This window comes from Ovis canadensis, chromosome 3 (assembly GCF_042477335.2).
Source record: "Ovis canadensis isolate MfBH-ARS-UI-01 breed Bighorn chromosome 3, ARS-UI_OviCan_v2, whole genome shotgun sequence".
Classification (NCBI taxonomy): Eukaryota; Metazoa; Chordata; class Mammalia; order Artiodactyla; family Bovidae; genus Ovis; species Ovis canadensis.
Genome location: NC_091247.1, coordinates 100428826 through 101005541, shown reverse-complemented (window position 1 = coordinate 101005541; position 576716 = coordinate 100428826). Strand labels below are relative to the sequence as shown.

At 46.3% G+C, this 576716-nt stretch overlaps 5 protein-coding genes, 4 long non-coding RNA genes, 2 other non-coding genes and 1 pseudogene across 15 annotated transcripts; 6 read left to right on the top strand and 6 right to left on the bottom strand.

Moving 5' to 3' along the window:
* The first annotated feature begins 127459 nt into the window (after positions 1-127459).
* NPAS2 (neuronal PAS domain protein 2) lies at positions 127460-329542 on the top strand. 4 transcript variants are annotated; one of them, XM_069583821.1, is made up of 23 exons: positions 127460-127805; positions 203955-204008; positions 236902-237050; positions 248278-248369; positions 255174-255263; positions 266619-266739; positions 267830-267943; positions 283562-283600; positions 284945-285063; positions 285938-286020; positions 286764-286870; positions 290974-291121; positions 292352-292480; positions 293739-293823; positions 299079-299220; positions 300018-300118; positions 303157-303246; positions 306294-306440; positions 312341-312532; positions 313840-314015; positions 314885-314977; positions 325136-325301; positions 328117-329542. In XM_069583821.1, the coding sequence occupies exons 2-23, from the start codon at positions 203977-203979 to the stop codon at positions 328282-328284; spliced, it is 2583 nt and encodes an 860-aa protein (XP_069439922.1). In that variant the 5' UTR covers positions 127460-127805; positions 203955-203976; the 3' UTR covers positions 328285-329542. The 4 variants fall into 4 exon arrangements, with proteins under 4 accessions (XP_069439922.1, XP_069439923.1, XP_069439924.1 ...); XM_069583822.1 differs by lacking the exon at positions 283562-283600; XM_069583823.1 differs by lacking the exon at positions 292352-292480.
* On the bottom strand, positions 288119-288449 carry LOC138438152 (dynein light chain 1, cytoplasmic-like; annotated as a pseudogene).
* LOC138437121 (uncharacterized) lies at positions 314336-333237 on the bottom strand. Its single transcript, XR_011255780.1, has 3 exons — positions 332868-333237; positions 329920-330205; positions 314336-315155 (listed from the first exon to the last, which is right to left on the bottom strand). It is a non-coding gene; the product is annotated as an uncharacterized lncRNA (long non-coding RNA).
* RPL31 (ribosomal protein L31) lies at positions 332431-338439 on the top strand. The gene is made up of 6 exons (XM_069583828.1): positions 332431-332610; positions 332914-333382; positions 333793-333899; positions 336745-336870; positions 337987-338099; positions 338375-338439. The coding sequence occupies exons 3-6, from the start codon at positions 333793-333795 to the stop codon at positions 338404-338406; spliced, it is 378 nt and encodes a 125-aa protein (XP_069439929.1). The 5' UTR covers positions 332431-332610; positions 332914-333382; the 3' UTR covers positions 338407-338439.
* Positions 338440-338785: 346 nt separating this feature from the next.
* LOC138437122 (uncharacterized) lies at positions 338786-344495 on the top strand. The gene is made up of 2 exons (XR_011255781.1): positions 338786-343567; positions 343960-344495. It is a non-coding gene; the product is annotated as an uncharacterized lncRNA (long non-coding RNA).
* On the bottom strand, positions 339058-477054 carry TBC1D8 (TBC1 domain family member 8). 2 transcript variants are annotated; one of them, XM_069583818.1, is made up of 20 exons: positions 476707-477054; positions 426448-426603; positions 398817-398935; positions 393434-393662; positions 387235-387475; positions 379267-379474; positions 375702-375896; positions 374614-374781; positions 373200-373350; positions 371645-371859; positions 370882-370999; positions 367590-367875; positions 366539-366668; positions 366304-366402; positions 364988-365056; positions 357511-357751; positions 356632-356697; positions 343265-343354; positions 341128-341225; positions 339058-340020 (listed from the first exon to the last, which is right to left on the bottom strand). In XM_069583818.1, the coding sequence occupies exons 1-20, from the start codon at positions 476831-476833 to the stop codon at positions 339553-339555; spliced, it is 3474 nt and encodes a 1157-aa protein (XP_069439919.1). In that variant the 5' UTR covers positions 476834-477054; the 3' UTR covers positions 339058-339552. The 2 variants fall into 2 exon arrangements, with proteins under 2 accessions (XP_069439919.1, XP_069439921.1); XM_069583820.1 differs by having other exon boundaries at positions 426493-426603.
* TRNAW-CCA (transfer RNA tryptophan (anticodon CCA)) lies at positions 385504-385575 on the top strand. Its single transcript has one exon. It is a non-coding gene; the product is annotated as a tRNA-Trp (tRNA).
* Positions 477055-477127: 73 nt separating the features above from the next.
* Positions 477128-481680, top strand: LOC138437120 (uncharacterized). Its single transcript, XR_011255779.1, has 2 exons — positions 477128-477370; positions 481255-481680. It is a non-coding gene; the product is annotated as an uncharacterized lncRNA (long non-coding RNA).
* Positions 481681-517549: 35869 nt separating this feature from the next.
* CNOT11 (CCR4-NOT transcription complex subunit 11) lies at positions 517550-531495 on the top strand. Its single transcript, XM_069583826.1, has 7 exons — positions 517550-518283; positions 522460-522624; positions 523109-523261; positions 526379-526581; positions 527781-527983; positions 530395-530491; positions 530565-531495. The coding sequence occupies exons 1-7, from the start codon at positions 517767-517769 to the stop codon at positions 530760-530762; spliced, it is 1536 nt and encodes a 511-aa protein (XP_069439927.1). The 5' UTR covers positions 517550-517766; the 3' UTR covers positions 530763-531495.
* On the bottom strand, positions 530409-534140 carry LOC138437119 (uncharacterized). The gene is made up of 3 exons (XR_011255778.1): positions 533159-534140; positions 532563-532711; positions 530409-531238 (listed from the first exon to the last, which is right to left on the bottom strand). It is a non-coding gene; the product is annotated as an uncharacterized lncRNA (long non-coding RNA).
* Positions 534029-534142, bottom strand: LOC138438496 (small nucleolar RNA SNORD89). Its single transcript, XR_011256421.1, has one exon. It is a non-coding gene; the product is annotated as a small nucleolar RNA SNORD89 (small nucleolar RNA).
* A 1195-nt stretch (positions 534143-535337) lies between these two features.
* RNF149 (ring finger protein 149) lies at positions 535338-561780 on the bottom strand. Its single transcript, XM_069583827.1, has 7 exons — positions 560834-561780; positions 549346-549596; positions 548455-548523; positions 544631-544713; positions 542262-542358; positions 538822-539020; positions 535338-536528 (listed from the first exon to the last, which is right to left on the bottom strand). The coding sequence occupies exons 1-7, from the start codon at positions 561270-561272 to the stop codon at positions 536485-536487; spliced, it is 1182 nt and encodes a 393-aa protein (XP_069439928.1). The 5' UTR covers positions 561273-561780; the 3' UTR covers positions 535338-536484.
* Between the last annotated feature and the right edge of the window lie 14936 nt (positions 561781-576716).

Here is a 576716-nt window from a genome sequence, read left to right as displayed (position 1 = left end):
CTACCTCCCTACTATCTCTACCTCTTTGGGACACTCCCTTCCAAAAAGGAGGCGCCATCCCACCACGGGAATCTGCCCATTTAAGAAAATGACCGTCATACCCAGTGGCTTAGACCATTTCTTTACAGCCTTTTATCTCAAGCATCAGAGCAGCACTCTCCTGGGAAGATGCTCGACTTTGAAATTGCTTTCAGACCCGTTTGATCTTTGCATCTAGGGGAGGGGGAAGGAAACAAATATTGATTGAGTTTGCTCCATGTTTCAGGCTCATTGTCAGTGTTTTTACATCTGTGGTTTCTTTAATTGTCGCCTCAACCTATGGCATGGTTGTGCATCAGGAAAAAAGATGTCATGATGATGTGTAAACCCACCAACCCTGATCTCACCCCACTGAAGTGCTGCACACAGAGAGTAGGGTGGAGACCAGACAGGCCTGAAAATCAGGTGACAATAATCTACAGAGCAAAGGGCACAGAGATCTCAGGAAGCAGAGATTATTCTTAAAGGTGGCAGAAGAGAGGTAGGGTGGAGAGGTGGCAGGAGAGCCCTGGTCCCCTGAGGGGCACGGCCCTCAGGAGAGTTAGCAAGTCATGCTGGCTATTTGCAATAGCCAGGACATGGAAGCAGCCTAGACATCCATCAGCAGACGAATGGGTAAGAAAGCCATGGTACGTATACACTATGGAATATTACTCAGCCATTAAAAAGAATACATTTGAATCAGTCCTAACGAGGTGGATGAAACTGGAGCCTATGATACAGGGTGAAGTAAGCCAGAAAGAAAAACACCAATACAGTATATTAACGCATATATATATATGGCATTTAGAAAGATGGTAACAATAACCCTGTATGCGAGACAGCAAAAGAGACACAGATGCATAGAACAGTCTCTGGGACTCTGTGGGAGAGGACAAGGGTGGGATGATTTGGGATAATGGCACTGAAACATGTATATTATCATATGTGAAACAGATCACCAGTCCAGGTTCGATGCATGATATAGGATTCTCGGGGCTGGTGCACTGGGATGACCCAGAGGGATGGGATGGGGAGGGAAGTGGAAGGGGGTTCAGGATGGGGAACATGTGTACACCCATGGCTGATTCATGTCAATGTATGGCAAAACCAATACAATATTGTAAAGTAAGTAGACTCCAATTAAAATTTTTTAATGTATGTTTCTTGACCGTAAAAAAAAAAAAGAAAGTCGTGCTGGGCATCGCTGGTGGACTTCCCTCCTTCCTGTGCTGTACACGGCTCTTGCGATGTCTCAGGAGGTGTCAGAGAGTTGGGGTTGGGCTCGTCACCCTCGGGTGCAGCTGCTCTGAGCACCATTTTATAAATGAGGAAATTGGGGCTCAGAGTGATTGAGTCACAGCTCACCAGTGACAGACCCCCACTTAAATGCGGGTTTGTTGTTTTAGTCACTAAGTCGTGTCTGACTCTGCAACGCCGTGGACTGTAGCCCACCAGGCTCCTCTGTCCATGGGCTTTCCCAGGCAAGAATATTAGAGTGGATTGCCATTTCCTCCTCCAGATCTTCCTGACCCAAGGACTGAACCTGTGTCTCTTGCACTGGCATGTGGATACTTTACCATCTGAACCACCTGGGAAGCCCTCATTTTTAAAGTATGAACCATGAGCAAATAGTCATGCAGGAAAGTTTATCCCCTGCCCACCCACCCATGGAAAAGGCCAGCTGTCCAACTGTAACCTGATACCTAGTTGATCCTCCACTGATGCTTGCGTGAGTCTGTTACTTTTTTCCCCATTTTGGCCAAATAGGAAACAGACACAGCTTAACTTTGACTTTCCCTTGGCCAGCCAGCTTTCTAAAATCATCAGAGGCGAGCAGGACCATCTTCCTGCAATGCCTTCCCCTTTGGGCTCACTCTGCATGCTTGGCACACAGAAGTCATTGCTTCCATGTATCTGCACAGCCTTCTCGTCTCACTTCCATCTGCAAAGAGAATCGTCATGAGTCTCAAGAAGGATGTAGCCCATTGACTTCATGCTGTAAAATCCCCAGCCTCTTATTTTGTATCTGTTCACATTTCCAAGTATTTCCCACTTGCCCTTTATCAACAACATTGTAATAAAACTCACTTTACGGGGTTCTGTCTCCAGGGAGAAGAATGGAAGCTTTGATTTCCGCTCACAGCTTGGCCAGAAAAAAACAAGTCCTAAACCCCAGCATTCTTTAACTTGGATTGTTATAATTTCCATTCCTTATTAGGTTTTTAAACCAAATGTTCAGGTTAAAAAGCAAAGCAAAATTGCTTTTTTATCCCTGAGTCCAAAGAGAGAATTTCATATTCAGAGCCCTGTGGGAACAAAAACCTTCCGGAGAGATGATGAGGCCTCCCACACAAACCGATCAGGCTGAAATTGGTGCTGTTAAGTGCTGCCTCCTGATGCCGAGCCCCACCTTCCTCTCTCAGGCATCATGGGGGGAAAGAGAAGGGCCAGCAGAAGGGCCAGACTTAGGAAACAGTGAATTATGAGCTATCATTTCAGAGAGGCTTGGACGATGCCTCCCCAAGCTAAAGTTGTCCCAGAATCCCCACCATCCAGGTTTATCTCTTGGGTGGATGGGTTGTCTCCCATCAAAGTGCAAGTGTGCTTTGGAATTGTATTGCTTGTGCACAAGGAGCTCACAGGCAGGCAGGCAGGTTTTAGAATGAGACTTGGCCTCATCCTGGCTCTTCCATCTCCTGGTTGTGTGACCTGGCATGGAATACCTAACCTCTCTGAGTGTGGATGTGCTCCTGTGTACATTGAGATAAGTATTAATAGAAGCCACATCTTAGACATAATGGACATAAAGCCATTAGGACATAAAACATGCTGGATAAATACTAATTGCAACCCATACATTTTTATATGTTGTGTTATTTTCATTTAGTGTGTGTATCTTTATGGTTCCTTTGTGATCACTGCGCTTCAGAGCATAGACTCTGAAGCCAGACTGTCAGGATTTGAATCCCAGCTCTGCCACTTGTTAGCTGTGACCTTGGGCAAGTGAATTAACCACTCTGTGCCTCAGTCTTCTGATCTGTAAAGGGGGATCAAAATAGTACCTTGCTCACAGGATTGTTGTGGGGATGAATGACTTGATGTAGATAAAGTACTTGAAACAGTATCTGGATATGTGGATTCCCTCCCGAGCACATTTTCCCCTTTGATAGTTAAGTTTGAAAGTAAACATTTCTTTGTAAATGTTAAATGGATATATATTCCCTTATCGCTCTATTTGTAAAATGTGTTTGGTATCTATTTGGTCTATATTCTCCCTTTTCCCTCACCCCAAATATCCAATGTCGTTTACCTGTTAAGTCAAAGAACTCAGTAAACTTTCTCAGGACAAAATCACAGCATTTCTGAGACTGGACAGTCTTCCAGCTGCACACTGGAGTTACACGGCACATCCTATAAACCTTTAAACCCAGAGGGAGGGTGCAGCAAATATTGCTCTTACCTACTGCCAGACCCGGAGAAGGCAATGGCACCCCACTCCAGTACTCAGTGCCTGGAAAATCCCATGGACGGAGGAGCCTGGTGGGCTGCAGTCCATGGGGTCGCTAAGAGTCGGACACGACTGAGCAACTTCCCTTTGACTTTTCACTTTGATGCATTGGAGAAGGAAATGGCAACCCACTCCAGTGTTCTTGCCTGGAGAATCCCAGGGACGGGGAGCCTGGTGGGCTGCCGTCGATGGGGTCGCACAGAGTCGGCCACGACTGAAGCGACTCAGCAGCACTGCCAGACCATGCAGCAATGTCTGCGCAACATGAGAGCCACTTCCATCTGCTGTTACTCGTTCCTGGCCTGTCTCAAAGATGTGTGAGTGACTTGTGAAAATATGGCCAAAGCTGTCTGGATATGAGTTTGTGGGGGACAGATTTGGTCTATCGCTATTTTTTTTTTAACTGTGCGCTTCAGTTCTCTGAGGTTCATGAGATAAACTTTAGGGATTCTTGAAAATGAAGCCTAAACGTGACAGACAGGGCTCAGGTATCTTGTTTTACCACCAAACTCTCCCCCAGAGTCCAGGCTATCAAGAAAGTCTGTCCTTGGCACATTCATACTCTCTGACCCCCTTTTTTCATCCCCCTGACTTGGGCAGGACAGCCTTTGGGGTGTCCGCCCCACCTACAGTCCTCTTCTATTTTTCGCTCCCACAGTTGGCCAGCCATTTTGGAACCGTGATCACATGACTTGGAGGCAGCAACTGATTGGACAAGGGCATAGCTATAGCTGATAGCTGATTGGTGGGTATCAGCAATAGCTAATAACTGATAGGGCGGCGAAACAGCAGCTGGGAGCTGAGTGAACTGATGGTAAAGGGCTTCTCAGGTCTCCTTCTCGGACACTGCCCCTGCTAAAAGGCCCTCCAGTTTCTGCAATCCTTTCCTGTCTCTGTGAGGCCTGGCTGTAAAAATATTTCTGGTATCCCATTGAGCTTGCCTATTCAATCTGTGTTCTGGCTTCCTTTATTCCAGAGCTGTGCTTATAATGAACACAGTTTATCTGAGAGGTCTAAGGGCAGTTCAGTTTCCTGACATCTAAGATGAGCGTACCTGTTGTATAACCCTGTGGGCACTTCTGCTCCCCTGCTCTTGGCCTCTGGTCTTGACCCAAAGGCCACACACAGTCCAGCTGGCAACCATGCCTAGTCCATGGTCACTTGAGATTCAACCGGAACCCCATCTTTCAAGCCCAGTAACCCTCTGTCACTGAATTATAAAGTCTCTCTTCTGCCCCCTTAAAGCCCAGCCCTGGCTCAGTCCCCCCACAGCACTGCAGTGCGTCTTGGAAAGTAGCCCAAAAGGAGTCTGTCCCAGGGTGGCAGAAGGATGAAAGAAAAAATCTGAGCAAATGGGTAGAAGGGTGACCAAGCAGCCCTGGGCTTGCCTTTAGCCTTCTCTTTCACTGAAGTTCAAGGTGGTGTTGTTCCATAAATCAGTTCCCCCGTTTTGTGCTCAGCTTTCCCCATGGGAAATGGGGGCAGTGATGGCCAGTGGGCACTGAGCTAAAGCCCTGGCTGGGTACCACCCATATCCAGGCACTGTCCTGAGCATTGACTACACCCTGGCCCTCACAAGAACCCTATGTGATTGGCCTATAGCAGCTCCATGTAGAGAAGACCTTGAGGCACAGAAAGGTTAAGTAACTTTCCCCTGGGTGCACAGCTGGAAAGCCACGAAGCTGAGACTTGAACCTGAAGAGCCTTTTATCTGCAGCATAACTGTGGGGGCAAAGCCCTCCTCATCTAGCCACATGTTTCCCAGGCATGTTGGGGAACCAGCCCCAGGTCTCCTTAGAGGGAGAGAGAGGGTGAGCCCTTTTCTCAAAGCTGAAAAAAAAAAAAAAATCTGCTCCTGAACATATTATCTAGTGGCTGATATTCCATCACTTTAAGACCATTTCCCTAACATGACCCCTTTAGGTTGTTCCCGCATTTTCCATAATTCCCAATGAGATCACCTTTGTGCTTGCTTTGTGGGCTGCTGATCCCTCTTACTCCTCTGAGGTGGGTGACCCCGGACCAGTCCCACGATGCAGGTGACTTTCCCTCCAGACTCCTTGCAGCCTTGCTGGGTTGCCCCCCACCTCCCGTTCTTTTTCCATGTGGCTACTAGCTGCAAACTGAACACTCTGCAGAGATGTACCAGCAGCCTTGACCTCTCAGAAATGGTCACCAGTTCAGAGTACAGGCCGCTTGGCTAGATGTGATTTTTGCGATAAATGAGCAGTGGTTTTTAGTCTAAGTATGTCTCCAGTATTACACAGGATGTACTTATACTTACGTTTTCCCTCATTTATCTGAAGCTCACTTTTAACTGGGCACCTTGTGTTTCTGTTTGCTCATTCTGGCAACCCTCGCCTAAGGGGCTTTCTTCTCCCTGAAGTTTTAACCAGCTGAGCACTATATTTCATTTCTGTGACAAGCAGGGTGTGACTGGCTTTCCTTCTGCTGGGAGTGAAGCAGTGGAGGGCTGGGGCACTTCAAGAATTAAGAGGATTCCTGGCTGGTGTCTCTTCCACCCTGATCTTCCTTGGCCTCAGAACAGCGGCTGGTCCTTCCCTTGCTCACCCCTTGAGCTCTGTCCTGGCTCTGAGCTCAGATGGGTGACTTTCTATCCCTTGCGTTTGGGCACTTATGTTTGCTTCCATCAGGGGCTGCTCATTGAATTCTCCCAGGTACATCTGCCCCTCAGGTTAGAGTGAAGTGGACAAGGAGAAATGCATTAACCCACTGCCCCTGATACTCAGTCTGGTGGCTCCTCAACTCAGGAGTCACATGTTCTGCTGGCAAGGTCAGCTGGGCCAGGTGATCCTTTTGAAATCAAGGGAACAGCAGGCCTTGAAGAATGGAGGTGTTAGCATAAATGAGGGAGGGAGGAGGAGAGCGAGGCCCACTTGGCAGCCTGTTAAGTCCACCAGAAACCCAGACGTGCCTGGAGACCCCTGAACCACCTGACTTCATGTGTGAGCCGTGTCTGTGTACTCACACAGTACCTGCATAGCCGTCACACCCATTCAGCTCAGCTCGTCTTTACTGAGCACCTACTTTGTGCCGAGTGCACTGATGGACTCATAAAGATGAGAAAGGTGCAGTCCCTGCCTTCAGAGGACGCACATCTTCTTGTAGGAGAGACATACGTAGAGAGGACATCCGGCCCCATGAGGTGAGTGCTATGAGATTGACTTGCCCAGGGCACCTGGGAGCCCTAGACAGCAGGGATGGGACACACACCTGGGCTGTCCTGCCTGCCTCAGGGGGTAGCTCTCCCCCACCTCACAGACCCTTGGAAGCACTCAATACTAGGCATTTTAAACCACAGGATTGAGTGGAACTACTTTTTTTCAAAGCTCCCAGTTTCAGGAAATAATTTAGCCCAGTTGCCCAGGGGCCTGCTGCTCGTGGAAATTCAACAGAGGCAGCTGTTCCAATGCTCATTACACACAGGCACCCACCACCTCCCCGGGCTTCCTTCCCGCGCCTGGGCCTCCCTCCTCTTCATCAGCAAATTCGTCTGCCTGGGCTAGTTTGGGGGTAATTACCTAGCAATTAAATGGTCTGATTTCTACATATTGGCTCCACTCGGAGCTGCCAAAAACATTCAAAGAGGGGCCAGGTGGGAGAGAGAAACATGCTTTTTCATTATTTTACCTACAGGATTCACTTGAAGGAGGGGGTGTGTGAGCTGGTTGCCCTAACTAGCTAGTTGGATGAGGACAAATTCCTCATTAATTTTAACTGTGTCAACTGGAGAAGCTGATGAAAGTGAGAGTGACTAATGAGTGGTGTTCCTGGGGACAAACCAAAGAGCACACAGGAAATGGGACGGGGTCCCAGTAAAAAGAGAGCTGCCCTCAGCAGCTGTGCATGGGGAGCTGGCTCTGGAGGGCCGCGGAGCAGGGTCACCACGTCTTCTCCCTGCATCGGTGGGGTCCGGGCCTGCTGGTCAGCATGTGGTTACCATCAAGTGATTAGGGCTGTGCCCTGATGACGCCAGAGCAGGAGAGGAAATACCACAGGCTCCTAAGTGGCCTTGGGCGCCTGAGCCACTTAGCGATTGCATATGGCCGCCCACAGGCAAGTTGCAAAGTCTTTGGCCTATTTTAACTCACTTGTCTCCTGGCTGCTCCGTGAAGCAGGCAGGCCTGTGGTGTGTTAAGGAGGAATGCTGCTCAGCTTCTTAGAGCAACTTAGAAGAGCAGCCCCAGGGTTGTCCTCAGATTGCTGCATGGCTTCCAGGGAACCCTCAGATCTTCAAAAGGGGCAAGAAGCGTGTGAGGAGGATGTGTCAGCAGGATGGGGGCCAGTGTCAACAGAAAGCTCCTGCCTCTCATCCAGCCCTTTTGTGGGAAGACCTCCGATCCACCCCAGAATTTTTATGGGATCTCTAGCATGTTTTCTGTTTGCTCGGCCTCTTTTCTGTGGGCCTGGTTCCTCCCTGCTTTCAGTCCAGATGATTCATTCAGGAGTGGGCATGTGACCCCAGACCAGACCATTCAGAAGGGTCTGTACTCCTGGGCATGTGACTCAGCTGGACCAATCAGAATCAATCTAAGACTTTTCTGGACGTACTGGAAAAGAGAGATGCTTTTTTTTTAAATTTTAAATAGGGGCTACTAACCTGCCTGAGGTTATTGATATTTCTCCCAGCAATCTTGATTCCAGCTTGTGCTCCATCCAGCCCAGCATTTCTCATGATATATTCTGCATATAAGTTAAATAAGCAGGGTGACAATATACAGCCTTGACGTACTCCTTTTCCTATTTGGAACTAGTCTGTTCCAAATGTTCATGTTATGTTCCAAATGTTCCATGTCCAGTTCTAACTGTTACTTCCTGACCTGCATACAGATTTCTCAGGAGGCAGGTTAGGTGGTCTGGTATTCCCATCTCTTTCAGAATTTTCCACAGTTTATTGTGATCCACACAGCCAACAGCTTTGGCATAGTCTATAAAGCAGAAGTAGATGTTTTTCAAGAACTCTGTTGGTTTTTTGATGACCCAGCAGATGTTGGCAATTTGATCTCTGGTTCCTCTACCTTTTCTAAAACCAGCTTGAACATCTGGAAGTTCACATGCTATTGGAGCCTGGCTTGGAAAATTGTGAGCATTACTTTACTAGCATGTGAGATGAGTGCAATTGTGCGGTAGTTTCAGCATTCTTTGGCACTGCCTTTCTTTGGGATTGGAATGAAAACTGACTTTTCCAGTCCTGTGGCCACTGCTGAGTTTTCCAAATTTGCTGGCATATTGAGTGCAGCACTTTCACAGCATCATCTTTTAGGATTTGAAATAGCTCAACTGGAATTCCATCACCTCCACTAGCTTTGTTCATAATAATGCTTCCTAGGGCCCACTTGACTTCACATTCCAGGATGTCTGGCTCTAGGTGAGTGATCACACCATTGTGATTATCTGGGTCATGAAGATCTTTCTTGTACAGTTCTTCTGTGTATTCTTGCCTCTTCTTCTTAATATCTTCTGCTTCTGTTAGGTCCATACCATTTCTGTCCTTTATTGAGCCCATCTTTGCATGAAATGTTCCTTTGGTATCTCTAATTTTCTTGAAGAGATCTCTAGTCTTTCCCATTCTGTTGTTTTTCTCTATTTCTTTGCACTGATCACTGAGGAAGGCTTTCTTATCTCGTCTTACTATTCTTTGGAACTCTGCATTCAAATGAGTATATCTTTCCTTTTCTCCTTTGCTTTTTGCTTCTCTTCTTTTCACAGCTATTTGTAAGTCCTCCTCAGACAGCCATTTTGCTTTTTTGCATTTCTTTTTTTGGGGGATGATCCTGATCCCTGTCTCCTGTACAATGTCACGAACCTCTGTCCATAGTTCATCAGGCACTCTATCTACCAGATCTAGATAGACAAGTGTTAAAGCTAGACATTCAGAACACTAAGATCATGGCATCTGGTCCCATCACTTCATGGCAAAGAGATGGGGAAACAGTGGAAACAGTGGCTGACTTTATTTTCTTGGGCTCCAAAATCACTGCAGATGGTGATTACAGCCATGAAATTAAAAGATGCTTACTCCTTGGAAGGAAAGTTATGACCAACCCAGACAGCATATTACAAAGCAGAGACATTACTTTACCAACAAAGGTCCATCTAGTCAAGGCCTTGGTTTTTCCAGCAGTCATATATGGATGTGAGAGTTGGACTATAAAGAAAGCTGAGCACAGAAGAACTGATGCTTTTGAACTGTGGTGTTGGAGAAGACTCTTGAGTGTCCCTTGGACTGCAAGGACTGGTGTTGAAGCTGAAACTCCAATACTTTGGCCACCTGATGGGACGAGCTGACTCATTTGAAAAGACCCTGATGCTGGGAAAGATTGAGGGCAGGAGGAGAAGGGGACGACAGAGGATGAGATGGTTGGATGGCATCGCTGACTCAATGGACGTGAATTTGAGTAAACTCCGGGAGTTGGTGATGGACAGGGAGGCCTGGCGTGCTGCAGTCCATGGGGTTGCAGAGTCAGACACGACTGAGCAACTGAACTAAGCTGAACCTGCTTGAAGTTACTTTCCTGTGATCGGGGGAGATTCTCTCTGGGAATGCAGTGAATGCAAAAGAAGGCAGAGCTAAAGTTAAGAAGTGGAATTCTGACAGCATGGTTTGGGGTCCTGGACCAAGCTATGCCTGAATCTCTTGGATTGTTAGTTACTTGAGCTCATGTCACCTTTTTCCTTAATAAGATTGGGTCTGATTTCTGTAATTTACAACCAAGAGTTATGCTTAATAATCTAAACATATACCTTGGACAAGTTATATTTCTGAGGCTCAATATCCTCATGGGTAAAAAAGGACAATAATGCCCATCTACAGTTATTGAAGAGAGCCAGCCATTCAACCAAAGGTGTAATATTTCCTTGGCCATCTTAACCATGTTTCCTGTAGTTTCCTCTTGCAGAATAGGGCTAAGGAGACCATTCAACCTCCTAGAAGTGGTAGTGGTTTGGATAATAGATATGCTGTAGAATCTTTATTCTTATAGAGCAATATTTTTCCCCAAGGGTAACTGAACTGTCAAAAAAAAAAAAAAAAAACCTTTAAATTTTGAGATGATTGTAGATTCCATGCATTGACTGGAAGCAATAAAGAGAGATTCCATATCCCTCCCCTTCACCCAGTTACATAACTCGAGTACACCAGCCCAGTGAGAAAATTGGCCTTGGTGCATCGCACTGAACTCACACAAATTTCACCACTTACACGCGCAGATGTGTGTGTGTGTGTACCTACCTGTGTGGGTGCTCAGCTGCTCAGTCTTTTGTGACCCCATGGACTGCAGCCCGTCAGGCTCCTCTGGCCATGGGATTCTTCAGGCAGGGATACTGGAGTGGGTTGCCATTTCCTCCTCCAGGGGATCTTCCTGACCCAGGGATCAAACTGGAGTCTTCTGCATTGCAGGCAGATTCTTTCCCACTGAGCCATCAGGGAAGCCCCTGAACATTATATAAATGGAATCATACGATATGTAACCTTTTGAGACCAGCTCTTTTCAATCAGCGTGTCTGCTGAGATCCATCCAACTTCCTGTGCACATCAGTCGTCTCTTCCTTTTTCTTGACGAGTGGCATCCCATGGTAGGGACAGGCAACAGTTTCCCCAAACATTCACATACTGGAGGACATCTGGGTTTTTCCCAGTTTTCTTACCCTTAATAAATAAAGCTGATATGAACATTTGTGTGCAAGTTTTTGTGAACTTGAGTTTTCATTTCTCTGGGATAAATACTCAAGAGTGTAATTACTGGATAGTATGTTAAGTCTATTTTCAGTTTTAAGAGAAATTGCCAAATTACTTTCCAGCATGGCTAAATTGTTTTACATTCCGACCAGCAAGGGATAAGGGATCCAATTTCTCTTCGTTCTCACCAGCATTTGGTGTTATTACTATATTTTATTTTAATCATTCCGGCAGGTGTGTGATGATATCTAATTGTAGTTTTAATTAGAACTTTGTAACGCTCAAGATCCTTCAAGCTAGGCTTCAACAGTACAAACTGAGAACTTCCAGATGTACAAGCTGGATTTTGAAAAGGCAGTGGAACCAGAGATCGAGTTGCCAACATCCACTGGATCATAGAAAAAGCAAGGGAATTCCAAAAAAAAACCTACTTCTGTTTTACTGACTATGCCAAAGCCTTTGACTGTGTGGATCACAGTCAAACTGTGGAAAATTCTTCAAGAGATAGGAATACCAGACCATCTGACCTGCCTCCTGAGAAATCTGTACACAAGTCAAGAATCAACAGAACTGGACATGGAACAATGGACTGGTTCAAAATTGGGAAAGGAGTATGACAAGGCTGTATATTGTCACCCTGCTTATTTGACTTATCTGCAGAGCACATCATGCGAAATGCTGGGCTGGATGACTCACAAGCTGGAAGAAATATCAATAACCTCAGATATGCAGATGACACCTTATGGCAGAAAGTAAAGAGGAACTAAAGAGCCTCTTGAAGGTGAAAGAGGAGACTGATAGAGCTGGCTTAAAATTCAATATTCAAAAAACTAAGGTCATGGCATCTGATCCCATCACTTCGTGGCAAATATGGAAAAAGTGGAAACAGTGACAGTTTATTTTCTTAGGCTCCAAAGTCACCGTGGATGGTGAGTGCAGCCATGGAATTAAAAGATGCTTGCTCCTTGGAAGAAAAGCTGTGACAACCTAGACAGCATATTAAAAAGCAGAGACAGCACTTTGCTGACAAAGTCCACGTAGTCAAAGCTATGGTTTTTCCAGTAGTCACGTACGGATGTGAGAGTTGGACCATATAGAAGGCTGGGTGCCAGTGACCTGCTGCTTTCAAATTGTGGTGCTGGAGAAGAGTCCCCTTGAAAAGCAAGGAGATATATATATATACCCCCCTTTCTCTCAACTCTCTCTCCCACTCCCTCATCCCACCCCTCTAAGCTGTCATAGATCAGCAGGCTGGACTCTGTGTTGTACAGCAGTTTCCCTCTAGCTTTGAATACCTGTTTCACACATGACAGTGTATGTATGTCAACACTACTTTCTCAGTTCATCCCACCCTCTCCGTTCCCTGCTATGTCCACACATCTGTTCTCCATGTCTGCATCTCCTTTCCTTCTCCGCAGATAGGTTTATCAGTGCCATTTTTCTCAATCCCATATATATATGTTAGTCTACAGTATTTGTTTTCCTGAACTACTTCACTCTGGATAACAGGCTCTAGGTTTATCCACCTCACTCCAACTGAATTCTTCATCACAGTTCCTCTTACGACTGAGCAGTATTCCATCGTGTATATGTTCCACGACTTCTTTATCCATTCCTGTGTCGTTGGACATCTAGGTTGCTTCCATGTCCTGCTAGTGTAAAGGGCGCTGCAGTGAGCACTGGGGTACACGCGTTGAGAATTTGCTTTTCTAATGATTCCTGGGTGATGCCGATACCACTGGTCCCAAGGCCACACTGATAATAGTTGATAATATCTAGACACTCAGAATTTAAGAGAAGCAAAACTCAAGGAACACTGATGTCTTCCCCTACCTCCCTGTCTGCTCCGTCTTCATACGGCCCACAGTAGCCATCCTAGGAGACCCCTTGAGCTTGGATTGGAGTGATGAGGGCCTCCCAGAAGCTAGCTGCTGCTGCTGCTAAGTCACTTCAGTCGTGTCTGACTCTGTGCCCCCCCTACAGACAGCAGCCCACCAGGCTCCTCCATCCCTGGGATTCTCCAGGCAAGAACACTGAAGTGGGTCGCCATTTCCTTCTCCAATGCATGAAAGTGAAAAGTGAAAGTGAAGTTGCTCAGTCGTGCCTGAGCCTTAGTGACCCCATGGACTGCAGCCTACCAGGCTCCTCCGTCCGTGGGATTTTCCAGGCAAGAGTACTGGAGTGGTTTGCCATTGCAGTCACCGCCAGACACCCCCCAGCAGGGTGCACTCACCCCTGGTCCCAGAAACCTCATTGCTGTAGCCATTTGGTCACTGATGCCATAGATTCATCGAGTGTCCTCTGCCCCAAGCACTGCCTCTGGAGCATGTAGTATACCCGAGAGGCAAGACTTTGCCTCTGAAGGAGAAAGAAGGAAACAAATAACAAAATCATTTCAGGTGTTGATTCTGAGGGCTTTATGAAGCAGATTTTAAATGGCCATGTTACGTGATTAAGTTCAGAGTACGATTTAAACTGGGAAGTCAGGAAAGGGCTTTCCAAAGAGGTGACAACTGAGCAACAGAAGGAATCAGTTGTTTGAAGGACTTGGGGGAGAGGGCAGGGAGCCGGCCTGGGGCCAAAGCAGAGGCCCCGGGAACGGTGGGTAATGAGGGTGCTCGCAGGCCCGGGCGGGACTCAGGCCCCACTGCAGGCGCACCTGTCTTTCTGCACTGCTGCCAGCCCCCTCTCCGCTCTCTGCTCATGCGGCATCTTTGCAGTCCCTGGGGAAATGCCACTTCCTTTTGTGCAGTTCTGAAATGAGCTTGTTTGCCACTTAGCAGCTCTCTGATTTATGAACTTCCCGGCTCTGCATCTTGGCAGGCTGCACAATTGTACAGGATGCTCTTAATGAGGTGAAGAGGGGAGGGGACTCAGGGATGCCATCTGGTGTCAGGGGCTCAGTCCCTGACGCACGCCAGGTCCCTCACATGAAAACGCCAATCCTGTCATTGACAGTGGGCCCACACCCCCATGGCCCTCCAGCCACAGCTCTGCCCCACAGCAGAGTCCTGAGTGTGCAGAGGCAAGTATGGTCCTGCCTCCACTCTTTCAGGCTGGTGAATCTAGGAAAATTACTTAAACTCTAAATCTCAGCTTCCTCTCCTTGGATAGGGTAATTGAGAGTTAACTCATGTGGGGCATGGCATGGAAGCAGCCCTGGGTAGAATTCATATTAATCTTTTTGTCAGTAACTCTAGTTATTGTGGTCTGATACAAGTTAAAAATCAACTGCAGGATTATGTCTTTTGTTTTTCAGATTTTGTGGGGTGCGGGATTTTTTGGCCAGGCCAAACAATCTGCGGGATCTTGATGCCCGATCAGGGATTAAACCCATGCCCCTGCATTGAAAGCACAGAGTCTTAACCATTGAACCACCAGGGAAGTCCCAATCGGAGGATTATATCTCATAGTACTCCTATAATGCCTCCTTCCCCAACTGCCCCTCACAGAAGCATGGAATAAAGGGAGTAATTATTAGTAGTATAAGGTCAGCCATCAATGACCGTGCCTTTTATGTTATAAGCACTTTATACACTGCATTTCTTTTCATTGTTACACTGTATCATTGAATCTTTGCAAAGGCATATTAATTAGATTTATCTTGGACTCCAAAATCACTGAGGATGGTGACTGCAGCCATGAAATTAAAAGACACTTGCTCTTTGAAAGGAAAGCTATGACAAATCTAGAAAGCATATTAAAAAGCAGACATCACTTTGCTAACAAAGGTCTGTCCAGTCAAAGCTATGGTCTTCCAGTAGTCATGTACGATGGGAGAGTTGGACCATAAAGAAGGCTGAGTGCCGAAGAATTGATGCTTTTGAACGGTGGTGCTGGAGAAGACTCTTGAGAATCCCTTGGACTGCAAAGAGATCAAACCAGTCCATCCTAAAGGAAATCAACCCTGAATATTCATTGGAAAGACTGATGCTGAAGCTGAAGCTGCAATACTCTGGTCCCCTGATGCAAAGAGCCAATTCATTGGAAAAGACCCTGGGTTGGAAAGACTGGTGGCAAAAGGAGAAGGGAGAAGTAGAGAATGAGAAGGTTAGATAGCATCACCAACTCAATGGACATGAGTTTGAGCAAACTCCAGGAGACAATGGAGGCCAGGGAAGCCTGGTGTACTGCAGTTCATGAGGTCACAGAGAGTCACATACAACTTAGCAACTGAACAACAATATTAATTTCATTCTGTAAGTGAGGGAACAGAGGCCTGGAGACAAGAACTTGTCCAAGGTCACCTAGCTAATACGTGACTTGAGTCTGAGGCCATCAGTTCTGTGACTCTGAGCAGGACCTGTAAGTTCTTGGGGCCCCAGGCTCCTCATTTGAACTGTACAATGTTGTCGTTTGCACTGCTTGGTGCAGCGCCTGCTCGTCGAAGCAGAAAGTGTGGCTATTCCCGCCTCGCTCCCAGGAGCAGCTTCACTTCTGTGCATCAGATGCCCCTTCACCTTGATCGGCTCAGCAGCCATGCACTGCTGGGGCCTGTGCTCAATGCAGATGGAAGTCAGGGTGCTTACACGTCATGAACACAACAGTTCATGCCAGTGCTAGGGCCTGGGCCAGTCCTGGGTGAAGAGAACTTGCTATAAAGGCTCCTCCTATGGATAGGCCCAGCAGGTTCAGGGCACAGCCTCCCTGGCTGTTGTTCTAATTTGTCTAAAACCCGCAGGCCTGACTTTTTCACCCTTTAAAGCAATGGCTTCTCACCTTTGGGCTGCCCTGGTGGCTCAGACCGAAAAGAACCAGCTACAATGCAGGAGACCCAAGTTCAGTCCCAGGATCAGGAAGATCCTCTGGAGAAAGGAATGGCAACCCACTCCAATATTCTTGCCTGGGGAATCCCATGGACAGGGGAGCCTGGTGGGCTACACAGTCCATGGGGTTGCAAAGAGTTGGACACGACTGAGCGACTAACATTTTCACTTCTTTCTTCACCTTTAGGGAGATTGGGGATGGTGTGTCCTTAAGGTCCTCAGAACGATGCATGAACACACACAGTTTCAGGGCTTGCAGTCACCCCAAAGCTTCCCCATAGCCCAGGCTTTACAGGGAAGCAAGGGAACTGTGACCCCATGATTGGGCTCAGGGGAGGGTTGCCCTAGCCCCCTACATTGAGGACCTGCCCTCACAGAATGGTATTCACATAGGCATGCATGTCTCAGAGGGCTCCTTCCTCTAATTTCACTATTTTAGATTGTGGGAGGTGAGAGGGAGGTGTGATCTTTGCAAGAGAATATCTCTCATTCACCACAACTGTGGGGCAGCCTCTAGCGGGACCGGTGCTCAGCAGTCAGCTCCTCTCTCCAGCTCTCGCAGGCCCTGCCCATCCTGGGCCACTTGGCCTCCTGTGCGCCCAGACTCCCCAGGGTTCGCCAGGAGCCTGTGCGTGGGCCTGGCCACAGCGCTTTCCAGCACCCCCTTCCAGGGCCCTCGCCCACATCACACGCAGCCCTGCCAGGCAGGGCTGAGACAGGCCTCTGTGACTGCACCGCCACCTCCTCCTCCTGACCCTGAGGCAGTTCTCCACAGTGTTCCACGAAATAGTACTTCCTGAAATTTCCAAAGAGCCCATAAGAACAGCGAACCTGCAGGGGATAGGGATATACGCCAAAGCAGCCAGAACTCAGAGTTCTTGGAAGGCTTCTGTTTTCTATTTGGAAATGACTCAAGGGTTGTGTCTCATCCCATGATATTTCCAAGTTCACGTGAACATAAAGAAGTAAGATGGATGTTCCCGGTTACGTGCCATGAATCACCTGTGGCTTGCTCACACTTCCACCAGCAGCCTGATTCTCCCCAAGAATCAGCAGCCAGTTAGTAGGAGCTTCTGGCTCGTGGGTGATTATTTTTCTTTAGTCTATCCACCGCATACTAGGGGAGAGCTGCCACGTGGAGGATGGCATACAAGTTAAGCCCTGGGGTTCTGAGTCATCTGGACTTGAGTTCAAAAATCTGCTTGCTAATATAACAAATAAACAAAAATAATAATAAAGTAATGGAATAATTTCCTGCTTAACAGTATAAGAATATTTTTGTAAATTTAAACATCATGTAAAAATAAAAATGCCAAAGATGATGATAATAATAATAGTAGAGGAAAAATCAGATAAAATATCTGTTCACTTACTAGCTATGTAACTTTGGGCAAGTGACTTAACCTCTCCGAGTTTCAGTTGCTTTGTCTATAGTAACATCTATCATATTGGACTTCTTTGAGAATTAACTAAAATAACATCTATAAAGCTTTCAGCTCCTTTCAATACAGTATCCAATACAATGCTGTATATGTATGAGACGCCTTATATTTCCAACACATGTAAATATTAGGCGCTATTGTGTCCTACTCTTTGTGACCCCATAGACTGTAACATGCCAGGCTCCTGTGTCCATGGAATTCTCCAGGCAAAAATGCTAGAATGGGTTGCCATTTCCTTCTCCAGGGGATCTTCCCAACCCAGGGATCTAGCCCGGGTCTTCTGCATTGCAGGCAGATTCTTTACCATCAGAGGCACAGGGAGGCCCAACACATGTAAAGTGCCACATAATATAAGGTGCCTTATAATTGTTTGCATGCAATTGTTAACAAGTGTTAATCGAAAGTTATATTAGGAATTATAAACAAAGATAAAAATGTTAAACTTGTGTCTTGTTAACAGCAAAGCTTTTAATTTTCACATTCATGTTTCATTAATTTGTAAGTATTGAAAGAAATTATGTAAACATGAGAGGAAAAGCATCCAGCTGGAATGGGTTTGGGAAGAATCCCGGTGACTCTGGGTCAACTTACTGGGAGCAGAGGGGAGTGGCCTAGAGACCCCCACCCCAACATTGCGTGGGTAACGTTGAACCCCGGGGCGTGAGCACAAATGAAGGCCACGTGCTGTTCTACTACACATTTAAAAGTTCTAAGTCAAGCTACGTCTAACATCAGCGGTAGTTGATCTTTCTCTCCTGACAAACCCAAAAGCCAAGGTTTAGTATCAAGTTTCTTGGACTCAGGATTTCGACCCGGAGCACGGTGGCCGAGAGGCCTGCTTGAGGCGCCCAGGCCAGGCCTCCCGCCGCATCTGGCCCCCCGCACTCCCCCGCTGAGGGAGCCTGGCCCTGAGGGCACCGTGCCCGCTCCATCTGCACCCCCTGCAAGCAGGCCTCCTGGGCCCCGGCAGGACGGCGCCCAGAGGAAAGGCTCTGCGGACAGAAGGGCTGTGGAGCCGTGAGGCCAGAGAACACTGGGTCCCGGGCCTGCTTAGCAGGGTCTAGCGCTGGGGTTGGCAGGTGTTTCTGTAAACGGCCACAGGGTCCCTCTCGTAACCGCTCAAGTCTGCCGTCTTCCGTGAGAGTGGCCACAGTCACTGTGTAAATGGCTCAGGACAGAACTCGGCTGTGCTGCAGGTACACTTTACCTGCGGACACCGAAATTGGAATCTTATGTAATGTTCACGTCATTCTTCTTTTGATTTTTTTTAACCATTTAAAAATAGAAAAACCATTCTTAGCTCATGAGTTGTACGCAGACAAGGGACAGGTGCCCTTGGCCCTAGCCTAGAAGGTGAGCCAGAGCTCTGGGTGTACATGTCCCATGGAGCTCCAGATCTCTTACCATGCAGGGTGTGGGGCAGGACCCCCAGGGCATAGGGCTGAGGGCAGGAGCCCCCTCCTTGCCCAGCATTAGGCTGGCACTGAAGCAGCTCCCAGGCAGGAGGGGTGATTTTTATTGGATCCATAAGTTGGTGGAGGGGAGCAAGAGCAGTTTGATCCTGATACCAGACCGGCCTCTGTAGCAGCATCCCCGGGACCTGTCACCCACCCCCTCACTTTTCCCTCTCTGACCCGTTGTTTCCAGTATCCTAGGCCTCCTCAGGGGTGTAACATGTGTGCGTGTGTGTGTGTGTGCGTGTGTGTGTGTATGTGCGTGTGCGCATGCACTTGTGCGTGTTTTGTGGGGGAGGCAGCTTATTCTCCCTGAAAAGGAGAGCCACACATAATAAACCCCCCAATCACTAGAGAACTCTGCGGCTCACAGTGGAATCGGCTGTCATCTCACCCCCCGTCCCCTCCGGGGACATGTCCAGGCAGGAATCATCGCACAGCAGGCTCAGTCCCAAGGGTACCTGTGTCCCCTTTCTCCTGCTCGGGCGATGCCTGTTGGAAGATGAGCATTCCTTTTCATTTCGGTCCAGCAGCTGAATTTAGGCTGTCTTCACAAACGCTGTTGATGCGGTTGCTGGATAATTTGTTTTCCATTGGTTCACTTGCCAGCAATTTCTAAGGCTCTTGCGGAAATCATTGTTAGTCATCCCTGTATTCAGCTTTGAGCTGAACCAATCTGATGGCTTTAAAGCAGGGATGGGGAGTGAGGAGTGAAGGAGAGAGGGAGGAAAAGAGAGACGAGACGAGAGGGTTATTTGGATGAAGATGCACTTTCCCACAATTTTCCCTTTTTAAAAGTAGCAACATACACTCCAGAGGTGGGTGTAACTTTTGATAACAGATGCAGTCACAAAAATGATTTAAAATCGCATTTTGTGTCTAACTGATCACGTGGTGATGAGCCACTTCCCCGTCGTTTGACTCAAATTACCATGGGAACAGACTGCATCTTCAGAGAGGTGCTTCAGAGAAAGGGCTCTGGCAGCCTGTAGCTTCTGCCCCAGCCCTGCCCTCCTCCAGGACCAAGCCCTTTGTTGAGCTATTCATCCAGGTCTCAAGACCGGCCACCCATGTTTAATGGTCAGGGCACTTTGGGACCCTTGGGTAGTTTATCATTTGTTGCAGGATCCTCAGGTCAGCAACCCCAGCTCTGGCCAAGCTCAGAGTGAGAGGATACCATCTGATTCTCGTCTTTCTCTTCCTTTTGCATCTAAGAATTCAAGCTTGAAATGGACCATCCTTCCTCCTACCCCCACCCCCGCCCAGCTCCCAACTATCCCCTCCTGCTCCCCACAACACTGTGCTCCAGACCCATATGCCTCAGGAAGCCATCCAGCCCATGCCCTGGCACTCCTTGTAACGAGAATCTACCCTGATTAGAAGGCTTCCCAGGTGGCACTAGTGGTAAAGAACCCGCCTGCCAGTGCAGGAGATGCAAGAGATGTGGGTTCTATCCCTGGGTTGGGAAGATCCCCTGGAGGAGGGCATGGCAAGCCACTCTAGTGTTCTTGCCTGGAGAGTCCCATGGACAGAGGACCCTCACAGGCCGCAGTCCATGGGGTCACGACTGAGTGACTTAGCAGGCAGGCACACTGATTGGAGCTGTTGTTGTGAACTTGCTGCGTATGAGATGCGCCTGGAGGGGAATTTTCCGTGCTCGTGCCCAGGCCTTACCTGCAGGCCAGATAAATCAGGATGTTCTGGGTTGGGGGACTGGGCCTCAGTCGTTTGTAAACACCACTGGGGTCTCACATTGTATAGCCCCCGAGCATGAGAGCTGCTATGTTAGATGCAAAGATGAATGACTCCATACTTAGAATTCCTTGCTTCAGACCTAAGGTCGCTCAGCGCTCCCTGTCTCAAGTGAATTGCAGAGACACCCCATGAATAGGGCACCTCTGGGCCTTCCTGTTTCCACCTCCACATCCCTCTCTAGGTGCTAAAGCCCACAGGGTCAGGGGCCGCGTTTATTTTGTTTACGTAGCACACCTGACAGCGAAGCCTCAGCATTTTCTACCAGTACAAATCACTGAGTGAAGGACGTTGATAAGAAACCATATCTAGTAAACGTGAAGCCTTGGATCTTGGCCAGAGTCAGACCTAGAATCTCTAGATTCCCAGGTTAAATGGGTCAGCTGGTTGGGACGGAGCCTCCTTCCTCCTCCGGGAGGCTGATGTTTGCACCAGCCGGCTGGTCCTTGGTTGGAGTCAGCGGTCACCATGGTTGCTCTTGGCTTGACAGCCGTTGGAGGTCCTGGATGGACCACATCTGGGACTCTCAGGGTTGCCTGCGGTCTGTCACCCCCGGTCCCAGAATCCAGCACGTGCTTTCTCACCTACTCTGTCCACTGTGACTCCTGTGAGGTCCCTCAAAGGCAGTGGTTCAGTTATCGAGAACCAGGACACTCAGATCCCAGGTAGAAAATCAGCAACTGTCCTGAACTATCTTAAAGACACTCCCACAACCGAAATTCATAGGTAGGATCATTTACCCTATAAAAGTGTGGGAAATAAAGCCCACCAGCCCAAACCAAAAGAATGGACTTGGAGCCACAAGGTACAGCGGGAAGCAAGGCTTTAACGACAGACTTGCAAGACCAGGTGTCCGGTGGACAGGCACGCCCAGTGTCATTACAACAAGCAATTTAGCACCCAAGTCCCTCCCCCAGTTCCTCGCTGGCTGAGTCCTGTGGGATGAACAATCTTCTTGAACGTTGCCTAAGTTCATTCCCTTCCTATTTATGGGCTGGCCCCTCCCTCATGTCTTCTTTCCCCCTTTCCTACACAGTTACTCCCATTCTTGTGTTTTGAATTCACCAATAGAATGAGCCTGTGTGAAAATTCTAAGCATCCCACCCTCTCTTTGTTTGCCTAGACTTTCCAGTTTTGTAGCCCCGACAGTTGCTACATCACCAAGTGTTAGGTATGTTTTACTCAAAGCTAGCTATCCTTGAAAATGGATCGCTTCACGTTTTTATTTCTTACAAAAAGATCTCAGTCTTTTAAACAGAGACCCCAGTGAACTCTGTCCACAGGGTGAGGAGTTGGGGGAAGAGATGACTTCATTTCCCACCAGGTGTTTGGTTACTCCTGTTGATGCTGCTTTGTTGCTCTTGTCATTGTCCCTATTTTAGCAGTTTTTCCTTTATCCAAGAGTGTTTCCTTTTCAGTCTCCAGAGATGTATGCAGGCCGCAAGAACAACACTGGTCATCTCGAGTGAATAAAATTAATACATTAATATTGAATGCAATGTTTTGAATTCACGAAAACTGTGAACTGGACTTAACTGGAGAATTATGTTTCAGTCCTTAATGAAGCAGAGATTCAAAATGTCGTTTGCCTTCAAGTCACAGAGCTCGTGTGTGGAGAAGCACAGCTTAAATCCAGTCTTGTAGAGCCTGGATCACTCTGGCTGGGTGTGGGAAGAAGTCCCCAAGGAGGCTCTTGTCCTGGATGGAGGCCTGAGAAGTTAAGTAGCTGGCCTGAGGACCAAATTCAGGTCCAGTGGAAGTGAGTGTGTATTTCTTTATTAAAAGGAGAAGGGATAGGCTACCCACTCCTGTATTCTTGGGCTTCCCTGGTGGCTCAGTTGGTAAAGAATTTGCCTACAGTGCGGGAGACCTGGGTTCAATCCCTGGCTTAGGAAGATCCCCTGGAGAAGGGAAAGGCTACCCACTCCAGTATTCTGGCCTGGAGAATTCCACGGGCTGTATAGTTCTTGGGGTTGCAAAGAGTTGACACAACTGAGCAAATTAAAAGGACATTTTCCTGCAAATAGATTCACCAATAACCTCTTTCTAGATTCCATACCAGTTCAGTTCAGTTCAGTTGCTCAGTCGTATCCAACTCTTTGCGACCCCATGATTTGCAGCACGCCAGGCCTCCCTGTCTGTCACCAACTCCCGGAGTTCATTCAAACTCATGTCCATTGAGTCGGTGATGTCATCCAGCCATCTCATCCTCTGTCGTCCCCTTCTCCTCCTGCCCCCAATCCCTCCCAGCATCAGAGTCTTTTCCAATGAGTCAACTTTTCACATGAGGTGCCCAAAGTACTGGAGTTTCAGCTTTAGCATCATTCCTTTCAAAGAACACCCAGGGCTGATCTCCTTCAGAATGGACTGGTTGGATCTCCTTGCAGTCCAAGGGACTCTCAAGAGTCTTCTCCAACACCACAGTTCAAAAGTATCAATTCTTCAGTGCTCAGCTTTCTTCACAGTCCAACTCTCACATCCATACATGACTACTGGAAAAACCATAGCCTTGACTAGACAGACTTTTGTTGGCAAAGTAATGTCTCTGCTTTTGAATATGCTATCTAGGTTGATCACAACTTTCCTTCCAAGGAGTAAGAGTCTTTTAATTTCATGGCTGCAATCACCATCTGCAGTGATTTTGGAGCCCCCCAAAATAAAGTCTGACACTGTTTCCACTGTTTCTCCATCTATTTCCCATGAAGTGATGGGACCAGATGCCATGATCTTCATTTTCTGAATGTTGAGCTTTAAGCCAACTTTTTCACTCTTCTCTTTCACTTTCATCAAGGGGCTTTTGAGTTCCTCTTCACTTTCTGCCATAAGGGTGGTGTCATCTGCATATCTGAGGTTATTGATATTTCTCCTGGCAATCTTGATTCCAGCTTGTGCTTCATCCAGTCTGGCATTTCGCATGATGTCCTCTGCATATAAGTTAAATAAGCAGGGTGACAGTATACAGCCTTGATGTACTCCTTTTCCTATTTGGAACCAGTCTGTTGTTGCATGTCCATGAACAGTAGGAAAAGGCGAAACAACAGGACACTGAAACATGAACTCCCCAGGCCGGTAGGTGCCCAATATGCTACTGGAGAACAGTGAAGACATAAATCCAGAAAGAATGAAGAGACAGAGCCACAGCAAAAACAACACCCAAGAGACTGGGGTACAAAAGAGGGAGCCCCTGAGGACCAAGAGGGACCCAGGAATGAAGGGGCGGTGGTTTCGGATGCCTCTCTGGGCCTCAGTTTCCTCATCTGTAAACAAAGACTAACAGGGCCCATTGCAAAGACTTGCTTTTTTTACGGAATTAAGTTGTGTGGATCCTGCTGGCCAGGGCTCTCTGCCTCTTCTGGGGAGGGTTCTTTATCCATTTGGGTTACTGTTGTCCAGCTGCTCAGTTGTGTCCAAGTCTTGGCAACTTCAGGGACTGCAGCATACCAGGCTTCCCTGTCCTTCACTGTCTCCTGGAGTTTGCTGAAACTCATGTGCTTTGGTCAGTGATGCCACCCAGCCATCTCATGCTCTGCTGCCCCCTTCTCCTCCCACCTTCAATCTTTTCCAGCATCAGGGTCTTTTCCAATGAGTCAGTTCTTTGCATTAGGTGGCCAAAGTACTGGAGCTTCAGCTTCAGCATTAGTCCATCCAATGAATATTCAGGGTTGATTTCCTTTAGGATTGACTGGTTTGACTAGGAGAATATTGAAACCAAAGCTAAGATCCACACACCACAAGCTGTGTTCCGTGGCCAAAGACTGGAGGAGCAGGAACTAAGTTCACAACCAACTTCTCACCCAAATGGTGAGAGGAATTTCACTTTAAAGACAAAGGGAGGAGAGGTGGGGTTGTGGGGGGAGGCAAATGCATTAGTCTACGGGGGGGGGGGGGTGGGGAGCTCCCCACTCTTCATGCCTCCCACCCCCAGAAAGTGGGGTGGTGTTTTTTGGATCCTTAAAATCTAGTCCATTCAGGTATGACCTAAATCAAATCCCTTATGATTATACAGTGGAAGTGAGAAATAGATTTAAGGGACTAGATCTGATAGATAGAATGCCTGATGAACTATGGACTGAGGTTCATGACATTGTACAGGAGACAGGGATCAAGACCATCCCCATGGAAAAGAAATGCAAAAAAGTAAAGTGGGTATCTGAGGAGGCCTTACAAATAGCTGTGAAAAGAAGAGAAGTGAAAAGCAAAGGAGAAAAGGAAAGATATAAGCATCTGAATGCAGAGTTCCAAAGAATAGCAAGGAGAAATAAGAAAGCCTTCCTCAGAGATCAATGCAAAGAAATAGAGGAAAACAACGGAATGGGAAAGACTAGAGATCTCTTCAAGAAAATTAGAGATACCAAGGGAACTTTTCATCCAAAGATGGGCTCAATAAAGGACAGAAATGGTATGGACCTAACAGGAGCAGAAGATATTAAGAAAAGGTGGCAAGAATACATAGGAGAACTGTACAAAAAAGAGCTTCATGACCCAGATAATCACGATGGTGTGATCACTCACCTAGAGCCAGACATCTTGGAATGTGAAGTCAAGTGGGCCTTAGAAAGGATCACAACGAACAAAGCTAGTGGAGGGGATGGAATTCCAGTGGAGCTATTTCAAATCCTGAAAGATGATGCTGTGAAACTGCTGCACTCAATATGCCAGCAAATTTGGAAAACTCAGCAGTGGCCGCAGGACTGGAAAAGTCAGTTTTCATTCCAATCCCAAAGAAAGGCAATGCCAAACAATGCTCAAACTACCGCACAATTGCACTCATCTCACACGCTAATAGAGTAATGCTCAAAATTCTTCAAGCCAGGCTTCAACAATACGTGAACCATGAACTTCCAGGTGTTCAAGCTGGTTTTAGAAAAGGCAGAGGGACCAGAGATCAAATTGCCAACATCCACCGGATCATGGAGAAAGCACGAGAGTTCCAGAAAAACATCTATTTTTGCTTTACTGACTATGCCAAAGCTGTTGACTGTGTGGATCACAATAAACTGTGGAAAATTCTGAAAGAGATGGGAATACCAGACCACCTAACCTGCCTCTTGAGAAACCTATATGCAGGTCAGGAAGCAATAGTTAGAACTGGACATGGAACAACAGACTGGTTCCAAATAGGAAAAGGAGTACATTAAGGCTGTATACTGTCACCCTGCTTATGTAACTTATATACAGAGTACATCATGAGAAATGCTGGACTGGAAGAAGCACAAGCTGGAATCAAGATCGCCGGGAGAAATATCAATAACCTCAGATATGTACATGACACCATCCTTATGGCAGAGAGTGAAGTAGAACTAAAGATCCTCTTGATGAAAGTGAAAGAGAAGAGTGAAAAAGTTGGCTTAAAGCTCAACATTCAGAAAATGAAGATCATGGCATCTGGTCCCATCACTTCATGGGAAATAGATGGAGAAACAGTGGAAACAGTGTCAGACTTTATTTTGGGGGGCTCCAAAATCACTGCAGATGGTGATTGCAGCCATGAAATTAAAAGACTCTTACTCCTTGGAAGGAAAGTTGTGATCAACCTAGATAGCATATTCAAAAGCAGAGACATCACTTTGTCAACAAAGGTCCATCTAGTCAAGGTTTTTCCCGTGGTCATGTATGGATGTGAGAGTTGGACTGTGAAGAAAGCTGAGTGCTGAAGAATTGATACTTTTGAACTGTGGTGTTGGAGAAGACTCTTGAGAGTCCCTTGGACTGCAAGGAGATCCAACCAGTCCATTCTAAAACAGATCAGACCTGGTTGTTCATTGGAAGGAATGATACTAAAGCTGAAGCTCCAGTACTTGGGCCACCTCATGCAAAGAGTTGACTCATTGGGAAAGACCCTAATGCTGGGAGGGAGTGGGGGCAGGAGGAGAAGGGATGACAGAGGATGAGATGGCTGGATGGCATCACCGACTCGATGGACATGAGTCTGAGTGAACTCCGGGAGTTGGCGATGGACAGGGAGGCCTGGCGTGCTGCGATTCATGCGGTCGCAATAAGTCGATCACGACAGAGACTGAACTGAACTGAACTGAACTGAACTGAACATCTAGTCACAGGCTTGTGGATGTGGCATTTGACTTGCTAATGTGATACAGTTAGCATCGAATGAGACTCGGGTCTGCTGGAGGTCAGATTCTAGGCTATCTTGGCCCCAGCTGGTTCCATCAGGGATTTGTTTTTTTATGTTTTGTTTGTAGCTTCCTTTCTTATCCCTGGACCATCTAACTTAAAGATTCACGCTTACTCTTGATAACGATGGGGGCTGGTGTGTTTTGAGCAAACAGCAGCTCCAGCATCACTTTGAAGATGAAATGAGCTAATATGTATAAAGTGCTCGGAAAAGGGCAAGCCCACAGTTGGTGCTTGATGAGTGCTATTGTTATTGTTGTTGCTGTTGTTATTGTTGTTTTGCTGTAGTTGTAGCCAACTTGGCTTTTTCCTCTCCTTGCCGTTAACTCTCAGGCCTGCGGACAGTGGTCTGCGGGCTTCATCTGAGCAAGCCCAGCCCTGGAAGGCCAGGATGGGTGGGGAGGATGCGACGCAGCCCTCTCTGAACCTCCCCTGACAACACCGTGTAGCCTCCAACTCCCTCCAAGCCCAGAACAGAAGCCAGGGCACATGCACCCTTGAAGCATATCCAAGAGCTCGGCGCCCAGAGGCCCTGCTGGATGCTGGCGGGGGTGTCTGAAGCACCAATGACTGTCCACAGAGCAGTAGAGCCCCCTGAAATGAGTCCCTCGACATCAGTGTTGGAGGGGACAGGAGAGAAGCTGATGGCAAATTCTGTTTTGATTTATGCACCGGTGCTCTTCATATCCGACTCAGCTCTTCTGCCTGACCCAGAACATTTGTGATTTACCAATCGGAAAATGGATGGGTTTGCATCCTGAGACAGTCTTACAGCCTCTCCAATAAATTCTTCATCAGTGGCTCCGACTTCTCAGCCACTGCCCTTGCATTTGGCTCTCCCTGAATTGGAGGTGAGTAAATCGTATTTTACAGAGTGCCATTCCGGCAGTTCCACCCAGCTCATTTGTCTCTGGAAATCAGGGGCTTGCATTTAGTTTAAATTAGCAGAGGAGTGTGTCATCTCCTGGCAGGCCTTGCTGGATCCTTACTCCCCCAGAATTCTGAGTGTCCTCCCCCAGCTCTCCCAGCCCTCTGTGTCTTGTCCCCTCTTAGCCCTATGTAGCTGACCTTCCTCCTCCTGCAGCTGGTTGCCCTCCAATAGAAGCCCACTTTGCAGCATGTCCTGGGGAGCAGATCCCACCAGCTTGATGGGGCTTTGCCTTCGCCTTTGAAGAGCCTAAGCTACTCCATCTTGTAAAAGAACTCCATTTTGTAAAGGTTCCTGGCAAACAGACTTAGACTTTGGATATTACCCAACCTTGCCCTACTGCCCACAAGCCAATCGACCCTCAGGTTAAACCTCCTGACTTTACATTCAGGAACTTGTGATTTACCTTGACAGTAAAAACCAATCAAGAATCCACACACAAACCCTATAGAAGAAAGTAACCAATCAGTTGTCCTTCAGCCTGATCACCCCCTTTTTACCCTTTTACCTGAATATTCCCTATAAAAGCAGTGTAACCCAAAACTCGGGGCTCCTCTCCTTAGCCGCTGCGTCGGTAACAGTGGGGGCCCCAGCTTGAGATTGGTAATAAAAACTCTCTTGCTTTTGCATCGGATACCGGCTCCCTGGTGGTCATTGGGAGATTTCGCAACTTGGGCATAACACCTTCAGGGTCTGCTGGCTCAGTGAGTGGGTGGCCACCTGGGTGCAGAGAGAACTCCTTCCCCTAAACAACTCCCAAGACCTGAACTTTCCAGCACATACTCAGGGTAACTCACGCAGGAAGTATCTGCTTCCAAGAAGAGGGTTAGGGCCATGCAATCTAAGCATCCATTTGTTTACTCTCTCTACAAAACTCCAATAAATCAAGTGCTCCCCTCCCCCTCAAGATTAGAAGCCTCCTGTGATTCATTTCCTCAGTCTTGCCAAAAAAAAAAAAAACTGCAATGGGGGGTAGGAGGCAATGTGGGGAGCAAGGGTCTCCAATCTGGTAGGGTGAGATGGGGGCTGTCCAGAGGTGCCAGGCGGCCACCCTGCCTGTGATCATTTGGATGATCTTAGCTGTGCTCCCCTTCACCAGAAGTAGTTGTTTAAAGAATCTCAAGAAGGTGTAGTCACTCTTAATGCTTCATTGCTGTGAAAGGTTCTGGAATCCTCTAAAAGCCTTAACCTTTTTGTAGACACCAAAATTGCTGGACAGGGAAACACATTTATACTGCACTTAATAACTATAGTCTAATGAGATGCATTCTCATGTGAGGTAGGCAAGAAAGGAATGCCTTTTTTCCCCTCTTATCTCTTCAGTTAATTTGTATTGTTGTTGCTGTTCAGTCTCTTAAGTCATGTCCGACTCTGCGACCCCATGGACTGCAGCACACGAGGCTTCCCTGTCCTTCACCATCTCCCAGTGTTTGCTCAGACTCATGTCCGTTGAGTTGATGATGCCATCTACTCATCTCATCCTCTGTTGCCCCCTTCTCTTCCTGCCCTCAATCTTTCCCAGCATCAGGGTCTTCTCAACCGCACGGTTAGATGACTTTGGACAAACACATATTAATGCAATAGTGTAACCCACACTGCTCTCAAGTTCGGGGACACCCATCTCGCCCCAGAAAGTCACCTGGGGTTTCTCTTTTCCAGGCAGGTGCTCGTCTCCTCCCCCATAAGAAGCAACCGGTATCACTGTAGATGGGTTTTACCTGTTCCAGAACTTTATATAAATAGAATCAGAGCAGGATGTATGCTTTTTTATGCCTGATATCTCTTGTTCAGGATCATGGTTTTGAAACTCATGTTGTTGTTAGATGTATTAATAATTTCTTTCATTGCTGAGTTGTAGTCTTTCCTATGGGTATTCTATAATTTGTTTACCCCTTGGATGGATATTTCAATTGTTCCTAGTTTTTGGCTATCATGAATAACGTGTTATATCTATTTTGTGCAGGTCTCTTTTTGGTGGACGTTTGTTTTTTATTTCTCTTGGTATAATACTGAGGAATGGAATGCTGGATTGCAAGAGAGATATAGGTTTAGTTTTTATAAGAAATTGCCAGAGAGCTTTCCAAAGTGGCTTCATCATTTTATGCTTCCACTATTTATGAATGAAATTTCTGGTTGCTCCACGATCTCACCATATTCTCTCAATATTTGGCATTGTCAGAATTTTAAAATTAGAGCCATTGGTAGTGGTTAATTAGTGCTATCTCATGGTGGTTTTAAATTTGTATTTCTCTGATTATTAATGATGCTGATTTTTTCATGTGATTATTGACCATTTGTATGTCTTTGTAAAGTGTCTGTTCAAGTCTTTTGCTTTTAATATTGAGTCATGAGAATTTTTAGTGGATACTATGTGTAACTCATTGTCAGATATATGTGTTGAGGACATTATGTCCAACATATGGTGCTTTTTAAGAAGTTTTTGATTTTTGATGTAATGCAGTTTTAAAATATCTTTGCTTATTCCCATGGTCATGATGGTAATCTTTCATGCTTCCTTCTAGAAGTTTCATAGCTTTAGCATTTATATTTAGATCTCTATCAACTTTGAGTTAATTTTTATATGTGTTGTGGGGTAGGGATCAAGGTTCATTTGTTTTTTCCTGTATGAATATCAATTTTAGCTCCATTTACAGAAAAAATGGTCTTTCCACCTTGAGTTGCTTTGGTTCTTTTGTTAGAAATAAATTGACCGTATGTGTTTCTGTCTACATCTGGACTATATTCTATTTTATTGATCTACTTATCAATTTATATGTAGATATCATACCATTACGATTCTGTAGCTTTATAGTACGTCTTGAAATCTGGCAATATGTATCCTTTCAAAAAACTGTTCTGGCTATTTTAGGTCCTTGTCATTTCCATATAAATTATAGAACGGCCTTCCTGGAGGCTCAGTGGTAAAGAATCTGCCTGCCAACCAGGAGACTCAGGAGACTTGAGTTCGATCCCTGAGTCAGGAAGATTCCCTGGAGAAGGAAATGGCAACCTGCTCCAGTATTCTTGCCTGGAGAATCCCATGGGCAGAGAAGCCTGGTGGGCTACAGTTCATGGGATCGCAGAAGAGGCAGACACAACTTAATGACTGAACAACAGCAACAAAAATTATAGAATAGTTTTCTCTTATATTTTCTAGAATAGTATTTTACTGATTTCTACTATAAGAGATCTGCTGGATTAGGCAGAATTGACATCTCAGTAATTGTGAGTCTTCCCATCCACGAGCCTGTTATTTCACTCTATGTGTTAAAGTCTACTTTGTCTCAGTAATGTTTGAAGATTTTAGGGTATAGGTCTTGTGCCTCTTTTGTTAAATTTATGTTGAAGTATTTTTATTTCAACAGCTGTGGTTAATGAAATTGTTTATCTTAAAGTTTGAATTGTTTAATGTTAATATATAAAATAAAATATATTTTTATATATTGACTTTTATCCTGGCATCTAACTAAATTTACATATTCTGGTAGCTTTTCTGAAGATTCCTTTGCATTTTCTATGTACATAATCCAGATGAACCTCCTTTAATATTTCTAATAATGTGGTGAATTGATGAATTCTTTCATTCTCTATTTAGTTTGAAAATGTTACAGTTTCACTTTTAAAAGCATATATTTATAGGAAATAGAGGGCTTCCCAGGTGGCTCAGTGGGTAAAGAATCTACCTGCAGCGCAGGAGACCCAGCAGATGCATGTTCGATCCCAGGGTTGGGAAGATCCCCTGGAGGAGGGGGTGGCAACCTACTCTAGTATTCTTGCCTGGAGAATCCCATGGACAAAGGAGACTGGCGGGCAACAGTCCATGGGGTCACAAAGCGTCAGACAGGACTGAAGCAACTTAGCACGCATACTCAGGAAACAGAATTCTAAATTGATAGGTTTTTTCAGCAACATTTAAAAGATTATTCTACTTACTGTTATCCTTATTGTTCTCTATCAGTGTGTCTTTTATATCCGCCTGGTTAAATTTTTCTCTATCACTGATGTTTAGAAATTTTACTTAGCACAAGATGTAGTCTCCTTTTGTTTATAATACTTAGAATTTATAGAGTTCTTTGGGTTTGAACTTGTCAGACTGATATGTTTCATCAAATTAGGAAAAAGTTCCAGCATTATATTTTCAGTATTTTTAAAATTTTCTCTAATATCTCTTGTCTCTTTTTCTGAGACTATAGTCACACACGTTAGAAATGTGTGTCAATTTCTCTTCTGAACATCCACTTATATTTGCTTATTATATTCACATTTTCTTATAAATCCTTGAACAAAAATGTTACAGTTGTTTTAAATTGCTTGTTTGCTAATCACATGACCTGTACCACCTCTGTGTCTGTTTCTATTGACTGTTTTTTCTCCTAGGTCATGTTTCCTGCTTAAGTCATTTTTCTGGCTTTATTTGTCTGATGATTTTTGAGTGTATGTTGTACATTGTGAATACGTTATTGTTGAGGGCTTGAATTTATTTTCTTCCTTTAAAAAGGGTTGCATATTTTTTGGCAGGCAGTTGATTTATTGACAGCACAGCTTGATTTTAGGCTTTGGTATGATGGGCTAAGAGTAGGTAGAATAAGAAAGACCAGCCCTTAATTTAGGACCTAGCTTTTCAGAGGTGTTAACTGAATCCTTGAGGTGTTCAGTGAAGTCTCTCCCCTTTGGATACTTGGACCTCTTAACATTTCTCAGCACTGTGCCATCTTGGGAGCCTCCATTTAATTCCCAGCCCAGTCGTTGTTCTTTGCCAGGTCTTTTGGAGTCTTAGCTATGCATGTGTAGCTGAGCATCCATAGGCTCAAGAGATCCTTTATGCAGATTTCTGGGACTTTTTTCCTGCGTAGCTTCTTCTTCTTTGGTATCCTGCCTCTCAAATTGCATCTGCCTCATTAGCAACAAACTCTAATCTTTTTCCTCCACCAATGAGAATACTGCTCTCTATTTCAGTTCCACTTCTAGGCCACGATTTAGAAAGTGTTCTCAGGCAGAGAGCTGGCAGAAATGTGAAGTTATTCTATGTGTCCTTCTTCTCAGAGGGCCATAGCCCTGTCTTTTGTGGCTGAAAACATTTATTTCAAAAATCTTCCAGTTTTGTAGTTGCCTATGGTGGAAGATAAATCTGATACTCAATATTGCATCATGGCCTGGACTGGAAGCCTTCACAAGTGCCCATTTTACAGATGGGAGTGTGGAGGCTTATATACTCTGTGTGCTTTCACTCCATTAAGGTCTCTCAGGCTGTAACTATCAGCATCCTGACCAGAGCCCTGATTTCTGCATCTACTTTCAAATCTCTCGGTACCACATCTCACCTTGTGTCAGAACACGGCAGTTCAGGCCATGGGAGCCTCCTGTCCTCATCCTGGTGTGTTCTGTCCCAGCACTTCAGTCTTTTGGAGACTTTGGATGGTGAAGTGTGCAGGCGGGCTTGGGTCCGGCAGGCTTGGGTCAGAATCAGAGTCTTCACTTACCAAGAGGATTGACTTTGAACAAGGCTCTTCATGTTGTTGTGGTTGTTTGGTCACAAATTCGTGTCCCACTCTTTGTGACTCCATGAACTGTAGCCCACCAGGCTTCTCTGTCTGTGGGATTTCCTAGGCAAGAATAGTGGAGTGGGTTGCCATTTCCTTCTCCAGGGGATCTTCCAGACCCAGGGATCAAACCCTTGTCTCCTGCATTGGCAGGCAGATTCTTTACCACGGGCTTCCCTGGTGGCTCAGATGGTAAGAATCTGCCTGAAGTGCAGGAGACCCAGGCTCGATCCCTGGATTGGGAATATCCACTGGAGGAGGGCATGGCTACCCGCTTTAGTATTCTTGCCTGGAGAACTCCATGGACCAGAGCAGCCTAGCAGGCTACAGTCCGTGGGTTTGCAACAAGTTGGACACAACCGAGCGACTAACACTTTCACGCTTTCTTTACCACTGAGCCACCCAGGAAGCCCTTCATATATATACCTTAATTTCTTTACCGGTAAACTGAGGATAAAAACACTCACCTTGTAAGGGATTTATGACAGCCAAATGCTTAGATCTCAGCATCATGCCTGGTGGAGAGACATGCTCCATGAGGGGGAGCCAGGCCCGATCAGACTCTGTGAACTGGGGGTCGATCCCTAACAAATGCTCTTCTGTCTCTTACCACGCACGTGGCAAGCTCGAGTTGTTTTGTTTATTCAAGCATTTTGAGGCAAGGGCACTTGGCGAGTCCCAGGTGTTATTAATATCTCTGAATCACCATGTAGTTCTATAAATACCTCTCCTAGCTGTTATTTTTTCCCCTTATCTCACTAAACTGTAAGTCAGCAATGAGGTTATGAATTACCAGCTCCCTTGTTCTCTGCTCTGTCATTAAGGGAGTGTTAGGTGAGAGTCCTCGCTGAGGATGGGGGTGGGTTAGTGCAGCAGGCAGCATGAATGCAAGAGGCTGTCTATTGCCTGGGCGCTGCTTGTGGGGAGAGTGCCGTGGGAACATCTCAACCCAGAGGAGCAGAGCTGGGTACCCAAGAGCTGAAGGGCATACGAAGTATCAGTCCACGAGAATTCTCCCTGTTGGGCTTCAGTTTTGGAAAACCCAGTTTCCCAGCTTTGCCAGCACTTTATTTTAGGGCTTAAAATGTTTCATCGGCATCTCTTTTTTTGCTTCCCCGTGCCTACTAGGGGCTTCCCCCGTAGCTCAGCTGGTAAAGAGTCTGCCAGCAATGCAGGAGACACTGGTTTGATTCCTGGGTCAGGACGATCCCCTAGAACAGAGATAGGCCACCCACCCCAGTATTCTTGGGCCTGTCTGGTGGCTCAGATGGTAAAGAATCCGCCTGCAATGTGGGAGACCTGGGTTCAATCCCTGGGTTGGGAAGATCCGCTGGAGGAGGGCATGGCAACCCATTCCAGTTTTCTTGCCTGGAGAATCCCCGTGGACAGAGGAGCCTGGCAGGCTACAATCCATGGGGTCGCAAAGACTTGGACACGACTGAGTGACTTAAGCACAGCACACATGCCTACCAGAATCAACCAGCGAGCCATTCCAGTTGTATCCATGTTCTTTAGTTTAAGTTGGAGAGGAATTTCTTTAGCAGAGTTTGATCCACTATAGAAATTCAACTTCTCATTACCCTGGTCAGGAAGTCTTGTAAAACTACTCTGCCTCTAATGAAAGAAATTACGACAGGAAAAATGCTCTTAGGAAGGGGAAAAAAAATATAGTTTTTGGGTTGCGGGGGTAAACCACTGCATTTGAGCTTGGCAGACAGGTGGGAGGTAGGCTCAGAGGCCAGCAACATGGCATCTCATGGGCCATGATTTCTGAGAATGGACAGATGGGCTCCTGTAGTCAGCATCTTTGGGGAAGGGGCCTAGGTTCCTCTGTTAGCAACACTCACCACAGGTTTCAAAGCCGTTTTCAGGTCAAGTGAGGTACATATTAGGGGAGAGGCCCTTTCCCTTGTCTCATGCCTGAACCTTAGGCTTCCTGGCAGCTGGGCACAGGGGGCTCTGGGAGCATGACGGAACGTGGTTGTCATCCCCAATATTGGTGTTCTTGAGCCTCCACCGGCAGGCCTGGCAGCCGCAGGGCTCATCCAAGTGGCTGGAGAGATGTAAACTCGCCCAAAGGACAGTGGGATCCGAGGGGATTCCCATGGCTACCGTCGGGGGATGCACTTCATCACTTGTGTCCTCCAGCTTCACTTTACTCCACCCATGTTGAACCCTTCCATCCACCTGCCCACACAGCCACACACACACGCGCACACACCTCACGCGCACACACCTCACCCACACGACCCTGTCCCAGTTGTCACCCTCCTCTGGCACCGCCAGACTTTCCCACCCCTCGGTTTGGTTGCCTTCCCATGCGGTATATTCCAGACTGTCTCATCCAGGGACAACCACCTATTTTTCAGTGTTTTCTTTCCAAAGGACCACGGGCCATCCCTCTCCTTCCCTCATCAACACATATCCTGTAAGAGCCGTCTTCACCTCCTCTCGCTTCATCTTTGGCAGCCTGAATTCTTTTTTTTTTAAATTTATTTATTTTAATTGGAGGCTAATTACTTTACAATATTGTATTGGTTTTGCCATACATTGACATGAATCAGCCATGGGTGTACGTGTGTTCCCCATCCCGAACCCCCCTCCCGCCTCCCTCCACATCCCATCCCTCAGGGTCATCCCAGTGCACTGGCCCTGAGCGCCCTGTCTCATGCATCGCACCTGGACTGGCGACTATTTCACATATGACATTATACATGTTTCAATGCTGTTCTCTCAAATCATCCCACCCTCACCTTCTCCCACAGAGTCCAAAAGTCTGTTCTTCACATCTGTGTCTCTTTTGCTGTCTCGCATATAGGGTCATCGTTACCATCTTTCTAAATTCCATATATATGCATTAGTATGCTGTATTGGTGTTTTTCTTTCTGACTTACTTCGCTCTGTATAGGAGGCAGCCTGAATTCTGACCCGCAGCAACATCATGCCCAACCCCGAGCTCCTGGATACAGGGCTTGCTCCTGGGTTTTCGTCGTTTTCACATCCCTGGCAGCATTTGACTGACCACTTCCTCCTGCAGCTCCAGGCACCTCCCTTCTGCTTTCCTTTTTCCTAACAGCTTTCCCCTTATCGTCAGACTAGTCTGCTCAGGGCACTCCCCTCCCTATGTCCCATAAGCCTCTCACCTGTCTCTGCAGCCTTGACCAGAGAGCTTCCTCCCTCTTGCAGCTTGAATTCCAATCAGAATCTCCCTTCTCAAAAGCACTTGAGTTCCAGACACCAGGTTTCTAACTGCCTTCTGCACACTTCTTTCTGGAGGCTGGGGACCATTCAGATACCTGCAGCTCAACTTGTTCAAGTGGAACTTTTCTATATGACCCTCCAGTGAAATGAAAGCTAGAGAAGAAAGAACCTCACACCCTCGTCTCTCCCATCTCCAAAACCAGTGCGCTGCATGGGGCTATAGATACATTTAGTGACAATGTCACCCATACTCCTTTCTAAGCACAGATAAATCACAGTACAGATCAGCCAAAATGAGACCAAAATTATGACCCTACCTTTTATGGAAAAAAAAAAGACCATGGTGAAGGGTTTTCAAACTACTCTGTTCTCTAAGTAATTATTTTTTAAACATTATTTATTTATTTGGTTGCATTGGGTCTTTGTTGCTGCATGCAGGCTTTCTCTAGTTTGGGGGGAGCAGGGGCTACTCTCTAGGTGTGCACACTTCCTCTTGCGGGGCTTTTCTTGTGGAGCAGAGGCTGTAGGCGCACAAGCTTCGGTAGTTCCAGCTCACCGGCTCTAGAGTGCAGGCTCAGTAGTTGTGAGGCACGGGATTTTGGTGCTCCTTGGTGTGGGAGATCTCCCCGGATCAGGAATCAAAACCCTGTCCCCTGTATTGGCAGGCGGATTCCCATCCACTGTACTACCAGGGAATTTCTAGAAGTCATTATTGGTACTTGTCACGTTACTCTGAATATTGTCCCAGTCACAAAAGCGATGCGGAGGTTGGGTGAAATGCTGTCTCTGCTGTGTGCCAGCTCTGTTGTACAGACCTCTTCTCTTCCTCCACACGCATCAACAACTCGACCATCCGAACCCTTTCCGGCACCCTTGCCTCTCTGTCCGATTGTTTCTGGTCCATTTGGACTTTGCCAGTCCAGGTCACAGACAGGTGACCGGCATGCCTTCAGCATGGGTGACACGGACAAAAGACATGATTTGAATTTTGCTCTGGTTTTCTTGTTGATGTCAGGCGGGAAGGAGGTTGAAAATATAACTGTGGTACAAGTCGCAGGGCCTCCAGCAAGAACCACTGCCCCAGCAAAGGAAATTCATTTTCTCACCCTACTTGTTGGTGCACAATCTGTTTATTTGTAGAGAGACAAGTATTAGTACACAGCAGAATGTAAGGGCTGAACGCCCGCGAGCCTGCAAAAACATTTTAGAATGGTGTTTATATTCCCGTCAAAGTTCAGTCTTAATGCCACAGCAGGAAGACAGAATCATAGAAGTACATGACATAGTTTAGAAATAATAACAGCTGCAGTGGGATCAAAGAAGGATGGACCAGGAAGAGGGAGGAGGGCTTGGGGAGGCTAGAGAAAGATCCAGGGGGCGGGGGAAGGGGTTAGCAGAGAGAAGAGACCTCTGGGGCTCGCCCAAGCAAGCCTAGCTCTTCTGTGTGGTGTGAAGGCCTGGTCTTTTCTTTGGGGAGACTTTTAAACCTTATGACCATGAAGAAAGAATTGAGAATTGGGGCAGAGAGGAATTCTCTAAATCTGCAGCTCCCTTGAGGTTCTCACTGATTTCCTAGGGACTGTCTTTCCTGTTCTGTGAAATATGGTTGCTAACCCTCCAGAAGAACTTCCGTAGGTGTTTCGTCTGTGAGTGGATGCCTTAGGACCTTCAAGTCTGTGCTGGATGCGTAGCTGGCCGACCAGCTGTAGCTTGCATAAGGGAGAATTGAAGACGTTTACTGTCAATTCATAAACTGCTGGAAGATGTGGGCACCACAATCAGTGTTCCTCTGGATGCTTCAGAATGAGGGACGCGTCATCACTTAAGTCAGAAGAATAAGAAGGAGGTGGTGGCCAGCCACACTCCCACGGGTGGCAGGGAAGGAGGGAAGCCCTGTGGTCGGCAGGTCCTGGAGGCTGGGCTGTTCTGCCACCTTGATTCTGGCATCAGATGGTCCCGAGTTCAGTTCCCAGCTCCATGTGTTCACCAACCCAGAAACTTTGCACGCCTGGACACGACTGAGCAACCAGCACACACATATTCCAACTCTCCAAGCACATGGTTGGTTCCAGTAACAACCAGCTTCTCTCCCGGGTACTTCCAGAAGTCACCCTATTAACAAAAGACACATTTGTCAGTCTCAGAAGTTCCGTGACAGGAAGGGGGCAGGGACCAAATCTATATATCTTATTTTCTTGCCCCTGCCCCTCCAAGCTTTATCCAATCTTATGGTCGGTGACTTCTCGCTCCCAAAACTGCAGACTCCACATTTGCAGAACATAATTTCTAGGCACTGTCTTCATGGGGAGGTTTCTTGAAAAGGGGTCCAGGAACTGTCCATACCCAGTCCCTGGAGATGATTGGTTTAGAAAAAAAAAAGGCAAAACCCTGATCTGGATTCCCAGACCTCTCCCACAGCAGTGGAGTTAGACCCTCTGTGGAGCTGGGGCCAGGAATCTGCATTCCACACAGCCCCCCAAGGCATTCCAAGGTGCAAAGTGTGAGCATCACCCTGGGGTGGGAGTGGAGCGGGGTTGGGGGGACAGCTGCAGCACCTCCTCTCTCCCCTCCTGTGTTAAATACCGGAAATCAGACAGCTGGACCCTAAGCCAGGCACACAGAGGAAGACAAGACCTGGTCTCCCTGGCAAGTGTCATGTGTTAGGAGGCCAGAGCTGAAAGGCAGGAAGGGAAAATGGTTCTTCCACTAGGCTTGGCATTTTAGAAAACCCGGTTTCAAGCGCCCTGAATTCTGAAGCCTGAAAATAGTTATTATTTTTGCCCTCATTACCTTCTTTCCCTATTTAAAGTGGAAACATTGTCAGAATAAAACTGCAGCTCTGCACAGCCCTGCCACAGCCTCACACAATAGACGCTAAAAATAGGGCTTTGCCTCTGAGCTCGGTGAAGCTCCATAAAATGAAACATATACACGCATGCACGTGTTACTGGAGGTCTGTCCTGGCTTGTCTACTCATATCCGTTTTGCCTTTCTTTCCCCAAAATAGCTTCCCCTTCTTTTCCGAGTGACCCCCTTTTCCTGATGTGCACTGGTCAGTGGGTGGCACCGGCCCGGTCTGGCCCCCTCGGCCACTCTTCTTGGGTTTTCTATTTTGACTCCTGAGCCAGTTAACTAGGGACAGAGCTCATCCATCTGGAACCTTCTTGGCAAACGTCAGCCTTGCCCACAGCTGTGACGACACCCTCCTGTCCTTGCCCACCCTCACATGAAAGCACTTGGAGATAGACTTGAACTTGGGCCTGGCTGGTGGCTGCCCGGGGTCAGAGCAGGAGCCTGGCGCTAAAAGGGGACCTGGAAGGGGGGCTGCCACACAATGACCCCCCCAGAGGAGCCCAGGAAGGCGGTTACTAGCCGAGAGACCCAGATCAGCTCCATGTCTGGAGAGCAGAAATTTCACTCAGGCAGACATATTGCTGCCTTGGCATTCTGGCAAGTTCTAACACCCAAAATAGCCAGCTTCTTTTAAATTCCTCCTGGCATCTGCCCGCAGCACCCACGCCCAGGAAATGGTGGGCGGGGTCTGTTTGGCCCCACTGCAGTGAGCTAGAGTCATTTCACGCACGAAGAGAATGTAGTCAGGGCAGGAGTGCCGTGCCCCTCAAGCAGGGCTTCGGGGGCGCCTGTGCTCTTTGGCTTTTCCTTCTGTGGGTGGGCCCTGCTGTGGGTGTCGCGCGTGCTGCTGCACAGCCCCTGGCCGGGCTCTTGGGCCCATCCCATCAGCTCCTCAGCCCCCTGACCTGACGTCCGGAGGCCGACTCATCCCCGACTCCCTCCGCAGCGTCCTCTGCGTCTGGCCCTGGGTTTCCTGCCTCTGTAGCACGAGCCGCTCTCATCGCTCTGTGAAGTGGGCTGAGCAGGCCAGGGCCGACCACCCCGTACTGTCTTATTCTCCTGAGAAACCGAGGCCAATCGTGTTAACTGGTTAGGTTAGTGCCCATTATCCTCAGACCTTTCCAGCATCACCTCCTCCATGCACCTCTGGGAGTGCCATCTCTTGGGCAACCATAACTGTGTTCCAGAAGAGTTATGTGTGAGAAAGGGAAAGTGTTAGTTGCTTGGTCATGTCCGACTCTTTGCAACCCCAAGGACTGTAGCCCGCCGGGCTCCTCTGTCCATTGGATTCCCCAGGCAAGAATAGTGGAGTGGGCTGACATTTCCTCCTCCAGGGGATCCTCCCAACCCAGGGATCAAACCCACATCTCTCACATCTCCCGTCTTGGCAGGTGGGCTCCTTAGCACCACCTATGTGTGAGAGTACATCACGAGAAACACTGGACGGGAAGAAACACAAGCTGGAGTCAAGGTTGCCGGGAGAAATATCAATAACCTCAGATATGCAGATGACACCACCCTTATGGCAGAAAGTGAAGAGGAACTCAAAAGCCTCTTGATGAAAGTGAAAGAGGAGAGTGAAAAAGTTGGCTTAAAGCTCAACATTCAGAAAACGAAGATCATGGCATCTGGTCCCATCACTTCATGGGAAATAGATGGGGAAACAGTGGAAACAGTGGCTGACTTTATTTTTTTGGGCTCCAAAATCACTGCAGATGGTGACTGCAGCCATGAAATTAAAACACTTACTCCTTAGAAGAAAAGTTATGACCAACCTAGATAGCATATTGAAAAGCAGAGACATTACTTTGCCAACTAAGGTCCGTCTAGTCAAGGCTGTGGTTTTTCCTGTGGTCATGTATGGATGTGAGAGTTGGACTGTGAAGAAGTCTGAGCGTCGAAAAATTGATGCTTTTGAACTGTGGTGTTGGAGAAGACTCTTGAGAGTCCCTTGGACTGCAAGGAGATCAGCCCTGGGATTTCTTTGGAAGGAATGATGCTAAAGCTGAAACTCCAGTACTCTGGCCACCTCACGTGAAGAGTTGACTCATTGGAAAAGACTCTGATGTTGGGAGGGATTGGGGGCAGGAGGAGAAGGGGAAGACCGAGGATGAGATGGCTGGATCGCATCCCTGACTCGATGGACATGAGTCTGAGTGAACTCTGGGAGTTGGTGATGGACAGGGAGGCCTGGCGTGCTGCGATTCATGGGGTCGCAAAGAGTTAGACACGACGGCGACTGAACTGAACTGATGTGTGAGAGGGCTGTTGTAAATCTGACCCTGTGCTAAGAGCAAATCATTGTCTCAATAGTTGTAGAAGTTTTGTTCTCAGGACTAATCCTCTTAAGCTGCGGCTCACCTGTGAATTTTTAGTGACCTCCCACCCCCACCCAGAGACCCGCACAGTCACATATATGTGGGTTCTCTCCGTGACCTCCTGCTGTATGAGAGAAACCACTCAGATTTATTGGCTGAAAATAACCATTTATGATTTCTCCTGATTCAGAGGGTTGACTGGGCCTGCAGAAGTGTCTTCTGTTTGTCTTGCTTGGGGGTCTCTCATAGGCCTGCAGTCAGATGGCTGGAACATCCAGTCTGGCTCTGCTTGGGGGCTGGAAGGCTGGTTCTCTGGTTTAATTCTCATGGTCTTTCCATGTAGCTGCTTGAGCATCCTCACAGCATAGCAGCTGGCTCCCAGAGCAAGACTTCCAAGAAGATCAGCCCCACTCTGCAAGCCTCTGCTTTCATATCTCTAGATGATGACCCTTTGCCCAAAGCGAGTCACTTGGCTAAGCCCGGAGATGCCGTGGACAGTCCTGGGGGACAGTGGGGACAGGGACCCCTTGGAGCCACAGGTGTAACTGTCTGCTCCATTGGTTATTCCATTGAGACAGCCCCTCAGGAATAACTGACTCTGACACACCTGCCAGACCTTAAGCCAAGAGTGATGTCTGCTTTTCGCAGAGAAGAAACAAAGAAGTAGAGAGCCACTTGGAGTAAAAGGAGGCGCTAGGGAGCTCGCCCTCTCATTAAAGCCAAACAGAATTGGAGCACTTCTTCATCTGATTCTTTTGATCGTTTTGATTTTTCTAACTTTTAAAAAAAGTATTTCTTTGTTTATTTGGCTGCGCCAGGCCTTAGGTGCAACACTTGGGATCTTCGACCTTTGTTGAGGCATGCAGGATCTTTTAGTTGGCATACAAACTTTTAGTGGTATATGAACTCTCATTTGGAGCACGTGGGGTCTAATTCCCTGCCCAAGGACGGAATCCAGGCCCCTACATTGCAAGTGCGAAGTCATTGACACTGGACCATCAGGGACATCTAACTTTTAAAAATACCATTTTAATTGAAAAAAAAAAATGTGTGGACATCATGGCTCATTGTTTACATTCTTCCAGTCACTGGATTTGACTGACAGTAACTGTGTACATCGCCTGTGACCCGTGATCTTCCTTCACGCTTCCCTCCCCTGAAAAACAAGAGCACCACATCATCTGGCTGATCCCCGAATTCTCCTGCAAAGATGCCTCCCCGCACAAGGATGTCTTGGCCGTCAGATGCTGATCTTGCCCGCTGTGTCCACAGGACATCTAGTTGCGCCACACATCCCCTCCCTAGACATGTGCATCCGTGATGCCCAGAAACCAGCACTTTAAAAGACTCAAGAGGAGGATTTGTTTCGTTTCATTTTGTTTTGAAGAGACGTGATTCACTGGTTTGGAAAGCTGAGGATATCAAGTTTGAACTTCAAAATCTCAAAAAGGGAAACTATTTTGAATGACAGTAACAGACAAGAATTGAAGACATACAGTGTGACATTAAATGGCACAAGAAGAGCAAGACAGAGCAGAAGAAGTAGAATTTTAAGACCTTTTTCTTAAGGAAAGTTTGAAACATTCATATAAGGAGCCAATAACGATCTCTTTGCAGCAGATCTTAGTTCACCTCCGCCTGCTGTGTCCAGCCAGGTGAGTTTGAGGCACATTCCAGAGACATTGTATCGTTAGTTTGTAACCAGTTACTGAATCTCAGAGTAGTTAGGCTGAGTGAAAGGAGCTAGAAAAAAAAGAGTATATACTTTATAATTCTATTTATTTAAGATTCTAGAATGTGCAAACAAATCTATATTGACAGAAATTAAGTCTGTGTCTGGGGGGCCAGGAGTGGAGACAGAAAAGGGGGGTGGTTACCAAAGAGCATCAGAAACTTTCAGGGGTGGTGGACATGCTCATTATCTTGGTTGTGGTGATGGCTTCACAGGCGGTGACATGCGCCCCTTACTCGCCAGATTTCACATTTAAAAAACCTTTTATTTGTTTATTTGGCTAAATCAGGTCTTAGTTGCGGCACACAGAATCTTTGGTTGCGGCATGCAAGTTTTTAGATGCGGCATGTAGGACCTAGCTCCCTGACCAAGGATTGAACCCAGGCCCCTTGCATGGGGAGCACAGTCTTAGCCTCTGGACCTCCAGGGAAGCCCCTTACCTTTTAAATATGTGCCATTTATTGTACATTGATTATACTTTCATCAGTCTATTTTTAACACAACACATGAAGATTGAAGATTGGGTTTAAACATAATCAGGTTTTTAAAAATTGAGTTAAATGTTTAAAGTAATTAGTTTCATTCTTTTTATTTTCATTGACATAAATATTTAACATACATTTTCCTTTGAGCCCCACTTCAGCTGTAACACACAGATTCTGTTGTATAATTTTTTCAATTGTGTGTTTCCTAAAATTTCTGTGATCTTGGTGTGCATTTGTTTTTTGATGTGATAGGTGTTGAGAGAGTTGTCTTTTTAAAAATTTCAGATAAAAAAAATTTCAGGTAGAAGAATCTTTTCTGGTGCTCTATTTTGTAATCCATGTCTAGGCTGATCATACGACCAGAGGATTTTGCTAAGTATGGTTTCTACTTTTGGGAATTTGTTGAGATTTTTCACTGTGGTCTATTACATGATCAGTTTTCATGAATTTTGATTAACTCTTGGAAAGAAGAGTCCTTTTTTTGGAGATAGATTTTGACATATATCAGTCAGATCAACTTTCTCAATTTTTACTTATTTTTGCCACCTAAATTCTGGCGTGAGCTCAGAGTTGAATTTCCTGCCACAGTGTGTCTCTCTCTCTCCTCTTCTTTTCTCTAACTGTGTGCCTTAGTCACCCAGTCATGTCTGACTCTGTGACCCCGTGGACTGTAGCCCTCCAGGCTCCTCTGTCCATGGGATTCTCCAGGCAAGAACACTGGAGTGGGTTGCCACGCCCTCCTCCAGGGGATCTTCCTGACCCAGTGATCGATCCCAGGCTCCCTTTCTCTAACTTCTGCCTCACAAATATGGTCGCTCTTTGATTTTACGCAGAGATCTTCGTCGACTCCTGTCTTCATTGTGTGAGGTACACTCCAGCGTTAGAATGTCCCCTCCTCTGTCCTGTGTAGCGGTTTCTGCCCTGAGTTTTCACCTCTTTGATGGCAAACTGACAACACTTGCTCTCTTTTGGTTTGCCCTCGCCCGGTACACCGTGCCCATCCTCTTCATCTGACCCTTTCTGGTTCACTGTTTTAGATACTTTTAGTTGCTTTTGAACAGCATAAAATTGGATTGTGCTTCATGATGTAATTCCATTTATATGAGTTAATCCCATTTGTTTGTTCATGTGATAGAAGAGTTTTATCTTATATCTGTCATATTATTTTGTTCCCTGAATATATGGCTTGAAAACGTTTCCATGTAAAGTCTACTTGTCTTCCTGGGGGAGGGGTCAGGGGGAGGAAAAAAGAGGCGAGGAGGAGGGGAGGGAAAGAGAAGAGGCCTCAAGAGAAGCTCTGGTCTTTAGGAAGGCTTGTAAACGCGAAGATTGCCCTATGGACTATCTTTTTAAAAATTGTTTACTGACGTTTGGTTTCCCCGGGTCTCCGTTGCTGCACGTGGGCTCTCTCTAGCTGTGGTGGTCGGGGTTACTTTCCGCTGAGCTGCACACGCTTCTCACTGCGGCGGCTTCTCTCGTTGCTGAGCACGGGCTCAAGGCACACGGGCTTTGGTAGTTGCAGCACACGGGCTCAGTAGTCCTGGCGCATGAGCTTAGTTGCTCCAAGGCGTGCAGGATCTTCCTGGACCAGGCATCGAACCAGTGTCTCCTGCACCAGCAGACGGATGCTTATATATTGTGCCAGCAGGGAAGTCCTCTACTGATGTGCTTTATATCATCATATAACCCCCTGGGTTGTCTGCTTTTTAAATGGTATTGAGCAATAATAAAATTAGTATGTCTTTTCTTTCCTTCCGTCTACATCTCCTCTACTCCTGACTCAATAACAGTATCTATTAGTTTTTACTTTGGACTCTTAAAAGTATTTGTGTGTCTGCTCTTTGATTCTTTTGCTTTAATCCTTTCCTTTGTAGATGCAGCAGTTATGAAGTTCCTGCCGTCTTTACCTCTTTCCCATCCAAAGTCTTGTTAGCTGTGCTTTTTCCACGTTGCACATGACGTTTAGATTCTGTGTTGTTGCTCTAATCCCCACATTATTAACATATTCACTCTTAGATCTAAACTCAATATAATCAATGCTTACAGTGAGACTTCAGGCCAAAGTTACCATAGTTGACTCTCAGTTGGTCCAAATTCATTTTCTGTGTTTTTCCCCCAAGAAGGGCTCATGGGAACAATAATTTCTGGGTTCTTGCATGTTCAAACAGTTTGCTATAAAGTTTATAATTGTCGAACTTCTTGGATAATAGAAACTTTTTGGTTTACACTTCCCTTAAATACCTTCTAAACGTTGTTCTATTCTCTCCTAACGTGAAATGCTGCTTTGGTGAAATCTGAGCTCAACCTGTTTTTTTCTTTTTCTCTTTGTAAGTGACTTGACTTTTTAATGCTTTACTGCCCAAAGGATACTTTCTTTAAGTACAACAACTTGAGTAAATGTGTCTCATGGGGTGACTGTCCTGAATCAGGTTGCTCTAGTAAGTAGTGTGAACATTCAATAAGTACATTCAAGTCTTTTTTAAAAAATATTTATTTATTTGATTGTGCCAGACCTTAGTTGTGCCACGCAGGATCTTTGATCTTCACTGTCGCATTCGGGAACCTTAGTTGCTTGTGGGATCTAGTTCCTTGACCAGGGATTGAACCTGGGCCCCCTGCACTGGGAGCCCGGAGTCTTTGCCACTGGACCACCAGGGAAGTCCCAAGTCTTGTTTTATTTTAGGAAATGGTTTGAGTTATATTTTAAAATACTTGCTGCATCGCACTGTTTTGATTGCTCCAGGGAACTCCGGTTGGGCATATGGTGGCTTTCCTCTGACTTCCTGCCGTTCCCGTCATTTTCTCTCAAGCCTTTCCTTGAGTCTGCATCTCACGTTTGTGTCCTTTGCTTCCCTCACAGTGTTTCTTGCCCTGACCCTGATCCCCTTTTCTCCTTCAGTTTTGTCTTCGTCCGTGTGATGGCTTCATTTTCCTCCTGCTTCTTTCCCGAGGCGTCCACTCCTGCCTTACCCCCTCCCATGGTCTTGCCACCTTTTATTTGAGTTCCTGCTTTTGTGCTTTGTGGTTTTCCTTCAGAGAGAAAACTGTTTCGCTAGGGTTTTCTGGTTCTGTTTTGCTTCTAATTCATGGTGAAATGTTTGATCATGATTTGATGGCTTCCGGGCTGCGTTTTTGTGGTGCATGTTTTTCTGTTGACATGATTTGCTGCTCTCTATGGCTCAAGTTTTATCTAAGCTATTCTGTTTCCTTTTTTATTATACGTAGAGCATATGGGCTGAACTTTCCTAGATACAGCTCTTTTGTGAGAGGGTCTAACCAAGGGTGGGCCAAGAACAGCCTTCTAGATTTCTTAATCCCAAAGCATCCCCCCTTTTCTATTCACAGAGATGAATTGCTTCCTGAAAACACTGTGTGACTCTCTAGAGGGTTCTGCCTTCTCAGCTTCTCTGAATTGAGCCTGGTCCATGAAGGCTCCTGCTACCCATCCTGGGACCCCCAGTCCTTCAGCAGCCGTGCAGACGGGCAGGTGAGCACCTCCCCTCCAGGGAGTGTGCCTTCGCTTGCGCTTGCTAAGCCGCACCGCCACGGGCCCCTCGGTACCCCTGCCCCTCTTCCTGTGAGGCTTCTGCTCTTGGCAGTCCTTACGTGCGCTTTAGAGTCTACAGATTGTTTATCTACCTCTAAGCTTCAGGGCAAATGAAGCTCCTCGAAGTTGTGTTTGACTTCCATGAGGAGAAGGAAGCACCACCACTATGCTTGTATAATTTGGGGGCGTCGATGCTAAGTTTCCATACTCTCCTCCCCGAGGCATATAGCCAGGTAAGCCTGAGGTGTGATGAGGGTCGGGTCTTAGTCCGTCACTTCATTTTCCCATCTCTGGCTCCTGCGCCCCTGTTCTGGCAGGTAATGAGGTGATGTACATTAGTGGGAAGGAGGGTCAGTGGGGACAGCCAGGAGTGCCAGGAGCTGTAGCAAAGTAGAGAACACATGTGTAATCTAAAAGCCTTCAATATCAACTAAGGATACACACACACGCACACGCACACACACACACAGAACATACAGGCAGGCTTTGGTGTACCACATTGTCTGGCCCATCTCTAGGGTCCTGCTGTGCTCTCCTGCATTAAGAATCCCCACCAGGACTGAACACTGCCTCAGTGGCTTCTCTAACCCCTACCAAACTCAGGGTCATCCTTCCTGCTGACTTTATACGGTCACAATGAGTTTGTGGAGAGAACCTGTTTTTCGCACCCACCTAACACTGCATGTTTGGCTCCGCCCCAGTCCCGTCTTTTTGCCTTCAGCTGACCTTCCTATCATGTAAGGCCTTATCCCAGGACTCCCTATGCAGGCTGGTGTTCTCCTGGGTGCACACACCACCCTAGTGGCTCTGGTTGATTCCAGCATCAGAGTGTGACCACCCGACCTCCCAGTCCCCAGGGCCACACGCAGAGGATGGGCCAGCCTCATGCTGGGAGAGAAGGCTGGACAAGCTGCCGGAAGGGAACAGGGATGCTGACATGACAGCTGGCTGGGTGGGCCCAAAGGGGAGCTGAGGACAGGCCCGGGAGCGGAGGCCATGCCCCCGCATGTCACCTGGGGCCCTGCACGGGGATTTCCGGGCTGTGTGCAGCTCCAGCAGCCCTGGAACAAAGTTGGAATGTTTGGAAAACTGCCTTGGCAGGACTAGGGGCCAAGTTTTTGCTCTGGACACTGACCAGCCATAAACAGGCTGCCATGAAACAGATCAAGAATCTTTTCCAATTAGGACAGTTGTGTGGGTTTAAAAAAAATTTTTTTTCCTCCTGAAGTAAGAAAGAGAACAAAATGCAAAAATCTGTTCTTTTCTTCCCAAAGTCTTTAAGTAGCAAATAAGCAAGGTGTCAGGACTGGGAAAGCCTTCTGTCTAGGCTCCGAGTAAATGAACTTGCCTTTTGGTAAAAGAGCTTCGGTTAAAATTAAACAGATACATATGCACTGCTTGCAATAGAATGATCCTGTGTGCAACGCCTTAAAAAGAAAGCTGAGCCCTTTTGCGAGCAGGGCAAGCACAGAGAAGCAGACAACAGCCCCTCCTCCAGAAATCTGTAAACAGCCCTCTCCTTCCACAATGGAGAAAGTTTCTCAAAGCGCCCACCAAATGTCCTTCTGGTCTGACAGCAGATGGCACAGGCCTATCTCTGGGTGCTTCTGGACAAAGCCACTTAGGGTGCTCCTAGTGACAAAGTCAGTTTGTTGTTCAGTCGCTAAGTCGTGTCCGACTCTTTGAGACCATATGGACTGCAGCACGCCAGGTTTCCCTGCCCTTCACCATCTCCTGGAGTTCACTCAAACTCACGTTCTTGGAGTCGGTGAGGCCATCCAGCCACCTCACCCTCTGTCGCTCCCTTCTCCTCCTGCCCCCGATCTTCCCCAGCATCAGAGTCTTTTCCAGTGAGTCGACTTTGGGACACAGTCAGGTATCTGGGACTGCTGCATCTACCCCAGGTCCACCCCCATCCCCAGTGGAGCCTTCAAAATCTGCAGAGATATACGAATCTGTGTTGGCCCACTTTAATGTAGATTTGAATCCAGTTTCAAATTCCAAGACCTAGAATGGTACCTGGCTCATGGTTCACACTTGACTGGCATCTGGTGCACAGATGAATCTCATGCCTTGCTACTGTGTCTAATCTTTTAGCTTCTTTTCCTTTCCTCTTTCCAGCTGTAATTGACTCTGAAAACCTGATCCTAGGAAGGTCATCTTTTTCCATATGGTCACAGCAGAAAGCCATCTAACAACCTCAGGGAGGGCTCATGGGGGCTCTTGGCACACACTCCAGCTCTTCTCACTATAGAAGGCGCCATGTCAGGCCAACTCTAGGGACACTGGCAGATACTAGAAGCCATCTGAGCCATGCAGACTCAGGAAGATAAGTCACTCTGGGGGTGAACTCCTCACTGAGGGCAAGCTGTCTAGAGGTTCTGTCCCTCACCCCTGGATGAGGCACAGAGAGCAGACCCCTTGTGGGGTGCACTTTTTCTTTCACACACTCACCTCTGTGTGACCCCTACATCCTTACCCATTGCTTCTCTGAGTAGACAGTCCACTTGAACTTCACTGTAGAGTTTGGACTGACTGGGCCCAGGGACGGGAGGGGGGCCCTGCCCCGTCATGCCAGCGCCACTGGCACAGACCACAGCCTCCTTGTTCCCAAGCTATGCCACGGAACTGGATTTCCCCTGAACCAGCAACACAGGCCCCAGAGAAGCCGCCCACGCCAAGACCATCTTCTTGACACACAGACCCCAGTTCCGGGTGCATTCTGCTTGTCCCTCCTCCCCGAGCCTGGAAGCGTCACCCTCCAGGTGTCTGGCATTTTCACCGGGGGAAACGCCTATCAGGGGTCGGCACTGGCTACCTGCCCTCCCTGCTCCTGCCTCCGGGAAGCAGCGTGTGCGTGTGTGTGTGCGCGCACGTGTGTGTGTGTGCGTGTGTGTGTGTGTGTGTGTGTGTGTGTGCTCAGTTGTGTCCGACTCTTAGCCCACCAGGCTCCTCTGTCCATGGGATTTCCCAGGCAAGAATACTGGAGTGGGTTGCCATGCCCTCCTCCTCAAGGGGACTTTCTAGACCCCAGGATTGAACCCGCCTCTCCTGCGTTGCAGGCAGATTCTTTACCACTGGGCCACTGGGGAAGCCCTCGTTGGAAGCCCCGTTTGGCTCATTTATGCTTTTCCTTCTGTTTGCTCAGCAGTTATTCCTCCCTCCCCAGACACCACCCCCACCACTCCTTGCTACTCCTACAGATGTGACCCACAGGCTGGATTTCAGCTGACACCTTGGGTCAACAGTATGAAGCCCGCAAGCCTGGGGCAGTGCTTCCCAGCTAGTGGTGGGAAAGCCAGAGACCCCTTGCCACTGCCTGAGCCTCTCTAGTGTGCGGCTCCCCAGGAAGCAGTGTTAACTCTTGTTCCTGGAGTGCTGCGTGGGAGCTGGGTGAGATGCTGGGAGGTGATAGAAAATATATATTTGTCTCTGCCCCCGGCTCCTGGCACAGAGCACCTAAAATTCTTGTAATTTCCTAAGTGGTAAGAACACTAAGAGCATCTTTTGTTCTAACGAGGCAACTCTGAGTGGGCTCCTGGAAGGGGGCTGGAAAGACCAAGCCATGATTAGAAACTTGGAATTTTCAGCCCCACCTCATCCTCCAGAGAGAGAAGGGGGTGGAAATGGAGTTAATGATCCATCATGTCCACGTGAGGAAGCTTCCATAAAGTCCCAACAGAAGAGGGTTCAGAGAGCTTCCAGGTGGGTGAAAACATCCACACTAGGAGGGTGACCTTCCCCAACTCTCCCCCAAACCTCACCCCATGTATCTCTTCATCTGGCTCTTCACCTGTGTCCTTTATCATATTCTAGCTGGCAAAGAATCTGTCTGCAATGCAGGAGACCCCGGTTAGATTCCTGGGTCAGGAAGATCCACTGGAGAAGGGATAGGCTACCCACTCCAGTATTCTTGGCCTTCCCTGGTGGCTCAGCTGGTAAAGAATCCGCCTGCAGTGCAGGAAACCTGAGTTTGATCCCTGGGACAGGAAATTCCATGGACTGTATAGTCCACGGGATCGCAAAGAGTCAGACACGACAGAACGACTTTCCCTTTCACCTCTATCTATCAGGCAAGAATACTGAAGTGGATTGCCATTTCTGCTCCCAATCTTCCCGACCCAGAGATTGAACTGCGTCTCCTGCATTGCAGGTGGATTCTTTACCACTGAGCTACTGGAGAAGCCCTCCTTTAATAGATGGGTAAACATAAATAGGGGCTTCCACGGTGGCTTATCCACCTGCCAATGCAGAAGACCCAGGTTCCATCCTTGGGGCGGGAAGATCCCCTGGGGAAGGAAATGGCAACCCAGTGCAGTCTTCTTGCCTGGGGAATCCCATGCACAGAGGAGCCTGGCAGGGCTACAGTCCCTGGGATCGCAAAGACTCCGATACAACTAAGTGACTGAACAATTACAACAAAGCATAAATAGGCATTTCCCTGAATTCAGTGAGTGGCTCCAGCAAATTAATTGAACCTGAGTACGGGATTGTGCGGAGAAGGCAATGGCACCCCACTCCAGTACTCTTGCCTGGAAAATCCCATGGACGGAGGAGCCTGGTGGGCTGCAGTCCATGGGGTCGATAAGAGTCGGACACAACTGAGCGACTTCACTTTCACTTTTCACTTTCATGCATTGAAGAAGGAAATGGCAACCCATTCCAGTGTTCTTGCCTGGAGAATCCCAGGGACGGGGGAGCCTGGTGAGCTGCCGTCTATGGGGTTGCAGAGTCGGACACGACTGAAGTGACTTAGCAGCTGCAGCAGCAGCAGGGGATCGTGGGGATTTCTGATTTGTAGCCAAACTGGGCAGAAATTGTGGGGAACCTGGAGACCTTCTGCTTGTAACTGGCATCTGAAACGGGTGGGAGCAGTCTCTGGGGTGCTGAGCCCATACCTGTGGGATCTGACACTGTCTCTAGGTAGATAGTGTCCGGATTAAGTTAAATAGTACGACCCCCAGCTGCTGTCACAGAGAACTAACTTCCCCAGTGAGGGGAAGCCGCAACTCAGAAGTCTCTTGGATGTCTTGTGTGAGCAGCAAAGATTTGCAGAAAGAGAAACAAAGGAGGACGTGGAAAACTGGGGTTTTCCCTACAAAGGAGATTGAGTTTTTTCCTATCCAGACGCATGTGTGATTTGCCTCATACATCCATTTCAGAGATCTGCCAGGAATGTCCAGGGGACCTGATTAATTTTGACCAGGTTTACTATTTCAGTTCCATTAAATATATCACCTTGAAATATAGTTTTCTTAGTGAGGAATCCACAGAAGTGATTTCTAATGAATTTTAGTGCAATTCAAGGATGTTATTAAGGCAGGAGCTGTGAGTCACAGAAACTGCGGGCTATTTCTGATGCAGTTGTTATTTCTACTGTTAAAACCTCCCTCTGTCCCCATAGGGAGACCATTCACACATTGCTATGATGGGGACAGAGGTATCCAGGATGGAGCTTTTAGACTTTTATAACCCAGGCCCCTTCTTGTGAATGTATGAATCTCAGCCTGTTTCCATCCCACCCTCAAATCCTGAAAGGTTCCCAGCTAAATATCACTATACATTGGCCTATTCCCTTTGCCCCCAAAAAACCACTGTTGAACTCTACTTCGGGTAGTTTACACTCCAAGGACTAATCTCTTTTAGAAGCTACTTTATAATACTGTTTCTATAATGTTGAATATGCTTTTCTCCCCTCACCACACATGGCTCCTTCTGTGTCCCTGACCAGGGGTGAAATCTGTGGGTAGACCCCATACACACACCGCCACCTCTCCTGAGGTCCCCAGCCTTCTTGGCACCAGTGATTGACTTTGTGGAAGACAGATTCTCCATGGACCAAGCTGGAGCGATGGTTTGGGGACAATTCAAGCACATTACATTTATCATGCACTTTATTTCTTATCTAATGCTTCGGCTGATCTGACAGGAGGTACCAGTCCACAACCCAGAGGCTGGGGAACCCCTGGCAAAGCATCATTGATTAACTGTTGCTCACAGCTATACTATGCATGCCTTTTATTGACTGATGCTGTGATGTCTAGGGCCTCTTTGCTGACCGTGGAAGGACTGCCCCTCCCAGGATGGCTAATTCCTGGAGACAGTAAAATGACTTACCTGCATGCCCACGTTCGTGATGCAAATCAAGCAATGCAGAGCCCACATCCTCACCACTGTCTTTATGGGGCTCCCACATTTTGGCCACTGTCCTCTGCCCTCAGCACCCCAGGGCCAGGTACCAGATGCGTGGGGACACCCCTAATTCTCTGGGGCATTATTCAAATGAGCAAATCCTAATTTGCTTCTTCAATTGTTCCTTCCATGGAAACTGCTATAAAGGCTCTTGCCCACATGCCCCCACTCCTGACTGATCCTGGTGTTTCCCTGTGTGGTCCCACCATGGTGTGGTGTGCCCCCTTCTCTTGGGATCTGTGAGTATAAAATATTGTCTTTTCAATGGCAGTCATCTCCCCATCTGTTGGCTTCACCATACCTGAATCACAGTAAATATTTTAAATCAACAGTTTTCAGATCAGTAAGGCAGTTCTTTCGACTCAGTAGGTATTTGCAGGGGCTTCCCAGGTAGCGCTAGTGGAGAAGAATCTGCCTGCAATGCAGGAAACACGGGAGATGTGGGTTTGATCCCTGGGTCAGAAGGATTCCCCGGAGGAGGGCATAGCAACCCACTCCAGCGTTCTTGCCTGGAGAATCCCATGGACAGAGGAGCCTGGCGGGCCACAGTCCGTGGGGTCACAAAGGGTCAGACAGGACTGAGCACACACACGGCACAGTGCAGGAATCTGCAGGCAGTCGTAGGTCCATAGGCAGCTCTGCTGATCTTGATGACACTGCCCTGTTTGTTGGGGGATTAGCTGCCTTCTGGCTGTAAGCTTCTAGAACATCCATGGCTGAGTCAGCTGGGCTCTCCTTCCTGTGGTCTGTTTCCTCCAGTGGGCCAGCTTGGGTCAGGTCACAGGGCTGGGGTAGGGAGCCCAGGGAATAGATGTGGGCAGGACCTCTTCAAGCCTTAGCTGGGAAGGGGGGGGGCGGGGGGTGGTGGTGGTGGGAAACGGCATTTTCCCTGCATCCTCTTGGCCAAAGCAAGTCACAAAGTAGCCTAGATTCCAGGGGGTCAGAAATAAACTCAACCTTCTGATGAAGGGGCCACAATGTCACCTTGAAAATGGTGTGGACACAGGGAACTCTGGAGATGTTTCCCAATCAATCCTCATTCTTCTACTCAAAAGAGCAAATTGTGTAAAATAGTTTTCCCCACTGACTCAAATGAAAGTATTTACATTTTGAATTTCAAAAGAAAAAAAGAAGAGATGGCCTGCATATGAACAATGCTTCACTGGTCAAGTAGAATCAGAATTAGATGGTATTTCATCATCTCGGGGGAATCACATAAACATGAATGATCGGGACAAAATATGGAAATCACTTGGAACACTTGTTAAAATATAGAACATCTAAATCAAGCTCAAGATGAGGCTGAGAAGTCTGTATGCTAACGAGTCTCCATATGCTAATGAGGGGACTCCAGGCAGGTGATCCTAAATATGTTGATAAAATGCTGGTGTCAAAAAAATGTATGTGTGGGTGTGTGTGGGGGGGTGGGGGGTGGGGGGGTGGTAGCATCTCCAACTTACCAAAAGGGAACTAAGGTTTTAAGGCCTAGACCTGTTTACTGCCCAAGTTCACTTAGAAGATTAGGTGTCGAGGTGGGATTAGCACCCAAGTCTCTTGGCCCTTGACCTACAAGGCGTGTTTAGAGGGGTACAGGGTGCCCCCATTTCCCTTAAAAACACTTCTCCTTGGGTCTTGCCACAGCCGTCCGTGGTTTACTTTTTCAATGTGAACAGGATTATTCCCACCCACTTCCAAACCTTGTGGGGAGTCTAGAGTGACTTGGGCACTGACAAGGTAGGGGAACAGGGAAGGAGAACACATTAAACCGCTGCCCTAGAAGTCCTACCCCTTAGCGTGAACTGATGCATTATATTAGCTGCTAGCTGCCAGCTTAGTCCTGGGGGAGTCTGTTCCCCCCTTGAAAGCACACAGTGAAACGAGAACAGTGGGACTCCCTGGCAGTCCAGTGGCTAAGGCGAGGGGTGTGGGTCTGATCCCTGGTTGGGGACCTAAGATCCCACATGTCCCGTGGCCAAAAAATACCAAAAAACATAAAGAAGCAGTGTTGTAACCGATTCAGTAAAGGCTTTAAAAGTGGCTCGCATCAAAAAACATCTTGGAGAGAGAGAGCGAGCAGGTGGGAGGAAGGAGGACACTCTGTGAGCACTTGTGTATCTTCGCAGCTGGTCCTCGTGATCCCCTGATGATGGGGCCAGCATGTGCCTGTTTAACGGGTGGAGAAGTGAGCGTGCACAGAAGCCCACCCACACTTCTGATGCAGACTGGATCCTGCCTCTCCTGGAAAATGACGATTCGGCAAAGAGAGCTCCACAAAGGGCTTCGACTTGGTGGGATTCCACAGGACACTAGAACAGGTACTGATGGTTTCCCCGGAAGGAAAGTGAGCAATCAGCTGACTTTTCAGACAAATGATGGCTTTAAGCCTGGTGTGGAAAATGACATGCAAGACATACCCCCGGCTGGGAATCTGCAACAACACAGTCCTGACCTCACTACCCTTAGAAACCACACAACGTTGTCAGGAAGACAAAACGCAGCCCTGGGCCCCACCTGCTCAGAACCTTAAGTGATAATGTCTAATCACTCTTCAAACTGATGAAGAAAACAATCGCCCTCAGTTTGGCATCGGCCTCATCTTTGGGTGGTTCCCCTGGGGCTCTGTGGATGCTTCAGATGGTGGATCAGTCAGGTTCTCAAAGAGGATGTGTGTGCATGTTAAATCATTACCTCCTGATAGATGATGGATAGATGATCAATAGAAATAATTGATGGTAGATGGATAGACAGACATAATAGATGACAGACCAATAGGTGATAGGTAAGTAGAAAGAAAGAAAGATAGATGGTTATAGAGATTAATCTTAAGATATTGGCTCATGCCGTTGTGGGACTGACGAATCCAAAGTCTGCCGGGCAGCCTGGCTGGAGACCAAGGAGGAGCTGATGCTGCAGCTCGAGTCTGAAGACCATCCATCTGCTGGCAGAGCTGCCTATTCCCCTGGGTGCTTCAATACTTTTTCTATTAAGACCTTGAACTGATTGGATGATGTCCACCCCCTTTATAGAGGGTAACCTGCTGTACTCACACTCTCCTAATGAAAGTCATTCAGTTGTATCCAACTCTTTGTGACCCCATGGACTATGCAGTCCATGGAATTCTCCAGGCCAGAATACTGGAGGGGGTTGCTTTTCCCTTCTCCAGGGGATCTTCCCGACCCAGGAACTGAACCCAGGTCTCCTGCACTGCAGGTGGATTCTTTACCAGCTGAGCCACCAGGGAAGCCCATAGTCTCCTAATGAGAATATTAATCTCCTCTAGAAATACCTGCACAGCAACATCTAAACAGGTGTTTGCCCCAAATCTGGGTCCCCTAGTGTAGGCAGGTCGACACATGAGATGAACTCTCACAGCTGGACAGGGAGTATCCAGAGATGAGGGCCAGGCTCTGTGTTCAGAAACCGGCTGAGCGCTGAGCTGGATGTGGTGGGAGGAAAACAGGACCAAGGTGCAGCCTCCCACAGACACAGGTGGGAGTGAACACACACCAACTCCCAGAGAGACCCAGGGAGGGCCGCAGGGTGACAGGGGCCCTGGATTGCTCTGGAAGGCCGTTCCCCGATGGCTGTCCGTCCGGCCAGCCTGACCCCTTGGAGCCACAGTCTAGGAGAGCGATAGAAGGGCCAGGCAAGTCCCGCGGGGATGATGTCCAGCAGTGCGAAACCAGGGAGACGTTAGAGCATCAGATACAGCAGGAAAGCCCCTCTGTGTACTTACTAATGAACTTTTGCTTCAGTGACCAGAAGGGGAGGGAAAACCCTGGAGGAGGGTAGGGGAAAGGTGGTGCTGCCAGCAAGTCAGGGGAGATGGAGGGAGGGAATGAGGCAGAGCTGTAGAGGAGGCTGGGAGAGAGGGTGGTGACTCTCGGCAACAGACAGTTCTGGTTCTGGTCTCTAGACAAACGAGGGAGAATGAGTTGGGGGCACGACCAGACCCTGGGGATCAGGGCTTACCTGGGGCCAACATAGCAACTCTGGACATCATTTTTCTGATCTTCCTGGTGAAAGTTGGGTGTTTTTAGCCTTGATTATCTGAATAACTTACTTGAATAGCTCTGACTGGAGGCAGAATTTGATTGGAAAAGGAGAGAAATGTGAAGACCCAGAGAAGGAATTCTGGAAACAGGGCTGGCCTGAGGCAAAACCAGAACTTGGCACCTTGTCCGTGCCCTTCCCTAGACCCCTGTCTGCAGGCGACCTTCCCATGCTGTGTCCCACCCCTCCTCCTCAAGGACCCCTGTGGGCCGGGCTTGCTCACCTGTTACTCTGCTTGACCTGCACCAGGATCTCCTGTAAGGTAATAATGATGCCTCAGGCACTGTGTTCCAGCCATGTGTTCCTAACATACAGCACATCATTGAGGCATCAGAAGTCCCATCTAAGTCCCACCTCCAGGCCCCAAGCAGGGCCGATAGAAACCCAGCCTGCAGGTGGCCTTCCTAGTCCCAAGAATCTGTTTTGATGGGTTGGCTTATTTGGAGAGGAAGGGGAGTGGGGGAGGGGAGCAGGAGAAAAACAGAGCTGGAAGATACAGAGGCACCCTTGGCTGTTTGAGGATCTTGCCTTTAGCCTGACCCTATACCAATGTCTCCCCACACCTCCCACATCTTCAAGAGATCGTCACTGGGTCTCCTGGCTCGAAGCCAGCATCACTATTGAGAAACAGAGTACCCATCAGATTGCAGTCACTCCCTCTGGTGAGCCCAAGGGAACTCAGGATGTGAAAAAACATGATACTGGCCCCAGATAGCTGAGATACATATAAAAGGAATGATTTCAGAGCCCAGACTCTTGCATCTTCCCACACAAAGAAAAGCCCTAAATTCCTTAACTTGATATATCTGTTTTCCTTTAATTGACAACAATCTCTCAATGTTCAGACCACCTGCTCTTTGTTGTAAAACTTCTATATAACTTGGCTCCTCAGAGCAGTTATTTTAGGGTCACTTAAGATGCTGTTCACTCTTATGGCATAAAGTGAAGAGGAAATAAAAAGCCTCTTGATGAAAGTGAAAGAGGAGAGTGAAAAAATTGGCTTAAAGCTCAACATTCAGAAAACGAAGATCATGGCATCCGGTCCCATCACTTCATGGGAAATAGATGGGGAAACAGTGGAAACAGTGGCTGACTTTATTTTTCTGGGCTCCAAAATCACTGCAGATGGTGACTGCAGCCATGAAATTAAAAGACGCTTACTCCTTGGAAGGAAAGTTATGACGAACCTAGATATCATATTGAAAAGCAGAGACATTACTTTGCCGACTAAGGTCCGTCTAGTCAAGGCTATGGTTTTTCCTGTGGTCATGTATGGATGCGAGAGTTGGACTGTGAAGAAGGCTGAGCACCGAAGAATTGATGCTTTTGAACTGTGGTGTTGGAGAAGACTCTTGAGAGTCCCTTGGACTGCAAGGAGATCCAACCAGTCCATTCTGAAGGAGATCAGCCCTGGGATTTCTTTGGAAGGAATGATGCTAAAGCTGAAACTCTGGTGCTTTGGCCACCTCATGCGAAGAGTTGCCTCATTGGAAAAGACTCTGATGCTGGGAGGGATTGGGGGCAGGAGGAAAAGGGGATGACAGAGGATGAGATGGCTGGATGGCATCATGGACTCGATGGACGTGAGTCTGAGTGAACTCCAGGAGTTGGTGCTGGACGGGGAGGCCTGGTGGGCTGTGATTCATGGGGTCGCAAAGAGTCGAACACGACTGAGCGACTGAACTGAACTGAAGATGCTGTTCCCTAGGCTTGAAGTCCTAAAAATTCCCACCAAATGAAACTTAACTCTTAACTTTTAGGTTGTAATTATTTTTTAATAATCGACACTATCATCCCACGAGGATAAATTCCCCCTAACGTTTTGCTCTTTCCAGTAGTCATGTACAGTTGTGAGAGTCGGACCATAAAGAAGGCTGAGGGCTGAAGAATTGATACTTTCAAACTGTGGTGCTGGAGACGACTCTTGAGAGTCCCTTGGACTGCAAGGAGATCAAACCAGTCCATCCTAAAGGAAATCAGTCCTGAATATTCACTGGAAGGACTGATGCTGAAGCTGCAGCTCCATGCTTTGGCCACCTGATGATGCGAAGAATCAATTCAGTTCAGTGGAAAAGATCCTGACGCTGGGAAAGATTGCGGACAGGAGAAGGGGCGACAGAGGATGAGATAGTTGGATGGCATCACGGATTCAGTGGACACAAGTTTGAGCAAACTCTGGGAGATAGTGAAGGACAGGGAAGCCTGGCATGCTGCAGTCCGTGGGGTCGCAACGTGTCAGACACGACTGAGCAACTAAACAACTAAAAATGTTTTGGTAGAATAAACCTGCTGGGCAGCCACAGATCAGTGTTATAGGAGGACACTTCACCCCACACGGGAGTTAGATTCTTAAAAACCGATATTTGTAATGTGTTCTTGTACTCTTGTTGAATTAATACTGTAATTTATTGGAAGATCACAGGAAAAAAAATGAGAGTGGGAAGCCCAAATGCATGCTTGCAAAGGTGTCTCCCAAGGCACCTATTAAACTCAAAGCATTTAACAAATAAACCAGCCAATCAGGATGGATTCCTGGCCATAAGTTCTTGGGACTGGAAAGGCCACCCTGTAGGCTGGGTTTCTATCAGCCCTGCTTAGGGCCCTGCGGTGTGATTTACATGCTAGTTTTTTTTTTTTTTTTTCCTTTTTTAAAAAAGTATATGTATGTTTACTTGGCTGCATCAGGTCTTAGTTATGGGGCACAGACTCTCTAGTCGTGCCTCGTGGGCTTGGTTGCTCTCTGGAATGTGGGGTCTTAGTTCCCTGACCAGGGGTCGAACACATGTCCCCTGTATTGCAAGGTGGATTCTTAACTGCTGGACCACCAAGGAAGTCCCTACATGCTTGGTTTTTGACCACTTTCAAAAACAGTGGTCTGTCTTCTTCTGCCCAAGTCTGTTGATTAAAAGTAGAAAAACCAGGATTCTCAGAACCCATGAAAGTAAAATGAACAAGAATTTTAAGTGGCAGAAGACATGTGTGGTTGCAGGGGAGACAAAGACCCATCTCCAGGACCGTATCCTGTCCCCTGCAGTCCAGGGAGTGGTCTGTTCCCTTGGTAACTGGATGGATCATTGAGATATTAACTCAGTCTTGTCACTAGCCATACCAGTGGAGTTTCTTTCTTCCCTTTGCCAGGGCTCTGAGTTTTAGAGATCAGTGACACCCTTGGCAAAGGAGAGAAGGATCAGCCTTTGATTTCTGAGTCCTACAGGGTGCTTTATCTGAAAAGGGAAAGTTTCTGATAAAGGTACAGCTCAATCTTGAGGGGTTGGGATTAGGTAAGCAGTTTGTTGAAGGGAGTGGTCCACATGGGCTGGAGACCTGAGCCCGAAATAGTCAGAGTGGGATGAATGGGAAGGATGGCTTCTTGGAGGGCCGGGGAGGGTGGACTGTAGAGTCTTTTACCAAAGTGTGGTCCATAATCAGCAATGAGCACCACCTAGAAACTCATTAGACATGCAGTATCGGGGGCCTCACCAGACCTACTGAATCACAACTTATAAATCACGATGGGCACATGTCTTGGTACACATTAAAGTGTAAGAACTTCTCTAGTTACACTGCCTGGGGCTTCAGCAGTGATGCCAAGACAGACTCAGTGCCAAGGAAGAGAGTGGGACTGCGTGAGCCGAATGCTCCCCTCTGTCCTTGGACTGGATACATGACAGCAGCGGTCAGAAGCCTTCCTCCAGTCTTCTGGGCTCTGCAGGCACCACAGTCTCCTCACCACCCAGGGGTGGACATCCTCCACTCTGAAATGAGTTAGTGAATTTACAAAGTAACATCTGATGCATCTTCCACCTGAGTGCTGTGGAGTTAGTGTATACCCTTCGTGTGGTTAAATCAATTTCCTGACAAGGCATATGGGAAACACCTACTCTGTACTATCAACACATTCAATAGATTTTAATTATTTTTGTTGAAAATTCACTAGGGTGAAAAAGTGTTAGGTGCTCAGTTATGTCCAACTCTTTGAGATCCCATGAACTATAGCCCACAGGCTCCTCTGTCCATGAAATTCTCCAGGCAAGAATACTGAAGTGGGTAGCCATTCCCTCTTCTCCAGAGGATCTTCCTGATGCAGGGATCAAACCCAGGTCTCCTGCACTGCAGGCGGATTCTTTACCATTTTAGCCACCAGGGATCTTTGAAAATTCACCAACATACACATAATTCATTTTGGTGCATAACCATCTCAAGATCCTGGTGGCTCTAACAGACCTCCCTTTCCTTACTCAGGGGCCTCTGGCTCGCTGGCTCTGCTGGGATCCGCTGGGCTTGACTCTGAGGCACATGCGGAGTTTAGGTCCACTCTGAGTGCCACCATGTAGCAGAACCAACAGCCACACAAGACTCATTCTTCTCATTGCCGATGGCATAAGTCAAACATTCAGGCAAAACCATAGTACATCTCACGGTATCTCCAAAAACCTAATCCAGCTTACATGTTTTTGGATAAATCAGGTCAGATGGCCATGCCCACATGGGTGAGAAAGCCTGCTCCACACATTCTACTGAGAAGCAGGGCAATCCTGTAGCAAAAGAAGAGAGGAGGGAAATGGGAACAGAAATCCCATCTCGCAAAATACATAAGCCCATTTCCAGCCTTGGCCAACCTGATGCACCCAAGCAAGGCTGTCTGGAATGCTGAAGGCTCTGTTGGTCAAGGACCAAGAATGTGGGCAGGAAAAGAGAGAAGGCTGATTTCTTTGTAGAATGCTGAAGCTGTCATTTTAAATATGCCCTGCTCATTTCTTATTAACCTGATCTGAAGGCAAAAAAAAAAAAAAAAAGCCAGTTAAATTCAAGATTAATTGATGCAGTTTTGGTTAGTCAAAGTATCTGTATTTTTAATATTCAATAATCATAATTTTAAAGAAAATTTAGTATTAATATATGTTGAGAACATGCTTTCTTCTAGAAAAGTATCAAATCAACAATGTAGGGTATAAAAATAGCAGCAAGAATGATGCCAGAATTTAATGAATGTTTACTATGTGCTAGACTTAGCAGCAGCAGCAGCAGCAGACCTATTTAATCCTCAACCAGCCCTATAACTTATATTATTATCCTCATTTTACAAGTGAGGAAACCGAGACTTAATTACCAATTAAGTCATTTTCTCAGGGTCAGACAACCAGCCAAAAGCATAAAAAAAACCTTGAAATGAAAATCTCTTGGCCTCACTGTTCTTTTCTGTGAACCTCCGCCTTGATATTATGAGCTATAAAGATAAAGCCTATAACAGCCAGGTGTACTGTAGGCTTTCTAGAAATGATGTTACTTTGAAAGAACACAGCTTCTTGACCTGAAACAGGCTGCACCATCCCTCGCTGTAGGAAACAGGCTTAACTATTCTGATGATCAAGTCCCTAGAAGGAATGACAACAGATAATCAAATTATTAATTTCTTCCAGGCTTCTCTCCAAAATGCTAAATGAGGACTTGAAAGCAGTATGAAGGCAGGGTGGAAGGGTTTCCAAGAGAGAAGAACTGAGCTTTTAGCTCTTTATTCTGGTAGGAGGAGGAGGTTCAAGGTGAGGGAGGAAGCAGCAAAAGAAGTGGTTAAACTTACATCAGTCTTTTCCCAAAAGCCAGCCAGGGGGAGCTCTCCCAGGCTGGGGACTGGGGACCTGGCAGCAGCAAAAAGCCCACATGCCAGAGAAATCAGCCGTCACCCTATATTTGGTATCTAGCTAAAGATACCATTCCTGCTGCAAATCCATTTATAGTCCCTAAAGACATTTGAATCGAAAGACCATAAGAGAATGTTATTAGCAAGTTGAGAAGTCATAAGAAGGAACTTAACATGCCTCTTTGTGAAGTGTGTTTAAAGAAGAATCAAACATAGACTCCACAAACACTGAAGGGATGATAAAGAAATATTTTCAACAGGCCCACATACACAAGTTCAACAACTTGGATGAAATGCACCAACTCCTTGAAAACCAGAAATTATCTAAACTCAACCAAGATGAAATAGACAACCCAAATGCTTCTATAACTATCAAATCAATTAGATGTATAGTTAAAAGCCTCCCACAACAAAATCTCCAGGCCAAATCACTGGCAAATTCTACCAAACATATAAGAAATAGCATTAAATACGCACAATCTATTCCAGGGCATAGAAGAGAACGGAAATGTTTTAACTGGTTTCATGAAGCTGGTTTTATCAAAACCAAAGACAGTATAAAAATTAAAAGTATAGAGCGATATGTCTCATGCATTTAGGTACAGAAATATTCAACAGAAGATTAGAAAATTGAATTCAGGACTATATTAAAGGGGCCAAGTTAGGAAGAGAGCATGGCTTGGGCAAGGCAGAACAAGAGGGTCTTTTGGGTGATGAAATTATTCAATATCCAGATTGTGGTGAAGGTCATACAGACCCAAAGGTTTGTTTAAATTTGTGGACCTGAAAGACAGAAAAAAGTCAATTTTGATGTATCTTAATTTTTAAACACATTTTAAAAGTCATATTTCTTGGGGGGGATAGATTAAAAAAAATACCCATTGTGATAGACACGGTTATCATCCCCTGATGTCCGTTCTCCCTGTCTTCTTTCTAATAACGGGTTGTCTCTGTGAGTGTTGGAAGGGCAGATGGCTGCCCAGCCAGAGCCTGGTTTCCGCCTCCCTTGCAGCTGGCTGCAGCCCTAGGTTTTGGCTAGTGAGATGAGTACTTCCTTGAGAAAGGAAGGTGAGGGCAGCCTCCTTATCCTTCCCGGTCTTCTCCTGGAGGTGGTGCTGGTGAGCTCCTCTCAACCGCAGGATGAGGCCAAGAGGAACCCGCGCCTTAGGTCAAAGGACAGCCACCTGTTGACGAGGCAGCCGTCCGGGGCCAGCTGGAAGCCCGAATGACCTCACAGAGTGGAGTCCAACCTTCTGTGCTGAACTGGTCACGTGCGATAAAACGAAACTTTGAACTTGTGTAGACTAATGCGTTTTATAGTGTCAGAGCAGCTTCATCCTTCCCATGATTAATACACATGTTCACTGTTGGAAAATTTCAAGGGTAAAGCAGAAATCATGCAGAGTCCTGGGCATGGGAGGCAGGATATGTGGAGAGAATTCCTGGTCAGCCCTTAGACTGAAGTAACCCGCCCAGGAAACCTCTCTGTCTAGAGACGCCACCCCTGAGACACTGCTCTTCAATGCCAGAGTGAAACAAAATTGGCAGCCAAACCCTGCTGAGGATTGTTCCTGCGGCGCCTCTAGTAAGAGAAATCTGTGTAACAGAATAGTTTAGAGCTTGGTCTTTGGAGCTGGGAAGCAGTGGGTTCAGTCCTAGCCCCACTTCTTATGCCTGTGTGAGGCTTGGGCAGGCGTCTCAACTTCTCAGAGTTTCAGTTTCCTCTGCCCTGAAACAGGACTAAACAACAGCACCTTCATCGGGCGTTGTTATGAGAATTAAATGTGATTAGAGATAGGAAGGGCCTGGTGCATCATCAGTGCTCCATAAATGGGAGCACGGCATCATGCATTCATACACTACATGTCAATTAAGTGCCTACTGTGTGCAAGACAGATTTCTACGTGCTGGGGTGCACAATGACACAGAAAAGATCCTTGCAACCCTGGAGCTTATTTTTAACCAAAACTTTAAAATAACTATAGATCTGATGAAATTAAGATGGATGAAGAGAGACACTGTTAGTAGTAAGCAGCTCTGACATGTGTGGGGATGTTTGGATTCAGTCTCCTCCCTCGGTTCTGCAGGTCATGCAGAAAGCTGGGCAGGCTGGGCAGGTAGTGAGGATACTCAGGGGCTCGTGCAGGAGAGCCTGTGCAGTGCACCACCCTGTGAGCTGTGCCAGGCACCCTGCTCCAGATGGTGTGCACACCATCGCTGAGTGTGGACAGGTACATAAACCTGGGATTCTGAGGACAGGGCAGGAGACAGAAGTCTCTGGTACGCCAACCAGATTTCAGATCTCTGGCCCCTCTCTCGGGAGCACAAGTGGTCCCCTTTGGGGAGCTCTGCAAACAGTTACCTTTTCCAACCTATTGAAGGGCAGGCTGTTTTCACTGAGATGGATTTCTCTATCCACAGATCAAGAACCGAACAGCAGTTTTCAACCCTATGGTTCATCAGAATCACATCTAGATCTTTAAAAAACAACAACACTCAAGCCCTCACATTTTCAGAAAGTCTGCTCTGGTGCAGCTCCAGGATGGAGATGGGGTGCTCTTGCAACGTTCCCAAGTGATTAGATGTGACCTCAAGTTTGGGGGCCACCCGCTCTAGATCCAGTGTTCACCCTTAGACCAACCACAGACCACTCTTGCCCGCAGAGAGGGGCGGTCCGGATGCTGTGCCGTCTAGTCTCTCTCCTGCTGCCGTTTAGACAAGCGTGGTCACGGTAGAGGAAGAACTAGGAGCGTTTCCAAGAGAGAAGCAAGCTGCTTCCCAGCAGAGGGGACACTTCAGCCCTTCTCCCCCTGTGGCCTGGATGTTCTCTCCTCCATCTGTCCCCGGTCTCTCCAAGGTCCAGCCAAACAGCAGGCTGTCTGCTTCCAAACTTCCCCTCTGGTGACACCAGCCCACAGGGCCTCTGCTTCATTGAAATCTGGCCCCTTTCTCTAGTAACTGGGTTTTACAGTTTATAAAGAATCATCGTATATGTTGCATTATTTAATTCTCTCAACAACCTATGAGACAAGCGTAACCACTCTACAAAGGGAGAAGCCACTAATTTAGAATATTAAATGATTTGCAAAGACCCCTTAACCTGTAACTGGCGGGTCTGGAGCCTGGGTCTCCTTGCCCCAGAGTGCTCTCAGTTTCTACCCTACCTGGAAAATCCCTTTAAGCAGCATCCTACCATGTAACCCCTTAATTTCTATGGCTGTCAAGGCTGTTAGCTTAACCTTCCCAAGTACTTGATCATAAAATTTGCATTTTGTTTCCTCCTATGTTGTCCATTGTGATAGACTGGTTCATTCATGATAGTACCAATTCAAATGAACTCATTAAACATATATTGTTCACCTACTACCTAACTGGAAACGATTGTTACTTACCAAAAGAAAGAGAAAGAAAGAGAAAGAAAAATTCATTTTCTTGGAAAGATTGATGCACAAAGTAAGGCACACGTCTCTAACCTTAGGTCTAAGTTCTAGATTTTGAGGGGGCTTCCTTGGTGGCTCAGCAGTAAAGAACCCACCTGCAATGCAGAAGACACACGCAGAAGACGGCAGGTTCAGTCCCTGGGTGGGAAGATCCCCTGGAGAAGGAAATGGCACCCCACTCCAGAATTCTTGCCTGGGAAATCCCATGGACAGAGGAGCTTGGCAGGTTCAGTCCATGGGGTTGCAAAAGAGTGGGGCATGACTTAATGAGTCAACAACAACAATAGCAACTAGATTTGAGAACTGACAGAGATGTGGGCCACTCTGAGCTGGTCTTCCCAACTCGTTTACTATGAGCATAGAAGGCTCAGGGTTATGAGGATTTGGGTACTATTGTATCTTTAACAAAGCCCTTCATGGAGTCATACATTTCCCTACATAAGCTTTATTTAGTATAGGTGCCAAAAGGTCTCAAGATAGCAGTAATTCACTTTTTCTGGAAGGTCATTGGCCTCATCACTTTCACATTACTTTTTTTTTTTTTGCAGGAAAATTATGAATGGTTAGTTGAAGGTAGAGTCATCAGGAACCAACATTCAAGTGATTTGCGTATTGAGTAAAAAACATTACCTTCGCCTCATCCTCAAGATGAATTTTTTTTTAATTCGTCAAAGTACATTGATAGAAATGATCAGAATACAAGTCCTGAAGCATTTGCTAATTTCGGTCAAATCCAGAGGACACCAGCACAAACGGCTTGGTGAAGGGCATTTCCTGTTGTCCTCTCACGTAGGTCGGACTTCTTCTTCCACAGCAGTCAGGTTGAGCAGCTCTGTGGTGTGGTGGGAGCTGGTTGGCTGCCAGCTGTAGCACTGTATGGACCTGGAGATGTTTCTAGTAAGATGAGAGTGGGGGGCTGCCTCTGGGAGAGATGGGAAGATGTGCTACAAAAAGGAGGAAGATCTGGCCCTCCAGGGAGAAAGTTCACGACTGAGAAGTAGCTACATTCCCAGTTAAATTTCCCGCAGGGGATCCATGCAGCCAAGCAGAATACAGACCTTCCCTCTCCATGGACTGAGCTGAAACTGAGTGTGGTGAGACCACACCGGACCCTGTGGTTCCCAGAGTCCTCCAGGTTCTTCCCATCTCTGTACATTCACGCGGTACCTCCTCCTAGCCCAGATGGGAACAGCAGTGGATTAGACACTGGAGAAGAAAAGGTGCATGAACCTGAAGATGGATGCCTAGCGAAATCAGCTATCCAAAATGTCTAAAAGTGAGCAAAAAGTCAGTGACTTCTGGGACAAATCATGAAGTCTAGCATACATGCAATTATAATCCCCAAAAAGAAGGAAAGAGGAAAAAGGAAAAACTTTATGAATAAATAATATTTTCAAATTTTATTAAAACTATAAATCCAGACATCCATGAATAGCTACAAACCTGAAGGAGGATAAATGCTAAGAAAACCATACCAAATCACAGCACAATCAAATTCCTGAGTCCTAGTCATAAAGAGGTCATTTTAAAAGAATTCAGACAAAGAAGATGTTTTAAATACACACGAAAAGTAAGAGTGACTAGATTTTTAGGAAGAAATTGAAAAAAACAGAAGAGAATGGAGCAAAACATTTAACATAATAAAATGAAATGATCACCCTAGAATTATATGCCCAGTAAACATTTTTTAAATGAGGAAAAGTGGAAGACTTTTCAAATGAAAGTTTTTCTTTATCAGCAGAATTGTATCATGAGAAATGGTAAATACAGTTCCTCAAGGGAAGGAAAATGATACTTAATGGAAACTTGTATCTATGCAAGGATATAAGCAACAGAAATTTTAAATATTTAAAATATGGGTAAAAAACATTTTTTCTGGGTAAGTAAAATATATTTTTTCAGTTAAAAAAAAAAAAAAACTCCTTAAAAGATACTGCTACTGCTGCTGCTGCTAAGTTGCTTCAGTCGTGTCCGACTCTCTGTGATCCCATAGACCTCAGCCCACCAGGCTCCTCCGTCCCTGGGATTCTCCAGGCAAGAGTGCTGGAGTGGGGTGCCATTGCCTTCTCCACCTTAAAAGATAACTGGCTGTTTAAAACAAAAATAATAAGAATATATTGTAGGGTTTATAATATAGAAGTAAAATACATGACAATAGCAGAAGAGATGGGAGGGGGAAATGGAAGTATATTTGTAAGGTTCTTGTATGTAAGAAACATCCTTTAAAGTAGGCCTTTATTGTTAAAGATGAATATGATAAACTCGAAAATACATACACACACACCCAGAACAAAAGATATTGCTAAGTGAATGGTAGAGATAAAAAATATAATAATAAAGAATATTTGATATAAAATAAGGAGGAAAAGAGAAAAAAAAGAAAGAGGTGGAAACTATTATTTAAAATAGGAAACAGAGGCTTCCCTGGTGGTCCAGTGGTTAAGAATCCACCTTGCAACGTAAGGGACACCGATCAGTCCCTGGTCTGGGAAGACCCCACGTGCCACGGGACAGCTGAGTCCATGTGCCCAGCTACTGGGCCCGCGCACCTAGAGACCGTGCTCTGCAGCAGGAGAAGCGCTGCAGTGAGAGGCCCGTGTGCCACAGCTAGAGCAGCCCCCACACGGCAAGGAAATGAGTGATTATAAAAAGAGCCCAAAATAGAAAGCAATATGGTAAACTGAAACCCAACCGTATCAATGATTACACTAGATATAAGCGGCCTAAACCTATGCTGTCTGATATATTAAACACTAGGCTCATGGGGCTCTTTAATTAAAATTTTGATAAAATCAACAACTTATTTCTTCAGTCGCACTATCAATATTTTGAGTGCTTAATAGCCACCAAGCTAGCATAGCATATTGGACATACCATTTATAACATTTCCATGATCACAAAACTCTATTAGAAAAAGCTGGTCTAAATACTCCAATTAAAAGCAAAGATATGAAACTGAATTAAAACAAACAAACAAAAAATCCAGCCATCTTCTAGAAGAAAACACACAACACACACACACACACACACACTCACATGTATATATGAGGAAGAGGTGGGTCAGAAGTTAAAGGATAGAAAAATTTTTACCATGTAGCCACTGGCCATAAGAAAGCTGGAGTGGTTCTGTTAACGTCAGACAAAGCAGATTCGTGAACCAGACACATGAACCACGGATAAAGAGGAATGTTTCAAAACGATAAACGGGTCATTTTACTTAACTTTTATAATACTAGAGAGGACTTCATCATACTAAAGACGTTTGTACTCCATAATAGAGATTCAAAACCCAGGAAACACTGTACTGGACGTGCCCTCCTACATGAGAAAACATGAAAAATGAAACAAAATATGCAAAACAACGGTTTTCAAGCATTAGACATCAGGCAACAGAGGATGGGGGTCCCTGGAAGGCAGGAAATGGATGAAGTGTTCCCTGAGTGGAGGAGACCAAGCCGACAGTCCAGGGAGATGAGCGTGGCCGGAGACCGCGGGACAGATGCTGCAGGGAAGAGTGGCGGACGGAGAGGGGCTCCGATTCCCATCAGTTAGGGAGCAGCGCACTGACCCATGAAAGTGTTTAAGCTTGGAGAAGAAGCCGCCTGAGAGGAGGAGGGGGAGCATTACCTAGAGCTGATACAAGACCAGGAATACCATCTGTTCACCAGACAGGAAAACCTCATAACAGAGAGGGCTTTGGATAGAATACTCCAAGGGTCTTGCCTGCACAGTGGGCAAAAACTAACCCTACATTGATTTCACAGGGCTATAGGTGTGTTGAAACATCAGATTTTACAGTTTACATATGCACAATTTACTTCATGTAATTATAGTTCAAAGAAGCTGTTTTGAAAAAAGAATTTATATGAGTGATCTTATGCCAGTCAACCCAACAATATGAATAAAATGAGCAAATTCCTTGAAAAACATTAAATACTAAAACTGTATCAAAAAGAAACAACTGAAGAATTAAATATGTATTTATGAAATTGAATTCACAATTAAAACATTCTCACAAAGAAAATTACAGTAATAGATGCCTTGCCTGGCAAATTTTCTGTAACATTTAAGGAAGAAATACACCAATCCTACTCAGATTCTTTCAAAAATTAGAGAAGGGAACACTTTCCAGCTTATTTCATGGAGGCAGCATTATCTTACAGGAAAAGAAAATTACAGATAAACATCATTCATGAACATCAATTAAAAAAATCCTTAAACAATTTTAGAGAATTAATTCCAACTATATAAAAATAACACATCATGATCCATTGGGTTTTATCCCAGGAATGCAAGTTTCACTTAACATTGGAAAATTCATCAGTGTAACTCACCATAAGAGCAAACTTAAAAATAATGAAAAACCAATAGGTTCAGGAAAATCATTTGACAAAATTTAAAACCCAGTTATGAAAGAACTCTCAGAAAGCTAGGGATAGGAGAGAATGTCTTAAACCTAATAAAAGGCCTCTATGAGAAGCTTATAACTAACATTATCGTAAGAGCAGTGATGAATAAACCTATGCTGCCCTCCAAAGTTCAGGAACAAGGCAGTGCGTCCAAGTTCAATGCTTTTTTTCAACATCATACTGGAGCTCAAAGCCAGTGTAGTAAGGCAAAGGAAAAAGGATATAAATGGCCCACAGATTGGAAAGGAAGTTTAACTGTCATTATTTGGAGACTATATTTGTATACGAAGAATATCTTTAGAATCTTCAAAAAGGACATTAAAACTGAATGAGCTTAGCAAAATCACTGGATAAAATTCACAATTAGTGAACAAAATGAATTGTATTTTCATATACTAGCAACAATTGGAAATTGAAGTTTGAAAATAATGCTATTTATAGTACCACCAAAAATCAGAAGTAGTTAGGGATATATTTACATGAAATATTTTAAAGAAATATCCACTGTACACACCATAAAGCACTGCTAAAACAAATTAAAGGACACCTAAATAAATGGATTGGAGAAGGAAATGGCAACTCACTCTTAATATTCTTGGCTGGAAAAACCCCATGAAGCCTGGCATGCTGCAGTCCCTGGGGTCGCAGAGAGTTTGACATGACTTAGCGACTGAACAACAACAAATAAATGGATAGTTATAGCACTTTCATGGGAAGGGAGACTCATTAAGACGGCGATTCTCTTCAAACTGATCTATAGACGTAATACAATCCCTAATTCTCAAGAGACTTCTTTTTGTAAAATTATGCAATTCTGAAATTTATACAGAAATGCAAAGAATCTAAATTATCCTGAGAATTTTGAAAAGGCAATAACAAGGTTAGAGTACTTATATTAGCTGATTTAAAGACTTATTATAAAATTTACAGTTATCGAGATACTGTGGCATCGATGTAAGAAGAGATACATGGACCGATAGAGCCAGAAGAGCATCTAAATATATACCCACATATCAATTAGTTGTTAATAAAGGGGCCAAGGTTATTTAATAGGAAAAAGTCTTTTAATGTGTGGTCTAGAACAACCGGATTTTCATAATAAGGGAAAAAATGAAGTCCAACCTCTTCCTCCCAGCACAAACAAATAAGCTCATAATAAAACTCAAAATGGATCACAGACCTAAATGTAAAAGCTGTAATTATAAATCTTTTGGAAGAAAATACTGGAGACTATCTTACTGACTTGGGAGTAGAGAATAATTTCTTAGAAAAGACACTGAAACCAATAACCATAAAAAGGAAAATTGAGACCCTACATCAAAAATTGAGACATTTACATCAACATGTTAAACTTCGCGTCAAAAATTAACTCTAAGAAAATGAATAGGTAAACTGAAAATTGTGATAAAAATGTGAACAGAAACTCTGTCAAAGGACTTATCTCCTGAGTAGATAAATAAACTCCCATAACGCAGAAAAAGAATTCAGTTTTAAAGAGGGGGGAGAGTGGGAGCCAAAGATTAGGAACATACATTTTTTAAAAAGATGTACAAGTGGCAGATAAGCTCACAAAAAAATGGTCAGCATATTACCACAAATCAGGGAAATACAAATTAAAAACACAATGATATAGCAGTTCATACCCATTCAAAAAGCTAAAATTAAAAAGATTGATTTTGGCCAGTATTGGCAAGGATTTAAAGGATTTAAATCTGTCTGAGTATGGCAGACAGACTTAACAGAAGTCCTGTTATCATAACAGGGTCCTGGTGCGCACAAGAGGAAGTCAGTCCTGAATATTTACTGGAAGGACTGATGCTGAAGCTGAAACTCCAACAATTTGGCCACCTGATGCGAAGAGCTGACTCACTGGAAAAGACCCTGATGCTGGGAAAGATTGAAGGTGGGAGGAGAAGGGGACGGCAGAGGATGAGATGGTTGGATGGCATCACCAACTTGATGGACATGAGTTTGAGTAGGCTTTGAGGGTTGGTGATGGACAGGGAAGCCTGGTGTGCTGCAGTCCATGGGGTCACAAGGAGTCAGACACGACTGAGCAACAGAACTGAACTGGACTTACTCAAACTCATCTCCACTGAGTTGGTGATGCCATCCAACCATCTCATCCTCTGTCGTCTCCTTCTCCTGCCCTCAATTTTTCCCAGCATCAGTGTCTTTTCAAATGAGTCAGCTCTTCGCATCAGGTGACCAAAATATTGGAGCTTTGGCTTCAGCATCAGTCCTTCCAATGAATATTCAGGACTGATCCCCTTTAGGATGGACTGGTTGGATCTCCTTGCAGTCCGAGGGACTCTCAAGAGTCTTCTCCAACACACAGTTCAAAAGCATCAATTCTTCGGCACTCAGATTTCTTTATAGTCCAACTCTCACATCCATACATGACTACTGGAAAAACCATAGCTTTGACTAGATGGACCTTTGTTGGCAAAGTAATGCCTCTGCTTTTTAATATGCTGTCTAGGTTGGTAATAGCTTTCTTCCAAGGAGCAAGCATCTTTTAATTTCCTGGCTACAGTCACCATCTGCAGGGATTTTGGAGCCCAGAAAAATAAAGTCAGCCACTATTTCCACTGTTTCCCCATCTATTTGCCATGAAGTGATGGGACCAGATGCCATGATCTTCGTTTTCTGAATGTTGAACTTTAAGCCAATTTTTTCACTCTCCTCTTTCACCTTCATCAAGAGGCTCTTTAGTTCTTCACTTTCTGCCATACGGGTGGTGTCATCTGCATATCTGAGGTTATTGATATTTCTCCCGGCAATCTTGATTCCAGCTTCTGCTTCATCCAGCCCAGCATTTCTCATGATGTACTCTGCATATAAGTTAAATAAGCAGGGTGACAATATACAGCCTTGACGTACTCCTATTCCAATTTGGAACCAGTCTGTTGTTCCATGTCCAGTTCTAACTGTTGCTTCCTGACCTGCATACAGATTTCTCGGGAGGTAGGTCAGGTGGTCTGGTATTCCCATCTCTTGAAGAATTTTCCACAGTTTATTGTGATCCATGCAGTCAAAGGCTTTGGCATAGTCAATAAAGCAGAAGTAGATGTTTTTCTGAAACTCTCTTGGTTTTTCAATGATCCAGAGGATGCTGGCAATTTGGTCTCTGGTTCTTCTGCCTCCTCTAAATGAAGCTTGAACATCTGAAAATTCATGGTTCACATACTGATGAAGCCTGGCTTCATCAATTTTGAGCATTACTTTGCTAGTGTGTGAGATGAGTGCAATTGTGTGGTGGTTTGAACATTCTTTGGCATTGCTTTTCTTTGGGATTGGAATGAAAACTGACCTTTTCCAGTCCTGTGGCCACTGCTGAATTTTCCAAATTTGCTGGCATATTGAGTACAGCACTTTCACAGCATCATCTTTTAGGATCAACTGGAATTCCATCACCTCCGCTAGCTTTGTTCACAGTGATACTCCCTAAGGCCCACTTGACTTCACATTCCAGGATGTCTGGCTCTAGGTGAGTGATCACACATCGTGGTTATCTGGGTCATGAAGATCTTTTTTGTTTAGTTCTTCTGTATATTCTTGCCACCTCTTCTTAATATCTTCTGCTTCTGTTAGGTCCCTACCATTTCTGTCCTTTATTGAGCCCATTTTTGTGTGAAATGTTCCCTTAGTATCTCTAATTTTCTTGAAGAGATATCTAGTCTTTCCCATTCTATTGTTTTCCTCTATTTCTTTGCACTGATCACTGAGGAAGTCTTTCTTATCTCTCCTTGCAATTCTTTGGAACTCTGCATTCATATGGGTGCATCTTTCCTTTTCTCCTTTGCCTTTCCCATCTTTTCTTTTCTCTTTTGTAAAGCCTCCTTGGACAACCATTTTGCCTTTTTTCATTTCTTTTCCTTGGGGATAGTCTTGATCACTGCCTCCTATACAGTGTCACAAACCTTGTCCATAGTTCTTCAGGTGCTCTGTCTATCAGATCTAATCCCTTGAATCTATTGATCACTTCCACTGTATAATCATAAGGGATTTGATTTAGGTCATACCTGAATGGTCTAGTGGTTTTCCCTACTTTCTTCAATTTAAGTCTCAATTTGGCAGTAAGGAGTTCATGAGCCATAGTCAGCTCCCGGTCTTGTTTTTGCTGACTCTATAGAGCTTCTCCATCTTTGGCTGCAAAGAATAAAATCAGTCTGATTTTTATATTGACCATCTGGTGATGTCCATGTGCAGAGTCTTCTCTTGTGTTGTTGGAAGTGGGTGTTTGCTATGACCACTGTGTTCTCTTGGCAAAACTCTGTTAGCCTTTGACCTGCTTCTTTGTACTCCAAGGCCAAATTTGCCTGTTACTCCAGGTATCTCTTGACTTCCTGCTTTGGCATTCCTGTCCCCTATATGAAAAGGACTTCTTGTTTGGGTGTTAGTTTTAGAAGGTCTTGTAGGTCTTCATAGAACCATTCAACTTCAGCTTATTCAGCATTACTGGTCAGGGCATAGACTTGGATTACTGTGCTATTGAACGTTTACCTTGGAAATGAACAGAGATCATTCTGTCATTTTTGAGACTGCGTCTAAATACTGCATTTTGGACTTTTGTTGACTAGGATGGCTACTCCATTTCTTCTAAGGGATTCTTGCCCACAGTAGTAGGTATAATGGTCATCTGAGTTAAATTCACCCATTCCAGTCCATTTCAGTTTGCTGATTCCTAAAATGTTGATGTTCACTCTTGCCATCTCCTGTTTGACCACTGGTGCAGTCTGTGGGGTCACAAAGAGTTGGATACGATCGAGTGACTGAACTGAACTGGGACAGACTTAAAGATGGTCCCCAATAACCCTTGCTTCCTGGTGTTTATGCCCTTAGGTATTCCCCTCCCTTTAAGTATAGGTGAGATCTATTGAAATGGAGCAGGACCCTGTGGGCCTTGCCAGCCTCCTTGTCCTCAGCCTGCATTTTGTCTGTGGAAAAACTTTAGCCCAAGAATAAGTTTAATCAGAGAAGTGAGAAAATACAGAAACACAGTTAAAGGAGACCAAATAATAATAATGCGGTCATTAAGTACAGTCAAGGATCTTTAGTTCCTTCTCCAGGGCTATAGATAATATCCTCAGCCATATCCTGAGAGCTGTCTTATAAATACTGAAACCCCCTCCAGGTGGAAGACGTTAACTACAGGATGACCAGACTAATCACGGCACAAGCTGCCACAGCTCTGACAACTGGCCTCAAGGAAATGGAAACAAACCAACCTGGCACTGAAGATTAACTGTACCTAAAACAGTCAAGATGCTGGTGAGACCACCGGAGACCAACTTCAAGATGACTGTCAGAGCTGACTGTGCTGTTTCTGCATGTAACCACCTCCCTCTGTCTTTAAAAGCTCTTGCCCACTGTCAGTAGGGGCAGTTGGCCTTTGGACAGGCATCTGCCTTCCCCTCATCTCCCAGTTGCCAGCATCCAAAATAAAGCAAAAATTTCCTTTTCCACCAACCTGGCTTCTTTAATGGCTTTTGTGCATTGAGCTGCCAGACCCCAGTTCGGTAACACCACGACCTGCTTACCTCCAACAGAAACAGCATAGGTGATGGGGGGTCATTCTTGTGTTTATGTTACATAAAATTGTACTTCCATCTTGATGACCATCACTTTTGCTAGATTTGATAAAGGAAGCCTACATGGGAAGATACCCGTGGGGCAAAGGTCTTGAGTGTAGCCACTAGCCACCATCCAACAGAGAGCTAAAGTCTCACCTCCACCCCACACCATGTCCGCCCCCCCGACAAGGGAAACGAATCCTGCCAACAACCACGTGAGCTCGAAAGTAGATCCTCCCCGAGTCAAGCCTCAGATGAGCCCCAGCCTCTGGTTCACCTTAACCATGAGAGACCCTGAAACAAAGCACAGCTCAACAGTGCTGAAATTCTCAACCTGCACAAACTGTATGATAATAAATGCATTGTTTTAAGCCTTTGGGGTTTAGTAGCTTCTGAGGCAGCGATGGATGGAGCAAATGGATCCGCTCTACATTCTGGTGAGAATGTAGAATGGCATCACCAAGGGTGCAAAAACAGTTTGGCAATTTCTTTTAAACATGCACTTACTTGAAGACTAGCAATTGCACTCTAGGTATCAAGAAAAATTTTTGATGAACGGCCCACACAGGCAGGCTTATTAAGAGGGTACAGAAAATAAACCCGTTCACGTTTTCCTATCTGCCCATGCTTTCCTGGGAAATCCACATGAGGCAAAAAAAAGCAAATCTAACTGCTTTTCCACCCCCAGAGCTGCTATTGCTCCCCTCGGCTGAGTCAGTGAGCGGAGCTTTTCTAGGCATTCCGGCAGGTATGGGAGCTTCGCGCAAAGACCCTAACGTTGTAGAAGCGAGGCGAGAACTGACAGTCTAATGCTTTGTTTCCAATACGACGCGAACATTCAAAACTAGCTTAGATAGCAATCCCTCCTGTGTTTACTAATAAAACAGTTCAATAAGGTTCGCATCTCGCTTCTTCTCTTCTGATCCCTGAGCAGTGACTCCACATGGCTGGTCTGACCCCTGTCCCATTCCAGGGTGGTAGATTACTCATCTTTCTTTCAGAGACACTGCTATGTTTTATTCTTTGATGTTTCTAGAGCACAGCAAGGAACAGAAAGCTGCTTTGGGGTGCTGCGGGTCTGTGCGGCCCAGCCTGGGAGAAGGACAGCTCAGTGAGGCTGTGCAGGCTGGGGTGGGGGTGGGATGGGAAACACTCGGGGCCCAGGAGATGGTGCCTTGAGGTGCACCTCAGCCGCTGGGAACTGAAAAGCCCCTGTGGGACTCCCGGAGACCCAACAGGCAGACGGCAAAGCAGTTGTCAAGATCACAGTCGTTTGCCAGGCACCCTTCTGGCCCAGGCAGAGTGCCCGCACTGCGGAGATGGTGCAGGACACACAGCAGCCCAGCCCTCCAGAAGCCTAGCGCTGGGGCTTCAGTTCAGGCCTGGCCTGCCCCATCCGGTCCAATCTGACCGCACCGACACCAGCCACTTGCTTCTTAGTCACAACCACCCCGACCCAGACCCATGGGCCTCTGAAGCTGGCTGTTCTGTTTCCTGAGCCCCAAAGTGGCTGTCCCACAGATAGCCCTGAACTAAGAGGTTTCCCAGGACACAGGATGTTCAGAGCTAAGAGCAGAGCATCCCCCTCAAGCCAGGCTGGAGACGGTCACCCTACTTCAGGACAAAAGCTGGCCTCACAGGGAAGGAAAGGAGAAGTGGAGAGGCTCAGAGCAGCCCTTCGCCTACACCGCACGGTAGCCCCACGCGCCACACCCAGCCACACCTTATATTGCCTGTATTCACACACAGACGTGTGGTATGGAATTTCCCAGGTGAAGCAGGCCTCGGTGATGGAGCCTGAGCACACAGTGAACGGTGATCAGTGGACCCAGCACACAATGGGGCCTGTGGCCTGACCCCACCTCCTCATCTGTTCTACCCTCAGCACCACCCCCACCCCACCTCCACCTACAGTTCCGCTCCAGAGCCCGCCAGGTCATTCCAGACCTCTAGATTTTATTTAGATGGCTCCCTCCAGCTGCCCTGCCAGCTCCTCCCAGACACCCACTCCTTCCTTACTGTCCCCACCTTGACCTTCAGCCCTGCATCCGTCATGGTGCCCCCTGCCCCAGGAGGCACTGGGGCAGTGGTTAGGAGCACAGAGTGTGGGACTCAGACCCATTTGGGAAACTCTGAGTTTCCCATAGTGCTTCTTTCCAGAGGGCAAGTGGGAAAAGGAGGCTCTTCAAGCCTCAGTTTACTCATTTGGAAAATGGGAACAACAGTGTCTATCTAACAAAGTAAGACAATATGTCTTTTTAGGGAGTGGCACAGGAAAGCCTCAACTGACATCGGCACGCTAGTCTGATACACGCGTTTGCTTACAGGCCTTTATCCGCTGGTCCTTATATCCTGAGGGCCTAGCAGTGAGCTGCTTATTGAATGAACGGGCTGAAAAGATGAGTGTGTGACTTCTGGGCTTTCCCTGTGGCTCAGCGGTAAAGAATCCACCTGCAATGCAGGAGTCACAGGAGACGCAGGTTTGATCCCTGGGCTGGGAAGATCCCCTGGAGGAGGGCATGGCAACTCACTCCAGTATTCTTGCCTGGGAAATCCCATGGACAGAGGAACCTGGGGTGCTACAGTCCATGGGGTCACCAAGAGTCAGACACGACTGAGCAATTGAGCGCACACACATGAGACTTAGCGCACATACACACATGACTGCTTCTAGAACTGGCTCCTGAGAGTGCACGCTCAGTGATTTCAGGAAGCTGCAGGAGTGACGAGTTTTGCCTTCTCAGTTCAGAGGGTGAGTGACCAGGACACGCTCAGGCTGTCTGCACTGAGGAGTGGGAGGCAATTCGGCACATGCAGAACAAAAAGCTTTCCAAAGAGTCAGTTCAGCAGTTGCACTTCTAGGAATTTTTGCTCAGGTAATCATCAGAGTTAGACAAACGTGTCTACACAGGTTGTTTAAATCGCTGTTAATGAGAGTGAGGATTACCAATAGCCTAACTAGTCACAGCCACTAGTGGTTAAATCAATTAAACATGGTGCGTGGCCCTGCAGTTGAGGGACTGGAAACTCGGGTCCTGAAGCCAGAGTGACTGGGCTCTATCCTGCCCCTGCCACCGACCAGCTGTGCAACCCTGTGTAAGTACTTAACATCTCTGTGCCTCTAAGCCTCGGGGGAAAGTGGAATGCATTACGCTTTCGCTGTGGGTTAGCTACTTTCATTGTTTTCCTACCATTGAAAGTCATATTATAGGAGGTTAAGGACATGAGACATTTTTCACAAGCATACTACCAATTTTTCTGCAACAGGATACAACTGTGAATATTTAGCAAAAGCCTCATTTAAATTCTAAAATGTTGCTTTTAGCTCTAGAGGAATAGGTGTGATCACCTACAGTGGTTATCTTTGCACAGTAGAGTTACAGGGAACTTTTCCTTTGGTGTTTTTCTGTGTGTTTCATTTTCTGTGATAAACAGCATCCGGCCACACTCCTGCTGAAATGACAAGGTGGGCAGCACCGTGACCGCGGGGGATTTTGAACTGGGTCCAGGTGAGCCCTACTCCTCACTTGTGGAGTGAAACAAGGGGCAGAGGCAGGCCCCCAAAGCCCCTCTGGCCCCCAGCTTCTCTGAAGGACATGGTTCCTACAGAGACATGCCAGCTGCTTGAAGAGAGGCATCGTGGAGAGAAAACTCGGGGGAAAAGGAAGTTATCTTTAATTAAATGACGTGAAAGTCAGTGTCCACATAAAGGCCCTTTCTGACTGCTGTTAGTCCAACGTGGATGCCTGGGACCAGCCTCCCGCCCTCACCTGGAGAAGTTTATGGTCGACGGTTGAAATGATTCAGGAAGCATTCTCGTCAGCTGACACTGACCCCTGGTTTATCTCCAGGTTGCATGCATGTGTGCGCAGTTGCTAAGTTGTGTCTAACTCTTTGTGACCCCACGAGCGATAGCCCACCAGGCTCCTCTGTCCATGGGATTCCCCAGGCAGGAATGCTGGAGCAGGTTGCCTTCCCCTTCTCCAGGGATTCCCAATCCTGACCCGGGATTGAACCCGCATGTCCAGAATTGGCAGGCAGATTCTTTTACCTCCACTGCCACCCGGCAAGTCCCATCTCAAGGTGAGTTCATGGTCTTTTTTTCTTACTCAAGAGGCAGTTCTTCTGCTTCTGGGTTGATTCACAGTCAGTGATGTTCGATTGTGCTCTGGGCATGTTGTGTGCTTTGTTTGGAGACTGGTTCATAGTTACGTCTTGTATTTCAGTAGGCAGAACCGTTTGCATTTAGCAAGGGCTCCTGGCCTACTTGTAAGGGCTGTGCTTCCAATGATGGATTTTTCTGAGGTGTTATTTTGATGTTTGATTTAGCAGGTGCGTGCTGGGGCTGCCCAGGGGTTGAAGTGCCTCTGGGTGAAGGATGGAGTCCTAGGCCTGTGGGGACAAAGAGGCTTCCTGGGCCAGGCTGCTTGTTGTGGTGGGATCCCCCTTGCCTGGGTTCCCCAGAGGTCCCTCCATCTCTCCATGGGCAAGGGGAATGCCAGGACTGGTGGGGGCAAATACCAAGGAGAGGAACTGGAGATGAAGGAGTGATTCCCAGGAGGGTGCTGCAGGCATGTGGGCAGCCTGCAGGCGTGAGGTTTGCTGCTGCTTCCTGCTGAGGACCACTTGCCTAGAAGTGTAGGCAGTGGACCTAGGAGGTGGCAGCTTCTGAAGATGCTGTCGGTGGAGAGAGTTGGCAGGAGCTCCCTGGGGTTACTTGGGACTCTGGAAGCCAAGTCTCAGATGGGTCCTGAGCCAAGGGGGCTTAAGTATATGTAAGCTGATCGCTCCCCAGTGGGAAGAGCAGTCCTGAGGCTGAGAGTGGAGGGAGGCACCCCTAGCTACTGGGAAGCAGGAGAAAGGGAGCCCGGGATACTAGGCATGTCACACGGCCCATTCCTGAGAAAGTCCAAGGGCACCTTGTCTGTGCTGTGCCAGTGTCCCAGGCAAGTCGGCAAGGCGGTGGTGGTGGTGGGGCAGTTATCATCATTTTGTAGCCAAGGAAAGCTCACCTCAACCAGTTAAGTGGCCTGCCCTCGTCCAAACCAGTGAGTTCGTCCCTCCCCCGACAGATAACCTTTCAGACTTGGACCAGGGACCTGACATTTCCATGATGGTTCAGAGGAAGATGGGAGTGTCCTACGCTGGGCTCTCAGCTCGCCTGGGTCCTTCAGGCATTATCCATAACACTTAGCTAAAGAATCAGAAATGGATATCGCTTTCCCCGGTGAGAGGGCTACAAGACCCACAGCATCCCAGGTTTCAAGTCCTTGGGACCAACTAGCGAGGTGCAATGCCCTGTTCTGCATTCATGGCCCAGACTCCAGGTCTCATTAAGGGCCAAAGAGGGAACTTTGATTTTGAGGGAAAACTACGTACACCTAGCTTGTAAGCAGATTTGACGGTCCTTTGCAATGTCAAGTCAGCCTTGCAGATACTTGTGGGATGATTACAACATGATTCCAACGTGGGTAGATTTGCTTAATGATTTCATCATATTTGCTTTTATTTTTTGTTTATCCAGAAACTGCCCAGGAGGAGAAATTTTTTCTACTGACCCTAGGGGTTTCTCTAGAATTCGAGAGCCTCTTTTATTCAAAGGTTGTCCATTGATTAACAAAAAATTAAAAAATAAAAAAATAAAAACCAAAACTGAGCTGGTTAACATTCAATAAGCCCCAATCACCAATCTAAGAGTAAATAGTAACCTCCCTTTATCTTTCTTCTGGTTTTATGATTTTTCCCATTTTTGCTATGTCCTGTGAAACATGCTGGAGATTTAACAAGACACAATTCCCAGTGGATAATACTGGTGTGAAGTTAAGCTTGATGTTTATTTGTATTTTCTCTTGCTTTTCAAATATTTCTCATAGCACCATATGGGCTACATTTATCACCTATCTATCCTTTGTCTCTGACTGATTTTCTGATTCACAATCAACTAGCTTTGCAAAAAAAAAAAAAAGCACTGTCAAGTTATAAAGGTTGATCTTTTCAAGTCTATTTTAATTTAGTTAAGTATCATCCTTTCCACTTTTCTCAGATATTCTCACCTAGGAATTATAAGAAAGGACAAAATGGAGCACAGTTTTGTATTTTTAAGAGTATAAACATGTGCTTCATAATCGAACAATAACGATGATTTTGACTGCAATAATAAACTGTAAATGACGTAAGCAATAAAGAAGATTTATGCTCTCAAATCATAGGAGTCCCAAGGTAGGGTAGCTCCACATTGGGCTAATTCAGCCACTCAACGTCAGAGCCATCCCCACCCTTTGCCATCCCCATGCTCCCCATTGCCGTCATAACAAAACTGACTTGTTCTAAAGATGACTACATCCAGTGGAAGAAAATATTAACTCTTCATCTCTTCCTATGAATGAGGAACCCCACCCCCGCCAAATATCCCAAGCATATGTTCTTTGATATCAGCCAAAATTCATCTCCAAGCCTAAATCCACCCGTGGCAAGAGGAGTGGGATAAGTCAATGAGCTTGAGGATGACCCTGGTCTCCTAAAGCTGAAAAATTATCTGGGCTAAACCAGAAGGAAAAAGAATGGATGTGGGTGAACACTCAGAAGGGACTGCCACTGTTTCATTTCGTCCCCACAACAGTCTTATGGGGTAACTATTGTTATCCTTAATTTTAGAGATGGGAAACAGAAGCCTAGGAATTTTGAATCATTTACCTGATTAGCCATACATAGAATATAATGGAGCAGGAATTAACACAGCATGTCCCCAGTGAATTCAAACTCAGCTGAAACCATTTCACAACTTAGAGGTTATAATGATTCTCTTCTTGACCATTAAGGAAAAGGCACTCAACAGATAAAAAGCTGATGGCATAAAACCAAGAGAATTTTAGACCTGAGAAGGGTCTTTCATATTCCACTTCCTACAGCATTCATCTGGGTGGTTTTGAGCTGCCACTCTGTATGAAACATTGCACTGGGAGCAGCTAGACACACTGAGATGAGCAGTAAGACATGGCCTCTGCGCCCAGGGCTCACGGACTGCTAGCAAGACTGCGAGAGGCACACAAATAACGGTACCATATGGCAGAATAGGGAAAGTGCCAAGACAAAGGCACCCAAAGGCAATAGGGGACTATTTGGGAAAAAAAAAAAAGATATTGACCATAAAATGTGTCATGGAAAAGAGAGGATCTGGCGAGGTTCCTTGGAGACAACATTTCAACAAGCAGAAATAAATGGAAGGGAAGTGGCTGGATCCCAGGATGGGAGCCCCACGCAGCAGCGGTAAACTGCAGGTCATGAGGACAAACCATCAGGAAGTGAAATTTCACTGGAGGACAGGAAACAAATGATCTCGGAAAGTAAAGCTTGATCTTGAAGAGTTTATTTTTAGTGTATGGACTTGGGGTGGGGCATGAAGGTTTTTGATCAGATGTGGGAAGATCAAAATTGCCTTCTATAAAGATTAACCTGGAAATAGACAGAAAGATTAACCTGATATATGGAATATATGGAAATATAGTAAGATGTCCTGTGTGTCTGTTGGGATACTTGGTCTGCAAGCAACAGGAAACCCAACTCAACAGAGCTTGATCAACAAGGAAATTTATTATCTTGTTTAAAAGATGCCTCAGCATCAGCTTTCTGTCCCACTGCTCCCCTACTCTCAGGATGTGAGGGTTGTACTCAGCATAGCTCACTTGAGAAAGAGGTTGCTGCAGTTTCCAAGTCACTCAGTCATAACCAAGAGCATCCAGAGGGAGAAGAGACAATCCCTTCCTGCCATCCTTCTCAGGCAGGAGGGAATCACGCCCAGAAATCTTCCCCTTTCATCTCACTGGCCAGAGTTGAGTCACATGTCCTGGCCTAAACCAATCACTGATAAGGAGAATGACCATGTCAGGATTCAGCCAATCACTGAACACCCTGAAGAACTGGGGAGATTAGGCTCTCCAGTCAAATAAGAAATCTGCAAATATGGAAGAGAGGAATGGATGCTGGGTAGACAATAACTAGGGCCTACCATGTGTTCCATAAGGAAGGAATCTGAAGCAAAAAGACCATTCCAGCTAAGAAATAATCACCACTTCAACAGGTTGCATGGGGAACTGCTCTTTTTCTTGTGCAACACAGGATCCCTCATTTCATCATAGTTTCTACTTGATTATCTTTAGTGATGGAGAACTCTCAGCCCCCTGGAACTACCACATTCCATTAGTTAAAAGTCACTGGTGTAGGGCAGAAACCCTCATTCTTTATTCACAGAAATCCTTTCCAAACCAAGAATTCCCCATATTGTATTTATGCAATTGAGGTGTTTTTTTTAAAAAAATCTTTAATATTCTTTAATTTTGTTACCATAAAATGTTGTTGGTTCCAGTGCAATAATCCAGCCTGACCTTCTAACAATTGTTGGTTAACTCTCTGTGGTATGCAAGTATTGTTCTAAGCATTAAGAGTAGACAGGTAATAAGGAGCTCATAGCCTTCTGGGAAGTGGACACACAGGCAAGGAATCATAAACCTAGTGTGATAATGCTGTAACACGAAGTGGGCTGTGATGTGATGATGGGGGTGGGTTGCAAAGTGTGATTGTGATGATGACCCATAATTCATGGAGAATGCTGTGGAAGACTTAAGAGTGATGAAAGAGCACCATGGCCTCCTGACCCCACCTCCCAGTCCTTAAATTCCCTTTGGAATTGTATTGCATCAGTGACTGTGACCAGTGTCCCAAGTTAAAGCAGACATAACTGTCAGTGGCTGATTTGATCAGGGTTGAGACACAGGCTGGGCTAGAGTCAGGCCCAGACTGATGAAATGACATTGAGCAACTTAATTGTCACTCTACTTGGTGTGGAGCAGACACCACTCAGCACAAGTGGCTATTTCAACCTGGAGAAGAAAGCAGTGGGTTGGGGGAGCGGGGAGGTGGTGCTAAGACGTGGGGAAGATCAGGGGTTTCTGAAGGGCCAAGTGAACCTGGAAGGATGAGTGGATTTCAAAATCTTGTTTTTCAAAGAAATAATATTTCAAGTGGTCAGCCTCAAAATCCATCCCAAGTCTCTGGTTTCTGGCTGAGTGTTTGTGTTTTATTGAGTGTGTATATGGGTGCAAACTTGTGCATTTTCCGAGCAACAAGGAGACTCATTGCTGTGCGGTGTCTCATTCAGTGTATTATTGTTGACATGGGTTTAATCATCTGACCTCTCCATTCATTCACAGGAGGAATGAGCGGCTGGGTGAGCATCTTGTCAAACAAGTGTCATAAAAATGAAAACACAGACCCAGCAAGCCGGGTTTTGTTGTCGTTGGTGTTTGTTTGTTTATTTGCATGGCTGAAATAATTGGCTGCTTTCTGGGTAAATGACTCATTGTCTTGGCAATAGACTCAACCTCAGAAGACTCCAAGGGGCTGTGGGAGCTTGGTTCCTCTCTCATTTTTAGGACAGAATGATGGCAATGTGCAGCCAACAGGTTAAAAGAAAGTTAAGGAATCAGGAGGGGTGGAAACACATGATGCTCAGAGTAAGTGGTCAAAGGAGCCCTCCTGATAGAGATCAAAGATTAATTATTTTTGTCAAAATGTCTATAGTTTTGCATCAGTTTTAGGAGTGCCACAAAGTTATTTGGCTATCCATATATGTGTGTGTATCCTTTTTAAATTCTTTTCCATTATGGTTATTACAGTCATATTGTGATCAGTATTCATCATATTGAATATGATTCTCTGTAGTGGCAATGGTTAGTCACTAATTCATGTCTAACTTTTGTGACCCCATGGACTACAGCCAGCCAGGCTCCTTTCTCCATGGGATTTCCCAGGCAAGAATACTGGAGTGGGTTGCCATTTCCTTCTCCAGGGGTTCTTCTCAACCCAGGGATCAAAGCCGGGTCTCCCAGTCCTCCCCTGCAGGTGGATTCGCTCACTGACTGAGCCACGAGGGAAGCATGAGTTCCTGTGCCAGACAAGAAATCCTTGTTGTTTATTTTGTATATGGTAGTGTGCGTCTCTTAATCACATATTCCCAATTTATCCCTCTCCCTCTGCCGGTCCCCTTTGGTAACCATAAGTTTGTTTTCCATATCTGTGAGTCTGTTCTTGTTTTGTAAATAAGTTCATTTGAGCTGGTTTTTAGACTCCACATATAAGTGATCAGAAAGATTTTTTTAAACAGTGACTTTCAGTTCCTTTCCCCCAAAAACTTATATGAAACACATTTTATATAATAATCCAGTGCCACATACAGAAAAATAGGAAAGTTCCATAAAACAATACCGACTTTACTGTGAGCCCTAGTGACTTCCATTCTATTTCACTCAGAGACATGAGGTAATGGCTCACTCATAGATTGGTGCTCATGACTTGAAGAATACGGATTTTAAATCTCAAAATTAGAGTTCCCTGATACCAAGGCATGTCCCACGGGTTGTAGAAAAGGTGGCCCCCACGTTGCTGTCCTAGGTCGGCACCCTAGAACAGCAGGCTTTTACCTGTATCTGTGTTCATCAGAAGACCCAAGGTAGAAATGGCCACCTAGTGACTGCCTCACTTGTGGGGAGAAGTGAACAGATGTTATATTTCTCTGAAGGAGACCAGTGTTAGATTTGCAATGCTCAAGATTTAAGTATTTCTGAAATAAGAAACAAAGTTCAAAATCCATATATAGCTTGAGTAAAATTATTTTCTCAAATCTTTTAAAAAACTCTTTTCTTCCTTATATATTTCAAGAAAAGTGGCCGATTGCATATGAAAGGTCAGGTGGAATTATATAGTAATGCAAACTAGATTCTAGTCATTGAAAAAAATACATGCTGTGTCTTTGTTTTCTGCTATACAACCAAGGGGCTCCCCAGGTGGCACTGGGGGTAAAGAACTACCCATGCAGGAGACCCAAGAGACGCAGGTTCGATCCCTGGGTGGGGAAGATCCCCTGGAGGAGGGCATGGCAACTCAACTCCAGTGTTCTTGCCTGGAGAATTCCGTGGACAGAGAAGCCTGGCAGGTTACCGTGCATAGGCTCGCCAAGAATCAGACACGACTGAAGTGACTCAGCACACATACAACCAAGAGATTTATTTTACAACTAGCCAAGGGGGCTTCATGGAACAAGGCAGAGTCTCAAAATGTTGGCTTTGAATTGACAAAGCCTATTTTATTGATGTTGTACAAGGATAGTTCCTATGCTCTAAAGAGCATGGAGCTTGAGGCCTAAAGATTGGTTGACGGTTGGGGTTCATATCCTAATTCTACCATTTATTAACCTTGTTAGAAGTTAGCTTGCCTGGAAAATCCCAAGGGCGGAAGAGCCTAGTAGGCTGCAGTCCACCGGGTTGCGAAGAGTCAGACACGACTGAGTGACTTCACTTTCCCTTTTCACTTTCATACATTGGAAAAGGAAATGGCACCCCACTCCAGTGTTCTTGCCTGGAGAATCCCAGGGATGGCGGAGCCTGGTGGGCTGCCGTCTATGGGGTCGCACAGAGTCAGACATGACTGAAGCGACTTAACAGCAGCAGCAGAGGTTAGCTTTCCCATCAAGCAGACACTGAGACCGGCTTTAAGCACAACAATTTCTGTGAAAAGTGAGATAGGTCATGGAAGGAAACCAATGTAAGGTGGGGTTTTTTTCTTATTCTTTTTAATAATTAAATTTATTTGTTTTTAGTTGAAGGATAATTGCTTTACAATGTTTCTGCCATACACCAACATGAATCAGCCACAGGTATACATGCCCCTGTGCCCTCCCTCCTGACCTCCCACCTCCCTCCCCATCCCACCCCTAGGTTGTCTCAGAGCCCCCTTTGCAAGCTCCCACTGGTGTCTCTTTTACATACGGTAATGTGCATGCTTCCGTGCTACTTTCGCCGTACATCTCACCCTCTCCTTCCTCCCCCGCCACCGTGTCCCTAAGTCTGTTCTCCAGTCTAATTTTTTTATTGTAGTAAAATATGTATAACATAAAACTGACCCTTTCTGAGTGTACAGTTGGTGGTCGTAAGTATATTCACACTGTTACACAAACATTTCCTCTACTCATTTCCACGTTTTTCCTTATTCCAAACTGAAGCTCTCTACCCATAAACAATCATCTCCCATCCCTTCCTCCCTCATCTCCATAGTGACCGCTGTTCTGCTTTCAGTCTCTATGCTTCTTAAAGTCCGTTTGTCTGTCTGGCTGCGCTGAGTCCGAGTTGCCGTGCTCAGGCTCTCTGCTGTATCATACGGGACCTTTCGGTGCAGCCCGTGGGCTCTGCAGTTGCAGCGCGCAAGCTCGGTAGCTATGACGCACGGACTTAGAGTTGCTCCCAAGCACTTTAGTTCCTGAATGGTCAGAGACTTTAGTTCCCTGACCAGGGACTGAACTCAAGTCCTCTGCATTGCAAGGCAGATTCTTTACCACTGGACCACCAGGAAAGTCTCTATAATTTTAACTAAACTAGGTTCCTCATGTAAGTGGAATCAAGACATTCATCATTTTTTGTGTGGTTTATTTCACCTTTTAGCATGATGTCTGCAAGGTTCTTCCTAGTTGCAGCGCAGGTCAGAATTTCCTTCCTTTTAAAGTCTGAATAATATTCCATTGTATGAATAGGCCACTTTGTCCTCCATTCATCCATCAGAGGATGTTTGTGTTGCTTCCATGTTTTAGAGGGAACAATTCTGTTGTGAACAGAGGTATGCGGTGTCTGTGCAAGTCTCTGCTTTCACCCCTTTTGGGAACCTTCCCATACCTGGCATTGCTGGACCATACGATTAATTCTGTGTTTAACTGTTTGAGGCACTGCCATAGTGTTGTCAATGGCCTCTGCACCATCTTATCCCCACCAACAGAACACAAGTGATCATTTCTCTACATCCTTGCCAGTACTTATTATTTTATGGGTTTTTGGATCAATACGAAGTATTTTAATGAACAGTTACCACCACGGGCACCAGGGCACAGTCCTTCTGGGGTCTCTGGGAGGTACCTGGAACTGTCCCCATCAGGGGACAAAGAAGCTGGCATATTTCTCTACCAAATCCCGTCTTTTGGTTGAGGCTGTAGTGATGCTGGGAATATGAGAGGACACAGACAGATAATGTTTCTTGTAGCCCCATTTCAGGTCACCCGACTTCCTTAGAGCCTCAGTTCAGTTCAGACGCTCAGTTGTGTCCAACTCTTTGCGACCCCATGAATTGCAGCATGCCAGGCCTCCCTGTCCATCACCATCTCCCAGAGTTCACTCAAACTCCTCACGCCTATCGAGTCGGTGATGCCATCCAGGCATCTTATCCTCTGTCGTCCCCGTTTCCTCCTGCCCCCAATCCCTCCCAGCATTTGTAGCCCAGGAGTGAAATCACCACTTTAGTATCATGTATCATGAGATAGTCATAAGAACATGTGTGGGAGCTTTGTAAACTGTAGAGTCTCTCCACGTGGGAAGCGATCTACTTCCTAGGAGACCTGCTGTGGGGGTTGATAAATTTCTGAGATTGCCAGTAACTACAGGGAAACTGCAGATGGGCCTCTTGAATTTGCAAGGGAAGTGCAAGCACCGTAGCTTTCCCTGGGCCAAATATTCAGTGCAGTGTCCCTGTGCTGGCTTGTGGCCTGAGTAGTTAAAGCTAGTTTTTCTGTTAAGTAAGGGTGGCAAATACAACATATTGTAATTTAAGTCCCATCCTGGGACTTGGTATAATTATAAAGAGATCTTCCTTTTTGTCTTGAGTATCTAGGTTGGAACAGGAGAGTCTGTGGTCCTCCTACTCACATCATCAGCAGGTCATCTTATTAACAAACTCTAAGAGTTGCTATGTGTCTCTAAAACACACACATCAGTCCTTATATAGCAATTCATTCATGCATTCATTCATTCAAATTACATTGTGAGCGTCTGCTAATAGGCAGGCATTTGGCACAAGGGAAGGCCATTGCAGGAGGTAAAAGCTGGGCTGAGCCTTGAGTGAGAAGGAGGAGGAGGAAGCCATGCAAAGAGCCGGGGGGAGGGACATCCTGGGCAAAGGGAGCTGTGAGGGCAAAGGCCCTGAAATTAAAGTGCAGAGAGGTCACCGTGGCCAGAGCACAGTGACTGAGGGGACAGTGGCCAGAAATGAGGTCAGAGAGTGACCAGGGGCCAGATGAACCCTGAAGGCCATATCAAAAGGTTTCGCTTTGTTTTCTTTTTTTTTTTTAATATAGTAGATTTACTATGCTGTGTCAATTTCTGTGCCGCAGAGTGATTCAGTTATACATATACATACATTCTTTTTCTAAGTACTCTTTTCCATTCTGGTTTATTACAGGCTATTGAGGATGGTTTCCCGTGCTATACAGTAGGGCCTTATTGTTTATCCATCCTGTTTAGAATAGTTTGCATCTGCTAATCCCAACAGTTTGAGTCCACCCCTTCTCCACCCCACCCCCTCGGCAGCCACCAGCCTTTTCTCTGTATCTGTGATTCTGTTTCACACATATGTTCATCTGCATCATATTTTAGGTTCCGTATATAAGTGACATCATATGGCATTAGTCTTTCTCTGTCTGACTCACTTCACCTAGTACAATCATCTCTAGCTGTAGGATTGGCTTGCGAAGGAGAATTATTGGAGAGCTGCTCACAGGCTCTCGTCTGCTGAATGGAGCATTGACCCATAGGGTTGAGAGTGGCCCCTGAGAGGCTGATGTGGTTGCCCCAGTGCCAGGGGGCACGTGCACCAGGACAGCGGTGCTGTGCCTTCTCTTTAGTTCAGATGCTCAAGATTTTATGAGCTGAAAAAAAAAAAAGATTTTATGAGCTCAGGTACTTGCTTTTCATCTTTCCAGCCCCACCTCCAATGTAAAGGCCACAGATGTTAGATTCTGATGTTAGTCTGAGTCTCTATGCAACTAAGAAGTGTCAGGGAGGGTCAGGGGAAAATCTAATAGAAGTTGCTCTTACAGGGCATCAAAAAGCAGAGTGTCTGCGTCTCCAAGAGCTGTGGAATATCCTGGGTGTCATCAATCTTGGCTTCAGACATCTGACACTGATTCCCATGGGCCCTTTTTGTAATAAAATGATGAAACGTCATCTGAATAACAGTGCAGTGAGGTGGGACTCCTTGTTAGCTGGACTTCTGGACTGGGGAGTGTTGATTTATGCCTCTGGGAGGTCTTGGGTGGGCAGGGGATTGCTGCTGGTTCGTCCTGGTCAACGTTGTCTGCGAGGATTTGAAAAGTTTGGGTGGTGTGGATGTTTGTTTAACCTTTCTGTAGGCATCTTGGGCCAGGAAAGCTGAGTCATGGTTGGAAGACAGACTCGCCATTCAGAGAGTCCCCCATTCAGGAAGTTCACAGCCTTTGTGCCACCCTGCTCCTCTATCATGTAGTACATATCCAATAAAACGTGCATACAAATCAACCAGTGCGTGTGTGCTGAGTCACTCAGCCATGTCCAGCTCTTTGGGACCCCGTGGACTGCAGCCCATCAGCTTCCTCTGTCCTTGGAATTTTCCAGGCAAGAATATTGGAGTGGGTTCAGAGTGTAGTTTTAAATGCAGAAGTCTAGATTCCACTCGTATTATGTCTAGGGAGGACAGAGATGAGTGATTTTCACAAGTGATGATAGGATTCTAAGGTAGGTGGTCTGGGGTCCACAGTCTCCTCACTACCTTTGAGTTGCTTGGGAACAGAGATGATCTTTTCCTTCGGCGCATGGTATGCACAGTAGGTGAGCATTCTGCTTAGCAATGAATATCCTAACATTCCCTTCATCCTGAGAAGACTGAGGCCCTCTGCCTAGCTTCTCCCAGCTTCCTTTCCTTCTGCCTCCAAAGGCATCATAACCTCACAGAAGACACCCATGTCATTCCCTCTTATTTCAGAAGAGGAGTGTGGACTTTAGAAGCATACAGGCCTGGGATCAAATCCAAACTCTATTATTGATTGTCCAGGTCAACATTTCTCAAACCACAGCACACACCAGTCAGTGGGAGAGCTTGTTGGAACAGATACGATATAGTAGGATAGAGTGAAGCCCTGAGCTCTGTGTATCTAAACCAGCTCCTGGGTGATACTGGCGCTTCTGGTCCAGGGCCACATTCCCAAAGTCTCAGGGCTGTGATTGACCTTGCTCAAGAACCTTCAGCTCTCAGAGCCCACTCCTTCCATTGGAGAAAAACAGAAAGTCGTATTGGTCAAGATTGCATTGACTTCGGGTAACAGGAAGCAAACAGAGGAAACAACACCTGGATTTATTTTTCTCACTTGAAAAGCAGTCCAGGGATAGAGGCTGGGCCGGGGCCACTGGTAGGATAACCAGGCTCCTTCCCACTTCCTGCTTCAACAGTGCATGAAATTTGAGCCTCCAGGCTCTGAGACGGTGGGTAAAGGGCAAAGGCCATGTGCCAGCTGTGACTCTGTTTTTAAAAAATCCGAATAATAACTTACCCTGAGCCCTTCCCAGATGACACACTGCTGAGATGTGGGTCAGGGGCACTCCTAGCAGCACAGGTGTGTGACAAGGTGAGTATCCTGCTGGGTACACTGCAGCTCTGAGACAATTGGAGGTTAGTAGTAGTGAAGCAGGGAGCAGTGATGTTGGGCGGCCTTTAGCTGAGTCCGAAGCAAGTATCTATTTTGTGCCATTATAATGGTGTTTGTTGTTGTTCAGTCACTAAGTCATGTCCAACTCTTTGCGACCCCATGGACTGCAGCACGCCAGGCCTCCCCGTCCTTAACCATCTCCTGGAGTTTACTCAAACTCATGTCCACTGAGCCAGTGATGCCATCCAACCGTCTCATCCTCTGTCATCCCCTTCTCTTCCCGCCCTCAATCTTTCCTAGCATCAGCGTCTTTTCAAATGAGTCAGCTCTTTGCATCAGGTGGCCAAAGTATTGGAGCTTTAGCTTCAGTCCTTCCAATGAATATTCAGGGTTGATTTCCTTTAGGGTTGACTGGTTTGATCTCCTTATGGTGGGGATTAATAGGGCCCAGCCTAGCACGTACTACAGAGTAAAACCCAACAAGCCTGGCTTCCCTTCCTTTCTCTCCTGTGGTCTCCAGTGCATCTCCTCCAGGACTTGCTGAACCAGGATTGCTTCTCTTTGATGTCCTGAAAAAGCTAACATGTTGGCTTTTTCCCTTCGGCTTTCCAATTTAGCTATCTCTCCTAGACTGAAAAACCCTCTCTCCCTGGCTTCCCCCTCTCTCCCTACTATCTTACACACTTTCCGATCCATTACCTTGACAACCATCTGCATTTAATGGGCTTAATTGCCCATCCCTCCCCTAAAAGTGCATTCTCAAAAATCAGAACTGTCATCCTACCAACAGATTCCAACAGTCTCTGCTCACTGTTCATCCCAGTGAACTTCCTGGCAGTATTGTGACATCACAGCACACACCTCCTCCCTGATACACCAGCCTCTTGTCTCCAAGGCACTCTGCTCTCTGGTTCCCCACCTTCCTCTGGAGATGCTTCTCTTTCCTTCTGCTCTTTCTCTGCCTTTTCCTTGGAAATAGGCATTTCCCAGCATCTCTTCTAGATGCTGTTTGCCCTACATGCTCACTCATTTCATTTCATTCATTCCCCAGAGTCCAGAGCAGAGGTCAGCAAGCTGCAGCCCACTGGACAGATTTCACCCTCCTCTCCTTTCCCCTCAACTCCCACTCAACTGAAACTTGTAAAAATAAATTTTATTGGGACATGGGCACACCCACATTATTTGCATGATCTACAGCTGCCTTTGCACAACAATGGCAGAGCTGCTACAGCTATCGTATGGTCCATAAGCCTGAAATATTTACGATTGCCCTTTACAGAACCTTGCCAACCTGTGCTCTAGACTCTTAAGAATGTCCAGACACACTTTGCTCCCTAGTGTTCACTCATACACTCATGCTGGGCATCAACAGGCTCTCCTCCAGCATCATTAATCCAAGTCCAAACTGTCTTCCTCCTCAAACCTGTTTCTGTTCTGGTTTTCATCAATTTCCATCAATTTCCTCACCCATGATCCACCTGTCATGAAACTGAAACTTTGTGGCCAGTTTGTGGCATCAGGACCACAGGGCTGTGAAGGGCCTCCAAGTTCAGACTTTTCAGTAGTATCCATCCATCATGGACGCTGAACATTAAATGGTTTTGCATTTAAAAATCAGTATGACATTAGCAAAACAAAACAAAACAAAATGGCACGAATTCAGCTCCTTCTTCCCTTAAAATCTTTCTAAATCACAGTGCTGGCATACTCATTTTAAAGAGGTCTCCTATCTCCATAACAATAGAGGAGGCAAAATTCCATAAACACGATACTTATTTCTCTCCATTGACCTAGAGAGCAATCATTCCTAACTTCTAATTATTTGATTAGCTGTAAGACTGAATTATCTATTACTGAAGAAAATATAAGGACCAACATGTCAACAATACCGCAGCCAAGTTCGTTCTATAATTTACTTTTCTACTTCCCCCAAACAATACCCTTCTTGATGTATTACTTCTCAAGGTATTGGAACAGAATATAAATTGTTTGGCCTATTAAGTTCTGCTAAAGTATCCAGTGAACACACCAAGATCACTGGCAATGGTGAGCGTCCCTTGTAAAAGCTCTTTGAACTTCGCTGGCTTTTTAGCCAAAAGGATTAGGAAGACTTTAAAAGCATCAGTGAAGACAAAGAGTGACAGTTGCTGGCCCTTTGATTTGTCCTTTCATCTGTCCGGTCCAGGATCTGTTATTTGTCAGGCACAGGCATGCACGTGCCGGGTGCTGGAGATGCCCTCCCGAGCAGACTTACACGGGCTTGACGAGGGCTGCTCACTTTGTAAAACCAAATCCATGGGGCCACAGAGCAAGCGATTCATCATATTTATAGAATAAACGAGTGTAGGAATGACAGTCCCTGGATATGACTTGCCATCAATCACACAAAGGAAGAAGTGACCATGTGGTGCCTGTTGCGTGAAAAGTGCGCTGTTATTCCCTCAGTCTGCAGCACAGGCTGCATAAACTCCTGAGCCTTGTCAGAGACTGATGGCGAGTTGAGAAATGGGTTGCAATGATTGGATCTCCACATACAGGGACTGTATCAGCCTCTGTTATATGCTGGAAACAGTCTTCAGCTCCCATGAGCTCTTGTGTGTATTTGAATGATTGTCCGTAGTTTCAAAGCATTTTAAAATACACCATATCTGTATATGTTACTTGCTGCTGTTGTGCGTGCCTGCTCAATCATGTCCAACTCTTTGCAACCCCGTAGACTGTAGCCCACCAGGCTCCTCTCCCCGTGGAATTTTCCAAGCAAGAAATACTGGAGTGGGTTTTCATTTCCTCTTCCAGATCTTCCCGACCCAGGGATCCAACTCATGTCTCCTGCACTGGCAGATAGATTCTTTACCACTTGGGCCACCAGGGAAGCTAGTAGGTATAAAATAAATGATTCATGAAAACATTAATTATATTATTATATTTTGTTCCAATAACTCTATTAGAACAGACAACTCTACTCAATGCTCTGTGGTGACCTAAATGAGAAGGAAATTCAAGGGAAAAGGGATGCATATATGTATGGCTAATTCACTTTGCTGTACAGCAGAAACTAACATAAGATTGTAAAGCAACTATACTCAAATAAAAACAATTTAGAAGTAAATAAAAAACCATTTAAATAGTATATACCATATCTGTATTCCACCCCATAAAGCTGTGGGGTATGTGTTTTCAGGGGCTTTCTAGGAGGCACTAGTGGTAAAGAACCTACCTGCCAAAGCAGGAGTCATAAGCGATGCAAATTCGATCCGTGGGTCGGGAAGATCCCATTGAAGAGGGACTGGCCACCACTCCAGTATTCTTGCCTGGAGAATCCCATGGAGAGAGGAACCTGGTGGGCTACAGTCCATGGGGATTGCAAAGAGTCGATTACGACTGGAGCCACTTGGCATGTATTTTCATCCCTGTTTGGCAGCTAAAGAAAGTAAGCATCTGACAGTTTCAATGGGTGGCCCAGGCACAACCAGTGAGTATTGGGTCAGGTACTGGAGCCTAAGCTGCCTGCCTCTGTCTATAAACCTTGCCACCTGAATTTTCCAGAGTCACAGAGCTCCTGAGTGAGCAGGGAGCCACTGCCTCATCTTGGGCCCAAGCTACTTGCCAGACTGACACTGGCACTTTCTCTCTCACTTTATTTTTTTTTTAAGTGTGCCTTTTTGTTGTTGCTGTTGCTGTTTGGTTGGTTTTTAATATTTATTTTTACTTGTATGGCTGCATCAGGCCATACACGCACGTGGGATCTTTAATTGCAGCTTGTAAACTTTTAGTTTCCTCATGTGGGATCTTAGTTCCCTGACCAGGGATTGAACCTGGGCCCCCTGTATTAGGAGCATGGAGTCTTAGCCACTTGACCACCAGGGAAGTCCCTCTTTCTTACTTTTAAAGTTGGAAAGTAAAGTTTGAAAAGGAGACCTGTGATGCCATAGCAAATCTCTTCCTCATGGCTAGTCAGTAAGAGTGAAACGGAAATAATATAACAGTTAAGTAGTGATCAAAGCTCTCACACTTGGTCCCTTTGGGAGGAAGAGCATCCGAAGGGGCTGGAGTTTGGACCCCAGCATGTCCCTAGCTGCAAAGTAGTGGGCAGGGGTCTTTCAGCTCCAGTGTCAGGCCACAGACCCTTGGGACAACGCAGGCAGCTCCTGCAGCAAGCCAGCCCCAGGCAAGGCGGGAGGCCAGCAATCTCACACCTGGCTTCCGCTCCGTCGCCTCTGAGGCAGTCCATTCTTGGCCAAATTCACTCTATACTGTCCCAGAGTCCAGTCTCTGGCTTCCCCGCACAGGAAAATCAGAGGAACCTTCCCCACAAAGCTCAGCGAGGACCCTGGGGCCCTGCTCAACTGACTCAGCCATAACCACCCAAGATTGGAGATTCTTGAGTCAGCTGCCTTGCCAGCCTTTTTAACTAAAGGTGACTGACCCTCACATATGCTGAGATTTCCTAAAAGTGGAAAACAACTTCATCAAAGAGAAATACCCAGACAGGACTTCTCTGGTGGTCCAGCAGTTAAAACTCTACCCTTCCAATATAGGGGGTGTGGGTTCAACCCCTGATGGGGGAACTAAGATCCCACAGGCCACAAGGCATGGTAAAAAATAAAAAATAAATAAATAAATAAATAGACATGTCTAAGATGATAGATTCTACATTGTGAAAAAAGTTTTATTTATTTATTTTTTAATATAAATTTATTTATTTTAATTGGAGGCTAATTACTTTACAATACTGTAGTGGTTTTGCCATACATTGACATGTATCCACCATGGGTGTACCCGTGTTCCCCATCCTGAACCCCCCTCCCACCTCCCTCCCCATCCCATCCCTCAGGGTCATCCCAGTGCACCAGCCCTGAGCACCCTGTCTCATGCACCGAACCTGGACTGGCGATTTGTTTCACATATGATATTATACATGTTTCAGTGCCATTCTCCCAAACCATCCCACCCTCGCCCTCTCCCACAGAGTCCCAAAGACAGTTCTATACATCTGTGTCTCTTTTGCTGTCTTGCATACAGGGTTATCATTACCATCTTTCGAAACTCCATATATATGCATTAGTGTACTGTATTGGTGTTTTTCTTTCTGGCTTACTTCACTCTGTATAATAGGCTCCAGTTCCATCCACCTCATTAGAACTGATTCAAATGTATTCTTTTTTTTTAATGGGTGAGTAATACTCCATTGTGTATATGTATCACAGCTTTCTTATCCATTCATCTGCCGATGGACATCTAGGTTGCTTCCATGTCCTGGCTATTGTAAACAGTGCTGCGATGAACATTGGGGTACATGTGTCTCTTTCAGTTCTGGTTTCCTCGGTGTGTATGCCCAGCAATGGGATTGCTGGGTCAGAAGGCAGTTCTATTTCCAGTTTTTTAAGGAATCTCCACACTGTGGCATTCCCACCAACAGTGTAAGAGGGTTCCCTTTTGTCCACACCCTCTCCAGCATTTATTGCTTGTAGACTTTTGGAAAGCACCCATTCTGACTATGTGAGATGGTACCTCATTGTGGTTTTGATTTGCAATTCTCTGATAATGAGTGATGGTGAGCATCTTTTCACGTGTTTGTTAGCCATCTGTATGTCTTCTTTGGAGAAATGTCTGTTTAGTTCTTTGGCCCATTTTTTGATTGGGTCGTTTATTTTTCTGGAATTGAGCTGGAGGAGTTGCTTGTATATTTTTGAGATTAATTCTTTGTCAGTTGCTTCATTACATTGTAAAAAAAATTTTTTTTAAGATAAATAACAAGGAACTGGGTCTTCATGTCTCAGCCTCCCCAGGAAGAGCCTGAGCAAGCAGTGAGGATCTCCTTCTTGTGGCCAGGCTCTCAGCAGCCACGTGGACCTGGCTCTTGGGTCTTCCACACATACAAATAAGAAGTCTGCTCGATGAACTGGTCACTTAGATGAGCCTTTTCATCTGTGTGGTTTCAATTTAAAACACAGACCAAGCCATCTTTGCAAAATGTCCTCTGGTGTCTACCTCTTCCCGTTCACTTAATTAATCTGCAATTGTCCTCAAAGTTGATGATGGGGAGAGTTTCTAAGAACTGAGATTCTTCTAAGAACTTGAGCTCACTGGCTTATTTGATTTGCCAAAAGCAGCAAGGGAGCATTTTTCTCTATGCTTTCTCAAGATTTATTTGGGGCTGCTAATTTATTCTCTGTTAAATTGGGCATCTCCAACCTGAGAAAGTTGTTAGAAATGAATAGAAGAGAGGGACGTGTGACCATCCTGTGTGAACAGAGCTCACTTGATTTGATGGAAACTTTTCACAAAGTTTCCCCAGGATTTTAGGATTAACCATGAAGGAGGAATGGAGATGGAGCGTGAGATGAAACTTCTCCCAGCACGGTGGTTTTCTCATCTTCTTGGACAGGCAATCAGCAAGCTCATTCCACCTTAGTGCACCCCGCCAGGTAGGCACATAGTCAAGTCCACTAACTCACACTTAAGCAGAAAAGGAGGAGGAGGAAGGTTCTGGCTGAATCAATGCCACCCATCCTGTCAGTAGTTCATGAGAAGAACAACAGTGTTGGCTCAGGTCCCCTCCTTGGTGGGAAGGGGTTAAGAATAGGAGCTTGGGAGCCAGACTTACAGGGTTCAAATCCCAGCTCCAGTTTCTCAAAAAACTAAAAATATAACTACCGTATGACCCAGCAATTCCTCTCCTGGGTATATATCAGAAAAGAAAAGAAAAAAAAAACCTGAAACACTAATTTGAAAAGATCCATGTGCCCCAATGTTCCTGCTGCTGCTGCTGCTGCTGCTGCTGCTGCTGCTGCTAAGTCGCTTCAGTCGTCTCCGACTCTGTGCGACCCCATAGACAAGGGCCCACTGTCTCTGGGATTCTCCAGGCAAGAACCGTGGAGTGGGTTGCCATTTCCTTCTCCAATGCATGAAAGTGAAAAGTGAAAGTGAAGTCGCTCAGTCGTGTCCAACTCTTCGCGACCCCATGGACTGCAGCCTACCAGGCTCCTCCGTCCATGGGATTTTCCAGGCAAGAGTACTGGAGTGGGGTGCCATTGCCTTCTCCAATGTTCATAGCTGCATTATTTATAATTGCCAAGATATGGAAGCAACCTAAGTATCCATCAACAGATGAATGGATAAAGAAGATGTGGTGCATACACACACACACACACACAGACACACACACACAGACACACACACACACAGACACACACACACAGACACACACACACAGACACACACACACACACGAATGCTACTTAGCCATGGATGGATTTGCAGGATATGCTAAATGAGATATGTCAGACAGACAAAGAAAAATGCTGTATGAAATCCCCTATATGTGGAATCCAAACAAAGGCAACGAATGAGTGAAAAGCACAGGGAACGTAGCCAATATTTTGTAATAACCATAAATGGAAATTAACCTTTAGAAGGGGCTTCCCAGGTGGTGCAGTGGTAAATAATCCACCTGCCAGTGCAAGAGATGCTGGTTTGATCCCTGGGTCGGGAAGATCCCCTAGAGAAGGAAATGGCAACCTACCCCAGTAGTCTTGCCTGGGAAGTCCCATGGACAGAGGAGCCTGGCGGGCTACAGTCCATGGGGTCGCAAAAGAGTTGGACACAACTTAGCAACTAAAACAACAGCAACAACAAATTACCTAAAAAGAAAGACCAGCAAACTCTGTGATAGGAAAGGAAAGGTTAGAAGTAGTTAGAGAGGCTCTTGGCTTTCTTTACAGTGTTGCTGTGGCCGCCCTGCCCAGAATTCTAGGTCAACTGTCTGTCTGCCCCATGTCTACAGCCCAGCCTGAGGAGCGCTTCAGAGAGAGGAGGGAATGACGCCCCCCAGAGGCCGGGGAAGGAAGAGTGGTGCTGGAGCTGGGGTGTGAGGCACGGCTGGACCTCAGAGGTGCAGAACAGCGGGGAGGGTGCTCCTGGTCCAGAAAGGGGCCATACTGAGGATGGGAGGAGGCCGGGAGGGAAAGTGTCTCCAGTGGGCAGGAGATGGACTCGTGGCCGAGAGCTAAAGAAGGAAGGTCTCCGGAGACCCCCAAGGTGTGCTAAGGAGGTCAGATTTTATCCTGGTGTGGAAGAAGCCAACAGTTCTTATAAGAGCATTGGCTCTGCTTTTTGAAAGCTCATCTTGCTTCTGAGTAGATGATACATTGGAAGGGCAGAGGAGTGGAGAGACAGAATGAGTGAGGCTTGCTAGAAGGCAGATGCTTAGCCCGGGAGAGAGAGCGTGGCTCCTCCATCCTGATCAGGAGACAACATCAGAAACTTTCATTCTGCTTATTCAGGCCTCCATCTGTCATCTGAAAGATGATAGTTTGGGCTGTCAAAGGGTACTCAAAGGGAATATCGCTCCTCTGATAAAACGGTTTGAGGGCGGAAGCTGTAATGAGAGTATAACAAGCTGAAAGAGATGCCCTTTGACAAATCTCTGCATCCTATTTCACCGAATACATTTTAAAATTCTGCTGTTAAAATAAGTTTCAATTCTGTGATGGAAAGAAATGTTTTCATCACCACTTTGATGGAAAGACTCATCTTAGAGGCAGGGAGATATTAGAAAAATGGATGAAGGGGTCTTGGTGTCTCTAATGAGGGGAGGCAGGCATGGATTTTTGTAGGTCCAGTGATTCTGGAAGACTATGGCCTGGGCTGTTCCTAGTGAACTGCTTCGTTTCTTTTCTTTTCAATTATTATTTATTTCTGGCTGTGCTGGGTCTTTGTTGCTGCCCAGACTTTTTCTGGTTGCAGTGCATGGGCTTCTCGTTGTGGTGACTTCTATTATCGTGGAGCACAGCTCTAGAGCGCGCGTAATAGTTGTGGCACACCGGCTTAGTTGCTGTGCAGCACGAAGGATCTTCCCGGACCAGGGATCAAACCTTGAATTGGCAGGCGGATTCTCTCTTTTTTTTTAATGTTGAATTATTTGTAATTGGGCGATAATTGCTTTACAATGTTGTGTTGGTTTCTGCCATACATCAACATGAATCAGCCATAGGTACACACATGTCCCCTCCCTCTTAAGTCTCCCTCCCACTTTCTACCCCTCTAGGCTGTCACAGAGCACCTGATTTGAGCTCCCTGACTCATATAGCAAATTCCCACTGTCCCGGCTGTCTGCTTTACATATGGTAGTGTGTATCTTTCCACACTGCTCTCTCAGCTAGTCCTTCCCTTTTCTTCCCTGCTGTGCCCATGGGTCTGTTCTCTGTCTGTGTCTCTGTTGCCCACGGGTAGATTCTTAACCACTGGGCCACCAGAGAAGTCCTGCTTCATTTCTTAAGGCCTCTGATTTTCTAAATGCTACCTAGATCATGGACTCTATCACAGATATTAAGCATTGTAAGAGTTAATAAAACTCCGCTGGTCAAAAACAGAGTGTTGGGGCCAATAAATAAAAGACCTTGGCAGACATGACCATCTTTTAGGAAAGTCTGGCTCCCACAGACACTGTCAATTCACTGAAGGGCCCATATGGAAATTAATGGAAGCACTCTAACTGCAGTTAAACACAAAAATAGAATTCCAAGTGCTTTGAGAGAGAGGAAGTCAACTGTCAGAAAAATACTGCTAAATAACTAGACTCAAGCTTTTCCAGGAGAAGTGGTGGCCATTGGGAACTGAGCATGAGGAACTATGATTTTCCTCTAAGAATCCTTCAAAGGGAAAGGATCATCCATCATACCCAGGTTTTGCTTTGTTCTGGTCAGAAACCAAGAGCCATCCGAATGGTCTCAAGATATGGTGAAGGTATAAAAAATATTCTAATACTGTCTAACATTTTAAAGCCCTTACCCTGTTCCGGAAACTGTGATAAGCCCCTCCTATATCATTTCGTTTCAGTTCAGTCGCTCAGTCGTGTCCGACTCTTTGCATCCCCATGAATCGCAGCACTCCCTGTCCATCACCAACTCCCGGAGTTCACTCAGACTCATGTCCATTGAGTCAGTGATGCCATCCAGCCATCTCATCCTCGGTCGTCCCCTTCTCCTCCTGCCCCCAATCCCTCCCAGCATCAGAGTCTTCTCCAATGAGTCAACTCTTCTCATGAGGTGGCCAAAGTACTGGAGTTTCAGCTTCAGCATCATTCCTTCCAAAGAAATACCAGGGCTGATCTCGTTCAGAATGGACTGGTTGGATCTCCTTGCAGTCCAAGGGACTCTCAAGAGTCTTCTCCAACACCACAGTTCAAAAGCATCAATTCTTCGGCGCTCAGCCTTCTTCACAGTCCAACTCTCACATCCATACATGACCACTGGAAAAACCATAGCCTTGACTAGACGGACCTTTGTTGGCAAAGTAATGTCTCTGCTTTTGAATATGCTATCTAGGTTGGTCATAACTTTTCTTCCAAGGAGTAAGCGTCTTTTAATTTCATGACTGCAGTCACCATCTGCAGTGATTTTGGAGCCCCCAAAAATAAAGTCTGACACTGTTTCCAGTGTTTCCCCATCTATTTCCCATGAAGTGATGGGACCAGATGCCATGATCTTTGTTTTCTGAATGCTGAGCTTTAAGCCAACTTTTTCACTCTTCTCTTTCACTTTCATCAAGAGGCTTTTTAGTTCCTCTTCACTTTCTGCCATAAGGGTGGTGTCATCTGCATATCTGAGGTTATTGATATTTCTCCTGGCAATCTTGATTCCAGCTTGTGTTTCGTTTAGGCCTCACAATAACCCTGTGAAGTTGACAACAGTATTCTTCCCACAAGGCAGAGGTTGAAGTCCAGAGAAGTTAAGGGGCTTGCCTGAGGCTACACAGCTCCCATGAGCTCAGTTGCAGCACGTAGGATCTTTGTTCCCTGACTGGGGTTCGAACCCACATCCCCTGCATTGGAAGTTGAATTCTTAACCACTGGACCACCAGGGAAGTCCCTTGCCCAAGTGTTTACTCCAGAATTTCCTCCTGTCTCTGGCCCGGGTTCTGGTCTCGTGATGAAGTGAAAGTGAGTAAAAGTGTTAGTTGTTCAGTTGTGTTTGACTCTTTGTGACACCCAGGACTGTAGCCCACCAGGCTCCTCTGCCCATGGAATTTCCCAGGCAAGAATACTGGAGTGGGTTGCCATTTTCTTCTCCAGGGGATCTTCCTGACCCAGGGATTTAACCCAGGTTTCCTGCATTGCAGTAGATTCTTTGGAGCTGTCTGTTAAATCACAAATTCAGCCCATTCTGGCCCTTGAGATAAAATAACCACAGTAACAAGCTATGGTGGCTGATCTCTAGCTTTTCGGGTGTGATGTGGCGAGCAGCCCAAGCCGGGTGTCGGGGGCACGAGCATCAGTGAAGAAGGTGCTCGCTGGCTGCCTGCTCTGGGTGGGGCTCTCGCCCTGCAAACCTAACACCCCCTGCCCTGTGGCTGGTGGTGCTCAACGCTGTCACTCATGCGGTCCCAGGCTGTACTGGCCCAGGGTGGCTCTTCCCTCAGCTGGGGTATGCCGTGAAGTTCGTCTAAGCCTCAGGGTCTTCCCCCACCCCCGCCGTCATATGGGGCCACTGAAAGATGACATGAGGCCTCAGGGGTGGCAGCCTGGAGAATGGAAAGCAGGCAACAAGCCTGAAATGCTCTTGTGATTCATGGCTGCAAGACTTTGGGCTTCCCTGGTGGTCCGGCGGTTAAGAATCCACCTCCCAGTGCAGGAGACGGGTTCAGTCCCTGGTACGGGAAGATATCACGTGCTGTGGGGCAACCAAGCCCATGCACCACAACTATCGAGCCTGCGCTCTAGAGCCCGGGAACCGCAACCACTGGGCCCACGTGCTGCAGCTCCTGAAGCCCGAGCGCCCTAGAATCCGGGCCCCAAGCAGGAGAAGCCACTGCCGTGAGAAGCCCACGCCCTGCAGCTAGAGAGTGACCCTGGCCTACCGCAGCTAGACAAAGCCCACACACAGCAAGGAAGGCCCAGCCCCGCCACAAACTGCATATGCTTTTTAAAAAGACTTTGCGTTCTGCTTAATGGCCAGTCTTGCTCGGTTCTGGTTTGAACTGAGCATTATGGTGACTACAGAACAGACTCCTGTGTGTTGAACCCCTCCTGTGTACCACGCAGCTTGATGATCTCATCTCACCAGTACAGCAGCTCTACAGCCTGGGGATTCCTATGCTGGTCTCCATTTATCTAAGGAGGAGACTCAGATGCAGAGAGTTTGCGTCATTTGCTGCTGGTCCCCGAGCTGTAAGAGCGCTGTGGGGCAGTGACTTCAGAGCCCACGCTGAGCCACTGGGATCCGGGCTCTGAGAAGCAGCAGCTGTGTTAGGACTGGGAGCTGAGGGGCATGTTTAACCCACTGGACACATCAGTGCTCAGACAAGCCCGAGGCATCCTGCCCTGAGGGTGTGCTTGAGAGGAAACCTCCCTGGCAGGAGTGGTTCTCCAAAAACCACACAGACAAGCGAGGACCCCTGGATTTGGAAAAGCAGATTTCTCTTTGTTTATATTAATAAGTGAAGTGTTAGTCACTCAGTCATGTCCAACTCTTTGCGACAACATGGACTGTAGCCTGCCAGGCTCCTCTGTCCATGGGATTCTCCAGGCAACAATATTGGAGTGGGTTGCTATTTCCACCTCCAGGGGATCTTCCCGATCCAGGGATTGAACCTGGGTCTCCCTCATTGCAGGCAGCTTCTTTACCATCTGAGCCACCACGGAACCCCAGGGTTGGGTGTGAACAGTGACCCCCCCACTTAGAAGCACATATACCAGGCCTGCTTGGCTGGCACAATCTTGTCCGGTTACTAAAAAAACAATTCTGTTTGTGATACCTTAGATGTTTGGCTTTGCTTTCAAGCTGGGTAGTGTTGATGGCATGAGTTATTTTATAGCTCTCGCTATAAAATGCCATGTTCTCAGTAATGAAAGGTAATCTGTTGTCACAGCCATCCTGCAAGGCTTCTCCCTGGGTGCTGGGTCCCTTGTTCCTACCTGAATCTGTTCAGTTCTAGAATGTTCCTCCTTGGCTTCAAAGAAAGAAAGGAAGAAAAAAACAAGTTGATATTTTGCCGAATTTGAATAGCAACCAGTAAAGAAGGTCAAGTTTTAAAAGAAGCAACATGGGAGGGGATTGTAATTAAATTCGCTCTGGGCTGGGTACGGATGATTCATCCCACACAACATACTGGAAAGCACGTGACCGAAGGTATTTTTCTAAATAACCTCAAGTGCTAGTCGAGTTATTCTTTAAATTGCACGCCAGCGACATCTCCAAACTGGTATTTCGCTTGGCAGGCGCTGAGCCTCTGCCATAGCCCAGATTTTCCGGCAGCCAGAACCCAGCCTTGTTTTGACAGTTGTTTCTGCTGGCTTCCACTTCTGCCTGGAAGGATGGCACAGCTCACAGGTCTGGGGAGGGAGGTGTGTGGTGGACTCCACATGGGCAGAGCACCTCTGCTTGGGTCCAAGGAGCTGCCCAGAGCCCTCAGATGGGCAGGATGAAGGCTTAGGTCTTTTCCAAATGATGGCGCTGCTAAAATTCCTCTCTGGGGAAGATTCTATGGGGCACAGGTAGCACTCTTGGTAACGACTCTGCCTGCCACTGCAGGAGACCCAAGAGACCTGGGTTCCATCCCTGGGTTGGAAAGAGCCCTGGAGTGTGTTCTTGCCTAGGAAAGCGCATGGAGAGAGGGGCCTGGAGGGCCACAGTCCATGTGTTGCAGAGAGTCAGACACCACTGAGCGCACACAGGCAGGCAGGAAGGCTCCGTTGACCCGGGAGCCCCCAGGCAGGTGTGTGCCCAAAACCTCCTCCACTGGGAGGTGTCCCCACCCACCACACCACTCCTATCATTCCCAGTTTACTCTGGTTCGTACCCATGAGACAGCTCCAGGCGGGTCCTGGCCCTAGAGCCTGACCCGAGCTGAGCCCACCAGAGTCCTTTCTTTTTCCAGAAATTGAAGTGCTATTGATTTACAACGTTGTGTCAGTTTCTGGTATACAATAAAGTGATTCAGTCATACATCTATATAACTATTCCTTTTCATGTTCTTTTCCATTATGGTTTATTAATAGGACATTGAATGTAGTGCCCCGTGCTGTACAGTAGGACCTTGTTGTTTACCTGTCTTATGTAGTGTGTGCGGTCTCAGCACATGCAGACACCCCCCTTCTTCGTCCTGACTGCACAGTATTCCATTGTATGGGGTAATGGGGTGAATTGCATCTCCCCTTAAAAGACACACTGGCATCCCACCTCCTAGTAACTTAGAATGTGAAACAGGGTCTTCACATTGACCATCAAGTTAAAGTGAGGTCATGAGAGTGGGCCCTAATCCAAAATGACTGGTGTCCTTAAGGAAAGGGAACAGAGACAGTCACAAAGACCACCATTAACAAGAGGCCTGGATGAGCTCCTTCCCTCTTGGCTCTCGGAAAGAACCAGCTCTGCCAATACCTTCACCTTGGATTTCTAGCCTCCAGAATTGTGAGACAATAAATTTCTACCATTTAAGAAAACCTAGACCCACTCCAGTACCCTTGCCTGGAAAATCCCATGGGTAGAGGAGCCTGATAGGCTGCAGTCCATGGGGTCGCTAAGAGTTGGACACCACTGAGCGACTTCACTTTCACTCTTCACTTTCATGCATTGGAGAAGGACATAGCAACCCACTCCAGTGTTCTTTCCTGGAGAATCCCAGGGATGGAGGAGCCTGGTGGGCTGCCATCTATGGGGTTGCACAGAGTTGGACACGACTGAAGTGACTTAGCAGCAGCAGCAGCAGTCTATAATGAAGTGAAAGTCACTCAGTTTGTCCGACTCTTTGTGACCCTATGGACCGTAGCCCACCAGGCTTCTGTGTTCATGGGATTTCCCAGGCAAGAATACTGGAGGAGCTTGCCATTCCCTTCTCCAGGGGATCTAAATATTATGTAGTCAGGACAAAGAAGGGGGTGTGTCTGCATGGTTCACACATACTATGTGAAAAAGCCAATCTTTATGTATTTATTTTATTGAAGTATAGCTGATTTTTCTGCTATATAGCACAGTAATTCAGTTATATATATATACATACACATACATACACTATATATATATATATTCTTTTTCATATTCTTTTCCATTATGGTTTATTACATGATACTGAATATAGTTCCCTGTGCTATAGAGTAGGACCTTTATTTTTGGAGGTGGGGTATCTGAGAGGTAATTGGGCTTAGATGAAGAAGTAGGACCTTCTTGTTTATCCATTGTATATATAATAGTTTGTATCTGCTAATTCTAAACTCCCATTTCATCCCTTCCCCACTCCCCTCCCCCCAGGCAACCACAAATCTGTTCTTTATGCCTTAGACTCTGTTTCTGTCTCACAGATAAGTTTGCCTGTGCCACGTTTTAGATTCCACATATAAGCAATATCATATGATACTTGTCTTTCTTTGACTGACTGACTTCACTCAGTATGACAATATCTAGTTCCATCCAGGTTGCTGCAAATGGCATTATTTCCTTCTATTTATGGCTGAGTAATATAAAGTTATGACCAACCTAGATAGCATATTCAAAAGCAGAGACATTATTTGGCCAACTAAGGTCTGTCTAGTCAAGGCTATGGTTTTTCCAGTGGTCACGTATGGATGTGAAAGTTGGACTGTGAAGAAGGCTGAGTGCCGAAGAATTGATGCTTTTGAACTGTGGTGTTGGAGAAGACTCTTGAGAGTCCCTTGGACTGCAAGGAGATCCAACCAGTCCATTCTGAACGAGATCAGCCCTGGTATTTCTTTGGAAGGAATGATGCTGAAGCTGAAACTCCAGTACTTTGGCCACCTCATGAGAAGAGTTGACTCATTGGAGAAGACTCTGATGCTGGGAGGGATTGGGGGCAGGAGGAGAAGGGGACGACCCAGGATGAGATGGCTGGATGGGATCACGGACTCGTTGGACGTGAGTCTGAGTGAACTCTGGGAGATGGTGATGGACAGGGAGGCCTGGCGTGCTGCGATTCATGGGGTCACAAAGAGTCGGACACGACTGAGCGACTGAACTGAACTGAACTGAATGTTCCATTGTCTGTATGTGCCGCCTCTTCTTTACCCATTTTCTTCTATTGATGGACATTTGGATTGTTTCCATGTCCTGGGTGTCGTAAATAGTGCTGCAATGAAAGATACAGGGGTGCATGTATCTTTCTGAATTAAAGTTTGTCTGGGTATATGCCCAGGAGTTGGATTGCTGGGTCCTATGGTAACCCTCTTTTTAGTATTTTGAGGAACCTCTGTACTGTTTTCCATAGTGGGTGTGCCAACTTCCATTCCCACCAACAGAGTAGGAGGGTTCCCTTTCCTCCACACCTTTTCCAGCATTTGTTATTTGTAGTATGCCTGCATATTTTGACCGCTCTGTAAAATATGTGCATGTGAGTGTGTGAGCATTGACACTGACGCATATAAGTGTAGTTCTTTAATTTCTGGAAGGAATCAAGACAAGTTCACAATAGTTATTTTGTTGGAGAGAGACCTGACTCTCCAACAAAGGAAAAGGAAGGGAAGGGAAAGGGAAGACTGACTTTTGTATTTTATTGACTTTCTATCTCTATGCTGAGTCTCATGTGTAGATACACATACATATGTGTTTGTGCGTGTATAAACATTATATATGGGCTTCTCTGGTGGTTCAGACTGTAAAGAATCTGCCTGAAATGCAGGAGACCCAGGTTCAATCCTTGGGGTGGGACGATCCCCTGGAGAAGGGAATGGCTACCCACTCTAGTATTCTTGCCTGGAGAATTCGATGGACAGAGGAGCCTGATAAGCTACAGTTCATGGGGCTGCAAAGAGTCAGACACGACTGAGCGACTAAGACTGACATACATACATATATATAAAGAGACTTCTTTTCTTTCTTACGCTTTTCCATATTATATTAACAATGTAAGCTATATATTGTCATTAAAAAAATTAATTTAATTGGACGCTAATTACAACATTGTAGTGGTTTTTGCTGTACATTGACATGAATCAGCCATGGGTGTACATGTGTTCCCCATCCTGAACCCCCCTCCCACCTCCCTCCCCTTAAATATGTGAGTTGATTTTTTCTCAGAAATAGGTTTCATATGCCAAGCATAACCTATACTCTGTGTATGTGTCTGTAGTGGTAAGCTCTTAAAAAGCTTATGCTTGTTCTTGTCCTCATCTGTGGTACTTAGCAAGAGCGGCCAGGAAATTAGGTCCTTTCTAGTGTTCTGGAGACAGTGATAGGGAGGATGATGGCAAAAGAAATCAAGGTTGGTCCCAGATTGGAGGCTGGATACAACTGTTTCCTTGGACGATGAAATAAAGGCTTTTTTGTTAAATACCAGAGATTCATCAGGCAAAGCCTTGGAGTTGCCACAGGCTCTTATTCCATTCTGATGCCTGTGGTGTTTTCGAAGCTCCAAGAGAAATTCCCTTGGAAGGAATGAGAAGGCTGGGATGCAGTTATCTTTATTTATTTATTTATTTTAAAGACCTCTTTTTAGGCCAGTTCTTTCTCAATCCTAGTTCCAGGAGAAAAGTTGACTGGGTATTAAAAAGCAGAGACATCACTTTGCTGACAAAGGTCCATATAATCAAAGCTATGGTTTTTCCACTAGTCATGTATGGATGTGAGAGTTGGACCAGAAAAAAGGCTGAGTGCCAAAGAATTGATGCTTTTGAACTCTAGTGCTAGAGAAGACTCTTGAGAGTCCCATGGAGAGCAAGGGGATCAAACCAGTCAATCCTAAAGAAAATCAACCCTGATTATTCCTTGGAAGGACTGATGCTGAAGGTGAAGCTCCAGTATTTGGCTACTGGATGCAAAGAGCCAACTCATTAGAAAAGACTCTGACGCTGGGAAAGATGGAGGGCCAGAGGAGAAGGGGGCATCAGAGGATGAGATGGTTGGGTGGCATCATCAACTCAATGGGCATGAGTCTGAGCAAACTTCGGGAGATAGTGAAGGACAGGAAAGTCTGGTGTGCTGCAGTCCGTGGAGCTGCAAAGATCAAGGTACCACTGAGCACCTGAACAGCAGCAGCAGCAAAGTACACAGAAGCACAATCACTTGTAGAGAGAGGATGCACATACATGAGACACGGAACTGACTTACATGATGAGACGAGTGAAGGCACTTGCTTCTTTGAAAGTTCACAATTTGAAGATTCACGTGTAGGAGACTTAACAGTAAATAAACCCAAGCTTCAAAAAGCATCGTTTGCTTCAGCCTGCAAGTTGAAAATAGTTTAACTCACAGAAGCAAGTGGGAAAGAAAGAGGTCACAGAATTGAAGGGTTGCACAAAATAGCATCTGAAAAGGCTGATTTTCATTTACCTTTTATATGAGGTGGTCATTCAGGCGGCAATGTGCCTTTTATAAATGAAAGCTCACAGTTCTAATGGGTGAGAGTTGTAAATCACATAGGCGCTCGTCAGACCTCCAAATTCGTGTTATTTCCATAGCTAATGCCATTTTTACAATCGTCTGCCTCATTTCTGTTAAGTAGGTGCATGTAGTTTCTTCTGCTGTTGATACCAGCCACAGGAGGAAAGGCTAGAAATACTAAATAAGTTTTGAAAGCGTCTTCTTTGATATTTTTAGGGGACAGGCAGTTTTAATTTTTTAAGTTATGTGAGACAGCCTGCGGGGCAGGGAGCTTGGCTTGCGTGGAGATCGCTCTCTGCATGGAAAAACGAGTTCTGTCCTCAGCCTGGCACAGTCTGCCCTGACAACGCTGACAAACAGTGTGTTATTGCAAAAGGTAACCTGAGTGAACCTCCTGCCCGTGTCTCTGGACGTGAGAACGACATGCCTGTCAGGGAGGGAGCCTTAGGTCTGTAACCTTCCGTCTGTCCTGACCCCGAAGCCACATATGAAAAGATGAGATGACTCTGGGTTTGGGAACAAAGATGTCTATTCACTCTGAGTAAGGAAGAAATAACGACTTCCTCTAGGAAAACTTAATGGGTCTTCCCAGTTGAAAACTGGACAAAATTCTGCTGACTGTTAGGAATTTAGTATTAAAAATGGCCTTGCCACTAACCATGAGAACAGAAAATTACCATATGGAAAAGTTATCAACGTGTCCTTTTTGGAAGCAGTATGTTCAAGCATCAAAAAGAAAAAAAATCCATTAAACATGTTTCTGGGCATTTTTCCTCCATTGGCGGTGGGAATAGCATTCCCATTAATGGCAGAGTGAATATTCATGTTCTCAGAAGGGGCAGCACGCTGCCTGCTTGCAAAAGGAAGGGTATAAATTCAGATCAAGATCCGGGGCCCGGCTCTCACACCCATGCAGGCACCGTCCTATGGGTTCAGGCGCTCAGATGGAAGCTTTCCTTCTTTATTCCAGAAGCCCTAGTGGGTAGCCCAGGCCCCACGCATGAAGGGGCTGGATAACTATAATTTCCCAGCAGTGTCTGTAACCTTCTCCCAGATCTGACTGTCAGGGAGTGGGAGGAGCAGGCAGCAAGCGGTGGGGGTGCAAGTCAGGATTTAAATCAAGCTTCATTTTTTGAAATTGGCCTTATTTTATTTCTATGGTTCCAGGGCTTGGCAGGTCTTTTCCATTTATCTTGTTAACAATGGTAGCGATCCCTAGGAAAGGAAGTCACCCACGACTCCTCTGACCCTGAGATGCTGCAACAGGTCACTGAACCTAAACAAACTCTAAGATCCTCAGTTCGGTGTCTAGGATATAAAATATGAGCTCTGATCCACTTGGAAACCCCTGAGAGTGTGTTGGGATTTTTTTTCCCCCTCTACTTCCAACAGGGTATTAATTTTTACATGAAACATCCTTTCTGTCAGTTCGGGAAAGCTACAACAGTCCCTACTTTAAAAAATATATATAGAAGAAGTTGAAATAAAATGTTTCGCTCTCAGTCACAGTCACAGCTTACATCCCGAAGCACATGAGGTTTAATTTAAGATGAGACATTTAAGTACGAGGTGCAGCAGGAAAGGCTGTGAATTCTGTGTCTTTGGGATGTCATCCTTTCCCTGCCAAAGCTAAGGCCCAGGATATTTCCTTTGCCAAAGGCAAAGAGGGGTGTGTAAGGCTAGAGTCACCCACCTGGGAACCATCGGCATACAGTAGGTGAGTAGACAGGACAGACAGCCATGAGGCTGTGTGGTTGGCTACAGGGTAGCCACCAGCTACCTGGCTGGGGAAGCAGAGCTGTTTTGCTTACTACAACCAAAGTAACCTTATAATAACTGGAAGATACTTGGTTATAAAAATTGAATATAGGCATTACCTGGTTAAGACTCTGTGCTGCCAATGCAGGAGATGTGGTTTCAATTCCTGGTCAGGGGACCAAGATCCCATATGTTGTACAGTGCAGCCAAATAAATAAAAATTTAAAAAATAAAATATGCTGTATGCAGTTTTTAAAAAATTGATTGTAATAGTACATTCAATTAGGGGCTTCCCTGGTGACTCAGGGGTAAAGATCCACCTGCCAATTCGGGAGATGCAAGAGACACAGATTTGACCCCTGGTCCGGGAAGATCCCATGTGCTGTGGAGTAACTAAGCCGGTGAGCCGCAGCTATTTGGCCTCTGAGCTGCAACTACTGAGCCCATGAGTCACAACTGCTAAAGCCCGCACGTCTAGAGCAGCCAAAGCAATGAGAGGCCCGCACACTGCAGCTAGAGCAGCCCCAGCTTGCCTCAGCTAGTGAAAAGCCTGCGCAGCAACAAGACCCAGCACAGCCAGTAAATAAATAAAATTATAAATTAAACATCAAAAATAATATATCCAGTTCTATATAGTAATATATACATAATAATACACAATACATAATACAATACATAATATACATAATACAATACAATACATAATATACACATTATATATATAATACATACATAAAATATATATGAAAATATATACATATATAAAATGCATATATAGCATATGTAAGAAATATATGTCAGTTCAGTTCAGTTGCTCAGTTGTGTCCGACTTTTTGTGACCCCATGAACCGCAGCACACCAGGCCTCCATATCCATCACCAACTCCCGGAGTCCACCCAAACCTGTGTCTATCGATTCGGTGATGCCATCCAACCATCTCATCCTCTGTCATCCCCTTCTCCTCCTGCCCTCAATCTTTCCCAGCATCAGGGTCTTTTTAAATGAGTCAGCTCTCCGCATCAGGTGGCCAAAGTATTGGAGTTTCAGCTTCAACATCAGTCCTTCCAGTGAATACCCAGGACTTATCTCCTTTAGGATGGACTGGTTGGATCTCCTTGCAGTCCAAGGGACTCTCAAGAGTCTTCTCCAACACCACAGTTCAAAAGCATCAATTCTTCAGTGCTCATCTTTCTTCATAGTCCAACTCTCACATCCATACATGACCACTGGAAAAACCATAGCATTGACTAGATGGACCTCTGTTGACAAAGTAACGTCTCTGCTTTTTAATATACTTTCTAGGTTGGTCATAACTTTCCTTCCAAGGAGTAAGCCTCTTTTAATTTCATGGCTGCAATCACCATCTGCAGTGATTTTGGAGCCCAGAAAAATAAAGTCAGCCACTGTTTCCACCGTTTCCCCATCTCTTTGCCATGAAGTGATGGGACCAGATGCCATGATCTTCATTTTCTGAATGTTGAGCTTTAAGCCAACTTTTTCACTCTCCTCTTTCACTTTCATCAAGAGGCTCTTTAGTTCCTCTTCACTTTCTGCCATAAGGGTGGTGTCATCTGCATATCTGAGGTTATTGATATTTCTCCCGGCAATCTTGATTCCAGCTTGTGTTTCTTCCAGCCCAGCGTTTCTCATGATGTACTCTGCATATAAGTTAAATAAGCAGGGTGACAAAATACAGCCTTGATGTACTCCGTTACTATTTGGAACCAGTCTATTGTTCCATGTCCAGTTCTAACTGTTTCTTCCTGACTGCTTGTCAATGTCAGTATAATTTTTCTATGTACCTGACGATATCAGTGAGGAAGAAGGCCTCTGGGATGACTTTTTGGTAGCATATGAGCAAGACCTTGGTTGGAGAGAAAGAATTTCAGCAGAGCAGGGAGAGAAAAGCAAAAGCAAAATTTGATGCAGGAATAGCACAAGTCATAAACGGGGGCAGTGCAGTGTAGGGAGTGACGGAAAATAGACCAGGGAGCTAGGCTGTGATCAGGTTAACGTGGGTGGGTTCTGAGCATGCCAAGGAGTGTGGATTGGGTTTGGTGGCCATGGGAAAGCACTGAAATTGAAGCCAGGTGGCTGTAGAGTCAGAGCCACCCGACTCCACATGATAGCATGACCACCCGCAGGGCTTCTCAGTATCTCTGTGTGGTGGGAAGTCTCCGGCCATCCTGGGGGCCACAGGGCCCTTGAGGGGGCAGTCAGGGGGCTCAGCGCAGTGGCTGAGTACCAAAATGTACAGACATATATTAGTATGTCCACCCCTGGTCTGGGCTTCCCTGGAGGCTCAGTGATAAAGAACCTGCCTGCCAAGGAGAAGATGTGGATTCCATCCCTGGGTCGGAAAGACCCCCTGAAGAAGGAAATGGCAACCCACTCCAGTGTTCTTGCCTGGGAAGTCTTATGGACAGAGGAATCTGTCGGGCCACAGTCCATGGGATCGCAAGGAGTCAGACACGACTTAGTGGCCGCATACATACGCACCCCTGGTCTAAATGTCCCCGTGTCCACTGGCCTAAGACTAGAAGGCTCTCTAAACCCTCACCCTGGGCCATAGGTGTCAATGTCCCCAAGATGAACTGCTTTATTAATTAATGGTTTTCTCTCCAAGCCCTTGGGTTTCGGGTTCTTTCGTCCAACTCGCTTGCAAAATCTCCTGCATGAAGTTCAGGGCAGAGTTTTGAAGCCCTTCCTTAGGTCATGACTAGGTTCCTTTTCTTCCACAACTCACATTCTGTCCTTACCTGTGGCCAGTTAGAATAGTTAGAATGCGAGTGAGCCCTCCTACATCGGGCTGAACCACAGAAGAGAGAGACAGCAGGCAAGGGAAGAAAAGAGGGAACGAAGTACTAGGAGATGAGCATCCATCAGGCTCAGCCCCTGAAAGACAAGAGCAGACGAGAGAGGAAGCATTTCAAGACAGACGTCAATTTTCAAGTGCAGGTAAGCGGAAGAAAAGTCCTATCATCCATAGGACTAGGGCAGCAGGGAGAAGGATCTGGGGTGGGGAGAAAGGGAAAAAGGAAGAATCAAGTTGGTTTGAGGCAAGTTAAGTGGGAGACATCCACACGGAAATATCGGCGGGCAGTTGGCAACGTGGGCGGAGAGCTGTCAGAACCTGAGATAAAGATTTGAAAGGCTTTGAAATAAGAAGCACAGAACTGGATTCTCCAGAGAAAGAAGGAAAAGAGCAAGAGAGAACCTTGGGGGCCTTGCTCACTTCTGGGGCCACAGGAAGATGAGTAGGAAGAGGGAAGGGGGCAGGGTGTGGTGGGGAGAAGGCAAGATGCTGACTGGATGGATGAGGCTTGAAGAAGGAAGAATTAGGCATATATCCTTAATGGATTTTTTCATTTTTTTTTTTTTAGTAATTTTACTCAGACATAACTCACATACAGTACAATTAACCTACTTATTGTGTATAATTCAGTGGGTTTTAGTATAGTCACAGAATTATATAGTCTTCACCACAATCAATTTTAGAACATTTCATCACCCTGAAAAACCTGTACTCTTTCTCCATGATATTTTAAATTCAAATGCACCCTACAGAAGGCAAATATATTTGCTTTCCATTTCTAGAGATTTGCCAGTTTGGGAGTTTCATATACATGGAATTCTGTTATTAGTCATTAGCGACCGCCTTCTTTCACTACGCATAATGTTTTCAAAGTTCAGCCAAGTCGTGGCATGCATCAGGACTTCATTCGTTCTTATTCCTTGCCAAATAATATTTTGTTGCATAGACAGAACACGTTTTGTATAGCCATTCATCAGTTCATGGACATTTGGGTTGCTTCCTGTTTTGAGCTGTGGTGTCTAATCCTCATGTGGACATTCATGTACAAGATTTTGTGTACACATCTCTTTTCATTTTCCTGTGTATATACTTAGGAGTGGGATTGCTGGATCAAACGGTAACTCTATGTTTAACTTTATAAGGAAATGCAAATCTGTTTTCCTAAGAGGCTGCACCATTTTACATTCCTATTAGCAGTCCAAATTCTCCACATTCTCACCAACACCTGTTTATCTTCATTTTTTGTTTTATTGTAAAAATCACAGACTTATAAAATGAATTTATGGTTGCCAGGGGGATGGGAAAGTTAGGGAGTTTGGAATGGTCACATACACACTGCTATATTTAAAATGGATAACCAACAAGGACCTGCTGTATAGCACATGGACCTGTGCTCAATGTTATCTGGCAGCCTGGATGGGAGGGGAGTTTGGGGGAGAATGGATGCATTTATATGTATGGCTGAGTCCCTTCCCTGTTCACCTGAAACTATCACATCATAACATCGTTAATTGGCTATACCGCAATATAAAATTAAAAATTCAAAAGCAAAAATAATAATAATAGCCAATCTAGTGAGTATGAAATAGTATTTCCTGTGGCTTTAACTGACATTTCTCAAATGACTCAGGATGTGGATCATCTTTGAAGAAAAATCTATTCAGATTCTTTGACTATTTTTAAAAATTGAATTATTTTCCCCCTTAGAGTTTTTAAATAATATATTCCAGATATAGGTCCCTTATCAGATATATGACTTGCAAATATTTTCTCCCATTCTGTGGGCTGTCCTTTTACTTTCTTGATAGCATCATCACATATTTTTACTTTTGATGAAGTCCAACTTGTCTATTTCCCCTGCCCTTAGTTGCTGTTACTTTTGGTGTCATAGCTAAGAATCCCTGGCTAAATCCAAGGTCATGAAGATTTACCCCTATGTTTTTTTCCGAGAGTTTTATAGTTTTGACTCTTATCTTTATGCATTTGATTCATTTCAAGCTAATGTTTTATATATAGTGTGAGGTAGGGGTCCAATTTCATTCTTTTGTGTATTGATTCCGCTGTCCCAGAATGATTTGTTACAAAAGACTATTCTTTCCCCATTGAATTGTCTTGGCGTCCTTGTTGAAATCAACCAAACTTAATTGTGAGGGTTTATTTCTAAGCTCTCAGTTGTTTTTCCTTAATGGTTTATACTTGCCATTCATGCACTGTCTTCATATTTTATGTTAATTTAGAGTACAAATGTTGATTTCTTGACTGGTTGGCTCAGATTAGTATCTTAGACCTTAGCCCTCCAGCTCCCTATGAGTTCAGACAATGCCTACAGACCCCACCTTGTACAGCACAAGCACAGCTTACTGCATTTAATAGCCGTCTCCCTCTTGGGTAAAAGGCATATTAACTTAATGGTCCTCCCTGCCAGTTTTGCTTTCTCTAAAAACCACAGTCAAGCCAACTGGCTCTCAACGCAACCTAAGGTCACCAGGTATTGGCTCAGCTCTGTGCTTCAGATTTGGCCAGGCTGGACTCTGATGAAGCACCAAACGAGAACAAAGTTAAAGATGAGATGGAATATTTTAAAGCAGTTCATTTCCATGGAGCAGGGGGAGGTAGAGAGTGAGAGCAAGAAAGAAGAGACGCCCAGAAGATACTGAGTGAAAGAGAAGGAATGAAGAAATAGGAAAATGGGGAGAAATCTTGAGGAGGGGACTTATTCCCATCAGTCACCTGGGTGAATGTGTCTAAGGCCAGCAGAAGTGCAGGGTGGTCAAAGCATCAGCGTGGGCAGCAGAGGCCCCCATTACTATCCTGCCCTGCTCCCTGCTAGCGGCAGTACCTGTGCAATAATGTAACCCCTCCTGGCCCCATTCCATCATCTGTCAAAAGGGATAATAAGAAAACCACCCTCAAAGGGTGTCTTTGCTCGGTCACTCAGTTGTGTCTGACTCTTTGCAACCCCATGGACTGTAGCACGCCAGGCTCCTCTGTGCATGGGACTTCCCAGGCAAGAATACTAGAGTGGGTTGCCATTTTCTCCCCCAGGGGATCTTCCTGACCCAGGGATCATACATGCGTCTCCTGCATTGCAGGCAGATGCTTTACCTGCTGAGTCATCAGGGAAGCCTCAAAGGGTGGCTGTGAAGATTAAACAAATGAATGCCTGCCTGCTCTTAACCCAGGGACTGGCACAGGAAGAACAATAAAATGAGCTCATGTCATATCACAATGGAGCAGTCCCCTACCTGTGGCATCACTACCTGTCTAAATCAGTACTTCTCAGATGTTATATACATTAAAATCTCCTGAAAGGCTTTTTTAACCCACTTTGCTGGAGCCCATGACCTGGGTTTCTGATTCAGCAAATCTGAGTGGAGAATTTGTATTTCTAACAAGTTCCCAGATGAAGCTGATGTGGTTGGCCCAAGGAACACATTTTGAGACCCACTGGTCTGAATTTCAGGGCCCAGAAAACAAGGTGCTACCCACTGGCCTCTTAAATTCGCAAGTGAAAAGTCTCTCAAGAAAAGCCCTAGTACTCAGTCAATCCCAGACATAAGGCACTTTGCCCCATCAGAACCTCCATAATCATCATAAAAAGGAAAAGTATCTTTAATGGTTTGTGTGTGTTTACATGTGTGTGTGTGTGTGTGTGTGTGTGTGTGCTCGGTCGTGTTCAACTCTTTGTGACCCCATAAACTGTCGCCCGCCAGGCTTCTTTATCCATCGGATTTCCCAGGCAAGAATACAGGAGTGGGTTGCCATTTCCTATTCCAGGGAATCTTCCTGACCCAGGGATCAAACCCGTGTCTCTTTCATTTCCTGCATTGGCAGGTGGATTCTTTACCACTAGTGCCACCTGGGAAGATCTTGATGCTGGAAAAGATTGAGGGCAGGAGAAGAAGGGGGCGACAGAGGATGAGATGGTTAGATGGCATCACCAACTCAACTGACATGAATTTGAGCAAACTCCTGGAGATAGCGGAGGACAGGGGAGCCTGGCATGTTGCAGTCTACGGGGTCACAAAGAGTCGGACACGACTTAGTGACTAAACAACAGCAACAACAATAGCTTTAGTTAGAAATTTCTGGAATGCAAAAATACAGTCAAGCCCCATTGCCACGATAAAAGCATCTATAATTTCAGGGCAAACACCCCTTTGCCTTGAAAGGAAGAAAGCCAGAGAGACAAGCAATAGCACATTTCAAAAACATCGAATGAGGTTGTCTTATTCAAGAATCAGGTTCACTGTCAATGCCATTGAGAAAAGCTTCTTTCTCACCAAAACCTTCTAACAAAGCATATTGAGAAAATAATGCTTGTCCATATAGGAAATGCATCTCTTCTGCCTACTTGGGAGGGATTTTATAAATAGATCCTTGGAGAACATTTTTCTATCATTAGCTTTTCACTTCAAGTGAACTCTGTATAATGAATTTCGGTTCACTAAAAGTTCTTCCCAGCCAAAGTACATGGCAGAGTATGATTACGCATCTGTTAGTGTAGAAACTTAACTATTCGAACAGCATTGCACCCAAGTCAAAGAATCTTAAAAAGAGACAGAAATGGAAATCAGTCTGAGAAATGAGCTGAAAATGCCCATTTTAAACAGACACATGTAAATACAGTAAAGGGGCTTCCCTCGTGGCTCAGCAGTAAAGAGTTTGCCTGCCAGTGCAGGAGATGCAGGTTTGATCACTGGATTGGGAAGATTCCTTGGAGAAAGAAATGGCAACCCACTCCAGTTTTCTTGCCTGGGAGATCCCATCAACAGAGGAGCCTGGCGGTTTACAGTCCATGGAGTCGCAAAAGTGTTGAATACGACTTAGCAACTAAACAACAAATACATTAAATGACCTCTCCTTGTTTGTTGTTGTTCAGTAGCTAAGTCCTGTCCAACTCTTTGTGACCCCATAGACAGCAGCGCACCAGGCTCCCCTGTCCTTCACTATCTCCCGGAGCTTGCTTAAACTCATATCCATTGAGTCAGTGATGCCATCCGACCATCTTGTCCTCTGTCTCCCCCTTCTCCTCCTGCCCTCAATCTTTCCCAGCATCAAGGTCTTTTCCAATGAGTCGGCTCTTTGCGTCAGGTGGCCAAAGAAAGGATTGTTGCTTCAGCTCCAGCACCAGTCCTTCCAACAAATATTCAGGGTTGATTTCCTTTAGGACTGACTGCTTGGATCTCTTAGTGGAGTTCAATGGGACATGAGCTGAGAACAGTGAAAGACAGTGCCCGCTTGTGTGGCAACACAGCTGTCTTTCTGCCCTGTTTAAAGGGTGTTTCCTGCACAGGGTGGAGGAGCATGTGTCTCAACAGTGGGCCCATCCCTTTGGAAGTGATTCCTTCCACCCTGTATGTGCTTTACAGATACACCCTGTATCTGACTCTACAGTTGCTTCTGAAATCCACTCGGCTAGTTGCAGGAGCTGAGAAACACCCCCATTCCTTCTGGCTCATTTCCAGCCCACCCACATTTGCACCCCCAGGCCTTCCTCCCTCTAGCTCCTGACACCCTGTACACAAAAGACTTTCCCTCCATTCCCTCCTCTGCGTGCTTTGAAGCCACTGTTCCTTTCCCCGTCTTGCACAGGCTACCACCTTGTACAGATTGAGAAAGATGGGTACTGCGTAGCCCTGTGTGTGGTGCTCAGTCGTGCCCAACTCTCTGCAACCCCATGGACTGTAGCCCACCAGGCTCCTCTTGTCCCTGAAGTGTTTCAGGCAAGAAGATTGGAATGGGTTGTCATTTTTCTCCTCGAGGGGATCTTCCCAACCCAGGTCTCCTGCATTGGCAGGTGGAGTCTTTACCACTTGCACCACCTGGGTTGTTTAAAAACTTCCTGGGAGCAAATCTGAGCTGAGCATCTCCCCCCAACAACAACAACAACAACAAAATCTAGTTCCAATGAGAAAGGCTACGTCCCCAGCCGCTGACGTAACCAGAAGGATGACCATATGTAACGGTTGAGCGAGGCCTCCACCTTGGGCTGGCCCACCCTGGTCCCCCTATCATGGGCCAAGTGAGGGAAGCTTGCTGTCACTCAAACTCACTTTCACAGGACGAATCTGCTTTCATTCCCAACCTGTATAACCTAGAGCTGGTTTGAAGACCACATATGCTGACCAAAGGCCACTCCCATCCAGGCTGTCACCAAAGTCCAAACAGTACCTGCCCTTGGTGAGATGCCAATATGCCAATAACACTACATATCAGCCCAGTGAGTTTCTTTCTTTCTGTGGCTTATCAGGACCAAGTGTCACTCTTTTGTCAACCCCAAGCCTTCATCCTAGATTTCTATTTCAAGTGCTTGGAAGAGAGCTGATTCAAGACTGGAGTAAAGATACATTAATAGCTGATGTATTGAGAGAAGAACAAGGGAAAACCGAGATAAGAAGTGCGCATCCACTGAGCAGTGCATGCCTGCTTTGGTACCAGTTCGTTATCCAGCAAGATCTCAAGGGGAGTGAATGATGCCACAAATATCCTTGTGTTCGCATCTCACACAGCCGAGAGCTAGGTCTGGTGGGAGGAAGGACCATGGGAGCAAGGATCAAACCCTGCTCTGCCACGTATCTGCCAACACCCTGAAGGTACCTTGAGCGGAAGTCAGGTTTCTTCTCTGTCACTAGGAAATCCTAAGTCACTTTTTTATAGGGCCTTCTGAAATGAGGTCACGTAAATACCTGGCATATGTTAGACAAATGTTACCCATTAATACGGAAAGCACTGTTTACTAAAATGTCAGCTTATTTTTTCAAGTCTCTTATTGAATTTATTACAATATGGCAATATGGCTTCTGTTTCTTGGTTTTTTGGTGTTTTGTTGGCCCTGACCAGGGATCAAGCCCATACCTCCTGCATTGGAAGGCAAAGTCTTAACCACTGGACTGCCAGGAAAGTCCCTAAACTACCAGTTTAAAAAACTTCTTATCCAGACAACATAATATTATTCTGTGTTGATGGAGAAAACTTAAGTTCATTTTAAGAAGAAGCCAATATGAAAAGCTAGGTACTGTGTGATTCCAATTATATGACATTCTTTAAAAGGCAAAGTTATGGAGGCAGTAAAAAGATCAGTGATTGCCAGGGTTTAGTGAAGATGGAGGGAAGAGCAGGTGGAAAACAGGATTTTCAGGGCAGTGAAAATACTCTGTTTGACGCTATAATGGCAAAGGCCGGTCATTATACATTTATCTAAAGCCACCAAAGTATAACACCAATAGTCCACCCTGATGTAAACTCTAAGTGCCGCCTGCCAATGCAGGAGACAGAAGAAACTTGGGTTTCACCCTGGATGGGAAGATCCCCAGGAGGAGGGCATGGCAACCCACCCCAGTATTCTTGCCTGGAGACTCCCATGGACAGAGGAGTCTAGCAGGCTACCGTCCATAGGGCCACAAAGAGTCAGACACGACTGAAGCAACTTGGCACACATGCAAAACCAAACTTTGAGACTATGTGTGTGAAGGGACTTCTTGTGGTGCTTAACTATAAGGAAAGATTATTTCCAAGTGCCCGTATTATCAGCAGTCTTCCCACCTCTTTTTCCGGAGGATGTGTGTGTGTGTGGTGTTTGCATGCACTCACACATACCATTTCCTCCTGCACTGCAGTCAACTAGCAGGGATTAGCTGAGGCTTTGAGGCTTTGTCACCTCCAGACTCCGCCAGCCCAGATTTCTCCCTGGGCCCTCCATGCCAGCTTTGTAAGGAAATCTTACTTAGTTCTTTGGTTTGCCAACCACATGATCTAACAGGCAGCAATGCCAAGTCCAGTCCTCACTCTCCCAGGCAAGTTGCACAAGGCCTGGATTCTTTCCTGGGAGCATCCTCAGGTCGAGCCTGCTGCAGTGACTGAATCCCACCCAGCACTTTGCTCTTGCTATGAAGCTTCTGCAGAAACAAGGCATTCACATTCTATCCTTGGCATTTCAAATGCAGGTGGACATTCTTGAATCCTTCTTCTTGGGGTGCTCATCAGCCCTGGCCTTTGAGTATTTGATTTCCAGTTATGCGCTTTGAGGTCTCTTCTTCATCCTCATTCTGACTCAACTTCCCCTTCCGCCTCAGTTGCAATAGTCTTCTTCCCTAGCATATTATTCTACTCAGTGATGCACAGAATTGTGTTTTCTGTTTTTAAAGTTTAAGTGAAAACTACTACTCAGAGATGAAAATCCATAAAATGGCTTCTGGGCATTCATTAAAAAAATTTTTTTTATGGCCCCTCTATCTTACAATTAGTCCCCCCAAATGTGATGATATCATCTAGCATGGAACACTGTACTTGGTGTTTCTGCTGAAGTGTGAGTTTAATTTACTGACTTTACATGTCTAGGAGGTGGTGCTTCTGGTAAAGAACCCCCCTGCCAATGTAGGAGACACAGGAGACATGGGTTCAAGCCCTGGGTTGGGAAGATCCCCTGCAGGCTGGCAGGCTCCATGGGCTCGCAAAGAGTCAGACATGACTGAGCACACACGCACACTGCATACACGCTTAACATCGGTCCCAGATTTGAGCGAGTACTATGACCCTGGTAGTCATCCACACGTTCTCATCTGTGTGTGGCACCATATACAGATACTTCTACTGTATATATTTTGAAATTTTAATCAGTTAAATATTTTTAATCAGGATATGCCACAACTTCTATGAGAGAAAAGAATATCTGATTAGACTGCAAAAACTTCAGATAGTTTCTCTGCTACCTTTAAAGATTGATATAACCAACTAGAATGAATCATTTCCTCTCCCTCCCACCCACAAATAATCATTTTTTTAAAAAAAATAGCTGGGGTTCCTAGATATATCACTGCAACATTCATTCATTTAATAAATCCACACCCTTTTAAAGGACGAACCATCTGAGACTTGAGAATTTCCCCAAATTGACAACGGGGTTTTGCAATAGTTTCTTTTGCTCCAGGTTGTACATTTTGAATAATGCACAGATTATGAGCCAATGTGACTTTGTTATCTGGTTGATGAAAAATCCTAACAGCAATGTCACTTCCTCCAGGAAGCCCATCCTTATTCCCTCTCTTGAACGCATGTCACTAGGTCTTGTGGCACTCACCCTATTGGCCTCCTCTTTGTCCCTGCCTCCACATTGTAAACCCTTCTTGTACAGACAGAAACAGCTGTCAAGTTTCCCTCCATTGCTCACAGGACAGGCCCAGCCTGATTCATGACAAGCCTTCAACAAATGCCAGCTAAAGGAACTGAACTGCCAAGTGCAGAGAATGAACAGGAGGTAAACGTCCCTCTTCGACTCTGCTCGGGTCCTGACTGGGTTCTCTGCTGCAGATCCACTCCCCTTTATGCTCTGACAGGTGGAATTAACACTAGGAGACAGGATGGCATCCGGGGTAAGAACAACGATATATACAACATCTCCATGATCAGAAGGCAGGAGCCACGCATTTAATGGGAGATCCTAGCAGGCAACAGGTGAAAACAGACCGTAGCAAAAATACCTGCTGCACTGTGGGGCAGTTGCACCTGCTGTATTATTTCTGTAGACCATTTGTTTTCTAAAAGATCAATTAAAGACGGTTCAGCTGGTTCCCAAAAGGGAGAAGGAGGAGGGAGCTGAAATCTCTTTCAAAGCAAGAAAGGAAGGGAGGTGACTTTAAATACTGCATTAAATCCGGTTAAGAGCATAGAACTTTATCCTTTAGTAGTTATTAGTCATAGCCTCACTCTAAGGGCAGGGTGAAACCTACTTGCCCGAAGGAAAGGGAGGGGGTAGAAAAACAAAGCAACATAAAGTTTTCAACTGTTCTCCTTTTGGAAAGGGAGGGACTTCAAAACCACAACGTGCCAAATGCCTCCTCCTCCTTCTTGAAAAGCCCTACAAGCCTAAGAATAACAGCTTCTCAGGATGCGCAAAGCTCCTGAGGGCTGATTATTTTTCAGGAGGAGAATTAGACAAAAATAATGCAAGTGGGAAATAAAGAGAATGACCTACTTTACAGGGGGGAAAAGGGAGGTCTGTGTGAACGTTTTGATCTAATTGACAGTGCCGAGTTGCATGCCCAAATAAGGCGCTGTGGGTCGGGTCTGCGCTGGAGAGGGTTTGTCTTGAGCTCGGAGAAAATAAAGCCAGGGCCCTGGAACCGAGTGGGGAGCCCGTCTGATGTTCTGCGAGGCCTGAGAAGATAGTGTGATGGGACAGGACTGGTGGGGGCACTTCCCTCTGATTGTACAAAGGACTCGGGGACATCCGAAAAAGGCAGCTGGGCGCCGAGCGCTGCGCCGGGCAACATGCCTCTGTGATGTCCCGCGGGGTGACCTCGCGGGGAAGGGAAACCTATCGCCTCTATGGGGTTTCTTCCCTGGCGCCTAGGATGGTTTGTGAGTCCAGGGGAGCCAGGACACCGTTCCGGGCCCCGGCGGGGCGCGTGGTCTCTCTTTCCCACCCGACTCTGCCTCGGAGCCCCGCAGAGGCTGCACCAGCAGCTCCGGGCTCCCCGGACTGTTTATGCGCACGTGTCTGTGCTCGCTGTTTGCGGGAGACTTGCTGAATGCCTCCTTGTTTTCTCGCGCGCACCGCTCCAGCTTCTTCTTCTTTTTTTTTTTTTTTGGATTCTCGCCTGTCTCCTCCCACAGAGGGGAAAAAAAAAAAAAAGGTCACGTATGTTTGGAAAAATATGTAGGTCAGTGGAACATTTCCTGCACTGGTGCAAAAGGAGAGGAGGGCAGCGAGGGAGGGGAGGGAGCTGCAGCTTGGAGCTCCGGGTGTGCGCTCCTGGCCGCGGCCCCCAAGCCCTATAGGAGGGGCTCCTTTCCATCCTTGACCCATTTTCCGGACCGGCTACGTTCGCCTCGGAAGAAACAGTGATCGTTCCTCCCCAGCAGGCGCCGCGGTCCTCTGCGCTCGCCGGCGTCTCCCTGATCCCCGCCCGCAGCTCTCCGGGAAAGCGCAGTGGTCTGCGCGCAGGGCTGCCCCACGAGGACCGCGTGCTGGGGGCCACGGTGGCGCGCTGGACAGCCGGGTGGCAGCGCGCAGGGGAGGGCGATTCCCCACCGCCCCCACTGACAACTTGAACGGGACCTCCACTGGCCTCTCCTTCGGACAGTTCCCCTCTAAGCACACCCCGTCCCCGCCCCGCACCCTCGGCCGGACCATGCCGCGCGTCCGCGGCAGCAGCCCTGCGGTGGAGGCCTTGGGCGCGGGTGTCTCCGCCGCTCAGGGAAGCTGGGGAGTGGGAGGTGGGTCCAGGGGTCCATCTGCTCGTAGGGAGCGCAGGGTGCGGGTCCCAGGCTGGGTCGCAGCCAGGGCCCGGCGTGCGGCCAAGACAGACCCGGCCGGCGGCGGCCGCGGGAGCGCAGGGAAGGAGGAGGACCGGGAGGAGGCGGGAGGAGGGCGGGGGAGGAGGAAGAGGCGGCGGCGGCGGCGGCGGCAGCGGTGGCGGCGGCAGCGGTGGCGGCGGCGGCGGCGGCGGCGGCTCCTCTCCTCTCCTCTCCCCGCTGGCTCTGCGTGCGGAAGAGTTTGCCGCGCGAGCAGCCGGCCTCCCGCAGGAGCCTAGGGACGCACCGCGGCGGCGTAGCTCTGAGACCCGCAGCCGCGGCGGCGGCGGCAGCAGCGAGAGCAGCGCCTCCCGCCGCCGCCCGGGAGGAGCTCGCCGCGCCCGCTCGCCGCCTCGGCTCCCAGCGGCGGCGGGAGGCGCGTCTCCCGGGCCCAGCCCGCGCCCGGCCCCGCGGGGCCGCCCCGGCCGGCTCCGAGGTAAGGGCCGAGCCCCGGGACGCGGGGCCCCGGGGTGGGAGGGCGCGCGCGCAGGTTCGCGGGACTTGGTCACCTGCCTGCCGGCGCGGCGGACGCACGGAGCGGGGAGGGACGCCCCGGCCCGGGACTGCGCGTCGCCGGGGGCCTGGGGCGCAGGCGGTTGGGTCCCCACCCCCAGCCCCTGGTCCTGCGGCGGGAACATCGCGTCCTGCGGGATCGCGGCGGCGGCCGGGCGGGTAGTCTCCGTGTGCGTCTTGATATAGGAGGCAGAGGATGAGACACCCCGATCCGGGGTGCTCAGAGAGTACCGTCGAGGTGGGTGGAGGCCGTGCCCGGGTAGCAGCCTCGAAGGTCGCCCAGAGGTTTCCCTGAGCCCCATCGCGCGCTCTCCAGAACGTGGGGCGCCGGGGACCCCCGGAAAGGGTGACATGCGCGCCCCGGGCCCAAGATCTCAACGGGTCCCTAGATCGGAATTGGTTCCGGGCCGTAATTCCGGGCCGTAATGGGTGCCGAGCCTGCACCCTGGGCACGCGTAGCCGGGCCCTGCTCGCCGCCTTGCTCCCCAGGTTGGATGCCAGCGCGTTGTTTTGTTGGGAGGTGTGCTCCCTCCCCCGAGCCGAGGAAGGAGGCTTACCTTTGACCTTTCCAGAGATCCGGACGGGGCGGGTAACCTGGGGGTAGGGCCGTGTACCAAAAGGCCAAATTAAAAACCAACCCCTCTTCTCTATCTGCCACTCCTTAACTGCTTAAGGTAAGAAAGTTTGTTTTCAGCCCCGTGATTCATAAATAATTAGTAACCAGCTCTGTTGATTAAACAAGATGGAAACCTTAAAAATACACACGCACTTCCAAAGTCTAAAAGCTTCCAAGGTTGTATCCAGGAGGCGTTAGTTCGCAAAGTTGAAAGCCCCTGGGTTCAACAGGTGTTCAGAAGGGGTCTGGAAAGAGAGAACTCGGTGAGTTTGGTCTTTAATGCCTACTCCTTTGATTCTTTATATTGATTAACCTATGTCTTTACGGCAAAATACAGAGTGGTTATTTAATTAACTTAATTAGCAGAGACAACTGGTCATAATTGATCATTTAGAACCGGAACCTTTTTTTTTTTTTTTTTCCTTAATAGGAGGGTTTTCCCTGTTTGGACTTTGCAGTTAATTAGTTCTAAGGCAGTTCCTGGCAGGGTTCAGCTCTGTCCATCCCTCTGTCTAGGAGACACAAACTAACTCAGTCCCTGATCAATGAACTGACCAACTCATTATGAGGTGCATTAAAAACACAGGAGGTTTTAATTGTTCTTCCTTGGGAGGTGCAAGTTCAAAATTCAAGGGCAAGTTGTAACTCTGGCTTTCTGTCCAGAAGATTTCTTAAAAGAGAAGTTTGCCAAAAATTAACCCCCAAAGGTATTTTAAAATAACTGCAATAAATATGATGTCTAAAGGAGCTATTCAGGCTTGGAACACTATTTTGCAAAAGCAAAAGATCTGTTTCATTGCACAGCTAAAGCAGGACCGGTAGAAGTATTGGCATTTCTCAGCAGTCTACTTAAAGATTTAGTTAAAAATAAAGTGTACGCAGCAAAGGCTTTCAATAATCGTCTTCCGTCTCATAGAGAGATGCGAAGTGTGGCTTAGAGGAATTGTAAATATGCTGCTTTTAGCCATTTTCTCCTTGGAAATCGATGCATATATTTATTTGCTGATCTGTCCCACTGCAGCAGATGTGAAATCAGTTTGATTCTCACTGCTCCCCACAGTGACTCCCATAGAGGCCAGAGAAGGGAATATATTCTAGAGGAAATATGTTACAAATAAAACGTTACCTCCCAAAGAGTTAGACATGCCCAGAAAAGAACCAAGTGAGGCTTCACTAATTAGCGTGTTGAAAAAAAACAATTCCCTGATTAGAGAAGTGAGTGTTCAGATGGTGGCTCAAGAATTCATCTTTCTGTAGAAAATAACTATTGTTTTAAGCTCATTTGATTCTTGTTAAGAATTTGGGCCCTTTTTACTATTTCTGGCTATGTAATAATGAAAATGATAAACAAAATAATAAAAAATAGTTTAAAATGACACATATCATCTGTTATATGTCATGATGAAGTTGAATTCATCTTATTTTTTGGAACAGTCTTTCTTAACTCTTGGTAATCATTATAGCTGGCTGTTAGTACTGCTACTAATTTTTAGGTTACACATTCAAAATTAGTGATTTCTTTCAGATTAAAATAACAATGCATGCATATGCTCTTTATATCTTTATATGGTCCTCCATATACCTATATATGGTCATTTTTCAGAAGTCTGGCTTTTGAACCTTAAGCTTCTAGAGGGCTAAGTCCTTTTTTTTTTTTTTTTTGATTGTTAAAACAAGCATGTATTTTATTCTTTCCATGAAAAGTTGGCTTTTCCATGGTGATCCGAGCACTGACTGTCCCATGCTGATCTCAGGCACAGAGAGGCATTTCTTTCCCAAGAGAGGTCAGATTGTGAGGTGTTGAAAATAGCCCAGTAACACAGTATTCTTGGCTTTCTTACGGCCACGATCTAATTGGCTGCATCAAAGAAGCATCTGATGGAATTTCGAATCTAAGTAGTGGCAATGATACATATTACTTGCTTACAGAAATGTTTAACTAGTAGGTTCCTGATCTTTACTCTATGTGTAGCAAAGATAGGAGACCACATTCATATTCCATCCAGCATCTCATCCCTAGGAGGCCTTGTTCATCACTGATGCTCAGTCATAAGTAGGTGGAGGAAACAAGCTGACTTGTGGATGACAGTTATCCAAAGGGTAGAAATTGCTGAATGCTAATGGGGTAGTTAACTCTGAGTAATTCTAGTTTAAATCTAAAGATGATTAATAGCACCTTAGAGCACTAAATAAACACTTATTAAATGTGAACATATGTTTAAAGGGAGAATGTTTTTAATGCAGTCTTTAAGGCACTACTGTTTCTCACTGAATTCTTTGAGGTTGGGGACCACTTGGCATTGTAAGCAATCTCTTAGGGGAAGTTCCCCCAGAGATCACTTGAACTTCTGTGGGTCATAAGACAATGTGTGGTTTTCCATAAGATGATTCAGAATAGAAACGAGAGTTTAATCTTCTATGTTGATGTGAAACAAAGCAAAACAAAAATGTATTTAAAAAGAGGAAGGTGCAGAAGATGGTATGTCAAACTTGATAGTGAAGAGTAGCGTTGATTGTCTGGGGACCTTGTGAAGGGCAGGTGCTGACTCAGCAGCTCTAGGTTGGACCCTGAAAGCCTGCATTTCTTAAAAGCACTCACGTGCTCCTGAGACTATGACACTCTAGAAGGTTCTGGAATGTTCTCAACCCAATTCAGCCTGTGTAGCATCTACTGCATAGGAGGACCAGGTGTTAGAAAAAGAAAGAACATGGGTCCTCCCTGCCCTTGAGGAACTGACGCAAAGAGGAAGAGAGAGTCTTTCTAGACTGAACTGAGGCTCCGGGACACTCCTCTTCAGTGTGGTGGTGGCCTGAGAGGGGCCCAGGAAAGAGGTTTTTTTCTGGAAGGGCTCCCACGCTGGCCACCCCTTGACCTCTAGTTTTCTTTGAATGAGAAGCTCTGTAACTCACCAGGAAATAAAATGCAGATACTGAAATCACATCTGGGATAGCCTTCCTGCTCAGCTACCGTGTGACTTGGGGCAGCTTTTTCTTTAACCTTCCTGAGCCTCAGTGTCCTGGTTAGAAGAATAGTGGGAATAACACTGACCTCATCAAGGTAGGTAGAATGACCAGTGGAGGAGACACATGAGACAGAACAGAAAAGTGTGTGTTAGTCACTCACTCACGTCTGACTCTCGGTGACCCCGTGGTCTGTAGCCTGCCAGATCCTCCGTCCATGGGATTCTCCAGGCAAGGATACTGGAGTGGGTTGCGGGGTTGCTTTTATTGCTGCTGATGGGAGAGGAGAGGCTTGCTAGGCATGGAGGAAGAAGAGGTTCCTAAAAATATTTTTGCATGTAGTTCACCAATTGGAGATTCCATTTGGTTAATCAGCAAACCCAGGGCTGGCAGGAGAGAACCTGGCCTGGGGCTGGAGCGCGGGCAGCCGTGCAAGGTAATGGATGCAAAATGGGATGATGAGGAGCACCCACTTCTCCACTCTTCTGCAGGACCCTGGCTTCTGGTGAGCCCTGCTGGTACCCTTCTAGCAATGTATTTACCTGAGGCTGTTCCTGGTACTCACCCTGTAGGTTCTGTTGATCAAGACCAACTGGTGTTGGTGGTAACCAGGCACGCCTTAACAATATGTTTCGGAGGGAAGGGCGTTGGTGTGTCCCTTGCTGGGCCCTTTTAAGGGCCAGAGCCATCCGTTGGCCCTCTTCAGTTTAGTGGGAGTTCCCTGAAGGCAGTGCAGGGTGAGTGGGAATTCACCACCCGGCACTTTATACTTCATGCTCTGAGGTGATTACTTCCTCCTAACTTCTGGGGAAGGCAGATGTTCCAAGGTAGAAATTTCCTTCACCCTGACTTTAGGGGAAGTCATCTGGATTTCCCAGTTGGCATGAATGGTAAAGAACCTGCCTGCCAGTACAAGAGATGTAAGAGGCGCAGGTTTGATCCCTGGGTCAGGAAGATCCCCTGGAGGAGGAAATGGCAACCCATTCCAGTATTCATAGAGCCTGGAGAATCCCATGGACAGAGGAGCCTGGAGGGCTACAGGCCGTGGGGTGCAAAGAGTCGGACGCAACCGAAGTGACTTAGCGTGCAGACTGGGTGGCCCTCAAAATACCTCCACCACTATTGCGCTCATGTGTATGTTTGTGAGTTCTGCTTATTATTTACAAAGGACACTTCTCTGCTCCCATTCCCACTCCGTGCTCCGCCAAAATAAACCTTGAAAACCAAGTGCAAGAGAACGGCAACGGGCTTGTGACCCTGTGATGTATATGAGGGAAGGACTAGTGATTGAACCCAAGGCCATGAAGGGGGTATGATAATGGGGGAAGTGTCAGGGAATACTTAAAATGGAAACCAGGGTAGAGGCGGGACCCAGGGTTCCAACTCTGTGGGCGTTGATGCTTTGCTGAAACCATGGAGGATTATGTCCCAGGTCACTGAAAACCATCCCGGCTTCCTGAGGACACAAGCCCCTGTAAAGGAAAGCAGGTGACTGAACCTAGCTCAGTGATCCTTCCAGCCTCTTCTAAACCAAAACCCATACCGGGCAATCTCAGGAGGAAACTCTGTACCCTATGAGAGTCATAATATTAAGAACTGGAGAACACTGTAAATGTTATTATTTTTCTGTTTTAAATGTGTACTTACTTTTTGGCAAGTATAGAAAAGATTGAAGAAAATGGAGATTACCCACAATCTCAAGGTGTATTACCCTTCAGTCTCTTTTTCTATGCTTTAAAATGTTTTTTTTTAAGTGAAATTAAAAAAATAATATCTTATAAAAATTTCACACAATCCAGAACCACTTCTAGTAAAAAGATCCCCCTTCACCCTCTGGCCCTACTAATTGTTGTTCAGTCACCAAGTCATGTCCAACTCTTCTTGACCTCATGGACTGCAGCACGCGGGGCTTCCCTGTCCCTCACCATCTCTTGTAGTTTGCCCAAGTTCCTATCCGTTGAGTCAGTGATGCCATCCAACCATCTCACCCTCTGTCACCCTCTTCTTTTGCCTTCAGTCTTTCCCAGCATCAGGGTCTTTTCCAGTGAGTCAGCTGTTTGCATCAGGTGGCCAAAGTATTGGAGCTTCATCAGTCCTTCCAATGAGTATTGAGGGTTGATTTCTTTTAAGACTGACTGGTTTGATCTCCTTGCTTTTCTTTTTTTTTTTTTTTTAGTTTTCTGAATGTTGAGTTTTATTATTATTATTTTTTTAATTTTAAAATTCTTTAATTCTTACATGCATTCCCAAACATGACCCCCCCTCCCACCTCCCTCCCCACAACAACTCTCTGGGTCATCTCCATGCACCAGCCCCAAGCATGCTGCACCCTATGTCAGACATGGACTGGCGATTCAATTCTTACATGATAGTTTACATGTTAGAATTCCCATTCTCCCAAATCATCCCACCCTCTCCCTCTCCCTCTGAGTCCAAAAGTCCATTATACACATCTGTGTCTTTTTTCCTGTCTTGCATACAGGGTCGTCATTGCCATCTTCCTAAATTCCATATATATGTGTTAGTATACTGTATTGGTGTTTTTCTTTCTGGCTTACTTCACTCTGTATAATTGGCTCCAGTTTCATCCATCTCATCAGAACTGATTCAAATGATCTCCTTGCTTTTCAAGGGACTCTTAAGAGTCCCTTCTCCAGCACCACAGGTCCAAAGCATCAATTCTTTTACATTCTTCCTTCTTTATTGTCCAGAATTTTTTCCTGCCTGGTAGAAACTTGATTTAGCTCAGGGGTCCACTCGCCTCCACCTGTCTCAGGGGTAAATCCTGATTGGCTGAGCAACTGCTGGTGGGCCTGCAGTCTCAACAGTGATTGGCTTACGGTGAGCAGGTGGCCCTCCTGATCAATCAAACATGAGGGTAGCTTAGTGGCTGGCTTTCCTGACTCTTAAAAAGAGATGTAGGAGGAGCCAGCCACTTTTTTTTCTTCTGGACACAATGCCTGTAAGTGGGGCAGCTGTCAGCCAACAGAACGGGCTGGGCCAGGTCCCAGCTGACCTGCCAAAGAATGTAAAGGTGAAGAATGGGGCCTCCAGAGGGCCCCTGACCTTCTGAATTACCTAAGAGGAAGCTCTGATTTGGGACCTTCCTAACCTCTTAAAGGAGGTCAAGTTGGATTCTTTTGATAGTTGTAACCAAAAGCATCCTAACTGACCCATCCCTCAGCTCTTCTCCCTATTGGAGAGTTGATTGTTAACCAATCGGGTATAATCTGCTCGTCATTTTCACTGCATTTACATGTATACCGTGTATGTACATTTTCTTTTTAAACTAACATAATTCATTTTGCACATTTTATTTAGTGACTTGTATGTGTGTGTGTGGCATGAAATTTGGGGGTGTCATTTTTTTATATCTACTTTATTTTTAAAGGTTACATAATAACACTCAGAGGTATGGCTGGCACATAGTTGATTTAACCCATTCCCTACTGTTAAACGTTTATTGTTCTTTATTTCTTATCGTTCAGTCGCTCAGTCGTGTCCGACTCTTCTTGAGCCCAAGGACTCCAGCACACCAGGCTTCCCTGGCCTTCACTAGCTCCCTGAGCTTGCTCAGACTCATGTCCATCGAGTCGGTGATGCCATCCAACCATCTCCGTCCTCTGTCATCCCCTTCTCCTCCTGCCCTCAATCTTTCCCAACGTCAGGGTGTTTTCCAATGAGTCAGCCCTTCGCATCAGGTGGCCAAAGTATTGGAGCTTCAGCTTCAACATCAGTCCTTCCAATTAATATTCAGGGTTGATTTCTTTAGGATTGACTGAGTTGATCTCCCTGCTGTCCAAGGGACTCTCAAGAGTCTTCTCCAGCACCATAGTTTGCCGGGGTCCAGCCCCGCTGGATCCAGGATGATTCGAAGGTGGGGACGGAGTCGGCGTCCTTGGAAAAATACATATTTAATTACAGATATATAGAGAGATTAGAAACGGATAGTGTAGTAGGAAGATTAGTGGAGAAAAAGAGGCTGAATAACTTGGTCTACATGGAATAGCATCCATGCTCCAGATGGGAATTCAGCCAGAAAAACAGGGAGCAAGAAAGAAACGACATGGGGGAATCAGTCTTTCCAGAAACTGATCCGATTTCTTTATTTTTGGGTTTGCTTATATACCTTTTGTTACATATAGGGATGAATACAGAGTCACGAGGGGGTCAGCAGTCCTAACCTTTATCAAAATTAGGTGCTTCACATAAAAAGGTCTTAGGGATTTTATGATCCTTTCTTTCTGATAACCAAAAAACTTATTTCTTCCAAGGGTGTTTTTCCTAAAACCAGGCACCACCCTCCAAATAAAGTTACATTCCTATAGGGTGAGGGTGTAGTGAGTTACAATCAAGAAAGGAATTTATTTAACCCAAGGTTAACATGATTAATCTTAAAGGTTAATACTTATTTCTCCTATATGCTTAAAGGTTAATACTTATTTCTCCTATATGTTAGTTATATTCATTATAAGGGCAGGGAACATGGAGATTTAGCAGCAAACATCAGCCCAACAAATGAAAATCCTTTCACCAATGCTCCTTAAGATCTATTTAGTCTTAAGATAGTGGTAAAGTTGCATTTTTACATAGCAAGGACACAGTGATTTATAACAAAGCACAGTGATCTATTACAAAAGAGAAAATTCATTAACTCAAAAAGTCTAGTATTGCTAACCTTAAAAACTACTATATTTCCTTTTCTATATTCCAAATACATTGATTAATATATTCCCAGGTGCCTAAGGATATGGAGGCCTGGCAGCAATCATTGACTCAACAAGAAGAAAAAGCCCTATGCTAATTAAGACTCTCAAAATACTCCAAAACTCTCTGTGCTGTTTACGGTTGAGAGGTAGTAAACAATCATGTGGCAGGAGTATGGATAATCCTGTCACACAAGCTGGCCTGTCAGCAGAGAGGTTTGACCTGAGACATCCTTGTCCCACCCAGAGCAGGGAATTAGCAGCAATTATTGACACAACAAATGAAAAACCCTTCACCAATATAATTCCTAACCAACCCACTATACTAATAATTTCCAACTCCCCAAAAGAATTTGCCTTTAGTAAGTCTAAAACATCTCATGCCTCTCAGGCTGGGAGGCTGTAAACAATCACATGTGGCTGGACGAACCTATACAGGCGGGCTAGATAACCTTCAGAGGAGTCCGTAAGCTGAAACACTCTTGTCACGCCCAGGAATTTTTATTGCCTTGGAGCTGCACGTTAACTCCTTCTCCAAGAGAAATCGTTATGGGGGAGAGCCCCCCGTAAAGTCAGGGGTGTAGGTGAGAGCATAAAACAGACTCTGGTTTTGGGGTAGATGTTCAGGAACAGGGGGTTTTCTGAGGCTTGATCACGCCTTTGCCTATGCCAAGCCTCCTACCTCATGACCTTTGCCATGGGCGGAGTTCCTCACGCTGGCCCCCAGCAATAGTTTGAAAGCATCAGTTCTTCAGTGTTCAACCTTCATTATGGTTCAACTCTCACATCTGTGCATGAATACTGGAAAAACCATAGCTTTGACTGTACAGACCTTTGTCGGCAAAGTAATGTCTCTGCTTTTTAATATGCTGTCTAGGTTTGTCATAGCTTCTCTTCTAAGGAGCAAGCATCTTCTTTTAATTTCATGGCCACAGTCACTATCTGCAGTGATTTTTGAGCCCAAGAAAATAGTCTCTCACTATTTCCATTGTTTCTCCATCTTTTTGCCGTGAAGTGATGGGACCAGATGTTATGATCTTCATTTTTTGAATGTTGGGTTTTAAGCCAGCTTTTCACTCTCTGTTTTCACCTTCATCAAGAGGCTCTTTAGTTCCTCTTTGCTTTCTGCCATAAGGGTGGTGTCATCTGCATATCTGAGGTTATTGATATTTCTCCCAGCAACATTGATTCCAGCTGTGCTTCATCCATTTTGCCTGATGTACTCTGCATATAAGTTTAAATAAACAGGGTGACAATATACAGCCTTGTTGTACTTTCCAAATTTTGAACCAGTCTGTTGTTCCATCTCCATTTCTAACTGTTGCTTCTTGACATGCATACAGGTTTCTCAGGAGGCAGGTAAGATGGTCTGATATTCCCATCTCTTTAAGAATTTTCCACAGTTTGTTGTGATCCACACAGTCAAAGTCTTTAGTGTAGTCAATGAAGCAGAAGTAGATGTTTTCCTGGAATTCTCTTGCTTTTTCTATGATCCAACGAATGTTGGCAATTTGAACTTTGGTTCCTCTGCCTTTTCTAGATCCAGCTTGTACATCTGGAAGTCCTTAGTTCTTATTCTGTTGAAGCCTGGCTTGGAGAATTTTGAGCGTTACTTTGCTAGCGTGTGAAAGGAGTGCAGTTGTGCAGTAGTTTGAACATTCTTTGGCATTGCCCTTCTTTGGGATTGGAATGAAAACTGACCTTTTCCAGTCCTGTGGCCACTGCTAAGTTTTCCAAATTTGCTGGCATACTGAGTGCAGCACTTTCATAGCATCATCTTTCAGGATTTGAAATAGGTCAACTGGAATTCCTTCACCTCCACTAGCTTTGTTCATAGTGATGCTTCCTAAGGCCCACTTGACTTCACATTCCAGAATGTCTGGCTCTAGGTGAGTGATCACAGTATCGTGGTTATCTGGGTCATTAAGATCTTTGTTATATAGTTCTTCAGTGTAATTCTTGCCAGTTCTTTTAATATCCTCTGCTTCTGTTAGGTCCATACCATTTCTGTCCTTTATTTTGCTAATCTTTGCATGAAATGTTCCCTTGGTATCTCTAATTTTCTTGAAGAAATCTCTAGTCTTTCCCATTCTATTGTTTTCTTCTATTTCTTTGCGTTGGTCACTTAGGAAGGATTTCCTATGTCTCCTTGCTATTCTTTGCAACTCTGCATTCAGATGGATATCTTTCCTTTTCTCCTTTGCTTTCCCTTCTCAGCTCTTTGTAAGGCCAGGACTGTTTCCCAGGGAACCACGACTTTATTTCTACTTCCTGACTATTATGAACATTATATTAACTTCCTGATCTGTACATTTTCAGATACATTTCAGATTTCCTCCGGGATTACTAGTAGAATATTCCTGGGTAAAGAGCCATACCGCTTTGAAATACTGATAGATGCTGCCAGGTAGATGGCTAAAACAGTCTTGAAGGGTGCCGTGTCCCCATGTTTTAAGCCTACACGCTCAGTTGTGTCCAACTCTTTGAGACCCATGTACTGTAGCCTGCCAGGCTTCTCTGTCCACGGGATTCTCCAGGCTAGAATTCTGGAGTGGGTTGCCATTCCCTTTTCCAGGGGATCTTCCTAACCCAGGGATCAAACCCCCATCTCCTGCACTGGCAAGCAGATTCTTTACCACTAGCCCCACCTGGGAAGCCATGTCTTAACCAAAATCCAAATCACTGAACATTAAATGTATATGTAATTTTAATGGTTCATAATAGCCCATGATAATTGTTGTTGGAGTGTTTCATTGGCTTATGAAGACACACAAGAGGATATTGAGATGGAGGCTATGAAAACTGAATAGACATAATTAACCTTGCTGTAATCTACAAAAAGTCCTAAAGTGGTGTTAGGAGACACACTCCTCCAGTGATCTATTTCCAAGAAAACTGGAAGGAGACATCCATCCAGACCCTTCTCAATCCAGTCAGATGGTGCCCAAGCATCTTTATTAAAAAAATTTTTTTAATGTATTTTTAATTGGAGGATAATGGCTTTACAATATTGTGTTGGTTTCTGCCATACATCAACATGAATCAGCCATAGGGATACAGATGTCCCCTCCCTCTTGAACCTTCCTCTCACCTCCCACCCCATCCCACCTCTCTAGTCTGTCATGCCCAGCATTTCTAAGAAGCTTTGTTGTTTCTGGGATCCACAGAGTTTTTAACTCTGATAGGCATTTGGTCACTGAATAAACAGTAGTCATTTAAACAAAGATTTCATGCATTGCATGAAGCATAGCTAAAATATGAGTTTGCTGTATGAAATTTTCCAGTTCTGTAAGAAAAGAGAAGAAAGCAAATGGGATGGATGAAACTCATAAGATATGCTGGTCACATTTTTCCACCTTAATGCAGAGAAGAAAATCTAATGTTTCAAGGAAGTTCCCAGGGACAGGGTGATTCCATTTCAATTCTGGTGCCTAATCATCAGTCCTCCAGTGAGCCTACAGGTCTTTGGAGGTAGTGTCACTAATAGCCTGTTTCAGTGAAATGCAGATCTGTCTTTAACGAGAAAATCCCAGTACTCTTTCAATTTCAGACTTGATAGCTTTGATTTTCCTCTGATTTCATTCTGCAAGGTTAAGGCCTACTTAGAAGCAAGCAACATGATCAGTGTGAACAGTCAGCCTGCCTGTTGTCAGTGTTGGGGGAGGTCAGACATTGCTGAGCCACCCAAGAAATTTTTGTGAGGAGGTGGGTTGGAATGAGACGGGGAAGAATCCATCAGGCTACTGTGTTGATCCAACAAATCGTGCATCTGTTGCATCAACATCTCCATATGTATGTGTGTGTGTGTGCATGCATGCGTGCGTGTGTGTCTGACTCTTTGCAACCCCATAGACTATAGCCCATCAGGCTCCCCTGTCCATGGAGTTTTTCAGGCAAAAATACTGAAATGTTTTGCCATTTCTTATTCCAGTCTTCCAAACCCAGGGATCGAACCCGAGTCTCTTTGTCTCCAGTTTTGGCAGGCGGATTCCTTACCACTAGTGCCACCTGGGAAGCCCACTGTCTACAAAAGGCATGACCTGTGGGGGAAGGGTTGGAGTGAGGGATAGATTGGGAGCTTGGGATTGATATATACACACTGCTATATTTAAAATAGGTAATCAGCCAGGACCTGTATAGCACAGGGGACTCTGCTTCAGTTCAGTTCAGTCGCTCAGTCATGTCCAACTCTTTGTGACCCCATGGACTGCAGCACGCCAGGCTTCCCTGTCCATCACCAACTCCCAGAGCCTACTCAAACTCATGTCCATCGCGTTGGTGATACCATCCAACCATCTCATCCTCTGTCGTCCCCTTCTCCTCCTGCCTTCAGTCTTTCCCAGCATCAGGATCTTTTCTATGAGTCGGTTCCTTGCATCAGGTGGCCAAAGTATTGGAATTTCAGCTTCAGCATCAGTCCTTTCAATGAGTATTCAGGATTGATTTCCTTTAGGATGGACTGGTTGAATCTCCTTGCAGTCCAAGGGACTCTTAAGAGTCTTCTCCAACAACACAGTTTGAAAGCATAAATTCTTCGGCGCTCAGCTTTCTTTATAGTCCAACTCTCATATCCATACATGACTACTGGAAAAACCATAGCTTTAGCTAGACAGACCTTTGTTAGTAAATTAATGTCTCTGCTTTTTAATATGCTGTCTAGGTTGGTCATAGCTTTTCTTCCAAGGAGCAAGCATCTTTTAATTTCATGGCTGAAGTCCTCTGCTTAGTACTCTGTAATAACTGAAATGGGAAAAGAAAAAGAATAGATCCATGTATATGTATCACTGAATCACTTGTTGGACTCCTGAAACTAACACAACATTGTTAATCAACTGTACTCCAATAAGAAATTTTTTAAAAAGGAAACTGAAAAATAAAAGAGAATTCCTAAAAAAAAAAGAAAAGAAAAAAGGATGAAATTAACAAGTTAAAAGACATGGCCCCTGGAGTATCATCATTAACTACATAAGATATCTGTTTCCCTGGAGATCATGTTCGAATAAAACTATGAAGAAAGTGTAAAACCCCCAGCGTTGGTGTGTGTGTGTGTGGTGAGGCTGGAGTGTTGCCGAGAATGAGCTGTTGGGTAGCTCTGGACTGTCAGTTCCTCCAAAGCAGAGATTACTCTTGACCTCGCCAAGGTTTTCTTCATGGCCAGGCAGGACTGTATTTCTGTGGTCTCTCCTTGCTTCCCTTTTGCAGAGAGACATACCCATTCACAGCAAATTTGCACGGCAGTTTTGTAGAGGTTTTACGATCTCTACAGCTAGAGAAGTTTCTCCTAGTTCCAAACTTGTGGAGCCCTTGGCTGATAAAGATCTCTGGGATTTATGGCTGAAGACAAACTGATGTCATCTGGGGTAAGAGAGCTTCCGATTTTTCAGCCGCGTCTAGGTCTTCCCGTGGTGTGTCCACTCTGGCCTGTGGCTCTCAGCTCTCGACACTGAGAGGGCGAGGTGGCCCTGCTCTGTGTGGTCCCAGGATCCTGGAAGCACTTGTCACCCCTCCACTCCCTTTTGGAGAATCTGTTGCTCACTCCCAAATACCAGGTCTACCAGCAGAGGGTGGCAGCTCGGAAAAAAACCTCCACCCTCTGACTGTCGCTCGCCTTCACTTTGTTTGGATCTGGGGAGGCTCCGCTTTTGGAGACAGTCAGTGTCCAGGGGACTCACAAGACCCCTCAGTTTTAGAGTTAAGTGAAGGTGGTGGCCTTGATGAGCGCAGACCCCTCCCCTGCACCTCACGGCCTGGTCCTGCCTTCTCCACTAGCTCAGGTCCACTTTTTCACCCTCGTGGCTGTCATTCACCCCTCAACATGCTGACTCTTCGTTCCCAGAGCCTGGAGCCCTTCACTTGCTCTCGGGTGGCTAGCAAGATACTTCCAGGCAGGGCTGCAGCCTTCACTCTCTAACAGTTCGGTTAGGACCCAGTGGTCAAACCACCGCCCTGGTCCACAAGCAGGAGTGTCATTTTCGTGACTGAGCCTGAGCTCTGACTGGTGTGTGAGCCCCCTGCACTCCACACCACCCGTAGGGCCAGCAGACAGGCCATCAGGAGGCTCAGTGGGAGAAACAAGAGAAGACTGTTGACGTTGGTTCCTGGCTGCTAAATACAGCAGATGTGGTCAGCTCAGCAGTGTTCAAGGAAACGCAGCAGCACCCAGCTTCCTGCACAGGGGCCCCTGGCAGCTTTTGGTCCTCTTCACACCTGTGGGCAACAACTCATTCATCTTCATCCTGAGTGTCTAGGTGCTTCCCTGGGAGGAGCTGGAGGCTGGATCTGCCCTGGCAGGTCCTCCTCCTCCTTGGCCAGGGGCCTCCACCCTTCGTGCTCTGAGAGCAGACACCCACGTCTGGACAGCAAGATATCCATCCCATTTTGCCCATGTAGGAGGGCCTGTCCCGCTGGTTCATGGGGAGTTACGGGGTGGGGGTGGTCTGTTTCTCCGCTCATCTTCCCTGGGCCTCGACTGCAAAGGCCTGGGGATTTGTGGGGGCTTCCCTGGTAGCTCAGCTGGTAAAGAATCTGCCTGCAATGCAGGAGACCCCGATTCCTGGGTCAGGAAGATCTCCTGGAGAAGGGATAGGCTGGACTTCTCCAGTGGCTCAGATGATCAAGAATCTGCCTGCAGTACAGGAGACCTGGGTTCAGTCTCTAGGTTGGGAAGATCCCCTGGAGGACGGCATGGGAAGCCACCCCAATATTCTTGCCTGGAGAATCCCCATGGACAGAGGAGCTTGGTGGGCTACAGTCCATGGAGCTGGGAAGAGTCAGACACGGCTGAGCGACTAAGCACACTACACTTTACAAAGAAGAATAGTTCCTTTTGTGATCCTAGTTTCTCTGAAGCTGTGCTGAGTTTGCACCAGTCAGTTGTGCAGAGTGGTCCACCGCCTAACCTCTGCTTTTATGGACCAAACCCCTGCTTTCCATGGGCACCGCACGTCTGTGCTCTTGTCTCTTTGTTACGCAGCAGAGTCTAGTCTACCGGGTCGTGGGGCGGCTTCATTAGGATGAACTCACTTGAGGCTGTATTTGTGTTTTCTAACAGCTCAGGTTGGCAGCTCTTACATATGTGTTGTGGTCTGTTTATATGAGATGCCTATGAAAGCCGGAAACCTTTTCCTCCCACGTGGCAGCCCTGACCTATGACCCGATTTTAGATCACTGCATGGGAGTGGTCATCGCTGTGTGGGTCAGCGGCATTTCTTTTTCGTTTTTATTCATGCATAGTTGATGTATAATGTCATATGAGTTTCTGGTGTACAACAAAGTGATTCGGTTATACATACATACAGATTCTTGCTCATGTTCTTGCTTTTCCTTTATGGTCTATCACAGGCTACTGAATAGAGTTCCCTGTGCTGGATCTTAGGCTTCAGTTGTTTATCCATCCTATGTATAGTGGTTTGTATTTGCTAATCCTAAACTCCCACTTCACCCCTCCCTACCCACCTTGGCAGGTAGAGGAGTCTGTTCTGTCTGTCTGTGAGTCTGTTTCTGTTTCATAGATAAGTTGATTTGTGTCCTATTTTAGATCCCATGGGTAAGTGATACCACGTGGCATTTGTCTTTCTCTGTGTGATTACTTTGCTTTCTCTGTGTGATCGTTTCTAGGCCCATCCATGTTGCTGCATGTTCTTTTGTATGGCCGGTCAGCATCGTTTGACACTGACTTTCTGAGGACAGTTTGTGGCCAGGAGCAGAAAGTCTTGACACCCTGACACAGTCACGGTGGCCAGCTGACCCAGGCAAGCAACACACACCTCAGAGCCCCATCTTTTCATCTTAACAGGGAGGCGTTGGTACTGAAGGCTCAGGGAAGAGAAAGGATCTGCCTGCCAAACAGGAGACGCAGGTTCGATCCCTGGGTCGAGAAGATCCCCTGGAGGAGGAAATGGCAACGCGCTCCAGTATTCTTGCCTGGAGAATCCCATGGACAGAGGAACCTGGTGGGCTACAGTCCATGGGATTGCAAAGAATTGGGCATGACTTAGCAACTAAACGACATTGATACTGAATGGGGAGAACCAGGAGAAGAGAATGCTTATGAAAGAGTTCCATAAAAATGAAAAGTTTTAGTACTGTTCTTAATACTCACTGCTGTGACCAGCTTGTCATTCAAGCTTCTCCACTTCCAGCTGGGTACATGCCAGCCTCAAGGTGATTACTTTTTGAATGAAGTACTTAGTTTGTTGTTTTTTCCCCCCACACACAAGGTACATGCTAACAATTAAAAATGCAATATAGGCCTGTGTTCTCTTGAAAGCTAACGTCATGGGAAAAAGTGAAATCCTTCAACTATAGATGCCAGACACTTAGGATGTCTTGGCAATTGCTTGGCATTGCAGTTTGCTTTCGAAAGCTTTTGCCATTTATAAGAACAAAGTAGCCTGATAACCTTTGGTATCCGAAAATTCAAACTAAATCAAATAGACTCTGTGTATTCCCATGAAATCTAAGACTTTATGGGATATGTGGGACATTTCACCATGATAAATGTGATGTGCTGTTTCTTGTGACCTTCAGTCTTCTTTTTTAAAAATGTAATTTTATGCAATTTTATTTACGTTTTAAATTGGCGTGTAATTGCTTTACCATGTTGTGTTAATTTCTGCTGTACTACATTGAGCATCAGCTATACATACATACATATATATATCCCTCCCTAAAGAGGGTTGACCAGGGGAATTGGGGGCTCAGCTCTGATCACCCTGGAAGGATCCCGTTACTTTCTTCCCATGGCAGAGTTTGTTATAGATCTAGGAGTGGTAGTGGGTTTAGCCACCAAGTCGTGTCCGACTCTTTGAGATCCCATGGACTGTAGCCCACCAGAGTTCTTTGTTTATAGGATTTCCCAGGCAAGAATACCAGAGTGGGTTGCCATTCCCTTCTTCAGAGGATCTTTCCGAACCAGAGATCGAACCCCTGTGTCCTGCGGCTCCTGCATTGCAGGCAGATTCTTTACGGCTGAGCCACCAGGGAAGGGCTAGGAGACTAAGACAGAGCCTCAAAGATCATCTGGCGCAAGGCAGCTCACCTTTCCCCGTATGAAAATTAGAGGTTCCGAAAGCAGATGGGACTCTCCCGCTCCCAGAGCCCGGGTCCCGCAGCCTGGCAGACCTGCTGACCCTTCCAGAAGTTTCCATACTTCCCTTTCTCCCTGAGACCGGAGGCTGTTGCTTCTCAGCTGAAATCCAGGCAGTTGCAAGGAGGAGGCTTTCCCTGGCCTCAGCTGGCAGTCACTGCCCAGAAGTCCTGGGAGGGGGGAGGCCTGCAGCCCGGAAGGCCAGCCTCACCCCAGATCCGTCTTATCGCTCTGGGTGCCACACAATCTGCTTGTGATTGTCAGATAAGGGTGTCAGAGTCCCGGGCTGCCGGGAACAGGGAGGGATAGGCAGCGGCAGAACACAGACCGTCACTTTCACTTCTGGAACCTACTCTCTCTGGTAGCTGCTGACGTCCGACTTCCTTCCAGATAAAAGCACAGAGCTCACTCAGGAGGAAGGACGAAATGCCTCTTTATTTGAACAGCTTCCCAGAGGGCTTCTCGTGTCTGGGTGGCGGGGGGCCGTGGGGGTGTGTGTTGACCGTAGTACCTTCCCACCCTTGAACTTCGTCACCTGCACCCCCTGGGCCTCTGTATCACGCGTGCTCAGGTGCTTCGTCATGCCCAACTGTTCGCGGCCCCATTGACTGTACCTGCCAGGCTCCCCTGTCCATGGGATTTTCCAGGCAAGAACACTGGAGTGGGTGGCCCTTTCTTCCTGACCCAGGGATGGAACCCATGTCTCCTGTGTCTCCTGTGGTGGCAGGTGGATTCTTCACTGCTGAGCCACCTGAGAAGTGCCCTCCTCATCTAAGGGCTAAGGCCCTCTGTTCACAGACCTTGGCTCCTCAAAACATAATCCTCTATCTTCTCACTTCGTAGCCCAACCTTTCCTCTACAGACTTTCTTCTTGTCTTAACCCTCTCCAGCCCAGTGTTCCTGAGAGTTTGTGGGTTAGAACCCCAAATCCCAGATCTGATATCTCAGAGAACATCGGGTGCCTCTGAAGTCACGTGTCTCTTCGCGGTGGGAAAAGAGCGCTGCAAACCGCGTCCATCAGGGAAGGTCGCACAGGCTAGGTGGAAAGAGCATGTGACAAAAGGCAGTTGGATTCCATGTTAGTTAAAACACGGGAGAATGAAATAGATGCACGGGGGGTGGGCGATGGTGGTGGGTGAACACAGTGCTTACAAGTCAGGGCGTTAGTGGGTGGGCTGTGCTGTGCTTAGTTGCTCAGTCACGTCCAACTCTCTGTGACCCTGTGGACTGTAGCCGGCCAGGCTCCTCTGTCCATGGGGATTCTCCAGGCAAGAATACTACAGTGGGCTGCCATGCCCTCCTCCAGGGGATCTTGCCAACCCAGGGATTGAACCCAGGTCTCCTGCATTGCAGGCAGATTCTTCACTGCCTGAGCCACCAGGGAAGCCCAAGAATACCGGAGTGGGTAGCCTATCCTTTCTCCGGGGGATTTTCCTGACCCAGGGATCGATCCAGCTGAGCTACCCGAGAAGCCCAGTGTGTGGGCTACTTGCATTTAAATCCAGCTCTTCTGACCAGCTAAGTGCAGCTTAGGAAAGTGGCTGAAACCCAGACCCTCCCTTTCTTCCTGTGACCCATAGGGATATGGTGGTGCCTACTTTTTGCTGTTATCCTGACGCTTGGCTGAGAGGCTGAAGTGGTACCTACTCCTTGCTGTTGTTCTGAGGCTTAGCTGAGATGCTATAAGCAGAGCCCCTAGAGTTGTGCTGGCTCACAGGAAGCAAGCCATGCCATTTATTGTCATTATTCCATTCTCTACAGTGAACGTTTGTACTGGGGCCAATTAGACCCATGAAAATGTTGGGAAAAGTATCAAAAGTTTGGAGAAAGCAAGAAAGCATGATCTCCACCTGCATGGCTGGGATTGGCATAGGGCTGTGTAGGGGACAGGAGGCTCGACCAGTGTCTGGTGACTAGATCAATAGTCAGACTGACCCTGCAGAGCTCCACCTAGACGCCTGCACGTGCACACACATAAACGCGCACACACAGGATTGGGCCTGCAGGTGCCAGGGAAACTGGCGTGTGGTCTCCCTGGGTATTTACATGCCCAAGGAGATGGGAAATATCTCAGGGTCATAAAAGCCCAGACACAGGAGACTCCCTGACTCCTGGAGATATTTTATTTACATTCCTGTAGGTCAAGGTAAGAACCCAAAGTCCTTTCCCTCCCATCTCAAGGGAGCAAAGATTTCTTTGCCTCCTTCCTAGAGGCAGAGGGAAGCGCGCATAAGTAGACAGAATCCTTGGTTTCCCCTCCCACATCTCTGGGGTATCAGCTGCATGTGCAGGAAGCTCCCGTTGGTTCTCATCACTGTGCCCTGGAGTTTGGGTCTGGGGGTGGACACTGCAGGGTGGACACCCTGGCTGTCGGTCTGTGTGTATCGGCAGAGCGCCTCTTCCTGGCCCTGGCTACCTCTGTTCCTGCAGTGTTCGTGTATATAAAGCACAGAACTGGGAGTGGGCAACATCTTAGACCTCGTACCATTTGACAGGCAGCCCGTATAAATGGGTGCTTTGCAGGCCCAGAGAACCCTGAGTCCCTGTCTGAAGGACGTGACTGAGGACCGAGGGAGCTGGCTCAGCACCCAGGGTACAGGTGGCTGCAGGTGGGCTCACCGGTGTTCTTTCTTTTACCAAAGAGACCCAGACAGCAGTAAATAGCCAAGGTTTACCAATAATAGCTGGATTCTTTAACAGTAAAGTACAGGCCTAATGAAATGACTCTGCCCCAAGCTGTTCATGAAAGCAGTGAAAAAATGCTGGCGTGTCCTGGTGTTTCCATTTTTGATCAGCCTCATCTGGGAATTTAATATGTTTTCTGATCAAAGTCCAAAGTCTCTGCTTTGCTTCAGCTTTAATCTTTGGTTATAAAGACACACACACACACACACACACACACACACACACACTCTCTCTCTCTCTCTCTCTCTCTCTCTCTCTCTCTCTCCAGGTTACAGCCAAACACACACTCACTCACTCACTCACTCACTCACTCACTCACTCCAGGTTACAGCCAAATTGATTTCATTTGGAGGCTTGGAGTGGTGGATAGGGAAGACATATCTAGATAAAGAGGTAATCATTGACTTCATGATGGGAAGGTGTTTGGACAGTGCAGGTAAATGTTAATGTTTTCAATGTGAAGTATTTGGTGTGTTTGAGATTATTTTATTCTATATACTGCACTGGCACCCCACTCCAGTACTCTTGCCTGGAAAATCCCATGGATGGAGGAGCCTGATAGGCTGAAGTCCATGGGGTCGCTGAGTCGGACACGACTGAGCAACTTCACTTTCACTTTTCACTTTTCACTTTCATGCCTTGGAGAAGGAAATGGCAACCACTCCAGTATTCTTGACTGGAGAATCCCAGGGATGGGGGAGCCTGGTGGGCTGCCGTCTATGGGGTTGCACAGAGTCGGACACGACTGAAGTGACTTCGCAGCAGCAGCATTTTATTCATTGTTGATATGGCCTGGAGCCATGTTTTCTGTTAATGCTTAGTCAAGAAAAAGAAGGAAAATAAATTAATTCAAAAGCTTTTCAAACTCCAATATTAACTTCTTTCAATTAAAAAAAAATGTTTGTTTCCCTTAAGGAAGAAGGTGACATTTATAAAAAGGAGTCTAAAGCATCCCTTTACAAAGGAAAATGGATGGACTTATGAAGGACTCCTGTGTGGCCGAGCTTGGCTCTCAGAACTTCCTTTGTCATCAGTGAGTTGTTTGGACTGGTGGGAAGACAGAGTCTTGAGAAGCTGCTCCGGAACTAAACAGGCCAACTTCAGTGTCCTGCCTTTCCAGAGGGAGACAGAGGTGGATGGTGCAGGAGGTCAGGTACCCCCAGAAGAAGAACGAGAAAGTGGCCTGGCTGACCTGGCACGGCCAGAGACGGCCTTGACTTTCAGATGGGCCACGTCAGCTTCCCCATCTGCAAGCGCAGAGCCTTGCCAGCTACTCTTGCCTTTTGTTGTTGTTTAGTCCCTAAGTTGTGTCCGATGCTTTTGCAACCCCAGGGACTGTAGCCCGCCAGGCTCCTCTGTCCATGGACTTCTCTAGGCAAGAACACTGGAGTGGGTTGCCGTTTCCTTCTCCAGGGCATCTTCCCAACCCAGGAACTGAACCTGAGTCTCCTGCGTTGGCACACGTATTGTTTACCACTGAACCACAGCGGCTGCTGCTAAGTCGCTTCAGTCGTGTCCGCCTCTGTGCGACCCCAAAGGCGGCAACCCACCAGGCTCCCCCATCCCTGGGATTCTCCAGGCAAGAACACTGGAGTGGGTTGCCATTTCCTTCTCCAATGCAAGAAAGTGAAAAGTGAAAGTGAAGTTGTGTCTGACTCTTCGCGACCCCATGGACTGCAGCCCACCAGGCTCCTCCATCCATGGGATTTTCCAGGCAAGAGTGCTGGAGTGGGGTGCCGTTGCCTTCTCGGACTGAACCACAGGGGAAGCCCAATTTTTTCCTTTAGTTCTGACCTAATTAATGTATGATTTGTGTCCTTAGGTCCATAGTCAATAAAGTAGTTTAACTACTCCACTCACCCAGCATTTACAGGTTCCCACCATGCCAGGTGCTGGGGTGCCCCTGGAAGTGGGCCCCCACTGGGCTGGGATGAGGAGGCTTGGTACTCAGAGGAGCCTAGGATGCTTGGAGACTCAGAGTGGCAAGTATTTGTGTGTGTGTGTGTGTGTGTGTGGGTGGGGGGAGAGTTTGGTTTTTAATGTTTATCATGTTGTGTTGGTTTCTGCCATACAACAGGGCAAATCAGCCCTCTAGAGCCTCTTCCTTCCTGCCTCCCTCCCCTCTAGGTCATCACAGAGCACCCAGACTGGGCTCCGTGTGTTATAGTGCTATACAGCAATTTCTCTCCGACTGTCCACTTTGCACATGATAGCGTATATATGTTGATGCTACTTTCTCCATTCGCCCCACTCTCTCCCTCCCCCACTGGGCCCGCAAGTCCACTTTCTCCATCTGTGTCTCCATTCCTTCCCTACAAATAGGCTCATCAGTACCATTTTTCTAGATTCCATAGATATGTGTTAATATACAACATTTGTCTTTGCCTTTCTGACTTGCTTCACTCTGTATAACAGGCTCTAGGTTTGTCTACCTCAGTTCAGCTGACTCAGATTCATTCCGTTCATGGCTGAGTAATACTCCATTGTATATATGTACCATATCTTCTTTGTCCATTCATCTGTCGATGGACATCTAGGTTGCCCCCACGTCCTGGCTATTGTAAATAGTGCTGCTGTGAACACTGGAGTACATGTGTCTTTTTCAGTTATGGTTTTCTCAGAGTATATGCCTTATAGTGGGGTTTCTGGGTCATATGGTGGCTTTATTCCAGGTTTTTAAAGGAACCTCCATACTGTTCTCCATCAGTTCAGTTCAGTTCAGTTCAGTCGCTCAGTCGTGTCTGACTCTTTGCAACCCCATGAATCGCAGCACGCCAGGCCTCCCTGTCCATTACCAACTCCCGGAGTTCACTCAGATTCACGTCCATCGAGTCGGTGATGCCATCCGGCCATCTCATCCTCTGTCGTCCCCTTCTCCTCCTGCCTCCAATCCCTCCCAGCATCAGAGTCTTTTCCAATGAGTCAACTCTTTGCATGAGGTGGCCAGAGTATTGGAGTTTCAGCTTTAGCATCAGTCCTTCCAAAGAAATCCCAGGGCTGATCTCCTTCAGGATGGACTGGTTGGATCTCCTTGCAGTCCAAGGGACTGTCAAGAGTCTTCTCCAACACCACAGTTCAAAAGCATCAATTCTTCGACGCTCAGCCTTCTTCACAGCCCAACTCTCGCATCCATACATGACCACTGGAAAAACCATAGCCTTGACTAGACGGACCTTTGTTGGCAAAGTAATGTCTCTGCTTTTTAATATGCTGTCTAGGTTGGTCATAACTGTTCTCCAAAATGACGATCAATTTACATTCCCACCATCAGTGCAAGAGGGTTCCCTTTTCTCGACTCCCTCTCTAGCATTTACTGTTTGTAAACATTTTGATGATGGCCATCCTGACTGGTGTTAGGTGATACCTCATTGTAGCTTTGATTTGCATTTCTCTAATAATTGGTGACTTTGTGCATCTTTTCATGTGTTTATTGGACAACATGTCTTCTTTAGAGAAATGTCTGTTTCAGTCTTCTGCCCATTTTTTGATTGGGCTGTTTGTTTTCCTGATATTGAGCTGTATGAGGAGCAGCAAGTATTTTGAGATTCTCCTTAAACATATTTCATACTTGGAACACCAATTTTCTGAGAATTAGAAGCAGTAGGTGTGCACAAACTCTCCTAAAAAGCTCACCTTTCTCTGCTCACTTGGGCTCCAGTGGGGCGGAGGAGCTGATGCTTCTGAGTCCTGTTCTGCATGATTCCTGTTGGTTTTACAGGTAAAAGATGTAGAGTATCATACAGATGCACTCAGGCCCCAAGGTCCATTTTGAAACAAATCTGTAATATCTTTCCTTTTCACTTGGCTCTCATGCTTGATGAGTACAGAGGAACTTCCAGTTGCTCCAATTCTAGGTGAATGAAACTCACCAGTGACGCGCTGCAGGAAAGTTACATATATGATTGGGAAGTAGGGAACGACTGTCTTGTGACTGCGTGTGGTTCTGCAGCTGCACCATTTTCCAGGGCAGTGTCTCACTTTTCATGGAAATGGGTTCATCCACCTCATGCCACTTTGATCGGAGAGGCACGGATGGCTTTGCTGTTCACTGGGCAGGGCCAGCCCCGTTCTGGCTTTTAATTCATGTTTGGTAGTGACCGGTTGTCTTCATCATCCAAGGATGCCTCTGAGAATAAAAGATTCACTTACGTGTCATTTCAGGCCTGCTCTCAGTCCTGACATGGCATAGGTTTCTCTGACCAGGAGTGGAGTATTTTAGATAGCTCTGGAATTTCTTCAGCAATTTCCTCCTTCTTTAGCAATTTCCTTCTTCTTTAGTCAATCTCTTGCCACTCCTGGAATGCCATGGAGTTTGATGCCATGACCTCCCCGCTCTGGGTGCTTTATCTGGCTCAAAAAAGACGGCTTTATCGCCAGTGGCTTAGCAGAGTCCAGGCCAGGCTTCAGTGACACTGCCACTGCTGGCAGGCTGTGTGGGGTCCTCCGAGGTGGCTCCCCCGTGCAAGCTTTTTTGTTTATATATTTGATGGAATTTTGCTCTGGCATTTATGGAAAGCTCCTAGGTGGTGACATCGTGGATAGCCAAAGACAATCCTGGAATCTTTGACTTTTCTAGAACTTAAGAAAAAAAGTTTTCAGGCTATTATAACATCATTTTATATCAAATGTGCCTAAAGTATGCAAGTTTATAAAGAAACTCTGAAAATATTATGTAAGGTTTTGAAAGACATCTGCAGGTTTTGAAGAGGGGATGGTTTTAAAAGGCATCTGTTCCCTTGCCTTTGTGTGTGTTTGCACTTTTAAATTAAATGACATCCTTTGAGTGTAGGAGTTAAGTCAAAGCTGTCAAGATTTTTTTCCCTCCTAATAACAACTCTTGTGCCATTGACTACCAAGAATAACAATAAGCCTTTTCTTAAGTTGAAAAAGAGTATTTATTTTTATCACTGAAGGAACAACAATTGTTCATGTCTTTAAGTTATTTAAAGTATTTTTGTGAATTCTGAGAATAAGTATTTGGAAGTTCAGCCACACAAAATGAAAATGCTTTAAATAAACAGGTTCTCTACCTGAAATATTTTGGTTGGTGGATCGTGGCTTTTCAATAATAATAGTCAGCTATTTAGGGAAGACTAGTCCATGACGTTCATTGTTGGATATGCTTTAAAAATATAAACTCATTTATTTCTCATTTTACCTTCACTTTATAGTTTGTGCACTTAGAACCAGAAAGGTTCAGCCACATGTCCGAGGTCATACCTGAGGTCACACAGCCATGATTTTGACCTCAGCCATCCCAGGTGGTGCTAGTGATAAACAATCCTCCTGCCAAGGCAGGAGACGCAAGAGAAAGGAGTTCAATCCCTGGGGCAGGAAGATCCCCTGGAGTAGGAAATGGCAAACCGCTCTGGTATTCCTGCCTGAAAAATTCCATGGACAGAGGAGCCTAATGGCTACCATCCGTGGGGTCACAGAGTTGGATTTGAATGAGTGACTGAGCACATCAGACGTCTACCGTAAGCCTGTGTTGACCCTAGAAGGTTCCATCTGCACTCTATAAAGGCATTTAGTTTCTCTCTGGTTTTTCAGCAAAACATAAATTTGGAGAGGTAAGGAAACATTTACCATTCATGTGTTTAGCTCAGAAACCTTCACACTTTTGAAATCTAAGAAATAATGATCATTAGACCTTTTCTTGAAATTTGGCCGAACTGTCACAGATATAGTTGCTGCTGCTTTTTGCTATTTCTAGACTTAAGTCTGAGAAAAGACAAATGAAAAAAGGGAGGATGATGGTAATAAAAATAATTGAGGATCATCTTCCTATCTTGGAATTCTTTTTTAAAAATAAGTTTCTGACACACTTAGTATTTTTTTATTGTGGCAAAATACTTAATACTACTGAACTATGCACTTAAAAATGGTTACACTGCCACAAAGACCTGCCCTATAGCAGAGGGAACTCTGCTCAATGTTATATGGCAGCCTGGATGGGAGGGGAGTTTGGGGGAAATGGATACATGTATATGTATGGCTGAGTCCCTTTGCCATCCCCCTGAAACTGTTACAACATTGTTAATTGGCAATAACTCAATACAAAATAAAACAGGTTTTTAAAAAAGAAAGGAACATAATTTATAAATGTGAATACAGTGACCAGAATTAATTCTGCGCTATTACATGCATTAACTAAAAAGACATTAACTTTCTCCATCTTTTAAACATTAAAACATCTCTCAAAAAATGGTTGAAACGGTCAACTTTATGTTATATATTTTTATCACAATAAATAAATATGTTTAAAATTTTATTTTAATCCAATGAGCTCATGGATGACTCCTCAATAGGGAGTGATGTGTGTAGGTCTCACAGGTTAAGTTGGCTGGTATGAGATTTTCCTCAGTGTGTTACTGTTCTGCCTTGATCTCACAAGGAATGAGAAAGCCTTAGTAGGATATGAGACCTTTAGAAAAAAGCCAAGAATAGTGTAGAAATGCCTTCTTTTGGAGCAAGAAATGGCTGATTTAGTAGCTTAAGAACCACTTCATTTCCTGCTGTGTTTGGGGAGTTACAAGCGCAGATAAAGACAGTGGGAAGAAGCGTCCTCCTGTGCCCACAAGAAGGAAAACAAAGCCTTCCTGGAGAAGGGGACCCCAGGCCAGAGTTTTAAATTTGGATGATCGTCTCTTTCAGAAGTGAATGTCTTTGAGGACTTTGCTCCCCCAAGAAGGAAGCACAGTTCAGGGAGGAAGACTGTAGAGCCAAGATGCCTCCAACGGCCCAGGAGATTCTGCTGGACTTGCGTTCTTACGAGGATTGCTGCCAATTTTGTAAGATTCTAGTTAGTAAGTCCTGTGGGTCCTCAGCGGTCAGTGCCCACCCTATTTTGTTCATAAGCCCTGGTTTTTCGTTGGGTGCAGTTTTTCAGGATCACATAGATCATATTGTAGAAGAAATCTGCATCTCACTTGGGAGGGAAATGCCGTGAAAAGTTCTTATAGTAAAAGGGGAAGGTCAAGATCTGAATCAGAGCTTGAGTCATTGCCATTCTGGGCTCCAAGGAAACTCAACAGACGGTGAAAAGAGAATTTCCAGGGCCTTAAATTTCCCCCTCCCCAGCTTGGCAAAGGGCTAAACCAGGTCACCTTAACATGGTCATCTCCGTATCTACAGCACATGCTATAATTTCCAAAGCATCCTGGAGAATAATAGGCGTATGCATGTGCCCTCAGGGGTTGCAAAGTGATCTCTTGCTTAAGTACGTGGGTGTTTGAGAGAGTTACTTCTATAATCGGAGATCATAGAACTGGAGACACCTAAGGAGACAGTTTATTCTATTCAGTGAGCATGTAGATTAGAGCTGGGAATGAGGTTAACATTCATGCTGTCAAGAAAGGTGCTCCTTTGTCCAAATAAGACTTTCTCTAGTTTATTTTTAAAACATTAAAAAATATTTATTTATGTGTTTATTCGGCTAGATTGGGTCTTAAAGCTGCAGCCCTTGGGATCCTTGTCGCATCCTTTGGAATCTTTATCTGTGGATTTAGTTGTCCTGAGGCATGTGGGATCTTAGTTCCCGGACCAAGGATCAAACCTGTGTCCCCTGCATTGGAAGGTGGATTCTGAACCCCTGGACTACCAGGGAAGTTCTTCTGCTTAACTTTAGACTGGATACTGATAAAAAAAATTATTCTGTTAAGGAAAGGCTCGTTGTTGTTTGTCCCAAATCACCCCGCTACCCCTTCTCTTCCTTGGGTCGTTTTGTCACAAGTCCGTGGGCTGGGCAGATGGCCAGCATACAGGGCCAGCTGCGGCGGGACATCTGACAGCCTTTTCCAAGGTTGTCAGGAATATGAATTTCCAGTACTTAAAAAAAAATTGATTTATTTTAATTGGAGGCTAATTACTTTACAATATCGTATTGGTTTTGCCATACATCAACATGTATCTGCCACGGGTATACATGTGTTCCCCATCCTGAACCCCTCTCCCACCTCTCTCCCCATACCATCCCTCTGGGTCATCCCAGTGCACCAGCCCCAAGCATCTTGTATCCTGCATCAAACTTGGATTGGCACTTCATTTCTTATATGATATTATACATGTTTCAATGCCATTCTCCCAAATCATCCCACCCTCTCCCTCTCCCACAGAGTCCAAAAGACTGTTCTATACGTCTGTGTCTCTCTTGCTGTCTCGCATCCTGCACATTTTAATCTAAGTGTAAGCTGAGTTTTGAGACCTACTGGAAGAGGAACATAGGCAGCTTCCTTCCCCATCAGCTGTTACACGATGCGTCTTTTCTCGGTGGATTCTTCCCGAAGCATTTCTTCTAGACTAATGGGGTGTGTCAGCTGAACATTAGCTCTCCTTTCTCTGGTTTGGAGGGTAGTTGGGTATTTTGGTTTTGTGTAGCTGAGCATGTCGATGAAAGTAATTAAGAGACCACAAATAGTGTCTTTAGATACACTGTCACCTCCTGCTTAACTGTAACCACCGCTAAGTTCTGGAAAGGAGGGGATGACGGCAGCAAGTCAGTGTGGGGAACACAGTTGTAAGCAGAGGCCAGTGGTAAATTCCAGCCCCATCTCCCATTGTGTTGTGCTTAGTTGCTCAGTTGTGTCTGACTCTTTGTGACCCCATGGACTGTGGCCCGCCAGGCTCCTCCGTCCATGGGATTTCCCAGGCAAGAATACTGGAGTGGGTTGCCATTCCCTTCTCCGGGGGATCTTCTCCACCAGGGATCTAACCAGGGTCTCCCCCATTCCAGGTCGATTCTTTACCATCTCAGCCATATGCTGCAGGAACTTGAGCAGCACATTGTAAGTCTCTGGGCATCAGTTTCCTCATAAGGACTAAACTACAGGTAGATGATCCTGAGCGTCTCTTCAGCTTTAAAAATCTCTGTCATTCAAACCACAAGATTCTTAGAAAGTGATAAACATGACTTTATAATACCTGATATAGCAGACTATCTTTAAGAAGCATGATTAGGTATTAGAATGCATTTCCAAGTCACATGTAGAAAGAAATCAAAATTGTTAAACAGTTAACTTTGCTTTCAAGCAAGGTTGCAGCAGTCTTTGGGTACTGGGAGTTTTCTCAAGGCTAAAAAGAAAAGTGAAAGTGCAAGTCGCTCAGTCGTGTGGGACTCTTCTGGAATTCTCCAGGCCAGAATACTGGAGTGGGTAGCCTTTCCCTTATCCAGGGGATCTTCCCAACCCAGGGTTCGAACCCAGGTCTCCCGCCTTGCAGGTAGATTCTTTACCAGCTGAGCCACAAGGGAAGCCCAGGAATCCTGGAGTGGGTAGCCTATCCCTTCTGCAGCAGATCTTCCCGACCCAGGAATCAAACTGGGATCTCCTGTATTGCATGCGGATTCTTTACCAACTGAGCTATCACGGAAGTCCAAGTTCAGGACAAAAAAGTTTTGAAAACCTGGAGAGAGGTAGGCAAGATGGAGAGCACACAGGGTTCTACCTGCATCAGAGGCCCCACTGTCAGTGTAGGGTACAAGGAGGATGTCACCTTTAAATTCTGTCTTTCAAAATTTGTAAGCACGCTTTCTCTCACCTACACAGAATAATCTCTCTCTCCCTCAGTGTCTCTTGATGCCTCTTTTAGCCTCCATCAAATTTTAAAAATTCCTTTCTTTCCTTTTGGTTCTGCCGGGTCTTTGCTGTTGCACAGGCTTTTTCTAGCTGCAGTGCACAGGGTTCTAACTGGGGTGGCCTCTCTTGTTGCAGCTCATGGGCTCAAGAGCACAGGCTCCTTGGCATGTGGAATCTTCCTGGGCCAGGGATCAAACCCACGTCTCCTGCACTGGCAGGCAGATTCTTATCCATTGTGCCACCAGGGAAGTCCTTAGCCTCCATCAAAGTTTTACTAACACTCATTAGACATTTTGGAAAACAAAATTCAAGATTGATCTCCTCCCTTTACCCTAAATAGCCAACTTCAATTCCAAATAAAGTGGAAAGGCAGGTGAAAAATAGAAAAAGGAACCCTTGCAAAGCTCTGAGGGTAAAGAATTTCTAAGCTGAGAAGAGCAAAAAGAAATCGCAAAACAAAATACTGACAGATTTGACTTGAACTCCTGTGCTTCATTAAAAAGTAATAAAAATGTAAAGATGGATACATCTGGAAAAGATATTTGCAGTAAAGAATGGAATCTTCAGTATAAGGAAAACCTGAGGAAGTGATTTTAAAGCTAACCGTCTAATCCAAAATTTTTCCAATTCTGGCCCAAGAAACACTTGCATCAGCACTAATTAAAAATGTAGTTTCCCATCGCCTGCCAAATGCTTCCATCAATTTCCAGTGCACTAAAGGGGTTCATTACCCTCCAAAAAAAGAGCCACAAAAGAGGAATGGTTAACAGGAAAATGGTCCCTTGAGAGTTGAGGAATTGCAAAGCAACATGATAAGACCATTTTCCTCAGTCAAGTTATCAGAAAGTGCTAAAAGATAATACCCAGGGAGGTGAAAAGGGTGTCGCTTATGAGATGAATGCAAGGAAAGCCACCTGTAGGAAGAGTCAAGAGAAACTGATATCTTGACACCTTGAGCCCTTCTAGAACTTCTCCTAAGGGAATAAGCTCGACTGAAGAAAAGCTGTGCTCACCACAGTGTGGTCATGTTAGCAAGAAGTTGGAAACCGAAATGTCTGGAAAGTTGGGTGTGGTTCAGTCAACCCTGAGAAACCACTGGGTGGAATAAAATGCAGCTAGTACAGGGATTATTTCTGGGGATGACAGAGTAACATGGGAAAACACAAATCATGTTAAGTGAGAAAAGAACTCTACCAAGTGATAGCCGCAGCGTGATCTCAATTCTGTAAAATGCATCCAGGCTTAGGAAAAGAAATGCCCGATGTTCATAGCGGTTATCGTGGGTCGTGAATCCATGGAAGGGTTGATTTTTATTTCTCTACTTTCCTGGGTCCTCCAGGTTTTTGAATGGGTATTCTTGTTTATAGGGGAGGAGGTGGGAACACCCTCAAAAATGACCCTCAGTGAAGGAGAGTGAAGTGATGACCTGCCGCTTGCAAGTCAGTGGAGGAGGCAGCTCAGGGGGTCTTGCTTTATCTTGGCGTGGCAGAGAGGGGGGTGGTCCTTGTGTTATGGACTGGTCTATGGACCAGTCAATAGAAATTGACAAGTGGGCAGACAAGAAATTCAGGCAAGACTTACTAACTGGGGCCCTGCAACACGGGGAGCAAGAATAAAACAGCAGGTTCCCTCGCTTGCTCACTCCCCAGGGGTGGGGGGCGAAGTGTTCCTTATATGGGGTAAGAGTGGGGGTGTGTCCAGCGGGCAGGCTGCAGGAGTGGCTTAGGTGGTTTGCCCACCCCTTAGGCATTATTGTGTGCAGGGGGCATGCCCAGTACCCTGCTTTTGCTCCAGGCTTTTCAAAATTGGCAGTTAGGTTTTTTGGTCTCTGTGTCTTTTGCCCAGAATTTGTCCCAACTGCAGTTATTTTTAGTCCCATTCAGTTTTTTGGTGTTTTGTTGCTCACGGATAGGTGTGTCCAGATGCAAGCATTGCGACTCTGCAGCCCTTCTGGTTTTTGAGTGAGTAATCTTATTTATATTGGGGTTTCCCTGGTGGCTCAGATGGTAAAGAATCTGCCTGCAATGCGGGAGACCTGGGTTTGCTCCCTGGGTCTGGAAGATCCCCTGGAGTAAGGAATGGCAACCCACTCCAGTATTCTTGTCTGGAGAATTCCATGGACAGGGGAGCCAGGTCCATGAGGTCACAAAGAGTCGGACACAACTCTTTGAGCAACTAACACTTCACTTCTTCACAATCTTATTTATAGGGGAGGAGGTGGGAACACCCTCAAAAATAACCCTAGGTGAAGGAAAATAAGGATGTGATGAGCTGCTGCCCACAGGCCAGTGGATACGTCAGTTCTCCGGAGTGACCTTGGGTGGCCCTTCACGGCAGCTGCACCAGGGAGACACAGTTGTGCTCCCACTTTGAAGATGAGAAAGTGAGACTCAGGCAGGGTAGATAACTTGCCTTGGGTTCCTTAGCAAGAAAGAATTTTGTGGACTCCCTCCCCTCCATCCCCACCACCCCCCTTGCACCCACCCACCACAAAGGGATCCTCTGGCCATATGGAGGCAAGAATCTTTCCCTTGGGTCTCTACCCACCAGTGTCAGAACAGAACCTAATTGGACAGATGTTTGCAACTTCAGAGATCTCAGGGCAGCACATGGTAGCCCATCAGACCCACAAACCTGTCATCGCATTCAATTAAGTAAGTGGGAACCTGTGAGGGGACATAGTGAGGAGGACATTCAGACCCGCAACTTACAGATGCCATGGGGAGACCGGGGGCTACTCATGGCCCTGCTCTTCACATCTGAAGGAGAATGTGCAGGACAGCAAGAGCATCCATTTGTGGTCTGTTCTCCTCAGAAGCCTCCTGGTTAGTTAGCGCTGGTTCCTGGCACAGGAGTTCAGTGATGCAAAATCAGTAATGGCTCATGGGAATTTCACTCATGACTTTTGCATATCCCTTAAAACATTAAGCACATTGAAGCATTCATTAGCTCATAGAACTTCCTACAAGGAACAGGAGTAATCTGATCTGTGAATTTTAATTACCTGTCTTATAAATGCCTTCTGCCCTGTGGGGCAGAGAGAAGAGACCCTCATCTTTACCTGTGGGATTCCAATGATCCAGTGCCTGAAGGCAAGGCCCTCAGCTTTCTCTGAAACTTGCTCGGGAAAGGATAAAGACTAATCTGGAGGGAGCATGAATAAGTACTTAGCTTAATGATGGTTTCTATCAGAATTCATCGTAGCAAAACTCACAAAGAGTGTCAACTTCAATTTACATTTATTAGAATTCTCTCAGTAAATCATCCTCTACCATGGGGTCAAGGCCAGGCTGGGCTTCATCCCCACAGTCCCCCAAGAGGCTGTTCACCAGGGACCTACATGGCAGGTCATCGCTTCCTGGTGACCGGACTTGCTGTTATGCTGAGCATATCTGTGTAAATCCCATGCCACGCAGTGGAGGGATTGTCAGCTTTGTGTTTATAACCTTTGGCCTGGAACAGTCTCCTTTTGTGCTCGGCTGATTGGAGAATGCCAGTGCTTCAGAATGGGCTATTCACACAGTTCATGAGGGGGCCAGTGGGAGGCTGTAGTGGAAAGGCAAACCAGAATACCATGCTGCTTCTTGAGGCAGGATGCATGAATAGGGAAAGGAAGGAAGACGCAGACACGTGGAGTCTGGCCACTGGGCCCTCTTTGGCCTGGGATGCGATCTTAGAGCTGGCCCTTGGCGCGTGGTGGGAGAATGTGGCGCTGAGCTAGAATTGTGGCTTGGCCTGGATCATGGCTAAAATACTACTCAAATTATGTGGAGCAAATGAGAGCAAGTACTAGAAGGATGTGGGATAGATGCAGAATTCACATAAGAAAGATCCCCAAGTCAGGGCCACAGGGCTTGCTCGCACCCCCATCCTAGACAGGCTCTCCCTGGGATGCGGAGAACCCTCAGATCACACTGGGCATCCCAGGGGAGAGAGAAAGCCCTTCTCTCTGGGTCCTGGATATCAGTCCCAGAGAAGGATTCTGATTGGCCTGGCCTGGTTACGTGCCCGTCTCTTGGCCCACGGCAGTGGCGTGAATTTTGATTGGAAAGCCAGGGTCATGGGCTCAGCCTGGGAATCAGGGGTTAGGCACTATGAATTAAGCCTCATCAGAACCACATGGCATGGAATTTCCCTGGTGGTGGTAAAGAATCCACCTTCCAATGTAGGGAACATGGGAAACTAAGATCCCACGTGCTGCTGGGCAGTTAAGCCCCTGTGCTACAGCTAGAGAAGCCCCCGAACGCCAGTGAAGACCCAGCACAGCCAATAAATAAATAAAGTTGTTAAAAAAAAAACACCTCACATGGCAGGATTGGCAGAGGCTTGAATAGACCTAGAGACTGTCATACAGAATGAAAAAGTCAGGAAGAGAAAAATCCCTGTTGATGCTTACATGTTGAATCTGGAAAAGCAGTACATGTGCTTAGGTGCTCAGGTGACCAACTCTTTGCAACCCTGTGGACTGTAGCCTACCAGGCTCCTCTATCATGGGGATTCTCCAGGCAAGAATACTGGAGTGGGTTCCTATCCCCTACCCCAGGGGTACAGATGAACCTATTTGCAAAGCAGAAATATAGACACAGATATAGAGAACAAACTTATGGATACCGAGGGGAAGAGGTGAGAGGGGAGGAACTGGGAGATTGGGGTTGACATGTACACACTGCTGCTGCTGCTGCTAAGCCGCTTCAGTCATGTCTGACTCTGTGGAACCCCATAGACAGCGGCCCACCAGGCTCCCCTGTCCCTGGATTCTCCAGGCAAGAACCCTGGAGTGGGTTGCCATTTCCTTCTCCAATGCATGAAAGTGAAAAGTGAAAGTGAAGTTGCTCAGTCATGTCCGACTCTTAGCGACCCCATGGACTGCAGCCCACCAGGCTCCTCTGTCCATGGGATTTTCCAGGCAAGAGTACTGGAGTGGGGTGCCATTGCCTTCTCCTGTGTGTAAAATAGATGACGAATGAGAACCTGCTGTACAGCACGGGGACCTCTATTCAGTGCTCTGTGGTGACCTGAATGGGAAGGAAATCTAAAAAAGTGGGGATCTATGTCTACACACGGCTGATTCACTTTGCTGTACAGCAGAAACTAACACAACATTGGAAGGTAATTATACTCCAGTAAACCCCCACATGGCAGGAACCCCAAGGAAGTAAGAAGCCAGAGCGACCAAACCCCCATAGAGGGGCAGACCCCAACCCCACGCCCTCAAGTGCTGCTCAGTTTGTCCGTCTGTCCTCCTGGACCTGTGCCGACAGTATGTGGCCGTCAGCTGCCCGCATCTCTTAAGCCCCTAGAACGTGGTGAGTCTGGATTATGTGCTGTGACTGTGAATTGCATCCTGGCTGTCAAAGATTTAATAGGACAAAAAGCATGTAACTTAAAAAAAAATTATGATAATATTTTGTATGTCGGCTTAAACAACGTATATGATCAAAATGACCTGTCTCATTTTACTTTTTCCAAAGTGAAGTATGGGTGATGTGCAATATTATATAAGTTGCAGGTGTACAATATAGTGATTCAGAATTTTTAAAGGTTTATACTCCACTTATAGTTCTTATAAAATATTGGCTATAGTCCCCGTGTTGTACAGTATATCCTTGTAGCTTGTTTTACACATAAATAACTTGCACCTCTTATCCCCCTAGTGCTTCGTTGCCCCCACCCCTCTCCTCTCCCCACTGGTAACTGCTGGTTTGCTCTCTATATCTGTGAGTCTGCTGCTTTTTTGTTATACTCACTAGTTTGTTGTATTTGTTTGACTTTTTAAATGTGGCTACTAGACATTTTGAATGATGTAGGCGGCTCATGTTACATTCCTCTTGATGACACTGTTGCAGACTGTTGCTCTTATCTCTATCTTGGGGGGCGGTTCACATGATGAATAGCAGTTAATCCTTAAACTCACCACCCACTGGTACTTTTATTTTCCTTGAAATTATCTCCTGAAACTTCAATGTGTGCTGCCTATGTGAATGTTTGGGAGTTTTAGTGAGTACGTCATTGTTTACCCTTCATGATTTGCAGACAGAAGTCTCCCAAATTGTTTAGTCTGTCTCGCCACGGTCCAGACTATGGAGGAAGCTGGGACCTCATTGGATTCAAGGAGGAACTGTGACTGACAGATGTCACAACTTATGTACAGAATCTCATTCTTGGATCCTGTCAGCGAAGGCTTGCATCTCCATTAAAACCACTAGTATTTTGGGAGTTCCCTGGCAGTCCAGCAGTTAAGACTCTGAGCTTCCACTGCAGGGACACAGGTTCAATCCCCGGTTGGGGAACTGAGATCCCACCAAAAAAAACAGAAAAATAAACGACAACAGCAAAACACTAGCATCCTGAGTTGCTTTGTTTTTGCTGTTACGATCTTTTTGACCTCCTTTGTTGTCACCTCTGTCATAGAGTCTGGAATCTCTGCATTTCGCCCGTAATACAGATGTAAGAAGATGTTTCAGAGTTGAATCACAGCGGAAGCTCCCTGCCCACTTGTAGGTCTCACTCTTACCTCCCTCTATCCATGTATCCCTCTTTCCTTCCACCCATCCACTTCATTCACAAGTGGTCACACCCCAGCTGTTGCTCAGGCACTGGGCGGCCTTCTGGGAGCACAATAGTGAGCCAACCAGGCCATTCCCCGCCTCTGTTTTCCTTCACATCTGGTGAATCAGTGACTTGAAGCTGATCTTCCCCAAACCCTTTGCAGAAAAAAATACAGTGCCTCTTATAGCTCAACTGGAATGGAGAAGGTGAGGATAAGGGGAGGGGTCCGGGCTGTGTGAATGCTCTATCGATAAGTTGTGTCCGACTCTTTTGCGACCCCATGGACTGTAGCCCACCAGTCTCCTCTGTCCATGGGATTTCCCAGGCAAGAATACTGGAGTGGGTTGTCATTTCCCCTCCAGGGGAGCTCCCTGCCCCAGGGATGGAACTCGAGTCTCCTGCATCTCTTGCATTGGCAGCCGGGTTCTTTAACACTGTCGCTACCTGGGAAGCCCTCTCCAAGCATGTTTTACATATTATATCTTCCTGTGATACATTTTGATTAGATGGATTAGAGTTACAATCCCTACTTAATTAAGCAAAATTAAGGACCTTTCCTGAAATTGACATATTGAGAGAAATAGATCCCCAAACAAAACAAAACAAACAAGAAATAGATCCAGGTCTGTCTGGGTTCTTTGGAATGTTTTCTCTAGGACAGGCAATAGAGTTCAGATAATTCTTCCTCTGATATGTGAATAACAAATAAAAATCAGGCAAGACTGTAAGTTAGGATATCTTTTAAGTGACACACATTTATTTGGCTTGCTATTACTCATCTTTCTTCTCCTGGATTAAACACAGAGTTAATTTGCTCCGGTGATGAGAAGTGATTCATTAAGCTGGTACTCACTTTGGGAGCAAAGGTTCCCGGTGCTGTGTTCTCTGCCTGCCTTTCCCACGAACCCAGGTCAGCTATACAGATCCAATCACAGGACACCCTTTCACCTACTGGTGGAGGAACGTCCTTTGATAAGCATGTCAATATATCCCATTTAGACCCATTTAGACATCACTTTGCCAACGAAAGTCCGTCTGGTCAAAGCTATGGTTTTTCCAGTAGCCATTATACAGATGTGAGAGTTGGACCATAAAGAAGGCTGAGGGCAGAATAATTGATGCTTTTGAACTGTGGTGTTAGAGAAGACTCCTGAGAGTCCCTTGGACAGCAAGGAGATCAAGCTAGTCAATCCTAAAGGAAACCAACCCTGAATACTCATTGGAAGGACTAATGCTGAAGCTGAAACTCTAGTACTTTGGCCACTTGATGTGAAGAGCCAACTCATTGGAAAAGACCCTAATACTGGGAAAGAGTGAGGGCAGGAGGAGAAGGGAGTGACAGCGGATGAGATGATTGGATGGGATCACCGACTCAATGGACATGAGTTTAAGCACACTGTGGGAGATGGTGAAGGACAGGAAAGCCTGGTGTGCTGCAGTCCATGGGTTGCAAAGAGTTGGACATGACTTAGCAACTGAACAACAATGACCCATGTTTGCAGTTTTGGACAGGAGGTGGGGATTAGGTTATGGGGAGGTGGCTTATTTGCTCTTCTTTGCTACCTCTCAAAGCTTTGGCTACAGCTGACAGTGCTTCTCACCATAAAAGCTGCAGGTCACTGGCCTCAGCCTCTGTCTCTCAGGGTCCAGCATACTGTCCACATTTAAAACCTGCAACCTAGAGAAAGTGAGATCTGGAGAGAGAACGTGATCTTCCGGGCTACCAAGTGGTGGTAGTCTTTGAACTTGAACGTGCATCTCTTGCCTTTCTGTTTATTAAATACTGTCTGTCTCCATTTTGTCCTCCCCTTTAGACTTTTTTTAAATACAGAGGAGAACCTCCTATTTCCAAAATATGCTTTTGCATGTGTTAATTACTTAATTTCCTCTCTGAGCAAAGAAACTGTGGTCACACTAAGGTTTAACTGTGTAGGCAGCTATTACTGGTTCTCTCTGTTTTCCCTTTGTCTGGGGGGAAGGCTGACCTGATGGGGGTAGCTGAATGGAAGAGAGAGGCTCCAGAATCAAGGAGTCATTCTAGAGAAGATGATGGGAACCCCAGGATGTGCATAAAAATTAATTACAGAAAATACATTATTAACATCCACTCTCACAGGAGGCCCCAGGGTGACTCTTATGTAAAATTAATTAGTCTTTACTTATTTTTAAGCCATCTTCTCTGTACTGTGAAGAGTCCTAATTACTGATATCGTGCATGTGTGCTGAGTCACTTCAGTTGTGTCTGACTCTTTGCGACCCCATGGATGGTAACCTGCCAGGCTCCTCTGTCTATGGGATTTCCCAGGCAAGGATACTGGAGTGGGTTGTCATGCCCTCCTCCAGGGGCATCTTCCAGACTCAGGGATCAAGCCCACGTCTCTTATGTCTCCTGCATTGGCAGGTGGATTTTTTACCACTGAGCCACCTTGGAGGGGTAGGAGCTGGCAGTCTTCTTGGATGAGGAACTTTTCTTCTCCCTATTCATGCATTCATTCATTCCTTTGAATCAGTAAGATTTCAGGGATTCCTGTTTTACTCAGTAAATCAGTTTGTTTTTTTTTTAATGTAGCATTGACCTTTATATGTGCTGTATATATGTTTTTTTTAATTTATTTTTTATTGGAGGATAATAGCTTTACAATGTTGCATTGGTTTCTGCTGTTCAACAAAATGAGTCAACCATAAGTATACATATATATCCCCTCTCTCCTGAGCATCCTCCCATCCACCACTGCCTCCCATCCTAGCCCTCTAGGTTGTCACAGAGCACTGGGTCACAATTATTTTTATAAAAGTTTATTTAGGTATCTAGCCACACTGGGTGTCTGCTGTGGCACTTGAGATCTTCATTGCAGCACTCAGAATCTCTGGTTGCAGCTTGTGAGCTCTTAGTTGTGGCATGTGGGATCTAGCTTCCTGACCAGGGATTGAACTAGGGCCCCCTCAGCCTTGGGAGTGCAGAGTCTTAGCCACTGGACCACCAGGGAAGTCCCAGTAAACTACAGTGTGGCTGTTCATATTGCCCCAGGTTTGATCCAGAACCTCTGGAGGTAGTTTTGCATGCGTCCCCGTTGATCTTGAGTACGTCTTACTTCCTGGCAGGATAAGCTGTTGCAGGCCCACCTCGTCCTTTCTCTGCTTCCTCTAAGCCAAGAGCATCCCACTGAAGGGCCCTGAGTCGCAGATTGGCCTGATCCGACAGCCATTTTAAAAAATATTACTATGGCGGCCTTTGAGGGCTGCTGTGAAGGGACAGAAAAGAGAATCGGGGCAGCCCTGGGGAAGACTCAAATGGCTCCAGCAAGATCATGACCGTACAGGTGGAAAATGCAGATGGGTCAAAGGTGGAAGATGCAGATGGGTGGAAGGAAGATTTTAAAGCTAGAACTGACAGCTGATGGTGGGCTATGGGGAGTGACCCAGGGGAGAATGGAGGTACCCTTTCCTGGAGTAGGAAAGATGGAGGGAGTTTCCTGGTAGTTCAGGGGTTAAGACTTTGCCTTCCAATGCAGGGGGTGTGGGTTCCATCCCTGCTTGGGGAGCCAAGAGCCCACGTTGCCTTGGGGTCAAAAATACCCAAAACATGAAACAGAAGCAATGCTGTAACAAGTTCAACAGAGAAAGAAAGGGAGGAAGAAAGGAGGAGGGAGGAGGGAGAAAGGAGGAGGGAGGAGGGAGAAAGGAGGAGGGAGAAAGGAGGAGGGAGGAGGGAGAAAGGAGGGAGGAGGGAGGGAGAAAGGAGGAGGGAGGAGGGAGGGAGAAAGGAGAAGGGAGGGAGAAAGGAGGAGGGAGGGAGAAAGGAGGAGGGAGGGAGAAAGGAGGAGGGAGGGAGAAAGGAGGAGGGAGGAGGGAGGGAGAAAGGAGGAGGGAGGAGGGAGGGAGAAAGGAGGAGGGAGGAGGGAGGGAGAAAGGAGGAGGGAGGAGGGAGGAGGGAGGGAGAAAGGAGGAGGGAGGAGGGAGGAAGAAAGAAGGAAGGAGGGAGGGAGGGAAGGAGGCAGGGGAGGGTCCTCCCTGAGCCGGGAAGATCACGCACAGGTTCCTGTCTGGGTCTGGGAACCAGGGGAGGAGGAGCCTGGGACTCAGGCAAGAGGCCTGGGTGGGGCGGTGGTCCCGAGACTCCTCGGGAATTTTGGCCACATGTCTGAGGGCCTCACGGGCAGGCTTTGAATCCGGGCTTTCTGGTTGCCTCGGCGTCTCCCTCAGGCTTCAATCTGCCTCTCTCTCTCTGTAGCTTTGGGCAAGCTCTTGGCATTTTCACAACATGTTTCAAAGCCCAGGCGCCTGTTTTCTGAACTGGCCTTTGATCCATTTATCAAAAAAGAGGAGTATAAACAGATTTCCTCCCCTGCAGTTCCTGGTGACAACCTGACCCCCAGAGACCAGGGAAGGCACGCACAGTAGCTGTCACATTTTGTGTGTTAAGGGTTCCATACTGAACGATATACATATTAAGGGGGAAAAAAGAATGTATGTGTGTCTGTGTACACATATGCATACATAGAGAAAGGGAAAAAAGTGGAAGCAATGATAGGTTTTATTTTTGGGGGCTCCAAAATCGCTGTAGATGGTGACTGCAGCCACAAAATTAAAAAGAAGCTTGCTCCTTGGAAGAAAAGCTATGACAAACCTCTACAGTGTATTAAAAAGTAGAGACATCACTTTGCTGACAAAGGTCCATATAGTCAAAGCTGTGGTTTTTCCAGTGGTCATGTATGGATGTGAGAGCTGGACCATAAAGAAAGCCGAGTGCCAAAGAATTGATGCTTTCAAATTGTGGTGTTGGAGAAGACTCTTGAGAGTCCCTTGGACTGCCAGGAGATCAAACCAGTCCATCCTAAAGGCAGTCAACCCTGAATATTCATTGGAAGGACTGATGCTGAAGCTGAAGCTCCAGTACTTCAGCCACCTGACGCAAAGAGCCAACTCGTTGAAAAAGACTGATGCGGGGAAAGATTGAAGGCAAAAGGAGAAGAGGAAATAAATTAAAAAACTAAAAAGGAGAACAGGTGGCAGAGGATGAGAGGATTAGATAACATCCCTGACTCCATGGACATGAGTTTGAGCAAACTTCAGTAGACAGTAGAGGACAGAGGAGCCAGGCTTGCTGCCGTCCATGGGGTTGCAAAGAGCTGGACACAACTTAGTGGCTGAACAATAACACCAAATGTAAATATATGCAGTACCTATAATGATTGCTGTGAAAAAACACATTTTCTTAAAATTAAGCTTGACGAGGGATTACTGAAAAGCAGAATATAGATAAAGAATCCCTAATAAGAAGATTCTAATCATGACTTTACCACCACCCATCAGAGGGTGAAAGGAAGGTACTGGAAGCAGGGTGCCCGCCAACCATGGGAGGCCAGTGTCAGAACTACCACTGCGTAGATGCTTAATCCGCAAACACGTGGTGGTTTTGTCACCCAAGACTTGCTCCTCAGACCGCAGGCAGGGAGCTGGCTTTTCATGCACTAAGTTCAGTCATCCCAGCGGAGACAGATGCTGTTTGTTTTGGCATTTTTGCTAATGTTTATGGAGTTATTTTTGTCTCTAAATCAGAAACAGCTTGTTTGACTGATGTTCGTGGGGCTGCTTTTAAGGTTGACTTTTGTCTGAAAAGTGAAATCGAGAACTTTCAGCTCCTCTTAAGTTAAATTTCACTTGAAAAATCAAGGACTGGCATGAACTGCAGCCTAGCAAGCTGGAAGGCTATGGCCTGTGCTGTGGCCAGACAGTGGTCCATGGAGAATGCGTAGTGGTGGAGGGGGTCCTGGGGATGCAGCCCATGGCCCAGTGATCAACTATTCCAACATGTCCTTATCGTGACCCTCCTGAATCCTTGGGAGACTAGGAGGGAGGGTTTCCTATTTTGCTGAGATATTTTACATTGTCCACAGGCATCCTTTTCTTCCCTAGTGGCTCAGTCAGTAACAAATCTGCCTGCACTGTAGGAGACTCGAGTTCAATCCCTGGGTTGGGAAGATCCCCTGGAGAAGGCCATGGCAACCCACTCCAGTATTCTTGCCTGGAGAATCCTCCTGGACAGGGCAACCTGGCAGGCTATAGTCCATGGAGTCACAAAGAGTCAGACACAGCTGAGCAACTAGTACTTTCTTTCACGTCGTTCTTTTTTTCAGCAAGTCACAGAGTCACTGCTTCTGGGCATGCCACCTGAACTGTGTGTAGGGTCTGGTTTCTAAGTGTATCAGTTTGACTGGGAGATCTGTGGCGAAAGTTGCAGGCAGTGCCTCGTTCACCCTTCTTGAGGGCCTCCCTTTATGGGAGTCACTGTGTACAGATCCAATTTTCCCTCAGCACCACCCAAGAAAAGGCTGCTGTCTGGGCCCCACATGACTTCCTCCTAATGCTGCCTGTTAGCAGCACTAGTAACTAGTAACAGCAGCTTGTCGAGTTGTCAGTGAGACGGTATTACTGGGTCGTGGTGGGGGTGGGAGTGAGCCGGGCCTTGGGATGGGGTGGCGTCCTCTCAATCGAGGAAGGACCTGTATAACACTCGCTTCTCTAGCGGGGACATTGGCTCATTCAGAGCACGTCTGGTTGTCCTGATGCCTCTGAAAGCATACTCCGACATAGCACACATACACACACCCAAAACAAGAGTGGCGAGCAGGAGCGGCTCGTCTGTAGCTCACAGACACTTAGCACAAAGAACTCAGTCATGTGACTTTGACATGTGCTAGTCAGCCACACTGGTCTTATTCATGCAGGAAGCAACCACCACTGGTTGGTTGGTTGATGGGTTGGTTGGTGGGTTGGTCTGTTGGTTGGTTAGTGGGTTGGATGATGGCTGAGTGGGTTGGTGGGTGGGTTGGTTGATGGCTGGGCGGGTTAGTTGGTGAGTGGGTTGACTGATAACTGGGTGGGCTGGTTGATAGCTGAGTGGGTTGATGGCTGGCTTGGTTGGTGGGTGGGTTGGTTGATAGCTGAGTGGGTTGATGGCTGGCTTGGTTGGTGGGTGGGTTGGTTGATGGCTAGGTTGGTGGGTTCATAGGCTTGTTGGTGGGTTGGTTTGATGAAAACCCCATGTGTTTACCCACAAGCCCCTTCCTGGGTTACTCATTGTGTCTCAGGGGGAGAGACTCTGGCAGGTAGAAAGAGTCCACATAGCTGTGAGCTCTAATGGCTTTTGCTAATACCAGGAGGGTGGTAACAGCTCACCCTCCTGGTTTTGGGGCTTCCTGGGTGGCACAGTTGGTAAAGAACCCACCTCTCAATGCAGGAGACTCAGGAGACATAGGTTTAATCCCTGGGTTGGGAAGATCCCCAGAGGAGGAAATGGCAACCCACTCCAGTATTCTTGCCTGAAAACTTCCAAGGACAGAGGATCCTGGTGGGCCACAGTTCACAGGGTTGCAAAGAGTCAGACACAGCTGAAGCAGCAGCATGCATGCAAGTATCTGGTTCTCACAGAGCTCCCTGGATTTCGCTTTGTAGTGTTGTCGTTGCTTGCCTCTCTCTCTTAGACTTTACCCTTCCTGAAGACACACTCTGGACCTAAGGCACATCTTAGTTTGTCACACTCCCTAATCTAAACTGAACACAACACAGCAGTGGGGAATTGCCTGAAATGAACGAAAGAAAATGTTTCTGCTGCATGAAGACTAGTCTTGTGAAAATGCTTTGCCGAGATGTTGTCAAGAAGGGATGGGTATTGCGCTTGAACTATCAGAAGCTAGATGCTTTTAGTGGGAATTTGGTTCTTATATTATTATGACTTAGCATCATATTTCTTTGGAAGTTATGAATAATTCAGGGCACATATGGAATACCTTTTATCTTTTCAGGCTTGTTGATTTGTGGGTAGTTATTATGCCTAATAAAATATGAGAAGAAGAATGAGAGCTTATCTGAATGTCAACTCAACGTTTTGTGGTTGTTGTCTGAGTAATTATCAAGTTACCTTAAATCCTAGAGCCAGTAGCCCATCAAGATAACATATTAGGGGTATATCTGAATTGCTCATAAATCCCCTTGGTATTTCCCCAAATATTATGATATAGTAAGATTATCTGCTTCCTAGGAAGATATAAATAAAGCCTCTACAGCATCTGATGGTGATGAGCTGAGAATTATGTGCCCATATGACCAGCCAACAACTCCCTGGAATAAATAATTCCATGAGAACCCTGCTTTAGAACACAGGTGTGAAGTGTCTGGCTTTAAAATTATGGAGCCATTTCTGAGACAGAAGGAAAATGACATTGAAAAATGGTTGCTGAGCCATTTATATTGCTCATTCATCTGCATAGTCAAAGAAGGTAGCACAGCACTACCTTATGTTGTAAAGGGGCGGCTATTTCAGGTAACTGTCAGGGCTTGTAACCAGGACTTAGTGAAAATATAGAGTAGCAGTTCTCAGATTTATGGAGCATTCTTAAAAACTAGTGAGCATCCCAGAGTTTTCGTTTATATGGCTTGTATCCATGGATATTTACCATCTTGGAAATTAAAACTGAGAAAAAATTAAAATAATTTTTAACTCAGTTAAAAATAGCAGTGATAAATGCATTGCATTATAATGTAAGAATAAGGTAATTATGTTTCCCAAAATGATGTAATTGAGTAAGAAGAGTGATATTGTTTGAGCTTTTGCAAATCTTTTTATTGTCCGACTTATTAGAAGGAGGTATCAGCTGTTAATATCGTTTGAGAGAGTCCATGGCACACTCTTAAGACAATGATAGTGAAAAAGACAATTAATGTCTTTGTATTATTATAAAATAGCTTTGACTCTGTTGTTGTTCAGTAGTCGCTAAGTTGTGTCTGAATCTTTGCGACCCCATGGCCTGCAGCTCACCAGGCTCCCCTGTCCTTCACTATCTCCTGGAGTTCGCTCAGACTCATGTTCATTGAGTCGATGATGCCACCCAACCATCTCATCCTTTGTTACCCCCTTCTCCTCCTGCCCTCTATCTTTCCCAGCATCAGGGTCTTTTCCGGTGAGTTGACTCTTCGCATCAGGTGGCCAAAGGACTGGAGCTTCAACTTCAGCATCAGTCCTTCCAGTGAATATTCAGGGTTGATTTCCTTTAGGATTGACTGCTTTTATCTCCTTGCTGTCCAAGGGACTCTCAAGAGTCTTCTCCAGCACCGCAATTCAAAAGCATCAGTTCTTTGGTGCTCAGCCTTCTGTATGGTCCAACTGTCACATCCATACATGACTACTGGAAAAACTGTAGCTTTGACTATAACGACCTTTATCGGCAAAGTAATGTCTCTGATTTTTAATATGCTATCTAGGTTTGTCATGAAAGGGTTTGACTATGTGGACCCCTTAAAAAGATCATGAGCACCCAAGGGGTCATTGATCTCCTCTTTGAAAACTGCTAATATAGAGTAATTAGTTGAACACACACACACACACACACACACACGGCTTTAAACCACAACATGCTCTTCCTATCCACACACACACACACACACACACACACGGCTTTAAACCACAACATGCTCTTCCTATTCACACACACACACACACACACACACACACACACACGAACCCTGAACTCAATACAAAGTCTGTTCTTTGTGCCAAGGTGTTGGCAGTCCATGAGGGGATCTGTGCTGTGATGTCTGCCCAAGCTGGTGTGATCTTTTGGACGCTTTCAAACTCCCCTCTGTCCTGGGGACACAGTCTGGCCCCCTGTCTTCTCAGGGTGGTACCTGCTCTTGTCCTCTGGGCAGCTCACATGATTCACGTGGTTCCCCAACCAGCGACCACTGACCTGTTCTACTTTGTATGACCTTTCTGCTTGGCTTGGGTAACCTGGTCACACAGATCACCACTGTGACACCAGTTACCATCAGAAGGGGAACTCTCAAACAGATAAGCCTTAGTCAAAACCCCAACTCTTAGACCCTGTCTCAGAGAAGAATTTAGAAAGGAGGCCGTTCCAGGATCTTGTTGCTGTTGACTGACCCTTCAACTAGCATGCTCCAAGTCATGCTTCTGCTTGACTCAGCCGACCAAGGGCTATCTGTCCAGGAAGGGCCACTGGCATTTGGGGGAGTAAGGAATCTCCCGTTTGGACCAAGACTTTGTCAGTTTTGAAACACCAGACATGGAGCTGCAGAGGGGGACCTTGAGTTCCCTCCAGCTAGAACTGTGGACCTTCCCAAGTGCTTGCCTGGACTCTGGGCCTGATAACTGCTTATTCCTGCTTCTTCACTGGCTTCAACTCCAGCCCCACCCCCAGCCTTACTCTGCAGTGTTCCATCTACACCCCTATCCACAGTCACACTCAGTTCTTCACCTTGTGAACAGACCATTTCTCTCCTCCTTTCCTCAAGGAGAGAGACCATTTCTCTCTCTAAACGTACACTCAGCTGGAAGCGAGCTCTGCCGTCAGTTGGGGGTAGAATTTTGGACCTGGAGTGAGCAACATATCAAAGGAGTTGAGGCCAGAAAGGATGCAAGAGAACAGTTGGTCAGTGCAAAGTATTCTTGCCCATCATCTGCTTTTCTCCTTGGATGCTCCAGTTTGTCAAGAGTAGGCCACTCATGAGTCACTTGTTTACTGTGTGATTTCATTCCCCTCCCTGGAAGAAAAACACTAGGCAAGTGGAGCTGAGTTCATTTTCCCTGTACCCAACCTACTTTCTGCTTTCCCAGCAAAATTTACCCCCATTCACAGGTCCCAGATATTTCCATCAAGGAATCTCTTTGTCCAGCAGTCTCAGAGTTAACTTGGCACACTGAGATGAACACAGATGCTGTGTGCTTTCTTTTTGAAAATCATGTCTGGGCCTACAGGCAGGATGACTAGGCTACTCACTTGCCAAATAGAACATACACCGCAAAAGGTGCAGGGTCATCACAGTGCCCCAAGGGGAGGCAAGAGGACACCAGGTGGTAGGGTATCGTTTTTGTTCACGTCTGTCCCCCGTCGTTTGGGCTTCTCAGGTTGCTCAGTGGTAAAAGAATCTGCCTGCCAATGCAGGAGCTATAGGAGGCTCGGGTTTGATCCTTGGGTTGGGGAGATCCCCTGGAGAAGGAAATGGCAACCCCCTCCAGTATTCTTGCCTGGGAAATCCCATGGACAGAGAAGCCTGGTGGGCTACAGTCCATGGGGTCGCAGAAGAGTCAGACCTGACTGAGCAACGGAGCACAAGCATCCCATCATTCAAACATATGAACAGAGTGCCAAAATGTGCCAGACACTGATGCATGGGCAAGAAAACAAAGATTCTTGCTCCCATGCTATTTACATTCTAGACAGCAATAAGCCATCATCCATCAGAATTCTGGATGAAATTTATCTTTCCTCTAGGGTCTCAGTCATCATTTTGGTTGGTGTCGCTTTGATACTGTTTCTTGTTTGCTTTGAGGGAGCTGAATATGAGTGATGAAAACAGTGCTTGTTCTCTTGGCAACGTCAGGTTTACAGATTTAGTCATTTTTTAACTAGTGTGGTATCTAGTCACCCTACAATGAGTTGTATTTGAAATCGTTGCTCCAAATCTTCTATTGAAAGTGAAAGTGTTAGTCATTCAGTTGAGTCCAAGTCTTTGCCACCCCAAGGACTGTAGCCCGCAAGGCTCCTCTGTCCATGGGATTCTCCAGGCAAGAATACTAACAAGGGCGGGTTGCCATTTCCTTTTCCAGGGGATCTTCCTGACCCAGGGATCGAACCTGGGTCTCCTGCATTGCAGGCAGATTCTTTATCATCTGAGCCACCAGCGACGCCCACAATCTTCTGTTAGGAGCACTGAAATGCTCCTATATCTGAAATCATTTTGATATAAAACATCTGACTTTGCTGGTTATTGCTTCTACAAGTGGCCTTTTTCCTTGCACACTTTGTGAGTTTCGACTGGGTTTATATTCCTTGGAGCTTGATCTGTGAAATGTTTTTGAAGCTTGAGTTAAAGTTACTTTCCTCTGAAGAGGATTTGTGTTTGTTGTACTCAGTACATGAGTCCTGTCAACCCGAAACTACTTGAAATTCTCTCTTGGGGATTTTCAAACCACACAGGGCCTGAAATCTGTTTGAAGGCCGTCTCCTGGTTATGACTGTTCGGGGGAGATTATTTTTCTCCTTGGCGCTGAAAAAGGAAGCCTTCTTGTCCATTCTGTGTAATCCCTCTTGTTCCCATCCACGCAGATTAGAGCCCTGCTTTGAGATCAAGCTTTACATAAGGGTCTCCTAGTGGGTCCCAATATGGACAGGGTGCCGCTGTCCTTCTGTCTCGACCTGCACAGCATCGCATCAATGCTCCACGTCGCCGGGGTTCGCCTCCTGGGAGAACCTAGCTTCAGCCTCATTTACTCCCAGGACCCCTGCCTCCACTGTGCGTTTGGTCTGCACAGACTCCTGCTGTCTTATCAGTTCTGTGATAATTCTGGTAGTTTCTTAAATCCTTCTTTTATCCTTCGTTTTAGTTGACTTTAGTGGAGGGCAGTCCAAGATGTCTGGGCGTAGAACCGAATACAGTTAATCAGTGTTCTGTGAAGGCTGAGGGTCACCATCTGGTCTGGCACAGATGCCACATCCACCATCCAGCTGCTTGGCCCACGGAGGATGTGGACAGGCCCCATCGTCTTCCACTTTGCCTCACCCAGGCTGGAGACATGGACTCTGCTTCACCAGGGAAACTGGGAATTCTTATGCAGCAATCACAATCTTCAAAGATAAAAATAAAGTAAGACATCAGTTTTCTGCAAGCTTTCTCACAGTCCTGTGGTGTGGTCAAGGCAGAGAATGCCCAGAACCACAGACTGGCTCCTAACCTAGAATTTTAGTTGCTCTAATACCAGGTTCCAGGCCATGGCCCCAGGGAAGGGGTGGCGGGGGTGCGGAGTGGATGGGCCCTTATGGCTGTGTGGGGAGCCTTCTGCTGGATAATTTGTCTATCAAAATTGTAGCTATTGAAAGTGAGTATGGAATCCTAGACATGTTGGCAGGTTGAAAAGAATTATTTTCATCATTTGTAGAATCTAAAACTTAAGCACGTGTGTCAGATACATGGAATATTTTTAAAATTTATTTATTTTAATTGGAGGGTAATTGCAACATTGTGGTGGTTTTTGCCATCCCTCACATGAATCGGCCATAGGTATACGTGTGTCCCCTCCACCGGAACCCCCGCCCCCGCTTCCCTCCCCACCATATTCCTCCAGGTTGTCGCAGGGCACTGGCTTTGGTGCCCTGTGTCATACATCAAGCGCTCACTGGCTATCTGTTTCAGTAATGTATGGGTAATGTATGGGTAATGTATGGGTAAATGTTCAATAATGTTTGGGTAATATGACGTACGGGTGACGCACGGGTAATGTATGGGTAAATGTTCAGTAATGTATGGGTGACGTACGGGTGACGTCGGGTGACGCACGGGTGACGCACGGGTAATGTATGGGTGACGTACGGGGGACGCACGGGGGACGCACGAGGGACGCGCGGGTAATGTATGGGTAAATGTTCAGTAATGTATGTGTTCAGTGCTCTTCTCTCAAGTCATCCCACCCTCTCCTTCTCCCTCCGAGTCCAAAAGTCTCTTCTTTGTGTCTGCCTGCATGGGAACATTATGCAGCCATGGAAAGGAGAGAAATTCTGACACATGCTGCAGCTCGGATGAACCGTGAAGACACTGTGCCGCGTGAGAGAAGCCAGACGCAGCAGGACAGCGTTGCACAATCCCACTTCCATGAGGTTCCTACGTTTGTCAGATTCGCAGAGACAGAAGATACAATGGTGGCTGCCCGTGGCCAGTGCGGGGAGGGGCGGAGAATTCATGTTTAATGGCTACAGAGTTTCAGCTTTGGGTGCTGAAACAATTCTGGAGATGGTTGGTGGTGATAGTGACGCAACATCACATCGTGAATGTGTTTAATGCCGCAGAAGTATGCACTTGAAGGTTAAGATGGTAAAATTTATGTTATGTATGCGTGCATGCGTCCTCAGTCACTTCAGTTGTATCTGACCTGACTCTTTGCAACCCTGTGGCCTGTAGCCTACCAGGCTTCTCTGTCCATGGGGATTCTCCAGGCAAGAATGCTGGAGTGGGCTGCCATGCCCTCCTCCAGGGGGTCTTCTCGACCCAGGGATCAAACCCACATCTCCTGTGTCTCCTGCACTGCAAGCGGATTCTTTACCTGCTGAGCCACCAGGGAAGCCCCATGTTATGTACATTTTACCACAATTGGAAAGAAAGCTTGAGATCACACGCCCGCAACATTGGGGGGATCATGCAGGTGTGGTTATGAAACCTCATTACGTGGGTTCTCAGAAGGGTGACCAGGGGTAGTCCCTTTCTCCAGGCTGGACAGACTCAGGCCTGTGGGACCCCTGGAAGTGTCTACACTTACTGAGACTTGAAGGTGTGGGCAGGGCTGTGTTCTGCTGGCTTTGTAGACCGGGAGTCACTTACTTTGGCATTTTTAACAAAGATTTAAAGCTTAGGGAATTTGCCAGTTGGCCTGGTCTTAAGGCCCCACTGAAGCAGCGTGTACTTTTTTTTTTTTCACTTAAATACAGAACAATAGCAGACGGCACAAAAGCTCTCCCAGGGCTGTTTTTCCCTTGAAGTAACACAAAGGAAGACGGATGCAGGGAAAAACACCCACATGGAATCAAATACCGCAGAAAACACATTTCACACTGCATGATGTTACCACAGAAGGAAATGGAGACGGGTTAAAACCATGTGAAGTGCAGAAAGTTCAGGAGTAAGGGCGCTCGAGCTATTTTTAGCGTCAATGATGCTATAAATCTTGTTTTCCAGTGACACTCTGGTGAATCGAATTATTTGCCATTCTCTGCATTTGCCATACTGACTGTTGTGTGTGATGGAGTCAGAGTGGGCCCAGCTGAGGGCTGCTGACCTCAGGTGGAGAGGCCTCCTCTGGGGTCAGCTGGGCACTGCCAGCCCACTGATAGCGTCTGGGTATCTGGTCCTTGTAGTGACATACTGGAGCCACAGGTGCACTTTTCAGCATTTCACCAGGGCAATTGGTACAGTGGAAGTTTTTGAACCAAAAGATCCCCTGGAGGAGGGCATGGCAACCCACTCCAGTACTCTTGCCTGGAGAATCCCATGGACAGAGGAGCCTGGAGGGCTACAGTCATGGGTTTGCAAAGAGTCAGACCTGACTGACAGGACTGAGCATGCACGCACACGGCTGGTACCATTTTTGCAGAATGTGCTGCCTGGAGAAGTGTGTGGTCCCAGGCTGGCCACTAGGGGTGTCTCCACTGCTCTGGACACGTGGTCAGTGGTGGTCTCTGCTTCCCTCCCTTCTGCTGAGTCCTCAGGACACATGGAATCAGGTATTAGCCTGGCCTCTTCCTTCTGAACCTGGCTCCCTGATGAGGCTCAGAATCTCTCAGGGACCTGGGACTCTGTATTTTAGTGGCTCTCCAGCTAGTTCCACTGCCAAGGGAGATCTGGGAATCACAGCTTTCATCAGTGGTAATGAATAAAGAGCTTAAATGGGAAGCCGATGAGTGGTTGGTGGGGCGGGAGTGGTTGGGAGTGAAGGGTGGTTACTGGGGCGGAGGCAGCCCGTGTGCTCCTGGCACAGCTCAGGTCTCAGCCCTGACATCCATCTCCTTGGCCGCCTCACCTGCCTGGAAGTGTATTAGTCGCTTCAGTCATGTCCGACTCTTGGCAACACCATGGTCTGTAGCCTGCCAGGCTCCTCTGTCCGTGGGATTCTCCAGGCTACAATACTGGAGTGGGTTACCATTTCCTTCTCCAGGAGATCTTCCAGACCCAGGGCTCAAACTCGGGTCTCCTGCATTGCAGGCAGATTCTTTACCGTCTGAAACACACAGCCAAGCAGGTCCCAGGGCCACCTGGTGAGCTCCTCTGGCAGGTGGAGATCTCGGCATCGGAGGAGGCGGTCACCTGCTCAGGGAATAAGTGCTTCGAAGGTGGGCAGGGGGCCCAGGGACCAGAGAAGCTGATGGCAGAATAAAGAGGCTTGGTGTTCCAGGGACACTTGACTTTGTACTTAGTCACCAGCCAGGAGCCTGCTCCCAGAATATCCCTTGTCACGATCATCCTGATGACCTTGGGCCGCCAGGTAGAGGTCACGGGTATGTTCGCTTCGTTCCTTGGAGGCCCTCAGGAAGGTGTGCGATCACTGTGGGAATTGATCCATACAAAAGGGATTAAACGAGAGAACTTTCTGGACCAGTTTGGCTCTGAGGGTTGTTCTCCTACACAGCTGAGCTTCGCAAGGGCTGGCCCCAAAAACCCATCAGCCTCCCTGGCCCTGGGAGGGGTCCTGCAGCCCCGAGCCTTCCCAGCTTCTCATTCGAGAACAGCTACAGGCACCGTCTCACCATTTCACACGGAGCCACATCTCCTGACGCTTCTACAGCCTGTGACCATCGCTCCAGCCTTCAGTGGCGACTATGTCATGAGCCTTGGCTCTGCATCTTCCTAACATGTCTTAGGGAGTGCCTTCAATTGACTTAAATTCAACTTTATCTTCAGTAGATGGACCCTCCTGATTTTGCTCCATGAACCACCACGGAAGAACCTTGGGACAGTACCAGAGACCAAGGAAAATGGATTTATTAAATGTGGCTGAAAGCCAGAGAAATGTGAAAACTCTTACAGCCAGGGGACTTCAGAACCTGTCTGTTAACCGGTGGTACAGCTAAGCCCAGAAACGCTGTGCGTTGAGGGCCCTCTGGACTCCTACACAAACTGCAAAATGTGGCGACGATTCAGAGTTACTTGGCGTCCATAGAAGGTTCTCTGGCAGCAGCTGAGATGGGCAGCCCCAGAGGACCATCTCCAGGAACCAGTTGAGAGCAAGTGGCTGTGCAGGGGTCAGTGGCCATTGGACTCCAGATGCTGAGGAAGGCTGAGCAGGAGGAAGAGAGACTCTAGAGGACTGTCCCAGGAGCTCAGCTAGGAGGTGGGAGCAAGAGAGGCAGTTTTCCTGATATTTATGCCTGCTCAAGTGTTCTGCAGGAACACTTGAGGAGATGGGGTCACCTATGACAAAATGGGCATGCTTTGAAAACAGCTGAGAACCCAGAAAACTAGTAGCTCATCTTTCCAACTTTGGGTGAAAACAAGAGAAAGATCCACAGCCACCAGCTACTGGGGGAAAAAAAAAAAGCTACCTGTAAAACTGTAAAAAGAAGAAAGGAACAGATTTGGCTGCTTCATTTCTTCTTTAACGATCACGTGGCTTTAAACATCATCTGAAATGTGCGTTAGGCTCCTTCAGTGATCCACCAACAGTGTCAAGGTAACTGCCTTGCTTTGTTTGCGAGAAATCTTTGCTAATCTTGTTGGTGTTGATTTTTGTTGATCCTCGTTGATACCCATCTGTAAGTGTTTAGTTGTTTGAAATTTTTCTGAGTTCAAATGATGTAACTGGGGTTTTAAATGCTCACCATTGATTTTTTTTTTTTATTAGAGGAAAAATGCCCTCTAAATCTTTTAATGGAAGTCAGTAGAAAATATCTCTGGGGCACGTATGGGTAGGGAGGAACAATTTGCTTCTTTGATGGTATTGAAATATTCACAATGTTGTGGATCATGTTTAAGTGAAGTTAAGTGAATTTCAGCTCAATTTAAAACATAATAGTCTGATCTGAGGGCTGTCATTCTATGTCGCTCTTGAACACATAGAATTAATGAGTAGAAGGCCCGGGGCTTGGAGAGACAGGTATTTTGGCTTAACAGGAAGAATTTTCTAGTAAGTTCAACTAACAGGATCTAGCAGAGGCTGCCAGAGAGAGTAGTGCGTCCTGTTTCCATGGAGACGGACGGCACTGTCTGGGATGCTGTGGGTGGCATTCAGGCTCCAGAGCAGGGGTTCTCCCCTAGCAGTGGTTCTGGTGCGTGGGAATCACCCCTTCCAAGGGAAGGGGTGGTAGAGTCAGGCAGGGCCCAGCCCCAGAGGGCAATTAATGTTAATACCATTGGTCTGAGGCACAGCCTGGGGCCCCAGACCAAGGGGCCCTTGTGTCCGCCTGCTTTTGGTAGAAGCGGGTGACACTTAGCATCCCTCCCACCACTCATGCCCAGCAATCTTCATACACCTGCAGCTTCATACCATGGGGTGCTGCTTAGAAATACAGAACCTCAGCCCCACCCAGACCCTCCTGCTCAGAATTGCACTTTAACAAGATTTCCGGTGATGTGGGTGTCCATGGGCATCTGAGAAGCACTGCCACAGACCTTGATTTATAAAGCATTTTGGACTGCTTTTTCTTGTGTTTGATTTATTTTAATTTTATTTTTTTTATAAGATGGTTTTCAAGTTTATTTATTTATTTTTTTACTTTACAATATTGTATTGGTTTTGCCATACATCAACATGAATCCACCACAGGTATACATGTGTTCCCCATCCTGAACCCCCCTCCCTCCTCCCTCCCTGTACCATCCCTCTGGGTCGTCCCAGTGCACCAGCCCCAAGCATCCAGTATCATGCATCAAACCTGGACTGGCGATTCGTTTCATATATGATAATATACATGTTTCAGTGCCATTCTCCCAAATCATCCCACCCTCGCCCTCTCCCACAGAGCCCAAGAGACTGTTCTATACATCTGTGTCTCTTTTGCTGTCTCACATACAGGGTTATTGTTACCATCTTTCTAAATTCCATATATATGTGTTAGTATACTGTATTGGTGTTTTTCTTTCTGGCTTACTTCACTCTGTATAATAGGCTCCAGTTTCATCCACCTCATTAGAACTGATTCCAATGTATTCTTTTTAATGGCTGAGTAATACTCCCTTGTGTATATGTACCACAGCTTTCTTATCCATTCATCTGCTGATGGACATCTAGGTTGCTTCCATGACCTGGCTATTATAAACGCTGCTTATAATTAATTTATTTTTTGGGCCAAGCTGTGGGTCATGTGAGATCTTGGTTCCCAGACCAGGGATTGAACCTGTGCCCCCTGCAGTGGAAGCTTGGAGTCTTAACTGCTGAACCACCAGGGAAGTCCCTGCTTTTTTTTATCATTTTATCTTGTGAAGGCGGCGCTCGTGGTAAAGAACCTGCCTGCCAATGCAGGAGACATAAGAGACGTGGGTTCAGTCCCCTGGAGGGGGGCGTGGTAACCCACTCCAGTATTCTTGCCTGAAGAATCCTTTGCGACCCCATGAACTGCCAGGCTCCTCTGTCCATGGGATTTCCCAGGTAAGAATATTGGAGTATTCTAGGGTTAGGAGAGGGTTGCCATTTCCTCCTCCAGGAGATCTTCCGAACTCAGGGATCAAACTCACTCCTCCTGCTTGGCGGGCAGCTTACTTACCATTGAGCCCCCAGGGAAGCCCCTTGCTATTTTACCTCTTAGATATTATTAATACATTTCAGACAAACGGGTTAATTTTGTTCAGTCCTAGTCCAGACCAAGATCCGCTGGGTCCAGATATGGTCCTCAGTGACGGGGTGATGCCAGACCGCTGGCACACTCTGTCACAGGTGGCACAGATGGGATCCCAGGGGCAGACTGGGCTCACGGCCTCGTCCTTGCTGCTGACAGCATCGGAGCCCGACAGACCGGAGGGCAGGTCTCCGAGCTACGTCTGACTCACCGGCAGAGAGCCACAGACCTGAGCTTCAGGCACCCCCCTGTCCCAGAGTCTTAAGGATTTATGTGCACAGATAAAGGCAGAGCAGACGAGCACAAATTGCCCTGGCGATCACCGTGGCACACTCGTGGACAGAGAATGCTCTGTTGTAGCCAGGCTCTCCCCATCCTACCTCTGTGTCACCTGTCTGGACACCGGGGCAGGCAATTCACACGCAGTAGAGTACATGGGCAAAATTAATATCCTCAAGTAATCAGAAGGCCATGTTTTTTTCCTACTTTAAACTTTTTATTTTTCTTTTGGGGTATAACTGATTAACAACATTGTGATAGTTTCAGGTAAACGGTGAAGGGACCCAGCCATACATATACATGTATCCATTCTCCCGCAAACTCCCCTCCCATCCTGGCTGCCATATAACACTGACCAGAATTCCACGTGCTCTACAGGAGGACCTTGTGAAGACCACATTTTTAAAAGTTGAAGTATAGTTGACTTTAAATGTCGATCACGTCAGTTTGTTGTTGTTTGGTCCCTAAGTCATGTCTGACTCTTTGTGACCCCGTGGACTGCAGCATGCCAGGCTTCCCTGTCCTTCACCGTATCCCAGAGTTTGCTCAAACTCGTGTCCAATGAGTCAGTGATGTCATCCAACCATCTCGTCCTCTGTCACCCCCTTCTTCTGCTCTCAATCTTTCCCAGCATCAGAGTCTTTTCCAGTGAGTTCGCTGTTTGCATCCGGTGGCCAAAGTATTGGAGCTTCAGCTTCAGCATCAGTCCTTCCAGTGAATATTCAGGGTTGATTTCCTTTAGGGTTGACTGGTTTGATCTCCTTGTAGTCCACAGTTTTATTTACACACACACACACTTTTTTATATTCTTTTCCGTTATGGTTTATCACAGAATATTGAATAGAGTCCCCTGTGCTTGTTGTTTATCCATTTTATATATAATAATTTGCATCTGCTAATCTTGAGCTCCCAATCTGTCCCTCCCCTACCCCCACTGCCCCGTTGGCAGCCACAGTCTGTTTCTGTTTCATAGATAAGTTTATTTGTGTCATATTTCAGGTTACACATAGAAATGATTATCTTATCTGTCTTTGACTTACTTAGTATGATCTCTGGGGCCATCTATGTCACTGCGTATAGCATTATTTCTCTCTCTTTATGGCTGAGTAATATTCCACTTTGTGTGTGTGTGTAGGGGGGTGGAGTGTTGGCCAAAAGGTTCACTCAAGAAAACCCACAGCATCTGTATACACCACATCTCCTTTATTCGTCTGTCAGTGGATATTTAGGTTGTTTCCATGGAGAAGACCACATTTTATACAGTATCCTATTACAAAGTTATTTCTTATTCCACCAAAGGAAGAAGCCACAGTTGGAAAGAAAAGCAGGAGGTTGCCTGAGGTCATCCAGCCTGTCAGTGATGGAGCCGACTCCAGAGTCCACAGAAGCCTCTTGGTTCCACGTCCCCACTGACTGAGGCCCTCCCTCACCGAGCAGTCTTCCGGTGTGGCCCTGGAGGGTGGCACGCAGCCCTCAGCATTTTGTGGTTTGTGGGAAGCAGAGGGGCAGCCCCTGGTTCCATGGGAACCCCCCCACTCCAACTCCTCGCTGCTCATCCTTCCCACTCTTCAGGTCCCCCTAAAACAGGCAGGCACTTGAGAGAGCTTGACCCTGGTTCTGGATTCCAAGCCAGCTCTGGCTACAGTCCCATAGGGCATCTTTCAGGATGCGTGCTTTTGAGTAAAGAGAAGTCGTTCAGTCTTGTCCGACTCTTTGTGACCCCCAGGACTGTAGCCCACCAGGCTCCTCCATCCATGGGATTTTCCAGGCAAGAGTTACTGGAGTGGGGTGCCATTTCCTTCTGCAGGGGATCTTCCTGACCCAGGGATTGAACCCAGGTCTCCTGCATTGCAAGCAGACTACTCTACCATCTGAGCCACCAGGGAAGCTCTTGAGTAAAACCATGATTTTTTTCAGGCTTCCTTGGTGACTCAGTGGTAAAGAATCCACCTTCCAATGCAGGAGACTCAAGAGACACGAGTTCGATCCCTGGGTCAGGAAGATTCCCTGGAGTAGGAGATGGAAGCCTGCTCCAATATTCTTGCCTGGAGAATGCCATGGCCAGGGGAGCCCGGCAGGCTACAGTCTGTGTGTTACCAGAAGGTGTGTGGGGGTCAGCTGCTCGCTGCCCAAAAGCCAATTAACAGTCCAGGTTGATGGAAAGGAAATTCGCTTTATTTTCAGATGCTGACCCTGGAGGGGAGGGGTGGCAGATGCCTGTCCAAAGGCCAAATTCCCCCCACCGCTGGCAACCAGTCTGGCAGGAGATTTTATAGACAGAGGTTGGGGTGGGGGGAGCTACATGCAGAAACAGCAGTCAGCTCTGACAGTCAGCTCCAGACTGGCCATCGGTGGTTTGACCAGTGCCATCTTAGCTGTTTCAAGTACAGTTAATCTTTGGTTCCAGTCCGCTTGTTCCCATTGCTTTGAGGTCATTTCTCCGAATTGTGGCAGCCTGTGTCGTGGGTACAGTCTGGTGATCATGCGGTTAATTTCTCCCACCTGGGGTTTCAGTCTCTGTAAGACAGCTCACGGGATATGGCTGAGAATATTATCTATAGCCCTTGAGAAGGAACTGAAGCCCTTGAGAAGTCAAGGAACTCCTTGACTGTGCTTAATGACCACATTATGATTATTTGGTCTCCTTTTACTGTTTTTCTTTGTATGTTCTCATTTCTCTGATTAAACTTATTATTCGACTAAAGTTTTCCACGGACAAAAGGCAGGCTGGGAACATGGGGGTGGGGGCCTGGTGGCTTCCACCCTAGGTGGATTCCCTAGGGTCCTGCTCCATTTCACACGGGGTTGCAAAGAGTCGGACCCAACTGAGCACGCGCGCGCGCACACACACACGCACACACACACACACACACACACACACACTATTTTTCAGTATTTTAAAGTTTCCATGAGTTTCTTCTTCCCAATTCAGTTCCTTCCTCTCTAAATCCTTGTCACGCTCTCGCCTTCTCCCTGTGAGCATATGAGGGCACTTAGGAGCTTATCAGAAAGCAGACAGTACCTCTGGAAGACAGAACATTCCTTCATTGCCTTGGTTGCATCTGTTTTTCTGCAGCCAAGATAAGAGACGACAGAAAGAGGAAAGCAGGTGCTTTGTGCAGCTCGTCAGAATCCTACCTCTGATATGGACGTGTTCCTCCTGCCCCTGGGATTCTTGGTCCCACGGCGCTATAGACCCTCCAGTGGTGCCTCCTTATTGTGTTGCCACGCAACACTTATGAGCATGTGGATGCAGGCACACACACACACACACACACACACACACACACACAGCCACACATTGTTAAAATCATAGCTGAGAAAGGCCTTGTTGTTGCTAATTCTTCATGGCCTCAAAATGTTAGCGTGTGCAGGGCTAGGAACAGACTGCTCAGTGTGAGCTGGCCTGTCATTCTGACATAGACATGAACTTGACTTCCACTCTGGAACACAGGAGTAAACAGTTAAAATCATGTGAAGGAAGAAAAAATTTTGAATGAGTAATTCAGTGAGTATAGGTAAAAAAGAGACAATATTTTAGAACAAACAGTTCAGAAAGATTTATTTTTTATAGTTGTATATATTAATACTTACATTTGTTGTCCAGTCAGTCAGTCGTGTCCCACGGACCGCAGTACACCAGGCTCCTCTGTCCTCCTCTATCTCCTGGAAAGAAAAAGTGTTGGTCACTCAGTCATGTCCAACTCTGCGATACCATGGACTGTAGCCTGCCAGGCTCCTCCGTCCATGGAATTCTTCCAGCAAGAATACTGGAGTGGGTAGCCATTCCTTTCTCCAGGGGATCTTCCCAACCCAGAAACTGAACCCAGGTCTTCCTTGGAGTTTGCTGAAATTCGTGTCCATTGAGTCAGTGATGCTATCTATCTATCCCATCGTCTGCCACCCCCTTTTCAATAATGAACTGGATTTTACCCAATGAAAAGTGGCCTAAGATCTTGACTCTTCCATTCTGAAAGAAAGCAGGAAGAGGTTACTATAAGTATGCATTGCTTCTCCCTCTGAAAACAATGAGCTGGCTTTTTAGTATTTTCACGTAAACGCGACCATCTCCTTTTGTTTCATTTGTTGGTTGGTGTCCTTTTCTCTCAAACAAGCTTGTGAAAATGAAACGTATTTCTGTTTATAACGTTCCCAAGTCTGAGTGTGGCCTTGGAATAATGATTTTGTTCTGTTCTAAAGAATCTGACAGCTTTTTTCATGGACTCAAGAATTTAGCATATTCTAAGGACTGAAGGCTTCATGACCCAGGTAAAGATAAGAATACAGCACCAGCATGGAAAAAGAATTTGAAAACGTTTATACATATATATGTATATATATAACTGAATCACTTGGCCATACACCTGAAACTAATACAATGTTGCAAATCAACCATACTTCAAATAAAATTTAAAAAAAAAAAACAGTGCTTCTACAGAAAGAAGAGTATAACACCAGTATGTATACTGAATTGCTTAGTTAAGTAAGCAAGTAATTGAAACATGCTTTGCGATAAAGCTGCGTTGATTAATAAATACACTGAAGAGTAGTTTGGACTCACAGGGTCAATTGATTTGAAGAGCATTTCGCTCTCCCCTTTGCTAAATTTGGCTAAACATATAAAATAAATTATTTAAAATTTGTTTAAAGTATCCAAACTTTCTCCCATTTTACCCAGGATTTCAAAGTTTAGAAGTTGTTTGTTGTGGCCTCATGGAAACCAGGTGTGTGATAGTCTGCTCAGGAGACTAAGGGGTGCTGATGAGCTTTGCTTTGCAGAAGGGTCCGGAAGAAAGGGCAGGACTCGTGGTCCGCAAGCGGGTGGGCCGCAAGCCGCTCACACACGTAAAGTATGATTCAGTTCACAGAAATGTTGTTTATCACCTGCTCTTTGGGGAAAATACTGTTATGCAAGCTGATATCCCTGTATGGGAACCTTTTGGATTGCAAGGGATGTTTGAAAGGGCTTGCCTTGCAGGTTCCCTGGGAGCTGGTAAATATGTTTGGAATTTGAAATGAAGCTAATTGACGTCCGTGGTTAGCATCTGTTACTGAGATGAGGGCCAGCACCTTTTGAAGGCTTCCTGGATTGCTCTAATAATCCCACCCATCTGAGCTAACCTGCCTTGCCCTTTTACTCCCAGCTCCCCATCTATGTGTTTGACAGGTATTATGTCCTTAAATCTCAGCTGCCCTGTGAAGGTGAGAGCCGGAGCAGAGAGAGGCTCAGTGACTTGCCTGCGGTCACTCGGCAAGTTAAAGCAGAGTCACATTTTGAATGCATTGGATCTTCACTGCCGGTTGGGGGCCTGGGAAGGGGCGCCAGGGCACAGCATGTGTGCTGAACAAGCATGTGAAGGAAGACCTGAGGGCCAGGAAGAGGAGGAAGGGCTGTGTCGAGGCCCCGTGATGCTCTGGCCCCTGCCTTACTGTTCTTGAGAAAACTTTTCAGAGAAGGTCGTGGCTGAGAGTCTGGGTGAACATTCCTGAAGTTGTGGGTTTTAGATATGAACATATCTCAAAATATTCTTGACAAAACCTTCTGATGCCCCTGTTACAGAAATGAAACATGGGGGAAACAATGCCCAACATCTTACTCATCTGCGTTTACAGACCTGGTCACCACGGGCCATGAGGCCACTGCTTTGCTGGGAAACTTCCATCCAGGCTGACTTGGGTCTGCTCCTGCTCCAGGGGCACCAGTGAGCTTTCTCTGGGGGTGAGCTAGCGGCCCTGTCCTTCCTGGGAGCCATGGGGAGCAGGATCTGGCCCCCTGCCTGGGGACCCCAGCATCAGCCTCCAAGTTTGCGCTAAGACTTCAGACACCAGGACCTGGAAGTAGGTTAGATCACCCAGGCCTCGGGGGAGCCTCCCTCCCATTGTCGGATGCTTCGTCCAACTTCTGAGCCCGAGAGACCGAAGGGGTGGCCTTTCCATCTGTGCAGCTGCAGCCTGACTGAACACAGGCATCATAGGGATACTGCGGGGCCTGCCCTCCGGCCTGGGATTCGGCCCGCTGGTCTTGGCACCACTGACTCAAGTCCATCCTTACCCCTAGTGAGTGCCCAGTGATTACCAGCAGTGAAGGGTGGAGGGAGCCTGCTCCACGGATGGCTTGCAGCGTTCACGTGCATTGTCAAGAGGGCACACTTTGTCAGAGTGCAGGGTGGTGTCTGTTAGGGCCGTCCAGGGGAAAGGCTTAGGATGAGACAGTCACGATCGATTAAGCTGACGTGGAAAACGAGAAGCAGAGCTTTTGTTGTTCAGTTGCTCAGTTGTGTCCAACTCTTTGTGACCCCATGGACTGTAGCACACCAGGCTCCCCCGTCCTTCACCACCTCCTAGAGTTTGCCCAGACTCATGACCATGGAGTCGGGGATGCCCTCCAACCGTCTCATCCTCTGTCGTCCCCTCTCCTCCTGCCCTCAGTCTTTCCCAGCATCAGGGTCTTTTCCAGTGAGTCAGCTCTTCGCATGAGGTGGCCAAAGTATTGGAGCTTCAGCATCAGTCCTTCCAGTGAATATTGAGGGTTGATATCCTTTAGCAGTGAGTGGTTTGTGCTTCACCTGAAGTTTCCATGACTAACTCATGTACCAGGTACCCAGCACAACGCCTCCCAAAAGATGTTCTGGGACTGCTCTCTCTCACCCCGAGACCCGGCTGAGCGTCCTGAGGAGAGGTCGTGTCTTGCCTTCTCCCTGACCCCCTGAAGCCTGCCCCCAGGCTTCAGAGCTGTAAGAGAAGCAGCTTATCCCCCCACAGTTTTGTCTTTGAAGGCAGGGAGGTCAGGGTATGCACTGTTCTCTTCCTGTTGCTGCTGAGTCGCTTCAGTCGTGTCCGACTCTGTGTGCGACCCCAGAGACGGCAGCCCACCAGGCTCCCCCGTCCCTGGGATTCTCCAGGCAAGAACACTGGAGTGGGTTGCTCTCCTTCAGTTTGTTTTTTTCGAGAACCGCTTTCTCTACACTCCCTTTGAGTTTTCCTCACTCCCTGGGTCTCTGTCTGTCCCCGATGGCTGTCTGAGCCCCCTGGGCGGTGCCCAGAGCCTCCACAGGAGGGGATGGCCTGGGTGGAGGAGGGCTGGGGAGGCGCTGCCCCTCTCTTGCTGCCACCCTGCCTTCACGCCACTGGTTCTTCACCGGGGAAGAACCGTGTTGCTGAGCTGACCTACTTTTCCTGTTTGCCTACAGCAGGCTAAGCCTGTTTAGCACTGTCCAGAGGGGCCAGGCGGAGCAAGGAGCTTTCTGAGTCGTACAGATGGCAATCTTCGGAGGAACGTGATTTAATCTGGTTGTCCCGTTTTCCGTTAGTCTGAAGAGTTAGGACCTGAGGCCTGAGGTGACCTAGGGCCAGCACCCGAACACAGGGTCGCCCAGCTCTGGAGAATCCCACGGACAGAGGAGCCAGGCAGGCTGCAGTCCATGGGGTCGCAGAGAGTTTGACATGACTGAGCAACTAAAAGTTTCACTTTCAAATTTTATTTTACTGCAGTAGAGTTGATTTATGATGTGTTTAACGCCTGCTGTACAGTGAAGTGGTTCAGGTGTACATATACAGACATTCTTGTTCATATTTTCCGTTATGGCTTATCACAGGACATTGGCTAGAGCTCTCCGTGCTGTACAGAAGGGCCTTGTTCTGTGTGTCGTAGTTCGTGTCTGCTAATCCCAACCTCCCGGTCCGGCCCTCCCTCATCCCTCTCCCCTCTGGCAACCGCAAGCCTCTTCTCTGGGTCTGACGCTGTTTCTGTTTTGTAGATGAGTTCGCCTCTGCCATATTTTAGATTCTGGGTGTAGGTGATATCACATGATATTTGCCTTTCTCTTTCTGACTTCACTTAGCGTGTTAATCTCTGGGTCCATCCATGTTGCTGCAGATGGCATGATTTCATTCTTCTTAATGACTGAGTCATATTCCATATATATATATGCATATATATATATCACATCTTCTTTACCCATTCATCTGTTAATGGGCAGTTAGGTTATTTCCATGCTTTGGCGACTGTAAATAGAGTGGCAGTGAACATAGGGAGGCATGTATCTTTTCAAATTATCATTTTCTCTGGATATATGCCTAGGAGTGGGATTGCTAGATCATATGGTAGCTCTATTTTTAGTGTTTTCAGGAACCTCCATGCTGTTTTCCATAGTGGCTGCATGAATTTACATTCCCACCGACAGTGTAGGAGGGTTCCCTTTTTCGGCATCCTCTCCAGCATTTGTTACTCGTAGACTTTTTAATGATGGCCTGTCACAATGTTATTCTTAGCTGCATGTCCCTGCATTGCTGCTTATGGGCACAGGATGGTATCTCTTAGGGTCATCCAGGGAAGAAAAGGAGAATGAAATCGTTATGATCGAATAAGTGGACATGGGGAAACCAGAAGCTTAGCTTTACCTGTGGTTTATGTCACTAACTCGTGTATCAGGTACCCAGCACTTGTTGTTCAGTCATGTCCAGCTCTTTGCAACCCCATGAACTGTAGCACTTCAGGCTTCCCTGTCCTTCACTTCTGGAGTTTGCTCAAATTCATGTCCCTTGTGTTGACGATGCCAGATGCCATCCAACCATCTCATCCTCTGTCACCCCCTTTTCCTTTTGCCTTCAGCCTTTCCCAGCACCAGGGTCTACTCCAGTGAGTCAGCTCTTCACATTAGGTGGCCAAAGTATTGGAGCTTCAGCTTCAGCATCAGTCCTTCCAGTCAATATTCAGGTTTGACTGGTTTGACTGGTTTGACTTTAGGATTGACTGGATTGATCTCCTTGCTGTCCAAGAGACTCTCAAGAGTCTTCTCTGGCACCACACTTCGAAAGCATCAATTCTTTGGTGCTCAGCCTTCTTTATGGTCCAACTCTCACATCTGTACATGACCACTGGAAAAACCATAGCTTTGACTAGATGGACCTTTGTCAGCAAAGTGATGTCTCTGCTTTCTAATATGCTGTCCAGGTTTGTCATAGCTTTTCTTCCAAGGAGCAAGTGTCTTTTTTAATATGCCTCCCAAAAGACATTCTGGGCCTGTGCTTTCTCATCCCAGAGCCCTGGCTGAGTGTCCTGAGGAGGGGTCATGTCTTGCCTTCACCCTGACATCCTGAAGCCTCCACGTTGGGCTTCAGAGCTCAGGCAGGAGGGGTGCTGAGCCGGTGCGTGAATTGTGCATCGCTTGGTGTCACGTCCAGAGATTGCTGTCCAGGGATGGATATGAGTAAGGATGCTAACTTACCATTAATTTACACTGTGAATCACCAAAGGTATAAAACTGGACCTTTCCAATCCTGCCAGGTTGACTGTTAAACATGTGAAAACCGGACATTTCTGGACCTGCCAATGTTCTGCTCGCTTGGTGAACAGAACTGGGTCTCAGCCCATGGCTGTCCTTCTGCCCAAGGCAGGGTCTTCTCAGCAGAGATTCTTCAAGTCCCCTCTCTGGGGTAAGGGAGGAGAGGTGGTTTCCTGGGGGTTTCCTGCCTGATGTACTGTTTGCATCTGTTCTGGACCTCATCTTCCCTTCATGTCCAGAGGGCAGGCCTTTCTTTAGACTTTGTGCAAAGGATCTGCGAGTGTTAAGGAGAAATGCCAACTTCTGGGACATTTAGGGGCTACCTGCGACCCACCTGTCCTATAAACCCTGGTGTACATTTCACAGTGGTGGCCAGGGTTGGAGAGACAGGGTGCACAATGTTGCTGGGGAGCCCCAGGGAGACTCAGGCCATTGCTGTGCTTTACCGTGGGGACATATAGAGGGCAGCATCCAGCACAAGAGGGGGCAACACGGTTCCTGTTGTAAACTGTCCTCTAACCAAAGCCTGTGGCGCATTCTAAAACATGACCGTGGCCACAGGGCCTTCCTGTGATGGGTTCTTCATCTCACAAGCCCAGCTGCTCACTAGAGGGTGGTACCGCCTCCCTCATCAGAAGCTGCTCCCTGCTGAGTGGGACCAGGGCCCTGGGGACAACATGTCAAGAGCTGCGTGACCCACAGCAGACACACCAACAAGCTCAAGGCATCCACCTGTTTTTTTTTTTTTTTTCCAGCATAGACGAGTCTGAGCATCAGTCACCATGACCAGTTTCCCAACCGTGAGCTCCAGATCAACCCAGACTCTCACATCAGGTGGGGAGAGGTGTCCAGGTGGTGTGGACGGACCTTCCTTCCCACATCCTAGGGGAAAACCCCACCGCAGGCAGCACCTGCTTCCCCTGGGGAACTGGGCTCAGCTGAGTTGTACATCAGGAACTGACAGAGGGAGCGTGGGATGATCTAACTTCATGGGGTACCTGTGAAATGAACACACAAAGTCACGGTAGAGTTGGGAGCATCAGGGGAGTGTTCTGTGGGGCCCCTGGGCTCAGAAGAGAGGTGGTGGGCTGGAGCACGCTGCCTTTGCTGGGAGGGCAGTTGCTGCTGCTGCTGCTGTTAAGTCACTTCAGTCGTGTCCGCCTCTGTGCAACCCCATAGACGGCAGCCCACCAGGCTCCCCCGTCCCTGGGATTCTCCAGGCAAGAACACTGGAGTGGGTTGCCATTTCCTTCTCCAGTGCATGAAAGTGAAAAGTGAAAGTGAAGATGCTCAGTTGTGTCCGACCCTCAGCGACTCCATGGACTGCGGCCTTCCAGGCTCCTCCGTCCATGGGATTTTCCAGGCAAGAGTACTGGAGTGGGGTGCCATTGCCTTCTCCAGGGAGGGCAGTGCTCTCTGTTTAAACTGTAAAAAAAAAAAAAAAAAAAAAAGAAGTGATTGCAATGATGGGAGAAAAGGGAAGATGATGCACAATAAGGCTACTCGGTGCCAACCAGGTGTGCAGCAGCCGGTAAGTTACCTGCAGCTCTAAAGATGCTGGCGTCATCCCAAGGTCACTATGGCTCACTGTACCTTAGAAAGGGAGCAGTTCACCTTTCTCACCCAGCCTGCTTTCTGCTAAACGCAGCTGAGCCGTCCTGATGTGTTCTTAGGAGGACAGTGAGGGCTCATCCCCCATTTACAGATGAGGTCATCACTCCCAGGTTCTGTCTGGACCATGGTGCTGAGTGAAGGAAAGAGGCCAGAGGACACACAAATCTACGTCTCATTAACTCCAAACTAATTTTTCCTGCCTCATTGGAAGGACTGATGCTGAGACTCCAATGCTTTGGCCACCTGATGCAGAGCTGACTCATTGGAAAAGACCCTGATGCTGGGAAAGATTGAGGGCAGGAGGAGAAGGGGACAACAGAGGAGGAGAAGGGGACAACAGAGGATGAGATGGTTGGATGGCATCACCGACTGAATGGACATGAGTTTGGGTGAACTCTGGGAGTTGGTGATGGACAGGGAGGCCGGGTGTGCTGCGGTCCATGGGATTGCAAAGAGTCAGACAGGACAGAGCAACTGAACAACAGCCGCAGTTACAGAAGTTCTGTACCTATTAAACATTATTTACCTGAAGCCCTGATATCAAACCACAAACTCCACAGCCTGGGTGTTCTAAGCAAATTTGACTTCTCATTTCAGGACATCTTTTTCTTGTGCTCTCTTGACAAACTTGAGCCTGTTAGGATGAGCGCTTCCAGGCGCGAAGGAGCGTGGTGGATGGGGGTGCCGGGCTGCAGCAGCGTTGTGTGGATTCATTTCCGTTTGTCTGTGGCAGCTCCCAACAGAGGCTTTCACTGACTCAGTTCCGAGCATGACTCACAAATCTCCTTTCCCCTCTTGGTGATTTTTATAGGCATCTGTTGTCCACATCCTGACCACACACCGTCACCCATCAGATTCTCTCATGAAGTCTGGTTTACGCTGTGCAGTCTGAACTCTTCAGAAAGGAGCTCGTAAAAGGAATCGTCAATGATGAGAACATAAGTCCCAAAGGTTGCAAGAATCACATGTCATGTTAGGATGACCCTTTGATCCAGGTTTAGCAGTGCTTTCTCTTTTGGAAAGTCTTTGCTAACTGAACGATGTCATTGCACATTTGCTTAATGACAAGTTTTCTAACTTTCTCCTTCCATTCCTTTATTGTTTATGTCACTGTTGCCCTGAATAATAGATCATCAGACCCTTGGAAAAAGGAAAACACGAAGGGAGCATCATGATTTTAATAGGCAGATAAATCCTCAGCCTTGACCTTCGAGAGGCTTGGGGGGTCATCCTCATAGCGTCACGGGACTTCACTGAGTATGGGGCTCTCCTTGGTTTTTCCTAGGAGTCCAGCTCTGTGAGGCTCCAGCCAGCTGGCCAGGAGGGGTGGAGAGAACTTTGGTGAAGGGTAGACCCATCCACCTCAACTTTCGCAAGTCGCAGAATGTAAGGGATGGTGCTGAGAATGGCCCCGCTCGGCGAGAGTTGGGGTTGCAAGAGTGGGTGGCTCTAGGTTGGCACCATCCATTTCCTTTAAAAGAACTATTTTTCCCCCAGTGAATGAATCATTGCAGCCAAAACAACATGGCCTGGAGAGGAAGAATTAAAATGTAGAAATTATTTCCTAGCCTCCGCCAAAGGACAAAGGAAGACAAGTCTGCACCACAGTTCATCAGCAACTGTTTTTCAGAGCCTTTTTATTTATTAAATATAATGAGGAAAAATCATTGCTGAGCTCCCACATGAAAGATGCAGATGTTAATCCAAGACGACACAAGGTCTTCTTGCCAGGCGCTGGCTGGGAGGGCAGAAGGCGTGCATGCTCTTGACAGTAAATAAGCCCCAGCCAACCGGGGAGATATCTTTGGGTTTCCACTTGCTGTTTGCAGTAGTTTTCCTTTTTAAAAAAAAATTTTATTTTATTGTTGGAGTATAATTGCTTTCTAGTGTTGTATTAGTTTCTGTTGTATAACAAAGTGAATCTGCAGTATTTTTTATTTTTAATAACCTAAAGCCACCAAGTTTGGTTGGTATAGTGAGGAGGAATATTCAAATTTTCCAGCTACCTCAGGGCCTGTAATTCAAACCATTTCTCCAACAATTTGAAAACATCATGATTTTAGTTTAAAAAAAAAACAAACATGGGTCTTGCAATGCAATAAGCTTAGGATAGCCATTTCAGGGGGAATTCACCATGATGCAGAATGACCCACTGGGCCTCTCCAGGCTGGCTGTACAAAGAGTTCAGAATTAAAAAGATACTGAAGAGAAAGTCTGAGCACTGATTCTAGGAATTCTGTCTCATCCCCAGCTTGTTATAAATAGTTTTATTGGGACACAGCTCCACCTGCTCACTGACACAGCTTTGCACTTTCACACTATGATACAGCAGAGATTGGATGAAAAGTGAAAGTGTTAGTCACTTAGTGGGGTCCTTGGACTGTAGCCCGCCAGCCTCCTCTGTCCATGGAATTCTCCAGGCCAGAGTGCTGGAGTGGGTCGCCATTCCCTTCTCCAGGGCATCTTCCTGACGCAGGGACTGAACCCAGGTCCCCCACATAGCAGGCAGATTCTTTACCATCTGAGCCCCCAGGGAAGCCTGGCATCTAAAATGCTCAGCAGGTGGCTCTTTACAGGAAACCCTCGCTTCAGGGGAATGACATACCTTACCGTGGAGGATGTGCACAGCCTTCTTGGAGCCCCGGGAGTGAGCTGCCAGTCCCCAGGGGGGCCCTGGCCCCTGTGTGATGCATTAATCCCACATCCCCGCTGACACACTGTGGGACTCGGGGCAGGTGGGGCATGAGAAAACAGCACTGCCGCTTGCCGGTCCCTGTTCAAAGGCCAGAGTTGTGATCCACGGTGTAGTAGGTGTCTGTGAGAATGAAGCCTTGGGAGGCAGAGATTTCACCTAGGTAATGGCGGTGTCATCTGCAGACCTCATTTGTGGTGTTCTGTTCAGTTAAAGTCACTAGATATTCATCGAGGGCGTCCTCGGTCACGTCCCCCTGTGTTTCTTTCACTCTCTCTTCCCTCTGCGTCTCTTCCTCAGAAGGACCTAAGGTTCTGTTGAATTCCCACTGGATGCTTCAGGCAGCACTGCTGTGTATGTGTCTGTCTGTCTGTCTTCCGTGAGTACACACAGAGAGGCTTTGACATTGACTAGCGCGCAGGCACGGTAACTCCGCTCTGCCCAAAGACCTGTGACAGGTTGAGTACCAGTTTCTGTGGCTGGCCTGCTAACTCACTGTCATGGATGATACTGTGATGTTCTCTTTGTGCCAGGGACAAGTGAGTCAGGGACTCCACAGCCCTGCTTGCTGGCAGCCACAGGTGGTCTCTGGAGGGAGGTGGGGTGGGAGCTCCTGTCTGGTTCTCTGGCTGGAAAAGCTTCCTTGCCCCCAAACGGCACTTCCTTCCCTGATCAGGATCGCCTCCCTCTGAAACCTGAGGTTGGTGCGACCCCCTTCACTCTATAGTGGTCTTCTCATTGGGCAGAGTGTGTTCATTAAGGCAAACAAAGAGAAAGGTGAGCTGGAAGGGGACACAGGAAGGTCAGGGTGGTCACCTGGGGCAGATGTGGGTGAACAGGACTTGCCTGATGCTTCTGTGCTCTGGGGAACACACTGGCCCTCCTTGTTCACGGGCATCTCTCCTTAACGTCTCACACATTTTCTACCTGGTGGCCTCCCATTAGAATGAGGGAAACAGACTCATGAAGTTGCAGAGCTTTGCTTAAGGTCATGGAACAAGTGAGTCTGAGCTAAAATTGAAGTCGGTCTGACTCTGTGGTCAAAGGCCCACAAGTTCTTAGCAGGTGATAGGTCAACTCAAGGATACACAGCCCAGAGCAAGCTCTGTCCCCAGAGCCGGGGTCCCTGGGCAGCTCTACCTTCCTGATTCCTTTAGGAGTGGAGACTCACTCCACCCACAGAGCTGCATGGAGATGAGATGAGGGTTTTCCAGAAGCTGGTGGTGGTCGAGGGTTTGTAGGGGAGCCATTGGCTTCTCTTGAAGGTGCTGGTTAAAGCGAATTTTCTCTTTTGTCAATAACTCGTACCTTCAGACGTGCCTTGTAAGTGCTGGTACCCTGGGTTAACCGTGATCACCGAGGAGCCTGTGGGAGTTAGTATGGTCAGTATTGAGAATTCAGACAGGGTTTGGTCCCGGCGGTGTCCTTCCTCTCCTCCTCCCTCCCTCCCCCGCTCTCTCCTCTCCTTCATTCCTCATGGATGTCTCGAGCGCCTGATGTGGCTAAGGAGCTGGGCTGGGCATCATGGCCTGGGTAATGGGGTAAAGGCGCTTTGTACCGAGTCCTTGCCATCCAAGTGGGGAAGCAGACATTGAGTGTCTGCTGTGGACCGGGCTTCTGCTGGCGCTTTCATACCTGCCAACATAGTTAAGCTCTTTAAGAGTCACAGCTGGGGACTTCCGGGGTGGTCCAGTGATTAAGACCTTGCCTTCCAATGTGAGCAGGGCGGGTTTGATACCCACTTGGGGAGCAAGATCTCACATGCCTTGCAGGCAGAACATACAGCAGAAACCGTGGTGTAACAAATTCAGTAAAGACTTTAAAAATGGTCCTCCTCACAGCCTGGATGGGAGGGAAGTTTGGGGGAGGATGCTGTTGTTTGGCCTCTCAGTCGTGTCCGACTCTTGGTGACCTCATGGCCTGCAGCATGCCAGGCTTCCCTGCCCTTCACTATCTCCTAGATTTGCTCAAACTCTTATCCATTGAGTCAGTGATGCCATCCATCTATCACCTCTGTCAGCTCCTTATCCTCCTGCCCTCTATCTTCTCCAGTATCAGGGTCTTTCCCAGTGAGTCAGCTCTTCATATGGGGGAGAATGGATACACACAGCTAAGTCCCTTTGCTATTCACCTGAAACTATCACAACATTGTTAATCGGCTATACCTCAATACAAAAAAAATTTTTTGTTAATATTTGTCCTCATAAAAAAAAAAATCTAAAAAAAAGTCACAGCTGAAAGTAGACAGGCCAGTCCTCTGACCCAAAGCCCCAGTGCCTTCCTGTGTCACTGAGAGCAGAGGCCAGCTGCATCCTGTCTCCCTGGGTGTCTCGCCGCTCTAACCCCACCCATCACACTGCCCTCTTGGCTTAAACGAGCAGCAACAGGCCCTCTGTTTACTCACTTGATGTGCTTGTGGCTTGCCCCCTCCACCCTGCCTGCCTCCCACCACCTAAGTGCCATGGGAACCAGGACTCTCAGAGAGCATCTATTGAATCGTAGAAAATCGCACATGGGTGTCATCTTCGTGCTTCGGTAAAAACTCTTCGGTGCGTCTGCACAGAGAGATGCTCTGCGCATGAGCTTCAGCATTGTTACAGATCAGTTTTCCCAAACTGATCTTTAGTCAACACAGTCCCAATAAGCATCACAGCAGCCATTTTTTATAGAAATTGACAGTGTTGATTCTGAAACTTCCATGGAAATGCAAAGAACTAAAATAACTAGGAATCTTGAAAAAGAAGAGCAAAGCTGGAAACGCTTTATACAGTTGAGAAATGTAGCTGTCACCCTTTAACTTCTCTGTTGTTCCGTTAGCCTGATCTCACCGGGCTTGTCTTCTTCCCCTTGCCCTCTTCCCTGCGCGCTGTGGGCTTCTCTAGCTCCTCCACACCATGAAGTGAAAGAGTGACTCAAATACAAGAGGGGAGGGGTCCACATGTTTCTCACAATAGTCAACAGGGGAAGCAAACCAGTATCTGTGGACAGAGGATGGGTAAACAGAAGGTGGTCCATGCATACGGTGGAATATGATTCAGTCTTATAAAGGGAGGAGATTCTGACACACGCCAAGACACGATGGATCTGGAGAGTGTTATGCTGAGTGAAATAAGCCCATTGCCAAAGGACAAATCCTGTATAATTCTGCCTGTATGAAGGCCTCAAGGAAGTGTGTGTGATTAGTTGCTCAGTTGTGTCCGACTCTTTGTGACTCCATAGCCTATAGTCATTTGTAGAATTTTGTGTATGACGAAGCAACCTCAGTTGTCCAATCAGGATTTCAGACCCTCAGCAAAGCAGACTGAAGCCCACATCATCCTGTGAATGTGCTCTGTCCAGGGGCAGCTGAGAAAGCGCAAGACTTTTACCCTTTCCCTGTGGCTGGAGCCTAACTCACGCCCTCGGCACACAGATGGCCACCCCTTTCCTTGGAGCGCAGACCTGGGTAGCACATCATTAAATGAATGGACCGCATTTCCCATGTCTTAAAGCTTTGAACAGATTCCATGCGGGAAACATTAAGCAGATGCCTGTTTGCAGATGTGCTAACCCACTTTAATTATGATACAAGCCTCAACTGCCGAATGGCGTGTCTCGCAAATCTGTCACTGAAATATGCCTGCCGACTGGGGCTTGTGTGTAAACAGGGCTGTGGCTGCACAATCCCTTTCCCTCTTTGGCTCAGGTTGGTGTCTGGGCTTACAGCAGATGAACACCACACAATGAAATTATCTCAGAGCAAAGATTCATCTGTTCCCATGATGAATTGTTATCTAAGTTTATCATTTTTATCCATGGTCCTATTGGATTTGCTCATGTTTGGTTTAGAATTTTTATAGCCATGTTCTTGAATGAGCTTGGCCTCTAATCATTCTTTCTTCTAATGTTCTTATCGCAGCCAGTGGGAAGCTACTGTTAAACACAGGGAGCCCAGCTCAGTGCTCTGGCAATGTAGAGGGGCAGGATCCGGGCTGGGGTGGGCGGAAGCAGAGGGAGGGTCAAGAAGGAGGGCGCATATGCATACATATAGCTGATATAGACCCGAGTTTGATCCCTGTGTTGGGAAGATCCCCTGGAGAGGGGAATGGCAACCCACTCCCGTATTCTTGTCTGGAGAATCCCATGGAGAGAGGAGCCTAGAAGGCTATGGTCCATGGGGTCAAAAAGAATCAAGACACAACTGAGCAACTAATAGGTCTTTTCCAACATAGCTGGTATGTGTATACTTATAGCTGTACACGTTGTTGTACAGCAGAAACCAACACAACACTGTAGAGCAAGTATCTTCCAATTAAAAAATAAAGGCATCTGAGCTTACAGATATTGGAGCTTATATTGGATTGGAAGAAGTAGCATGTAGATAACCTTATTGTTAAAAAAATTTCATACTGTCTTTTTCATGAAATGAGTTATTTTCATTTAAAAAATTGTGATCTAAAACTTGGAATTTCAAGAGTAAACATTAGTGCATTTTCAAAGTGTCAATTCTGGAGTCCTGACGTCAGACTTTCTGCTTGGAGACCAGAAGCACGTGGACCACGGTGACTCCATTTCCACGTGGTCCCCACTCGTGTCTCCATCACGCTTTGCCTTGTGTTCCTGCCCCCGGCTCACCTAACTCTGGCCTCAGGACATCCTGATAGTCTTTCTGCATGGAGGGCTGGCTGGAGGGGGAGCCCCCAAGATAGAAGGGACCCTGGGGGGCATGTGAAGGAAAAGGAATCAGAAATGTGGCTCCAAGGATCACCAGCTTGCGTGGAGAAGAGGACACCTGGTCAGAGCCTAAGAGGCTTCTAGTGAGTGGCCTGGGAGAGCGAAGGCCCAGATGCTAAGGCCGTCTCTGATGATTTGGGGCTGCAAGAATGTTCCTGGATAGTTACTTTTCACATCTGTGTGCCCTAAAAGAAAAAAGACAGCATCAGTATCTTACAGTTTTCTGAGTACAGGTCTTTTGCCTCCTTTGATAGATTTATTCCTAGCTATTTTATTCTTTTTATTGCAGTGATAAATGGAATTATTGCCTTAATTTCTCTCTCTGATCTTTCATTGTTAGTGTATAGGAATGCAAGAGATTTCTGTGTGTTAATTTTATATCCTGCAACTTTACCAAATTCATTGATTAGCACCAGAAGTTTTCCGGTGGCATCTTTAGGATTTTCTATGTATAGCATCATGTCATCTGCAAACATTGACAGTTTTATTTCTTCTTTTTCAGTTTGGATTCCTTTTATTTCTTTTTCTTCTCTGCCATGGCTAGGACTTCCAACACTATGTTGAATAACAGTGGCGAGAGTGGACATCCTTGTCTCGCTCCTGAGCTTAAAGGAAATGCTTTCATCACGTCATACCAAGTGAATTAAGTCAGAGTGAAACAAATGTCATATATTAATGTGTATGATGTGGAATTTAGGAAAATGGCGCAAATGAACCTATTTGCAAAGCAGAAATAGAGGCACAGACGTAGGGGTCGAACATGTAGACACCAAGGGGGAAGGGGTGGCTTGGATGAACTGAGAGATTGGAATTGACGCAGACACACTATTGATACTGTGTATAAACTGAGAACCTACTGTATAGCACCGGGAACTCTGCTCGATGCTCTGTAGTGACGTACTTGGGAAATAAATCCCCAAAAGGAGGGGATATAGGTGTATGTATGGCTGATTCACTTTGCTGTACAGCAGGAGCTAAGAAAATATTGTAAAGCAATTATACTCAAAAGGACAGCAATTATACTCATGTGGGGCCCCAGTTCCTCCAGGCTGCCTAAGAGGAGTTTGTATATTTGAAGGAACAGATGAATAAATGCTCTCCTTTAGAATGTCATGGGCAGCTTTCAGGTTTAAGGCTTGAAATAAACAGATGCTGCTTTGAGCTAGGTCCAGAAAGCAGTTCCCAACGTGTGATCTCGGGAACTAGGGGGTTCCATGAGGTCAAAACGATTTCTGTAATGTTGGCATATCATCTGCCTGTTTGCTCACGTGAGTATGCAGTGGACTTTTCTTTTTATTTGTTTGTTTTGACATGGACCATTTTTAAAGTCTTTATAGAATTTTTTACAATATTGCTTCTGTTTTATATTTTGGCTTTTGGCTGCGAGGCATGTGGGATCTAGTTCCTTGACAAGGGATGGAACCTGTGCCCCCTGCACTGGAAGGCGAAGTCTTAATCACTGGGCCACCAGGGAGGTCCTTATGGTGGACTTTTCCAGAAATTCCTTAACATCTGTCAGCTACATCTCTCTGATGCCTAATGGACAGCATGCTTATATCTTTACGATTTCTCAGTTTTCACCCACATAACCAAGAGCTCTTCAGAGTCCTCAGTCATTTTTGAGCATGCAAATGGTTGCTGGAACCAGAAAGTATGAGAAGCTATGGATTAAAGCATGTGGTTTAATAGATCAGCCCAAAATGATGCTTAATAGTAAGGAATCTGCCTGCCAGTGCCAGAGACCCGGGATGGATCCCTGGGTGGGAAAGATCCCCTGGAGAAGGAAATGGCAACCCACTCCAGCATTCTTGCCTGGAGAATCCCATGGACAAAGGAGTCTGGCAGGCTATATTCCATGGGGTAGCAGAGTCGGACACAACTTAGGGACTAAACAAAAGCAACAATAATGATGGCAACCAGAAAGACCTGGGAGAAAGGATGAGAATCAGACAGTCATCATCTGTTCTTTTTTTTTCTTGCAGGAAAAACTGCAGAGACAATCTAATGGATGAAGATGAGAAAGACAGAGCAAAGAGGTAAGAGACATTTAAACCTTGCTTGTTCTCACTCTGCAGAGAAAGGCACAGTCAGGGATGGAAAACACACGCTCCATGAAATACTGCATGCTCTGTCCCCAGAATTCATACCGGCTACCCCAATTCTGTTCCTTACCCTGAAGTTACTCATTGTCTAGGACTTGCCAAGTTGTTTGTAGTTTTCGCATGTCCATGTACTGACCCTGTTGACCCAGCCCTCTTTTTAAAGGCCTCTGGTTACGGCATTTCCAGGATGGACACTCCTTGGCCAGGTGACATGGCTGGAGTCAGGCCAGCCTGGGCTCAAATCCTACTTCTGCTGTTGGGAAGCAGTCGGCCCTGGACAATAATGGGCATAATCAGCAGCTCACACTGGACATGGAATGGCCATCCCCACTGGGCTGTGCTCTTCCATATATGTTGTTTCAGCTTCCTCGTCGGCCAGGATCACGGCCACTTGGCACTGGTTTCGGGTTGACCAGAAACCCCAGCTTGGTTGCTGGCACATCAGTGCTGTTATAGCTGTGCCTGTGCTTGTCCCTTTGGTGGACTTTCATTGAATCCCTCCTATATATGAGGAGTCATAAAGTGGATATTTGGAAGGTACAGCCCAGTCGGATGTTATCAGTTTCATAAAATCAGCCCAAGTTGGCAGTTACTGCACCAGGCTCTGGGGAAAGAGAGATGACCAATAGGTGTCTTGCCCATGAGGGGTCCCAGGTGATGGTGGCGATGGGTAGGTGACCACAGATCATTAGCTTGCACAGACATGAAATGTCCTGTCTCAGGACAGTCTTTGCTCATGCCCAGCGGACAAGCCTCCCTCCTCCAGGCTCTTTCCTCTTTGCTCCTCCTCCCACCGCCCGGCTGGCAGGTCCCTCCCCAAGCCCCTGAAGCCCTCTCTTCTTTTTTTTTTTTTAATGTATTTCTTTATTTTTGGCTGCACTGGGTCTTTGTTGCTGTGTGGGATTTTCTCTAGTTGCGGTGTGAGGGTTTCTCACTGTGGTCACTTCTCTTGTTGTGTGGCATGGGCTTTAGAAGTGGTTCCCAAGCTCCAGAGCACAGGCTCAGTAGTTGTGGCCCACGGGCTTAGTTGCTCCCTGGCATGTCGGATCTTTCCAGATTAGGGATCACACTCGCGTCGTTTGCATTGGCAGACAGGTTCTTTACCACTGAGCCACCAGGGAAGCCCCCCCAACAACCTCTAACACACCCGCAGAGCTGAAGGGTCTGTCTGCCTCCCCTCCCAGAGCCTGCCACCCGACTGTCACCTACAAAATTCTCCACTTGTAAATGATGGAGCTCTCAGAGGTCACCCAGTTCAGCGGCCCCAGGCGAGTCTGTCCTTCCATCTTACCTGGTGAGGGGCAGCCTTGAGAACCATAACCCCTCAGGCACTCAGACCTCTGAGACCCAAATCACAGGGAATGTTGGTACTGTTTGTTCATTTCCCAAAGTTTTCCTTAAAAAAATCAGGGAGCAGGGAAATGGCCTGAAGTGTAGACAAACTCAGATTGACGTGGAGTGAGGATTGCTGGGGACTCAGGATATTCTAAATCTCTGCTTTTCCATTCCTTTGAAAGTTGTTCTGTAATAACTATCTATTTTTTAAATTCTTTTCCTGTGTATTTTTTTATTATAGTTGCTTTACAGTGTTGTCCTAGTCGCAGGTATACAGTAAAGTGAATCAGCCGTAGGTATTCATATATCCCCTCTTCCTGGGACTCCCTTCCCATTTAGTCACCACAGAGCACAGTTCCCTGTGTTATACAGCAGGTTCTCATTAGTTATCCATTTTGTACATGGTATCAATAGCGTCCGTATGCCAATTCCGATCTCCCAATTCACCCCACCCTGCCTTCTTCCCTTGGTATCCATATGTTTGTTCTCTCTGTGTGTAATAACAATTTAAACATTGGAACTCCATTTAAACCTAAGGAGCTCCTCGGATGAGTCTAACAGGCCCTTCACTGGGCACTGGGCACCATGGCTGTCTTAGACCACCACCTACAAGGGTTGTAAAATCCATATGGGTCCCAAACAACATGTAAATGGATAGACCAGACTAGACTAGAGTCCTGGCACCCTGTCTCATGGGCAGGCCTCCAGCTCTCCACTCTGGGGCATCTTGCCTCTTGGTGGACTCCCAGGATGCTGTGAACAGAGAGCAGAGACCCAAGCCCCATGCCTGGCTGACCCTGCCCCGTCTGCTAGATTCCAACAAGCCCCTTCACCCAATAAGCTTCCACTTTCTCAGACGCAACATTTCTCAGACTTGGGTCCTCATTTCTGTCCTGCCCTCCTCTCATGTTATTTTTGGATCAGCCACAAATACACCAAGAAGCTCTTCTTATATTTTTTTAGAAGTATTACTTGCTATGTGTGCTAACTTGCTTCAATCATGTCCAACTCTTTGCAACCTTATGGACAGTAGCCCACCAGGCTCCTCTGTCCATGGGGACTCTCCAGGCAAGAACACTGGAGCGGGCTGCCATGCCTTCCTCCAGGGAGTCTTCCCGACCAGGGATCGAACCCACGACTCATGTCTCCTGCGTTGTCAGGTGGGTTCTTTACCACTCGCGCCACCTGCGAAGCCTCCCCCGTATGTGAAGATGAAGAACATTTTACAATAGCACCTTTACAAGCTACTCCCATCAGCGATAAAGACAAGGTCAGCAGTGCTGGCCAGCACTCACTGGGCGTGTCCTGAGTGCCCTGTTCATTTCCGGGTGCTCAGCACCGGGCTAAGAACGTTTCTATGCATTATCTCGTATCACCTCCTCCACTTGCCTTTGAGGTGTGCATCCCTGTTATTACCATTTTACAGACGAGGAAACTAAGGCCCAATAAGGTTAAGCAACTTTTCAGATACCCTAAAGCTGTAATAAGTAGCAGAAGTTAAATACAGCCTTCCTAAATGCCAGACTCTGTTCTTACTCCCCAGACCACACATGTATCTCATCACATGATAACAAATTCATTCTCTCTGGCAGGTCCAGTCTGTGTCCTAATGTGACTCTGAGTCCACAGGAGTTTGGCTTTCGCCATCATTTTTTTTTTTAATTTTTTTTTTTTTTTTTTTTTGGCTGCCATAGATCTTAGTTGTGGCTCTCAGGATGTTTAGTTGTGGCATGTGAACTCTTAGTTACGGCATGTGGGATCTAGGTCCCCGACCAGGGATTGAAACTGGGCCTCCTGCATTGGGAGCACAGAGTCTTGGCCACTGGACCAGAAGGAAAGTCCCACCATCATCATCTTTCATGTCACCCCCGGGCTCCCAGTTTCAGCCCTGTCTCTCTACTACATGGTTTACCTCGCAATCCGGAAGAGGTATAAATGCAGGGTGGCATCACCAACTCGATGGACTGAGTTTAAGCAAGCTCTGGGAGTTGGTGATGGACAGGGAAGCCTGGTGTGCTGCAGTGCATGGGGTCTCAGAGAGCTGGACACAACTGAGCAGCTGAACTAAACATGTCTTTGTATGACTGAGTCCCTTTGCTGTTCACCTGAAACTATCACAGCATTTTTAATTGGATATACCCCAAGACAAAATAAAGTTTGAAAAAAAAATGCATATTTAGGGTCTGCCATCCTCAGAGATCATCTGATGTAATGAGAGACATTTCAATAAAATCATGGCTAAAAACTCTTAGAAATAAATCCAATCATATGCAGTTTCAATTTATTCCCATCCCCATTTGCTTTGAGCCATGGGCACCCAACTCCCCTAAATTGCCTATTCAGAAACCTCCCAGCACAGATACTGGGAAGCAAAGCTGCTGGTCCTCACCCCTCTCTCGTCCTCAGATTGGGAAACGGGTTTAGACTGTTTGGGTATACCCTGTTCTCTTTGCCAGAATAGCAGCAATAATGCAGTATTCTTCATAACACCTGGGTGGGGGGCGGGGGGAAGGACAAGAGAAACACAGTCCTAAAACTGTGTCACTTCCAAAGCCTCTAGCTGTGGGATTTTTTAGCTGCAACATGGGAAGTCCTTCCCTAATCCCACCTGGAGGTCTGATAGGAATTGTTTGCACTCCTGATATTTTTGATGAGATTAGTAGAAGTGTTGAGCTTCAGATCAGAACTCTTCTTGTCTCCAGAAAACATCAGCTATATTTGGCAAGGTTTTCAAAGCTTTGGGAAATTCATGGTTTATTTGGATTGTTTGATTGAGTATTCTAAACCAGGACACAGATCCACTTTCTTCTTTAAATTTCCATGTAAATCCAGTGAGGATTAATTGCATGCCCTATTGTGTATACAGAACGATAGGCTACTTTCTTTAGTGGAAGATGTAAAAACATGATCCTTGTGCTCAAAACAGAAACAGTTTGGTTGAGAGACATTCAGATCCCTGGATAATGAGACACAGTTTACCATTTTGTGTTCCAGTCTTAAACATGTCTTTTTAACTCTAATGTGACACAGTTTTGTGGGGTGTGTGTGTGTGTGTGTGTGTGTGTGTGTGTGTGTTTCATCCAGGAAGTAGTGCAGTGTGGCAGGAAGTACACAGGCTTAGAATCAGATAACCCCAGCCTTGATTCTTACCACTTTTACTTTCCGCCTTTAGATGAGCTATTATATTAAACCTCTCTTAGCCTCAATTTCCTACTCTGTAAAATGGGGATGTAAATGGCAGTATAGTCAAAACAAAGGTTTTTTCAGTAGTCACGTACAGTTGTGAGAGTTGGACTATAAAGAAAGCCGAGTGCTGAAGATTTGATGCTTTTGAACTGTGATGCTGGAGAAGACTCTTGAGAGTCCCTTGGACAGCAAGGAGATCAACTCAGTCAATCCTAAAGGAAATCAACCCTGAATATTCATTGGTAGGACTGATGCTGAAGCTCCAATACTTCGGCCACCTGACTTGAAGAGCTGACTCATGGGAAAAGACCCTGATACTGGGAAAGACTGAAGGCAAAAGGAGAAGGGGGCAGCAGAGGATGAGATGGTTGGATGGCATCACCAACTCAATGGACGTGAATTTGAGCAAACTCCTGAAGATAGTGAAGGACAGGAAAGCCTGTTGTGCTACAGTCCATGGGGTTGCACAGAGTTGGACACGACTTAGCAACTGAACAACAATAGACATACCCTCTTCCTAGGGATTTTGGAGAAACTATTAATAAATGGAGCTCAGTGGAAGCCCCTAGCACAGTGCAGGGTACACAGTGCTGATAAGAAGAGTTGACACAGGACACACGCTATGTGTCTGCAGCATTTTGCTTAATTAACTCTAAACCTTAACAGGTTATTTTTAGCTCCCTGGTGGCTCAGATGGTGAAGAATCAGCCTGTAATGAAGGAGACCTGGGCTCGATCCCCGGGTCGGAAAGATCCCCTGCAGGAGAGCATGGCAACCCACTCCAGTATTCTTGCCTGGAGAATCCCATGGACAGAGGAGCCTGGTGGGCTACAGTCCATGGGGTCGCAAAGAGTCACACATGACTGAGTGACCAGCACACACATTACACTGAAGAAACCCGAGACTGAGTGGGCAGACAGGGGCAGGCAGGGATTCACATTTAGGCATCAATTTCTAAAGTCTGGACTCCTGGCAGCTTCTTATGACATGACTTGCCCACATGCCCAAGGCTTAGGGACAGAAAGAGCCAGTAGGAACCATCACTTTCCAAAGAAAACAAGTTTCTATCACTATCATAGTGATAGTGATAGCACTATCATAAAGTACAGCCCACTGCAATTCTTTTTCTTTTATTTGTTTGTTTATGGCTCTGCTGGGTCTCCGTTGCTATGCGCGGCTTTCTCTAGTTTTGGCAGTGGGGGCGACTCTGACTGCGGTGCAGTCTCCTGGTGGCAGTGGCTTCTCTAGTTGTGGAGCAGGGGCTGTAGAGTGCAGATTCGTACTGGCACAGGTGGCACAGGCCCAGCTGCCCCACAGCATGTGGGATCTTCTGGGAAAAGGGAGACAACCAGTGTCTCCTGCACTGGCAGGGGACTCCCAACCACTGGGCCTCCAGGGAGGTCCTCACTCCATTTCTTGATAGAACTGAATGCTAAGAAGAAAGGCTTTCATGTGAGCCTCTTCCTTTAAGCTAATATTAAATGGTCAATTCATTGGCGTTAATTAAAAGTACATTATTGCCTATTGGTGAAGCCCCAGTTCCATAACCTCATGCATTCTTATGGAGGGAGGGAGTCGGGGTGCTGAGGTTAGAAGTGTGCTGCCCCGTGCAGGACATTTGGTCCTGGCCAGAATGTTCAAGAGATACTTGGTCTAGAAGATGCTTGGTCCTCGGATGGCCAATAGACACATGAAAAGATGCTCAACATCGCTAATTATTAGAGAAATGCAGATCAGAACTACAATGAGGTATCACCTCACAACAGTTAGAATGGCCATCATCAAAAAATCTACAAACAATAAAAATTTAAGAAACTACAAACAAGAGATGCTGGAGAAGATGTGGAGAAAAGGGAACCCTCTTGTCCTGTTGGTGGGAATGTAAATAGATATAGCCACTGTGGAGAATAGTATGGAATAGAATAGGACCCAGCAGTCTCACTACTGGGCATATACCCTGAGGAAATCATAATTGAAAAATACGCATGTACCGCAGTGTTCATAGCAGCACTCTTTACAATAGCTAGGATGTGAAAGCAACTTAGATTATCCATCAACAGATGAATGGATAAAGAAGATGTGGAATGGAGTATTACTCAGCCATAAAAAAAACACAATGGAATATTACTCAGCCATAAAAAAGAACGGGTTTGAGTCAGTTCTAGTGAGTTGGATGAACCTAGAGCCTGTTATACAGAGTGAAGTAAGTCAGAGAAAAAAAATATAGTATCTTAACACATATCTAAGTTTCCATGAAGACCTACAAGACCTTCTAGAACTAACACCCAAAAAAGATGTCCTTTTCATTATAGGGGACTGGAATGCAAGAGTAGGAAGTCGAGAAACACCTGGAGTAACAGGCAAATTTGGCCTTGGAGTACAGAATGAAGCAGGTCAAAGACTAATAGAGTTTTGCCAAGAGAACGCACTGGTCATAGCAAACACCGTCTTCCAACAACACAAGAGAAGACTCTGCACATGGACATCACCGGATGGTCAACACTGAAATCAGACTGAGTATATTCTTTGCAGCCAAAGATGGAGAAGCTCTATACAGTCAGCAAAAACAAGACCGGGAGCTGACTGAGGCTCAGATCATGAACTCCTTATTGCCAAATTCAGACTTAAAGTTGAAGAAAGTAGGGAAAACCACTAGACCATTCAGGTATGACCTAAATCAAATCCCTTATGATTATACAGTGGAAGTGAGAAATAGATTTAAGGGCCTATATCTGACAGAGTGCCTGATGAACTATGGATGGAGGTTCATAACATTGTACAGGAGGCAGGGATCAAGAGCATCCCCACGAAAAAGAAATGCAAAAAGGCAAACTGGCTATCTGAGGAGGCCTTACAAATAGCTGTGAAAAGAAGAGAAGCAAAAAACAAAGGAGGAAAGGAAATATATACCCATTTGAATGCAGAGTTTCAAAGAATAGCAAGAAGAGATAAGCAAGCCTTCCTCAGTGATCAATGCAAAGATATAGAGGAAAATAATAGAATGGGAAAGACTAGACATCTCTTGAAGAAACTTAGAGATCCCAAGGGAACATTTCATGTAAAGATGGGCTCAATGAAGGACAGAAATGGTATGGACCTAACAGAAGCAAAAGATATTAAGACGAGGTGGCAAGAATAAACAAAAGGACAGTACCAAAAAGAGCTTCACGACCCAGATAATCACGATGGTGTGATCACTCATCTAGAGCCAGACATCCTGGAATGAGAAGTCAAGTGGGCCTTAGAAAACATCACTATGAACAAAGCTAGTGGAGGTGATGGAATTCCAGTGGAGCTATTTCAAATCACTGTGAAAGTGCTGCACTCAATATGCCAGCAAATTTGGAAAACTCAGCAGTGGCCACGGGCCACTGGAAAAGGTCAGTTTTTATTCCAATCCCAAAGAAAGGCAACGCCAAAGAATGCTCAAACTACCCTACAATTGCACTCATCTCACACACTAATAAAGTAATGCTCAAAATTCTCCAAGCTAGGCTCCAATAGTATGTGAACCATGAACTTCCAGATGTTCAAGCTGGTTTTAGAAAAGGCAGAGGAACCAGAGATCAAATTGCCAACATCTACTGGATCATCAAAAAAGCAAGAGAGTTTCAAAGAAACATCTATGCCAAAGCCTTTGACTGTGTGGATCACAATAAACTGGAAACTTCTGAAAGAGATGGGAATACCAGACCACCTGACCTGCCTCTTGAGAAACCTGTATGCAGGTGAAGAAGCCACAGTTAGAACTGGACATGGAACAACAGACTGGTTCCAAATAGGAAAAGGAGTACATCAAGGCTGTATATTGTCACCCTGCTTATTTAACTTATATGCAGAGCACATCATGAGAAACACTGGGCTGGAGGAAGCACAAAGCTGGAATCAAGATTGCCGGGAGAAATATCAATAACCTCAGATATGCAGATGACACCACCCTTATGACAGAAAGTGAAGAAGAACTAAAAAGCCTCTTGACTAAAGTGAAAGAAGAGAGTGAAAAAGTTGGCTTAAAGCTCAACCAACATTCAGAAAACCAAGATCATGGCATCCGGTCCCATCACTTCATGGCAAATAAATGGGGATACAATGGAAACAGTGACAGATTTTATTTTTTTAGGCTCCAAGATCACTGCAGATGGTGACTGCAGCCATGAAATTAAAAGACGCTTACTCCTTGGAAGGAAAGTTATGACCAATCTAGATAGCATATTCAAAAGCAGAGACATTACTTTGCCAACAAAGTTCTATCTAGTCAAGGCTATGGTTTTTCCAGTGGTCATGTATGGATGTGAGAGTTGGACAATAAAGAAAACTGAGCACCAAAGAATTGATGCTTTTGAAGTGTGGTGTTGGAGAAGACTCTTGAGAGTCCCTTGGACTGCAAGGAGATTCAGCCAGTCCATCCTAAAGGAAATCAGTTCCAAATATTTGTTGGAAGGACTGATGTTGAAGCTGAAACTTCAGTACTTTGGCCATCTAATGCAAAGAACTGATTCATTTGAAAAGACCTTGATGCTGGGAAAGATTGAAGGCAGGAGGAGAAGGGGACAACAGAGGAAGAGATGGTTGGATGGCATCACTGACTTAATGGACATGAGTTTGAGTAACTCCAGGAGTTGGTGATGGACAAGGAGTCCTGGCCTGCTGTGGTTCATGGGGTCGCAAAGAGTCGGACATGACTCAGTAGCTGAACTGGTAGAACCTATAAAAACGATATTGATGGACCTATTTGCAGGGAAGGATTGGAGACGCAAATACAGAGAGGAAAGTTGTGGACACAATGAGGGAAGGAGAGAGTGGGACAAATGGAGAAAGTAGCATTGATATATGTATAATACCATGTGTAAAATAGATAGCTGGTGAGAAGCTGCTACATAACACAGGGAGCCCAGCCTGGTTCTCTGTGATGGCCTAGCTGGATAGGATGAGGAGAGGAGAGGGAAGCTCAAGAGGGAGGGAATATATGTATAACTATGGCTGATATGTATCATTGTACAGCAGAAATCATCACAACATTGTAAAGCAGTTTTTCTCCAATTAAAAAAAAAAGATGCTTGATTCTATCCAAAACATCCACGAATATATTTAGTCCATGCCAAATGGTTTTGGACAGGACTAAGACATCAAGGACCTTCTGGCATGACCAAATGTCTCCCTGGACATTTTGAACAGACCAAATGTCTGCTAACCATGTTAGTTGTGTGTGTGTTTTTTTAAAATTGAAGTATAGTTGATATACAGTGTTGTGTTTGTTGTAGGTATACAGCTAAGTGATTCAGTTATATATATCTGTCTTTTTCAGTTATAAATCTGTCTTTTTCAGATGCTTTTGACTTATAAGTTATTGCAAGATATTAAGTATAGTTCTCTGTGCTATGCAGTAGGAACCTTGTTGTTAATCTGTTTTATATATAGTATGTATATATATCGATCCCCAAATTCTCCTTTATCCCTCTCTCCCTTTCCCCTTGGGTAACTGTAGGTTTGTCTTTTGAGAGTCTGTTTCTGTTTTGTAAATAAGTCCATTTGTCTCATGTTTTGAGACTCCACATGTAAGGGATATCATATGATATTTGTTGTTCTCTGGCTTACTTCGCTTAGTATGATAACTTCTGGGTCCATCCAAGGTGCTGCAAGGGGCATTATTTCATTCTTATTGTGGCCTTTTGTTAATAACGATTAAGAGTGTCAGGCGAGAGAGTAGCTGGTTCTCACTTACAGAGTGAGTGCTGGTTCTGAAACACAGGCTAGACCATTTTATTATTCTTTGAGTCTAATCCTTAGTCTCAACATCAATGAAATGGTGCAGTCAAGAGAGAGGAGTTAAAAGCAATAAATAAGAGGCCTTTCCGTGCAGTTTTGCAGTATCAGGCTTCTCAGAAGGAAAAGCTTCAGTCTTGGGAAGCTGATTGTTACTTTCTGTCCCTCCTGGGGGTGTTGGTTGGTGTGGACCAATGGCAGTAGCCATTCCATCACCCTCGAATCATGATTGGCTAACTAAGTTCCTGAGCAAGTGGAAGGTACAAAAAGGGATACAGAGCCTAACCCTGCCCTCCACGAGCTTTTCAGCAGGTTGGGAGCATCCTTGAAAAACATGCACGGCGGGGAGAGGAAACATCCCCAAGAGGTCTGTGTTGAGCAGAGCTGGGATGATGATCAGAATTTGTGAGCTCTGCTTTCTCAGCCAAGTGCCCATTCGTGGAGAGATAACTTGGTTACTAGGAAAGACTGACCTTGTTGTTTCATTTCTCTGGATGTAAATTCTGTATGTCTAACAGGAAGGGCTGGCCATCACCATAAAGGTTGTGGTGAGCTCAGATATTCTGCTCTGTGCACACTTGCTAGTGCCCCTGAGTGCAGGCTTGGTGCAGAGTGAAAAAGCCTGGCCCCAGGCAGTGTACACTGCCATTCCCAATTTGAGCCCATCCATCAGGCTTCCCTTTCATAGGCTCTTGACTGCATGTTCTGTACATCATCGTAAGCCCACACACAGGGGGAAATGGCAGTAAAAAAAATAGGGAGCCTTCCTTTCTGTCTGTTTTATTTGGTGATAAAGGCAGCAGCAGGCATTGCAAGAACATAGCAGCATCAGGACACACAATTCATTTCTATTAGCCTGGAGTTTCCGGATGAGTGACTCTGTGTTCAAAACAAAGGGGAGAGTAGCAGTGTGCTTGCGGGCAGAATGCTAATTCTCACTGTGGCCCAGTAAAGAGAGATGGGAAAGGTGCCTCCCTCCATTTGGGGCTCTTGGCTTTCACCCTAGTGGGGTCCCTTGGTTGGCCAAGAAGACTTGTCAGAAGGAGAACTGTGTTCGCGGTAGACCTAGAAACTTGGGACCATCCCAGCTCAGAGACCCAGAACCTTTTGGGGGGCATTGGAGACAAAGGGCAATTTCCTAAACTCCCTTTCAATCATTTTAATAAAATTTTTAAAGGTTTTATGTTATGTTGGAGCAAAAGAGTCAGACACAACTTAGTGACTACACATAACAAAAAATAGTTGATTTAAAATGTTGGGTTAGTTTCAGGTGTATGCAGCACTTGCGCAGCATCATCTTTTAGGATTTGAAACAGCTCAGCTGAAATTCCATCATCTCCACTTAAACTGAAAAAAGTAGGGAAAACCACTAGACCATTCAGGTATGACCTACATCTTCTCCACTAGCTTTGTTTATTGTAATGTTTCCTAAATCCAGTCCTGGGCTTCCCTTGTGGCTCAGCGGGTAAAGAATCTGCCTGCAATGCGGGAGATCTGGGTTCACTCCCTGGGTTGGGAAGATCCCCTGGAGAAGGGGAAGGCTACCCACTCCAGTATTCTGGCCTGGAGAATTCCATGGACTGTATAGCCCATAGGGTCACAAAGAGTTGGACACGACTGAGCGACTCTCACTTTCCTAAATCCCGCTTGACTTCACGCTCCAGGATACCTGGCTCTAGGTGAATGAGCACACCATTGTGGTTATTTAGATCATTTAAGACCTTTTTTTTAATATAGTTCTTCTGTGTATCCTTGCCACCTCTTCTTAATCGCCTCTGCTTCTGTTAGGGCCTTGCCATTTCTGTCCTTTATTGTGCCCATCTTTGCATGAAATTTTCTCTTGGTATCTCTAATTTTCTTGAAGAGTTCTAGTCTTTCCCATTCTATTGTTTTCTCTGTTTCTTTGCATTGTTCACTTAAGAAAGCTTTCTTATCTTTCCTTACTGTTCTTTGGAACTCTGCATTCAGATGGGTATATGTGTCCTTTTCTCCTTTGCCTTTTGCTTTTCTTCTTTCTTCAGCCATTTGTAAGGCCTCCCCAGACAACCACTTTGCCTTGTTGCATTTCTTTTTCTTTGGGATGGTTTTAGTCACCACCTCCTGTGTTGTGTTATGAACCTCCGTCTGTAGTTCTTCAGGCACTCTGTCTACCAGACCTAATCCCTTGACAAATAGTTGTCACCTCCACTGTATCATCATAAGCAATTTCATTTAGGTCATACCTGAATGTTCTAGTGGTTTTCCCTACTTTCTTCAATTTGAGCCTGAATTTTGCCATAAGGAGCTCATGATATGAAACATGGTCCGCTTCAGGTCTTGTTTTTGCTGACTCTCTAGAGCTTTTCCATCTTTAGCTACAAAGAATAGAATCAATCTGATTTCGGCATTGACCATCTGGTGATATCCACGTGTTGAGTCATCTCTTATGTCGTTGTTAGAGAGTGTTTGCTAATGACTAGCTCTTGCCTGGAGAATCCCAGGGACGGTGGAGCCTGGTAGGCTGCCGTCTGTGGGGTCGCACAGAGTCGGACACGACTGAAGTGACTTAGCAGCAACAGCAGCAGTTTAGTGAAGTGATTATATATGTGTGCACCTATTCTTTTTCAAGGTCTTTTCCCATTTAGGTTATTACAGAATATTTAGCAGAGTTTCCTGCGCTAAAAAATAAGTCTTTGTTGGTTATCTCTTTTTTTAGTTGATTTACAATAGTGTGTTAGTTTCTACCGTACAGTAAAGTGAATCAGTTATACATAGACATATATCCACTCTTTTTTAGATTCTTTTTCCATACAGGTCATTACGGAGTTTTGAGTGGACTTCCCTGTGCTGTACAGCAGGTTCTTACTAATTATCGACTTTATATATAGTAGTGTGTATATGTCAATCCCAATCTCCCAGTTTATCGCTCCCCAGCTGTTCCCCTGGTAAACATAAAGGCTATCTATTTTAAATATAGCAGTGTGCACATTGCAGCCCCACACACCCAATCTATTTTTTTAATTTTTATTTTTGCTTGCACTCGGTCTCCATTACAGTGTTCGGGCTTCTCGCTGCCGCTGTGGTGCCTTCTCTTATTGTGGCGCACAGGCTCTAGAGTGTGGGCTTCAGTAGTTGAGGCACCCGGGCTTCATTGCTCCAAGTCATGTGGAATCTTCCCGCAACAGTGATCAAATCCCTGTCCCCTGCATTGGCGGGCAGATTCCTATCGACTGGACCACCAGGGAAGTCCCCTCAATCTATTTTAAATTGAAAAGCATGCTCAGAAGTTCACTATCTTGAAAACACAGCCCTTTTCTCAGATAAACATTCCTGTTAAAGTTTTGGTGACAAGTACCTAAGGATTGTGCTCCCGTGAAATCCTCCCCTCAGGGAACTGTTAAGTCAGAATCACTAGAAAGTGAAGCCAGCTTCCCCTTTAAGCCCCAACATTTCCTGATAACTCTGGTTAAGAGTCAACATGTCCCTGATACATCTCGAGAGGAAAGAGCAGGCCCAGTGGGGGCTGCACCGTAGGAAGCAGACGGAGTGCAGAGATTTCTGTAAGAGAGGTGGGTGTCACCAGCCTGACCCGTCTTGATCCCTGTGGGGTGACTTCCCTGCCGGAACAGATTACATTCTCTCTCTCTCTTTTTTGTTGTTGTGCCCTACTCTTTGCAACCCCATGAAATGTAGCACGCCCCCATGAACTGCAGCATGCCAGGCTTCCCTGTCCTTCACTATCGCCCACAGTTTGCTCAAACTCATGTCCATTGAGTCGCTGATGTCATCCAACCATCTCAGAAAATACAATCCGTCACTATTTCCACTTAAAAAAAAAAAAATGTTTGGCAACACCCCACAGCATGTGGGACCTTATTTCCCCAACCAGGGATCGAACCCACACCCCCTGCATTGGAAGGCAGTTTTAACCACTGGACCACTGGGAAAGTCCCTTGATGTTCTGCTCTTAAACAAAATTGCTGAAGGCTCCTGGACCTGGCACTGCTCCCAAACCCTGCTGCCTTGGGGTATAGGGATGCTGGTGGTTATAGAGATGAGGAGAGGTGACCCAGGCCTTACATGAATCTTGCTTTAATGCCAGAGTTTCCCAAAAGTTGTTCTAGGAAACACTAATCCCAGGAAGTGCCTTTGAAAACATGTTGGAGCTGCACTATTTACTGCTTCTCCCTTTTGAAAAGTTTCAGAGCTTCTTAGCACATGAAAGGTGCTACGGTTGCAATTAGCACATGAGCAAACAAAAATCCTTTTCATTTTATGTCACGCTGCATTGGGGAAAAAAAGTTATCTGGAAAAAAACAAACAAAAAATAGTAACAACAAAACGAACTTCTCTGGCTATACTTGGCTCTTTCTCCAAATAATTCTTCCTAATTTTCCATGGAAGACCCTTAGCCCAATACTGTCTTATGCAGTAGGTATGTCCATTTTATCCTAGTAATTTGGGGTATGTTTTCTTGTGCATAAACAACACTAAAACAACACTTAAAAAATACTGAAATGTTTAAAGAAATAATCAAAGATGATTTATAATCATACCACTTAGAGGTATAGACACTGTTAATATTTTGACATATTTCCCATCACGTTTTTTCTATATTCTCCATCGATTTTAAAAAAATTTTATTGAAGCATAGTTGATTTACAATGTTGTGTTAATTTCTGCTGTAGAGCAAAGTGTCTCAGTTATACATATATATTTTTTTTTCATACTCTTTTCCATTATGGCTTATCACAGGATGTTGAGTAGAGTTCCCTGTGCTGTAGAGTAGAATCTAGTTATTTGTCCATCCTGTTGATAAAGTTTGCATCTGTTAACCCCAGACTCCCAGTCCCTTCCTCACTTCCCCCTTGGTGACCACAAGTCTGCTCTCTATGTTTGTGAATCTTTTCCTGTCTCATAGATATGTTCCTTTGAGTCATATTTTAGCTTCCACATGTAAGTGATATATGGTATTTATCTCTCTCATTATGACTTGACTTCACTTAGTATAATGATCTCTGGGCCCATCTATGTTGCTCCAAATGACATTACTTCATTTTTTATGACTGAGTAGTATTTCATTGTGTGTATGTGTGTGCGTGTGTGTATGTATGCATGTATATATGTGTGTATATGCACACCACCTCTTCTTTATCCATTTGTCTGTGGATGAACGTTTAGATAGTTCCCATGTTTTGGCTATTGTAAAGAGTGCTGCTATGAACATAGGGATGCATGCCTCATTTCCGATTATACTGTTTTCCATAGTGGCTGTACCAATTTACATGACAGGAATACTCATAAGATCTTGGTTACTGAGGTTGATCAGACTCCAATTTATTCTTTGTGGAAGTTCACGTGCACGGACAGGACTCTTCTTCGTGTAGAGGACACTTAAGACCGATGCTGCTTCTGCATGTTGGACATCACAGTGGCCTCTCTGAACACTGACAGTGAGCCCATTTTTGGCATATTTCAGTTCTACGTGCAATTTGAGTTCCTTCCACAACCACGCCCTCTGCTTCAAGGGCTACAAAGGAAGTAGAAGACCTAATCTGGAAACTTCTCAGACAGGTTTTTTCTGCTTGGTTTATAACACTCAGATTTGGGAGACCTAGTCTAAACTCTTATCAGTTTCTCTTTTCAGTCTCATCCTATAATGTGGAACCAGTTAGCCCAGAAAAGAAATGCCAGAATTCCCACCTGGAAGGAACTTGGGCATCAGTGAGCCCGTATTTTAAGCATTAACTATCTGGTATCCCCAGAATTTACAAAATTAATGCAAAGTCATAATTTGCTTATGGCTCTCCAGGCTGGATGGGGCTTGGCAGGAAATGCTTGTCCCTGTTCCTTGCAGTCTCAGCTAGAGCCATTCAGAGATGGTGGTCAGAGACTTTCCTGATAGTCCAGTGGCTAAGATCCTGTGCCCCGATGCAGGGAGCCCAGGTTCGATCCCTGGTCTGGGAACTAGATCCCCAACTAAGAGTTGCCATGCTGCAACTAAAGATCGCACGTGCTGCAACTAAGACTGAGAATCGTTACGTAGATGGGTAGACAGGCAGATAGACAGAGAGAGAGAGAGGGATGGTGGACAGAGAGAGAGAGAGAGGGATGGTGGACAGAGAGAGAGAGAGGGGGATGGTGGACAGAGCCATCTTAAAGTGTGCTTGCTCCCACACATCTAAGATGTGTGGATGTTAGCTGTCAGCTGGGACAGTGGTTTCTACGTGGAGGTGGAGGCGTGGCCTTCTCATGACATGTGACTGGGTTTGAGGATGAGCATTATAAGAAAAACCTGGGGGAGAAGAGGGACCCGTGTGTCCCCTTAGTACCTGGTCTTGGAAGTCAGGTAGGGTTACTTTTGCCACCTTCAACCCATGAGACACAAGTTTCTGAAGTCAGCCAGCCATTCTCAAGGGAAGGGAATTAGAACTCATCTTTTCATGGAGTAGGTTATAAAGAATTTTGAATTATCTGGTTTATAATGACTCTATCAACTCTATTTGATATTCTTTAATAACCAATATGGGAAAAGAATCAGAAAAAGAATGGATATATGTGTATGTATAATTGACTCACTTTACTATACACCTGAAACTAATACAATAATATAAATCAAATATGTGGTGTTGTTCATTTGCTAAGTCATGTCCGACTCTCTGTGACCCCATGGACTGCAGGCTTCCCTGTCCTTCAGTGTTTGCTGAAGTCCTGGAGTTTGCTCTAACTCATGTCTGTTGAGTCAGTGATGCTATCCAACCATCTCATCCTCTATTGCCCCCTTCTCCTCCTACCCTTAGTCTTTCCCAGCACCAGCATCTTTTCCATTGAGTCAGCTCTTCCCATCAGGTGGCCAAAGTATTGGAGCTTCAGCTTTAGCATCAGTCCTTCTAATGATTATTTGGAGTTGATTTCCTTTAGGAGTGATTTCCTTTAGTTGATTTCCTTGCTGTCCAAGGAACACTCAAGAGTCTTTTCCAGCACCACGACTCAAAAACATCAATTCTTTGATGCTCAGCCTTATTTATGGTCCAACTCTCACATCCATACGTGACTTCTGGAAAAACAATAGCTTTGACTATACAGACCTTCATCTGCAAAGTGATGTCTCTGCTTTTTAATGTGCTATCTAGGTTTGTCATAGCTTTTCTTCCAAGGAGTAAGCGTCTTCATTTCATGACTGCAGTCACCATCTGCAGTGATTTTGGAGCCCAAGAAAATAAAGTCTGTTACCATTTCCATTTTTCCCCCATCTATTTGCCATGAACTGAAGGAACTGGATGCCATGATCTTAGTTTTTTGAAGTTGAGTTTTAAGCTAGCTTTTTCATTCTCCTTTTTCACTTTCATCAAGAAGCTCTTTAGTTCCTATTCACTTTCTACCACTAGGGTGGTGTCATCTGAATCTCTGAGGTTATTGATATTTCTCTGAGTAATCTTAATTCCAGTTTGTGATTCATCTAGCTCAGCATTTTGCATGACGTACTCTGCATAGAAGTTACATAAGGGTGACAATATACAGCCTTGACATACTCCTTTCCCAGTTTTGAACCAGTTCATTCAAGATTGTTGAACCAGTCCATTGTTCCATGTCTGGCTCCAGCTGTTGCTTCTTGACCTGCATATAGGTTTCACAGGAGGCAGGTAAGGTGGTCTGGTATTCCCATCTCTTTAAGAATTTTCCACAATTTGTTGTGATCCACACCATCAGAGGCTTTGGCATAGCCAATGAAGCAGTAGATATTTTTAAAAATTCTCTTGCTTTTTCTATGATCCAACAGATGTTGGCAATTTGATTTCTGATTCTTCTGCCTCTTCTAAATCTAGCTTGTACATCTGGAAGTTTTTGGTTCACATACTGTTAAAGACTAGCTTGAAGAATTTTGAGCATGACCTCACTAGCATGTGAAATGAGTAGAGTTGTGCGGTAGTTTGAACATTCTTTGACATTGCCCTTCTTTAGGATTGGAATGAAAACTGACCTTTTCCAGTCCTGTGGCCACTGCTGAGTTTTCCAAATTTGCTGGCATATTGAGTGCAGCACTTTCACAGCATCATCTTCTAGGAATTGAAATAGCTTAGCTAGAATTCCATTACCTCCATTAGCTTTGTTTTTAGTGATGCTTCCTAAGGCCCACTTGACTTCGCACTCCAGGATATCTGGCTCTAGGTGAGTGATAACACCATCATGGTTATCTGGGTCATGAAGATCTTTTTTGTATAGTTCTGTGTATTCTTGCCACCTCTTCTTAATATTTTCTGCTTAAGGTAGGTCCATACCATTTCTGTCCTTTATTGAGCCCATCTTTGCATGAAATATTCCCTTGGTATCTCTAATTTTCTTGAAGAGACCTCTAGTCTTTCCCATTCTATTGTTTTCCTCTTTCTCTGCATTGTTCACTTAAGAAGGCTTTCTTACCTCTCCTTGCTAGTTTTTGGAACTCTGCATTCAGATGGGTATATCTTCCCCTTTGTCATAAACCTTTAACTTTTTATTGGAATATAATTGCTTTAGAATATTGTGTTGGTTTCTGCTGTACAACAGAGTGAGTTAGCTATAAATATACATGTACCCCCTCTCTCTTTGACTTTCCTCCCACCCTACCCCCACCATCTCATCCATCTAGGTCATCACGAAACACTGAGTTCAGTTTGCTGTGCTATATAGCAGCTTTGCACTAGCTATATATTTTATACATGGTAGTATATATATGTTGGTGCTAATCTCCCAGTTTGTCCCATTCTCCCCTCACCCTGCTGTGTTCACACGTCCATTGTCTGTGCTTTTTTAATGTTTGGTCTTCCTAGAGTGATACCTTCATTCCCAGGGAAGGAGGACCTGCCTGATTTATCTCTCATCCTCCTTGTCCCCGCAAGAACTACCTGGAAATATGTTTCCTCAAGAGTCTATTGTGGCTATTGTCCAGCTTGACTCTATATACTTTTCTGCAAAAGGTCCTGTTTTATTTACAGACCCTGCCATTAGGCTTTCAGAATCTGTATTCCCACCTTTTGATTCCTATGGGTCTCTTATATACTCATTTAAAGTGTGGGAAAAGGCTGAAATAATGCCATTGCAGCAACATAGACGTACCTAGAGACTGTCAAACTGAGTGAAGTAAGTCAGACAGAGAAAGAATAAATCACATGGTATACCTTATATGTGAAATCTAAAACAAGGATACAAATGAACTTATTTTCAAAACAGGAACAGATTTACAGGCATAGAAAACAAACTTATGGTTACTAAAGAAGAAAGGCAGGGAAGGGATAAATTAGGAGGTTGGGATTAACACATGCACACTACTGTGTATAATGTGGGTTTGCTTGCTGATTTGGGAAGACCTCCTGGGACAAGAAATGGCAACCCACTCCAATATGCTTGCCTGGAGAATCCCATGGACAGAGGAGCCTGGTGGGCTGTAGTCCATAGGGTTGCAAAGAGTTGGACACAACTGCGCACACATGCACAACATATATAACACAACTAATAAGGGCCTACAATATATTACATGGCAGAGAAGGCAATGGCACCCCACTCCAGTACTCTTGCCTGGAAAATCCCATGGACGAGGAGCCTGGTAGGCTGATAGGTCACACAGAGTCAGACACGACTGAAGTGACTTAGCAGCAGCAGCATATATTACATGGAGCCCTACTCAATACTCTGTAATAACCCATATGGGAAAAGAATCTTAAAAAAAGAATGGATATATGTATATGTATAACTGAATCACTTTGTTGTACACCTGAAACTAACACAGCATTGTTAATCAACTATACTCCAATATAAACTAAAAATAATTTTTTTAATGTAATGGAGAGGCATAGCACTAGAATTATCAAAATAATTTTGAAAAAGAAGACTAAAGCTGGGGAAATCACATTATCAATTTTAAGACTTACGGTAAAACTACAGTAATCGCACAGTGCTATGGTGAAAGAAAAGCTCCATAGGTCCCTGGAACAAAGAGAGAAGAGATAACCTAGAAATTGAATCTCATAAACTTGATTAGTTGATTTTTTCATGGGTGCAGAGGTAATTCAGTATAGAAGAATCTTTTTAAAGAAGATAAAATAGACTTTAAAACAAAGGCTGTGAAAAGAGACAAAGAAGGCCACTACGTAATGATCAAAAGATCAATCCAAGAAGAAGATATAACAATTATAAATATATATGCACCCAACATAGGAGCACCGCAATATGTAAGACAAATGCTAACAAGCATGAAAGGGGAAATTAACAGTAACACAATAATAGCGGGAGACTTTAATACCCCACTCACACCTATGGACAGATCCACACCTATGGACAGATCAACTAAACAGAAAATCAACAAAGAAACGCAAACTTTAAATGATACAATAGACCAGTTAGACCTAATTGATATCTATAGGACATTTCACCCCAAAACAATGAATTTCACCTTTTTCTCAAGTGTGCACGGAACCTTCTCCAGGATAGATCACATCCTGGGCCATAAATCTAACCTTGATGAATTCAAAAAAATCAAAATCATTCCAAGCATCTTTTCTGACCATAATGCATTAAGATTAGATCTCAATTACAGGAGAAAAACTGTTAAAATTTCCAACATATGGAGGATGAACAACATGCTTCTGAATAACCAACAAATCATGGAAGAAATCAAAAAAGAAATCAAAATATGCATAGAAACAAATGAAAATGAAAATACAACAACCCAAAACCTGTGGGACACTAGAAAAGCAGTGCTAAGGGGAATAGCAATATAGGCATACCTCAAGAAACAAGAAAAAAGTCAAATAAATAACCTAACTCTAAACCTAACACCTAAAGCAACTAGAAAAGGAAGAAATAGAGAACCCCAGAGTTAGTAGAAGGAAAGAAATCTTAAAAATTAGGGCAGAAATAAATGCAAAAGAAACAAAAAAGACTATAGCAAAAATCAACAAAGCCAAAAGCTGGTTCTTTGAAAGGATAAATAAAATTGACAAACCATTAGCCAGACTCATCAAGAAACAAAGAGAGAAAAATCAAATCAATAAAATTAGAAATGAAAATGGAGAGATCACAACAGACAAAACAGAAATACAAAGGATGCCAATAAAATGGACAATGTGGAAGAAATGGACAAATTCTTAGAAAAGTACAACTTTCTAAAACTGAACCAGGAAGAAATAGAAAATCTTAACAGACCCATCACAAGCACAGAAATTGAAACTGTAATCAGAAATCTTCCAGCAAACAAAAGCCCACGTCCAGACGGCTTCACAGCTGAATTCTACCAAAAATTTCGAGAAGAGCTAACACCTATCCTACTCAAACTCTTCCAGAAAATTGCAGAGGAAGGTAAACTTCCAAACTTATTCTATGAGGCCACCATCACCCTAATACCAAAACCTGACAAAGATGCTACAAAAAAAGAAAACTACAGGCCAATATCACTGATGAACATAGATGCAAAAATCCTCAACAAAATTCTAGCAATCAGAATCCAACAACACATTAAAAAGAGCATACACCATGACCAAGTGGGCTTTATCCTAGGGATGCAAGGATTCTTCAATATCCGCAAATCAATCAATGTAATTCACCACATTAACAAATTGAAGAATAAAAGCCATATGATTATCTCAATAGATGCAGAGAAGGCCTTTGACAAAATTCAACATCCATTTATGATAAAAACTCTCCAGAAAGCAGGAATAGAAGGAACATACCTCAATATAATAAAATCTATATATGACAAACCCACAGCAAACATTATCCTCAAGGGTGAACAATTGAAAGCATTTCCCCTAAAGTCAGGACAAGGGTGCCCACTTTCACTGCTACTATTCAACATAGGTCTGGAAGTGTTGGCCACAGCAATCAGAGCAGAAAAAGAAATAAAAGGAATCCAAATTGGAAAAGAAGAAGTAAAACTCTCACTGTTTGCAGATGACATGATCCTCTACATAGAAAACCCTAAAGACCACCAGAAAATTACTAGAGCTAATCAATGAATATAGTAAAGTTGCAGGATATAAAATCAACACGCAGAAATCCCTTGCATTCCTATACACTAATAATGAGAAAGTAGAAAAAGAAATTAAGGAAGCAATTCCATTCACCATTGCAATGAAAAGAATAAAATACTTAGGAATACATCTACCTAAAAAAACTAAAGACCTATATATAGAAAACTATAAAACACTGATGAAAGAAATCAAAGAGGACACTAATAGATGGAGAAATATACCATGTTCATGGATCAGAAGAATCAATATAGTGAAAATGAGTATACTACCCAAAGTAATCTACAGATTCAATGCAATCCCTATCAAGCTACCAATGGTATTTTTCACAGAACTAGAACAAATAATTTCAAGATTTGTATGGAAATACAAAAAACCTCGAATAGCCAAAGCAATCTTGAGAAAGAAAAATGGAACTGGAGGAATCAACCTGCCTGACTTCAGTCTCTATTACAAAGCCACAGTCATCAAGACAGTATGGTACTGGCACAAAGACAGAAATATAGATCAATGGAACAAAATAGAAAGCCCAGAGACAAATCCACACACCTATGGACACCTTATCTTTGACAAAGGAGGCAAGAATATACAATGGAGAAAAGACAATCTCTTTAACAAGTGGTGCTGGGGAAACTGGTCAACCACGTGTAAAAGAATGCAACTAGATCACTTTCTAACACCACACACAAAAATAAACTCAAAATGGATTAAAGATCTAAATGTAAGACCAGAAACTATAAAACTCCTAGAGGAGAACATAGGCAAAACACTCTCCCACATAAATCACAGCAGGATCCTCTATGATCCACCTCCCAGAATACTGGAAATAAAAGCAAAAATAAACAAATGGGATCTAATTAAAATTAAAAGCATCTGCACAACAAAAGAAACTATAAGCAAGGTGAAAAGACAGCCTTCTGAATGGGAGAAAATAATAGCAAATGAAGCAACTGACAAACAACTAATCTCAAAATACACAAGCAACTTATGTAGCTCAATTCCAGAAAAATAAACAACCCAATCAAAAAATGGGCCAAAGAGCTAGACATTTCTCCAAAGAAGACATATGGATGGCTAACAAACACATGAAAAGATGCTCAACATCATTCATTATCAGAGATATGCAAATCAAGACCACAATGAGGTACCATTTCATGCCAGTCAGAATGGCTGTGATCCAAAAGTCTGCAAGCAATAAATGCTGGAGAGGGTGTGGAGAAAAGGGAACCCTCCTACACTGTTGGTGAGAATGCAAACTAGTACAGCCACTATGGAGAACAGTGTGGAGATTCCTTAAAAAATTGCAAATAGAACTTCCTTATGACCCAGCAATCCCACTGCTAGGCATACACACCGAGGAAACCAGAATGGAAAGAGACACGTGTACCCCAATGTTCATCGCAGCACTGTTTATAATAGCCAGGACATGGAAACAACCTAGATGTCCATCAGCAGATGAATGGATAAGAAAGCTGTGGTACATATACACAATGCAGTATTACTCAGCCATTAAAAAGAATACATTTGAATCAGTTCTAATGAGATGGCTGAAACTGGAGCCGATTATACAGAGTGAAGTAAGCCAGAAAGAAGAACACCAATACAGTATACTAACACATATGTATGGAATTTAGAAAGATGGTAATGATAACCCTGTATGTGAGACAGCAAAAGAGACACAGTATAGAACGGACTTTTGGACTCAGAGGGAGAGGGAGAGGGTGGGATGATTTGGGAGAATGGCATTGAAACATGTATACTATCATGTAAGAAATGAATCACCAATCTATGTTCGATACAGGATACCGGATGCTTGGGGCTGGTGCACGGGGATGATCCAGAGAGATGACATGGTGTGGGAGATGGGAGGGGAGTTCAGGATTGGGAACTCATGTACACCTGTGGTGGATTCATGTCAATGTATGGCAAAACCAATACAGTATTGTAAAGTAAAATAAAGTAAAAATAAAAATTTAAAAATAAATAATTTTAAAAATTTTTTAAATAAAAATAAAAGAATCCATTGACATTAAAAAAATGAAAGAAATATAACTTGAAGTTCTTTTATTTGGATCCATTCGTACGTATATTCAGTTGATCCAGCACCATTTGTTAAAAAATATCCTTTCTCCAATAAATTGGCTATGCATCTTTGGTAAAAAAAAAAAAAAAAGTGAACTTGGAACAACTGAACAACCATATGCAAGCAAAGGGCTTCCCAGGTGGCACTAGTGGTAAAGAACCACCTGCCAATTCAGAAGACCTAAGAGATGCAGGTTCGATCCCTGGGTCAGGAAGATCCCCTAGAGGAGGGCATGGCAACCCACTCCAATATTCTTGCCTGGAGAATCCCGTGGACAGAGGAGCCTGGGGGGCTACAGTCCATGGGGTCCTACAGAGTCAGACACGACTGAAGCAACTTAGCACACACGCACATGCAAAGGTTAACCTAAACCTTACATGTTAAAAAAAGGACTCAAAATGGATCATGCATCTAAATGTAAAATGTGTAAGACTCTCAGAAGAAAGCATAGGAGAAAATCTTCTTGGCCTGAAATTAGGCAAAGGGTTCTTAGATCTGCCACCAAAACACAATCCATAAAACCACCACAATATTGTAAAGTAATTAATCTCCAATTAAAATAAAGTAATAACTTGGGCTTCATCAAAATTAAAAAAATTTTTGCTCTGTGAAGACACTATTAAGAGACCAAAGGGCAAGCTGGCAAAATATTGACAAATCACGTGTCTGGCAAAGGACTTGTATCTGAGTACAAAAATACACTGCCTTACATCAACAGTAAGGAAACAAACAACTCAGTTTAAAAATGGTGAAAGACACGATCGGATGCTTCACCAGAGATACACAGATGGTGGAAAAATACGTGAAAAGATGTTCAACATCATTAGCCATTAGAAAAATGCAAATGAAAGCCCAATGAGGATTGTCTACTGCTGAGTCACCTGGGAAGCCCTGCACATCTCTTTGATGAGCTAAAATAAAATATACCGACAATACCAACTCCCCTTGAGGATGTTGGAACATCCGGATCATGCCTATCTCACTTGCAAGAGGTAAAATGGTGCTGCTGCCAGACTGCTGGAAAACAGTCTGGTGGTGTCTTAGAAAGTTAAACATCTATGTGATCCAGCCATCCTTCTCCCAAGTTACTTACTACAGAGAGCTGACATCTCACATTCACACAAAAACCTGCACACAAATGTTCATAGCTGCTGTGTTTATCATGAAGGAAAATGCGAAACAATCCGAATTGCCTTAAGCAGGTGAACGGATAAGCCAGCTGTGTTATTGTTATACCCATGCAATAGAAAGCTACTCAGCAGTGAGAAGGAGAAGATATTGGTAGGTGCAGCAACTTGGATGAACTGGGCAGAAGCCAGCTCAAGAGGTTACCTGCTGTCTAATAGTGTTTGTATGACATTCCTGAAAAGAGAATGCAGTGATGGAGAACACAACAGGGGCTTCCAGGGGTTACAGACATGGAGAGAGTGGAGGAATTTTGGAGGGAATGGTAGAGGTGGGTGGGAGAGTGCAAGTGTTCCATAGCATGAGCACCTGAGCAGACCTCCTCCCCCACTTCCTAGTCATGAACTTCAGCAGTTATTCACCCTCTGGGTACCTCAGCTTCACCTGTGAAAGGGGAATGGTAACAGATCATTGTGAGGATGAAAGGCATTAATACATGTAAAGCGCTTAAAATAGGGCTATTACATAGTACGTGCCCAGACAGTGTTAGCAAGGTCAACAGTGTCCCCTGGGAGAAACCAGAAAAGATAGGAAGATAAGACTGGGGCTCACTGAGCACTGCATTCAAAATCAAAGGTGGAAACTTGTATCAAGGTGTATTTAACATACACACACATACCCCTTCGCTTCCTCCCAGACCACCTCCCTGTCTCTCTTTTTCTCTCTCTCTTAAATTGAATAAAAAGAAGACAAACAGCACAACTGAAAAGTGGGTGGAAGATTTGAACAGACACTGCAAAAAGAAGATATATGAGAGAGCATTAAACACGTGAAAATACGTTGAGCATCACTCATCATCAGACAACTGCCAGTTAAAACCACAATGAGCGACGGATGCATAGATACAGAGAGCAGACTTATGGACACAGAGGGGAGGAAGGAGAGGGTGAGGCAAATGGAGCAGGATGAACGCATAGACACTACCGTGTATAACATAGATGGCCACTGGAAATTTGCTGCTCCAGGGAACTCAAATCAGGGCTCTCTAACAACCTAGAGGAGTGGGAGGGCTGGGAAGGGGAGGGAGGTTCAAGATGGAGGGGGCATATGTACACCTATGGCTAATTCATGTTGATGTATGGCAGAAACCAAACCAATATTGTAAAGCAACTATCCTTCAATAAAAATAAATAAAAAGACAATCACAACGAGATAATACTACCTGGCTAAAGTGAAGAAGGATTGGCAGTGCTCGGTGCCGGCATGGATGTGGAGCAATAGAACTCTCATACATTGTAGGTGGAAATGCAGAAATAGGAGAGCCACTCTGTATAACTGTATAGGACTGTCTTACAATGTTACACATACACTTAGCATGTGAAAGTCGCTCAGTCGTGTCTGACTCTTTGCGACCCCATTGACTGTAGCCTGCCAGGCTCCTCTGTCCATGGAATTCTCCAAGCAAGAATACTGGAGTGGGTAGCTGTTCCCTTCTCCAGGGAATCTTCCTGACCCACGAATCGAACCAGGGTCTCCTGCATTGCAGGCAGATCCCTTACCAGCTGAGCTACCAGAGAAGCCCTACGCTTACCATAAGGTGAAGTCGCTCAGCTGTGTCCGACTCTTTGCGACCCCATGGACTGTAGCCTATCAGGCTCCTCCGTCCATGGGATATTCCAGGCAAGAGTGCTGGAGTGGATTGTCATTTCCTTCTCCAGGGGATCTTCCCGACCCAGGAATCAAACCCGGGTCTCCTGCATTGCAGGCAGACGCTTTACCGTCTGAGCCACTCAAACCCGGGTATGTATCAAACAGAAATGTATGCCTATGTCTACACAGAGACAGAGAGATGGATGTTCAGAGCAGCATTATTCTTTTGTTTAATTTGTATACGATTTTTAAAGGGTACTTTCCACTTACAGTTATTTCAAAGTATTAGGTATATTTCCCATGTTGTACAATCAGAGCTGCGTTATTTCATTAATTAGTTTAATTAATGGCTGAGCTCCATCTTCATTGCTGCTGTGGGCCTCCTCTAGTTGTGGTGAGTGGGGGCTCCTCTCCACTGTGGCGTGCAGGCTTCTCGTGGCAGTGTCTTCTCTTGTGGAGCAGGGCTTCAGTACTCGGGCTCAGCAGCTGAGATGCATGGGCTTAGTTGTCCTGAGGCATTTGGGATCTAACGAAATCAGGGATTGAACACGTGTTCCCTGCATTAGTGCATGGATTTTTAACCAATGGACCACCAGGGAAGCCCCCAGCATTATTCTTAATACCCCCATACTGAAAACAGCCCAACAAACTATGAATCAGCAGTCAAAAGGAATGAAGTATTAATATATACAATAACATGGATGAATCACCTAAACTTTGTGCTAAAGTCAACTACATCATGCTGATTGCATTTGTATAAAATCCTAGAAAAAGGCAAAGCTACAGTGACAGCAGACCAGGGGTTTCCCAGGGCTGTGATCCAGGGGAGATCAACAGCAAAGATGCAGGAGAAAACTTTTTAGGGTGGAGGAACTATTTTACAGCTGAATTTTTGTGGTCGTTATGGTGGCTCAGATGGTAAAGAATCTGGTTGCAATGCAGGAGACTTGGGTTCGATCCCTGGGTTGGGAAGATCCCCTGGAGAAGGGAATGGCAACCCACTCCAGTATTCTTGTCTGCAAAATTCCATGGGCACAGGAGCCTGGCAGGCTATAGTCCATGGGGTCACAAAGTCAGACAAGGCTGCTGATTTCACTTTTCACTTTCAGGCAATTACTAAGATTCATCAAATCACACACATAATATGGATAAGTTTCACTGAACATAAATAATGCCTCAAAGGACAAAACAAACCCCAAACCTGCCTGGTTAAGTGTCTTTCAATGTGTTTTCCTGATGCCTTATGCCCGGTGGTCCCAGGGCCTGCCAAAACAGGCCTCCTTTATCAGAAATAAGGTCATTTAAGGCTTTTTTTTTTCCTTCTTGGCTCAGAGCTGCGGATCCAACTGACACTGACCGATTTCCAGCGGGCACCATCGTGTGTCCCAGGCGGAGGCTGACGGAAACAAGCTTGTGTTCCTGTCACTAATGATATAAGCCTTCATCATCGGCTCTGCCAGGCTGTGTTCATTGTCATTACACCCATTGAAGAAGAGAACAGAGTTATAATGAGCCGGGTGTTATCCGCTCACCAATAATTTATAATGGGCAAACTAGGACAGGCATAGAGCTTTTTCTGGCTAAGGAGGTTGCATGTCGCTCTTCAAATCTAGGCTGAAAATTTATTTATAATGCATAGACAGTCACTCACAAAGTTAAAGGGCTCCTTTGTTCCCCCTCATGTGTTTGAACACTATGGGTTTTACCCTGGACTAGCACAAAGGCCCCTCGGCATCTTACTGTTGCACCTGCAGCCAGTCTGTGATTGGGAGAGAGCGTTCCTGGGGATAGTGACTCGGCTAGAAATGAGGCCTTTGTAGAAACACCTAGAGGATTTCAGGCCCTCCCAAAGCTCTAAGGAGAGACAGGAAGGAGGAAAAAGTCAGGAACAGGAACAGACCCTTAGGTAAGGGTAGCGATCATGTGCTTTAGGTGAACTTTGAAGAATTGCCTTAGGTGCTATCAGGAAACATCCCAAACTGAGATGAAATTAGCAAAAGGTGATGTATGAACAGGTGCGTTGAAATCAAGACAGGTTGAGGGACTTCCCTGGTGGTCCAGTGGCTAAGAGCCAGTGCAGGGTGCAGGGGGCATGGGTTTGATCCCTGGTCTGGGAAGATCTCACGTGCCGGGGAGCAACTAAGCTCGTGCGCCTCAGCTACTGAGCCTGTGTGCCACAGCTGCTGAAGCCCGAGTGCCTAGAGCCTGTACTCTGAAACAAGAGAAGCCGTGGCAGCAAGAAACCTGTGCACGCACCTGGAGAGCAGCCCCAGTGCGCCACAACTAGAGAAAGCCCACATGCAGCTACAAAGACCCAGAACAGCCGAAAACTTTAAGAATAAAAAGGACAGGTCATGTCTAATTGGGTAGCAAGAAGCAGAATGTTTATGACCATCATGGTGTCCAGGGAAAGGGTATCTGGGGTGTATGCCTAGGTTTCCAAGTGCTCTTGGGGGAGCCCGAGCCTATGTGGATGCTGACACCTGTGGATATTGATACCTGCCCCAAGGCAGGTGAACCCCTCTAAGGGGAACCCACTGAGTTGTCACAGGCCACCAGCACCCTCCAAATCACTGCAGATGGTGACTGTAGCCACAGAATTAAAAGATGCTAGCTCCTTAAAAGAAAAGCTATGACAAACCTAAACAGCGTATTGAAAAGCAAAGACATCACTTTGCTTGACAAAGGTTGGTATAGTTAAAGCTACGATTTTTCCAATGGTCATGTATGGATGTGACAGCTGGACCATAAAGAAGTCTGAGAGCCAAAGAACTGATGCTTTTGAACTGTGGTGTTGGAGAAGACTCTTGAGAGTCCCCTGGGCTGCAAAGAGATCAAACCAGTCCATCCTAAAGGAAATCAACCCTGAATATTCATTGGAAGGACTGATGCTGAAGCTCCAATATTTTGGCCACCTGACGCCAAGAGCCAACTCATTGGAAAAGACCCTGATGCTGGGAAAGAGTGAGGGCAAGAGGAGAAGGGGGCGGCAGAGGATGAGATGGTTGGATGACATCACTGACTCAACAGATATGAGATTGAGCAAACTCTGGGAGACAGTGAAGAACAGGGAAGTCTGGCATGCTGCAGTCCATGGGGTCTCAAAGAGTCGGACACAACTGAGCAACTGAACAACCACCACCAGCATGCTGTCTGGGCCACACATTGGCCCGTGACCTCCTGGTGGGTGACTAGCTGCCCCAGGCACCTTGATCCTGGGCCCCAGGGTGCCTGGACCAGAAAGTAGACTGAGTTCAATGGGCCCTGCAGCTGTGGTCCCTGTTCTTTCACTAAACTGACTTTCTGGAACAAATCCATCTGGGCTGAACATGGGAGGGGTAAGTCCACCTTCCCAGCCCTGGATCAACTTTAAGTAAGCTGGCCATGGAGGAGAGGCTTGACCTGCAGAGCTGAGAGCTGGCCCCGGGCCTGTGATATGCTAAGGATCAAGGCCTCTGGGACAGCCCTGCTTCCCAGGCTGGTACAGGTGGCTGGGGTGGTGGCAGGGGTGGGGATCGGGGGTCTTTGTTGAACAGAGCAGCCCCTGCAGCCATGGTTTCCCCTCCAAGTTCCCGGAACCCTTTGGTCCTCAGAGCCTCAGTGGGAAGACCCTCAAACTGAGTGGCTCCACACTGATTACTTCTGTAGTTGTGTGGTGTAGTTTTTGTTTTTTAAAAAATATACTCTAATTTTAGAACAGTTTTAAGTTCCCAGCAGGATTGGGTGGAAGGACACATGCCCTCTTTTTCCATATGCCCTCTGCCTGTATATATGCACAGCCTCCCCTATTATCAACAACCCCCAACAAGGGTGTTCCATTTGCTGCAATTGATGACGCTGCATTGACAGGTCATTATCCCCCCAAAGACTGTAGTCTACTTTTGGGTTCACTCTTGGGATTGTACATTCTATGGGTTTGGGCAAATGCATGCACCATCGTGATATCATACGGAGCAGTTTCCCGTCCCTAAAAATTCTCTGGACTCTGTGTTTTCAATCCTCCCCTCTCAGCCCCTGGCCTGCTGATCCTTTCCCCATTGCCATAGTTTTGCCTTTTGCAGAGTGTCATGGAGTTGGACCCTTGAGTATGGAGACTTTTTCAATTGGCTCTTTCACTTTGTAATGTGCATTGAAGTTTCCACCGTGTCATTTTTCTAATTAATTTGTTTATTTCTCATTTTTGGCTGTGCTGGGTCTTTGTTGCTGTGCACGGGCTTTCTCTAGCTGCAGCGAGCGGGGGCTCTTCCTCCCAGGTTTCTCCTTGCAGTGGTTTCTCTCGCTGCAGAGCACAGCCTCTAGAGCACATGGGCTTCGGTAGTTGTGGCTGCCGGACTCTAGAGCGCAGGCTCAGCAGCTGTGGCTCATGGGCTTAGTTACTCCGCAGCACTTGGGATCTTCCTGGATCAGGGACCGACTCCACCTCCCCTGCATTGACAAGCGGACTCTCATCTACTGTGCCACCAGGGAAGTCCTACTGTGTCATTTTAAAAAGGTTTTAGATACATGTAGCGGCTTGGCAGTCACGTGCAACCCCTGTCATGTTGGCTCTGGACCACGTGTGGCTTGTGGATGGTTTTGTGGGGGTGTGCCTGGACTCCCCAGCAGGATGATGAGCTCTGGGGCAGGGGACAGGGCTTGTGCCCTGGGGGTACTGGCTCTCTACTGGATGCTTGGGGTGCCTGCCTATCCTTTGTGAACTTGGTACCAGAAGCTGGGTGCTCTGGGTTAGAAGGAACCTGGTTTGGGCTTGAGGATGGGCTGTTAAAAGCAAACCCTTCAGGGCTATTTATATTGATGAAGAGTATTGTTTGTTTCTGGAGTCAGAGCAGCTGAGTTCTGACTGTGGAGCCCATCTATAAGATTTTGCATCAGGTGGTTCAGTGGGAAAGAATCCACCTGCCGATGCAGAAGACAGTTCAATCCTGAGTCAGGAAGGTCCCCCGGAGGAGGACATGGCAACTCACTCCAGTATTCTTGCCAGGAGAATCCCATGGACAGAGGAGCTTGGCAGGCTACAGCCCATGGGGTCACAAAGAGTCAGACACAGCTGAGCAACTGACTGACTGACTGACAGGACTCACTAATACTGTCTGTCTCTGTGTCCAGGAGTCTAGCAGAACATTTTCTCTGTCCCTGTCACCCAGCTCAGAAATATGACAAATGTTCCTTTCCCTGAAAAATTTCTATTGTTGTTTGTTTGTTTTGTTTTTTTTAATTAGGACCATCATTTGAATCTTTGTTCTCACTTATGTGGCAGCACCTGCTCTTAGCTGTGCTTTTTGATCTTGCTTGTAGCATTCAGACTCTTGGTTGCATCATGTGGGATCTAGTTCCCTGACCAGGGATGGATCCTGGGCCCCTGCATTAAGAGCTCAGTCCTAGCCACTGGACCACCAGGGAAGTCCCTCCTTGAAAAGTTTTGATCAGATCATCTCAGAAGAATACACTCTGACCTAAAGTACCTCCAGCCCATAAGAAAACCTTATGAAAGTGGAATGTTCCAGGAACCTGTGCCTTTCCTGCAATGTGGGAGACCTGAGTTCCATCCTTGGCTCAGGAAGAGCCCCTGGAGTAGAAGATGGCAACTCCAGCTTTCTTGCCTGGGAAATCTCATGGACAGAGGAGCTTGGGGGCGGCTACAGTTCATGGGGTCGCAAAGAGTCAGAGACGAGTGAGAGACTAACACTTGCCCTTTTTGTGTTGACAGAGCTTCCCGAAACAAGTCTGAGAAGAAGCGTCGGGACCAGTTCAATGTCCTCATCAAAGAGCTCAGCTCCATGCTGCCTGGCAACACGCGGAAGATGGACAAGACCACCGTGCTGGAGAAGGTCATTGGGTTCCTGCAGAAACACAATGGTAACCGCGACCCTCTTTCCATTTTTATTTCTCTTCTTGCCATTTCTGCTTGATGACTTTATCAAGTTGACTTCCCTGGTGATTCAGACAGTAACGAATCTGCCTGCAGTGCAAGAGGCCAGGGTTCAATCCCTGGGTTGGGAAGATCTGATGGAGAAGGGAATGGCTACCCACTCCAGTGTTCTAGCCTGGAGAATTCCATGGATAGAGGAGCCTGGTGGGCTACAGTCCATGGGGTCATAAAGAGTCAGACAGGACTGAATGACTAATACTTTCACTTTTCTCTCATTTTTATCATTTGTCTTCCTGCTTGGTTCTCCCCAGCAAACCTGACCTCCTTGGTCATAGGTTTCCTCTTTACAACACGCTCCACCCTCCAGAAAAACCCCATCTCCAGCAGGTTTGGGGCAGGACACGCCCCTCCCAAATTGCTTTCTCAGCCAGAGGGGCAGACTCACAGGTAGCACCCAGCCCAAGCAGGGCAGCACCAACTATGGGAGCATCTTGATTAAAAATGTCTAGAGCAGTCCTTTTCATTCAGCCCTGCAGGCACCATGCCCAGGTATTAATTTCCCACTGACTTAAACTGTACTGACGTCTCCATTCATTTCCACCACCACCTCTAAAGTCTTTGGCCTTCTCAGCAACACCATGGGAAAAAGTAATCAAAAATAATTAACTGACTTAATGTCAAATCTGGTTTTTTTTTTTTCAATGAGATGTAACTCACATAGCATAAACTTCACTGCTTTAAAGGTTATAGCTCTGTGGTTTTTGGTACAATCTCTTCATGAGGTTCTGCAAGCATCAACACTACCTAAATGTATTGTCTCCCAAAGAAACCCTGTGGGGATTCCCAGGTGGTGCTGGTGGTAAAGAATCTGCCTGCCAACGCAGGAGATGCAAGAAATGTGGGTTTGATCCCTAGACTGGGAAGATCCCCTGGAGAAGGAAATGCCAACCCACTCCAGTATTCTTGCCTGGAAAATCTCATGGACAGAGGAGCCTGGCAAGCTACAGTCCATGAGGTTGCAAGGGTCGGACACAACTTAGCGACTAAACCCACCCCATGCACGTGGAACCATACAATATGTGGTCTTTTCTTTCCAGCTTTTTTCACTTAGCATCCGCATGTTAGCAACTGCCTGTGTTTCATTTCATTTTACGGCCAAATAGTATTCTATTGTATGGATATACCATTTCATTTATCTGTTCATCTTTTGACAGATATCTGGGCATTTTCATTTGGGGGCTGTTAAATAATGCTGCTGTGTGCATTCCTGTACTTATTTTTGAGTGGATATAATTTTCAGTTCTCTTGGGCATGTATCTAGGAGTGGAACTGCTGGGTCAAATGGTAACTCGGTGTTTAAGTTTTAGGGAAGCTGCCAAACTGGTTTCCATAGCAATTGTACTGTTTTACATTCCAACAGCAATGTATGAAGGTTCCAGTTTCTCCATATCCTCACCAGTACTTGTTGACAGTTGTGTGTGTGTGTGTTTGTGTATGTGTTTATTGTAGCCTTCCTAGTTGGTAAGAAGTGATATCTCATCGTGGTTTTGGTTTGCATTTCCCTAATACCGAATGATGTTGAGCTTTTCATGGACTTAATGGCAATTTGCATCATCGTCTTTTGAGGATGTCAGTTCAAATCCTTTGCCCATTTTTAATCAGGTTATTTATGTTTTTGCTGTTGAGTTGTAAGAGTTCTTCATACCTTCTGGATACTAGACCCTTATCAGATACGTAATTTGCAAATATATTCCTCATTCTGTGAGTTGTCTTTTCACTCTCTTTTTAAAAATATTTATTTATTGCTGTTTTTTGCTGCACCGGGTCTTTGTTGTTGTGCATGGACTTTCTCCGGTAGTGGAGAGTGGGGGCCACTCTAGTCGTGGTGTGCGGGCTTCTCATTGTGGTGACTTCTCTTGTTGTGGAGCACAAGGCTCCAGGGTGCACAGGCTCCAGTAGTTGCTGCACGTGAGCTCAGTAGCTGGCGACTTGCAGGCTTCAGAGCACAGACTCAATAGCTGTGGCCCCTGAGCTTAGTTGCTCCATGGCTTTTGGGATCTTCTTGGACCAGGGATCAAACCTACATCCCCTGCCTCGGCAGGCAGATTCTTAAGCACTGAACCACCAGGGGAGCCAGACTTTTATAATTTTAAGCTATAATTTAAGCATTTAGATATAAGCCATAAATTAAACATTTAGATAGTTGGCCCATTTTGAGTTACTCTTTTGTATATAGGAAAAGGGAGGGAGTCAGAATTTATCCTTTGACCTAAGATTATCTAGTTATCCCAGCAGTCCACTTAAAAAAAAAAAACTTTTTGACACTTTATAAAGGTATAACACACATACAGAAAATACACAGTCATAACTGTATGGTTGAATTAGTCATCACAGAGGGGACGCAGCCAGGAAACCAATACCCAGGTCACGAAATGAAAGCTTCCCCAGCAGATGCCCCTCCTATTTAACTCTGCTTTCCCCGAAGATAGTCTCTGACTGCTTTCTTTCTACCTTCCTTCCTTCCTCCCCTCCTTTCTCTTTCTTCCTTCGCTGGTGTGATGCTGCACGTGGGCTTTCTCTACTTGCAGTGAGTGGGCGTTACTCTTCGTTGCAGTTTGCATCGCGGCGGCTTCTCCTGGTGAAGAGCACAGGCTCTGGGCACACAGGCTTCAGCAGGTGCGGGTCTCGGGCTCAGTGCTGTGCTGCTCACGCGTAGTTGCCCTGCAGCACGTAGGACCTTAGGTCCTGGAGCAGGGATTGAACCCATGTCCACTGCGTCGGCAAGGCAGACCCGTAACCGCTGGGCCACCAGGGAAGTCCCCTCTGACTGACTTCTAATACCAGAGATGGGTTTTTTCCTGCTGGAGCCTTATTCAGATGAAATCATATATTATGAACCTCATGTTTGTGTGATGAAGCTGGGCACTTACGGCTCGATGGCTACCTCTTCTTCCTTGGTACCTAGTATCCCATTCTATGAATTTACAACTTGAATCCATCCTTGAACTTACATCTTTCTCAAACTATCCTCTCTTCATTTTACTCCCCTTCAACCCTTTCACCTCTTGGTCTTCCCAGGCGGTGCTAGTGGTAAAGAGTCAACCTGCCAATGCAGGAGATTTAAGAGACGTGAGTTTGATCCCTGGGTTGAGAAGATCCCCTGGAGGAGGTCAGCACAACCCACTCCAGTATTCTTGCCTGAAGAATCCCATGGACAGAGGAGCCTGGCAGGCTACAGGCCACGGACTTGCAAAGAGTTGGACGTGACTAGAACAACTTAGCACCCACGCAAGCCCTTTTAACTCCTAGCATTGCCCACCGAGTGCTACCACTTGCCTGTGGATGGTACCAAAAAATTTAAGAACGGTTGGGAGGATTCAGGAACTATTAACAAGCAAGAAGAGCAGAATTCTTTCTTTTTCTTAATCATGACACCAAGCAACCAAGCATATTAAAGTCATAAATGTCAGATTATTGAGGAGATAATTACAGTTCTTCTGTGCTTGCCATGAGGCTTCTCCTTCACTGAACATTTTCCCAGACAAGATGATTTCATGGGAGAGGGCACAGCTGGGACACTAGAAAGTTTCATTATTCTTGTTATTCTTTTATTATTTCTGTCATAATTGTATATACCTATTACAAATGTGACAGTAATGATATAGCCTCCTTTTTTGTCCCCCCCCCCATAGCTGCCCAGGGGAGAGTAAAGAACATGTTAATTGCTTTTGTTAAAAGTTGGGGGAGAACAATCAAGCTGGGATTGGAATAAAGTATTGCAGCAGCATTTGATTGCCCCTAATAGCTTAAGCAGAATGGTTATACGTCCTAAATGATGATTTAGCTAAATGAAAGAGCAGGTTGGTTTGATTCCCAAGATATTTTGTGCAAATTATGCAAACCAGGTCAGTGTCACCGAGAAATAGGACAACCGGGATCAAGTTCATCCATGTGACATTTATGCTGGGCTCTGCCAACTGTGGAATTACGGAATTGTCGAATCTGGAAGCTGGAGAGGATGGGTCAGCAGAAATTCAGCCTGCTACCACCCGGAGCTCCTGTGTCCACCTCACCTTTTTCATAAGACTGAGCCCTACCCCACACAACCCACTGAAATGCAACCAGAATCAACCCTAGATCTCCCTCATCCTTATCCCATACACAAAAGAAAACAGAAAATCCATGACAGATTTTATGAAGAGATATAGTGGCTGGACCAAAATTTGTATTAAAGCAAAAACAAAAAACAAGCAATGACTGTACTTATAATCCAAAGGGCTGTGAACTCTGCAGGCATCTTCTAAGGAGCATGATCTGCATTCATTTGGGGCTCACCCTGAGCCAGGCAGGAGTTGATTAAGGCCTCCACAGAGTAACTCGTGAAAGTGTCAGTCACTCAGTCGTGTCCAACTCTTTGCAACCCTACGGACTGTAGTCCGCCAGGCTCCTCTGTCCATAGAGTTCTCCAGACAAGAGTACTGGAGTAGGTAGCCATCCCCTTCTCCAGGGCGTCTTCCTGACCCAGGAGTCGAGCCTGGTCTCCTGCACTGTAGGCAGATTCTTTCCCCATCTGAGCCACCAGGGAAGCCCCAAAGAGTAATTCACCAAGGTATAACTCATAGGAGCCTCATAGTGGCCCTTTGAACTTGTACCATTTCACAGACGAGGCAACTGAAGCGAAAAGATGTTAGGTCACTAGCGTCAGACAGCCAGGAAGGCACAGAATCTAACCCAGGCTGTTCTGCCTCCAGAGCCCAAGTTTTTAACATTAAAGCATACTGCTTCTCTATGACAGGTGAGGTATGGGACTCTTTTAGATACAGATATCATGGCTACATTATAGTAGTTCATTAGTGTGGCCATTTATGTTTTTAACTTGCTTATTCATTCATTTCTGTTTTGGTTGCACGGGGTCTTTGTTGCCCTGCATGGTCCTTCTCAGTGGCAGTGAGTGGGGGCTATGCTCGGTTGTGGTGTGTGCGGCCTTCTCACGCCAGTGGCTTCTCTCGTTGCTGGGCACAGGCTCGAGGGCACTTGAGCTTCACGGTCTTAGTTGCTCCATGGCATGTGGGATTTTCCCAGACCAGGGGGGATTGAAGCTGTATCCCCTGCATTGGCAGGAGGATTCTTAACCACTAGACCCCCAGAGAAGCCCCAATGTGGCCATTAAGACTGTTAGTTCTCACCCCTGGTGGCCCCTTAGAATTACCCAAGAAGCTTTTAAATATATGTATAACTTGGTCACACCTCGCAGAATAACACATCAGAATGTCTAGAGACGGAACCCAGGTTGTGAGCTGGGGCCAGTTTGTACCTGCTTACAAAAGATAATTGTTAAATTTTTAAGAGTTTTGCAAGCCAGCTGACATCATGTTGGCAGCTTGAAACCAGTGAGGGTCTGAGTATTTATACCCTAGAAATAGACAAACACGACTGAAGTGGGGACGGAGAGCCTTCCACCAGATCACCCCTGGGTCAGGCCTAAACATCCATGTTTTTAAAGATGCCCGGGTGAAGTCAGCGTGCATTCAGGGTTAAGACCTGTGGATTGATACATTTTTAAAATTCATTTCTGACTGTGCTGGGTCTTCGTTGCTGCACAAGGGCTTCCTCTAGTTGGGAGCGGGGGCTACTCTTCATTGCAGTGTGTGGGCCTCGCATTGCAGTGGCTTCTCTTGTTACGGGGCACAGGCTCTAGGGCACGTGGGCTCAGTAGCTGATGTGATGGTGGTGGCGGCTTAGTCACTAAGTGGCGGCTTAGTCACTTAAGACACTAAGTGTCCAACTCTTGCGACCCCATGGACAGTAGTCTGCCAGGCTCCTCTGTCCATGGGATTCTCCAGGCAAGAATACTGGAATGGGTTGCCATGCCCTTCTCCAGTAGTTGATATGCACAGGCTTAATTGCTCCATGGCATGTGAGATCTTTCTGGATCAGGGATCGAACCCATGTCTCCTGCATTGGCAGGCAGACTTGTAACCACTGGGCCACCAGGGAGGCCCAGACCTGTGGATTTTGGTGTGCTTTCTGCCTTCATCCTGAAGGGAGACCATGTGATATTCCAGCTATGCTGCTGCTGCCGCTGCTGCTGAATCGCTTCAGTCGTGTCCGACTCTGTGTGACCCCACAGACGGCAGCCCACCAGGCTCCCCCGTCCCTGGGATTCTCCAGGCAAGAACACTGGCGTGGGTTGCCATTTCCTTCTCCAATGCATGAAAGTGGAAAGTGAAAGTGAAATTGCTCAGTCATGTCTGACTCTTCACGATCCCATGGACTGTAGCCCACCAGGCTCCTCCATCCATGGGATTTTCCAGGCAAGAGTGCTGGAGTGGGGTGCCATTGCCTTCTCCATTAGCTATGCAGGTAGTCATTAAAATAACTTAGCTCTTTCATCAGTAATCTGCCAAGCATCCCTGTTTTCTCAGTTTGGGAGATACACCTTGATCCTGGAATGCATACTTCTGGAAGTAATTCCAAATCAAAATGAGAATTTGACCATGTTTCTCCATAAAGAAATGTGTCATCAGTATCTGTTACAGGAGCATGCTCAGTCACTAAGTTGTGTCCAACTCTTTGTGACCTCATGGACAATAGCCCACCAGACTCCTCTGTCCATGGGATTTCCCAGTCAAGGAGACTGGAGTGGGTTGCCAGAGCTATTACAGAAGAGAAGCCTCTAAATTATGTCAATAGTAGGGCATAGTGAGTAGCCTTATTCACGGCCATCTAACTGTCACTTCCACAGGACCAGGCTGACTTGGGTGCTTTCCTCTTCCTGTGTAAGTCTCAGCTGGTTTGATGTCATCTTCTCCCAACATCAAATCCCAGTCCTCTCCCCTGCCCTTCCAGATGTCTGCCTTAGAAGGTGGGGGTGGGGTAGGGAAGACAGCAGAGCGAGGAGACATGTCCCTGTTGGGCAGGGTGATAGTCACCCACCAGCCTACTTTCTGCCCCATTTTCTAGATTCTTCCTTGACCATATATAGCCCAACGTTGTCCTGCTGGTTCCTGTGGAGCACGAGCTATTGGGAGGCAGGTGTTCTAGGCAGAAGTACAACCTACACTATGGTAGGCTTTGGGGTTCCACTGTTAATTGCAATGCTTCCCTAAAATATTGCTCCCATATGGCTGTATTTCCCTTGCTATTTAGAAGCCACTTGGACCACATTGCTCTGCTCATCCTGCCCAGTCACCTACAGCTTGTAATGTTGGTCCCATCAAATGCCATTGGAAATTCAATTCAGTTCAGTCAGTTCAGTTGCTCAGTCGTATCCAACACTTTGCAACCCAATGGACTGCAGCACACCAGGCTTCCCTGTCCATCACCAACTCTCAGAGCTTACTCAGACTCATGTCCATCACATTGGTGATGCCATCCAACTTTCTTATCCTCTGTCATCCCCATTCTCCTTTTATTTTTTAAATTCATTTCCTCTTCTCCATTTGCCTTCAATCTTTTCCAGCATCAGGGTCTTTTCAAATGAATCAGTTCTTCGCATCAGGTGGCCAAAGTATTGGAGTTTCAGCTTCAGCATCAGTCCTTCCAGTGATTATTCAGGACTGATTTCCTTTAGGAAAACTGAGGTCTGGGTCATAAAGATCTTTTTTGTATAGTTCTTCTGTGTATTCTTGCCACCTCTTCTTAATATCTTCTGCTTAAGTTAGGTCCATACCATTTCTGTCCTTTATTGTGCTCATCTTTGCATGAAATGGTCTCGTGATATCTCTAATTTTCTTGAAGAGATCTCTAGTCTTTCCCATTCTGTTGTGAAAGTGGTGTCCCCGTCCTATTCCTCGGCCATCTCCGAGGAAAATCAGAGATTTGATTATAACACTGAATTCTTTGGATTTCCCTGGCAGTCCAGTGGTTAAGACTGCCTTCTAATGCAGGAGGTGTAGGTTTAATTCCTGGTCAGGGAGCTAGAATCCCTGGAAACTACCTGAGTGTTCATTGGCAGATGAATGAATAAAGAATACGTGGTACATATACCCAGCAGGTGATTACGCAGCCATAAGAATGAACTAATGCCATTTGCAGCAATATGGGGCCTTCCCAGGTGGTGCTAGTGGTAAAGAACCCACCTGCCAATGCAGGAGATGTAGGAGATGTGGGTTCGAGCCCTGGGTTGGGAAGATCCCGTGGAGGAGGGCATGGCAACCCACTCTGGTATTCTTGCCTGGAGGATCCCATAGACAGAGGAGCCTGGCAGGCTACAGTCCATAAGGCTGCAAAGAGTCGGGCAGTATTGAAGCGATTTAGCACATAGCGATATGGACGGACTTGGAGGACATTATACTAAGTGAAATAATGCAGATGGAAAAAGACAAATACTGTATGATATCACTTACATAGAGAGTCTAAAAAAATACAACAAACTGGTGAGTATAACAAGAAAGAAGTGGGCTCACAGATGTAGAGGACAAACTGGCGGTTACCAGTGATGGGGGCAGACAGTCAAGCGGGGGAGGTATGAGAGGGATGAACTGTCGGGCGTAGGACAGGCTCAAGGATGTGCTGTACAACGTACGGAATATAGCCAAGATTTTAACATAGCTGTAAGTGGAAAGTCACCTGTAAAAACTGTACAGAAGTTGTGGCCTTCCCTGGTGGTCCAGTGGTCAAGACGTTAGCTTCCAATGCAGTCGGTGTGGGGTCCATCCCTGGTCTGGGAGCTAAGATCCTACACGCCTTGTGGTCAAAAAACCAAAACAGACAGAAGCAATATCATAACAAATTCAGTAAAGACTTTAAAAATGTTCCACATTAAGAAAAACTTTAAAAACTTATATAAAAATTAAAAAACAAAGCAAAAGCATTGCAGGTTATTCAGTGAGCCAAAAAAAAAGATGAAATGCCCTGAAATTTTACAGTTCTTCTAGGAAAGAAACTTGATTGGTGTTTTCCCAAACTTGACAAAAATGCTAAGAATTTACACAAAATTACCAAATCATGAAGCAGAAAGAAATTCTTCTAAATCATGAATAGGAAAAAAGCAATTTCAATCAACTATTATAAAGAAAAACACACACACACACAAAAGGACAGGAAAACCAGAGTGTTTACAGAGTTTTGTGTAGACCAGTGACTACTAGATTTACAAATACTAATAACGTTTTGTGAACAAGGTAGTTACTTGAAACGGGCGAAGTACAGATTAACCCCAGAAAGGTTTAGGAAAAGTAAAGTTTGGCCTTCAAAGCAACTAAGCAGCATGTATTTGTATAACGAATTATACTTCAGTAACTGAAAATGCTGAAACATACATTGCAATCTGTACAAACACAGTAGGTTAGGAACTACATGGCCTAAGATGCTTCTGGAATTTTTCAAATCCCAGCTCGCTGAAGTTTTTTTTTTTTTAATTTTTTATTTTTACTTTATTTTACTTTACAATACTGTATTGGTTTTGCCACACATTGACATGAATCCACCACGGGTGTACATGCATTCCCAAACATGAACCCCCCTCCCACCTCCCTCCCCATAACATCTCTCTGGGTCATCCCTGTGTACCAGCCCCAAGCATCCTGTATCCTGCATCAGACATAGACTGGTGATTCGTTTCTTACATGATAATATACATGTTTCAATGCCATTCTCCCAAATCATCCCACCCTCTCCCTCTCCCTCTGAGTCCAAAAGTCCGCTCTACACATCTGTGTCTTTTTTGCTGTCTTGCATACAGGGTCATCATTGCCATCTTTCTAAATTCCATATATATGTGTTAGTATACTGTATTGGTGTTTTTCTTTCTGGCTTACTTCACTCTGTATAATCGGCTCCAGTTTCATCCATCTCATCAGAACTGATTCGAATGTATTCTTTTTAACAGCTGAGTAATACTCCATTGTGTATATGTACCACAGCTTTCTTATCCATTCATCTGCTGATGGACATCTAGGTTGCTCCCATGTCCTGGCTATTATAAACAGTGCTGCGATGAACATTGGGGTACATGTGTCTCTTTCAATTCTGGTTTCCTCGGTGTGTATGCCCAGCAGTGGGATTGCTGGGTCATAAGGCAGTTCCATTTCCAGTTTTTTAAGGAATCTCCACACTGTTCTCCATAGTGGCTGTACTAGTTTGCATTCCCACCAACAGTGTAGGAGGGTTCCCTTTTCTCCACACCCTCTCCAGCATTTATTGCTTACAGACTTTTGGATCGCAGACATTCTGACTGGTGCGAAGTGGTACCTCATTGTGGTTTTGATTTGCATATCTCTAATAATGAGTGATGTTGAGCATCTTTTCATGTGTTTGTTAGCTATCTGTATGTCTTCTTTGGAGAAATGTCTATTTAGTTCTTTGGCCCATTTTTTGATTGGGTCGTTTATTTTTCTGGAATTGAGCTGCATAAGTTGCTTGTATATTTTTGAGATTAGTTGTTTGTCAGTTGCTTCATTTGCTATTATTTTCTCCCATTCAGAAGGCTGTCTTTTCACCTTGCTTATATTTTCCTTTGTTGTGCAGAAGCTTTTAATTTTAATTAGATCCTATTTGTTTATTTTTGCTTTTATTTCCAGAATTCTGGGAGGTGGATCGTAGAGGATCCTGCTGTGATTTATGTGGGAGAGTGTTTTGCCTATGTTCTCCTCTAGGAGTTTTATAGTTTCTGGTCTTACATTTAGATCTTTATCCATTTTGAGTTTATTTTTGTGTGTGGTGTTAGAAGTATTTTGTTTCGCCTTGGCCATGAAGAAGCAGCTTAAGGACATGCCCCCTGACCCCTGTCCTTGTTCCTGTTGCCTTGATAACTGGAGTGGGTTGCCCTTCCCTTCTCTAGGGGATCTTCTCCAGTCAGGGATGGAACCCCCGTCTCCCGTACTGCAGGTGAATTCTTTACCCACTGAGCCACCAGGAAAGCCCAGGTGGCAACTACCTGACTCCAGCCGCTGCTGATGGGCTTTGTCACGTAGAAACTCAAGGGCAAGGTGCCATGTGCTAATCACAGGCACTACACCTGGTGCAGAGGGTGGGGTGCTCTCTTCCCAGAGACCTCATTAAAGGTCAAAATGAGAAAACATCAAGGATCTATTATCTCTACTCTACCCCATCCTTGGAGATCAGAGTAGCATATGTCCTTATATCAGCTTCTTTTATAAAACTACACATTTATACGAAATTACATAGAAATAACATGCGTATCATTTCTTAATTCCAGTTTCTAGGTGTCTTTTCATCTGAAAGCTTGTTTGTGCTTTTTTTTTATTTTAGAAGTCTCAGCGCAAACGGAAATCTGTGACATTCAGCCGGACTGGAAGCCTTCATTCCTCAGTAATGAAGAATTCACCCAGCTGATGTTGGAGGTGAGAGGCACGTTTCAATTAGCTTGATGGGTTGCGGATTAAAATGTGGCTGCTTGTTCCAGATAAGACCCTGTGCCCGAAGTAAACAACTATTCTTGACCCTGAAAGGAAGGCTGGGAACAGACAGTCTCTTGAAAAAAATCTGCCTGCTGTGGTGTGTGTTTTGGCTACTGAGTTGGGCAGGAAAAGCCAGAATCCCCAAACTCAGGGTGAATATGTCCTGTTGCCATGGTGACTGCAGGGCAGACCCACTCCAGCCTCCCAACCAGAGGACACCTAACAGGGGAGCCAGGCAGGGAAGGAGCCGACAGTAGGGAGAGGGGGGGTATTTATGTAAAATATATATAAGCATATGCCTGTGTGCTATTGTGTCCGACCCTTTGTGAGCCCATGGACTGTAGCCCACCAGGTTCCTCTGTCCATAGAATTCTGCAGGCAAGAATACTGGAGTGGGTAGCCATTCTCTTTTCCAGGAGGTCTTCCCGACCCAGGGATCGAACGCTGGTCTCCTTCATTGCAGGCAGATTCTTTGCCCTCTGAGCCACCGGGGAAGCCCAATGCAACAATTATATGTTCTTGGTAGAACACATTTTGAAAGCAAAAATCTTCTTTTAAAACTATGCTTTTAACTTGAGGTCCTGTTTCATCAACATGGTGTATGGTATCAACCATACATGGCCATACACACCCCCAGAGTGTGCTCTCTCTGTGTAGAGAAATGCACATTTCTTCCTCTGAAAAGTTATGTGCCTGCGCCCATCTGCTGGGCTGGATTGGAGAAAGTCTGGCTAATCTGAGTGCCTGGCCTCCCTCATGTGTCTCTAGAGGTGAGACTTCTCAGGACAGATGAGGATGTGCTGTGTGCTAAGTCATTTCAGTCACGTCCAACTGTTTGTGACCCCATGGACTGTGGCCCAACAGGCTCCTCTGTGCATGAGGATTCTCCAGGCAAGAATACTGGAGTGGGTTGCCCTGCCCTCCTCTAGGGGATCTTCTGACCCAGGGATCAAACCCGCATATCTTGTGTCTCCTGCATTGGCAGGCGAGTTCTTTACCATTGAGCCACTGGGGAAGCCCAGACAAGGATAAGTCACTGCAAAAGCATCCAGCCAGTTCTGACTTCTAAACTAGGGATAAGACTGGGAGTGTTCAGATACCATGGTGGACATGGAGAAAGCCCCAGAGGTGGTGTGTCTGAGCCCCTGAAGAAGAGGAAGAAAGCTGGGGTGGATGGATTCAGTCAAAAGAAGCTTGATGCTGGCTGTGTCACTGGTTGCCGGCAGGGTAATAGAAGGTGACTCTGGGCTCCAGCTTTCTAGATCTCATCTCCTGTGCCTATGTAAGACTGATATAAACTTTAATTTACATAGATTAACTGCAGAAAACAGAAAGTTACTCGAGTAAGAAAATGCCAGAATGAAGCTGTCCAAATATTATGAAATATAAAGGCATTAATGAACATTTGCATGAGATGAAAGATACTTAAATCTGCATGTGAACTATATTTAAAGAAAATATAGAACTTTCTCCAGAAGCAATGCATTTTAAGTATGTTAAATTTAGAGCAGCTTGTGATATACAAGGTTGAATTAATGTATCATTATGCTATTTCACAGAAATCGTTTTATCTCCTAATTCTTAGGGAAAAGTAATTAAAACACATAACCCTATAGCACATAACACTCTTGGAAGCCTGTGGCACATTCTACCCTCCCCGCCCCCAAGGGAATTTCAAGGTATCAAAGGTGTTTGAGGAAACAAGATTTTTATAAGGTTAAAAACGTAGTTTCTTATAGTAGTCTCATGGTGGCCTGTATTTCAGTGGAGTCAGTTGTAACTTCTTTTGCATTTCTGATTTCATTGCCTTGGACCCTCTCCCTTTTTCACTTGATGAATCTGGCTAAAGGTTTATAGGTTTGTGTATCTGTTCAAAGAACAGATACTTTTAGTTTCACTGATCTCGTCTGTTGTTTGCTTGGTCTCTATTTTGTTTATTTCTGCTCTGGTCTTTACGATTGCTTTCCTTCTATCAGCTTTGGGGGTATTTTGTTCTGCCTCTAGTTGCTTTAGGTGTAAGGTGGGTGTTGTTCAGTCGCTCAGTCATGTCTGACTCTTTGTGACCCCATGAACTGCAGCACACTATGCTTCCCTGTCCTTCACCGTCTCCTGGAGTTTGCTTAAACTCCTGTGCATTGAGATGTAAGGTTAAGTTGTTTATTTGAGATTTTTATTGTTTCTGGAGGTAAGCCCATATCTCTATGAATTTCCCTCTTCAAACTGCTTTTGCTGAGCCCCATAGATTTTTAGATTGTCGTGTTTTCATTTTCATCTGTCTTTAGGTATTTTTTATTTCCCCTTTGATTTCTTCAACGATCTACTAGCTGTTTAGTAGCAAATTGTTTACTTTCCCTATATTTGTGTTTTTTGCAGGGTTTTTTTGGGGTGTGTGTGTGTGTGTGTGTGTGTGTGTGGTTGATTTCTGATCTCATAGCGTTGTGGTCAGAATAGATGTTCGACAGGATTTCCGTTTTCTTAAATTTCCCGAGGTTCACTTTGCAGCCCAGCATGTGGTCGGTCCTGGAGAATGTTCCATGTGGCCTTGAAGCAAAACTGTACTCTGCTGCTTTCGGACGGAGTACTCTGTAATCACCAATTACGTCCACCTGGTCTAATGTGTCGTTGAAGGCGCGCACTTCCTTATTGATTTCCCGTGTGGATGACCTGTCTGTCGACGTCAGTGAAGTGTTACGTCCCCGCTATTACTGTGTTACTGTCCCTTTCTCCTTTTGTGGCTGTTACCAGCTGCCTTATACATTGAGGTGCTCCTGTGTTGGGTGCATATATGTTTGCAATCGTGGTGTCTTCTTAGACCCATCCCTCGGTTATTATGTAGTGCCCTTCCTTTTCTCTTATAACAGTCTTTTATTTGAAAGATGAAAATTGGGGCTGAACTGAGATTTAGAAGGCTGAAATTTCTAGAAACGGAAGAGTTTAGATTTGTATGGACATGCATTATGCACTTTCCTCTGCTCCTAGCGTAGACTCTTTGAAGTCAGTCTAAAGGAAATCATGCTACATAAGTGAATTGGCCCCCAATTAAGCCTGTACAACAAGCAGGCATTCTGGGTAAACAGCATCTGTGAGGCGTCGGGGAGACCCTCCAACCAGGACTTTAGATTTGTCTCTGATTGTCTTAGGCTCCTCTTCCACCCTTTTGCTCCTCAGGAGGCACGGACCAGGTGATGGGTGACAGGAGCCTCGTATGCCTTCCTTGCGATGGTCCCCATGGGATGATGTTCTCAATTTCCAGGATGCAGCCTCTCCATAGGACACATCCCATCCCAGCTGCACACCCCCCTCCTTTGTTCAGAGCCGCTGCAGGGAGCATGAGGAATCCAGATGCCATGTCTTCATAACTAGGAGTTTCCTTCTTTAAATGAAGATGAAACCCAGGACAGAGCCCATCAGACCCCAGGGAATGGCACTGCTGGTGTCATCTGAGTATGAATCCCCGCTTCCTTCTTCTTCTCCCAGAAAGGCCCCAAACCAGACCCCAGGATAACTCATACCGTTGTGGGATTTGAAAGAGCGAAAGCGACTTGGTTGCGGCCAGCCAAGCTGGTCAAGTGAAAGCTGCCCAAGATGGTGGCCACAAGCGTTAGAACAAGTAAATTCAAAGGAAAGGACACTCGTTGACAGGCAGTTATGGAATATGCGATGTTTCTGAATTTTGTTCAGAAAAGCTACAGCCATCTTTTCTCTTAGCCCAGAGGTTGTCCCAGAGAAGACGAGAAGCACTCTGTCAGAACCAGGGATCGGCAGAGAGGGGTCGTCTCATTTCCATCTGGTATGTGGCAGGTGTGAAACTCAGCCCATTATGGAATCTCGGATGTCCACTGAAGCTCCTGCCAGAGTCCCCATTTCAACAAGAGGGGCACACCGCTTTTTAATCATGTCCTGTTGAGTCACTCTCAAATGCTGCCAGTGGGACTTCTGAAACCATCACAAGCATTCTTAACGCAGTGACTCAGCGTAATCCTCGTGCGTTTGATGGAAAATGCCAATGGGCTGATGAGCGTTATCTTCCATCCATAAATACCTCCTGCTTTTTAACACCCACTTGCTTTATAAATTCAAGAGGGCATGGGCTCACTGTGCAAGGAGAGAATTTAGACTGCTCCTGCTTTTCCCAGTGTTTCAATCTGCTGTTTCCAAAACGGTCCCGCTGACGTCATCCACAATGCCTCCACCTCTTAGAAAAATTCACCTCCAGGAGCGCTACTAATATGATTTCTCTTAATTTAGGAAAAATACTTAAATGGAAAAGAAATAAAGGTCACCAGAATATTGCAGCTTCCCTGGTGGCTCAGCAGGTAAATAATCCTCCTGCTGATGCTGGAGTCGCAGGTGATGCAACTTTGATTCTGAGTCAGAAGATCCTCTGGAGGAGGGCATGGCAACCCACTTCAGTGTTCTTGCCTGGAGAATCCCATGGACAGAGGAGCCTGGCAGGCTACAGTCAATAGGGTCGCAAAAGAGGCAGACACAACTGAGCGATGGAGCACAAAGGCAGGATGTACTTTGGTGTTCACCATGACTGGTAAATCTGGCTGCAGATTTCTCCATCTCAGCACAATTAGCGTTTTGGACCTGATCAATCCTTGTGGTAGGGACATGCTGTGTATTGTAGATGGGATATTTCAAAGCATCCTTGGCCTCTACCCACTAGAGGCCTACAGTGCCCACCCCAGAAGGGACAGCCGGAAAGGTCTCTAGACATTGCCAGATGTCCCCAGTGGGGCAGAGTTGCCCCCAGTTGAAAACCACAGATATAATCAAAGAGAATGGGGTCCACTTAAAAAACGTGCTTTAATAGATATTTCAGTCTCAAATCCTGCAGAGTGTGCTGTGTGCTAAGTCATTTCAGTCGTGTTTGACTCTGTGCAACCCTATGGACTATAGGCCACCGGGCTCCTCTGTCCATGGTATTCTCCAGGAAAGAATACTGGAGAGGGTTGCCATTTCCTCCTCCAAGGGATTCTTCCCAACCCTGCAGAACCTAAGTGTTAAACAGTCAGTGACCTTAGTAGTCATTTTCCCAGTGAAAAGAACTCTCTCCCATGTGGTATGTGCTGATGGTGGGACCCTTCTCTGTACACTTCTGGACTACTTCTGGTTCCTGCTGCCAGGCACTTAGCTGTACCTTCCTACCCTGAAAGAATCCATGCCCTCTTGGTTGCACAGAAGATCAGTAATACCCTGGGAAGATGGAGCTGAAGGTATACAAAATGTTTCCAGAACTTTCTAAACACATACTTCACTTTTGGAATTTTTTTCCCCCAAAGTAGAAGAATCCACACATTTGTGCTTGATGCTATTTCAACAGTACAGTCAGCGAGGCAGCAATGATGGTTTGCAGCGACCACCTACCTGCATGAGCGTCTTCTGTCCTCGGATATTTGTTTTGGGGGAGAAAGCTTTTGTTTTTCATCTCTTCCCTTTCCGTGGCAGGCCAGTATGGTGAGTTGCCCGGATGACCCCATTCTTTGCTGGACAGAGTCTGAATTTTAGAAATCACCTTTCTGTGTGACGTGTGAAAGCATTGTGAGCACCTGATTAGGAACCCGAAAACCAAACAGCTGGTGGCTCTGTGAGAAAACGCGGAGGGCCTGTCTGTTCTCTCATGGGCTCCAAGGGCAGTGCACCTAACCCACGGCAGGCACTCAGTCAAAACTTCTAAACAAATGAATTTTCCAGGCACGCTGAAATACAGTTGGCCTTCCATGTCTGTGGGTTTTACACCTACGGGTGGCTGAATCCCAGAATGCAGGGCCCGTGGATACGGGGGCGACTCTGGGGGACTTGAGCCTCTGTGGGACTTGGTGTCTGCGAGGGCCCTGGGACCAGTCCCCCATGGACGCTGAGGGATGACTGTTCTCATGGACCTAGTCGAGTAACCCAGCCTTTCCCCATCAGCCCTTCCTTTTCACTTCGGTGGATTAATGTGAATGTTCTTTATAAAGGGTTCCTTCAGAAAGTCTTTCTATGGCAATGGACCAGCAGGCACACTTTCTGTTTTTAATGCCTCTGTGAGCTCCTCTGTGTGTGTGTGTGTGTGTGTGTGTGTGTGTGTGTGTGTGTGTGTGTGTGTGAGTTGCTCAGTCATTCTGATTGTTTTTCAACTCCATGGGCTGTGACCCGCTTGGCTCCTCTGTCCATGAAATTCACCAAGCAAGAATACTGGAGCGGATTGCCATTCTCTTCTCTAGGGGATCTTTCCGATCCAAGGATCGAACCCATGTCTCTTGTGTCTCCTGAGATGGCAGGCAGATTCTTTGCCACTGCCCCACCTTGGGAGAAGCCCATGAGCTCCTGTATCTTTTAGTAAATGTTTTCCACTGAACTCAAAGTGGTGTTGGGGATGGAGAACAGGGATCATGAACTCTTCACTGACACCTTTTAATGGCAAGTGTGATATTTCTGATTCAGCCCAAATGCACACTTATCAGTAAATGTACTCAGGTAATTTCCACCACTGAATTTATTTCATGATACTGTAGGTCCCGTTTTCCACTAAGCCCTTTCATGCTTTGCAACCATTTCGCCTAGGTTAGACAAGTTCTATGTAAGAAACCAACTTGTATACAAGACCAAAAAAAAAAAAAGTGCTGTGAGGTTAGTCGTGGAAATATTCAAAGAATTATGAAACGAAGTCATTGTTGTAACCCAGGGTCCTTGGTTCCAGTGATCCCCTCCTGCATAAAAGCATGACGGAAGAGCCTTCACCTATTGCGTTTTTCGCAGGCCTTGGATGGCTTCATCATCGCCGTGACGACGGATGGCAGCATCCTCTATGTTTCTGACAGCATCACACCTCTCCTCGGGCACTTACCGGTGAGTTTCTGCCCAGACGGCCTTTGCCAGTATGTATGATCCTCTTTCCCATTCGGGTCTCAGAGTTGAGGTGCTTCAGGTCTGCAGGGTCTGCGTGTGAGGAGGGTCGAGGAGTCCTGACCAGGCCAGGCCTAGCCCCAGGCGCTTCCAGACAAAGGGCAGGGGTAGGACTGTGTCATCCTGGAATGCATAAGACCTGAAACAGGGGCCAGGGTGCGTCCCCACCCTCCACTGTCCCGGAAACCGCCTGGAAGCCACGCACCCACGACACAGCTGTCAGAGCTCAGAGCCTCTCTGGAGGCTGACGGACACCTGCAGAGGAAGACAGGGTCCCCTGGGAGCAGGTGCAGGCGTGTGCGCCAGATGGCTGGAGGCGAGACGGGGTTTGGGGGTCCCTGGAGATGTGACTGGGCTGCAGGAGGTGTGACACTTGCTGGTAGCGAGGATCCAGTGACAGGGATGACCGTGGGGGTGGGGCAGGTGCTGGACCAGGAGGACCTTGGGGGCAAGGAGGATCTGGGCAGAAGGGCGAGCTCTGCAGTCCACGGAGCTCCTTGGGGCATGGATTGGGGCGGTGCCGTGGGTGCGCCTCCCTTTCCTCCTTCCTCTCCCCCTCCCTCCTTCCCTCCCTCCCCTCTCCCTCCCTTCTTCCCTCATACTCCCCTCCTCTTCTGAGCCTCTCTGGCTCTCTGGTACCCCCATCAGGATGCTCTGACTCACAGAGCAGCACTCAACTGCTGGAGGGCCCCTGGGGGGAAGGGGTCTGGCCAGCCTTCCACCTCCTGCCACACCAGCATTTATTCCCACAGAGTCTGGCCTGGAAGCACGCTGTACCAGGAGCATCCTTTGTGACTAACGGGGATAAAATATCCTCTCTCCTGTCTCCTCCCAACAAGCCCCACCAAACCGCTCAGCCCCCATCACCCCCTGTTCCCACACACAGGCGGTTGTACGGCTAGGGCACTGATGGGGAGGGGAGTAGCCTGCCCTGGGTTCCTGGTCATGGGAAATCATGGGCTGGGATGATACTGGAGGACCATGGGGGCCACTCCTTAGCCGTGCCTGCCTGGAAGCGCCATGGCCTTGCTCTGTGGGTAGCTCGCCCCCCTGGGTGCTGAGCCCAGCTTTGCTTACGGCCAGGACCTCACATGGTCCTGGGTCATACTTTCACTCAGAAGCCACTCCCTACTCTGCTGATGACACTGGGTGGAGACGAAAGCCACTGTCCACGATTTTCCTTTGCAGATCACTGCATGTGGTGGCCCAGCATTTTTCACTTTACAAGGCAGATGCCTTTGCATTACTCCAAATCCGTCTGACATTGTGGTTCAGCCCATGTCCACGGCGAATGAGGCTGGGGGTCGTCTCCCCTGAGAGCCCTTGGAAGGAGCTGGTTCTCACTCAGCCCTCAGGAGTCGGGAATGCATTTTCGTCTTGGTTTGGGGGCCAGGCTGGAGTAGCGATGTGTGTGTGTGTGTGTGTGTATGTGTGTGTGTATGTGTGTGTGTGTGCACACACATGTACATGCATGCATGCTCAGTCATGTCTGATTCTTTGCAACTCTTTGAACTGTAGCCCACCAGGTTTCTCTGTCAGTGGGATTCTCCAGGCGAGAATATTGGAGTGGGCTGCAATTCCCTTCCCCAAATCTTCTCAAACCCACATTTCCTTATTGCAGGTGGATTCTTTACTGTCTGAGCCACCAGGGAAAGAGTGATGAGACCCGATGAAATCTGCATGGTTTCTTTGGGCTGATCTGAGGAGATGAGGTGCTTCTTCAGAGAGAGCTGGGTTTTGTCTTGAGTGGACAGGATTGAGCAGTGAGAGGCACTGATGGAAAGTAAAGACACGTCGCCTCCAGAGTGGCCTGGGGTTGTGCCCAGAGTCGTTTGGTGGGGTTTGCACTGTTCTGCTTTCTGACCTTGGTAATATCTGATGACTGAGTTGCCATGTGTGTCAGAGGGGACTTAGTTGATTGGGAATTCTTCTGATTTGACATTATGGAGCAGTTTAGTGTCATCTTTATGAATTATTTTCTTTTTTAAACAGGTAGAGTTAATATTTTATTGTCACTTATCAGATGGCAGTTAGGTATATAATCTTCATACTTGATCTTTCCTTTATGTAAAAAAAAATTGCAAGTTTTAAACAGTCAATGGCTAGTCATGTCTTCAGGAAATATGATTTGATTAGATTAATTCATGAATGGCGGCTTCAAGTTTTCCCTCATAACTCCAGAAAATTCACCCACCTTCTGTCCCTTTTTAAATAACTGGGAGGTTGGCGTGCATTTGGCTTCACACTGTGAAGCAGCATCCTGATGGCCTGTCACATCTGCTTTGAGGAACAGCACACTGGAACACTTTCCAGCGAGAGAATGAGAGAAAGGCTTGACCATTTTGCAAGTCCCACTGTGGTGTTGGAAAAGACTCTTGAGAGTCCCTTGGACTGCAAGGATATGAAACCAGTCAATCCTAAAGAAAACCAATCCTGACTATTCATTGGAAGGACTGATGCTAAAGCTGAAGTTCCAGTACTTTGGCCACCTGGTGCAAAGAGCTGTCTCATTGGAAAAGACCCAGATGCTGGGAAAGATTGAAGGCAGGAGGAGAAAGGGATGACAGGATGAGATGGTTGGATGGCATCACTGACTCAATGGACATGAGTTTGAGCAAGCTCTGGGATATAGTGAAGGACAGGGAAACCCGGCATCCTGCAGTCCATGGGGTCGCGAAGAGTTGGACACGACTGAGCGACTGAACAACAACAACGATAATGCTGGTTGTATATGTGAAAGCCCTGGCCAGAAGTGCAAGGTCAAAGTGGACTGTGGGGTCAAGTTCCTGGGGCAGGGGTCACAGCAGGGTGAAGAGGTCACAGAGAAGGAAGACAGAGCACCTGACTCATGATACCAGGAGATGCAGTGCTTTCAAGGAAGCATCCCTTGGCCTTCCTTCCCCACCCCACCCCCTGCCCTTACCTGCTAGGAGAGTCCACTTGGTCCAAGTCACCTTGTCTAGGTGGCTGCAGGTCAGGGTGGACCTGGGAGGATGCCCTGACTAGAAGAGGACCCAGCAAGGAGGTGTGGCTGCACATCAGACTTGATCCCAGGTGAAAAGGGTCCAGGTCGGCATTAGACTTGTTTGACTTTCCTGTGTGTTTTGATCTGTCTTTATCATGCATGCAGAAGCATGTGCAAGACATGCATTCTGCTTTTAAACTAGTGATAAGGCGAGCATCAGCACACACGCAGCAGCCACCGGGGCAAGACAGACCGCCCAAGGCCCACAGAAGTCCGTCTCTGCTCCTTTCCCGACACAGCCACCGCGTAGAGATGGCCATTTCCAGATCGTCCTGTCCTTGTTGCTCTCTGCAGTTCTGCCAACTCGCTTTTTAACTACTTATTCTGGGTCTTTACTGGGATGCGTGGCTCCTCATTGTCGTGGCTTCTCTTGTTGCGGAACACAGACAAGAGGTACACAGGCTTGGGAGTTCCACCATGCGGACTCTAGAGCACGTATGGGCTTAGTTCCTTCACAGCACGGGAGTTCTTCCCAGATCAGGGCTCAAACCCACGTCCCCCGCACTGGCAGGCAAACTCTTAATACTAGACGACCAGGGAAGACTGCTCTACCGACTTTTCTGTTACTTCATCATTAACCGCTGTAACTGAGTATGGCCTTTGGTTTATCCCTGTGGAGACAGAGCCATGGAAAGTGCTCTCCAGGGACCTCTCCCCTCGCTCAGCTTTGCTGTGGCGTTTGTCCATCTCACACTGTCCAGAGTGGCCAGCATTGGTTTGCCGTCCTTGCTGAAGACACCTGCTACAGTCCCTGCTCCCAGGACAGCGTGGAACTCAGAGAGCGCTTCTGTGGACATCTGTCTGTGTTTCCTAACGGACATTTGTGAGCATCCCTCAGAGAGGTGACTGTGTTTAAGATCGCAGGGTCGTGGGGTAGCGACCAGTCACCATTACTAGATGACGCCTAGTTGTCTCCATGGTGACAGCACCGATTCACCCTCCATCAGCGGGGCTAGAGAATCCCTGCTGCTCCTTGTCACTGGAACTTGATATTGACAGGATTGTCAGCTTTTGTCGGTCTAGCATGTGAAGAAATCTTGAAATTTCGCTTTTCCCCCAGTGGCTGGTGTGACTGTCTTCACATACTTTGTCAGCCATCGACTTTCCTTTCTTGTGACAACCTCGTTCAAGTGTTTGCTCTTCCTACTGGATGATCTGGGTCTTCCGTGCAGTAATTTGCAAGCACTCTCTCCGTGTTCTGCTTGCTAGTCCTGTTGGGTGCTGTGTTATTAATAATCGCCTCCTGGTCACCCTGCCCTCAGGTGACAGTGATGGCCAGACACAGCACCCAGCGCTGGACAAGGGAGATTGACAGGGATCAGTCACATGTGCTCACAGTCCCGGGGAGGAGTGTGCTCCGTGTCGCGCAGGTGCCCATTGGGGCTGCACTGGGGAACAGGGCAGGCGTGGTTTGGTAGTCACAAGAGGGTGAGGTGCCCCTCAGGTCCCGCAGAGGGTGTGACTGACTGGCAGGCCACTGAAGCCCACTTCCAGGATGAGCAGTAACTGGCCCGGGGGCCCCCAGTACGGAGGTTTGTTTAGTTCAGGGGACCTGATTGGTGGCAAGCGGGATCTGTCAGTTGGGGTGGTGAGAGGGGTTCAGGAGTCCGGGCAAGGCCCTCTCAATGCAGTTAGATGACAAGGCCACATGTCGCTCTGAACCTGCATCCCAGGTGCACACCACAGGTCTGTGCGTTGCAGATAACTGCTCTCGCTTGCGGTTTGCCTTGCCCCCTCTTTACAGTCTTCGGGGAGACTGTAGAAGAGAGAGTGTCTTTAGAGTTGGTCCTTTTAATACCTGAATTCATCCTTCACTCCTCCTGGGTGGAACTGTTTTCTGTACTGTCTTCGGAGAGTCGTCCTGTTTGGCCGTCGTCTGTTGGATTCTGAATCTTGTTCAGTCGCTCTGTCATGTCCGACTCTTTGTGACCCCACGGACTGCAGCACACCAGGCTTCCCTGTCCATCACCATCTCCCAAAGTTTGCTCAAACTCTGCTACATTAAGTCAGTGATGCCATCCAACCATCTCATCCTCTGCTGTCCCCTTCTCCTGCCTTCAATCTTTCCCAGCATCAGGGTCTTTTCCAGTGAGTCGGCCCTTTGCATGAGGTGGCCAAAGTACTGGAGCTTCAGCTTCAGCATCAGTCCTTCCAGTGAACACTCAGGACTGATCTCCTTTAAAATGGACTGGTTGGATCTCCTTGCAGTCCAAGGGACTCTTAAGAGTCTTCTCCAACACCACAGTTCAAAAGCATCGATTCTTTGGTGATTCTGAATCTAAACTGAATCAAATAAGATCACGCATCATCCCATGTAGAGAAGGAAATGGCAACCCACTTCAGTATTCTTGCCTGGGAAATCCCACGGACAAAGGAGCCTGGCAGGCTACAGGCTGTGGGGTCACAAAGAGTCAGACACAATGAGCGACTGAGCACGCATGCCTCCCACACCACGGTCCTCCTGGAGACCGAGCCCCTGGCTGCCTTCTGAGCCCAGTCCTGCCTCTGCTCAACATGAGGCTTCTTTTTCACCAAAACCTCCTTCTCACCACAGCTGTCACAGACCTCCAGCCAGAACCGCTGGGGCTCCTTGGGCACATCCTGAGCGGGGTGTCCACACAGCCTGTTTCCAGCCCAGATCGCCAGCCTGTGCACTTCTGTGCTCACTTAACTTTGCTGGTGCAGCTGTCGGCTCAGAGACAGAGGACTATGCTTTCTGTCTGTCACATCCTCCGCAGGCTCTCACGGGGCCTAGGAGACAACGTAGGAGAAGTGCTGTTGGGAATCCATGGCAGGCATTTAAAGTGAAGCCCCGAAAAGGGCACCATTCTTATCTTGTTGTGTTTTGTTTTTTAATTTATTTTAATTGGAGTATAATGGCTTTCCCTGGTGGCCTGGGGGTAAAGAATCCACCTGCTAATGCAGGAAAAAGGCGGGTTTGATCCCTGGGTGGGGAAGATCCCCTGGAGAAGTAAATGGCAACCTACTCCATTATTCTTGCCTGGAGAATCCCGTGGACAGAGGGGCCTGGCTGGCTACAGTCCCCGGGGTTGCAAACAGTTGGACGTGACTTGACAACTAAACAACAACAGCAATACTTTGCTTTACAGTGTTGCGATCGTTTCTCCTGTATGATGAAATGAATCAGCTATACGTATATACACATCCCCTCCCTCTTGAGCCTCCCCACACCCCACCCCCCATCCCACCCCTCTAGGTCATCAAAGAGCCACCAGGCTGCGCTTCCTGTGCTACACAGCAGCTTCCCATTAGGTATCTATTTTACACATTTGTGCTTTATCACTCGGTTGTGTCCAGCTCTTTGCAACCCCATGGACTGTAGCACACCAGGCTTCCCTGTCCTTCACAATCCCCCAAGAGTTTGCTCAGACTCATGTCCGTTGAGTCAATGATGCCACCCAACCACCTCGTCCTCTGTCGTCCCCTTCTCCTCTGCCTTCAGTCTTTCCCAGCATCAGGGTCTTTTGCCATGAGTTGGCTCTTTGCATCAGGCGGTCAAAGTACTGGGGCTGCAGCGTCAGCCCTTGCAGTGCGTGCTCAGGGCTGGTTTCCGCGTGGTAGCATGTATGTGTCAATGCTGCTCTCTCAGCCTGTCCCCTTTCCTTCCCCCACCGTGTCCACACGCCCATTCTCTACGTCTGCATTTCTGTTCCTGAAGGGCAGGTTGTTGATAAGGTAGCCAAGGGCATAGCAGCAAGTTGGCATCAAGAACCTTCCGTCTGTAACATGTAAATGGTGTTCCAGATCATGTGATTCAGCTGTGGGATGGCACCTCCCCTCCCTCATCTCTGGAATTGTGGCAGTTTTAATAAACAGAGCTCACTCCACGCATTCAAGGGACAGTACAGTTGCAGGGGTAATTTACTCTCCTGTGAGCACTAGTGTTTAAGTTCTCAAATTATCATTGTTTGTGTTGGTTTCCAGCACATAGAAATTGCATAATAGGAATAGAACAGCAAAGACCCAGAAAGAGCTCGCTCTGTGCCGAGCGTGTTCTGAGTTTTGCTCATGTGTCCACTCTTCATCCTCACGACCCCTCCTGCCACGGCTTACTTCTCCCTCCTGCCTCCAGCATTCATCTTTGTCCTGTGCACAACCTGTGTCCTGAGGTGCCCCCACAGCCCTCTGACCTGCCAGTCATCCCCCATATGAACCACAAGGCCAGGCAACCCCCTACCTTGCACCCTGCCATCCCACCATCGGGGGTGTGGGCTTCTGACCGGCCCTCCAAGGAAAGACTGCGCAGTGACGTAGTCATTGTTTTCAAGGATCCAGGATGTCTTTAAGAAGAAAGAGTACTGTCATCTGTGAGCATGAGTCATGTTCCAAAAAACTAAAGGGAATGGGCTTAAAATAGAATCAAGAACATCAGAAGGGACTTGGAGAAAGCCAGACAGAGAAGATGATGGCACAGTGAGTGCTGTGGCTGCAGAGATGAAACCAGGAGCCTCTATGTGGGAGCCCGGGAGACCTCGGAGTCCCTCCTTCCACCCCTCAGTGGCTACCAAGCCTGTCCTCCAGCCCTGGAGCCCGGGCTGCAGGCGGGGAGGGACTTGCCTACTTTGCTGTGCTGCTGGAAGAAAGGACCAGAACACGGCATCCTGAGTCGGTGGTGGGCGGGTGGACGATGACGTTGTCAATTGAGCCCTTGGGACTCGGCCCCTTCCTCCGAGTCTCCCCTTCCCTGGACCTCTTACAACCACCTGGCTTCTGTGCTCCCTCCCTCCTGCAGCCACCAGAGGATCTGAAATAAAAGCAAAGTCCTGCCCACCTTTGTCCATGTCCCCCAGTGGATGCCCTAGCACACAGGCTCAGCCCTGACGCCCCCAGCGATGCTAAGGCCAGACCCCACTGCCCTTCCCCTTCCCTCTCCCTGCTCTCCTCTCCCTTGCTGGGCCATCAGGGCCCCCATCCCCACTTCTATTTGGGCCTGGACCCCTGCCTGGGGCACCCAGACAGCCTGGTGGACACCATATTGTCCCGAAGATCCCTCCCCCTGGAAACTGTCCTGGGAGATCCCCTACCCCGTCATTATGGACTCTGCACCCCGTGCTCAGCATCCTCTAGGAACCTTGTTTTTATTTCTGTCACGGTGCTAGCCACATGGTTCTTTCCGCTCATCACCATGCTTTTCTTGAAGGCCAAGCACCATCCAATGTCAGGGGTGCAGGTGAGGCAGGCAGAGAACCCACGTCATCTCTTGAAAGAAGGAGAAAACTTAGGGTTGTGTCCTGCTTGATTAACAAGCCACCATTCTGCCTGGCACCTGCCATGTGCTCTGGTACCAGCAATGGACTCAAATCTGCTCCTCTCACCTCACAGCCTCCTCATTCTTCAGTGGAGCAAACTGCAGCTTGGAGGGCAGAGCTGTGCTCACATCCCACCTCAGGGGCTCCCATCTGCCTCTCCCCCCGCCCCCTAGGCCTTACCCCCTGGTCAAAGGTGTGCCAACAAAGGTTGGTATAGTCAAAGCTATGGTCTTTCCAGTAGTCATGTACAGATGTGAGAGTTGGACTATAAAGAACGCTGAACACCAAAGAATTGATGTTTTTGAACTGTGGTGCTGGAGAAGACTCTTGAGAGTCCCTTGGACAGCAAGGAGATCCAATCAGTCCATCCTAAAGGAAATCAACCCTGAATATTCATTGGAAGGACTGATGCTGAAGCTGAAGCTCCAATACCACCTGATGCGAAGAGCCAATTCATTGGAAAAGACCCTGATGCTGAGAAAGGCTGAGGACAGGAGGAGAAGGAGGAGGCAGAGGATGAGATGGTTGGATGGTGTCACTGACCCAGTGGACATGAGTTTGAGCAAGCTCTGGGAGTTGGCGATGGACAGGGAGGCCTGGTGTGCTGCAGTCTGTGGGGTCGCAAAGAGCTGGATGCAACTGAGCGACTGAAAACAACAAAGACGCAGCCTTCCCCGGTGGGCACAGATGACACGGATACAGTGGCCAGAGGGGCAAGGGTGAGATGCGGGTCCTGTTGAGAGTGCGGGGCTGTCACAGGCGTTTTCTCAGCGGAGATGACTTCAGAGCCTGGACCCGAAGGATGCGCAGAAGTTAATGAGCACCAAGAGAGGGTTCGGAATGTTCCAGCCTGTTGAGCGGAGTCCCAGAGGACGAGCGCAGCTGGCAGCCTGGAGAAAGGACAGTTTGCGGGGCTGGAGAAGGTCTAGGGGCGGAGGGTGTGCTGAGCGGAGCCTTATGAGTGAATCAAGGTATTCGGGCTTGTCCCAGGAGCAGTTGGACAGTCAGAAGCCAACGAAAGGATTTAAGCAAGATGGTGACTTGATCCGATACAAAGCTGCTGGCAGAGTACAAATGGGGCAGAAGACAGAAGTTGATGTGGGAAGACCAGTCTGACCATTCGCCAGAGATGATGGTCTGGAAGAGGGTGGAGGCCATAGAGAAAGAAAGGAGTGGATCTTATAGAAACTTTATTAACTTTTTACTTTGTATTGGAGTATAGCCGATTAACAATGTTGTGATAGTTTCAGGTGCAAAGCCAAGGGGCTCAGCCATACACAGACATGCATCCATTCTCCCCCAAACTCCCCTCCCATCCAGGCTGCCGCACAACACTGAGCAGAGTTCCCTGCACTGCACTGTAGGCCCTTGCTGGTTATCCGTTTAAAATATAGCCGTGTGTATCTGTTCTTCCCAAACTGCCTAACCATCCCTTCCCCACATCCTTCCGGCAACCACAAGTTAATTCTCTCAATCTGTGAGTCTCTTTCTGTTTTGTAAGTAACTTCACTGTATCATTTCATTGAAGATTCCTCCTGTAAGGGATGTCATAGGATATTTCTCCTTCTCTGTCTTACTCCACTCAGTATGACAGTCTCTTGGATCTGAGAGAATTTGAGGGAGGAAAATCTCACAGCGTTTGGACATTGGATGTGAAGGTGATAGGGAGAGGTCAGAGATGCCAGCTGGGTGTCGGGTGTGGGCAGGTGACTGCCTAGCACCACTGCACGTGGGGAGAGGAAACACGTGGGGGAGGATATGGCACTGGGGACGTGTGTGGACCCGGGGTCCCCACGCGCACCTGGGAGGCAGCTGGAAGGTTAAGCCAGGACTCCGAGAGCGAGCTGCCTGCCTGTACAAACGTGAGAGTGTGTATAGCCCATGCCTGACGCTGTAGGCGGGGATGAGTTCAGGGAGGGATGGAGGCACACCTGTCTCCTCTCTCTCCCCCGTGGTCTCCCACCTGTACTGGCCACACACTGTGCTGTGCTAAGCCACCTCAGTCATGTCCAACTCTGCGACCCTATGGACTGTAGCCCGCCAGGCTTCTCTGTCCATGAGATTCTCCAGGCAAGAATACGGGAGTGGGTTGCCATGCCCTCCTCCAGGGGATTTTCCCAACCCAGGGATCAAACCTGGGTCTCTTAAATCCCTGTATTGATTGGCAGGCAGATTCTTTACCACTAGCCACCATAAATTTAAAATCACCCCGTGTGCTCTGACCACATGGGGTTATTTAAATTTCAATTAGAATAATTAAACACAATTAAAAATTCTGTCTTCGGGGGAGTTCCCTGGTGGTCCAGTAGTTAGGACTTAGTAGTTTCATTGCCAGAGCCCCAGTTCAACCCCTGATTGGGGAACTAAGCTCCCAAGGGGTGGCTACAAAATATATATATATATACATATATATGTCTTCAGTCACACTAGCCCCATTTCAAGTGCTCAGAAGCCATGTGGCTCGTGGCTTCCCTAGTGCAGGTTACAGACCACTTCCATCATCACAGACCACTCTAGTGGACAGCACTGGGTCCAGGCTCTATTGGGTTTGTGTCCACGGGTGCCCAGGTCCCCAGAAGAAAAAGTACAATTCCTTAGATTAGCTGCCGTTGAGGAGACAGCTGTTTGCTGGCCTGAAGGTCAGAGGAGGAGCGCTGCGCTCCTCAAGGTGCTTCACAGGAGTGGCTGGCCTCGTGCTGGGGCTCCACGGCAGCCACATGGCCCCAGCTAGAACCTGGGAGTCTCCGCACACGAGGCTTCTCTTCATGTTTGTCTGGCCTAAGTCTGAATTCTTTCTCGGGCCCGTGGGCAATAGCGCGTTTGCATTTGAGTGAGTAAAGCCTTCTCTATGACAATTCATGACCGCAGAGTCTCCACAGAGAATCAGATCTGGAGCTTCTCATTTCAGAAGTCAGTTCTGAGTCGTCAAGAAGGTTCAGCTTCTGCTCTTGCTTTTGTTTTCCATCTTCGTGGAGTGTGTACCTTTGTTCTTTTCTTTTCCAGTCGGATGTCATGGATCAGAATTTGTTAAATTTCCTTCCAGAGCAAGAACACTCGGAAGTCTATAAAATGCTCTCTTCCCATATGCTTATGACGGACGCCCCTTCCCCAGAATACTTAAAATGTAAGTTTAACTTCATTGGTTTTATGAGAGAGAAAGATAAGGATCTTATGTTAGAAAGGAAGGTTAAGAGTCTGCAGTCATACCACCCTTAAGGCGCCCAATCTAGTCTGATCTCAGAAGGCAGGCAGGGTTAGGTTTGGTTAGCACTTGGATGGGAGAAAGGAAGTTAGAATGAATTAAGAAGGGAGGACTAATTTTAAAAATAATTTTCCCTGTGACTCAGAACAGATCCAAGATCCTTAGAGGTATATTTTAGGTTTAAAGCTAAAACCGGAGTTTGGAATACGTAAGACGTTGAACTTCTATGTGGAAATTTTGAAAACCACAGAGCTTTAGAATAATAACTTTGTTTTGCATGTGATAACAAGAGATTACCTTTTTTTCACATGAGAGCCTTTTAGTAATAAAGGATACAAAAACCACTGAATAATCTGTTTATTTTGGAGGATGCTAGAAAACTAGATTTGTATGATACTAAGTAACCAACTAAAAACTGAATAATTAGGTCAAAACTCTCTTCTGAGGCCACATCTGATTATATACATTTGCAGATTTTGCAGAATTTTAAAGTTTTTATCAAAATCAGCAACTCGGATAGAAAGCTGGCCTGGTCACTTAATGAAGCACGTTCTTTGATGATGATAGCAACAGTGCGTTATACTTATTCAAGCCTTAGTTCCTTTTCCATGAATAATTTGTCCTGTTGTACATCTGATTTTCCTTCAAAGCAAAGTGGAAAGATTAAATTAAAGAGAGCAGCTCTATGTGAGCGGCTTTATTGTAATATACCATATGAAAACGACCAGAACTAATCAATGCCGACAGAACCATCCGCAGACATCTGTGATTAAATTAAGACTAATTGGCTCCGACTACAGTATGCAAAGTATCTATAAACTATGGGGCGGAAAAACTGATGTTGCCAAGGTTATAAAACTATGTCCGAAAGTCAGCTGTAAGGAAACAACTAGCCTGGCCACGTCTTGACCAAACCCTGTGAGTTTCCCAAGATGCCGCTTCTTTAGTCTAGAATCATTGGAGTAATGCTTTTATTCCCTTTCTCTCCTTTTTTTTTCCTTGAACCGCCCAGCTGACAACGATTTAGAGTTTTATTGCCATCTTCTCAGAGGCAGCTTGAACCCAAAGGAATTTCCAACTTATGAATACATAAAATTTGTAGGAAATTTTCGCTCTTACAACAATGGTAAGCATTCATTGTCATACAATTGCGGGGACCTGCCCAGGGGGGCAAGAGTATCGCTGTTGGGGGAGCAGGGAGAAGATGTGCCTTCCATATTTGCATGTGGATTTCTGTGTTCCAAAGATGTGCTTTTGTTGCTCGTAAATGGGTATCTCCCATTCGGGAAGAACACACCCCCACACCTGTTTATGCCAGCGCACTAAGTGCCGCCAAAAGGCACATTATTCATTTATTTATTTTCGGGCTAATGGAATAGTTCTGTGCTGCGAGAAACAAACAGCAGTTAATAAAGAACAGGCTCAGCCTACACACAGCCAAACAGGGCTTCGCTGGGACACAAGGATGCGTAAGCTTGGCGTCTGCATTTTTATCCTCCTTTATACAGAAGTGCCTAGAGCCTGTTTTCATAGCTTCAGCCATGGGCCTTCAGGGCTTCCCTGGTGGCTCAGAGGGTAAAGAATCTGCCTGCAAAGTGGGAGACTGTTCAATCTCTGGGTTGGAAAGGTCCCCTGGAAAAGGGAATGGCTATCCACCCTAGTATTCTTGCCTGGGAAATCCTATGGACAGAGGAGCCCTAGCAGGCTACAGTCTGTGGGGTCGCCAAGAGTCAGACATGACTGAGTCACTAACTTTTCACAGGGGCCTCGTGTTGAATCTGGATGTGGTCCTTTTATAAGGAGCCGCCCACTTCCATTAGATGAATTATCAAACCGCATAAGCCAAGCAGTAAAATGATGCTTTCTGGAATTACGCAGATAACTCATTGTGTCCAAACTCTCAGTTAGACTCAAACCCTCTGTTTTACTTTTGACCCTAAAATGAGAACACAGGCCTGATACCAGAGATTCAGAAACACAAGCTCCAGGACACAACCCCCACTGAAGAGCCCGGCTCAGGGTGGCCAGTCCTCAAAACCCGACACAAAACACCTAATTTTGAAAGCTCTAGCATTTCATAAAACAGCAAAGATGGGGGAGAAAACAGAAAGCAGTGTTGATAGGAAATGGTGAAAAGAGAGCAGAGGGAAGGAGAAAGCACGTGGAAACAAATACAGAAAGATGAGGGGTGATGATGGGAAGGAGGGCTGGGCAGGTGGGTGACGGGGACTGATGAAGACCCCCTGACTTGCGCCACTTTGCTTGCTGTTGGCTCTGACCCATGGTCAAGTCCGTCACCCCCATCGAGTGAGTCCCAGAGTTTCCAATAGAAGCTGGGCTCTCCAGGATGTCTCCTCCAGCCTCAGAAGATCCCTGTTGTATGTTATTTGCATAAACATACAGGATTTGCTTAAAAGGCTGCAACGATTTGCTAAACAGCATAATCCTCCAGGCCCAGCATTCAGGGCCAATTCCTGGATGATGGGTTCCATGGCCGATTTGGGGCCCTTCTGAGAAGCTCCCCCATTCCCAGGGCTCGGGGTGTTTGAGTTTTTGGAAGTGGTAGCAGGTCAGCCTTCCCGTGTGTGGGTGGGTGTGGGGGTGTGTGGGGGTGGGTGTGTGTGTGTGGTGGGTGCAGGTTGTGTGTGGGGGGTGTGTGTGTGTGGTGTGTGTGTGTGGTGTGTGTGTGTGTTGCTCAGTCGTGTCTAACTGTTTGCAGTGTTATGGATTGTAGCCCTCCAGCCTCCTTGGTCCATGGGATTCTCCAGGCCAGAATACTGGAGTGGGTGGCCATTCCCTTCTCCAGGGGATCTTCCCGACCCAGGAATCGAACCCAGGTCTCCTTAATTGCAGACGAGTTCTTTACCATCTGAGCCACCAGGGAAGCTCTAGGGAACCCCTAAATCTGGGCAAATCAGGGTGAAGCCAAGGCTTGCCCACGTCTAACCTGACTCATCAGAGAGGCTTTCCTGAACCACATGGTTTACAAGCGTAGTGAAGCACACAACTGCGTAAAGAAACTGACCCAAGAGGTGCCCCATGACAAAGTCAGTTTGGTGCCAGCCCGGTGCCCGTGGTTCCCTGGGCAAGGGAGCTTGTTACTGTGCAAATTCCCTGGGTGTCGCTGGAAGATTCCAGTTCAGGAGACCTGAGTGTGGGCTGGGACTGAGCAGAAGGAAAAGAGCCTTGGGGTTCTTATACAAAGGGGCTTTGACCTGGAGAGGCTGTCCCGTTGTAATCTGAAAGCCCAATGTTTGCATAGGAATTTTTAAATTTTATTAATTTTTACTGAAGGATAGGTGCTTTACACTATTGGCTTGATTTCTGCCGTACATCAACATGAATTAGCCATAGGTGTACATATGTCCCCTCCCTCTTGAACACCCCTCCTTCCTCCCACCTTTTCCCGCCCCTCTAGGATGTTACAGAGCCCTGGTTTCACTCCCCTGAGTCACACAGCAGGTCTCCGTTGGCTGTCCATTTTACATTTGACAGTATATGCGTCTGTGCTTCCTTCTCCAGAGGAGCCTGTCTGGAGCCCCTGTTCATGGGGCCTTAAGGGTCGGACACGACTGAAGCAACTTAACACATGCTTCCATGCTGCTTTCTCCGCTCATCTTACCCTCTCCTTCCACCCCTAACCCTTGTCCATAAGTCTGTTCTCTATGTGTACATCTCCATTGCTGCCCTGCATAGGAATGTTAATGACAGTCCTCTTGCTTACGGAGCTCTTCCAGGCAACTCTGTCCTTGAATTAATGTAAGTGTTGGCTTGGATGTTGCTGAAAATGTGTGCAGTGGCCGTCGTGCCACCTGCTGGGGTAGCAGCTCATCCCCATTGGCTGCGTGCAAGGATGGGCCCCCAGAGTTCCAAGACTCTGGAAACTGTGGGATGCTGCGCCCGTGTGTCTCCATGACAACAGCACACATGCTGAATGAAGGGTACCAGGTTGTGATTGGCTGGTGAGCAGTGTTATCCTGTGAATTTACATTTCCACAACTCTCATTAAGATGCTACTGAATACTGCTTTGAAGCTTCCTGTCATTTATCACATTTTACAGGGTTTCAGGGAAGTAGCCTGGCTTCATTGAGAATACCTGAGACTTTTCTTTTTTTTTAACCAACAAGGTTTTATTTTCAAGTTGAGACAATGTTTGTTTACCTGAAACAATGTGTGGAAATCATGTGTGATTTTTTTTTTGAAACTGTTACTGCTAAAAACACACAGCATAAGAAGTGGAAAATTTTAAACCAAGAATCTAAAACCTGCCTGTCTTTCCAGAGCCTGCTAAACAAACCAAAGTTAGGGGATCTTTCTTGAAAAGAGTCTCCAAATGTAATTGTGGAAAAGCTGAAGTCTAATTCTCACTTGGATTAAAACAGCAAAATATGTAAGACGAGTGAATTTCTGAGATGGAACCCTATGCGATCACCAACATCTAGCCATTTTTTATCTCTCAAGTAAGGCTTACTGTAAGAAGTCATTCAAATTTGGTTCTGTAGGTTTACTTCTCAATAAACATGAAATAATGGAATAATAATACAGCTCACCTGAGGAAGGTTTCCTTAGCACCAGGCCCCGGGCTCAGTCCTGACACTGGTCATCTCACTGAATCCTGCCAGCAGTCTCTTGAGATTGTCCTCATGGCATCCTATGTATTTTTTAATTGAAGAGTAGTTGATTTACAATGTGATGTTAGTTTCAGATGTATAGCACAGTGACTCAGTAATACATATCTGTATATATATGTACATCCCAGGTGGTGCTAGTGGTAAAGAAAATCCTCCTGCCAATGCAGGAGGTACAAGAGATGCAGGTTGGATCCCTGGGTCAGAAAGATCCCCTGGAGGAAGAAATGGCAACCCACTCCAGTATTCTTGCCTGGGAAATCCCATGGACAGAAGAGCCCGATGGGTCATGGGGTTGCATAGAGTCAAACACAATTGAGGGACTGAACACACATATATATGTGCATATGTGTATTAAATATGTGTGTATACATATATATATATATATATATGAATATTAAAAGTGAAAGTGTTAGTCGCTCAGTTGTGTCCAGCTCTTTGGAACCCCATGAACTGTACAGCTCACCAGGCTCCTCTGTCCATGGAATTCTCCAGGCAAGAATACTGGAATGGGTAGCTATTCCCTTCTGCAGGGTATCTTCCCAACCCAGGGACTGAACCCAAGTCTCTCACATTTCAGGCAGATTCTTTACCATCTGAGTCTCCAGGGAATCCCTATATATGAATACATATATATATATTCTTTTTCAGATTCCTTTCCCTTATAGATTATTACAAAATACTGAGTATTATTTTTTGTGCTATACAGTAGGTCCTTGTTGGTTATCTCTTTTATATGCAATAGTGTGTATATGTTAATCTCAAACTCCTAATTCATTCCTCCCCACCACCAGGTTTCCCCTTTGGTAACCATAAGTTTGTTTTCTAACTCAGTGAGTCTGTTTCTGTTTTGTAAATAAATTCATGTGTATCTTTTCCTTTTTAGATTCCACAGATGAGTGATCTTATTTGATATTTGTCTTTTTTTTTTTTTTACTTTATTTTACTTTACAATACTGTATTGGTTCCCACCACGGGTGTACATGCGTTCCCAAACATGAACCCCCCTCCCATCTCCCTCCCCATAACATCTCTCTGGGTCATCCCCGTGCACCAGCCCCAAGCATGCTGTATCCTGCCTCGGACATAGACTGGCAATTCGTTTCTTACATGATAGTATACATGTTTCAATGCCATTCTCCCAAATCATCCCACCCTCTCCCTCTCCCTCAGAGTCCAAAAGTCCGCTCTACACATCTGTGTCTTTTTTGCTGTCTCGCATACAGGGTTATCATTGCCATCTTTCTAAATTCCATATATATGTGTTAGTATACTGTATTGGTGTTTTTCTTTCTGGCTTACTTCACTCTGTATAATCGGCTCCAGTTTGTCTTTGACTTAGTTCACTTAGTGTGATAATCTCCAGGTCCATCCATGTTGCTGCAAATGGCGTTACTTCATTCTTTTTGTGGCTGAGTAGTTTTTTTTGGCTGTGCTGGGTATTCGTTGCTGCACAGGTTTTTCTCTGGCTGCAGCAAGTGCGGGCCGCTCTCTTGTTGTGATACACAGGCCTCTCACTGCAGTGGCTTCTCTTTGTTGCGGAGCATGGGCTCTAGGGTAGACATCAGTAGACGTGGCATGTGGGCTCAGTGATTGCAGCTCCCAGGCTCTCGAGTGCAGGCCCAATAGTTGCGGCGCACGGGCTTAGTTGCTTCATGTCATGTGGGATCTTCTCAGATCAGGGATTGAACCTGTGTTTCCTGCGTTGGCGGGCAGATTCTTTACCACTTAGCCACCAGGGAAGGCTGGGGTGTATGTACCTTTTCAAATTATAGGTTTCTCCAGATATATGGCATTATTCTGTCTTAACAGAGGAGGAAATTGATACATGAAAGAGTTAAGTCTCAAGCATACAGCAGGGACATGCGGGATCCACATTCAGAGCAAATCTAACCCGGAACTCATATTCTTAACCTCAGTGCTTTGCTGCTCACTACAAATCTAGCTGGAAACTGCACATTTAAATGCAAATGCAGGCCTCTCCCTGGCATCTAGCATCCTGTAGGCCCACAGTGTTTGTTCCTGTGCACATCAGGTGTCCTGGATGTTTAGGTACCAGGATGTTTAAGAGTGCCTTAGACTCGAGTCAAATGCAGACACACAGACATGGCAAGGACTGTGATAAAGGAACAGGTGTATACTCACAGATCCCTAGACCTGCACAGCACGAGAAGCTCCAGGGCAGGCCAGGAGCAGAGCGGGTTGATGAAATGTGGATGAGGGCCTCTAGCTGGTTTCTGTGGAAAAGAGCAGGCGAGGCAGAGCTTGGGCTTGGCTGGTTTGAATAATTTCAGCAGGCTTTGGGGGGTAAGGGCTTCCCTGGTGGCTCAGCAGGGAAGAGTCTGCCTGCCAATGCAGGAGATGAGGGTTTGATCCCCGGGTTGGGAATCTCCCCTGGAGAAGGAAATGACAACCCACTCTAGTATTCTTGCCTGCGAAATTCTATGGACAGAGGAGCCTGGTGGGCTATAGTCCTTGGGGGTCACAAAAGAGCTGGACACGACTGAGCAACTGAACAACAACTTGGGGTTAAGGGCTGTCCCCATTGCCTGGTCCTGGTGTGATTTGGGCAGGTGGAGAGTGGCTCAGAGTGTGAGAGCAAGATGGAGATGTTTGGGGTGTGTGAGCACTACATGGGTTGGTTTGCATCCTAAAAGTACACCAGAAGTGAGTGGTTTACTATCTCTAGGAATTGTCTGACCCTGAGAGGAGTAGTCCCTCTAGCTCAGCCCGGCCCCCAAATTCAAAACATCAAATACAGAAGCATAATTAATATACAGGCCACCCCACGCAACTTCCCCACGCAGGCACAGAGTAAGAGCAATATGTAAAGGGTAGAAGGGATGACATCAGTTAACATCAGTTTTATTTTAATCTAATACCTGCTCATACTTTGAGGAACTATTAATATATAGGAAACCTGACTTGGGTCCATTACCATGAAAAGTCCTATTATTTCTGTAGGGCTGACTAATTTGAGGAGCATTGTCTGATTCTATTGGGTTTTTTTTAATGTGTATTTATTTTTATGTTTATTTAATTTTGGCTGCACTGGGTCTTCATTGCTGTGAGTGGGTTTTCTCTGTTTGTGATGAGCGGGGGTTGCTTTTCGCTGCAGGGCCGGGCTTCTCATTGCAGTTGCTTCTCTTGTTGCAGAGCAGAGGCTCTAGAGCCCTGGCCCAGTAGTTGTGGTCCGCAGGCTCAGCTGTCCCAAGGCATGTGAGATCTTCCCGGACCAGGGGTTGAACTTGTGTCCCCTGCATTGGCAGGCAGATTACCAACCAGTGAACCCACAGGAAGTCCCTGGTGAATTCTTTGTTGATACCTGGAAAGAGGAAATGCTGAATTTACTCACCTGTGGACTCATCACCAGCCTTCCTGGGCCCACATAGTCCATGCCTGGCATGTATGTATATACCTGATAGAGGCAGGTTGATGTAGACTGAGGCTCCAGATCCCCGGCCCTGGACACACAGGTGGTGGGGGAGGAGCCAGGATTTAGGCCAAAGACTTCTGCCTCCAGGGGAGCTGAGGACAGAGAACTTCCTGACGGAGTCCAGAGTACCCTTCAGAGATGGAGGGCGGCTTCCTGGAAGGCTCTTGCCACGTCTCTGGCCTTAAACCCAAAGTGCAGTTGAAATTCACTTTCATGTGTGCTGGGCGAGGTGGAGTGTGTGCCTTCCGGTGCCCTGTGAGCTGTCTACACGGGCAGGCCTCCTGAGTAGTGCTCAGTGGTCAGGGACATTGGTCCCTGGCCTCCATTCCCTCCCCATTGAGCTTCCTTCTCACCTGGGCTCTTCAGGTATTGGGAGGCCAGTAGCCCCCTTCCTGACATCCTTCTCATGTCCCTCGCTTGCCCACCCCCCACCCCACTCCAAGAACTGTCCCTGACTCCCTCTCCCAGCCTAGAGCTTGTCTCACCAACCATCTGATGGAACCTAGGCTGACAGGTGCTGACTGCTTCCCTAGGCTTGTATCCATAGGAACCCTCAGGCCTTAAAGCAAAAGGCCCCCAGTGACATGTGTGGAGTGCAGGGCAGGGGAGAGAGGCTGGCACCGAGCCAGAGAGGAGACCTGTACGTCATGTCAACGAAGATGCTGTCTGCTTACCTGCTCAGAACTTCTGGCTCTGTGACCCTGGGAGGCTGGAAGAGGGGCGGACAGAGCACCCTGGCCCTTGTTGACAAGCTTGAACCCTCTAACCGGATGTTTCCAGGTTCACACATCCATTGTGCTACGTTTCCCCCTCCCCCCACCCATGGACACAAATGTACCAACTAACTGTTGCCTAAATGTGCTGTGTGCTAAGTCACTTCGTGTCTAGCTCTTTTGCGACCCCATGGACTGTAGCCAGTCAGGCTTCTCTGTCTGTGGGATTTCCCAGGCGAGCATACTGGAGTGGGTTGCCATTCCCTTCTCCAGGGGATCTTCCCAACCCAGGGATGGAACCCACATCTCTAACATCTCCTGCATTGGCAGGCAGGCTTTTTTTCTTTTCTTTTTACCACTGAGCCACCTGAGAAGCCCAAATACTTGAGCAAAATGGCACGTCTTGGTCACTCCTTGGGACTCCATCATTTGCCACAGATGTTCTAGGGGACAGAGGGCAGACAGGACTTCCCATCTTTAACCTAGATTTTTAATCATTGTGAAGACCGCTATGTCAGGAAATGAGACGAGAAAGTATCAATCATTTTCTTCGAATTGTTTCACTTGGGGGCAGTTTCTATCCTACTTCGTGAGAAGCTTCCAGAAGGAATCTGAGCTGGGCAGTAGAACCTCTTGTCTCATTCTGTCCCCATAAAAATTCCACTCTGTGACCCTGGCCGTGTGGCTTGGAGCCCCGGGATGAATTGTTGGTCAGAGCAGCCTCCAGGCCACCTCTGCTCTGCCCACTGTTTCCAGAATAGAGTTGAAACAAAATCACTTCATCTGGGGCTATGTTTGTCCGGTCACAGATTTTTTTTTTTCTTAATGCTTTCAAATAAATACCCCCCTAATCCCTAACCAAGTCCTGCTGCCCAGCCGTACACACTGATTGGGGAGGAACTGCCCAGGTGAGTTTCAAAGGTGCAGGAGCAGTCTTTGCTGGAAGGGGTTCTAAGAGGCAGGTCCCAGTTCCTGAAAGAACTTGATGCCAGGAAGTAGGCTGTCCTCCCTGGGAGCCCAGCCTCCGCCCCCAGATTTGGATCTCACTGTGCTTCGGACTGAAATCCAGAAAGCAGTGTTTCAGAAGTGGCTGGTGCAGCTCCAAATAGGTCATCCTCAGCAAACATTCCACTCTGGGTTTTCCACAAACCACACGGCAGAGGGTGCAAGTTTCCCTGCCCTCATTTCACCTACTCCTCTCTAACCATGCAGCTTCCCAGGTGGCGCTAGTGATAAAGAACTTGCCTGCCAGTGCAGAAGACATAAGAGACGCAGGTTCGACCCCTGGGTTGGGAAGATCCCCTGGAGAAGGGCATGGCAACCTACTCCAGTGTTCTTTGCCTGGAGAATCCCATGAACAGAGGAGCCTGGTGAGCTACAGTCCATGGAGTTGCAAAGAACTGAACACAACTGAAGCGACTTCTCAGGCACTCTGACCGCACAAAAAGATTTGAGATGCTGGAAGCAGAGGATGCTTTCCGGCTTTCGGCACTTGATGTCACTGTGTTCTGTGGGGTTTCTGTAGGTTGCCTCCTTTTCTGCCTTTGGGTTTGGGGATTTTCATTTGTTTGGTTTTTGAACTAAACTAATTGAGACATCTCAGTGAAGGGAACCAGCCACCTGTCCGCCAGACCTCACAGGTAGTGGGGATGTGCATTTCACACTAAAGGATAGCTTCCTGGAGGGAAGCCTGATCTCTCCGTCCCAGGCCCCCAAGAGTAAGAAACAGTATCCCTTCTATACCCGCACAGGGATGTACAGCATCCTTCTCTGGAAAGATCAGTGCTGCCAGATTAGATTGCAAAGGAATCAAGTTCGCAATCAAGAACAAATTGTTACCCAAGGGCAACGTCCTGTGTGAGCATCTAATAAGATGGAATGGCGAGGAATGGTCAGAACCATTATCAGCCCTATCTTTCTGCTTATTTCAGCCCTGACTGTAGGGAACTTTGTACGATTGTGTGTGATTAAAACACACACAAGATATGCACGTGGAGGATGGGACGAGGGCCTGTTCACTTCCCCAAGCACCCGATGATCAGGCCAACCATCTGGGGGAGATCTTGTTTATACCCTCACAAGTTTCTGGCCCTGACAAATATTCATTTTAATTGATGAATACCAGGAGAGAGGAGAAACTCAATTAAGACTTGTATTTGCCCATTAGGGTGATTTTTTTTTTCAACCCAGCACATTGCAGACCCCCGGCTCCCTCATGTGGCTCTCAGTCTTTCTCTGGTATCATTTTTCCACCTGCCAGACAGAACTGGCAGAAGAAAAAGAAGAAACCACACATTACCCCCAGCAAGTTGGGTGGTGGTCCAGGCTAAAAAGCACACAGCATTGTTTTGCCGCTGCTCTGAGAGCCCAGTCCACTTTTCACAACACATCATGGGAAGGGTGCTGTGAGGAGAGAGAGTCTGGAAAGAGCGAGTAATTAGCAAGAGAGGAATTCTCATAAAAGTGCAGAAAAAAATTTTTCCCTCCACATTCTAACCCTCCAGCCCGAACGTTATGGATGTTCATCACAAATGAAACTTAGGGACCTCATTGTTCCTTTAACAAACCTCCTCATTGACTGTTCCATGTCTTCCTAGACACCTACCAGCTTTTTTTTTTTCCATTTGTTCCAGGAAGTGTGGGGAAAGCTATTTGTCACTCTGCTTGTGTACCTGTGGGCTTCCCTGGTGGCACAGTGGTAAAGAATCCACCTGCTGATGCAGGAGACACAAGAGACATGCATTCGATCCCTGGGTCGGGAAGATGCCCTGGAGGAGGGAATGGCAACCCACTCCAGTATTCTTGCCTGGGAAATCCCTTGGACAGAGGAGCCTGGTGGGCTATACTCCATGGGGCTGCAAAGAGTCGTACACGACTGAGCAACTACACACGCACGTTTGTGTGCTGTTGGGCTTGCTGGGTGGCTCAGATGGTAAAGAATCCACCTGCAACCTGGAAGACCCGTGTTCAGTCGCTGGGCTGGGAAGATCCTCTGGAGGAGGGCATGGCAACCCACTCCAGTATTCTTGCCTGGAAAATCCCATGGACAGAGGAGCCTAGAGGGCTACAGTCCATGAGGTCGCAAAGAGTCAGACACGACTGAGCAGCTAACACTTGTGGACTATTACTCTGTTTTGCTACAGCTACTGCAACTAAGTTATCGTTGGCAGGCCATCTCTGATCCAAATTCTCCACGGTGTGGTCCTGATGGCCGAACTCTTGCTGAGGAGACAAGTTCCTCTTTCTCTCTTTCTTACTTAGCTGACCCTCCTTGTCACCCACTTTCTCCATCTTGCCCTTCGGAAGCAAGTTCTTGTCCCCCCCTGAGGTCTCCCTGCCCCCAAAGCATCCTTATCTCCTTGTCATGACTGATTTGGGAGGCTCACCTCTGTCATCAGGCAGACTGGGAAGACAACCCCAGATGCCAAGACATCATCATTCTTTTTTTGTTAATTTTTTTATTATTAATTGGAGGATAATTGCTTTACAAAATTGAGTTGGTTTCTGTCATACACCAACATGAATCACCATAGGTATGCATATGTCCACTCCCCCTCGAACTCCCCCCCATCCCCCTTCCCATCCCACCCCTCTAGGCTGACATGGAGCGCTGGGTTAGAGCTCCCTGCGTCATGCAGCAAATTCCCGCCGGCTGTCTGTTTTACAGATGGTGGTGCGTGTGTGTGGATGCTCCTCTCTCAGTCCATCCCCTCCTCTCCTTCCCCACCGTTTCCACAGGTCTGATCCCTAGTCTGCATCTCCACTGCTGCCCTGCAGGCAGGATCCTCCTTCTAGACTCCATATATATGCACTAATATTGTCCTCCATTGAACCTTGGGGTTCTCTTAGTTTTGGAATCCTGAGAATTTGAGCCCAAGGAAAAATTCTTTCAGGATCTCTGAAATCAGAGACTTGAGTGCTGAACGATCCGTGAGCAAAGAAGGGACTTGGTAACCCCTTGATCCTTTCAGCATCCTGCATCTCCCCAAGCATGAGGCCCATGACAGGTGCTTGGCTGTTTTCCACAGAGCCGTGATGCCTGTGCATGCTGGTTTGCAGCTATTTCTCACTCAGGCATCCTTCTGACCAGTGTTAATGCCTCAGAGGGCAGTGAGCCAGCCCGAGTACCCTGGAACCAGAACCGTGTCGTGGGCCAGCCTCCCACAGCCCAAGGCCACCAAGCAGCAGCAGGCTGGGCTACGGAAGGGAAGCCAACCAGGAGTCTCAAGGTCTGCACATTGGTTGCTGGTTAGGATCTGAAGGTCTCTTCCCAGGCTGGACTTTAAGCTGTGGTACAGTGTGAGGTGGAAGATCACCTCGAGAGAGAGTCATTGAGTAAACACGTGTGGGCAAGACTCCTGCTCAGAGCTGGAGACAGAACCAGCCCCACCCAAACCCCATCACTGCCCCAGTTCCCACTGTGGGGAAAGCTAGCTCTTCAGCTTTGGGTTTTTGATTAGAGCACTTATTTTTTTGATACTACAGGAGTTATTTATTCACTATACACAGAACACGTGGTTTAGTTGCTAAGTTGTGTCCGACTCTCTGTGACCCCATGGACTGTAGCCCGCCAGGCTCCTCTGTCCATGGGATTCTCCAGGCAAGAATACTGGAGTGGGTTGCCATTTCCTCCTCCAGGGGATCTCTGCGACCCAGGAATCAAACCCACATCTCTTGACTGGCAGATGGATTCTTTATCACAGAGCCAGCAAGGAAGCCCATACACAGAACATGTCCCCAGTAAAATGTACAGAAAATCACTAAAAAATATGATTTGGTGAACATGCTCTCAATTAGAGAACATACTGATACTAAATCAGTTGGGAATAGTTGTTTGCCTCAAAATAATCTAGTTATAGGGCCCAGAGTCTCCTTTATATCTGATGCAAAGTTCAGAGGGGCTTCCCTCCTAGCTCAGTTGATAAAGAATCTGTCTGCAATGCAGGAGACCTGGGTTCAATTCCTGGGTGGGGAAGATCCTCTGGAGAAGGAAATGGCCACCCACTCCAGTATTCTTGCCTGAAGAATCCCATGGACAGAGGAGTCTACAGGCTACTATCCATGGGGTCGCAAGAGTCGGACATGACTTGGCAACTAAACCACCAAACCACCACGACCAAAGTACAGTACTTATTTTGGGGACTATTTCCTAATGTGTTGTACGAGGAGGCAGAGTTCACAATTAAATATGACTCTAGTATATTGCACAGGAGACCCGGGTTCGATCCCTGGGTCAGGAAGATCTTCTGGAGAAGGGAATGGCAATCCATTCCAGTATTCTTGCCTGGAGAATTCCATGGACAGAGCAGCCCCGTGGGCTACAGTTTGTGGGATCACAAAGAGTCAGACATGACTGACCAACTAACATTGCTACAACTACTAGTATATTACAGTCCCCGCACACAATAAATCAGTTTGTTACAGATGAAAACAAATCATTCTTTGATTATTTGTGTTAATGGGATGCAAAGAAATACTGGATAATTTTAAATGCCAAATAACCACAAAATGACTTATCTTTGATAGTGTATTGGGTTTTATTATTACACAGGATATAAATGGGGTAAGATATTTTTGTGAATAATACATCTCAAACAAAACAACGAAAATGAGGCCACCCTGTAATGATTCACAGGATTGTACTCAGACCACTGTTGACTAACCCTGGGATGTGGAACAGGAATTAATCAGTTTCGTATCTGTCGTTGGTTAGTGCTGTGTGTTTGCTGGTGGCAGGGAAAGGAGAAGTCTGGAAAGGGACAGAAATCTAATAAGACAGGGCTTTGCCTTCCTTGAGTGGTTAATCCTTCTGAGAGGCTCTCGAAGCCAATTGTAATTAGATCTATTTTTTCCTATGACTGAAGTTGAAACAACTAATTAAGTCCTTAATTAATGTTTTTCAACCACCTTGGGAAGTGCCAGAGAAGTTGCTCTAAGTGATCCCTATTACTCAGAGGTCCCTGGGCACAGCCTCCTTTTGTTGACTCTAGAATATGTGAGAAAGCTCATGCTGGGAGTACAAGTCATTTCAGAGGCAACTGACAAAACGTTGACAGGGTCTTCTTCCCCCTGGTTTCCCCCAAGGTTTTCTCCTTGCCCTCTGTTACAACTTTCAGTCTTCATTTATTTTCACCTTTGCTCAAGACTTCATCTGCTTAAGGCTTCTGGGGGTGGAAGCTTGTTTAGAAAAGGAGTTTGTTCAGTTTCAAGCCCCTCTGTAAAAGATCCAACTTATCAAGTGCAGACTCTGAGCAATCATGAGATGTCCCTCCTGGGGTGCATTTTCTTCTTTAAAGCCATCAAAGTGATAAGAGGACTGATAAAAACCACCTTGGGAGGCAGTCAGGCCAAGGGCAAGGTCTGCAAAACATCCACTTCTTTTCCACGATCCGAGGCTCTACCGCTCGAAGAAGTTATCGGGGGCTGGTGTTCACTACCCCTTCCTCTTCACAGTAAATCACCCAGGGAGGTGCTTACTGACATGAATTTAGCAGTCGAAAAGGTCACTCAAACTAGTTTGTGGTTTGTGTGTGTGCAGGCTATTGTCTGACTCTGCAACCCCATGAACTGTCCTCTGTCCATGGAATTCTCCAGGCGAGAATACTGGAGTGGGTTGCCATTTCCTACTCCAGGGGATCTTCCCAACCCAGGGATCAAACTATGTCTCCTGGCCCAGGCAGGCAGATTCCTTACCACTGCGCCACTGGGAAGACCAGGTCATGGTATAAAGATTTTCTCTTAAATTCTTGGGATGTCCTCAGATGTTCGTTTGGAAGGTCTTGCTATTCTGAAAGAGAAGAGAGGATTTTATTAGGTTTTTATCTGGCAGGCAGTGTCTCTAGATTCAGGCAGAGAGGATCTTCCACATCTGGGAAATTTTTAAACGTCTTTTTTTTAATGACGCAGATGTTCACATCTGCAGACCCTTCCCTTGTGTGGACTTGTTTTCCTTTCCCTTGGTGACTTCTTTGGCCCACCCGAGAAATTAATCTGCAGTGATCTAAGCCAGAGACCGACAGATGTAAATTCTCTCGGGCCCACTCTGTTTTGTTTTCCTCACTTTATATGCATGTTTGGAAACATTTATTAGTATTTATGCGGAGGCATTCAGAGACTATGTTTGGTAAAATGAGTGTGTTCCTGTTGGTGGGTAGCCGACCACTATAGATAGAAGACCCAGTATAGATGGATTCACTTAGAAACCTGTAAACATAGGAAACAAAACATTACTGGAAAGCCAGAGAGTCTTACCGATTTCATTTCAGAAAACAGTTTTCTGATGGTTTTTATGGTCTCAAATTGGAAAACATAACTATGTCTTAATCTACAAGCTCAGAAATATGCATGATATAATCAACTACATTTTAAAAAGAAAGAAGTAATGTAGGTTACCTAGAATAATAATCCTCAACCCTGGCTGCATGTTAGTAAATTGGGGGAGGTTTTATTGTTTTTTTAAAGATACATTTTAGGGACTTTCCCTGTCCATGGTTAAGATTTGACCTTTCAGTACAGGGGTGCAGGTTTGATCCCTGGTTGGGGAACTAATATCCCACATGCCTCTTGACCAAAAAAAAAAAAATCTAAACATAAAACAGAAGCAATATTGTAACAAATTCGATAAAGACTTTAAGAAAACAAAGAAAAAATTTTATTTTTTTACTGACTTTTTAAGACCCAATTTTATTTTATTTAAAAAAATTTTTGGCCACATGGTATGCAGGATCTTAGTTCCTCATCAGACCCATGACCCCTGCATTGAAAGTGTGGGATCCTAACCACTGGGCCACCAGGGTGGTCTCTGGGGAGACTTTGTAAAGCGTCGCTGCCCAGGCTTCACCCTGAGTTTCCAAAGTAGCTGATCTGGGCTGGGGGCAATCATGTATCTAGTTCTGGGGAATCTGCAGAGAATTTCATGTACCTGATAGGTTGACATTTCTCCTATTGAATTCTTTTTTCCACCCAGCAAACTCCACTGAAAATAACGAGAAGTTTTCTCTGGAAGGTAAAGCCATTTTTCACAGTCACCCTGAAGACAGGTGTTCTGCTCCTAGGGAAACGGCTACTGATGCCAAGTGGTACCACCCCTGGGCCTCTTGGGGGCCTGGCCTCAGCATCATGGTGGGCGGGAGCCCAGAACAGCCCCCTCTCGGCCCTGTTAGAACCAGGACTTGAAGTCCCAGGACCTGGGTGGAGGCCCTGCTGCACCATTTCAACTCTGAGTGAGCTCAGTTAATATACACAAGCCTCCTAGACCTTGGGTTCCTCATTTATAGGATAAGGAAAGCCAGCCTTCCCAGCCTGTGAGAACACATAAGACACAATGAATGGGTTTTGTCACCTGGGCAGTGAGTTCTGTTGTGGACACTGTGTAACTAGGGGATGGGGGGTGGTCACTGTGAATCCTGAGCTATCTCCTCAGTCAAGTCCTGCAGCATCCTGGGCTCTGTGATGGTTCAGGGCACAAGCTCTTGAATCCCAGGTAGACCAACCCAGGGTCAAGACCCACTGGCTCCCCTGTAGTAGTAGTAGTACTGGTTACTTAGTCATGTCCAGCTCTTTGTGACTCAGCAGACTATAGCTCATGCTCAACCAGGCTCCTCTGTCCATGGGATTCTCCAGGCAAGAATCCTGGAGTGGGGAGCCATGCCCTTCTCCAGGGGATCCTCTCAACCCAGGGATCGAACCTGGGTGTCCTGCACTGCAGGCAGATTCTTCACCATCTGAGCCACCATACTTCCCCTGAGCCTGTCAGTATCAGAACACTGTCCAACGATGCAGCTCACCCTTAGGACACGAGCTGACGTGCACGTCCAGACCCTCCTGGGGCCGTCTGCTGGTCTGGCAGAGCACTTTTTCCCAGCACAGTAACCTCCGTGGCTGCAGGACTAGTGGCAGTGGGAGGCAGAGTTGTGTGGTGTTGTTTAGTCACTACGTCATGTCCGACTCTCTGCGACCCCATGCACGGTAGCCCGCCACGCTCCTCTGTCCATGGGATTCTCCAAGCAAGAATACTGGAGTGGGTTGCCATTTCCTCCTCCAGAGGGTCTTCCTGACCCAGGGATTGAACCCACATCTCCTGCAGTGGCAGGTGGATTCTTTACCACTGAACCACCGGGGAAGCCCTAGTTGTGCGGTGCCGACTCAAATTCCATCTCTGTCTGGCCTTGTGCCCGTTGCTTCCCAGTCTGAGCCTCAGGTTCCCATACAGTGGGGGTAAGAATAGCACTTGACATCCCCAAGTTGCTGTGAGAATGAAACGGCTGATGGACCTGAGGCCGCTCGGTGGTGCCCGGGGGGCTGGCCCCACACCAGCTAGGGCTGACCTGTGTCTCCTCCCCTCCACCAGTGCCCAGCCCCTCTTGTAATGGCTTTGATGGCGCCCTTTCAAGGCCCTGCCGAGTGCCCTTGGGGAAGGATGTCTGCTTCATCGCCACTGTTCGCCTGGCCACACCACAGTTCTTAAAGGCAAGTACCCAGAGAGAATTTATCTTGCGGAACAAGTACTCCCAAGTCACCTGTGTGGCAGGTAATTCCTTGTCTTTCTGGGAAAGAAGATTTCAATGAGCTCATCACCGACTCTGAGAATGTTCAGTATCTGATTTCTGTACAGCAACAGCCCCACAAACTCTTTCCCCAAGCCTCAGTTTCCTAAAAATACCAGAGCAGGTAGCCATTCCCTTCTCCAGGGGATCTTCCTGACCCAGAGATCAAATCCGGGTCTCCTAGACTGCAGGCACAGTCTTTACCTGGAAAGTCCCTCTTTTGGACTTCATGGACTGTAGCCCGCCAGCATCCTCTGTCCATGGGATTCTCCAGGCAAGAATACTAGAGTGGGTAGCCATGCCCTCCTCGAGGGGATTTTGTTTGAAGGCAGTCAATCACTGGGGCAGAAAAGGGTCTTCCAAAACTCTGTAAACCTTCCTACTCTTCACATGTACGTTGACACCAATCAGCACACACAGAGGGAAAACCTGCCAGACAGATCTCCGGACTCTCATCTGTAATTTCTTTCCCGTGGATGGGGTGAATGTTGAGTTAAGTTACTCATTCAAATTCAGATGAAAAGCCGTTTTCCATGTGTTTACCACATGTCTAGATGATAGGAAGGGAGGGGTATGACATTTTGGCTCTCAGAACTTTTTCCCCAGCTCGTGAAATAAATTTAGCAGCCGCTAATACCGAAATTAGCTGCTGATGAGGAGTTTTGGTCCAATACAACTTGGAAACTTGCTCTAAGTGCTTTTGACTTCTGTTGCCGACCGTGCATTCTTGACACAACTTGGGGTGGGGGGTGAGAATCTGGTACCCCAAGTCATATTTTTCCTCCCTTTCAATACAGGAAATGTGCATCGTTGACGAACCTTTAGAGGAATTCACTTCAAGGCATAGCTTGGAATGGAAATTTTTATTTCTGGATCACAGGTTTGTGAAAAGAAAAACACATTTGGGTTGGGTGCTTTTTCAAGCACTTATTTCCAGGAGCCAGGCTCTCCCTGGGGGACAGAAATCAAACCTGGTCCTCTCTTGCGGTGGGGAAAATGCTTGTGGCCAAAGGGCTGGGCTCTCCCTCCACTGCATTCGTTCCATCTGTGGATATGTCCTGGGTGTGGGTCAGAGCATCTCAGGAGAGCCACACAGCCCCACTGGAGACATCTCTGGGACATCCCTGCCTGCCCCATCCCCACCCTACTTGGGACCCTCGCTAGCTCCCATTAAGCAAGGCAATATGTGAAGGAAGCTCTCGTTTTATTTCCTTCAACACCCTTTCATCCCTTTAGACTAATCTTTTTTCTTTCTTGTGTTACATTTTTTCACAGTTGAAGAACTAACAATCTCCCCTTCCTGCCCTTTGATTTTTTTTATGACACTTTAGAATTGGGCTGACTCCATGCATAGCTGTTTTTAATTATTCAGCAATAATAACATTTATGATCACTGGGGCCAGTTTAGGTCAAGGGAACCAAGTGTCTAATGCCAAAAAATGTGAGCACTTTGGAAAACACCGCCTCTCTGGTTTTGACCATTGCCAAATGGTTTTTTATGCGCTTATTATTGAGAAATGAGGCCCCTGGGTTGATCAAGAAGCATGCAAACTGCCCCTGCCCATTGGCCACTAGGGAAGCCCGCAAGGCTGATGAAGACCCCCCTACCAATTGTCCTTGCAGAGCCCCTCCTATCATAGGGTACCTGCCTTTTGAAGTCCTGGGAACCTCGGGCTACGACTACTACCATGTGGATGACCTGGAGCTCCTAGCTAGGTGCCACCAGCACCGTGAGTACCCCTGCCAACCCCCCAGCTCCCCTCCTGAGGACCTCCTTTCTCTCCCTGCAGCCCTGACAGTGGGATCGTAGGCTCTGCAAGTCGATGTATTACTTGGTTTCTTCTGAGGCCAAGAATTTTAACTTCTCTGAGATGATCAAGTTGCGGTCCTTGTTGGAGGTCCTTGTCTAGATTCCCCTGTGTTTTCTTTGCACCTGGAATTGACTTTGATCTGTGTGCTTCCTCCCCCAGCCCCTTCCCAGCTCCCCTCAGCTATGCAAACTATTTGATCTTTTTTTGCTTTTTAAGTAGTCTGATAACTATTAGTTATTTATTTGGGGGCTTTCTCTAGTTACGGCAAGCAGGGGCTACTCTCTAGCAGTACTCGGACTTCTCATTTCGGTGGCTTCTCTGGTTGCAGAGCACGGGCTTCAGTAGTTGTGGCTCATGGAGCTTAATTGCCCCATGGCATGTGGAATCTTCCCAGACCAGGGATCAAACCTGTGTCCCCTGCATTGGCAGGTAGATTCTTAACCACTGGACCACCAGGGAAGTCCTACAAATATTATTTTATTGGCAGATTCAGTGCCTCCTTTTGTCGCTTTGGTCTCCTGGTTAGGCTTTCTCTTGACCACTAGCGTGTAAAGAGGACCTAAAGTACAGGCACTGAGACAGTGCACCCAGCTGCTCATCTTTTCTGGACCTGTGGTCCAGCTTTCTGCCCTGCCCAGGCCTAACCCAGCAGCATCTGTGTGTACCGGGTACCCCCAAGGAAGCCGCAACTTAACCATAGGAGGCCTGCGTCATGGTCTGCAGTGGAAGCCCCTGTGGCTGATCCTCTGTATAGAGCCATGTAGACCAAGGATGCTCAGCTGGCTAACAGCCAGAGCATCCATCCAGAGGCTTCTGGCTGTCAGGTCTGTTTGTGGTCCAGTTCTCCCAGCGTCTGGATGGTCTCTCACACAACTCCAAAGACAGCTCCAGCTGCAGCAGGATGGTGAGCCCCAGGAAAACCAGGGTTTGTTTTTTTTTTAATGCACACTTCTTCAACAGATTTATTTCTTTAAAGGAATGGATTTTGAAGAGAAAAAACATGGGGCAGAGAGGTATGGAATAGAAAATAAATACAAATGTTAAGATGTTTTGCTAATTGGTTAATAACCACAAACTAGTATAGGGAATGCCCTGCACAAAACAACGATAAAGGTTCAAAGATGAAGGTGTTCCCTGAGGCAAGGCTGAAGGCCACAGTCTCTGGTGTTTGGAATTTAGGCTGCAGTCCTTGTTTTCGGATGGATCACTGGCTGTGTGGCACAGTCCATGCTTTTAACCAGATTTGAACAGGAGAACGGCCACTTGGCCCAGGTAGGAGTACATGAAGTGTTTGGTTTCGTGTGTCACGTGACTACCGAAGTTCCTCCCCACGATGCCAGGTGGGGTTGTGCTTCTTGTCTAACTCCTTCTTGATATGGGTCGCAATGTCCTTCTCTATATTATATTTCTCCAATGCCTGAGTAGCACACTCCACCAAGTCCTGTTGCATCTCCTCCAACACATCAGCATTCTTGATCGTGGCCTTTTGGTCACACATGGTTACCAAGGAGCAGGAGCTGGCCGACTGCAACGGTCTCCTAGGGGAGGGGCTCGTGACATTCACGCCCACATAGAGAGGTAGTCGCTACCAAAGCTGTGGCGCATCTCAAAAACCAGGGCTGCTTCTCTTTTTTTTTTTTACTTTACAATATTGTATTGGTTTTGCCATGCACTGACATGAATCCACCACGGGTGTACATGTGTTCCCCATCCAGAACCCCCCACCCACCTCCCTCCCCATCCCATCCCTCTGGGTCAACCCAGTGTACCAGCCCCAAGCACTCTGTATCATGCATTGAACCTGGGCTGGCAATTCATTTCACATGTGATAATGTACATGTTTCAGTGCCATTCTCCCAAATCATCCCGCCCTCGCCCTCTCCCACAGAGTCCAAAAGTCCATTCTATACATCTGTGTCTCTTTTGCTGTCTCACATACAGGGTTATCATTACCATCTTTCTAAATTCCATATATATGCGTTAGTATACTGTATTGGTGTTTTTCTTTCTGGCTTACGTCACTGTATAATAGGCTCCAGTTTCATCCACCTCATTAGAACTGATTCAAATGTATTCTTTTTAATGGCTGGGTAATACTCCATTGTGTATATGTACCACAGCTTTCTTATCCATTCATCTGCTGATGGACATCTAGGTTGCTCCCATGTCCTGGCTATTATAAACAGTGCTGTGATGAACATTGGGGTACACGTGTCTCTTTCAATTCTGGTTTCCTCGGTGTGTATGCCTAGCAGTGGGATTGCTGGGTCATATGGCAGTTCTATTTCCAGTTTTTTAAGGAATCTCCACACTGTTCTCCATGGTGGCTGTACTAGCTTGCATTCCCACCAACAGCTAAGAGGGTTCCCTTTTCTCCACACCCTCTCCAGCATTTATTGCTTGTAGACTTTTGGATCGCAGACATTCTGACTGGCGTGAAATGGTACCTCATTGTGGTTTTGATTTACATTTCTCTGATAATGAGTGATGTTGAGCATCTTTTCATGTGTTTGTTAGCCATCTGTATGTCTTCTTTGGAGAAATGTCTGTTTAGTTCTTTGGCCCACTTTTTGATTGGGTTGTTTATTTTTCTGGAATTGAGCTGGAGGAGTTGCTTGTATATCTTTGAGATTAATTCTTTGTCCGTTGCTTCATTTGCTATTATTTTCTCCCATTCAGAAGGCTGTCTTTTCACCTTGCTTATAGTTTCCTGTGTTGTGCAAAAGCTTTTAATTTTAATTAGGTCCCATTTGTTTATTTTTGCTTTTATTTCCAATATTCTGGGAGGTGGGTCATAGAGGATCCTGGTGTGATTTATGTGGGAGAGTGTTTTGCCTATGTTCTCCTCTAAGAGTTTTATAGTTTCTGGTCTTACATTTAGATCTTTAATCCATTTTGAGTTTATTTTTGTGAATGGTGTTCGAAAGTGATCTAGTTTCATTCTTTTACAAGTGGTTGACCAGTTTTCCCAGCACCACTTGTTAAAGAGATTGTCTTTTCTCCATTGTATATTCTTGCCTCCTTTGTCAAAGATAAGTTGTCCATAGGTGTGTGGATTTGTCTCTGGGCTTTCTGTTTTGTTCCACTGATCTATATTTCTGTCTTTGTGCCAGTACCATACTGTCTTGATGACTGTGGCTTTGTAGTAGAGCCTGAAGTCAGGCAGGTTGATTCCTCCAGTTCCATTCTTCTTTCTCAAGATTGCTTTGGCTGTTCAAGGTTTTTTGTATTTCCATACAAATTGTGAAATTACTTGTTCTAGTTCTCAGAAAAATACCATTGGTAGCTTGATAGGGATTGAATTGAATCTATAGATTGCTTTGGGTAGTATACTCATTTTCCATATATTGATTCTTCCAATCCATGAACACGGTATATTTCTCCATCTATTTGTGCCTTCTTTGATTTCTTTCACCAGTATTTTATAGTTTTCTATATATAGGTCTTTCGTTTCTTTAGGTAGATATATTCCTAAGTATTTTATTATTTTCATTGCAATCGTGAATGGAATTGTTTCCTTAATTAAACTCCCAGTTGAAGAATCTGCCCAGATTTAAGGCTCTCTTAAGCTTTTGAGCATTTGGGGAAGCAAGAGGATCATCCCTCCATTGTTTCAGAATTCATGACCATTTCCTGTGATCTTTTTTTTTTAAATTTGTTTCTCAATTGGAGGGAGATTGCTTTACAATGTTGTTGTGTTGATTTCTGCTGTACAGCAACTCAAATCAGCCATAGTTATCTACATGTCCCCTCCCTCTTGAGCCTCCCTCCCCGCCCCCATCCCACTCCTCTAGGTCATCACAGAGCACCGAGCTGGGCTCCCTGTGTTATGTAGCAACTTCCTACCAGCTCTCTACTTTACACATGGTGGTTGTGGTCACTTAAGAGCCATCACTACTAGGGAAATGACTGCTGTGTGGCACTGTCATTTTGAAAGCTGGTGTTGTTAAAAGTGACTGTGGGAGGAAAGGGTCCTTGTGTCCTAACACTGGTTATTCGCCGACTCTGTCTTCCACTCACAGTGATGCAGTTTGGCAAAGGGAAGTCGTGCTGCTACAGGTTTCTGACCAAAGGCCAGCAGTGGATTTGGCTCCAGACCCACTACTACATCACCTACCACCAGTGGAATTCCAAGCCCGAGTTCATCGTGTGCACACACTCGGTGGTCAGGTGCGGGCCAGGGGCTAGGAGGGTGGGCGGGCTGGGGGCTGGGAGGTGGGCAGATGGCTTAGGGGTCCCTAGCAGGTGGCTCAGAGCCCCAGTAGCCTCAGGGGTCCCCAGTTCTGAGGAGTGAGCCCGGGCCTGAGTTCTGCAGCAGGACTCTGCTCACAGTGAGCAGACTAATCCCCAGAAGCCAGCTCCTTCCTAGCCCACACGCAGCCCTGGCCTCCCAGGGCTGAGACTTCCTCCCAGGGCCTCACCAGGCCCCTCTGACAGCCTCACTGAGCTCTTCCAGGCAGCCAGGATGTTCCTCCGTAAATTACTGCTTCAGTGACCTACTTACATATTTTCCCTCATCTCCATCCGGCCCCCAGCCTTCCCTTGTCGCTGGTAGAAAAAGAAAATTAAAATTTTGCCTCTGAATAACTCAGAGACATAGTCCCTCCCCCTGCCCCCCCTTTTTTTTTGAATGCCTCAAAAACTACCGGTGGCCACCAAGGCAGGGTGGTACAAGAGCCAGAGGGTTCCTGGTAGCTCCCTGACCTCAAGGAGAGGTTATCTGCCCCAGCCCCATGTGGGTGGCAGGGCTTCCAAGGGAGGAAGCAGATGCAGTGTTTCCGAGACACTGCCTGTGTAGCGTCGCAGTTCCCAAAGGTAAAGGGGAAATGCCGTTTGGGTCTTTTTTCCCCAAGTACAAAAATTTTAAGAACATAAATTAGTTTTAAGCTGGTCTAGAGGAGAGCTTTTGAGGAGAGCAACGAAAGAAAGGTTAGAAGGATCACATTCTATATAGGTATCAATACAGAACAGATAGATGATAGATAACAGATATATGATAGATCAAGAGATACATATACATACCTGTTGTTATGTACATGGACATAAGCAATGGATGATTGCCAGCAGATAATGGGTAGGGCGATAGATGATAGATAGGTGAATAGGTAGAGAGTTAATTGATAGACATTCGATGGTTGGTTGATTGATAGGTAGGTAATAGATGGATGGATAGATACTATCCATATGCATGCTTATCTATTGGATCGGGCACAACATCACTTTGTTTTTTTCCGTTAGAGCTCTAAAAACCTGAACGAACTTTTTGGCCAAGCCAATACACACACACGCTCACACACAAGTAAATTCCTCCTGTTTAGTAAGTGAGAAAAGAGGAAAGATAAGAAATGCAGGTGTTTCTTGGCCAGTGACCCTGATTATCACGTACATGCCCACCCCCAGGGACCTGACCCTGACTTTCCAGCCCACCCCTGGGCACGTCAGCAGCCAGTGTTTTCTGATTCCACGTCCAGCCTCCACACCCCACCCCCAACTGCCTGGACCTTTGCCAGGGGGTCCTTTTGTCCCCAGGTAAGACAACATCGTCAACACCTTGCTCCTCAGAGTCTGATTTCCGGTCCATCTTCTCAGATCCCAGAATGAGATTCTCAAAGAAAGTAGGGAGCAACCATGAGAGAAATGAGGCCACAGGTGTCCCCGAGGCCCAGGAGCCACCACCGCTCCCCCAGGCCCCATACCCAGCCCACAGCTCTATAATCGGTGCAAAAGCCACAGCTGGGCCACTCAGCCATCACCACTCTGAGCTGATTTCCCCATGCCATTCAAAAAGTGGGTCCATAGACTAATTGGCCATCTGAGTCTGGCTAGTTCTAGGTTTGGTCGAAAGAAAACTTCTGGAAGTTTCATAGTCTGTAATCGTAGTCTGTAATTACTAAAAAAAAAAGTTTATATATCACTTCCTCCTGTGCATAGTCCAAACTGAGTAGGTCTCCAGAAAGTCTTCTAATTATTTGAAGGCTGAGGCTCATCATATTAATGAAAATAGGTTTCTAAAGACAATTGTGTGTGGGGGTTTCTGGGTGGGATGGGTCAAGATCAGTCAAAAGAGAAAAGAACAACAATAACAAAAGAAAATGTAGGCAACAACATCCTGGAAAGGAAAATGTTCTTCTTTATGTGTTTTAAAAAAATTTTATGATTGTTTTTTTCTTTGGCCATGCCCCACAGCTTGTGGGGTCCATTCTCTTCTCCAGGGGATCTTCCCAACCCAAGGATCGAACTCATGTCTCCCACATTGCAGGCAGATTCTCTACCATCTGAGCCACCAGGGAAGCTCCTTAGTTCCCTGAAGTGAAGTCGCTTAGTCGTGTCTGACTCTTTGTGACCCCATGGACTGTAGCCTACCAGGCTTATCCATCCATGGAATTTTCCAGGCAATACTGGAGTAGGTTGCCATTGCCTTCTCCAGGAGATCCTCCCATCCCAGGGACTGAACCCATGGATCTCCCACATTGTAGGCAGATGCTTTACCATCTGAGCCACCAGGGAAGTTCCCTGACCAGGGATCAAACCCAGGCCCCCTGAAGTGGAAGCATGAAGTCCCAGCCCCTGGATCACAAGGCAAGTCCCAGAAAGGAAGTCACTCTGAATGTCATAGTAGAAGTGACTCCTGTGGAATGTAGGCCCAGAAAGAAACCCCATCCCCAAACAAGTAACTGGGCCAGGCTTGCTAGTGGCTGCCCTGGGAGAGGGTGTCACACAGCCCTCTTTGCTGGTGTCATCCCGGGACATACCCCTTCCAGCTGTGGTCTCTTGATTTCCTGAGCAGTTACGCCGAGGTCCGGGTGGAGAGGAGGCAGGAATTGGCGCTGGAGGACCCGCTGCTGGAGACCGTCCACCCTTCAGCACTGAAGGTAATCTGATCCCCAGCAGAGGAGGAAGGCAAAGTTTGGCTGAGTAGAATCTTTCATGAGTTGTGATCATAAAAATAGTAATACCTGAAGCAGCAGGTCATGTTTTTTGAGCTCTTGCTCTGTTCCCAGTACCGGTCAATGTAATTTGGGGGGTATTTGCTTACTTGCCCCTCATTGAGGTTCCTGCAAGGTGGGCACTGAGCATGGGTCCTTCAGGTGAGACTGAGCGTACTATGGATGCAGATAACGTATCTGAGGTCATGGAGACTGGGAACTCAGAGCTGTGCGGGAAAACAGCCTCTCAACTCAAAGCAGGGTTTGGTGACCTTCCAGCCTTAAAAGAATGACTGTGCAGGCAAACCTCAGAGATACTGCACGTTCCAGACCACCACAGTAAAGCGAATATCACCACAAAACAAATCACATCACTTTTTTTGGTTTCCTAGTGGATATGAAAGATATGTTGACCCTATTCTGTAGCCTGTTAAGTGTGCAAGTGAAAGTGTTAATTCCTCAGTCATGTCTGACTCTGTGAACCCATAGACTGTAGCTCACGAGGCTCCTCTGTCCATAGAATTCTCCAGGCAGGAACACTGGAGTGGGTTGCCATTCCCTCCTCCAGAGGATCATCCCAACCCAGAGATCGAACCCAGGTCTCCTGCATTGCAGGCAGATTCTCTGTTGTCTGAGCCAACAGGGAAGCCCAGTTGTTGTTTTTGTGTTTTTTTTTTTTTAACGGCATACCTTAATTTTAAAAATCTTTACTGCTTAAAAAAGCAGCATCTAACAAGACAGGAATGCCATGAACCTTCAATTTGTAAAAAATCACACTCTCCAAGAAGTGTGATAAAGGGAAACACAATAAAACAATGTCTGCCTGTAGGTGAGTCCACTTTGTGTCTCTCCCACAGATGAAAAGCAGGGGGTTATTCCATCATCCCATCGAGGTGGGGCAGAGTCTGTGCATCCTGTCCTCCCCTTAGGCCAAGTGCTGTACCTGCCCTCAAAAAGAGCACCCCACAAGCTCATTGCCCCTCACACTCCCGCTATGGTACCACTGGCGGGGTGTACTGGCCGCTTCTGTGTCTAGGGGTCTGAGCTGACATCCTTTTTGGAGCCACCTTGGTGTCAGGGAGCCCTGAGAGGAATGGAGAGGTGTTTCTCTTCACAAAGCCCAGACCTCTTTCCTCTCCAGCCTGAGTCCCTGGCACCCTCTGGCCAGGCAGCCCTCATCGCTGACAACTCGACAGAAATTCATAAGCAGATCAGAACCCTGTTTCTCAAAGGTCATTCTTCAAGCAGACACATATGTTGGGAGGAAAAAAGAGAGAAAGCAAGAAAGGGAATGTTGTATTTCATTAAAGCTAAGAAGTCATCGATTGTAAGATCTCTCTCTGTCTCCATTAGGAAAGAGAGAAAGCTGCCCATCTGTGAAGTCAAGATTTCTTATTGTGAGTTGAAGGACATATCCCAATTTCATTTTATGTCAAAACGTGGGAAGGAAGTTCATCTTGATGAAACACAGTTCAAGTTCCAACCAGCCCATGACCTAGAATCTAGTCTCTGGCTAGAAACTGACACAACAGCACTAGTCAGTTTATCTTTTCTATGTGCTGGGAAACAAAGAAAAAAAATTAACGTGATTTGCTTTATTGTGATACTCACTTTAGTGCAGTCAGTGGACCATCGCCGCATCTCTGGTCCATTAAGAACTGAGTTAGGAAGAGGAAGAGATCCCCTTTAGAGACCAGAATGCATTTGCACCTTTGCTGAGCTGCTCCCACTGGCAGGCAAAGTGCTGCTGCGTTGTGCGGTGATTCCTCACCAGCACCATGGTACAACACCTCTGCCATTGTCCATGGACGTGTTTATTACCCAGCTCTGTCACATGAAGGCATCATATGTCATGCCCAAGGCTGGAATTAAGCTGTTCATAGGCAGGTGTTCGACACATCATACATCACAGCTGAAGATCAGGCATACGGTGTGTCATCCAGCCAGAAATTCATTATTGAGGTTTCCGATCTTTGGGGAATAGTAGAGCTCAGTGAAAGTTCTCGTCAACATGTACTTATGTATAAACACACAGAAGACTCTTGAGAGTCCCTTGGATAGCAAGGAAATCAAACCAGTCAATCCTAAAGGAAATGAACCCTGAATATTCATTGGAAGGACTGACGCTGAAGCTCCAATACTTTGGCCACCTGATGTGAAGAGCTGATTCATTGGAAAAGACCCTGATGCTGGGAAAGATTGAAGGCAGGAGGAAAAGGGATCAACAGAGGATGAGATGATTGGATGATATCATCAACTCAATGGACATGAGTTGGAGCAAACTCCAAAAGATGGTGAAGGACAGGGAAGCCTGGCATGCTGCTGTCTGCAGGGTCACAAAGAGTTGGACATGACTGAGCGACTGAACAACACACACACAAATACAATCTCAGGCTGTCAGATTCAAAAGTCCCTTTTAAAGTCACAGCTCCAGGACTGTGCTTTTCAAACTCTTAGCGGTAATGGACCATTTGGATTTTTAATTTCAAGTCTGTCACTGACGGATGGTCTATAAAATGCAGATTCCCCTGCTTGTGTGTGATGTACGGCAGATGGCTAGAAAAGTTTTTCAGCTCTTTCTCTCACTTCCTGCATTTACTTGTCTGCTGACCAGGCACACACAATTCGCTTGGGACCCCACTCTAAAAGGTGTGATTTGGGAGAAGGAAATGGCAGCCCACTCCAGTACTCTTGCCTGGAAAATCCCATGGACAGAGAAGCCTGCTAGACTACAGTCCATGGGATCGCAAAGAGCTGGACACGACTGAGCAACTTCACTTTCTTTCTTTCTGCTTATCTGGTCACATAAGACCCAGTTACATAGGTTGCGAGAGCTGGACTGTGACGAAGGCAGAGCACCAAAGAATTGATGCCTTCAAACTGTGGGGCTGGAGAGGACTCTTGAGAGTCCCTTTGACAGCAAGGAGATCAAATCAGTCAATCTTAAAGGAAATCATCCCTGAATAATCATTGGAAGACCTGATGCTGAAGCTGAAACTCCAGTATTTTGGTCACCTGATGCAAAGAACTGACTCATTGGGAAAGACCCTGATGCTAGGAAAGATTGAGGGCAGAAAGAGAAGAGGGTGCCAGAGGATGCAATGGCTGGATGGCATCACTGATGCAATGGACATGAACTTGGGAAAACCCCAGGAGATGGTGAGGGTCAGGGAAGCCTGGTGTGTGCGGTCCATGGGGTCACAAAGAATTGGACATGACTGAACAACAACTTCTTGCCTGGAGAATCCCATGGACAGAGGAGCCTGGTGGGCTACAGTCTATTGGGTCACAAAGAGTCAGACACAGCTGAAGCAACTTAGCTTGCATGCACGCCATGACCAAGCAGTAGGGTCTGAAAATATACACTGAGCCCAGCAAACCCAGACACACCTTGCGATTCTGTTTTGCACAAAGGCCTTTATGGCTGGTAGCAACCATTTCAGGCCTGTTTGGGCACACTCAGGGTCCACCCGCACTGGAGGCCCAACACAAAGGATAGAACTGTCGTGTAGACTTAGACACAGGGATTTAAGACCTGAGACCAGGGACACCAGCCTGTCCAGGCAGCCCAGGAATCCCACCATCCTTCTGAGAATAGGAAGGAGCTTGGCTGAGGAGAGGAATCATTATGTTTCTTCTTTAGCTTAAAAATCACTACAGTCATCTTCTTAGGCTTATGACCCAGGTGGCATTAGTGGTAAAGAACCCACCTGCCAGTGCAGGAGATGTGGGTTCGATCCCTGGGTCAGGAAGATCCCCTGGAGGAGGGCAGGGCAACCCACTCCAGTGGGCCCCTGGAGAATCCCACAGACAGAGGCGCCTGGCGGGCTACAGTCCTTGGGGTTCCAAAGAGTCGAACACGACTTAAACGACTTAGCACACGTGCATGAGTGACACCTGAGCCAATGCAGGACAGAAGGATGGCTCCTCAGGGTTGGAAAGTCACAGTTGCTTTCTCTTCATGCCATGCTCTTGAGGCAGAGGCACCCTGAGGGCCCAGCAACAGTTAGGATCCAGAGGTCAAGAATTGGAGACCTTTGCCCCTTGGCCTCGGGTGCCTTGAGGCTGCAGAGGAAGAGTAGTGGGGAGACAGTGTCCAGAACAGTCCAAAGGCATTTGCCTGATTGGAGTATTTATTTTTTATTTTTTTAATATTTGTTTATTTGGCTGCATCAGGTCTTGGTTGTAGCACCTTTGTTGTGGGATCTTTATTGCAGGCTTCTCTAGTTGCAGAGCTCAGGCTTCTCTCTCTAGTTGGGGTACACAGGCTTAGTTTCCCCAAAGTATGTGGGATCTTAATTCCCCATGCAGGGATGGAACCCATGTCCCCTGCATTGGAAGGCAGATTCTCAACCACTGGACCACCAGGGAAGTCCCAGAGTATTTTTCTTTCTTTAGATTTTTTTTTTTTAATGTGGACCATTTTTGAAGTCTTTATTGAACTTGTTACAGTATTGTTTTTGTCTTATGTTTTGGTTTTTTGACTGGGAGACGTGGTATTCTAGCTCGTGAGGCGTGTGAGCAGGGATTGAACCTGCGACCCTGCATTGCACTGGAGGGTGAAGTCCTAACTGAATCTCCAGGGAAGTCCCTCATTGGAGTATGAGTAACCCAGTCCCACCAGTAACCTTATTTCTAGAATCTGCCTCTCCACCCTGCTTCTGGGAAAGCCAAGATTCTGGGCATGAGGTGACAATTTTAAGAAAAAACAAAATGCCAGGTCAATTATGAAAATCTAAAATATCGAAATAGAAGGCAAGAAAGTGTAATCAGTACTGCTTACAGGCTGAAAAATAACCTGAAACTCAGTTGCTCAGTCATGTCCTACTCTTTGCAACCTCATGGACTGTAGCCCACCAGGCTCCTCTGTCCATGGGATTCTCCAGGCAAGAACACTGGAGTGGGTTGCCATGCCCTCCTCCAGGGGATCTTCCCAACCCAGGGTTTGAACCCAGGTCTTCTGCATTGCAGGCAGATTCTTTACCATCTGAGCCACTAGGGAAGCTACCAGGCCCTCAAAGATGCTAGTATATATTCGTATAAATAGTCCACCTGAATGTGGAATTCTCTCCAAGCAGTTACAGTATTTCTCTCAGTTCCCTTCAAGCTTTCCTGCGTATTTAGAGGACAACTAAAGTAACATAGTTCATTGCCACGGTCTTGATGCTGAAACATGGACTCTGTGTGTGTGTGTGTTTTAGGACAAGGGCTCCAGCCTGGAACCTCAGCAGCACTTTAATGCACTTGACATGGGCACCTCAGGCCTTAACACCAGTCACTCACCATCGGCCTCCTCAAGAAGTTCCCACAAATCCTCGCGCACAGCCATGTCAGAGCCCACCTGTAAGTGTGACTCTGCAGAGGGCAGGGCGGTTGGGAGTGTACACAGAGTCCCACGAGGGATCCCACATTCAAGGAGAAGCCGGGCAGTCCGTGGCATGAAGCTAAAGTCGCCATCTGGTCCCCACTCCTTGCTTTCTTTCCCTCTAGCTTCCTCCCCCACCCTGCCCCACCCCGCTCCAAGCTCTGGTTCCTCCGCTGCCCCACGAAGCCGACATTCAGTGGGCGTCACACGGGCCTGGTGAGCTGTGTGGTCAGGCAGGCGGCTGAACCTCATGGTGCACCTAAAGCTTGTGGGTGCTCTGCTGTCACCCACTGTGCCCCCACTGAGGCTGGAAGCTGGCAGAACTTCCGGGCCTCTCGGAACCACCCACACTCCTCTAGGCTCCCTTCATCAGATTCCAAACAGGCCCATGTTTCATGCACACTGTGGTCACCCTCCCCCTCTTTTTAAAATTTTTACCGATTTATTTATTTGTGGCTGTGCTGGGTCTTCATTGCTGTGTGCAGGCTTTCTCTAGCTGCGGCCAGCGGAAACTCCTCTCCAGCTGCGGCGCGCGGGCTTCTCACGGTGGTGGCTTCTCTTGTTGCAAAGCACGGGCTTTAGGGCTCGCGGGCTTCCGTAGCTGCAGCACGTGAGCCCAGAGGCTGTGGCGCACGGGTACAGTTGTCCCGCAGCATGTGGAATCGTCCCAGACCAGGTCTTAACCACTGGACCACTAGGGAAGTTCTCTCTCCCTCTTTTGATGAGAGAGCTGTTAAGTGTGTGCAAGTCTGCAAGGTGCCATGTTTTCTTGCAGCCACTCCAAGCAAGCTGAGGGCAGAGGCCAGCACCCCGGCTTTGCCCAGATCGGCTCAAGAGCTCCCAGTGCCAGGACTCAGCCAGGCAGCCGCAATGCCGGTATGTGTGTGACCCCAAACTTTCCCCCTAGACTGCACTACAGCACTGCATGGGGCCTGCCAGGCCACAGGACTGCGGGCGGTATCTTCCTAGAGAACGCGCTGTACTTAGAGATTGTGGGTGGCAGGCGGGGGTAGGAAGCTAAGTAGCTTAATTGGCAACTAATTTGAAACACTCTGATCCCAAAATTAACATGGATGTGTATCTCAAAATCCAAAGGCATTTTAAAGCTTGAAACTTCAAACCTGGGTAGGGGGGTCCCATCCACAGAGCCTCTGGGGGTACATGATCAGGACCTTCCCATTTTGGACCCTCATTCCCAGTGAAAATGTCTGAGAAGCTTGATGTCAACCAAAATGTCCCTTGGCATATACTGGGTTGGCCAAAAAATTTGTTTGGGTTTTTCCACTCCGTCTTATGCAAAAGCCAAATGAACTTATTGGTCAACCCAGAATCAGGCAGCATCCTTCATATATGCCAGGCCTCTCCAGGACTCATTGGGAAAGACCCTGATGCTGGGAAAGATTGAGGGCAGGAGGAGAAGCAGATGACAGATGATGAGATGGTTGGATTGCATCACCGACTCAGTTGACGTGAGTTTGAGCAAACTCCCGGAGATGGTGAAAGACAGGGAAAGCTGCAGTCCAGGAGTCCCAGAGAGTCAGACATGACTGAGTGACTGAACAACCACAACTCCAGGATGTCAGGGAACGTGGCCTCCTGGAAAGCACACTGGCTGGATGCAGGGTCACTGTGTACGTCCCATACTCCAGTGATCCAGCACAAGCTGCCAACCGCACAAAACTCAGTGGCATAAAGCTACCAGGATTTTCCATGTTCACGGATTCTGAGTCAGGAATTCAGAAACGGCACGGTGGGGGTGACTCCTCTCTGCTGCCTGGTGTTGGAGGTCTCCCCATTCAGGGCTGGGAGGCGCATCCCCAGCTGAAGGTGGGCTCAGCTGAGAGCATCTTCTATTGACCTGCATAGACGTCTCCATGCCATCCTCCCAGCAAGGCTCCTGGTTCCAAGAGGAAGACTCTGGAGAGGGACCTCCCACGAGAGCCAAACAAGCCATGTGGCTTTCCGTGCCATCCCCTTCAAGTCCCAATACATTACCTCCACCATCCCTCTCGGTCAAAGCAGTCACAAGCTCACCCATGGAGCGGGACTCAGACCTTGCTTGGAGGGGGGACGTGTCCCCAGATTTAGCAGCCATGTTCAGATAGTTGCCAAGTACCTTCTTCCCATCCCTGGCTGACATTTTGGAGATGGAAGTGAAGTCACTGGGCTTTCCCAGTGGCTCAGCAGTAGAGAATCCCCCTGCAATGCAGGAGTCACAGGAGACCTGAGTTCGATCCCTGGGTCAGAAAGATCCCCTGGAAGAGGGCATAGCAACCCACTCCAGTATTCTTGCTTGGGAAATCCCATGGACAGAGGAGCCTGGCAGGCTACAGCCCATGGGGTCACAAAGAGTCAGACACGACTGAGCAACTGAGCATGCATTAGAGGCCAAAAAACGTGAGACTCTACCCTCTGAGCTCCTGGTCCTTGGAGACCACCTCTTTTCTTGAATACCTCTAAACCTTTCTTCATGGGCTTCCCAGGTGGTCAGTGGTAAAGAACCCACCTGCCAATGCAGCAGACAGGTTCAGTCCTGGACTGGGAAGATCCCCTGAAAGAGGGAATGGCTACCCACTCCAGGGTTCTTGCCTGTTAAATCCCATGGACAGAGGAGCCTGGCTGACTACGGTCCATGGGATCACAAAAAAGAAACAACTTAGCAACTAAACAACAAACCTTTCTTCTGAAGTGCTCTGCAAATTTTCCACTTCTTCAGGAATACTGAAAATATAGTGTGCACAGTGAAGCGAAAAGGCTTGGACTCATGCCACCTGCTTCAAATATCACTCAGTTCATCCATTTAGTAGCTGTGTGACTCTCAGTAAGTTAACTAGTCTGTGTCTAGGTTTGGGAATAATCATAATACCTTCTAGCTTGAGAATTGAGTGAGTTAACACATCAAAGGCGCCTGGCAATAGTACCAGGTGGTGGCAGAGACTCTATAAATGGGCCACAGGTAGAAATAGTAACAGACGAGGAAGCTGAAACCCAGAGAGGTGGGCAGAAGAGCTATTTGGACTCAGGGCCTCCAGTTCCAAGCCTGGCTTTCTAGCCACTGTACAAAACTGCTCTTCTGACAGCTGAGGGTGGCAGGGTTCCTCCACCCAACTGAGCAATGGAGCACTATTGGGAGACTCAGAAGCAGCCCCTAGGACTCTCATTCAAAACAAGCCTCCTGCTGCTCTGGCCCCCGTGCTGTCCTAGGGACAGTTTGCCACTGGAGCTGCTTTTCATAGCCCCCAGGGCCTGAGGCAATGATGGAGTAGCTTCAGAAGGATCTTTTTACTTTTAAAAATTCTCAAGAGCTTCATGAAGCTGAGGGTTGCGTTTCTCATTTCTACACACTGTTCCCTGCCCAAATTCTAGTCCCTACCCACCACGGCCCCCTGCCCACAAAGTCTGGGCAAGGCAGTGATAGAAAGCATGCCGCTGTATCTGTCCACGTTAGTGTGTGTTGAGCGGAAAGGCCCCGCAGAGCCAACACTGGTTATGAGTCCACAATCTTTCCGCTGAGAAAGTATCAATTTAGGGAAAGACCAACCAAATCCACCAAGAATGGAGCCTAGAACAGGAGGGGAGGGAGGGTGGGGTGGGGTGGCAATGCTCAGCTCCGGCTGGTGGTAGTGATTCTGCAGAGTGCACCATGGTGGGAACGTCGGGCCCGAGTGGTCCCAGGACCCCCCCACCCATCACCAGCTGTGTGTCAGCTCTGACTCCATTCCCTGCAAGGGTAATAACCTGTGACCCCACCTTTTCAGGGGAACATATACCTGCCAGAAGTGAGCGATCCTCTCCAGGGCAAAAGGGCCTCCTTGAAGCCAGAGAGCCCAGCTGGCTGAGAGACGGCGCCCCATCCGTTCTATAATAGCCCAGAAGCTTATATGTATCAAAGCCACCCTCCCTCTCTCCCCCAGGCCCCCCTGCCAGCCCCGGCGTCCTGTGACCTCACACAGCAGCTCCTGCCTCAGACCATCTTGCAGAGCCCACCTGCCCCCGTGTCACAGGTGAGTCTGGGACTCAGGGCAAGGGAGACCCAGGGAGGCACTTCCTTGAGACAGGATGCTGAAATCCACTGGAGGGTGTGGGTACACTGGTGCCGACGTACGGGCTCCAGACCAAGGCCCCCAAAATGGGACTCTTCCTCCCCACGTGCAGGCGGGGCGTGCTGAGTTGCGGACCTGCCCCTTCCGCTGCCCTCTCCCCACTGTCCTCATCTCCATCCGTCCTCCCATTGATCTTCCCCACATCTCTCTCCCAATCCTGTCAATAATTTTGCTTCATCCCTCGGCCGCTTTCTGTGTTCCTCTCATTCTTCATGACTCCTGATCGGCCACAATATTTTAGAGAAGGTCTGAGTTAGGACAGATGTCATAGGAAGACTCTACAAGGATTTCAAAGCGCTGAGTCCAGTACTATAAATACCACATTAAAAAAACTAATAATAAAGGACCAGGGCTTTGCAGAGTAATTCCTGCTTTGTTTCAACAACAGTCAATGAGTTACTATTTGGGTCAGTCAGGGAGTGAATGTGAAGGAGGCAAGGATGCTTGTAACAGGGCCCTCGCTTTTGAACTCAGAGTTGAAGGGAGAGATGCTCATATGAATAGAGAAGCCACTATGCATTGTGTTTTTACAGAACCAGTAAAAAAAAAAAATATATATATATATATATATATATGTATGTATATATATTCTGCCTGTGGAACTCCAAGAACAGTTGAGCTGACTGGTCAGACCTCAGATTTCAATTCTTTTATGGGATATTGAATTTTGCCCCCTCCCTGGCCACAAGGGGGTCCTGGGGGCAGTCTATCAACATGTGCCCCTGGCCATACTCTTGCCAAAACGTAGAGTCTGTCTTGCTGCCAGTCTGGCACCACTGAAGAAAATCTTTTCAGAACGTCTGCCTGTCCCATTAACAGCAGCCTCATCTGTTTTCCGGGAATAAGAAAGGCACATGCTAGCATGGGCCTCTTGCTAGAGTTAGACTTAAGTAAGGATATAAAACCAACCCATCCAGAATTGACTAACATGATCTCTATTCATCCTCATTAGGAAAAAAAAAAAAAAATTATTTTTTTATCTTCAAATTCCCAAGGCACATTTGGTAGGAAGTAACTTCTTTATCCACAGGCCCTTGAAATGAGAATTCCTTTAACTTGCGGGTCTTCCATAGGAAAGAATGTCTTTGTTTTATAATAAGTCATGGTGTGATGAAGGCCCTTTTGGAATTCCAATTTTTCATATATTAAACCTCATTTTAATTAACACTAACAGTTCTTAGTCTCTTAGGCATATTATACTTAATAGCTGTATTCTTTAAGAGGCTCTTGCATAATGTTGTCCTTTCATGTCAGGCAGTTTTTCTCATGCCTCCTCATGTGAAAAATGAGATTCTGCAGTTTCCTCTTTCCCCTCACTGATGTTATCATGTAAGGGGAAATAGAAAATAAAATCCAAACTCTAGGAAATTGGCTATCTGGGTAAGTGATGGTTTTGCTTCATGGTTGCTAACGTGTCTCTACTTTGGGATAAAACTCCTTATCGAAAAGGCCATGATCTAGAATATAACAAGACTGGAGACTGTTATACAGAGTGAAGTAATTCAGAAAGAGAAAAGCAAATACGGCGTATTAATGTATATCTATGGAATCTAGAAGAATGGTACAGATGAACCTATTTGCAAGGCAGCAATGGAGACACAGACGTAGCGAGTGGACTTGTGGACACAGCAGGACGAGAGAGTGGGACGAATTGACAGCGTAGGCTGGAAATATACACACTACCATGTGTAAAGTAGACAGCCAGTGGGAATTTGCTGTGGGACGCAGGGAGCTCAACCCGGCACCTGTGACAAGCTAGAGGGGTAGAATGGGGTAGCCAGTGGGAGGGAGGTTCAGGACGGGAGGGAACGTGTGTGTGCCTATGGTGATTCATGCTGATGTACGGCAGAAACCAACACACCATTGTAAAGCAATTATCCTCCAATTAAAAGTAAATAAGCTTTAAAGAAAGAATATAACAAGAGATTCATGTTTGAGGGTTCCTGGAATGCCTTAGGAAAATAAGAATAATACTAGAAGTAATTAACACTCATGAAATTTGGTGCCAGGCCTTCACCAATGACCGCCTCCACTCACTGTTTCCCTTGGGAGCCAAGGGGCCATCCAGAGCATCCTCTCTGGACATGGTGTCATAGCCTGGACAGTCTCCAGACTTTAGGGAACCCAGCACAGAAGCTTTTGTCTTCTGTTATCTTAACTGAATACCTGATAGAACTTTTCTTTCTCGAGCGAATTGTCTTTCAAAATCCTAGCTTGGTATTTTGATCAGTGAGATTTCTGAGTGAGATTTTTGTGATACGGTTGGTTTAGAACAGATATTTTTAAACAAATGTTTAGCAGCAGATTTTCTTACCAATATTTTTTACCAAAGTGCAGTTGATGTACAATGTGTTAATTTCTGATATGCAACAAAGCAATTCACTTATATGTGCGTTCGTGCTAAGTCGCGTCAGTTGTGTCCAACTCTTTGCAGTCCTATGGACTGTAGCCTGCCAGGCTCCTCTGTCCATGAAATTCTCCAGGCAAGAATACTGGAACAGGTTGCCATTTCCTACTCCAGGGGATCTTCACAACCTAGGGATCGAACCTGCATCTCTTATGTCTCCTGCATCGGCAGGCAGGTTCTTTACCACTAGTGCCACCCAGGAAGCCCATATATGTATGTATATATTCACACTCCATATGAATCCCAAAGCTGGCCCTCCCAGACTAGAGTGCAATGAATTAGATCTGCAGGTCCCCATGGGCCTGGGAAAAGCTCACAGGGGAGTCCCTGGGCCACCCCCACCCTTATCCAGAACCCCTGCTCGTGGGCAAGCTCCCCAGCAGTGGGTCACTCATTGCAGCAGTGGGTCAGGGGTGCTGCAAAGGGAGGGTAAGGCACTGAAAGTGAAAGTGCACAGGGCTGCTCAGAGCAACAGCAATATCCGTCTGCATGGCTGAAATAGCACTCTCACTGGGTTCTGTGTCTTGACCCCACCTTCAAGTTTTCAGCACAGCTCAGCATGTTCCAGACCATCAAAGACCAGCTGGAGCAGCGGACACGCATCCTGCAAGCCAACATCCGGTGGCAGCAGGAAGAACTCCACAAGATCCAGGAGCAGCTCTGCCTGGTCCAGGACTCCAACGTCCAGGTGACGCCCCTTACTGGGCCAGCCATCCCCCGGGCTCTGTGCTCCCCACCGCTGTGTGATGTGTCCTAATCCACCCTTTCAGGGCAGCCAGGACTCCCTCCAAGGTTCACTAGGCTGCCTTACTGTGCCCTGCCTCCTGGACAAACTGAAACCTCTACCAGTGAACTGCAAGTAATGAACCCCACCTCCATCATCCCTGCTCCAGGCCAAACGTAAAATTCACATGACAGCCTTTTCACTCACGCCTCACTCTGTTGGACACACATTTCCTGTGCTGCCTGCATTTTGTTTCATGTGTTTGGTGGTTAGTCACCCTGCACAGACACCAGCCTCCCTCCCATGGAGTTTTAAACTCCCCAGCACATGTGCAACTGCTTTCCGAGCACCCCTAGGCTGCTGACAAAGAGATGGTCTGCTGTTTGCTCTCATCCAAAGCATGAATGCAGGGAGACACGAATCTGTGCCCATTGCCCCCTGTAGGGGGGCGGCCTGGGAGCCAGAGACTGGAGGTCAGCACCCTGGCACCCACAGGACACCCCCATTGCAGCATGGCAATTGGGGTGCCCTCTGACAGCAGCTGCTTTTAATTGGACCCCACCCCACCCCAGCCCCAGATGTCACTTCTTTGAATCCTAACCAGAGATTCCTTTATGGAGGAAAAAACTTCATATATTGGATCTCTTTCAAGGTTAAATTATTTTTACCAAGTTTCATTTAAATCAGTCCAGGACTGTTTTTCTTCCAAAGCGCATTCTTTGGGCCCAGACTTTGATTGTAAATGTAGCCAGCCTTGGAGTCTTCCCTGAGTGAGGTAAGCCTTGGCACCCACCTAGCAGGGAACAGATGGAAGCAGAAGAGACCCCTGAGGGAAATGGCTAGGGTACTGACCCTGCCGTCCACTCCACCGCCCACACCCCCACCATCCACGCAACCTCTCCTGTGGACATAAGAACACCTTGAACTGAGATGAACACAGGATACTACAAAGGTGTTGAGCAGCCTGGAGACTCCTAGAGCCAGCCATCCTGCCTCCCTGGGTCCCCACAGATGTTCCTGGTGGGATTTACATATGCTCTAAACCTGGGGCTGCCCTCTCTGCCCGGCCTGGCCCCTCCGGTCCCTTAAGGCAGAGGACCCCAGTCAGGTGCACCTGCTTGGTGTCCCTGGACCGGCCACCACGCCCACAACCCTTCGCCCCGCCCACAGCCCTGTGCTCCGCCTATAACCCTTCGCCCCGCCCACAGCCCTGTGCTCCGCCCACAGCCCTGTGCTCTGCGGACAACCCTATGCACCCTCAACCTCCTGAGTGACATCCCCGAGTTGCCAAGGGACAATACAGCAGCATTTATATGAAGACACAAGGGGCTATCAAAGTGCCTTGATCTTGAGCCTCATCAATCCAGGGTCCAGTGACTGGAATTCCTGACTCTAATGAATTGAATGGAATTTTTACATTACCAGGAAGGGGGCACTGAGCCAGAAACTGCTAAAAGCAAGGTGGGCGGATGAACATCCGCCTCAGAGCCCAGACTTCTCTATTTTCAAAGCTGAACTCTGAAGTAACAGAGAAACAAGGTTCTCTCTTTTGCTCTCTGGTATGAAGCGTTATTATTTTTCTTCCTCCTGACAGTGCCTTTTGTTGACCCCCAAGGTCTAGCACCTGAGCTTTGTGAGCGATGACATGGGCCCCAGGGCTCCACGTGTTATTCCGCTGGTTTCTTCCCTTGACCTTATCTCTGCAGTGGAATTTTCCAATGAGCTTGGAAATCCACAGTCAAACCAGAGAACGAGTCCTCAGAGTCTTTTTTCATGTTTTTTGCACGTTTAAGGAATTAAAGAGACACGTTCCGAAATGTTCAGCCAAAATGCGATGTTTAAAAAAAAAAATAAGTGAATCAAGCATACAAGATAAGCAAGTAAAAATTACTCCAATCCTCCCAAAAAATGTGGGAAGATAGATTAAATAAGAGCAAAAGGTGGATAATTGCTGAAGCCTAGCATTGATATATGGGGTTTCATTATACAGTATCTATTTTCTGTACTTCTGAAATGTTCTGTAATAATAAGTCTTTGTAAAGCTAAGCATATAAGAACAATGAAAACCACATGTGAGCAGTAGGATTAGTTTGGTGGAAAATTAAAGTTTTTTTTGTTTGTTTTTTGTTTTCCTCTCAGATGACTTTGCTCACTTGAATTAGGAAAATGTTTCCTCAGGCTTTCTATAAAACTGACTCCAGAGCACTGTTAAGAAGTCATCTTCTTAAGGCATACAATTCTCCTTTACTGTCACTAAAGCAGGGGCGTGGACATGCACAGTAGCAAATCCTACCCCTTCCCCACTCCCCCCATGTCCATTATTCCCAACTTCAGGGGACTTTTTCTACCTATCCCATTGGCTTGGAACTTCATTGAGACTGTGTGGGCCTGAGATGCTTGTTAAGTATATATTTTTTTTCCAGAACATATTGGGTTACGAGGGAGACATTCTCGGGGTGTGGTGTTTGCACCTAGATGGGATCATGAAGGGTGCTACATAGAGAGCTGTTCAGCTGAAAAGCTGTCACCCCTGCATCCTTGGGAGGTCACGTCTTAATTTATTTTTGAGAGCACTCGTGCCCTCTACTGGCAACGCCGAGAAGCATGGAGAAGGACACCTGTGGCAATGGCAGATGTGTTCTCTGATTGGTTCTTTCATCCATCTTTCTATCCGTCCATCCTTCCACCCTTCCTTCCATCCCTCTGTCCACACATCTATCCATTCATCCACCATCCGTCCCCCCATCCATCCACACACCACCCACCCACCCCTCCACCCTTCCATCCATTCATCTATCTCGCAGACACCCAGTATGTTCCAGGCAATTGGTTAGGTACTGTGGGGGACACGGGAATAAGCAGAATAAGGTTTCTGCCCTCGGAGAACATACATCAATGGGACAGCGTAGCAGACCCAGCAGTCTCTGCCTTAACGCAAGCGTGAACGGTCTCCCTTCTTTGAGCAAAGCTTGATCTATTTGTTTGTTCGTTTATTTATTCTACTCATCGCTTCTACGTTGTTTTCTTTTCCTGTGTTTCGAGCTGTGTCTCCATTGCTGTGCTCAGGCCACTCCCCAGCTGCGGTGCTCGGGCTTCTCACCGCGGGGGCTGCTCTTGCTGCGAGGCTCTAGCGTGCGAGGGCTCAGTAGCTGTGGTGCACGGGCGTAGTCGCCCCATGGCGTGTGGGGTCTTCCCTGACCAGGGATCAAACCCGTGTCCCCTGCATTGGCAGGCAGGTTCTTACTCACTGGACCACCAAGGAGGTCCTCAGATAGTTTTCATATGCCTACAGGGGCAAAGGAACAAAAGGAACTCCTTTCTTATTTTAAATATTGTTATATCCAAACATTTATTGAGCACCTAGGATTATGCCTCAGCAGAAGTCCCATTAAATCTTTTATGAGGTATATGGTGTTAATGTTACTCTTTTATTAATGAGGAAACTAACAGTCAATTTGAAGTTTTTGAAAACCACCCAAGTTCACACCACTAGTATGTGGTGGGGTTGGAACTGGAACTAAAGTCTGTCGGATTTAAGCTAGATGATACTGCCTATCATAAATAAAGGTTGCATTTGTCTGAACTCTAATCAGAAGGTAAATTGTATCCCACCAGAAAAAATGTTTGTTATTTTGTTTGAATACTGGGTTTTTGCTGAAATGTAAATTACCTCGTGTGCTATGAATGAGCCAGCTCACTGAGGTTGTGTAAAGCACCAATTATGAACGTTCGGGTATTGGATCTGAGAGGATGGAGACCCAGAAAATTCTTCTTAACTTCTAAAGTGAGGAAGAGTCAAAATGGCAGGTTTTCCTGGTGGGTTGGGGCAGGAAGGAAAGTGGGGAGGCCTGCCTGGTGCTGTGGCTGGACGGGCATTAGACGGGCATCTTGCTCAGGGCTTGACACCCTGTGGGGGAGATGCTGAAACTAACTGATTAAGCACCTCCCTGGCGCGAGTCCACAGCTGTTGTTCCAGAACCACTCTCACTCAGCATGCGTCAGCATGTCAGTTCCATACTGGGTGTGAGGTTATGCCACCCCGAATGCAGGAATTCGGGGTAAAGTTCCAGACGATCAGGGGGGAGAGTCTTTCAGCCCTCAGAGCTAAGGATCTAAAATGGAGTGGGATGCTGCTTGCCAAGAATCTGATACAGATAATGGAAGTGAAAGTGCTGGCTGCTCAGTCGTGTCCGACTCCTTGTGACCCCATGGACTATAGCCCTCCAGGCTCCTCTGTCCCTGGGAGTCTCCAGGCCAGAATACTGGAGTTAGGCCATTCCCTCCTCCAGGGGATCCTCCCGAGCCAGGGACTGAACCCAGGTCTCCTGCATTCCAGGCAGATTCTTTACCGTCTGGGCCACCAGGGAAGCCCACAATACAGATAATACCAGTTTTTAATGCCCAAGAGGAACTTTTGATAAAAACAGCTAGTCACAGGTCTTAAGTTTAAAGTATGATAGAAATTACTAAAGGTCTCTTTCTTAAACCTTTACAGTCAACCCACAGATTACATTTTATTTACAAATCTACTGATGTGGCCAAAAATACCAGTGCTTTTACTTGTGTTCACATTCAATTAATTTATAAATTTAACAAATGGTAAATAACATTCATTATGAAAACCAGTAATTTACAAATTTAATATAGCTTAACTTTTCAGACATTTCGTGTTCCTGGCTAGGCAGACTTATAAACCTAAGAAGTAAGATCTTTCTGGGCCCTTAAGGATTTCTCTTTAAAAAAATTTTATTTCTGTATTTTTTCTGGGGCTTTGTTGCTTCAAGCAGTCTTCCTCTAGTTGTGGCAGATGGGGGCTTCTCTTTGTTAGGGTGTGCAGGCTCCTCATTGCGGGGGTTTCTCTCGTGGAACACAGGCTGGAGGTGCATGGGTTTCAGTAGCTGTGGCTTTTAGCCTCAGAAGTTGAGGCTCACGAGCTTAGTTATGCGATGAGGCAAGTGGCATCTTCCCAGACCAGGGATCGAACCTGTGTCCTCCGCATTAGCAGGCAGATTCTTTACCACTGAGCCAACAGAGAAGTCCTTAAGGAATTGTTTTAAATTGGATACACCAAATTTATAAACCAAGGTTCTCACAACCTTTTGAACACTCTTTACGAACTGGATCAAATTCTCTTAAACCTTTGCCATTAAAACTACCAGGCTGATATAGCTGTGCTTATTGAATGTCTGAGACATATTAAGTAACACATAGAGATTAGTGTGGTGACTGTAAAACTTTTTCTTAAACATCGTTTTAAAGCTCATGGACTTGATGTTATGTCATCCTTTGGACTGCCTTCCTGGAAATGCACAGGCACCTAGTTAACCAGGGCAGAACTGCCCTCTCAGCTGGGAGCTGGACGGATGATACAAACCATAGGATGGGTACAGATGGTGGTCACTGGTCAGAGATTCAAGCCCGGGCATAGCTCCTACTGCCGGGACAGTGCGTCCCCCACTAGTCAGCCAACCCTTTGCCACCATGATTGTGTTATTCCTTCCATTCACAAGAGGTTTCTCCTTCTAATAAGAAAGTGGCAAGCCAGTACAGACTAAATGAGCACGTCAAGTGGCATACCTGGGTCTCAGCATCTTTCACCCTGTTAGACCCCCGTCACTAGACCGGAGCCTTCTTGCGGGCCAGGTCAGCACCCCTGCCACCGGCTGCCCCTCTCTGGCTCATGCACTCTGCTGGTGGCCTCCCAGGCACTCAGTGTCTCCACGTCTAGTGGGTGAACCTTCCCAGGCAGGTCAGCGTGAGTAAGAAAGCTGCCATTATGCCGGGGATAGGCAGGCCGTACAAAGAAGGTGCAGGCCCGTGAGGGCAGTGATCACAGCCTTACAGCATTGCTATTGTGCTTCCAGATGTTTCTGCAGCCACCAGATGGATCCCTGAGCTTCAGCAGTGCCCAGCGGCCGGAGACTCAGCAGCAGCTCCAGCAGAGGTCCGGCCCAGGTCCCCAGCTTGTGGCCAGCCCACAGCTTCCGGGGCAGATAGCCTCTGCCCAGGTCACAAACCAGCACCTGCTAAGAGAATCGAGTGTGATATTGACCCAGGTAAATGTGCTCATCTCCAGACTCACTCCCTGTCACCAGCGATGGTCTTCACGAACCAGCAATCTACTTCTCCTATGACCAGAGCTGAATAATTATGATGGGGTTTTTCTTGTCTTTGTCACTTCCAAGTCCCAAGTTCTATTGGTTCCCTTCTGTGTTTTATCAATATATTAAAATGAGTTAAAGGTCTCAGGCAGCTGGAACTTTCAGCTCTGATTCTGAGCTTGGCTAGAGGTAGAAATGGCCATCTCTGACATGCATGCTGAAAGCCACACATCCCCACATATGGGGACACACACATGTCCTTGGTGCCCATCATTGCCTCTGGCTTTAGGCTTCCCAGGTGGTGCTACTGGTAAGGAACCCGCCTGCCAGTGCAGGAGACATGAGACGCAGGTTTGATCCCTGAGTCAGGAAGATTCCCTGGAGGAGGAAATGGCAACCCACTCCAGTATTCTTGCCTGGGAAATCCCATGGACAGAGGAGCCTGGCAGGCTACAGTCCATAGGGTCGCACAGAGTCGAATATGACTGAAGCGACTTAGCATGCATGCACATGTGTGAGAACAGTTATCCACTTCTGTTTACCATCCCTTTCTACAGAGTCACCATGCTCCTCCTGGTCCCCCAGATACCCTCTCAAGCCCTGCCCTCCCAGTCATTACCACTTACTACAAGCCACCAGTGACCTTGGAGTCTGACAGGGTCACCCATCAGTCAGTGGCACTTGAACCCAATGGATTCAAGAAGTTCTGAGCCCCCGCTTCCAGACCATCACAGTTTGGAAGGCTGGATACAGCTTTTCCTGAAGCCTCTTTTATTTATACACATAATCATGGATTTGGGCTTCCCTGGTGGCTCAGCAATAAAGAATCCACCTGCCAATACAGGAGACATGGGATTGATCCCTGGGTCAGGAAGATCCCCTGGAGAAAGGAATGGCAACCCACTGCAGCATTCTTGCCTGGGAAATCCCAGGCAAGAGGAGGAGGAGCCTGGCGAACTACAGTCCATGGGGTTGCAAAGAGTTGCACAGGACTTAGGAACTAAATAACAGACAATCATGGATTCAGTACAGCTTGCCTACCCCGAGCCTGGCACTGTCCTTTAAATCCCAAAGGGTTTAGAGAACCCTTGAGATGCTTACAGTCCAACAGGAAAGCCAGTCATAACACCAAAACATCATAATGATGGTCAGTGGGTCCTAAATGTTCAGAAAGGCCTAAGCGGGTAAAGAAAGAGGTTCTGGGGAGGTAACACCTGAGTCGAGCTGAAGGTTTACCTTTCTTGTTTCGATGGTTGCTCCAGGGTCCAAAGCCATTGAGAAGCTCACAGATGATTCAGGGGAGCAACCTGACACCCCAGTTTAGCAGCACCACCACTGCGCTCCCATTGGCTCTGAGCCTGACCACGCCAGCTTCCGCCTCCCAGGAGGCCCCCCAGGGCCAACCCAGCCCGGACTTCAGCCATGACCGGCAGCTCAGGTATAGACTCTGTCCTTGTTGGAAAGATACCTGAGACATAGTTTTACACTGTTCGTCTCGGCTCTCTGCTGAAGATGGAGGCAGAGTTTAGACAAATAGACTCTAAATCCTCTGCAGTTTTTTTAACTGAACTTTTTATTTTGTATTGGAGTCCCTGGTCGCTCAGCCGGTGAAGAATCTGCCTGCCAATGCAGGAGACCAGTTTCGATCCCTGGAGAAGGCGGTGGCAACCCACTCCAGTATTCTTGCCTGGAGAATGCCATAGACAGAGAAGCCTGGCGGGCTATAGCCCATGGGGGTCACAAAGAATCAGACACGACTGAGCAGCTAACACTTTTGCTTTTTTTCATAGAGCAGATTAACAATGTTGTGATAGTTTCAGGTGGACAGCAAAGGGACTCAGCCATACATATACATGTGTCCATTTTCCCCAAAACTCCCTCCCCCTGCAGGCTGCCACACAACATTGAGCAGAGTCCCCTGTGCTGTACAATAGGTCCTTGTTGGTTATCTATCCTAAATATAGCCGTGCGTACATGTCTATCCCCAACTCCCCAACTATCCCCTCATCCTTCCCCCTGGCAACCATAAGTTTATTCTCTAAGTCTGTGAGTCTGTTTCCGTTTTGTAAATGACTCATTTGTTAATCAACTCTGCAGTTGACCTCAGCTCATGAAGTGACAGAACAGGGCTGGGGTCTCGAGGCCAGAGGAAGAGCCCTGCCGCAGCAAGGATCCTCAGGAAGAGAGCAGCAGGGATTCCGTGGGGCCAGCCAGGAAGGGTGGGGCTCGGCAGGTGCGGATTGGCTGGCGGGTCCACAGCTTCGGTACTGATCACAGTCTCCCATCTCTGTCCTCCTCGGCTCAAAGGCTACTGCTGAGCCAGCCCATCCAGCCCATGATGCCCGGATCCTGTGATGCGAGGCAGCCCTCAGAGGTCAGGAGGACCGGACGGCAAGTCAAGTAGGTGGCCCAGGTTGGGGAGGGGTGGGGCAAAGAGCCGCAGCGAGTGGTCTCAGGCCGCAGGGTTTCATCTGCCTGGACCAGCCACACCCTTTCGAGTCGGGCCCTGCAGGGAGGATCCACACGTGCCCACACCTTTCTAAAGGACTCCTCCCCTTAGCTGTTCTTCCTCCATTTCCTGTGTCAAGAGAGAAAACTTCATGTCAGCATTCCAGGCTGAGAATAAGACCTGAAGGAAATAATTCTTTACATGCCAAGTTCATCACTGTCTTCCCGTCTGTGCAGGTCTAAGGGTAACATCCCGGGTCAACGGAGTCTTACAGAGCCTTGTCCCCCTTCCCCAGGGCCCTTGTGCAGCTCCGGCTGGCCGCCCGATGCTGGCAGATCCCCCACACGAGCTTGTTGCTCTATGGTTCCGAGGGTGGGCCCTGAGCTGTGACCCTGTGCAGACATAGGGCCCTTCTGCCCTCCCAGACATGGAGCCTTCTCCCTCTGCTGGCCCCGGGCTCTTCGCTTGCTGTCCCCTGTACCCGAGGCAGCTGTGCTGAGCCAATTTCATTATGAGGGACAGAGGTTTACTGGAGCCAGAGGAGAGAATCCTTGAAAAGCTGTTGGAAAATAGTTCCAAGCCCTTTGAAATAAAGCAGACACTGTGGTCATATAAACACTGGCTTCATCTGCGTCAGAAGTTCACAGGGACAGGGCTAGCTAATGAGGCCTGCGGTGCCCAGACGCAGAGGCCGTCCATTCATGCCCTGGCGGCTGCCTGCTTGAAGTCCCTCTCCTTTGTCCTCCTCCAGTAGTAATAGTCACAGTGATGATTACTGAGCATTCCTGAAGACTGGGGCCCACACCTACACCCATGAAAACCCTGTGATGGTGGGGGTGGGCATTGGGGGTGGCGGGAGCTGTACACTGCAAGGAAACTGCCTTTAAACTCTTGATGATGCTCTCCATTGCCTGGAGGGGTGCGCAGGATGTTGGTTTTGGTTTTGGACTATTCTTTCTAAATGATCCAGATAAGTGGAAACACAGAATCTTGTGACATCACTTTCCAGAGATGTTTCAAATGCAGGAAACTAGGCAAAAACAGAAATTCTTTCCTCTGAAACATCTAAACTATCATTTTCGGTCAACCCAGTAATTTATACCGTCCACGTCTCCCCGTCCATCTCCTCCAGACATGACCTAACACTCCGTCTTCTAGGGCAGGTCGGAGTCTGCCTCCCACACACACAGGCCCCGGAAATTTTCGAACCCCCAGTGCCTGTTACCATAAAACGACCCATGTAGAGATAGAACACTTCTAAAAATAAAAGTGGACTTCTCCACAGTATCTTTTTTAAAAAAGATCTTTTGTATGTAGACCGTTTTTAACATCTGTATTGAATTTGTTAGAGTATTGTTTCTGCCTTGTGTTTTGGTTTTCTGACTAGGAGGTATGTGGGGTCTTAGTCCCCCAACCACAATGAAACCCGCACCTCCTGCCTTGGAAGGTGAAGTCTTAACCACTGGACCACCAGGGAATTCCCTGTATAGTGTCTTTAAATACCTATCTCTGGGCTTCCGTGGTGGCTCAGATGGTAAAGAATCTGCCTGCAAAGCAGGAGACCTGGGTTTAATCCCTGAGTCGGGAAGATCCCTTGGAGAAGGGAATGGCTTACCCACTCCAATTTTCTTGCCTGGAGAATCCCATGGACAGAGGAGCCTGGTGGGGTATGGTCCATGGGGTCGCAAAGAGTCAGACACGACTGAGTGGCTAACGCTTAAGATTTCTTTCCTGGTCTGGACTCTTCCAGTTCAGTTCAGTTCAGTTGCTCAGTCGTGTCCGACTCTTTGCGACCCCATAAATCGCAGCACGCCAGGCCTCCCTGTCCAGCACCAACTCCCGGAGTTCACTCAGATTCATGTTCATCGAGTCAGTGATGCCATCCAGCCATCTCATCCTCTGTCATCCCCTTCTCCTCCTGCCCCCAATCCCTCCCGGCATCAGAGTCTTTTCCAATGAGTCAACTCTTCTCATGAGGTGGCCAAAGTACTGGAGTTTCAGCTTCAGCATCATTCCTTCCAAAGAAATCCCAGGGCTGATCTCCTTCAGAATGGAGTGGTTGGATCTCCTTGGAGTCCAAGGGACTCTCAAGAGTCTTCTCCAACACCACACTTCAAAAGCATCAATTCTTCGGCGCTCAGCTTTCTTCACAGTCCAACTCTCACATCCACACATGACCACAGGAAAAACCATAGCCTTGACTAGACGGACCTCAGTCGGCAAAATAATGTCTCTGCTTTTGAATATACTATCTAGGTTGGTCATAACTTTTCTTCCAAGGCGTAAGCGTCTTTTAATTTCATGGCTTCAGTCACCATCTGCAGTGATTTTGGAGCCCCAAAAAATAAAGTCTGACACTGTTTCCACTGTTTCCCCATCTATTTCCCATGAAGTGATGGGACCGGATGCCATGATCTTCATTTTCTGAATGTTGAGCTTTAAGCCAACTTTTTCTCCCAAATGGCATTCCCCTTGTTACTTGGCCATTATCATCAAGTACTCTTTCTTTAAAATAAAAAATACATATATTCTGTATAACACAAAATTTCCCATGTAGCTCTCTACGTGTACAGTGCAGGAGCAGAAGCACATCCACGTTTTTGTGCAGCCGTCACCACCTCCCATCTCCAGAACTGTTTGATCTCAAATTGAAGCTGTGTCCCCATTAAGCCCTAATTTCCTATTTGCTCTGCCCCCAGCCTTCTGCTTTTTGTCTCTTATCAGTGTGTCTTCTCTAGGTATCTCATCTAAGTGGACTCATACAGTATTTGTACTTTGTGATGGGCTTGTTTCACTCAGTGTAGTGTCTTTGAGGCTCGCCCTTGGTGAAACCTGTATCAGAATCTCGTTGCTTTTCTAAAGCTGAATGATACTCCACTGTCTGTATACACTGCCCCTAGTTTATCCATCCCCTATCAATGAATGTGGGGTTGCTTCCTGTTTTTTGCTACTGTAAATAACGCTTCTACGACCATGGATGTATAAATAACTGTTTCCGTCCCCTACCTTCACTTCTCTGGGGCATATACCCAAAAGTAGAACTGCGGAATCACATGGTAATGCTACGTTTACCTTTTTGAGGAAACTTCACACTGTTTTGTACAGCAGTTACACCATTTTCCCCTCCCACCAACAGGGCACAAGAGTTCCAATTTCTCCACATCCTCAACAATACTTGTTATGTACAGTCTTTTTTCGTTAATAGTATTGTAATGAAATGATACCTCATTTTGATTTCCTTTTTCTGTGACTGTGCTGGGTCTTTCTCGCTGCATGAGGGCTTTCTTTAGTTTTGGTGAGCAGTGGAGACTCTTTGTTGCAGTGCCAGGACCTCTCATTGTGGTGGCTGCTCTTGTGGCGGAGCACAGGGCGCTAGGCTCACAGACTCTGGCAGCATGCGGGCTCACGGGTATGAGGGCTCAGCATTAGCAGCAAACAGCCTCTGGAGGTGTGGTGCTCTGGAGTGCTTTCAGTTCAGTTCAGTCCCTCAGTCTTGTTGGACTCTTTGAGACCCCATGGACTGCAGCACCCCAGGCCTCCCCGTCCATCAGCAATTCCTGGAGCTTACTCAAGCTCATGTCCATTGAGTCAGTGATGCCATCCAACTGTCTCCTCTGACATCCCCTTCTCCTCCTGCTCTCGATCTTTCCCAGCATCAGGGTCTTTTCCAGTGTGTCAGCCCTTCACATCAGGTGGCCAAAGTATTGGAGCTTCAGCTTCAGCATCAGTCCTTACAATGAATAATCAGGGTTGATTTACTTTATTATTTTTTTAAATTTTTAAAATTTTTATTTTTACTTTATTTTGCTTTACAATACTGTATTGCTTTTGCCATACATTGACATGAATCAGCCACGGGTGTACATGAGTTCCCAATCCTGAACCCCCCTCCCACCTCCCACCAGAGAGATGGTTTACTTTAGGATGGACTGGTTGGATCTCCTTGCAATCCAAGGGACTCTGAAGGGTCTTCTCCAACACCACAGTTCAAAAGCATCATCTTCAGCCCTCAGTTTCTTTACGGTCCAACTCTCACATCCATACATGACCACTGGAAAAACTATAGCTTTGACTAGGCGGACCTTTGTTGGCAAAGTAATGTCTCTAACTTTTTAATATGCTCTCTAGGTTGGTCATAGTTTTTCTTCCAAGGAGGAAGCATCGTTTAATTTCATGCCTGCAGTGACCATCTGCAGTGATTCTGGAGCCCAAGAAAATAAAATCTCTCACTGTTTCCACTGTTTCCCCATCTATTTGCCATGAAGTGATGTGACCAGATGCCATGATCTTAGTTTTCTGAATGTTAATTTTTAAGCCAGCTTTTTCACTCTCCTCTTTCACCTTCATCAAGAAGCTCTTTAGTTCCTCTTTGCTTTCTTCCATAAGGATGCTGTCATCTGCATATCTGAGGTTATTGATAACTCTCCTGGCAATCTTGATTCCAGCTTGTGCTTCATCCAGCCCAGCGTTTCTTATGATGTACTCTGCATATAAATTAAATAATCAGGGTGACAATATACAGCCTTGACGTACTCCTTTCCCAATTTGGAACCAGTCTGTCCTTTCTTATCCAGTTCTAACTGTTGCTTCTTGACCTGCACTCAGATTTCTCAAGAGGCAGGTCAGGTGGTCTGGTATTCCCATCTCTTTAAGAATGGGAATACTCTTCCATAGTTTGCTGTGATCCACACAGTCAAAGGCTTTAGCATAGTCAATGAAGAAGAAAGTGAAAGTGAAAGTCACTCAGTTGTGTCCGACTCTTTGTGACCCCATGGACCATACAGTCCATGGAATTCTCTAGGCCAGAATACTGGAATGGGTAGCCTTTCCCTTCTCCAGAGGATCTTCCCAACCCAGGGATTGAACCCAGGTCTCCCGCACTGCGGGTGGATTCTTTACCAGCTGAAATAGATGTTTTTCTGGAATTTTCTTGCTTTTTCTATGAACCAGCGGATGTTGGCAATTTGATCTCTGGTTCCTCTGCCTTTTCTAAATCCAACTTGAACATCTGGAAGTTCTTGGTTCACGTACTGTTGAAACCAAACTTGGAGGATTTTGAGTACTACTTTGCTAGCATGTGATTTGAGTGCAATTGTGCAGTAGTTTGAACATTCTTTGGAACTGCCTTTTGGGATTGGAATGAAAACTGACCTTTTCCAGTCCTGTAGCCACGGGTGAGTTTTCCAAATTTGCTGGCATATTGAGTGCAGCACTTTCACAGCATCATCTTTTAGAATTTGAAGTAGCGCAACTGGAATTCCACTAGCTTTGTTCGTAGTGATGCTTTCTAAGACCTACTTGACGTTGCACTCCAGGATGTCTGGTTCTAGGTGAGTGATCACATCATCATGGTTATCTGGGTCATTAAGATCTTTTTTGTATAGTTCTTCTGTGTATTATTGCCACCTCTTTTTATTATCTGCTGGTTCTATTAGGTCCATACTATTTCTCTCCTTTATTTTGCCCATCTTTGCATGAAATGTTCCCTTGGTATCTCTAATTTTCTTGAAGAGATCTCTAGTCTTTCCCATGATATTGTTTTCTTCTATTTCTTTGCATTGATCACTTAAGAAGGATTTCTTATCTCTCCTTGCTATTCTTTGGAACTCTGCATTCAAATGGATCTAACTTTCCTTTTCTCCTTTGCCTTTAGCTTCTCTTCTTTTCTCAGCTACTTGTAAGGCCTCCTGAGACCACTATTTTGCCTTTTTGCATTTCTTTTCCTTGGAGATGGTCTTGATCACTTCCTGTATAATGTCACGAACCTCCATCCATAGTTCTTCAGGCACCCTGTCTGTCAGATCTAATCCTTTGAATCTGTTTGTCACTTCCACTGTATAATCATAAGGGATTTGATTTAAATCATACCTGAATGGCCTATTGGTTTTCCCTACTTTCTTCAATTTAATTCTGAACTTTGCAATAAGGAGTTCATGATCTGATTCAGTCAGCTCCTGGTCTTGTTTTTACTGACTGTATAGAGCTTCTCCATGTTCGGCTACAGAGAATATAATCAGTCTGATTTTGGTATTGACCATCTGGTAATGTCCATGTGTAGAGTCATCTCTTATGTTGTTGGACAAGGGTGTTTGCTCTGACCAGTGCATTCTCTTGGCAAAACTCTGTTAGTCTTTGCCCTGCTTCATTCTGTACTCCAAGGCTAAACTTGCCTGTTACTCCAGGTATCTCTTGACTTCCTACTTTTACATTCCAGGCCTTTTGATGAAAAGGACTTTTGTTTTTTTTGGTTTAGTTCTAGAAGGTCTTTTAGGCCCTCATAGAACTGTTCAATTTCAGCTTTTTCTGCAGTAGTGATTGGAGCATTTAGTTCAGTTCAGTCGCTCAGTCGTGTCCAACTCTTTGCAACCCCGTGGACTGCACCACACCAGGCCTCCCTGCCCATCGCCAACTCCCAGAGTTTACCCAAACTCATGTCCATTGAGTCGGTGATGCAGTCCAACCATCTCATCCTCTGTCGTCCCCTTCTCCTCCTGCCCTCAATCCTTCCCAGCATCAGGGTCTTTTCAAATGAGTCAGCTCTTCGCATCAGGTGGCCAAATTATTGGAGTTTCAGCTTCAACATCAGTCCTTCCAATGAATACCCAGGACTGATTTCCTTTAGGATGGATGGGTTGGATCTCCCTGCAGACCAAGGGAGTCTCAAGAGTCTTCTCCAACACCACAGCTCAAAATTCTTTGGCGCTCAGTTTTCTTTATAGCCCAATTCTCATATCCATACATGACTACTGGAAAAACCATAGCCTTGACTAGACAGACCTTTGTTGACAAAGTAATGTCTCTGCTTTTTGATATGCTGTCTATGTTGGTCATAACTTTCCTTCCAAGGAGTAAGCCTCTTTTAATTTCATGGCTGCAGTCACCATCCACAGTGATTTTGGGCCCCAAAAATAAAGTCAGCCACTGTTTCTACTGTTTCCCCATCTATTTGCCATGAAGTGATGAGATCAGATGCCATGATCTTAGTTTTTTTAATGTTGAGCTTTAAGCCAACATTTTCACTCTCCTCTTTCACTTTCAAGAGGCTCTTTAGTTCTTCCTCACTTTCTGCCATAAGAGTGGTGTTATCTGCATATCTGAGGTTATTGATATTTCTCCCTGCAATCTTGATTCCAACTTGTGCTTTCTCCAGCCCAGCATTTCTCATGGTGTACTCTGCATATAAGTTAAATAAGCAGGGTGACAATATATAGCCTTGACGCACTCCCTTTCCTATTTGAAACCAGTCTGTTGTTCCATGTCCAGTTCTAACTGTTGCTTCCTGACCTGTATACAGCTAAATCATACATGTGGATTTAGCACGTAAGCAAGCTTGTTTTACTCTGCATATAAGTTAAATAAGTAGGGTGACAATATACAGCCTTGACGTACTCCTTTTCCTGTTTGGAACCAGTCTGTTGTTCCATGTCCAGTTCTAACTGTTGCTTCCTGACCTGCATATAGGTTTCTCAAGAGGCAGGTCAGGTGGTCTGGTATTCCCATCTCTTTCAGAATTTTCCACAGTTTATTGTGATCCACACAGTCAAAGGCTTTGGCATAGTCAATAAAGCAGAAATAGATGTTTTTCTGGAACTCTCTTGCTTTTGCCATGATCCACCAGGTGTTGGCCATTTGATCTTTGGTTCCTCTGCCTTTCCTGAAACCTGCTTGAACATCTGGAAGTTCGCAGTTCATGTACTGTTGAAGCCTGGCTTGGAGAATTTTGAGCATTACTTTACTAGCATGTGAGATGAGTGCAATTGTGCAGTAGTTTGAGCATTCTTTGGCATTGCCTTTCTTTGGGATTTGAATGAAAACTGACCTTTTCCAGTCCCGTGGCCACTGCTGAATTTTCCAAATTTGCTGGCATATTGAGTGCAGCACTTTCACAGCATCATCTTTTAGAATTTGAAATAGCTCAACTGGAATTCCATCCCCTCCACTAGCTTTGTTTGTAATGATGCTTCCTAAGCCCACTTGACTTCGCATTTCAGGATGTCTGGTTCTAGCTGAGTGATCACACCATCGTGATTATCTGGGTCGTGAAGATCTTTTTTGTATAGTTCTTTTGTGTATTCTTGCCACCTTGTCTTAATATCCTCTGCTTCTGTTAGGTCCAGACCATTTCTGTCCTTTATTGAGCCCTTCTTCGCATGAAATGTTCCCTTGGTATCTCTAATTTTCTTGAAGAGATCTCTAGTCTTTCCCATTCTATTATTTTCCTCTATTTCTTTCCACTGATCACTGAGGAAGGCTTTCTTATCTCTCCTTGCAATTCTCTGGAATTCTGCATTCAAATGGGTATATCTTCCCTTTTCTTCTTTGCTTTTCACTTTTCTTCTTTTTATAGCTATTTGTAAGGCCTCCTCAGACAGCCAGTTTCCTTTTTTGCATTTCTTTTTCTTGGGGATAGTCTTGCTCCCTGTCTCCTGTACAGTGTCACGAACCTCCATCCATAGTTCATCAGGCACTCTGTCTATCAGATCTGGTCCCTTAAATCTATTTCTCACTTACACTGTATAATCATAAGGGATTTGATTTAGGTCATACCTGAATGGTCTAGGGGTTTTCCCTACTGTCTTCAGTTGGGGCATAGGCTTAGATTATTGTGATATTGAATGGCTTGCCTTGGAAACAAACAGATTATTCTGTCATTTTTTGATTATACCCAAGTACTGCATTTCAGACCTTCTTGTTGACTACGAGGGCTACTCCATTTCTTCTAAGGGGTTCTTGCCCACAATAGTAGATATAATGGTCATTTGAATTAAATTCGCTCATTCCATTTTAGTTCACTGATTCCTAAAATGTTGATATTCACTCTTGCCATCTCTTGTTTGACCACTTCCAATTTACCTTGATTCATGGACCTAACATTCCAGGTTCCTATGCAATATTGCTCTTTACCGCACTGAACTTTACTTCCATCACCAGTCACGTCCATAATGGGGCACTGTTTTTGCTTTGGCTCCGTCTCTTCATTCTTTCTGGAGTTATTTCTCTACTCTTCTCCAGTAGCATATTGGGCATCTACCCACCTGGAGAGTTCCCCTTTCAGTGTATGTCTTTTTGCCTTTTCATCCTGGCTTCATGGGGTTCTCAAGGCAAGAATACTGGAGTGATTTGCCATTCCCTTCTCCAGTGGACCACTTTTTGTCAGACCTCTCCACCATGACCCATTGTCTTGGGTGGCCCTAAGAAGCATGGCTCATAGTTTCATTGAGTTAGACAAGACTGTGATCCATGTGATCAGTTTGGTTTGTTTTCTGTGATTGTGATTTTCATTCTGTCTGCCCTCTGATGGATGAGACTAAGAGGCTTATTGAAGCTTCCTGATGGGAGGGCCTGGCTGTGGGGTGGGGGAATCAGGGTCTTGCTCTGATGGGTGAGGCCATGCTCAGTAAATCTTTAATCCAATTTTCTGTTGATGGACAGGGCTGGCGCTTCAGCTGAACCCAAATCCCTTTCTCTTTGGCTTCCTTCTTTTTCTGATCATTTTCCTTCACACTTTTCAGGAAGCTATCTCGGCTCTTAGAGTGCTTAATATGCTCAGTACACACATTAATTCTCTTGGCAAGAATCTTGCCCTTAACTTGTTTGTTTACAATGATGCCAACAGCATGCTGGGTAACACTGTTGACTCTCCCAGTTTTGCCATGGTAACATTTGTGGGGATTAGTTTGCCCCGTGGCGTGTGGTATGACTAGGGACCGAACCCGTTTCCTGCATTGGCAAGCAGATTCTTATCCACTGTGCCATCAGGGAAGTCCTCATTTGGTTTTGATTTGCATTTCCCTAATGACTTTCACGTGCTTATTGGCCATTTGTACCTTTTCTTTCCAGGATGTCTACTCAAGCCTTTTGCCGATTTTTTAACCAGGTTCTTTGCATTTGTTGTGGTGGTGAGTTGCAGAAATTGTATCTATATACAGCTGGATATCAACCTCTTTTTAGATATAGGACTTGCAAAGATTTTTCTGGCAGCTTTTTTTTTTCCCCCGGCAGTGTTTTCACTGCATGGAGAGAGTGATGTTCACAAGGTTTTAGCTCTGATGAAGTCCTGTCTGTCTGTTTTTCCTCTTGTCATCTTTCTTCTGTGTGTCACCAAACAGGTATCCGCAGAGCCAGGCCGTGTTTCAGAACCCGGATGTGCACACCACCAGCAGCAACGCCGCCACCCCTGTCCTGCTGATGGGGCTGCAGCCCAGCTTCGCCACCTCTCAGCCATCACCCCTGAAGCCTGCACAGGCCCAGCCGCAGCCTCCGCACTTCCTTCAGGTGGGGCTGGGCAGCGCCTGGGGAGGGGGAGACAAGGCCGAGCCCCCAGCCCAGGCCTGATGGGCCCTTCCTTCCATTCCAGGCTTTCAACGGGGTTCTAGGCGTCAGTATAAAAATAAGCCTCAGACAGATTCATATTTGAAAGTTTATCATTTCTAAAGTTCATCATGCTTCAAGTTGACAAAGTCTATGTATATACAGTATGAGAAACTTAGAAGCAGCTATTTGGCCTCTTGTTATGCGCTAAGAAGGTCCATTTTTTAAAAAGTAATTTTTATGATGGTGTCTACACTTTCTTAGAGCAAATATCAGACACTGATTGCCATGTCTGTTGGGCTTGTTAGTGTGTTTATATGCAGTATTTCATACAAGTAGAAAATTACATCAGGTTTAAAGGTTCACCAAACGTCCTTTAAATGAATGAGATAACATTGCATGAATTTGAGGCTTTCCAGGAAAATGTGGGGCATGTTTCATTGTGGTCACTTCTTTTTTTTTTAACATTTTATTTTATAGTGGAGTATAGCTGATTAACAATGTTGTGATGGTTTCAGGTGGGCAGCAAAGGGATTCAGCCATACACATACATGTATCCATTCTTCCCCAAACTCCTACTGTATCCAGGCTGCCGCTTAACAATGAGCAGAGTCTCCTGTGCTGTACAGTAGGACCTTGTTGGATATCCATTTTAAATGGAGCAATGTGTACATGTCCATCCTTAACTCCCTAACTATCCCTTCTCTCCCTTCACCCGCCCTGGGGACCATAAGTTCCTTCTCTTTCAAGTCTGTGAGTCTGTTTCTGTTTTGTAAATAAGTTAATTTGTATCATTTCTTGTTAGATTCCACCTATAACAGATGTCATACAATATTTCTCCTTCTCTGACTGACTTCACTCAGTATGACAGTCTCTAGGTCCATCCATGTTGCTGCAAATGGCATTACTGCATTCTTTTTAATGGCTGAGGAATACTCCATTGTATGTAGGTAATCTTGTGGTCACTGCTTACTTTAAGCAAGTACCACATGCACTGGAAGGAAGGGGTGTGAGCCAGTGGCTGGGGGTTCAGATGGGACAGAAGTGTCTGCTCAGGGTCTGGCCTTCCCTCCCACACATGCCCATGTGCCCCTTCCTGTCCAACGGGGCCTCCCCCACAGCCTCAAGCCCCTACCACAAGGCACAGTGTAGCTTTTGCTCCCCCACCCCCACCTGCCCCGCTTGGGCATCCTCGAAGCCATAGGTGAATGTGCAGGGTGACCAAGACGCAGAGTCCTCCTCGAATTCTAGATTGTGATTGAATTTCAAGGCGGCTAAACCAGCTACGGCGTAGTTTTCAGATCTCCCTGACACCACGTCTTGCTGCTGCTGCTAAGTCACTTCAGTCCTGTCCGACTCTATGAGACCCTATAGATGGCAGCTCACCAGGCTCCCCCATCCCTGGGATTCTCCAGGCAAGAACACTGGAGTGGGTTGCCATTTCCTTCTCCAATGCATGAAAGTGAAAAGTGAAAGTGAAGTAATTCAGTCGTGTCTGACTCTTAGTGACCCCATGGACTGCAGCCTAGCAGGCTCCTCCATCCATGGGATTTTCTAGGCAAGAGTACTGGCGTGGGGTGCCATTGCCTTCTCCAACACCACATCTTAGTGGGAGTTAACTCTGGACCTCAGCTTTGCTCCCTGGTCAGCTTGCAGGACCCTGGAGTGATCTGGGACGGGAACTGATGAGGGGAGAAGGCAGGGAGAAGTCAGGGGAAAAGCTAGAGGCTGCCCATCTATCTGTTCCTTCATTGGGAGCCACCAGCATGCTTGCACATGCCTGTTCCACCCAGATGCAGGGCTAAGGATGCAAGGAGCACTCAGGGGCCCTGAGCGCAGGGGGACAGGAGACGTCACAGAGAGCTGCCAGGCCTGGGTCAGTGTCAATGGAGCACTGGGGCTGGGGAGCCAAGGTCAAAAAAGGACGAGGCGTGGGGACGGAAACACTCCAAGTGTGGATGGCTGAGTGTGAGGTGTGGGGGGACAACGTTTCAACAACAGAGGCAGCCTGAGCCGAGGTAGAGGGGCAGATGTGCCTTGCACAGCTTTGGAAACAGAGTGGACCAGATTCCTTGGAGGGGCGATTTCATGGCTGGGAATAGTGCGAGGTGAGACTGAAGGTTCCAGAGTTAATGTCTGACCAGTTGAAGTTGTTGCGTCGGTTGTTCAGTCGTGTCTGACTCTTTGAGGCTCTGTGGACTATAGCCCCCACCCCAGGCTCCTCGATCCATGGGATTCTCCAGGCTGCAAGGATACTGGACTGGGTTGCCATGCCCTTCTCCAGGGGATCTTCCCAACCCAGGGATTGAACCCAGGTCTCCTGCACTGCAGGTGGATTCTTGACCATTTGAGGCACCAGGAAAACCCAGTGAGTTTCTGAGCTTCAAATTAGGATGCTTCCTGGCAGATGGCAGTATTTGGAAGTGATTCTGGAAATTGGGACCACCAGTGAAAAGTATGTGGACTACAGGCCTGTTTGGATGCTGTGCGGGCAATGACGTACATGGGGTGTCAGGTTCCAGGATCCAGTACCACACAGGCTAGTGGGGGCTCCTGTACATGTGCTCAAGAAACCATTTCCTGCAGCCTAGGCCCCCGGCCACCGGGCCAGGAGGAACCCCTAGTGCTGGCCGGAGAGCTGGGCTTCCTTTCCCCCAGGTCTTCAGGCAGGGGAGGAGGACCCTTCAGTCTGAGGAGGACTACATCACCGCCCCAGCCATTTAGGGAAGGAGTCCCTGAACCCCAGAACCTTCCCTGGAGCTGGTTCCTTTCTTTCCAGGTGCAGGTGCCAACCTCTCTGCACAGTGAGCAGCAGGACTCCCTCCTTCTCGCCACCTACTCGCAACAGCCAGGGACCCTGGGCTACCCAACACCGGGGCCCCCGCGCCCAGCCCGAAGGGTCAGCAGCCTGTCTGAGTCCTCAGGCCTCCAGCAGCCGCCTCGGTAGTGGCTGGGCACCTTGGTTGGGTCACATCAGCTTTAACCAATGGACGGACGAGGGGGCGGGTGGCCAAGGAGTTGGGGAGAAGAGTTTAAAGGACACCCCAACTTCCGTGCACGCCGCATCCATTTCAGAGCTCCTGGGTGGTGATCATGTCCGAGGGCGGCGGCCAGCGTGGACATGAGTGAGCAGGGAAGCTGGCCCTGTTTCCCCTTTCCCTGTGCTTCACAGCCACAGTCTACAACCATACCCAGACAGACCGTCCGCGGTCCCCAGCGGAGCGCATCAGTGCATCACTCTGTTCAGCTTAGACACGGAGCGTCTCTGCTGGGTCTCCCCTCCCCCCAGCGTGGACCAGTCTGCGCCACGTGCCCATGGGCTCATTGGCCTTCACTCTCCTGACCCTCTTTCCTCGGAGAAGCACCCGGTCAGCGATGTCTTGAAAGGAAAGAAGAGATGACTTTTTTTTCTCTCATTATTTTTAGATGATCATTTCTGTCTTAATTTGCACAGCTGCACAAGGAGATAACTTAGGCACTTTCCTTTTTTTTTTAAATCAAGTCTCCTGACTTCACGCGGAGACCCCAGTAACAAAAACAGCCCACCAATCAGAAAGCAAAGCTGGGCATTATTAACCAGACTGCAGCCCCTCACCTCCCACCCTCCCGCCTAAACCCTAATGGAATGAGACTCTTCTCCCCACACCGTTCTGGTGATCGGCTTTTTTTTTTTTTTTCTTATCCTGAATGTAACACTGGACTGTTTTCTGTTGACTTCCCGGTGATTGCGACTACAAACGTGGACTCAAGGCAGAGTACAATTCTGCAGGTGACGTTCTGGGATTTCGACAGGACTCGAGGACTGTGAAAGGGAAGGTTTTACAGGCCAGGCAGGACCCCAGGAAACCCCCCTCCCCCCATGCTGGCCCTCAGCGTGAGGGTGCCGCAGCTTTCTACACATCTTTCCTGACCAAGACCCAGGAGTGGATTTTCCTTTTCAAAAATGCACTTTGCTTTTTTTGTATGTTTTGTTGAGATGTTTCTAAAGAGAAGATTTTATGTAATTATAAGACGAAGTGTAGTGAATTGTACAGCCGTTGTAATAAGGAACTATTTCTATATAAAATAAAATTGTATGGATTCTGTGTAAATTATTTTGTATCTGAGACACCAGTTCCTTTCCCAAAATATAAAAGGATAAAAGTTTTCTTGTGTATTTCTGTGAGTGGACATTTTGTAATAAATTAACAAATTTGTATAATTTCCTTTTGAGGCAGTTTCTGTACCTTGTTCTTGATGCATTCATACCTCTCTTCGTCAGTAAACTTTTTTTTTTTTAATTTCAACACGTTTCTAAGGATAATCAAAAATGCAGAAAAGGTGGGAGCGAGCAACCAACAATCTGGGTAATGGCCTTAGGTTTTTTGAGCTCACATGCCTCTCAGCCTATTGGGATCCTGATCTTTATTTTAAAGACTGTGCCAGAAGAAATCAATGGTTCTTTTAGAAATGATAGCAAAACAAAATGACAAAACCAGAAAAAGTTCCTGGAAATATCTCTAACTTAAAGAGACATGGGTAATCCATAGAGATGACCAAGCCATTATCCACAGAAGCAGGTATAGCCCATAAGTAAACTCACCTGGGCTAGGGTTCCATGGCCTCTTGCTTGCCAGCACTTACGCAGCAGTGATGCACCCAGGGTTTGTGTGTCTGTATGGGAGACCTGTGCACACGCCATGTGGATTGGGGAGATACAGCAGACGGCACCCCCTTTTCCATGAGGCTTCAGCACGCTGGCGTGAGGGTGCGCTGGCACACTGAGACTGAGAATCACTGAGATGGCAACGCTCAGCAGAGCGCGGTCAGAGAGAACCAAGTTCCCCTGCTTGTTCCGTCACTGGGGCTCTGTGTTTCTACCTGCCTCCCTGTAAAAGAGAGAAAACCTCTCTTCATTCTCTGGCCAGGATCAGTTTTCAGCGGCCTAAGAGGCTGCCACGTAAATACATCAAAAGGAGTTTTAATTATTCACACACACAATTGCGATATGAATTACATGAAAAAAAGGTAAGTCTAAATATTTTGCATATCTTAGGATCATTTACTCTCAGGAATCCAAAATGGGCCCTTTTTAAAACAAAAATTCTGTGTGACACTAGATAACCTATTTTGTAATTTAACTGTTTGGTAAATTCAAAGGTTTCCAGATCTCATATTTCTGTAAAAGAATTTGAATTTTAATTGGCTGTCAGAATCTGCACTTCTAAATAGAACAAATTTTTAACGGAAACAGCATATTTGTTGTGCTAGGATTTTCCAGCTGGAAGCCATTAGAAGAGGGTGGACTATGTCATGCTGCTAAATTAATTTAGTATTGCTTAAACTTTACACATGTTCACAGTCTGGGTAAACTCAGAAAACTCTTATTGAGTACATTTCTTTAAACCCACATAACATCAGGGGAAGTTTAATCCTTAAACTTTTGATTCATTTAATTGTGCTGATTTAAAGACTGTTTTGCAAACTTGTCATGACTTTTCTATTTAGAAACTATAAAATCTTGGCTCATGAGAAGTGACTGAAATATGAACTCTGAAATATACCAAGCTTAAGAATATTTTAAACTAACTCCACTAAAATGTAGTATCTTGTCTCTAACAGCAACTAATGCCCATTAAATTAGGGTTTTGTTTGTTTGTTTATACCATTGTTTATACAATGGTATATCGCAATATGGTGAAATGGCCAACTGTGAGAAGTTGCTAGGCCATGATATGTTGGACTCTGGCTGAATTATCTGGTAAAATGTGGGTGTTCAGTAAAAAAATTGCCTAAGTTTCTCCCTTCACTTTATGTGAAGCCTAGAGGTTTTAAAGTCAGCCATTAGTAACCAAGACAAACAACAAATCTGAGTCTTCCAGAGTAATGGCATGTGTGGCTTTTTGGATACACACGTATGAACTTCATACAACGCCTATGTGCAATAGTACAAACAACAGCATACTTCTGTAAGCATGACATGGTTGACTGAATGGCTGAAATACACAGCCTTGTGGCATCTGTGAAGCACCTTTATTTTTCCAGGGGAAGAAAAATCATTAGAAAAAAAGGAAAACCTTCTCTAGGATTTTTGTCTATCCAGCCAATGTCTAGCTATGGGAGAAGCAGGGTAACCCATCAGCGCATTCAGTAAAATAATATGTGCCTTAAAATATATACTCCAACTTGGGTAACCACTTTATACGCACTTAAAAGGTCCTGAATTTAATGTAATTTAATCCTTTAAAATCATCTGCCCCTCCTGATGTCCCCATCTCTTTCAGTGCAGCCATGAACTAACCCATCCAGACAAACTGAAAAACTGTATCCTCCATGCTGGTGAGTCCATTTCTGTCAGAGAGGATTTAGGACATGGAAAGATAGTCACCACCAACTGTACGCCATTTAATGTCCAATTTACTAATTTATGGGGCTTCCCTGGTGGCTCAGACCATAAAGAATCTGCCTGTCAGATGCCCTGGAGAAGGGAATGGCTACCCACTCCAGTGTTCTTGCCTGGAGAATCCCATGGACAGAGGAGCCTGGCGGGCTACAGTCCATGGGGTTGCAGCGTTGGACTAAAGGGACTAATACTTTCACTTCAACATTTCCCTCATTAATCATATGCTACTTAAACAACAAATAAATCAATATTTAGGAATTTACAAAAAAAAATTTACCCAGTGATGAAAAGAGATTAGATATTAACACTTGTTATTACAGTAAAATCTTGTCTAATACAGATTTCTTAAAAGTTGTACAGGACCCACAAAATGTAACAAAACTAAGTATCTTTACATCAAAGCTAGTTGCAAAATATGACTATCAAAGAGCTAACTTGTGTTCTACTCCAGGCTCATCCTAACACCTTCTCAGTGCTCCAGTTTTTTTCTTTCCTGATTGGAGAATTCTTTATAATTCTCATCATTTTTATTTTCTTTTTTCTTTTTTTTTAAACTTTTAATTTTATATTGGAGCAGAGCCGATTAAAAGTATTGTGATAGTTTCAGGCAGACAGCGAAGGGGCTCAGCCATACATGTAAGTGCTCCAGTTTTCACATACTATTCTAGGGTTTCAATAACTCAATCCTCAAAATTTTTACATCCTTCCTAGGTTGAAAGATTTTTACCATCCCCTTGCCCCTCCAGAAGAGAATGCAGTCTCTGATCAGCAGCCGGAAGGTCCAGAGTTCTGAACCCGTGGGTTTGGCATGCGGACCCGAGACTTGGCCATGAAGTCTGTCAACTCACACCTGACCTCCTGGCATCAGGTTCCTCCCTTTTCATTTTCAAGGTACCTACTTTACACCAGGTGTTAGATAAAAGCGCTGCTTCCATTGCTGTTTTTGGGTCATTCTGTTGTGATAGAGCTAAAAACATATTTAAGGTCACGAAATCACATTGATTTCTCCAATATAATAGACTGCACACAGTATTTTACTCTCTCTTTCTAAGGTGATTTTATCAACTACTGTCTCCTAAATTGACATTTCATATAGTCAGTTACAAACTAGCGCTTTTAATTTCGAAACGCTTCTTCTGCAAACCCACCTCTGCTCTGCCTCCCTCGTAACCCTAACCCTCTGCATCTCTGCAGCTAGCTGATCGCTGCCGCCGGGAAAGGCTCTCTGCTCCCTCCAGGCCGGGAGGCGCGTAGGTCATCTCCGGGCTGCCAACCAGGCTCACAAGTTCAGGCAATGCTGGCTGAATCACTGAGCGACTGGGCGAAACAGAAAGGCATCTTCTCTGCCTACCCTGGCACGGTCCACCTGGGGACCAGGATCCCATTTTCTCTGAAGACTTAAACGCGAACCACAAGCCCCTCCCACCCTCGTTGGCGCGCAGGAGGTGGAGACCGACGATAAGAAGCTGCGAGGGAAAGCGCGACGCCCGAGGCCCCGCCCCAGAGGCCTTCACGCCTTTTTCCCCACGGCGCGCGCTGCTTGCGTCACAGCAGCGCCTCTTCCTTCCCCCGCCTCCAGGTAACCCGGAAGTTGTACTTGCGAGGCTGCTTTCCTTCTCCCACAATCCCTCGCGCTCTTCCTTTCCAACCCCGGCCCTGCAGGGTGAGTATGGCTGTGGAGTTTTGTCTGTAGTAATCCGGCGCCATCCTCTACCTGGATTGTGCTGACCAGGCCGGCAGGCTCTGTCCTGAGCTGGCCTGGGACCCCGCGTCCCCGGCGCACGGGAATCTGCGCTGCATTTAAGGGCTCCCTGAGCCTGAGAGAGAGCGGCCAGGCTTGAGGGAACCCGAGCTGCAAGGGTTTCCGGGGCGGGGGCACCTAAGGGATACGGATACTTGGGCCGCGGGGTAGCCGACTTGTGTCTACCCAGACCTGGGGCTTCAGGGACCTGGCCGGACCTTCTGTCCCCGGAAACCGTACCGAGGGCGGCTCCGTGAGGCCGGGCCGGGAGGGAGGGCTTCACAGGTTTGACGCACTCGCCCTGAGCTGCTTTGTCGCCTGGGTTTGTTTAGATGGCTCCCGCAAAGAAGGGCGGCGAGAAGAAGAAGGGCCGGTCCGCCATCAACGAGGTGGTGACAAGAGAATACACCATCAACATTCACAAGCGCATCCATGGAGTGTGAGTACCCCTGCGGCCTGCCGCTGCCCCTGCTGTTGGGGGCTCCCGAAATCACGGTCTGGTGGTCCCTGAGTCTGTCTAGCTTGAAGGCTGGGTGGGCCAGAAATTACGCATTAATGCTGCGAAAGCTCAAGTCTGTTTCCATGGACCCTGTTTAAGCTTTATAGGATTTAAAGGGAAATGCCTCCGAGGTTGATACCTAGAAACGGGAGATAGAACGGTGAGGTTTCTGGGAGAGCCAATTTGGGGAGATACGGAGGTGATTAAACCAGTCCACTCGTTGCTCTGTCGTTGAATAAAACCCTGGCAGGCCTGAGGGTTGTGCAGGAGGGAACGCTGATGTTTTTAGGTCTTTGTAGTCAGGTTCACTAGTTAATTGAAGCCGGACCGGCCAAGAACATGAACGCTGTGATGCGGTTTCTTTAGTTTCCTGACCCACACAGATGGGTACTGATACTGGGAAAGTCGTAATACTGGGAATGAAACCGTTGTAGAGACCAGGAAAGGATGTGTTGGTGGAGTTGTTTGCTGGGAGGACACCTGGAGGTTGTGCATTGGCGATCCACAGGAATATTGGGGGTGATTTCCAACGTCCAGGTTCTTGGTGGTGGTCTCTGGAGGTTTGGTGGTAGTGCCTTTCTTCCCTTTTCTGCACATGGTGCTGACTAGTGATACTGGAGACTGCATCTTTTCTTGAATGCTGCTGTTGGGAGTTTTTTTTAACAGCAAACGTTGCCCTGCAAAAATTTCTTGACTGGCTTGGTCGGTCTCTGCTGTATCTGGACAGCTGATTTTGTGAGGGACCTACACGTGGCAGTGACCCCTACATGTGGCCTGGCACTCCAGGCCAGGTGTTGATCCATGTGTGAGCTAGGCAGTATTGTGTATGTGGAGTCTTTCCATTTGGGGTGTGGTGGATTCATGTGGGGAGCACATTGAGCACATAAGTGTGTGTTGGGGTCTGTGGGTTCAACAGGAAACCGAAAGATCCTGCCCTCCTAGCTTAGGAGGAGGAGGTAGACAAGCAACCAGAGGGAAAAGGGTGAAGAGTGAGTCCTAGGGTGATGTTTTACAGGCCACACAAGTTAACCAGGCCTTAGAAGAGTGGGTGTGAGCCATTGCAGGTGGATGAGTTTTTCAGGCATTTGTGTTACAAAAGCCCTAAGTGAAGACCTTCACAGTACTGAATGAATGGGTTTTTAGTTCCTGATGGGCAACAATTGGCAGTTCTTTGTTCGTTCATTTTACCACCTAGGATTTCACATTCTTGTGTTTTTCTTGCCTCTGCAGCTGATCTCTGTTTCTCCTCACATCCCATCCTCTTAATATTGAGTCCAGGACTCAGCCCTTCTCTACCTATGCTTGGTAATAGCAGCTAGTTTTAGGGCCTCTTATGTCCAGCTGCTGTTAAGATGCATACAGTTTTTAACAGGCATTTCAAATTTTACATAACCCTGAGCCAAACTCCCTGTGTCCATGCTGCCCCCACACACTTTCCAGGTTCCCTGCAGCCTTCCCTTTTTGTTGGCAAGTGAGCATGTCCTCTTGGGTCTGCCTTCCTCAGCCTGAGTACACTGGTCCCACCACCAAGAAAACAAGAACTGCTTCCTTGATGGACTCCTGGTTCCCTCCTCCACTCCAAACACCTGGGCCTCCATTGGCTTCCCATCTTACCATCTTAAGAGGCCAGAGTTCTGCTGTGATTCTACATGGGTTGGCTACTTACTTAATCAGAGCTGGCAAGTATTTGATTCAGGGCAGCCGTTTGAGCTTAGTCTTACCCACCCCCATAATGCTTTTTCTCACAGGTAGCTAAACAGGCACCGTCATCTTTGGATCTTGACTTCAGTGTCTGTGGCCATCTTAAACATGCAGTCCCCTTCCTTATTCCTCTCCTTTCTCTGGTTTTTTCTTTGTAGCATTTTTTTTCTGGGTGGTTAAATATTTAAGTGAAGGAAGCTAGCTTGTTTGATGGGTTCAAGGAGGCTGGGGAGGTGCTGGATATGGTAACTGATATGGCTCTTCTGACATTCACAGTCTGTTTAACTTTTGGTCTCTGCCCCTACTTGGAATAGCCTTCACTTAACCAACTGCTTGATCATTTCAGCCATTAATAGAGTTCTGCTTTCTCACATTTTGTATTTAACTGAAAGCATGAAATTCAAGCATTGGAGAAGGAAATGGCAACCCACTCCAGCGTTCTTGCCTGGAGAATCCCAGGGATGGGGGAGCCTGGTGGGCTGCCGTCTATGGGGTCGCGCAGAGTCGGACACGACTGAAGTGACTTAGCAGCAGCAGCAGCAAGGAATTTATGTATCCTTATCTAAACAACAGGTTAATAGTGCCTGATACATGCTGAGAAATCCGAAGCGTTAACTGTTGGCCTTTTGTTTTTTGAGAGGAAATCGGTCCATCTCAAACCCCTTGTCTTTAATCATAGACCAAGTTAATAAGGGACCTTTAAGTTAGTATTGAGTGATTGCTGAAACCTGATGACATAGTGTTTACTTCAGTGCTGTGTGCTTTGTGTTCAAGCATATTCTAACCTCTGATCTCTGTAGCAGATGGTATCAGAGCTTGAGGGTATTTTTGCTTTGTCAGAAAAAGAGAAAGGGTTGTCCAGTGTATATATTAGCATCTTTTAAGGATCATAGAGCCCTTGTTCTGCATTACTGGAAGTAGATTGTGCGTAGAAGATTACGATTGTGTAACTGGCAGGCATGACGTGGTGGTGAAGGATTACTCCTGTGTTGTTAGAGGTTTAGTTTAGATTTGTTGTATGAAAACTCGCTGTATTGTATGTTTAATTTTCTACTCATTTCATTTACTTACTTTTGAATCTCAGGGGTTTCAAGAAGCGTGCCCCTAGGGCACTCAAAGAAATCCGGAAGTTTGCCATGAAGGAGATGGGAACCCCGGATGTGCGCATCGACACCAGGCTCAACAAAGCCGTCTGGGCCAAAGGAATCAGGTACTGAGTTGTCTGGGTGTGAGACAGATTTCACCATTCCACTGAGCTAACACACACGATGTATAAGAAAAAGATGATGTAGCCGTGGCTCAGGGAGTAAGTAGGGTAGCATCTGTGGGGAGGCCTTCTAACTTGGTGTTACTGAGACCTGGAGGAGTCAGCAGTGTGCGGATCAGGTAAGTGCATCACACACAGAGAACAAACGTGACCTGGGAACACAGTTGGTTAAAGTGGGGTAGACAGTGTGATTTGAGGACAGTGAGTGAGGATGGACTTGGGCAGCAGGCAGACCGTGTAGGTCATGGTGTGGAGTCTGGCTTTCTCTAGGCCGAAGAGCAGTGTCCACGGTGGGGGTGGGCTACAGGCCAGAGACTCCTAGCAGTTACACAGTGCACAGAGTGGCCAGCCACACACAACACACACGAGAAATGGTGCGGCCAGGCCTCAGCGGCGCTCAGGCTGCGAAGTCCTGCTTGTAGGCAGATTTGGGGGTTACTGTAAAGCACAGTTAAGGGGCCAGGGTAGAAGTGGGGCCGGAGGGTTTGAGACAAGCAGGGTGGGGGCACTGTCTGCATCTGGGTGGTCTTTTTAACACTGGGGTTGGATGCAGAGACAGGGACCTGAGCTTTAGCCCTGCAGTGGGCTGTCGTGGCGGGGATTGTCTCATGAAGGAGCTGTCTGTGGGCTCCCTTGAGATGGGGAGAGGGGTGTTCCATGAACTGAGAGAAGTTTCAGGTCAACAAAAGAGTGGGTGCAGTCAGCTGTGATGCTGCTGAGGAGGTTGGTGAGCTAGGAGGAGGATTGTGTGCGTGAGGCCGGGAAACTGAACATTTAACAGTCGGACGTGTTCACCTAGTGCTGCTTGGGATTTAACGTAGCTCCCATAGCCAACATTTATGACATTTTGCTGAGGTCACTGCTTGGCAGTGGTGGCTGCCAGCTGAGACAGGTACATCCCAAGCATGCTCAATCATGTCAAACTTTGTGAGACCCCATGGACCCTTGCCAGGTTACTCTGTCCATGGGATTCTCCAAGCAAGATTACTGGAGTATTCTGGTATTGGGTTGCCATTTCCACCTCCACATCCCAAGACACCTGTGTTTTCTATTTTTCAGGAATGTCCCATACCGGATCCGTGTGCGGTTGTCCAGAAAACGTAATGAAGATGAAGACTCGCCAAACAAGCTCTATACTTTGGTTACCTACGTGCCCGTCACCACTTTCAAAAGTAAGGTCTACTTCATTTTTTAAATCCTTGGCCCTGTTAGAACCTGAGTTCATTCGTTTAGCAAAGTAGGGATGTAAGTAAGAGGCATAGTCAGTAAACCTTTTTTTGGGAAAATGCAAAAGGATACAGAACACGTCTGTATCTGGGTTGGGAAAGGTCATTCAGAATAATCCTTGCCTAAGCCCTTGCAGAAAAGGTTCTTGTGTGAGCGTGGGATGGGGGGGGGGGGGGTGTGTGTGTGTGTGGAAGGTGACCGGCTGTCGCTTCTTTTGCAGATCTACAGACAGTCAATGTGGATGAGAACTAATTGCTGATGGTCGAATAAAATTACTGAACTGCCTTCGCATCTTGATTTTCCTTTTCTAGTTGGAGGTAAAGTAGGTTTGTGTATCTTAAAGCATTTCCCAGTTACAGGGTCATCTGGAGAGCATGTTCCAGCTGCCATGCCTGGACCCCTTCTCCTAGCAGTTTTAAAAGACTAAACTGGTAGGCTTTTGAGGGTCTTAGATTTAATGAAAGAGGTACAGTTTGTCGTTTTTAGCTCAATTATTTGGTAATCCGATGGGGTGTTTTTACTTCTGATTTGTGCTCAGTTGTTCAGTCCTGTCTACTTGCGACCCCACTGGGCTCCTCTGTGCATGGAATGTTCCAGGCAAGAATACTGGAGTGGGTTGCCATTTCCACATGTAGCTAAAGGTCAGAGGTAACCTTTCTTAAAAGGACAAACAAACGTTAGGTTAAATTTAGCCCAAAACCAAGGTGTTGTGGGGATTATGTTTCATCACTGATGTGGATTAAATGGCATAAAGAGGTGCCCTTTTGAAACCCCATTGATGGTGGTAGTGGGGTTGGAGGCTACCTGGAGTGTATGCTGTGAACATCATTGCCGGAGGGCAGGTCTCCAGGTATGCAGCAGTCCAAACCTTAGACACTGAATAAGCTACAGACACAAACCAAGTCAGTAAAAAACTTTGTTTTTTAAAAAACTTGGAGGCCAACATTGAAAGCGTGGTTTGTACACATTTTTTGGAAGGACCACAAAGTGAATACAACCAAATACATTAACATGGTTTCAATTACCAGCATTGAAACAAAATTAGTGCAAAAAAAGCCAAATACAATTGCACAGATAGTGGCTCTCAAATCTTGAAAGTGAACTCTGTCCCTCCAGTTCAAGTGAAGGATGAGTGCTTGGGCTTCTCTCAACTTGGTTAGTATCACACATCTCTCACTTTTTTAGCTTCCAGCTGCGAACAGAACACTAGCTCTAGCACTGACAGTGTCTAAACCAATGCTGGGTGTTGCATCAATGACCCGCCCCCCCCCAGACACAGTGTGTACCCAGCTTGTAAAGTCTCACGGTGAGCTAGACAAACCTGGCTTCCCGGGCTCACCACACCCAGGGACCTGGTCTCTGCTTTGGTATGGAGATGGGTCTCAGCCAACCGCTGTCCTACGGGCTGCTCAGCTTGAGCTCAGGCTGTGACTGGCGGCTCATTTCACAAGTCTTGAGGCTGTACTGATTGAGCTTGGCGTTTTCAAGTTTGGATTTAATGTCCAGTGGCTTTTCAAAAAAGTTGACTAGTGGCTGTTCTGTCAGAAGTGAGGCTAAAATATGTTCAAGGGAGACGGTCCAGTCCCCTTGGGCCTCCTCAGGAAGTGCCGGGGGCTCCCGAGGACTCTGCCCTGCGTCACTGTCCGCAAACACCAAGTCCTGCTCCGAAGAGGGGGAAGGAGCCGAGGCCTGCAGCTCCTCCCCGCCTTCCTGGGAGCTGCTCCCAGAGCTGCTGCCGCGCTGGCCCACCTCCCCGATCTGCAGCAGCAGCGTGGTTACTGTGGCGATGGCTTGGTACAGGTCATTCTCTTCCGGGTCTTCGTGGAACATACTGTACAAAGTCTTACAGAACTGGATAAACTCTCTCTGGAAATGTGAGGGGGGAAAAGTCTGAATATAACATGTTTTTTGTTTTAAAAATTTACACGTGGTTCTCTGATCAAAGTACATAGTACTTCTTGAAGCAGAAAATAAGAGCTATTCTTGGCCCTTGAAGACTCACCAAGTCCAGGGGATTTCCACACACCGTGTAGACTTAAGCTGTCTTTACAGCAGGTTTAAAAATGTTACACCCTTCAACCCAGGAAAACAACTTGTGAGAATATATTCAGAAGCTCTGCGTAGGGATGTGTTTTATGAGGATGCGAAGGCTAGGGTTTTTAGCAGAAAAAGGTTGGAAACAGCCTAAATGTTAGGACTGAAATAATCTTATTAGACTTGTTAATCTGGTGAAAATACCAACAGTGATGGCTTGTACACTCAGGCTACACACACTCCTGCCCAAATTGAGAGTCTTTATGTCACAGTAGAGGTGGGACTCAGCTTCAGGGTCACTCTAGGAACAGGAAAATGGTTTGAGCTACTAATTTAGCATTTAAGGTTCAAAAGGAATATCCATGATAACTGGAGGTACAACTGACACACTGAAATTTAACATTACATCCAGAGAGTAGAATGAATGTTTGAAAGCCACTCAGTGGAGCAACAATGTTTTGTGATCAAAAAGAAAATTGCTAAAATCCCACTCCTGGGGTCTCACAGGAGTACCAGAGGGATTTAAGTCCTATAATAAAGGGAGGTTTTCAATTTGAAGCCGTATCAGTACACTGTAATATGTAGTCAGCGATTTTCAAGAAACGACAGTTTTTATATGAAAAATTCTGTGTCCACAGTCTCCCAAATAGCTTCTAGTGCTCCAGGGAATGAATATGCATTACAACCTGGTAAATGAATTTGATACAGAAACTCTGAGGATATGAAATGTGTGCTAGCATCCTGTTCTGAAGAGTGGTCAACATTTGAATAGCTGAATGGGTCACAATTTAAATATTTCCTATTTAAATGTCACAATGTTTAAAATGTCTTAAAGATCCTTTGATTACAGCTTAGGAGGTAAGGCTTAATTAAAAAGCTTACCACTGAACACATCACTTGGTAAAGCAGTAAATTCTCTGCACTGAATAAAGTCCATACCTGGCTCATTTTGGGCAACTCTTTCTCAGTTTTGTCTTTCTCTCTTGCCAAATCTTTAATCATCTGCTTCAGCTGTTTCTGATAATCAATTGTATCACCTTGAGACAAAGGAAAGAATATAGATTTCAGTCTAAAAAATTGAGATACTAAGGGAACATTTCACACAAAGATGAGCACAATAAAGGGCGGAAATGGTACACATCTAACAGGAGAAGAAGATACTAAGAAGAGGTGGCAAGAATACACAGAATAACTAGACTTCACAACCCAGATAACCACGATGGTGTGATCACTCACCTGGAGCCAGACATCCTGGATGCGAATTCAAGTGGGCCTTAGGAAGCATCACTATGAGCAAAGCTAGTGGAGGGGATTGAATTCCAGTTGAGCTATTTCAGATCCTAAATGATGATGCTGTGAAAGTGCTGCACTCAATATGCCAGCAAATTTGGAAAACTTGGTAGTGGCCACAAGACTAGAAAAGGTCAGTTTTCATTCCAATCCCAAAGAAAGGCAATGCCAAAGAATGCTCAAACTACTGCACAATTGCACCCATCTCATGTGCTAGCTAAGTAATGCTCAAAATTCCCCATGCCAGGCTTCAACTGTACATGAAATTTCAGATGTTCAAACTGGATTTAGAAAAGGCAGGAGAACTAGAGATCAAATTGCCAAGATCTGTTGGATCATTGAAAATGCAGGAGTTCCAGAAAAACAGCTACTTTTGCTTTACTGACTACACCAAAGCCTTTCACTGGATCACAACAAACTGGAAAACTCTTAGAGATGGGAATATCAGACCACATGACCTGCCTCCTAAGAAATATGTATACAGGTCAGGAAGCAACAGTTGGCATGGAACAACACACTGGTTCCAAATTGGGAAAGGAGTATGTCTAGGCCATATGTTGTCACCCTGCTTATTTAATCTATATGCAGAGTACATCATGCAAAATGCCAGGCTGGATGAAGCACAGGCTGGAATGAAGATTGCTGGGAGAAATATCAGTAACCTCAGATATGCAGATGACACCACCCTAATGGCAGAAAGCAAGAACTAAAGTGCCTCTTGATGAAAGAGGAGAGTGAAAAAGCTGGCTTAAAACTCAACATTCAAAAAATTAAGATCATGGCATCTGGTCCCATCACTTCATGGCAAACAGATGGGGATACAATGGAAACAGTGAAAGACTTTATTTTCTTGGGCTCCAAAATCACTGCAGATGATGACTGCACCATGAAATTAAAAGACACTTGCTCCTTGGAAGAAAAGCTATGACTAACTTAGACACCTGATTAAAAAGCAGAGACACTACTTTGCCAATAAAGGTCTGTCTAGTCACAGATACGGTTTTTCCAGTAGTGATGTGAGAGTTGGACTAGAAAGAAAGCTGAGCGCCGAAGAATTGATGTTTTGAACTATGGTACTGGAGAAGACTCTTGAGTTATCTTCGACTGCAAGGAGATGCAACTAGTCAATCCTAAAGGAAATCAGTCCTGAATATTCAGTGGAAGGGCTGATGCTGAAGCTGAAACTCCAATACTTTAGCCACCTGATGTGAAGAACCAACTCATTGGAAAAGACCCTGATGCTGGGAAAAACTGAAGGTGGGAGGAGAAAGGAACGAAAGGGAGATGGTTGGATGCATCACCAATACATGAGTCTGAGTAAGCTCTGGGAGTTGGTGATGGACAGGGAGGCCTGGCATTCTGTAGTCCGTGGGATTGCAGGGAGTCAGACACGAGTGAGCAACTGAACTGTACTGAACTGAAGTAAATTCCATGAAGACAAAAGGAAAATGGAAAGGAATGGTGAGGGGATGAGGGACTCCACTAAGCAAATACCACATACAAACTGAAAAGCAGAGATCAATCTTGTACAAAGGTCTTGTATAAAAAGTGGCCACAAATAGATGATACTGAGTGACCCCTGCAACATTAAAGGAGTAAACACGGGAGGATTGAGGGCAGTCACTCAGTACACTGCACCTTGGAAGGTTCTGGCCTCTGAAGCAGTGGTCTCAGTATTTGCTCCTAGGAGGGAGAGGAAGAGACCGTCTGCTTCTAAGAATAGCTGTGCAATCCATTCTTAAAGACTGCAGTGGTGTGCCTGATCAGAACGAAAAGAGGTACGTACCATTGGACTTGCCGAAAACCAGGGGTCTTGACGTTGACAACAGAGGATTCTTCAGTGGTGACTGGCTGTCTCGGTCATTTTCAGTGAGTGCTTTTTAAAAAGTAAATTTTTTTAAATTAATTGGAAAAATTATTGTGTCTTAACCAAAACTAACAGTAATTTTACTTTTTAGTTAAAACCAAAGGCTAAGCTAGAAGCCTCCAGTCTGAGGGCTGCAGGGACCTCCCTGGTCTGAGCCCTGTGTACACCAAGGAGTCAAAAGCATCTGACACACTCATCATGTCTTTTCCCTGATGTCTGCAGGTACTGCAGCGACAGAAATTCATAAGACACTGCCAACACTGACCTAGAAAGATGTTCATGTGGTTAAAAGTTGATATTTTCAAATTATAAGTATGGATATACATACACAACATTCTAGAAATAACACCTCGATGATGTAATACTGGGTAATTGCTTTAAACTTCTTTTTTTCAGTAATTAGCACATCATGGTATACTTAAATAACTTCTAGCAAAAACTGAAAAAAGCTTTCCTGAATTCAAAGCCTGTTACAAGTTTTCTGGAAATATACAAAACTCCAATTATATCAGAACTGTAATACACTGCTGGTGTGAATATGAAATGGGATAACCATTTTGGAAAATAGTTTGGTAGTTATCAAAAATTGTCATTAATTTGCCATTTCTACCCAGTTCCACTCCTAGGTAACATCAAATGGAAATGACAACATTCACTCAGAACCTGTACACTAATGTTCACAGCAGTGTTTGTTCCAAAGAGCCAGAAAGCACAGATCATTCACCAACTGAGCTATCAGAGAAGCCCCAAGCAAACCCAGCCAAGTATTCATCAGCTGAAATGGACAAATGATGGCAAGCCCAGCAGAGCATCAATTCAGCTGTTGAAAGGAGCAAGCACTGATGTCAAGCCATGGATGAGCCCTGAAGACATACTGACTGAAAGCAGGCAGACAGACACAAGGGTGCATACAGCGTGACTCCATGAGCAGGAAAAGCCCAGAACAGACATCTGAAAGCAGGGGGGAAACGGTGTGGGCTGGGGACAGTAACTAAGGGTGCAGGCTCTTTTAGGGGGGATAAAATGCTAAAATTGTGATGATGGTTTGTAATGGGTACACTAAAAATCAGACACTGTACACATCCGGTGAGTCAGTTCTATGGTATGTGGATTATAAACCAATAAAGCTGTTACCAAGCAAATTCTAAAAGGGACTGCAAATGAAGGAGCCTCGTTTTTTAAATGTTGAATCTTCAAAATACCCATTCACAGAGAATAAATAAAAGGCAAAATTCTGTTGTGATCCAACAAATAGCCACAAGGTGGCACCACAGCCTTGATAAGCTACCCTCCGTCCTGCTTGCGAAGTAGGATTCTGGGGTTTGAAAGGTGGAGGATGCTTGGGGTTCTTTTTTCCATTGGGCTTTATTCACTGCCGCCACCCACCCCCTACCCCCAAAAGTTGTTGAGTCATTTCTTTTTTCCAACTTTGCCCAAAACATATTCTACGCAGTGGCTCATGTGAGAATCCACTCAGGCTGAAAGTGAAAGTCACTCAGTCGTGTCCAACTCTTTGTGACCCCATGGACTGTATAGTCCATGGGATTCTCCAGGCCAGAATACTGGATTGGGTAGCCTTTCCCTTCTCCAGGGGATCTTCCCAACCCAGGGATTGAACCCAGCTCTCCTACACTGCAGGCAGATTCTTTATCAGCTGAGCCACAAGGGAAGCCCAAGAATACTGGAGTGGGTAGCCTATCCCTTCTCCAGTGGATCTTCCCAACCCGGGAATCGAACTAGGGTCTCCTGCATTGCAGGCAGATTCTTGACCAACTAGCTATCAAGGAAGCCCACTCAGACTGAACAGGAGGAAAATTACAAACACTGGATTGTACTTGAGGCAGTCACCATAGAAACTGCTTCCTAAGTAACAGGCAGTGGGATGTCAAGCATATACTAGATCCCTACCCTCAAAAGAGCTCAGCATATCAGACAGGAGAAACGTGTACAAAAGTCACTCGGAGGATACTCTTATAAAAGAACTAATACACAAACACGGGAGCCCAGAGCGATTAATTTACAGGGTGCGTGAGTATCCAGAGAGGAGGTACGTCAAGCATCAACAGTGACAGGGAGCCAAAAAAGGCCAGCCAACCTCAGAGCAGTGCTCAACAACCTCTCTCCCCTCCATCTCGGCATTAAGCAGCTGGACCCAATCTGGACCCCAGGGGACAGTGGAGGAGGCTAGGAGCTCACTGGAAGATGCTCATCCTGTTATCTACTCTTTCAGAAATGTAAGCTACAGTGCGTTAGGAAAAACAGTCCACAGAGTCTATACAATCCTCAAATGTTCTTTCAACCTTTTAAAATGAAATTATGAACTTCTATCAATGTAATCTTGTTTCGACGTTCCAGTATACCTGTAAATCACAGTTGGGCACTATACATGGATTAAGAGACAATCCTATTAATGCTTTCACTGTATCTCACTTCACATTCTGCACAAATTAAAAGTCGGATGAAGGATTTGCATTTGGTTATCTGAAACTCCTGATCTCAGATGTCTGTGTAATGGGTGGATAACTGCATGGCTTCAACAGACACCCGCACAGACGTCTCCCTGTGGCTGCAGGGACTATCATTAGGGCAAATTCCATTCCCTGCAACAATGTCATCACCACTACTATCTCATCACTTTCTGAATGGGATGCTTGTGGGGGAAAAACACCAGTTCCACTGAAAGCTGCTTATCTCTGGCAGAAGAGGACACAGACTGCTTTCAACACTGTTTGGCCTTCAGGTGCACTTGCCACTACAGTCATCAGAGTAATACCATTTTCCAAATGAACTTAAGGTTGCTGGGGGGAAGGGGTAATGAGCTTGGGATGGACATGCACACACTGCTATATTTAAAATAGATAGCCAACAAGGGCCTACTGTATAGCACAGCAGGAGCTCCGCTCAATGTCATGTGGCAGCCTAGATGGGAAAGGAGTTTAGGGGAGAGTGGATACATGTATATGTATGGCTGAGTTCCTTTGCTGGCCACCTGAAACTCACAACACTGTGACCCGGCTATACTCCAATACAAAGGAGAAAGGGAAAGACACCCACCTGAGTGCAGAGTTCCAAAGAACAGCACGGAGAGATGAAGCCTCAGTGAACAGTGCAAAGAAATACAAAAAACAGTAGAATGGGAAAGGCTAGAGATCGCTTCAAGAAAACTAGAGATACCAAGGGAACATTTCATGCAAAGGTGGGCACAATAAAGGACAGAAATGGCAAGAACCTAAAAGAAGAAGAAGAAAAGATTAAGAGGTGGCAAGAATACACAGAAGAACTGTCAGAAAAGGTCTTAATGACCCAGATAACCACAACGGTGTGGTCACTCACCTGGAGCCAGACATCCTGGAGTGGGAAGTCAAGTGGGCCTTAGGAAGCATCAGTATGAACAAAGCTAGTGGAGGAGATGGAATTCCTGAGCTATTTGAAATAGCTATTTCAAATCCTAAAAGGTGATGCTGTGAAAGTGCTGCACTCAATATGCCAGCATTTGGTAAACTTAGTAGTGGCCACAGGACTAGAAAAGGTAAGTTTTCATTCCAATCCCAAAGAAGGGTGTTGCCAAACAATGTTCAAACTACTACATAATTGCACTCATCTCACACGCTAGCAAAGTCATGCTCAAAATTCTTCAAGTGAAGCTACAACTGTATGTGAACTGAGAACTTCCATATGTAAAAGCTGGATTTAGAAAAGGCAGAGGAAATGCCAACATTGCCAACATCCACTGCATCATAGAAAAAGTAAGAGAGTTCCAGAAAAACATCTATTTCTGCTTCACTGACTACACTAAAGTCTTTGACTGTGTAGATCACAACAAACTGTGGAAAATTCTTAGAGATGGGAATACCAGACCATGTTACCTGCCTCCTGAGAAACCTGTATGCAGGCAAGAAGCAACAGTTAGACCCGGACAGGAACAACAGACTGATTCAAAACTGGAGAAGGAATATGTCAAGGCTGTCTATTACCACCTTGTTTATTTAACTTATATGCAGAGTACATCATGCGAAATGCCAGGCTGGATGAAGCACAAGCTGGAATCAAGATTGCTGGGGGAGAAATATCAATAACCACAGATATGCAGATGACCCTAATGGCAGAAAGAAAACAAGAACTAAAGAGCCTCTTGATGAAGGTGAAAGAGGAGTGTGAAAAAGCTGGCTTAAAACTCAACATTCAGAAAACGAAGATCATGGCATCCGGTCCCATCACTTCATGGCAAATAGATGGGGAAACGATGGAAACAGTGAGAGACTTTATTTTCTTGGGCTCCCAAATCACTGCGGAGAGTGACTGCAGCCATGAAATTAAACGACACTCCTTGGAAGGAAAGCTATGACAAACCTAGACAGTGTATTAAAAGGCAGAGACATCATTTGCTGACGAAGGTCCGTGTAGTCACAGCTAGTTTTTCCATTAGTCATGTATGGATGTGAGAGTTGGACCATAAAGAAAGCTGAGGGCCAGAGAATTAATGTTTTGAACTGTGGTGCTAGAGAAGACTCTTGAGAGTCCCTCAGATAGCAAGGAGATCAAACCAGTCAACCTAAAGGAAATCAACCCTGAATATTCACTGACTGATGCTGAAGCTCCAATACTTTGACCATCTGATGCAAAGAGTTAAGTCACTGAAAAGATGCTGATGGTGGGAAAGACTAAGGGCAGGAGGAAAAGGGGGCAACAGAGGATGAGATGCTTGGATGGCATCACTGACTCAACAGACATGAGTTTGAGGAAACTGCAAGAGATAGTGAAGGACAGGGAAGCCTGGCGTGCTGCAGTCCACGGAGTCGTAAAGAGCTGGACACAACCGAGCAACTGAACAACAACCAATACAAAAAAAAAAAAAAAGTTAAATTATAATACCACTTTCCATCATATTTTCTTCTTGAGAAAGCCAAACAGTACCTCCCTCTACCTCTACATGGTGGCTAGAAACAGCAATCAACTTCTAACAGCACAGACTTGCATTTGGATCAATTAGGAATTCCAGTATACCCAAGTCATCAGTGGGATAGGAAGATCAACCAGACTCTCCAACTTGTGTCCCAGATATATAATCCAGAAAACCTCCTGAGCTGTGACACATACTGAACATTCACTGGGACCACAAATCCAATCTTAGTGGCTCCTTGACAGTTTGCATAATATCAGGGGTCTTAAGCAACTAGCTTTTCTCTTTTAAAAAGTTCAGTGGAGGAGCTTCCCTGGTGGCTCAGTGGTAAAGATTCTGCCTGCCAATGAAGGAGACACGAGCTCGATCCCTGATCTGGGAAGACCCCAAGTGCTGAGGAGCAACTAAGCCCGTGAGCCTCAACTACTGAGCCTGTGCTCTAGAGCCTGAGTGCTCTGCAACAAGAGAAGCCGCTGAGATGGAAGCCGCGACACCGCAGTACAGAGTAGCCCCTGCTTGCCACAACCAGAGAAAGCCCAAGCAAAAACAATGACACTCAGCACAGCCAGTAATAAATAAGAAATAAAAATAAAATTATAAGATGTTCAATGCAATCTTTTATTTACACAAAAGGTTCCTTAGGAGGTTTATATTCTACACTATTCTTATTTTTCAAAACCTTCAAGTGATATTTTCAACTCAGGATCCCAATCCAAAGACCAGACTTACATCTAGCCTCAGCTGTCTGTCACCAAGTTGAATGAGCCTGGTATCGATTCTGATGCAGCTGGCATTAGTACTGCCCAAGTTATCAGATGTAAACTATCACTTATGTATCCTGTGAGAAGCTGACCTTGCAAGTTTCCATAGTACAGCATCCATTTTCAGAACCTGAGTCTTCAGACTATCTCCAGTGTCTGGGGGAAGCTCATATCTTTCATGACTGGAGTTATCATTTAGTTCACATATTTCCGTGTTAACTGATAAGCCTTCTTCATGTATGCCAACTGGGTCATGCCCATTAATAATCTGGTCCTTAGAGTGATGTAATGATCCTTCAGTCCCTTGGGTTCCAACAGGTATTCTGACGTATCAGCACACTCTCAAGGGCAGGAGATTATAGATTTTATCTTCAGTACTGTTTCTTAGTGTAACCAGAAGAAAAGGCTGACCAAAAAGTGAAGAACCAATATGGTGGACGTGACCTGGGTGCCACAACTTTTTTCTCAGACAAAGAGTAGTTGTCACATGCCATGTATCTTGATAGTAATTTCAAACACGATTTCCTATTCCATACTACTACTAAGGTTGTCGTCCTCAGTGAATATTCCATGAAATCTATGGTTTTATATCAGTAGTCATTGTTGTTCAGGCACTAAAGTCGTGTCCAACTCTTTGTGACCCTGTGGACAGTAGCCCCCAGGCTTCTCTGTCCATGGGATTTTTCAACCAAGAATACTGGAGTAGGTTGCCATTTCCTTCTCCAGGGAATCGTCCTGATCCAGAGACTGAACCCAGGTCTCCTGTATCTCCTGCACTGGCAGGTGGATTCTTTACCACTGAACTACATGGGCTTCCCATATATATTCATATCAGTACTTATGGGTCTTATCTGCAGGTACTCTGGACAAAGCAGACAATGTCATGCAAAGATTTAGTGTATGTCAGTGTTGGTGGTAGAGCAGGGAGCATAGCCGCCTTGCAAAGATCTAGTGTATTTTCAGTTGTACTGCACAGACTTCGAAAGTGGAGCCATTCTGTCAATGAACTTGAACTTCCAAGGTGCATTCTTTAATCAAGGGCAATGGAACAAAATACCTTTTGCCGAGTAACAAAATGGGTCAAATGGTACTGAAATCTTAGCATGCTTAGGACTTTTTAATATTAGTTTCCATACTAATATTATATTGAAATGTCTCCATGCAATTCCTGATTAGGATTTTAAACTAATAACCTCTTCAAATGGACTATCACCATCACTGAGAAACTATATGGACAAGAAGGTAGAAGCAAACGGCATTTTGCTGTACTTGATGGAAACTGCTTTCTTGCCAGTACTGAGAATTTGAATGGTTCAAATGTTTTTGTTTTATTTCAAGCATATGATGATTCTCCCTTACTAACAAATCTGAGTTTTTTTGATAATATGGCTGAATTTTGGTTTTCTGTTTTCAGTATTTATTTATTTGGCTGCCCTGGGTCTTAGGTGCAGCGTGCAGGATCTTTGCTCTTAGTTGCAACACACAGAATCCAGTTCCTTGATCAGGGAAGTCCCATAATATGAGTGAATTTTCAATCCAGCCAACATTTTTTCATATCAAGTATTTAAAAATTTATATAGATATTGATATAAACTTCTCATTTATATAGATATTGCTGTTTTAGTCTATATGCTTGAGGATTCAAATTATAATACTGACGAAACATCATTAATGGAGCGTTTATAACCTCATATTTTTCTAAGATGAGTTTCTGCTTTGAATCCATACTTTGTCCGTGCACATTCATGGTTTCATGTGCTCTTCCAATTCTCAACGAAGTTCACTCAGGTTTTCAACATTTTAAGTCCTTTTTAAAATAACGACCTTTGAGACTTCCCTGGTCCAGGGGTTAGGACTCTGTGCCTCCACTGCAGAGGGGTACAGGTTTGATCCCCAGTCGGGGAACTAAGAGCTGGCACGATGTGCAGCGCAGCAAAATAAAACTATCTTTAATAAAGATAGTTGGAATAATAGTTGGAATCATCTGTAACATTTTCCTTTTTAACTCAGCTTTTTAAAGACACTTGTTTTTGGCTGTGCTGGGTCCTCGCTGCTGCACAGGCTTTTCTCTGGTTGTGGTGAGGTACTCGGCCGCACACGGGCTTCTCACTGTGGAGGCTTCGCTCATTGCAGAGCACAGGCTGCAGGTGCACGGCCTTCAGTAGCTGTGGCGTGTGGGATCGGTGTTCACAGTTCCCGGGCTCGAGAGTTGTGGCACAGGGGCTTAGTTGCTCTGAGGCATGAGGATCCTCCTGGATCAGGGATCGAACCCATTTCTCCTGCATTGGCAGGATTTACCACTGAGCCACCCAACTCAGCTCCTGAAAAAACTCTTCTTTTGGATAGCAAATGCACTCTTGCATGTAAACAACCTCAGGAAGAAATCTCTACTTCCTCACCCAAAGCTGAACACAAAGCCTGAAGCAGCTCCAGTTTCACTTAAGTCAACATCTTGAAAACATCCCTTCACATGGATGCAGAGCCGCAGGGACACCTCTGGGAGCTGCGCCGCAAGTCTGACGATGTATTCCCTGCATCCCGGAGCTCCCAGGGGCAACAAAGCCAGCGCTCTCAGCTCCACTCTCAACAGGCTCTCTTACAGGAAGCTTCCGATGCCTCATTCATTTGTCTTCATTTACCGATCCAATACATCATTCTCATTAGCTGGTTTTGATGCTTCTTCCTAATGGATCTAATGTTCTTCCAGGAAGTTGTCTTCTGGAAGTGCAATTAGTGCAACTAGCTGGGTAAAATGACCAATACCTACATATAGATCAATTTTTTGCAATGAAAACTCCAGGTTTAGTAATCTTCTAGAATACTATTCATCCCTATACCACCTGATGTGGTATCAGATCATCCGGAATATTTCTCTTCTATCTGTTAAACAATGTTATGTACAGTGGAACCCCGATAAGACTGTGAGCTGATTTTTCAGCAGAAACTGCAGGCCAGAGGGAGTGGCACAATGCTTTCCAAGTGCTAAAAGGAAAAAACACAACCAAGAGTATTCCACCCACCGAGGTTATTATTCAGAACTGAAGGGGAGATAAACCATTTCAAAACAACAGATAAAGGCCTTTACCACCATTGAACCAGCCTTATAAGAAAGGTTAAATGGACTTCTTTAAGCTAAAAAGAAAAAGCCCTAACTAGCAACAAGAAAACATAGCAGAGTCAAAATCTGACTGATAAAAGCACTATAAAGATTGCTCAACCACCTCCAAAGTTAGTAAAATGGTTAAAAGACAAAAGTAGTACAATTAAGTAAAGCATAATAGGCCAAAGGACATAAAAAAATAAAATATGTAAAACTTCACATCTAAAGTAAAATGTAGGAAGAGGGAGTAAAAATACATAATTCTTAGAATATGTGTAAACTTAAATTGCTATCAACTTAAAACTGATTGGTATAGATCTGTATATATCTATGTATAAATATCTATCTATATCTATATCTATATCTATAGGCTGTCATATAGTGAAACTTGTGATAACCACACAGCAAAAACCTACACAAAAGATGAGACAGACATCTAAATGTAACACCACAGGTCATCAAACCACAAGGGAAGAGAGGAAAAAGGAAAAGAACTACAACAAGCAATTAACAAGATAGCCCTAAGTACATGTCTATCAGTAATTACTTTAAATGTAAACAGACTAAATTCTCCAATTAAAAAACAGAGTGACTGAATGCATGAAAAAAACAAGACTCATCCATATGCTGCCTACAAAAGGCTCACTCAGACAGTAGGCCACAAGCTGAAAGTGATGGAATGCAAAAGACAGTCCCTGCAAAAAACAGACTAAAACAAAAGCTGGAAAGGGGTCAATCCGACAAGAAGATATAACGTGTAAGCACTGGTGCACCCAGGAGAGGCACACCGAAATAAATAAGGCAGATATTAACAGACCTAAAGGGAGAAATCGACAGCAATACAGCACACTAGTCAGGGACTTTAAGACCTCACTCACATTGATGGATAGAACATCGAGACAGAAAATCAGTAATGAAGCATCAGCCTTAAACCACACGTATATACAACACATTCCATCCCAAAGTAGCAGAATACATATTCTCACATACACAAGGAACATTCTCCAAGAAAACAAGTTTCAATAAATTTAAGAAGACTGAAATCATACCAAGCATTTTTTCCAACCCCATTAGTATGAAACTAGAATTACCAAACAAACAAACTGGAAAAACCACAAATTATGTGGAGGTTAAAAAACCAGTAGGTCAAGAAAGAAATCAAGGAGAAAATTTTAAAAATACCTTGAGACAAATGAAAATGGAAATATAACATTTCAAATTCTACAGGATATAGCAAAAGCAGTTCTAATGGAAATATGCAAGGAGATCCAGCCAGTCCATTCTGAAGGACATCAGCCCTGAGTGTTCTTTGGAGGGAATGATGCTGAAGCTGAAACTCCAGTACTTTGGCCACCTCATGCAAAGAGTTGACTCATTAGAAAAGACTCTGATGCTGGGAGGGATTGGGGGCAGGAGGAGAAGGGGACGACAGAGGATGAGATGGCTGGATGGCATCACAGACTCGATGGTCGCGAGTTTGCGTGAACTCCAGTTAGTGATGGACGAGGAGGCCTGGAGTGCTGCGATTCATGGGGTCGCAAAGAGTCGGACACAACTGAGCAACTGGACTGAACTGAACAGCAATAAATGAAATAGAGATTAAAAAGGCACTAGAAAAAGTCAATAAAAGTAAGACCTGTTTCTTAGAAAAGATCAACAAAATTGACAAACCTTTACCTAGTCTTACCAAGAAAAAGAGAGCTCAAAGTCAGAAATGAAAGAGAAGTTACATCTGACATCACAGACAAAAGGTCGTGAGAAACTCATGTGAACAATTACACAACAAAATGAATAACCTAGAGGAAGAGGATAAACTCCTAGAAACAGAGTCCTCCAAGACTGAATCATGAACAGAAGACCTCAACAGATCAATAGTACATGAAGTATGGCAAAACCCTTCACAATCTTGTAAAGAAATTATCCTCCATTGAAATAATTTAAGAAGAAAAGAACATTGAGTCAGCAGTTGATGCTAAAGCTCCAATACTTTGGCCACCTGCTGGGAAGAGCCAACTCATTGGAAAAGACCCTGATGCTGGGAAAGATTGAAGGCAGGAGAAGGGGGCGACAGAGGATGAAATGGTTGGGTGGCACCACTGACTCGATAGACATGAGTTTGAGCAAACTCCAGGAGATAATGAAGGACAGGGAAGCCTGGCACACTACAGTCCATGGGGTCACAAAGAATCGGACATGACTGAGTGACTTAACAACAACAAACAAAATCCCAGGACCAGATGGTTTCACTAGTGAATTCTACCAACATTCAAGATTTAATAACTAAACTTCTCAAACTCGAAAAAAACTGAAGAGAGAATGGTTCAAAAGTCATTTGAAAAGGCCTGAATTACCCCCATATCAAAACCAAACAAGGATATCATTAAAAAAAAATTATAGGCCCATATCCCTGATGAAAATAGATGTAAAAACCCCTAAGTATGAGCATATCTGATTCAAACATATATTAAAAGGATTACATACCATGATCAAGTGGGATTTATTACAGGAACGTAAGGATGTATCAACATCCACAAATCAACATGATCCAATCCACCACATTAACAAAATCAAGGATAAAAATTGTATGATTGTCTCAACAGATGCAGAAAAAGCATGACAAAATTCAGTACACATTTATGATAAAAATTCTTAAAGGGTTATTTAGGAAATGTTCAGTTCAATTGCTCAGCCGTGTTCAACTCTTTGCAACTCCGTGGACTGCGGCACGCCAGGCTTCCCTGTCCATCACCAACTCCCGGAGCTTACTCAAACTCATGTCCATTGAGTTGGTGATGCCATTCAACCATCTCATCCTCTGTCATCCCTTTCTCCTCCCACCTTCAGCATCAGAGTCTTTTCCAATGAGTCAGCTCTTCGCATCAGGTGGCCAAAGTATTGGAGTTTCAGCTTCAGCATCAGTCCTTCCAGTGAATATTCAGGACTGATTTCCTTTAAGATGGACTGGTTTGATCTCCTTGCTGTCCAAGGGACTCTCAGATGTCTTCTCCAACAACACAGTTCAAAAGCATCAATTCTTTGGTGCTCAGCTTTCTTTATAGTCCAACTCTCACATCCATACATGACTAATGGAAAAGCCATAGCTTTGACTAGACGGACCTTTGTTGGCAAAGTAATGCCTCTGCTTTTTAATATGCTGTCTAGGTTAGTCATAACTTTCCTTCCAAGGAGCAAGTGTCTTTTCATTTCATGGCTACAGTCACCACCTGCAGTGATTTTGGAACTGTATCTCAATGTAATAAAGGCCATATGACAAGTACAGCTAACATCATACTCAATGGTGAAAAGCTATAAGCCATTTCCTCTAAGATCAGGAATGAAACAATGATGCCTACTTTTGCCCACTTTTATTGCCCACATAGTACTGGAAGTGCTTGTCAGACAACTAGGCAGGAACAAGAAACGAAAGGCATCCAGTTGGGAAGGAAGTGAAACTGTCACTATCTGTAGATGACATGGCACCATACGTAGAAAATCTTAAGTGAAAGTGAAAGCCGCTCAGTCGTGTCCAACTCTTTGCGACCCCATAGACTACACAGTCCATGGAATTCTCCAGGCCAGAATACTGGAGTGGGTAGCCTTTCCCTTCTCCAGGGGATCTTCCCAACCCAGGGATCAAACCCAGGTCTCCCGCATTGCAGGCGGATTCTTCACCAGCTGAGCCACAAGGGAAGCAGATGACATGATACCATATGCAGAAAACCTTAAAGGTTCCACCAAAACACTCCTGGTATATATGAATTCAGTAAAGTCGCACACATGCACACATACACACAGTAGAACACTACTCAGCCAGAAAAAGGAAGAAAACCTTACCATCTGCAACAATATAGATGGACCTTGAGGGCATTATGCTAAGCCAAATAAGTCAGAGAAAGACAAGTATTATACAATTTCTATCATATGTGCCATCTAAAAAATGAAACAAACAAATAAAACTCCTTGATACAGAGGTCAGACGGTTATCAGAGGAGAAAGCGTTTGAGAGGTAGGCAAAACAGGTGAAGGAGGTCAATTTTATGGTGACAAATCGTAACGAGATTTACTGTGGTGATCACTTTGTAGTGTATACAAAGACCAACTATTACGTTTTACACCTGAAACTAAATACAATATTATATGCCAGTTTTACCACAATGCAAAACAAAACAAAACAGTAAGCTACAATAACCATCTATTGAGGCAACCAGGGTTTGTTTTCCCCCACATCCCACAGGCTGTTGGTTCTCGAAGTGTGGTCCTCAGACCTAGTGAATCAGAATGGGTAGGCCAGGCATCCTGTGTTACAACAGGCTGCCCAGATGATTCTGATGCACCCCTGGGTTTGGGAACCCCTGCCACAGGCCACACAACACGGTACATCAAACCTGTCATCAGCCACTCCAAACTAGAAATGTCTATTGCCTCGTTTAAATATGTTTAAAAAGAGAAGAACCTCAAGGTCATGCTCAAAGTTGATCCAGGTCAAGGCACAACAGAGCCTAATTTTCTACTTAGAATTTCTTACCTGGAGGGATATGAAGCCGATATAACAGTTTAATTTTCTCATTCATTTCTCCATTATACATAATATCTGCAAAATTAAAGGGGAGAGAGAGAGACTGAGCAGAGGCAAATGGTTCAAATACAGGTGTCAGGACACAAAGTCTGTGTAGAGAGAATGCAGTGAGGCCAGGGTTTGCTGACCTGACGCTTCACCTCCCACCTCTCCAGACACAGTGTGTGTGAAAAGAAAACGTGAGAAGAGCTGCAAGATGACCCTGGGAATCCTGTCTGGCCTCACAGCTGCAGAAAGATTTTAATTTTAGCTGCAGGAGTTAGGAACGTGGGTAGTGGGAGGGACAAATGAGGAGGCTAGGATTAACATACACACCACTATGTGTCAAATAAACAACCAGCAAGGACCTATTGTATACCACAAGGAAATATAATCAATATTGGGTAATAATCTATAAGGGCAAAGACTCTGAAAAAAATATACACACACATACATATATGACTTGTACAACTGAATCTCTGTGCTGTATATCTGAAATTTATACAATATTATAAATCAAATACACTTCAATTAAAAATTGTTTTTTAAAAAATGAGTTAGGAAGGTGTCTCCTAACAACCCACCACCACACCCTGGGTGCCCAGAAGCACATGGTCAGTGACCTTTGATGTTGAGCACCTGGGCTCCCCTCCCCACCGTGACCCTTAGGAAGCTTAAAAGCGGTCACCAGAGGAGCCTGCAGAGGGCTTTTTAAAGTCCCAAAATCTCATCGGGTGAGTCACAGATCTGCTTCATTGAGTGGACACGCCTGCTTCACTATCCCTTTCTCTTGTGTTCACAGACTCACATCCCGTACGAACTCAATGTGGAAAAGACCCAGAGTCATACCGAGGCAGCTCACAAAGGCTTTGAATTCGATAAGGTGATCCATGTTCTCATCCAGAAGCCTGAAAGTCCTTTCCGCGAGGATTTCCGTGTGGGCCCCGCAGGTCCATGGCGAGACAAGCTGGAACAGGCGTGCAAACTGCTGGGCGTCTATGCGGTACTGCTCTGCGTAGGGCCTGCTGGGGTCGTGGCGTGGGGCCACGGGCCGGGGCTGCTCCCAGTAGCAGCTCATCATGTGTTCTCTCTGCCAGGAAGGAGAGAGGCCTGTAAGGGCCGGTGGCACCCCAGGGAGGAAGGCCAAAGCCAACCCGGCCCTCTCCCCTGGCTTGCTTTGCAAAATTATTAAGCAGCAAATAAGCAATATTATAACACAAAAAATGAAAAAACTAACAGTGTCATCGTTCCGACCAGACATGTAAAAGTTTTCGCTTATTACCCTGTAGTCCTTGCCTACATGAATATGTAATTTTGACATTTTAAAAATTCAGGTTTCTTTTTTTCACTGTAGCTAAATATACTTTATCAAATTTAACATTTTAATAATTAAAAATTTTTTTTTTCCTTTTCTTGGGTCATGTGTCATGTGGAATCTTAGTTCCATGACCAAGGATTTAACCCATGACCCCTGCAGTGGAAGCATGGTGTCTTAACCACTGGAAAGTCCCCATGTTAGCAACTTTGAAATGTATAGCTCAGCTATCATCATTTTAATTACAGAAGTCGTACAATTTTTATTCTGATATTTTCGCTTAAAATACTATTATTCAAAAGACAAAAACTAGTAGATAAATCTATAGGCTACAGAAGAAACTAGCAACGCTGGTTACCTGTGGGGGTAGGAGACAGGGGCAGCACCCAGATTAAGAAGCAAGCGTTTTTACTACATGCTACTTTTTATACATTCTGAATTTTGAACCACATGACCATATTAACAAGTCAAAATTTTAAAAGAAAAAAAAAAAAAAGACCATTTGACGTCTTGGGAATAGACTGAAAACTAAAGCAATCAACACGGGCCCCACCACTGATCACTGAGGACCAGCCAGGCTCTTCAGAGCATGTCTTTTGCATCTCGTGGGACGTCTCGGCTCACTGACTCAGCTGACTTCACAGCTTCAGTGCCCTCTGCCCACAGGATGGCACAGGAACAAGCACAGATGCTCTACCATCCCAGTACCTGTGCTCAGATGGAGACCAAAACGCCATTTATAATTTTACCGCGTATTACCAGCAGCCATGTTCTTCAAAAAGCCTCTGCAGAATGATGAGAAGTACTGTAAGAACTCTTAAGTGTAAAATGAAGGTCTCGTAAATTCCCATTTCTCAAAACCCAAGACACGCTGTGAATTTGCGTGTATATTTTTGTCATCCTGTCATGCTAGCTAGAGGCCCTCAGAATCCTATCCAGAAAACACAGTTATAAAAGCTAAAGACCAGTGCAACCAATTTACACAGAATCCTAGAAGCCAATACAAAACTCAGCAAAGGATATGAAGAGATGATACAAGAAAGCAGACAATTAGCCAATAAACTCACAAAAGGGCATGCAACCTCACTAATGGGTGCGCAGATTGAGGTTAGGATGAAATGCTACTTTCTGGGACCTCCCTCGTGGTACAGTGGCTAAGATGCCAGTACTCCCAACACAGGGGGCTCAGGTTCAATCCCTGGTGAGGGAACCGGATCCCATCCATTGCAGCAAGAGTTCACAGGCCACAGCTAAAGATCTCGCAGGCCTCAATGAACACTGACGATGCCACGTGCCGCAACCAAGACCCAGTGCAACCAAATAAATAAATAGTTTTTTGAAAACAAAACGCAATTTTCTACAAGGCTAGCAAAAATTTTAAAGACCCATAATATTAAATGATAGCTGAGTATGAAACATTAGGAAATGAAAACTTTCAGACATCATCAGTGGAACTGAAATTTGAAAGATCTAGAACACTTTAGCAACAGTGACTGAAATTTGGTTTGTGCATCCCTAAGGAACCTCTCCTACAGAAACAGCAGCACAGGTGTCTGGAGAAAGGCTCAAGGATGCTCTGCACAGCACTGTTTATAAAGCAGAAAAAACTGGAAACGAGGGAGGGGTGGGAAGGCGGGGCCAGAGGGAGGGGACAGGTGTATACATACAGCTGATCACACTGTCATACAGCTGAAACTAACAACATGAAACAGTTACACTCCCATTTTTTTTAAAAAGCACACTTTAGGAATATATTAATACAAGGCACTGTTTCGGGTCCTGGGTATTTCCCAGAGTAGCCCCTGACTACCAAGTATAGATTGTTCCCATCTCACTTGGAGAGAGAAGACTAATAAAATTGTTCTCAGTTTCAGAGAATAATGGACAGATGTCACAAACATGGGTTTATATGATTTAAAACACTGCTTTATTGTCTGGATGGACCGTGAGGGCATTACAGTAAGTGAAATAAGTCAGAGAAAGACAAATAATATATGATCTTGTAAGTGCAATCTAAAACAATATTACAAATCATTCCAGTCATAGAGAAGGATCAGATTTGTGGTTTTACCAGAGGCAGGAGCTGGGGGTGGGCTGTAGAATAAGATGGTAGTGGTCAAAAGGTACAAATTTCCAGTTAAAAGACAGATGAGTCCTGGGGATGTATGTATACCATGATGACTATACTTAGCACTGCTGTATGGTATATTCCAAAGTTGCTAAGAGAGTAGGTCCTAAAATTTCTCATCACGAGAAAAAAACCATTTTTGTTGCTTTGGGTTTTTTCTTTTTGTATCTATATGATTATACAGTGGAAGTGACAAATAGATTCAAAGAATCAGATCTGATAGAGTGCCTGAAGAAATATGGACAGAGGTATTTTAACACTGTATAGACAGTGTTAAGACAGTGATCAAAACCATCCCCAAGAAAAAGAATGCAAAAACGCAAAATGGTTGTCTGGGAAGGCCTTACAAATAGCTGTGAAAAGAAGAGAAGTGAAAAGTAAAAGAGAAAAGGAAAGATATACCCATCTGAATGTAGAGTTCCAAAGAACAGTAAGCAAAGAAAGGCTTCCTAAGTGAACAATGCAAAGAAATAGAAGAAAACAATAGATTGGAAAAGACTAGAGATCTCTTCAAGAAAATTAGGAATACCAAGTGAACATTTCATGCAAAGATGGGCACAATAAAGGACAGAAATGATATGGACCTAACAGAAGCAGAAGATATTAAGAATAGGCAGCAAGAATACACAGAAGGAATATACAAAAAAGATCTTCATGACCGAGATAATTAGAATAGTGTGATCACTCACCTAGAGCCAGACATCCTGGAATGCGAAGTCAAGTAGGCCTTAGGAAACATCACTATGAAAAAAACTAGTAGAGGAGATGGAATTCCAGCTGAGCTATTTCAAATCCTAAAAGATGATGCTGTGAAAGTGCTGCACTCAATATGCCAGCAAATTTGGAAAACTTAGCAGTGGCCACAGGACTGGGAAAGGTAAGTTTTCATTCCAATCCCAAAGAAGGGCAATGCCAAAGAATGTTCAAACTATTGCACAACTGCACTCATCTCACACACTAGCTAAGTAACGCTCAAAATTCTCCAAGGAAGGCTTCAACAATATGTGAATTGAGAACTTCCAGATGGTCAAGCTGGATTTAGAAAAGGCAGAGGAACCAGAGATCAAACTGCCAAGATCCACTGGATCATAGAAAAGGCAAGAGAATTCCAGGAAAGCATCTACTTCTGGTTCATTGACTATGCTAAAGCCTTTCTTTGACTGTGTGGATCACAACAAACTGGGAAATTCTTAAAGAGATGGTATTATCAAACCACCTTACCTGCCTCCTGAGAAACCTGTATGCAGGTCAGTAAGCAACAGTTAGAACTGGACATGAAACAACAGACTGGTTCAAAATTGGGAAAGGAGTATGACAAGGCTGTATACTGTCACCCTGCTTATTTAACTTATATGCAGAGTACATCATGAGAAATGCTGGGCTTGGATGAAGCACAAGCTGGAATCAAGATTGCTGGGAGAAATATCAATAACTTCAGATATGCAGATGACACCACCTTTATGGAAGAAAGCGAAGACGAACTCTTGATGAAGGTGAAAGAAGAGAGTGAAAAAGTTGGCTTAAAACTCAACATTCAAAAAACTAAGATCAGGGCATCCAGCCCCATCACTTCATGACACACAGATGGGGAAGCAGTGGAAACAGTGAGAGACTTTATTTGCAGGGGCTCCGAAATCACTGCAGATGGTGACTGCAGCCATGAAGTTAAAAGACCCTTGCTCCTTGGAAGAAAAGCTATGACAAACTTAGACAGCATTACTTTGAGACATTACTTTGCCAACAAAGGTCTGTATAGTTAAAGCTATGGTTTTTCTAGTAGTCATGTATACATGTGAGAATTGGACCATAAAGAAGATTGAGTACTGAAGAATTAATGCTTTTGAACTGTGGAGTTGGAAAAGACTCTTGAGAGTCCCATGGACTGCAAAGGAGATCAAACCAGTCAATCCTAAAGGAAGTCAATCCTGAATATTCATTGGAAGGACTGATGTTGAAGCTGAAGCTCCAATATTTTGGCCATCTGATACGAACAGCCAACTCATTAGAAAAGATCCTGATGCTGGGAAAGATTGAAGGCAGGAGGAGACGGGAATGACAGAGGACGAGATGGTTGGATAGCATCACCGACTCAATGGACATGAGTTTGAGCAAGATTTGGCAGATGGTGATGGACAGGGAAGTTTGGTGTGCTGCAGTCCATGGGGTTGCAAAGAGTTGGACGTGACTGAGCAACTGAATAACAAGTGACATGATGGATGTTAACCTACTGTGAATCATTTTGCAATATATATAATTCACTATGCTATACAGCTTACACTCAGCGCTATAGGTCAGTTATATCTCAATGAAACAGAAAAAGAAAAAAGAATTGCATTCAGGCAAAAAAGAAAGATGACTTTAAGTTCAGAATAAAAGTGGATTTCACTAAGTACACACTGTTCATCTGTAACAGGAAAGAGTCTGTGAAAAAGACAGAGAAGACTGTTTGTTGTTAATACAGAGAACAGTCACACCTGTACATCCCAGGCTTAGGAAAGGACGCAGGGGAGTTAAGGCCACTCCTTAATGAGAACCTATCACATATTTATTCAACAATGTAAGGGTATCTCTTTGTGGCCCTTTCCCTGGGAAAATGAACCTCTGGTTCAAAAGGCAAGAGAGACATGCCAAATCCAACTAGGGAACCTTATACCTTGCAATGACCCAGAGGGATGGGATGAGGAGGGAGGTGGGAGGGGGGTTCAGGATGGGGAACACATGGACACCCATGGCAGATTCATGTCAATGTATGGCAAAACCAATACAATATTGCAAAGTAATTAGCCTCCAATTAAAATAAAACAAAAACAACAACAAAAACCCAAGAATTAAGATATATGAAGTCAGAATGGATGTATGTGTATGGGTGAGTCGCTCTGTTGTCCACCTGAATCTACAATATTGTTAATCAGCTATAAAATAAAAAGTTAAAGAAAAAGAGTACTCCCTAATAAACATCCTGAACACCAAAAAAAATTAATTAATTAAATATATGAGGTCAGACTACAACAGCCAAGGAAATTCAGAGAAGGTCAGGAGCAAGAGCTGAGGTGTGGGGACAGCCTGAGGGCTGCTCTGCGGGGCGTGAGGATGACCCTGGGTGCACACAGGCGGTGCCTCAGGTTGTGCCACAGAACGAGACACCATGCTTATGATGCTGTTTCACTGAAATTTCTTTTGGAAGTGTTATCTTGAAATTGGCATTGTAGTCACAGTTAACATTTGCAATCCGCCCTACACAAGCGAAGGGCCTGCAGCGCTAACAACAAATACGAAAATAAATTTCACCCACATCATTCACAGAAAAGATAGAAATAGGAAACAGGAAATGGCTGTCTTCTTTAAATACTCCTTGTATGAAAGTTTAATAATATGGTTAGTACTTAATACAGTTTATTTTCATGGTGAACTTAAAGCAGTCTTTTAAGTTACATAAATTCAGATGTCTGATGTGTCTTATTCTCCCAAATTGAGAACAGTCAGCCCTAAAGAAATTAGACTCTTCATGCTAAATATCACCTTGGTTTACCCGCTTTTGTGTTTCTAGTATTCCCTGTTTTAACGCCTTGACAAAGAGAGGTGGGGGCACAGGACACCAAGTCACCTTTGACTGTATTTTCTCTTCATGCAACAGAGAAAACTATAAAACTTGAAAACCAGTGATGCTTACAGGAGTCCTCATCACACATCCTGCTGACGGCAGGTGAGGAGTGCCAGCAATTGACCGAGCCAGCCTCGTGTGTCAGTGACCGCAGCAGGCAGTGACATGACGGCTACAGGAGGGTCAGACCAGCTCTGCGGCTCCACTCAGAACCTGCACGCTGCTCAGGGCTATTTCAAGTACACGGCAATTCAAGCTCAGAGGGACTGAGGGCCCGGAGTCCCCAGCAGAGGCGCTCCAGTGGCCAGACTCCTCTGGGTCTGGCACTGCTCTGCTGGCCTGCGCTCTGCTCTCCCCTTCACAAGCTGTCAGGAGTGGGTCCACTGTCTGCCTCTCTTCCCCATTTCTATTGACTGTTTCGAGCAAGAAAATTTCTAGGAAGGCACTTGAAAATGGTCTTTGCAGGATGATGTAAGTAGCAAGAGCTGGGAATCCACCTCAATACCCAAATATTCAAAATACAGTTTACTGTATTAAGTACTGGGGCTTCCCTAGTGGCTCAGATGGTAAAGAATCTGCCTGCAATGGGGGAGACCCAGGTTCAATCCCTGGGTCTGGAAGATCCCCTGGAAAAGGGAATGGCCACCAACTATTAAGCATTACCAACAGGACAAACTGTAAACTGATTTAAAAATAAGATCACATGGCAACATGACAAAGCGTTAATAACAGCATCAAGGAAAACAGAACATAAACAAGCATCCAGACCAGCCCCACAAACAGAAAAGTATGTATACACGTCTTGTAGGTGGTGTTATGAGTAAAACGTACATGAGGCGATACAGGAAACTATAGTCAATATCTTGTAATAATCTATAATGAAAAAAAATACATATATGTGTACAACTGAATCACTGTGCTATACACCAGAATCAAAGACAGCATTGTAAATCAGCTATACTTCAACTTAAAATAATAATAGGGAAAAAAATGGATACGAGGAGACAGTTCAGGAAGAATCACCGTTGGGTCCACGGCTGAGTGGGAACTGCTGTTGGGCAGAGCAGGGTGCGTCCCCGTCACTGAGGGCCTCTGGGCCGAGCGCAGCAGCATTCACGCACGGGCTCAGCAGGCACCGTCAGGCCAGAGCCGCCTGGCAGGGGCCGTCCCAGCCTCGCTGCACTCAGCAGGCCCGTGCCGGCCCCTTCCCGCCGCAGGTGGGCAGCCTCGGCCGCGGCCTGACTTAGGGTCTCTCACTTCCTCACCCCTCAGAGTCTCCTACCTTGAATAAATCGTAGAGCTCCTCCAGGTCTTCAGGGAGGATGGAGACTTCTGGGATAACGACTCGGAGCTCGAGGAAAGAACAAACAGGCATGGAGTGAATGCTCTGCCTGCCCTGGAGGATCAGGGGTCAAGAGTGCACGTCCCACTGGAGTGGACGCCAGGCGCCCAGATCATCCGGAGATGGCTTTATGGCGACTTTCTCAGCGCTTCATCCTCAACCTTTCTCATTAACACATCCAAGACTCAGGACGAGCGTTTAAATACTTGCAAAGGGCCGAACGCTAGCAAGGCTCGAGCTCGGGTGGCAAGCTCCTGCAGCATGACCACCAGCCCTGTAGGCCTGGACTTCCCTGGTGGTCCAGCGGTTAAGAGTCAGCCTGCCTGTGCTGGGGCCAAAGGTTCGATCCCTGGTCTGGGAAGATCCCCACAGGCCCCAGATCAGCTAAGCCTGCACGCCGCGACCACGGAAGGCCGTGTGCCCTAGAGCCTGTGCCCCATCACGAGAGGAGCCACAGCAACGAGAAGCCCTTGAAGCACAACTGGAGCGGCGCCCCACTCACCACAGCTAGAGGAAAGCCCCCGCAGCGGTGCCAGCCGGCACCGCAAAAGTAAATGACACGTAAATAACGGCTTTAAGAAAACTGTGTGTGCTCAGTCCAGTCCGACTCTTTGTGACCTCAGACTGAAGCCTGCCAGGCTCCTCTGTCCATGGGGTTTTCCTGGCAAGAATAAATAAATGCTGGAGTAGTTTGCCATTTCCTATGCCAATAGTAGTGGCCCCTAAAAAAAAAACAAAAAAAAAGGCCACAGGCCCTCGGCACAGGGCAACATCTATATTGTTCTTTATTTAACCCCACATGATGAGTGTTGTTATCCTCATTTTACAACCAGGGAGACAGAGGCTCACAGTAGCTAATTTGCTCACAATATGTCTGACTCTAAAACTAAATCCATGCTGTTTCTCCACTGGCTCACTGCTGTCAAGCTGTCGTTAGTTGCTCAGCATGTCCGACTCTTTGTGACCCCAGGGACTGCAGCCCCCTAGACTCCTCTGTCCGTGGGATTTCCCAGGCAAGAACACTGGAGTGGGTTGCCTTTGCCTTTTCCAGGGCATCTTCCTGACCCAGGTATCGAACCCAGGTCCCCTGCATTGCAAGCAGAATCTTTACCATCTGAACCACTTAGTTGTTAATTTAATGCAAAAAAAAAAAAAACACAAAAGCTGTCGTTCTCCTGTCAGGAGGCAGCAGGAGGCCCAGCGCGGGTCAGCGCCTGGCCGCCGGGAGCCGCGGCCCGGAGGCGGCCCCTACTCACCACGTTCTGCTTCGTGGTGTCCTCGTGGCCCTGGAGGACTCGGATCCTGTGCCTGCAGCGCATGCGCTCGATCTGAGCCACAGACTGGTCCCCGAATTTCTGCAGGGGAGGGAGGGAGCGCTCGCTCACAGAATCCTCTCTGCATCCAGACAGCAGACAAGCAGCAGCCCCCAACACCTCCCTGGAAGTTCACCGCCAGAGAGGCACGGGGCGGGGGCGGGCGGGGCCCAGGTACCTCGTAGGAGTCCCGGATCAGGTCTGCGATGTCAGTCACAGGACACGGCTCCTGGTCGTCAGAGAAGAAGGCGTGGTGGCTGCCAATCGGGGGTCCCGGGCTGTCCTCGTTCTTGACGTGGTCCAGAAACCTGGGCACATCAGACACCAGGAAAGCACAGGTTACCATCCCCTCCCCCACCCTGGGCACCTCGCAGCCCCCACCACCTTCACAGGGGCGCCCAGACACGGGCAGCAACTGTCAAACCGGCTCCTCTGTCTCCAGTCACTGTGAGGAAGGCCAGGCCGCCGCAGCTACACTCTTTCTAGAGGAAAGGAGAAGCGAGCCTGAAGACAGGCATGGAGACCCTGGAGCCGCAGGAAGGCCTCCAAGGCCTCTGACGCTCCGGCTTCCCTGGTGGCTCAGACGGTGAAGAGTCTGCCTGCAGCGTGACAGACCCGGGTTTCAGTCCCTGGGTCGGGAAGATCCCCTGGAGAAGGGCGTGGCAACCTGCTCCAGTATTCTCGCCTGGGAAATCCCAGGGACAGAGTCTGGCGGGCTACAGTCCATGGGGTCGCAGAGAGCAGGACATGACTGCGCGACAGACACTTTCACTTTTCTGACTCTCCAGCGACGTACATACTGTGACGGAGACCCAGTGACGTAGACACTGTGTTTCCACGGTACTCTGAACAGGAACTTGTCATTTATCAGCCAGCTCGCCCTCAGTGCCACACGTCCTCAGGCTAGCGGGCTTTGCCTTCACGGCAACACTCAGAACACCTGTGTGTTCTGTGCACAAGACATCCACATCCCCCAGCTGGCTTCCTGAGGCCCACGTTTCCCCAGGTCCACCTGCCCTCCTTCCGTTCAAGGTCACTGGAGGTCCGTCTAGACTCAGGACACCTGAACCTTTTGAGAGACAGCAGTGCCCTCTTGGTGGACAGCAGCGACAGAAGGTGGGGAGGATGACAAGGTCGCCAGATGGCTTGCCCCAGGGGACCACAAGGTGGCCGAGTGGAGGGGAGCCCCACGGTGACGGCCCAGTCCGGCGCCCGGCGCCCCGCCTCACCTGCTGAGGACCATCAAGGCCTGGCTGTCATCCTTGCTGCTGCACAGGTCCTCGGCGGTGGCCTCCAGCACAGCCAGTCCCAGCTGGAAGATGGCCTTGATGCCGTCGTAGAAGAAGCAGTCGACCACGTTCACGGCGCTCTCCAGGGGCATGATGCTGAGGAAGAGCGTGAGGAACCAGGACAGGGAGATGGACGCCAGGGCCGAGAGGTCGTGCATGTGCTCCGCCAGCTCAGGGAGCTGCTCCCTGATGAGCTCCTCGAAGACGGACTGGTCCACCTGGGCCCCTGGGGAAGGAGCCACGGAGACTGGCTGCGGAGGGAGTCACTCCCTCTCAGATTAGAGCTGCTCTGAGATACACAGAACCATGACGCAGGACGGGAGTCCAGGGAAGGGCTCACACTTGGTTCACTGACTTCTGATGCTTGGACCACGGTGACTCAATGAGGGAAGGACAGTATTTTCATCTGGCGTTTTAGAAAACAGTGCTCCTGTCTACTACAGCTAGGACACGGAAGCAACCTAGATGTCCATCGAAGTTTGGATGGATAAAGAAGCTGTGGTACATGTATACAATGCAATATTACTCAGCCATAAAAAGGAATGCATTTGCGTCAGTCCTAATGGGGTGGCTGAGCCTAAAGTCTATTATACAGAGTAAGTCAGAAAGAGAACAACAAATATTGTATATTAATGCATATATAGAGAATCTAGAAAGATGGTACTGATGAGCCTATTTGCAGGGCAGCAGTGGAGACCCAGACATAGAGAACAGACTTATGGACACAGTGGGGGAAGGAGAGGAAGGGACAAAAGCAGAGAGTAGCCCTGAAACATATACACTACCATACATGAAACAGAGAGCAAGTGGGAATTTGCTATATGACTCAGGGAGCCCAGCTGGTGCTCTGTGACACCCTAGAGGGGTAGGATTGGGTGGGAGGCAGGAGAGAGGTTCGGGAGGGAAGGGACATATGTATACCTATGGCTAATTCATGCTGACGTATGGCAGAAACCAACACAATATTGTAAATCAATTACCCTTCAATTATAAATAAATAAAATAAGACAGTGCTGAACCAAGTGCCCATCTACTGGGTGGGGGAGGGGGAAGGGACCCTTCCTACTTCAAACCATTCCGAAAAATACATATGAAATGTGTCATGGATTTAGTTATAAAAGCTAATGCTAAAAAAACATCCAAAAGAAAATACAGGCAAAAGGCTAAAATTTCTCAGGACACAAAAGCATTAACTGTAGAAAAATTATGAATTGGATTTCATCAAAATAAAAGACTGGTATTCTTCAAAAGAGACCATTCATAAAATGAAAATGCAAACTTCAAACTCAGAGAAAATATTTGTGGGAACTATATCTGACAAAAGTTTTCTAATCAAAATAAAAATAAGGAACTGATGCAACTTGATAATAAAAAAAATCAATAAACAAATCTTTTTTTTAAAAAAAAGCAAAAGATTTGCACATTTCTAAAGTGACAAATGGCCAATAAGCACAGAAAAACAGGTTTAACATCATTAACAATGATTAGAGAAATGTAAATTAAAATCACCATGATATACCACTCTCACCCACCAGAATGGCTAAAATTAAAAAGACAGAAAATTCCAAGTATAAACAGGGATTTGGAGCAACTGGAACTCCCATGCATTGCTGGTATGAGATAATGTGAATACGCTTTGTCCATTTTGGAAAACTGACAGTTTTCTTATAAAGTTAAGCATACATCTAACTGTGACCCAGGAATTCTACTCCTGGGTAAATCCTAAGAAAAGTGTCAATATATATTCCAAAAAGACTTATACACGGATGTTCACTGGGACTTATAAGAAGAAACTGGCAACTCCAGTGACTGGGATGAAAGAATCATGGTATGAACGCACCATGAAATGGCACGCAGCAATGAAAAGGAACTGCTGATGCACCAACAGTACCTTGAGTGAAGGAAGTCAGAACATTCTCTACTATTACATTTATTCCAAGTTCAAGAACAAGCCAAATAAACCTGTGGTGACAGAAATCAGTGCCAGGTGTTGTGTGTGGCAGGGAAGAGGCGGCAGGGGTTGTAGAAACGCTCCCTGTATTGGGGTGGTGGTCACAGTATCTTGGAGGGTCCACTGCTCACTGCTGACTACAGTCTGTCCCATCACCCAGGGAGGGCTTGGACAGCATGCCCCCAGTGACCTCGAGGTTCTGGTCACTCCTTGCTGCTCTGTACAGCGTTAAGTACCTCCCTTGATATGAAGGGAAGAGGGAAGCAAACCAAGTAGCCACTCAAATACAGGCAGGGGGCAGGGGACAAGTCAAAGGCCGCCTCCTTCCTGGCCAGCCCGCCCTCCCTCCCGGTGGGCATCAAACTCCCTCAGTTCTTAGACCTCAGTCTTCAAGCCTCTTCTTCCTGCCTTGTCCCTACATCCAGTCCTTTGCCAAATTCCATCTCAAACTGGTTCTTCTGTTTCTGATCCCACGGCTGCCACCCTAAGTTTACGCCATTTCCACCTCTCATTCTGGATTACTATAAGGTGTCCCTAAGAGTATTGCTCGGCCAGAGCAATTTCCACGTCATTTTCTCCACAAGGAGGTAGCTGGATCAGAGACAGGGTCCAAATTCAAATCTCAACCATACGAAAGTCAGCGGCGCATATGCCTGGGGGTCACACACAGGTTTGCCCAGAGCTGGAGCAGTCACAAATGCCCTTTCTTACCATCAGCCTGGATAAGTGAGGAGTTCTCCTCCTTTGCCCTTTACGTCGGGCCTCAGGGGTCTCCATTATTGCTCTGCTCCCTGCATGTCCTATCTGCACAAACTCCCTGGGGACCAAGAATGAGAACTCTCCTTCCAGGCCTCAGCATCAGTGAAAAACCTCTGTGGTTTTCACTTTTGGACTTGCTTTTTGAACCTAGGAATTTTTCTTTCCTTAAGTTCAGCTATCCACATAAAATAATTTTTTCTTTATCCAAAAATCTGTAAGAGGGGACTTCCCAGGGATCCAGTGGTTACGACTCTGTGCTCCCACTGCAGGAGGCATGGGTTTGATTCCTGGTCAGAGAACTAGGATACCACACGCCACACAGCGCAGCCAAAAAAAAAAATCTGTAAGAGTTTGTGGCAAAGAAGCAGTCAGGTTACCACATTCCACCCTTTTGCCAAAAGTGTGCAGAGAGTTACGTCAGTTAGTTTTGAAGATTCGAGAGTCAGACAGTGCTGGTGCAGAGACCAGCCGCGTCTCTTTGTAGCCACCCCGAGGGACAGAGGGAAGGGAGCAGACAGTTACCGATGACGCGGTGGTTGAAGTAGTCGGGCAGCATCCGCTCACACACAGCCACCAGCAGCCAGAAGGCTTCCTCCTCCTTAGCGTACAGCAGCAGAACAGAGGTCAGGATGTTCATGGACTGCTCAGGGGAGTCACAGGGGAGTGGACAATTACTGACCAGGTCACGTGTACCACAGAGACATTCAACAACACACAAGCCCAGGTGACCCACAGAAGCCCAGGCTACACAGATGAGAGACACAGTATACGCAGCCAGTCAGGACTGAGCTGGAATGACCACAGTTATCGGCGTGGGCCCCACAGGACCCGCTGGGCTGAATCACCAGCCACTGCTTTGCCCCTGGCCCCCAGGAGTGATGCTGGGCTGGGCTGTGGAGCACGCCTTAGGCTCAGAACCCAACCCCACTAATCTCTGTGTCTATATTCAGATTTTAAAATAATCCTGATGACTTCTGTACGGTTTAGAGGTAGGACGCTCCAGAGCAGCTTCATCAATACTATCCTGCAGTGGAGGCTGGGAGACCATGAGGGCTGAATGGCCTCCTGAGGACAGGGGCCAGCTCATGCCACGCTCTCCTGAGCCCGGGGAAACACTGCTCCCACATCATCAGCTTGTCTGACTCCACGAGGCTGATTCCCTCCCCAGGACAGTCCTGGGTACGGACGGCTACTCCCCAGGACAGTCCTGGGTACGGACGGCTAAGAACACGGCACCCGAGGCCTGGGCGGTTGGCCTGGGGCGGCGCTGCAGCGCCCAGCTCACCTGGCAGTACCCGATCTTGGGGTTCCTGTGGGCATAGGCCGTCAGGACTCTCCTCAAGGCCGCAATGCCCGTTTCGTTTTGGAAAGCGGGGTGCTCCGGCAGGGAGCGGTGCAGGTCCCGCTCTATCTCCTCCGTCACCAGGCAACACTTCCCCATGGACTCCTCCACCAGGTTGCCGTAGTAACCGGGATGGGCAGCAAGGTCCGTGACGGCATCTGGTGATTTACAAGTAACATTTCAATGTTAGGTGGCAGCCTGGATGCGAGGGGAGTTTGGGAGAGAATGGATACACGTGTATGCATGGCTGAGTCCCTTTGCTGTCCACCTGAAACTCTCACACAACACTGTTAACTGGCTCTTCTCCAATATAAAATAAAAAGTTTTTTTAAAAAATAACATTTCAAGGGGGGCTGATTTCTGGGAGAGAGTCCACATGGGGAGGGGCCTGTCCTCCCGGAGGACTTCAGTGGGGTCTCGCTATCTAAGCGACACAAAATAGTTAAGACCATATATGACCAAAAGGAACTTCACTTCTGCTAAAAACAAAAAAGAAAGGAAAAATGAAGTAATATGGCTTTTCTAAGAATAACCTTACGGGGGGGGGGGGGGGGGAGAAGAGCTCATACTAAAAATAGCTTTATACTAATATAATCAGTTGTACTCCTCAGTAACAGATGTATGTATGTGGCCTATCTGCCAAATGAGAGAAAGCCCGTGTGCACCAACAAAGACCCAGCACAACCAAAAATAAAGTACAATTAAAAAAAAAAAAGCTATGGAGCACATGTTCTGTGGCGCACACGAGGAGCCCCAGCCTCCAGAAGGCTCCCAGAAGGTTCTCTGAGGAAGGTGGAGCCCTGGCCGCTATCCCCCCAGCACCTCGAAAGGAGCAGCAGTCACACTCTGGACCACAGGGCCCTCCCTTCTTGCTGGTGGGGCCCCCGTTCCTTCAACAAGTGGCGCCACAGGGCTCACAGAAGACGCCTCTGGAGACCTGGGCCCCAGGCTCAGCCCATCCACCGAGCGTCAGATGAGAGACGCCCCAAAGCAGCAGACGGAGAATCCTAGATCCAGCGAAGCAGGAGGAGGATGCGGGCAGGAGAGAAGACCCCTCGGCTCTGTGTGCATTCCTCGCAGCGGGGGGACCAGGAGGAAGTGTCCCCAGAGGGAGTTATTGTAAAGCACACAAGCAAACAACTTCTGAAGACGTTTTCAGGTCTCTAGACATCTGGACACTGCATGTCCAGGGGGCTCTGAACAGAATTCTAAGGACGATGAAGAGACTCATAAAATCACGGCTGAAGGGGAGGCGATCCCCCTGCCAGACCTCACGCTGACCGGGGACCCCACAGCCCAGAGGTTGCAGCAGCCTGGCCCAAAGTCCACACAGGAAGGTCCCAAGGTCCCAGCTGGGCATGTCACAGGCGGAGAGAAGCCGTCTGCATGCGCGCACACACACGCACACACACTCCCCACCCCCCACTCGGGTCAGGGCCTCCGTCCTGGGTCTGCTCCAGAAATAAAAGCTGGGCCTGGAGAGCTCAGAAACCCTCACCTGAGAAGAGAAGCCAGAGTCTGCCGCGCAGGGACTCGGGGATCCCCATGGCCACCAGCTTCCGGATCTTCTCTGTGCGGAACATGCACACCGTCCTGCCGTACTCCGCGAAGTGGTCGTTCCAGAGGCTCACCTTGATCTGTTCCCTGGACTGGAAGCGGAAACACGCTCGGCGTACGAACAGGCATCGTCCACAGCCCGTCACAGAGGGTGCTCCCTCAGCTGAGAGAGGACCCACCTGCTCCAGGCAATTCGCTGGGCAGACACCTCTGAACGTCCAGCAGCATGGGGATGTAAAGGTCACTAGCCCTTCGGGAATTCAGAGGCCCGTGGGAGACCTGACGTGAATAAAATGCCATTTCCTCGGCAAAGTTGATAGTAAGAGTGTGCTCATCCGAACTACTATGGGAACGCAAAGCCGATGGAGGGCGGAGCGGGGTCAGGGTGGGGAAGCCTCTCAGGATGTCGAAGCCAAACCAGTTTCTGAAACAGGTCAGCTCAGAGGGCAGAGGGGAGCCAGGGGCTCTCATGATTTGCCTGGAACTTCCTGACAGCCAGAGGAAAAACTGCCAACTGGAAAAAAAAAAAATGACATCGTTCTCAGTAGCAGAGATGAGAAAGAGACGATGTCTCTAGGCAGCTGGAAATCCTTTCAAACTATGAATTTTGAAAATTCTTTAGAATTCCTAGCTGGCAGGAATGTTTCCTTTTAAACAAGAAGTTTATGTATGCTCTTAATTATCTGTATTCTCCAGTCATGGCAGAGGTGCACACATACAGTCAATATTCTTATTTGTTGAAACAATGAGCATTCAGTGAGCATCTCTGAACAGCACATCAGAAGGCTTCACCCTGAATAAATAAAACTAACAATCTGTGATACATGAGCCAGTAAGTGTCCAAGGGGCAGCCACCCTGGTACTGGCGGTGCCCACACAGCATGCCTCCTGCCAGGGCACCATCTCATAGCTCGGCTTCTAGTCTATTTACCACTCAAGCACTGCCCACAGAGTCTCCCTGCAGAGGAGAAAACAATCACAAGTGTAACCAAGGTATTTTTAGTTTAGTAGAACTGGAAAACAGCCAGGGGCCAAAAAAGAAGCGCTGTACCTAGGAGTCCCGCGGGTGCCCCTGGATAAAAGGAGACAGACTTGTTCTGCACCTGGAAACCCCACAAGGAGAGCACGGATTGATGCTCCCTGAAGGGCAGGTGGAAAGTCACTGCCGCCCGACGTCCCACCACATCCTCCACCCACCCGGAAGCGTTCAGGCCACTGGCATCTCTGCCCCCTTCCACTTTTTGCCAATGAGGTGCCCAGGGTTGCCTAGGAACCTGTGTCAGGCCCACCCTAGGAGAAGCCTGGAGGCCACGCCCCACCACCTCCACGTGCGAGGGTGGAGCCACGTCACTCACCAATCTCGAGTCCGGGCTCTGGCTGCCCGACTGCCGGAAAGCCTCGGGGTGCATCAGTGGGCTCCTTTCTTTCTCCCTTTCCTCGCTATTTTGGGAAGACACCATCTCAAGACCCCCAAACCTGTGGTTGCCACTGCACAAGCTTGTTGAATGAAACACGGGTGAGGTCTGCATGGGAAGGAAAAAAAAGAATGACAAAAAGAGAAAGTCACTGCTTTAGTTACGGGGCAGTCTCTGTCTTCGGATGTGTGAGCTTAATGAACTTAAACATGCCTGTCTGCTTGGGACTTACGGGAAAGGCACTCTAACACTAGACCCAGCGGAGCTGATCCTCAGGAAGGAGCATGGTCCACAGGGCTTTCCCAGCACCGCTGCTCCCTGGCTCACAGAACAGGGCCCCGCGCAGGGCCAGGAAGGAAAGATCGCACCCTCAGCATCTGGAGCTGAGGACGGGCATCTGGAGAGAGTGGCTCTAGGGAACTGAGAGACCTCCTCTCCTTTCCTCCTGTCACTACCCAGATGAAAAGCGGTCCAGAAACGGGGAGGACGGGTGTGAAGGAATCAGGGACTAGGTCCAGCAGATCTGGATTTACTGTGGCAGCTGTCCAATCTTAAAGACAGTGAATCATCTCACTGGGCAACTTACATCTGCCCCCAAATACTATAACATCACCCCCTCCATCCTCAGGGGGATGAGGGCACTGACCTCTCTAATAAAGAGGGTGTCCACTCACCTGTGTGTTGATTCCCCACCAAACCCTCCAACCTCTGAGAAGATGGCCTGTTGATCCCTGACACCTGAGTGTACCCCATCAACCCCTCTAACCTGTGAGCCCCATTAGCCCCTCCAACCTGTGGGTGAGTCCCCTTCAACCCCCTCTAAACCTGCCATACCCACTCAGGACACCCAGCGCATTAAAGATGATATCAGATTGTCTGCTACCCCGGTCCAGCATTATTGACATTTTTCTGGTACCCAAGTGGGTCATCGTTACATGCACTCCCCTTTGAAGACACCTGCCCTAGAGGTGCTGGGGGGAAAAGGGGATTTTCCATTTACAGACTCCAGCTGTCTCCAGGGCTCATACCAGCTCCTCATCCAGGGTGGTGTCATAGTGCACAGGATGGTCGGCATGCACCAGCTTCAGTCTCGCCAGCAGACCCTCCACCAGGCTGTCACGGTCTCGGAGCTCAATGAACTGGAAGGCCATCTTGCTCCGGATGCTGACGATGATGGGGTTTGGCAACAGACTCGTGTCCTCCATTTTCTCGATGCTCACAACCTGTTGCAGACAGTCACGCGCACAGAGGCACAGAAGAGAGAAGAGGGGCAGGAGTTCAATTGCAGATGCAGAAAACAGAGAGAGAAGGACAAACCTAATAACTGCATTAAGGAACCAGTACAAAGTTAGAAAGTATGGGATGCGGTGTATTTACAACAGCCCAAGGTGGGAGTAATTCAAGTGCCCCTGGCTGGATTAACGGATGAGACATAACCAAAACATGGGTCTACACACAGTGGGACATTATTCAGTCTTAAAAGGGATGGATGTTCTTTTTTTTTTTTTTGCCAAACCATGTTGCATACAAGATCGTAGTTCCCTGACCAGGGCTTGAACTTGTGTCCCCTTCACTGACAGGCAGATTCTTAACCACTGGACCTACGAAGTCCCAGAAAGGATGGATATTCTGACAAGCGCTGCAGTATGGATTCAGCTTAAGGGCGTTCTACTAAGTGATACACCCAGTCACAAAATGACGAATTTTGTAAGATTTCACTGATACAAGAGACCTACAGAGGTCAGGGCTTCCCAGGTACCTCAGTGGTAAGGAATCCACCTGCCAATGCAGGAGACACAAGAGACGCAGATTTGATCCCTGTGTCGGGAAGATTCCCTGGAGGAGGGAATGGCAGCCTACTCCTGTATTATTGCCTAGAGAATTCCATGGTCACAGGAACCTGGCGGGCTACAGTCCATAGGGTCACAAAGAGTTGGACATGACTGAGCACAGGGGAGTCAGGATTCATAGAGGCAGAAAGGACAGTGGTGGATGCCTGGGGCTGAAGGAGGGAGATTTGGGGTGCTGTTTAATGGGGACAGGGTGTCAGTTCGGAAAGATGAAAAAATTCTGGTGATGGTTGCACAAAATGTGAATGTACTTAATACCACTGAACATAACACCTAAAAATAGTTAAAATGGTATGTATGTATATGTTCAGTTCAGTCACTCAGTCGTGTCCGACACTTTGGAACCCCATGGACTGTGGCATGCCAGGCCTCCCTGCCTATCACCAACTCGCGGAGTTTACTCAGACTGATGTCCATTGAGTCAGTGATGCCATCCAACCATCTCATCCTCTGTCATCCCCTTCTCCTCCTGCCTTCAACCTTTCCCAGCATCAAGGTCTTTTCAAATGAATCAGTTCTTCACATCAGGTGGCCAAAGTATTGGAGCTTCAATTTCAGCATCAGTCCCTCCAATGAATATTCAGGACTGTTTTCCTTTAGGATGGACTGGTTGGATCTCCTTGCAGTCCAAGAGCCTCTCAAGAGTCTTCTCCAACACCACAGTTCAAAAGCATCAACTCTTCAGTGCTCAGCTTTCTTTATAGTCCAACTCTCACATCCATACATGACTACTGGAAAAACCATAGCCTTGACTAGACAGACCTTTGTGGGCAAAGTAATGTCTCTGCTTTTGAATATGCTGTCTAGGTTGGTCACAACTTTTCTTCTAAGGAGTAATGTCGTTTAATTTCATGGCTGCAGTCACCATCTGCAGTGATTTTGGAGCCCTAAAAAATAAAGTCAGCCACTGTTTCCACATCTATTTCCCATGAAGTGATGGGACCAGATGCCATGATCTTAGTTCTCTGAACTTTGAGCTTTAAGCCAACTTTTTCATTCTCCTCTTTCACTTTCATCCAGAGGCTCTTTAGTTCTTCACTTTCTGGCATAAGGGTGGTGTCATCTGCATATCTGAGGTTATTGATATTTCTCCCAGCAATCTTGATTCCAGCTTCTGCTTCATCCAACCCAGCATTTCTCATGATGTACTCTGCATAGAAGTTAAATAAGCAGGGTGACAATATACAGCCTTGACATACTCCTTTTCCTTTTTGGAACCAGTCTGTTGTTCCATGTCCAGTTCTAACTGTTGCTTACTGACCTGCATACAGGTTTCTCAAGAGGTAGGTCAGATGGTCTGGTATTCCCTTCTCTTAAGAATTTTCCACAGTTTGTGGTGATCCACACAGTCAAAGGCTTTGGCATAGTCAATAAAGCAGAGATAGATGTTTTTCTGGAACTCTCTTGCTTTTGCCATGATCCAGCGGAGGTTGGCAATTTGATCTCTGGTTCCTCTGCCTGTTCTAAGAACCAGCTTGAACATCTGGAGGTTCACGGTTCACGAACTGTTGAAGCCTGGCTTGGAGAATTTTGAGCATTACTTTGCTAGCACGTGAGATGAGTGCAATTGTGCAGTAGCTTGAACATTCTCTGACATTGCTTTTCTTTGGGATTGGGATGAAAACTGATCTTTTCCAGTCCTGTGGCCACTGCTGAGTTTTCCAAATTTGCTGGCATATTGAGTGCAGCACTTTCACAGCATCATCTTTTAGGATTTGAAATAGCTCAACTGGAATGCCATCACCTCCACTAGCTTTGTTCGTAGTAATGCTTCCTAAGGCCACTTGACTTCACATTATATGTATATAATTTTAAAAAATAACTATATAAGGAATTCTTGCTCTGCTCTAAAGGCATTTGTAAAATGAAGTCATCTGCTACAGAAAAATGGGGGTCAGTCACATGAATGAAAAAATTGAGTTTTTCTGAATACTGCTTAGCCTGCACATTATAACAGCAGGAGTTTGGAAGTCTTGACATTTGACAGAGCTGTGGGTCCTGTCACTACAGACATGCCCCAAAATCACAGGACTGAGCTCAACAGATCTCAAAGCAGACTCCATTTACAAGAAGAGAACTCCGGAATTTTATAGCTGGAAAGTGACAGTGTTAGTTGCTCAGTCGTGTCTGACTCTTTGCAACCCCCTCCACGGACTGTAGCTCATCAGGCTCCTCTGTCCATGGGATTCTTCGGGCAAGAATACTGGAGTAGGTAGCCATTCCCTTCTCCAGGAACGGTTCTGACTCAGGGATTGAATCCATGTTTCTCGCATTGCAGGTGGATTCTTTACCATCTGAGCCACCAGGAAGAGAAGCATTTTTCTAAATTTTTACGTAAAATTCTAGAAGGATATACAAACGAAGCAACTTGACATTTCTTTTCAACAGGTGAGTTTTTAATAGGTCACTTTTTTCTCTTCCCTCCCGGTGGGTGAAAGGGGAGGAATCCTTCCTAAGGGCTGTTGGAAAAGCTTTCATTGCTAGGCATGAACATTTTAATAAGAGCTTTATCAATAATGTGGAGGCCAGGGTGCCTGTTCTCACCATTCACATCTATGCAAATTTCAGGTTGCCAGGCAACAACAGAAAAAAGCAGGGGCCCCTGGTCAACTCAGGCCAAGCATCCCTCTAGAATCGCCCATTCTCAGAGGCAGAGCCTTGCCCAGTGAGCATCCATCCCCTCCGTCTCCCAGCAACCACGATCCTCCCACCCCCCCGCCCCATGGGAGGATGCCAGGTCTACCTCTCGGAGTGGCAGGATGACTTTGCAGCAGCCAGCCTCCTTGCTGGCAAAGCAGATGTAACTGTCGGAGGTGAACATCTGCCCGGCGGTGTGACAGCGGCTGAACGGGGTCCAGAGGGAACAGTCCAGGACGGCGTGCAGCTTCTCCCGCCTTGGCAGCCTGAAGAAGGCCCGGAAGAACTCGTTCTGTGCCCTAGCTTCCAGGTCCCTGGCAAAGGAGGGGAAGGGAAAGAGGCAGACATGGTGACTGAACTCACTAGATTATAAATAAAAACACTTTCAAACCCCTGGCACAACCTGATGTAGAAGGGGATGCAGAAAGGTGCTAGGCCCCCAGTTCCTGCCCCTCTCCAGCCCCCTCCCCACCCCACGGCCAACCTCTGGAGTGAGAAGCAAAGGCCGAACAAGTCACCTCTGCACAGAGGTGATGCAGCGAACACAGACCAGGGCAAGTCTGCCTTCCTGGTTTGAGTAACACATGAATTATCGCAAAGCAAATGTGTAAGAATCTAGTATGAACTCTCCTGCTCTGTTGGTGGAAACGTAGCCTGTTGCAGCCACTATGGAGAACAGAGTGGAGGTTCCTTAAAAAAACTAAAAATATGCTGATGTTTGATAGAAACCAGCACAATACTGTAAAGCAATTATGCTTCAATTAAAAATAACTAAATTTTTACAAAAACTAAAAATAGAGCTACCATATGAGCCTGAAATCCCACTTCTGGGCATACAGCGGGAGGAAATGGTAACTCAAAGAGACACACATACCCAAGTGTTCACTGCAGCACTGTTTATAAGAGCCAGGACATGGAAGCAACCTGAATGTCCATCCACAGTTGAACAGATAAAGAAGATGTGGTATATTTAATATATACAGCAGAATATTACTCATACATTTTAAAAAAGAATGAAATAATGCCATTTGCAGCAACAGGGATGGACATACAGAGATTAGCATATCAAATGAAGTAAGACAGAGAAAGACAAACACCACATCTATCACTGATTTGTGGGATCTAAAAAATTATACAAGTGAATTATTTACGAAACAGACTCACAGGCTTCGAAAACACACTTATGGTTACCAAAGGGGAGAGGCAGGGGAGGGGTAAATTAGAAGTTCGGGATTAACACATACACACTGCTGTATATAAAACAGGTAATCACAGGACCGACTGTATAGCACAAGGAACTCTTCTCAATACTCTGATAATCTATATGGGAAAAGAATCTTAAAAGAATGGATATATGTACATGGGCAACTGAATCGCTTTGCTGTACACCTAAAACTAACACAGCATTGTAAGCCAACTATTGTGCTTGTGCTAAGTCACTTCAGTCGTGTCCTACTCTTTGTGACCCCGTGGACTGTAGCCCACCAGGCTCCTCTGTCCATGGGCTTCTCCAGGCAAGAATACTGGAGTGGGTTGCATGCCCTCCTCCAGGGGATCTTCCTGACCCAGGGATCAAACCCATGTCTCTTGTCTCCTGAACTGGGCAGGCTTGTTCTTTACCACTGAGCCACCAGGGAAGTATCTAGTATAAAATCAAAATTAAATTAAAAAAAAAAGATCTAGAGAGAGAACTTTAAAGTGCCAGCGAAAAGCAGAAGCTGGCCACCCAAGGAGCCTGCACACACTTACTGGCTTCAGGGGCCCCAAGACTCTCTGAGATGAATTGTGTGAGGTCCCCCTAAAATAGTGGGCTATCTGCATCTCACCCCATCCTTTACATCTTCAGAATTGATATTTCCTGGTTAAAGTGTCAGGGCCAATCAATCTGTTCCTCGTTCCCACCCTCTGGGAAGCCCCCTCCCAGGCCTTGCCCCACTGGCCCCCTGGGTCCCGCACCTGCATCGGGAGGGTCAGGCCGTCCTCTGGAGAGTCCTGTCAGCCCCATCCCCTCCTCCCTGCTCCCCTAGGAGGTCCAAGCTCACTCTGCTCTGTGCCCCAAAGTCCCAGGGGAGCACCCGAGCCGCAATCATGACTAACCCGTAATCCGACCCTAAGGGCACCTTTCAAAGCCAGTATCTGGGAACGGAAGTAAAGCTACATCAACAAAAGGGGGAGGAGCACTCCAGCCCCACATTATGCCCTGAGCAAGGAGAGCCTGTTTTCCTCAAGTTCAACCTGGGCTGTCCTGGCAGGATGTCAAGTTGACTGAGTCATTACCTGTTTACGTCCACAGGCTGACGTCTCCAGGACAGAAAGAGCTGCAAGTGCGAACCTGCCAGGAGCTGGCAGGCACGACATGCCTTTCACTTTTGGAGGAAGTCACTCAAGTGCAGTGACCGGCAAAATACACCACGGCCCAAGACCCTGACGTCCACCGTGGGGCCCCAGACACCCGAGAGCCAGGCAGACTCACCACTGGCCATCGCTGGGGTCCTCTGTGCCCTTTCTCTCCTCTCCTTTCTACAAGTTTCCAGAACTTGGAGGTGGGGCCGACAGTCTTGTAGAATTCACCTGCTTCTGGAAGATTCTCAACACAGACGAGTTTTGTTCCAAAATGGATGACGTTTCCCAAAGGGTCTTAAGTGCTACAGGCCTTCCATTTTACTTTCCTTTGCTCATTTCTACCCCAAATTAAAAATGCCACCCCTGGAAGTACAGTCTTGAAAGACCATCAGGAACTGTGTGAAGAATCACCTGCGATCCCAAGCCCGTGGACAGACCAGAGCACTTCAGCTATGAGCCGGCCTCCCCGTCTGTGTGCAAATGTGGTGAAAAACGTCAAAGCTCCCCTTGGTGGTTCTCATGAGTGCTTTTCTTTCTGTTCACATTTATTGATTTGGCGGCACCAGGTCTTGGCTGCATCGAGTGGGATCTTCAATCTTCACTGGAGCATGCAGGATCTTTGGTTGAGGCGTGGGACTCAGTTGCAGTATGTGGGATCTAGTTCCCTGATCAGGGATTGAACCCAGGCCCCCAGCATTGGCAGCACAGTCTTAGCCACTGGACCACCAGGGAAATCCCTCTATGAGCTCCTGAACAATGCATACAACAGGGATGGCTTTCTTCATTTTTAACAGATCTGTGTAAGCTGGACTAAAAACACTCAGGTATCAAATTATATAGAGACGACTAAAGAAATATGGGAGAGATGATACGGGAGAGAGCCGACCCTCTGTACCAGGTTGTTTTTCTGGGCCCCGAGACGGAGCGGGACACAGTGATGGGAAGCCTGGGGCCAGAGGTACACAGAGGAGCTAGGGGCTGGGAGTCAGAAGACCAAAGGGTCCCCTTTCGTAAGAGGGGTGAGCAGCATCCACCCTCCACAAAGAACTCTCAGATCATCAGAAATGACACAACACCAAGTGAAATTCAGTGGGACTTTACCCAAAACTCCACTTTTGTTTTCAAAAGCGATCAATTTACAACATACACATGGCAGGAAGGGTCTTTGAATCCTTTCTGAACACATGGAAACTCAGAGACACTGCCTGCCATTTAGACACCACTAATTAAAAAGACACACATTCCCCTAAATGCCCTCAATGTTCAGAGAAGACAGTAAACACTATAGCCAGCCAGGCTCCTCTGTCCATGAATTCTCCAGGCAGAATACTGGAGTGGATAGCCATTCCCTTCTCATGGGGATCTTCCTGACCCAGGGATCAAACCTGCGTCTCCTACATTGGCAGGCAGAATCTTTACCACTGAGGCATCAGGGAAGCCCTTAAGGAATAACAGCAGTGTTAAAAATCGATGAATGTTTTTAAAAAAGTTTTAATGAGGAGTGGCTCCTAAAAAAATTAAACTAGAATTACAATATGATCCAATAATTCTACTGGTGGGCATGTGTCCAAAAAGAACTGAAAGCAGAGTCTTGAAGAGGTATTTGCACACCCATATTCACAGCAACGTTACTCAGAACAGCCAAAGGGAGAAGGAACTCGGTATCCACTGAGCAAGCAAAACGCAGTATATTGGTTCAACGGAGTGTTGTTATTCAGTCTTAAAAAGGAAGCAGATTCTGACAATCTACAGGGTGGATGAACCTTGAGGACATTAGACAAAGTCAAGTAAGACAGTCACACACACCCACACACCACACACACACACCCCACCCCCACACACCACAAACAAATTCTTTAGGCTTTCACTAGAGGAGGCAGATCACAGAGATAGAAAGTAAAGGGTGGGTGCCAGGGACTTGGGGATGGGTGGGGAGTCAGTGTTTAACGTGGACAGAGTTCAGTTTTGAAAGCTGACATCTCAAAAGATGAATGGTGGTGATAATCACACAGCAACATGAATGTACTTATTAATAATACCACTGAACCATAGGCTTACAAATGATTAAGATGATCACTAATGATTAGGGAAATGCAAATCAAAACTACAATGTGATACCACTGGGCATACGTCAGAAGAGTCGTCATCAAAAAGAACACAAATAATAATAATTGTTGGTGAGGATGTGAAAAAAGGGGAAAGCTTTACACTGTTGGTGGGAATGGAAACTGGTCCAGACACTATGGGGAAAAGTATGGAAGTTCCCCAGAAAACTAAAAGATCATATGACCAAGTAATTCCACTAAGATCACAGCATCTGGTCCCATCACTTCATGGCAAATAGATGGGGGGAAAAAATAGAAAAGGGACAGACTTTATTTTCTTGAGCTCCAAAATCACTGAGGATGATGACCACAGCCATGAAATGAAGACATTTTCTTCTTGGAAGAAAAGTTATGACAAACCTAGACAGCATATTAAAAAGCAGAGACAGCACTTTGCCAGCAAAGGTCAAAGCTGTGGTTTTTCCAGTAGTCATGTATGGGTGTGAGAGGTGGATCATAAAGAAGGCTGAGCATCAAAGAACGGATGCTTTCGAATTGTGGTGCCGGAGAAGACCCTTGTGAGTCCTTTGTACAGCAAGGAGATCAAACTGGTCAATCCTAAAGGAAATGAACTTTGAATATTCATCGGAAGGATTGAAGCTGAAGCTGAAGCTCCAGTGCTTTAGCCACTGGATGTGAAGAGCTGACTCACTGGAAAAGACCCTGATGCTGGGAAAGATTGAGGGCAGGAAGAGAAGGGGGCGACAGAGGATGAGATGGTTGGATGGCATCACCAACTCAATGGACATGAACTTGAGCAAACTCCAGGAGACAGTGAGGGACAGGGAAGCCTGGCATGGGGTCACAAAGAGTCGGAAATGACCTAGTGACTGAACAACAGCTCCACTCCTGGGTATGCACACTCCTAAAAACAGAAGCAGTAATTTGAAAAGATACGTGTTCTCCAATGTTCACAGCAGGGCTATTTACAATTTCCAAGATACGGAAACAGCCTAGGTGTCCACCTGCAGATGGACAGATAAAGATGCGGTGTGTATACAATGGAATATTGCTCAGCCATCTAAAAACAGTGACATTTTCCCATTTAGCAACATGGGTGGGATGGACTTGGAGGGCATTATGCTAAGTGAAGTAAGCCAGACAGAGAAAGGCAAATCCCGTATGATACCATTTATATGCAGAATCTAAAATATAACTAGTGAATAAAACAGAAAAAGCAGACTCATAGGGAACACACTAGTGGTTACGAGCGGAGAGAGGAGAGAGGGAGAGACAACACAGGAGTAAGGGATTTAAAAAACGATTATTGTGGGATAATATAAAATCACACTGGGGACTTCTCTGGTTTTCGGCAGTTAAGACTCCATGCTTCCCTGCCTAGATGTCCGTCGACAGACCAATGTATAAAGAAGCTGTGGTGCATGTATACAATGGAATATTGCTCAGTATAAAAAGGAACACATTTGAGTCAGTTCTCGTGAGGCAGGTGAACCTAGAGCTTGTTATACAGAGTGAAGTCAGTTAGAAAGAGAAAAACAAATATCCTATATTAACACATATATATGGAATTTAGAAAACAGGTACTGATGGACCTGTTTGCAGGGCAGGGATAGAGACGCAGACGTAGAGAACAGATTTGTAAACACACAGGGGTGGGGGCGCATGGGACGACCTGAGAGAGTGGCATTGATGCATACACGCTACCATGCGCAAGAAGAGAGCTCGTGGGGAGTCGCTGTACAGCCCGGGAGCTCAGCCACTGCTGCGCGACAGCCAAGGGGGTGGGAGGAGGCTCCAGAGGGAGGCGATACACGTATACTCACGGCTGATTCACATTACGGAATGGCAGAAACCAACAACACTGTAACGCAATTATCTTCCAATTAACAATAAAAAAATTTTTAAAAAGACTCCAGGCTTCCAAAGCATGGGCTTCCCTGGTGGCTCAGAGGTTAAAGCGTCTGCCTCCAATGCGGGAGACCCGGGTTCGATCCCTGGGCTGGGAAGATCCTCTGAAGAAAGAAATGGCAACCCACTCCAGTACTCTTGCCTGGAGAATCCCATGGATAGAGGAGCCTGGTAGGCTACAGTCTACAGGGTCGCAAAGAGTCGGACACGACTGAGCAACTTCACTTTCTTTCCAATGCATGGGGTGTGGGTTTGATCCCTGGTCGGGGAGCTAAGATCCTTACAGTGTGGCCAAAACATAAAAAATTAAAATTAAAAAATCATGTGTGTGAAGCTTTTAAAAACTGTAAAGCATAGTAGAATTTAAAGACTCTCATTTATTTTCAAAAAAGCTTCAAAAAATAAAATAAAAATGGTTAAGATGACAAAATTTGTATTATGTGTCAAGAACTAAAATGATGTGTGTGTTCAGTCATGTCTGACTCTTTGTGACCCCATGGACTGTAGCCCGCCAGGCTCCTCTGTCCATGGAATTCTCCAGGCAAGAATATTAGAGTGGGCTGCCATTTCCTCCTCCAGGGGATCTTCCCAACCCAGGGATCAAACTTGTATCTGTTGGGTTTTCTACATTACTACTAGCACCAGCTGGGAAGCTACGTGATGTGTATTTTACCGAAATAAAAACCTTTCTAATGACAAGCAGTATTCAGAAAGCAGTGGTGATTCTGTAACTACATCAAAAACATCCAGGCAGGGCAGCGCTTTCTGGGAAACTTGCTTTTCAAAGGATCACAAACGTGAACGCTTACAAAGGCATCAGCTCAACAGTTACCCAGTTAGAACCATGAAGGCAGAAATCAGAATCAAGCTCAAACATCACGGTTTCAGTCTTGAATAATAAAGTCAAACTTCTTTACAGTGGCAACTACCTCAGAAGGCCTCATGTCTAGTATCAATTGGGAGCCAACAAATAACAAAGAATGTCAATCACACTCTTAGGAAGGCACCTTTCTTTTCATACTGTTCATGGGGTTCTCACAGCAAGAATACTGGAGTGGTTGGCCATTCCCTCTGCTGGTGGACCACGTTTTGTCAGCACTCTCCCCAGTGACCTGCCTATCTTGGATGGCCCTGCACATCAACGCTCCGTACCCTCACTGACCTATGCAAGTGCCTTCACCACGACAAGACTGTGATCCATGAGGGGGATCAACTTTCTTAAGACAAATTGGTACCCAAAACATCCAGCGGTTCTGAAACAGTCTTCTATAATGTAATAGGAAAAAAAAACCAAAATATTTTTTAATGTGTACTAACAGTTCCAGGCTGAACAGAATTCTATCATGAAGTTAGTTACCTGTATTGCATTTCCTGGAATTTTTTTTTTTTTTTTTTTTTGCTGTGCCACATGGCTTGCAGCTTAGTTCCCCAATCAGAGCTCAAACCCAGGATCACAGCAGTGAAAGCTAGGAGTCTTAGCTATGGTACCACCAGGGAGTTTCCTGGAAGTATTTTTTTATGAAAATCCATTTTGAAATAATATCTGAAAGGAAGGAGAAACTAGATCCAGGAATCAAAACCTACTGCAGAAAGGAAATGAAAAACCATCACTGCCAATCACACGGGAAAAACGTGGATTATGTCACGAGGGAAATTTCAGTCTAACGCAATGAAGCTGACAAAGCACATGTCCAGGGCGGTGGTGCATGGGCCTTAAGCCCGAGGGGTGAGGGGCACCCTGGGACGCAGGCTTCTACCTCTTGGTGATCTGGCTGGGTTCCTGCAGACCCGGGTCCAGGTCGAAGCCCTCATTGTCCAGCAGCCTCCGGAGAGTCACGTCGGCCAGCTGCTCCATGATCTTGAACACCTCGTCCAGGTTCAGAAACATGGAGAAGTCCCGCTCCTTGTTCTGGGTGGTGATGCGGATTGTATCCGTTAGAAAGACATTGGATGTCCTCTCCAACCTCTGGACGTCAACCCAAGGGACGACAAGTTTAACTAGAAGAGAAAAACAGCAAACACAGATTTTACCCTCAAATGTAACCCAAATTTGAATGCATCGGTGCAAAGCTTTTCCTGCAGCGGAAATGCAAACACTTTTTAAGCCAGAGCAGGAAAGAGGAAGCGCAGAACTGCTTGGCAGCTGCTTTGTTAGAACCCAACTCATGTTCTAATCATTTTCTTCAAGATTTAAACCAAGCTGCTGGCTACTGCACACGTACACGGAACGTCGTTCTGACATATTGAGTTAATAACAGGGAAACTTTCCCCCAAATAATTAAACTGAAATATTTGCAAAATATGCAGACGTTTCTTGATCCACATAAATTCTGGCTTCAATAGCTGCATTCATGACCTAAGCTATGAAAAAAATGGGAGGGCAAAAGAGGACTCGTGATCTGGTTTGGAGGAAGCGGTCCAACATTTAGACTGCGTCAAGTGACAGTTGTCCAAATCTTAGAAAACAGAGTACAGGCGCTTTCCATGGAACTCTCCTTAAAGTAATACAGTGCTAACAGCGCAGTGCACAAGCTCCCTGTTCTCAGAAATGTCTCCTGCGCCGTGGTTGCCAGGCTTCATGGCTGATGTGGAACAAACGGGGAGGGACATACATAACAACTTAAAATGATCAGTGTTATCAAACGTTAGGAACCATTTCTTTTTTCCAAGTTTCACTGACTTAACAAAATCAGGTTTAGTGATGATGACTGATAACTGCCAGAAAATAATTCATTCTCTTTTTCAAATTAAAAAAGGGGACAAGGAACTATTTTCATTTCTTTCCATTTATCTTGCAATAAGTGGCTGAAGAAGCTGAAGTTGATCAGTTCGATGAAGACCTAGAAAATCTCCTAGAACTAACATCACAAAAAGATGTTCTATTCATCCCTGGGGATTGGAAAGCAAAAGTCAAAGAGATATCTGGAGTAACAGGCACGTTACAAGCCTTGGAGAGCAAGATGAAGCGGGGCAAAGGCTGACTGAATTCTGCTAAGAGAATGCATTGGTCATAGCAGATATCCTTTTTCAACAATACAGAAGACGACTTTATACACGGACGTCACCAAATGGCCAATACTGAAATCACATTGATCACATTCTTTGTAGCTGAGGATGGAGAAGCTGTATACAGTCAGCAAAAATAAGAGCTGGAGCCGCTGTGGCTCAGATCATCAGCATCTCATAGCAAAATTCAGTCTTAAGCTAAAGAAAGTGGGGAAGATCTTTAGGTCAGCCAGGTACATCTTAAATCAAATCTCCTATGAATATGCAGTGGAGGCAACGAATGGATTCAAGAGATTAGGTCTTGTAAACAGTGTGCCTGAAGAACTATGGATGGAGCTCCCTTACTGTACAGGAAGCAGTGAACAAAACCATCCCAAAGAAAAAGAAAAGCAAGAAGGCAAAGTGGTTATCTGAGGAGGCCTTACAAATGGCTAAAGAAAGAAGAGAAGCAAAAAGCAAGGGAGAGAGGGAAAGGTGTATCCAACTAAATGCAAATTTCCAAAGAACAGCATGGAGAGACAAGAAGGTCTTCTTCAAGGAACAGTACATAAAACTAGAGGAAAACAGAAGGGGAAAGACTAGAGATCTCTTCAGGAAAACTGGAGATATCAAGGGAACATTTTGCCCAAAGATGGGCCCAAAAAAGGAAATAAATGGTAGAGACCCCAGTAGATGCTGAAGAGTTCCAGAAAAGATGGAAAGAATACACAGAAGAACTGTAGCAAAAAGATCCAGATGAACCAGATGACTAAGATGGTTTGGGCAGCCACCCAGAGCAAGCCATTCTGGAAAGTGAAGTCAAGTGGGCCTTAGGAAGCAAAGCTGTTACTAAAGCTAGTGGATGTGATGGGATTCCAGTAGAACTATCCAAACCCCTAAAAGATGATGACCTCAAGGTGTTGCACTCAATATGTCAGCATATCTGGAAGACCCAGCAGTGGCCACAGGACTGGAAAAGGTCAATCCTCATTCCAAGTCCAAAGAAGGGTAGTACTAAAGAGTGTGCTAACCATCAGACAACTGCACTTATCTCCCATGCTAGTAAGGTCATGCTTGAAATCCTGCGTGCTAGGCTTCAGCATTATGTGAACCAAGATCTTCCAGATGGTCAAGCTGAATTTAGAAAAGGAAGAGGAAACAGAGATCAAACTGCCAACATTCAATGGATCACAGAGAAAGCTAAGGAATTCCGAAAACCATCTACCTCTGTTTCATTGACTACACCAAGGCCTTTGACTGTGTGGATCATAATAAACCATGGAAAGCTCTTAAAGAGATGGGAATACCAGACCATCTTATCTGTCTCCTGAGAAACCTGTATGTGGGTTACGAAGCAACAGTTAGAAGCCTGTATGGAACAACTGATTGTTTCAAGATGGAGAAAGGAGTATGACAGGGCTGTCTGCCGTCACCCTGTTTGTTTAACCTATACGCTGAGCATATCATGGGAAATGTCAGGCTGGATGAGTTACAAGCCAGAATCAAAATAGGTGGGAGAAACATCAACCTCCTCAAACATGAAGATGATACCACTCTAATGGCAGAAAGTGAAGAGGAACTAAAGAGCCTCTTGAAGAGGGTGAAGGAGGAGAGTGAAAGAGCCTGCTTAAAACAAAATATTAAAAATCGAAGAGCATGGCATCCGGCTCCATCACTTCATGGCAAACAGAGAAGGAGAGGCGGAAGTAGTGACCGGTTTCCTCTTCTTGGGCTCTAAAATCACTGCAGATGGTGACTGCAGCCATGAAATCAGAAGACACTTGCTTCTTGGCAGGAAAGCGATGACCAACCTAGATAGTTGGATATTCCTCTGCCGACAAAGGTCCATACAGTCAAGGTTATGGTCTTCCCAGTCATCACGTTTGGTTGTGAGAGCTGGACCGTAAAGAAGGCAGAGCACCAAAGAATTGATGCCTTCAAACTATGGTGCTGGAGAAGACTCTTGAGAGTCCCTTGGGCAGCAAGGAGATCAAACCAGCCAAACCACTGATGCTGAAGTTGAAACTCCAGTATTTTGGTCATCTGATAAAAACAGCTGAGCTTTTCATTGGAAAAGCTGTTTCACTGGAGAAGTCCCTCATGCTGGGAAAGACTGAAGACAGGAGAAGAGGGCATCAGAGGATGAGATGGCTGGATGGCATCACCGACGCAATGGACATGAGCTCTGGCAAACTTTGGGAGATGGTGAGGGTCAGAGAGACCTGGTGTGCTGCAGTCCACGTGGTCTCAAAGAGTCAGACACACCTGGGCAACAGAACAACAACAATATCGCGATACTGTTTTCAGTGCTTTGATCATTTAAAAGGCCACATTTCTACATCAGACCTGAGAATAAACTTCTTAAGACCCTTACATTTGCTTTTATATAGTCTTTTTTCACGCACACACACCCCATCTACACTTGCGGCTTTCTCTCATTAAGCAACCACCTTGGGAAGAGCCCTGCACTTAAGAAGCTCATTCAAGTAGGAAAAATCAGACCACTGACTTGACAGGACCCAGAACGGAGAGACGAGTGCAGGACAAGTTACAAGGGGAGCAGCGAAGGCTTCCGAGAGATGAGAAAATCTGAACTGAATTTTGAAGGATGAACAAGAGTTCCCAAACAGGCCTAAGAATGGGGAAGGCAAGGAGAGAGAAGGTGTTAAGTTTTGAGAAAAATTTCAGAAACCAGAAAACCCAGAATGGCAAGGGTTAGGTGGGAGCTGATTCCAAGGGTGGGGAAGGCTGTGCACACAGGGGGCGTGTACTGGGTATCAGAGCCCAGGGGGGCAGCACAGGAAAGGCCAGGGGTGACCACGTGCAGGACGCTGGCCACAGCAGAGTACAGGAGGAGCCCTGCCTACTGGCTCCACGTGAAATAAAAACAAACGCAGGAAAGAAAAACACATACATTATATAAATATCAACACAGCATACACACCACCCTGCATGGGCACTTGAGACAACTTGTTCCAGAAGAAGTTTCAGTGGTCATGACTTTGAACATTTCAATATACCATTGACCCTGTGGCCTCCCTTCCTTACCTCGGAATCCTGTTGCCCAGGACGATGACTGTGGGTAGAAAAATGTGCAAGAAGTGAACTCTAGCCTGGATCTCAGGGGCTCCAGGGTGAGGAATCCCCTTCTACAAATACCTGCTACGCTCACACCTCGGAATTCTTTAAATGGCCCCCTGGATTCAGAAGTACAGCTTGTTCTATTCCTTTAGAACTCCTGTGCCCTCAGTTACAACACTGTTTTCAAAGCAGCAAAAACTCTTCAGAAGGTGCATGAAGGGAGCTACAAAGAAAGGCTCCTTGAGGCAGGAGAAGACATGAATTCTCATAAAATCAAACCTCTGTAGATTGCAACTGACATATACAAGACGGTAAAGCATCTGCTTACAATGCGGGAGACCCAGGTTCAGTCTCTGGGTTGGAAAGATCTCCTGGAGCAGGAAATGGCAACCCACTCCAGTATTCTTCCCTGGAAAATCCCATGGATGGAGGAGCCTGGTGGGCTACAGTCCTGGGGGTCACAAAGAGTTGGCCACAACTGAGCGACTTCACTTTCATGTATAAAATAGATAACTAATAAGGACTTACTGTATAGCATAGGGGAACTCAATTCTCTGAAATGGCCCATACAGGGAAGGATCTGAAAAAGGAGTGGATAGGGACTTCCTAGTGGTCCGGCGGCTAAGGATCTGTGCTCCCAAGGCAGGGCCGGCAGTTCAGTCCCTGGTCAGGGAACGAGATCCCACGTGCCACAACTGAGAGTTTGCATGTCACAACTAAAATATCTCAGAGCAGCCAAAGACATAAACATTTAAAAAATAAAAAAGAATGGATATATGTATATGTATTTCAGAAATTTCCTCAGACAACCTTAGATATGCAGATGATAACATCCTAATAGCAGAAAGCAAAGAGGAACTAAACATCCTCTTGAGGAAGGTAAAAGAGGAGAGTGAAAATGCTGGCTTAAAACTCAACATTCAAAAAACTAAGATCATGGCATCTGGTCCCATCACTTCATGGCACGTAGATGGGGAAACAATGGAAACAGTGGCAGATTTTCTTTTGTTGGGCTCTGAAATCACTGCAGATGTTAACTGCAGCCATGAAATTAAAGATGCTCGCTCCTTGGAAGAAAACCTATGACAAACCTAGACAGTGTATTAAAAAGCAGAGACATCACTTCGCTGACAAAGGTCCATATAGTCAAAGCTGTGGTTTTTCCAGTAGTCATGTATGGATGTGAGAGTTGGACCATAAAGAAGGCTGAGAACCTAAGAATTGATGCTTTGAATTTTGGTGCTGGAGAAGACTCTTGAGAGTCCCTTCAACAGCAAGGAGATCAAACCAGTAAATCCTAAAAGAAATCAACCTGGAATATTCATTGGAAGCACTGCTGCTAAAGCTCCAATACTTTGGCCACCTGATGCAAAGAGCTGACTCACTGGAAAAGACCCTGATGGTGGGAAAGACTGAAGGCAGGAGGAGAAGGAGGTGAAAGAGGATGGAATGGCTGGATGGCATCATCTACACAATGGACATGAGTCTGAGCAAACTCTGCGAGATAGTGAAGGACAGGGAAGCCTGGCGTGCTGCAGTCCATGGGGTCACAAAGAGTTGGACACAACATCAACTAAACAGCAAAGTATATATGTATAACTGATTCACTTTGCTGTAGAATAAAAACTAACACAACATGGTAAATTAACTATACTCCAATAAAAATTAAAGAAATAAAATCAAACCCCCTTAGTGGTACTCATATATATAATACAGTATGACTGTCTGCACGGGGCTTTTGGAAATTAACCACATGCCACCTGTTACGTCTCGACCACTTATTTAAATCTTTTGCCAACTAACCCTTCACGCAATGACTGGTCTCGGGACCAGCGCTGAGCATCCCAAGAGCCAGCTCCATCCGGGAGGGACCCACTTGCCCTCACTTACGCTCCTTGCCCAAGAAGAAGGAATAGAAGCAGAGGTGGTTGATGCTCAGGTACAGCCAGCCTTGGCGGGGCACCCGGCCCTTCCAGCAGCAGCATGAGTAATACGTGATCAGCTTCTCGGCCTCCGGGAAGTTGAACCTGGCCTCGAACTTCACCAAGGCCTCGCGGAACTTCTCAGGCTCCTCCTCCTGCTCGGCCAGCCTGCTGCTCGTCTCCTCGGCGATCAGAGCCTGACACACAGAGAGAGAAGGGTCCCCAGGTCAGGAAAAGGGCAAGAACAGTTGAGCACGGGCACCCGGGGAGCCAGCCCCACTCAGACAGACCCTTAGGATGGGTGAGGATCCGGTCCACCCTCCAGAAACATGCCCGGGGAGGAGGAAGCAAGCTGGGGGAATTCTCAGACCAGTCTCTCTCTTGGCTGCTCACCAGCAGAGGCTTTGGGTGAATCTCCAACTTCTAAGCCCCAGTTCTCAAATGGGTTACTACCTTATAATCCCCCTCTGCTCCTCCCTCCAGAGATAGGAGGTCAAATGATGGTCTCGGCGGGTATGGACTCAATGCATCAACTCTGAAGCATCATCCACACCAGGGTTTAAAAGTTAGTCCTTTTATACAAGAGAACATCTCTATGAAACAGACTCATGGACACAGGGAACAGACCTGTGGTTACCAAGGGGAACGGGGGGAGGGATGGATTGGGATGGTTTGGGATTAGCAGGTGCACACTATTATATATATGATGGATAAACAACAAGGTCCTACTGTAGAGCACAGGGAATTGTATTCAATGTCCTGTGATCAAACATAAACGAAAAGGCTATTTTTTTTTAAAAGAATGTGTATATATAACTGAATCGCTTTGTAGTATAGCAGAAATTAACACATTATAAATCCACTATGCGTGTGTGCTAAGTCACTTCAGTTGTGTTTGACTCTTTGCGACCCCATGGATTGTAGCCCGCCAGGCTCCTCTGTCCACAGGGTTCTTCAGGCAAGAATACTGGAGTGGCTTGCCATGGCCTCCTCCAGGGGGATCTTCCTGACCCAGGGATCAGACCCGAATCTCCTGCATGGATCTCCTGCGTTGCAGGTGGATTTTTTACCTTTTGAGCCACCAGGGGACTGCTACCCACATCTACACCGCATGAGCAATTTTAGAAAATATCCTGCATATTACCATTAAAATAAAAATGTAAGTTACAGTTTCTTAAAAAATAAGTCTGAAGGCTGGTAAAGAACTTTAAGGGATTTTCATTTCTCTCATGAGGTTTTTCTTTCTTTTCCAAATTTTATTTCACAAGACATTATAAAAGTTATAACTAAGAGGGGTATTTTATGTTTTAAAGATCTTTCTGCTAAGGGTCATTTTTGGAGTGTTTACTGAATCTGTTACAATATTGTTTCAGTTCTATGTTCTGGTGTTTTTTGGCAGAGAGGCACATGGGATCGTAGCCCCCCTACTAGGTATCAAACCCATACCCACTGCATTGGAAGGCAGAATCTTAACCACTAGACCAGCAGGGAAGTCCCGAGAGGTAGTTTCTCAAAGTTACCTAATATGTAATAAACGCTGTGCACCATGAGATCTGAAGGGGATTTCTAAGAGGCCTCTACAGCAGGCAGACACGGTCACAAGGGCAGCCAGGCAGGCCCTGGCCTCCCTGATGGCTGAGTCAGCCCAACGCAGAGGCTTCCTTTAAAGTTCCATAGAGCAAGTCGAATGGTCAGGATACAGGTAGGAAAGCCCCAACACCCAGATCCTTTCAATCTCCCAGGACAGACGAAGACCCAACGCCACGTGGTGGCCCCAAAGACACAGCTGACCTCTGACCAGCCAGTCCCCTCAGTGTCAGCACCCACTCCAGGCCAGCAGCCTCCCGGGACTTAAAAGGCACGTCTGCTGTGAAGTATAAGGGATCAGAGTGTGTGTGTGTGTGTGTGTGTGTGTATGCGTGTATATGTGTGTGTCTCTCTGTGTACATGCATGTACATGTGTGCATGTGTGTCTGTGTGTGCACACGCACGTGTATGTGTGTCTGTGTGTACATGCATGTGTGTGTCTCTCTGTATATCTGTGTGTGTGTCTGTGTGTGCATGTATGTGTGTGTACATGCATGTACATGTGTGCATGTGTGTGTGCACACGCACGTGTATGTGTGTCTGTGTGTACATGCATGTGTGTGTCTCTCTGTATATCTGTGTGTGTGTCTGTGTGTGCATGTATATGTGTACATGCATGTACATGTGTGCATGTGTGTCTGTGTGTGTGCACACGCACGTGTATGTGTGTCTGTGTGTACATGCATGTGTGTGTCTCTCTCTGTATATCTGTGTGTGTGTCTGTGTGTGCATGTATGTGTGTGTACATGCATGTACATGTGTGCATGTGTGTCTGTGTGTGTGCACACGCACGTGTATGTGTGTCTGTGTGTACATGCGTGTGTGTGTGTGTCTGTATATCTGTGTGTCTGTGTGTGCATGTATGTGTGTGTGTATATCTGTGTGTGTGTCTCTCTGTATATCTGTGTGTCTGTGTGTACATGCATGTGTGTGTGTCTCTGTATATCTGTGTGTGTGTCTGTGTGTGCATGTATGTGTGTGTGGTCTGTGTATCTTTGTGTATCTGTGCGTGTGTCTGTTTATGCGTGTGTGCTCAGTCATGTCTGACTCTTTGTGACCCCATGGACTGCAGCTCACTAGGCTCCTCTGTCCATAGGACTTCCCAGGGAAGAATACTGGAGAGGGTAGCCATTTCCTTCTCCAGGAGACCTTCACAACCCAGAGATCAAACCCACGTCACCTGCATTGTAGGCGGATTCTTTACCACTAAGCCGCCTGGGAAGCCCCAAGGGATCAGTATATGCCCCTTCCCCAAATATGTCACTGGGGCTTAAGAATTATTTTGAACTAAAGACATTTGAGAAATAGCAGATGTCAAAAAAAAAAAAAAAAGTTCTCTGCCCTTCCCTACTATTTACCTAAAAACAGGATACAAATCTCCATTTGTAAAGGTGTCTCCCCATCCTGTGCCAGAAAGAGGAAGACAGCTCTTCGGCTCTGACTCATCAGAGACAACTCTGGACTCTGACCAGCACGAGAGGCTCCAGACAGGAGGAGCCTACAGCGCAAACCCAACTGGAGTGGCTGGTCTCCCTCTGGGATCCAGCGTCCGGCAGCTCACCACCCTAAAAGCTCACACGCCTTGTTCCTTTGACTCGTCGCTTCTCTGTAAGTGTGCTATTCTTCATTGTGATTCTGCACAAGCCCAAGCCCTAACCATCCCACAGAGCTATGCACGGTGGAGTTTTCCTACCCTATGTGCACTGCCCAAGCTGATAAACTGCTTTTCTCATTAGGCTGTCTTCTGTTGGTTTAATTTCCAGGCCCACAGCACAGAGCATAAGAGGTCAGAGCAGAAGTTTTTCCCTCCCCTACTTCTGACTTTCCAGAAGTCACTGCAGCAGAGATGCACTTCCTTCCTCCCGATTAAGAGGAGAGGCACCTAAATCAAAGAACCACTAGCACGAAGGTGAGACCGAGGAAAGCAGGCAAATGTGAGATAACTGTGAAACGGGAACTCCTGTCAGTGCAGCCTGACCCGGGGAGCCACGCTGGACCTCTCTGTAGCGGTAACACGTGAGCTGGGAAAGGCCCACTGGGACCTGCACCCATCTGCTAACCCCACGGGCCAGAGGCAACCGCAGGAGACACCAGCCAACACTGTCGCTCCTCCTAGACTCAGACGACTGGTCTTCCACCTGACCCCATAATCATCCTGTCCCCAAAGGAAAACAATGCTCCTCTTGGCTCTTTCGAAATTAAGGATTTAGGGCTTCCCTAGTGGTCCAGGGGTTAAAAATCCGCCTGGCAGTGCAGGGGACACAGGCTCCACCCCTGGCCCCCAGAAGGGCCTACAGGCCTCGGAGCGACCGAGTCCACGCACCATAACTGCTGAGCCTGCACTCGCGCACCCGGGAGCCACAGCTACAGAGCCCGCGTTGCTGCGGCCACTGAGACCTGGGCGCTCTAGAGCTCGTGCTCCACAACAAGAAGCCCTCGAAACAGTGAGAGGGCAGCCCCTGCTCACCGCAGCTGGAGAAGGGCTGAAAGCAGTAACGAAGACCCAGCACTGCCGAAAAGAAACAAATAAATCTTTTCCAAAAAATAAAATTAAGAATTCACTCTGAGACCCTTCACTAAAAGCCAAAACACTTAGGATACTGGAAAGACAAACTTTTGAGAGAGAGAGAGAGAGAAACAAAAATCAATGGTCTGGGATGTTTTACCCTAAGGGATGAAAACTACATTACAGGCTAATGTGTGAAACTGTTTCATAAGAGAGTTAAAATCAGAATGAGAAACATTCCCTCCCTGCCTGTGAGGGTTTTCAAAGCACCAGCTACCACGCATCTTACTGCAATGAGACCGGTTACATAAGACATAGCTCACAGCAGGTAAGAGAGACCTCCCCAAACATTCCTCTCCCTTCTCAAAACTTATTTGGTTTTCATTTCACTCAATTAACATGTTTTAAGAATAAATATCCACTTGCAGAAAGAGAAAAGTGCCAGCTGCAACTAAATAAGAGAGGGACAAGATGTCACAGCAGCAAAGAAGTTGCTAGTGACTCATTTCAGGAGACAAATAACATTGTTGCTGCGCAAAAACATGAATCTTCACATTTTTTTCCCCTTGAGATAAAAAAGGACCTTCACTTCTGTAAAGGATAAGGAAACCTTAGGCCCAAGAATGAGGGGTTTGTTCTGTTTCCATTTCCAGTGGATTTTGTCAGACTGACTCCTTAAACTTTGACTGATGACAACTCAAACTCATTTGGTTTTGGTGCTTCCCTGGTGGCGGGGTGGTTTAAAAAAAAAAAATCTGCCTGCCAGTGCGGGAGATATGGGTTCCATCCCAGGGTCAGGAAGATCCCCTGGAGGAGGAAATGGCAACCCACTCTGGTATTCCCACCTGGGAAATCCCACGACAGAGAGCCACGCGGGCTACAGTCCATGGGGTCTCAAGAGTCAGAAACGACTAAGTGACTAAACAACGATAATAATTAAGCCCAGAAGTTCAATTATAGTAGAGAGACTGTTAAAGGAGAAGAACATGATAAAAAGTGCTGCAGTGTCTCGAATGTTATGCAGCCGTGATGAGAGGTGTGAGACCGGGAGAAACATCAAGGTCAACGGACTTGGCTTCAGGCCTTCCCTGGTGGTCCAGTGGCTCAGACTCCGCGCTCCCAACGCAAGGGCCCAGGTTCAACCCCTGGTCAAGCAACTAGATCCTGCATGCTGTAACCAAGAGTCCACAGGCTACAACTGAGACCCAGTGAGGTCAGATTGTTAAGAAAGCCGGAGGGTAGGGTGGGGGGAACCTACCTTCACCTTCCCTTTGACAAAACTGGCAATGTCATCTTTATTATCAAAGACAGACAAGGTGTGGAGGAGATTCTGCTCCAGCCAGTCCCAGTGCTGGTCTATCTCCTCTAACGTGGCACCTGGGTAAGAACAGAAAAGGACACAGAGGTTAAGAGCTGGAACCAATGTCTAGAATATGAATCTGTCTTCCAAACAGGGGTCCTGCATTTATGTGATTATAACATCCCGGTTGCTCACGCCACAGTTAGCCAGCTGACACGGAAGGCACCCTGCACCCGGGGCCACGGCCCGCCTGCCACACGGACGGGCCAGCCGACTCGCCGAGCTCTTCCGGGACCTCTCTGCAGGAGTCCTGCCAGCCTGGCTGACGTGGGAACTCGGACCACCTCCACTCAAGGGACCGAAGCGTCTATAGTTATACAGCCACCCCGGAGCAAACAAGCCCCAGGGTGACCTGATTCTAATGGTCTCACAGAATTCCCCCTGTGAGCACGGGGTTCCCTCAAAAGAGACAAGAATTTGCCTTGAGGTGGCTCTGCCCGTGGCCCCAGGGCACTCACTGCCGCTGGGCCATCTCCAGGTACCCATTTGTCCTCTAAGTTTTATAACAAAATCCCTCAGAACACAGATAAAAAGAGGTTTTATTGTACATGTTAGAACAAAACCACAGAGACATTCAATGGTTATCTAGTAAGTTAAATTCTTTCAAAGACAAGTAAAAACACAACCAGCCTATTAGTGAAACATTCCACAACACGGGCACCGAAAAGCTCAGCGTCTGAGTTGGCGTTAGTTCTCCGAAAGGAGCTCCTAGTCCTCCCCACCGGATAACGGACACCTTGGCCCAGGAAATGCACCAGCCCCTACTGATGAAGTCCAGGACTTGAAGCAAGCTCAGTCCCAGACTAGAAGAGGCACCTGTGACTCTGGTACATCTAGCGTGGAAACAGGTGATGCCCCAGCTAGGAGGGCAGGTTTGTTCAAATGGGAAGCGGGAGACACCTTAACCTCAGAGAGGTGAAGGGCTGGAGGACGAGAGTGCAGTGTAACCCAGGCAATTTGAGAGGTGGAAGGACCCACAGAACCAGAAACCAGACACTCACTGTGCTAACCCAACCTTTCTATTATTTATGGTCTTCCTCTCCCCAGAACGTGGACACTCGTGAAGACCTTACAAACTCCCCATGCGTAAAACTGCCAAGGAAAAAAAAAGAAACAAACAACAAAGCTGCAAGAGAGCTCACCCTGGACCTGTGGGTTCGGGATGCCTACGGCAAGTTCTGATGTGCACTTTGGGAAGGAGTGCAAAGAAGAACCTAAGAGAATACCTCATAAGGAAAAGTGAGACTTGAAACAGTGGTATTTAAGGACTTCCCTGGCGGCCCAGAGGTTAATAGTCTGTGCTTCCAACGCAGGGGATGTGGGTTCAACTCCTGGTCGGGGAACTAAGATCCCACCTGCTACTTGGTGAGCCTCCCCCCGGCACCACCCAAAAAAAAAAAAACAACACACACACCCAAAACACAATGGTTTTTTTCCCCCATATTCTCCAAATGTTAGGCGTGGCATCACCAAACAACATCCTCTGGTCACCACTAAAGCAGACGCTCATCCTTCTGCTAAGGACAATAACCACAACATGGGGCCCCACCCTCATGACCTCATCTGAACTGAATGCCCTCCCAAAGGGCCCACCTCCAAATACCATCACACTGGTGGGGGCAGGGCTTGGACACATCTGAACATGGCGGGAGGGGAAAGACACCATTCACCACCAGTGACCCCATCCAGCTCTCGGTGAGTCCACTCCCATCTTGCTCTTTCTGGATCATAAGCCCAAGAAGCAGCCCAGTTGGGGTGAATGGTCATGTCTCCACTTCCTACCCAACGAGGAAGCCCCTGGCCCTGCAGGCTCCCTACTCCTCTTAAGGGAGAGTGAGACCACTGTGAAACAACAGCCTCAAGCCACACATTTCCACCTCCTTGCCTCATTGCAGCTGAGAGGCAACATGGGCCACCAGCAGCTCTAAGGAGCCACCAGAGAAAATCTGGCCAGGGGTCTCACTCTGGCCAGCTCTGCTCAAACTGGCACGGTATGACCCAGAAATATCACCTCAACATGGGCCAGTGCTTCTGCTGGTACTCAAAGGACATTGGCTTAAGTTGGATTAAGTGAACTTCCTTGACTAGGTCACCCAGGACGCCTACTTTAGGCAGATACGACGCTACTTCTTCGTCTGTGCATGCTAAATTGCTTCAGTCGTGTCCGTCTCTTTGCAACCCTATGGACTGTAGCCCGACAAGCTCCTCTGTCCAGGGGATTCTCCAGGCCAGAATACTATAACAGGTTGCCATTTCCTCCTCCAGGGAATCTTCCTGACCCAAGGATCGAACCCATGTCTCTTTATGTCTCCTGCATCGGCAGGCGGGTTCTTTACCACTAGCAGCAACTGAGAACTCCCAGCTCTTCATACACAAAAGTTTAAAAACTTCAACCTCCAAAAAACAAACAAACAAAAAAGCCCACATATTTCCAGGCTCTGCAACAGGACTCTCTTGAAGCCTCTAAACAATGTCCCCCTGAACTGAAGACCCACACTGTCCGCCTGGCTCCTCACATTCAACACCGTGACACATGTCTCATTTACAAGACTGGCTGCACTCTCCTCGTCCGTCCATTGTCTTCAGTTGGCAGCCATGCAGCTATCATTCACCAGGACACCCTCTAAATCCGTGGGCTGGCAAACAGCTTTGGGGGAGGGGACAGTGTCTAAGTTCATCTGCGATGAACAGTCCAACTGTGGGGACAGTTCATCGCAGGAGATCATCTCAGGGCCACTGCCGCTGATAAACTTACGTTCATGGGCTCCTTGGGTGGCCGGCTCTCCTCTCTTCCCTAGAACTTTAAGGTTTTCTCTCTCTAGATCTTTTTCTATTTAATTTTTATTTCAAATCAGAGTATATTTGATTTATAATACTGTGTTAGTTTCAGGAGTACAGCTAAGTGAATCAGTTATACCTATATATCTATTCTTTTTCAGATTATTTTCCCATCTAGGTTATTACACAGTATTGAGTTCCCTGTGCTATACAGTACATCCTTGTTGCTTATTTATTTTATATATTAGTAGTATGTAAATACTAACCCCAAACTCCTAATTTATACTTCCCCTTATAGATCTTTATTTAGCTTTTATTATCCATCATAGTAAAAATCAACTGGTCAGAATATTTAAAAAACAAAACAAAACAAACAAGCAAAACAGGGGGAGGGATGAGGGGAGGGATAGTCAGGAAGTTTGGGATGGACATGCACACACTGTTTATTTAAAACGGGTCACCAGCAAGGGCCTGCGTACAGCACAGGGAACTCTGCTCAGTGTTATGTGGCGGCCTAGGTGGGAGGGGAGCTTGGGGGAGAGTGGTTACGTGTTTTATGTATGGCTAAGTCCCTTTGTTGTCCACCTGAAACTGTCACAACATCCCCCAATACAAAATAAAAAGCTCAAAAACAAAAAAAAAAAAGGGTAAGGAATACATGGGAAAAGGAGTATCTGTATTGGTCTTCAATCTTTTGCCATATGTTTTCATATACTTCCTAATTTACCCCTCCAACACCTTCCCCAGGGAAAAAAAGAAAAACAACTTGGAGGACTGAGGAGGAACAGAGGGGGCCAGGACTGGCTCTGTGATCTTTCTGTTCTGGGCACAGCCTCACTGATGTCAAACGAAGGCTGCAAGAGGAAAGGGGGTCAGCTCTATCTCCAAGGTCACAGGTATCTGATGAAAGGCAAACCAGGCTGTGCGCTCACTCTGGAAATCTGAGGTACCCTGGGGTCCCTCCAGTAAGAAGCTGCATTTTCATTTTCAAGTGACACTTTCATCATCCTCTGGTCCAGTACTTCCTAGGTCTTGACACTAAAAATCTTACTTTGTGCACAGAGAGCAAACACTCTGCCCGCCACCCCATCTTCCTGAGTCCGTCTTCAGGGATGACATGAGACAGCTTTTCACTGATGCTGCTCCTAAGCTCACAGGGCCAACTGTTAGCTGAGAGACCATGCATGCCTCCCACCTGCCAACCACAGACAGCGTGGGTAAAATTTCAACGGAGCCCCAACACGGTATATCACACGGAATTAAGCCTTGAGGCCACATCCTCCCCAAAAGGAGACTTCCATCCCTTTAAAAACTTCTTCTGCCTCTCCAGGAGAAGCCTTATGACAACAGAAAATCACTCAGGAGCAAAACTAAGCTCACACCTTGAGACAGAAAGTAAACCCGAACATAACATCTATCACTGAGTGGAGGTCAGGGGAGGTGGCGGTGAAGTCCATCAGCCTGTCCTAATCTGACTCGGCTGTGTGTCTCTCCAGCAAAAACAAACACCATGCTGGAACTTTCCCACCCAACTGTCTTCTACTTCCTACAAAAGGTGCCAAATGGCAGAGAAATTTTCCGAACTCCAATTTCCTCTGCAGGAAAGTCTTATGATGAGAGTCAAAAATACCGTAAACCACTGCAAGCCGACTGCACGCCCATGACCTCAAAGGGCCGAAAAGGAAAGTCGCGGAACGTATATCACACGGCAAAGCCTGGACCACATGTGGCAGGTGTGTTTTTCAGCTTATGAAGTGGCCCATGAGAAAACAGCTATTTTTATAAACATGCCAATTTGTTTCCCTTTACTTTTTGGAGGCATGTGGGATCTTATTAATAGTTCCCCAATCCAGAATCGAACCTGCATTGGAAGTGCGAAGTCTTAAGTACTGAACTTCCAAGGAAGTCCCCATACCACTTTATAAGGGCAACAATTGACTTAGAAAATATTTGCTAGAATTATGCACAAACACACAAATATATTCCTGTCTGTGGGTCAAGGTCAAAGAAAAGTTTGAAAATCACCCTATTACAGACGTATTAGTGATGAAAAATAATGAGGAGCAAATAAGAAATGTGGGCTTTCCTGGTGGCTCGGTGGTAAAGAATCTGCCTGCCAACCCAGGAGATCCCTGGGTCAGGATGACTCCCTGGGGAAGGAAGTGGCAACCCACTTCCTTGCCTGGGAAATCCCAAGGAGTCCAGGGGTTCACAAAAGAGTCGGACACAACTTAGCAACTAAACAACTAAAGGTTAAATTAGGTCTGCCTATTAATTAGACAGGGCTGGGGTCCACCTAAGTAGAGGAAGAAACACCTGGGGCGCACCTACTGAGGACCCACAGGAAGTAGCCATGTGCACGCCAAGGAGAGAGGCCTCAGGAGAAACTAACCCTGCTGGCTGCTTAATCTTGGACTTCCAACCTCCAGAACTCTGAGAAACTAATTCCTACAGCTTAAGCCAGAGGTCCCCAACCTTTTCAGCACCAAAAACCGATTTTGTGGAAGACATTTCCTCCATAGACCTGTGGGGTGCGAGGTGGGGAGATGGCTTGGGGATGTTTCTCGTAAGGAACAAGCAACCTAGGTCCCTCGTATGTGCCATTCACAGTAGGGTTTGCATTCTTATGAGACCCTAATGCCGCTGCTGATCTGACAGGGGGCAGAGCTAAGGCAGTAATGGCAATGGCCAGCGGCTGTAAACACAGATGAGGCTTTGCTTGCTTACCTGCCACTCACCTCCTGCTCTGCAGCCTGGTTCCTGACAGGCCATGGATGGATACCAGTCCACAGCCCAGAGGTTGGGGACCCCTGGTTTAAGCCATCCAGTCTGTGATACTTTGTTAAGGTAGCCCTAACAGGTTAATGGCTTCCCTAGTGGCTCAGTGGTAAAGAATCTGTTTGCAATACAGGAGCCTCAGGAGATTTGAATTGGAACCCTGGGTTGGGAAGATCCCCTGGAGAAGGGAATGGCAATCCACTCCAGTATTCTTGCCTGGAATATCCCATGGACAGAGGAGCCTGGCAGGCTACAGTCCATGGGGTCGCAAAGAGTTAGACACACAGAAGCAATCTGGCACACACTCACAGAAGGTTAATATCCTTTTCTAAAACCCAAAGGTATAGAAACATTGTGGATTGCAACAGAAGTTCAATTAGCAAAAGTATACTTTGTTTCATCGAGGCCCCTAATGTTACAGAAAAAACCTTTTTTCTTTTCTAAGAAAATTCAAGTTCACTGGATCTTAAACATTACCCACACAAGAAGTCAAAAATCAGATCTGTAAATGCCTATGGCAACCCACTCCAGTATTCTTGCCTGCAGAATCCCATGGACAGAGGAGCCTGGTGGACTACAGTCCATGGAGTTGCCAAGAGTCGGACATGGCTGAGTGACTTAGCATAGCACCACACATGCAAAACTATAGTCAAAAACTCTGGTTTTTCCAGTAGTCATGTATGGATGGGAGAGTTGGACCATAAAGAAGGCTGAGCACCTAAGAATTGACGCTTTCGAACTGTGGTGCTGGAGAAGACTCTTGAGAGTCCCTTCGACAGCAAGGAGATCAAACCAGTCCATCCTAAAAGAAATCAGCCCTGAATAATCACTGGAAGGACTGATGCTAAAGCTGAAGCTACTAGGGCCACCTGATGCAAAGAGCCAACTCACTGGGAAAGACCCTGATGGTAGGAAAGATTGAAGGCAGGAGGAGAAGTGGGTCACAGAGGATGAGACGGTTGGATGGCATCTTCTACACAGTGGACATGAGGTTGAGCAAACCCCAGGAGATAGTGAAGGAGAGGGAAGCCTGGTGTGTGCAGTCCGTGGGGTCGCAGAGTCGGAGACGACTTCACAACTGAACAGCAAATGCAAAACTAAAACACAGCATTAGAAACATCGATTATGACCACAAAACAAATCATATCAACGGGTTTATAAATAACCAATTTGATGGTCTAAGAAAGAACAGCTATAGCTGCAGACACAGGATATTTTGAAGGCCTAGCACGAGTCAGGCACTTTGTTAGGTATCCTGTACATTTTACCTTGATTATCTTCATAAAAAAAAAGGATCGCAAGAAAGGTATTGCTATTTCCATCGTCTAGGTGAGAAATCTAAGGAGCAGACAAGAGCAACCTGGAGGCCTGTTCTTCTAGCTCTTTCTGTGACACACAGAGGAGATGGGAGCCTGGGGCTCAAGCTGAGTCACTTTGAAATTCACACACTGTATTTATTCTCTTAGGTTTTCCCAGAGGTGTTTTCAGGAAATCAAACAAGCATTTCATTGTCTATACTTAACAGCTTCTGCACGAACATAGTCATAAATAACTCGACCCCAGCTTCAGTTTTAAATAGTAACTGTTTCTATCTGCAGAGTAAATCTCCAACGGAGTTAACTATTCTTCCTCAGCTCCCTGGATCCAAATTTACAATGACATGGGCATTGCAACGCACATCCTTCAGACTTGTTCTTTTGCAGTAGTTGAGGCTCAAGAGGGAAGGGATATATGTATAAGTATGGCTGATTTGTGTTGTTGTACAGCAGAAACCAACACAACATTGTAAAGCAATTTTCCCCCAGTTAAAAATAAATTTAAAAGAATTAAAAAGTGTAACAGTCAATGCAGTGTCATTCCCAAATTCCACTGGACAACTCATCCTACATAGAGAAACTCAGAGGCAAATATTCTATTAAAAATCACAAATGACAGTGGGGAGGTTGGGACCAAAGCTTTAACTTTCAGAAATCTCACGTTCGTAAAGTGGATGCTCTAATAATACCTAATCTACATTGTCTGAGGGAGTATCTTTATAGGAACAAACAAGAATGTCACATCATCATGATTTTTTTTTAAACCTGTGAATATTTTTCACTATATAGTTTAAGAAAGTAAGCTCTAAACCTTTCTTTTTATGTAATTTCTTTACCCCTTTTTGACTTTAAATTAGAATGAGTCCCTAAAATTACTTGCAGTAAATGCAAAACCACTTCCTTGACACTGAAGACAGATTTTCAATTCACAACTGAAATAGTCACTAACAGGTCCTTGTCCTAGTGTCATGAGAGACACTCCTCAGACAGAAGCAGGGGGACTTCTCTGGTGGTCCCGTGGCCAAGACTCTGTGCTCGCAGCGCAGGCGAACTAAAGCCGCCCACGGGGCGCGGTGTGCCAAAAACAAAAATTAATCCATTTTAAAAATGGAAGCAGGGATAGCAGCAAAGATGCAGGAAACGCTGACCCACGTAAAACAAAAGGAAAATAACTAGCAACAGAACCAGAAATGACACAGATTTTAAAAAATCGGTAGACAAAGAGATGAGAGCTGTTACACTTCATGAGCTCAACACGTAGAGGGAAGCGTGAGGACGGCGAGGAACTAAACGGAAGACACACACAAAAACTCAAGTCAAACTTTCTGGGATGGACAGCAGGGTCTGAAATCAGAAATATGCTAATGAGATTAAAAGGAAACTGGACACTGCAGGGAAAAAAGGACACTTGATTGCAAATAAAAACTCTGAAATGAGAAGCAGGAGAAAAAGGATGAACAAAACGGAAAGGACAGAGCATCAGTGAGCTGCGGGGCAGCAACAAACAGCCTGAGATCCCTTTAACCGAGGCCCCAGGAAAGTGGGGGAGAACAGAAAGAAAAAAATGTTTTCAGTACATGTGGTGCTGAAGCAAGCACAGAGAAAATCTGAAGAAATAATGGCTAAAATGTTTTTCAAATTTGATAAACAGATTCAAGATTCACAATAAGCCCCAAGTAGTAAAATCCCTAAAGAACATTGCAGAAAAGCAAAGCATAAATAAACTGGTGAAAACCAGTCATAAAGAGGGAAAAAAAAACTTACAGAGGAGGAATGATAGGAACGATAGTAGATATCCTATCAGAAATGGTGCAAGAAAGGAGACACAGAGCGAACGCTTTGAAACACGGAGAGAAATAAATTAGTTTACAAGTAATTGAAGGAAACACGAGTGGATTCCTGAGTAACTTGAGAATGAGGAAATCTTCCAGCCATAACTCAAAATCAGAAAGTATAAAACAAAGGAGTTCTAAATCCCACTACATGACAAACTGAGGAGAGATTTTATAATTTCACACCTCCAATAAAGGGCTTAAATCCCTAATACAGAGACAGCACCTGAAAACTGAAGAGGAAAAAAGAACAATGCAATGAAAAACTAAGTAAATGAGATTAGGAATAAATAGTTTCTAAAAACAGTCCTTAAAATGAAAGATGTTCAACTTTTTCGTACCAAAAAGAATGCAAATTAATACTATGGAACAACACCATGTCTTACCTGTCAGGTTGGCAAAAACCCATAAGTTTGATATGAAGACAAGTCTGGGAAAACAGAAACTTTCATCCATTGCCGACTGGACTTTTAAAAACTAATAATGCAACCCCAATGGAGAGAAGGGAGTTTAATAATATCTAATTAAACCATTGATGCAACGATCCCATTTCTAGGAACCTACCAATTTACTCATTAGGACATTATTTGTCAGGCTGAAGTTTGAAAACCACAGAAATCGCCACCAGTAGAGAATAGGTTACATAAATTATGGTAGTTCTAGGCAATGAAAGACTGCAACAAAGGAGACAGAGAAAGAAAACAGAGGAGGAGGAAGTGGAAGAGGAAGAAAGTCTCTACTCCCTGATATGGAAAGATTTCTACGATATGCTGACACGTGAAAAAGGCAAAGCACAGAACAGGATACGTGTGACCTTCATAAAAAAGAAAGGCCAGGGAGCATGGCTTCTCTAAACACAAATATTTTGTTTTCAGACATTTATAGATTTGATTCATCATGAATGTGCTTTGCATTTTTTAGTTGAGGTAAGTCATTAAGGGAAAAAATACAACCCTTAACAATGAAAAATGAATTTCTGTTTATCAGGTTATTAAAATAATTACCGATACGACGGCACAGAGAAAATAATTGTTTTAAACACGTGCATATACGCGCATGCATGTCAAGTTGCTTCAGTCATGTCCAACTCTGCAATCCTACCGCAGCCCATCAGGCTCCTATGTCCATGGGCTTTCCCAGGCAAGAACACTGGAGGGGGTTGCCATGCCCTCCTGCAGGAGATCGTGCCTCAGGGATCGAAGTCGAACCCCAGTCTCTTACATCTCCTGCACTCGGGCGGGGGTTCTTTTACCACTAGCGCCGCCTGGGAAGCATATTTTGACTATACATCCATAGTTATACATATTCGAAGGCCAAATAGAGCTGCAAAAAATTTACTTTCTCTCACTACTCTTATTCTTCATAGCAGTATTCATATTAAAGACGTGTGTGCGTGTACAATACATACAAATACAATATTCTGTGAATATTGTTAGAAAGCAAGATTTTCAGTGAACAGGAAGGGAAAAGCAAGGATAAAATCAAAGCTACAACTACATGGTTTTACAGTTGAATTAGAAAGCTAAGTATGAACGTATGATTCATTTTCCTTTTTCATACCTCTTTTTTCTTTTCTTTCACATACTTCTTGGCTCATCCTATTTGAAGACCCTTAGAGGCAATGACAACCCAGTGACAATAAGCAAGCTCACAAGCCAGATTGTGGTCCCTAAACACCATTCCCCATGCAAAGGAACCAGGGCTACCTGGAGGAAGGGCTGATTCCAGGCAGGAGACAGGAAATGTACTGTTCAGTTCAGTCGCTCAGTTGTGTCCGACTCTTTGCGACCCCATGGACTGCAGCACACCAGGCCTCCCTGTCCATCACCCACTCCTAAAGAGCTTACTCAAACTTATGTCCATTGAGTTGGTGATGCTATCCAACCATCTCATCCTCTGTTGTCCCCTTCTCCTTCCACCTTCAATCTTTCCCAGCATCAGGGTCTTTTCAAATGAGTCAGTTCTTCACAACAGGTGGCCAAAGTATTGGAGTTTCAGCTTCAACATCAGTCCTTCCAATGAATATTCAGGACTGATTTCCTGAATATTCAGGAATATTCAGGACTGGTTGGATCTTCTTGCTGTCCAAGGGACTCTCAAGAGTCTTCTCCAACACTACAGTTTGAGCACATCAATTCTTCAGCACTCAGCTTTCTTTATAGTCCAACTCTCACATCCATCCATGACTACAGGAAAAACCATAGCTTTCACTAGATGGACTTTTGTTGGCAAAATGCATTCGATGAGCATTTAACATGTTGTTGGCAGAGAATAAGGAATCACTCAAAGATGAATGAGGGGCTTCCCCAGTGGTCCAGGGATAAGAAATCCATCTCCCAACGCAGGGGATACAGGTTTGACCCCTGGTCCGAGAAGACCCACATGCCTCGGAGCTACTAAGCCCAAGCACCACAGCTCCTGAGATCTACAGCATGTGCTCCGCAGCAAGAGAGTCCACCACAATAGGAAGCCCAAGCACCACAACAAAGAGCAGCCGTCACTCGCCACAGGTGGAGAAAGCTCCTCACGTGGCAACAGAGACAACTGTACTTTGTACAGCCAAAAATATTAATAAATTTAAAAAGGAGCCAGACAAGTCACAGAAGACACAGGAAGGGGTTCTCACGGGCAGAAGGTGGCACCATCTGAGTACCAAAAAAGACAGCAATTAACCAAACCGACAGAATGCATAAGGGGCTTCCCTGGTGGCTCAGATGGTAAAGAACCTACCTCTAGGGCAGAAGACCTGGGTTTGATCCCTGGGCTGGGAAAATCCCCTGGAGAAGGGAATGGCAACCCACTCCAATATTCTTGCTTGGAGAATTCCTCACTGTATAATCCTTTCAACATTTCAGAGAGTCTGGAAATTTGCATAATAAAGTGTTGGGAACGGGGAACATGAACTTAAAAATGACACTAAAAAGGTAGGGAGGAAGCAAGACAGAAAACCAAACCAAGACCAAAAGTACTTCACTCACTTGTCACCACTACAGACAGCTAGGGCACTTACACTAATCACAGGCAACTAAAGGGTGAAAGCAAGCATTCCTCCCCTCCCTTTCCTAAATGTTCTCAGGGCAAGCAGACTGCCCTTCACAGACAAGCTCAAACTGAAAGCTGTAAAAGTACTGATCAAATTAGAAAAGCATCGTTTTGTGGTACGTAGAGAAAAACTATTTAGGCAATGATTTTAATTGCCTAATCATTAGATGAAAGGTTGATGGGGAAGAATTCGATAGAAGCTGTCACCTGACCTTATCAACTCATCTTAGCATCCCTAAGAATCAGACACCAGCCGACATGTGCTCCCAGGCAGGATGAAGGACACCCACCTGTTCAGTATTCTTCTTTTTGAACCTGGATTGAACTGAACCTTTGTAACAACCATCCATTTTTCAGGAAATATGAAGGACCAAGAAATGGATGGTGCAATACCTTGAGGAAGGAAAGAGATCAGTGGGACACTGTGCATAAAAACTGACCCAAATCTTCACCAAGTCAATGACGTGGGGGGAAACAGTGGAGTGGGGACAGAGGGCTGGAGACCTTCTTGACTGAAAAAGATAAAAGAGGGGCTTCCCTGGTGGTCCAATGGTTAAGAATCAGCCTTGCAGTGCAGGGGATGGAGGCTCGAGCCCTGGATGGGGAACTAAGATTCCATACGCCACTGGGCAACTAAGTGTGCATGCTGCAGCTACTGAGCCCACACGTTTTGGGGCCTGAGCACCACGAGAAAGAAGCCTGCGTGCATGTACCTAGGACCTGACGCAGCCAAAGAACAGAGCAAATGCTTCTTTAAAAAGATATGAGACACAACAATCAAATGAGCAGTGTGTTTCTGGTTAAACACACGAGAACAACCAGATCCACGGGGGATCCGGGAGCAGCCAGAAGCCCATGCCTGTAAGGAGTGTAGCTGACAGCAAGGAGCTCAGTCTCCTCTATCAACAGTTTAATGATGCTACTGCAGTGACAAGGAATGGCCCTAGATTCAGAGATGTTCACCAAAATATGTAGGGGTGAAATATTATTTCAGGATTTGCTTTAGAATACATCAGCAGGGGGAAAAAAAGATTCAGAGAGGAAGACATAAAGCAAGGTGGGCAAGCCTTGATCATAACATGCCTGCATAAAGGGCCCGGAAGATGTCATTACACCACTATAAACATACTACTTTGGGGCATGTTGGAAAACCTTTAGAGTCAAGATTTCAAACCATTTCAACAGAAAAGCCATGGCAGAATACCTAAGAAGACAGGTCTCCAAAGAAGACATACAGAGAGCCAAGAGGCACGGGAGAAAAGGACCAACATCACCAGTCGTAAGAGAAATGCAAAGCAAATGACAAGGAGGCACCACCTCATGCCCGCCAGAATGGCCATCGCTCAAAAGTCTACAAATAATACATGCTGGAGCAAGATGGACTATAAAGAAAGCTGAGCGCTGAAGAATTGATGCTTTTCAACTGTGCTGTTGGAAAAGACTCTTGAGAGTCCCTTGGACTGCCAAGAAGATCCAACCAGTCCATCCTGAAGGAGATCAGTCCTGAATATTCATTGGAAGTATTGATGCTGAAGCTGAAACTCCGATACTTTGGCCACCTGATGCGAAGAGCTGACTCATTTGAAAAGACCCTGATGCTGGGAAAGACTGAGGGCAGGAGGAGAAGGGGACGACAGAGGCCAGCCAGGGCTGATGGTTGGATGGTATCACTGAAGTGAAGTAGGTCAAAGAGAGAAATATGCCATCATTTATATGTGGAATCTAAAAAAAAAAAAATGACACAAATCAACTTATTTACAAAACAGAAACAGACTCACATAGAAAACAAACTTACAGTTAGTGAAAGGAGAAAGGAGGGATAAACTAGGAATTTGGGATTAGTAGATAAACACTACAATATATAAAATAAACAATAAGGACCTACTTTATAGCACAGGGAGCTATATTCAATATCCTGTAATAACCTATAACGGAAAAGAATCTGAAAAAGAATATATACATGTATTAACTGAATTAATACTGAATTAATCCCTGATTCTGGGAAAGACTGAGGGCAGGAAAAGAAGGGGGCAACAGTGGATAAGATTGTTGGATGGCATCATTCACTCAATGGACACAAGTCTGAGCAACCTCCAGGAGACAGTGAAGGACAGGGAAGCCTGGTGTGCTGCAGTCCACAGGGTCGCAAGGCATCGGACACAACCTAGCAACTGAACAACAACAAAATTAACTGAATTATTTTGCTGTATACATGAATCGCTGTACATCAACTATACTTCAATTTTCTCCAAAAGGCATAAGTCTGGATAATTAACCCCCACCTATGCATATATTTTGTAAAATCAGAAGTGAAAGCAGGATAAGAAAATGGGGCAGAAAATTATACAGTCTCTGAATTTTCTTCATATATTTTAAAGGCAGATCACTCCCCAGCTCCAGACCACTCAGACATGCAAGGTTCTAGCAGATGTCAGAGAAGTGAGCCCTCGGGGACAGTGACAGCTTCTGTTGTGAAGTTAGCGTGGCCTGAGGACGAGGACATACCCAGACAGACCCCTAAGTCCCAGAGGGAAGGAGCACTCAGGACTCCACGTGCGTTAGGAGGCTTCTGCTCTCTGGCTGTGCCGTCTCCATCGACCATCTAGAAGTCAGTGAATGAAACTCATCTACCAAAGTCACCATACTTGGAAACTGAGCTGCTCCGGTCAGTCTCTACTCATCCACTGGAATGGAATGGACAGAACCGAATGCTTGCTAAGACCTCCTCCAGATGGTTTCCTTTTTGTCTTTCTGGAGTACAGCTGCTTTACAAGGCTGTGTTCTATTCTGCTGTACAGCAAAGCAAATCAGCCACACACATACACAGACCCCCTCTTTTCTGGATTTCCTTCTCATTTAGGTCACCACAGAGCACTGAACAGAGTTCCCTGTGCCGTACCATGGGTTCTCACTGTGTGCGTGTGTGTTACTCGCTCAGCCGTGTCCAACTCTTGCGACCCCATAGACTGTAGCCCACCAGACTCCTCTGTTCATGGAATTCTCCAAGCAAGAATACTGCAGTGGGTAGCCACTTCCTTCTCCAGGGGATCTTCCCAACCCAGGGATCAAACCCAGGTCTCCTGCATTGCAAACAGATTCTTTACTGTCTGAGCCACCGGGGAAGCCTTATTTATCTATTTTACATATAGAATCGATAGTGTATATACGTCAATCCCAACCTCCCTATTCTCTGTGCAGAAGTTAGGCAACGTGTAAAATCCTAGAGAAAAGTTTGATTTCCAGCTTAAAAACTTTATGTTTTTTGTTTAGGCAATACTTATTCTGAAGTATGTTAAGTTTAAAAAATCAGAATTTTAAAGTAAAACTAAACTTTATGCAAAAGGATTATTACAAGAGGGAGAAAAGGGGCTATTTTTTTCTCCCAGTTTTACTGAGATATAATTGACATAAAGCACTGTATAAATTTAAGATGCACAGCAAAATTATCTGTGTTACATCTGGTTACACACATCGTGAAATGATTATCACAAGTTTAGCGTTCCTTCATCTCATATAGAGACAAAATAAAAGAAACACAAAACGTTTTCCTTGTAATGAGAATTCTTAGGATTTACTGTCTTTAAAACTTTCATCTATATATTTTTATGTATTTCATATATTATCATTATACATAATGATATATATCATGCTGTACATTACATCCCTAGTATTTATTTATCTTATAACCACAAGTTTGTACCTTTTGACCACCTTCTTTCAAGACCCCCTTCCCTCACACCCGCCACTTCTGGTAACCACAGATCTGGTCTCTTTTCCCATGAGTTTGTTTTTGAAGCATAACTAACTACAACAGTATATTAGTTCTTACTGTACAACAGTGATCTACTCTTTCTATACATTTCAGAAAAGGAACTGACCCAAAAGAGAAAGCTCAGAAAACCGTGAGATCTCCAACAACCCTCCCCAGTTTAAAAGCATTTTATAAAAATGACTTCTGACATCCGAATTCACCAAGTCGGAAAGTCAGACTCAGCACCTGCCGGCCTTTTAAAGTAACGATAAACACATCCCTAAAGGAAGAAGATCTTCGGGGAGTTTCATTATTTGAGCATAAGCAAAATTATTTCATTGGAAACTGTAAAAGCCGAGTGATGGACGCTTCCCAACAGAAGACAAATGTCAGCCAGGGCCCCCATCGGTCACTTCCAAGTGTTAATCCACGTGGAAAAGGCCAGCCAGGGCTGTTCTCAGAAATCGCAGGCAGCCAAAACCAAGCATGACCACTCATCCTGCGTGACCTTAGGAGGTGCACACAAAGCACACTTCTGAAACTTTCCTCCTGCAAGCCTGCCTCCCAGGCTTGCCTTGAAGCGCACAACAAGTTCTGTTCTTGAAAAACGACCTGGCTGGCGGCACTTCCTCGGCTGCCCTGGCACAAAGGTCACCCAGACACGAATCTGATCCGCCCTGGAACATTTCCTCCCGTAAGTAATAAAACTCTCTCTCTAAAGACAAAGCGAACAGTGATGCAGAAGACAAGAACCGAAAACGCCAGCCACGGTCAAGGGCGGAGATCAGCGTCGACTCGGCAGAAAGAACACGGACGGAGTGTTCCGTTAAAAGCCTGCACCTGGGCCACTGGGCGGGGTGGGGGTGGGGGCAGAGGGTGTGGTGTCCCCCTGACATGAGACATGGCCCCGGCAAGCCACGAGGAGCCCGTATGCTGCATTTTCCCTCCCCAGGCCCGATGATTAATTATTCTGGCTCAAATGAGGAACGTTCGGGAAAGGGATTTTGTTTAAACTGGAAAGCATCACACTTGTCATTCTCACTTTTTATAAAACACATCCCACCATTTGTTAACAAAGCATGTCACAGCTTCCTTGTTTTAAAACTTATTTTTAATTGAAGGATGACTGTTTTACAATACTAGTTTGATTCCTGCCATACATCGACATGAATCAGCCATCGGTGTACATAGGTCCCCTCCCTCTTGAACCTCCCTCCCACCTCCCACCCTTTCCCACCCCTCTAGATTGTTACAGAGCCCTGGTTTGAATTCCCTGCGTCACACAGCAAATTTCCATTGGCTATCTATTTTACATATGGTAGCGTATATGCCTCCATGCTGTACAGCTTCCTTTAATGATCCTTAAAATTTCAAAAAATCAGCTTGTTTTTAAATTTTCCAAGCCTAAAATATTAACCAAGTTTTCCTCAAACTACACACACACCTCTGCTCCTGTGATGCAGGGTGCCTCTGCCTACCTAGACGGGACCCCATCCCCCCAGCCCCCATCTGCTGGGAAATCTACACTCTGATGGTGGGCGGCGCTGTCACAGCGTCCCCTTTCTCAGCTGCTACCGCTTGGCCCTGCTTTCTTCTGTTTTCCTGCTCTCCTTCATTTCCAGACCTTGCTGGGAACACAGAACATGAAAACATTGCCCGACACTGTCATAAGCAGTCACAACGCTAGCCAGGCGCTCTGCGGTCCACACGCAGACCACAAGGACACGAGCATTATTAAAAGGCCACCTGAAATGTTCGTCGACTGATGACTAGATAAAGAAGATGTGGTACTCAGCCATAAAAAGGAATGAAACTGGGTCGTTTGTAGAGTCGTGGATGGACCTAGAGTCTGTTATACAGAGCGAAGTCATTCAGAGAAAAACAGATATATATTACTGCATATATGTGGGATCTAGAAAATCGGTACAGATGAAGCTGTGTGTAGGGCAGGAACAGAGATGCAGAGGCAGAGAATGAGCGTGTGGGCACGACGGACGGTGGGATGAACTGGGAGTTCAGGGCTGACACACATACACCACCGCGCATAAAACAGGTAACTTTTGGGAAGCAGCTGTGCAGCACCGGGAGCTCAGCTCAGGGCTCTGTGGTGACCAGGAGGGGTGGGATGGGGTGGAGGGGGGTCCCAGAGGGAGGGGGTCTATGGGAACATACGGCTGATTCACTTCATGCTACAGCAGAAAATAACACAGCATTGTAAAGTGACTATATCTCAATTTAAAAAAAAGAAAAGAAGGCCACCTGGACAAAGGTTTGATGAGCTTCTCCTGAATGCTCCTGGCAGGACAGCATCCTGGGTGCCTCGAAGCACAGCAAGTCCTCTGTTAGTCACCAGAAGAGACAGCCCACCCCCAATCTCAATGAACTGACATCAAAAGGAGTCAAATTATTGCCCCATCCATTCAACTCCTGCAATAGTCCAGGCACATCACCCAGAGTCTCTCCTGGATATCTTCCGTTTCCTAAAAACAGGCAAAAACCACTAAGTCTATGTGTAGGGCCACAGTCAGAAATGAAATGTGTGTGTGGGTAACGCAGCCATAGCTCTGAGAAGCCCCTACCCGCAGGGACATGGAATAATACATCGATGCCTCACAGCCTGGCGTGGCCTGGACTCATCGCAGGACAAAGCACGGCTCAGACCACTGGACACAGAGAGAAAGCAACGCTGCCCTGCTCCTCCAGGGACCTGAAAAGCTCTTCACAGCCCAGGCATCAACTCAGAGGCGGACCCCTACCTGCAGGCTGGACCCTGCCCCCCAGTCTCCTCTGCCCGTGGTTTCTCTCCCCTCCCGTCTCTGCATAGGACCTGGCTCCTGGCAGTCGCCTCTCCTGGTTCTACACATCACGCTCTTGGTTTCAAGTCACGCGCCGATCGCTGTGTATCTGATTTCAAAAAGAAAGCAGACACACAGTATTCAGCCTTGAAAGGAAGGAAACTCCGACACACACCATGACATGAACGAACCTCTTTTTCCATTTTGCACTTTTAAATCATTTGCAGGTTATTTCCTAATTTGTCTCCAGGTTCTGACATGGAAGAACCTTGAGGACGTCATGCTCGTGAAGTCAGCCAGACACAAGAGGACACACACCGCATGAGTCCACTTACATGAAGCTTCTAAGGTCATCAAAGTCCTAGAGACAGGAAGCAGAATGGTTGTTTCCGGGGCCAGGGGGATGAAGGAATGGGGAGTTCCTCGAGATGAACAGTGGCAGCACAGCAATGAGTGTGCTTAATGCTCTGACCTTTCCACATAAAAACGGTTAGGCTGGGACTTCCCTGGTGGTCCAGTGGCTAAGACTCCACGCTCCCAGTGCCGTGATCCCAGGTTTGATCCCTGGTCAGGGAACTCGGAGAAGGCAATGGCACCCTACTCCAGTATTCTTGCCTGGAAAATCCCATGGATGGAGGAGGCTGGTAGGCCGCCGTCTATGGGGTCGCACAGAGTCGGACACGACTGAAGTGACTTAGCGGTAGCAGCAGGGAACTAGATCCCCCATGCCACAACTAAGACCCAGTACAGCCAAATATTTATTTTTTTTTAAAATGGCTAAGCTGGACTATTCACAATAGCCAAGATACAGAGGCAAACGCAGTGTCCAACAACACATGAATGATAAAGATGTGATGATATACATATACATACAATATATATGTATATTGTATATACAATATACATATATACACAATGCAATACTATTCAGCCACCCACAAAAGAAGAGAATGAAATAATGCCATTTGCAGCAATATGGATGAATCTACAAATTATTGTACTAAGAGTTAATGCAAACTCTTAATGCAAACTATTATATATAGGGTGGATAAACTACAAGGTCCTACTATATATAGCACAGGGAACTATATTCCGTATCCTGTGATAAACCACAATGGAAAAGAAAAAAGACAGTGTTGACGCTAATCAATTTTATATTTAACCACAATAAAAAAAAAATTCTTTTAAAAGACAGGAAGCAAGACCTTTTGCTCCAAGCTCTACTGTGCAGTGGTCCCGGTGGCTAGCCACAGAGCTCAGACTCAGGCCCCGCACAGCCCTGGACTATCCCTGGCCTTGGCTTCTCAGAAAGGACCCGAGACACTTTATCAGTGGTGGCACACACCACCTCCCTTCCCCTCGTTATGGACAGGGGTCTTGACTCCTGAGCCCTTGACCTTCGCTTACGTACTTGACCCCCCATTCACCCACACGCCAGACTCTGCCCTGGGCACTGAGGGTCAGTAGCGAGCACCACTCTGAGAAAACTATTTTCATTAGGGACCAAGCACTTAGATAAAAGGGAAACATTAGTAGAGCCAAGTGCTACAGGGACAAGGGAGCCGGAACTGAGGAGGCACTTGGCAGGGGCTCCTGGGGAGGCCTCTCTGGGCAGGAGGGGGACATCTGAGTTCTGATCCAAATGACAGGGCACACGTCTCTGCCAGCGCCCTCGAAAGGGCTCATAATGACCCTCACAACATACCTTCTCTTCTGTCTGCTGAAGCCAATAGTAATTATAAAGCCTTGGGATCCAAAACAACAACAATGCCTTGGGATTCATTAACAAAGTAATAATAACAGGAACTTCTCTCTCTTCCCGCACCATCCACAGATTTCTGCTGCCAAGTGATAATCACGTTCACCCACAAAATCACCTACCCAGCTCTTCCACCTCTGCTTTTAAAGAAAAAAAAAAGAGAGAGAGAGAGATTCTTATCCTCAAGAATCAGCCCCGACCCCCTGCACTGCCCTGGGAGCAGCCAGAGGCAAGTGCAGATATAAATCACCCCCTCCAGCCACACTTCCTGTTCTGGCCACCTCCCAGAGCCGCCCAGGCCCTTCCTACAGCTCTTGTTTGTGCTTCATCTGAGACAAGAGACCCTGGGCAGGGAGCCTTTCTCAGGGCTCAAGACACAATAAAATATTAAACATGGTGAATCAATATCACAGCACAAGATGCCCACGGGGCTCCCGGAAAGAGCCCTGAGTACCTAAATCAATACCACAGGCCCGAGACAAATCTCCACCCCAGTGCCTCCTCCCTTACCCGAGAAAAGGGCGCCCGAACGAACAGCTGCTTACTCAGACCTTCAGTGGGCAAGAGGACAGACTAAGGTGGCGCCTCTCTAACTCGCCGTAGGTCAGGCCCAAGGAGAGCGCCCAGTCAAGTGGAAACCAAAGGAAGCAGACTTTCTAAATTCATTTTTTAACTGGAGTATAGTTGATTGATGCTGATGCTGAAGCTCCAATACTTTGGCTGTCTGATACGAAAAGCTCACTCATTGGAAAAGACTGATGCTGGGAAAGACTGAGGGCAGGAGAAGAAGGGGACGACAGAGGTGAGATGGTTGGATGGCATCACTGACACAACGGACATGAATTCCAGCTAACCCCAGGAGATAGTGGAAGATGGGGGAGTCTGGTGTGCCTCAGGCCATGGGGTCGCAAACACTTGGACATGACTTAGCAACTGAACAACAAATAGTTGACTTAAAATGTTGTGTTAGTTTCTAGTGTATCGCAAACTGAGTCAGTTATACACATATGCTTGTATTTATTCTTTTTCAGATTCTTTCCCCATGTAGGTTACAGAGTATTAAGTAGAGTTCCCTGTACTAGACAGTGGGTCCTTGTTGTTTATTTTATATATAGTAGTGTGTAAATGTTAATATGCCAAACTCCTAATTTATCTAACCCCCCTTTCCCCTTTGGTAATCCTAAGTTTGTCTGTGAGTCTATGTCTGTTTTGTAAACAAGTTCATTTGTACCACTTTTTTAGATTTCACACTGATGTTTTCAAATTGTGGTGTTAAGGAATACTCTTGAAAATCCCTTGACCAGCAAGGAGATCAAACCAGTCAATCCTAAAGGAAATCGACCCTGAATATTCACTGGAAGGACTGATGCTGAAACTCTAATACTTCAGCCACCTGACGTGAAAAGCCAACTCATTGGAAAAGACCCTGATGCTGGGAAAGATTGAAGGCAAAAAGAGAAGGGGATGGCAGGGGATGAGATGGTTAGATAGCAACACGGACTCAATGAACATGAATCTGAGCAAAGTCTGGGAGATACTGAAGGACAGGGGAGCCAGGCAGGCTACAGTGCATGGTGTTGCAAAGAGTTGGACACAGCTTAGCGACTGAACAAGACCAACAACATATAAGTGATACAATACGGTATTTGACTTTCTCTGACTTCACTTAATATGATAATCTCTAGGCCCATCCGTGTTGCTGCAAAGGGCATTGTTTTATTCTTTTTATAGCTCAAGGAAGCAGATCTTGGTTTAAGAGAAAGAATGTTCCAGGAATTAAATGTGCTCAGGACAGCTACACTGCTAGAGGGTAGGCAGCCAGTGTAAACAGCTGCAATCTTTATAGCAGGTAATTTGGGAAGACACATATAAATGGCCTTATAAACGTATATCCATTGGATGCAATAATTCCTTACTACAGGCACACCCCAGAGATACTGTGGGCCGGGTTCAGAGCACTGCAATAAAACAAACATCATAATAAAGGGAGTCTCATGCATTTTTTTATTTTACGGAACCTATAAAAGTTATGTTTCTACTACACTTTAGTCTATTAAGTGTGCAATAGCATTGTATCTAAATAAACAATGTACATGCCTTAGATTAAATACTTTCTTGCTACGAAACTAACCATCATCCAAGTCTTCACCAAGTCAGCAATCTTTTTATCACAGTCACATCAAAGATCACTGATGACGGATCACTGTAACAAAATACAATAAGGAAAAATCTGAAATACTGACAGAGTTACCAAAAGGTAACACAGAGACACAAAGTGAACAAATGCTCTTGGAAGATGGCAAGGATTGATTTGTCCTTCACAACAGTCGTTGCTCAATCGCTCAGCTGTGTCCAACTCTTTGCAGCCGTATGGATTGCAGCACGCCAGGCTTCCCTGTTCTCCACTACCTCCCAGACTTTGCTCAAACTCAGGGCTTCCCAGGTGGCACTAGGGGTGAAGAGCATGCCTACCAACACAGGAGACATAAGAGACGTGGGCTCCATCCCTGGTTTGGGAAGATCCCCTGGAGGAGGAAATGGCAACTCACTCCAGTATTCTTGCCTAGAGGACCCCATGGACAGGGAATCCTGGCGGGCTACGGTCCACAGTGTCACAAAGAGTCAGACACGACTGAAGCAACTTAGCACACATGTCCATTGAGTCAGTGACGCCATCCAACCATCTCACTCTCTGTCATCCCTTTCTCCTTCTGCCCTCAATCTTTCCCAGCATCAGGGTCTTTTCCATTGAGTCAGCTCTTCTCATTAAGTGACCAAAGTATCGGAGCTTCAGCACCAGTCCTTCCAATGAATATTCAGGACTGATTTCCTTTAGGATTGACTGGTTCTATCTCCTTGCTGGCCAAGGGACTCTGAAGAGTGTTCTCCAGCACCCCAATGAAACCATGTGATCAGCCTTGTTAACTGGTGAAAAATGCAACATGTTCAGAGCACAGTAAAGTACAATAAGTCTAGCTACAGGCAAAGGCTGAACACTGTGTCACCATCAAGCATGACACTGCGTCACTGTGGAGCCCAGACTGGCTCCTGTGGACCTGCAGGGCCTGTGGTCTCAGGGCCCAAGCAGGCTTGTGCACTAAGTGCCCCCACTGGTGACTCCCCAGAGGTCCATCTAGCAGGAGACAAAACTCCAAACATTCTCATCAAAAGTCTAAATCCTAGGGCAAGACCACCTCCCTGCCTGGGGCAGAGGAGAGGAATCAGGGAGAATCGGGAGAAGAGGGCAGGGTCTTGCCCCTCCCACCTCTCATCCTGGCCAGCAGCACACCAGCACCCCCTGCTCTGTCCCCAAAATACACATCAAAATGCCACGGTCACTGAATTAATGCTTACACAGTGTGAGAGAACCATTTCCAAGCATGAGCGAGAAAGGGGAGAAAGCACAGCAACCAAGCAAAACCGCTGACCGCAAGGGGATGGAGAGAGGCGAACAAGGCGCCCAACGTCCTAGAGGAAGAGGAGCAGGAGATGCGCACGAAGCCTTCACGCCCCAAGACGGTGCAACAGAAACGTGAGTTCAACGAAACGAGAGCTCAAAGGTGAGAGGGTGAGATTACAGAGGCAAAATGGGAGACTGGAGACCTAGGGAAATGAACTGAGGATCAAAACCACTGACAACATGGGGACTTCCCTGGTAGTCCAGGGGTTATGAATCCACCTTGCAAAGCAGGGCATGCAGGTTTGACCCCTGGTCGGAGAACTAAGATCCTGCCTCCCGCAACTACCCAGCCTGTGTGCTGCAATACCGCAATGGAAGATCCTGCGAGATGCAATGAAGATCCCGAGTGCCACAACTAAGACCCCACACGGCCAAATTACTCATTTTTTTTAAAAAAACCACACGCCAACAAAATTAGTAGGTCAGTTAAAGGCAGCAGAGTCTGAGAAACACTGCTAAAAAGCAGGGCTATACAACCAGCATGCAGAGTGCAGCTGAAAAGGGCAGATCAAGAAAAACCCAGTATTCCTAAAACACTACTATACTGTGTACGCTCAGTTGCTCAGTCCGACTCTGCGACCCCATTGACTGTAGCCGCCAGGCTTCTCTGTCCACAGGACATTTCAGACAAGAATACTGGAGTGGGTTGCCATGCTCTCCTCCAGTGCATCTTCCCAACCCAGGGATCAAACCCACGTCTCCTGTGGGTCTCCTGCATTGGAAGGCAGATTCTTTACCACTGAGTCACTGGGGAAGCCCAAGCTTACTGCACCTAAAAGAAATACTGCCTTATATACATCGCTTTTTCTGCCCGTTAGCGCTGTAACCAAGAAATCTAACAGCAAAACCAATAACGCACGTTAAGAAGTAAAAAGTAATACTGTGAAAGGGGAGTGCTCCTGTACGGTCAAGTCTTTTATCAAAGATCTTTTCATCAAAAAAAGGAAAAGCAGAAATGAAAAACAGACCTGTCCAACATAAAGTGTCCTTGAAGTGGGAAATCCAATCAACGGAATATAAAATGCACTTTTTTTTACAATGTAACACATACACAGAATGATATTAAGAAAGTTCCTGAAATGATTTAAGAAAGCCATCTTAAGTCCTGGAAGAGCGCATGGAGTTTCAGGAAAATGTAACACAAAGTGCTCCAGGGAGTAACAGATCATAAGGGAGTTACTTAAGTGACTAATGTTGCGAAACTTCAGAGATTAAAAAAAAAAGCAGTTATACCCATGAAGAGCACATCACCCAACACGCAGCAGGGTGGGAGGTAGGGTGCATCAGACCAGCCTGAGGTTTCTCCCCTCGCCACTGAAATACTGCAAGGCCCCAAAGTGATGGCCACTAAGCCCCAGAGACTGGTCAGAACCCATACCCAACCAGGGCGTTGCAACCATGTGAGACATCATTAAAGAAAGAAAACAGGGATACAGCCAACCAAGAAGCCAAAATAAAAGAGGCTATGTTGGGAAAACCATACCTGATGGAAACACTGAATTGATTTACACAGACAACGGAGCCAGACAACGTTGAGGAACACAGTTACCGAACAGAACGAGAATCACAGCGTACAATTAATAGTAAAACTTTTTAAAATGAGAGCCTGGGGCAGCAGGGGACGGATGAGAAGGCTGAGAGCATCCTTGTCCTTCAGGAGGTGAACACTGTCCAAGTAGAAACACTGTCTTCAAAAGCTACAATTCTGACCTTGTCACACATTCAAACATCTATCCCCTTGACCTTCAGTGAACCTTTTAGAAAGCCGGCACTCAGGATTCGAGGGATATTTCTTTGAAGTTTAACAGTTTTTTCATTTCACTTCAGCACCTTTCTTTTCAGTTCAGTTCAGTCGCTCAGTCGTGTCCGACTCTTTGCAACCCCATGAATCGCAGCACGCCAGGCCTCCCTGTCCATCACCATCTCCCGGAGTTCACTCAGACTCACGTCTATCGAGTCCATGATGCCATCCAGCCATCTCATCCTCTGTCGTCCCCTTCTCCTCCTGCCCCCAATCCCTCCCAGCATCAGAGTCTTTTCCGATGAGTCAACTCTTCGCATGAGGTGGCCAAAGTACTGGAGCTTCAGCTTTAGCATCATTCCTTCCACAGAAATCCCAGGGCTGATCTCCTTCAGAATGGACTGGTTGGATCTCCTTGCAGTCCAAGGGACTCTCCAACACCACAGTTCAAAAGCATCAATTCTTCAGGGCTCAGCTTTCTTCACAGTCCAGCTCTCATATCCACACATGACCACAGGAAAACAATATCTGTATTGTCCACTGGCCCTGTCGGACAAGCTGCGCCATCTACCATTCTTCCCAACTCCCCCTGGCTTGTGTAGATGCATTAGAAAGTGGTGCTGGGAACTCCCTGGTGGCCCAGTGGTTAGGACTCGGAGCTTTCACTGCCGCGGTCCTGGGAGCAATCCGATTGGGGCACCAAGCTCAGCATGGCCAAAAAATACAAAACGACAAAAGGAAGGAAGGAAAAAAAGTTGTCAACCAGTGCCACTGGAGGCTGGTTGGCTAGGATGATGGTGGTGGGGGCAGAAGGGGGAAGACGACATATTTTTCTCTTTGTACTTTTCAGAGCTAATTGATTATATTGAGCATGCATCATTTTATCACTTTATGCAAATACAGAATGATTTGTCCAAACAAAAAAACAAGCTGGGAAAAAAATGTTCCAAGATGTTAACAGTCATTAGTAATAAACGGTGGGTATAAGACGACAATTTTCTTCTTTATCCTTTCCTGTATTTTTTCCAGGAAAAAAAAAGTAATCCGATGTCATTATAGAATGTAAGGTGACACTGAAATTTGACAGTAGTTACTAAAATGTGGGCTTCCCTGGTGGCTCACACAATCAAGAACTGCCTCCAGTGTGGGAGATTAGGGTTCAATCCCTCGGTCAGGAAAATCCCCTGGAGAAGGGGATGGCAACCCACTTCAGTATTCTTGCCTGAAGAATCCCATGGACAGAGGAGTCCATGGTGTTGCAAAGAGCAGGACATGACCAAGAGATTAACGTTTTCACTTCTTTAAGAGAAAAAAAACAAAACACAACTGAAAGCCTCTGCGTAGAAACACATGTAGACAGTGATTACCCTGGATAAGAGGTTATAGATGACTTCTTTCTCCTCCTTTCTTACCCATTTTCTAATTTCTGAAGTGCGAAGATTACCTGCGTAATTAAAAAGACACATCTCACCGACAGCCCTTTGAGCATCCCCGTGACGGTAATACTAAAATAGGGACTAGGAGTTATCCGTCAACACTGTGTAAGTTCAACTTGCGTTTGTGCTAATTTACATGTCAGGGAGTTGGTGATGGACAGGGAGGCCTGGCATGCTGCGATTCACGGGGTCGCACAGAGTTGGACACGACTGAGCGACTGAACTGAACAAGCCTGAGAGAAAAGGGCTTGCCGTGCCTCATTTGCACAGGTTCAGAAATCTCACATGAATTGTGTGAATAAAGTTTCTGTGGTGTTTGACACATCTCAGGTTTGTTTCTTAACAGAAGGGGCTTCTCACGATGCCATGATTCCCAGAGGACCTGAGTGTCCGGGCAGAGCCCCGAACGGTGCGTGTGGGAGGAGCTGAAACTCAGAGAGGATGGGAAGGTGATTTCTAAACTCCCGCAGAGCCCCGCTGTCCAGGGATTCAGTGCACAGTGGAACAAGGACGAAGACAGGCCTGAGACAGACCCAGCCCGGGGCACTTCCCCGGCACGGTCACAGAGTGCACTCACATCCAGGGCGCCTGTGTCATGTCAGACACAAGATGGAAAAAAAAACAGCTGGGTTCCTCCGGGAACCACACACCACTTGGACCGTCTGTCCAACCTGGCTGCCCAGCCTTAGGAACCACTACGTGCTTCTGATGGTTGAGAGAAAGAACAGAGAGCTCACAGCAGCGAATGAGGTTTGGCGAGTTACCTTCAAGCATCACCACCATGCAGATACCCATGCTCAGACCTCAAGGTGGGGAATGCTCCACCTGGGACGAAACTCACCCGTGGCCACGGCCCAGTAAACGTCCGATCCGCTCAGTAACTCACCACATGCTATGGGAGAATACACCTGGGAGCCGGGCACCTGGAGCAGAATTCGGAACGGAGCAACCCGGGCGTTGGAATCCAGCACCGCGTCCAGGGCACCCACCAGGCGACCTTCAAGAGACAAGAGGACAACGCACGTGTGAGCACAGGGACGGACAGCCAGCAGCCCAAGGGGAAGGCGGGGCGGCAACTCAGAGCGTCAGCAGCCTCTTTTTTCGTTAAATTTTATTGAAGTATAGTTGGTTTATAATGTGTTGATTTATTCTGTACAGCAAAGTGATTCAGGTATACATAAATACACTTTTTTTTTCATATTCTTTTCCATTATGGTTTATCACAAGATACTGAATACAGTTCCCTGTGCTATTCAGCAAGATTTTGTCCATTTTTAAAATGTATTTATTTTTAATTGGAGAATAATTGCTTTACAATGTTGTGTTGGTTTCTGCCCTACAACAACATGAATCAGCCATAAGTATACAAATGTCCCCGACCTCGTGAGCCTCCCTCCCTCCAACCCAGCCCCCTTCCCACCCCTCTAGGTTGTCACAGAGCCCAGGCTGAGATCCCTGTGTTTTAGAGCAACTTTCCAGTAGCTATCTATTACATATGGAATGGACACTGTATGTCAAGGCTACTCTCTCCATCGGTCCCGCCCTCTCTTTTCCTCACTGTGTCCACTCTTCCTCCGTGTCTCCGTTCCTGCCCTATCCGTTCTACACACAGTTTCCATCTGCTAGCCCCAAACTCCTAATCCACCCCCCGCCACTGCCCTCGGCAACCACAAGTCTGCCCTCTCTGTCTGCGAGTTTGTTTTGAGGATACGTTCATTTGCATCCCGCTTTCGATTCCACATGTAAGTGCCACCACAGGATCGTTCTTTCTCTTTCTGACTTACTTCATTTAGTATGGTAATCTCGAGGTCTTCCATGATGCTGCAAATGACATCATTTCATCTTCTGGTGACTGAGGACTACTCCACTGTATATATGCACCATGTCTCCTTTATCCATTCAACCACTGATGGACACTTAGGTTGCTTTCATGTCTTGGCTACTGTAAATAGTCCAGATTAACCATATATAGTAGGACCTTGTTGTTTATCCATCCTATACATATCAGCTGGCTTCTGCTAGCCTCAAACTCCCAGTCCATCCCTCCCTGGTCCACCCTCCCCCTCGGCCACCACAAGCCTGCTCTCCATCATATTTCACAGACATGCTCGCTCATGCCGTAGTTTAGCTTCTACATACGAGTGCTATAATATTTGTCTTTCTCTGATTTACTTAGCATGATCATCTCTAGGTGCATCCATGTTAGTGAAAATGCCATCACTGCGTTCTTTTTATGACTGAGTACTACTCCCCTGTATATCTACACCACACAGCAGAAGTCTTTCTGTTTGGAAAGACTCAAGGCTCAGGAGCTTTGGCAATGGGCAGCGAGCTTTATGCCAACACAACTACCTGGCCCCTGCACCTGGAAGAAGGCGGGAAGAGCAGCAGTTAAAAAGTGATGAGGGGACTTCTGGGTTCCGCTCTAACCCTCGCATACTCTAAGCTTCTCCTCTAGGAAACCACAGAAAGAAGAGAAACATAACCCTAAGGAAGCAGAAGAAAATAATAAAAATTGAGCCAAAAAGCCCAACATAATTCAAAATATAAAAACAATAGCAAAAAAAAAAATCAATAAAACCAAAATCTGATTCTTTGAAAAGATCAATAAAAGTGACAAGCCTCTAGCTAGGCTAAGGAAGGAATAAGGGGAGAAGATACAAATTACCAATATTAGAAATGTTCCCCGAGATATTAAAAGGATAATAAAGGAGTGTATGAACAATTCTATACTCACCAATTTGATAATTTATATGAGATGTACCAATTCCTTGAAAGACATAAATTATCAAAACTCACACAAAGAGAGCTAAATCATTTGAATAGACCTATATCTATTAAAGAAATTGGTGAGTCAATAGGAAGGAAGAAACAAAACTGCCTTTGTTCACAGATGACATGCTTGAATTCACAAAAAAATCCCAAAGAATCAATAACCAAAAGGGAAAAAAAAACTTAAGGAACTCATAAGCAAACATAGAAAGCCTGTCAGACAGAGGGATAAATGACAAGTGCTTTACCAAATAACAGCAATGAACAATTGAAATTTGACAAGAATGTAAATACCACTGACAATAGCAAAAGATGTTCTTATCAGGCAGAAATCTAAATACGCGCAGGATCTATGTGCAAAAGACTGCAAAACTCTGATGAAAGGATTCAAAGAAGATCTAAACAAATGGAAACATACTCCATGTTCTTGGGTTGAAAGATTCCGTACTGTTAAGATGTCAAGTCATCCCAACCTGATTTATAGATTCAAGGCGCCACAACAAAAATCTTGGCAAGCCATTCTGTAGATATTGATAAACTGATGATTAGAAAGTCTACTTGAAAAGACAAAGACCTATTACTGGTAGTAGTAGTAGTAATGATAATACCACTGAAGAAGAACAAAGCTGGAGGACTCGTGCGATACAATTTCAAGACTTAACTACGGTACCAAGCTATAGTAATCAAGGCAATGCGATATGGGCAATAAAATACACAGGTCAGTGGAACAGAATCAGAACCTCACAAATGTATCCCACAAGTACAATTAACTGATTTTTGACAAAGGAGCAAAAGTAATTCAACGAAGGACAGTCTTTTCAACAAATGGTTCTGGAACAACTGGACATCCATATGAAAGAATACAAACCTAAGACACAGATCTTATACCTTTCAAAAATTAACTCAAAATGTATCACACACCAACTGCTGACAAGGATGTCAGCAACAGGAACTTATTCATTGCTGATGGGAATGCTTAGGGTGGTCACTTTGGAAGACACTCTGGTTGTTCTTGACGAGTTAAACATAGTCTTACACCACAGGGCAATCACACTCTTAAGTATTCATCCAACTGTTTTGAAAATTCACACCCACACAAAAACCTTCACATGAATACTTACAGAAGTTGTATTCATAACTGTCCCAAATTGGAAACAACCAAGATGTCCTTCAACAGGTGAACAGATAATCAAACTGTGGTGCATAATTCAACGGAGTATTTTTCAGTGATGAAAAGAAGCAAATTTCCAAGCCTTGACAAGAAAGAAAGACCTTAAATTCATATTGCTAAGTGAGCAAAGCCCTCCTAAAAAGGCTACATTCTGCACGATTCTAATTATTCTTGGGAAAAAAAATGGGAAATACAGCAAGGGTAGAAAAATCAGTGATCACCAAGAAGGGGCTGAATTAGTCAAATGTGGGGGAATTTTAGGGTGGTGAAACTATTCTGTATGATACTCTAATTATATATACATGACACTATGCCTTTGTCAAAATCCACAGATGTTTCCAGCATAAAGAGTGAACTTTCATGTTTGCAAATTTTGAAAAAAAAATCATTTAGGGAGGTCCATGGGTTCCCAAGTGAATGCAGAATATGACAAAAAAAAAAAAAAACAACCATCTAATTGTATTACAAATGTATGAAATGAGAGTGAAGGGTATACAGAAAAAGGGTTTGACTTAAGTAACTGTGGAAATGAACAGTCTTTAGGAGGAAAGGTCAAAGAAATGTGCTTTGAGAGTCCACTCTTAACAATTCTGATCCATTTCTGGAACACTAGAAACCAACAGTCAAGAAAGAGGATGATGGCAGGTGACGGCCAGGTTCCTAACTGGAGTGGGAGTTTACAGGTGAGGCAAGGCAAAGAGGCAAGAAATACAGTGATTAGGACTTCCTTGGTGGTCCACTGGTTAAGAATCCACCTGCCAATGCAGGGGACATGGGATTGATCCTTGGTCTGGCAAGATCCCACCTGCTACGAGGTAACTAAGCCCGTGCACCGGGAGACTGAGCTCCAAGACAAGAGAAGCCAGCACAATGAGAAGCCCACACACTTCAGCGAAGACAGTGGCCTGCTCTCCACTAGAGAAAGCCCACGTGCAGCAATGAGGCTCCACTGCAGCCCTAATGAAGTGAAAACACAGTGCTTAGCGTCAAAGACACAGGTGTGAATGGTGTCTAGTTTACCACAGACACAAATGGCTACGTACAGTAACAGTGATGTGTGTATATACAAAGATAGTACATAGATTTCCTTGTTCTGTTAGCAGAAAGGACCCAGAAGCCAGGAGCACACCCAGCACCCAGGTCTTGGTTTCTACCAACCTCCAATAAAAAGAACTGGGACTCTTTGGGAAAACGGCTGATTCTAGATCTGGAGCAGGAAATATATAAGATGATTTCAGAGCACCTTGTAGTGGCTGAAAAGTAAGCAAGTGCTCAAAAAAAGAAAGAAAGAAAGTAAAAGTCCCACAGTACGGGAAGTGGAGGCAGTTAACTATTCAGTGGGAGAAACTTGGCAAGCGATACCTTGGCCACGTGATAAAGGTCAATATCAGTCATAATCCTCTGATAGGATGCAATAAGAATAGCACTTTATCCCACTTCTCCTCCTAAACACCCTTAACCCCATTCTAGTCATGAGAAAAACTTCAGACACATTCCAATTAAGGAACATTCTACAAAATGTCTGAATATACTCCTCAAAACCGTCAAGGTCAAAACAAGGGGAAGTGTGAGAAGCTGTTTCAACCCAAATGACAACTAAATGTATCCACAGGCAGAAAAAAGACCAAAAAAAACTAAAGCAAAGATGGACTTTGGTAAAAATCATCATGTTAGTTTTCTACTGCTTCTGCGCCGAGTTACCACGTAATAGCTTAAAACAAAAAAACTTATTGGAGCTTCCCTGGCAGTCCAGTGGCTAAGACTTTGCCTTCCAATGCAGGGGGTGCGGGTTTGATCCCTGGTCGGGAGCTATGATCCCACGTCTCACGGCCAAAAAACCAAAACAGAAAACAGAAGCCATATTGTAACAAATTCAGTAAAGACTTTAAACATGGTCCACATCCCCCCCCCAAAAAAAGCTTCCTCTCTTCCAGTTCTGTACATCAGAGGTCTAATGCTGATCTGAGCGGAAATCAAGATGTCAACAGCTGTTCTTTCTAGGGGCTCTAGGTGAGAATTCATTTGCCTGCCTTTTCCAGCTTTAAGAGGCCACTCGCTTTACTTGGCTCATGGCCCCTCCTCTATATTTCAAAGCCAGAAACACCAGGACAAGTTCCCCACGCTGCCATCTCCCTGGGTCTCTTTTCAGAGTCCCCCTTCTGGCTTTAAGAACCCTTGTGATAATACTGCGCCTGCCTGGACAATCTCTCTAGTTTAAGGTCCACTGATGAACAACCTAAATCCTACCCATGCTCTTATCCCTCTTTTGCCATGTGACCTAATGCCAGGTTCTAGTCATTATTCTGCTGATCACAGTAACTGATCAGTATCAGCTGTTTAACTGCAACTAAACACACCATACTAACATGTCAGTAACACTAGATATTGCATGGGGGCGGGGGTGTATGACAACTCGATCTACTATCTTCTGACTTTTTCTCTAAACCTAAAACTAGTCTAAAACTAAAGTTTATTAAGAAGAAAAGGACATAGAGAGGTGGGAGGTGGGAGGGAGGTTCAAAAGGGAGGGGACATATGTATACCTAGAAAAGGAAATGGCAACCCACTCCAGTGTTCTTGCCTGGAGAATTCCATGGACAGAGGAGCCTGGCAGGCTATATACAGTCCATGGGGTTGCAAGAGCCAGACACGACTTCGTGACTGCACCACCACGGCTGACTCATCTTGATGTATGGCAGAAACCAACACAATATTGTAAAGCAGTTATCCCCCAATTAAAAATTGCTTTAATTTTTTAAAAAGAAAAGGACATGGGGAGCGAACCCAGTCAGTGTACAGGGGTGACCTCTCTGTCTGTGCAAATGCAAACGCTCCTGCAAGAACCTCCAAGAGTGGTGAGTGGGGAAGGGGAGTAAACCAGAGCCCTTGGGGTGGAGCCCACCAAAGCACAAAAACGAAATAGGAGACAAGAGGCCAAGACCACAGAGAAGAAGCAAAGCCAGGAGAAGGGCAGCGAGAGAGGAAAACCAAAGTGAGAAATGAACTCAAGAAGAGAAAATCATCCTTCAATTTCTGTTGTTTACAGAGGTGAAGTTAGCATGGCCAAGAAATCCTTCAAGGTTATTTTTTTTTTAATGGTAATATGTCTGCAAATTTCAAGTGCATCCAAGACAAAAACACGTACACCTATAAACAAAAATAAAGCAAACGTTCAGAAGAACGCCCAGGCACGGCTCCTAACGGCAGGGTACATTGTCCTACTACTCTGCCCTTTTATAAAGAAGCTGAAGATAACGCCCATGGATGTCTTTTAGGACAGCGATCTCCGCCCTTTCTGGCACCAGGGACTGGTTCTGTGGAAGACAGTTTTCCACAGGAGGGTGCAAGGTGTGGTTTCGGGATGATTCAAGTGCATTGCTCCCTTGTGCACTTCATCTCTACTGTTGCTGCATCAGCTCCACCTCAGATCATCAGGCATTAGATCCCGGAGGCTGGGCACCCCTGCTTCAAAGGTGCGTTTGTGCTGAGTCATATCCAACTCTTTGCGACCCCACGGACTGTAGCCCACCAGACTCCTCAGTCCATGGAATTCTCCAGGCGAGAATAGTGAAGAGGATTGTCGTTTCTTTCTCCAAGGGATCCGCCTGATCCAGGGATCGAACCCACATCCCCTGGATCTCCTTGCAATGGGAGGCAGACTCCTTACCACTGAGCCACCTGGAAGCCCGATAGCAATATTAGCTAATGCTAGCTAATGCAAGGCTTAGGCTCATTAAGAGGAGAGCATGGCAACCCACTCCTATATTCTAGCCTGGAGAATTCACATGGAGAGGAGCAAGTTGTCCCCAACAAAAGCAGGGCAGCGATTGGGGGTTTTCTGGGTTCCCTGTTTCCCAGGCAGTTCCATATGCTCGTCTGGAGCTCCAGGGAAACCCTCCTGGTGTACCGTGAGCGCAACACTCCTATTTTTAACCAATCAGAATAACAACTCAGGCTGAGATAGCTGTTGAGTGACAAGTTTTATAATTAGGGCCCAAAGAAGGACGGAGGAAAATTTTGCCGCCAAGCGAGAAAGCTGCTACTCTTTCCTCCTGGCTGGATTCCACGCACGTGGATGGAACCAAGTGTAAGATGAAATCACAGCCTCTGACCTGGGAAAAAGAAAGGATGCTTGGAGAAGGCTTCCCATGGCCTCCTGGCTCTATAACCTCTCTGCGGTCCAGAGGCTTACTGCTGACAGCAGTGACAAAGTTCTGTGCTCTTAGCAGGAAGAGCTGCTGCTGCTGCTGCTGCTGCTGCTGCTGCTGCTGCTGCTGCTGCTGCTGCTGCTGCTACTGCGAAGTCGCCTCAGTTGTGTCCGACTCTGTGCAACCCTACGGACAGCAGTCCACCAGGCTCCCCCGTCCCTGGGATTCTCCAGGCAAGAACACTGGAGTGGGTTGCCATTTCCTTCTCCAATGAATGAAAGTGAAAAGTGAAAGTGAAGTCGCTCAATCGTGTCTGACTCTTAGCGACCGCATGGACTGCAGCCCACCAGGCTCCTCCGTCCATGGGATTGTCCAGGCAGGAGTACTGGAGTAGGGTGCCACCGCCTTCTCCATTACATATGTATAATATAGTACAAATATTTGTCTAACCTTTCATTTCCCAAGCATGTTCATTCACATCTGACTGACTTTTAGTAAGTAATATTCTTTTGCAATAGGTCATTCAGGACATCTGTGTTATCCCAGTTATACAAAAACAGATACAAAATGGTGTCGGCACTTCCTTACCAGAAATTACTAAGCATGTGTGCATATATTTTTTTAAATCTCTTTATTTCCACTCTGCCCCTTTGGCTGAAATTAATACAATATCTGCCCTTCTCTTGTAAGAGCACCAGAGTGCAATATACCCATTTTGAAAAACAGCCATACCCATCCCCCACGAAACGCAGTTTAATGAAAGTCAGAAAAAAACAGAAAGCCTAACGTCCTTTTTTCTCCTCCTGCACTAATGAAAGCAGATCCTCCTAGCAGCTTAGAAACAGTATACTTGAGGGACTTACCTAGTAGTCCAGTGATTAGGAATCCACCTTCCAAAGCAGAGGACTCGGGTTCAATCCCAAGCCAGAGAACTAAGATCCCACAAGCCCCAGGGCAACAAAGCCTGCCCACCGCAAGTACTGAGCCCACGTGCCACAACTAGAGAAACTCTTCACTGCAACCAAAGATCCCGCACAAGACAATGATCAGATGCAGTCAAATAAATTAATTAATTACTTTTAAAAGGGGGGGTGGGGACTTCCCTGGTAGTCCAGTGGCTAAGACTCCAAGCTCCCAAGGCAGGGGGCTGGGTTTCAATCCCTGGTGGAGGAACTAGATCCCACATGCCACAACCAAGGCCCTAAGCAACCTCATGACAAACCCTTCTATCTCTCCAATAGACAAGCTTCAGAGTCACAGCACAGTTATGGGGCACCAGCTCAGCACCCTAACCCCCCATCAGGCAAGCAAAATGGGCTACGTCTCTGTCTTCATGTCAGGGCTGTGTGGTTCGGCTGTTGTCCCTGTTTTGGATACTGGGGTGGGGAACGCAAAGGAAGAACCAGAATAGAGGGGAAAACTCTTAGTTTTGAAAAGTGACAAATAACCATGAAGGATTACAGGAAGTTCTTCTGGGCTGTGCTGTGCTTTGCTTAATTGCTCAGTCATGTCCAACTCTTTGCCACCCCATGGATGGTGGCCCACCAGGCTTCTCTGTCCATGGGGATTCTCCAGGCAAAAATACTACAGTGGGTTGCCATGCCCTCCTCCAGGGAACCTTCCCAACTCAGGGATCAAACCCAGGTCTCTTACATGGCAGGTGGATTCTTTTACCATCTGAGCCACCAGGGAAGCCCAAGAATACTAGAGTGGTAGCCTACCCCTTCTCCAGGGGACCTTCCTGACCCAGGAATCAAACTGGGGTCTCCTGCACTATAGGCAGATTCTTTACCAGCTGAGCTACCGGGGAAGTCCGTAGTTCTCTCTCCTGACTGACAAAGAGGGAAGATGAAGGTTGGGGTATTTGCATTCTCAACATGAGGATGTTGAGCGTTCCCCTCTTTGATGTAAAATTCATAACCCAAATTACTCAATTTCAATCTTTTTTACAAAGCATTTTATAGAAGTTGATATCTCTTTTCGTGTGGTTCCCTTAGGAGTCCACACATTTCCACTAAACCCAGGAGCTGCCGGTGCTGTTTTCAGAGAATGCAGCAGCTCGATGGGCAAGGCCACAGGGTAACCATGACGGTCCAGAGAGGAGGGCTTCGAGGCCCTCACAAGGGAGGGATTCCAGAGTCAGCTGCTGAAAACAGGGCAGGCAGCCACCAGGCCCTCACCTGCACACCACGTCCCTGATACATGGAAGCGAGGCAGGCCACACAAGGACCCCCGCATCTCAGGCATCTCACTCTGGACACAGCAGAGTGTCCAGACAGTGGCTCTGTTCAGCTGCGGGAGTCACCACGCCAGACTGGCTGCCCTGCTCATGTTCATGCTGGAATTAAAAGGAGAATTTTTTTTTTTTGTCTTCACTCCAAAACTGTGAAAATTCTTTATTGGGTACAGGCTTTCAGCTTTCCAAGATGCAAAGAACTCTGGCATTGGGTAGTAGTGATGACTATCTAATGTGAATATACTTAATACCTACTGAACTGGACACTTAACAACAGTTAAGATGGCCAATTTTATGTTACGTGTTTTATACCACAATTGTCTTAAACTATGAAAATGTTAATGGTCGGAAATTTCTGCAGCTGGCTTCCTAAAGTAAGCATAGAAACTTTTCCTAACCCCACCCCGCAACTGACAAATCCTAAACACATTTGAACATAAATGTCCACCCTGCTGAACCCTGACATGTTCTTCTAGCCACTCCATAAATAATCCTTGGATGGGAACCAAGCTGTCTGCTTTGGCTCAAACTTAATGTACGGATCCTGCCATCATGAACCTCCAAGCGGGGTGATGTAATGCTCAAAATGCGTGACAGCAAGAATCCTGCTCTGAAACGCCACCATGACGGCCAGTTCCAGCACAGGGACTGCCCTGCCTTACAGACGTGTGTTGCCGTGGGCACAGTGAAACGCTCTCCTGAAAACTTCCCAGCATGTCCATCTACCTGGCTATCCGATTACCTGCTCTTTCGGCACGGCAGTTATGCACAGTGATTAGAATTAAGTTCTTTTAGAAAAGGGATGATTCAAGGGTATGAAATGAAAGGGCAAAAGACACCAGGAAAGAAGGAAAACCAAGACTTAGCAAAGGTAGGACTTCCCTGGTGGTCCAGGTGCTAATACCCCTTGCTTCCAATGCAGCGGGCCTGAATTCGACCCCCGGTCGGGAAACTAGACCCCACATGCAACGACGAAACAGCCTGCATGCCGCAACTAAGACCCAGCACAGCCAAATGGACAAATTAATAATAATAAGAAGAAGAAGAAACTCAACAAAGAGCTTGGCTTTAAGATCTGATACAGTTGTCAAGTGAAACACCAGGCGCGAGGGCATCTGGGGTGCCCAGGAAAGGCCTGTTGCCCCCCTCCACGGCCAAGACCAACACAGCCCAGGGGCACCCAGAACTCTTCCCTGGACACTGACTCTGAAGTGAAAGTCTATGAAATGGGACCCCATTGCTCCAGGACCGCCCACTCACCCACCTGATGGGTCCATCCGTGAGCTAATCTGCCCTTCCCATGCGGCTTGGCTCTTTCTAGAAACCTGTCACCCTTTTTAACATACAGAAAGCTGGACATAATTAACATATGCAACAATTTTTTTAAGATAAGTGTGAAAGTGAAAAGTGAAAGTGAAGTCGCTCAGTCGTGTCCGACTCTTTGCAACCCCATAGACTGTAGCCCACCAGGGTCCTCTGTCCATGGAATTCTCCAGGCAAGAATACTGGAGTGGGTTGCCATTTCCTTCTCCAGGGGATCTTCCTGACCCAGGGATCGGACCTGGGTCTCCCGCATTGCGGGCAGACGCTTTAACCTCTGAGCCATCAGGGAGGCCAGTGTACACCCAGGAAACCATCACCATAATCTATGCCACAAACATGTCCAACACGAGTTCCCTCTCCGCCTTTTACTGGGTCAGCCAAAAGGTTCCACTGGGGTTTTTTCCATAAGATGTGATGGGAAAACCCAAACGAACCTTCTGGCCAACCCAATATTAATATGCATATACATATAATGGGGTAAGAACATTTAACATAAGATCTACCCTCTTGACAAATGGTTAAGTATACAGATTGTTAACTACAGGCATTTGATGCTGTATGGTAGGCCTCTAGGACCTATTCACCTTGTATAACTGAAAGTTTGTGCCCTTTGACTAATATCTGCTCATTTCCCCCTCCCTCAAGACCTGGCAACAACCATCCCACTCTTTCCTCCTCGGAGTGTGACGATTTCAGATTCATCACATACACAGTGTGTGGCTTGAATCCTTCTGTGACTGGCCGTTATCACTTAGCATAATGTCCTCAAGGTTTACTCATGTTGTTGCAAATGGGAGAATTCCCTCTTTTAAGGCACTGTCACCCATTTCAATCCCGAACCTTCCCTCCTAATAATTCCTAATCCATGAAGATTCCCTAACCCATGAAGACTGGACCATCCCTAGTCCACTGAAGCCTAGAAAAACAAATCACAAAATTACATCATACGACTGTGTTGCAATCAAATGTAACAGCAGCAGCCATATTCCCTTGCCAGTTTCTGCTACTTCAAAACAACCAAATCCTATGGCAAAACGTTTCTGATCGCTCTAATCTGTGGAGAAACTATCTGCCTTGGGTCAAGTATTTTAATAGCCTGATACATGTGGGGCCTGTAGACTGTGTCAGGAGACTTTCCATTTGAGACAGAATAATTTATCACTTTTGATGTCCCATGTTTAACAAGCCCAACAGGACCCCCAAAATCACATGAAGGGAACCAGTTACAAAGAACAGCGTTTCCAAAAACCTTTCCCCCCCCAAATAAGACCCAGTCTCAGTTTGTCCTCCTAAAGCTATCCCGTGTTTTTTGGTTTTGATCTTCTTGATTACAAAATGAACACTTTTGTTGTTGTAGAAATCTGGGGAAATTCATAAAAGCACAAAGAAAAAAATTCAACTTATCTCACCTCTTGCCACATGACAATAACCCCTGGTCTGTGCTCCTGGCGTTTTTTCTTAACTAATCACAAATTTAGACTATTAAGCTCTCACACCAGGGATGGTGAGGCTTGGAAGGTAAACAAGACTGAACATGAAGCAGAAAGAACTCTCCTTTTGTGCTCAGAGGCAGTTGCAGAAAGGCTGGTAAACTTGCTCAACAAGACTCCTAGGTGGTGCACAAACCAGTCTACCAGCTGAATCCAATCACAAGTGCAGCCCGCTGCCCACCAGCTCCCTGGAGCTGTTACAGCCACAATCCAACCTGCAAACCACACTTTTGCTTAATGGCCTCGTACATCATTGAAGGCAGGAAGTGGAGCTTGGAGGCAGTCAAGGAGCACAGAGAATAAATAACAAGACAAAGCAATTGTGCCTCCTTGGCAAAATGGAAATCAATAGAAGAGTCAAAAGGGTCAGCCGGGCAAGACAGTTCCATCGGCTCAAGTTCAAAGCAAAAGACAATACCTAGTGGATTCCAGCTCCTCACGTGGAAAGTCAACCCTCAACCCCCACCCCGGGGAGCCTGTAAAACTCCTTTAAAATGGATGAGCCTGCCTGTTTCATCAGGCTTATCAATAGAGCCGCTCCTGTGCAATTTTTAAAACACACTTTCACTGAACACCTACTACATGCCAATATCATGGCCACGGTAGGTTCCATCCAGCTTGGAAGTGAAGGCCGCAAACCTATGGACCCAAAGACGTCAAGCTTTGCATGTCGGTATTCAGCACAAATATTTTACGAAAACACGTACAACCTTTGCAAAAAAGGCCTTACTTACTTCTCACTTTCACTTAGACGCTTTCTGTCCTGGATCATAAACACTCTTTTCAGGATCAAATTATACCTAATTTGCTATAACTAAGTATTGAATGTTTACAACCCACGAACCCCTCTTACTGTAAGTGCCTCTTTATGGGGAGACAAAGGGAGGGCCAGGGAGCCTGCATCAGCTCCAACACCTGGTGCACCTGCCCTTCGGCCTCCCCTCAATCAGCATCTGTTCAATGAACCCTCGGAACAAGAAGAGATCAAAGGCATGGTTCCTTAAGCGTGTTTAGGGGACACTGTCCCCCATACGCCATGAGGAGCTGGAGTTTTGTTCACTGTGGACTCTGATCTCGTAATGCGATCGTTCAAAGCCAGCCATCTGTCACTCCCTTTCAGAGCCTCATTAGGCTATCAACAGTTGCTGGATCCTCTTACAGAACTCCACTAATCTTATCTGGGGCTAAGGCAGAACATAAGTGTTTCAGTAACTAAATTTATCCCAGAGACTAAGCCGGTTTTCTTGTTTTCTGTTTTGTTTTGTGGTTAGAGGAAAACCACATGCAAGCCTTCCACTCCACAGAGTCATACAGATTCAGCTGCTGTTGTTCAGTCGCTAACTCATGTCCAGCTCTTCGCAACCCCATGACGTAGCCCACCAGGGTACTGTCCACAGGATTCTCCAGGCAAGAATACTGGAGTGGGCTGCCATTTTCTTCTCCAGGGGATCTTCCCGACCCAGGAATCGAGCCTGCAACTCCTGTATCTCCTGCATTGCAGGTGGATTCTTTACCACTGAGATTCAGATCAATGAACCATTAGTTCAAGAAAGCAGAAAACAGGTGGAGAGAGAGGGGCAAACTGGAGGGTGAGGAGAACACCCTCCCTCCCCAAGGAAATAAGGAAGTGGATTCATTCCACGGCCCATGATCAGCCTTCCCCTGGTTGTTCAGTCGCTCCGTTTATCCGGCTCTTTCTGACCCCACTAACTGCAGCACGCCAGGCTTCCCTGTCCTTCACTATCTCCTGGAGCTTGCTCAGACTCATGTCCATCAAGTCAATGATGCCATCCAACCATCTCATCCTGTCCCCCTCTTCTCCTCCTGCCCTCAATCTTTCCCACCATCAGGGTCTTTTTCAATGAGTAGGCTCTTTGCATCAGGTGACCAAAGTACTGAAGCTTCAACATCAGTCCTTCCAGTGAATATTCAGGGTTGATTTCCTTTAGGATGGATTGGTGTGATCTCCTTGCTGGCCAAGGGACCCTCAAGTCTCCTCCAGCGCCACAGTTCAAAAGCATCAATTCTGAGGTGCTCAACCTTCTTTATGGTCCAACTCTCACATCTGTTCATGATGACTGGAAAAACCATAGCTAAACTATGACAAACTTAGACAGTATATTAAAAAACAAACATCACTTTGCCAACAAAGTTCCGTACAGTCAAAGCTATGGTTTTTCCAGCCTTCCCCAAGAGTGACATTATTGCGGAACTGGTCTGTAGCCAATGTCTTTGGGTCCTCAGAAAGCCATGGGTCGGTCAGCCATGTGCGTATCATGAGAGGGTCCACGGCAGAAAACAGGAAGAAAGGAGGAGATGGTAAGATAGTGGCCAGCCCCTGCCTTTAAGGCCATCACACATCCTAGGAACACAGGTCTCCACCCGTCTTTACAAAATCTTTCTCTCTGGACTCACGCTGCACATCTGCCCACATCCACTGGCAGAGACCCTGGGGGATGCAAACACAGATCCAGGAATCAGAAAATCCAATTAAAATTTAACAAGATGAAATGGGGGAGCCTTAGCAGCAGCAGCAATTGACTTCCTCAGACTCACAGACGCCTCTTTATTTCAGGGAGTTTTCCGCTGGGAATTCTGATCTTGAAATCTTCCTGTTGAAAGCCTGCCATTTGCCAAAGTCGATGCAGCCTGCAAGATGCTGGGTCCCGGCAACAAGCCAGTACAGGACACTTGCTGGCAAAACACAGTGGCATTCACTCTGCAGACACACGCCTAGTGGTCACCGTGGAACCAGGCCACCTCACAAACGACCCTTCCACCATGCGCCCTCTGGTGCTATAGAAACTGCTCCCCAGTAGGAACCGGGTTAAGTCCTTATCATATAAGGCTGATGACACAGGAGGATCCCAAGGGACAAGCAACTTTCAGCAGGGTGTTGGTTAGCCAAGCTCTAAAAAGCTCTCTTTGTACCATTTAAGAGAATGTCAAGCTGTTCATGAGAATGGGAATGGAAATAAAAATAAACATACGAGAATCCCCATGCAACCCCACCATCAACAAATCAGTCTAACTTCTTGTTTCTGAGTTTCCTTCTGGTAAATGGGTGGTGTCTTCTTTCATCCAGAAACGGGAGGGCAAGAAAGTGGTAGCTCTGTACTCAGAGCCTGGGTCATGTGCCCCGTTGCTGTGTAGTTGTCGTGTCCGACTCTTTGCAGCCCCGTGGACTGTAGCCCGCCAGGCTCCTCTGTCCGTGGGATTTTCCAGGCAAGAATACTAGATAGGGTTGTCATTTCTTTCTCCAGGGTATCTTCCCAACCCAGGGGTCAAACCTACATCTCCTGCACTGGCATGCAAATTCTTTAACCACTGAGCCACCTGGGAAGCCCAATGTCTCCAATGCCCTGAGAAATCCCAGAAGACCAATGAACCTCATTCCACAGGAAGCCCCAGAGAACACTCAGTCAGGCCAAACCAGGGAAGTCATACGTTGTTCTGGATTTGCAAAGTCCTGGGTTCAAATCCTATCACTTCATGGCAAATAGATAGGGAAACAGTAGAAACAGTGGCAGACTTTATTTTGGGGGGCTCTAAAATCACTGCAGATGGTGACTGCAGCCATGAAATTAAAAGACAATTACTCCTTGGAAGGAAAGTTATGACCAACCTAGGCAGCATATTAAAAAGCAGAGACATTACTTCGCCAACAAAGGTCAGTCTAGTCAAGGCCATGGTTTTTCCAGTAGTCATGTACGGATGTGAGAGTTGGACTGTAAAGAAAGCTGAGTGCCGAAGAACTGATGCTTTTGCACTGTGCTGTTGGAGAAGATTCTTGAAGAGTCCCTTGGACTGCAAGGAGATCAAACTAGTCCCTCCTAAAGGAGATCAGACCTGAGTGTTCACTGGAAGGACTGATGCTGAAGCTGAAACTCCAATACTTTGGCCACATGATGCGAAAAGCTGACTCTTTTGAAAAGACCCTGATGCTGGGAAAGATTGAGGGCAGGAGGAGAAGGGATGACAGAGGATGAGATGGTTGGATGGCATCACCGACTCGATGGCCATGAGTTTGGGTAAACTCTGGGAGTTGGTGATGGACAGGGAGGCCTGGCGTGCTGCAGTCCATGGGGTCGCCAAGAGTCGGACACGACTGAGTGACTGGGCTGAACTGGGTTCAAATCCTGACTCTGTCCTCGAATAGCTGTGTGACTTAGTTCCCTGTCCGCTGAGGTCTGCATGGACCTCATACGGAGCACCTAGACACACACCTGTCACAGGCTGAACTGTGTATGCCCCCAAAGATGCTAAAGTCCTACTCCCCAGTACCCTGGGGTGTGACCTTATTAAAATAGGGTCACTGCATGTGCAATTATTAGTTATGATGAGGTCATCCTGATAGAGTAGGTTCCCCAGCCTAGCCTGACTGGTGTCCGTGAGAAGATGGCCACGTGAAGACAGACATACAAGGAGAATACCTCAGGATGATGAAAGCAGAGACTGGAGCAATACAGCTGCAAGGGAGCCCCAAAGGTTTCCAGCCACCACGGGAAGCAAGGAAGAAGCAAGGAAGGATTCCCCCGCAGGTGTCGGGAAGCTGGCCTGCTAACTTCTTCATCTTGGACTTCCAGATCCTAGAACTACTTGTTCTTTTAAGCAACTTGGTTTGCGGGTCTTTGTTACAACAGCCCTAGGAAACACACACATTGCCAACTAAGGAGGCTTCCCGGCGGCCTCTGCCCACCTGCACGGAGAATGAGGCAGCCCCAAACGTGCCAAGACAGGGTCTCTGCCACCCCCCACGACACACTGACCATCACATCCAACCATCTCTCTGAACCCAAAATGGATTTCACAGCCAACCTTTACTGACTAGTGTTTAACATTTATTTCACTCACCACCCTGACTTATCAATAATCTAAGTCCAGCAAAAGGCAAACTCATGGGAGGGGACGCCCATGCATTTCAAAGTGTGCAGCAGTTGTTAGAGGCCAAAATGTTCCTTTTTAGCCTTTAGAAGAGTGAACTCCAGGCTTCCCTGGTGGTTCAGTGGTAAAGAATCCACCTGCCAATGCAGGAGACACAGGTCTGGTCCCTGACCCAGGAAGATCCTGCAAGCCCTGGAGCAGCTAAGCCTGTGCGCCACAGTTACTGAGCCTGTGCCCTAGAGCCCAGGAACCCCAACAAGAGATGTTACCACAATGAGAAACCCACACACCACAGGGAAGAGTAGCCTCCACTTCCAGCCAATAGAGAAAAGCGCGTGCAGCAACAAAGACCCAGCACAGCCATAAATAAATAAATAAAATCATATTTTTAAAAAAAGGAAAAAAAAAAGTGAGCTCCTTGGAATGTCTCTGGAAGGAGGAGGGGGTTGAGAACCAGGCTCATTTGCTAAAGTTCCTGAAACAGCCAACATCACATTTAACGATTCTCACGGGTCACACACAGTGAGGACTGGGCCAACTTCACTGGGGGAAGGAAGGCTGGGCCCTCCCTGCCTCCCCAGGCGCAGCCAGGGACTTGAGCTCTCCTGGGCCAGGGTGGGGCCTGGCCTCAGCATTCCCAAGTCTCCCCAGGGGCCTCCCATGTGCAGGGAGTGGAGAACTACCGGCGCTGCGTGTTTTCCAGCCTCTGGTCCAAGCCCTGCCCCTCAGCAGAACCCGCGGGTCCCTTGGGGCTTCACATGGTCCCAGGTGACAGGGGAGCCGGGATGGGGGCAAGCAGAGCACTCGAGTGGCAGGTTACCGCCCATCGGTCACCTGGTGGTGCCTGCTTCCCTGCCAGCCTCAGAAGACACACGATCCCCTCCCTCCATGCTCCCAAGCCCTCTCCTCTGGAACCTGGCTGCAGTAAGGACCCCCTTTCATCTCCTGCCTCTCCCTATCTTTGATTTCAACGCAGAGTCATGAGGCTGGGAGCCTCCAGCAATGCCTACACCCTTGCCCCCCAGTCTGGGGTGACTGGTCCAGGGGGCTGCCTGGGCCCCCACACTGTGACAAGCTCCCCCGAGAGCCTGCCATGCAGGGGAAACTGAGACCTGCCAGTCAAGGATCTCCTTTTTCTCCCTGAGGCTCCTGACCCTGTTTGCCTGGAGCTGTTACTTCCCTCCTAGGGTTCCTTTCATCTCCAAAGTTACCAAAACGCAGGACACACTTGCCACCCCCTTTCTTCTCTGTCCATCCCGCCCGGCCTCCACCCCAGCGATTCTCCTATAGGTGCCCTGAAAAGACACTGGCTGTTTCCCTGGACTCATCAGTCATTCCATTCAAGCCTTAGTTTTCTTATCTACAAAATAAAGACAAGAGTCCCTCTCTCTAATCACAGGAAGGACCAGATAAAACGAGGTGACACACAGATGTCCCTCCTCCAGGAAACAGGCCGAATAACTCACGTGAGCTGGTGTGGAACCCAGGCCCCCCGGCTGCCCTCAGCCTCCCCTGTGTCTTCGTGCAGGGGTCCTCACTGCGCAGGAGGGCATCTGTCTCCTGCCAGCACCACCACCATGGTCAGGGCCAGGGTGGGGAAGGAGCAGGGCAACCAGCAGCAGGGAAGCTCCATCATCTGAGAGTTCGCTCCTCAGACCAGGACAGGGGTAACAGGAAAACCCAGCTGCACAGGCCGAGGGTCACACTGCCCAGCTGGCCTGCAGGTCTCAGGAGCCGGGGGTTATTCCGCTGGTTCTCCATAGAGCCTGGGCACTGGGGTCACCTGTGCTCAGTGTCTGAGTCGCACCTGACTCTTAGTGACCCTACGGATGGAGCCCACCAGGCTCCTCTGTCCATGGGATTTTCTAGGTAGCAATACTGGAGTGGGTTGCCATGCCCTCCGCCAGGGCATCTTCCTGACCCAGGGATCGAAGCTGAGTCTCCTGCATTGGCAAGTGGATTCTTTACCACTAGTGCCACCTAGTAAGCCCAGGGTCACCTGGGGTGCTTTCAAAACCCTAAGCCAGAGAAGCAAGGACTCAGCGGCATGGCCTGGGATGGGGGCCACTGGAAGTGCTCCAGGATTCCGAAGCACTGGTTCTATCCTGTTCTTTGAATAATTAAGCAGCAGCCTTCATTATATGATGGAGTCACCCACAAAAGTCTCCCTAAGAGGACACGAAGTACAGGAGAGGATAAACTAACCGACAAGGGCCAAGACATGGAAACAACCTAAGCATGTATCAACAGATGATGGATAAAGAAAGATGCGGGGGGTGCGGCGCAGGGGATACAGACACAGACACACACACGCACAATGGAATATGATCCAAAGAAGGAAATCCTGTCATTTGCAACATGGATGGATCTTGAGGGCATTATGCTGAGATAAGCCAGAGGAAGATAAATACTGTGTGATCTCACACACATCTACAAAAGCCAAACTCATAAAGACAGAGAGTAGAACGCAGGTTACCAGGGGCTGAGGGTGTGGAGAACTGGGGAGGTGCTGTTTAAGGGCACAGACTTGTCACTAGTAGGTAAAAAAAGTTCTGGAGATCTACCTCACAGCATAGCAATTATAGTCAACAGTCCTGTGTTACAGACGTCAGAGCTTCTAAAAGACCAGATCTTCACTGTTCTCACCACGAAGAAACAAATGATCACTGTGTGAAGTGACCGAGGTGTCAGTCAAGACCACGTGGAAATCACTGCAACACATCAATGTGCCGACTCAACATGAGTCGTAAACCTTAAGCTTACAGCATGCTATATGTCGACTGTATCCCAATAAAAACAGACAAAGCACAAACCAAGCCACACACAGGAGGACACCACCTGTCAGTCTCCTGTGTTAAAATAACTAAACACAAAATCACAGGAGGCCCAGGCAAGAGCCAACAGACTGCAGGGTCAGGCCGGATGAGAAACAAAGTCTCAGGAAGCAGCAGGTGGACCCAAGGATGTGATGGGCAGCTGGTCCACGTGACTCTAGGAAAAGTTTGCTCACAGCCACCCACCAGGGAGTGGGCTCAGGGCACACAGCCTTGGAAAGAAGGCATTCAGAGGGCGTGTGCACACACACATACACTCACGGGCCTGGAGAACTTGTGATGGGGCAGTGAGGCCTTCAAACTTAGAAAGTGAAAGTGTTAGTCGCTCGGTCACGTCTGACTCTTCGCAACCCCACAGACTATAGCCTGCCATGGGTTCCCTCTGTCCATGGGATTCTCCAGCCAAGAATCCTGGAGTGGGTTACCATTTTCTCCTCCAGAGATTCTCCTGACCCAGGGATCAAACCCAGGACTCCTGCACTATAGGAAGATTCTTTACCATCTGAGCCCCCAGGGAAGCCCTAAAGCTTAGAAGCTAAATCCCTATTATTAGAGTTAAACGTCAGCAAGACATGGAGGATTTTGTTTTAACTTCTTGGCCCTTTTGAAATTCAGCAGCCCAGAAATATTGAACTGTATCCTGGCCTTCAGAACATCATTATTAGCCTTGCGTATTTGACACAAGTTACTTCAGTCTTATCCCCAGCACCCCCCAACTGTGGACACAGTCACAACTGTCATCAGCTAGCACACTTCAGACAAAGAGCATATGATGGGAACTGTGATGAACCTGTCCCTCTCATCACCTCTGTTTAACGCTCACTACACTAAAGGTTAGATAGCTTCACCAACTCAATGGAGATGAATTTGAGCAAACTCCAGGGGAGAGAGTAGAGGACAAGGGAGGCCTGGCATACTGCAGTCCATGGGACCACGAAGAGTCAGACACAACTCAGCAACTGAACAACCACCACCCTAACGGTAGGTGTGGTTTTATCCCCAAGGCTCTGAGTGGTTATGCAGTTGGTACAAGGTCACACAGCTGGGATGTGCAACCAGGGAGGTCACCCCCCGACCAGCCTTACCCATGGTGCACAGACAGGCAGCCGGAGCTTCTCTATGGACTCATTCATGTTCCAGCTCAGAGCACAGAGCAGCAACACGGGCCCTGGCACCAGCAGTCTACGAGCTGGAAGAGAGACCCTTGGCAGGAGTGAGGCATCTGCCTTGGCACAGCCCCGGGCCGGCCACTTTACCAGAGGAGGGAGGGTGTCCTCAGGAAACTTCCGCGGGCAGAGCCCAGGCCATCAGAGAGCTCCTGAACCCAGGGAGAGCCCCAGGGGAGCATGGCCAGCCCTCCCAGATAGAGGGCAGCCCAGGCACCCCACCGACCACTGACAGACGGGTCTGCCGGGCCAGGAGACTCGGGCTGAACTTCTGCAGCCGACCAGGAACTAGACTCTTAATCAGTCAAGCAAACCTGCCAATCCCGGGTTGTCTGCACGAGTGAATTTCATATCCCACTGGAAATAACAGAAAATAGGAACAGTGTCCCGACAAGGTGTAATGTTTCTGACAGGACCACAAAGAAAATCGAGCTCCCTGCCACCTGGGGAGTTCTCGACATTGCCCGGGAATGTCACCGCCAAGGAGATGATTGACAGGACTGCACCAAGCGCACTTTACAAAGCTACACTCAGCATCGCTCCCGTCCTAAAAGATGGAGACAAGCATTCTAGCAGACAGGTGGTAGGTACACTGAGGACCACCCAACAGGAACTGGGGCCCACATTCATCAACATGCACGTGTTTCCTGAGCACTGGACCTTAGTCAGACTAAACAGGCTTTGCAACCACCCTCTGCTGGAGTGCTGACGGTGAGAGAGAAGAACAGGCTAGAGTTTGCTTTCTAACTGGAGGACCAGACGAGTCATTGTTTTAACAGGTTGGTACAATCTAATACTGGACTACAAAGAAGGCTGTGTAATGAAGAACTGATGCTTTTGAACTGCGGTGTTGGAGAAGACTCTTGAGAGTCCCTTGGACTGCAAACAGATCAAAACCAGTCCATCCTAAAGGAAATCAACCCTGAATATTCACTGGAAGGACTGTTGCTGAATCTGAAGCTCCAATACCTTGGCCACCTGATGCGAAGATCCAACTTATTGGAAAAGACTGATGCTACAAAAGATTGAGGGCAGGAGAAGGGGGTGACAGAGGATGAGACAGTTGGATGGCATCATCAACTCAATGGACATGAATCTGAGCAAACTCCAGGAGATGGTGGAGGACAGAGGAGCTAGGCATGCTGCAGTCCATGGGGTCGCAAAGAGTTGGGCATGACTTAGCAACAACAACAACCTAATACTAATTGTCAAGGAAAGTTGAGATGCGAGCAGGGATACAGGCTACATCTCCAGTCCCAAGTTCCTCATCCAAAACACAAGGGTCTCACCAAGTCACAGACAGGCTTGAGCTAGGGCTCAAGAATGTTAACGCTGATGCTGACCTGAGGCCGCTATGTCAGGGTCCCCAGGGAGCCTGGGTGGGGGAAGAGGGGCGCATGTTGGGGCATACACAAGAGGTAGGTGCCAACGCAGGACCCAGTTGAGAGGCTGTGAATCATACACAAACACACAAAATACATGCGTGGCCCATTGTCCAATGCTGTTATTCCCTTAAGTGAGAAATAAGACATAAAATTGCAAAACCAATGTGAAAAGCGAGAGTGAAAGTCGCTCAGTTGTGTCCGACTCTTTGCGACCCCGTGGTTTATACAGTCAGTTGAATTCTCCAGGCCAGAATACTGGAGTGGGTAACCTTTCCCTTCTCCAGGCGATCTTTCTGACCCAGGAATCAAACCAGGGTCTCCTGAATTGCAAGCGGATTCTTTACCAACTGAGCCACTAAACAGTATGAACTTGACCATATAAACAAAATCCACAGATAAAGCTTCAAAATCAATACAGAATGGTTAACTGTGGTTTTCAGGGCTTTTTCTTCTTTTTCCAATTTTCCACCGTTAGCACTGACTTATAAGATCACGGGAGAGAGCATCCCTACAAAAAGTGTTTCTAATGCTTTCAGTTTTCTAACGTGAAGAACTAACTCGTGATGGGAATTTCAACACTTCTCTATGGGACTTCCCTGGCTGTCCAGCGCTTAAGATTTAGCCTTCCAGTGCAAGGGGTGCGGATTCGATCTCTGGTTGGGAACTAAGATCCTACCTGCCTCAATGGCCAAAAATCAAAACATAAACAGATGCAATATTGTAACAAATTCAATAAAGAGTTAAAAAAAAACAACTACTACTCTATTGAGGAAGTTTTCCTCCCACGGATAGCCAGGACTTGTAACAGCATCTGACCCAATCACTGGTGGAACCAAGATGAACTTCCAGACCAGTCAAGATGCTAACTGCTCAAGGCTTTAACATCAGTATTTAAAATAATGCCCCCAGATGTCAAAGCTGGGTCCTCCTGTGTTTTCTGCCCATGCGCTGTCACACCAGCCTGCCACAAGTCCTTCCCAGAGGAGCCAAACACTGCTCAGCGTGTAACCAGTGTTTCGCTACAGCCAGGAATGTATACATACTGGTATGGTGGCATTTGTCCAGGAAAAACACCAGGCCAAGCAGGTTATGTGGAGAAGGCAATGGCACCCCACTCCAGTACTCTTGCCTAGAAAATCCCATGGACGGAGGAGCCTGGTAGGCTGCAGTCCATGGGGTCGCTAAGAGTTGGACACGACTGAAGCGACTTAGCAGCAACAGCAGCAAGCAGATCATGCAGCAATGTGACCTAGGTCGGTGACTTACAGCTGCAAATAAAAGGTGATGGGAAGTTTGGGAGAGAATGGATACATGTACAGGTATGGCTGAGTCCCTCTGCCGTTCACCTGAAACTGTAACACTGTTAACTAGCTATGCTATGCTGTGCTTAGTCACTCAGTCGTGTCTGACTCTTTGCAACCCCATGGACTGCAACCTGCCAGGTTCCTCTGTCCATGGGATTCTCCAGGCAAGAATACTGCAGTGGGTTGCCATTCTCTCCTCCAGGAATCAAACCCAGGTCTCCCGCATTGCAGATGGATTCTTTACTGTCTGAGTCACCAGGGAAGCACAAGAATACTGGAGTGGGTAGGCTATCCCTTCTCCAGGGGATCGTCCCAACCCAGGAATCAAACCAGGGTCTCCTTCATGGCAGCCGGATTTTTTACCAGCTGAGCTACCAGGGAAGCCCGTAAATTAGCTATACCCCAATACAAAATAAAGAGTTTAAAGTTTGGAAAAAAATAAATATAAGGTGACGGGGGCACTTCCCTGCAGGTCCGATGGTTAGGACCCCTCGCTTCTGCGGCTTCAATCCCTGGTCAAGGAACTAAGATCTCACAAGCGCTGCCCCCCCCCAAAAAAAAAGTGAGGGGCACAGTAGAAAGTCAGGGCAGCACCTGTATCCACCAAAATACACAAGGTCAAGGCCTTGAGAAGCCATAAAACAGGGCAGGAGAGTCAGAGACTGACGGAAGGTGAAAGGGCACACAAGCCAATGGTATGTGACCCCAGAGCAGGGATCGGCCCTCTCCAAGGCTGACAAGGTCAGCTACATTCCAGATGAATCCAAAGTCCCCAGGGGGTCTCTCGAATGAGCTCTGAAGCAGTGCACAGGCCTGCCATGCTATGCACCGCAGTCTCAACCTGTCCTGTAACTATCTGTGAAAGCTCTGTGGTTTGGAGCTCGTTGCAGAACAGGTTTTCATGCTGTGCTTCTTTTTTTTTTTTAGGTTTTTTTTAATTGATGTGGACCATTTTTAAAGTCTTTACTGAATGTGTTACAATATTGCTTCTGCTGTTTTTTTTATATTCTGGCATTTTGGTCAGGAGGCATGTGGGATCTTAGTTCCCGACCTGGGATCAAACCCACAGCTCCTGCATTGGAAGGGGAAGTCTTAAGCACTGGACCACCGGGGAAGTCCCTCAGGCTGTACTTCTAACTGCTATTCCTGAAAGAGAGCAGGCCGCCCTTCCCTGGGACTCACACTGTCCCCGCCATTGCTCTACCTTATGAAAGAGAGGACCGTTCGCTGGCTTGACAGACAGGTGGTTGTTTAGATCTGGCCAGGTGTGCAGGGAGTAAGCCTGATATTAAGCCCTCCCCAAGCCAGAGAACACCTGCTTTCCACAGCCAGGGCCCCCCTCCTTCTGGAACCTGACAAGTGCTCCTTCAGAAGCTGCCAGGAACAGCAGGAGGGAGGCAGGGGGGCATTCACTGTAAAGCAATCTCCAACCAGGAAGAACTCCAGCCCTTTCCCCGTCTTATTTTTGGCTGCACTGGGTCTTTGAAGCACAGGTGTTCTCTAGGTGCAGCGAGTGGAGGCTAACTTCCAGGTGCGGTGTGCTGCTCCTCATTGCAGCGGCATCTCTGCTTGCAGAGCAGGGGCTAGTGCCACACGGGCTTAGTAGCCCCGTAGCACGTGGGATCTTTCCAGACTAGGGATCAAACCCATGTTCCCTGCATTGGCATGCAGATTCTCAACCACTGAACCACTGGGGAAGTCCATCCGTTCCCTTTCTTTACACACATTTTTAAAAGTATTTGTATCATTACCTAAACACAGCATTTTTTTAATGAATTTCTTTTTTTATTTTTTAAATTACAGAAGTATGATAACACATTTACAGAAGACTTGGAAAATACAGAACAAAGTTACATATATAAATAACTGCATTTAAGTGCCGTGTATCTGGGCTCAGTGGTAAAGTATCCACCTGCCAAGCAATAGATGTGGGTTGGGTTCCTGGGCTGGGAAGACCCCCTAGAGAAGGAAATGGGTACGTACGCACTCCAGTATTCTTGCCTGGGAAATCCCATGGACAGAGCAGCCTGGAGGGTTCATGGGGTCGCAGAGTCGGACGATGACTTAGCAACTAAACATCTAAGGAAAGTTCATTTGCTGTTTCAAGTCTCTATGAGAAATACTTTCAAATTTCCCAAGAACAATTTCAAGAGAGTTCTATAGGGCCTGTTTACAGGCTAACTGAGGTAAAAACAATCACATTTCTGCTCCCCAAATCCAAAAATACAACAGAAAACAACTCCTCGAATTTAAGGGAAAACCTCATATTAATTCAACATACATTCAGTTGGCGCAAGCAAATGAATAGGTTTGGTAACCGGTGGAGAAGAGGTAAGCTCAGGTTTTTCTCCAAGAGAACTCACCAAACGCAAGACTGAATTTGAGGCCCAGCCTCAAAGCTTTTGCCCAAACTTCTTGAGCACAAACGTGTACCTTTTTTGGTACACAGGCCAGACCTACCAGCTGTCAGAAGTACTCGCAGATTATTACTTAGGAGTATGGTGGGGGGCGGGGGAAAATCCTACAATCAGAGCATCATGAAGGGCTGGGTAGGCAAGAATCTTCTTCCAAGGGACTTCCCTGCTGGTCCAGTGGCTAAGACTCCGAGCGCCCAATACAGGGGGCCCGGGTTCCATCCCTGGTCAGGGAACTAGATTCCATATGCTGCGACTGAGAGTCTGCATGGCACAATTGAAAAGAAAAAGAAAAAAAAAAAAGCCCCTGGAGACATGGTAGGACTTCCCTACGAGGCAAACAGACAAATAGGCCTCACCAAACAGGCTCCAGAGCACAGATTCAGAGCCCCTGCCTCAAATGCCTTAGAGCTAAGCTCCGCAATCTGCAAACCATCTCACAGACAAACAACACAAGATCACCGAGGAACAGGTTCATGACACATGTGTGCGAATTCATTTCCTCTGAGCAAATGATGTTTTTATGCCTGTTTAAAAACAAGCAGTCTCCCATGACAGATGCATTCGTCATCCAAACAATCCAGAGGCCTTCCGGCCACTCCTCAGACCAGCATCTCTTCCCCGCCAACAGGCGCAGTTGGCAGCCCAGAGCCTCCGGAGCCCCCGGGCGCCCAGGGCCAGAGTTCACAGTCTGAAAACACAGTCCCACATTCCTAAACCTGCTATTCACAGCCACTCCCTGCCAGCAGTAGTCAGGACAGCTGGTCAAGAAAAACCGTAGGAATCACCCCATTTCCCATGTCTTGTGCTTCCAGACCTGAACACTGCTGTTTTGACAGGTTTATTAAACATACAAAGTCAGGAACTTCAGGAAATATACATATAGACATTCAGAAAAGAAGAAAAAAAAACCAAAGCTTTCTTCCAGAAGGTTTATTTCCACGTAGCGTTAGTTGCTCAGTCGTGTCGTACTCTTTGCAACCCCACAAACGGTAGCCCGCCAGGCTCCTCTATCCGCGGGATTCTCCAGGCAAGATTACTGGAATGTGTTGCCGTTTCCTTCTCCAGGAGATCTTCCAGACTCAGGGATCGAACCCACATTTCCTGCAGTACAAGTGGATTCTTTACCATCTGAGCCAGGGTAGATTCTTCTCTACTGCAATTTCATTTAAACATCTTATTTCTGTTCCAAAGAAGGTCCTGGGCCAGCCCATACCTTTCCTTCCAGAGGTCAGCCCCCAAACCACCGGTCCTCAAGATGAGACATGAGTCTAGAAAAACAACAAGCTCCTACTGTATAGCACAGGGAACTATATTCAATATCCTGTAATAACCTATCATGAAAAAGAATCTGAAAAAGAATATAATGGAGTCACTTTGCTAAATACCTGAAGCACTGAAAATCAACTATAAGTCAGTTAAAAAATAGGAGGAAAAGGTTAGAAATAAGTCATGTCAGGCAATGTTTCCTGTCTTTACACCTAATAATAGTGTGAAATGGCCTGCAGAGATAAGCTATAGAAGCTTTTATGACAGACAGCCCAGAGGTTTAAGGTTATCTGAATCCATTGTTTAAGAACTGTCCCCTTTCCTGGGACCTCCCCTGGTAGTCCAGTGGCTAAGACCATGTGCGGGGCCTGGGTTCGACCCCTGGACAGGGAACTAGAACCCACATGTCATAACTAAAGATCCCGCACGCCACGATGAATCCAAGATTCTGTGCACCACAACAAGACCTAGCATAGCCAAATAATTTTCTTTAAAAAAAAACTCACATAATTTTAAAAAGAAAAACAGTAACCTCTTTCCCTGGGCTTTCCAAGCAGCTCAGCTGGTAAAGAATTTGCCTGCAGTGCAGGAGACCCAGGTTCAAACTCGGGGTCAGGAAGATCCCCTAGAGAGGGGAACGGCAACCCACTTCAGTGTTCTTGTCTAGAGAATCCCATGGAGGAGCCTGGTGGGCTGCAGCCCATGGGGTCCGAGTGACTAAGCACACACACGGGCATCTCCTTTTCCTAAAGCTGGCATCAGGCAGAACTAGTATTACAGTATTCAATTCAGATATCCCCAAACTATGAATTCACAGCGCTTCCTACATGCATCAGACACTTTCATTACTGGCCTTAATTACATTAATTAAATAACTATATTAATTACAGGGAACAGACTTGGACTCCATCCTCTTCCCCTTAAGACCCTATCAGGTCATAATGCCTTGAAGGTAAGAACTCTCCACCACAAGCATCTCTGCTGGGCATATGCAGACCTTCCATAAATATACACTTCTTGAGTGTTGCTGACTGATTCCCTTCATAAAAAGAGACAAGGTGCCAGGGCTCTGCTACCAAGAGCAATCAGGTGGCCATACCTACTTCAGTTTGCAACAAGAGGATGCCAAGTAGCCCAGACAAATCTCTGTGTACATGTTCAGTGAGGGAGAGTTGATGAAAAAGTGCAATGCAATACACAAAAACACTGAAGTGATGTTGCTGTTATTTAGTCACTGAGTTGTGTCTGACTCTCTGCGGCTCCATGGACTGGAGCCCACCAGGCTCCTCTGTCAGTGGGAATTCTCCAGGCAAGAACACTGGAGTAGGTTGCCATGCCCTTCTGCAGGGGATCTTCCCGACCCAGGAATGGAACCCATGTCTCCTGCACTGCAGGCAGATTCTTTATCATCTGAGCCACCTGGGAAGCGTTGCACTAAGAAGCAATCTTTTTTTAAAATAAGAAGATGAGAAGAAAAGGCATTACAAATTACATGCTGGTTGTTCTTCCTTGGAGAAAATAAAGACCAATCACTGTAGTACAGTAATGCAGAAGACAAGGGTAACTGTAGACAACAGCCAAGTCTTGAAGTGGGCAGAGCAAGAGAGCCTCTGCCCGATTCCTTGAAGATGATCTCACTCTATTTTTGAGCAAGTGAAAATGATATCCACAGCCCCAGTGACATTCTCCTCATCCTTTTCTCCTCTCCTCTCCCTGGGAAGGACTCTCTGATTCCCTTGCTAGATTTGGCCACCCCTGGGGACACAGGAGCCTGAGCGTTTACTCTTCATGGGTATTTGGAATTTGGCGCTAGAGCCAGAAATCTGGCATCCACCCTAGTAACAGGAAACTCTGGATCCCACCTGGCCCCAAAGCAGCGGATCTTGAAATGCCAGAAATTCTCAGTTCATTTCACACCCCTCTCAAGGGGATATGTCCACCACCTACAGAGAATGGACTTGATTTCACGGAAAAGAAAAAAAACTCCACAGTCAAGCTGGGGGTGGGGGGTATGAAATGATACATCCTTTCTATTATAAAATAAGTAAGTCCTGAGGATGTAACGTACACCAAGGGTGACATGACTATAGTTATCAAGACTGTATTACCTGTTTGAAAGTTGCAAAGACAGTTGATCCTTTTAAGACTTTTTGTTTGTTTGTTTTTGGATGTGGACCATTTTTAAAGTCTTTTTATTGAATTTGCTATAATATTGCTTGTTTTGTGTTTTCATTTTTTGGCTGTGAGGCATGTAGGATCTCAGCCTCCCTCACCCCCTGCACTGGGCAGCAAAGTCTTAAATTACTGGACCACCAGAGAAGTCCCAAAGAGAACAGATCTGAAAAGTTCTCATCACAAGAGAAAAAAAAAAAAAAAAAGGTTAACTCCGTGAGATAATGGATGTTCACTAACTTACTGTGACAATCATTTCACAATATGCAAATACCAAATCATTATGTTGTACACCTGAAACTAGGATCATGCTATATCAATTATGTGTTTATACATACACACACACACGTATATAAAGACTAGGCATAAACAGAATCCTTTGGAATTGCTGAGCCACAGGAAGCATAATGAGGAAAGGGGCCAGCATCTTCATTTGACAGGTGAGGATCTGAGGCTGGAGGGAGCTGGGCAGGTGACCTGGGGTCACACAGCATGGGGAATTAATTGCCTGTGTGAGACTGGAACCCCCTCTTGGCCCTGCTCCCAGCTCATCCCACTGCTTCCATCTTACTCTTCAAACATCGAGGACCACTATGGAGAACAGGATGCTGCTGCTAAGTCGCTGCTGCTGCTGCTGCTGCTAAGTCACTTCAGTCGTGTCTGACTCTGTGCGACCCCATAGACGGCAGCCCACCAGGCTTCCCCCTCACTAGGATTCTCCAGGCAAGAACACTGGAGTGGGTTGCCATTTCCTTCTCCAATGCATGAAAGTGAAAAGCCCAAGTGAAGTTGCTCAGTCGTGTCCGACTCTTAGCGACCCCATGGACTGCAGCCCACCAGGCTCCTCCGTCCATGGGATTTTGCAGGCAAGAGTACTAGAGTGGGGTGCCATTGCCTTCTCCGGGAGAACAGGATGAAGGGTCCTTAAAAAACTGAAAACAGAGTTACCATATGATCCTGCAATCCCACTCCTGGGCATGCATCTGGAGAAAACCATGATCTGAAAAGATTCTTGCACGGTCACACAAGCCGCGGCACAGCAGCACTGCCTACAACACTCTACTTAGAGAGCCAAGGCACGGGAGCAACCCGCGTGTCCACTGGAGGAGTAGCTAACGAAGACGCGGCATGAACACAACAGGATGCTCCTCAGCCATAAAGAATGGACAGTGCCATCTGCAGCCACACGGATGGAGCTATCACACCAAACAGAGTGGGTCAGAGAAAGACAAACACCAGGGATATCACTCATACGTGGAATCTTAAAAAGATACAGATGAACCGATTTACAAGACAGAAACTGAATTATAGACATAGAAAACAAATTTATGTTTACGAAAGGGGAAAAGTGAGGGAAGGGATAAATCAGGAGGCTGGGATTAACAGATACAAAACAAAATAGGACCCACTGTATAGCATGGGAAGCTGTACTCAACATTTTGTAATAACCTATAAGGGAAAAGACTCTTTAAAAGAAATCACTTTGTTATATACCTGAAACTCACATAATATTGTAAATCACCTTTACTTCAATTAAAAAGTTGAGGACCACTATATACCCCCACATACAATCTCCAATTACTGCATAGTAACAAGCAGAGTGAGGGGACTTCTCTAGGGGCCCAGTGGTTAGGACTCTGCACTTTCAATGCAGGGGGCACGAGTTCAATCCCTGGTTGGAGAACTAAGATTCCACAAGCCACGGAGCATAGCCAAAAATGTTTAAGTTTTTAATTTAAAAAAAAGACAAGCTGAGACTAATACTAAGTCCAGCGGCTGTCAAGCACAGTCCTAGTATCAAAACTTCAGATTCAAGTTTTCTTCCCAATTACTATCATAATTACAGTGATCTGTGTTAGGTGAGTAGTACTAGCTCATTTTACAGGAGGAAACTTTAAGGCCCACGGAATAATACAAGGAATAAGAACAAGACTTCTTTCCTACCTCCTCGCAGTCCTACTCTTTTCAACCAACAACAATTAAGGAAATTAAATTCAGATGGAATTGAGGACATATTAGAACAATCCACCAAAACCAAATTAATGTTCATTATTCCACTCCATAGCTTAGCTATAAAACACAAAACTCCATGAAATCCAAACAACCTAACAATAAACGTGAAGATACTCCCAAAGTCAAATTCTAACTCCTCTCCATCTTCTTCGAAGGACTGCCATGCCCTCTGAACTAGCTTCAGTTCTCTCCAATTCCTCCCTCAATCTTCCTGGGAAGAGAGGCGAGGGTCTCTAGAGCCAGGCGGAAGGTGCTTGGGAAGCCGGGGATCCCAGAAAACTTTTAGTACAGTCCCAGCCAGATGATCAAGTCCACAGAGGCCCCGGGAGATAGAGAATCAGATGCAAAAATCAAGTGTCTCCTCAAAAAATTAAATATGGGATTACTGTATGATCCAGCGATCCCACTTCTGGGTATACACCCAGAAGAACTGAAAGCAGGGACTTGACAAATATTTGCACACTTAGGTTCCTAACAGCATTATTCACGACAGTCCAAAGGCAGAAGCAGTTCAGTGTCTTTCAATGGATGAACAGGTAATCCAAGTGTGGTCTCTACTTGCAATGGAGTATTATTCAGTCTTAAAGGGAAAGAGGGCTTCCCAGGTTGCACTAGTGGTAAAGAACCCACCTGCCAATACAGGAGACTAAGAGACCCAGGTTCAATGGCAACCCACTCCAGTATTCTTGCCTGGAGAGTCCCATGGACAGAGGAGCCTGGTGGGCCACAGTCCATAGGGTTGCAAAGAGTCGGACACGACTAACATGACTTAGCACGCAGGCGTGCAAAGGGGAAAGAAACCGTGGCTACAATGTGGATGAAACTTGAGGACATCATGCTCAGTGAAATAAGCTGGTCATGAAAAGACAAATACCAGGACTTCCCTGGTGGTCCAGTCACTAAGACTCCGTGCTCCCAGCGCAGGGGCCTGGGTTTGATCCCTGGACAGGGAACTAGATCCCACATGCCACAACTAAGAGTTTGCATGCCACAGCTAAAGATCCCCCATGCTGCAACTAAGCTCTGGTGCAGCCAAATAAACACAATAAACATACTTAAGAAAAGACAAATGTTGTATGATTTCACTTACTCAAGGGACCTAGAGGTAGATTCCTTATGAGACAGAAAGCAGAGTGCTGGGTACCAGGGGCTGGGGGCGGGAGGGTTGGGGAGGCGGGGTTTAATGGGGAGGTGGGGTTTAATAGGGAGGTGGGGTTTAATGGGGACAGAGTTTCCTTCTGGGAAGGAAAAGAAAGCTCTGGAACCATGGAGCCGTGCTGGTTGCACAACAGTGTGAGTGTCCTTAATGCCATTCAGTATTAGCCACTCGGCCGTGTCCAACTCTTTGCAACCCCATGGACTGTAGCCCACCAGGCTCCTCTGTCCATGGAATTCTCCAGGCAAGAATACTGGAGTGGGCTGCCATTTCCTTCTCAGGAGATCTTCCTGATCCAGGGATTGAACCCAGGTCTCCTGCATTACAGGCAGATTCCTCATCATCTGAGCCACCAGGGAAACCCAGGGAAGTCTCTGTAGGTTATTTTTAAATAAGAAAATGAACCCCCTTCATTCTAGTCACCTGCAGAAGGCTGCAGAGCTGATTCACGAGAGAGAAGGACCAGGGAAACCGAAGGTTCCCACACTTCACAGCGCCCAGGAGGGCAGGGCCCCCAGCCACTCCTGCACCGAGGCCCAGGCCAGCTGCGCTCACTGCGGTGCACCGGTCCCTGATAACGAGGAGGCAGAGAGACCCCAAGGGGGCAGAAGCCACTTCAAGTCTTTGCGCCCCAACAGGGAGTTTATGAATAATGTGGAAGCTGAAGCTCCAATACTTTGGCCACCTGATACGAAGAGCCAACTCATTGGAAAAGACCCTGATGCTGGGAAAGATTGAGGGCAGGAGGAGAAGGGGGCGACAGAGGATGGGATGGCTGGATGGCATCACCGACTCAGTGAAAATGAGTTTGAGCAAACCCTGGGAGACGGTGAAGGACAGGCAAGCCTGGCGTGCTGCAGTTCACGGAGTGGCAAAGAGCCGGACACGACTTCACAACTCAACAACAGCAGCAAAAAGCAGGAAAGAACCTCCGAGATTTGGCTCAGAGGCCCTAACTTCCTGGATTAAATGTTTCAGTTTCTAAGAGAGAAAACTGCAAAAGCCAACCCATTACAGTGCGGTAGAAACGCCATCAAATGTTTTGATGAAGGAAATTTACAATGATGCCACAGTTAAGGGGATCTGCACACTCACTGGAGAATTCTAGTCCTGGGTTCATTACTAGACTAAGTAACTACTATAACAGAGTTGTTCTAAATTACTAGAGTAATTACTAGAGCAGACTGTTCTAGATTAATTGCTAGAGTAAGTAATCACTTTAGGGGGCGACGGAAGCTGAGATGGTTGGGATGGCGTCATCAACTCCACGGACATAAGTCTGAGCAAACTCTGGGACACGATGAAGGACAGGGAAGCCTGGTGTGCTGCAGTCCACAGGGTCGCAAAAAGTCAGACATGACTTAGCAACTGAATGGCAACGAACAAGAGAAGAGGCGCTCTGGACTATTTAGGAGCGTAGAGTACACCACGAGGCAGGACTTCGCTGCCTGGAAGAAAGCTGGGTGCCCAGAGGTATACAGTAAATACCTATTCGGTGAATTTCTTTCCCAAAAGCTTTATTCTCTCAAAATTCAGCTGTTTACTGACCACAACCAAGGTGTAACATAACCCAGAAACACACACGTGCATGATATTAAGAAGGCCTATGTCAAAGCCACTTCAAGCCTAGGGTGGTGGGGATCTACTACAGCCAACACCTGTCCAGCTGCACATGGCAACGGGGACCCCAAGAAACCTCAACTTTTCAGAAACCAGGTTATACAAATGGTGGTTTCAATGAGAAAAGCAGAGGATGGCTAGTTCCTACTCACAATGAAGCTATTTTTCCTGAAGAAACTTCCTCGAGGTGTTTTTTTGGGTTTTTTTTTTAGTTCTATTTTATATTTTGTTATTACAGGCTAAAAATACATCTATCAAAGTGGATAAGTGCTTCCAGGTTGCAACTTAAACCTATCTATTTATTTAACTTTTTATCTGGAAATAACTTCAAGCTTAAAGAAAAGCCTCAGGAATTAAAACAGGACCAGTGACACCCATATACCCTTTGCCTAGGAACCGGTTCACTACTAACAGTTCACCCCATCTGCTCTAACACAGCTCTCTTTCACCTTCTCTTTCTCATGAGATATGACATGATATGGTATGGCGTGATATGGGCTTCCCAGATGGAGCTAGTGGTAAAGAATCGGCCTGCCAATGAAGGAGACAAAGGTTCGATGCCTGCGTCAGGAAGATGCCCCGGAGGAAGAGATGGTAATCTACGCCAGTATTCTGAGAAATCCCACGGACAGAGAGGAGCCTGGCGGGCTACAGCCCATGGCGTCGCAGAGAGTCAGACACAACTGGCACGCACATGGCACAATTCAGTACGTTACGACATTGAACGGTGCCACGTGCTGTATGATATAACGTGACGTGAGATGGTATGCTATGATAGGATGCAGTGTGCTTTAATATGACATGATATGACACTGAATAAAGATATTTTAACACAATAACCTAGTTATCAATGTCACACAAATTAACGTGCTTTTATCGACTATCCGTATCCCAGTTGTGTTATGTGACCCAGTAACACCCATTACAGCATTTTCTTCTCCGGTGTAAGACCCACCCTCGCGTTAGGTTAGGCACTTTTAGTGATCAGGTCTGCGTGGTTTCCTTGAATCCACAGTCTTTCTTTAAATGCGGCATTTTGAAGGTAGAAGTCCCCATAGCCCTTTTTTTTGTTTCTGACAGTTTTGATCCCCCAAGGTGTTTTTAGTTTGTAATAAAAATATTCTTATACCTGAAATATTATGATCTGATTCAAATTTACAGATTTTTCTACAAATTTTCAGTAACTTACTCTGTTCTTGAAATGTAGATCTCTCTAAGGCTGTAAGTAATAGGGAAACTGTCGATTTATACAATTCTAACTGAAACTCCGCAGGAATGCATGCTGCAGCATTATAATGCAGCACATTAGAACACATCTTTCCACAGCTTCTGCAACCAGGATCTCCTGTCTTCCCTCCTTCCTTCCCCCACACATAGACTTTCTAACAATCTTTCTGCTATAAAGCAATGCTCACCTGTAGACACTCTGATCTTGAATCTTAGATTTCAGGCACCATAAACACAATTAAACCTCTGACCTTGCCTACAGTTTGTATTTTAATCCAAAGAAAGTACATATGCTTATGATTATATGACTCTAACTTAACTTTTGCCTTTCAATATACAATGCTCTGTATTAAAAAGCAGATACATCACTTTGCCAACAAAGGCCCGTATAGTCAAAGCTATGGTTTTTCCAGTAGTCATGTACACATGTGAGAATCGGACCATAAAGAAGGCTGAGCGCCAAAGAATTGATGCTTTTGAACTGTGGTGTTGGAGAAGACTCTTGAGAGTCCCTTGGACAGCAAGGACATCAAACCAGTCCATCCTAAAGGAAATCAACCCTGAATATTCATTGGAAGGACTGATGCTAAAGCTCTGATACTTTGGTTATCTGATGTGAAGAGTCGACTCACTGGAAAGGACCCTGAGGCTGGGAAAGATTGAAGGCAGGAGGAGAAGGGGACGACAGAGGATGAGATGGTTGAATGGTATCACTAACTCAATTGACACGAGTTTGAGCACTCTGGGAGATAGCAAAGGAGAGGGAAGCCTGGTGTGCTGCAGTCCATAGGGTTGCACAGAGTCGGACATGGCTGAGCGACTAACAACAGTTCAGTGCTCAACCCAGCCTTCCAGGTAACACAGGAAGGTAAAGTCAAGCAAAGAAACCAGCTCTTCCAGTGGGACACAGAAGCCATCAGAGAGAACCCTCCAGTTCCACAAGAGGCCTTCCAACCTTTCTTATCCTCCAATCTCAATGTTTTACCTGGATAAATGGAGACAGAACAACCTCTGCTTATTGCTGACTTTTTCACAGCAAACCATCTCCTCAGTGGACAGGAGGACTGTACCTACGGGACACTCACAAGCAGTTCCCAAATTAATGTGCCAGATGCTTAGTCACACAGTCGTGCCTGACATTTTGCGACCCCATGGACTGTAGCCCACAGGGTTCCTCTGTCCATGGGATTCTCCAGGCAAGAATACTGGAGTGAGTTGCCATTCCTTTCTCTAGGGGATCTTCCCGACCCAGGGATCAACCCCGGTCTCCTGCATTGCAGGCAGACCCTGTGTCTACTGGCCTCACCTGCACGCAGAGCTGACTCGGGCTCTACTTCAACCAGTGGACGGTCGTACACAGACACCTATTTCATGGGTAACTTACCAGAGTCAACCACCTGGGCTTCCAGGATCTAGTTTAACCCCTGCTCAGGGAACAAGATCCCACATACTGCAGCTAAAAGTTCACATGCTGCAAATGAAGATCCTGCATGCCTAAAGGAAGACCCAGCACAGTCAAATAAATAAATATTAAAAACAAAAAAACAACCACCTGCACTGGCCAATTTGAGCTCCCTGGGCAGCTGAAATCTCCCAGCTCCACTGAGAACCCCCCTCTTCCCCCCTCCCTGTCCCCCGCCCCCACAGGAACTCTCTGTACCAGGAGCAGATTACCAAGACAGGTGACCTTGCTGATTTCAAGGGTAAGTTTTACCACAAGCAATTTCTGTCTTCCATGTTGACTTTGGAACCTAATCCAAACATTGAGAGCTCTATTGTACTGGGATGAAACAATGTCCACTTAACAAACACACACAGGCATGTGTATGTACACACATATCCACAAAGCACACAGTTTTGCCACACTGGATTTACCAAAATCTAGTCTCTCCAGCCAAACCCTTCCTGTGATTGAATCCTTGATAGATGAGAGATCATAAGCTATATATTCTGAAAGCAATCTTACATTTTACGTTTATTTATTATAACAGCAACTCTTTGTGACCCCTTCGACTGCAGCCTGCCAGGCTCCTCTGTCCATGACATTTCCCAGACAAGAATACTGGAGTGGGTTGCCATTTCCTTCTCCAGGGGATCCTCCCAACCCAGGGATCGAACCCAGGTCTTCCGTGTTTACAGGTAGATTCTTAACTATCTAAGCCACCCAGGGAAGCATATCTGAGGTATAGTGGATGTAATAATAATAGAAATAAAATGCACAATAAATATAATGGGCTTGAATCATCCCAAAACCATCATCCCTTGGTCTGATCTGAGGAAAAACTGTCTTCCAACAAAACTGTTCCCTGGTGCCCAAACAGTTGCTCCACAGGCCTTACTGGACAGCTCACAGCCCGTCAAACCTAATTTGTCCAAAGTAGGCTCTCGGGAGCCACAGGACTCTTGCACATGCTGTTTCCTTCACTCAGAAGGCTCTTTCTCTCACCCTGTAGTAGGTTAATACCATCCTCTACACCTGCAGGTCTCAGCTAAGTTTACAGGTTGTCAGAGAAACGCTCCCTGACACCCCAACCTAAACGAGCTTCCCTGCTGTTATTCCTTCTGACTCCCTGTGCACTGACCACCCTTGATAATTCTGTATTTCATGGTTTAATACTGCCCCCATGCCACTAGTATCTCCACCCCTCGACCGTATGTGTCATGAGAACACAGGACTTGGCAGCGTTGCAGTATTCTCTTGGCTTTCCCTTCGTCTTGGTATACAAATAATTAAATGGATTTTGCAAACATGACTGTAAAATATGAGATTTCAAAGTACAAAGACTTCTACCAAGCAATAACTATTTTTGCTGTTATAATTATTATCACTGCATTGCAGGCAGAGAATCTGAGACCCCAGGAGGGATGGGGTCCAGCTATAGCACCCTAGGTCTGAGGCTAGGGAAGGGGCAAAAACGATACACGTATTCAGTTCAGTTCAGTCACTCAGCCGTGTGCAACTCTTTGCAACCCCAGGAACCGCAGCACGCCAGGCCTCCCTGTCCATCACCAACTCCCAGAGTTCACCCAAACTCATGTCCATTGAGTCAGTGATGCCATCCAGCCATCTCATCCTCTGTCGTCCCCTTCTCCTTCTGCCCTCAATCTTTCCCAGCATCAGGGTCTTTTCCAATGAGTCAGCTCTCCATATCAGGTGGCCAAAGTATTGGAGTTTCAGCTGCAACATCAGTCCTTCCAATGAACACCGAGGACTGATCTCCTTTAGGATGGACTGGTTGGATCTCCTTGCAGTCCAAGGGACTCTCAAGAGTCTTCTCCAACACCACAGTTCAAAAGCATCAATTCTTCGGCGCTCAGCTTTCTTCACAGTCCAACTCTCACATCCATACATGACCACTGGAAAAACCATAGCCTTGACTAGATGGACCTTTGTTGGCGAAGTAACGTCTCTGCTTTTTAATATGCTGTCTAGGTTGGTCATAACTTTTCTTCCAAGGAGCAAGCGTCTTTTAATTTCATGGCTGCAATCACCATCTGCAGTGATTTTGGAGCCCAGAAAAATAAAGTCAGCCACTGTTTCCACTGTTTCCCCATCTCTTTGCCATGAAGTGATGGGACCAGAGGCCATGATCTTAGTTTTCTGAATGTTGAGTTTTAAGCCAACTTTTTCACTCTCCTCTTTCACTTTCATCAAGAGGCTCTTTAGTTCTTCTTCACTTTCTGCCATAAGGGTGGTGTCATCTGCATATCTGAGTTTATTGATATTTCTCCCGGCAATCTTGATTCCAGCTTGTGCTTCTTCCAGCCCAGTGTTTCTCATGATGTACTCTGCATAGAAGTTAAATAAGCAGGGTGGCAGTATACAGCCTTGACATACTCCTTTTCCTATTTGGAACCAGTCTGTTGTTCCATGTCCAGTTCTAACTGTTGCTTCCTGACCTGCATGCAGGTCTCTCAAGAGGCAGGTCAGGTAATCTGGAATTTCCATTCTTTCAGAATTTTCCACAGTTTATTGTGATCCACACAGTCAAAGGCTTTGGCATAGTCAATAAAGCAGAAATAGATTTTTTTTTAACTCTCTTGCTTTTTCAATACACATATTATAAGTGTAAAATTCTAAACTGATTTCTTCTCTAGAGGAAAACAAATCCAGAATAGATATATTTAATTCCAAATGAAAGATATGCCTGCCAATGCAGGAGACACAGGTTCAATTCCTGGTCCGAGAAGACCTCACATGCTGCAGAGCAACTAAGCCCGTGCACCACAGCTCCTGAGCCCGTGCTCTAGAGCCCGGAAGCCATAAAGGCTGAAGCCCTGAGCCCCCAGAGTCTGTGCTCTGCAACACGCCCAGGCACCGCGATGAAGAGTAGCCCTTGCTCACCGCAACTAAAGAAAGCCTGCAGGTAGCAGCAAAAACACAGCACAGCCAAAAATAAATTCTAAAAATTTTTTTTTTAATTTTTAAATAGAAAGGGAAAATTAGAAAGAAAAAAAAAAGTACCTGGTTAGATTAGATGCATTTCTGAAAACAAGTTTTAAGCCTCTGTGAAACTGACATACCCCACATATCCAAGACGCTTTGAAGGCTAAATATAGTTTACCGAGAGGAGAAATGTCTGAAGCACGGGTGGTCCAGGAATCACGGCCTTTGAGGCACTCATGCTACACTGCTTCAATGCCTCTCCTGATCCTCCTGGCCAGAAAAATGCCAAGCTCTCCCAAAGCATCCATTCTGTCTTTTATCCAGTTTACACATGCATGGAAAGAAATATCTAATTGCACAAGGCTCATGAGAAACCCAGCAGCCCCCTCAACCCCTCCCTGCTCCCACTTCCCAGCTCCCAGAAAGCAACTGCTCCCAACTCTTTACTGGCTCTTTTCCCATTTACTTCCACTTCTGCAAGGAACAGGTGGGTACCACTACTATCATCTTCCTTGCGGGCATCGGCTGGCAACTTTCAGAAACCAAGTATGTATTAATAGCTGGGGTTCACTCAGCACCCCCACCTGCCATTCACCCAGTGAGGCAACAGCCTGGTTAGATCACCAGTGGGTATTTACATTACTGTAAAGACAACTGAGACACTAACATTGTTGAGAAATGTCACCAAGAGCTGAGTTTTGCAGTAAAAGGATGAAACCTTTCCTACCCTACCCAGCTGTCTATTTTCCCTGGAATCGACAACAGGCCCGGGATTCTTGGCTGACTCACCCACAAGCTCACGCCTGGTGAGCAGATCTCCCTTGAATAGCAGGGCTCTACTGGGGCTTCCCAAGTGGCTCAGCGGTAAAGACTCTGCCTGCCAGTGCAGGAGACACAGGTTCACAGCCCGGGTCGGGAAGATCCCCTGGAGAAGGGAACGGCAACCCACTCCAGTATTCTTGCCTGAGAAATCCCATGGACAGGGGAGCCTCGTGGGCTACAGGCCATGGGGTCACAAAAGAGTCGGACATGACTGAGCAGCTGAGCACACACACACATGCCCTGCTCTATCAATCAGTTTCTCTTCTCGGAGTCATCCTGGAGCCTCTGCCCTGCTCCAAACTGGACCAAGGACTAGACTCCCATCTCAGGATTTCTCCTCACTGTCATCCTGGACAGTCCTTTCCAAGGATTTCTTCTTAAACAAGTAACAAAAAGCATAAACCATTACAGGGAAAGAATGGTGCTGGCTGCGTGAAGATTAAGAATGTTAAAAGCTAGTGGGAAGCGGCTGTAGAGCAGAGGGAGCTCAGCTCTGTGCTCTGTGATGACCTAGTGGGGCAGGGGTGGGACAGAGGTCCAAGAGGGAGGGGATACATGTACACATGGAGCTGATTCGCCTCTCTGCACAGCAGAAACTAACACAACACTGTAAAGCAATAACGCGCCAATGTAAAAGTACAATAATAAAGAATAAAAAAAAATTTTTTAAGAATATTGGTTCTTCAAAAGACCCATAATGAAAAAAGCCTAGGCACACAGAGATTTTTCAATGCACATAATTGGAAACGAACACAGAACACACACACAGCTCCTAAGACACAAACCTTTCTCAAAAGGCAAGACAAGTAATTAATAAACACATAAAAAGATGCTTACTCCTGTGAAGGAAATACCACCTCCGTGGTTCTCAGACACTATTTTAATACCTACTAGACTGGCAAAAAATAACATCTCTGCCAATGTTCACAGCAGCACTATTTGTAACAGCAAAACAACAACGAGAAACCCAAATGTCAACAGACAGGAGAATGAATGAATGAATCAATCAGTAACGGCATATTTATTCAATGGGTTACTACTCATCAGGGAAAATGAATGAATACAGCTATTGAACCAGACATCACCATGGTTCAGTGTTAGAGCAACATAACTATACATGTAAAATTGTAACAGTAACATGGCGGGGCAGAAAAACAAGCTTCAGAAAAATAAACTATGATTCCCCTTGTAAAGCACTTAAAAAAAAATACATACAGGGACTTCCCTGGTGGTCTAGTGGTTAGGACTCTGCACTTCTACTGCAAGGCCAGAGGTTCGATCCCTGTTAAGGGAACTAAAATCCCCCATGCCAAGGCAGAGCCATAAATAAATAATTTTAAAAAAATACAAAAGTAAACAACCCATAGATGATTTTTTTTTAAGTGACTAATTACCATGCTTCAGCTGAGTGGAAAAAAATGTAATGCTGCAACAATGCATAGATGAGGGATACATATAAAAGTGTCAAAACTATAAAAGCATCGGCAGTACTAACACATAATTCAGTATATTAGTGCCCACAAGGGAGAGAGGGAAATATAATTAGGAAAACACACAAGGGATCTCTCAAGCACAGGAAATACTCTATTTTTTAGCAATAGCTGGTGGCTATTGTGTTACTTATACTTCACATCTGCATTATATACTCCTATGCACACAAAAGATTTCTATTTTAAAACTTCAGGCAAAGTATCATCCTGTTATATATGAATTTCCATTCTCTACTAGTAACTATTCACTTACTGAGACTATAACCAGTCACAAAATATGGTACCTTTTCCGTCAGAGATCTTATTTTTGTTATTTAATCGCTAAGTCATGTACGACTCTTAAGCAACCCACTGGACTGTAGCCCACCAGGCTCCTCTGTCCATGGGATTTCCCAGGCAAGAATACCAGAATGGGTTGCTGTTTCCTTCTCCAGGGGATCTTCCTGACCCAGGGATCGAGCCCACGTCTTTTGCATTGGCAGGAGGGCTCTTTCCCACTGAGCCACCAGGGAAGCCCAAGGACATCCTACTGGGGACTGTTTATTTTGCTGTTGATTTCTCTCCACCCCCCTTTTTTTAAGTTGGGGAAAAAAAGGAAGCAGAGAGCTAATAAATCTAGCGGTTACAACACATCTACCAAATGTTCCAGAATATTAATGCCTCAGACTCGTAGAGCTGTGTGAGTTGGGGGGGGGGGTGGTGACGTGCTGGGAAAATGCTTCTGGGTCTTCATTTACCACCGGGGAGTTCTCACAGCTGGGCTGGCATGGCTGACAAGCTACCACCAATCCTTACAAGCATGCAGGCAGACATGAGAAACAGCAGTAACAACCCTCTCTATTACCTATTCCTGTTTGCTGCATAATTTCCATGTTTAGGATGACGAAAAACATTTCTCAACCTCAAAGGCTCACAGCTATCGGTTTGACTTGGGCATTAGTGGATTCACTAAATATGCATCAAGAGTGCTCTATTGACAGCAAGGATTCCAGTGCTGGTGGCGAACCGGGGACCCTTCTTCAGGAGCTCGAGGTCTGCTTTGCACAGATAAAGCCACAAAGAGCCACACAGTAACAAACAGCAGTCAGTGTTATAAAGCAAAAGTGAAGGGGGACTTCCAGTGGTTAAGAATCTGACTGCCAATGCATGGGGGCATGGGTTCAATCCCTGGTCCAAGAAGATTCCACATACCTCGGGGCAATTAAGCCCGTGCACAGCAACTACTGAAGCACCTAAAGCCTGCGCTTGGCAACAAGAGAAGCCGCCGCAATGAGAAGCTCGCACACCATACCTAGAGAGTAGCCCCAAGATTGCTGCAGTCAGAGAAAGCCCACACCCAGTAACAAAGACCCAGCACAGCCAAAAATAAAACACTTTCTTTAAAAAAGAAAAGAAGAAAAAAGGTAGAGGGCAGGGCAGGACAGGATGGGCGTGGGGGCCCCATCTCTAGGCAATGGCGCTCAAGTTGAGACTGCAAGAGGAGGTGGGAGCACCCAGGCAGAGGGCACAGCTTGTGAAGACCCAAGGAGAGCAAAGTGACCTACATGCTGGAGGGTCTTTTGCTCAAGAGCAGAAGGCGGAGGAGATACAGCCTTAGAGGCAGTGCAGGGGTCGCTCATCACACCCCAGGAGCCATGAAAATACGCTAGGGCTGCTCTTTAATTTTGCTGTGGCTGATGTTTTTCAGTTGCTCAGCTGTGTCTGAATCTTGGCAACCCTATGGACTGTAGCCCACCAAGCTGCTCTGTCCTTGGGATTTCCCAGGCAAGAATACTGGAGTGGTTTGCCATTTCCTTCTCCAGGGGATCTTCTCCACCCAGGGGTCGAACCCAGGTCTCCTGCATTGGCAGGCAGGTTCTTCACCACTGAGCCCTCTGGGAAGCCTGCTCTTTGATAGATTAAAGTTTTACAAAATGAAAGGGGGGGACATCTGTGCTGGAAATATGATCAGATTTACTACTTTCGTTTTAAATAAATCCCTCCCTTATCCAGCACTGCCAGAATGTGGAGTCAAGATCATGAAATCCTAACCCTTCACAGGGAGCAAATGAATTCTTCAAACGCTCCAAGCCTCTCAGTCATTTTGAGCTCTTCCTAAAGAACCCCAATTAGGCTGAAATAGCGTTCACCACTCCACCAATTTGTACCTCATATTATTTTCTAGAGTGACACAACCCGGGCCTCGTTTGATTATCCAATTACAAACGCATGGCCCTTGTTATGTTCTCATTAAACATGCATCTGTTGGGGCCCCCAGAGCTTTTGTTAATGGCTTATCAGTGCTTAGAGATATGCCCGTTATTTTACTTATATGAACCTTCTGATTTACGCTCCTGGAATCAAAGTACTTCCTTTGTTTGTGATTTCTTCCTTGCCCTGCTTTGGAAAAACAAAACCAAAGCATGTTAAGACTCTAGGGCCAGTATCTGGGGAGCGCGCACCATGCAACAGCAGCCTATGGGAGCCGAAAAGCTTTTCTGTCGGTGGTGGGGAAGTAATCCACCACCACCTTCGGCAGCCTGAGCAGGACCCCAGTTGATGTCAGACAGACTAGTCAAGAAAGGCCACACAGGTGCTGGGCTTCAACACTGCAGCTATGCAAGCCTCGGGACCGTCCACGTGAGTCCCTAGATGACACTCTCCCCGTCGGGGGCACTGTCCTGAAGGCAGGAGACAATTCACCCTGGCCACAGCCGGCCCCTCACACTCAGTTCCCTTTATTAACTAGGTGGTCCAAGACCACCTCAGATCCTGCTGGCACAAATTGCTATTAAATAGTTCATCTTCTGGACCTCCTTCGTGGCACAGGGGATAAGAATCTGCCTGCTGATGCAAGGGACTCCAGTTCGATCCCTGGTCCAGGAAGATTCCACGTGCCCCGGGGCAATGAAGGCCCGACACTGCAGCCACTGAGCCTGTGCTCTAGAGCGCAAGAGCCACGATTGAAGACGGCGGGCCCTGGAGCCCGTGCTCCCCAACAAGAGAAGCCACTGCAAGAACACCCCCGTCTCTCTGTAACTAGAGAAAGCCCGCGCACAGCAACAAAGACCCAGCGCAGCCAAAAGCAAGACTGAGACAGTAAACGTGAAGATTTTTAAAATATAAATAAAAAATATAAAATATTTCCTCTTCTAATTACATCTGGTAAATCCTGCAGTAATGGATAAGTGACTGTTTCTTGCATCCTTCACTACAATGCAACTAACTTTTTTGGCAACACTTTTGTTCTAAAAGCCCTCTTATTACTCAACTTTTTAAATGTCAGTTTGCTCTTTTCCTTTAAAACTACTAGGTGACGTGCACAACTAAGCCCTTGCTGTATAACGTTTATTTTCATTCTAACCCTTATTATAATCAGAAGCCTTTCACATTGCTGATGGGGTGTAAGATGGGATAGTCAAGGTGGAAAACACTTCTAACCCTCTAAAGTTTCTGTCCCTGCCTTAAGGCAGAGTTATAACAAAGGCTCAAAGAAACCAAATAAACTAGCCCAGATTCGTACCCAGCAGACTTATCTTGACTCCAAACCCCGTGTTTTCCACCCCCAGCCCATACTTCCTCCCATGTCCCTAACAGTTAGGAAATTGGTTAGCCCATAACTGCACCAAGTACGGTGACAGGAACAAGGGCCGAGGGAAACACCCTGAAAAGCAGAAAACATCAGCATGGGATTCAAATGATAACTTTTAAAGTGCCAGCCTCTTTGGGGAAAGGACTGCACAATCATACAGCAATGCACATAATGAAACACTGAAAAATAAATGCGCCCTTCAGATTCAGAGGGGCACAGATGGGTGGTGACACTTGGTCTTTACAGGTCCATTTATGTGGCTCATTGTAAGCGCATCAGAGAACCTGGCGAGGAGGGGAAGTGGTGTCCTTCTGCCCACCACCCCCAAAGGCTAAGTGGCCCAACTCTGTTCTCCCAGGGCTGACTGCACGACTGTATCCACAGGAACGCTGTAGAGCTTCCTCCTCTCCAGGGCAGCAAGAATCACTGTCAGGGGAGTTTTGGAAACATCTTAAAATACTGTGTTCAGTCACCAAGTTGAACTGGAGGTGAAGGTCACTGCCTTCTGCCGCCACACCAACCCCTCCTCCTCAGCCTGGGATCTTCTCAAGGCAGGTGCCTGAGGCTGGCAAGAGAAGCCACCTAAGAGGCTGATGCCCTGCTCCTCGGCCTCGAAGGAGGGAGCCACCAAAAGAGGCTTCAATCCCCACCCACTCCCCCCAGCTTTCCGGTGGTCAGCCTGCAGGTACACAGAAAGCAGAGGACACAGAGGATATGCTTCCTGTCCCTTGTGACCAGCTCAGGCTCAGTCTGAAAGCTGGGCCTTCACACCCACCTAACCTTGGAGAAAAATATGGGCTCAATCATTCACGCGTGGCCTCATCCATCTATTTAGCCTACAAACGTTAACTGACCCTATGCTATCTGCTAGGCACCACCATGGGCAAAACACCTGCCCTCACAGAACAGATAATTTAGTAGGGGAAACCATGAACAGAACACATAAGTGCGTCGGATATCAGAAAATGAAGGACTTCCCCGGTGGTCCAGGGGTTAAGACTCTGAGCTGTCAACGCAGGGAGCACAAGTTCGATTCCTGGTTGGGGAATCAAGGTCTCACATGCCACACAGCGTGACCAAAAAATAATAAAAAACTATTTCAAATAAGAAAGAAAAAGTGAGAAAGGGCTATGGAGAAAATAAAACGAGATGTGCATAGGGAATGTATTTGTGTAAGTCGGAGGATGAATTACAATCCTCAATGAAACAAAACCTCCTCTTTCTGAAGGTGGGCAAGCTTTCAACATGTCATACTACTTTAAAACGCCAGTGGGAACCTCACATGTTTGAGACTCTGCTACCTAATCTCATGGCATCACCGATGCAATGGACATGAACTTGGGGAAACTTACAGATGGTGAGGGACAGAGAGGCCTGGCAAGCTGCAATCCACGGGATTGCAAAAAGTCAGACACAGCTGGACAATTGAACAATAACAACAACCTAATCTCAAACTCTGCATCACGCTTCCTTTTACTGCTCCTGCACCTTTTATTTCCAATCCTTTTAACCACCTGCTACTTGCCTCTCTCCAAAGAAGAGCCTAATAACCAGCCAGAATGTGCGCCCATTAATTTCTTGGATCAACTCAGCCTAAGCTTTAAATCTTTGAAATAAACTGCTAAAAAAATTGCCATGTGAGAAGTCTGTCGGTTCTGAAAACCATACCAACACGGAGCTGCCCCAGTGTCACTTCAGTTTTGATTTCACAACATTCGTAAGGCCCCAGTTAGACCAGCTCACCAGTGGATGGAGCAACGGAGTTGCCTAATCGGCACAGCCACAGGCTCCCCGCTGAATGCCCAAAGGTGGGGTGTCCACTGCTGAGGGGATGCCACCCTTTCACAATCAGAAGGAGGTTCTGTGTGTGCTCAGTGGGGTCCGACTCTTTGCGACCCTGCGGTCTGTAGCCCGCCAAGCTCCTCTGTCCCATGCGATTCTCTAGTCAAGAATACTGGAGTGGGTTGCCATTTCCTTCTCCAGGGGATCTTTCTGACCCAGGGATCAAACCCCACGTCTCCTGCATTGGCAGGCAGATTATTTACCACTGAGCCAGCTGGGAAGCCCCAGAAAGAGGTTCTGAGTCTCCAAGAAATAAAGCAAAATGTCAGGGGTCTTTTTCTGGGGATTTTTCTTCCCTTTTTTCAGCTGATTTACTTCCTTTAAGAATAAGAAAACTGGGGACTTCCCTGGTGGCCCAGCTGCTAAGGCTCTGCCCTCCCAATGCAGGAGGCCCAGGTTCAATCCCTGCTCAGGGAACGAGGTCCCACATGCCACAACTAAAGATCCTGCAGGCCACCACTAAGACCCGGCACAGCCAAATAAATAAAAATATTATAAAAGTAAGAAAATTGTGCATATTCACAGCAAGCCAAAACCACAGTCAAGCCCAAGTAAGACCAAAGGCAGAGGCACTCTTTGATGTTGGAATGCAGTGGAAGAAGGCACATCATTTTGAGTTTTTCTAAGACAGACGGGGAATCCCACAGACAGAGGAGCCTGGCAGGGGTCCATGGAGGCACAAAGAGTCGGAGGAGACTGAGCAACTGAGCAGCAAGACCGACTGGACCACAAAACAGGCTCTCCAGAACGGAAGCGGTCCTGAACCTGTCTTAGTCACAGGACCGTAAGCTTCGCCCTCTGGGTCTGGACCGTCTCCCCTGCCCGATGGTGAATAACCTGAAGTCTTTCCCAACACAGCGTCCACGGAACCGAGTTAACAAACGCTTGCTGAACCAATATTCCTCATGCTTCCTATTTCAGGCTCTGTTTTCACCCTCTACTAAAGGAGGCCCATTGTAGGCCAAGTTCTGTGCTGAACACACCAAAGGTTAAAGCTCCGCTGGGCTAAAAGGTCGAGGAGGGGACAGACCCCTCCTCCAGACTTTTCTCCTCTGAGAAAAGGATGCCACCCCTCCAGGATGCCACTCACCTCCACTCCCCAAGAGCCCGGGCACCAGGAGCCACTGTGCTGCTCAGGGGCCCACCAATGACCCCTTTGACCTCTGAGCTCCCTTACTCAGAGCCTCAAACAGTTCCCAGAGCAGGAACACCTGCCGTCCACCTGTTCCCACTGACCACCACCCCACTGCCCCTTCCAACCAGAAATCGCACCAACTCCAACTGACTCCTTGAGACTCAGTGAAGTCTGCCCTCCCTAAGGAATCTGGCTGCCAGCTTCCAGGCCTCTTCAGCCTAAAGTATGGGCAGAGTAAAGCAAGCCCTGGCACTTGGTTCTGCCCTTTCAGGATGTACTAATCGCATTTCCCTCATCGGGCCTGGAGAGCCTCCCTCAGAATAAGCAGACAGTAGAATCAGCAACAGGGAGCCAGGCTGAGCCCCTCGGCTGCTCCCTCCCTGGCCTTGGTCTCCTTCCTCCTGGGTATAAGGAGGGACGAGATGGGAAGCTCTAAGGTTCCTTTTACTCTGATTCCAAAATCTGAAATTCCATATGGGTTCCCTATATGCAACTGAGAAAGGTTCCTATTATTCCTCCACTGACCTTTCAAACAGGTGTCCCCGCTGATGCAAACTCTCCAAATTCTTGATTTTCAAAGAGTTTTGGATCTTAAATTTGGGGGCGGTGTGGTAAATAAAATTTACAAGTCTGAGTTTTTTTTCCTCCTTTCATTCCTAGAAAGAAAGTGAAAGGGTGGGGGTGGGGAGCTGACCCGCACGGTTTCACTACTAGGGTCACGAGCTCGGGATTCGCTCCACCTGGGTTTCTCCTCCGGGCGTGTAGACCATGCGCGGCCCGCCGCGCCCGACCAGCAAATCCCCCCGACAGTCTCAAATTGCCAGGGCCTCCCGAGCCTCGTCTCGCCGGGGGTTGGTCAAGCGTCCCTACCGCGGCGCCACTTGGAGCCTCGGGCGCGTCCAGATGGCCGGGCGGCCCCGCTGTCACCTGGCCCCGCTCCGCCCGGCGCGGCCCTCGCTCCAGCGCAGGTCTCTCCTTGGCTTCCCGAGTCAAGCCTGGCCTCCAGGAGGCCCCCGGGCCCGGCGGCGAAGGCACCTGCCCCGCCCGGGGAAGTGCACGAGCCCGAGAGTCCCTCCGGCCGCCACCTCGACGGGAGCGTACAGGAGAAACGCAGGAGAAAGGAAAACATGCCCGAGGCAGGGCCGACTCAGCCCGGCGTCTCCCCAGAAACCGCCACCTGCGCCGCACGCAGCCCGGGACTGGGGCCGCGGGCCCGGCGGGGAGCGAGGTCTGGGCCAGGCCACCCGCCCGCCGCGGCGCGCCCCTTACCCGTGAGCCGGCCGCCCCCCTCGCCGTGCCCGCGGCGCCGCTGCAGGATGAAGTAGCAGTTGCTCTTCTGAGTCACCCAGAGCTTCAGAGCGTTCTTCAGCAGCACCTCCTCGGGCTTGAGCCACATCGCAGCGGTCCGGCCGCGCCCGCGGGCCCCGGCTCACATCGCCCCGGCCGCCGGGCCGAGCCCGCTCGGGAGGAGGCGGCGGGAGCGCAGCCTGCGGGCGCCCTGCGCTCCGAAGTCCGGGGAGCGCGGCCGGCGCAGCTCGCCCCGGCAGCCCGCGCAGTCCTCGTGCCGGCCCCGCCCTGGGCCCGCCCCCGGTCCGCCCCGGACCCGCCCCCAGGCACGCCCACCGCCTGCGCCCCGCCCACCCCCCCTGCTCCCGTGGGGACGTCTTGATTTCCGAGTCCTGGCGGCTCCAGGCAGTTCCGGAGTGGAGGGAGGAAGTCCGATCCCGGCTGCTCCCCGCCTCTTCGCCAGCGCTCGCTGGGGGCGCCAGGGCCCCTCTCCCTTCCTCCGCCCCTGCGGGGAGGCAGTCCGAAGAGCAGCAACTGCAGCACGAAGAGAAGGAGGAGATGGGGGAAAGGCGTCTTGTCACAGCTGCAGGTTGCCGGCCTAGGGCCTTTATGTTTTGGGGAACAGCATGCACGCCATGAAAGGCAAGTGTGGCATGTAAAACAATAAGCGGGGCTTTCTTGGTGTCTCAGTGGTAAAGAATTCACTTGCCATTGCAGGAGACAGGGGTTTAATCCCTAGGCGGGAACGATCCCACATGAGTTGGAACAACTAAGCCCGGGCACCACGAGTACTGAGCCCATGTGCCTCAGCTACTGAAGCCAGCAGGCCCTAGAGCCCATGCTCCGCACAATGAGAGGCCCACACAGCGCAACTGAAGAGTAGCCCGGCTCTCCACAAATAGAAAAAAACCCGAGCAGCAAGGAGACCCAGCACAGCCAAAGCTGAATAAGTAGAATTTATTTTAAAATAACAAGAAACAGGGACTTCCCTGGTGGCCCACTGGCTAAGACTCCAAGCTCCCAATGCAAGAGGCTGGGCTTCGATCCCTGGTTGGGGAATTAGAACCCACATGGAGAAGGCAATGGCAAGCCACTCCAGTGTTCTTGCCTGGAGAATCCCAGGGACAGGGAGCCTGGTGGGCTGCCATCTATACGGTCGCACAGAGTTAGACACGACTGAAGCGACTTAGCAGCAGCAGCAGCTGCTGCAACTAAGACTCCTCGAAGCCAAATATATAAAAAAATAAATAAGTCACATTTTTATAAGTAACCAAAAAATAGCATTGAAAAACTAAATTTTTCCTCTGCTTTTTAAAAATGCTGAGTGTACGCTCTCGATGCACTCAGGAGTGATCCCACCAGTCTGCTGAAGAGGGGTGATGCTGTAGGAATCTGAAGGGAGTGTCAGACCAAGCTCAACACTGCACAACCCTCGTGGGCACGGGAGATGCCTGTATGAGGACTCCCATGCAGGTCCCCTACCCAGGAACGAAACCAGGCACGTTGGTTCTCAGAGAATTGAAAAGCTGGGAAATATGGAGTAGGTGACAGTAAAGAAAAGCTATAGGGAAAGTGGAGGGTTGGGCTTTAAAAGTGAGTATTTCCAATAGATATGTGGTAGCAGTTGGGAAAATCCCCTGGCGATGGGCATGGCTATCCACTCCAGTATTCTGGAGAATCCCATGGGCTAGAGAGCCTGGCAGGCTACAGTCTGTGGAGCGGCAAATAGTGATTAACACTTTCACTTTTCAGCTGGCCTTGAACAGTTGGGCGTGGGGGAGGCGGGGCTCGGAGCAGTCTCCTGGAGGAGGCAGTTAAATCCAACATCCTAGAAAGAGAGGAAAAGAAGCTCTGTCAACATGACCCTTAGGTTTTGACAAAGGGACTCCTGACAAAATGTGACTGTTTGTTAGGACAAATTGAAAAGCAGAAGTAAAGTAAAGCCACCACCAGACTACTGGGGGCTGAGTAGAGCTCCTTTAGTGGAGCCCAAGAGTCCGTTCACAGAGGATCAAAGAGATCAGCTCGAAACCGGGCCTGACCCAGCAGGTGAGATGCCAGGTGAGAGGTCGTGTGGAGAACAAACAGGACCGCTCACCCAGGGGGCCAGTTCTGTTGTCCAGAACCGCAGGCCATGGACAGATACCCTCGGAGCTCAGCTGAGGAAGGAAGGCAGCCGTTCTGCAGGGGGACTTGGGGACCCCAGAGCATATAGAATGGGCAAGCACAACAGAAAATATCCCTTCCAGAAGCAGTCGTTGACACTCCCACAGTTGGGCTTCCCTGGTGGCTCAGTGGTAAGAATCTGCCTGCAGTGCAGGAGAGCCGGGTTCAGTCCCTGAGTCCAGAAGATCCCCCGAAAAGGGAATGGCTACCCACTCCAGTATTCTTGCCTGGAGAAACCCATGGACAGAAGAGCCTGGTGGGCTCCACAGTCCCTGGGGTCGCAAAGAGTCAGACACGACTGAGCGACTAACACACACACACAATCAGACACAGGGCCAGGCCGTGGAATTGCAGGATGAGTGGGACAGGGCCCCCGCCCTGAAGGTAGGAAAGAGGCACAGGGTGTTGTGGGGGTCATGCTCAGAACGCGGGTGCACAGAATGAAGGGGCCGTTCCTCAGGGAGAGGATGAGAAAGCCCCACGCAGCAGCCGTGGTTTGACCAGGGCTCGGGAAATGAATGTCTGGCACAAGTCAGGAGGGCGGGTCTGGTGAGCGGATCAGCCTGTGTGCTTCTGTGGCTTAGGGCACGCTTCTAGGGACAGACTGCCCTAGAAACAGATCAAATCCCAATCCAGCAACTGTTTCACCATGCACCCTTGATCTGGGCTGTAACTGCAATCTCAGGAAGCCTCAGTCTACTCAACTATAAAGTTGGGATAATCATAGCACCTCCCTTATAGGTTCTATCCAGTGTATAACATATTCACATACTTAGAACACACATAAGCACTCAATAAATGTCAGCTCTTAGCACTAAATGTACAGACGTTCTTGGAGGTGAAACCATCCACACACACACTCACCCATATTTTAAACATTATTAAGCTCTTATTGGGCTTCCCTGGTGGCTCAGTAGTAAAGAATCCACCTGCCAATACAGGAGACATGGTTTTGATCCCTGGGTCAGGAAGATCCCCTAGAGAATGAAATGGCAGCCCACTCCAGTATTCTTGCCCAGGAAATCCCATGAACAGAGGAGCCTGGCGGGCTACAGTCCATGGAGTCGAAAAGACTAGTAAACAACTGAGCGACTAAACCCACAGTACCAAGCTCTCATTATCTGCCAAGTGGTAAATATAAACTGCTGCTGCTGCTGCTGCTGCTGCTGCTGCTGCTGCTGCTAAGTCGCTTTAGTCGTGTCCGACTCTGTGCGACCCCATAGGAGCCCACTAGGCTCCCCTGTCCCTGGGATTCTCCAGGCAAGAACACTGGAGTGGGTTGCCATTTCCTTCTCCAGTGCATGAAAGTGAAAAGCCCAAGTGAAGTCGTTCAGTTGTGCCCAACTCTTAGCGACCTCATGGACTGCAGCCTACCAGGCTCCTCCGTCCATGGGATTTTCCAGGCAAGAGTACTGGAGTGGTGTGCCATTGCCTTCTCTGAAATATAAACTATATGATATTAAATCATGAAAGCAACATATGAAAGCAGCTGGGAGGGAATGGGAAGGGTCCTTTGGGGTACGGTACCCTGACCTCTCTCTCCTCCCACCCCCAAGGCTCCTGCCTGTGCCTCCCATTGATGAAGTCCAACAGAAGTGAAAAGACAGGGGAGCCCAGGATATACTGTCTGCAGAGATCAGGCTCCTAGACGCAGGGCAAGGTGGAGGTGGTCAGAGAGGGGATCCGGAGGGGCCAGTGGAGAATATCCAGCCCAAGTGGATATTGTGATGAATGGATAGATATATCTCACTGCTGCTCATCTCTGGGCACTATGGTTGGTGTTTGAAGTGTCCCCCAAATTCATAGATTGAAGCCTTGATCCCCAGTACCTTAGAATGTGACCTTACTGGGAAATCGGGCTGTTGCAGATACAATCAAGTCATATTGAGGTCTCTAGGATGGGCTCCAATGCAGTATGGCTGGCGTCCTTACAAAATGGGATATCTGGATACAGGGAGATGTGAAGACTGCAGTCAAGCTGTCACGAGTCAAAGAGCGACTAGAAGCCAGGAGAGAGGCCTGAACACATCCTCCTCTCAGAGGGAACCAACCCGGGGGCTTCCCTGGTGGTTCCGTGGCTTAGACTCTGCGCTCCCAGTGCTGGGGGCCCGGGCTCAGCCCCTGGTCAGGGAGCTAAGCTCCCACATGGCACAATGAAGAGTTTGCATGCATGCATGCCTGTGTACTGTCTCTAAGTCATAGCCCACTCTTTGCGACCCCATGGACTGTAGCCCGCCAGGCTCCTCTGTCCATGGGATTATCCTGGCAAGAATACTGGCATGGGTTGCCATTTCCTCCTCCAGAGGATCTTCCTGACTCAGGAATCAAACCCATGTCTCTTGTGTCTCCTGAATTGGCAGGCAGATTCTTTACCACTGAGTCACCTGGGAAGCCTGAGTTCTCATGCAGCAACTAAATTCCGGCATGCTACAACAAAGAATGAAGATTCCACATGCCTCAGCTGAGACCCGCTGCAGCCAGATGAATAAAAATAAATATTAAAAACAAAATTATGGTTGCCAGGGGGAAGGGATGTTAGGGACTTTGGGAACGTCATGTATACACTGCTATATTTACAGTGGGTAACCCACAAAGACCTGTTGTATGGCACACAGAACTCTCCTCAATGTTATGTGGTAGCCTGGATGGGAGGGGAGTTCGGGGGAGAATGGGTACATGTATATGTATGACTGAGTTCACCTGAATCCATCACAACAGTGTTAACCGGCTATACCCCAATACAAAGTTTAAAGTTACAAATAAATAACAACAACAACAAAAAGGAGCCAATCTCACTAACACCCTGCTCTCAAATTTCCAGAAGTGTATGACAGTGTCTGTTGTTAACCCATGCAGTTTATGGATGGTACTCTGTTAAGGGAGTCCTAGAAAACGCATGCAGTTGGCTCCTTAATCTTGCCCATGGCTGTTCAGATGCAGGCCTCTTGACCTGGGTTCCTGCAGGGACTGTGATTGATGCCAGGAGTGGCCCCAGCACACACAGTATGGAATTCTGGCTGGGCTACTAGCATATCTGTGCCTATACTGGGAGCGAGAGAACTGCGATCCTCTGTGGCGCACAGTGGCCGCCGCCGCCGCCGCCGCCGCTGCTGCTAAGGCGCTTCAGTCGTGTCCAACTCTGTGCGACCTCACAGACGGCAGCCCACCAGGCTGGGATTCTCCAGGCAAGAACACTGGAGTGGGTTGCCATTTCCTTCTCCAATGCATGAAAGTGAAAAGAGAAAGTGAAGTCGTTCAGTCGTGCCCGACTCTTAGAGACCCCATGGACTGCAGCCCACCAGGCTTCTCCGTCCATGGGATTTTCCAGGCAAGAGTACTGGAGTGGGGTGCCATTGCCTCCTCCACAGTGGCCGCAGGATTACTCAAATGAGCACGGTGGTAGTGTGATGGGCAGAGGGAGGACAAGGCTTGGGGGGGGTGGGGCTCTTGCCTCTGACGCACTGGTTGCCATGGCAACAATGATAATTACAAGGCGTGTAGAGTGAGATGGCTATTTCTGACTGCCCTGAAGGGTTGATTTTTTTTTAATAACATGAAGTTTTCAATTTAATTTCAAGATGCAGGTATAGTGAAATTCAAGGAAGCCTTAATCTGGTACAGCTGCAGGACAGACAAGGGTCATCCTCAGATCCTAAATATAATTGTTCAGAGAAGGAGGGTTAAATTGGGAGGTTGGAACTGACATATACAGACTACTATAAATAAAATAGATAACTAATAAGGACCTACTGTATTACACAAGGACCTCTACTCAATACTCTAATGGCCTGTGTGGGAAAAGAATCTAAAAAAGAGTGGATATATGCATATGTATAACTGATTTACTTTACTGCACACCTGAAACTAATCCAACATTGTAAATCAGTTAAACTCCAATACATTTTTTTTAATTTTTAATGTTTTTCAGGTCATAAAGTTGTTGCAAAATTCTTTTTTTCTCATTTTTCTTTATTAAGCTATAATTGATTTACAATATCATGTTAGTTTCAGGTGTATAACACAGTGATTCAGCTGTATATATGTATGTATATATATATCCTTTTTTTTTTTTCAGATTCTTTTCCCTTTGTTGCAGAGTTTAAGTGTTCAACCTCAGCAAGTCTCTTGCTAAGATTAAGACATTGACAGGAGAGGAGCAGGACCACAGACTGTGAAGGGAATATTTGGGTGAGGCAGAGACAAAGTGATAATTATGTGAGACCATAGAGATGTTAGCTAATGCTACAATGGCTTTCATAATGCAATATAGTGTGTAACAGAGACAGCTAGTGTTACTTGCTCAGTCATATCTGACTCTCTGCAACCCTATGGACTGTACCCCTCTTTGCAGCCCCATGGACTGTAGCTCGCCTGGCTCCTCTGTCCACGGAATTCTCCAGGCAAGGATACTGGAGTGACTTGCCATTCCCTTCTCCATATTGCATATAAACATATCAAATCAATATATTTTATACGTTGAGCTTACACAGCATTTTCTGTCAATTATATCTCAATTTAAAAAACAGAAAGTAGAATGCAGGAACTCAAAGAAATAAATAGGAAGCAGAAAACAACAGAATTAGAACATAAATTGACAAAATTATTGATAAATTATTCATAAAAGTGTCAAAAAAGTGATTAAAACAAAAGTGCAATAAGGAAAATAGATAAACCCAAAAGTTGGATGTTGAAAAATAAATACAGTCTCTAGAAAGACTGATCAATAGAGAAAGAAAAGGTGAGGAGAAGATTCAAAATAAAGCTTCATAAATACAAATAAAAACAAAATTGTAGATTCCAGAGATGCTGAACAAACTACTAAGATATTATTAATTTTTTAAAAAGTTGACCTCCCAATCCCCAGCCTCCCTTGCCTACAAAAGCACCTGCTCTTTCCCTGTTTGAGGAAATCAGCCATCATTCACAAGAAGGTCTCTCATCTGGGGCTTTTGCCTCCCATTTAGACGGGAGGTCTCCCATTTAGACCACTTGCCACCTCATTGGCTCTGGGGCCGTAACAAGAATAAACTCTTAGCAGAGCCCAGAAGAAAACTGTGAGATCTGCTAGGGACGGGTTGGAAGTAAATTACACACCAAGGAAACTGAGACATCCTGTCAACATGAATTGAGAGGAAGCTGAGGTCATGGATGGGAATGGAAGCTACAGTGTTAAACCAAGAAACATGAAATGTAAGGTTGGATTCAGCAAAATCTATAAACGTATGTTACACTCACCCAGGATCCCAGTGTAATTGGGATTTTTTTGTTTGTTCATTAATTTTTAGGGATTAATTGGAGGAAAGTTGATTTACAGTGTTGTGTTGGTTTCTGCTGTACACCAACTCAAATCAGCCATAACTACATATATATATATATATATGTATATCCCCTCCTTCCTGAGCCTCCCTCCTAGCCCACCCCCATCCCACAGCCCTAGGTCATCACAGAGCACCGAGCAGGGCTCCCTGCGTTGCAGGTTCCCACTAGTGATCTCTTTAACACATGGCAGTATATATGTTTCCATGCTGCTCTCTCAATTCATGCCACCCTTGCCCGCCCCCGCCGTGTCCACGAGTCTGTTTTCTACATCTGTGTCTCTATCCCTGCCCTGCAAATAGGTTCATCAGTACCAGCTTTCTAGATTCCATACATATGCATTAATATGCAGTATTTGTTTTTTCTCTTTCTGACCTACTTCACTCTGCATAACCGGCTCTATTATATTCAGCACATCTGAGTGGCTCTAAGGTTTGATTCCTTGGTTTATTGAAGCCTGGATTTAACAATGGCCCATGATCAGTGGGGCTTCCCTGGTGGCTCAGCAGTAAAGAATCTGCCTGCAGTGCAGGAGGCGCCAGGAGATGTGGGTTCGATCCCTGGGTTGGGAAAATCCCCTGGAAGAGGAAATGGCAACCCACTTCACTATTCTTGCCTGGGAAATTCCACAGACAGAGGACCCTGGCTGGCTACAGCCTGGGGTCACAGAGGGTCTGGTATGGCTGAGTTTGAGTGCCTGCATACACACGCACTAACATCAATCAGTGAGGTGGAGATGCCAAAACTTCCCTGGCATATTGTAGACTAAGAATTTAAAGGCTGATGAGATGAGAATATTTGAGTGGGTATTTTATTTGTAACCTACAACCTACACAGCCACCACCCCACAACCATACCATACCCCTGGTCCCTGGGATCACCACCCTACAACTACACTATACATCTTCATCAAGACCTTAAGAAATGTGGGGAATTTCTTCTTCTAGGAACGGCAGTTAAGGATCATTCCTCCTGTTGAAAACAACCATAAACCTGGACAAAGTACTGCTTTTAAATCTGTTTAAAGTCGTGCAGGGACCACGATGGCAGCAAGGACTTGAAGGGACAAGAATTTGGGGAGATGAGCCAAACTTATCAAGTTCATCCCTTCTAAGTATCTATGGGTTCGTGAGTTAATAATGAGTTGAATAAAATTGTTGGTCCAATGTTCATTTTATGTTTGCAGTAAGAATTATGCTTTTCACTTTTTGAAAATTATATTTTGAAAATAAGAAGAAGGGTAACATCATTGGCCAGATGCTGAAATTATTTCACTCTAGTAGAAAGATGGAAAATGGAGAGAGAAGTTAAGGGAGAAGGAACTTCAGAGATCCTTGTTCTCCTCTACACAGGATGCGAATCACCACTAAATATACTCCCCGGCCCCAAGATAAGATGCAAGCCCCTTAGGCTAGCTTTCTCGGCTAAGCACATTGAGGGAAGCAGCCCTGGTCTCTGGGACATGTCTCTGCTCTGGAGTATCCAAACCCCGGTGGCCACCTCCTCTGCTCTAACTGACTGGCCTTCTGATAAAGCGTAGGAACACAGCTCAGAAGTGTGCCCTGAAGTGTGATGATGGACATGTGGAGATGAAAGCACACCACTTTTTCAGAACTTCATCACCAGGACTTCCCTGGGGGTCCAGTGGGACTTCCCTGGGGGTCCAGTGGGCTAAGGGTTCCATCCCTGATCCAGGAACTAAGATCCCACATACCGAGGAGCTAGCAAGCCCAGGTGCTACAACTACAGAGCCCATTCGCCACAAATACAGAGTCCGTGCACCTCAAGGAAAGATCACGCATGCCGCAACTAAGACCCAATGCAGCCAAATAAATAAATGAACCATTCATTGAGAATGTTTAAAAGCCGAGCACAGTGCAAAATTTCTGGGATGCAAAGATGAATAAATTTAGTATCTGCCTTCGTATCTTACCACGGGGACATTCCCCCAAGAGAGAAAGAGCTGAAGGAGGGCCGCTCTGTATGAAGCACAGTGCTCCATGTATCTCCCCAGAGAATATCACTCATTCTTCACACACACACACAAATGGAGAAAGAAAGTAAAATGAGTCCCATTTTATAGATGAGGAAACTCAGGCCCACAGAAGAGCTTGGCACTTGCCAACGTCACACATCTGATAGGGGGCGGAACCAGCACTGATTCTGAGGCTTTTCTGAATCGCAGACCAATGCTTTCTCCATGAACGTGCATCTTGTTTTGATTCAGTCTGATTCACAGAAGCAGAGTGACACCACTTGTTTTCCTTAACCTTACTTTCAATAAAGACTAGAGCCATCACCTGAATGCCAGGGGCTCCAAAGAAGCCAGGCCTGGATTCCAAATTTTGCTTCCCCACTTCCTAGTCCTGAGACCACGGGCAAAGTCCTTAACCTATTACATTTTCCATTTCTCAGTTGGAATATTCACATCTCACTGAGATGTTACAAGACCTAAATGAAGTAAGCTAGGCCTTGTGCCTACCACAGGGCTTGCCCTGTGGGCATCTTCCAAATGGCAACTGGATCAGGGAGCATCACCCTGGGCCTCCTGCCTGACACTGCAGGAGATACAAGAGACCTGGGTTTGATGCCTGTATCAGGAAGATCCCCTGGAGGAGGGCCTGGCAACCCACTCCAGCATTCTTGCCTGGAGAATCCCACGGACAGAGGAGCCTGGCGGGCTGCGGTCCATGGGGCTGCAAAGAGTACGCACATACACATCGCTCATCACATTCATGGTTTACCCTCCTCCTTCAGCCGTCCCCTCTCTGCCATGTGAGGCCTCCATCCTCTTGTCTGGACTTTCACAGCGGCCTCCTCACTGAAAGATAACAGGCACACCAAGACTTGCAGACCTGCACACAGGGATCTGGCTGGTCCCCACCCTGCTGGCTCCTCAACCAGAAATGCCCACCTCTCCCCAGCCGCCACCAGAGCTGCTTTGGATCTTTGCCCAGAACCCTCCAACCCCAACCTTTAGTAGAAATCAGCATACATCTTCAAGTTAAAGGGTTCAAGGACTTCCCCAGCAGTCCAGTGATTAAGACCCTGCCTTCCAGTGCAGGGGGTGCAGGTTTGATTCCTGGTCAGGCAACTAGGATGCTGCATGCTGCTTGGTGTGGTCAAAAAATAAATAAATAGACAGATAAATAAATAAAAGGTCCAGAGATAAAAAATAAAGGAAGCTACAAACAAAAATCCCAGAGGGAACCAGCTAGGGCCAAGATGGTGATGAATCTGACCTCCAACAGACCCTGAGTCTCATTATATGCTAATTTTACCATGTTAGCATTATTCTTTTATTTAATTAATTATTTGGCTCCGCTGGGTCTTGGTTGCAGAATGCAGATTCCTTTTAGTTGCGGCATGTGAGCACTCTGTTGCAGCATGTGGAATCTAGTTCCTACCAGAGATTGATCCCCGGACCCCCTGCATTGGGTCTGAGCTCAGAGTCTCAGCCACTGGACCACTAGGGAAATGACCACCAGAATCAGACTCGAAGGACCAAAATGGGGTGAAAAAAGAGTGACAACCCACTCCCTAGGAAAAGCCCCACTCCGGTAGACCATTGTGTATACCTCCCCATCATCAGCCTCGCCCCTCCTCCCTTTTTATTTAAAGTTAAATCCCCCTTGGTGCTACATGTGGATGAGAAGTTGGTTCTGTGAGCTTGGTTCTCACTTCCCCAATCTTCGGCCACTGAATACGGCTTGTGCTGTGTGGATCTCAGCTCTGGTTTCGTTATTGGCCATTGAACCCAAACGGAACAAGAACCAGCCTCATCCATAGGACTTAATTTGGTAACACCTTCATCTCTGTATCTGGCAAACTCCTGCTCATCCTCAGCTTTCTGTGACCTCTTCCAGGGCTCCCATAACTCCACAAGGTGCTATCACCATTCTGTCAGCTCCTGGATGCAGATCTGGAAGCTGGACACTTATCTCCCTGGTGTCTCACCCACTGGCTATCCAATGTGGGTGTTTCTTTTATTTATTTCACTGTGACTGTGCTGGGTCTTCACTGCAGAACACAGTAGTTGCAGCAGGCAGGCTTAGTTGCCCCGAAGCATGTGGGATCCTCAGTCCCTGAGCAGGGATCAAACCCGCATGCCCTGCCTTGGAAGGAGGATTCTTAACCAGTGGACCACCAGGGAAATCCCCTACCCACTGCAGTGTCTGACAGATGAACGGGTGAATGAGTGATGGTTTCCAAGCCCCTGGGAGCCCACTCTCTCCCCCATGTGACGCTGTCATCTGAAAAGCCAGGGCTCTTTCCTCCAAGGCCATCCCTCTGGCCCTGGCCCCTGCCCCTCTGCTCTGTCATTTCAAGTGCTCAGACACCAAGGCACAAACAAGAGCATTAGGAGAGTTTCAAGGGCAGGGTCATCAAGCCACCGGAGTTCCCCCTCAGCAGCCTCCTCGCTTCCTCCTCTGGTCTCAGTTCCCTCGGCTGCTCGTGCAGTTGGAGAAACATGAGGGAGAGAAGGGACAGCCTGACTTCACAGAAGGTCTGAAACACGGGGTACTTTCCAGTCCGTCGGGGGTGGTGGTCTCTCTCTGCAGGAAGTCATCAATGGTCCAGATGTCCCTCCTGTTACAGGAGGGAAAGGGGCAGGGGACATCTTTAAAAGAATGACATAGTCCTTGCGGACACAGCAAAACCTGGTTACAGAAGGACTTCCCTGGTGGTCCAGAGGCTAAGAATCCACCTGCCAACGCAGGGCACAAGGGTTCGATCCCTGGTCCAGGAAGACTCTGCGTGCCTCGGGGCAACTAAGCCCATGCGCCACAACTTCTGAGCCCGTGTCCTGTAGCTAGTAAGCCCAAGCACCCTGGAGGCCATGCTCCACAGCAGGGAAGCCACGCACTGGGAAGCCTGCACACCGCAAGCAGAGACTAGTCCCCACTCACCGCAACTAGAGAAAGTCTGAGCACAGCGAGAGACCCGGAATGGCAAGAATACAAATGAATTTAAAAAAAGAAAAAGAATCGACTAGGCAAGAGACGGGTCACGACTCGACTTCCAGCGGACCTTGAGCCTTATTACACACCAGCTGTAAAACATTCGCTAAATGACACACCCACAGATATGGCTCAGCGGTAAAGAAGCCACGGGCCAGCACAGGAGATGTGGGTTCAATCCCTGGGTTGGGAAGATTCCTTGGAGGAGGTAATGGCAACCCACTCCAGTATTCTTGCCTGGGAAATCCCATGGACAGAGGAGCCTGGCGGGCTATAGTCCATGGGGTCACAAGAGAGTCAGACACAACTGAGCAACTAAACAGAGGTGCCGTGACAGTTCTGAGGTTGACCGAGAAGGCTGAGAAGTAGGTGGCAGCCCCAGTCCTGGAAATCCCCGCCCCTCCCCCCAAAATGGCTTGAATAATCCTCTCACTCATTAGCCTATGAACTTACCCAGCCCATAAAAACTAAGCCCATATTTCAGAGCCCCTCCCCTTTTGAGATGGCCCACACTCTGTAGGGTATTCCTCCCAGGACCATGCTCAGTTTCCAAGAGGACCCATGCCCACGGCCACTCTCACCTTTTGAGACATCTGCATTCTGTCCATGGAATGTGTATCTCTCTAAATAAATCCACTTCTGGTCTATCACTTTGGAAGAAAAGCTATAACAAACCTAGACAGCATATTAAAAAGTAGAGGCATCACTTTACCGACAAAGGTCCCTGTAGTCGAAGCTGTGGTATCTCCAGTAGTCATGTATGGATGTGAGAGCTGGAGCATAAAGAAGGTTGAGCACCAAAGAACTGATGCTTTTGAACTGTGGTGTTGGAGAAGACCCTTGAGAGTCCCTTGGACTGCAAGGAGATTCAAACCAGTCAAACCTAAAGGAAATCAATCCTAAATAGTCATTGGAAGGAATGATGCTGAAGCTGAAGCTCCAAAACTTTAACCACCTGATACAAACAGCTGACTCACTGGAAAAGACCCTGATGCTGGGAAAGATTGAGGGCAGGAGGAGAAGGGCAGCAGAGGAGGAGATGGTTGCATGGCATCTCCAACTCAGTGGATATGAGTTTGAGCAAACTCCAGAAGATGGTGAAGGACAAAAGGACAGGGAAGCCTGGTGTGTTGTAGTTTATGGGGTCCCGAAGAGTTTGATGTGACTTAGCAACTGAACAAATAACAAAACCTATCACTTTGCCTCTCACTAAATTCTTTCTGCACTGAGACATCAAGAACCCGAGTTTCACTAAGCCCTTAAACCAGGTGTGTGATCTCAATTAAAAGACAGTTGGCTCAAGTCTCAGTCTGAGTCATTTGGTCTTACAGCCCCTCTGCCCCATGGGCACAGGCAGGATAGGTTGGTAGCGTCCCAGCACTGCCTGCAACCTCTGTGAAGGTTACAGTGCTATGAGCTGAGGGGCTGCCATGGCTACCGGGAGTCTGAGATGAGCGCAGTGGTCCTGAAGCCTCTGATTTCCCGGGGGGCCACAGCAGCCCTGAGGAAGCCACAGGGAAGGCTGCTGGGGCCAAGCAAGAACCAGAACTGCCTTATTCCAGCAGCATCCCCCATGCTGTGCTGAGAAACTCCTGACCCCTTGAATCTCCGCTCCATGGAGGACGCTCAGTGATGGTTTGCCTGGGAGAGGAGACAACAGTCTGACCTACTCAGGGAAGTAGTGGAGAGAAACGGGGAAGGCAGAAAGTTCAAATGGCTCTGACCTACTGACCTACTCACTAGAAACGCCCCCTCCAGTGTCACTACGGCGGTTCCCTCTTCTTTGACCTCACAGTTTTTTTTTTTTTCCTGTTCTATAATAGCAAGAAGGTTTTATGATGTGAAACTGCCCGTAAGCCATTTTCCCAGGTCCCGTGGTTCTGCTGATCATCTGTGGGCTTGCAGCAAGTGACCAAGAAAGAAGTGGTTCAACAAGCAAAACTCACTGACCATACGTGCTTTTTTCATGGCAAAGAAATACAGCAAAATCTAAGTGCTAGCTTGCTGAACAATCCGTGGGAGCAGGTCAACTGCAAATAGTATTCAGAATGTAGAAATGGCCTAGAGTTGAGCCCGATGAGTCAGCTCATGTCTATCCGAAGGGTGGGCATGGGCTTCCCAGGCGGCTCGTGGTAAAGAATCCACCTGCCAATGCAGGAGACGTGAGCTTGATCCCTGGACTGAGAAGATCTCTTTGAGAAGGAAATGGCAACCCATTCCAATATTCTTGCCTGGGAAATCCATGGACAGAGGAGCCTGGTGGGCTATATTCCATGGGGTTGAAAAAGAACTGGACATGATTTAGAGACTGAACAAGAACAGCAACCAAGACTGGGAATATTAGACGTGGGGCTGAGAATCTAGAAACACAGGCTCCAGCTCAGCCCAGCTGTGCCACCTGTTCTGATGACAAGGAGCCTGTGTCCCCTATTGGAGTGTTCCCTTCTCTGTTTACAGGGCCCTTTGCATTCTGAGGCCAGAGCTGTCCCCCCTAGGGAGATGGGGGACCCCAGCCCCATCGGGTACAGAAGGATGCATCCCATGATGCCGTCCAGTGTCTCAAATTTACTGTCAAAACCCAAACACTGATGTATTTAAATTCCTCAGGGGAAAACTATTTCTAAGACCAGCTCTTTGTGCTCTTATTTCTTGTGAAGGTACTCCTGGACCTCCTTACCCCATATCCTGATCTTTCAGTATTTCAGTGGTTTCCCAACTTCCCCTTTCCTCCCAAATCTTTCTGAAAAGTCGTAAACATTGAATCCCACAGTCAGTTTAAGGCTATGTGCAGGATTATCTTACAGCCATTCTTCAGCTAGTGCTTAATTCCATTCTGGAGAAAAACACCCTTCCTCACTCCCACCACCACGTACAACATAGCCATAGCCAACAAAAGACATTTGCAGAATCATCAACTTTTAATGATTCTGCTGAAATTGGCCTCCTCGGCAGCAGCTAAGAGGGAACGTATGTCTGCTTTGAGATTCCCACCCCGTCCCCAAGGTGGCTCAGGTTTTTACCTGGCCCCTATATCAGATCTGGCCATCAGACACCTTGGATTGATTTCACTTGGGGCCCTGAGTGGAAGAAGCAATCAGAACAGCTTGGCTGAGGGTTTAAGATGAGCTGAGAGCCCAGAGCCTGCACATGTGTTTCCAGGGTCCTTGAAAAGTTTTGAGTCCTAGAAAGAAATGGTATCAGCTCCAATATATGATGAGAAAATGGCAGAATCAAATTAATGTTTATATCTAACACCAAGTTGTAAAGTCTTTAACATTTTTTTTTGAAACATGCACTTGTACTTCCCTCGTGGTTCAGTGGTTAAAAATCTGCCTTGCAGTGCAGGGGACATGGGTTTGATCCCTGGTCAGGGAAATAAGATACTGCATGCTACATGGCACAGTAAAAAAAAAAAAAAAAAAAAAAAAGAGCACAATCTTGTTAGTCACTAAGTCAAGTCTGACCCTTTGCAACCCCATGGACTGCAGCATGCCAGGCTTCCCTGTCCTTCATTATCTCCCAGAGTCTGCTCAAACTCATGTCTGGGAAAGAGGGAGGGCAGGAAGAGAAGGGGGCGGAAGAGGATGAGATGGTTAGATAGCAACCCTGACTCAATGGACATGAATATGAGCAAACTCCAGGAGACAGTGAAGGACAGGGGAGCCTGGCAGGCTGCAGTCCATAGAGTCAGAAAGAGTCAGACATGACTGAAGCAATTGCGCATGCACGCTGCTGCTGCTGCTGCTGCTGCTAAGTCGCTTCAGTTGTGTCCGACTCTGTGCGACCCTAGAGACGGCAGCCCACCGGGCTCGCCCGTCCCTGGGATTCTCCAGGCAAGAACACTGGAGTGGGTTGCCATTTCCTTCTCCAATGCATGAAAGTGAAACATGAAAGTGAAGTTGCTCAGTCGTGTCCGACTCTTTGGGACCCCATGGACGGCAGCCCACCAGGCTCCTCCGTCCATGGGATTTTCCAGGCAAGAGTACTGGAGTGGGGTGCCATTGCCTTCTCCGGAGCATGCACACACACACACATACATGTATGTATATATATATTTTAATTAAAAAACAACAACAACAACAAAAAAAAAACAGGGGGCTTCCCTGGTGGCTCAGTGATAAGGAATCTGCCTGCCAATCAGTCCCTGGCCTGGGAAGATCCTGCATGCCTTGGAGCAACTAAACCCGTGTACCACAACTACTGACCCTGTGCTCAGAGCCCAGGAACCGCAGCCACTGAGGCCTGCATGCTGTGCTCTGCAACGAGTCACCACTGTGAGAGGCCCACACACCACAGCTGGAGAGGAGCCCCCGATCAGCACAGCCGGAGAACAGCCCGCGCAGCAGCGGAGACCCAGCCCGGCCAAAAACATAGAAATAAGTAAAACGATTTCTTTAAAAAACTAAACTCCCTTGATTGATCACTACCAGGGGGTGAGTTTTCCTTCATGAAAGTCTGTTCCACAGTCCTGGTTATCTGAGATATCTGGTCAAGACAGACATTAGTCGTGGGTACCTCCGGCTGGCGAATAATTTGGCATCCCTTCAAACTGACATTCCTTGCATATTTTTCCAACATTTTCTTAGTGGGGGGCAGAAAGAACAGACTGTCTGCTAAGAAAAACTGTATACCTCTTTCTTCATGTTCAGAAGAAAGGATTTATTATACGCCTGGGGAAGGCAAAAGTGCACTGGATAACTAAGGCGATGGTTTTATTTTGGCTATTGCAAGAGAGAAAACATAATTAATGAGGAACGTTTTGATGTAAAGGAAGGGGGCCTGGTTTTATAGAGACAGGAGGACCCAGATTCTATGCTTGTGGAGTGGACAGTGGATGTTATCTAAGTCAAATGCAGGAGACAGGTTCTTTGCAATTAGGGTCAGTTGTTTCTCAGAGACCAAGCAAGTTGGATGAGGCGGAGGTGGAATTTCAGGATGCAAAGGGAAGAAGGTACTTCTTAAGAGTTCTTTTTTTACCCAGAAGCACAGGGTTCAGGTCAAGCCCAGTATCGCCAGGCTGTAAATGACAACATCCGAATGGCATTCGTGGCGTCATTTTCCCTGTTATGTGTAACTGGGCATCTAAGTCACTCACATTCCCACAGACCTGTCCAGATCGTCTTCCGTGCTCTTTCTTCAGGCTGGTTTGTGGCCAACCCTGCCCTACTTGTCAGTATTTCTTGTTCTCCTGTTTCCTTCTGCTGTTTTCTGAATCTAGCAATTGCGTGGCAAAAGTATCCAAGACTTTACAATGTAGATAATAAAAAGAATCATTAACTCCCAGTTATCAGCTCTGGACGCTGGACATTATCTTGGGTGACCCTCATCTGATTGGTCTGAGGTTCAGGGCTGAGCCTGTGCAGACCTGTTCGGGACTGTTGGATATAACACAGAGCCAAATTGCTCTACAGAAATATGTTTGGGATTAATGTGTACACACTGCTGTTGTTGTTTAGTCCCTGAGTCGTGTCTGGCTCATCATGACTGTAACCCACCAGGCTCCTCTGTCCATGGTGTTTTCCAGCCAAGAATTTTGGAGTGGGTTGCCATTTCCTTCTCCAGGGGTCTTACCAACCCAGAGACCAAACCCTCATCTTTTGCGTTGTAGACAGATTCTTTATCACTGAGCCACCAGGGAACCCCATGTACACACTGCTGTATTTTAAATGGATAACCAACAAGGACCTGCTGTACAGCACGGGGAACTCTGCTCAACGTTGTGTGGCAGCCTGGGTGAGAGGGGAGCTTGGGGGAGAATGGCTGAGTCCTTTTGCTGTCCACCTGAAACTACCCCAAAGTTGTAAATCTGCTATAGTCCAATACAAAATAAAAAGTAAAAAAATCTGAGAAAAAAAAGGAAATACATTGGCATTGCTGAGGAATGGTAACTGGCTGCTTGTATTTTGTTTCGTCTGTTTGTTTGCTTTTTCCCCCAGTGAGGACATTTTACATTTTGCCAGTTATGTGAAGAGTCCTGTGTGCAAGCCGGCATTGATGGGCACCCTACTTCCCATTTATTCTAACGATTTCTTAAATCATTATCGAGATATTATTCACCAATCATAAAATTCACCCTTTTAAAGTGTATAATTGAATGATTCTTAGTATATTCACAAGGTTGTACAACCACCACACCATCTAATTCCAGAACATTTAAAATCACCTCAAAAAGAGACGCATCCTCACAGCCATTCCCCATTGTCCCCTCTCCTCAGCTCTCAGCAACCTTTAATTTCTGTTTCTATAGATTTGCCTACTCTGGACATTTCACATACATGGAACCATAGAATATATGGCTTTGGGGTGTGCTTTTAAACTGCTTATTCATTTATTTTACTGTTGACCGTGCCGGATCTGCGTTGCTGCGCACAGGCTCTCCCTGGTTGCGGCCAGCAGGGGCTCCTCTCTAGCTGCGGTGTGCAGGCTCCTCATTCCAGGGGCTTTTCCTGCCGCAGGGCACAGGCTCTAGAGCCCACAGGCGTCAGTGCCTGCTGAAGGCAGGCAGTAGGTGTGGTGACAGGCTCAGTGGCTCCACAGCATGTGGGGTCTTCCTGGACCAGGAACTGAGCCCATGTCCCCTGCATTCTTTATCGCTGGGCCACCAGAGAGGACTGAGTGTGGGTTTCTGACTTCTTTCACTTAGCGTAACACTTTATGGCTCATCCCTGTGGTGGCATGTATCCGTTCTTCATGTCTTTTTACTGCCAAGTGATATTTCACTGCACGGCTATACCACCTTTTATTTATCCATTCATTGGTTAATGGACATCTGGATAGTTTCCCAGCTTTTGCTTATTATGAATAACACTGTTGCAAACATTTCAGTACAAGTGTCTGCATAGATATGTGTTTTCATTTCTCTTGGGTGTATACTTAGGAGTAGCATTTCTGAGTCATAAGGAGATTCTATGGTTAGCTTTTTGAGGAACTGCTGAACTGTTTGCAAAAGCAGCTGTACTGTTTTACATTCCCACCAGCAACATATCAGGGTTCCAACTTGTGCACCTCCTTGCTGACACTTATCACTGAACATCCTCTTCAGCACAGCCACCCTGGTGGGTGTGAAGAGGCATCTCACTGTGGTTTTGATTTGCATTTCCCGAAGGCAATGGCACCCCACTCCAGTACTCTTGCCTGGAAAATCCCATGGACGAAGGAGCCTGGTGGGCTGCAGTCCATGGGGTCGCGAAGAGTTGGACATGACTGAGCAACTTCCCTTTCACTTTTCACTTTCATGCATCGGAGAAGGCAATGGCAACCCACTCCAGTGTTCTTGCCTGGAGAATCCCAGGGACGGTGGAGCCTGGTGGGCTGCCGTCTCTGGGGTCGCACAGAGTCGGACACTACTGAAGCCACTTAGCAGCAACAGCAGCATGACTCACAGGGCTTCCAGGGTGGCTCAGTGGTAAAGATTCCGCCTGCAATGCAGGAGACACAGGGGACGCAGGTTCGATCCCTGGGTTGGGAAGAACCCTGGAGGAGGGCATGGCAACCCACCCCAGGATCATTGCCCGGAGAATCCCATGGACAGAGGAGCCTGGCAGGATGTAATCCATAGGGTCCCAAAGAGCTGGACATGACTGAAGTGACATGACTCATGACGTGAGCATCTTTTCCTGCGCTTCCTGGCCGCCTGTATACCTTCTTTAAAGAAGGATGTTTCTCATTTCTTAAATGAGTTATTTGTCTTTAGATTACTGTTCTAAGTGGTAAGAGTTCTTCATGTATTTTGGATATTAATCCCTTAGTAGACATGAGGTGAAGTGAAGTGTTAGTCACTCAGTTATGTCTGACTCTTTGCAATCCCATGAACTGTGGCCTACCAGGCTCCTCTGTCCACAGAATTCTCTAGGCAAGAATAATGGAATGGGTTGCCATGCCCTTCTCCAGGGGGTCTTCCCAACCCATATAATTTGCAAATCATTTCTCTTACACTGTCTTTTTACTTATTTGCTTGACTGTGCCAGGTCTTAATTGCAGTACACGGGATCTTCGATCTTTGCAGCACGTGGGATCTAGTTCCCCGACCAAGGATGGAACCTGAGACCCCTGCATTGTGAGAACAGACTCTTAACTGCTGGGCCACGAGGGAAGCCTTTTGTCTTTTCACCTTTTTGATAGTGTTCTTTAATGCACAGTAGTTTTTTAATTTGGATGAATTTCAGTTTATCTATTTTTTGCTTTTATTGCTTGTGTTTCAAATGATATTTTAATACCACTTGGAGCTTCTTGCCCCAGGCAGCTGGTTGGATTAATCTGCTCCAGGCCAAGGCCTTGAAAACTTTCAAAAACACCATTATGTACTGTGGACTGCTGCAATTACAGTCTTTATGCTCAAAGATGACACTGATGACAGCACCCAAATCCCTGAGCATCAGCTCAGAAACTCCAAAGATACATGGTGCGTGTGTGCACGTTCAGTGGCTAAGTCATTTCCGACTCTTTTGTGACCCCCACGGACTGCAGCACACCAGGCTCCTCTGTCCATGGGATTTCCCAGGTAAGAATACTGGAGTGGGTTGCCATGGAAATGAGTGTGTCTCCACAAAGACACACACCATGGGACGAAATGATGCCACCTCTTCCTGTCTGACATTTCAAAAGACCTTTATTATTTTCAATTCCCTGATGCGGTATCTCCCCAAGTGAATATTTTAGAAAGTTCTTCCCATGTTCAGTTCAGTTCAGTCACTCAGTCGTGTCCAACTCTTTGCAACCCCATGAACTGCAGCACGCCAGGTCTCCCTGTCCATCACCAACTCCCGGAGTTCACTCAGACTCACATCCATCGAGTTGGTGATGCCATCCAGCCATCTCATCCTCTGTTGTCCCCTTCTCCTCCTGCCGCCAATCCCTCCCAGCATCAGAGTCTTTTCCAATGAGTCAACTCTTCGCATGAGGTGGCCAAAGTACTGGAGTTTCAGCTTCAGCATCATTCCTTCCAAAGAACACCCAGGACTGATCTCCTTTAGAATGGACTGGTTGGATCTGCTTGCAGTCCAAAGGACTCTCAAGAGTCTTTTCCAACACCACAGTTCAAAGGCATCAATTCTTCAGTGCTCAGCTTTCCTCACCGTCCAACTCTCACATCCACACATGACCACTGGAAAAACCATAGCCTTGACTAGACGGACCTTTGTTGACAAAGTAATGTCTCTGTTTTTGAATATGCCATCTAGGCTGGTCATAACTTTTCTTCCAAGGAGTAAGCATCTTTTAATTTCATGACTGCAATCACCATCTGCAGTGATTCTGGAGCCCAGAAAAATAAAGTCTGACACTGTTTCTACTGTTTCCCCATCTATTTCCCCATCTATTTCCCATGAAGTGATGGGACCGGATGCCATGATCTTCGTTTTCTGAATGTTGAGCTTGAAGCCAACTTTTTCACTCTCCTCTTTCACTTTCATCAAGAGGCTTTTTAGTTCCTCTTCACTTTCTGCCATAAGGGTGGAGTCATCTGCATATCTGAGGTTATTGATATTTCTCCCCATAAGATACCAGCAAAAACAGGGCCCCAGGGGTCAAGAGGGCTTGCCACGCCTCTCTATATTTGCAATACATGTTAGGATAATAAAGTCTCTGAGAAATTTGGCAATGAATAAACAAGTGCAAACTAACGTTCCTCAAATTATTTGAGCAAGAAACTATTACAAACAAGGAACTTACCATGTTTTTTTTTTTTTTAACAAGTATGGATTTGTTTTACTTCTTAAAAGAATGTTTTAAATTTAATTTATTTGTTTATTTTGGGTGTGCTGGGCCTTAGTTGCTGTTCAAGTTTTTCTCTAGCTGCGGTGAGCAGGAGCTACTCTCTACTTGCAGCCTGCGAGCTTCTCGCTGCAGTGACTTCTCTCCTGAAGCACCAGGCTCTGGAGCACGCAGGCATCAGTAGTTGCGACCCCCAGGCTCTAGAGCACAGGCTCAGTAGTTGTGGTGCGTGGACTTCGTTGCTCTGTGGTATGTAGAATCTTCCCAGATCAAGGATCGAATGCTCGTCCCCTGCATTAGCAGGAAGATTCTTTACCACTGAGCCACCAGAGAAGCCCTGTTTTATTTTTTTTAATTAATTTTTTTTTTTTACCACCCCACATAGCATGTAGGATCTTAGATTCCCTGGCCAGGGATAGAAACCATGGTCTCTGCACTGGAAATGTGTAGTCTTTAACAACTGGACTGTGAGGGAAGTCTTGGGTGAGCACATATCTAGATGGTCAGGAAAGGACAGGCTATCCGGGGGAACCCTAGTCAAGCGACAGCGTGCAAGTCTAAGAGCATCAGCGTCAGAGTGCCATGGGGGTGCCAGGGCCTCGTCCCTCCTGTAGCCGCACCCCCTGCGACATGTGGTCTCCAAAAGAGCCAAGGAAGAGAGAATGTGGGAGCCTGGGTGGGAGAGGCCTATGGGCTGGATCTAAACGTCCCCCACATCCGTTTGTCCAGGAAGATTCCATTTCTCAAAATGTGTTGTGGTCTCCCTGTGCACGCAGGAGGAAAGGGGCAGTGCTGGCCGCACACTGCCCTGGACACTGCTTGACTGGTCCTCCTGATCTCAGCAGGATCATCCGTGTTGGCTGGGGGCCCCAATCTGAAGAAGCCCCAAGCGCACCTTGACCTCCACTCCTGACCCAGCTCCATCCTGCCTCTGAGCCCAGCCCTCTTTGTGCAGCCAGCAAGAGCATTACCTACCCCCTGCCCTGCACTTCTAGCACCATCAGTTGTGTGTACTTCTGGAAAAAAAATGAGGAACATTTGGAAGATCGGATACCAAAAACATCTTACATTTTTATTTCATCAGGAACCACATCTGACAGGAGCCGTGGAGCTGATGACTCTAGAAGTCTCCAGTGAAAACCAGGTCAGCACAGGACATCCCTGGTAGTCCAGTGGTTGGGCTCTGCACTTGTAATGCAGCGGGTGTGGATCCCATCCCTGGTTAGGGAGCCAAGATCCCACATGCTGTGTAGCCCAGCCAAAAAAAACCAAAAAACCAAAACCAGGTCAGCATCCAGCTCAGAAACAGACCAGACCAGGTCCTGAAAAGCTGATGCATCTGCTGGATAAACATCGGCACCTACAGCTATTATGACTGAGAGCCTGGACATACGATAAAAATGAGGAAACGGAATGGAGGTGATGCTACCGGTAAATATTTGATGTTTTCCCAGAAAGAAAACCGGGTCTTGGTGTAGCATCAGACATCCTGAGCTCTGTGGTCCAAGGACAAAAATAGTCTGAAAGACATGTTAATATTTTACACCAAAAAAAATCTATAACTCCTTCCTGAGCCTATACAATGCTATTATGCTTCATTAAAGTGTATTTAAAGCTTTTCCAGCATCAAGTGGTGTTGCAAAGGCAAGTAACAATTGCTGGATATGAGGCCATGAAAAAGGAAGCCAGGAATAAGTGATGAACTGACTTAGAAAGATGCTGTGCGGGCGGAGCACCTGAAGTGCTTGGGAGGGCCTCCTGATGTCTGTCCATCTGCTGATCTGAGGCTGCTCAGCCTGCCCAGTGCCCCACACTGCAGCGAAGACCAGCCTGGGTCCTGCCTGCCAGTGGGGTTTGTTGAGGGAAACCCCAGTGGTCCTCAGCACCCAGATGGGAGGCAAAGCTTGCCTTCACGCGGTGTGGCAACTGGTGAAGGGGGCTTCCCAGGTGGCTCAGTGGTAAAGAATCCACTCTGCCAATGCAGGAGACGTGGGTTCGATCCCCGGGTTGGAAAGATCTGGAGAAGGGCATGGCAACCTACTCCAGTATTCTTGTCCGGAGAATTTCCTGGACAGAGAGGAGACTGGCGGCTTACAGTCCATGAGGTTACAAAGAGTCAGACCCGACTGAGCGACTAAACAACGACAACCAGCGAAGAGCACCCGCTTGGGAGCCAAAATCTGGTTCTCCAGCTGTGTGACCCTGTGCAAGTCACCTGTCTCCCCCAGCCCCGCCCCATTTCCCCATCCCTCCCCGGACACCCTACCCGCACCCCCGCCAGGGCTGCTTCCTCCGCTGGGCCAGGAAGGCGGGGCCCGCTAAGCCCAGTGCAAGGTGGGGGCTCCGCGTGGTCGCCACCCTGTCGCCGGCCCCTCTCTTTCCTACTGAGGATCCCCACCCGACTCTGTCGGTCCTCGCAGCGCTGCGCTCCAGCCCGGGCGTCAGCAGCGGGCGCTGTTTCTCTCCGGTCTGCACCTCCGAGCCTCCCCGCAGCGGCTTCCTCTTCCTTCTCCAGGGCTCCGCGCACTTACCTGGGAGCGAGAAGCATCTCGTTTGCCAGTCACCTGAGCGGCTGGCGGGATGAAGCACAGGCATGCGTGTGGGTGTGATCAGAGTTTCTGGCCTCAAGCTCACAAAGTACCAAGGGCTGCTGCTCATTACTCATGTAACAGGGGGTCCCCTCTCCCTAACAGAGAGCTGGTGATGGGTATTGTGCTCAGGATTATCAGAAAGCAGAGAAAACAGGTACACCGTGGCGCTGGTTAGCGCCAGCAGCCGTCTGTCTGCAGCAGAGAGCAGCCCCAGGGCAGAAGGCGGACCTTCCGTAGCTTCCTTTTCTTCCTACAAGTATTTCCCAAATAGCCCCTTAATTGTTGCAGATAATCGCGGTTTCCTCGCCAGAGGCTAAGCAGCCTTTTCCAGAGTGTCTGCTCGAGCGACCTGATAATTCCCTATCACTGAGTAGGTAAACCAGAGGATGCTTTTGGGGTTCAAAACATAATATTGTAACCCAATTTGGTTTGGCTGCCACCCTACATACATCCTGAGGCCAAGGTTGTAGAGCTGTACCTTGTAAAACCCCTAAACCCACTGGAAAACATCTGCAAATAATGTGGGTAAAGTTTCAAGGAAGAGAGGAGGCAAAGGTTCACTCACACCGGAAAACATCAGAAAAATGCGCTGTAACACCTCTCACCCAAAGGTCCACTTCTTAAGGAGATGGTGCATCTCCTCGGGTCGGCCCTGCCTCCTCTGCTCCCCCGTCCCCCACACCCCCTTCAGCCTCCTTATCCCTTTCTGCACACTCCTTGCTCCCTGCCACCCCAGCCCCACTCAGGATCTCTCTACACCCTCTGCTCATCTGTATCCAATCCACAACCCTGCTCAGAAAAACATACATCTACTACCATGTGTAGAGTAGACAGCTAGTGGAAAGCGGCTTTCTTGCACAGGGAATTCAGCTCAGTTCTCTGATGACCTAGAGGGAGGGGATGGGGAGGGGGAGAGAGCTCCCAGAGGGAGGGGTTCTGTGTACGCAGAGCTGATTCACTTTGTTGTACAGCAGAAACTAACACAATACCGTAGTAAAGAAAGTATATTCCAATTTTTAAGAAATTAAATTTTAAAAAAGCAAAAAGCAAAGCTTCTACCTTGGGCTACACCCACAGCAAAGCAGAAAAGGAAAAATTGATCAAGAAGTGACATTTTCTAGTCATAAGGTAGAGGTAAATTCATCTTTAACAGTTTTTTTGTTTTTAATAGGCAAAGATCTATTTTTCTCCTTTCTGGTAGAAAGCAGCAAGACATGAAACTCTCCTGTCTGGTTAGGAAAATATAATTTACTTACTGTTTACTGGAGAAAATATTCTCAGAATGTCTAAAGTGAAATTTAGTTTTTAACTTTGCTTTGAGCTAAGTAGCCTAGTAAAGAAAAACGGAGGAGTTGAATTTTATGGATGATAGGCTCAGCTGGTAAAGAATCCGCCTGCAGTGTTGGAGACCTGGGTTTCATCCCTGGGTTGGGAAGATCCCCTGGAGAAGGGAAAGGATACCCACTCCAGTATTCTGGCCTAGAGAATTCCATGGACTGTATAGTCCATGGGGTCGCAAAAAGTTGGATACGACTGAGCGACTGTCACTCACATTTTCCTAAGGCTCCCATTTAATTTATTTATTTTTAAAATTATTTTAATTGTAGGCTAATTACTTTACAGTATTGTAGTGGGTTTTGCCATACATTGACATGAATCAGCCATGGGTGTATTTGAAATGCACATAGGGACTTCCCTGGTGGTCCAATAGTTAAACTCCGTGCTGCTAAGTCGTGTGGGCATGGTTTCAATCCCTGGTCAGGAATTAAGATCCATATGACACTTGATCAAAAGATTAAAAAAGAAAAACACAACTATCCAAATGTACAGAATTCAGAACTATAATAATTATAGAGGGTATTTTCCTTTAGAGCTAAACTCTGACAGTTCTCCCTGGATCTTGGCGAGCAAGGCTCTGACTACCTTTGTTTTGGGTCATCTTTCTAAGAATCTGAGTATGATGAACAGTGAAGGGAAAGGGTTCAGTTCAGTTCAGTTCAGTCTCTCAGTCGTGTCCGACTCTTTGCGACCCCATGAATCACAGCATGCCAGGCCTCCCTGTCCAGCACCATCTCCCGGAGTTCACTCAGATGCACCTCCGTCAAGTCAGTGATGCCATCCAGCCATCTCATCCTCTGTCGTCCCCTTCTCCTCCTGCCCCCAATCCCTCCCAGCATCAAAGTCTTTTCCAATGAGTCAGCTCTTCGCATGAGGTGGCCAAAGTACTGGAGTTTCAGCTTTAGCATCATTCCTTTCAAAGAAATCCCAGGGTTGATCTCCTTCAGAATGGACTGGTTGGATCTCCTTGCAGTCCAAGGGACTCTCAAGAGTCTTCTCCAACACCACAGTTCAAAAGCATCAATTCTTCGGCGCTCAGCTTTCTTCACAGTCCAACTCTCACATCTATACATGACCACAGGAAGAACCATAGCCTTGACTAGATGGACCTTAGTCGGTAAAGTAATGTCTCTGCTTTTGAATATACTATCTAGGTTGGTCATAACTTTTCTTCCAAGGAGAAAGCGTCTTTTAATTTCATGGCTGCAGGGTAGGTGTGACTAAATCTGCCCTCTCTATCATAAAGGTCAGATAGGCTTGTTGTCTGTTATAAAAGCCCTGGTTCCATGAGCTCAGGGATCTCCTGTGCAGTGTCATTACTGAGGTGCAGGGCTCACCTGGCCATCTCTGTGTGGCTCTGGGAGCTGGGGCCCTGGGAACCAGCACGAATGCTGCTGCTATTTCTGTGAGTAATGATCCATCCTCCAGTTCTGACCCAGGAGTCCCCTTTTCCACCAGAGCCATGAAACAGTGGTGGCTTCCTTGTAAGGCAAAATCTCTGCTCTTGATCGGGTGATGCTCTCCCAGGGGTCCTTGGGTAAACACAGTTCGGGGTTCTCCAGGCTCAGTAGCTTGGATATGCTGCGTCTGAGGTCCGCTCCCACCTGGACTCAGGGCCAGGATCTCTGCCAGACACACAATCAGGGATGGGCCAGCTTCAGGCTGCACTCAGAGCTGCTGTCAGGAAATTTGATGGACATTAACACTGCTTTCTGGAGAAGGCAGTGGCACCCCACTTCAGTACTCTTGCCTGGAAAATCCCATGGGCGGAGGAGCCTGGTGGGCTGCAGTCCATGGGGTCAATAAGAATTGGACATGCCTGAGCGACTTCACTTTCACTTTTCACTTTCCTGCATTGGAGAAGGAAGTGGCAACCCACTCCAGTGTTCTTGCCTGGAGAATCCCAGGGACGGGCGAGCCCGGTGGGCTGCCGTCTATGGGGTCGCACAGAGTCGGCCACGGCTGCAGCGACTCAGCAGCAGCAGCAGCACTGCTTCATTTGCTGCGTTTCTAAGGCCCGCGGACGGGTCTCTATGGTATTTGGTAGCGTTGCCTGTTAAAAGGAATGCTGTGACTTAAACTTTCTCTACCTGGAGGCAGTCATGCCCATCATTGTCTGCAGATGAGTTAGCGTGGGAAGGACCTTCATCCTTGGAGTGATGGAAGGAAGGAGAACAAGAGAGATGGAATTGACACTCTTAGGATGGGAAATCTGACACAGAGCTTGCTCTTTGGGAAGGAAGGGGATGGTCTGCCTTCCGCTGGATGCTCCTGCCATTTTCCATGTAGGAAGATGCGTGCGTGCATGCATGCGTGAGTGCTAAGTCACTTCAATTGTGTCCCTATAGATGGAAGCCCACCAGGCTCCTCCAAGGGATTCTCCAGGCAAGAATACTGGAGTGGGTTGCCATGCCCTCCTCCAGGGGATCTTCCAACCCAGGGATCAAACACGAATCTCTTACACTTCCTGCAATGGCAGGCGGGTTCTTTACCACTAGTGCTTCTGAAGATGATAACTAGGCAAATGCTAGGGAGAGATAAGACTTTAAAAATTGTTTTAAAATTAAAATAATAGACATACCGTTTGTGAAACTGTCAAAAGATACAGAAGCTTATTAAACACACCATCTAAGTTCTGCCCAGCTTCCCACGGCTTGCTGGCTGTTTCATCAAGCCTTTTTCTGTGCCCATGTGGGGATGGGAGAAATGGGTCTGTGAAGGAGGAGACTGATGGCTTCCCAGGAACACCTTGGAAGCAGATGGGAACTTCACACATGACCAGTTTGGACGGAGCCTGAGTATCTCTGAAGAAGAGCCCAGAGCTGCAAATAGAAAGCAGACTCTACGGCTTCCCTCGGGGCTCAGTGGTAAAGAATCCACCTGCATTGGCAGCGGTTTGGTCCCTGATCTGGGAAGACCCCGCATGCTGCGGAGCAACTAAACCCGTGTGCCACAACTGCTGAGCTTGGGCTCTAGAGCCCGGAATCTGCAACTTCTGAGCCCACGTGCCACAACTGTTAAAGCCCACGCACCCCAGAGCCGGTGCTCCACAACAAGAGAAGCCGCTGCAGTGAGAAGTCCATGCGTAGCCCTGGATTGTCACAACTAGAGAAGAACCCGCGCAGCAACAAAGCACAGTCAAAAATAAAGGGAAGCCGCTCAGTCATGTCTGACTCTGCGACCCCATGGACTGCAGCCCACCAGGCTCCTCCGTCCATGGGCTTTTCCAGGCAAGAGTACTGGAGTGGGGTGCCGTTCCCCTCTCCAGTGGATCTTCCCAACCCAGGGATTGAACCCAGGTCTCCCATACTGCAGGCAGATTCTTTACCATCTGAACCACGAAACAGACCCGAAAACAGAAGGATTCCATTGCCTTGTTCACTTGAAATGGGTGAATTGTACGGCATGTGAATTCTATCTCAATAAAACTGTTATAAAAGAGGATTTCAGATCAAGTCAGATTCCTTGTACACTGTTTGCGGTGTTACCAAACCAAACCTGGGCCCACTCACCTGAGTTCAGTAAAGCCAGTTCACTGACGGGATTGCGGTGAAAGGACAGTCAGCATTTATCGCAACGTTTATTATTTAGTCCAGACAGCTGGTGCTTAAAAGACCTGAACCCCATGAAAGCTTTCATGGGGAGGATTTTAAAGACAAGGTGGGGGGAGGGGAGGTTGGGTCATGGGGTGTCTGATCAGCTCGTAGACATTCTTCTGATTGGCTGGTGGTGAGGTAATCAGGAGTCAATACCATCAACCTGGTTCCAACCTGTCTAGGGTCTGTGTGCTTGTGGGCAGCATACCTGCGTCCACCTGGCAAGGGTTTCAGTCTCTGCAAAAAGGCTGAAAGGACATGGCTCAGAATATTATCTAAAGTCCTTGAGGAGGAACTTAATGGCTAAACTGTTATTATTTTGTTGTTTGACTATTTTCCTTTCTTTCTGCATTTTCGCACTTCTCCCATTAAGGTTATTCTTTTATTTTAAAGAATTCCTTTTTTTTTTTTTTGAGGTGGACCATTTTAAAAGTCTTTATTGAATTTGTCACAATATTTCTTCTGTTTTCTGTTTTGCTTTTTTGGAAATGAGGCATGTGCGATTTAGCTTTCCCACTAAAAATCAGTCCAGCACCCCTGCACTGGAAGGTGAAGTCCAAACCACGGGGCCTCCAGGGAAGTCCCTAAACAGACACAGGCAGCTGGAGGATGTGTGGAGCCGGGGATGGCGGGTGTCCCATAGGGCCCGCTCGGTTACGGTGGGAATGCAAACTGGTGGGGCCACTGTGGAAAACGCTACGGAGGTTTCTCAGAAAACCAAAAGTAGAAGCGCCATATGATCCAGAAGTCACACTTCTGGATATTTATCTGAAAAATGCAAGAACAGCAATTGGAAACGATATATGCGCCCCAGCATTCCCAGCAGCATTACTTACAATTGCCAAGCAGTGTGAGAGTCGACAGACGAATGGGAAGAGGTGAGGAGACACACATGTACACGCAGCGCGATGCTGCTCAGCCGGTAAGAACACGGGATGCTGCCATTCGTAGCAACATGGATGGACACTGTGCTTAGTGAAATACATCAGACGGAGCAAGATAAACACTGTATGGTATCACTCGTGTGGAATCGAAAAAACGCAACAAACCAGTGAATATAATGGCAAAGAAGCGGACTCACAGATAAAGAGAATGAATGAGTGGCTACCAGTGGGGAGAGGGGAGAGGGAGGGATGGGATAAGAACAGGGATATAAGTGGCACAAACTGTCGTGGATAAAATAATCTGCAAGGACATATTATACAACACAGGGACTGTAGCCAATAGTTTATTATAACTGTAAATGGAATATAAGCTTGATAAATTGTGAATCACTATATTGTACACTTGTACCTTACATAATACTACTGTACATCAACTATACTTCAAGTCCAAAGATATTTTTTAATCAAGTCAGGTTAGTAAAAAAGAAAAGAAGGATTCTTTTAAATCCTGGATATAGGCTTAGATTTTTTTTTTCTTTTTTTGCTGTGTCTATGGCATTGAGAGATTCTGTGTACATATGAGCTGACTCATAAATTTAGCCTTTTCATAATAGGAGATGGCTTCCCTGGTGGTTCAGTCAGTAAACAACCCGCCTGCAAAGCAGGAGATGCAGGTTCAATCCCTGGGTCGGGAACTGGTTTCATTATTCTTGCTTGGGATCCCATGGACAGAGGAGCCTGGTGGGCTGCAATCCATGGAGTCTCGAGTCAGACATGACTCTGTGACTAAACCGCCACCACTTCCACCACAATAGGAGAGGTGGAGTAGGGAAAAAACAGTCCCTGGGGATTACACTTGTATTTATTTCTGATTTCTTAGCCTGGATTAAAGGCATATAGATACTTATTATGGTGATGTTGTATGATTCTTTATAAGTCTAAAGTGTTTCACTTTTTTAAGGGAAAGTGATTAGAAATAGCTAAAATTCATTCAGAAAAGAAACTAATCTCACACACCATAGATGTATGATATGTATTGTATGTATTAGCATTATTTCACTTCCTTTTATTTTAAAATGAAGCAAAACCAGAAGATCTGCTGTAATGAAGAGTTATGGGATTACTCCCAATATAAACACCAACCCCACTCTGGTGAAACAAATATACATCTGTGGTATGTGGCATTATTTTCTGAGTGAATTTTAGCTCTTGGGCTTCCCAGGTGGCTCAGTGGTCAAGAACCTGCTTGCCAATGCAGGAGATGTGGGATCCATCCCTGGGTCGGAAAGATCCCCTGGAGAAGGAAATGACAACACATTCCCAGAATTCTTGCCTGGGAAATCCCACAGACAGAGGACCCTGGTGGGCTACAGTCCACGGGGTGGCCGAGAGTGGGACATGACTGAGCGACTGAGGGCGGTTTAGGGCTTGGTTGGTAACATCCAGACGGTTTCGGCTGCCATCTAGTGGAAATGACAGGTACTGCTTCAAAAAGGAGTGCCTTGCGAGCAATGGACTGACTTGAAAACACCCCAGGAACTTAAAAAAAAATACTGATACCTGGGCACCAGCCCCAGAGATTCTGCCTTAACTGGTCTTGGGTGTGGCATGGGCAGCAGGACTTTTTAAAAGCTCCTCAGGTGATAACAGTGCAAAACCAAGATTGAGAACGACCATCCTAAAATGAAAAAGAGAAACATTCAACGCCAGCGCTATACTGACAAGCCCTTCCTTCCCTCCTTCAGCAAATAGTTATTGAGTACATATTATATGCCAGGCACTCTTATAGGTCCTAAGAAAGTAAAGAATTAAGACACTCAAGATCTCTGGTCTTGGACTTCCCTGGTGGTGCAGTGGATAAGAATCCGCCTGCTGAAGCAAGGGACACAGGTTCGATCCCTGTTCTGGGAGGATCCCACACACCATGGAGCAACTAAGCCACAACTACTGAGCCTGTGTGTCGAAATACTGGAGACTGTGTGCCTGGAACCTGTGCTCTGCAACAAGAGAAGCCGCTGCAATGAGAAACCTGCTCACCAAAACGAAGAGTAAGCAGCCCCCGCCTGCTGCAGCTAGAGAAAGCCTGGGCGCGGCAACCGAGACCCAGTGAGACAAAAATAAAGAGAGAAGGAAGTACAAATTAAAACACTAAAAAAAGATTTCTGGTCTTATGGCACTTATACTCCCTTGAGAAGAGAAAGGCCTTCATGCATGCTAAGTCACTTCACTGTATCTGACTTTTTGTGACCCCCATGGACTATAGCCCACCAGGTTCCTCTGTCCATGGGATTTTCCAGGTAAGAATCCTGGAGTGGGTTGCCATGCCCTCCTCCAGGGGATCTTCCCGACCCAGCGACTGAACCTGCATCTCCTACGGCTCCTGTGTTGCAGGCAGATTCTTCACCAATGAGCCACCAGGAAAGCCCCTCTATGTTCATAGGTTTGGTCTTTTTCATCAGAAAGATTTAGAAATGCTTAAAGTTAATTTCATGTCAGATGTCTTGAAATTATCTAAGGCTGAAATAAAAGTTTTATTGAATGAGGTGAACAGTAAAAGCTAATTTTTGGGGAGGAGGTTGTTTGTTTGTTTTTGGCCACACTCCGTGGCACATGGAATCTTAGTTCCCAGACCAGGGATCAAACCCACATCCCCTGCAATGGAAACACAGATTCTTAACCACTGGACCACTTCTTAACCAGAAGTCCCATAAAGACAGATTTGTGCCTAAAAATCCACAATCCAAAACAGATTAACTTAAAAAAAAAAAAAGCCCACACAACCCTTTCTTCTCTTTCTCAAGAGAGGTATTTGAGGCAAGGGGAGCCCAAAGCACGGCTCTGTTGCTGCGGATCTTCTGTCCCCGGCTGCGCTGTGCTTTGCCACTCAGTTGTACCCGACTCTCATGGACTGCAGCCCGCCAGGCTCCTCTGTCCGTGGGGATTCTCCAGGCCAGAATACTGGAGTGGGTTGCCATGCCCTCCTCCAGGGGATCTTCCCCACCCAGGGATCGAACCCAGGTCTCTCACATTGCAGATGGATTCTTTACTGTCTGAGCCACCAGGGAAGCCCCTGTTGCCCAGAAGAGGAACCTGAGGCCCAGAGAGCCCCACTCGAGGCCAGTGTTACAAATGGGATGCTAAGTGCCTCCTCATCTAGCCCGAAAGCTCCTCAAGAACAGGGACTAGGTCCCCTCCACGTTGTCCCCCCCACCACTTCAGGTCATGCTCGGGGCTCACAAATTGTGCTAGGGAGGGGTTTACTGAGCTGCACCCCGGTGGGACTAGTGGTGAAGAACCCACATGCCAATGCCGAAGACAGAAGAGATGCAAGTTCGATCCCTGGGCCGGGAAGATCCCCAGGAGGAGGAAATGGCAACCCATTCCAGTGTTTTTGCCTGGAGAATTCCATGGACAGAAGAGCCTGGAGGGTTACAGTCCATAGGGTTGCAGAGTCGGACACGACTGAAGCAGTTTAGCAGGCACGCACGGGCAGACCAGGTGAGCCTGCTTCTGTGGCTCTGCCAACCTCCCTGGCTTACGCCTATTCCAGCTGAGTTGGTCAAGCCATTTGAAAGCCCTGAACTGGCAAGATACCCCAAATGACTGGTGACTATGCGCAGTATATAGAAGGGCTTTGGGGAGAGTCAGAGATGGAAAGAGCTTTATGATGCTAGCACACTCACAGGAGGTGACCATTCGTCTGATACGCAGAAAAATCAAAGGTTTCCACGGAAGCTTCCCCCCTCTTTTTTGCCTTTCCTGGTTTTTCTGGAAGAGCCGCTCAGGACGGATAAGAAATAAACCAACTGCAAGCTCTCTTTGATGGCACCACAGGGACGCTTGCACTGCTTTGCCTTCAGTTTCACAGTGATCCACGTGGAACATGGATGGAAGCTGCTGGCACCCCAGAAAGAAGGAGCAGGGGACAGACAAAGAAGAAACACCTACCGTTCCTTTCAGCCGGGGAGCGGAGGAGACTTCAGAAAGGCCTCATGGGCAGACGTCTGAGTAAATGCGGACAGATTCCAATCAGACACCCACAGCGCGTGTTCCTGTGTTTCAACACAATTCTTTTCCATCCTAAAAGTAACACATTTTATTCAGAAGTCACATCAATGTAAGAAGAAACAAAGGACCTAGAGATTACTATATTAAGTGAAGTAAGTCAGACAAAGACAACTATGGTATCACTCATTTGTGGCATCTAATAAAAACAATATAAATAAACTTATTTCCAAGATAGACGCATGTTCACAGAAACAGGAGACAAACTTATGGTTATCAAAGGGAAGAGGGTGGGGGAGGGATAGTTTGTGATTAACATATAGACTCCTCTATACAACAAATAAATAACAAGGATGCATAGCACAAGGAGACACCAGGCTCCTCTGTCCATATAATTTTCCAGGCAAGAATACCGGAGTGGGTTACCATTTCCTTCTCCAGGGGATCTTCCCCACCCAGGGGTTGAACCCACGTCTCCTGTATTTCAGGCAGATTCTTTATCACTGAGCCACCAGGGAAGCCAAATATATTCAATATCTTATAATTTATAATGGAAAAGAATCTGAAAAAGAATATATAACAATCATTTTACTGCTGCTGCTGCTGCTGCTAAGTCACTTCAGTCGTGTCCGACTCTGTGCGACCCCATAGACGGCAGCCCACCAGGCCCCGGGATTCTCCAGGCAAGAACACTGGAGTGGGCTGCCATTTCCTTCCCCAATGCATGAAAGTGAAAAGTGAAAGTGAAGTTGCTCAGTCTTGTCCAACTCTGTGCAACCCCATGGACTGCAGCCTACCAGGCTCCTCTGTCCATGGGATTTTCCAGGCAAGAATACTGGAGTGCGGCACCATTGCCTTCTTGGCATTTTACTGCATAGCTGAATCTAACACAACACTGTAAACTATACTTCAATAAAAGCTTTTTTGAAAAAAGGTAAATATTTAAGGATAACCACTGTTTTCAGTTTTAAGCGTACATGCATGTACACACACACACAGAGAAACACATTTATTTTGCTTTCTGCATTTAGCATTATGTCATAGGAATGTTGCTATATTTAAAAAAAACCTTTTTATTTTGAAATAACTGCAGGGACTTCCTTGGTGGTCCAGTAGTTAAGACTTAGCCTTCCAATGCAGGGGATAAGGGTTCGATCCCTGGTTGGGGCGCTAAGATCCCATATGCCTTGCAGTCAAAAAAAATCAAAATATAAAAGAGAAGTAATACTGTAACAAATTCAATAGTTTTTTTTTTTAAGCAAGTGTTTTTTAAAACAAGAAATAACTGCAGATTCACAGGAAATTGCAAAAACATGTAGGGAGAGTGCTACTCACTCTTCACCCAATTTCCCTCAATACGGGAGCATTTTGCATAACTCTAGTACACAATCAAGATTGGGAAACAAGCAATGTTACAATATATGTGTTCAGTTCTATGCAGTTTTATCACATGTACACATTTGTGTAGCCAACATCACAACTAAGGTAGAGAACTCTCCCATCACCACAGAGCTCCCCACGTTACCCTTTCAGAGGCAGGCCTACCTCTCTGCCACCCACCCACTCCCCAGTCTTTGGAAACCACTCATCTATTTTTAATCTCCAAAATGTGGTCTTTTCAAAAATGTTTTATAGGGTCTACCCTCGTGCTCCAGTGTAGGCTCCCAATGCAGGGGGCCCGGGTTCAATCCCCGGTCAGGGCACCAGATTCTCCACGCTGCAACTAAAGATCCCGCATGCCGCAATGAAGAGGGAAAATCCCTCGTATTGCGGCTAAAACCAGGCGCAGCCAAATTGATCAATAAAAATTTAAAAAATGATTTTAAAAAATCAAGTTTCCAGCAACCATATGCCCTCTCACTACAACACTTTTGGGTGAACGGCAGCTACAAGGCTAACTCTCATGTAAGAGTAACAACCCAACAGGGCAGGAGGAAACAGAAAAACTGTAAAAGGCACAAGAGTTGAAAGGTATAGCAGCTGGAGGACCCCCTGTGCAGGGCAACTAGCTCTGTGTGTCATGGCCCTGGTGGTTACTGTCTGAGAACATACTAGTTATCATGACAGCAAGGTGAAATCCTGTCTGTACCTCAGTCTAAAGGGAAAGGGAAACTTGGGATCCATTTCAGAAAGAATTTAACAGTTTCTGCAGGATGTTTCAATTATATGGTTAAGTCAATGATCAGGATGAGGTCTCCTGTGGGTTCCAGGCTGTGCTGAGTTACTGTAGAGCTGAACAAGAGGCTGCCCAACTTCTCTGAGGCAGGGCTTTACCGTCTCTGCTCACTGCCTCCAGCCCTGGCTGGCACATAGTAGGGTTTCAAAACACTGTTTGTTGGGGACTTCTCTGGTGGTCCAGTGGCTAAGACTCCAAACTCCCAATGCAAGGGGGTCCAGGTTTGATCCCTGGTCTCAGAACTTAAGATCTCTCATTCCACAACTAAGAGTTTGCATGGCTCAACCAAAGATCCCACGTGCTGCAAAATACATAAGTAAATATAAAAATAAACTGCAGTGTTTTTTAACTGTATAAATGCTAGGGGAGAATCTAAGGGCAGAGATGAGGTGGGTGTGAAGGAGAATCACCAAGACACATGCCCAGGAGAACTTTGGGTCTCTACTGATTGGAGAATGAGTTTTGTCTCCTCAAAACTCATGTCCACCCAGAACCTCAGGATGTGACCTTATTTGGAAATGGGGTCTTTACAGGCGGAATTAGTTAAGATGAGGTCATATGAAATTAGGGTAGGCCCTAAACTCAATGACTGGTGTCCCCATAAGAAAGCCAAGTGAAGCACAGATACACAGGAAAGAAGGCCACATGTGGATACTCTGCATAAAATAGACAACTAATGAGAACCTACTATATAGCTCAGAGAATTCTACGCAATGTGCTGTGGTGCCCTGAATATGCAGAAGCAGTTTGAGATGCAAAGTAAAACGGAACAGCAGGCAAAACTGCTAAGAAGGAAAAGTCTATACAAGAGAAGGATTTATGTGAAGGTGGTCAAAATGTGCCAACTTGCAGTCACACAACAGAAATAAGTTCTGGGGGTTTAATATACAGCCTGATAACTACAGTTAGCAATACTGTACTGTATATTTGAAAGTTGCTAAGAGAGTAGATCTTAAAAAGTTTTCATCACGTGGAAAAATTGTAAGTGTGAGAGGTGAATGATGTTAACTGAACTCACTGTGCTAGTCATTTTGTCATGCATGTTGTTTGTTGTCCTTCAGCTGCTAGGTCATGCCCGACTCTTTGCTGCCCCATGGGCTACAGCAGGCCAGGATTCCCTGTCCCTCACTGTCTCCTGGACTTTGCTCGGGCTCATGTCCACTGAGTCAGTGATCTCGCCCAACCATCTCATTCTCTGTCACTCCCTTCTCCTTTTGCCTTCAATCTTCACCAGCATCAGGGCCTTTTCCAATGAGTCGGCGCTTCTCATCAGGTGGCCAAAGTACTGGAGCTGCAGCTTTGGCATCAGTCTTTCCAATGAATATTCAGGGTTTATTTCCTTTAGGATTGACTGACTTGATCTCCTTGCTGTCCAAGAGACTCTCAAGCATATTCTCCAGCACCATATATCAAAACATTACATGCTATACACCTGAAACTTATACAATGTTATATATCAATACATCTCAATAAAACTGAATTTTTAAAAATGAATGGGAAGAGAATCCAGGAAAGAGAAGATATATATATATATATACACACATATGTATACTGATTCACTTTGCTGTTCAGTAGAAAGTAATGCAACATTGTAAAGCAACTATACTCCAATGAACATTAATATAAAAAAAGAAGGCCACCTGACCTCAGAGGCAGAGATGGGAATGGTAGAAGCATAAGAGAAGGGACGCCAGACACCACTGGACATCACTGGGAGCCAGAAGGAGACAAGGAAGTATTCTTCCCCACAGCCTTTGGGGGTGTAGAGCCTGGCTCTGCTCACACCCTCATTTTGGAACTTTAGCTTCTAGAACTATGAGAGGATAGATTTATGTTTGCGGTTATTTGTTTCCAGGACCTGAGAGTTGTTTTCAGGGAACATGCAGGAAACCCTGGATACTGCTGTTAAGTAACAAAAATACAACCGGGTACATCTTAGAGATCTAATTGGTTTTACTGAACCATTCACAAGTGAGGCAGCATCCCATTCAGGAAGTAGAGAGGAGCTCCCAACAACTTTAGGAAGGGAAAGGTTTTCAAAGGCAAGACAAGGAAGTCATCAGCAAAAAAACGTCATTTCAGGCATAGGTAACTCGCTTATGGGGCTTCTTAGGTGGCTCAATGGGTAAAGAACCCGCCCGCAACGCAAGTGACACAGATTCACTCCCTGGGTCAGGAAGATCCCCTGGAGGAGGGCACGGCAACCCACTCCAGTATTCTTGCCTGGAGAATTGCACAGATAGAGGAGCCTGGCAGGAAAAAGAGTCAGGCATGACTGAAGCGACTGAGCACAGCACACAACTTGCTTATGGGGAACGGAAGGGGTCTTTGTGGCAGGCTACCTCATCTTCCTTCGGGGGATGGAGAGGGTCCACATGACCAATTACCTCATTGATGCCGACTAGAAAATTCCTGGTTAAGCCCACATTTTGGCTTCCCTGGTGGCTCAGACGGTAAAGAATCTGCCTTCTATGCGGGAGACTGGGGTTCAATTCATGGATCAGGGAAGATCCCCTGGAAGAGGGAATGGCAACCCACTCCAGTATTCTTGCCTGGAGAATTCCATGGACGGAAGAGTCTGGTTGGCTGCAGTCCCTGAGGTCGCAAAGAGTGAATGACTACAACTGAATGACTAACATTCACATTTTCTGGGGGAGGATGAAGTTTTAGTTAGGTTAGTGGTGTGACCTAGGAGAAGTGACTCCATCTGGGGCCTCTGGGGTTCTTTTTAACATCAACCTAATTTTGAAAGTGCTCCTACAGGAAAAAAAAATTAGTTTATTGGGGCTTGGGGGGCACATAATGTTCAAATATTTTGAAACAACTTAAAAAAAAAAAACAAACAGTAAAACTGGACTCGTCTGGTGGTGCGGTGGCTAAGACTCTGTGCTCCCAAAGCAAGTGACTTGGGTTTGATCCCTGGTCAGGAAACTAGATCCCACATGCCACTACTAAAGATCCAGTATGCCACAACTGGCCAGACCTGGCACAGCCTAAATAGATAAACACATATAAAAAAAAAAATCTGCAGTACAAAAATAAAAAGACCAAACCCCAGTAACAAACAGACCTCCCAAACACAATAAAGTTCATTTACTGTAGTAAATAAGAATACCTTCAAGATAATTTAAATCAGTTTCCCAAGTTAGCAAGTTATGTCTGCTGCTCTTAATTGGCAGGACCTTTCTAGAGGGATATCTAACAATTTTTTAAACTTTAAAATAAATTTTATTTAGCTGCGCCAGGCCTTTGTGGTGGCACATGGAATCTTTGCTCTTCATTGCGTCATGCATGATCTTAGCTCCCTGACCTGGGATCCAACCCAAGCCCCCTGTATAGAGGGTGGGGTGGGGGTGGGGGAACAGTTTTAGCCACTGGACCACCAGGGAAGTCCCTCTAATAGTCAATTCAAGAAGTCTTCAGAATAGGCATCCTCAATGACCAACCAATTTCTCTTCTTTCAATTTTATTTTAGAACTAAGGAGGCACTGAACTAGAGAATTCTCCAGTTGCCAGCATTAGTTAGGTCACATGGGATTTCCCAAACTTGAGATTCCCAAATTCCCTGGCAGAAATCCCTGCAGGCTTTTGCAGGTCTAAGGGAGGAACCGAGCAAGTCTGGGTCACATCACTCGGTGGTTCCCAGCCTGGAGCGAGCCCTAGTCACTTGGGCAGGTGTTTCTGCTTTCTCAAAACATGTTCCAGAAATTTTGTTACAACAACTGCGTACAATAGCTCGTGTGCAGTATGACTCAGTATCTTCAAACAGTGTAGGATTGAAAATTAATTTTGGTTATGAGAAACGCATGGTCTACAGTTATTTGCATTTAAAAATCTTCTACCATGAATAGTCATGTGTGTTAATTAAGAGAGCTTTTCAGTTTCTAATATGCATTTTCCAGACGCTTATCTGGACGACGGTTTCTCCCGGGCACACTACCGGGGGCGCGCCTCTCGCTCGCGCACGCGCAGATAACACCCCAGCTCCGCTCTGGGCCTCCGCGAGACTTCCGCAGGGCGAGATCCGGGCCCCGCCGGCGGCTCGGCCCCTCCTGCAAGCCCCGCCTCAATTTCCGGCTTTTTGCTCCGCCCCCTCGGCGTCTCGGGATCTTCTCCCTGGCCTGGCTCCCGCAGCCTCGCTCTGGCTGCGCGCTGCCCTCTCTTCTACTGCCGGCTGGGTTCCAGGCTTGTTTTGTTTGCGACGCTGTCGTGCCACAGCGCGCTTTACGGCCGCAGGGACGGAGCGAGCCGGCGCCAGGGCCCCTCCGGCCGTGAAGCAGGACGGACGAAAGAGGTTGATGCCCGGCGGCGGGGCAAGCGCGGCATCTGGCCGGCTTCTCACCGCCGCGGAGCAAAGGGGAGCCCGGGAAGCGGCGGGGTCGGCTTCCAGGAGCGGCCCGGGAAGCTCGGGCCCCGGCGGCAGAGGCGGAGCGGGCGTCCCCGGGCCGGGGAGCGGAGGCCCGGGGGGCCCCGCGGGCAGGATGAGCCTGACCCCGAAGGAGCTCTCGAGCCTGCTGAGCATCATCTCGGAGGAGGCGGGCGGCGGCAGCACCTTCGAGGGCCTGTCCACCGCCTTCCACCACTACTTCAGCAAAGCCGACCACTTCCGCCTGGGCTCGGTGCTCGTGATGCTGCTGCAGCAGCCGGACCTGCTCCCCAGCGCGGCGCAGCGCCTCACGGCGCTCTACCTGCTCTGGGAGATGTACCGCACCGAGCCGCTCGCCGCCAACCCCTTCGCCGCTAGCTTCGCGCACTTGCTCAACCCCGCGCCGCCCGCCCGCGGCGGCCAGGAACCCGACCGGCCTCCCCTCTCAGGTACGGCTGGGACCGCCCTCCTGGAGCTGCTGGGCCTTCACCGGCCTGGGAAATCCATCGTCTCCTTTTGAAATTCCCTCCCCACCCCCTCCACCAAGTACGGACGAGTGGCAGCTTCCTGGCACCGAAAATTAACCGCTCCCCCCGCAACAGTAGGAGCCGTCAAACCGCGCAGCTTAGTGTGGGGCTTGACGCTTTTGTGCCTCACATGCGGTTCGTTCTCGTCTAGCCCGTCAGAGGTGTGTGAAGTTGTAAGTAACGACACACTTTATCTGCCCCCGGCTTTAAGTCTCAGGAGAGTCAATGAGAAGTCATTCAGAACCGGAAGACGTGGTTGAGGCGGAGAAACACATTACGCAGGGCTTCCCCCGTGGCCCAGCGGTAAAGAACCCGGCTGCCAATGCAGGAGACACGGGTTGGACCCCTGGGTCACGAAGATCTTCTGGAGGAGGAAATGGCAACCCACTCCAGTATTCTTGCTTGGAGAATCCCATGGACAGAAGAGCCTGGCAGGCTACAGCTCATGGGGTCGCAGAGTGGGACACGACTTACCAGCTAAACAACAAAGGATTATACTAGCCACCTTGTTGCTGTTAGGTGTCCTTGGTTAACGCGATGGGGTCACAGGATAGAAAGCAGCCTCGAAATCACCGCCTAGATTAGAAAACTACTGCTGGACATTATGTAAAAGGTGTGTTTTCTGCAACTTTGGTGAGACCGGTGGATTTGATGTGAGACTGCTTTTTTTTTTTTGGTAACTCAAGAGCTTGTTTGTGAGACTTGATTTTAGGAGAAGACCTGAAGCCGGGAGAGGAGAACGGCCCAGAGGAGATAGATGGTGATGAGTGTCTGGGAGATTTAGACAGGGCCCAGTGTAGTGGGCAGAACAGGTTGTCAGAGGTGGGAAGCAGCTTGATCTCATAGTCCTTAGGCAGTGAGGAAACAGGTAAGTCACTCCTTAGGAAGGGAGAGCCAGAATGTGAAGGCAGAGGATTAATGTAATACTAGAGAATGTTTTCTTGCAGGAGAGGGCTTCTACAGTTAAGCTATTCATTGTTGCTACTGGCAGTTCTTCTGGATCTAAAGCATCTTCTGATTGGTTTCCTGCACAGCTCTTACCTAAAAGGGGCAACTTTTGTATTCCATGAGATGTCTGTAGGGTGCAGGTTCTGAACCTGACTTTCAGGAAGTTTGAGAATGCCCAGAAAAATGACTGCAAGGTGTGTTGTGTGTGTGTATGTGTGTGGTCTGGTCAAACCCGCCACCCAAGATGGACAGAGACAGTGTGGGATTTGAGTCTGAGAGCCTTCTGAATTCTGTAGGATGGGTTAGGTAAAGGAACTGTGATTTATGTAATGTTATTCTCAAATGCAATGAGTCTGAAACTAGATCTAGGCTGTTAACTGTATTGTAAACAGATTTCCCAGGGAAGAAATCCATAGATTGGTTATTTTGCCTGTCTCTGCCTCAGTTTACTTGTCTGTAAGCTGCAGATAATAATTTCGAGCTGGCAGAGTAGGCAGCTGCTTTGCAGGCATCTACCTGCAAAGCAGAAGACCAGACTTTGATCCCTGGGTCAGGAAGTTCCCCTGGAGAAGGGAATGGCAACCCCTCCAGTATTCTTGCCTGGAGAATCCCATGGACAGAGGAGCCTGGCAGGCTAGTCCATGACATGGCAAAGAGTTGCACATGATTCAGTTCAGTCGCTCAGTCATCTCCGACTCTTTGCGACCCCATGAATTGCAGCACGCCAGGCCTCCCTGTCCATCACCATCTCCTGGAGTTCACCCAAACCCATGTCCATCGAGTTGGTGATGCCATCCAGCCATCTCATCCTCTGTCGTCCCCTTCTCCTCCTGCCCCCAATCCCTCCCAGCATCAGAGTCTTTTCCAGTGAGTCAACTCTTTGCATGCGGTGGCCAAAGTATTGGAGTTTCAGCCTCAGCATCAGTCCTTCCAATGAATACCCAGGACTGATCTCCTTTAGAATGGACTGGTTGGATCTCCTTGCAGTCCAAGGGACTCTCAAGAGTCTTCTCCAACACCACAGTTCAAAAGCATCAATTCTTCGGCGCTCAGCTTTCTTCACAGTCCAACTCTCACATCCATACATGACCACTGGAAAAACCATAGCCTTGACCAGACGGACCTTTGTTGGCAAAGTAATGTCTCTGCTTTTGAATATGCTATCTAGGTTGGTCATAACTTTCCTTCCAAGGAGTAAGCATCTCTTAATTTCATGGCTGCAATCACCATCTCCAGTGATTTTGGAGCCCAAAACAATAAAGTCTGCCACTGTTTCCACTGTTTGCCCATCTATTTCCCATGAAGTGATGGGACCAGATGCCGTGATGTTAGTTTTCTGAATGTTGAGCTTTAAGCCAACTTTTTCACTCTCCTCTTTTACTTTCATCAAGAGGCTTTTGAGTTCCTCTTCACTTTCTGCCATAAGGGTGGTGTCATCTGCATATCTGAGGTTATTGATATTTCTCCCGGCAATCTTGATTCCAGCTTGTGCTGCTTCCAGCCCAGCGTTTCTCATGATGTACCCTGCATATAAGTTAAATAAGGAAGGTGACAATATACAGCCTTGACGTACTCCTTTTCCTATTTGGAACCAGTCTGTTGTTCCATGTCCAGTTCTAACTGTTGCTTCCTGACCTGCATATAGGTTTCAGGACTAACAAACAGAGCTGTTATGAGGAATAGAAGTAAGTGTTATTCACAATTACTGTTGGTAGAGATGGTGCTTAAATCCACAACAAAGGGACTGTCAATGACAAGGCTTACTACATTGTACATCAAGGGGCGTATATAGTGGGTATATATATAGTTTTAATAAAATTAAAACTGGAGTATAATTGCTCTACAGTATTATTAGTTTCTGCTGTGCAACAGTGTGAATCAGCTGTATGTATACAAACATCCTCTCCCTTGTGAGCCTCCCTCCTTCTCCCCTTTAGGTCATCACAGAGCACGGAGCTGAGCTCCCAGTGCCATATATACAGCAGCTTCCCATCTAGTGGGTGTATGTTTTTTGAGCATTTCAGGTGACACTGCTGCAGAGCAGAGGTTGAAAATGTATCTGGATGTGAGTAGGAAGGCTTCTTCACACTCAGGAAACTTCAGTCTGGCTGAGGAAACACAAACATGACTGTGACCCGACCTCCAGGGCTGTGCTGGGTGGCAGGTACACAGAGCATCGTGGCATGGGGAGCTTCACCCGTGGAGCCAGAGAGGGAGTGATGCTTCTGTTGGATGTTGATTAGAGGTGGTGGGAAGAGAAGGGTGCGACCCTCTCAGGTATTCAAACAGCTGTGTGTATTGTATGTTTTGAAATCAGGACTTGGAGAAGCTAAGAGGTTTTGTGCAACCGGAATGTAGAACACAAGCGTTGGAGGGGAAATGGGATGAGGAGAGTGTGTCAGGACCAGATGAGGAAGGTCTTACAACGGTGCAGAGCTAGTGGTGGCTTCCTTGTCTCTTTACCTTTTACACAGTCGCTGGCTGCAGCAGAGAAGAAAAGCATTTCTGAGGACTGTAGTTTTTGATTTCTTTTGGTCTGTATACATAAACTTATCTTTGCAGGAACTGAAGCATGTTAGAAAACAAAGTTCTTAATAGCTCCAGTTTTTAAGTTTCATTGACATCACCACAGATCATAGTGAATCATTTGACATACAACAATCGGCCCTGTACATCTTTGGGTTCTGCATCTAAGGATTCAACCAGCCCTTTGGGGGTGTGGAGGGGGGGAGTTCCAGAAAGTTCCCCAAAACAGAACTTGAATTCTGGCAGCTGTTTACATATCATTTACATTGTACTTACCTAGCATTTACATTGTATTTACATAGCATTTACACTGTCTTAAGTATTGTAAGTAATCTGGAGTTTAAAGTATAAGGAGGATCTGTGTAGGTTACTTTCAAATACTACAGCTTTTATGTGTAGGACCCAGGTATCCCTGGATTTTAGTATTTGCAGGAGGTCCTGGAACCAGTCCTTGGGATGATTCCTAAATTATATTTTCATAAATGTATGTATTTGGTTAAATGAATCTTCGATTATAATTGTCTTTAAAGATGGCATGAGATGCTAGTTTTATCAGGCTCAAGATAATTTCTAAAAATAACCGTTAGTGAAATTGTCATACATTTTTTGCTTGTGTATTTACAGGGTTTTTACCTCCTATAACTCCACCAGAGAAGTTTTTTCTTTCCCAGCTCATGCTGGCACCCCCACGGGAACTCTTCAAAAAGACACCCCGGCAGATCGCCCTTATGGACGTCGGGAACATGGGCCAGTCTGTGGACATTAGCGGGCTTCAGCTCGCCCTGGCTGGTAAGGCGGAGCCACGGTTCAGGTACTTTTGTGCAGAGGCCAGTCTGCAATTCAGATTTCTTTACAGTGAGATCCAGGGACCACAGATATATTTGTGGATGATGCAATTGTGTTTTCCTAACTTGAAGAAAACAACGAAATAAGCATCAATGACTAGCTACAAGGAACGGTTAAAACTACAGTGTGTATTCAACAGTATCTTGTGTTTTAACAGATTTTCCCCTGGTTCCTACTGAGGTCAAATATCTTTTGAGGTGTTTATTGGCCATTCAAGCTTTTAAAAATAAAATACTCATTGAAGTCATTAGCCCATTTCCCCCCCTGTTTTTAAAGACTGATTTATAGGAGTTTTAGAGAAAAAACAAAAAAGCTTGAAGCTGGCCCTTTGCTTGTGTGTTGTAGACAAGTTTCTCCGGTTACGAGCTTGTGTTTTCACTCTCCTTGTGCCGCATTTTAAAGTGTTTTTTGTTTTAATCTTGTTCAGAACGCCAGTCTGAATTGCCAACTCAAAGTAAGGCCAGCTTCCCTAGCATTCTCAGTGACCCGGACCCAGATTCGTCTAACTCTGGATTCGACAGCTCCGTTGCCTCTCAGATCACGGAAGCTTTAGTCAGTGGACCAAAGCCACCTATTGAAAGTGAGTAAATCTGATTTTATATTCTTTTGTATTCTTGGTTTTATTTTAGCAGTGTCCCCCTGAGACTCTGGTGTTCTGAAACGTGTTGTTTTCGTTTATGCTGAAACACGAATCTTTTAAAAATTTTACTTTATTGAAACAGTTGATTTACAGTGTTGAGGTCATTTCTGCTGTGCAGCGGAGTGATTCAGTTACATGTTCTTTTTCATACTCTTTTCCATTATGGTTTCACACAGGATATTGGACTTTGTTTCCTGTGCTGTGTGGTAGGACCTCCTCCTTTATCCATTCTCTACGTAATGGTTTGCATCTGCTGCTCCCAGAATCCCACTCCACCCCGCCCCCATGGCAGCCACACGTCTGCTCTGAGTCTGTTTCAGTTCCATAGACAAGTTCATCTGTGTCTCGTTTAGATCCCACATAGCAGTGATATATTTGTCTTTATCTGTCTGGTTTACTTCACTAATAGGATATCTCTAGGTCCATGTTGCTGCAAATGGCATTATTTCATTCTTTTTTCTTTATCCGTTCCTCTCTCAGTGGACAGAGGTTTCCATGCCTCAGCTGTTGTGGACAGTGCTGCCCTGAGCACAGGGGTGCATGTGTCTTTTTGAATTGCAGTTTTGTCGCTACAGACCCAGGAGTGGGATTGCTAGATCATATGGCAACTCGTTTTCAGTTTGCTGAGAACCTCCATGATGTTGTCCACAGTGGCTGCACCAGCTTATGTTCCCGTCAGTAATGAAGGAGAGTTCCCTTTTCTCCACACCCTCTCCAGCTTGTTTTCTGTAGATTTTAATGGTGGCCATTCTCACTGGTGTGAGGTGGTACCTCATTGTAGTTTTGATTTGCATTTCTCTAATTAGCTACGTTGAGCATCTTTTCATGTGCCTATTGGCCATCTGTATGCCTTCTCTGAAGAAATGTCTCTTCAGATCTTCTGTTCATTTTTTGATTGGGTTGATTTTTTTGCTGTTGAGATGGATGAGCTCTATGTATATTTTGGAAATTAAGTTCGTGTTGGTCGCATCATTTGCAAATATTTTTTCTCAGTCTGTAGGTTTTCTCTTACTTTTATTTATGGTTTTCTTTGCTGAAGAAAAGCTTGTAAGTCTGATTAGGTCCCATTTGTTTATTTTTGCTTTTATTTCTATTGCCTTGAGAATGATCTAAAAAAACATTGGTGGGATTTATGCCAGAGAATGTTAAACATGAATTTAATGAGAAACTTCTAGTATGGTGTCTGGAACATAGTAGATATGCTCAATAAAAGTTACTTTATTTAATAAAAATACCAAGTTTTTTTTTTATTACATACCTATAGCTATACATTCCCTGATTTTACTGAAATGCGGTTTTGTATCTTATTACCTTTTTTGTTTTATACATCTTTATTAATCTCATCATTCTCCATTAAAGTTTTACTGAGTCTTACGGCTCTTACTTTAATTCAAAGAAAACACCTATTGAAGCTTATGGAACTGTATTTTTTGTTTTTTTCTGGTTAGGGTAAGATTATGTTCTCCGGACTATAGTGTTACCTTGAGTTTGAAACCTGCACTGTGACTCTTTATGCCATTTATAGTAGTTCTTTGGCATAAACAAGTCTCAGCTAGTCACAGTGTATGGGTGGGTCCAAGGCACAGAGGGGTTATTTAATGCTCACTGGGCACAGCGGTGACTGGCATGGGCCACTGGAAAGGGATGTAACAAATAGACCGGCCAGGTGTCAGGTCTGAGTCTAGCTGAACACCAAGCATCCTTACCTCTTGGGGACTTTCTCTCGATCACATAAGTACTGCATCTCCTAAAACGTTAAAACACTTCCTCTTTGTTAATAGTCTGCAGAGATGCAGCACTGGTTCTGGTGAAGAGATGGTACAGTTTAGGGTAAGGGGATGGGGCTTCCCTGGTGGCTCGGTGGTAAGGACTGCCTGCCAGCGCAGGAGACATGGGTTCGACCCCTGGTCCAGGAAGATCCTATGTGCTGAGGAGCACCTGAGCTTGTGCAACACAACTGTTGAGCCTGTGCCCTGGAGCCCAGGAGCTACAGCTGCTGAAATCTGCGTGCCTGGAGCCCATGCTTCTCTGCAGTGAGAGAAGCTGCCAAAACGAGCAGCCCCGGTGCTGCAGCTGGAGAGCAGCCCTCGCTCTCCGCAACAAGAAACACCTACATAACAACAAAGACCTAACGCAACCCCAAAAGATAAAGGGATGATTCTTAGCCAGAAAACAGACATTTTCAGTGAACTGGAGTATCCAAGACTGAAATCTGACTGGGGCTTGGTCCATGGGAGGAGACAGCCGTCTTAGGCCCTGTGTGAAAACCAAAGTGAGGGGTGAAGTTTGCTCAGGAGTTCCAGCCAGTGTTTGTTTTCATTTACTTAAGGGCATTTATATCTTAGGGATCAATCTTTATAAAACAGTTGAGGTATCGAGTCACTCCCATTTTTTTTTTCTTTTCACTGTTTTATTAAAATGATACAGCATTTGTGAATTTATGGGTTTATGAAACTCTCCAGATTCGTTTGAGGATGTCCAGTCAACCACAGTTCTCACCTGCTCATTTTATCTATACATAATTTGCTACTGCAAGGTTTTAAGATGCAAAAATAAAACTGGTACACATTATATGGTCTCTGAATAAAATAGTGCTGAGAACAGGATGACTGACATCAAATAGTGTTTTATTTTTCCCATCAAAAGACTTAGCAGTGAACTAAGTGGTGTCCTTTTGCTACTGATCATGATTGAACCAGGAGTTGGCAGGGGGTGGTAATGCTTTCCTCTGCTCTCCAAAGATAGATAGATGTGGTCTCTGGTATAATAATTCTGTGTCAGCATTTCATTCTTTGTGTTCTGGAAAAAACCGACTTTGTCATTTCTGCTTCTGAGTTTTGAATCAGTGTGACCGTGTTGTCCTTATTAAGCAACCCACTCCAGTACTCTTGCCTGAGAAATCCTGTGGACAGAAGCTGCCTGCAGGGCTACAGTCCATGGGGTCGCAGAGTCAGACATGATCGCGCATGCCCGCATGCACAGACGTGGGGTTTATACAGAAGTGAATGAGTGTTGGCCAACCCAGAGCAGCAGTCACACAGGCTCCTCTGATTGCAGGCCATTTTCGGCCAGAGTTCATCCGCCCCCCGCCTCCGCTGCATGTGTGTGAGGATGAGCTGGCCTGGCTCAACCCCACTGAGCCTGACCACGCGATCCAGTGGGACAAGTCAATGTGCGTGAAGAACAGCACTGGTGTGGAGATCAAGCGAATAATGGCTAAAGCCTTCAAGAGCCCCCTGTCCTCTCCTCAGCAGACACAGGTATGTTTACCATCAGCGCTCTCCTGTACTGAATTCACCAAGCGGTTTTGTTTTCCACAGTGATCCACTAGTGCGAAGTGTCTTGGTCCCTGAAGCTTCATTTGGCCTCCCACTCCGCTCACTGCACTGTGGTGGGGCAGTGAATCTGGTGCCCAAACACCTTGCAGCTTCTGTCCGGATCAGTTTGACTCTGGGCGAGGGGTCTGAGGTGGTGCTCACTTTGGGGCACTCTGCTCTGGCTCTGCTGCTGGGTGCTTTGTGTATACTGTTGCTAAGCTGAACGGGACTTATTACCCCGGAGGGTAAGTCTGCAGTTACTCACATTTCACCAGGGAGGTAAACCAGCGCCCATCACACGGTTGGTTGGTCGTGGATTCAAAAGGCCCTGTGCCCGACGATGAGACTTCCTTCAGGAAAGACAGGACGCTGTGGGTAGTTCCTGTTGGTGCATTTTACCCAGTTGGCACACTTCCCCATTAGAACTTGTCAGGAGGTACATTTCCAACCCGGTTTACCGCCTAACACCATCTTCAGAGTCAAGGAACAGCCTTGTTCGTAGTTCACTTTGCTAACCAGTCAGTCCTGAAAGAGTATGTGTGTACATGCAAGTAGATGAGGAAATAGCATAGAAAATGTATGTAAAGCAATGTACAGATTTGGCAAAAAACATTATTTTTGAGGACACAGATTTGAATAGCAGAATGTGTGTGACTTGCACTGTAGTGTGAGCACTCCGACCCCCGCCTCCCCGCCTCCCCCAGCTGCTGGGCAGGGCTTCAGTTCCTGAGTTTCCTGATGACCTCTGTGGTCTGTGCTTTTCAGTAGTACTAGTTGGTAAGATTGTTTTTGATTATAACCAAAAACAAAAAAGAAAAAAAACCTACCTACAAGGGACTTAAGGATATTATTGTTAAAATCCAGACAGTATTGATTCTGTTTTCATGCCCAGGAGGCATCAGTGTTATCTATAAACTCTTGTGATGGTGTCTGGTTGTAATAACTGACAATTCAAATGTAAGTGTCAAAATATCAAAGCATGATGATCATGGGTTTGAGGGAAGATACTGATGAAGTTGGTTCATGCAGGTAAATTTTATAACATTTTAAAAATAAAATACTTGGGTATTTTTATATGCAGGAAAGAGAATTTCTAACTTAACTTCTTTTTCTCTCTTTAAAAAAAACTTGATTTTATTTAGCTCCTTGGAGAGTTGGAAAAGGACCCCAAACTTGTTTATCATATTGGCCTCACTCCAGCCAAACTTCCTGACCTAGTGGAAAACAATCCTCTAGTCGCTATAGAAATGTTGCTGAAGTTAATGCAGTCAAGTCAGATCACTGAGTATTTTTCAGTTCTGGTCAATATGGATATGTCATTACATTCAATGGAAGTTGTAAATCGGTAAGTTTCTGTACTCGATCAAATGCTGTGTGGGGGTGTGTGGGGCAGGTATATAAATCCTGATTAAATGATTAGAAGGGGAAAAACTTGCAACAGTTTTTTTTCCCTGACATTGTTAGTCTGAGAAAACCCATTAAATAATCTGAGCTTTAGTGTTAACTGCAAATGAATTTCGCACCCCCAAGGAAGAACTTGGAGGGTATTCTGAGCATTTAACACTATCTTAACCACTGGACCACCTGGGAAGTCACCACCTGTGAAACCTAATTGCTAAAACTTATTTCCCTATATATGGTTATATATTCTTAGTGCTCTGTGCTTAAGTCACTCAGCCAGGTCTGACTCTTTGTGCTCCCATGGACGGTAGCCCAGCAGGCTCCTCTGTCCACGGGATTTTCCAGGCAAGGATACTGGAGTGGGTTGCCATTTCCTATTCTGGGGATCTCCCTGACCCAGGGATTGAACCCAAGTCTCCTGCATCTCCTGCATTGGCAGCTGGGTTCTTTACCACTGCACCACCTGGGGAGCTGTGTGTTCTTTATCTCTACGTAAACTACAGGTGTTACATTATTTCTGTTAGTGACTGAAGCTGTATCATGGGAAGGTAGGGGCCCAGGAGCTGAGACAGTTCTGAGAATACCTTCCTAGAATTCCTGGCACTGTTCTCTGAACCGCTCTTTGACTTGGTCTCCTTGCTCTGCTGTCATCCACTGTCAGGAAAGCGACGAGAGGTCTCTCACTTTGTTATTTTGCTTACAAGCAAGTTTTAGGTGCATCACAAATTTCACAGACTTGGACATTAGCTTGGGAACCTGCTATTAAGCTGTTTATATGTAGTGTAGGTCAGGAAGATCCCCTGGAGGAGGAAATGGCAACCCACTCCAATACTCTTGCTTGGGAAATCTCACGGACAGAGGAGTCTGGAGGAGTACAGCCAATGGGGTCACAGGAGAGTCAAACATGACTTAGCAACTGAACAGCAACAAATAGTGTAGCCATATAGGCAGGCTTGCCTGGTGTGGTCCCAAATTAGGCTTCTCATCCTCAGCCCCCTTCCACGTGGTGTCCTGTTTTGGGGGCTAAACGATACGGCCTTTCTGCTTACGGGGAGATCCATTCTGACCGCCAGGCAACCACACTTCAACTAGAGCGCGACCTTTGTAAGGTGGGGATTATTGTTTTTTAACCTACTTATAGCTGTACTCGGAGAAGGCAGTGGCAGCCCACTTCAGTGTTCTTGCCTGGAGAATCCCAGGGACGGGGGAACCTGATGGGCTGCCGTCTATGGGGTTGCACAGAGTCGGACACAACTGAAGCAACTTAGCAGCAGCAGCAGTATAGCTGTACTCAGCTGGGAATCCCCTGGCAGTCCACTGTTTAGGACTCAGCACTTCCACGGCCGAGGGCCAGCATTCACTCCCTTCGGTGGGGAGGGGGAACATGACTAAGATCCCAAAATCTGCATGGTGAAGCCCCCCCCCCCCCAAAGTCCTTTTAAGTTAATCAGCTGGTGGGAAAAGCCTAACTGAAAGCCCAGGGCAGGTGTGTCCTAGGGCAGCACAGATCTGGGGAGGGAGAGGAAGCACGAGGTTCTCAGCCTTCATTTTCTGTCGCTTGCAAGACCTGTTAACCTGCTGCTTCCGCTGCCTTCTCTTCTATTTGGGTCCTCCAGGCTGACCGTGCTGAGTGTTCACTTACTGTCTAAACCACACTGTAGGCACTTTGTCCAAGGATAACTACATCCTTTTATCAGTGTGGACATGATTTCAAGGGAGGGGGTCTGCTGTGGGAGCCCCACCCACCCAACTCATTGTGCGTCACCCCATCCCCCGTGTCACCAGCAGCCTGTGGCTGCGTTTCCTTGGAGCCTTGTGGGAAAAATTCTGTAGTCAGGTAAGTTTAGAAATGTGCCACGCCAACCCCTGATTCTACACTTCACGCAGATTATTTACTGATTTGAAGGAACACTTCTCTCCTCGGGTTCCCGTTTAAGTCATATGCCCTGTGAAGCCTTCCCACGTACACTGCTCTTTGTGCAAGCGTCTGCCTCATGGAAGTACTCAGTCATGCACTGTGCTGTTCAGGTCCTTCCACGCCTGCCTTCACAGGCTCCTTGCACAGCACTCATGTGTAATCAGGTCGGTATTACTTACGTAGACTGAGTAGACTGAGTAACTGCCCACATTGTCAGAGCCTGGACAGTAACTAGGAACTACGATTCAGCCAAGACCACCCAGGGACATGGTGCTCAGCGCTTATCACACATGCTGTGCAGAGCTGGGAAATGAAGTGTCACTTAATGGGGGTCAGTGGGGTGGGTGGGGCCGATGTTTACTTGCATAAACCATTAACATCAGAATTTCTACTAAATGACCGACATTAACAGGCCTGCCTTTATCTTTATGAAACAGACTAACCACAGCTGTTGATCTACCTCCTGAATTTATTCACCTTTATATATCCAATTGCATTTCTACCTGTGAACAGATTAAGGATAAATATATGCAGGTAAGTAACAGTTTTTGTAACCTTTATAAATCCCTGCCCTGAAAACAGACGCTAACACAGGTTCCTTTTTCAGAATCGTCTGGTGCGTCTTGTGTGTGTATTCCTCCAGTCTCTGATCCGTAATAAGATCATCAACGTGCAGGACTTGTTTATAGAAGTGCAGGCCTTCTGCATCGAGTTCAGCAGGATCCGCGAGGCCGCGGGCCTCTTCCGGTTGCTGAAGACCCTGGACACTGGAGAGACACCTGCCGAGACCAAGATGTCCAAGTGATGCCTCTTGGGGACCTCCCGTTCATTGTTCAGCTGTGCTGTGCTTTCCTTTCTAAAACTGTCCAGACCCGTGATTGCTTGGTTTAATGCACATAAACATCACTCTCTCCACTTAGAGTCTTGCCTCCCTGGGTGACTTTTCCCTTTAGATGAATTTTGGTAGGAACCTGGAAGAATGCGTCCTATAGTGTCTTGCTGATGGCTATCCTCAGGGAAAGGTCATCCCAAAGTCACTGCACTTGGGAGATGAGGCCGTCAGCACTGAAGAGCAACAGGCTTGTTTTTGCTTAAGATGTAAGTCATAGGCTTCTGATAAGACTTTAGGGAGAGTAAATGAAGACCCTCTTTAAGAACATGAATTCCTGCCCCTGGGGCCTGGAGTCATCCCGGGATGGCAGTCTGACCCTTGAACTTCTCACTGGGTCCAGTGTGAGCCATGGACACACGTGTAACCTCAGGCTTGCTTTTCACGGGGACCTAAGAGACAACAGAGTAAACGCTTTTCTTGGGCTGCCCACCAACGTGGGGATTCCTAGAAACCGCCTTTGGGGGCTGTGGTAGCTGGTGGTTCTCTGGGCTTTCTCTCGTGATGTTCGGTGCTCTGGGAGGACAGTCCTGGGGAGCTGTCCTCACTGAGTGGGGTGCGTGCCCTGCCTGTGGGCTCCTGTGGGCTGTTACCCCTCTTTTAACTCTGGACAACAGTGCCTTACATTAAAGTTTTCTATGAACTCGTATTATCTGATGTAGTTTTTACTTGAAGAAATCATGAAAAACCCCTCATCTACTGAGGTACTTTCAAAGCACACTCTACAGAAACCTGAGTCACTCCTCCCAGTCCAACTCTTAGCAAAAGTTAAAGGATATACCAAGCAGGGCAGGTTTTAAGATTAGTATAAATTCCAGCCTTGTAATACTGGCAAAACAGTATGCCTAGATGATGAGAAATTTTAGCTTAGATATTCTCATAAAGGGAAGGGATTTATAAATATATCAGCTTCAAAAGGACCCAGGCTGGTGTAGCAGGTATGCCTTCAGAAGTCTAAAAATGATGGCAGTAATGGACTTCTTCCCATACCTAACTTTTCTTTGCCCAGGGCTGGCATGCGGGCATCACCATTTTGCACATTAGCACTGGGCAAACGAAGTTTATTAGCCAGTACTGTCTGCGATGGCAAAGTCTCGACCATACCATTGCTGGAAGCCGCCCAGCCTCGGGTTCAGGCCCTGGTGGTTCTCGGTAAGCAGGAGCTCCTGGCCGGCAGCCTGCCGCACACATAGATCTCACCTGACACACGCTTTCTCTGTGAGGCGCCTCAGTCATGTTGCAGCCCTATGCCCGGGCACTGTCCCAAGCTACGCAATCACAAGCGGCACAAAACATCAGAACCGTGGCACCACACTGACCATGAAAGGACAGCTGTTGGCAGTCATGCTAGAAGACCGTGTCCTGTCCAGCCTCCCCTGGGAACACGTGTGCCGGCAGCTAGGCACTTCTCTGCCCCTGGGGCATCCACAGGTTGCCACCCACGCAAACACTGATCTGGGGCCACAAATGGGCTTTTGTGAACAGATGTGCAAACGTGGCCTGTGACTAAAGACAGACCACTGCTCATCATTTCTAGGTTATAGTCCTGGTGTTTACTTGACAGAGGAAAGGGTTTCAGATGTATTTCAAATAAACAGCTTACAAAGAATAGTAGTTATATTTACAGAACACTTTATGGGAGGAAAAGAAAAACCCAGATACAACACCAGCAAAAAGTTCTTCGTTAAATATATTTAAAAGTAGAAGAAAGTTTACCTGAAATAAAAGGAACTACAATCCTGGGATTTGATAACTGCATCAACTTTTAAGTTTAATTAGATGAGTTCATGTTTTTTAAAAACCACGTCTTGAATTCTCTGGACTTTCAGTTCCAATTTCTAGCTTTAATATCTTCAAATCACCTGCTTAAAAGAAGACAGCAAGAAAACCTGTTAAAATGACATCTTAGGGTAGAAAGATGTTTGAAAAAGTATTTGTGAACTAAAATATAACTATTTCAAATACCTTTCTTTAGCAGTATTGTTTACTTATGCAACTAAGAAAACGGTACCATTCAGACAAATGATACCATGATAAATGGTATCAGAATAGACACACTTTCACAAATTTTAATGGACTCAATGGACATGAGTTTGTGCAAATGCTTATGCGGAAAAGCCTTAAGAAAAGGACTTCCAAAATCCTGAGATTCAGTAACTGTGATCAGCCTAACAGAAAATTTAAGTGTTTCCCCAGGTTTCTTTTTACCCGTTGATAAATAAGCCTCCAACGCATAAAAAAGAATGGACTGACCTTTTTTATGCTAATCTTAAGCTAATGTAATGCAAATACTTTTTTGATTTACAACTTACTTCATACTTTCGTGTTAGAATGAGGGCACACTTCTAGACGCATGGCTGATGAGGACATTGTTTTACTTCTGCAACTAGTAAGAGATGAGCCAGTACTTCTGAAACTGCATGCTTTTAAGTGTTCTAAAACTTCAAAAATGAAAACTAACTGGGGAAAGCATCGGTGGCTTTCTGATTGGTGACCTTGTGGCAGAAGCACAGCGTGCAGGAAAGTGAGGTGAACGCTGGTTCAGGCCAACGTTCTGTGCTCCGTAAGCTGCAAATTAGGAGTTTACACCCAGCCTGGAGAAATGCTCTCGACTGAAGCATGTAAGCACCTCAGGCTCTAGTCAGCCATGTGTAGGTGCTGACTTAACCTCAGCCCTCACTGGTCATACGAGCGTGCTCAAAGACTACAGCAAAGCGAAGCCGTCTTCGGGGGGCATCTGGTCGCGTTGGGTATTCTGTCCCAGTGAAAGCAGCCTGGTTCCTGAATGTCTTGTGCTTGTGTGCTCAGTGAGGCCTGACTCTCTTCGACCCCAGGGACTGCAGACCACCAGGCTCCTCTGTCCATGGAGTTTCCCACGTAAGAATACTGGAGTGGGTTGCCATTTCTTCCTCCAGTGCATCTTCCCGACGCAGGCAAGGATCGAGCCCATGCCTCTTGTGTCTCCTGCATTGGCATGCGAATTTACCATTGTGGTCTATTACTGTTATTATTGTTTTCATGATTCTAGCGGTCTTTGGTGTAGCAAGTGTATCATAAAACATGAAGAATGGTGCTTATTGCATGCTGAAGCCCCAAAGCTGCCCAAGGTTCCCCAATTATCCCTTGTTGAAAATGTCTAAGCTTGCTGGAAAGGCCCATTTTGGAAACTGTGCCCCGAGATTACTGAGGTCAGACCAGAGGTTCGCTTCAGGAGGTTTTGTCATCGTGCACCCACAGAGAGCCAACTGCCAAGGGGCACACTGCAATTCGGCCTTTTAGTGTCATCATTCCTCAGTAACTGTGGGGCAGTCCTCCAGGGAAGAGTCTGGGCACCCAACATTCCCAGCAGGTGAGGCGCTGTTACCTGCTCCAGGTGCGGTGTGCGCATCCCTCCTCCAGGTGGCCTGGCTTCTGACGGGAAGGCCCGAAGCTGCACAGCAGGGGCGCTGGCATCCACGGGTACATGCTGTCCATACACCACCGAGGCCCTCACAGTTAAAAAGAAAGAACAGTCTCTACATTATCTGTGAACAAAGCTTTCAAGACAACTGTCAGAAGGAAAGTGATTACTGCCATTAAGTAATACAATCTGAACTAAATCTCTCTGCTTTACTAATCTTTCTTCATTTATATTCCCCAGATTCCCAGCATTTTATCAATGTTGTGTTTCAGCAAAAATTCTAGTAACTGACCCTTTATCACGTCTACCTAAGAAAATCCTTTTGAAAGGAAACAGTTTCCTTACCAAGTACAAAAGGGTTTTCTGTCTGCTCTTGCAAATTTCCTTATTTGCTGTTAAAGACTTGTGTTTCTAAAGATGACAGAACTATAATTTTTCCAGTCTCTTATGTTTATAACTTAGTGTCAAAGTCTCTTTTTTTTGACTGTGCCTCACAGCACAGGGAATCTTAGTCCCCTGACAAGGGGTGGAGCTCGTGCCCCCTGCAGGGAAGCACAGAGTGCCAAACAGTGAACCCCAGAGGAGTCCCTCAAACTCCTGAGTTAGGTAGAGCTCTGGTTGACAGCCGCTGATAAGAACTCACTCGCCCATCATCATCAAAAACAATTCACCCTGATCTGTTACAGCATTCTTCAAAGTCAGCTTCACTGGCTAATGGGAAGAATTACAGCACTTTCCACTAGTATGTGTCTTAAAACACAAAGAGCAATCTACTTGGTATAGAATCAGGGACATATTTTCCTATTTGCAATGAACAACACAGAAGGCAAATTTCAAAGATGATGGCTATTATGGAAACCCACTGCAGTGTCTGTTGAAATGAGCACTCAAGAGTAAGGCAATTTCTATCCCAATAGCTCTTCCCATGGAGTCCGGCCTCTGTTGATATCAGTAACACTGTTTAATCACCTAGAGTTTCACTGAGTGGCTGGAATCAGAGTGTCCTAAGTAACTTGAAAAAAAAAAAAAAAACTATGTAAACTTTACGTCTTAGATACAGCTATAAGAATAAATTGTTTACACTTTAAAAATTATATACTCTAGTAAACATTTATTTTTACCATGAAATAAAGATGTACACAGTAAACAGTTTGGAAGCTACAAAGGACTACAATTTCAAGTTGTAAAAAAAACTAACTCTTCCTCTCTGGACCTTCCACCTCTAAGTGACAGCAGAGCAGAATGTGTCTTTTTTTTTGTTCCGGCCACCCCTGTGGCATGCAGAACTTCCCCAATCAGGGATCAAACCTGCAGCCCTTGCAGTGGACGTGCAGAGTCTTAACCACTGTGTGTTTCATCACTTCTTCAACTTAGAAAGCAGCCCCCAAAGCTTCAGAGCAGCCTAATTCCCCTACCTTCGAGGAAGAACAGCAAACAAGAGTAGAGGGGAGAGATGATGAAACAAGTTCACTGCTTTTTTCCATTGCTTTAAAATTAATCTAGAAAACTGGTTACTTGTTTAACAGCAACTGAAAGTCTCTATCTATCACCCGTTTAATTGTAAAGATTAAACTGAAATCAGTAAATTCATCATTTACCTCAAAAAACAACCAAAAATCCCCCAAATAACCCAGAGTCTGTCTGCTCCATTTCCTTAACAAGCAATGAAGAACTTCATGCCGCATGTGACAGCTTTTTTTATTTGTAGAAAAAACGGACAAAACTTCCCTCCCCATCAAGGTTATTAGAAGAAGTTAGGTAATAAAAGGGAGAAAAGAAATTACTCAAGCCCACCAGTACTTTTCTCATAATTCCAAACTTAAAAAACAACAATGAAAGTGCTCTCGGGTTTGGAGATCTCTCTAAAGTACAGAGGTGCAAGAAAGCAACAGGCATCTCTCATCACACTGACAAGCTTAATGTTCAAAGAAAGTTTCCTCCAGGGAACACGCAACTCCATTTCAACTAGTCTAAAGTCAACGTGCTTGGGCTAGAACCAGCCTTGAGAAGACAGAATCATCTTATGACACATTTCAATAGATAAATATATCACGACTAATCAAAAAGTCTCTTGAAAGAATAAAATATCTGAGCTCTTTGTATACCAAATTAGAACCTGAAAGGTAAAAGAATGTACATTATTTTCACATATACAAACTATGCACTAAAGTAACAAAAATAAAATGTCCTTTAATTCGAGCCTAGGCTCTGTCCGTGACATGGTCCACAGGTCGCACGCTAGCAGGCGGGTCCGTCACGCTGAGTGTTGCTCCTGCCTGTCTCTACAACAAAGCAACGGGAGCCAGTGTTAGTCGCTGGGCATATCCTGGGCTTTGGTTACATAAACACTGTAACATTTGGAGATCATCATTCATGAAACAAATTATAGAAAGTTTTAAATAAAACTTACATGGAGAAACAGCAACCTGTTCCCGACAGAGTTAAGAAAATACAAAAACACCTTCTTCATATAGAGCATGAGAGGTTTTCTAGTCTAGTTAGCAAGCATGTGGTCAGCACCATGCAACAGAAAAGATGCAGGCTGAGCTGGTGGGATTAACCAGAGTGTGTTTCCAAATGCGCAGTGATGGCATCACCACCCATGAAGACAGCAGCTTGCGTTTACTGGGCAATGTATATTGACCCTACAAGCTAGAGACGTCTACATTATTATCCCCAATCTAGAGACTGGAAATTGAGACCCGGAGAGGTTCAAACTGGCATTCGAGTCCAGTCAGATGTTACTAGGAAAGGAGAAGAGAATAATTTTGGTGCAGAAGGTTTCTTTCAGGAATACAGTACCTCCTCAAAACTAGGAGAGCCAAGCACTGTGAGTTCACCTACAACCAGACCTGAGGTCAAGTGGGCCAGAGAGGAACCCAGTGCTGCAGACACCTTCTCCAGGGAGTGGGCTGCCCTAATAACCCCCACCTTCATCTCCAGATGCTCCTGAGGGTCAAGAAAGTGTTAGCTTAGCTACTGGTGAAGTTACATTATACTCTGGAAGTCCTAAGGTCGGCTGGAAAGAATTAACTTTTTTCCAATGTAATATTTCTCAAATGATGCTGTTATGATGGTAGGCTAGAAATAATATTAACACATTAATTACTTGTCAAATTTACTGGTGAACAAATACTTAGAAATTCAGCTTAAGAATTTTACCTGTCCTGAAATATCTCAAGGGTAATCAAGTAGTAGAGGAAACATATTTCGTTTCCCTTCTGGAGACTGAAGGAAACAGCAAAAATTACAATGGAATGCATCTGGGCTCACTGCAATGGAACTGCTGAAAACAGGGCGGTTCATTCCCAGCAGGAGACCCGGCTAGAACTCCTACCGATTCCAGCCTTCCACTTTCTAATTCTCTGAAATTCATCCTCCCTTTTTCTTACACAACGCATCCTTTCTTCCTCTGGTCCTGCTTTAAAACTTCAGTTCTCATGTTTCTATCTTTGCCTCCCAGATTCTAAAAATGTACAAAAAAAAAAAAAAAAGACAAACTGATTCAGTTTGAATATTACCAATTTGGAAAAATATGCTTCTTTTTACAGGTTGGCAAATTCAAAATTAGAAGCATCAATTCTTCTCAGTTAATCTATAAATTAATTCAACTATAATAAAAATTTTCATGGGATTTTCTTATACATGGTAAACTGATTTTAAGATTAATCTTAAAAAATGAAAAACAGCTCAGAAATTTTTTAAAATAAGAATAAAGATGAGGAAATTTGCCTTGCCTTGTGAATATCAAAACATATTATTCACAAGTAATGATCACTAAACAACTGACAAGTCGTTAAATATTTGGGAAAAATAGTTGAGTTACATCTTTTCTGAAGCTATGTGCATTAAAGATTTGAGCATAAAATACAAAACCACAACTGTTAGTAAAATATAAGTTAATAACCCTGAGAAGACTTTCCTAAGTTAGCATTCTATCAAAGGCAGAATCATCAAAGTAAGAGAAGGCTGCACAAGATAAAAAAACAAAGCAAAGATCAAAGAGCTCTTAGAATCAATATGAAAAAGTTAGTTTTTCCATAGAAAAATAAATTAAGGATGAAATGGGCAACTCAGAAAAGAAATATAAATGACCAACAAATACGAAAAGAAGGAAGTTGCATCAGTAACTTTAAAAATGCAATCCGTTCTATTTTACCTACAAGGAGGACACAGGACAGCTAGGTGGTAAATGTATACACTCAAGTTATTTCAGTGTCACTGATGGTAACAGTCCATCAGCAGGATGTGGCTTACAGAAACTATACTGAACCCAGAACGTGCTAGTACACAGCTGCACAAAATCTCATGTCTTGTCTACGGACACAGAGTTTTGTACACTAAGAGGAAGAAACGGGTTACCTAAGGGCACATAAATGATATTCTCCTCCTCCTCACACACAGAAAGAAAAATCTGAGATATATTTATTGAAATGTTGAAACGGTATTGTATCTGTAGGGGTAAGATTACGGTTTTCATTTTTCCTTTATGTTTTTTCTGCACACTATGTGCTTTTTCACTTTCACTTAAGCACTGGTAACACCACTGTGTTTGCTAAGCGGCCAGTGACTCACCCAGCAAGGCTGTGCTTTCACCTGCATCCTCCTTAAGGCCGGCGTCACAGGGCGGCACAGGGTCACTGGTGGAGGGCGACTCGGAGCTGCCAGTGTCACTTCTCTCGCCGTCCGGTACCGAGAGACTCAGACCTGCAGCCGAGACACCCCCAGGGGAAGATTCTGGGGCAGTCACCTCCTGCACGTCCTCAAGCTCGCCCTTGAGAGTTAGAGCAAAGGAAACACCTTTTCTCAGTAACACCATCAAGCTTATCTATCATCATCTGCTCATAATTCAAACAAACTATTTACACACCAATATTGCAAAAAGCACATCAGTATCTTCTCAGCATCACCAAAAAGTGAGTTACTTCCAGTAAACAGCTTTTTATGGCCTAAATGCTTTTCCTCCAAAAAACCATTTTTCCCCCTGACACAAGCGATGCCAGCTTTTAAACTATGTATTGACAGAAAGTGAAGCTCTGTCACAAATGCATTTTCCTGCCTTCCTGAGCAGCCTGACTGGCTGCTGGCCACTGAGACCAGGGCCCTGAGCTTGAAAGGCCACCCTAACTGCTGCCAGTGGCCAGGGCTCAGGAGACAAGCAGGCTCCCGACCCTCAGGGGCTGCAGACTGCCCCTGGTTCACTCGGAGAGCGCCGACTCTGCACAGGGTGTGTCTGCTCCCACTGTGCCTCCACTGCCCCATGTGCTGCTTTAAAGAAGAAAATGAGATCAGGAAAGTGGGTACAGGAGACCCTACAAGGACCCCTGCATTGAGTCTCAAAACCTGGGGGCCATCCAGAAACCTTTTTTTGGGTAATACCAGAGTCAAAGCTGTGATGGACGAATCTGCTGGGAAAAGGCCTACTGGGGGCGGGTGGGTGTCCCTGTGAGTTCAGCTGAGGCTGAACACCGCACAGCCTAGCTCCCTGCTCTACTCCTAGGGTCCTCAGGGCCAAAGGCACTGCTGCTCCCGCAGCCGGCTCCGCCTATGTTCTAGAACCTTCTCCCCACCCCTGGAAGGCGTGGCTCACTGCCTTCCCACAGGCACCCCCAGAGAAGACGCCTGCCACACCAACCAACAAGTCCTGCTGGGCTGCCGTCGCACCCGTGCTCCCGCTCAGCCTGCCCTGATCTGTTTCTCCAGGTACCTGTCTGAGTACCTGCCAGGCTGAACTAGCTGCCCATCTCAGACCCCACGTGGTCACTCGCCATTGACCTGTGATACGCAGATCCATTAACACGCAGCTCAAACGTCCCTCCAGAAAGCCCTCCCTGAACGCTCCCATTGCTGCTGGCAGGGTCAAGGCCTTCCCTCTCTGTGTCCCACACTCTCCAAACAGGCCTCCTTGGCCAGTGGGGTGGGGTGCATGCCTGCCCCCGCCAGTACAGACGGCGGAATTCCTAGGAGCCAGTGAGCAGAAGGGTGGAGCCTTGTGCAGCTCTGTCTCTCCAGAGCCATGTCCAGGCCCAGCACTGCACACCCCTGATAAAGGCCGGCCCCAGAGCAAACACGACAGGGACAAGAGGCATGTCAAAGCGGTCACAGCTGCAAAGTCAGGCACCACTCTGCAGTCTGTGAGGGCCAGTGGCTGCTCTCACTGTGGCCATTTTCTCCCTGTGGAAATTAGAACTAGTTACCACACGAGAGGAGAGTGTAAAACGCTCTACAACTCAATGCAGGAGGGTCAACGGGTCTAAAGAAAAAGACCTATCTGTCAAAGAATTTTAAAAAATAAATAAATAAAGGCAAGACAAGTTAATTTCTTAAGTGTGATTTCAAATTACTGTAAGTTTCTTCAAAACAGGAAACAAGCTTTCTGGGAACACATATTCTAGCTTTCTGAAACTAACATTCTGAAAGCAAGACAACCTGATGTAAAATGAGTCTTGATTTTTAACACGTGAAATATACGCAGATGCATTTCCAAAAACAGTCTCAATGCTAAGGTCAACGGAATGCCTTTTCCACAAATGTTTAGAAATGAAAAGCAGGTCTAAAGTTACCAACTAACAAGGACAGCAACTCAAAAGGCGTTTCAGAGTGCATCTACAGAAGGAGGAGGAGGAGGAGGAAGACCGCCAGGAAACCATCTGTTTAATCCCTGGCTCCCACTGTTTAAGACACGGTCCCAGCAGGGCGGGGCGAGAGAGAACGCCCAACGGCCACTAAGAACGCCCAGGACACCCGCCAAGCCGAGGGGAGCTGCCAGTTATCAAAACAACGAGTCAATGAACATTAGAGATTCTAGAGCAGAGACACGTTTTCTAGACATCCAGGTGGGTAAGGTTCCAGTAACACAGTTCTGCCTCCCTCTCTGTGTATCCACAGTGAGGCCTCTGCAACTCACACTCAAACACTGTAATTCACAGAAAATCGCACTGGTTATTAAGATAGTGCGTGGTCCCTTAGCTCTCTTTTAAAGATGTGCTGAACTGGAAAATGAAAAATATTTTGAAGGGGGCCTGCAGCCTTGAGGGCTGATACAGTCACACAAATTCATTATCATAAAGAAATCTCTTTAGTAAATGCTGCAAAAACATCTTATGTTTAGCAACAAGAAAAATAATTATCTGATATTTAAGTTACTTCTCTCAAAGATCTCTGTTTCAAAACAATTTATATTTAACCAAGAGTATCTTGGGACAGTAATAGGTTATAAAACCTGTTTTCCCTCTTTTGGGTAGGAGGCTAGTTAAGAGCTTGGACCCTGGAATTAAGCAAACTTACACCTGAAAGCTGATAACCCATCACATCACCTGTGACTTTAGGTAAGCAACTTCTCCCTAAGCTCATGTTTCTGGTTACTAAAGGTGGCTACTAAAACAGCGCTCCCCTCCCAGAGGGGCCAGGAGTCAGTATTTTCATGTGCGTTAAGTCATTCAGAGCACAGCTGCAGTAACCTGCGCTCTTTCACTCCGCCCTCCCGGCTCTGTTCTCTGAGCGTGGCCCTGTGACCAGCTCAGTACGGCAAAGTGATGGAGCACGTTCGCTGCGGGAGGAATTTCCCCTGAGCTATCTGACTCCGAAACCCAGGTATCGGGAGAGCTCGTGTCCAGAGGTGCTGGCTTTCGCTTCCTTGTATGTAAAATGTGCACCTGGCTCCTTGCAGGTCAGATGTTTTACAATAATTATTTCCAGGACACTGACCAGCATCTACAAGACCCTGCAGAGTGTTACAACATATAGCAAAAATACCACTCTAAGTACGAACTTTAAGCATACACCTAGTGTATTATTCAATAACCCTGTAAGTTCACTGATTTTGGGGGAATGTCTTAAGAATTTACTTTTGATATAGAGGAAATTTTCTTCAGGAACCAGAAGAACCCTAGAAGGAGCATCTGGTTCACTCCTTCTGCCTCTCTGGTCAGGAACAGAATCAAATCACTCAGGGAGAATGGGGGGCAGTGGGGTGGGGGGAGCAGAGATTGAATATAAACAAAAACGTAACAAACCCAATATCCCAGGGCTTTGATGACATCAAGTTTACACATTGGACACGTGCGGTGATCCAAAAGCCATGGGTCAATGCATATTCTATGAAAAATATGCCTAAAAAAATTAAGTACGTGTTAATGTCTTAAAATAATTGCTTATACCTTATAAAGGAAATAACACATCCTACCAACTCATCTTCTTGTTTACAAGTTAAATGCCGTCATATCAAAATTCCAGTGTATCCACTTACCCCGGAAGGTTATCTGTTCTACTTTCCAAAGTAAACGGAATTTGGCATTTAGAGGGAAACTCCCCCTTCACTGCACGAAAGCAGCATGTTATTTCTGTATCATGCTGGAATGTATTTTTACGTGCCTCTGTTAGCCTTTCGGGAATGAATGTGCCTAAGAAACTAAAGAGTTAACTAACAGTAACAAGCTAATAAAAGCTGATAGTATCTTACGTAAAGTGACTCCAGTAGAAAGGCAGCAAAATATCAATTAAAATATTAAAGTTATCTGTGGGCTGCAAGTTAAAAAAACACTTAATGTATTTCTGTAGCATCTACATTTCTCTAGAATGAACACATTAGTTTCAGAATCAAAAAAAGAAATCACATATGAATTTTCTTCTTTTACTGAGGTCTTCATTGGCTCACTTCCCTTCTCGGGTGATGAGTCTGCAGTTTATCTGTGCTGCAGGTAAGCGGGTGTGGGGATCAGAACCACACCGATCAGGCTCAGATGCCAGCTGTGTGATCAGATGCTATGACTGTGAACGGATCCTGAGGCCCCTCTGCACCTACCTCAAAGGCTGTTCTGAGCAGCCCACATACCACGTGGCTACTAGGATAGTGGGCACTATAAATCCTCAGCAATTTTTCGTTATTATTACTGTCGTCACTGTCTAAAGACCTTTTCTCCAAAGGGAAACCTGTCAGGGCAGTTAAAAACAACAGCAGGTAAGGACGTAAGGTGGTCCAACCCAGCTTGTCTTGTGATCTATCTATCCATCCTTAAACTGAAACCGACCCACAGGAATAGTTTTGAGAAAAATAAATATGTTGGTTCCACTGGGAAATTAGTTGAAATAAATCACAGGAGAAAACTGGGGTGGGGTGGGGGCAGGGAATGAAAACCCCACTAAGGTGACCAGGATACACGCACATTCAGGAGACACTCGGCTGTTTATGATACGAGTGTAAGTCCCAGCTCGGCCGTCAGGAGCGTCTCCATTTCCTGTAGCAGGAAACCTGGCTGCTCACTGTGTGGTGTACAAGTCACTGCCCTCAACCAGCCTAGAATAATCATTCTTTTCTATTTTAATAATGTTCTACAGGACCCCGTCAACTGACACCGACCCCAATCCACTAAGCACCCAGCACACCAACCCACATGAACTCCTGCAGATTCAAGTTCACTATCTTGATGCAGGGAAATTTTGTTATTCTGATCCTCATTACTTCATGTCCTCCACAGAATTCCTGAGAACTTTATCTCCTATAAAGTACTGGTATATACTCTGAACACTCGCAAACATAAAGCGAGGCACAATTACATGCTAACTTGTGACCTGCTTCTCATAGGTGCGAAGCAGAATTTAAAATGACCAGCTTTAAAACACAGTCGCTATACACCTTTCTGCTGACAGAGCAATTTTTAAAGAAAAGTTAAAGCATCTCATGATTAAAAAGGAAACATAAGTTTCTGCTGCTAAAAAAAAACCCTAGTTAAATAAAGGAGGAATATTTATTTCACACAACCCCAAAAAGAATCCAAACTCAGGGTGCAAATAACAGTGGAGCCTAATCTAAGAAAAAAGGCATCTCCATAGAAAAATAAACAGATAAAAATACATAACCAGGAAATGTCTTTAAGGATAACATTTTTAATAAATGTCTGGGAAAATGTTCACTAGTTTAAAACATAAGAATTACAATATTTAAAAGCTAAAATAATAATAATAATAATAATAGCAGAGCCTGAGCCAAGTCTGTTGACTGTCCCTGGCCCTCTCCCCCAGGGCCTTCACCTGGCCAGCTTCAGTTTCCTTTCTCCCAACATGGCAGACTTTCTCCATTGATAAATGTACAGTGTAGACCCCCAAGACCCTACTGAAGCCTCCTTGCCTATAAGATTAAAAGCCAATCTGCAAAAAAAGGAGACAGTGGGTCTTAATGGTCACCTGAAATCTTCAAGCAAAACAGTCTTAGAGTAAAACAGTACAAGAGGACCTTGAAGACTTCGAGCTGCTTTTCTAAGAGGTGAGATGATCGAAAGGTATCACCTGATAGTAAGATCTGCATATCCTGAAAGACACGTTAACTCTTTGGTCAGAAACCTGAAACTTGTGATTTTTTAACATCCCAGGAAGTAAGAGTACGTACTTGCATGGCAGAATTCTGATAACGTCCCTTCCTTTAAAATTTTCAATACACACTGCACAACTTTCAGCATCGACATCAATCCCCTGTAAAAAAGAAGAGCAAAGAATTTGCTGTATCCTTAGCAAATAGTATGTGCTTCCCTGGTGGCTCAGACTGTAAAGAATCCCCCTGCCAATGAAGGAGACTTGGATTTAACCCCTGGGTCAGGAAGATCCCCTGGAGGAGGAAATGGCAATCCACTCCAGTATTCTTGCCTGGGAAATCCCATGGACAGAGGAGCCTGGCAGGCTACAGTCCATGGTGTTGCAGGGTTGGACAGGACTGAGCAACTAACAATAGTTAATAATACACTGTTGGTAAAACTCACTACAACAACAAAATCTAAACAAAAACAAAACTCACTATCACTCAACTAAAACAATGATGAATTCTAGTCTGCATTGGTACATCCTGAAATTATACACAGATAATTTCTACTTGGCATTTATCTTTACCACTATCAAGAGATTTTATTCTTAAAAGAATTTGTCTGAAAAGGAAAAGATTTCATTGTCTACCTAATCAGATACGAATAATGTTTAAATAAGAAAGAAAGAAAAGTGAAGTCGCTCAGTTGTGTTTGACTCTTTTCGACCCCATGGACTGTAGCCTACCAGGCTCCTCCATCCATGCAATTTTCCAGGCAAGAGTACTGGAGTGGGTTGCCATTTCCTTCTCTCTTTAAATAAGGGGCTGTTCATTTTTTTAAGTGACCGTATTTTTAAGGGCTGTAGAAATGCAAATGCCTGCTTTATTATAATTAATTTTTTTTCAAATATAAAACTTACAAAGAGAATGAATATCTAATAAGATATACATTTTCTGGAATCATTGGAAATATAATACAAAAGAGGCTTCTGTAGAATATGCTAAAGAACAAAGTTATAACTTGTAGATGAGAAAATGCATAGTTATAACCCACAGATGAGAAACTACAAATGAGATACTTTGGGACTACATATCTGAAAATATTCACCTCACTAGTGATAAAAGAACCACAAATTAAAATAAGTTACTTTTTTTTTTTTAAGTCACTATGTCATGTCCAACTTTGAAACCCCATGGACTGTAGCCCACCAGGCTTCTCTATCCATGGGATTTCCCAGGCAAGAATACTGGAGTGGGCAGCCATTTCCTCCTCCAGGGCGTCTTCCTGACCTAGGGATCAAACTCACATCTCCTGCATTGGCAGATAGATTCTTTACCACTGGGAAGCTCGAGTTACTTTTTCGTACATCAAGTTAATACAGGTAAAAAGAAACAAAAATTTCTGGGGAAGCAGTCTTGTGACACAATTTCAGCTTCGGAGAATCTGTGAGTCATAACCTTTCTGGGGGTGTCAGCTCATCCCACTTCCCTGAGTACCACCTAGATATGTCCACCTGGCTTCAGCCATCAATCAAAGTAATAAGCATGGCCGACCTGGTCACCTGACCCAAATTTGGCCGATGAGTTTCTCTTCTCCAGGACTCTGGGATAGGGACTCAGTTACCAGTGTCCGTAGCTTCAGCAAGTTAATTTTATGGAACACAGCTTCACAGTCATCATGTAATTATTTTAAAGTACTTTTAAGCACATGGGTCACTTGTTAACAAGCAAGCAGTAAAAACTGATTTTATATGTGGATACTGCTATCAAAGATTGCACTAAAATTAACTTTGTCACTGAACTTAAAATTACATGTTGCAACTAGACATTATCACCTTTTTTCACATGCCAAGAAAGAATGATGAAATCATTTTTACTTCCCTAATGGTCTGCAAGCTTATACATTACTGTGATTGAGTCCATAAGAAAAACTAGGAAACAACCAGTCTCCGGAACTCAACAAGATGTAGATTTAAGAAAAAAGTCTTTATTTGCACAAATTAAACATGTAAGATCGCCAGAAAATCCACCTATACACCTCATGGATCATTTATGGAGACTTCTTTTTTTTTAATCATTATTTCTGACAATAGTCTGTAGAAGCATATTTTCAAAATTGTTCTGTACAGAAGAGGGTAATATCAATTGACTTATGTTCTCAAAGACTTCATACAGTAAATTACACATATGAATCTATGTCTTCTCATAGTTAAGGACAGATTTCCTGCCAGAGAGTAGAACATACATTTCAAGAGGAACATAAAACTATGCTCATCATGGAACTGCGAGTGGAATGCACAGCCTGTCTCAAGATACTTGCTGGGGACTCTCTCCCCCAGGGGGCGCTTCCCTGATGGCTCAGCTGGTAAAGAATCTGCCTGCCAATGCAGGAGACTTAGGTTAGATCCCTGGGTGGGGAAGATCCCCTGGAAAAGGAAATGGCAACCCCCTCCAGTATTCTTGCCTAGGAAATTCCATGGACAGAGATGCCTGGCGGGCTATAGTCCACAGGGTTGCAAAGAGCTGGACACGACTGAGCAGGTACGCATGCCCCCCACACACACACCCACTCTCTCTCTCCCCCCCGCTCCTCCAGGGACCCTCGTAATTTGTAAATCATATGTTAATCTTCCCATGAGATGGGATTTTTTTTTTCCCCCACTTTTCCTTTTGAATACAGCCACATGGAAAGAAACCTGGACTCTGCACCGAGCCTGCAAATTCACTGTTACTACAATGTAAGGCATCCAGGAGAGAATGCAGCCAACAATATGATTCCTGGAGTATCCTAATGGTAAATATTCCACAGGAACCATCAATATCTGATCTCAAAGCTTTAAAATCAAAGGTCTGCAAATGTAATGAGTGTTATCCTGAAGCTTTAATCCTTTAAGTAGGTCACAGGAGGAGCTGTGAACCCAAGGGCACTTGGGGATTGGAGGCTGCAGTGTTGGCATGGATCAGGGCTCAACAACTTACGGCAGAAAAGAAGCAAACCCAAACGATGGAACCCACCCGTGGCTATGTTGCCTCACGTTTCACAGCACTGAAAATGGGCCATTAAAAGAGTAACTGTTCCTGCATTAGCAACTGTTTTCCTTGTAAGGAACCTATCCTCTAAGAACATGAGGTTCTGAAACTTAGGATTTATTGCAAAAATGCTTCTGAACTCTGCTATGAGTTTGGCCTTTTAGAGACTTCCCTAGTGGCCCAGCGATTAGGACTCAATATCTTTTCTCCTCTTCTCCATAAATCCCAGTCTTTTCTCCCTGTAATTAAGGGAGTCGGAGAGAATGTACAGAGCATAAGATTTAACAGAGGTGGATTTAAGCCTCAGTGTCTCTGGTATGGAGACTGGAGCTTCTTCGGAGTCACCTGTGTCTGACTGACTGCACCATCTAGTCTGGCAGCAAGTAGCTAGGATGGCCACCTGAGCATCTGACATGCAGCCAGGGTGACTGAGGAGCTGAGTTTTCAGTTTAATTTAGCTCATTTAAATTCAGACAGCTGTATGTGGCTAGGGGTACCTTCCTGGGCAGCACAGGTATAGACGGCTCTTCACATACACTGGAGTGTTTCAGTCAACTCTTCTTTAAAATAAACACATATGTCAAAATTAACAAACTAGCCAAAACTCCATGATCAACATTATTAGCTAAGACATACAAATGGATTGGTATTTTATATATATATATTTTTTAAGATTTAAAAAAATGCAGACCATTTTTAAAGTCTTCATTGAATTTGTTACAATTTGTTCTGTTCTATGTTTTGGTTTTCTGGCTGAGAAGTATGTGAGATCTTAGCTACACGACCAAGGGGATCTAACCCGCATCCCCTGCGTTGGAAGGCAAAGTCTTAGGGAAGTCCCCAGATTCATATTATAAACAAACAAAAAACAATCATGAAAATATTACCTTTTCTCCATGCTTTACAGTATGAAGAGGAAGCTGCCCAATAACTTTCTTTGTTTCTTTTCTATGGCTCTTAGGGAAGAAACACATTATTATTATTGTTGAAATGTTTAAGTCACTACTTTAAAAATTCATATAGTATAAGCAAGCTATGGAAAAAAAGTCATAAAAAGCAAAAATTTAGTGACTACAATGAAATAATTTAAACAACAACAACAACAAAACTACCATTTAAGTCCTAGCATACAGAACAGTCATGTGTAACCTAGGAGCTGTTTGATCAAGAATACTTATTTTCAATTCCATGCCTGAAGAAGAAACCAATCTTATGTTTGATTATTGGTAAGAAAGTAGTCAGCTGAGGACGGGGCTCCATACACTCATCTGTGAAGGCCCCTAAAAGGACAGAGGCTTCCTGGTCAGACGCAGAAGATGACCCAGCAATGACCATCTGCAGCCTGAGCAGCCAGGAGGGGTGGTTCTCAAGACAACAGGTGAGTGTGGGACCCACACGGCCCTGCTCTGCTGCTACTGAGGCAGCACCCCCACAAATAAATGGCTCTGAATGCAGCTCCACTGTGGAGACAGGCAGGGCCAGTTCTCTTCCAAAACACAACCGTGCCCCCCCCAACTTCATGCCTTTTTGTCATCCCTTTATGTCTGGAAAGGAGAGAGGATCTTTGCAGGAGTGAGAGATGACCTGATTTCCTACAGCACATAAAGTTGAATATATTCTAACTTAAAACTTATTTAAAAAAAACTCCCACATATCAATGACTTAAATGTTATAAATGATAATGAAATTAAAGGTATTGTCTAATAGTTTCAAAAAGAATACACAGGAAATATTTACAGACGATCTTTTAAAAAGCAAAGTTAAAGAGAGACGGTTACCTGACTTCCGAACTGTGAGCCGGTATATAGGAAGCGCTGTATATAGTAAAATATTAGCCAGGCCAACGAGATAATCATCATGGTGATGAAGGCAATGGCCACAAACACCACGGACTGACCGCTAATGAACTCCTGGACGTGCCGGGTGCCCACCCCGATGGTGACGGTGACCGGAATGTCCTTTTGCACAAGTTCCACAATTTCTCTTCCTTTTGGGTAACTAACCATAATGACCACTATGTTTCCTGTTCCTTAATAAAGAACAAAGCAATCAACAAAACACAAAATAAGATGTGGAGAAAATAAAGTTCCACGCACATGTGACTGAAAACTGTGATAAAATGGACACAAACCCCAGTTACCAACACGGGTGACCAAGGAGAACACAGACTGATTATATAACAGGCAGAATAAATCACTAAGAAATACCCCCTCGAAAGCAAGAGCCCCCCCCACGCCCCCCATTCAGTTTCATAAGAGAATTCTACTCTCAAATCTTTAAAGAGCAACATATATAAGTGTTCCACAGCAGCTTTTATAAAAAAAGAAGTCTTAAAGTTATTTCTAGCATAAGTAAACCAAACATGGTAAACACACACACACACACACACAAATACCGATTCCACTTATAAATATTAATACAAATGCCTGAACGTCCCCATTAACTCAGGGAAGCAATCTGAGAATTCCTCCTCTGTTCAATATTATTTCATGTTGTTCTGAATGCATGAGCAAACAGGACAAAAAAGTAAGAGAAATAAAACAGAAGAGCTATAAAGGCCAATTTTACATGAATCTCTCTATAAATTGGGCTTCCCTGGTGGCTCAGATGGTAAAAAATCTGCCTGCAATACGGGAGACCTAGGTTCGATCCCTGGGTCGGGAATATCCCCTGGAGAAGGAATGGCAACCCACTCTGGTATTCTTGCCTAGGAAATCCCAGGGACAGGAGAGCCTCGCGGGTTACAGTCAATGAGGGTCACAAAGAGTTGGATATGACTGAGCAACTAACACTTTCACTTTTCATCTATAAGTTAATCTTTAGAATTATCAATGGGATTTTAAAAACCCTAAAAATTCTGCTTCTAATGTTCACTTAGGGGAAAAATAATCAAGATTAGGAAACCTTTGTAATCAATAAAACTTGAACTAGCCTTTATAGTCAAAATAATTAAAACAGTGTGGTAGTAGCATAAGACAGCCCAGAAATTAGACCCCAAAACATAAAAGAACTCAGTAAATGACAGAAGTGGATTCCAAATCAAAGGGGTAAAATGGACTATGGTTAAAAAAAAAAAAGTATGGGTGCAACTGAGTACCATCTAAGGATAAAAAAGATGAATCCTTTCTTTACAACTTAAAGCTGAAATTAAATTCTAAAAAAATCCAAGATGTAAATATATAAAAAAGAAAAAAACTGAGAAGAGCCAGAAGAAACACGGACATTAAAAAATAAATAATATTGAAGAAAAACCTTTCCAAGTGTGAAAAATCCCCTCAGAACTTCTTTTAAAAAAAAGATTTGAGCAACTAACCAATTATATAAAAATAAAAATTGTCTGTTCTGACTAAAAGAAAGCAAAATTAAGGACTCAAGATCAAAAGAGCAAATGGCTAGCAGGGGGGAAATACATGTAACATAACAAAGATAAAAACTAATTTCCTATAAGAAAAAGGGCAACAGAAAGACAAAGAAAATGAAGTGAGCTTGAAGAAAACACAATTGGGTTTTGTTTTTGAAAAGGCAATTTTAGTGAGATATAATTCACATGCTATAAAATTCATTCTTTTAAACAAGTGTACAATTCAATGTTTTTGTTGTGCAGTTGCTAAGTCGAATCTGACTCTGCAACCCCATGGACTGCAGCACGCCAGGCCTCCCTGTCCATCACCATCTCCCGGAATTTGCTCAAACTCATGTCCATTGAGTCAGTGATGCCATCTAACTATCTCATCCTCTTGTCACCCCCTTCTCTTCTTGCCTTCAATCTTTCCCAGCATCAGGGTCTTTTCCAGTGAGTTGGCTCTTCACATCAGGTGGCCAAAGTTTTGCAGCTTCAGCATCAGTCCTCCCAATGAATATTCTGGGTTGATTTCTTTTAGGACTGATTGGTTTGACCTCTTTGCGGTCCAAAGGACTCTCAAGGGTCTTTCCCAGCACAATTCGAAAGCATCAGTTCTTCGGCGCTCAGTGTTCTTTACAGTCCAACTCTCACATCATACATGACCACTGGAAAAAACCATAGCTTTGCCTAGACAAACCTTTGCCAGCAAAGTGATGTCTCTGCTTTTTAATACTCTGTCTAGGTTTGTCATAGCTTTCCTTCCAAGGAGCAGATGTCTTTTAATTTCACCACTGTAATTACCATCTGTGGTGATTTTGGAGCCCAAGAAAAGAAAATCTGCCACTGTTTCCACTTTATCCCCTTCTATTTGCCACAAAATGATGGGACCAGATGCCATGATATTAGTTTTTTGAATGTTGAGTTTTAAGCCAGTTTTTTCTCTCTCCTTTTTCACCTTAATCAAGAGGCTCTTTGGTCCTCTTCTCTTTCTGCCATCAGAGTATCATCCGCATACCTGAGGTTATATGATACTTCTTCTGGCAATCCTAAATCCAGCTTGTGATTCATCCGGCCTGACATTTCGCATGATGTACTCTGCATACAAGTTAAAGTAGCAGAGTGACAAAATACAGCCTTGATGTATTCTTTTCCAGTCCATTCTTCCCTGTCTGGTTCTAATGGTTGCTTCTTGACCTGCATACATGTTTCTCAGGAGACAGCTATGGTGGTCTGGTACTCCCATATCTTTCAGAATTTTCCAGTTTGTTGTGATCCACACAGCCAAAGGCTTTAGTGTAGTCAATGAAGCAGAAACAGATGTTTTTCTGGAACTCCCTATCCCCCTGCATTGGAAGGCGAACTCTTAACCACTGGACCACCAGGGAAGTCCCTTTTCTCAGTTTTTGCTATCACAATTTAAATGTCCATCAACAAGAAAACATTACATAAATTATAGTATGTGTACAGACTGAGGCAGCAGCTCTATTAATATTGATGGCAGTCAAGACAGAGGAGGGAAAAAAAGCATCATGTAAAAAAAAACTGTGTGGACAAGAGGTCTACGTAGTCATATCAATACAGAACACCCCTGAAGGTCACACAAATACAGAGCGCCACCTACCTTGGCGGAGGTGGTGGGGGAGAGAGTTGGACATAGTAAAAATTCTCTGCCCTGTGTATGTATTATCCCTTCAAAAACTAACCTAAAAAAATACATTTAAAGACTGTTCTCCAACATTACACTGAAACCACATTCTAACACTATTTTACTGTGGGGAGAAATTTAATTTGTAGCAAATCCACTGTGGCCCTCGGCTGTGGGGATTTAGTTACTGAAACCTCAGAAGAGCAACCTTCTAAGGTGGCTCCTGTCAAGCCGATGCTGTGACCCACTAAAAGTGTCACTGGTCAAGTGCCATGGCTGCCTGAGTGCTCGCACAATCCTCTACGTCATCCCTAGGGAGGCTCAATAAGGAGCAAGGCATTTCCTGCCTTTAGGGAAATAAGCAGGCAGTAGCTGAGAAAGACAAATACAGAAACAATTAGGAGAACGATACCATGTATAATTACGGGGTGCCCTGTAAGCTGAAGACCCTTTTCATAAATTAAAAAAGTTTCCTTTAATGGAAAATGTCAAGCACATACTAAAGCAGAAAGGACAGTACAGTGAACCCCACGGACCTGTCTCCACGTTTACACAAAAAACAAAACGTTGCTATGCTATGGTTACAGGTACAATTTCTGTACTCATAGAACAATCTTTGGTTGTTAATGCAGAAACCAACTCTCAAGCCTTTTCACATCTGTGCCTTCACTCGAGGCAGAAAGAGGTGAGTGATCGTTTTACAGACCAGGGCTGAGACATCTTCAAGAGAATTACTCAACGTGACGCAGCACCTGGAAGAGCCGGCTCCTCCGCGTGTGCCTCCGCCTTTCCCCCTGTGAGTGGGGGGTTGGGGAGGGGAGGGGGAACACAGGCTTCGGGACCACCAGACTGGGCTCCAACCTGCCTCTGACAATTCATGTCTGGGTCCTCTGAGACTATTTCTTCAGCTGTACAATGGGAATGACAATTTTTCTATTTGGACTGTTGATTATTGAATGATACTGTGGAATAAGGAAAAGCTGCAGAAATGAGGTGATCGCATTTTCTGGGATGGGAAGAACTTTCCCCTGGGCAGGGAGTGCATCTTGATGGACAGGAAGAGTTTAACAAGCAAAAAGAAGGGAGGTTTTCTAGGCGGTGTACCATCATAAAAGCATATTTGCATTGGCAACTGGTCCGGTTTGCTTAGTGACTCAATATACATAAAGGTATCCTGTTTATCTCACTACCTCCAGTGCCTCAGGCAGCTTGCACATAGTAAGCGTTTAATAAATATTTGTTGCCTAAATGAGTGAGAGATGGCGGATGGGCTGAGAACACCTGAAACTTCAAGGGAGGGCTGCAGAAACGCTCTGGTTATAAGAAGCACACCCTGAAAAGAAACACCTCCAGCGTCAGTCTCAAGTTTTCCCCTAAAAACTCCTAGTTCACTAAGTTACAAGAGAATATTAAAAAGTAATAATACTGTGCCCGGGCTGAGGGCTAACATTTGCCACACTCTAAGTACAGAGAGCCCCTTGAACAGCAAGGAGATCAAACCAGTCCATCCTACAGGAAATCAGTCCTGAATATTCACTGGAAAGACTGATGCTGAAGCTAAAGCTCCAATACTTTGGCCACCTGATATGAAGAGCTGACTCACTGGAAAAAGACCCTGATGCTGGGAAAGATTGAGGGCAGGAGCACAAGAGGGTGATAGAGAATGAGATGGTTGGATGGCATCACTGACTCAACAGACATGAGTTTGCGAAAACTCTAGGAGATAGCGGAGGACAGAAAAGCTTGGCATGTTGCAGTCCATGGGGTGGCCAAGAGTCGGACATGGTTTAGCCACTGAACTATTTTAGCAGCCAGACTGCCTCTGTGAGCTACTCTATTTTTAAAATATCTACTTAACATTTATTTATTTGGCTGCACCGAGTCTTCGTTGCAGCATGTGGGATCTAGTTTCCTGACCAGGGATTGAACCAGGGCCTCCTGCACTGGAAGTGATGAGTCTTAGCCACTGGACCATCACGGAAGTCCCTTCAGGAACTACTTTAAATCATGAAGCTCAGAATGAAGACTTCTATCCCATGCCTGGCTTTTCTGGGACGTGTAGGGGGATGAATGGAGGCAGGGCAGCCGAGCTCAGGGTCACTGGGTGCAGGGCCCCCAGGGGTGCCTAGCACAGGCCCCTTCTGGCTCTGCCCTGTCCTCCTATCACTGCCTCCCTGGGCCAGTCTTAGAGCCCCGGTGGCCTGAGAGAGCAAGTCACAGCTGATTTCCAAACCAAACAGCTGAATTTCCTCACAGAAGGCAAAGACGCTCAAAGTCTTGGGACAGGGGAAGAAAAAACCCTTTGAATGTTTTTCTTCCGCAAGCCTCGCACTGCTACCAATCACCAAAAAAGGTTGTTATATGCAATGCCCGCCCCTCCCTGCAAACCACCACCAGTCACTAACTCCTGGAAGTCAGTTTGTTGTATTTCTAACTTAGATGTAACTCAAGGTCTTGCATAGAGTACATGACCATAAACCTTCTTGAAAAATAAGAGTTCCTCTTACTACCTTGTCAAAAACAAACAAAATATGTTAAGAAAAAAAAAAAACTGTTTTGGTCCACAGCTTCAAAATTCTGCAGGGTCATATGAGTCTAGTGTACCACTTCTCCTCCCTAGGAAACTATTTAAAGTAGATTTCAGCCTTCTCTTGAAGGAGACGGGAACTACTTAAATATTTAAAGTGGCGGATTAGATTTCTGGTCTAGAAAACTGATGCAGGCAGCGAGAGATGCATTTTATTCCTTTGCTGTTCACCTGAAACCGTCACAACACTGTTAAAGGTATCTGTATACCCCAATCCAAAATAAAAAGTTCACAAACATAAAAATAAATAGCTTCCTTTGGAAGGAAAATACATCAAAGACACCCAATGGTGAGAGGTTACTAGTATAGTTTTACTTTAATATGCCTAAACATAAAAACTGGTATGCTTTCATAACTGTAAACTTAACAGTTTGTAAATGTATGTAAATATGACTATAAAACTATTAAAAGTAAGACATTTTAAAAAATGCATGTAAAAGATCCAGCATGAGAATCCCATGACCTTTTAGGTTTTCTTTTTTTCCAGTAACATCCACAGTCTCTCCATCCTGCACCCAACATGGAAAAATTAAGATTCAGCACAGGTTCAACCTTGGTTTCCAGCATCCCACACCTCTGTGTATATGATACAGCAATGCCTCTTAAGTACACTGGTTTTTATTCACTTGCTATAGAATGTCTTGGGCTTCCCAGGTGGTGCTAGTGGTAAAGAACCTGTCTGCCAATGCAGGAGACATAAGAGATGTGTGTTCAATCCCTGGGTCGGGAAAATCCCCAGAAGAAGACCACAGCAACCCATTCCAGTCTTCTTGCCTGGAGAACCCCATGGACAGAGGAGCCTGTCGGGCTACAGTCCATAGGGTCACAAAGAGTCAGATACGACTGAAGCAACTTGGCACACACACACACATATAATGTCTTGGTGAGTCCCTCCTCCTCACTAGACAAGGACTACTGTTCTTATTAGTTTTTGTAGCTCCAGCATCATACGCGATGACCCAATAGAATGGTTTCTGTATGAATGAGTCGACCTGAAAAACTGGTTTCTCTTCTGGTATTATCCTTGAACTGACCTAAGGTGAGGAGAGTCTCAGAGACTCCCTTTGCAGGGGAAATAGTACATGGAATATGAATGGAATGGAAACGTCTCCAGAAGGTGAGCTACCATGCCAAACACAAATGTCTTTATGGTTGGCTGGGATGAGTGATGAGGACTCAAAAATACATGTAACTCTCGTCTTGGAATTTCACATTTTGTTTCGGAGAAATCCGGCTTGCTCAAGAATATTCTGTATCTGTCGAGCATAGCACTCAACAATTTGCAGCTCTGCTAAATGCATTACTTCACCTCAGGCCTTCAGTCTTGGCCATTGTTGTCACCCAAAAGGTCCTACAGCTCCTCACACAGCCCCCATACCACAATCACCCAGAAACCTTCAACTTAAGCTGTCCTTCAAGACTGTCTGCCTGCTCTCTGGGAACAGGCTGTTTATCCCACCTGCTATGAGGTTGTAGGGTGCCATCTCTTCCTAGGGCACCAAAATACAAGCTAAACTCAAATCTAAATGTTTAGCTCATTTGTGAGAGCAAAGCATTCAAGATCACTAAGCACCACTCACTCATAAAACACCATTTCCCACGCTCTGCAAACACAGAGTGTACATCTCTCTTAAGCTAAGGGACTTCTTATCATGTGTCATGTCCTGCCACCCCTACAGTGGCCCCTTCCCCAAACACACCTTTCAGCCCTGCCAACACCTGGCCTCAGTAAACTGCTGACACAAGCAAAGTGCCAGTCTAAACAGCCACTCAAGATGTCAGCTGGAGGATCAGCCTGTAATTAACTAGCAGTCACCACATCAAGGCCAATCCTCTCTAAAAGCTTTCGTTTCAACGGCTTGACTTATATCAATTTTCACTCTTCTTGGTCAAAACAGCCCCTAATCACCTTTGCAAGACCTACATTGGATGCCCCTCCTTTCTGCTTTCTAAGCACGTGGGCATATAACTCTGTTGAGGGCCCAATCATATGGCCTGGAAAGGTCTGTTTATCACTCCACTAAGCTGTGAACTCCTCAAAGGCTGATACGTGTCTCAGGCATTTCTACCCACAAGCAGGTGCCATATGTGGCTCAGACTGGCCACTCTCTATTCATCTGTCAAAGGAAAGAAAACCAACCTTGGGCATTACAGTCACAGTCCTTACAGTTAGGGCTGTTACAGTCCTGATAGAATACTGTCTTAAAGTCACAACTTATTTTCGAGCCACAGTAAAATACTGACTTAAGTCCACAACATCTTGTACTGGATTTTAGCAGTCAAGCAACAGGGTTTAAGAAAAACTGCTGACGGGCTTCCCTGGTAGCTCAGTGGTAAAGAATCGGCCTGACAATGCAGGAGACATAGGTTCAATCCCTGACCTAGGAAGATCCCACGTGCCAAGAAGCAACTAATTTAAGCCCTTGCCCCACAACTACTGAACCTGTGCTTTAGAGGCTGAGCCCAGGAGCAGCAACTACTTAAGTCTGCGCCCTAAAGCCCATGCTCTGTGACAGTGTGTGTGCATGGAAAGTCGCTTCAGTCGCGTCCAACTCTTAGTGACCCCATGGACTGCAGCCTGTCAGGTTCCTCGGTCTACGGGATTCTCCAGGCAAGAATACTGCAGTGGGTTGCCACTTCCTCCTCCAGGGGATCTTCCCGACCCAGGGACCAAACCTGAGTCTCTTATATCTCCTGCTTTGGCAGGTAGGTTCTTTACCACTAGCGTCACTTGAGAAGCCCCCCCAGTGAGAAACCTGCAGCTAGAGAGCAGTCCCCGTTTGACACAACTAGAGGAAAGCCCACGCAGCAGTGAAGAACCGGCACAGCCAAAGAAAAGAAAAAAGAAAAACTGCTGAAACTCTGAGACTTGGGAGGAGATCATCACAATCGGAGTTCAGTAGCAGCCACGTGACCTATGTACACAGACCCCCTAGTATCACACAGGAACACTGAGAACCACGGATCAGTGGTTTTTACTGGCTCCAGCCACATTCTGACAAAATAGGGAAAACTAAAGTCTGAGCTGCTGTCAAGGTTCTGTGTAACCTTTAAAATTCAAGTCTGTCAAAGCCAGCTCCTCTTCTGACTTAATTCCATTCACTCCATTCTTAATTCCAATCCATTCTCAAGAAGACATGACACAGTTGTACCCTTGTCCCCGGCGGGACCGAGTTCTCAGAATAGAAGGGACCTTCTTTTCCATTTCTAGTCACCAACACAGCACAGGCCCTTATATTTCTGCGTGGACTAGTCAACAGACTAAGTGGATTTCAGCTTTTCCTCTGTGTAACCCACTGGTCTCACTGTTACCAAATTCGTCTCTTTTTAAGTCAGCAGTTCAAACCTGGGATGTTACTGTCATCCTCTCTGCCCCTGGACATTTGGCAATATCTGGAGCCATTTCTGGCTGTCACAACTGGAATCCTGTGGATACAGGCCAAGACAGGCCCCTGCAATAAAGAATGATCTGGCCATAGATTGCCTTGTTCCCGGGGGCCAGTCATTTCAATTCTTTCAGTCTCCTCATCCGTAAAATGGGGTTAAAGCATCTACCTCAAAGGGCTGTAAGCAAAGAACTGACTCTGCACTGGGAACTGTCACACTTTTTTTTAAAAAAAACTGCTAATATTGTTACTTTTGTCTCTTTCCTCAAACAGAATTAATTTTACACTGAAACAGACTAAAATGGACACCGAGAATGGTAACAGAAGCTTGCACAAAAATTTAAAATGAGCATCAATGAGCGGCTTTCTGAGCCCGGATAAATTATATGTCTGTAAGATAAGCAAGCAAGATTGCTGAATCATGGTTAGAAAAGTGCGATTAGCCTGGAAGGTTGTTAGTGTCATTACCAAAAAATGCAGTAGACACATTTAGAAAATTGTGGATGGAAAAGAACTGCCATGGAAAAGAGAAAGCCCACAGGAAGCTGCAGACTCAGAAGTGAAGGCAAGGACCCAGCGTCAGACAATCCTGGCACACTGCCCTCTCTTCTACGGCAGAACCCTGCCCACAGGAGGCGTCTGGAATGCTGTGTGAACTCTGACAGCACTTCTCATCAGAGTTTTGCAGAAACAGGGACTTGGGTACAACAACTGGGATAACTGCACCAAAGGTGCTGCCTTGCCCAGTGTCACCACATGGACATCTGCTGCCGTTTCCTCCCCAAACCCACTTCCTCTCTGTCGCAATTGAGGAATTTTCCCCTCTTCTATCAGAGCTCAACTGCTCCGAGAATCCTGGACATAGCCACCATCCTTCCCAAAGACCTGACTCTTGCAGTTACCTCTTCTCCGCCATTCAGCTTCAACATGCCTCACTCACTATGCCGTTCATCCCACCTCTCCCCAGTTTCTACCCATTTCTCAGCACCTCCCCAGCCCTCGCCAACAACCGTCTTGAAAGCATCATTCTAACAGTCTCACTTCCCCACCTCTGAACTGACTTCCGTTCCATCACTCTGCTAAAACAGGCCAAGTCCAAAGTCACCCTTCTGTCCTCATTTTACACGTATTCTGAACCTGCATTCAAGAAGCCAAAACAGAACAAAAGTCAAAAAGCACAGGGGGAAAAAGAATGTCTGACTTGCAGCAGCAGAAACTTTAAAGATTTTGATCCCAGGAAGTTCAGAATGAGTCTGATCTTAGAAGGCCGTCAGACTCTATTATCAGTCAAATAGTACTTGGAATTTCAGTTCTGAGAATGATACGTGCCTGTGTGCTAAGTTGCTTCAGTCGTGTCCGACTCTTTGTGACCTTATGGGCTATAGTCCACCAGGCCTGTCCACAGGATTCTGCAGGCAAGAATACTGGAGTGGTTTGCCTGGGCCCTACTCCAGGGGATCTTCCTGACCTAGGGATTGAACCTGAGTCTCCTGCATTGCAGGAGGATTTTTTTTTACTGCTGAGCCACCCAGGAAGCCCTTTCTGAGAATAAGAACCCTTGCAAAATAAACCTTTCAAACTCTAAGTGCTTGAAGATGTAACCTGTTGCCTCGGAAAACTGCCTGTGGGAAGGGTTGCCTAGCTAAGAACAAAATCTTTCCCTGCATGATCACTTTAAAATTTTTCATCTAAACTCCACTCAAGGAATCTAACAATGGAGCCAGTATTACAACCTTCTATTTAGCAAATGAGAAAACATACTCAACTTAAGGCCAGGTTTTCGGACTCAGTTAAATACAGACTGTCTCACTTTAAAGTTTAGAATACTGACATACATTATTAAAGTGAAGAAACCAGAGTGTCACCGAGCCACCGCCTTACGTGGTGAAGGGACTGCCAGACCCTGCAAAGCCCTGTAAAAGAGCTTCCACTCCAGCCGCATCTGACTTTGGGAAACACTGAATGGCAAGGGACTCCTGATTACAGAGACTTTCCGCCTGTGAGAACCAGAATCCTCCTCATGCGGGTTTTAAAGTCTTCCGTTCTCCCCACCGCCCTCCTTCCCACACAGGACACCTTTCACCTCAACGACCCGGGGAGAAGATGTAATTCTGTCCGGAGGTTCGCCTCCCTCCTTAGAGCACCGGGGGTCACACCGAGCCAAGCTGGCGCTACCCTCGCAGGTCCCGACGTCCGGAGCCCATCACCGCCGCCCCTCGGGGTCCCGGCAGAGGACCTCGCGGCCGGTCGGGACCCCGGCGCACGGCCGCCGCGCCCCGCCCGTCCCCGCGCGCCGGCGGCTTACCCGCGTGGGACATGGGCGCGGTGAGGTTGCCGTGGCGCTCCTCGTTGTACAGGACCACCGCCGAGGCGTTCCTCCGTGCCGCCGCCAACACCTTCTCCTTGAAGGTGCAGCCCCCGCGCGCCACCAGCGCGACCCAGGGCGCGGCGCCCCGGCCGCCCGGCACGAGGAAGCGAGTGCCGGCCTCGCAACCCTCGGGGTCGCGGTCCTCCGCGCGCGGGACGCCCACCAGGCCCCGCGCGCCCTCCTTGGGCGAGCTGTCGCCGAAGCGGCCGCTCTCCGAGACGCTCCTCACGCTCCGGTTGGTCTGCGGGTCCACGTACTCGGTGCTCACCACAGCCGAGAACCACTCGAGAGCCCGGCCCCGGGCCCCGGGAGCGCACAGGGCCAGCGCCAGCAGCGCCAGCGCGCCGCGGGCCTCGGGCCGCCGCCGCCACGCCATGGACGCGCCGCCGGGCTGACCACAGGGGACCGGCCGGGAGCCGGGCGACTCCCGGCAGGGGCCGGAGGGCGCGCGCCGACGAGGCCGCCGAAGAGAGCGGAGAAGCGAAGTCTCGCTGCCGAGCCAGGGAAGACCCAGTCCCGTCTGCAAGCGGCGCCGCGGCGCACGCGCACCTGGAGGAGCGGCGGCAGGGGGCGGGGCTGGCGAGCGGGGCGGCGACGCACGCGCACCTGACGGAGCGGCGGCAGGGGGCGTGTTGTTGTTGTGGGGGCGTGGCTTGCTCTGGCACCCGCCCTGCGCAGAGCTTGGCGCCAGAATCGCGGGCCCAGGATCCACGAGTCTCCTAGAGCATCTCGCTTTACCTACCACCCAGCGGATCTCGAGGAGCGGGTGTGGGCATATCACGCCACGGCTTGCGCCTCGTCGGGCCCCAGTGCCCAGGGGCCGAGCTTATGCAACAGGAGCTCCAGTGCCCAGATCCTGGGGAAGTGACCCCCACCCCACCCGCGCCCGCCCCGAGAAACGGGGAACTTCGCGAGCCGGCCAAGAAGCGTGGGAGCGTGATTGTGTAAAATCACTGAGCGGATGTTTATGAAGAATTTACTGTGTAAGGCACGTAAGGCCTTGCTTGTCTAAAACACTGGAAAACAGCTTAAAAACTCCAAAGCTGCACAAATCTTCCAGATCACTTTGTTGCCGATTTTCTAAGGCTAATTGATTTCGGTATTTCATGTATTGTCTGTAGTTTTGAAGTTAGTGCATCAAACTACTTGTTTAGATGAGCACTTAAATGGTACAGCAGTAAATAAAAAGAGAAAATTACTGTTTGGAAATAAAAACTGGGTGATAGTCCATATGAAATTGCCCCGGAAAGGAAGCCTTACTGTTACAGGAAAAGTTTAGAACACTGATTTCTGACTCATCTTCCTTCTCTGCACAAGAATCTATAATTGCAGGAAGTAGGTTGCTGTCACACAAAGCGTTTTGTTGGGCTTGATATACTCTTCTGTGTCCTCTTTGTTGAAAGGCTTTCTAGGACTGCATTTTAAAACTCTGCTCCAAAATTCAGCCCACAACACAAGTTTTCCTTGAAGTTGGATCTCCTTTCCCTTAACCACTAGGAAACCAGCCTTAAAAGCCTGAAAAGGGACTTCCTTGGTGATCCAGGGGCTAAGACTTTGTGCTCGAAATGCAGGGGGCCCAGGTTCAATTCTTGGTATGGGAATTAGATCTTGCATGCCGTAAGTAAGACCAGGAGCAGCCAAATGAATAAATAAATAAAAATAAATATTAAAAAACGAAAGACTTGAGGCCTTCCCCTTGTTCCAAGCCTAAAATAAAGGAGATAAGGTATGGTGGTCTTGGCAGTGTAGGACCCCCACCATAAGCTCTATAAGCAAAAAAATACTCATAATTCCCAGAAAAGGTGTTTATTGTTGCATGCTATGTCTTGCCACTTCATTTCCTTCTTCCTGAAGTCCTCCTGCTCCTGGCCCTTGTCCTGGAAAACACCAACTTCATCTTCAAAGTTTAATTCTCTGATCAGGGATCAGAACCCAGGTCCCTGCATTGGGAGCATTGTGTCTTAGCCACTGGACCACCAGGGAACTTCTCAAAAGCTATTTCTTCTGTGAAACCTTTCCTGGTTCCTAAAAGCCAAATTGAGTGCTCCAAAGTTCCATGTTACTAGTGTACGTTTTGCTTTTGCATCAGTGTTATAGTAACCAGCAGTTCCGTTCAGTTCAGTTCAGTTCAGTCACTCAGTCGTGTCTGACTCTTTGCGACCCCATGAATTGCAGCACGCCAGGCCTCCCTGTCCAGCACCAACTCCCGGAGTTCACTCAAACTCACGTCCATCGAATCGGTGATGCCATCCAACCATCTCATCCTCTGTCATCCCCTTCTTCTCCTGCCCCCAACCCCTCCCAGCATCAGGGTCTTTTCCAGTGAGTCAACTCTTCGCATGAGGTGGCCAAAGTACTGGAGTTTCAGCTTCAGCATCATTCCTTCCAAAGAAATCCCAGGGCTGATCTCCTTCAGAATGGACTGGTTGGATCTCCTTGCAGTCCAAGGGACTCTCAGGAGTCTTCTCCAACACCACAGTTCAAAAGCATCAATTCTTTGGCGCTCAGCTTTCTTCACAGTCCAACTCTCACATCCATACATGACCACAGGAAAAACCATAGCCTTGGCTAGAGGAACCTTTGTTGGAAAAGTAGTAACCAGCAGTACTGCTTTTCAAACATAGTGTTTTGTCTTCTTAATAATACTGTGAGTTTCCTGAGGACCAGGGGGGTGTGTCTTTGCTGTTTTCACCAGCGTACAGGATCATATGTGTAATCCATGTTTGTTAAATAAGCAAAATAGCTCTTTTGTACTATTTGAGTTAAAACTCTTATGATTACTTACAGGCTTATTGCTCAGAGAAGTTTGCAAGCTAATAGGCACTTTCACTGCATCACCAGGGAAGTCCCTCTGGGACCTACATTTTGACTTTGCCCCTTGAGAAATTATACACTGCAGTGTTATTCTAGAGGACTTCCTTCATGAGATCCCCCCCCATGTTAGCTATAATATTCTTTTGTTTTAAAAAATTTTTGGCCATGCCCCATGGCATATGGGATCTTAGTACCCTGACCAGGGATTGAACTTGTGCCCCGTGTGTCAGAAGAATGGAGTCTTAACCTCTGGACCACCAGAGAAGTCCCACTATAATATTATTCTTAATGGAATTCCAATTCAAAGTTGTAATTAAGAGACACTTATTTAAATGTGTAATCTACCAACCAATTTTATTCATACCTGAGACTTTAGCTGTGTTACCAAGATAGCCTTTTCTGCAGGGGGGAGGCTGTATCTGAATAAAGATTTTTTTTTTTCACATCTTCAGATGTTTTAACTTTTTCAGAATAGTATCAATCAGGACAGACCTGGGTCTGCTGCACTGCAGGCAGATTCTTTACTGTCTGAGCCACCAGGGAAGCCCCAAACTCTGCCTCAATTCAGTTTAGTCACTCAGTCAAGTCCCTTTGTGACCCCATAGACTGCAGCACGCCAGGTCTCCCTGGCCATCACCAACTCTCAGCTCTTTTAATTTCATTCTTCTTCATAGTTTGTAAAAAAAATCCCTAATAAAAAAATACCTTAAAGGGTGAGGTTGATAAAAAACAGAAAGTATCATTCATTACCCCTTTAAAGAATTTTGTATTCATTGAAATGGTTCTTTATCTCATTTTTTGACTTTATAATATATGTAGTGGGGAGGAATCTCAGTTTATTAATACAATTTTACAACCTCAAAGAATTCTTCACTTCTTTGTTCTTTTTAATTGTTTAATTAGCCCACCTAATTGCTTGTCTAATTGCTCAAGCTAGGACTTCCAAATACTGTGTCAAGTAAAACTGGCCAGAGTGGGCATCCTTGTCCTGTTCCTGATTTTATTTTTTTGTTGTTCTTTTTTGTCTTGTTCCTGATTTCATTTTTTTGTCGTTCTTTTTTGTCTTGTTCCTGATTTTAGAAGTAAAGCTTGCAGCTTTTCACCTTTGAATATGGTGTTAGCTAGGGCTTAGCGTGAAAGAAAAAGTTAGTCTCACAGTTGTGTCTGACTCTGCAATCCCACAGATTGCAGCCTGCCCCACTCCTCTGTCCATGGAATTCTCCAGGCAACAGCACTGGAGTGTGTTGCTATTTCCTTCTCCAGGGGATCTTCCCAACCCGGGGATCAAACCCGGGGCTCCTGCATTGCAGGCAGATTCTTTACCAACTGAGCCACTAGGGAAGGGCTTATCATATATGGCCTTTAATACATTGAGGTATGTTCCCCCTATGCCTGTTTTGTTGACATAAATGTTAAATTTTACCAAAAGCTTCTTCTGCATCTATTTAGATGATTATATGATTTTTGCCCTTCATTTTGTTAGTGTGGTGTATCATACTGACTGCTTTGTGGATATTAAACCAGCCTTGCATCCCCAGAAAAAGCACCACTTGATCATTGTGTATGCTCCGTTAATGCATTGTTGAACTTTGTTTGCAAATATTTGTTGAGGAGTTTTGCATCTATATTCATCAGGGATATTGGCCTTTAATTTTCTTTTCTTGTGGAGTCCCTGTGTGGTTTTGATATCAGGGTGATTCTGGCCTTGTAAAATGAGGTTGAAAGAGTTCCCTCCTCTTCTGTTTTTTTGGAAGAGTTTGAGAATGATTGGTATTAATTCTTCTTGGATAGAATTAATTCACCGGTTTCATTGGTGAAAGCTTCTGACCCTGGACTTTTGTTTGTTGGGAGAGTTTTCAATCTCCTTAGTAGTAATCAGTTTATTCAGATTTTTTATTTCTTCATGATTCGGTCTTGTTTTTAGGAATGCATCCATTTCATCTAGGTTTTCCAATTTGTTGGTATATAAACGTTCACAGTAGTCTCTTATTATCCTTTGTATTTCTGTGGTATCCTTTGTAATATTTCCTTTTTTATAGAAAACACTAAAGACTCCATAAAAAGCTATTAGAACTAATAAACGAATCCAATACTGTTGTGGGATGCAAAATCAAAGCACAAAACTTAGTGCATTTCTATACATTGATAATGAAATTTCAGAGAAATAAGAAAACAATTCAATTTACAACTGCATCAAAAGGAATAAAATACCCAGAAATAAATTTAACCAAGAAGGTAAAAGACTTACACACTGAAAAGTACAAGACATTAAGGAAAGAAATTGAAAAAGACACGCGAAAAAGAACCATATCCCATGCTCAAGGATTGTTGTTTGTTGTTCAGTTGCTAAGTTGTGTCTGTCTCTTTGCAATCCTATGGACTGTAGCCTATGGGATTTCCCAGGCAAGAATACTGGAGCTGGGCCATTTCCTTCTCCAGCAGATCCTCCAGACCCAGGGATCAAACCCATGTCTCCTGCATTGGCAGCAGATTCTTTGCTGCTGAGCCACTGGGAGCTCAAGGACTGGAAGAATTAATATTGCTAAAATATCCGTACTGTCCAAAGCAGTCTACAGAGTCAATGCAATCTCTATTAAAACACTAATGACAATTTTCACAGAACTACAATGAATAATTCTAAAATTTGTATGGAACCACAGAAGACGAGATTGCCAAAGCAATCTTGAGAAAGAAGAACAAAGTTGGAAGTATCATGCTTTCCAACTTCAGGCTATATCACAAACATACACTAATGGTATGGTATTGGCAAAAAACATGTAGATCAATAGAATAGAATAGAAAGCCCAGAAATAAACCCACACACTTATGGTCAATTAATCTACAACAAAGAAGGCAAGAATATACAATGGAGAAAGAACAGTCTCTTCAAAGAATGGTGTTGGGGAAACTGGACAGTCACACTTTAAAGAGTAAAACTGGACCACTGCCTTATACCATACACAAAAATGAATTCAAGATAAACACTTACATAATGTAAGACCTGAAACCACAAAAGTCCCAGAAGAATACATAAGTAGTAAGCTCCTTTACATAGGTCTTGGTGACTTTTTAAAAATCTGATACCAAAAATAAAAGCAACAAAAGCAAAAATAAACAGTAGGGTTACACCAAACTAAAAAACTTTCACACAGCAAGGGAAACCACCCACAAAACTAAAAGGTAACCTATGAAATGGGAGAAAATATTTGTGAATCATATATCTGTTAAAAGGTTAACATCTAAACCAATAAAGAACTCATATAACTCAATAGGAAAAACAAAACACAAAAACAGGACTTCCCTGGTGGGCCAGTGGTCAAGAATATGCCTGCCCATGCAGGGGACACGGCTTCGATCCCTGATCTGGGAAGATTCCACGTGCGCTGGAGCGACTAAGCCCGTGCGCCACAGCTACTGAGCCCGTGCTCCCGAGCCCGTGCTCCCCAACAAGAGAAGCCACTACAGTGAGAAGCCTGAGTGTGGCAACGAAGAGGAACCCCTGCTCCTGGCAGCTAGAGAAAGCTTCGCAGCAGCGAAGACCCAGCTCAGCCAAAAATAAACAAAAAAGCATTAAAAAGAAAAAATCCGATTATGAAAAATTTCAGAAGTTCTGAACAGACATTTTTCCAAAGAAGACTTATGGGCGGTCAACACGTACATGAAAAATGTGGTCAGCATCACTAATCATCAGGGAAATACAATCAACCCGCAATGAGATGTCACCTCAAACCTGCTAGGATGGCTATTACCAAAAAAGCAACAATGAAGTTTTGGAGAGGATGTGGAGAAAAGGGAACTCTGTGTGCTATTGGAGGGTATATAGATTGGTATAGCTACTATGGACATTTGTATGGCGATTCCTCAAAAAATTAAAAATAGAACTACCATATGATCCACAATTTCACTTCTGGAAATTTACGTAAAGAAAACAAACACCCTAATTTGAAAACATATAGCGCTCCCATGTTCCTCGCAGCACTATCCACAGTAGCCAACCTAAATGTCCGTTGATGGATGGAGAACTCAAAGCTGTGGTATATACACACAATGGAATATTATTTAGTCATAAAAAACAAAATCTTTCCATTTGCAGCAACATGGACCTTGTCTCATTATGCTAAGTGAGATAAAGCAGACAGAGAAAAGAGCTTACCTTGTGTGACCTCTCCTATGTGTGGAACCTAAAAAGAAACAAAACCAAGCTCATAGGTACAGATAGATTGTGATTGCAGGGGTGGGAGAGAGGTGGCAGTCAGGGGTGGAAAAAAACGGATGAAGGGGTCAAAAGTTTAAAAAAAATAATTATAAATGTACCTACCCAGCATTTTCATGTCTAAGTATTTATCCTGCAGATAAACTTCCATATAACTGAAGGGATTGGAAAAAAAAAAAAAGCTCATCTCAAGACTTCAGGTTCAGGATGAGCAACTTAAGCATGCATTTTCTTTGCATTCCCAAGTTGTAATATAAGTTAACATTTTGAACCTCACCACACCTGTTCCTTGGTTAACCATGAAAGTCTTTGAGTCTGTGACTCCTATTTTGGGGATTCTGTCTTGTTAGTGGGAAGCCCTGAGGCAGTACTGTGGTCACGAAATTTTGAGCCAGGTCAGAGGGACCTATGGTTTTTTTCCAGTAATCATGTACAGATGTGAGAGTTGAACAAAGGAAATGAATCCTGAATATTTCCTGGAAGGACTATTGCTGAAGCTGAAGCTCCAATACTTTGGCCACCTGACATGAAGACTCATCAGAAAAGACGCTGATCCTGGGAAAGACTGAGGGCAGAAAGAGAAGCGAGTGACCGAGGATGAGATGGTTGGATGGCATCGCTGACTCAATGGACATGAGTGTGAGCAAGCTTCTTGAGATAGTGACGGACAGTCCAGCACTGGTGCGCTGCAGTCACACGACTTAGCAACTGAACAGCAACAACAGAGGGACCAGTTAACGAGCAGGATCGCAGGCGGCCTTGCCCCTTCCTCCTTCCTCACTTTCTCCACGCCCTCTCCTAACCCTGAGTCTGCTCCTGCAGGTTGGGCTCAAGGCAGGAGCCCTGGCTCCAGGAACCCAAGGGCAATTTCTCAAAGCGAGTCACAGCCATCAGTCAAGCAAGCTGCGGGCTCTGTCCCTGGGTGGGTGTTTCACCACACGGCCCTGCAGAATGCCATGGGCTCCAAAGGAGTCCAGAATACAGGGCTGGAGGACCAGGCAGGGCTCTGATTGTGGACACACTGACCTCTGTCAAGGCCTCTGGTGGTTCCTTGAAGTTCATTCAGACCCTGCTTCCCTGCCTATCGTGGGGGGCAGGAGGAGGCTTGGCCGGGCCGGGAACGCCAGGCCACCTCACCTGAGGTCTCAGCATCTTCCTGGGGCCCGCCCTGGAGCCTGGCTCCTTTCTTTCCTCCTTCCTCCACTTTGTTACCTTTCCTCGAACACAGCGGCTCCCTCACCTTGATATGTGTGCTCATCGCCTGAGGAAGTCCCTACAAGATTTCCCTGGGCCTCACCCACAAAGATTCTGATTCCAGGGACCTGGTGGGACCCCTGGGCTCCCATTTATAACAAGCCCACAGCTCCTCAGAGGACCACTCCTTCTGTAACACTGGCGAGGACTCCTTCAAAAGATGGAAGAGCTTTATTTATTTATTTTTTTTTAAATTTTTTTTTTTTTAGTTTTTTATTTTTTAAATTTTAAAATCTTTAATTCTTACATGCATTCCCAAACATGAACCCCCCTCCCACCTCCCTCCCCATAACATCTTTCTGGGTCATCCCCATGCACCAGCCCCAAGCATGCTGCATCCTGCGTCAGACATAGACTGGCGATTCAATTCACATGATAGTATACATGTTAGAATGTCATTCTCCCAAATCATCCCACCCTCTCCCTCTCCCTCTGAGTCCAAAAGTCCGTTGTACACATCTGTGTCTCTTTCCCTGTCTTGCATACAGGGTCGTCATTGCCACAAAAGATGGAAGAGCTTTAGGACAGCTTCTGTTGTCTGCTCTACAAACTTCCCAAGGCCACGAAAAGCCAAGCCCTGGACCTGCTTGTGTGGGGGAGGGGTGTGAGATAATGTGGTCACGGATAGGAGAACAAATGAGGATTTCACAACGTGCTTGCCTGCTAAGTCGCTTCAGCTGTGTTGGACTCTGTGCGACCCTATGGACTGTAGCCCACCAGGCTTCTGTCTCCATGGGATTCTCCAGGCAAGAATACTGGAGTGGGTTGCCATGCCTTTCTCCAGGAGATCTTGCCCATCCAGGGATCAAACCTGCAAGTCCTGTGTCTCCTGCATTGTCAGGAGGGCTCTTTACCTGTAGTGCCACTTGGGAAGCCACAGGTATTTCAGAACAGATATTACCAATTTGAAATTATAAATTTAGGTTCCATGATGAAAGCATCACTTATCTGATTTCTATGTGGACTATATGCACATTAGAATTCCATTGAGATTAAAAAAAGTTTCTAAAGAAGCTTAAAACCCCCTTTCTTAGACAAGGGACCTTCCTGATGGTAGGGGCTGTGACTTTTAGATTTGTGTACTCACAGTGATGAGTGAATGAATGAATAAATCAAACTTACTAAAATTCTCCAAGACACACATTCACCTTGACCCAACCTGAGTATGTCTGGGAAAGGACCTTCATGGAAATCATGTAGTTGTTAATAGTAGTTGTTTTCATGGTTGGTACTACTCTGAGTCAATTTTCTTTTTTTTTTTTGGCCGTGCTGTTGGTATGCAGAACCTTAGGCCCCCAAGCAGAAATCAAACCCATGCTCCCTGCACTGAAAGCTTGGAGTCTTAATCACTGGATTGTCAGGGAAGGCCTTCTCTGAGTAAATTTTCTGGATTTAGCTTTATTTCACTATGGATTTTTGAATTTTTATGGGTTTCCCTGGTGGCTCAGATGATAAAGAATCTGCCTGCAGTGCAGGAGACCTGGGTTCCACCCCTGGGTTGGGAAGATCCTCTGGAAGAACAAATGGCCACCCACTCCAGTATTCTTGCCTGGAGAATCCCAAGGACAGAAGAGTCTGGTGGCCTACAGTCTATGGGGGTTGCAAAGACTCGGACATGACTCAGCAAATAACAAACAAACAAAAATTGTAAAAAAAACTCCTCTATTTTAGAACTTCTCTTTAATGCACGTGTCTGACTTCATTGGTGGAAAAACAAATCTTAGAAGCTCAAGTGAAGCCTAGGTCTCCAGGTCTGCAAAGCCTTCCGGGTTTGGTTTGGGGTGTTAGGAGCATGTCAAGAGAGCACAGAGCACACACCTGGTGGGACAGGACAGGGCTTTGCTGGGCTCCCTGGGGCGTGCAGCCACAGCTCAGCCTGGCTAACCCCAGGTGGGTGGTACAGAGCCTGGAGGTGCACACCCCAGGGTGAACTTCCACTTGCTTTATTCAATGTGAAAACCTCTGGTGGCTTCTAGAGAGAAGAGATCTCTCTAGGCTTGTGCGTGTGTAAGTCACTTCAGTCACGTCCACCTCGTGCAACCCCATGGACTGTAGTACGCCAGGCTCCTCTGTCCATGGGGATTCTCCAGGCAAGAATACTGGAGTGGGTTGCCATTTCCTCCTCCAGGGGATCTTCCCAACCCAGGGATCAAACCCATATCTCTTGTGTCTTCTTCATTGGCAGGAGGATTCTTTACCGTTGAGCCACGTGGGCAGCCCATGATCCTCTAATAAATATTTCTAAATGGATCAATGGAAACTTTGCCTTACAACCATCTGAAAATTTAGCACCAGTATGTGAAACAGATAGGTTACCAGATGGTGAGAAATTGTGAGGTTGGATATTTACCAAAACACCTATAAACCTTTCTCTATCCTACTGAAACAAGTGTCTGTGACATCCTACAAACGTCATAAATACATAGATTTGTAAACGGTTGCTAAATGTCCACAAACAGGGGTGTGTATAAGGCTTTGCTGCTGGTGCAGCCTGCAATTCGTACGTTCTTAAGTGCATTCCTAATATGAGGTCATCCAATGATTATACCTTGTGTTAGCAGAGTCTGTTACGCAATGTCATAGTTCATCCTGGTAAAAAGTCTTCCATTTTCTCAAGCTTGTGTGTTGCACTGCTGTTCTGGAAGCAAGTAGCACATTAATTCATTTATATAACGAGGGGCTTTTCTGAGGACATTTAAAAGAAGAGGCAAGGTTCTTCAACTGTCCTTCATTAATCCTATTTAGATTTGTACCTTTAGGGGCTTCCCTGGTGGCACAGATGGTAAAGAATCTGCCTGCAATGCAGGAGACCCAGTTTCAATCCCTGGGCTGGGAAGATCCTTTGGAGAAGGGAATGACAAGCCACTCCAGTATGCTTGTCTGGAAAATTCCATGGACAGAGGAGCCTGGCAGGTTACAGTAGTCTGTGGGGTTGCAAAGAGTCAGACACAACTGAATGACTGATACTTGTACCTTTAGAGAGGAACCTAAGAACAAAATGAAATAAGGGACGGCATCTAGGGACTACCCTGGTGGCTTAGTGGATAAGAGCCAGCCTGGCAATGCAGGGACACAGGTCCGATTCCTGGTCTGGGAAAATTCCACGTGCTTTGGAGCACCTAGGCCTGTGCACCACAGCTGCTGAGGCTGCGTGCTGCAACCCCTGGAGGCTGCGTGCCTAGAGCCTGTGCTCCGCCACAGGAGACGCCGTGCAGAAGCCTGCGCACTGCAACTAGAGAAGCCAGAGCAAAGCAAGGAGTACCCAGCAAGGCAAGAAAAAATCAGAAAAAAGGAGGCATATGACAGGCTCTTTTACCAACATTCAAAATGTGCATCCCCTTCCTTAAATGTTCAGTTAGTCTTTGAACATATGTGCTTATGGATAGGCAAATAAATATAGCAGCATTTTGTAGATAACTGTTATATTTGTCTTTCTGAGGATTTTTCTGTTTCATCTAGTTATCTACGTTGACGAACGATTGTTCATAATATTCTCTTGGAACTCTTTTTATTTCTGAAAGGTTAGAGATAATGTCATCTCTTGCTCCTGATTTAGTAATTTGAGTTCGTTTTCTCTGGTCAGTCTAATTGAACGTTTGTCAGTTTTTTCTGTCTTTTCAAACAGCCTATTGCATTGATTTTCTCTATCATTTTCCCTATTCTCTCTCTCGTTTATTTCTGTTTTAAGCTCCATTACATACGACTTTCTGCTTGCTTTGGGTTTAGTTTGCTCATCTCTTCTGAGTTAAAGTTTAGGTTATTGATTAAAGATTATTCTTTTTTAATGAAGGTATTTACTGATATAAATTTTGCTCTAGGCACAGCTCTACCTGCATCCTGTTTGATATGTTTTGGGTATGTTTTATTTTTATTTTCATTCATTTCAAATTATTTTCTAATTTTTCCTTTTTTTAAAATTTTTGACCCATAGGTATTTAGAAGTGAGTTGCCTAGTTTCCACATATTTGGGAATTTCCCAAATTTATTTCTGTTACAACTTCTAATTTAATTCCACTGTGTTTTGGGGACACACTTCTCATAATTTCAATTATCTTAAACTTATTGAGAACTTTAAAAGTGTTCTTTCATTTCAATCTAACGGACCCTCTTTAAATTTCTTGTAGGGCAGGTTTGCTGACAAATGCATTCTCCTAATTTTTTGTTTGTTTATATTGCAATGCCTTAATTGCTTCTACATTTTTTTTTGAAGTACAGTTTTCCTAAATATAGAATCCTTGGGCTATATTTTCTGAATATTAGTTAATGAATGGTCTGAGATTTTCTTAAGTGCCTTGAACATGACATCTCCTAGCCTTTGTTTAAGGGCTCTGTGTACACAATGGGGCATGTTTTTTTTTTCAGTGTTCCGGAAGACAGTTTACAATTCTGCCTTAATTTTCCTTTCTGAGTTGTGCAAAGCCTCAAGGTTATTGTAGGTGAGAGATCAGGGCCTTTTCAGTTCTGTGCAGGCATGTACCTTTAGAGTCCAAGAATATGCTGGAGCTGGATAGGAGAGGAGTGTGGGGGAGAATGGATACCTGTATATGTATGGCTGAGTCCCTTTGACGTTCACCTGAAACTATCACAACATTGTTTATTAATCAGCTGTATTCCAATACAAAATAAAAAGTTAGGGGGGAAAAAAGAATATGCTGGAGGTTTTCAAAGTCCCTATACTTTCATTCATCAGCTTTTCAAGTTTTTTGATCAGGTTTTTATCTGCCGCAACTATTAATACTACTTCAGTACAGTACAGTTCAATCACTCAGTCATGTCCAACTCTTTGCAATCCCATGGGCTTCAGCACGCCAGGCCTCCCTGTCCATCAACAACTCCTGGAGCTCACTCAAACTCATGTCCATCCAGTTGGTGATGCCATCCAACCATCTCATCCTCTGTTGTCCCCTTCTCCTCCTGCCTTCAATCTTTCACAGTATCAGGGTCTTTTCCAAAGAGTCAGTTCTTCGAATCAGGTGGCCAAAGTATTGGAGCTTCAGCTTCAGCATCAGTCCTTCCAATGAATATTCAGGGTTCATTTCCTTTAGGATTGACTGGTTGGATTCCCTTTCAGTCCAAGGGACTCTCAAGAGTCTTCTCCAACACCACAGTTCAAAAGCATTAACTCTTTGGTGCTCAATTTGCTTTATAGCCCAACTCTCACATCCATACATGACCACTGGAAAAACCATAGCTTTGACGAAACGGACTTTCGTTGGCAAAGTAATGTCTCTGCTTTTTAATATGCTGTCTAGGTTGGTCATAGCTTGTCTTCCAAGGAGGAAGCATCTTTTAATTTCATGGCTGCAGTTCACATCTGCAGTGATTTTGGAGCCCAAGAAAAGAAAGCCTGTCACTGTTTCTATTGTTTCCCCATCTATTTGCCCTGAAGTGATGGTACTGGATACCATGATCTTTGTCTCCTGAATGTTGAGCTTTAAGCCAACATTTTCACTCTCCTCTTTCACTTTCATCAAGAGGCTCTTTAGTTCTTCTTCGCTTTCTGCCATGAGGGTGGTGTTATCTACATATATGAGGTTATTGATATTTCTCCCGGCAATCTTGATTCCAGCTTGTGCTTAATCCAGCCTGGCATTTCACATAATGTATTTTGCATAGAAGTTAAATAAGAAGGGTGACAGTATACAGGCTTGATGTACTCGTTTCCCAATTTTGAACCAGTCCGTTGTTCCATGTCCGCTTCTAGCTGTTGTATCTTAATCTGCATTTACCACAGTTTGTTGTGATCCACACAGTCAAAGTCTTTGGTGTAGTCAATAAAGCAGAAGTAGATGTTTTTCTGGAATTCTTTTGCGTTTTCTATGATTGACTGTATGTTGGCAATTTGATCTCTTGTTCCTATGCCTTTTCTTGAACATCTGGAAGTTCTTGGTTCACATATTGTTGAAGCCTGGATTCATACAATACTTATGTACATACAATACTACTTCAGGCAGCTGACAAATATAAAAATTGCTGGTTATTTTAAACAAATATCCCTAGGGAAAGGCTAGTCCCACTAAACAAGCTCTGAATGAGGTCAAACAAAGATGAACTCTATTGTGTTTCCAGGGAACTTCCAGACAGCTCAAGTAATGCAGTTCTCTGGGAATGGGGCGTTATTGTGCGCTCTGAGCCCATCATGCTAGACTGAGCTGGTTGCTAGATTACTGGTTTTCATGACTATTACAATTGCAAGGCAGGTTTTTTTTTTTAACCTTTTGTAAATGTTCAATAGCAGATTTTGAAAATTTATGTGCTACTGTGCTGTGAGGTATGCGGGATCTTAGTTCTCCAACCAGGGATGGAACCCATGCCCCTGCAGTGAAAGCTCAGAGCCTTAACCACTGGATGCCAGGAAAGCCCCAGGCTGTTGTTCCTTTCCTACATTGTTTATTTACTTACTTTTGGTGGCACTGGGTCTTCATTGCCGTGCTGGAGCTTTCCCTTGCTATGGAGAGCAAGGCCAGGGCACAGGCTTCTCTTGTGGAGCGCAGGGTCTAGGCGCACGGGCTTCAGTAGTTGCGGCGCGTGGGCTTAGTTGCTCTGATACATGTGGAATCCTGGCACGTGGAATCTTTTAGGACCAAGGATCGAACCCATGTTCCCTGCATTGGCAGGCAGGTTCTTAGCCACTGCACCACCAGGGAAGTTCCCAAGGTTGGTTTTAAACTCCGGAGCTGGGGCAACATGGATGGAGGCAGGGTGTGTCAAAAAACCCACAAAGCTTGCTGTTTTCATGGAGATTTGGCCATTTTTCTTGAATTAATGCCTTTCAGGTTGTTGCAAAACTTTGGCTAACTTCCACAGACCTGAAAAGTTGATTTGGATCGTTTCCTGGGAGTGTTTTTATTGCTTTTGTGGAGATTTGGCTTTCAGCGGTCCTTAATTGGCTAATCCAGAAGTTTTCTTTCTCTGTGTATTACATTTGATAAACTTATCTTCATGTTAACTTGCCAAGATGAAAGATTCTATATCAAGAAGTGATAAAAAAAAATTACAGGAAACTAATACAGATAGGGAACTAGCATGTGACACTAAGTGAAAACTAGTGAATAAGTTTATCGATAATGACTTTTAATAGAGAGGAGTAAGACTGCCCACTGACCAGAGTACTTATTCATTTAAAATACGTATTGGAAGATACTGTGTCCCAGGGCGGTCCTACCTGTATATGGACTGGTGCCAGTCAGTAAACTGCTTGTCAATGGTCTGCCAAGGGACAAGGGGCTTGTGCCAGAGGGTAAATTAATCTACTGTTTCCCTTATCAAAAAAAAAAGTTTTGACATAAAAAGAAAAAAATTCAGCTGAACTGAGTAGTGTGCTTAGTGATAGGGACCATACTTTGCATGAGGCACTCTATTGCTGTTGTTTAGTTGTTAAATAGTGTCCCACTCTTTTCAACCCCATGTACTGTAGCCCACCAGGCTCCTCTGTCCATGGGATTCTCTAGGCAAGAACACTGGAGTGGGTTGCTGTTTCCTCCTCCAGAGGATCTTCCCAACCCAGGGACTGAACCCATGTCTCCTTCATTAGGCGGA

Coding starts and splice junctions, on each gene's coding strand:
- NPAS2 (XM_069583821.1), top strand. CDS start 203,977: ATGGATGAAGATGAGAAAGACAGAGCAAAGAG. Junction 267,944..283,561: donor TTTTCGCTCTTACAACAATG/GTAAGCATTCAT, acceptor TTTTCCACCCAG/CAAACTCCACTGAAAATAAC. Junction 293,824..299,078: donor TCCACCCTTCAGCACTGAAG/GTAATCTGATCC, acceptor TGTGTGTTTTAG/GACAAGGGCTCCAGCCTGGA.
- RPL31 (XM_069583828.1), top strand. CDS start 333,793: ATGGCTCCCGCAAAGAAGGGCGGCGAGAAGAAGAAGGGCCGGTCCGCC. Junction 336,871..337,986: donor GTCTGGGCCAAAGGAATCAG/GTACTGAGTTGT, acceptor TCTATTTTTCAG/GAATGTCCCATACCGGATCC. Junction 338,100..338,374: donor GCCCGTCACCACTTTCAAAA/GTAAGGTCTACT, acceptor CTTCTTTTGCAG/ATCTACAGACAGTCAATGTG.
- TBC1D8 (XM_069583818.1), bottom strand. CDS start 476,833: ATGTGGCTCAAGCCCGAGGAGGTGCTGCTGAAGAACGCTCTGAAGCTC. Junction 367,876..370,881: donor CTTCAACCACCGCGTCATCG/GTAACTGTCTGC, acceptor CTCCTTCCCCAG/GGGCCCAGGTGGACCAGTCC. Junction 357,752..364,987: donor AGCTCTACGATTTATTCAAG/GTAGGAGACTCT, acceptor CCTTCCTGGCAG/AGAGAACACATGATGAGCTG.
- CNOT11 (XM_069583826.1), top strand. CDS start 517,767: ATGCCCGGCGGCGGGGCAAGCGCGGCATCTGGCCGGCTTCTCACCGCC. Junction 518,284..522,459: donor CGACCGGCCTCCCCTCTCAG/GTACGGCTGGGA, acceptor GTGTATTTACAG/GGTTTTTACCTCCTATAACT. Junction 526,582..527,780: donor CCTCTCCTCAGCAGACACAG/GTATGTTTACCA, acceptor GATTTTATTTAG/CTCCTTGGAGAGTTGGAAAA.
- RNF149 (XM_069583827.1), bottom strand. CDS start 561,272: ATGGCGTGGCGGCGGCGGCCCGAGGCCCGCGGCGCGCTGGCGCTGCTG. Junction 542,359..544,630: donor ATCAGAATTCTGCCATGCAA/GTACGTACTCTT, acceptor TAATTTTTTTAG/GCATATTTTTCATAGAATAT. Junction 536,529..538,821: donor TGAAAGCACAGCCTTGCTGG/GTGAGTCACTGG, acceptor GCTTTGTTGTAG/AGACAGGCAGGAGCAACACT.